General features: G+C 35.3%; 1 protein-coding gene, 3 long non-coding RNA genes, 1 other non-coding gene and 2 pseudogenes across 8 annotated transcripts; 4 read left to right on the forward strand and 3 right to left on the reverse strand.

The window, feature by feature from the left end:
- Window positions 1–57277: 57277 nt before the first annotated feature.
- On the reverse strand, window positions 57278–107662 carry LOC118143063 (uncharacterized). The gene is made up of 3 exons (XR_004727146.3): window positions 107518–107662; window positions 62861–62918; window positions 57278–59327 (listed from the first exon to the last, which is right to left on the reverse strand). It is a non-coding gene; the product is annotated as an uncharacterized LOC118143063 (long non-coding RNA).
- A 57246-nt stretch (window positions 107663–164908) lies between these two features.
- LOC118143559 (U2 spliceosomal RNA) lies at window positions 164909–165009 on the forward strand (annotated as a pseudogene).
- A 5006-nt stretch (window positions 165010–170015) lies between these two features.
- On the forward strand, window positions 170016–171879 carry LOC144577177 (keratin, type II cytoskeletal 8 pseudogene; annotated as a pseudogene). The gene has a single exon (XR_013520585.1). The product of XR_013520585.1 is annotated as a keratin, type II cytoskeletal 8 pseudogene (transcript).
- Window positions 171880–184952: 13073 nt separating this feature from the next.
- Window positions 184953–243913, reverse strand: LOC128928238 (uncharacterized). Its single transcript, XR_008473066.2, has 3 exons — window positions 243829–243913; window positions 195223–195296; window positions 184953–185002 (listed from the first exon to the last, which is right to left on the reverse strand). It is a non-coding gene; the product is annotated as an uncharacterized LOC128928238 (long non-coding RNA).
- OLFM3 (olfactomedin 3) lies at window positions 243431–448697 on the forward strand. Of its 3 annotated transcripts, none has more exons than XM_017974979.4 (6): window positions 243431–243716; window positions 414683–414829; window positions 421107–421262; window positions 425981–426200; window positions 443768–443874; window positions 444987–448697. In XM_017974979.4, exons 1-6 carry the CDS (start codon window positions 243648–243650, stop codon window positions 445662–445664), a joined length of 1377 nt encoding a protein of 458 aa, XP_017830468.1. In that variant the 5' UTR covers window positions 243431–243647; the 3' UTR covers window positions 445665–448697. The 3 variants fall into 3 exon arrangements, with proteins under 3 accessions (XP_017830468.1, XP_035108163.1, XP_035108162.1); XM_035252271.3 differs by lacking the exon at window positions 243431–243716 and adding an exon at window positions 404754–404979; XM_035252272.3 differs by lacking the exon at window positions 414683–414829.
- Window positions 391627–391731, reverse strand: LOC118143418 (U6 spliceosomal RNA). Its single transcript, XR_004727638.1, has one exon. It is a non-coding gene; the product is annotated as a U6 spliceosomal RNA (small nuclear RNA).
- A 79178-nt stretch (window positions 448698–527875) lies between the features above and the next one.
- LOC128928237 (uncharacterized) lies at window positions 527876–537622 on the forward strand. Its single transcript, XR_008473065.2, has 3 exons — window positions 527876–527939; window positions 537241–537324; window positions 537530–537622. It is a non-coding gene; the product is annotated as an uncharacterized LOC128928237 (long non-coding RNA).
- Window positions 537623–576716: the final 39094 nt, after the last annotated feature.

Below are 576716 nucleotides of genomic sequence, written 5' to 3' on the forward strand. Positions count from 1 at the left end.
TGTGTTTCATGTGAATTTGAAAAGAATGTGTATATTCTGCTGTTGTTGGATGAAGTAGACTGTAGATGTCCATTATATCCAGTTGATTGATAGCATTGTTGAGTTTAACTGTGTCTTTACTGGTTTTTTTGTCTACTTAATCTGTCCATTTTCTGACAGAGGAATGTCGAAGTCTCCAAGTATGATAGTGGATTCATCTATTTCGGGTGCATATGCATCATGGACTCTTACATTGCCTTGGAGAACTGACCTGTTTTTTGTGTAATCTCCTTTATTTCTGACAATTTCCCTTGCATTAAGGTCTGCTTTGTCTGAAATTAATGTAACTAGTCCTGCTTTCTTATATTATTGTTAGCATGATGTATTTTTTACCATTCATTTACTTTTAATCTATATGTGTCATTACATGTAAAGTGGGTTTCTTATAGACAACATGTCATTGGGTCTTGTTTGATCCACTCAATTTCAGTTGTTCACTGGCACATTTAAATCATTGACATTCAAAGTAATTGTTGATATAAATGGATTATTATTATCATACTTGTTTATCATATTTATTATTATATTTATCATACTTGTTTGTCATTTATTATTATTATTTTATATTTGGTTTCTATTTTTGGACCTTGTGCTTTGTTCCTATTTTTGTCATCTACTCCTCTGTCTTTTGTGATTTTAGTTGAGCATTTCATTTTTTCTACTTTCTTAGCACATCAGTTATGCTTCTGTTTTTACATTTTTAGTGGGTACCCTCGAGTTTTCAATATACATCTGTGATTAACCCAAGTACACTTTCAAATAAGAGTGTACTATTTCACAGTTAGTGTACCTTACTATAACAAAATAACCCTAATTCCTAATGAGTTTCTCCATATAGCAGGCCTTGTTAATAAAAAACAAAAACAAAAAACAAAACGGAACAGTGTTCTGGCATATATCAAAATCAGAACGCTGGTTCTGACATTTGTTCTCTCTACAAATTGTGCTTTTTGCCTTTTGGTGTGCATTGTAATATTTTCTTCACAGCTATACATAATGTGCTGGGTAAAGGGAAATGCTATAAATAAGCTTTTGATATTGTGATGGTAAAATGTGTGTTACAGGGGAAGCATTCTATAACCTTTGGATTAGGTCTCAGCCATTTCGTGATCCAATGTCCTCTCATTCCTTGTATCATTTAAGTCATTCATTTCACTTAGATAACCATATATAATCACATGCCTTAGAGTCTTTAATGCTAAGACTTGTCTACTCTGAGTTTCCAGTCAGATTCGAGATTTTCTATCCTGAAACTGGCTCCTGTGGCAGTTCCTGCTGCTGAGTGTCCACTTGACTCAGCTGTAACTCCCTGTATTCACCCATCTGGGTCTCTGATATTGGAGATGGCTGTTGGCCCCATGTCCTCCACTTTCCTATGGAAATGCAAAGAGTTGATTTTTCAGTCTGTTCAGCTTTTCACTTGTTTTTAAACCAGGGTGGTAATTTCCAAACTCCTCACATGTCAAACTAGAAATGAGAGATAGTTAATAGATTTATTTTTCAAGACACAGTCTTGCTCTGTTGCCCAGGCTGGAGTACAGTGCCATGATCTCGGCTCACTGCAACTTCTGCCTCCTGGGTTAAGTGACTCTCCTGCTTCAGCATCCCAAGCAGCTTGGATTACAGGCACTTTCCAGGATGCCTGTTTAATTTTTGTTTTCTAGTAAAGATGGGGTTTCACAATGTTGGCCAGGCTGGTCTTGAACTCTGAACCTTAAGTGATCTGCCTGCCTCAGCTTCCCAAAGTGCTGGGATTACAGGCATGAGCCATTGCACCCAGCCAATAGATTTTTTTATTTGTATGTATAGTTTATTGGAACATAAGAAATATTGTAAATATAGATGTTATCCAGGACTTGGTTTTTCAACTACACAGAATTATTTAGTTTTATGCAAATATCCAGAACGTAGTGAGAAAACAAAAACTCTTGTTAAAATGCTAATAGTCAAAAAAGTGAATAGCTGGAAATAGTGTAATATTTTTAATTTCATAAAGGCAGATATCAAAAAAGTTAAGTGAATTTTGATATGTGTAATGTTTATAGAGCATGTTCACTTACTATTAGTGAAGTTGTGTCTTAGAATCTGTGCATGTAACTGAAAATAATTTGTAATTTAAGTATGTGTGTGTGTGTGTGTGTGTGTGTGTGTGTTTGTGTAGCAAGTGTTAGTAAACTTCTGCTCTTAGGCCAAATTCAGCCCTATGCCTGCCTGATCTGTAAGTAAAGCTTTTTTGAATACCACCAAACCCATTTATTTAAATATTTCCTATGGCTACTTTCCTGCTACTATTGCTCAGTTGAGTAGTTGTAATGGAGAACCTATATGGTCTAAAAAAAAATCTCAAAAAATTTACTGACACTTTACAGAAAAGCATTTACTGAACTCTGATGTTAGCATTTGTTAAATGCATAATAAACTTGTCTAACCCATGGCCTGTGGACCACTTGTGGCCCAGGATGGCTTTGCATGAAGCCCAACACAAATTTGTGAACTTTCTTAAAACGTGAGATTTTTTTTGTATTTTTTTTTTTTTTTAGCACAGCAGCTATCATTAGTGTTAGTGTATTTTACGAGTGGCCCAAGACAACTCTTCTTATTTCAGTATGACTCAGGGAAGCCAAAAGATTGGACACCCTGGCCGGGCCTGGTGGCTCATGCCTGTAATCCCAGCACTTTGGTAGGCCGAGGTGGGCAGATCATGAGGTAAAGAGATTGAGACCGTCTGGCCATGATGAAACCTCGTCTCTACTAAAAATACAAAAATTAGCCGGGTGTGGTGGCTCGCGCCTGTAGTCCCAGCTACTCGGGAGGCTGAGGCAGAAGAATTGCTTGAACCCAGGAGGCAGAGGTTGCAGTGAGCCGAGATTGCGCCCCTGTACTCCAGCGTGGTGACAGAGCAAGACTCCATCTCAAAAAAAACAAAAAAGATTATATGCCCCTGAATTGTATAATATATATTATATTCTGTGTATGTGTGTGCTTGTGAGTGTGTAAGTCAGAAAACTAATCAATATATCAGAGTAGGAAGACTACAATGTGTGAAGGAGAGGAAACCGTCCAAAATATAGTAATTGTGAAATATAATTACACATTGCTCTGGAGTTTTTCCTGGTGAATGCTCTTTTTCTGTACATTAACTTGACAGAGATTTGCCTGCAGAATTTGAATCATTTAAAGAGACTTTAATAATCATACCTGAACATCACCCAGATTTCTGATTTAATTGGCCTTGAGGGTACCTGGAGAGTGATTCTAACATATAAGCAAGTTATCAAAACTACTTATTTAGTATATTGTCATTTTAGAAATGCTTAAAATATAAGGTTAACCTTTGCCTCCTTTATTGACAACTTTAGTGCTTCTGCCATATTGAAGTTACAGAGCTACCTATCTTCTTAGATGATCCTCTATCACACATCATTTTTAGAAGACTTTAACATTTTCTTAAAATAACATGAAAGAGTAATACAATGAACATAATTTTTTTTTTTTGAGACGGAGTCTTGCTCTGACACCAGGGTGTAGTGCAGTAGCATAATCTCGGCTCATTGCAACCTCCACCTCCTGGGTTCAAGTGATTCTTGCGCCTCAGCCTCCCAAGTAGCTGGGAACACAGGCACATGCCACTATGCCTGGGTAATTTTTGTATTTTTAGTAGAGATGGGGTTTCACCATGTTGGCCATGATGGTCTCCATCTCTTGACCTTGCAATCTGCCCGCCTCAGCCTCCCAAAGTGCTGGGATTACAGGCTTGAGCCACCGTGCCCAGCCAAATGAACATAATTTTAGATATATTGTACTTCTATATGGAAATCCTCAGCCTTGTGAAAAACTTTATAAAGTTGTCAGATGCCTACATTCATAGTGGGGATCACTTTTAGAATCTCTGTGATACAACGGGAACAAAGCAGACTGATTGAATTGTATTATCTCCTCAAATATTGTGAGCAGAATTGTAGCCAGGGATAAAATTTTCTGAAATATTAAACAACACTTAGCAAAGCTCTGAAGAATATACTGCAATTCTTCCTTGATTTACATAGCAGGTACATTCCTCAAAATTTGACTGCATATTAAACTTTGCAAGAATACTGTTTGTTTATATGTGAAATGGAATTAGCTTATACATTCAAATAATTTCAAAAGGATTTTTCACCTATGTGTATCTACAGATATCATCCTTAAAAGCACCACTGATACAGGAAATATGTTTTTGTGAGGACTATCCTTAGCATTGTAGGGTACAGAACAGTCTTGTTCCTTCATTAGTAACTTTCTCCAATGATTGCGACAATACCTGTTGTACCATATTTCCGAGGTACTCCCAGGAATCAGTGACACTTTTTCTACGAATCATTGGTGTAGGTCATCTTATTAGACATTATTAGTTTAATGATTAGTTTTAGTTTCGGAGTAATATCCCATTGTAACAGGTGATTCAATCAAGCAATAATGTTTATTGAGGCACCTTTATGTAAACTAACTTCCTGTTCTTTGAACTTTTGATAGTTTTAAGCAGTGGAGGTGTGTGGTTATCTTGAAACTCCAGAATAATTCACCCTACAAAAGTTCACATCTTTACTGAAGGTCAAATATCATGTCACTGTCATTACCAAGGTTAACTGAGGTATGTACATGAAAAAAAAAAGTACAGAAGTACCTAGCACTCTAAGGGAGTCACTATTCAATCTTTTAGAACAGAAACTCATGTGAAACTTGTAGTTCTAGCACCTTAGAAATTGATTGTGATTTCATAACATAATGCAAACAAATATACAATGATCTTTTGGGGCAGGAGTTCTAAGTAAAGAGCAGAAACTTTACATATCTTGGAAGAAATGAGGGAATCAATCTCGAAATATAAAATTTCAGATTGTCCAAGGTTCATTTGACTTCATTTTCATTGGTAAAGAGATAGGCTGTGATATAATAGAACAAGAGATCTATTACCCTTTAAACTTGACCAATATGGGCAAGAGTATGCCTCATAGGCACTTCTCCTATCTGTCTACTAGGTCAATGTGTAGTGCACAGAGAAAAGAACAGGAAAGAGGAAGAATGTGAAAAGGAAAATTGAAACATATTAATGCATACAGCTTCTATTCACAATACAATTAATTTAATTTTTGGCCCCACACACTGAGAATATCTGTGTCAACTTGTATAACTCTTCCACAGTTTTTTCCAAAAATATCCTCAAATAGTCATTATCAAAATATTCTTCATAAATGGTGTTGTTTTACTATTAAGGGAAATATGACATAGATATTAATTCATAATAAGGTCATTATTATGAAACAAGGAGAACATACTATAAAAAAAAGAGAGACAAAGCATTTAGGAGAGAAAATTAGTTTACTACTGAAGATTGTGTGTAGGAAAATAAAAATACATAACATATTCACAATGTTTCTGGGGGTAACAAATTTGCAAATCTGTCTTTAGTGGGAAGATAACAGTTTTCTACCATATATGTATATATGTAAATATATGTATATATATCTATATTTATATATTTGATACAGTCTCATTTTGTTGCCCAGGTGAAGTGCAGTGGTGCAATCTTGACTCACTGCAATCCTCACTTCCCCAGTGCAAGTGATTCTCCTGCCTCAGCCTCCCCAGTAGCTGGGATTACAGGCTTGAACCACTGCTCTGGGCCTCTACTGTAACGTTTATATCTGCAAAAGTTATCACATATTTTGAGGCTTCAGCATCACAAAAGTAATAGGAAAACTCTTTTGGTTACAGACTAACTTCAGAAAAGATGGTTCGAGTTTTACATATTTGAGAAAGCAAAAGTAGCATGACTTTGTGTTGTAATTTTAAAAATTTATCTCAGGGAATTAAGTTTCAGAGTGCTGCTTTTTAAAAACAATCCCTGACTGCTAGATGTAAGATACATACTAAATTATAATGAAGACAAGAGGAAGTGTCAGTGTTTTATTCACAATTAAAATAAAAGTAGGGAGGACTTCGCACTGTTATTTGCCATTAAATTATCAACCTATAATAGCTCATGCAGTTCTCACATTAATCCTATTAATGGGACTTAGCTTTATTCCCAGTTAAAGATGAAGAAACTGAAGCAGGTGATGGATTTTTAAAGCAATTGTATATTTATTTTTAATTTATTCTTTTTATTAATATTGAGATATTATTGTAAAGAACATGATCTATTTAATGAATAAAAGGTAACATTTTATTATTTTGAAATGTAAATATCTGTAACTGTAGTATCTATATCTTATAATAAATAGTGCCTCAGCAAGATAACGGGCTGTATGTTACTGATAAGAACTTGAAAGTACCTAATAAAATAAACTTCCCAACATAAGATAAAATACAAATAAGTCAAAACAATATACACATACACAGACAGAGAGAGACATGGATATGTGTACAGAGAACTTTATGTTGAAATCTGTAATATGTTAATCAAATAAACAAGAGAAACTTTCAGTAAATGAAGACACATTATGTTCATGAAGAGGAAGATTTAATACCTTAAGCATGTTATTTCTGCCTCCAGAAAACAATCTCTAAAATCAATGCTCTTCTACTGAATTTATGAAAAGCTTTTATCATGAATTTCGACAAGGTGACTCAGAAGTTTATACAGATGGAAAATCTCAAGAACAGCTAAGCTATCCTGAAGAAGAACAGGTTGCATGAACTTGTGCAACCAAATATGAGAATTTATTATAAGTGCTTATGAAATATTTGCATGATATTTGTGCTGGATAGGAATATAGACTGATGATAGAATACGGTAGAAATTCCAAAAACAGATTTTTCACATATTTACAAATCTGACATGTTAGCTATGCTGACAGAAGTGACATTGAAAAAACAAGGGGAAAGAAAGAATACGCACACGCTGATAGTGGATAAACTGTTTTTTACGTGACAGAAAAGTTCAATTTGATCATTAATTCATATCACACACAAAAATCAATTCCATATAGCTTAAGGACTTAAATGTGAAAGGCAATTTCTCGAAACTTTTAGAGGAAAACATACAATATAATTATATAGCATAGAATATAATGATGAAATTAAAAGATAAAATATTTTTAAATAAAGCAGAAGAAGTGTAAACCATTGATAAGCATATTAATAAATTTAATTACAATATGATTTTGAGAACTTTTTTATTATACTTTACGTTCTGGGGTGTATGGGCTGATCATGCAGGATTGTTGCATAGGTACATGCTATTCATAAATTGAAGGAAGATTTACAACACATATAACTAACAAAGAATTTTTATTCAAAAAGTTTAGTTGGGTGCAGTGGCTCACACTTGTAATCCCAGCACTTTGAGAGGCTGAGATGGGAGAATCACTTGAGCCCAGGAATTGGAGACCAGCCTGGGCAACATAGCAAGACCCTGTCATTGCAAAATAAAAATTAAAAAATGAAAACCAGCTAGATGTGGTGGTGCACACCTGTAATCCCTGCTACTTGAGAGTTTGAGGTGGGAGAATACCTTGAGCCCAGGAATTGAAGGCTGCAATGAGCTATAATCCTGCCACTACCCTCCAGCCTACACAAAACAATGAGATTCTGTCTCTTAAAAAAAAATTAAAACTTGGCCAGTGTAGTAGCTCGTGCCTGTAATCCCAGCACTGTGGGAAGCCAAGGCGGGTAGATCTCAAGGTCAGGAGTTTGAGACCAGCCTGGCCAATACAGTAAAAGCCTATCTCCTCTAAAAATACAAAAGTTAGCAGGGCGTGGTAGCAGGTGCCTGTAGTCCCAGCTACTTGGGAGGCTGAAGCAGGAGAATTACTTGAACCTGGGAAGCAGAGGTTGCAGTGAGCTGAGGTCGCACTATTGCACTCCAGCCTGGGTGACAGAGTGAGACTCCCTCTCAAAAAAAATAAAGTAAAATAAAACTTATGAAATGTAGCTATAAATAAAAAGGAAAAGAATCAGTACAAATGTAGAAAAATCAAATAAACATAATTTTAAAAAGGAGGAATCATGAAAGATGGATTAAGAAAAAACAACCATTCTAGAAGAAAATCAGGTATCTAAGACATCAATTCCTGGTAGAAGTGAATAGAGAAACTCAGCTTATTGTGCATGATCATTCCTCAAATCATCACTAGGCTCACATTGAGATCACTGAGACATTTATTACCTTCTGCAGAGGTCTGGCCTGCAGACCCTGATTTAAAAACGAATGAATAAATGCACTCTTACACCTGGTTTTGTGATTTTAGTGGGCTAGGGATGGTGTTTGGCTGCTTTCAGAGGGCAAAATGCAGCCAATTGAACAAGACTCCCTGTACATCCACACATTTATTCCATAAAGTTTTCATAACAGAGTTTCTAAGTTAACACACTTGTGGATAATTAACATAGTTAAAAGAGTGGTTTTACAAATGATAAAAGCTTTAGGTTCCGGGCCCAGAGTAAACACTATTAATGCATAATTCCCCTTTGATGTCTCCCTGAGAGGGCCATCCAGCACAAAGTTTAGATGAGTAAACAGTTAGAGTAGAGACAAAGGGATGTGGGGTGAACAGACTTAAACTGGGAAAACCTTTATCATCCCTGTCTCTTCCCTAGTATTGGATCAGCCACTTTTGGCCTGTCCCAGTAAAGTCTTTTGGCCTTCCAAAAGGTATGAGAATAATCTATAACTTTCCCTAATATTTTGCTAATATTTTGTCAGCCACCCAGGTGAATTCGAACAGACCATCATCATATCATATTAAAAGGCCAGGAGTTTCTTGTTCTTAGAATAAGATCACCCCTAAAGACCAATCTGCCTCTACCCCTCTATGTTTGATCATGACCACTTCACCAAAAAAATCTTTCATAAGAATATCTCTTCAAGCTTTTCTCCCAACTTTTGTCATTTCCCAAAAGAAACCCAGGTGTCACAGGTTATCTCTTATCTCTTTAATTTCCATAAGGCTATATATTATTCCTCTTTTTTTTTTTAAATTTTTGAGATGGAGTCTCGCTCTGTAGCCCAGGCTGGAGTACAGTGGCATGATCTCAACTCATTGCAACCTTCGCATCCTGGGTACAAGCGATTCTCCTGCCTCACCCTCCGAAGCAGCTGGGATTACAGGCATATACCACCACGCTTGGCTAGTTTTTGTATTTTTAGTACAGACGAGATTTCACCATGTTGGTCAGGCTGGTCTCAAACTCCTGACCTCATGAGCTGCCCGTCTCGGCTTTCTGAAGTGCTGGTATTACAGGCGTGAGCCACCATGCCTAGCCATAATTCCTCTTTTAAGCATAATTTCCACCACTCTTCAATACAAAAAGCAATTCAAAAAGCTTTTCCCTTGCCCTTTGGAACATACAATGTGTCATTAATGCACTTATTTATGTCCTCAACTCCTTCTCTGATCATTCTCTTCTCCTTCTCCTTTTAAGTAAACATGAACCTTTTGTAAAATCTCATATGCTCTCCCTATAAGTTATCTTCTATGGTTGGTGTTTGCTTTTTCAAATCAGTGGATCTAACAGGTCCAAATAACCATTTTTTTCTTCTTGTCCTTATTACTATTTTCAAATCACTTTTACTATTTCCCATAGAAATCACCCAGTTTTAAATCTCATATCAAAAACCCACTTCCCAGACAACCTATGAAATAGTAAAAAATATTGGCAAACCGTGTATCTGATAAAAGGTTAGCATCCAAAGTAAATAAGGAAATCAAACAATTCAATAGCAAGAAACAACCTAACTGATCAAAAGTGGGCAAAGGACTTGGGTGGATATTTTTTGAAAGAAGGCACACAAATAGGAAACAAACGTAAAAAAATGCTTAGCATCACTAATCCGGGAAATGCAAAGTTAAATTACAATGAGATGCTACCTCACATCTGTCTACAGTGCAATAGTAGCTCACACCTATCCACAAAGGTTTTACTGGGACAGGCTGAAGGCAGTCAGAGGAAGAAACAGGGATGATAAAAGGCTTTCTCAGTTTAAATCTGTTTACCCACATTCCTGCTCTGTTTATTCATATAGACTTTGTGCTGGATGGCCCTCTCAGTTGGAGGTCAAAGGGGAATTACTCATTGATGGTGTTTACTCTGGGCCCTGGAACCTAAAGCTTTTATCATTTGTAAAACCTTGTAAAACTCTTTTAACCATGTGAATTATCCACAATCATATTGACTTAGAACCTCTGTTATGAAATTCATACCAAATAAAAGTGAGGATGGAGAGGGAGTCTTTTTAGTTTGGCTGCATATCACCCTCTGAAAGCAGCTGACGACCATTCCTAGCCCACCTGAATCACTGAACCAGGTGTGACAGTACATTTATTCATGTCGTTAAGTCAGGGTCTGCAGGACAGACCTCTACAGGTGGTGATGAACATCTGAACCACACGCCTGTTGGAATGACCATTATCAAAAAGATAAAAGATAACAAATGTTGGCACAAACGTAGAGAAAAGGGAACCCTGTATACTGTTTGTGGAAACGTAGTTGGGACAGCTTAAGAAAAACGGGTTCCTCAAAAACTTAAAAGCAGAACTACCATATGACCCAGCAATCCCATTACTGGGTATATATTCAAAGGAAATGAAATCAGTATCACAAAGAGGCAGCTGTACTCCCATGTTCAGTACAGCATTATTCACTATAGCCAAGATATGGAATCAATGTAAGTATCCATCAATGAGTGAATGGATAAGGAAAATGTACTAATACAATGCAGCCTTTGAAAGAGGTACAAATTCTTCCATTTGAGACAACATGGTTGAACTTGAAAAGCATTATGTTGAGACAGGCACAGACAGGAAAATACTATATTATCTTACTTATATGTGGAATCTAAAAAACTCAAACTCTATAAAAGTTATAGAGGCAGACAGTAAAATGGTGATTACCAGGGGCTGGGTGGGGAGTTTAAAGGGGACATTCATCAGAAGAAACAAAACTTCAGTTAGACAGGGGGAATACATTCAGACAGGGGGAATACATTCGGGGGAATGTATTGTACAACATGGTAATAATAGATAATAACAACATCTATATACAGGAAAAGTGCTAAGAGAATTGATTTCAAAAGGTCACATTCTCCACACAGTCTCAAACGCTCTGTGGTCACACCCTAGTATTTGTAAATACAATAATGATATCCATTCTATTTCACCAATTTCAAAATTCCCATGACCACCATTTCCAATCTTTCCCACTCACTTTGTTTAATACTGTGACTCAGAAAGTAATTTAGAACCACTCTAACATTTGATCTTATTATCTCTTTTCATGTCTATTCACTTCTCTCTTATAATCATTTGCCTTTTCTGCCCAGCTTAAATTCACTAGTGTATCTTTATCATCATTTTATTTTATATCTATTCAACTCTTCATTTCTTTCCTTGCTTCCTACACTTACATCACAAAAATCACAATTATATTTAATTCTAACTCTTTACTTATCACACATTAATATCTTTAAAATTAAATATGACTGGAGAAAAACAGAGCTACACATTTTAAAGCTGTGCTGCCTAGTAATGACACCATATTTGCTTTATCTATTTAATCTCTTACACTTATAATTATTTTCTATCTTTTTTCTCCTCAAATTTCCAAATATTCTTTCACCAGTCACTCTCTAGAGATAATTTTTCTTCCAGTTTACTGAGAAAATAGAAGTAAACACAAGAGAATTCTCACTAGCTTCCACCACATTTATCTACCCACCTACATCCAACTTACGTACTCTGCCTTTTTTCCTATTAACGTCGATAAATTGTCCAAATTCCTAAAAGTGAAATGGTTGTGAGAGGAAACCATTTCACTATTTTACTAAATCCTATGCATCAGTCTCCTCAGTCGACTTTTCCTTCTCTACTGAATTATTCCTGAAGCATACAAATATGCTGTAATGTCTCTTTCATACAGTGAAACTGGCAGCAACCATCCCAACTATTCATACATTTCCTCTTGAAAAACAGAAAATGACAGAGAATACCATACAACTGTCAACATAACAGAACCTGCAAAGTTTACATCGTAAGGAGGCTCCCTAGGAAATAGACTGTAAGACAGAGATTGGTCTATTACCGGGAGATTTATTGAAAAGTACTCTCAGAATAAACACTTTAAAGAAGTGGACAGCAGAATTGGGGAGATGGAGAAATTAAAGTCATATAGTTACAACAGATCCTTGTTATCTGTAAAGGATTATGACAGAGGTCACATGTCTAAAGATAGGGTGGCCCTTCAGGGTTGTTCCAAGTCAAGGTGAGCCATTTGGGCTTCTGTGGTGCCATGTTTCCCAAAAACAGGATTCAAGCTGTCCTTGGAAAGAGGCACAACCCTCAGTGAGTCAGGTAGTTTTAGCTGAGGACAATTCCTGAAGAACTCAGCAGTGCCTGACAGAATATGCGCCTCCTTTCTAAAAAGGTTCCTGGATGGTACACCCACAGCAAATTGCTACATTATATTTTCAGAACAAATAAAAAGCAGGAAATTTAAAATACCAAATTGTGTGTAAACTCTCCCTAAGGCAGAGCTAAATAGAAAACCATCTGGGTGATACCTGACTCCTCTCTCTTTCATATCCCCAAATAATCTAAGGTGTATCCACCTCTTACCATCTCCTCCACTCATGCTAGCACCCAAGTAATTAATTTTCAAAATCATCTAAAATACAGTAATAGCCTCCTCAGTTGTCTCTGTACTACCACCCTTTCCCCACATTATTCAATTCTTATTACAGGAAATTAGGTGATCTTATTAAATATAAATTATCTTTGCACCATCTTCCAATTAAGAACCTTCTATCTCATTCAAAATAAAAGATAAAGCCCTTCCATGGACTTGTAAGACCCCCTGTAAGATATGGTCCTGCATATTGTGGCCTCTTATGATCAGACATCCTCCTTTTCTGTAGACCCTGCCAACTTGGTTTTGTTACTGTTCCTAGAACAGTCCAGACATTGTTTTCCTTCACAGGATTTGCTGTGAAGCGATGATGTATCCCATTTTTAGTATGTATTCCCTCAGTAACAGTATTACTCACTTCCCTATCTCCTTCTGATCCTTATTCTATTCACCTTCTCAATGAATCCTTCTCTAACTACTGAATTTCCATTTGTCATATCTTGACATGACTTAATACTACATATATACTTAAATTTGTTGTCTATTGCCTGCTTTCTCTAACTAAAATGGTAGCCAGAAATCACCCTTATTTTTTTATTATTATTATACTTTGAATTCTGAAGTAAATGTGCAGATCTTGCAGGATTGTTACATAGGTATACACATGTGATGGTGGTTTGCTGCCTCCATCCCCTCGTCACCTACGTTGTGTATTTCTCCTAATGTTGTTTCTTGCCGATCTCCCTACCCCCTGCTGTCACTCCCCTAGCTCCCCAACCCCCAACAGACCCCAGTGTATGATGTTCCCCTCCCTGTGTCCATGTGTTCTTGTTGTTCAGCACCCACTTATGAGTGAGAACATGTGGTGTTTGGTTTTCTGTTCTTGTGTCAGTTTGCTGAGAATGATGGTTTTCAGATTCATCCATTTCCCTGGAAAGGACACAAACTCATTGTTTTTTATGGCTGCATAGTCTTCCATTTGTATATGTGCCACATTTTCTTTATCCAGTCTATCCTTGATGGGCATTTGGGTTGATTCCAAGTCTTTGCTGTTGTAAACAGTGCCACAATGACATATGTTTGCCTGTGTCTTTATATAGAATGATTTATAATCTTTTGGGTACATACCCAGTAATGGGATTACTGGGTCAAATGGAATTTCTATTTCTAGGTCCTTGAGGAATTGCCACACTGTCTTTCACAATGGTTGCACTAATTTACACTCTTACCAAACGTGTAAAAGTGTTCCTATTTCTCCACATCCTTTCCAGCATCTGTTGTCTCCAGATTTTATACTGATCACCATTCTAACTGGCATGAGATGGTATCTCAATGTGGTTTTGATTTGCATTTGTCTAATGACCAGTGATGATGAGCATGTTTTCATATGTTTGTTGGCCACACAAATATCTTCTTTTGAAAAGTGTCTGTTCATATCCTTTGCCCACTTTTGATGGAGTTGTTTGTTTTTTTCTTGTAAATTTGTTTTAGTTCTTTGTAGATTCTGGATATAAGCCCTTTGTCAGATGGGTAGCTTGCAAAAATGTTTTCCCATCCTGTTGGTCGCTGGTTCACTCTAATGATTGTTTCTTTTGCTGTGCAGAAGCTCTTAAGTTTAATTAGATCCAATTTGTCTATTTTGGCTTTTGTTGCCATTGCTATTGGTGTTTTAGTTATGAAGTCCTTGCCTATGCCTGTTTCCTGAATGGTATTGCCAAGTTTACTTCTAGGGGTTGTATAGTGTTAGGTCTTAGTTTAAATCTTTAATCCATCTGGAGTTAATATTTGTATAAGGTGTAAGGAAGGGGTCCAGTTTTACCTCTCTGCACATGGTTAGCCAGTTTTCCCAACACTATTTATTAAACAGTGAATCCTTTCCACATTGCTTGTTTTTGTCAGATTTGTCGAAGACCAGATGGTTGTAGGTATGTGGCATTACTTCTGAGGCCTCTGTTCTGTTCCATTGGTCTATATCTATGTTTTGGTACTGGTACCATGCAGTTTTGATTGCCTGTAGCCTTGTAGTATAGTCTGAAGTCAGGCAGCACGATGCCTCCAGCTTTGTTCTTGTTGCTTAGGATTGTCTTGGCTATACGGGCTTTCTTTTGGTTCCATATGAAATTTGAGGTGGTTTTTTCCAGTTCTGTGAAGAAGGCCAATGGTAGCTTGATGGGAATACCATTGAATCTGTAAATTACTTAAGGCACTATGGCCATTTTCATGATATTGATTCTTCCTAACCATGAGCATGGAATGTTTTTCCTTCTGTTTATATCCACTCTTATTTCCTTTAGCAGTGGTTTGTAGCTCTCTTTGAAGAAGTCCTCCATGTCCTTTGTTAGTTGTATTCCTAGGTATTTTATTCTCTTTGTAGCAACTGTGAATGGTAATTCATTCCTTATTTGGCTCTCTGTCTATTATTGGTGTATAGGAATGCTTGTGATTTCTGCACATTGATTTTGTATTCTGAGAGTTTGCTGAAGTTGTTTATCAGTTTAGGGAGATTTTGGGCTGAGATGATGGGGTCATCTAAATATACATCATGACGTCTGCAAATAGGGACAATTTGACTTCCTCTTTTCCTAACTGAATACCCTTTATTTCTTTTTCCCACCTCTTTGCTAGCACTAGAACTTCCAATACTATGCTGAATAGCAATGGTCAGAGAGGGGACCCTTGTCTAGTGCCAGTTTTCAAAGGAAATGCTTCCAGTATTTGCCCATTCAGTATTATATTGGCTGTGAGTTTGTTGTAGATAGTTATATTATTTTGAGATATGTTCTGTAGAGACCTAGTTTATTGAGAGTTTTTAGCATAAAGAGCTGTTGAATTTTGTTGAAGGCCTTCTCTGCATCTATTGAAATAATCATGTGGTTTTTGACTTTGGTTCTGTTTATGTGATGGATTACATTTATAGATTTGTAAACCAGCCTTGCATCACCAGGATGAAACCAGCTTGATCATGATAGATAAGTTTTTTGATGTGCTTTTGCATTTGGTTTGCCAATATTTTATTGAAGATTTTTACATCAATGTTCATCATGGATATTGGCCTGAAATTTTCTTTTTTAGTTGTGTCTCTGCCAGGTTTTGGCATCAGGATGATGTTGGTCTCATAAAATGAGTTGGGGAAGATTCCCTCTTTTTGTATTGTTTGGAATAGCTTCAGAAGGAATGGTACCAGCTCCTCTTTGCATGTCTGGTAGAATTCAGCTGTGAACCCATCTGGACCTGGACTTTTTTTTGGTTGGTAGGCTATTAATTGCTGCCTCAACTTCTGACCTTGTTATTGGTCTATTCAGGCATTCAGCTTCTTCCTGGTTTAGTCTTGGGAGGGTGTAAGTGTCTAGGAATTTATCCATTTCTTCTAGATTTAATGGTTTACGTTCATAGAGATGTTTGTAGTAATCTATGATGGTAGTTTGTATTTCTGTGGAATCAATGGTGATGTTCCCTTTACCATTTTTTATTGTATTTATTGATTCTTCTCTCTTTTCTTTTTTATTAGTCTGGCTAGAGGTCTATCTATTTTGTTGATCTTTTAAAAAAACCAACTCCTGGTTATTGATTTTTTGAAGGGTATTTTGTGTCTCTATCTCCTTCAGAGCTGCACTGTTCTTAGTTATTTCTGCTAGCTTTTGAATTTGTTTGATCTTTCTCTTGTAGTTCTTTTAATTGTGAATATAGGGTGTTGCTTTTAGATCTTTCATTGCTTCTCATGTGTGCATTTAGTGCTATGAATTTCCCTCTAGATACTGCTTTAAATGTGTCGCAGAGATTCTGGTATATGTTGTGTGTTTGTTCTCATTGTTTTCGAAGAACATCTTTATTTCTGCCTAATTTTTACTGGAGACATTTAAATTTCGCATCTGCCATCAAAATATATCTTGTCTTCTTGCCATATCCATTTGTACCACTGTGGTCCCAGCCACCATCACCTAATCACCTTTAGCATAGAATGCTGCATTCTTCTCCTAACTGCATTTGGTATTTCCACAGCCCTTCCTCAACCCTTCTGTTTTCTCCACACAGGGCAATCAGAGTGATTCTTTGAAAATGTAAGTAAGGCCATATCACATCCCTGTAAAAATTTTTGAAAAGCTATAATACTGAGGAACAAAATCTAAATTTGTTAACCTGGCCTACAAGGTTCTGTCTTTTTCTAACCTCATATCTTATCACTATTCTCTTCATTCATTTCTCTAGAATAAAAAATCTGTAATGAAGGAAAGTTATATTTGTTTCTTCTGTTTACTTCTATATTACTAGTACCTAAAAAGGTACTAGCTGACGACAAGAACTTAACAAATAATTGTTGCATTCAGTTCTCTTCATGCATATTGTCTTTTACTTTCTCATGTTATAAATTGTATTTCCAATACTGGCTTCAGAACAGGAACAGAAAACTAAACACTGCGTGTTCTCACTCGTAAGTGGGAGTTGAACAGTGAGAACACATGGACACAGGGAGAGGAACATCACACACTGGGGCCTGTCAGGGAGTAGGGGACTAGGGGAGGGAGAGCAGCATTAGGACAAATACCTAATGCATGCAGGGCTTTAAACTTAGATGACAGGTTGATGAGTGCAGCGAGCCACCATGGCACATGTATACATATGTAATAAACCTGCATGTTCAGCTTGTTCAGTACATGTATCCCAGAACTTAACAGTTAAAAAAGAATTCTAATTTCATTTATTTTTTCATAAGGTGACTTGACATTTCTCCCAATCAGAAGGTGAAATCTGTTTTCTTTCCTTAAAATCTGGATAAAATTATGACTAGAACAGAAATGATGCCTTGTGATCTCCAAAGCTAGGCATTAAGAGCATTACAGCTTTTTCTAATTTTCTTAAAACATTCACTCTTAAAACCAGGACATCAAACTGCAAGGAAACGGAAATAGTGCATGAAAAAGCCTACATATTGAGGAACTGACACATGGCCCATGGCCCTGGGTTCTCATATGTGAGTGAATCATCTTGAACATAAATGCTCTACCCCTTAATTAGCCATCTCAATTAATTCCTCATAAAGCAGGGATGAGTCACCCCCACTAAATGTCCAAATTAAAGATTTGTGAACAAAATAAATGATTGTTATTTTTTATACTACTAAGATTTGGGAACGTTCATTACATGGCTTCAGTAGTTAGAACACTTCAGTATACTGCACTTCAATTCCTTCTACTCTCAGGTCTTTTCACCTGCAGTTTCCTCTGCCTAGAACTTCTCTTCACTTATAATTCACTTGTCTTGTGCCCTTACGAGACAAGTAAGGGCATGAGTTATTTCAGTCTCTCTGTTCATATAGCACCTTCCTTTTCACTAAACGTTTGGGTTTAACTGCAGTAACAAAAATCAAACCAACAATCTCCAGTAGCAGCTACAAAATTAAATGTTTTGGTTTTGGTTTTGCCATATACACAGACATCTAAGGTAGTTAGGTAGTGTGCATTTGTGCAACACTTCAGAGACGTCACGGAACTAGTCTGTCTTTGTTGCTTTTCGTTTCTGTTTGTAATTGTTTTCTTGCTTTCAGTTGTATATTGTAAGTAAGGATAAAGGACGAAATACCTCATGCCAGATTCATCAGCTTATTCAGAAGTGCTATACAATAAATTCTATTTTTAATTAACTGGTTAAAATTTTGTCATAACATTGCCCTTAACTGCAATGGAAAATAATATATTTTAAAGAAGGATATAAATATCTTACTCATAATTCTATAGGTTATATATTAAATAATAACATTTTAAATAAATTGGGTTGAATAAAATACATTATTAAAGAGAATTTTACCTGTTTTACAATTTTTTTAATGTGGCAACCAGAAAATTTTAAGTTACATGTATGGTTCACATTACATTTTATTGAACAATGTTGTTCAACCATCAACATACAAATTTTATATTGAGGAACAGCAAAATATATCTGAAAATCACAAATTTTATAAAGAAACACACCGCAGATAGATTTGTAATTATTAGGAATATGAACTTGACCTTATGATTTTTTCACTAAGGTTTAGATTATGTACCTGTAAATTAGTAAAATAAATATTAGCCCTGCAAAATTGTCAAAGGTAATCTGTTGTTTCTAATAAGCAAAATGCATTCTTGTTGCTTGACAAAATGCTTTTTAAATAGTATATTTCTCACACTAATTGTAGAAACCGTTACAATACTCTGTGTAGTACACTTGGATTGGCACCAGGATATGGTAAAGTTTAATGTGACCTAAGAAGATCTTGTGGAGTAGTAGAGAAGATGCATAAGAAGAATCTGAAATAAAATGAAAGGGATTATAGTGATTAAAAACCAGGTGTGTTATTATCATTTATATGGAAAAATAAATGATTAATTTCTGTGTTGGGGTAGGTAAAGAAGGCATCACATGAGATAGGCTACTAAGAACAATATCAACAGTTGAAATATCAGGGATCAGAATGTCATCTATAATTTATTGAGATTTATTACTATCTTTACTTGCATTATTTCATTGATCTTCACAACCTCTTATGAAATTGCTATCATTCCGATTTCTATAGTAGAGGTGAAGATACGAACAACTGAAAAGTAAAGTAACTTGTTCAATGTCACCATGGCATAGCATCTCGGTGGATAGGCACAGGGCCTGGGAAGAGTTGGAGGGTGCTTAGAAAAAATAAAAATCTGGAACTGACACCATCATTGACTGAAGAAAATGATGTACTTGATGTCAGGACCAGAAAGGTATGTTGGGGCTGAATAGATAGTCTTCATTGCCATGCTTAGAGGTTTTTTCTAAGGTTTTTTTTTTTTAATGGTTTTAGATCCATTATTTATTAGGTAATGGATCATCTAGTGGGTTTCGAGATGTAATGTCATGAATATTTAAAACGATATGTTGGAAAGGCCTGAGGTTTATAGGAGAATATAAGTGTTATGTTAGGGCAGTGATTCATATGTGGGGGCAATTCTTTCCCCTCATCCTAGAAACATGTGGCAATGTCTGGGAATATTTGTGGTTGCCACATCTAGGCCTGGGATGTTACTGGCATCCAGTGAATAGGGTAAGGGATGCTGCAAAACATGCCACATGTATTAAACAGATCCTCTACAGAGAACGAATCGTCTGGCTAGAAATGTCATTAGTTCTGAGTGTGAGAAAAACCCTATATTATGAAATTGGTGTCCCCTTGTATGTGTTCACTTAGCACCTATAACTTTTGAATTATATTGAAAATTTTTAATGATTATTTTTGTTCCTTCCCATAAAAGACTGCACAAAGTACAGGTACTATTTTTTTTTTATCTCAATGTCTCTAGTACCTTGCACAGCTCCTACCACATAGTAAATAATTAATAGTTGATAGCTGATTTGAATTGAATTAAGGTAATGAGAATCTAAACTAGGACAGTAGAACTGGGAATAAAAAAGTAGAGCACTGATACGAAAGAACTGATAGGATTTGGCAATAGACAAAGATGATAAGGGAGAGTTTAGCATCAAGACAATTTTGACACAGTAAGCAGGCAGGGAATCAATTTAACTTTGAAAATGTTTTATTTAGTTGCTGGGAGAATATGGCTGCTTAACAGGCAGTAACAAATACAAGTCTCCAGTGTACAGGAGTACTCAGAGAAATCAGTGCAAATTACTGCATCATGTATAAGTACGAAGCTATGGTAAGGTTAGAAATTGTCTAGTGAGATCTTACAGAGTGAAAAAGGTGAAAAAGAATATCAGCTGAAGGTAAACCTGGGAATTCCTATACTAAACTTAAGATATGACTGGTAGAAGCATAGCAGGAAATCTTAAGAATAACAGTCAGAAAAATAAAAAGTAAGAGTGCTGTAATATAAAGCTGCAGAAAAATCAAGTATGATGAAGATTTAGAAAAGATTATTACATTAAGCAATTAAGTCTAATCCCACAAACTTTTTAAGTGCATAAAGATTTTTAAGTGATCAATATGAGTCTTTCCCTTTTTATCATTTAGTCTGTGTAAAAGGATCACAGTCTAGAGTGTATTTTAAAATTGATCAAAATCATGACATTTGACTAGCTAGACCTTCTCCTAAAACACATAACAATGAATCTGTCAGCTAGAGTCAGTTTATTCCGTTCTAGTCAGTTTATTTCCTGCTATCGCAATCGTAAATACTTTGGGAAATGCTGACCTACATAAATGCATACGCTAAAAGTTCAAGTTTTCTTTTCTTATGTCAGAAAAAACAGTTCAATGCCTGTTTTTAAATATATTTAATTTAAGCAAGCATACACAATGAGAAAATGAACACACTTACTTAAATAGGTCCATGGCTTTTCCAAAGTAAATATCCCTGTGCAACTAGTGCATGTTAAAGAAACAGAACAATCAGCATTCATGAAGCGCCCCCCCCCGGGTTTTGTGCAGTGGTATCCTGCCAAGGATAACCTTTATCCTTATTTCTAACACCATAGATATATTTACTCATTTTGAAATTCATGTACATGGAATTATAAAATGTGAACTCTTTTGTGTCTGGCTTCTTTAGTTTAACATTAGGTTTGGAAATTTAGCTGTTGCATGTGTCTCCAGTTTTGGGAAATGAGCATTTCTGTGTATGTATTTTGGTCAACCCATGTATGCATTTCTGTGAGCTACATAGCCAGAAGTAAATTTGATAGCTCGAGACTCAAACTACAAGTTTTCCAGAGAGATATTGCCAACCTAAACACTCACCAGCTGTGCAAAATAGTGCCCGTTTCTCCGCAACCTTACCTTTCAGTTTGTTTTTCTTTTTAACTGCAAGCATTCCGGTGGCTGTGTAGCCGTGTCACATTGTGGTTTGAATTTGTATTTCTTTCCTAATTAATAAGGTTGAGTACATTTTCAAAGATATCATGGGCATCTTGATATATTCTTTTGTGAAGTACTCACTTAATCTTTTGCCTGCTTTTTCTATGTAATAATTAAATATGTATTAATTATTATTAGTTATATATTCTATATTTAGAGATTTTGTTAGGAATGTGGACTGCAAATACCTCATCCACACTGTGTAATTAGCCTTTTCACTAATTTAATTAGATCTTTTCATGGAAATATATTCTTAATTCTGATATACTCCATTTTTTTTTTTATATTTACTTGTAATTTTACATAAGTATAGTGGATGGGGTGGGAGAAATTTAGGAACTTTTGCCTACTGCAACTTAAGAAAGCTGTCCTGTTTTTTCCTTCTAAAAGCTTTATTTGCTTACCTTTTACATTTAGGTCTGAAATACTAAAATTGACTTTTGTGTAAGGTTTGAAATTCAGGTCATTGTGTGTGTGTGTGTGTGTGTGTATTCTACATTTTAATATTTAATTGACCTAGTATCTTTCATAAAGAGACAATTTTTACCCATTGTGTTGCATTGTTATCCTTTTCTTAAATCAGGTGATTATACATGTATGGATATTTTATTTGCTCTCTACTCTGTGTCAATGATCAGTATGTCTATCCCTGGAGTAGTATTAGAGTATCTTAATTTCTTTATTATATACATATATATATGCTGATACATGTCTGTATGTTATAGATATGTTATTCCTTGTATGTGTGTAATACATACCTATTATATATATATAAATGGTAATGTGTATATATGCATATATACATTATACATGTGTATATATGGTAATGTGTACATATATACACACATGTATGTATATACTTAGATAGCTGAAAATATATATTCTTTTAGTTTACTCCTTCATTAAGACTTCCCTAAATTGACTTGATCATTTGGATTTCATAAAATTTTTTATAATAAAATACTGATTTACACACCGATGCACAACTTTTAGAGCTTTAATGATTTTGTGTTATACCATAGATCGACTGGGGAAAACTGACATAATTATAATATTTTTATTCAAATTCATGAATGTAAATTATTTCTCTATTTTAGGTTATCTTTAATGTAGATATGAATATATATGTACATATATACACATGCAGGTGTGTACACACATACATGAATTGGCTTTTAGTAACAAGATCTTGCACATCTTTCATTAGAGTTAATCCTAGAAATTTAATTTTTTATTCTATACCAAATGTTATCTTTTCACACTTTTAAAATATTTTGCTCATCTATAAAAATTAAATAGATATTTTGTATTGAACTATATCCAGCAATATTACTAAATTTAATTACTAATAGTTCATTAGAACATTTCTGTGTTTAATTTCATCAGAGTTATCTTCCTCTTGCAACAGATGACAAAACCGATAGAATGTAGGTGCTTTATACTGAGCACTACCTGAAGAATATTAGTCTGTACACATTTTATTTTACTTCGTCATTCACTTTTCCCAAGAAGTTAAGTAGAAGAGATGGATGGAGAAGTTGTCCTCATCTAGATTACAAAATAATTGTTGAAATAGGTAACCATAAGCTTGAGAGACTGGGCATAAAGCAAGCTAATGCCCATATAGATTTCTATATGAGCCTTTTCTACTACTTTTGCAAAATTACAAAGAAATGTTTTCGATTTAATTAACTACCTTTATTTCTAAATAGCTCTTGCATCTTGAGTCTTTCTTTTTTATTAATGAATAAAATAATTAAATAACCACTATATGCCTTGCACCTGGGATATTTATGCTGTATTTTGGCTATGATTTTATTCAACAGTTATTGTCACTACCAGAATACATTTTCTATAACTTAGAGTACCCTCTCCAAATTTGTCTCTTATTTCTTACCTGGTGTTTTACTAGGTTTTGATAATTTATTTATCCCACAAAATTTTAGAGAGCATTATGTGGATCTGACCTCATTAGTTATTTGCTCTGTAACAGGCCGGCCGTAAAAATCTGCTTCTTAAAAGAAAAGTATTAACCAAAGTGAATCTCCAGTTGTACATATTTCCAGTAGATCAAGAACTGTCTCTTACTGTGGATCAGGGTCTTGGTAAGACCTTGTTACTGAGAGAGAAGTGGGTTATCTCTCAGCATGTTGGAGCTGGGATCTGCTGTTCTACTTTGTGCAAAGTCAGAAAAAAATATTTTTGAGGAAGAGATTTTACTCTGAAAATGATATTTCCTATTATCTACCTTACTAAAAAAATATGAGAAAAATTATATTTGTGGCTATTCCTTATTATTACAGATAGAACCCAAAGTGTTAAAAAAAATAGAAATCTCTGAGAATACCTCTAATAAGCAGTTGTCATCATAAACCAGGATAATAAAATCAAATATTAGGTAGTCTGCATAGCCCACCTGGCTTTATAATAGTGCATAAAATACTAAAATGCCCGGAGACATTAAGTAGGCAAGGGATGGAACCACAGATGGTATTACTAAGTATAGAAATAATAGAGGTAACTTTATTTGTACAATTTTTAGTTAAGAGCCTATGGTTTATTTGAGTCTCTCAAATATCCTTGGGATATTACTAAGCAATTTAAAGTAGAAAGAAACTGAAACAAAGAAAGGCTGAGTAATTTGCTCCAATCCTTTTAACTTGCCTCAGGACTGAAAGATTGGCTCTGACAGCTGACATTAACAGCAGATGATAGCACAGACAACAGTTTACAGAACACCCAGTAATAAATGATACTATTATGATTGTAGAATACAGGCCAAAACCCGATGAGTCACTACATTGTACGCCATATAATGAGGAAATAAAGAATGATCTGTAAAACTGGCTGGAAAAAACTGAAATTATAATACTACTTTTGTTTCAAGGGAAGGAAAATGCTATGTCATTGTTTTTAAGCTCTAAGAATCAGTGAGAGGAGAGAGAGAAAGAAAATAAATGGAAACAATTAAATGACCATTTAACATTGATGATATTAACTCAACAATATTTTTTTTAGTTTCTCCATGTGCCTGGCATAGTAGTACATACAGGAGATACACAGATGAAACCCAGGCTCTTTTCTGAAGAGATATTGCAAGAGACAAATTATTTTGTCTATTTCAGGAGACAAATATTTTAAAATCAAATTATGCAATGTACTGTGAAAGTCTGAATAGCAAAAATAAAGAGGAAAGGTATATGCTCAATTAGCCCAATAATTCTAGTAGGCCCTCAAAGATATCAGCTTCTAATCTCTGAAAAAAATGTGTTTTCGCATATGGAAAAACAAAGGTATTTGCAGAGGTGACTGTTAAGGATCATGGGATAGAAATATCCTGATTTATAGTCCCTAAATGCAATCACAACTGTTCGTAGAGCCTCAGAGAGAGATTAGGCATGAAAGAGGAGGAGGCAATATGACCACCAAAGCAGACATGTGAGTCATGAGGCCATAAGCCAAAGAATGCTGAAGCTACCAGAGGAAGAAGGAAGAAACAAAGAGCACAGAGCTTCCTGGAGGATCACGGGCCTGTCCCCACATTGATTTTTGCCCCAGTAAAACTGATTTTGGACTTCTGGCTTCCAGAAGTATGAGATGTTAAATTTCTGATATGTTAAGCCACCAAGTTTGTGGGTTTTTTTGCAGTAGCCACAGAAAATTAATAGCATATATACCAAGAACAAGGAAGACAGATTTTGAAAATCTGTCTAAACAACTTTAGGAGGGAATTGTTGCTCCTGGCTTTGATATATCTATCTGTCTATTTTGGCGTTGTCAACTCACCTTTAGTCATGGAATCTTCTGATTCCCTCTGCATACTCAAACAGAGAAAATACCAACATATATATTCTCTCTTCCTATTTCTATCATGTAGGCATAAGATTTGAGAAACACTTCATAGAAGGACTAGGATTTAAAAAATAAATTCAGGAAAAATTAAAAGAGAAAAAAATCTAGGCAAATAAAATGACATGAGCAAAGTAACAGATAAGACAAAGGTTCTGTTTAATTTATATCATTCATTGATTTGGTTGAAGAGATAAAGCAATATTTAAACAGTTTGAAAGGTCTATATGAATTTGAGAACCTAACTAAATGATAGAAGCGACTAAAGCCAAATTGGATAATAATGCAGAATTGTGATGATGTCTTGTTGTAATAAAGGTGCAAGTGTGCCAGGGGCTTAGAGTTGATGATTCAAGTATAGGTGAGATTACCAACCTTAGCTCTAATTCTGTGTGCATACTGTTTGGCCTTAACCATGTTTGAAATTTGTGCCTGAGTGTTTCTGCTAACAGGATGTACCTTGTACAGTTGCTATCCCTAATAGCTGATCTCAACTAGAGAAGGATGTCCCAAACCCTTTACTTCTTGGGTGAGATATCTCTGAGAAGTTTTCTGTACTGACTCTCAGGATCTTCAACAGGTTCAAACTCCAGTTTCTTCAATGGCACCTTGTGAGATCATAGCACTTACTGTACAGATTGCTTTCTCTGTCTCTTCCTAGTTCTCCAAGCCATTATACCTAGGATAACCTATCACCTCCAAGTAGCCTACCTGTTCTCTAACCCTGTCTCAAAAACTGAATCAGGAAAGGCCAAACTAAGATCATTTTTTTTCAAACTTTATTTTTCTATCACACTGTCCAATAAGTAATTTTCACAGAGTAGGAAGTCTATGTAATTCTGTGTTAACTATAAAGTTTCTGAATAAAATATGATTGACTAATTTTAGTTTGATTTTCTGATAGACAATGAATAATACAGATTATCTGTTGTGTATTTGTAATTAGAATTTAACTGAATGCATTTTTATTGCTAAATCTGGCAGACTTAGGAAAGGATACGTAGTAGCCTTATTTGGGAAGAATTTGCATATAAGGGAAAAAAGGAAGCTAACTCTTTGTGCAGGAGAATCTATTAAAAACTAGGTTTTTAAACAGCAGTTTTTAATATATATTAATCGTGTACAGCTTAGTGGAATTTGACAAAGAGTACAACCTGCAATAATTTTGTTTCTCATAAAATATCTTTTAGAGAAACCATGGTTATGGTCTCAATTTTTTAATTATTAAATTACATCAATAATCAATTCCTGGTGAGTGTCAGAAAGATGTTCAAATTGGTTCGCATAAAAAGCATTTTTTCCTGGATCTTGAAACTTTTTGTGTGGATTTATTTTCCATCTCAGATGAGTTTATAAGCATAGAAAGAGAATCACCCACTTTCTTCTTTTTTTAATGTGTTCTCTTTCTCTTCCACACTCCATATGGTTCTTTTCTGCTTTTGTCCTTCTCACCAGCAACTTTAAAATTATGCAGTATTTAATAGAAGTAGCTATTTTCTCTGAGAAAATTAGTTTTATTTATTTGCTTCATCCAAGATACGTTGCTGTGTATTATATTCACTGTTACCTTCACCTGAATCCATTCCAGAGAGAAAGTGATGTTTATAATGGTTTTAGAAGCAGCATTTTAAAGCTTGAAGTTAATTTTAACAGCCATTAAACCCATTAAAATAAAATACTTCAAGCATTTACTTTTGCCATTCTCTGACATCCCCACTCATCATCCGCATTTTTCCTTTATGTAAAGTGGTAAAAGTACTTCAAAATATACCTACGGAATTATTCTCAGGTATTCTGTGTTGATGGGTGTGTTTCTTCCCTAAATTTCCTTATCACTTAGGAACAATAACATAATCATATATTATGTGGCTTTGCGTGCCTGCATGAAGACTTCTGGGCAAATTATATGCTTCTTAAGAGAAGAATGTATGGTTTTCCTTTATTTTATCTTTCTTTAGCCAAAGAATATTTCCTCCTCTGTGTGAAGTTTCCATTCATATGCCAAAAATAGCTTGTCACACTGTTGTAATTTTTGGTTGCTTGTCCAATACCTCAGCAATGCTAAGCCTCCCTGTTTGCTTTATGAAGGTAGAAACTACTTGTTAGTTTAGTGAATGGATAAATATATTTGTAAACTCATGAAAAAAACAACAAAATTTTTTATTCATAAATCAAAAATGTTTTCTAATTTTAATTTTTACAGTTGTTTTTACATGTGCTAGCTTATTTTCCTGTTGTGATAATGGCTTACTTATCTGAGGTGGAGAATAAAACCACACAAAAAGTTTCAAGATCCAGGACAATATGCTTTTTATATGAACCAATTTGAACATCTTTCGGACACTCATCTCTGCTGCACTTGCAAAATAAGGACGTTGTCATTCAATTTATTTTCTAATCAAGCACAGCTTTTCCACTTTTTGTGTCACTTTATAGGAAATTTATGCTGTCTTGCTAGTTTTAAAGTTATCTTTCCTTATTTCTCTCAACTTTAAATAACTTTTAATCCCTGGTCTCACTTCCCACATTCTTCATTTAAAAGAATCCCTTACTTCAAACAACACTAGTGTCCCATAAGATTACTGCATAAATCAAAATAGGTCTTCATGAATATCCAAATTCCACTTCAGGAAATGACACTTTTTTTCCATGAGTGTGTAATTCTTCAATTGAAGAGTAATTAGTGTGGAAAAGAGGATGCTAGGAAACTCTCTGCCTTACACATTGGTATAAATTAAAGGCTGCAATGTGCTTCTGCATGTAGAGAATTATTGAACACATTTTCTTAGTAGAATGGCCTGCAATAACTATGCCAAGTAGGTTATAATTTATGCATTATGGCTGAAGTACTCAACTCATGTAGCAAGAAGATAGCAGTGCTTTTAACTGCAACCAGCTTCCAGGTTTTGATCACCTGTTTTTGTGCTTTAGGGCACACTGATAATCTTTGGTAGATCCAGAATTTTTCTTCAAGGCAAATGTTATTTACAAGCAGAGTTAGCAAATAACTAATAAGTTATAATTTGAAGGTAAATTGAAAAAAATCTTGCCCCACCTGAATTCTATTATTAATGCTGAGGTTAATAGGAAGATTAGAGGTAGTTATTGAAGATATTGGCTAAGAATTATAGATTTAATACTTATAAAAATACATGAGGTGGGTACCATTGTCTTCATTTCATGAAAACTGAAGTTTAGAATGCTTAAATGCCAGTAAATCACATATCTGAGGAAGATGAAACTCAGTGAAATTAAATAATTTGTCCAGGCAGCTTTAGAGCAAACATTCAAATCCAAGACCTTCTGAAAAGAGAAGCTGGTATCAATCACTATCTTAATTTCTGTGTCCATTTATTTATTTGCTTATTTGTTTCAATCATTCATTCCAAATAATTCTAATTTTAAAAAACAGTGAAAAATGAGACAAATTGGTACTTGCCTACGACTTAATTGTTAATGTCAGTTGTGATATTTGACATCTTCATTTTTATTGATTTTTAAATATACTACAATTTCAACTTTGGTTTGCTACAAAGTTTTAGGTACTTGAAACTTTGCTCTTGATATTGCTTTTCTTGTCCACACATATCCAGTTAACTCTTGTTATATGCACTTCATGTTGAAGACAGTACTCTGTAACATCTTGGTCTTTTCAGTTTATTGGAGTTTCTTCAGCATTTTGTGCATGGGTAATTAATATGAATTTATACAGCCACCGAAAAGATAAGGACTTTCTTATTATTAATCAATTGGAAAAATTTAACCAATTTATCTACCTCTTTATTTTCTGTTTTCTTATTACAGACTGCTCTTTTAAATCAATACACTTCTGTCATTTTCACATCAATAAATTATTGCATTTCTAACAGTTTTTTTTAACATTTTTGAGACTTTTTAAAATACAAAGTGTCATAAATTTATAGGCTTTTATTATAAAATATTTTGCTCTACATAGAATTATTTCACTTGAATGACATTTTTTCTTATATTAATAATCCTACCACTAGTGATATTTAACTTTTGTGAGCTAAAATTACCCAGCTGTCAATTATATCTGTTGTATAAATTTTTTCATGAGAATGATTTTTGTAATTAATATCATCTGAAAGTATGTATGCTTTAAATTCTGTCAAAGAATTTTTAAATTAAAATAAAATTTAATCACAAAGAAAGACATGTTACATATAATTAGTTATACAATACTAAGTAGTATGAAAAACATAAAAATATATTCTTTGCTTCAAACTCATTTGTTTAATCAAATTTTTAATTTGTCTGCACCTAACAGTATACTCATATAACCTACTCACAATTATATTCATGTAGGCTTCTTTTTTCTTTTATTTTTATTAGCAAGGCAAAAGGTGCACATTATTCTAGAATATGTTTCTCTTTTTCACTTAGCAATCTATCAATGACATTTTTCCAGACCAGTGCCTACAGTCCATCTCATATTTTGGTGCCTGTGTCATGCTCTATAATATGGATATACTTTATTCACTCAATAACTAATATATATTTTAAGGCTAAAAAACATTTTATACATAAATTCTTATGATACTTTTAAACTCTCAGAATTCTAAAACATGACATTGATTGAGGAAAATATAAATGAAGTTTTATGTATAAATCATGCCACCATATTGCTCCTCCTACCCCCAATAGCACATGTAGTTCACAATCCAGTCAATAGTGTGGTGCACATTACCATGCCTTCTATAGTGGAAAACAAATGTAGACTTTAAAAATTTTACAAATATTATACTGATTATCATTTTAGTTTGCATCCCTAATTACTAGTTTGAATTTATATTTGTGTTATAGTGGCCTATTTACATTATTTAACACTTTTTCCTTTGAGTTAATCATCTTTTTTAAAAAATGATCTTTTTAGTAGAGATATATCTCACATGTATTGCAAATATTTCTCCTAATCTATTATGTATATATACTTTTTAAACTGTTATTTAACTTCATTGGTCAATATTTTATTTTCAGATAGCTGTGTTTTCTTTTTTTTTTTCCAACTATGGAGTATGTAACTAATTTATGCATACTCTTACAACTATGTTGTTTGGTTTTGTCTCTGTCATGTTGTTTAATGATTAGAATTTGTTTTTTTGTACTTTCAATCTTGGCCCTTGCTCTCAATAAAATCTTTTTACTTACACGTTTCTTCAGAACTGCATCCATTCTACTTTATTTTAGCAAAGGGTACAAGATCATTCTTTTGTAAAGATTATTATGCTATGATAATCATTCATGCAAATTTTAAGAAAATGAAAATATAACCTGAATATTAGAAATTAAATTGTTTAAATATTTTCTAATTTTCTGTTGTTAAATCTTTTATGGGAGTAATATATGCCATCATATGCTTTTTACACAAAAAAATTAGGAGTCAGTTTATGGCTATAGTCATATCAAGTTTATTTTACTTAGACAAAAATATGCTAAAAATATGGTAACTGCAGTCTGAGAAATTGCTACTCCATTTTTTAAACAAAGGCTTTAAATAACATAATCTGCAATAGGAAAAAAACCCATATCTTCTTGAATATAGCACAACTACAAATATGAAGAATGTAATCTCTTCTTCAGGAAAAAACTCCAGTGATTTCTTCACCAGTTTGAATACACAAAAGTGTAACGATGTGTATAATGTTGTCATATGTCAATTTGGAATATCAATTTACTGGTTTACATAATTTGTTGGAAAAATATTTTGCCTTACATTTATCTGTACATAATATTTACTGATCTCAACTCTTTTAACAAAACATTACAGTCACTCTTTATGTTTTCTTTCTTTTGGTGATTTTTTAAAAATTTATATTCCACTGGTTTTCCAGTAATTATTTACATCATAGCATTATTATATTTTCTAGGACCTTGAGTATCTGAGAATTTATTTCAAACCAAGCTCTAAACCTGCCTGGTTTGGTTTTCATGGATTATAACCTTTTTTCCTTCAGAACTCTGAAGCTCTAATGTTCCATTGTCTTTTAGCTCTTCTAAGACAATGTGTTTTGTTCTTTTACTTGCAAATAAAATGATTTTTTTTTTGTTTCTTGCATTCTTGGATATTTCTTTCTTTTGTTATAGCTTAAAATTTCCAGTGAAATATAAGTTGGTGTTCTTCTCTTCATTAAACTTAAAAGACTTTCTTATATCTTTTCAATTTTCAGTCTGAATTATTTATTTATATTAGAAATTATTTCTGGATCATCGTGTTGTTAATATCATTGTCTAAGTTTTTGCCTTGACTATGGTGACAGAAAGATGACAATGAATGAAACAAAAATCGAGCAGTAAATGCCAAATGTGAGATGTAGGGTCTTATTTTTTGTATGGAGGACATTGAGAGGGCAAGAATCATACATAGTATAGCAACAACAAGAAACTTTGGCTCCATTCTACATGACAGTTCTATCTCTGGTCTTAAAACTAAGTTAGGCTTCCTTATTGCTCCTCATTGGCACTTCTGGAACATGCTCTTCCTTTGTTTCCTGGTAACCACTAGCTTTACTCACATAAGCCAGAAACTATTATAGTCATCATCTAACTCCTAGAATCATTTTCTCTGATTTCTCAAAGAAATCCTAGATTGTGTCACTCTCCCCAAAACTGTACCTTATTCAGTTCTTACTGATTTTAATATAAATAAACCCTTCTAACCTCCTGGCTTCTTACTTGAACACCAATACTTTTGATTTCCATTCTACTTCAGCAGCTTATTTTCATGAATATACTCAAACTTTTCCATGTGTTGTGTACTATTTCAGTGTTAAGTATCCATCCCTCAACATTTACCATCCATCTTTTACTAGTCCTTTGACTCCAGCAGTCCTTCAGCCCCAATGATTCTCTTGATCTATGAATTTTTCTCTGTTTCTCATCTCTTCATGTGTTGAGACTTCTCACTCAAACTGAAATTCAAAGTCATAATTATACTAATTATTTTGAATATAACGTCATAGGCCTGACTATATTTTTGCCCTTTATACTTGCTTGGTAAAATCCCAACCCTGGTTAAATACTAATAACTTGCCTTGAGAAAAATAGATACCCCTACAGACTGATCTCATTTAAAATCCTATTTTCCTTAATGTGTCCTTACCTATCCAGTTATCCTGCTAGTACCCTGGCCCATTCAGCCTTTCACTTCTTAGGAGTTTGTATTATTTATTCTCCTTTCTCTTCAAATCTTCATTGCCATTTCACTCTTACTTGCAAATTTGTGCTTATTATTTTACTAAGACAATTAAAGAAATAAGATACGACATTCCGCAAGCTCCCCTCACCCCATTCATCTATCCTGTGCTACCTCTGAAATATGTTTTCTGCCTCTTCTCTCCCCATATACTAGAGATATTGTCTATGCACCCATATAAGAGCAAACCTACATTTGCCTTAGTTGATACTTTTAATATCTATTCAAATGTAGCAGTTTTTCTTCTCTCTCTAGCATAATGAACTTCCCTTTCTCTGTTAAAGCATTCCTACCTTCATATTCATCAAATGTTAGTATCTCTCCCAATGTACAACCAAGAATAAGACTTCTCTCAACCACATATTCTCTCCAGTCACAACTTATTTCTCCACTCCCATCTATAGAAAGACTTCTCAAAATATGTATCTTTCTTCAACACGGCAAGCAGAATGATGCTTTTAAAATGCAAATTATGCCAAGTCACCCATCCAATGGTTTTTCAATAAGGATAAAGCCCTTATAAGGGCCTAAAAGTCTTACAAGTACCTCAGAGTTCTATAGTCTCCGTCTCTGATTGCCCTCCTAACCTCACATTCCATCATTCCCTTTGTAGTTCCATACAAAATACTGATCTTATGCTGTTTCTCACCTGTGCCTGGTTCTCCAAGGCCCCACCTATCTGCATGACTCAACTCTCATCTTCCTTAGGTAGCTGTCAAATATTATCTTCTAAGAAAGTTCTTCCTCTACCCACGGTACTTAAAATTGCAATCTCTATAGGTCTTTTTACTCCCTTTGACTCATTCTTTTCTTCATAAAACTTAGCATCTTCTAATATCTAATATCTTTTTAAAAATGTTGTATTAGTCAGGGTTCTCTGGAGGGTCAGAATTAACAGGATAGATGAGTATCTGAAGGGGAGTTTATTAAGAAGAATTGACTCACATGATCACAAGGTGAAGTCTCACAATGAGCCATCTGCAGGCTGAGGAGAAAGAAAACCAGTCCAAGCCCCAAAACCTCAAAAGGAGGGAAGCTGACAGTGCAGCCTTCAATCTGTGGCTGAAAGGCCTGAGAGCTCCTGGCAAACAACTGGTGAAAGTCCAAGAGTCCAAAAGCTGAAGAACTCGGAGCAAAATGTTCAAGAACAGGAAGTGTCCAGCACATGAAAGCCGGAAGACTCAGCAAATCTACTCTTTCCACCTTCTTCTGCCTGCTTTATTCTAGACGCACTGTCAGGTCGGTGATTAGATGGTGCCCATTCATACTGAGGGTTGATCTGCCTCTCCCCGTCTGCTTACTCAAATGTTAATCTCCTTTGGCAACGCTGTCACAGACACCCAGAATGCAATACTTTGCATCCTTCTCTGTAATCAAGGTGACACTCAATATTAACTATCACAAATGTACTCAACTCACTTTTTGCCTTCTTTCCAAAGAGTGTAAAAACTTAGAGAAACAAAGGTTTTGTTTTGTTTGCTGTTGTAATTTCAACATTAGGTATATTCTGCTACATATCACATGCTCAATGTGTATTTATTAAGTGAATGGATAATGAATGAGTCAAAGAATAGAAACAGTCTGCAAGATGTAGGCCCTCGGTTCCCTATCAATTATGTTGCCTGTATCTTTGCAAAGAATGGCTACCAGAACAGCGCACACATGCTGCGGCTTCCTAGTGTTGTGAATAAACTCCATTTGCTACAGGTATGAAGTTACAAGAATCTAAATTGATGACAAACGCTTACATTTCAGCATGCCTGTCAGTTGCTGCAGGAAACACAGCCTTAGAGAGAGAACTAGGAGCAGAAATGCCCTGAATTTTCTTGTGCTGGAGCCCTCTACTCACCAACTAGTGACTTCCACTGGCAGACCCTAACTAGAAAAAAGTTGACACAAGAGCCGGGGAAACACAGGTAGCAGGAATTTCTCACACTTCCCTTGTTCGCCTATCTACTACAAGGTCCTTTGCCATAGACCTTACATTAGAGAGCCAAATAGCGGAAGTGTGGGAAATAGATCTCAAGGCAAAATTGTCCATGGCTGGAACACCATTGTTCATAGACAGTTTAGAAGGGACTGGCAAAAGACAGCTAAACACTTATTCTCAAGTTACTGCCTTGCCAGAAAATCCATAGTGGACTTTACATTATTCCTCTTGGACAAAGTATAATTAATACGAGTTAGAGTACCTCTAAAATAGAGGACTGAAATACCTATTTGAAAGTAGGAGAAATACTTTATAATAAGCACCAGATGCTCAGTTTGAACCCTTAATGACATTCGTGACAAGAGTTGCATTACTCCACACTAGGTCTGAGTAGCCCACATGGGCATGGAAGCAGTTTCTCTTTAAAAGAACACACAGTATTTCAAATTCAAATGAACCCTTAGAGTTTTGTTTTATTTTATTTTTTAAAGAATTAACATGATGGATAGGTATAAGTATATGAAGGGGAGTCCAGGCTGAAGTGCAGTGTCACCATCACAGCTCACCACAACCTCAACCGCCTGTGCCCAAGTGATCTTCCCACCTCAGTGGAGTTTATTTCATCCCACATACAGCCAAAATTGCTGTAATCCCAAAATTGCTTTCAAACTTCAACTATTTCATGTACCACAAAATTTCTCTAACCTTGAAATGTCTACTGCATGAAGATTCTTTGAGCTGAAAAAGAATAAATTATAAAGATTAGCATTTTTGAACAAAGATAAAACAGACATTTAAATTTTACCCAGTTGTTGACAGATATCATCACAAAACTGTCAACAGGGAAATTGGCACCCTGACAATCATGGTCATTTCACAACATTTAAAAAAACACGTTATGGATCACCTTGGATTTCTTTCTATCAGGAACATTAGCTTACTGGATAAACTGATATAAAAGAAAGACATCTTTTTGATACTCATTTATTTTTCAGCAACAGAAATTTGTACTCACAAAGGGAAAAGAAAAGGATGCTGACAGAGGTCTGGTTGCACTGTGCACCGCTGGAATATAAAAGATAATAAAAATGGATCAGAGGATGAGATGCTATGGTGAGAAACTAATCAACTAGAGAGCACTGGTCAACTGGCAAACTGATCTCTGAGGCTACAGGATGAACTCGGAGGACAGTGATAACTGAGAAGCCTAATCCTATTTCGGTGCTTTAGTTTGTGCACTGACTGCTTAATCTACTCCTGAGTATGTGCTATGTGAGAAAAATAGAATCTCTATCAAATACTAAGGTTGTTTGATTTTCCATAATGTGTTGCTTGAAATTATTTTACTCATGACTCCTTGCTAGACAAGACCGAATCTGAAATGGGATTTTTCACAGCATGAGATCTTAAATTTAAAACTGCCCTGTTCCATTTTATTGACAGTGGGTTCTAAAACTAATGATATTTTTTTATTTTCGCTATAGAGCAGCAAATCTATCACAGAGAGATACAGAGATGTCTATGCACATGGGCATGATTAAAATGTTATTTATTCTGGTGAACAGCTGGAAAAAACTGAAATGTCTAACAAAGGAGACAGCTGTATAGTTTTAAACACTACAGTTTGTACATACAAATAATACTGTGCTCTTCCATGAAGCATCCCTTTTCCTGAGCCCATTTCTGAAAGAAGGAATGTCTGCTAAAGTAACTTACATGTCCTCTTTTCCTACCTTTTTGTACATCCCTCCTTGACTGATCAGTTTCACAAAAAGGACATATTTAATTTAATCTGTGCTTCTCTTTACAAATCATACCTGTCTTCTGAATGTATGTATTCCTTGTTCCTTCATGTTCCTCTATAGGGCCAGACTATACCACCTGATCCAAGGATGGATACCACTGTGGATCCATAATAAAGTATTAGTAAACTTGCTTGGTCACTGATCTAGAGTTATTTACTTCTATCAGTTATCAGTAACAGAGGTAATATTTTGATCACTTCCTCTCCACCTTCCCCATCTGCCAATATCTCAATTGCTTTTTTATAAAGAACAGAGTTTTTTTTTCATTTGTTTGTTTGTTTTTATTGACTCAACTGAAATCTTAGTTTTTTATCAAGTAGGAATATTAAAAAGTTGATAAAAGCTGTACTTTGAACACCAAAGTACGTTATGAAGATTGACACTTCCGGTTTTCTCAGAGCTTTGAATTTTGTATCTGGGTTTGGTTTAGTTTGGCAAAACACAGAAGCAGATAATGACACAAAGCATGTGTGGGACTAAATGAACTATTGTAAGAAAAATACTCTTTCAACCACTACCCAGGTCCTGCCCTTACAAAGTTAATAAAACTTGTCCACCATCCTGAAAATTTTCCATATGCCCGATCCTAATAACAGACCTCTTCTGTGCATCAAAATAAACAAACACCAATTTAGACAGTAATTATTTTATTCATTTATTTACTTTTATATTTGTCTAAGTATGCATACATGGGTAATAATAGTATAGTTTTGCCCATTGTCTTAACTTCATATTTTTTTTTAACAATTTTAGCATTCGGATTCTCCTTCATTACTTCCTCGTTTTTGACTTTTTTTTTTTTTAGAGAAGTTTTAAGTTCATAGAAAATTTGAGTGGAAAATACAGGAATTTCCCCTCTTCTCCCATTCCCCACACATGTATAGCATCCTACATTATCAACATTCTCCACCAGAGTGGTGTATGTTTGTTACAACTGAACCTACATTAACACATCATTGTCATCCAAAGTCCATACTTTACTTTAGGGGTTATTCTGGTGTTGTACATTCTATGGGTTTGGATCACTGTCTAATGACATGTATCCACTATTATAGTATCACATAGAATAGGTTCATTGCCCAAAAAATCCTCTGTGCTCTGTCTGTTCATCCTTTTCATCCACTATCTCCTAGAAAACACGAATCTTTTCACTTTTACTGTCTCCAAATTTGGCTTTTCCAGAACATCATTTTGTTGGAATCAGTGTGTAGCCTTTTCAGATTAGCTTGCTAAGTAGTAATATGCATTTAAGTTTTTTCTGTGTCTTTGCATACCTTGACATTCATTTCCTTTTAATGTTGAATAATATTCTATTGTCTAGATGGAACAAAATTTTTTAATCTACACATCCAAGGACAATGAAGTTTATTTATATATTTACCTAGCCAAGCAAGCAAGTTTATATTTGCTTTCAAGTTTTGGCAGTTAAACATAAAGTTTCTCTGAATCATCTTGTTCAAGCTTTTGTGTACACATGTTTTTAACTCCATTGGGTAAATACGAAGGAGTATGATTTCTGTACTGTATGAATACAGTATGTTCAGTTTTGTGAGTAACTGACAAATGTCTTCCAACATGTTTGCATTGTCTTGTATTCCTACCAGCAATAAATGAGAATTCTTGTTACCCCACTTCCTTACCAGTGTTCTGAATTTTTCCCATTCTAATAGATATATGGTGGTCTCTCACTGGCAGTTTCATTTGCATTTCTCTGATGACATATTATGAGGAGTAAACTTTAATATGGTTATTTAGAATCTGTACCTCTACTTTGATGAGGTCTGTTAAGGTCTTTGACCCATATTCTTTTTTTTATTGTATTTTAGGTTCTGGGGTACATGTGCAGATCATGCCAGATTGTTGCATAAGTACACACATGGCAATGTGGTTTGCTGCCTCCATTGCCCCATCACCTGCATCGGGCATTTCTCTCCATATTATCCCTCCCCACTCTCCTGCTGTTCCTCCCTTGTTAGTCCCCTCAACAGACCCCAGTGTGTGATGCTCCCCTCCCTGTGTCCATGTGTTCTCATTGTTCAATACCCTCCTATGAGTGAGAACATGCGGTGTTTGATTTTCTGTTCTTGTGTCAGATTGCTGAGAATGATCGTTTCCAGATTTATCCATGTCCCTACAAAGGACACGAACTCATCATTTTTTATGGCTGCAAAGTATTCCATAGCGTATATGTGCCACATTTTCCTTGTCCAGTATATTGTCGATGGGCATTTGGGTTGGTTCCAGGTCTTCGCTATTGTAAATGGTGCCGCTGTGAACATACGTGTGCATGTGTCTTTATAATAGAATGATTTATAATCCTTCGGGTAAGTACCCAGTCATGGGATTGCTGGGTCAAATGGAATTTCTATTTCTAGATCCTTGAGGAAGCACCACACTGTCTTCCACAATGGTTGAACTAGTTTACATTCCCACCAATGGTGTAAAAGTGTTCCCATTTCTCCACATCCTCTCCAGCATCTGCTGTCAAGATAAAAAAACTCAAAAGCTAGCAGAAGACAAGAAATAACTAAGATCAGAACAGAACTGAAGGAGATAGATACACAAAAAAAACTTCAAAAAATCGGTAAATCCAGGAGATGATTTTTTGAAAAGATCAACAAAATAGACAGACCACTAGCCAGATTAATTAAAAAGAAAATGGAGAAGAATCAAATAGATGCAATAAAAAATGATAAAGGGGATATAACCACTGATTCCACAGAAATACAAACTATAATCAGAGATTACTACAAACACCTCTATGCACATAAACTAGTAAATCTGGAATAAATGGATAAATTCCTGGACACTTGCATTCTCCCAAGCCTAAACCAGGAAGAAGTTGAAATGTTGAATAGACCAATAACAAGGGCTGAAGTTGAGGCAGCAATTAATAGCCTACCCACCAAACAAAGTCCAGGTCCAGACGGGTTCACAGCCAAATTCTACCAGATATACAAAGAGGAGCTAGTACCACTCCTTCTGAAACTATTCCGAACAATCCAAAAAGAAGGAATCCTTCCCAAATCATTTTATGAGACCAACATCATTCTGACACCAAAACCCAGCAGAGACTCAACCAAAAAAGGAAACTTCAGGCCAATATTCATGATGAACATCAATGCAAAAATCCTTAATAAAATACTAGCAAACCGATTGCAACAACACATCAAAAAGCTTATCCATCACAATCAAGTAGGCTTCATTCCAGGGACGCAAGGCTGGTTCAACATACACAAGTCTATAAACATAATCCACAACATACACAGAACCAAAGATAAAAACCACATGATTATCTCAATAGATGCAGAGAAGGCCTTCAACAAAATTCAACAGCCCTTTATGCTAAAAATTCTCAATAAACTAGGTATTGAAAGAACATATCTCAAAACAATAAAAGCTCTTTATGACAAACCTACAGCCAATATCATACTGAATGGGTGAAAACTGGAAGCATTCCCTTTGAAGTCTGGCACTAGACAAGGATGCCCTCTCTCACCACTTCTATTCAATATAGTATTGGAAGTTCTAGACAGAGCAATTAGGTAAGAAAAAAATAATAAAGGGTATTCCATTAGGAAAAGAGGAAGTCAAATTGTCTCTATTTGCAGACGACATGATTGTATATTTAGAAGACCCTATCATCTCTGACCCATTTTTTAATTGAATAGGTTTATTTTCTTTTGACTTAGTTTTAAGAATTCTTTGTCTATTTGTGATAGTAGTTCTTTTTCATATATGTCTTTTGCAAATATTTTCTTAGTCTTTGGTTTGTTTTTTCCATTTTGTTGACAGTCCCCTTCACAGAGTGTATGTTTTTAATTTTAGAAAAGCCCAACTGATCAATTTTTTAATTCGTTATGTGTTTTGTGTCCTATCGAGGAAGTTATTACTGAGCCCAAGTTATCTAGATTTTCTATGTTATCTTTAAAGAGTTGTAGAATTCCTTATTTTACATCTCATCTATAATCCATTTTGAATTAACTTTGTGAAGAGTATAATTCTATATCTAGATTCATTGTTTTGGCATGTGGATATCTAGTTGTTACAGAACCATTTATTAAAAAGACTATCTTTTCTCTATTACATTGCAATTGGTCCTTTGTCAAAGATCAATTGACTATATTTTTTGTGTGTCTCTTTCTGAGCTCTCTCTCCTGTTTTACTGATTTATTTCTTCCCAACACCATGCTTTTTGGTTGCTGTATATTTATACTAAGTCTTTAAGTTAGACAGAGTCAGCCCTTCAACATTGTTCTTTTTCTTCAATATTCAGCTGTCTTTTCTGTGTTGTTGGCATCTCCACATAAACTTTAGAATCAGTTTGCAAATACTACAACATTACTTGCTGGGATTTTGCGTGGGATTTCATTAAATCTGTAGATAAAGTTGGGAAGAATAGACAATTTCACAATATTGAGACTTATCCATGATCATTGACTATCTCCCATATATAGTTCTTCCTCAATTTAACCTCTTAAGTTTTATAGTTTTCATCATATTAATGTTGTTTATATTTTGTTATATTTATGCCTATTTCATTTGGGGGTGCTAATGTAAACATTATTGTGATTTTTAACTTTAAATTACAGTTTTTCATTTCTGGTATATAGAAAAGCATTTTCTATATGACTTTTATGCATTCAACTTGTATCCTGCAACCTTGCTATAATCACTATTAGTTCCAGGTTTTTGTTTTGTTTTGCTAATTAACGTGGACTTTCTACATAGACAATCATGTCAACTGCAAACAAAGAGAGTTTCATTTATTCCTTCCTGATCAATATTCCTTTTATTTCCTTTTCTTGTCTTATTTGATTAGCTATGATTTCTAGTGCAAGGTTGTAAAGAAATGGCTAGAAGGGGCATCCTTACTTTTTCCTGATTTTAGTGGAAAAGCTTCTAGTTTCTCACCATTAAGTAAGAAGGTAACTGTAATATTTCATGGATATTCTTAGCAAGATGAGAAAGATTTCTTCTTTCTGAGTTTATTGAGTTTTTATCATGAATAACTGTTGGATTTTTCAAATGTTTTTTCTGCAACAACTGATGTCATCATGTGGTTTTTCTTTTCTAGCCTAGTGATGTGATAGATTACATTAACTGGTTTTTGAATGGTGATGCAGCCTTACAGACCTAGGATAAATCCTGCTTGGTCATAGTGTATATTTCTTTTTATTCACTGTTAAATTCAATATATTACTATTTTATTGAAGTTTTTGTACATTTATAAAAGATGGTGTTCTGCAGCTTCTTTTTCCTTGTCTGCTTTTGGTGTTAAGGTAATTCTGGCTTCACACAATGACTTAGAAAACTTTCCTGCTAATTCTGTTTTCTGAAAAAGGTTGTGGATAATCAATACATTTTTTCATAAATGTCTGATAGAATTCGCCCATGAATTCATCTTGGCCTGGTGTTTCACTTAACATTCACTTTTATTTGGGAATTATATTATTCAATTTCTTTAATAGATTTATTTATATTCAAGTTATCTATTTTTTTGTGTGTGAGTTTTGACAGATTGTAGCTCAAAAGGAATTAGTTCATTTTGTCAAGGTTATCAAATGTATGAGAATAGAGTTCTTCATAGTATTTTTTATTACTATTTAATATCCATAAGATCTGTAGTGATGTCCCCTCATTTATTTCTCGTATTAGTAATATTTATCTTTTCTCTTTTTAGCTTAGAAGCCTGGCTAGAGGACTATGTACCTTATTATTACTTTCAATGAATAGGCCTTATGTTTTCGTTGATTTTCACCATTGTTTTTCTGTTTTCAATTTCTTTGACATCTGCTCTATTTTTTTAAACTTTCCTTTCTTATGCTTACTTTGCATCTAATTTACTCTCATTTTTCCAGTTACCTAAGGTGAAAGCTTAGATGATCAACTTCAAATTTTTCTTGCATTTAATGGTGTTCATTTTCCTCTAAACACTGCTTTCACTGCATTCCAAAAATTTTGTTAAGTTGTGGTTTTATTTCATTCAGTTTAAAATACTTTTAAATATCTCTTAAAATTCTTTCGATTCATGCATTATTTAGAAGGATGTTGTTTAATCTCCAAATATTTTAAGTTTTCTTGAGATCTTTCAGTTACTGATTTCTAATGTAATTGCATTGAATTCTGAGAACAGATATTGTATGATTTCTACCATTTTAAATGTGTTAAAGTATGTTGTATGGCCCAGAATTTGCTCTATCTTGGTATACGTTCCATGCAAGCTTGAGAACAATGTTGTTGTTGTTGTTGTTCTATTGGTGTTGGGTGAAATAGTGTATAGATGTTGATTATATCTAGTTGATTGATGATGTTATTGAGTTTCACTATGTTCTACCATGCTAGTTCTATCCATTTCTGATATAAACATGTTGAAATCTCCAACTATAATAGTAGATTAATCTATTTCTCCTTGCAGTTCTGTCAGTTTTTGCCTCACATGTTTTGATATTCCCTTGTTGGGTACATACACCTTAAGGATTGTTACATCTTCTTGGAGAATTGACACCTTTATCATTGTACAATGCCCTTCCTTACTCCTGATAACTTTTCTTGCATTGAAGCCTATTCTGTCTGAAATTAATATAGCTATTTCTGCTTTTTTAAAATGTGTTAGAATAGCATACAATTTTTACCATCTATTTATCTCTATTGTATGTGTGTCTTTATATTTAAAGTGGGTTTTTGTAAACAGCATGTAATTAGGTTTTCTTTGTTTTTTTTAATCTACTCTGGCAACTGTTGTTGTCTATTGGTCCATTTAGACCATAGTCATTAAAAGCATTTATTGACCTAGTTGTATTACTATCTACCATGTTTGTTTGTGTTTTCTATTTGGGACTCTTTGTTCCCATTTTTGTCTTCCACTGTTTTTGTATCCTTTGTAGTTTTAAATTGAGCATTTATTATTCCATTTTTTTCTTCTTTTAGTATATCAATTACTTTTTCAAATTGTTGCCTTAAAGTTTACAATGTACATTTGCAACTAACTGAAGTCTACTTTAAAATACTATACTGCCTAATTATTAGTACATTATAATTAAAATATTATTCATTTCTTCCTTCTATCCCTTGTATTATTCCTGTCATTCATTTCATTTATAAATCATATTATCCCATTCTCACACTGCTACACAGAAACACCTGAGACTAGGTAATTTATCAGGAAAAGAAGTTTAATTGGCTTATGATTCTTCAGGCTATCCAGGAAGCATGGCAGCATCTGCTTGCCTTCTAGGGAGGCCTAAAAAAGACCTATAATTATAGCAGAAGGCAATGAGAGAAGCAGTCATGTCTTCCCTGGCCAGAGGAGAAGGAAGAGAGTGAGCGGGGTGGTGCTACACACTTCTAAATAACCAGATCTCACAATAACGCACTCACTGTCAGCAGTGAGAACACACTGAGGGCATGGTGCTAACCCATTCATGAGAACTCTGCCCTCATTATCCAGTCACCTCCTACCAGCCCCCACCTCCAACAAAGGGAATTACAATTTAACATGAGATTTGTTGGGGACACAGATTCAAACCACATCATTTATAATCATACAGAATCATATATATATGTATGTTTGTATATATACCATATATATGTTACACATAAGCATACAAAAATCAAGTATGTTGTCATTATTATTTTAAACAATTATCTGTTAGATCAACAAAGAATAAGAAAAAATAAAAGTTTTTCATTTTATCTTCTCTTATTCATTTTTTATATAGATAAGAGTCTCTGACTTGTTACTTTCCATTTCCCTAAAGAACTTTTAACATCTCTTGCAAGGCAAAACCACCGGCAAAAAATTGCCTCATTTTTTGTTTGTCTGAGAAAGCTGTAATGTCTCCCTCAATTTTGAAAGGTAATTTCACCGGGTGCAGAATTTTAGATTGATCGTTTTGTTCCTGTTGTTGTTTTTTCTCAACACATTAGGTACTTGACTCCACTCTTTTCTTGCTTGCACGATTTCAGATGTAATTATTCATATCTTCCCTCTTCTACAGCTAAGGTGTTTCCCCTCACCCCAGCTTCTTTCGGGGTGTCTTCTTTACCTTTGATATTTCGTAGTTTGAAAATGATCTACCTATGTGTAGGGTTTTTTTCTGGTTTTGTTTGTTTTTTGTTTTTTCATTTTTGCTGCTCGGTGTTCTCTGTGGTTTTGTGACACTGATTTGAAAAATTCTCAGCCATTATTGTTTCAAATATCTCACCTGTATTTTCTTTATTTCTTCTTCTTCTGGTATTATTATGCAGTTTTACATGGTATATAATTGTTTCATGATTCTTTTTCTGTTACTCTCCTCTTTTTCTCAGGATTTTGTCTTTCTTTGTGTAAACCTGGTGGTTTATCCAAGTGTTCAAACAGGGAAGTAAAAGAAACTAAATAATATAAATGTCAGAACCATTCCTGGAAGAAATTAAGTTAAATATCTACCTTCTCCATGACTAGCTATTTGATGAATCTTTAGGATTAAAATGAAAAATACACATTTACCAGAAGCTGCCCATTTTCCTAAGAGGAAAAATAACTCATTTTTCCCACTCATTGCAAGTAGAAATTCCACATTACTAACAAGCCTTTAGAACACGAACTTTGTCTTGGTCTTATTCAATTTCTTCAAAGGCTCTCTCAATCTTTATACTACTTAGGCATTGCTGTTGGTCGCTTGCATTCACCAGCTTTTAGATTAGGCCAATGCCTTTCCAAATTTTAGCAGCTGTTTTGAACTTGAGTGACGGCACTTTTCCATAAACACTTATAGGTTATTTTGGAGTTCTGTCCTCACATCTTTCAAATGTCCCTTCCTTTCCTCTGCTTTCTTGCATGCAGATTCCAAATAAGACACAGGTCTCATGTTTGTGGTAGAGTCACTGACTTCAATGTTGATGTTCATGGAGAAAACTTATGACCTAGGTTTTGGTTTTACTAATTAACTGCTTTTGAATGGGAATCCAAGGAGATTCAAAATTATCCTGCTACTCCTTTCACCAACCTTGCAGAAGCACCTGTAGTTTTTCACAGCTTAGAAGTATAGCTTATGTGAAGTTTTAAATATAGTAAATTATAGCAGTTTGTTGAAGTCCTATTTACTGTGGTGTGATAGCTCTTTATGGTTGCACAGTTGAATTTTTACTAATATTAACTAATACATGCCATAATTCTTGATAAGCAAGGATGTTAACTTGACCTGCTTTATAAAACATAATTTCTATCTAATCAGGAATGGCTGATACAAGGCTTTGATTAAAGGGTAATTACATGAGTTTAGCCTCCCAAACCAGTGTATCATTGGAACTTGTGCAAAAAAAAAAAAAAAAAAAAGCAGAACGTGACACGTAGATTTTATTACTGAACATATAAGAAAGGACAGCAGGTATTTGATATGTACAGAATAGCTCATCTTCTCAGTTTGAGCTATAAAAAATTTTTCACTAAAATTATTTCAACTCAAACACTAAGATGTGTCTTGAAAGATATAAAAAGAAAACAGTGTTTTTAAAATATGCCTTAGTTTTTACTAATAGAAAAATAGAAATTTGAGAATTTTTAAAAAGAAAGATAAGCTGATTAACCTGAAGGAAGAATAAGTAGATGTTCTTAAGACAAAGTCAAAACCTTAAACTTTGATCTCTATGAAAGTGAAAAAGTGATATAACATATTGGATTTTAAACAAGATACTCTAAAAATGGGACATATTTGACATTACTAGAATAAAAGTTACTATGTTCAAAAAACAGCAAAAGTACAGAGGCAAGATCGCAGAGAAATGGGAATGACTTCTTAGAGCAATCCAGATTTTGATAAATTATTCAACTATATCCTCTTAATATCTGTAGTAGCAATGTAATCAGGTATTATAATGTGACCCTTTCTATCTTGTCTATTCACCTTAGATCTCCAAACTGAGAACAGTAGACACCAAGTAATATTTGTATTATAAAAAGAGATAATTGGCAATCTACATGGGACTTGCAAAGAAGGGGGCCCAAGACAAATCCAGTCACCTTTAGTGCATCATCCATGTTTAAGCTAGGAATCCATTAAGAGGCCAAAACTGTGAATTCCTTTGGAGAGAGCAAGAAGACTGATATTTCCTGGGTCTTCTGTGTAGAGGGAAAAAGAAGGGTGCTGCACCCCATCAGCCACAGAACAAGGGAAAAGAGCATCAGAAAATCATTTGGAGATCTTAACATTTATGATCCCTGGAGTATAATAGAATTACGGGCATAAAGACTGTTCCCAACTCACACTCATTAAAAATCTAAAAAGAGAGGAGTTGACTGGAGTGCTTAGTGATCATTGTAAAAGGACAGGATGTCATTGGGAAGATCTCTTTGCCCTAAGAAAATTATCTATCTTTCTCCCACACCTTAGAGAATCCAGCCATAGAATAAAAAAACGGGACAGAGCAGCGTGTGGACACTCACATTGTGAAATTTTGCTCCAAGAACTACCACAGGAACATACCAGGAAAACTAAGAGAATCCATAGACCTTTTAAAGGAACTGGATCACTTCTGCAGCCTCCCTGAGATGCTGAAAAACTGAGTCTGTTTATATTCTCAGCAAGGAGGCTTGTGGTCTGGGGCAAGTTCCCAGCCTTGGTAACCAGCTTCCTGACAATAGACTCAGTGATGTTGGGTGGGGCACACCGGGAATGAGACCAGACTTTAGGACTGTGGGCTGCATGGGAGCAGGGTGAGGCCTGTTACTGCCAGCTTTCCCCCTACTTCCCTAGCAAGCTGTATGACTCAGCAGAGGCAGCCAGAGTCCCCCTGGGAATATAACTCCACTGGACTGGAAACCACACCCCAACCCCCATAGCAGCTGCCATAAGCCCTGCCCAAGTAGAGGTTGAACTCACACATGCCTATCCCTGCCCCCACCTGGTGGTCTTTATCTACCCACCCTGGTAACTGAAGACAAAGGTCATAATCTCTTGGGAGCTCCATGGCCCTGCCCATCACTTGAGAATCCTGAATACTTAACCAGGTGTCCCTAGGGAAAGTTTTCATCCTCCCTTTCTAACTGCAGCTGATGCACTCTAGAAAGCATCACCTCCTGGCTGGAGGCCAATCAACACAAAACCAGCACACTAAACAAAACACAACCAAGGACCCTCACAGAGTCCACTTCACTCCCCTGCTGTCTCCACAGGAGCAGGTGCTGCTATCCATGGCTGCAAGATCTGAAGACAGATCACAGCACAGGACTCTTTGCAGACACTCTTTAATACCAACCAGATCCCAGAAGCTCCGCTGGGTGGCCAGACCAAGGAGAACAAAAATAATTACTATAGTTCAGCTCTCAGGAATCCCTATTCCTAGGGGAAGGGGGAGAATACCACATCAAAGGAGCACCCCGTGGGACAAAAGAATCTGAACAGCAGCCCAGATCTTCCCTCTGACATAGTCTACCCAAATAAGAAGGAACAAGGAAAACAATCTGGTAATATGACAAAACAACATTCCCTATCACCTCCAAAAGATAATACCAGCTCACCAGTAATGGATCCAAACCAAGACAAAATATCTGAATTGCCAGAAAAAGAATTCAGAAGGTCGATTATTAAACTAATCAGGGAGTCACCAGAGAAAGGTGAAGTCCAACTTAAATAAATCAAAAACATGATACGGGATACAAAAGGAAAATTCTTCATTGAAATGGATAGCATAAATAAACAATAATCACAACTTCTGTAAATCAAGGACACACTTGAAAAATGCAAAATGCACTGAAAAGTCTCAGTAATAGAATCAAACAAGCAGAAAAAAGAACATCTGAGCTCAAAGACAAGGCTTTTGAATTAATCCAATGCATCAAAGACACAGAAAAAAGAATTTTTAAAAATGAACCAAGCCAGCAATAAGCTTGGGACTATGTTAAACACCAAACCTTAGGAGTAATTGATGTTCCCAAAGAAGAAGAGAAATCTAAAAAATTTATAAACCATATTTGAAGGAATAATCAAGGAAAACTACCCTGACCTTGTAAGAGATCTAGACATCCAAATAAAAGAATATAAAAGAACACCTGAAAAATTTCTCACAAAAAGATCATCACCTATGCACATAGTCATCATCTTATTAAAAGTCAAGTTGAAAGAAAGTATCTTTAGAATTGTGAGGCCAAGTATCAGGTAACCTATAAAATACCCATATCAGATTAACAGCAGATTGCTCAGCAGAAACCCTACAAGCTAGAAGGGATTGGGGTCTTATTTTAGCCTCCTTAAACAAAATAATTATCAGCCAAGAATTTTGTATCTGGTGAAATTGAGCTTCATCAATGAAGAAGCAATATAGTTTTTCCCAGACCAAAAAATGCTGAGAGAATTTGCCACTATGAAGAAAGCACTACAGAAACTGCTAAAAGGAACTCTAAATCTTGAAACGAATCCTCAAAATACACCAAAATAGAATCTCTTTAAGGCATAAATCTCCAGGACATATATAACAATAGCAAAATGAAAAAAAACACAAGGTATTCAGGCAACAAATAGCAAAATAAATAGAATAATACCTCACATCTCAATACCAACATTGAATATAAATGACCTAACTGTTCCATTTAAAAGACACAGAATGGCAGGATGGATAAGAACTCACCAACCAAGTTCCTGCTGTGTTTAGGAGACTTACCTAACATGTAAGGACTCACATAAACTTAAGGTAAAGAGGTGGAAAAAGGTATTTTCATGCAAATGGACACCAAAAGCAAGCAGGGATAGCTATTCTTACATCAGATAAAAAAAATCCTAAAATTCCTATGAGACTAAAAGCATAGTCAAAGCAAGTCTAAGTGAAAAGAACAAATCTGGAGTCATAACGTGACCTGACTTCAAACTATACTCTAAGGCCATAGTCACCAAAACAGCATGGTACAGCATAAAAATAGGCACATAGACCAATGGAACAGAATAGAGAACCCAGAAATAAAACCAAATATCTACAGCCAACTGATCTTTGACAAAGCAAAAAAAACATAAAGTGGGAAAAGGACACCCTATTCAACCCATGGTGCTGGGATAATTGGCAAGCCACATGTAGAAGAATGAAATTGGATTCTCATCTCACCTTATACAAAAATCGACTCAAGATAGATCAAAGACTTAAATCTGAGACCCAAAACCATAAAGATTCTAAAATAACATCAGAAAATAACATTAGAAAAAAACCTTCCAGACTTTGGCTTAGGTAAAGACTTCATGACCACATGCCCAAAAGCAAATGCAACAAAAACCAAGAAAAATAAAGTAAACTAAAAAGCTTCTCCACAGCATAAGAAATAATCAGCAGAGTCAACAGACAACCTGCGGAGTGGGAGAAAATCTTCACAATCTATACTTCCAACAAAGAACTGATATCCAGAACTTACAAAGAATTCAAACAAATCAGTAAGAAAAAAAATTCCATCAAAAAATGGGCAAAGGACATGAATAAACAATTCTAAAAGGAAGATATACAAATGGCCAGCAAGCATATGGAAAAATGCTCAACATGACTAATGGTATGAGAAATACAAATAAAAACCATAATGTGATACTACCTTACTCCTGTAAGAATGACCATAATCAAAAAAATCAAAAGATAATAGATTTTGGCATAGATACAGTGGAAAGGGAAAATTTTACACTGCTGATGGGAATGTAAACTAGTACAACCACCATGGAAAACAGTGTGGATATTTCTTAAATAAATAAAAATAGATCTTACATTTGATCCAATAATCCCACTATTGGGAATCTACTCGAGGGAAAAAAGTCATTATACAAAAGACATACCTGTGCGTGTTTATGGCAGCATGATTTGCAAATGCAAAATATGGAAGCAGACCAAATGCCCATCAGTCAATGAGCGGATAAAGAAAATGTGTATATATTCACCATGGAATACTACTCAGCCATAAAAAGGAATAAAACAATGGCATTCACAGCAACCTGGATGGAATTGGAGACTATTATTCTAAGTGAAGTAACTCAGGAATGGAAAACCAAATACCATATATTCTCAATCATATGAAGACTCAAAGGCATAAGAATAATACATTGGACTTTGAGGACTTGGGAGAAAGGGTAGAGGTTGGCAAGGGATAAAAGACTAGACACTGGGGGCCAGGCGCAGTGGCCCATGCCTGTAATCCCAGCACCCTGGGAGGCTGAGGTGGGCAGATCACAAGGTCAGGAGTTCGAGACTAGCCTGGTCAATATGGTGAAACCCTGTCTCTATTAAAAATACAAAAATTAGCAGGGCATGGTGGCAGGCACCTGTAGTCCCAGCTACTTGGGAGGCTGAGGCAGGAGAATCTCTTGAAAGTGGGAAGTGGAGGTTGCAATGAGCCAAGATGGAACCACTGCACTCCAGCCTGGGCAACAGAGTAAGACTCTATCTCAAAAAGAAAAAAAATAAAAAAGGCTACACATTGGGATGTACACTGCTCAGTGATGTACAAAAAATCTCAGAAATCACCACTAAAGAACTTTATCATGTAATGAAACACATAACCAAACACCACCTGTTCCCCCAAAAACCTACTGAAATTTAAAAACATTTTTTTAAAGAAACATTTACTAGTAATGATTTACCAAAACAGAAAAAAAATGCAGGGGAGGACTGGAAGAGGGAAAATGGGAACAGAGCTGCTGCTTTCATTCACACTGCAGGCTACCAAGCAAGAATAAAGCCTAAGTTGTGACACCAAAAGCAATCAGGGGTAACTATTCTTATATCAGATAAAACAAACTTTAAAGAAACAACAGTTTAAAAAGACAGAAGGACACTATATAGTAATAAAAGGATTCATCCAAAAGAAAAACATTCCAATTCTAAATATATGTGCATCCTTTGAAAGAAATGAGAGAGTAAAGTGGATCCTTTCAAAGAAATGAGAGCGTAAAGCTGGGTCTGTCTCAATTCTTAACGTCCATGAGCTAAGACTGTTAACTACAAGAGCAATTAGGGAAAGACCCTGTCAACTACTCGTAAGAATGTCATCTTACCAGCCTAGGAAACAAAGCAACACTCTGTTTCTATAAAATCAAAAAATTAGCTGGGTGTGGTGGCACTTGCCTGTGGTCTCAGCTACTCTGGAGGCTGAGGGAGAAGGATTGCTTGAGCCCAGGAGGTCAAGGTTTCAGTGAGCTGTGATCATGCCACTGTACTCCAGCCAAGGCAATGGAGTGAGATCCAGTCTCAAAAATAATAATAATTTATTTTAATATTACAATTTGGAGAATATTTTGTGGCTTCTGCCTCTATTATTGAATCATCTACAAACAATGACAGTTTGTTTTCCCCTTTTCCATTCCTTACATGTTTTCACTTATTTTTATTGTCTTACTCTGCAAGGCAAACTGCTCTGCAACAATTATGGATAAGTGTGATGTCGGTTGGCATTCTTTTAGGTTTCCTGGAATCTAGGAATAATATTTCAATAATTTCCCCCGAAGAAAATGATGATTTTTGATGTATAAATATTCTTAATCAAATTGAGGAAATTCTTGTGTTATGCTTTCTTGAATACTTTTTATCAAAAATGTGTGTTAATTTTTTTCATACATCTTTTTCTATCATGTAGATAACCATATAAAATTGTATAGCATAATATATAAACAACCCGTTATGTATATACATCCTGACAACAGTTTGTGTGTGTGTGTGTGTGTGTGTGTATATATACATATGCATGCTCACAAATATGTATAAAAATCCCCATCTTCTTATATAAATATATATGTGTATTCACTAGTTATACGTATTAGGTATAATATAGAATATAATTGTATATAATATATATTCTACATGTAATATAGAATTGTAGAATATTATTATTTATAAATATAGGGAAGTTATTTTTAAATTTATTTTAATTTTCTTGTTGAGTTTCAGAAGGAAAGTTATGTTAAATTTATAAAGTAATTTCAAATATGTTTTTAACTTAACTTTACAACTATATTTTTTCTTAAATGTTCACTGAACTTTTCAGTGTTGTCATTATGGGTCTGCAGTTTTCTTTAAGAGAAGATCCCCACAAAGATATTCCGCAAGAAGAGCAACCCCAAGGCAAAAAAAAAAAAAAAGAGAGAAGATTTTTACCATTTTTTCTTATGTTCATAGTGTTGATAGGATAATTCAGGTGTTTTGTTTTTCTCTTGCTTTAGTCTGCTTTTCCACCTTATTTATTTTAGGAAAGATTAACCTAATTTGCGTTTCATACCTACAGCTTTTATTCATAGAAAATTTCACTCTAAAAATGCATTGATTATATCTCATCACATTTTAGATTTAGTATATTTTCTGAAGAATTTTATGACATTTTTTAGTTAATTTACTCATTAATTTAGAAATACATTGTTTAACTTGCAAAAATATAAGATTTTCCATTCATCTATCTTATATTGATTTCCAGCTTGGTTGCATTTTGGGCAAATAACATAATCAAAATAATTTAATTTATTTGAAATTTGTTGAGATTTGATTTATACAAATTTATTATTTTTTTGTAACTTTTATGGGTTCTTGGCAGTAATGTATACCCTGCAGTTTCTTAGTTCCAGTTTATAAATTGTTTAAATCTTATATATTCTAATATGTAATGATATATATTATATGTCCACTTATTTATCAGTTGTTGAGCGAGGGTTATTAAATAGACTAATTTGTGAATTTTCCTATTTTTTTCTGTAGTTTTGTCAATTGTTGCTTTGTTTTTATATGTATGTACATTTTAAAATGTTATATATTCCTGGTGATTTAAACATTTTAGCATCATGAAGCTACTCTTTATCTGGCTGTTCATTTGCTCTAAAATATACTTCTGTCAACTTTTCTTTGGTTAACACTTCTATGCTAGCATGACAATTTTACAGAAGAACTTTTCTACTTATAGTTTACATTTGTTTATAATAAACAAAATGTAGTATCTTGTCCACCTGTTCAATAATCCTCGACTTTGATCAGAAATTTTAAATCCATATTTATTCAACAAAATCACTGATATATCTGGAAATAGTATTCTATCATCCTTTATGCATTCTATTTATGCTGCCTGTTTCATATACTTTCTTCTTCTTGACTTAATTTGGATTAATAAATTATTTTTCCACTTCATTCACATACTAGTTGGAAATTCATATATCCTGTTAGTTTCTATGCATCTTTTTGTTTTGAATTATTGAAGTTTCACTATTATATACATGTGATTATCTTTCATAGGTCATGCATGAATGTGAAAATAGGTATCTGAAAATTCTCAGCCAATATCTCTTTATATATTGCTTCTTTCTCATTCTTTTGCTCTCTGCAGGGAAGACTAATTAAACAAATATTGAAACATCTCACTTCCTACACAGTTTCTTTGATCTGACATATGAAATTTGTATCTTTTTCTCAGTGATGCCCTCTAGATAATAATTTGTGTTCTATATCCCAGCCTAATAATTACATTTCCCCCATATATTTTTTACTTACAAATATACAACTAAAATAATATGCATATCACAAATATACAGATAAATAAATATTTATAAACCAAATAGTAACATATTACAATCATTCAGATCAAGAGAAATATTAGCAGAATATTTCTCATAAATTTCACGCTCTCATCTGGTCACAATGTCCTTCTCAAGTATAACCACTAGCAAGATTTCTACCAGCATATTTTAGTTTTTTAATTTGTATAAATATAATTACACAGTTGTTTTCTATTCTATGAGACTTATTTCATTCATAACTCATATGAGATTTATCTATATTGCCAGGTGCAGTTGTTGATTATTCACTCTCACTTCTGTTGAGTATTCCATAATGAGAATATTACTTATGTGCTCTAGTATTGGTGAACATTTTAGTAGGTTCAAATGTTTTCCTATTATTAATAATGCTGTTAACATTCTAGTACACAGCTTGTGAAGCACACACATGCACACAGTAGCAGCATCCATTTTAAATATTACTTGGACTGTCTCTTACCAGAAATAGGGCTTGGTCACCTGCTTCTATTGTGACCCAAACTACTTTTATTCTTTAAATTATCAGTAAATCTTGATTCATGGTAATATCTTTTATTTGAGTGGATTTGATTTGTTATTCTAATCCTTTATTTTATTTCAAGATTCTGGTAGAATCAAGATACTAGCAGTGGCAAAGTAAAGTAATAATTTGTACTAGACTGAAATAGGAATGCATTCTCCAGAATGAGGTTTGGGAATGCCTGGGGTGGAATGATATAGCTTGGATCTGTGTCCCCACCCAAATCTTATGTCAAATTGTAATGCCCTGTGTTGTAGGTGTGGCCTAGTAGGAACTGATTGAATCATGGAGGTTGATACTTCATCAATGGTTTAAAGCCATCCCTTTGGTGCTGTTCTAGTGATAGTGAGTGAGTGAGTTATCATACCTGGTTGCAGCACCTGGCCACTCTTCCTCCTGCTCCAGCCATTTAAAATGTGCCTGCTTCCCTTTCACCTTCACATTATATGTTACCTGATGGCTCCTCAGCCAGCTTTCTGTGCAGCCTGCAGAACCATGAACAATCACACCCCTTTTCTTTATAAATTACCCAGTATCAGGCATTTATTTATAGCCATATAAGAATGGACTAATACAGTATCTGTGTAAAATGGAGACATTTCATAAGGGAGAATAATCTCCTTTTGGTATAAGTTATGTGACCACAAACATACTTGGAGATCTTAATATTTAATCTGGGCCAAATCACATGGAAGAAAGTGGATGTAGGCAAGAAAGTAGCTGGAGAACTGTGTTGGTGGTCTTGGGGCTCTTCCTGCTTCTGTTGTGACCCCAACTACTTTTATTCTTTAAGTTATTAGTAATATCTTTTTTTGTGTGTGTGACGGAGTTTCACTCTTGTTACCCAGGCTGGAGGGCAATGGCGTGATCTCGGCTCACCGCAACCTCCGCCTCCTGGGTTCAGGCAATTCTCCTGCCTCAGCCTCCTGAGTAGCTGGGATTACAGGCACGCACCACCATGCCCAGCTAATTTTTTTGTATTTTTAGTAGAGACGGGGTTTCACCATGTTGACCAGGTTGGTCTTGACCTCTTGACCTCGTGATCCACCCGCCTCAGCCTCCCAAAGTGCTGGGATTACAGGCATGAGCCACCGCACCCAGCTGGTAATATCTTTTATTTGAGTGAATTTGATTTGTCATTCTAATCTTTATTGTATCTCAAGATTCTGGTAGAATCAAGATACTAGCAGTAGCAAAGTAAAGTAATAATTTGTACTAGACTGAAAGAAGAATGCATTCTACAAAATGAAATCCTAGTAATTATTGATTGTTTTTAGGCAATATTTAAAAACCATAGAGAGTTCAGATAATGTATCTTCTAACAAAAGAGATTCACTGCTTACTTTGTTAGGCATAAGAAGGTAACATATTAATTGCATCGACCCATGTCATGAGTACATTGGTCTAAAATGAGGTAATATATCCTACTTAGTAGCATAAACCAACTCATTCTTTTTTTCTGCTCTACCAAATCTACTGCTAGATATTTTCAATGAGGTTTTTGTTGTTGTCATTGTTGTTAAATTTAAATTTATAGTTTCTAAATTTTCACTTTAAGTCTTTTATGGCACTTTTCATAAATTTCTGGTTCTTACAAATATTAAACTTTTTTTCTTTTAACAAGGTAAGTATGAATAATTAAAATATATAAAATATAAGCAATTCTTTTTCTACTCTCTGCTTTTATCTGCTAGTTATAACTCTTGGTGATTTGTTTAATTATATGTCTTTTTATTTTGGACTGAAAGTTACCTATGGAGGTTTCTGATGTGTAGGATAAAAGTTCTTTCCTCCTGAGAATACTCTTGTTTACTTCTGCCAGGTATTGAGGATACAACTGGTGTGGTGCCAATTTCATTGCTTAAATTAATCATAGTATTGGTCAAAGTTTCTGGGGGACAATTTTCTCTTCTTTAAATTTCTTCTATTTTGCCTTCTTTGCTCAACACCATGGAAATACTTTCCTTAGTCACATCTTTGGGTTCAGGCTATTCTGTAAGTTCTCTATTATTATTTTAGCTCTTTGATACTTTCGAGGTTATTTTAAAATATTTTATTCAGCTTTGCTTATCTATTTCAACAGACGTTTTGGAAAGACTTCCCTAGTCACTGTATTAGGAATGGAAGTATCAAAAATTTTAAGACAACATATTATCTGAACATATAAATTTTCACTTTACAAAAAAAAATTATCTTAAATACACAACAATACCAATGAAAATTTGGAATTGTTCCATTCTTTTCATGCCAACCCCAAATTTCAGATAAATTTGACTAAAATCTTAATTTTAACCTCATCAACTTTTATTTTTCTACTCTCCCTATTATTGTTTTATCATAGAAACTTCACTAATATATTTAATATACTTATGTATTTTAAATTTTATTTATTGCCTCTTCATGCAACAAGAGGACTTTTCTTTTTTAGTCATTTTGTTTTTCCCATACATAAAATAGTAATTATGTAGAGTAGATATAAAAGTATCATACAGTGAAGACCAGAATATTTATAAGTATTTTGACAAGATTATCAATCGTGTAAGAAATCATATCCCTATATAGACTGTATTAGTTCATTAGAGATGATACAAATAATATAGATAATAGAAACTTTTTCTTAAGAACATTTATTCTTAATGGGATGACTGAATTAACATTTACATGTTAATAAAAATAATACCTTTAAAAGATGAATTATAGCACATAGTAATACAATAACAGTATCATAAAACATAAAATTATGATCATTATTCTGGAGATGTATATTTATGCTTGAGGACCTCTAAAAAACTTCTACCAATTACTATCAAAAAGCAAAACTATTCTGAAATAAATATGTGAATCGCTTCATAAGGGTTGAGTTAAAACAAAATTATGAAAATGTAAAATATCACCATATCATAAATGTATTGTTAGAATGACCTCACCTCATAGAAATGATAAATATGTTTTGTTCTTCTTGGTTTTATCTAAAGACTCCATTAAAGCAAATAAGAGCAATTTATTGAGCAATTATGATAAATTACAAGCAATGACAGTAACAAGCCTTGTGTTGAGATCTAGAATACAATGGTGCCTACCCACATAATGACTACATATCAATAGTTTGGTGACATATAAACCAAAACAACAAAATATGCATCTCTAAGCAAGTTAGCTGTGTATGATACTCTCAGTATAGTGCTCTCCATGCTTAATATGTTTTCAGAGATATTACAAGCTATATGGAGAAAAAGAGAAATACATTCAGAAATGCTTTTCTAAATCAACATCATCTTTCAATATGAAAAAATTAGAAAATCCCTCAAAGTCTATCACCAAAAACATTTTTCTACAAGGAGTACACCATAATTTGTAACAAACTTCTTGGCAAACCATGCTAGAGGTTAATAAATCTTTATAATCCTAGTTTTAGTAATTAGTATCACACTACAATAATATCACAACAAGGGAAATAATTTTTTACATTGACATTTTCATAATTGTACCTGAAGCTGCCTTTTGTATCATTTCTCTGTTTCATCAACTTTACTTGACAGCTCTTTTATTTGTGGCTTTTGATGAGCCCATTAGGTTTGTATTTTAACAAAAAGTTCTTTGGGAAGCCTATTAGGATTATTATGTTACAAATAGTTCAAAAGATAATGGAAAAGTTTTACTCGTACTTTATTTAATATTTAAAACCAAATAATTCTATCTCATAACCCTTGTTTAACTAATTATATTTTAGTTTGAGCAAAGGTAGTTAATATTTATAATTAGTATATCCAAATATTGATTGTCATCATAGTCATACACAATGCCACTTCTACATGGTAACATATTTTTAAAACTCAAATAAATGTATATATCAATCTCAATAACCCTAATTGCAGTAAATTATCTCCTAAAAATAACTTCTGACATTTAAGAAAGCTTGGTAATCTATGAGGGCAAGATTTCATTAAGCAGTTGACACTTTCCAGTGTTAATATTATCATGTCAGGACTTCCTAGGAAGGAGGAATAAAACTCCTTTCTGAACCAATTGTCAGTAGTCTTTTAATACAGAAATTTATTATCATATCTGGCATTCATTTGTAGATTATTGTTTAGAGCAAATCACCATTAAGTGTAACAGACTTTGCAGCTAGCCATAAAAATGAGGCCAACTCTCAATAAGGGTCCTGAACACAATACCTTCCAATGTCACTACAGTTCCCACTATGGAAATTTGTGATATATGGTTCATGAGGTCTCCCATATTCCTCTCTGCAATGTGCATTGATTTTTGACTAGTATAGTAAGGTTCTGATTTGTAAAGCTGTTCTTCAATTTCTTTGAGGGACAGCATATTGTCATTTACTGAAGTTAAGTGAATGCCTGAGATTTACATTTTGATAATATGGATATGACAAAAAGAAAGTAAATTGTCTACAAAACCATCGTAATGTGAGTTTAAGAAACAATTTTCTGAAATGCTTTTTTTTTACATTATGGAAAAATTGATACATACAACAATTTCAGAATTGTACTTCTAAAGTTAAAAAAAATTAAATACTTCAATTGTCAGAACTTGGCTTGTAAATTATCAGCCCAGAGTAATCATTTCTTCTTTAATATGTTCAAAATCAATCACAGCCTAACAAAAATATCTATATTGAGTATGGTAACATTTATCTGATTATTCAATGAATAAAGGTATTTCCCTTGATAACTCATAATTAGATATTTCAAAAATAAATTTTGTTTAGAAAAAAATCCAAAGTTAAAGAGATATATACAGATATTTCTTTGTGATACTAGATACAGATAATTTTGCAATAAGTTTTTATATGATTAATTTTTATATAGTACTTAAAAACTCAAGAAATTTCCATGAGATAAAGTAAATCAAATCTACAATGCAAAGAATCTTCTTATCTCCAAAGCCTCAAGCAAACAATAATATTAAAATACATAATTTAGTAATATATTATCCTCTTCTTTATCTGATTGCCTAAAGTGGATTTTCTTCTTTCCTGAAGTTGTAGGATGCTATTAATGAAATGCCCTGAATGAGAAAAGAAATAGAACTGGAAGTGTTGTTTGGCTTAAATATTTGAATAACTAGTAATAAGTTCAATAACATAAAACATTCTTCTTCTATAATTTAGTATATTTACAATTTCTGCTACAACAATGTGTGACACAGTTCTTTTTTTTTTTCACCTGAGATAACCAAGATTGATAATATTTACATAACTTTGATAAGGTTACTAGCTTAAAAGAAGTTGATTCAATTTAAAACTTTTCAGTCTTTTCTATCCAATCCATTTGTCTTAGTCTGTTTTGAGCCATTATAACAAAATACCATAGACTAGATTGCTCATAAAAACAGAAATGCATTTCTCACAATTCTCTTGGCTGAGAAGTTCAAGACCATGTCACCAGCAGATTCTGTGTCTAGTGAGGGCACATTTCCTGGTTTATACGAAGTGTCTTCTCACTGCTTCTTCATATGAGAAAAGTTCAAGACAACTCTCTGGGGCTTCTTTTATAAGACACTAATCCCATTTATGACCTAATTAACTCTCAAAGATTCTACCTTCTAAAACCAACACATTGATAATTAGGTTTGGACATATGAATTTGGGAGAGGACAAAAACATCCAGACCATTGCACCATTTGATTATTTTTCTTCCCTGTTCCTAATCCAAGATTACATTTTCTAGTGCTGATAGACATTCTTATAAAAATGGCACTTTTGTGGGGCCGGGCAGAGATTCTCCGGGACCCTTTCCTATCTGCCTAGGCATTTGGCTATCTCCTGCCTCAATCATTAGTGTCATTTGCTTCATCGAGAAACCTTCCCCTTTCATGAACTCTTTAGTTTTATATATAGACTTTATTTATAGTAACTGAAGTTTCTTTCCCCAACCTAGTTTTAGAAGCTAGTTCCAAATCCTAGATGTAGTGCCAAAAGATGCCTAGTCCACCACAGTAGCTAAAGCTGAATTCTCTCTAAATCACTGCTGCCTCTATTCACATTTTTTCTTGTATCAAACACAGGTTTCACCTTGTATGATTTCTTACTCAACCAGTATGAGAGAAACTACGGATCTCAAAAAGAACCTTCAGATAAATATCTGGAGATCAGTATTAAGATTTCCATGAAAACATCATTTGTTTATAGTCTCAATACATTCTTACAAAATAGCAATTGGAAGACTAGTACTTAGAGGCTGAGACCTATGGCGCTCAGATTTCAGTCGTCCCACTGAAATAAATGACTGACTCAGAAATTTTCTGTGGCAGTGTTATAATTTAGATAACAATAAACTTTGCCTATTTACCTATATTGCTAAAATTAGAGTTATAAATGCTCAGAACCAAACTAGAATCATGGTTTGGAAACCACAATGCTCTAATATTACTATGAAAGGGAGATTTCTACATTAGTTCTAGTTTCATTAAAAAAATGCTGAAATATGCCTTGGAAAGTTTACTCCAGAGAAACAAGCCTAGCGTTCTATGCAGTAGCATGCCCTTTTATAGCAGTGAAGTGAACATAACAGCAAAGCTGTAGAGTGTTAGGATGGATTGTCTCTGTGTAGTAACAGAGATAATCCAACATTCAATATATTTGAATATTGTAGCCTGTTTTGAGGTTTTGATATAACAATAGGACAAGCATATCTGGGTTATTTTATGTAGTCATGGATGCAGAAATTTATGAAGATTTTAAGTGGAAATTTTCTTAAATTGCTCAGATGTCTAAATATTTCCAGAATTCTACTATCATTTTGAAAGTACCTGAGGTTGGAAGCATAAAAGGCTTGTAGTCACATAACCCAACTATAAATTTCTATATTAATCTTTCCAATAAACTCCTGGGAAATTTATTTCATAATCTGAAACCCTTTAAATGATATTTTAAAAGTGAAACGCTTATAAACTTACTTAAATATAAAAATTAATTTGATAAAATGGCGGGGAAAAATCTGTTGTAACATTCATACCTGTTGGAGGGGAGCACCAGCAGGATAATGAAAAAGCACCAAAAGTATAGTGAAATATTCACTTAAAAATACCAATGTATTTCTTTGTCAAGTTAAATGTTAACATCCATTTCTATACCTATATATGTCAATTTCATTATTTTGCATGGCATGTTAAATTAGTTACACTAGCATGTGTTATTTACATACTAAAATCAATTTCTAGAAAAATCTACTCCCAATTGTAGCACTTCAAACAAAGGCAAATAAACTAAAAATTCATTGAGCCTGACTTTAATTAACATATTTAGAACAGACTTTGAAATCTATGAGGAACACTTACAGTTACTATAATGCATTTTTTTATGTTCACTTCATACAGAAAATGGTGCAATATTCTGAAATCAAATGAAATGGATGGCCCTATTATTTATAGAAGTCCTTTATTATGCATAAGGATGTGATTGGCTTGAGCTATGTAAGATACACCTGCTAAAATATACATGGAAGGCCTGGTGCACAGTGGTTCAAGCCCGTAATCCCAGCACTTTGGGAGGCCAAGGTAGATGAATCACTTGAGGTCAGGAGTTTGAGACCAGTATGACCAACATGATGAAACCCTGTCTCTACTAAGAATACAAAAATTAGCCAGGTGTGGTGGCAGGTGCCTGTAATCCCAGCTACTCAGGAGACTGAGGCAGGAAAATCACTTGAACCCAGGAGGCAGAGGTTGCAGTGAGCCAAGATGGTGCCACTGCACTCCAGCCTGGACAACAGAGCAAGACTCCATCTCAAAAAATAAAAAAAAATAAAATGTAAAACAAACATAAAACAAAATAGACACAGATGATGCTGATTAGCCAATGAACTACATTTGCTAAAAAAAAATAAAATTCCTGGGAAAGGTGGTGGGGTGGAGGTGGGAGAGTAAGGATGGTGAATGGGTCCAAAATGTAGTTAGAAAGAATGAAGAAAACCTAGTATTTGTTAGGAGACGGGATAACTATAGTCAATAATAATTTAATTGTACATTTAAAAATGACTTAAAGAGTATAACTGGACTGTTTGTAACACAAACGATTAATGCTTGGGGGGCTAATAGCTTATTTACCGTGATGTAATCATTATTCATCAAAGCCTCTCATGTACCCCATCAATATATATACTTCTACGGACCCACAAAACTAAAAATTATAAAACAAACAAAAAGTCAAAACCAAACAAACAAATAACAAGAAGTCCTAAGTGAACTTCAATCTAAAACAATTATTTAAGGCAAAATAGAAATAATTTTACATTTAAATGTAGCTGGAGAAATTTAGTTCTCTCTATAATTCTAAGAGAGTCTACAATGATTTTTGACGTTTTACATTTACTACAGAATAAAAAATAATTAAACTCCATGTCTACAAATTACATATGCTTATAAGTATCCAATCTTCCGGGTTTCTGATGGAAACCCAGCAGAAGAAATACGGTATAGGGTATATGGGGTACAGGAGTAGGAATAAAAATGGGCAAATTGATATGTGCTACAAAAGGCACTTCCAAGGTGGACTGTTGACAGTAGCAATGTCACTTTTAGTCACATTCTGTTGTCCTTACCGCAGTTGTATTGCCACTCCAAAATGCGGGGGATCTGGGAATATAGTTGCCTGGGTGCCTGGAAAGGAAAGGTCAGTTTAGTGAGGAGATAAATTGTTTATTCCACAGATATCTAATCTTTATGACTTATGGGGTCTTCACTCTCAAATAGAAATAAAAATACTGTCATTATAGTGCACACATAAAGTTTAGAGAAAATATATGTTAAAGCCTTGGTCTGTTTATTTCACAAAATAAGTTTTTCACAAAATTCAGCGTCAACTTTAGTCTTAATCTTATACGGCAGAGATGGATATGATGGTTCAATTACTGTGCATTACGTGGGGTTAAAGTTGTTGATGAAAACCTCATTATTTCAGCTGCGGGTTCACAGAAATAAATGAAGATTAAGAATAATTAAAAAAAGAAAAGACAGGGAGTGAGTTACTAAAACAAGGAGATCCCTTGAAAACAAGAAAAGACAGGGAATAAGTTACTAAAAGCAAGGATGTAAGCTTGACTTCAGAGACCAAAGAAGGTAAGAAACAGAGTGAACATGGCAAATGTTGTGACAACCTTGCGGAATCCTAGAAACAGACACTGTTACATCAAGTAGTTTTACATGTTTACATTTTCCTTATTTCAAAATATTATCAAAGACCCTATATCAACACCTACTTAGAGTCTTCCAGATGCTTATTAATTACAAATGAAATACTGGGAGTTTATTGAATCAAATCAAATTAGTAAAGAATCAGCAGAGGGAATCTGGCTTTTGACCAGGAGAATGTACATTTTATTTTTTTAAATACTGAATCTTAGCCTTCAGGTTCTAACCTAGCTGAGTGAACTGTTTCTAAAGGCAGTATCTTATCTCCTCTCTGCAGTACAGAGGTGGGATGGAAGAATTAACCCTAACCATCCTGTCTCCTTCTCATGAAAGTATCAGGCCTGCAGTTGCTGAATGTAGATTGTGAAGGGTGAATGAGAGAAGAACAATTAGCAAAAGAAGTGCCTTCAAAAGGAACATAGTGTCAAGAGAGGTCACCAATTCTCAGAGTCAAAACTGAATCCAGTTGATAGGAGGGAAAGTAAATGCAAGACTCAGAAATCCTTTAGGAAAGCCTGGACACAAGACCTCTAGTGTAGCTCCTAGTCTCAGATGTGGATTATGGTGAACAGTGGAGAGTGGGCCTCCAAAATACACTATCAGGAAAGAGATTCCATTTTCCCTCACTCCAGATAGAGCAAGAGTAGAATATCTGTAGTTTTGATTGACTAGTAGGGGGTTTTAAAAGACTCATCTTGACTAGCAGAGAGCTCTAGAAGACCAAATGATTTTCAAAGGGCAGTGGAATCTCAACTTGGCGGTTCCAGGTTGTATCCAACTTTCAGATCACTTTGGATTGACTCAGAGTATTTTAATTTGGAGGATATTTTACTGAAAAATTGATATTTATATGGCATATTTTGAGAAGTAGGATATCTGGCAATATGTGGTCTGCATTTTTCCATGTGATCAATTAGTTGGAGCAAACTATAACTGATCATTTAGATAAGGACCATGGTCTCAAGTTTATTACAATTCTTACCCCTTCCTGTTGTATTACACTAGGTTTGCTTTACTTCTTTTTATTACCCAACAAACCCTAACAATGTTTGATTTTGTGATCTCTGCTGTTAAAACCCCCATAGCCTTTGCAATAGAACAGTTATGAGCATCAATATACTACTTCAGAGATTCATATTTCTTGGAGTCATTCAACCCAGGGCACAATACATCACAGTATTTAGGTATAGACTGAGATTGTAATGAACCAAGGTATATAAAGCAACTAAACATGGGGAGAAAGTACATCAAACTTGACAATAGAATGGACAACTCCATGATAGTAAATGAAACTAGAAGTTTCCTTCAGCTTCTAACAGGATTGTTATCATTTTATTTTTCTTTAAAGGGAAGGCAGACAACTACTTCCATTTGATTCCCTCATTCTAAGTTATGGAATAAATTTTTACCCCAGTTAAATTGATCTTTAGCACTTTGAAAAACACTAATTATTAGCCTAAGGTCAGGGCCATGGGGTGAAAGCTATGTTTGCTATAGAAAAATATGTTCCAGTTGGGTGTGGCGGTTCACACCTGTAATCCTAGCACTTTGAGAGGCTAAAGTGGGTGGATTGCTTGAGCCCAGGAGTTCAAGACCAGCCTAGGCAACACAACAAAACCCCGTCTCCACAAAATATACAAAAATTAGACAGGCTTGGTGGTGCATGCCTGTGGTCCCAACTACTCTGCAGGCTGAGGTGGAAGGATCGCTTGAGCCTGGGAAGTCATGGCTGCAGTGAGCTGTGATCACACCACTGCACCCTAGCCTGGGTGATGGGAGTGAGACTCTATTTCAAGAAAGAAAAGAAAGTGTGACAGAATTCCAAATGTATTTGAGTAGATTGAATGTAATACTTCTTCAATCCCTCTAGGAAATTTCTTGGCTTGAGATTAGTTGTCATAGAGAGCAAATACCCAAAGATATTTTTTTCAGATAAGAGACAATCATATTCCTGGTAGACTATATTCAACATCTTAAATAACTTTCACTGATTCGCTAGGAGCTGATAATAAGCAATACAACATTTTTTAATGTGCTTGAATAAGTCAGAAAGTTGAACTTTTCATCCTTGCTGAGTTTGCCTGATGGTTAATGACCCCATTGGAAAACATAATTAAGTGTTTTGTTTTAACACAATTCGAGCTTCCTTGGAAGCTTACCTGTATTGCACCTGCCAACTTGCAGTCAGGTTAATTAGCTTGCAGTGTGAATGTGTTTCTCAGTCAGTTTAGCAATTCTGATAAGGAGGTGACAGGCACTTTCATGCGTCTATTTTCATACTGAGGTTATTAAGTCTAAAATGCTGAAGACAGGGAAGGTTGATAGCGATGTTGATGTTTTGCTGAAAAGTTCCTCCTGTAATCTTTGAATAATTTTCAAACCAGAGTCTTTGTAAGCACTTTGAAATACTAAAGTAATAGAATGTCACAGTTTGGTAGAAAAATGAGGTTTTGGAAGGAGAGCCAAATATTATCATGGAATTAGCTATTGATTCCCATTATAGACTGAAGGTGATACTTAACCACATTGGTCAGCTACTACCAAATTGAAGTGCAAAAAAATAAGCTGTTTAAAACCATTTAAAGACTTCATATTCCCTTCTATATTACATCCCTTGGCTATGAGAATGGACTCAGTTAGCTGTTTGTGCTTCCTACCAAGTTTAAAAGAAAGAAAGAAAGAAAAAATATATATATATATTCTTTTTCACTGTAAACCTCAAGCCTCCCTTTCGTGTGTGTGTGTGTGTGTGTGTGTGTGTGTGTGTATACTTGCATCACCCTACACTACATGCAAGATGAGAAGTCAGTATTTCTAGTATTTGTTGGCATAAGAAGCATAGGATCCTTAAATAATTTATTTAAAAACAAATTACAGATGGCATTAGAAACAGTGAAGCAGACTGGGTATCTGTCTGTGGCAGCCCTAAGGTCTTGGAATGCCACTCAAAGTTTTGCCAATAATGCGCTAAGTGTTGAACACTGGAGGGAGCCATTGTGTTGGGAGATGTGGAGGCCAAGTAACTAGAGACATTTTCAGTCACTGCTTGTTCCTGAGAGTGTGTATGTGGAAGACCTATAACAAGGCAGAAAGCACAGGTTTTGGGCACAAGGAAGAGAACAACACTCACTGGGCTAGGTGGAGTTGTGGAAGAGAGGGGAGGGGAAGGACAGCAGTGGGGTGGGGAGGGAGTTTGGGAAGGAATAACATGGGGAGAAATGCCAGATATAGGTGACGTGGCGGGGGTGGGGGGGATGGAGGCAGCAAGCCACATTGCCATGTACGTACCTATGCAACAATCCTGCATGATCTGCACATGTACCCCAGAACCTAAAGCACAATTTTATATATATATATATATATATATATATATATATAGAGAGAGAGAGAGAGAGAGAGAGAGAGAGAGAGAGAGAGAGAGAGACAGCAAGCACAGGTTTTTTGTTTTTTTCATTTGGGGGGTCAAATCTCTAATGGGAAACACCTCAACTAGCTGTTTCCAGGCTTATAAGGCCATGTACAGGATATGCCACTTTGTCGCTGTAGTTGCACAGAGAGGAACCTAAAACTATAAGATGGTAGAAATTTGTCACAAGTATTCACCTATCAGGTGAAAGCATTTTGTATATTTATTATTTTTAGGCGATCTAGATTTCAGGGCTGTATAGGCTCTTCTCTCACATATTCCATGAAGTCCTTTTATACAGTTTATTAGACAGTGAAGTTTTGAAAAGGACAGGACAATAATTTAAATCAGAAATAAAAGGAGCTAAAAGAAAAACAAAACCTCCTGTATGCCTGATCCCAGAATTGATAGGCACTAGCAGATTAAAATTAGGCATGACTCATTTTAGGGGCTGAGCAGGTAATAAATGGGTCAGTACTAGATCATCAGGAATACATGAGGGTTTCATTCCGTGCTTTGAGTGGCAAAGTCATGGCAAGGTGGTAAAGGCTGATGGCAGGTGATTACGTGAGGGGAAAATATCAGCAAGTCGAAATCTCAGAAGGGAGTAGAGTATCCATTAAAAAAGGCACTCTTTCAACTGTTTATAAAAAGAAACAGGAGAATTCTTAAGTGTGACTTCCCCGTTCTGCATAATCGCACCTTGTCTCTCCTTTACTTATCATTTTTGTTGATCCATCTCACATAGCAACGACAACAGAACAACAATAACCAAAAGAAGTTTTCTTGCAGTCTTAAAGGCTTTGTTGTATATATGACATTACATAAATGCATAATTTAAAAACTTTAATAGTTTACTCATTCATCTTTATTCAGAAAACTGACTAAGCGTGCAACAGATGTGAGATATTGTGCTAGGCTCTTCAGGTGAAATTATAAACAAAATACCCCATAAGTAATCCTTGAAAACTCCTTTTCAGTCACACCTTTTAAGTATAATCCCTAAATATCCCTCAAGGCCTCCATTTGCTTCTATCTCCTATATATCTCTAAAGATTTCCCTCACTCCAAACACAATAGAATGAAAGCAAATTTAGAAGGAACAAAAACAAATGTGTCAATACTACATTCAAGCAAATAAAAGGGAAATGAACCTGAAAGTGGTAGCCATGGGCCAAGGTAAACAGCTACTTGCTATTCTTAAGGCATCTAGAACTTTCATAAATATGACCTCAGACACTAGCTTGCCAAACTGCATAAACAACAGACATGATCATGATGAAGAGGCTTGAATGGAAAAATGCTACACCACTTTGAGAGACATCCTTAATAGCCACACAGAAAGAAACATAAGTAACTGCTTCTGGGAAACTGAGTTACACGTAATGAACAATATTTGTAAAAATCTAAATTTTTAGATGCTTTAAGGTATTAGAATTAGCTTTTGTTATTGATGTTCCACTTACTGAATTACTAGTGAGAATACAAATCACAGCTGTTGCTTGAATGCATTTTTGTTAGAAAAAGGCGAATTCCCTAAGATCTTCAATGTCAAATAATTGTTCACAACCAATTTTGTTTCTATGTTATATCTGGGAATGTAATGAGTTCCCTATTAGTTTGAAGATATATCTTTTTCTACAAATATTTCTGGTTTGTTTCTTTAAGGATTTTTTTAAGTTTTTACTTATGATTGGATATCCTTTCTGATAGAGTTCTAAGGCAATATAAGCATCCTTTAAGTTCCATAAGAAAATATGCAATGAAAAGCCCCAATTTATTCTATATTAATAATTCCCAACCTTGATCCCCAAAGAAAACATAGTCATCAGGTTCTTAGCTCCTCTTTTATGTTTTCCTCAACAATATATTTAGAAAATTATTTAACATCAGCCTTTAATAAGTCACTTAAATTTGCATAAAATGTTATATATTGAGCCATTGAAAATGGATATTGATAAAAGAACATTATGAGAGGCCAAAAATATTTAAAAGGTAGTTTTACTACATAATAACATGGTCTTGTTAATAAATTGCTTCACGGTCTTACCACTTATTGATGTTCTGTTTATCAATTAAGTGAACTAAATACATAATTTCTTTTAATAACTTTTTTTAAGTTTATGGGTCTACCTAAATTTATTACTTTAATACTTATAGTACTAAAAGTGACTGATTCCAAGAAGCAGCAGTGTGGGTTGGCAAAGATCTGAATTTAGATCACTGAATAAATAGATGCCAGAAAAGAAGAAACAGGGAGATGATAGGGTTGCTTCAACTCAAACATTAGGATGACTTGTGTTTATCTAGTAAAGCCATTGAAAAGTGGGTCCCTTTGGTAAAGTGCCTACTGCAGTCTATTTTTATGGCCCAAGAGAAGATACTTCTAACCACTTCACTTAATAGACTGTTTCCCAATCCATCTGATTTAATCATTTAGATATTGCTTCTCTGATAGTCAGCCTGACATCTTCTTCACTTAATATTATCTGATTTCCTCTGCTTTTACTCTTTCATCACATTATTCTGAAGGAATAAGACTGACAGGCTTTAATGGATGTGTCTTGATGTATACCCTTAATCTGGAGTATTAAAATAATTAGGAAATGAAAAATATACAATAATTCCTTATCTGTCTCATTAATTCCCTTAAATATTCCTATTATGATTTCACATTGGTCCCATGAGTAATGATATAAGAAAGAATTCATTACATTATAGAAAAAAATCCTACACATTTATTAGATTTATACCTATGGGTCAAAGTCCATTACAATGTTATCCCTGATTAATATTATTTTACTTCCCTGAGTTGCAATTATGCTTCGCATAATGGGTGATCAGAATTCAGTACAATAAAAGAGTCATGGAGGTCATATTCGAACAAGTGGAATGTGGTGAGTAATAGCTCTGGGGTCTAGAGTGATATTTAATACAAGCCTCGTTATTTTTCTAAGGTATGTATCCTTTTTTATCTAGAAATTAGAACATTATTAATGTTCAATGACATTATGCCCCTTTTATCAAATGGAAGTCTGAGACCTTTGCATGGCACACTGAAAGAGTAAAAGCACCAGGTTTCAATGCTGTTACACAAGCTTATAGGTGATGAAAAGTTAAATTTTAATTTGAGAAAAAAAAAGTGGATCACAAAATGCATATATCTTTGAAAATCTTACCTTGATAATCTATTTCACTGATCAAGGCACATTTTTGCCAAAAAAGAAAAAAAAACCCACACAAAACAAAGTACACAACTGTAACTAGTTTATATGGTTTATACACAGAAAAAAAAATCTGGAAGAACACATATTCACAGTTTTTGTTTATAAGTTGGTTAGCTGGCATTACTTCAGGGACATTTCTCCCCTGCAAGAAGGCAGATGAGAGCAGTTGGGGGTAGTTGAGAACCCCAACTTTCCAAGTCACAATTCTTTTTTTTGCTGACAGTTACTACACTCCTAGAAAATACATTGGAATCCCAAGACAATTAAAAGGACATCTGATTTAATCATTGCACAACAGATAATTTAGATATAGACTTTGTCAGGAAATAATACTGAGAAAAGTAAATCTGCCCTATGAGATATAATATAAAGGTAAGAATTCTGGAAAACATTCCAAAAGAGTATCCCTATAGGAACAGGAAAAAATAAGCCCCTGCTTTCCCAAGCCTCTTCTATCTGGAGTCAGCTACTCTTGTTGTCCAAATGCAGGTTTAACTGTACCATATTCTCAGCTAGTTTAGAAATAGAAAATAAATCAGCAATTTCAGATTTAATGACTGCTTGGGCAGGGAATTTATTGTATCTCTTTTTCCTATCTTGCAATCTCTTCTATCTTCTTCTTATCCAGCAATTTAGTTCCTATGGACTGCAACTCAGAGGCAGTAAGCTCAGTTCCCTTAGCAGCAACACCAATGCCAGGACAGGTACTTCCTAATCTTCTATGATGGGGTGTTAAATCTCACCTCCTATACCTCCAGTCACAGACATCCTTCTAGTAAATGAAAAGGTTGTCAGAAAATACGTTTTTTTTTTTTTAACCCAAAAGTTAGCTGTTTTGTAGAGTATCATTTTCCACAGGCATTACCTACCACATTGAACAACTTTAGGTTTCTGTGATCAGCCAAAAGTTGCCTGAACTTGCTATGACTATTTGAATATTTTTCCACTGGAATTCTCTGCTATTCCTCATGCACCCACACCTAATTAATATTTTTCCACCCTCTCCTATGACCAGTATGTCTTATGTAGGCACATCAACAGAATAACTTTGGTAGTAAACCGATATTCAGATGGAGATTGGTACTCATTTTCCCTTAACCAATTACTTTGCATTTCAAGGGCCAGGGGTTTCTTCAAGAGCAGAAACATTAGGGAAATCCCTAACTATAAGTTATTGGCTTAATTGCAGCGATTATTAATTTGAGTGGGCATCAGTTTCTTGTCATATAGGATCTCTGGGCAAAAGCTATTGTAGGAGGGACTATATAACATATCCTTCCACACTGATACCCCTGGGAGAAAAAAAGGAAGTGGGACAGAGGTTAAATTCACAGGATGCCTAGGACACCAGTCATAAACCAGGCAAACCGAGTTAATAACCACTCTAGCTATTAGGTTTCTGGTCCCAGAATCAGGGAATAAATTTTTGCATACATTATTTAATGCTTGTTTGAATTACAATATACTAGGCAATTTGCTGGGCCCTCAAGTTACAGAGATTCAGGAAGACATAATATTTACCTGTATGGACCTTGTTTCCTAATAGTGAAAGCAACTGTACAATTATAAGTATGATGAGAACTGTAAAACAACTAGAAAAATATGATGGGAAACTATAACTTGGGAGTGTCAAACTAAAAAAAAATAGAGAAAAATATCTCCAAATATGTTTTTTGGTTTTGTTTTTGTTTTGAGATGGAGTCTTGCTCTGTCACCAGGCTGGAGTGCAGTGGCACAGTCTCGGCTCACTGCAACCTCTGCCTCCTGGGTTCAAGCGATTCTTCACTTTCAAGCGATTCTTTCACCGTGTTGACCAGGATGGTCTGGATCTCTTGACCTTGTGATCTGCTTGCCTCAGCCTCCCAAAGTGCTGGGATTACAGGCATGAGCCACCACACCTGGCCATATGTTTTTATTTAGGACTGAGAAATGAGAATTAAAACTGGAATGCATGGAATGGCAAACCAAAAGTACACCTGGTGTGGGAAGATTAAAGGAAAGTTTTTATTGGCAAAAAGGAAGAGGTTCAAATAAACTGCTTAGAATGAGAGTTCATTGGTCCAGAAGCTCAAAGCCAGAGTTGTCATCTATTCATTGGTGGAGATACCATTACTGGGCAAGTGTCATTTTGAGAGCATCTTATCTAAATTACTACTGCAGTCCTAAAGAATTTCTAGAGATTTAGCTTATCATAGTAGCATATGTATCTGCACAAAATATGCAAGCCATGTAAAGGAGATGCACGAAGGGCATGAAGGTATTTCTTGGTTTTTTTTTAGAAACAGGGTTTCCCCATTTTGGTCAGGCTGGTCTCAAACTCCCAACCTCAGGTGATCTACCAGCCTAGGCCTCTCAAAGTGCTGGGATTAAAGGGGTGAGCCACTGTGCCTAGCTTTTTTTTTTTATTTAGACAGAGTTTCATTCTGTCACCTAGGCTGGAGTGCAATGGTGCAATCTTGGCTCACTGTAACCTCTGCCTCCCAGATTCAAGCAATTATCCTGCCTCGGCCTCCCAAGTAGTCAGGACTACAGGTGCACGCCGCCAAGTCCCACTAAGTTTTTTTTTTTGTATTTAGTAGAGACGGGGTTTCACCGTGTTGCTCAGGCTGGTCTCAAACTCCTGAGTTCAGGCAATCCTCCTGCCTCTGCCTCTGCCTCCCAAAGTGCTAGGATTACAGGCGTGAGTCATGGCGCCTGGTCAACATGAAGGGATTTCTTGTGGGGATTTTAGAAAGTCCTTGGAAACAGTTTTTATGTCATACATGAAAATGCAAGCCTCCTCTATCTGCAAGCCTTCTCAGCCCTATTTTGTCTGAGTCTGACAGCTGTGACTTCATCCTGGTAACTGCAAGGATGCTAGCCTAGCTTTGGAAGTCAGGGAGAAAACATTAGGAAAAACGACATATAAACCGAAACCTCAAAATGGGAGTGAGACAAAACTATCCATACTGACCAAGATGTCTTCACACCTTAACTAAACTTTAGATGGGCTTCCTAGTGACTCTAGGTCTCTGACCTTTTCTTTGAGCATTTAGTTTAGCAAGCTTATAATCGCAAATTCTTTCTCTGCCTCCTTTGACATGTAAGTCTGCTCCCAGCCTCTTGCCAGGTTTCCCAAAAAGGAATGTTTTTCTCAAGAACCTAGGAGACATCCCTTTGCAATGCAATCACCAAAGGACAAAGTACCCCAATTTATCTCCCGGTTTCTCTGGGAGGGTAGAAGCCTAACTTAGATAAGTATAATTAGCAAACATAGATGGCCTAACAACACTGACTACCTCCCACCTGGTGTCCTTTAGTGCTTTCCCAATAGCTCACCTCAGCTTTACAAACCCTTCTGTTTTTTTTTTTGTTTGTTTCAGCTGAGCTCAATTTGGCCACTCTTCTGTATTGCCATAGTCTCTCTCCACTAATGCAAGAGTTTCAAATAAAGTCTCCCTTGCTTGCTTACCTCTATCCGGTACACATGTTCATTGACAAAACTCAACTAAAAATGGAGAATGTGGGACTTTTAAGGAATAGAGGGACAACCAGTATGGTTAAGGTATAGAGAATGAAAAGTTTTAGTTAGTATTTTTTTTTAATTTTTTATTGGATTATAGGTTTTGGGGTACATGAGCAGAGCATGCAAGACAGTTGCGTAGGTACACACATGGCAGTGTGCTTTCTTTGCTTCTCCCCTTCACCCACATTTGGCATTTCTCCCCAGGCTATCCCTCCCCACCTCCCCCTCCCACTGGCCCTCCCCTTTTCCCCCCAATAGACCCCAGTGTTTAGTACTCCCCTTTCTGTGTCCATGTGTTCTCATTTTTCATCACCCACCTATGAGTGAGAATATGCGGTGTTTCATTTTCTGTTCTTGTGTCAGTTTGCTGAGGATGACGTTCTCCAGATTCATCCATGTCCCTACAAATGACACAAACTCATCATTTCTGATTGCTGCATAATATTCCATGGTGTATATGTGCCACATTTTTCCAATCCAGTCTATTATCAATGGGCATTTGGGTTGATTCCAGGTCTTTGCTACTGTAAACAGTGCTGCAATGAACATTCGTGTACATGTGTCCTTATAGTAGAACGATTTATAGTCTTTTGGATATATACCCAGTAATGGGATTGCTGGGTCAAATGGAATTTCTATTTCTAAGGCCTTGAGGAATCGCCACACCGTCTTCCACAATGGTTGAACTAATTTACACTCCCACCAACAGTGTAAAAGTGTTCCTTTTTCTCCACATCCTCTCCAGCATCTGTTGTCTCCAGATATTTTAATGATCGCCATTCTAACTGGCATGAGATGGTATCTCAATGTGGTTTTGATTTGCATCTCTCTGTTGATCAGTGACGATGAGCATTTTTTCATATGATTGTTGGCCTCATATATGTCTTCTTTCGTAAAGTATCTGTTCATATCCTTTGCCCACTTTTGAATGGGCTTGTTTGTTTTTTTCCTGTAAATCTGTTTGAGTTCTTTGTAAATTCTGGATATCAGCCCTTTGTCAGATGGGTAAACTGCAAAATTTTTTCCCATTCTGTTGGTTGCCGATCCACTCTAGTGACTGTTTCTTTTGCCGTACAGAAGCTGTGGAGTTTCATTAGGTCCCATTTGTCTATTTTGGCTTTTGTTGCCAATGCTTTTGGTGTTTTGTTCATGAAGTGCTTGCCTACACCTATGTCCTGGATAGTTTTGCCTAGATTTTCTTCTAGGATTTTTATGGTGCCAGGTCTTATGTTTAAGTCTTTAATCCATCTGGAGTTAATTTTAGTGTAAGGTGTCAGGAAGGGGTCCAGTTTCTGCTTTCTGCACATGGCTAGCCAGTTTTCCCAACACCATTTGTTAAACATGGGATCCTTTCCCCATTGCTTGTTTTTGTCAGATTTATCAAAGATTGTATAGTTGTATGTATGTTGTGTTGCCTCCGGTGCCTCTGTTTTGTTCCATTGGTCTATATCTCTGTTTTGGTACCAGTACCATGCTGTTTTGATTACTGTAGCCTTGTAGTATAGTTTGAAATCCGGTAGTGTGATGCCCCACGCTGTGTTCTTTTTGCTTAGAATTGATTTGGCTATGTGGGCTCTCTTTTGGTTCCATATGAAGTTCATGGTGGTTTTTTCCAGTTCTGTGAAGAAAGTCGATGGTAGCTTAATGGGGATAGCGTTGATTCTGTAAATTACTTTGGGCAGTATAGCCATTTTCACGATATTAATTCTTCCTAACCATGAACATGGAATGTTTCTCCATCTGTTGTGTCCTCTCTGATTTCGTTGAGCAGTGGTTTGTAGTTCTCCTTGAAAAGGTCTCTTACGTTCCTTGTGAGTTGTATTCCAAGGTATTTTATTCTTTTTGTAGCAATTGCGAATGGCAGTTCGCTCTTGATTTGGCTTTCCTTAAGTCTGTTATTGGTGTAGACGAATGCTTGTGATTTTTGCACATTGATTTTATATCCTGAGACTTTGCTGAAGTTGCTTATCAGTTTCAGGAGTTTTTTGGCTGAGGCAATGGGGTCTTCTAGGTATACTATCATGTCGTCTGCAAATAGAGACAATTTGGCTTCCACCTTTCCTATTTGAATACCCTTTATTTCTTTTTCTTGCCTGATTGCTCTGGCTAGAACTTCCAGTACTATATTGAATAGGAGTGGTGAAAGAGGGCATCCTTGTCTAGTGCCAGATTTCAAAGGGAATGCTTCCAGTTTTTGCCCATTCAGTATGATATTGGTTGTTGGTTTGTCATAAATAGCTTTTATTACTTTGAGATACGTTCCATCGATACCGAGTTTATTGAGGGTTTTTAGCATAAAGGGCTGTTGAATTTTGTCAAATGCCTTCTCTGCGTCAATTGAGATAATCATGTGGTTTTTGTTTTTGGTTCTGTTTATGTGGTGAATTACATTGATAGACTTGCGTATGTTGAACCAGCCTTGCATCCCCGGGATGAATCCTACTTGATCATGATGAATAAGTTTTTTGATTTGCTGTTGCAATCGGCTTGCCAATATTTTATTGAAGTTTTTTGCATCTATGTTCATCATGGATATTGGCCTGAAGTTTTCTTTTCTCATTGGGTCTCTGCCGGGTTTTGGTATCAGGATGATGTTGGTCTCATAAAATGATTTGGGAAGGATTCCCTCTTTTTGGATTGTTTGAAATAGTTTTAGAAGAAATGGTGCCAGCTCTTCCTTGTGTGTCTGGTAGAATTCGGCTGTGAACCCATCTGGACCTGGGCTTTTTTTGTGTGGTAGGCTCTTAATTGCTGCCTCAACTTCAGACCTTGTTATTGGTCTATTCATAGTTTCAGCTTCCTCCTGGTTTAGGCTTGAGAGGACACAGGAGTCCAGGAATTTGTCCATTTCTTCCAGGTTTACTAGTTTATGCACATAGAGTTGTTTGTAATATTCTCTGATGATGGTTTGAATTTCTGTGGAATCTGTGGTGGTTTCCCCTTTATCATTTTTTATTGCATCTATTTGGTTGTTCTCTCTTTTATTTTTAATCAATCTGGCTAGCGGTCTGTCTATTTTGCTGATCTTTTCAAAAAACCAGCTCTTGGATTTATTGATTTTTTGAAGGGTTTTTCGTGTCTCAATCTCCTTCAGCTCAGCTCTGATCTTAGTTATTTCTTGTCTTTTGCTGGGTTTTGAGTTTTTTTGATCTTGCTCCTCTAGCTCTTTCAATTTTGACGATAGGGTGTCAATTTTGGATCTCTCCATTCTCCTCATATGGGCACTTATTGCTATATACTTTCCTCTAGAGACTGCTTTAAATGTGTCCCAGAGGTTCTGGCACGTTGTGTCTTCGTTCTCATTGGTTTTGAAGAACTTCTTTATTTCTGCCTTCATTTCGTTGTTTACCCAGTCAACATTCAAGAGCCAGTTGTTCAGTTTCCATGAAGCTGTGCGGTTCTGGGTCTGTTTCTTAATTCTGAGTTCTAACTTGATTGCATTATGGTCTGAGAGGCTGTTTGTTATGATTTCAGTTGTTTTGCATTTGTTGAGCAGTGCTTTACTTCCAATTATGTGGTCAATTTTAGAGTAGGTGTGATGTGGTGCTGAGAAGAATGTGTATTCTGTGGATTTGGGGTGGAGAGTTCTGTAAATGTCTATCAGATTTGCTTACTCCAGGTCTGAGTTCAAGCCCTGGATATCCTTGTTGATTTTTTGTCTGGTAGATCTGTCTAGTATTGACAGTGGAGTGTTAAAGTCTCCCACTATTATTGTGTGGGAGTCTAAGTCCTTTTGTAAGTCCTTAAGAACTTGCCTTATGTATCTGGGTGCTCCTGCGTTGGGTCCATATATGTTTAGGATCGTTAGCTCTTCTTGTTGTATCGATCCTTTTACCATTATGTAATAGCCTTCTTTGTCTCTTTTGATCTTTGTTGCTTTAAAGTCTATTTTATCGGAGATGAGAATTGCAACTCCTGCTTTTTTTTGCTTTCCATTTGCTTGGTAAATCTTCCTCCATCCCTTTATTTTGAGCCTTTGTGTATCCTTGCATGTGAGATGGGTTTCCTGGATACAGCACACTGATGGGTTTTGGGTTTTTATCCAATTTGCCAGTCTGTGTCTTTTGATTGGTGCATTTAGTCCATTTACATTTAGGGTTAATATTGTTATGTGTGAATTTGATACTGCCATTTTGATGCTAAGTGGCTGTTTTGCCTGTTAGTTGTTGTAGATTCTTCATTATGTTGATGCTCTTTAGCATTCAGTGTGATTTTGGAATGGCTGGTACTGGTTGATCCTTTCTATGTCTAGTGCCTCTTTTAGGAGCTCTTGTAAAGCAGGCCTGGTGGTGACAAAATCTCTGAGTACTTGCTTGTTCGCAAAGGATTTTATTTTTCCTTCACTTCTGAAGCTCAGTTTGGCTGGATATGAAATTCTGGGTTGAAAGTTCTTTTCTTTAAGAATGTTGAATATTGGCCCCCACTCTCTTCTGGCTTGTAGTGTTTCTGCCGAGAGATCTGCTGTGAGTCTGATGGGCTTCCCTTTGTGGGTGACCATACCTTTCTCTCTGGCTGCCCTTAGTATACTCTCCTTTATTTCAGCCCTATTGAATCTGACGATTATGTGCCTTGGGGTTGCTCTTCTTGCGGAATATCTTTGTGGTGTTCTCTGAATTTCCTGCAATTGAGTGTTGGCCTGTCTTGCTAGGTGGGGGAAATTTTCCTGGATGATGTCCTGAAGAGTATTTTCCAGCTTGGATTCATTCTCTTCGTCCCCGTCTGGTACACCTATCAAACGTAGGTTAGGTCTTTTCACATAGTCCCACATTTCTTGGAGACTTTGTTCATTCCTTTTTGCGTTTTTTTCTCTAGTCTTGGTTTCTCGTTTTATTTCATTGAGTTGGTCTTCGACTTCAGATATTCTTTCTTCTGCTTGGTCAATTCGGCTATTGAAACTTGTGCATGCTTCGCGAAGTTCTCATATTGTGTTTCTCAGCTCCTTTAATTCATTCATATTCCTCTCTAAGTTATCCATTCTTGTTATCATTTCCTCAAATCTTTTTTCAAATCTTTTCTCAAGGTTCTTAGTTTCTTTGCATTGATTTAATACATGATCTTTTAGCTCACCAAAGTTTCTCATTATCCATCTTCTGAAGTCTAATTCCGTCATTTCGTCACAGTCATTCTCCGTCCAGCTTTGTTCCCTTGCTGGTGAGGAGTTTTGGTCTTTTCTAGGAGGCGAGGTGTTCTGGTTTGTGGATTTGTCCGCTGGTCGTCTGCGTAGTTGCTGACTTTTCGATTGGGTCTCTGAGTGGACACCCAGAATGTTGATGATGAAGTATTTCTGTTGCTTGGTTTTCCTTCTACCGGTCTAGCCCCTTTGCTGTACGAGTGCTGAGGTCCGCTCCAGACCCTGCTTGTCTGGGGTGCACCTCTAGCAGCTGTGGCACAGCGAGGGATGCTACCAGTTTCTTTTTCTGCTCTCTTTGTCCCAGGATGGTGCCTGCCTAATGTCAGTCTTTTGGATATAGAGGGGTCAGGGAGCTGCTTGAGGAGACAGTTTGTACTTTATAGGGTTTAATTGCTGAGCTGTGAGCTGTGTTGTTCATTCAGGGCTGTTAGGCTGCTATGTTTGATTCTGCTGCAACAGAGCTCATTTAAAAAACCCTTTTTTTTCTCAAATGCTCTGTGTTGAGGGGTTTGGGTTTTATTTTTGGATGTCCATTGAGGTCCTGCCCAGCTAGGATGCAGACTAGCCACTGTTTGCCTGCCGAGGCTCCGCCCTGCTGTTGTGAGGCTCACCCTGGCTCAGCTGTTCTGCTGTTCTCCGTCACGCCCTGCGGTGGAGTCTCTCTGTTGTAGCAGGTTGCTTTGGCAACAGCAGGCTGCGTCAGCAGTGGGCGTGTATCTCAGTAGGGACGGGTTGCCTCAGCAACGGCTGGCTGCGTCAGCAGTGGGCGTGTATCTCAGTAGGGACGGGTTGCCTCGGCAACGGCTGGCTGCGTCAGCAATGGGCGTGTATCTCAGTTGGGGCGGGTTGCCTCGGTAATGGTGGCCGCCCCTCCTCCTCAGAGCGTCTCAGGCCGTCTGCACGGGGCTTGTTTGAAATCGCGGTTTTGTTCGTCCCACTGGGCCAATCCTAACGCTCTGTTCCTGCAATCCCCTGGGCTGGCCCACTGTCCAAGTCTAGCTCAGTCTCAAGTCCAGCCCTCTCACGTCTCCGGTTGCCGGTTCAACGGGGCACCCGGACGAGAGTGCCCTGTGGGGAGCACTGGGTAGGGCCGGCCGCTGCCACCCCGGCTGCTGGCTTCACCAGGCAGAATATCTGCCTGGCGTCCCGCGTCTCCTCTTCACTTGGGAATTTCCCCGTTCCGTGGGCAACAAAGATCAGTCTGGAAATGCAGCTCAGACTCACCTCTCTGCCAACACAACGAGAACTCCAATCCTGGGTTGTTCTCACAGCGCCATCTTGAGTCCTCCCCCCTAGTTAGTATTTTTTATGTTGCTGGAAGGAGGGGCAAAACAACATTCAATTATTAAGATATTGTAGAGAAAATAATTCATTTGTTGCTGTTTTCATTAAACTTCTATAATCTAAGCCCTAACTGTTTTGTCCTGATGAATTCTTTCTTTACTATGGGGTTTCACTAAACCATTGTTTAAGTTGAGCCATTAGTTCAACAATGTAATTAAATTATGTATAGCCCAAACTATGCTATTTGTATTAGAATGCAAAGAAAGGAAGAAAAAAGGGAAGGAAGAAGGAAGGAAGGAAGGAAGGAAGGAAGGAAGGAAGGAAGGAAGGAAGATAGAAAAGATAAAAGAGTTAAAGGAGTTACGACTCTTGGAATTTAAAATTGAAGTGAGGCATTTATATAAAAATATCCCAAATGAATGTTCAGTGAAGAACCAAGAAGACAGATATTTTCAAACTGATATTGTCTGTTAAAATATATTTGAATTTCATACCATTCCTACTTGTTATATATTTTTAGTTACTGGTCAACTTTACAAATTTTTTCTACTTATTTTTTAAATTATTTTCATTTTTATTATATAATTGTCTCAACTGAATAGAATTTGATGAATTTCTTAAATGATTTCTAATGACATCATCCTGACATTACTCTGTAGCACAGCAACTCTGATTCAAATGGTCACATCCTTTGCCACGTCCTCCTTTCTGTCTTTTAAATATTAAGATTTGGTCTACTTTGTAAAAATCATCCCTTTAGTGAACATTTATTGATACCTACAAAGATTATTATGGAAGAGCACAAAGATGTTCTCCCTTCAGGCCTACCTCATACTTCAAGAAATAAAATACTGCTATGACTCTATCAGCAGGCAGTTAATGAGGATATATTCATTATTGTAATACAGGAGAGAGCCTTTGTTTGTGAAATGGAAAATAGGTTATAATTCTCAACCCTAGCTTCCAATTAGAGTCACAGGGAGGAATTTTTTAAATACTAAAGAGAATGAGCCACATCTACAGAAATACAATTTGAATTGTTTTGTGGTATAGCTAGGGTATCAATATTTTAATTTCATACAGTTATTCCTTGATATTCAAGAGAAATTGGTTCCAGGACCCCCTCAAATACCAAAATCCATGGATGCTCAAGTCCCTTATACAAAATGGTGTAGTATTTTCATATAACCTACCTACACCCTCCTGTTTAAATTATCTCTAGATTATTAATGCAATATAGAAAAATTATATTGAGTACCTAATACAATGTGAATGTGTATGCAAATAGTTGTTATCTAGTACAGTTTAAAGAATGAGAAGAAATTGTCTACATGTTTAATACAGATGCAATTTTTATTACATTTTTAATCCACAGTTGTTTGAATCCACAGATGTGGAACCCACAGATACAGAGTGCCAACTGTATATATATATATATTTTTCTATGTCCCCAGGGGAATCTAATGTGCAGTCCTCGTTGCACACAATCATGTGTCTATGAGTCTATGTAAGATAATCTCTCCTGATCTTTGTTTATTAGGAGGGCCTTTTACACTTCTCCTCATGGCTTTACAGAGGATCTTCTGCTTTAGTTCCAACCTGGGAGATATTAGGGAGAAAAAATTAGTGTTTTTCTTTCCTCATTACTGATTACTCCCCACAGCAGGGAAGAATGTGTAACAATGTGGCATTCATTGAGCAATACTTGTCTGGAGTTTGGCTTTCAGCCAGTTGTAGCTGTTTGCCCTTTAGACAATCATGACTAAGCTAAAGTATTTATTTCTCATGTGGTTCAGCCTACTTTATTAAAGTTCTGTAAGTTATTTATGGCAAAAGTCTCTGTAGGTAATAACATAGTCTTTGCCAGCATATTTCTATGTCAGTATCCTTCTACCATTTAGGTGGAATGAATGGTTCAAAAGAAAATTTGTAATCCTGGAACCCTTGGTTAAATATCATATTAATGTTAGCTACTCTAATACGATCACATAAATTTGCCGTATAAAGATAATTCTATCTAAATCAACTCATGCTCTAAATATGATACAAGAAATATTTTAACATAATTAAATAACATGATAATACTATTAAAAACAGTACTGGTGATGTTGTTTCCACTAATACTAATAAATATTACTTATAGCTTCAACGTATGATTTTCGATTTCTAATCATTTTCTCATTTAATCTTCACTATAAATCTATGAAATAAATATATTAGACCAATTTTTAGATGAGAAAATTGAGGCTCAAATAGTTTAGGAAATAAAGCTGAAATTGGAAACAAAAACTGTCAAACTCTAAAACGAGATGTTCTTAGTAAATATTAAATTTAATATAAGTTTTTACTATGGTAAATATTAATAGCTACTATTTATTGATTGCCATCATGTGCATGATATTCAGCAGATGATTGCTGATTCTCACATTACTGCTATAAATTAGACCTTAATATTTCCATATTACAGAAAAAAATCGGAGACACTGGCAATTTGCATGAATTGCCCAAGGCCTCCTCACAATATGGTTACACATCTGAGTCTGCGATCACTAAAATTCATGCAGGAATAATAAAAAGGAAAAGAAATGCCTGTAGCACCAGGCACAAGCACAGGAGAATATAAAGAGATGAGCCAAGAAACCATATGATACCAAATTATGTAAAGTCTTTCAGTTGTCATTCTTTCACGTTTATACAACAAATAGCCACAAGCATACATCACTTTCATTGACTACAAACTCTTCTAGATGCTTTATATATATAAAAAGATAGAGTCCGACCTCTTCGTTCCATCACCCTCTTGACCATTGCTTTTCATTTCTGACATCACGTATTCCATATCACATAAATTAAAACCCTTTTACACAAAAATAAAGAGTAAGTATTTATCTAATCTGCATGTCTGAAAGGAGAAATATTAATCTGATGACTTGTGGTCTTTTAGGAGTCCAGAGACGTTGAGCTCATACAAAAGAAAGATGTTTAGATTTTAGATTCTTAGTAATTTTACTTTTCATACACATTAAACTGTGAACAGGGAGAAATAAAGGGAAATGAGTATATACTTTTAAAAATTTCCCAGATGACTCAATACATCTGAAAATCAAACCTATTTCTAATCTGGAGCATTGCAGAAAAAAATAGGATCAAGTACACCTGTAAGACATGAGATAAGAGAACAACCAAGTTCCACATGCCCATAAAATTGGGTCAACTTTTATACCAGAACTTGAATAATAGAGAATTACAAAGACAATGAACTTCTGGAACACAGAATTACTCCTTATGTCATCTGTTTCTCGCTCAGTGTTTTTGACAGTGAGTAGTTAGATGTTCAGTTATTAATTCAAAAATGTATATTTCTTATATTATACTCAACTAATTATAGAAGGACACTGAGAAAAGTATGGTTTTAAATTTTCTGATTAGCATTAAGGAGTGACAAATTAGGTCATCTCTAAACAGATTCTTCCTTGAGCAGCCCGTATTTCCAGGTGCTCTTACTTAATTCTTTTTTTTTTAAGATGGGGTTTCCCTGTGTTGGCCAGGGTGGTCTTGAACTCCTGACCTCAGATGATCTGCCCATTTCTAGTACCCATTGTTTTCTTTGCAAAACTCACTTGTAAGTATATTTATAAGTCTACATTTATTTATTTGTTACTTTACTTAATCCTTGTTTCCCCATTAGAAAACCAGCAAATCAATTTGTTCGCCAGTATATTGCCTAGCAATATACCTGGATATAGAAATGTTCTATAAAATGCCTTGAATAGGTGATTAATCTATTATCTTCAATACATGCTACTTCTTTATTTCTCTAACATTAAAGTACATATGAAACAAAGATACTAATAGGAGAACAAATTGCCAAATGTAATTAAATTATCTAAATATACACATATGTCACATAAAAGGTAAAGGTGACAAGTCATTAAGCAATTATCAGTATAATATACAAAGGATATGTGTACAACATTTATTATTAATATTATTATTCTACCAGAAAAGTTAAAAATAATTTTCAAATGCATTTAACTGACTTCTGGGTGACAGCTCATGGGTAAATTAAAGCTGTCAAAACTTGGGAAAGATTCCAACACTGGAAGCTAAGGAATGCTATTAAAGTAACAAGAACTGAGAAATTAGTGCTTGAAATGCAGATGTGATCAGACTAAGGAAAGCCACTACTTCTGCTTCTAAGGAGACAGCAAGCCACTCAATAATAAGAATGTAAAAAATCTTGGCAGTATAATTGAAAACTGGTTATAGAAACTCGACCCATAACCATAAACTTACTTCAGGTTCATCAAGCCAAAACTGAAGGGGGAAAAATAAATAACAGAATAAAAACACTGAAACTTACAGTGACAATACTCATAATAATAAATATAATAAAATAGCTATAATAGTGACTATAATAGCTCACATGTGTTACACACTTCCCACGTTCTGGGACTTGGGGCAGTTCATATGTATTATTTGTGACTTACAGCAACTCTTTGAAGTAGATGCTATTGTCATCAACATATTGCAAATAAGGAAATTGACATATAGAAAGGTAAAGTAATTTGCCTAAGATATCCTAGGTAGTAACTGGAGGATGAAGGTTAAACCTAGGTAATACCTCTCTTACTATTACTCTCAGGCTGAATTGCTAATAAAACTATATTCCAACCAGCCTTTCAGCTTAAGATCTGGTTGAAGGATATGGATAAAAATGTGGTAAAATGTAGGGTATTGATTTATTAAAAGAGAATGTATTTTGTTTTGGCAGTGAGTTTTTAGATATGACACTATAATAGCTCTGTCCATGAAAAAAAGTTGTTAGAATATATTAAACAACAACAACAAATTTCTGCACTGTGAGAAACATCATTAATAGAATTTTTTAAAAGTCACAGGAAATTACAAATATTTGGAAAACACATATAAAATAGAGAACTTCAATCCAAAATATGCAAAGCACCTTAAATTTTTACAAAAAGAACCCAATTAAATATGGACAAAAATCTAACAGACACATCACTAATTAAGATATAAAGGCTGGGCGTGGTGACTCACGACTGTAATCCCAGCACTTTGGGAGGCCGAGGCAGGTGGATCACCTGAGGTTGGGAGTAGAGATCAACTTGAGCAACATGGAGAAACCCTGTCTCCACTAAAAATACAAAATTTTCCAGATGTGGTGGTGCATGCCTATAATCCCAGCTACTTGGGATGCTCAGTCAGGAGAATCACTTGAGTCAGGGAAGCAGAGGTTGCAGTGAGCCAAGATTGTGCCATTGCACTCCAGCCTGGGCAACAAAAGCGAAACTCTGTCTCAAAAAAAGAAAGAAAAAGGGATACAAAAGGCATACAAACATATGAAAAGATGTTCAACATAACTTAGGAAATTGCAAAAAGAAAATGACAATGTAATACCACCACATACCATTAGAATGGGTAAAATCCAAAAATCTTTACAATACCAACTGCTGGAAAGGATGTGGAGCAACAGGAACCCTCATTCATTGCTGTTGTGAAAGCAAACTTGTACAGCCACTTTGTGGGAGAATTTGGCAGTCATTTAGAAAGCTAACCGTATTCTAATCACACAGTTTGTCAGTTAAACACCTTGATATTTACCCAACTGATTTTAATTGTATGGCCACACAAAAATCTGCATGTGAATGTCTATAGTACCTTTATCAATCATTGCCAAAAATTAAAATTAAGATATCACAACAAAGTGGGGGAAACGTGCTGACCCAAGTAACTGTGGTAATGAATAGAATATGTAAGACTGAAGTATAAAAGACCTACACATAAGCCTGTATTCCAATAGATAAAGTTTCTTCCCATAAGGTACAGGTTATTAATTCCTATATTGTTTTACATGTATACTGAAATTTAAAAAGTAAGTAAATGACTGGCAGATACTGGGAGTCATGTTTCTTGCTGTTGGAGTTGGAATTTACAGATAAACAAAGGGAGGAGGCTAGAATGATCCATGTGGTGATACATTAGAGTTGGAGACATCAGCATGAACTCTTGTTTGGCATAATATAGATGCTGACTACATATAGAAACATTTCTAGATAAGAATAGATGCATGAATTAGTACACATGCAATGGATTTTTCTGCTCTATCAGATGAAAAAGCCTAGAAGCAACAATACTCCAGTAACAATCCTAGCACCCAGATCATTTTTGAATGAAAGCAACAAGAGATTCTTGGGGAGATGGTTGAATAGGAAAAAACAAAAATAAAAAGCCCACCGCCCCCCCAAAAAAAACTACAAAAACTTTCATTGATGTGGTTATGTCAGAGGTCAGAGGGACCAGAGGGACACAGGAGCCAATAGAAAGAGCTCCCAATGGCCAAAGTCAGTACAATTTGTGCCTAAATAACAACAATTAAATTAATATTTGATTGTAATGTAAAATATATATAAAGGCATAATTATATTAAAAATATAGAATAAGAGACAAATATCTCTTGCAGAAAAAGTTCCCGTAATTGATATAGATACCATATCCTCAACAACAAGAAGCATAAATCCAAATTTTTTTAAATGTAGGCTATGCATAGTAATTCTTTCTAAAGCACATAGAATGGAAAGTGAGGAAAAGGTTAAGTTTACATGAGAAACTCTGAGAACAGTACCTCAGCCGGATGATAAATGTCAATAGAAACAGTGACAGATCAAGTTGCTGGTGTAGCCCTTGGATATGATGGGATAAAAAAGGCACCTTAGTCATGGGTCTTCCTCCACAAACTCACAACATCAGTCTTATGAGAAAACACCAGACAGATCTCAGCAGAGGGTATCCCGCAAAGTCCTTGAGCAGTAGTCCTCACATTTTTCAAGGTCATCAAAAACAAGGAAAGATTAAAAGAAGCAGCTAATAGGAGTTTAAAGAGACATGATAAGTAAATGTCAGATCCTGGATAAGATCTTAGATTTCTTTATGTAAAAAGACTTTACATAAAAACTAAAGAAACAAAAATAAATTGTACACTTTCATCAATAATGATGTATTGATTTTGGTTTACTCTTTGTAACAATTGTGTTATACTAACATAAGATATTAACAATAGGGAAAACTGAGTGAGATGGTCTTTGAGATCGTAAAAATATCAGTGATTGCTAGTGGTCTGGGGTCATATAGGCAATACATGGAATGTTTTTAGGCTGTGTAAGTATTTGTTTGACAGTGTAATGGTGTAGATGAAATTATGCATGTTTCAAAATCCACTGCTAACTCCTCAATTTTTCCTTAAATTTACAACTCTTCTAAAATATCTTTATGGCCAGGCATGGTGATGCACACCTGTAATCCCAGCACTTTGGGAGCACAAAGGTGGGAGCATCACTTGAAGCCAAGAGTTAGAGACCAACACGGACAATAAAGCGAGACCTTTGTCTCTACAAAAAATGAAAAAACTAAACAATATTCTGGCATGGTGACTTGCGCTGCCCAGCTGCTTTGGAGGCTGAGGCAAGAGGATCACTTTGAGACCAAGAGTTGAAGGTTACAGTGAGCTATGATGGTGCCACTATACTCCAGCCTAACAGAATGAGATTCTAGCTCAAAAAAAATTTAATTAATTAATTAATTAAGCAAACAAAATATATTTAAAATGCATTTATAAAGGAAACTTAACATTCTGTTTCAGGGAAACGCTCTCTGCATATTCACAGAATTCAGCTCTCTATCTCATACAATAACTAGAATGGCCCTGGAGGATGTCAGTGAATACTGCGCTGGCATAAGAAGTAGCAACAATCGTAGCCACCAGTGGCATTTTGCTAGAACAGCTCAATACATTATGTGGCTATTGACCTAAAAAAACTCATTGTTTCTTATCCTTACAAGAAAAGAAGATTAGTAGTGCTTTGCATGCAATTAGAATAAAAGACATTATCCTTTTAGTTTTGGCATGAAGCATGAGCTATATTAACTCTCCCATCTTCAGTCATAATGTAGTTTGAGGATATCTGGACTACATGGATATCCCTGCTTTCTTTTCCTGTGGCTGCTGTAAAAATTATTACAAACTTGGTAGCTTAAACAACAGAAATGGAGTCATTCTTAGCTCCGGATGCCAGAAGTCTGAAATCAGGATGTAGTGAGAACACACGCCTCTGAAAGGAGGAAAGCAGTGAAGAATCTGCCTCTTATCTCTTCCACCTTCTTGTGGCTGTTGACAATCCTCAGCTTACAGCCACATCATTTTCTCTGCTCCATCTTCAGATTACCTGTCCTGTCAAATCTACTTTCCGTTCTGTCTGATCTACTTCTTCCCCTCCCTTATAAGAATGCATGTGATTATATTTAGGGTCCACCAAATAATCCAGTATAAATCTCTTACCTAAATATTTTTAATCACATATTTTGCCATGTAAGTTAGTATTTTATATGTAATATACTTACCATTTGAGTTTATTAGTCAACTTTCACTCTTTTGTCATACAAAGTAAAATTTACTAGTTCTAGGCATTAGGATATTGACATGTCTGTGTAGCTACCATTCCGTCTGCTGTAATCTCACAGATTGTCCTACTAAATTACTGTATGAGTGGCATCATATCAACCAAAGTAGATGAGTAGGAACTAGCCACCAAATTAGATGTTTCCTTAGCTTCACGTGCTCCAAAGACTTTAAGATAACCACGTGATAATTGAGGGGCCCACCACATGAGTATAAATTTCAAGATCTGATGATTTTGGCTAAAAAGTAATTCTCCTTTAAGGTAAAGAACAAATAAAGAGGGTTCTAGAGAAAAAAAAATAATGTTATTATCCGTCCTGCAATCTATTCTCTTCTTTGTCCTTAAAAAGAAAAACATGCCCTAATTAAAAGCTTTTGTATACGGGCTAAGGCAATTCCTCCATGTATTATGAACTCTAGAGTGTAGAGTTCTTTCCTATAAGACACTTTCAGCCAGACATACCTGACCTATCCATGTTGCTTATTGTAATTAAAAATATGATATTTGGATTTATGGAGTAGCACTCTGGAAAATGTCATAAAAGCTATGTAATTATCAAAGTATAAAATGCATACTTTGGTCATGGAGTTTGTGAATAAAATAGCTGCTATGTAAGTTATGTTCTGTATGCATTACTTGAAACTGCTTGTTACATCAGTGGAGCGTGCTAATGCAGCAAGGAAAGGTCTGGGGAGCAGCACTGGCAGGAGGTCCCGGGACTGCACTTCTCCACATTGTGCCTGAGCCTTGTATTATTGTCATTACCTATAAACTTTAGCACTTGGTATATTTTGGATTCTTGTTAGTGTGGTTTGGACAATCTGATCCTTTGTATTTTTCCAGGAACAATTATGTAAGGCATACAAAATAGTTTAAATCAATACTATTTATTTTTATAGTGCTAGAACTTTAGTATGTAAAATACATGGGTCTGGAATCCAAGTGGTGGAAATAAGAATAGTCTTGCCTACCGTCATCTCCAGTGTACTACCTTGGATGAGTGTATTTATTGTCTCTTCAAGTCCAGAATCTGCAGGGGAGGTTACCAGGTCTTGGTTCTCAAAGGGGAAACCTTCTGCCAGAGGATACAGCAAGAGTTTCAGTCAATGGTAGCTATAGCTTCCCTAGGCATTTTGCGGCCCTGTTTTAAAAGAACAGTAGAGAAGATGGAGATTCACCATCTTGGTAACAGTAAGGAATCCAGACTACCAGAAGGTGATAGGGCTGCTATGATGCAGTGGAAGCAGAGAGGGAAAAGCTTGGTGCCCATGTTACCCTCTTGTGTTCCTCTGAGTACTCTTTTGTCCACTTTGACAATTAATGAACAAAAGGACCAACTCTGGCCTGAGAAGGGCACTGTATGTGTGGGTTTAAGGGACTGAATCACACGAACAGGTGAGCCAAAATGACCACTAGAGGCACTAAGTGACAGTGGGGGTGAACAAGACTGGACAGAGAAGAGAAACATTGACTATCAGTTCTGGCTTTAAAACAGCCTTTGCTGTAATTCATCCCACCAACTTTCTATTTCTATCTCTCCTGGAAGAAAAGTCCATTGGAATCCTGGAGTGGTTCTCCAAAACCTCTATGAAGAGCAGCACAAAGGGTGAGTGGCAATGGATGCTGAGATAAATTATCCAGTTAGCCCTTCCGGAAAAAAGGACTTAACCTCCCAATTCCTTGGAGTGCTGGGGAAATATGGCCCTCAACTGTCAACCTTCTTTGGGGATTGCCTCAACTAAACAAAACTGCCTCACCCAAACTCACGTCTCTTTCCAGGGCAACCCTCATCCAATAACAGAGATGTCAACCTCAAAAGGTCCAGTTGCCTCACCCCAATGGAGATCATCATAGATTGAGAGCTCCTGATTAGATCCATTGTAAACTTCTTTGAGACTGCATTAACACTTCACCTTCTCCCTCTGCTCAGTGCTGCTTCTTTCTTCTCCCTAATATGTATTCTAAACACTAATGTCCATTTCAGAATCTGCTACTGAGGAAATACAACTTGCAGCAACATCCAAACCTTATCCAAAAATACATTTTTTCTACTAATGAGTGTGGTTGTGAAAGAAAAAGAAAGAGTATAATTCCCCCTTATAGTTTTAAATTGTCCATCTTTTTTTCTCCTCCCTGTGTCTATTTCTAAAAGGTCAATAAGGCCATGAAATTTAGGATCTCACCCAATCCCATTCTAAGTTTCCTTTTCCAAATGGTCACTCTGTCCTGAATATACTATTTGAATCCATTTCACTTTTCTTTTTCTGTATGATGCACTATGTCTTTGGAATATGTCCATATATGAGGTATCCATGAGATTATTAAAGTCATCAGAATAAATAAGATTGGAGAGAGAACAACAGAGGGAAAGGGAAGGAGAGAGGGAGGCAGAGAGGCAGAGAAAGGGACAGAGAGACTGAGATAATAGAAATAGTAAAGAAAGAAGGAAATCAAGGAATAAATACTAGAGAATTTCTACTGTTAGGAAAGGAAAGAAGGAAGAGCGAGAGCTGGTTTTCTTCATTTGCAAAACAAAGTTTTCTATTTAAAAAACTAGATGGAAGAGCTAATAGGAGAATCCAAAGCCAAAAATCAAAGCTCCAGGAGATGAAAATGAGTGTGTGCAATATGGGCATGCTTCTACAAAAATGATGATCTAAAGGAAGTGACACTAACTGAATTCTTCTAAGATTGCTTTATCCAAATATTCCATGGTTTAAGAAAATAAAATAAAGGTCAGTTATCTTCATCTGAGACAAATGAAAGTTTTGCTTTTGCTTTCATAATTAAAACCTGACATTTTATAGTATTTTGAAATATATTTGAGAAAAAAATACTAAAAATGTTTATCAATTTGAAACTTTGTTGAGAAATTTACAACCTTTTTTCCTCCGTCTATGACTTAATAATTCACTTTTATAGTCATTATGAAGTTACATTTATGTGTTCATTATATTAGCAGCACACTATATTTTAACATTCAAAATAAACTCTAAACATTTACAGATTCAAATTCCCATAGGTATCTTTAAATCTAATTTATATATTCTTGTGTTAAATTGCATATTTTCTCCTATTTTCTTCTTTTCTAATAAGATTTCCTGGGTAATGAAACTTTTATGCTTCAGTGTTTTCATTTGCATTTATTCAGTGAAATCATTTTCCAAGTCCTGGTGTGTACTCAGGCTAATTAATGCATTTAGAGGGTATTATTATAATTTCAAACATTCCTATCAGGATCAAAAGTGGGCCCTTTCTCTCCAACTACTTTCTAAATCTATTTTCTGTTTTTATTTTATCTTAGTGTTTGTAACTCTTACATAGTTTTAATGTATAATTTTAAGTAACTATATATTGAAATGTCATATATAATTTTAAATAAATACATATTTAAATTTAATATAATTTTAATAAAAACATATATTATTTAATATGTTATTGTCTATCTCTTCCACTAGAAAGCAGTCTCTATGGGAACCAGAGAGCAGTTTTATTCTCTACAACAGCACTTGGAAGAACAGAGACCAGAGGTACACACTCCATAAATACTTCTGAATAAATGAATAATTATATTTCTGCCATATACTAAAAACTAGCTTTATCTTTAGTTCACTTTTCTTGTTTTATAAAGAATCCTATATTAGTACCATGGACATTTTTCCAAATTCAATTAATGTTAAACAATGAGCTTTAAGGGAAAAAACGAATAATAATTTTAATCATGAAACTTTCTTATATGTACAAAACATTAATTTAATTTTGTGAGAACTAATTTTCTAATGTAAATTTAATTTACATTAAGTATAGGGAAATAAGAACCCTTAAAATTGTAGCAATATAAAAGTTACTTGAATAAGTAGAATCACATTCTCTAACTATCCCAAATTAGCTTTCATTCATGACTCACCATAGTCAAAATTATAATATTTATTAGATTAAGGGATTTCTCTTTTGCTCTTTTTTTCTAGGAAGAAAGAAAATAATATGATTTTGTTTGTTATTAGTTTACATAATTTCTACACTTAGAATTTTTGATATCTTATTGCAAATATATTTAACTGCCCTGGGAAGCAGGTTACTCTCAATCAATCTCTCTTATTCTAGACATTTCAGTTTAGATAAAGTAACAGGAAGGCTAAATGAACAGGTATATGGAAATCACTGATTACATTTAGTTAAATTATAATATTAATATAAATAAGCCTTGGGTTCCATTTTAATCTGGTTTCCTAAGATCTTGATCAAATTATTAAATTGCCCATATATATAGTAAATCAGTGTTTTCTAAAGTAGATTATATGAAATTCTAGTCATATCGGTAGTTGCAAAAAGATTTTCTAAAAATTAAGTTTTGAAAAACATAATTACATATATATGTGCATATGTATATACTATAGCATCTCTCTAAGAGATTGAAAAATCTACATTGGCATATTGCAAGTTCTACTATAAATTCCACAATAAAATAAGCCTATTTGTTGTATTCTAATTAATATGTGTTCTGCATTTTGATGACCACAAATCTCTTTCATATATAAAATGTTAAAATCTCTGAAATAATTTTCTCCTAAATACACTTTGAAAAAGATCTATTGGACACATTGGATAATCAATATATGTTTGGGCATTTTATTTATTGATTATAATTATTTACTGAATATCGGCTTTATATGAGACACTGAGTATATAACAAATGGCATAACAAATTGAAAAGTGCTGTATTATTATAAAATAATATAATCATAATTTATATCTCCTCTTATAGAATGAAATTTTCATATTTTCCATGTATTCTCCTTAACAAAGAATAAGACTTTCAATATGACTATAAGAATGCTATCTGTAAAGAATATAAGCTGTCAGTACAAAATTAATTTGAAAATCTGAACGTTTTTATATATGCATACTTGTTATATACTTATGATTAGTGCTCTTGCAAGAAAAACATTTGCATTAAGTTCAGAAATATTTCTGATTCAGGACTGAAAGTGCTCTTTGTAGCTAAAAATGAGAAGGAAAAACTTCACTTGAGGCAATTTTTAACATTATTTTAGTGTGGAAAGAAATTTTAGGAAACCCAAGGTCACATTTTAGTGTGACCAAATGGTAAAAGATGCAATTTTTATATTCATTGACATTTTATGAGAATGCTTCTCTAAATTCTGCTTGTATTAATGGATTGTAATTTTAGAAATAGCATAAACAAAAATATGCTTCTTACAAAATACACTCATAATGATATCTAAGATAATTTTTTTTTGAGACAGAGTCTCACACTGTTGCCCAGGCTGGAGTGCAGTGGCATGATCTTAGCTCACTGCAACCTCCGCCTCCCAGGTTCAAGTGATTCCCCTGCCTCAGCCTCCCAAGTAGCTGGGATTACGGGAGCTGGCCACCATGCCCGGCTAAATTTTTTTTTTTTGTATTTTTAGTAGAGACGGGATTTCACTGTGTTAGCTAGGCTGATCTCAAACTCCTGACCTCGTGATCTGTCTGCCTCAGCCTCCCAAAGTGCTGGGATTAGAGGCGTGAGCCACCATGCCTGGCCAAACATTATTTGTTAATTTATGTATGTTACATATAATTTTTATAGGTTTTTAAATAGAATAAGCCTTATAATACCAACCAGTAAGGTGAGTACAATCCTGTAGAGCATCCTTTCAATTCAAACTGTGATACCTATTACAGAAAAAACAATGGGGTCCTCAAAAACGCTGTAGGCCAGTGTTGAGCAGATTTAAAATTAAGTGATCAATTTCAATTCCACTAACATTTATGTGTAGTTAAAACTATTATTTTTTTTTCTGAAAGGTGTCTGAAATCAGGTAACATAACAGACATCTACATCATATCCTCTAACTTATTTCCTTATGTCCTCCAATGTTTTTTGGTATTTTCAATGCCTTAGATCATTTAGTTTTTACACTTTGTTAATATTTTGAGTTTATACAGAGTTGCTATTGGTTAATCTGTTAGTATTTTACCTTATGGGTGACCACAGTGACATCTTGGTGCCAAAATATTTGACTAGCTCATAGATTTTACTAAATATCAAGAATTCACAAGAAGAAGACAGAACAAAATTTTCTGAGGCAAACATTTTGGAATTAGATATGAGAGTTGATATGTCAAGATATTCATATTTGTTTATGTGAGAATATTCCTGGCTGCTCCGGTAACAGGAAAAGGCTAAAATTGGAGAAGACTGTGGATTATTCTAATGTAGGAGAAGAATTTAATATGCCATATAGGAGCCTTTTTTAATGCAGGCTTTTAAGTTATGTCCTAAGATACCTCGGGCCAAGGAATATTAAAAAAAAATAAAAATTTGTAAACCAGGACTACATTCTTTTATGGTAACTCTGGATCCCAGTGAGCCAAAAACTTTTAAAATAAAGATTACATATTTAGGTGCATATGTGAAGTGCCACCATGCTCTATAATCATAATAATCAATTAGTATTTATTTAATCCCACAATGTTTGTGATGCTCTTTAATTAGAAAGACTGAATCATGAACATTTCATTTTGGATAGCAGATTAAAGTAAAAGTTAATTTAGAGTAGAAACAACTTGCATCATTTACCTATTTTCATTATTTTAAAAAGAAGTCAAAATAGTGGTAGTGGGAGAAATATAAAGAAGAAGAGGAAAAGAGCTAAGGAGTTCAAAAGGACAACACACAAAAAAAAAGCCTGGGAAAACACACATGATTGATAAGTGCCTACAAGTATCTTAACAATAATTAAAATGAAAAATGGAAATGGGAAAGGTCCATACAGTTCTTACTAATTAATTTTCACTTTGAGTGAAATACTAAAAATAGAGTAAGAGAAAAAGACTTCTGGAGTTTCCAGTCCTTCTATAGTGAGTGGTCTGTAGGAAAAAATCTTAACTTCACCAGGATAGATGTCAAGAAACATCAGATAGCTAAAATTTCCTCTGATAGAGAATTCATGATGGTTATTATCTCCTTAAAAGAGGAAACATTTCCAAACTGCAACACGCGCTATATTTCAGTTTAGATATTTCCCACTTCTAAGCTATCATGTTCCTTGGGAACATGGAGAAATATTTATAACTAAAACATCTTCCTTTTTATTGTTCTTTGACACTGACACTTCTGGAAAACAGGGCTCTCTTCATTGGTGCTTCCTTTCTCTAAGCATTAGGCAGGGGCGTGTGAGTGCTGAAAATTTCCTTCCAGGTGTCATTCATCCTTTTTGTGTGCTTACATCTAGCTTTGGGAAATGTCAGTAGAATCCTTGCTGTCTAGTCCATTTTCTGCTGCTGTTAACAGAACATCTAAAACTGAGTTATCTACAACAAATGGAAATTTAACTTTTCACAGTTCTGCAGGCACTCCAAAATCAAGATGCCAGTATCTCGCAAGGGCCTTCTTGCTATTTCATCAAACAGCAAAAGAAGGAAAGGCAAAGAGGCAGAAGAGGGTGAAACTTGACATTTTACAACAGAATTAATTCCATGCATGAGGGCAGACCCCCTCACGGCTTTTTCACCTCCCAGAGGTCCCACCTCCTTACACCAGCACAGTGGCAACCAAATTTCAACATGAGTTTTGGAGGACACAAACATTAAAACCATAGCATTTTGCCTCCATCTCCCCCAAATTCATGAACTTCTCACATACAAAATGCATTCATTCCATCACAGTAGCCCCAAAAGTCTTAAGCTGCACCAACTCAAAAGTTGCGAGTCTCATCTAAACATCATATGAAGGAGACTCAAGGTACAATTCTTCTTGAGGCAAAATCTTGTCCATCTGTGAGCCTGTAAAATCAAAACAAGTAATGGGCTTTCAAAATACAGTGGTGGGATAAGCAAAGGATAGCTTTGCTTTCCATAGAGGCCTTGATCACTGATACAGTTCAGCCAAGTTCTTTGCCATTTCATAATAAGGATGGTCTTTCTTTCTAGTTTCAAATAATTTGTTCCTCATTTTTGTCTGAGAATTCATCAGAATTGTCTGAACCATCTATATTTCTTCCCAAAATTCTGATCACAATCACCTAAGTAATCTCTGATACTTCCTACAGCACTTTTTAAAAAATTTTTTTCAGCCCTCACCAGAATTGCCATTAATTCTCTAATCAAAGCAATATAGGCTTTATCCAGCATTCAGTTCTAGAAAAGTTACGGTTTCTAGCTGATGCTTTTCCAACCTCTACCCATTACCCAGTTCCAAAGTTGCTTTTACATTTTCAGGTATTTATTATAACAACATCCTACTTCTTTGATACACATTTTTATCTTAATCTGTTTTGTGCTGCTGTAACAGAATATGTAAAACTGGGTAATTTATAAAGAACAGAAAAGTATTGGCTGACAGTGCTAGAGGCCATGAAGTCTGAGATAAAGGCATTTGAAGTTTTGGGGTCTCAATCTCCACTTTCAAGATGGCACCCTAAATGCTATATGCTCTGAGGAAGAGGAAAGCCATTCCTCACATGGCAGAAGAGCAGAAGAGAGGAAACCCACTCCTACAAGCTCTTTTTATAGTGGCATTAATCTGTGCATGATAATGGATGCTTTTGAACTACCTAAACAACACCTATTTGGTCCCATCCCCCAAAACTGTTGCATTGGGAATTAATCTTCCAATATATGAATTTGGAGGGGATAAAAACATTTAAACCATAACAGTAGTAATAATGGGTTGTCCTATGATATTAATGATTGCTTGGAAGCCCCACCTAAATCTCTTTTCCGAAGGGCTCTCATTCTCCTACAAACTAGGAAAGTTGACTACTGATGGTTCATAGATGGGAAACACTTTGGAAATGGAACTCAGTAGAAAGAAGCTTGAACCCAATTTGTGACAACTCAGTAGGGCCTTCCCAGGCCCAGAGCTCCCCTTGGAGCTAACTTAGATCTGTGTCAACAACTACATCCCAGTCTACCCAAATGCCTCTGCCTATCTTGCTTCCTTTACTTACTCACAGCTTTCTTCCCTAGAGCACTTCTCAATAAACCTCTAAATGCAAATCTTAATCCAAAAGTCTGTTTCTCTGACATATGTCAAGACAGGCCTCAGTTTCCTAAACAGTAAAGTGAGAGCCTTTGGTATGATCACCTTTAAGATACCTCCTTGATTTAGCATTCTATACTTCTAAACCATAGTTCCTCAATTACCTTTCACAGTTACAATTGCTTACTTTATTCTAGTATGGACTAAGAAAATTAATTTATTGATTATAATCACTAAATAAAATTTTCTTCTTCCAATATGTATAAACTATATAATTGTTTACATTTGCATAAATTTAAGGGGTACAAATTCAATTTTGATGTGTGGATATATTGCATAGCAGTGAAGCGAGCTTTTAGCATAACCATTACCTGAATAGTATACGTTACATCTATTAAGTAATTTCTCATCTCTCAGTCTCTTACCCTGATTTTCTACTAAGAGTGTGAGTTTTGGTGGTCTTTTAGTTAACATAGGTTCTATATACAGATTTTTTAAAATTACTCCAGGTTTTGGAGTACATTCTGGCTAATTTGGACTGTGGATAATGACTATAAAATAATTACATTTATTTTGAGCACAAATACTATGTAAATGCTAGGAAACACATAACAAATATAAACATCTGCACTAACAGCTTTCACAATTTGAAAAGACATGCTTGAAGAACATTTTTGGAAATTGCTGTGACAAAAGTGGTAATATACAGAGTAGTACAATTATGCATTCAGTATTAAGAATACTTTGTTGTAAAATTTAACATTTTATAAAGTAGAAAAATAAACATAGAAAAAATTTAAACCTTAAGAATTGAAAAAAAATTTTTATGAGTGGAGATACCTAGAATTAGTATATTCAAATAATCAAAACATTTTCTTTGTAGATCATTCTTAATGAAGATATTTAATATTTTAATGAATCTCTAGAAAGTCAGTGAAAATATGGAGAAAGGATACAGAGAGGGGTTTTAAAATGTAAGAGAGGTTCGAAAGTATTCCTGATATATACTGCAGAACTACAATATAAATGAAATATATAGCTTCTTAAGGAACCACTTTTCTTAAAGGTTGAGGCATAGTAACTATAAATTTCAATTTTTAAAGATGCATTTAAAAAATCTAGTGAAGTTTTGCACGTTAGATTATATTTTTGCAATCATATCAATGATAGAATAATTCACAAGATTAGTAATGTTAGATGCTACCTTCTACTATAAATGTTGATATTTCAAAGCCATTTAACTTCCGGAAAAGGCAATTTTCAGAGTAGCCACAGTTCCCAGTGCCTCTTCCATGGATTTTAAGTACTACAGTATAAATGATCCATTGCACGAAAATGCCACAGGCTCAGGACTGTGTGAATTCTTGCAGCCATCAAAAGTTTTACCTGCTAAAATTATATGATTAGAGACTTACTGGTTCCAGTAATAGGGACAAATACAGAAAAGTTCTTATTGCTTTTGAAAAGGACACATTCAAATGATAAATCTAGTTCAATCAGCTGAACTATAGTGACCCTATTCATAGGTTCTTAAGTGACAGGAGGATTGACTATATAAGACGTTTGTTACTAGTCTATTTTAAAATGTGCAAACAAAATCAACAGTTATTTTTATTTGAGTAAATAATGTGTCCTCCAAAAGGAGAGACCAAAATGAGTATGGTTAAAAAATAAAACTTAATTTTACTCTAAGAATTATAAATGACAGGAAATAGTGATGTGGCTTATGAAAAAACGCATTCTAAAAAGGCATGATTGAATTTAATCTATCAAACATATAAATCCTTTGTGAAAAACAATTTCTTTTACTTTTCAATACATTTAACAATGAGGTAAAATAATTTATGCTGGCCATAGATAACGTTTTTATTTTTTAAACCAACTTAGAATATTGCCATACTCTGGGATTTATTGTATTTTGTGATGTTCCTAGAGCCTTTTGGACATTTTCTTCATTTAGTCTCAATGTTTTGATATCTAAAAGTAGAAACTAACTGTCAGCAACTTGGCAGTAAAACTGCAGTAGAAATAAAACAGAAAAACCTCATGTAATTTCAAAATGATTTCAACCTTAACTTTTTAAAACTGGATACTATTCTAATAAATATGAGATTGTTTTCTCTTTTTCCTTTGTGTTTTTTGTCACTCAAAAAAAAAAAAAAAACAATGACACCAAACATAGAAAATTAAATTGACTTTTAAAATTATAACTCAAGCTGAAAACACAATACTTATTATTGTATTTTTATCAAATAAATTCAAAAATCATAGATACAAAAATAGTGTATGTCACATAATTATTACTCAGTAAGTAAATTTTATTGAATGAAGGAGCACATGAGTTTAATTTAGTATGGTTCATATTTACAATTCTGATGATATGTATTAATGAAAGGAAAAATATTTTCCTTGACATTTTTTACATCAGGGTAGTATAATGTCTGCATACAAAAGCTACCTATTTGAGAAATAGATTAAACTTTTATATGAAAGGCATTGCATTTCCCAATTGGGAAATCATTCCAGAGATCTCAAAACAAATATCCTCTGTCAGTTATCTAATTTAGATACCTCAGTTCTCACCATGATCTTTCCTTAGTTCCAAAGATGTATGAGCTCAGAGATTTTACTATATCTTTCTGAGACTCATTGTTCTAATCTTTAAAAAGTAGATTGTTAACACCTACTGTGCTCATTATCAATTTATTGCCTCTCAGCTCCAAGTTCAACCTTCATTGCCTTTTATATGAAAATGTACTTGGGTCCTTTAAATAGCTTACCTTTGCCAGCTGCCAGTAAAGAGTGCTAGAGAGATGCAGAAGGAATGGGTTTTGCGTATTGGTTTTGCGTATTGGCTCTTACAGCAAGTGTAGCTCCTCCATTGCCCAGTTTCTGCAGGCACCACACCTTCTCAAGCTTCTGGCTCTCCCAGGGCAAGGCTGCCAGTAGCAGTTTCATCAATTATCTCCAGCAAAACATCTCCATCTGAATAGTCTTTTCCTAGCACTCAAAAGAACAAATCTTCAGCAAGTTCAATCACCCTGGTATTACTGCACCTTTTTAGCTCTTCAGTGAACAGAACTCTCACTGGAAAGCTCTGTGTCTCAGCCCTGGGAACAAGGTTTTCACTGGGTGTCTTTCTTCATCGTGGAGGTAGCAGCTTCTCTATGTCTGCTATTATTATGTTTTAGAATTTTCTTTATTTTTACTAGATAATACCTTCTTACTTCATTCTCCTGTTCTACTGAATAATCATCTATATTAAACTTGGACTCAACTATTTTATATTACTTAAGGGTTATGCGTACTTAGCACAGGAAAACTCTCTGTTATGTAACAGGTATTCCACGACTACTATTGATCTTTCTGTCCTTTGATTTTCAATATCATTATATCGATCTCATGTTTGTCCTAATCAAAATTTGCTAAATATTAGATATGTTTCATTTATGCAGAATGGCAGTCTGTCAACATGGATTAAGTTTACTGGCAAATTGACAGTAAGGACACCAAGGTGGAGAGTGTGTGAACAACTACACTTTAGAGTAAGATTCTGACAGGATAATTTTCTATTACTAATATCTTTCTTCCCTTGCTATATTTATTCATGGAACCTATGTGTCAATCATTACTGTAAGTACCAGGAGAATCAGAATAAGAGGGAACTCAAAGTACAATAATATTAGAAAAAAGTAAAAAATATAAATGAAATGTAGTACAATAATTAAAATAAAGGAAGTAATAATAATAATTAGCAAAATACATAGAAAGGTCTCCCAATCCTACTTTTGTATATGAAAGATAATAGTGGGGGCAATGAGGAAAGGATTAGCTCAGAGAAGGCTTCCTAAAGAAGGATTTTTCTGAAAATTTCTGAAATGATAAAGATGGGCTCAGTCACATAAGTACTACTGGTCTGCCATTCTAAGTTGTCTAAATTTTCAACTACCAGGTCATGGAAGGAGCCAAGGATATTAGTCCGCAAAATGACATCAAAAGAGTTATATTTTTCGAAGATTATAACAATAAAGAAAAATTTTTGGAGAGTCACACAGAGGAAACCAGGAAGTAGAGGTTAGAAGATATATAACAAGAGTAAGGTCTAAAATAAGGTAGAAAGAACAAAGGAAGAAGATTAAAAAGACATTTGGGAAATAGAATCAAAGCTGTTAGTTAACAATTGCATGGAATAATGGAGACAGGAAGGAGTCAGTGATGACTCCTAAGGTTATGGTTTAGGCAATAGGTAAAATGATATCAGGTGGGAGAGGAAATTGAAAAGAGGATGATATGTGTGGGTGGTGGGAAAAAGATGATTGGTTCATTCTTGAACTGGTTAAGTTTGAATACAAGATATTCATTATACATAGTAGGCATTTAGAGATTTTTATTTAACATTCAAGAGTGATTTAGGTGAGTCTACATGATATGTGTTAACTCATCAGTATATTTTATTTACGTGGAATTACAAAAGTATGTTCATGATGCAGTCTGCTCTCTGTGTCATTGGTTCCACACCCCATGGATTCATCCAACTGTGGATAAAAAGTATTCAAAACAAAGATGGATGATTGTGTCTGAACTGAAAATGTTCAGACTTTTTTTTTCACTATTCCCTAAAGAATATAATAACTATTTACATAGCATTCACATTGTGTCAGATATTATAAGTAATCTAGAGATGATTTAAAATATAAGGGATGGTGTTCCATGCAAGTTTAAATAAGGGACTTGAGAAAGTGTGAATTTTGATATCCACTGATGTTGTACAACCAATCCCCCACAGACACTGAGGAACAGCTATAATTTAGAAAACTGGGAAAAGCTGTCTGAGTAGACTATTCACACAATAATGCTGCACTGACAACCTAAAGATTTTAGTGGTTTGCAACAATAGCTTTTTTTTTTTTTTTTTTGGCTCTTGACTCTGTGGATGAACCAAGATTCAGCGGATACAGTCTGTGTATAGTTGGGATTGCTCCAAGATGCAGATTGCGTCTGGGGCTGCTTTATCTATCTCAGCTGCTTTAGGTCAGTGGTTAATCAAAGCAGGTGTTTCTCATGGCAAAAGGCAGGAGTGAAAAAAGGTAAGCCAAAACATGAAAGCATATTTCAAGGCTCTGCTCACATCATAGCTCTTAACATCACTATAGCCAAAGCAAGTCTTGTGGTCAAACTAGAAACCCAGAGGCAAGAGACAGTATAGACTCTACATGTTTTACCAAGTGGAAAGAATAGATACTTTATTGCAGGTAATTCATTGTTTTTGGTGAGTTGAATTTTTACTGGGCCTAAGAATAAAGGCAGTAGAATGGAGGCTTGAAAAGTGTGGTAAAGCCTAAGGGAAAATGAACTTTGTTCAAGAGGAGAACATTTGGAAGGATTTCCAAAAAAACTGAGGAATAAGAGACAGTTGGAAATCTAATTTACTCTTGTACTAAGACAAAACATCATATGGATCTGTGAGTCCTGCTCTGACTTTGGTAAATGTTTATAACTTTTGAACTCTTGTTGATGTAGGTTTTTTTTGCTTAATACTATTCTTCCAGTGCTTGCATATATGAACTTGTATTACTTGTTGTATGTCAATATTCTCACATTGCAATTGCATTTTAGACATCTCGATAGTTCAGACTGAGTTTCACAACAATATGTTACACCAACAGTAATTTGTCTTTACTCCTAAGGATGTTTAACAATGTTTATTCACCCATTAAAAATATAATGAGATAATGTAAACAAGTACTTAGCACAATGTGTAGTAGAGAATGATTGTTCAATAATTCTTACTTTTCTTCTTCATTATACCTACAAATATTACATCAAAGAATAAATTGAGGAAAACAAGGTAAGCAATTAAATCAATAGCAATTAGATTTCCCATGGTTAACTTTTATTATTTCATTTGGAAGTAGAAAATATGACAATTTAATGTAAAAACAAAACAAATTAGAAAAAGGATAAGGAATATGTACATTTACATAAACTTAAAAGTACATTTACATAAACATAAAACTTAAAATTTTACAGTCTAAAATGATACCGTATATTGCTGAAAGGACACATAGAAAAATATTTTTAAAAGACACATAATAAATATGGAACAGTCCTCTCTGAGAGGAAAGGAAATAGAAATGAAGCAGGATATGAATACAACTGCAATGGTATGTGTAATCTTTTATTTTTTAAAAGGATTTTAACAAATATGGCAATTATAAGAAGCCTACATTTGTTAAATCTGGGTGGTAGACATGGGAGTGTTCTTCATATTTATTCTCTCTAATATATTAACAAAAATAACATTTAATCATTTTCAAAATTGGAGGAAAGTAATCCATAACAATAAATATATAAAATAAGAATAATAAATATTTTAGAAAGGCAAATCGCAAATAAATTTTATCTAGCATTTAATACATAACCTATATTTTGGAACTCTAATTGCTTAGGGCCTGATGTGAGTATTATGAATTTTTGCTGTCAGATAAGTGCTGAAGTGAAGAATAAAAGAAAAATATTAGATTTCAAATATTTTATTGAGATTTTAGCTTAATTAGTAGGTGAAATGTGACCAGTTTTAATAAGATTAAAGTGTGTCTGAATGCTAGCAAAAGTACTTTATTAAAGTACTTTATTTAGTGTGATTAGAAGATCCATAAAGCTATTTATATAGAGAAACTCAAAAAAATTCCAGTCAGTATTTCTTGGATTGATAATGTGTGAGCCTGCTTAAATTTTATCATGTTTTTAACTGAAGAAAAATATTTACACAGTAAAATCCATAATTTTAATTACACAACTTGATGAGATTTGAGAAATGAACATATTAATGTAATCAGCACCTAAATCAGCCATCAAACAGTTCCATCATCCCAGAAAGTTTCCCCATATCCCATTAAAATTAATTTCCAACCCCTTAGAGGCAAGCCTTGTTCTAATTTTTGCTACTATGGGTTAGTTTTGCCTGTTCTGGAACTTCATATACAGTAATAAGAGTATACACTCATTTTTATCTGGATTACTTTGCTCAGCATAATGATTTTAAGAGTTACCTATTATGTGGCATATATCAGGAGTCTAATATTCAATGTATTAGACATTAAAATTTTAATTTTAATGACAAACTTTAATGTCTAAGAAAGAAATATTTCATTGTAGGACTATATCACCATTTGTTTATTTATACGTCTTTTATAATTGGTTGTTTCCAATTTTTAGTTATTGTAAATCAAGTTGCCACAAACATTCTTTATGTCTTTTTGTGCTACATGTTTTCATTTCTCTTAAGTAAATAAGTAAGACTACAGTTCCTGGGTGGATTCAGTTTTAAATTTATAAGAAACTGCCAAAACTTTCAAAGTGGATGTACAATTTTACACTTCCATAGAGGGTGAAAGACTTCCAGTTCTATGTTATCACCAACATTTAGGATTGTTAATATATTAAAGTTTAGCCACTCTCATGAATTTATCTGATTTCCTTATATTTTCTGTTGTGAGATATCTCCTCTCTTATTTACCCTATATTTTAATTAAATTATCTTTTTTATTGATATATTTATATTATTTCAATATAGAAATTCTTTGTCAGGTACTAAAAATATTTTCTATGAGTATGTGACTTGAGTTTTGATTTTCTTTAGGATGTCTTTTGATGAGAATAATTTTGTGATTTTTTTTTTTTAATTCTGTCCCTCAGGTTGGAGTGTAGAGACATGATAATAGTTTACTGCAGGCTCCAAATCCTGGAGTCAAGTGATTCTCCTGCTTCAGTCTCCTAAGCACCTGGAGCTATAGGCATGTGCTACTATGCCTAGATAATTATTGTTTTGTTTTTTTGGGGGGGAAACCCATTTAGCTGTTTCTCAGGCAGTTCTCAAACTCCTGCCTCAAGCTATCCTCCTGCCTCAGCCTCCTGATAGCTGGAATTACAGGTACAAGCCATCAAGAGATTTTTTTAATTTTGATGAATCATAATGAATCTCTTTTTTCTCTTTATTTTTTGTTTGGTAACATCTGTAAGTGTATATAAAGTTTATTTATCACAAAAAGTACCTATGTGGATCTTTTTTACAGTCTAAAAGTCTCTGCCTTTTATGTGGAGTATTTCGCCTATATTTATTTAATATAATTGTTTATGTGGTTGGATTTAGGTCTATCATTGTGCCAGTCAACCTCTATTTGTCTCATTTTTGTTCTTCTTGTGCTGCATTTCTCATTTTGTCTTTCTTTAATTAAATAGTCATGATATTCTATTTTAATTCCTCTACTAGATTTTTCACTATATATATTTTTATTATTAGATTTTTAGTGGCTACTTTAGGAATTATAATACATGATCACATCACTTAAAATTTAAGAATTTTCCAGGTAACTTCCACTTGCCTTCTAGCCTTTGTGTTATTGTTTCTATGTATTTTACAACTATATACCTAATAAAACCTATTATACTGTTGCTATTTTTATTTGGTTTTAGATATTTAGCTTCCTTCAAATAAAATTTAAGGAGAGAAAAAAGGAAGTTTGTTACATTCAACTGCATATCAGCCATTCTGTAAAAACAGTTTTCATCTACTAGTATTCTACTTTATTTTAAAGAAGAGGTTTTTCTTATTATACAAATCTTCTTTTAATTAATTGTTTCTGTTTGGAAAACTGCGCCTATCGTGAAAGTTCTCTTTCCCTCCCCCACAAAGAGGCTCCCTTATCTCTCACTCTACATACCGCTCTAGCCTTCCCGCCCGGCTGCAGCCACCTCCCGCCCGGCAACCTGCTGACCAATCACCGCCTGCCTCATCAGCACTCCCCGGCTTCCCGCCGCCAGGCTTCCCGCCTAGCAGTTCAAACTGACCAACCGTTGCCTGCCACCTCGGCTCTCCCGTCCTTCCCAGCCCCCCTATAAAAGAACTCTGCTCCTCTGAGCTAGCGCGGTCATTTTCCTATTCTTCCCGGCTGGTCCGCCTGGAGGCTCTTTCCTCTCAATAAAGCCTGAACTTAAGACTTTCTTCTAACCTGCGGCCCGGTTTTTTTCGAACGAGCTCTGTCTTCCCGTAGAGGGTAGGTCGGACAGTTTCAGCTTCTGTTTGACTTCGATATTTTCCTTTATTTAAGACTGATAGTCTTGTGTTGCTTCTTGTTCAATGGCTGAAAAGAGTTGAATCATTTATTTTATCCAGATGTATGAATGTTTTTAATGGCGGTCTAGTCTGGCTACCAGTCAGGGCTGGTCATGGCTAGAAGTAGAATACATCATTTTTATTTTATAATCACAAACGATTCTTATCACTCTACTGTAAGGAACAATGGCAAAAAGAGATCTGCAAATGGCTCTGGACTTCTAATTCTGAAGATTACATGTGAATTAATTATTGGAAATGTGTGTATGAAAAGGGGCTAATTTAACATGTTTTTGTCAGTAAGAAATAAGACAAAATTTAGGCATACTTCTTTTTATAAGATAAATGAGACATGAGTTCCTGTTAATTAGATTCTTCTACAAAAATAAAAGAATTCTTTTTTTTTAAAGATTATACATGACTTTCTTTGTACAAGTCAATAGACAATGGTGGTAGGAGGCAGTTTTCTATCTGTAAGCATAAGACAAGATGAATATTACCAAGCAACAAGTGTGACCGGATTCTGAGCTTGATAAATTTTGCATACTTTAAGTCACCAAATTTTTAGCATTTCTATTTTATGCATGAGAAAACTGAGGATCAAAGATGTTCACAATCTTTTTTGGTTACCAGTTTATAGGTATAAAGCTGGAATTAGAAAGACAATCACTTTAAAAGTAAAGTACATTTGAAACTAATAGACTTTGAATAATTTCTAATGATATTGTAACTAGGCAAACGCTTTAGCTAGGATAGAACAAGATTACAAGAAAAAAGAGAATTGAGACATTACTAACATGTGGTTTTAAGAAAACAATAAAGCTTTAGTTAAGAGTCGCCAATTCAGCTTCCTTCACGGTCCAGGAAATGCAACATAAATGCAGTTTTGTTTCGTTTTGCTTTGTTTTAGTATTAGTAAAGAAAACAGGCCCACCTGTAGCCATTTTGCCTTCCATTGGCTGGTGTCTGTTCCATTCTTTCCAACACCTTTCAGTAGTTTGCAAACAATTCTTGATGGAGACAAAGCGATGCTGAGAAATTGCCTGAGAAATGATCATAGAGGAGGTGCTAGGAGGGAAGGTAGAAATCCTACTTTTTTTTTTTTTTCAAATAGACCTGCTCCACTTTTAACACTTTTATATATTTGATATTTTACTCTTTTTTCTTTTTGTAGAAAGAATTTTGCTGCTTAAAAAAATCAAAACCACTGAACAATAGAATCAAGGGGCCTTCAGATACTTCAGATCCACTTCTAGGGTTGACCCTAGTAGCTCAATGGAAGTATTCTGAGAGGTAGCAGTGGCATGGGAGAAGAAGGTCAGCCAGTATAAAGTCCTTTTATAAAGTACTTCCTATTTTAAGTCATAGAGAAATGTGGCCTGTGAGGTCAGATGATGGGCTTTAAAAAGCTGTGTCACCTACAAAAAGTGACTGACTACTGCAGGAAGTAAGCTGGTTGGAACACCAGGATGTCATGTCCTGAATTAGTCTTTCCAACCACCTCCACCCTTAAGCAGAAAAAAATAAAAATAAAAATATTTTAACTGGGAACAGAAAATAAAATACCGCATATTCTCACTCATAGGCGGGTGATGAACAATGAGAAGACATGGATACAGGGAGGGAATCACTACACACTGGGGTCTATTGTGGGGAATAGGGGAGGGACAGTGGAGGCGGGGGAGCTGGGGAGGGATAGCATGGGGAGAAATGCCAGATGTGGGTGAAGGGGAGGAAGACAGCAAATCACACTGCCACCTGTGTACCTATGCAACTATCTTGCATGTTCTGCACATGTACCCCAAAACCTAAAATGCAATAAAAAAATAATAATATGTATAATATATATAAAAAATAATAATAAATAAAAATATTTTATAATGCCATCTTCAAATGCAGAGGACTTCCATGCATGTATTTTTAAAGTGGAAAGCTTTCAAAAATATTTACAAGAAAAATTATGCCATTATTCACTGGAGAATATTCAGGATATAGCTTATTTGTCTATCTGCTCAGATCCTAGAGCATATTGAATTTTCTAACTTGAAGGACATAGAGCTTTCTGAGAATAGGATAACTGAAACATGGTTTTTCATTCTAGACCTAAACTTCATGTTGTTTTTTATTTTGTTTTGTTTATTGAGACTGCACCATCTCAGCTCACTGCAACCTCCACCTCTTGGGTTCAAGTGATTTTTTTTGTCTCAGCCTCCCAAATAGCAGGGATTACAGGCATACACCACAACATCTGGCTAATTTTTGTATTTTCAGTAGAGACATGCCACAATACCTGGCTAATTTTTGTATCTTTAGTAGAGACTGGGTTTCACCATGTTGGCCAGGCTGGTCTTGAACTCCGGACCTCAAGTGATCCACCTGTCTTGGTCTTCCAAAGTGCTTGAAATACAAGTGTTAGCCACTGCACCCAGCCTATGGTATTTACTTCAGTTACTTCAATGTATACATTCAGTTTAGTGATTATTATTTATATATTTTTTAGATATGTATCTTAAAAAATATGCGTTAGTTTGACAATAAAAGTTATTAAATTTCAAGGTACATAATATCCCTAATATCTGTCCTGTTTTCTTTAAGCTTAACAATGAAAGCCTTCTTTATACTCAGATTAAATTACTGAAAACTCATTTACTGTACTTTGTTGAGACCTGAGATTATCTTGCATTGTGCATAGCTATTATGGTTTCTGGTGCGGCTCCAAGAACAAGATAAATATTTTTATTCTTCTGCCTTCCAAAGAGATGATATGAGTAACAGGACATGAATATAAGATTAAAAGGTTTCTAGGTTAGTTCTTGTTGTACTTACGTTTGGCAAAATTGCAGAGATCCACAATTATGATAATTTCCTTGAGAAGTGCCTCACTATCCTTTCTCTCTTTCATGAACCTTTCTACCTATTAGTAGTTATGCATTGCTTTAGGGGCAAATAATACTGGGAGATTTGTTATATTCTAAAAGTTAGGGTAAAGTTCTTCAATCATTCCATTGCTAGCATTTTCCAAAGCACATTGTAAGTACAGTGCTTAGACATTTTTGTTTAAAATTGATAGATTCTGGCTCAGAAAACAGTGGTAATCCAACAGTTTCCTATAAATCTAGCATAGAATCAGGATGAAAAAACAAATTAAAAACTTCCTGCAACCTATCAGTAGTGAATCTATTATATTAGCCATGATTCATGGATTAAGTCATATTTAATTTAAAATGTTGAATTTAAAAAACAATATTTCATTTTAATTGTTAAGTAAATTTTGGTGTCAAAGAATAAGATTTGCAAATAATTTTCATTACAATTTTGCCAAAATATTTCAAGCATTTAATTAAATTCAGTGTATTCAAATCTCTATGCAATTTGTAGGAAATAAAAAGAAAGCAAAGTGTATTTGTTTTGGCAGAGGGCTACAGATAAATTTAGAGATAGGCATGCAAACAAGTATTTACAGTGCAATATGGACATTTCTGTATAAAGGTGTACACACACAATGGTAGACTATGAAGATATGAAACAATGAAGTCAACCCAAGGCTATCAACTGAGCATTTCCCAGGGAGGATGTTCTTCAATAGAAATTAGAAGTAGAAGTTATGAGCATATGCAAGGTCATGACAATGTTTTTTTAAAAATAGCGAGTTCAGGCTGGGCGCAGTGGCTCAAGCCTGTAATCCCAGCACTTTGGGAGGCCGAGGCGGGTGGATCAGAGGTCAAGAGATCAAGACCATCCTGGTCAACATGGTGAAACCCCGTCTCTACTAAAAATACAAAAAATTAGCTGGGCATGGTGGCGCGTGCCTGTAATCCCAGCTACTCAGGAGGATGAGGCAGGAGAATTGCCTGAACCCAGGAGGCAGAGGTTGCGGTGAGCCAAGATCGTGCCATTCCACTCCAGCCTGGGTAACAAGAGCGAAACTCCGTCTCAAAAAAAAAAAAAAAAAAAAGAATAGCAAGTTCAGAGAACATGTAGTAGAGAATATCAAGAATAAAAAGAAAAGATATTCAGTAAAAGATAGAAGTACAAATTATGCCAATGCAAATGAGAATTTAATGAAAAAGCCTGGCACATGTTGAGAAGGATCTTATAAAATATCTAAATTTGATATTTTACAATAATACAATGCTAATTCATTCAACTGAAAAATATTTGAATATTTTTTATGTAATATGCCTCTACTATAGATGAATAAAAACCCATTTGAAGAATAATAATGACAACTTCTAAAAGCACATACAGTTCTTGACTTACAATTGTTTAACTTACTGATTTTCAACTTCACAATGGTGTGGAAGAAATATGCATTCAGTAGAAACCACACTTCAGGTACCCATACAAAAATTCTGTTTTTCAATTTCAGTACCGTATTTAATAAATCACATAAGCTATTCAACACTTTATTACAAAATACACTTGTGTTAGATGATTTTTGCCCAATAGTAGCATATGTATAAAGTAAGTATTCTGCTCATGTTTGTGGTAAGGTAGGCTAAGCAATGATGTTCTGTAGATTAGGTCTATTAAATGCATTTTCCACCTTCATTATTTTCAACTTACAATCCGTTTATCAGAATATAACCCCATCATAAATTGAAGAGCATCTGTGCTAGTTAGAATTTGGGGACAATAAGAATTTTTCCTTGAAGAAAAGTTAAAAGGAAATTGAATTAATGTTGCTTTTATAGTTTTATTTCCAAATGCATGAATTTATAAGCAAATACACTTTGATCGAACTATTTTATCTTCATTTTCAACTGGTCACTATGAATCAAAAGCTAGCATTTTCCCTGATCCCAAAGGAGTGAGTTAAACCTTGCAAAGAACTGATTACTCAGCTCACATGAACTGAAATTATATTGTAAAATATTAATGTGAATATTACTGAAGATGCCTATATTTTATTTCCTTCAGATATAAAACTTATGTCACAAAAATATTAAATGTTTTTTTACTTAGACAATATCAAAAAATTAAACAATATTAGATAAAGTGAAATGGTACCTAAAATGCTACTAATCTAGAGATAATAATTATTACTTTTATAAAATGAACTTTTATTTTATTCTTAAAAAAACTTAATTTATATAAAATTTGATCATTCAATACTGTTTTATAATTGGATTTATTTTACTTAAGATTATATGCTAAATTATTTTCTTGACCATTAAATATATCTCAAAACATAATTTAAAGTAATTGCTTAATATTCCATTACATTTATGTAATAATCCTCTGTTGTAGGTTAGGTTATTTAAAAAATATCACTATATTAAATATAGCTAAGATGAAGAAATCAGTGATTTTTTTAGAACAAATTTCTGCAAAAGGAATTACTAGATATTTGAGTGTTTAAACTCCTGATTTTTTTCCAAATATTTCACAGAAATATGGCACCAATTTACATTCTAACTAATTTATCCCTTAATTTATCTGAACTTAAAAAAAAAATTGCATCATTAATAGATGCCAAAACTAGTGGGTTATCCTTTGATGAGAAATAAAGTATCTAAAAATTAGAAAATATCCCTTTGCAAATTTATATTTTAGACCAAAAAAGTAATTTTACAAAGAAAAACCTGACAGATATAACTTTAACAAAGAATTAAAGTTAATCTCACCAGTAATGGCATAAAACAGTAAGAGTCAGTAAAAAGCCCAATCTCAATTCCATGGTATTCCTACCAATAATACACCTAACCTGAATCTCAGACAACCAAATAGAGAGGAATTCTAAACAAACTAGCTAATAAGGTTGAGAAATGACAAAGTCAAGAAAGATAACGGAAGGGGCAGTGTAGGAATGTGGAGGGAGGCAGATAGAGGAAAACATAGAGAGAGACAGAGAGAAAATGATAATAAAGTAAATGGAGGAAAATGTAAACAATTGCCAAATATGGGTGGAAGGTTTTTAGCAGTTACTTTTACTTTTTCAAGTTTTCTGTAAATTTAAAATTAAATCAAAACTTAAAAGTACAAAAATGGTCAATGTGATAGAAGCAAACGATACTTATTTTAAAAAAAAATAAAGTTATTAAAAAAAATAACGTCCAATCTGGTTAAATACGTTTCATACTATAGGTGAGCCTCACTTTGTCCACTATTCTAAGACCTTAAATTAACCATGCAAGCTAAAGTCATGCAAAAAATTCTCAATAATCAATGAAAAAATTGTGATATTTCTATGACCTTTGTCTTTTTGTCCAAACATTAAAAACTGCTTTACTACCAGTTAAAAACACATAGGCAAATGAAAAATAAAACCTAAACTCATATTTATTTCAGACATAAATATTTATAAAATTTAACTGTAATTTAAATCATTAGAAACATTGAGAACTAAAGTGTTTAGTTTGTAAAAACTTGTCAAAAGTAGTTTAAAAAGTGTTTGCCTCCAGCCTGGGCAATAGAGCAAGACCCCATCTCTAAAAAAAAAAGAGAATGGGTAGATGTTTGCCTTTCTATGACTTGGCAAGTTACCATTTTCTTTTCTAAGTTTGGATCACCTTCTAACATTTTATCCACTGCATGCACTTTCAATGCTGTGAAGTAATCTCCAAGTGTTCCATTAATATAAAGATTTTTGCTGGCATCATTTCCTCTGGGATGTCTTCATCATTTTGTCATAACTTACTTTCCTCACTTATGTTGATAATTTCAACGTCATTAAGTCCCTTTGGTTGTATAACTAGGGACTTTTAAACAGTAACAAACAACATTTCCAAGGTCAGGTATCGCTTCTTTGACAGCATATTTACATTCTATTCAAGTTTACTTCCAGCATTATCTTGTTTCTTTGCTAACATTCTCTTCTTTACTGGAGACTTTTCTTTTTCATTTTTTTTAAATGTCAAATAAATTTATCATTAGAAGACAAGGAGGCAAAACAATTGTATGTATCATTCTCCGCACATGAACTAAATAAGAAATGCACAATGACCAGTCGCTGACAGACACAGAATAAAGGGATTGGTTACTGATCACAATTTGCATTTGTTATAATCTGTGGACTAAAAAGATAGCAGAGTAGTTTGCACTTTATGCATTTACTTAGTTATTGGGTTGAGGTAACAAATTTGAACCTTGATGTTGGAGGACTGGTGTTATTAAACTAAAACATGGAGACTGAGTTTGTGCATCACAGAACCGTACAAAGCAAGGACTCTCTATAACCTCCTTTATGATGTTAGTAGGGAAATGGCTTTACTTTGATAATAATGTCATTTTCAAGTAGATAAAAATATTTCAAAAATTACTTGATATGATATGTTTGAGTTCTTACCACTTTTATGTGGCTACTGTGGGTTTCCAGAAACTCAATGTGGATCAGAAAACCAAGGTTTTATTTCTATTCCTACTACTAGTGTATCACATGACTTACGACAAACCATACAAATTCCTTTAAACTCTTAAATGTCTGAGAAGGAAAATTGATATACATTTTTTTTCTGGCACAGTTTTATTTAACTCTTGTTTTTCTGGCATTATTATTTATAGCTGTATTTTCACTGTCAAAACAGTACTGATTTGAAGAATAAATTATACAGCTAGGGTCCACCTTATTATTTCCATCAAAAGTTTTATGTCTCTACGCTAAACCAGAAATACTATTTTCGACATAGTAGCACTGGCACTGCAATGCTATAATTGCCATCTACAATTACAAGGACATTCAACATGCTAGTTAAAAAGTAAAAATTTAGAAATGATTTCTAAATTTATTCCATGAATTCCTTAACTTTTCTGTACATCATACATTTTTCCAAGTCATATTAATTTTTATTGGCAAAAATTAATCTTGTATTACTTCTCAAACAAAGCCTATTTTTATCAGTAATAGGAGATCTGTGTAAGTCACCTGGTATTAATAAGCATATAAACATTTATAATAAGCATATGAGCATCTATAATAAGCTTATAACATACATATAATAGCCACCAGTGACCTGCCCTATGTGACAGAACCAACGAACACGTATAGAAAACTAATCTAAAGCCAAAAGTTTTGTACCTTCCTCATCATCCCTGTTGACAGGTCTGAATTCAGAAATGTAATTATATACCAGTATATGAATTGAGTCATGTTTTTAAGAAAGTATTTAGATATTTTTATGTTGTTGAGAAAAATGGGATAAGTTTAGGAGAAAGAAGTTTGCTTTATTTTATATATCAGAATCTGCTCTAGTAATTTTATTATAATTATTGCCAACATTTACCTCAAATGATAAACATTTATTAAAATACTAAAAATCTTCCCACAGATCTCTGGTTTCCAAATATGAATTTTTAACACAAAAACTCCCAATTATACCTTTTAACATTTACTGTAATCAACATTCAGGCTCAGAAATGTTGTAATTTGTGGACAGCTCATCACATATTTAAGCAAGATACCTGCATTAAGCTTTAACTTAAATCCTGAAAAACAAACAAGCAGAAAAAAAAAAACAGAATGTTTACCTGAATGTCTTCATTTCATATCTAATATTTTAATATATTTTATTTGAGACACAATCTTTCTGATCTTTCTAATCAAATGCAAATATTTTAAATAGTGGATTGAAAGTCAAAATCAATGACATATGAACAGATTTTCCTTTGTAAATTTTGTCTCCTGACAAAATACTTTTACTTTCTTGTGAATTTATTGATAGGATGATTTAGAATTTTCGTGTGCTGCTTCATTCAACATTTAAATATTACCTTTACTAAAAATAAAAAAGGTATATGGACATAGATATATCCTGAAAATGCCAAGTTACATATATCTCATGATATTTAATATTATTTAATTTTTATAATTAAAATGTACAGCCAAGTTTTAATATATTGTATGAAGTTATCATCCATATTAAGTAACTAATACTCTAATATTTGAAATACTTCAAAAATTTTTTTCAATATCACATTTTGACAGACTTCTTGGTTCAAATACTTCAAATACTTTAAAAAAATATTTATTTTAATATCACATTTGGCCAAACTTTTTATTTATTTTTAAAACATTTCATTTAATCCAATTTATCTAAAATATAATCAGTTCAACATTTAACCAATGCTAAAAATTATTAATGAATATGTTACATATATTTTTACATACTAAATCTTCAAATCCAGCATATACCTCACATTTAGAGCACATCTCAATCTGGACTAGCACAGTTCAAGTTCTTCGCCCTGTGACATAGCTTATCCTTTCATGGAACCAGACTTTTTTGGTAGAATAGATGTGTATACATGCAATATATTGTAAGTCTGGTAATCTTCAATTATTCAATCAGACATTCTCAGGTGTGTTTATCTTTAAATATTTGATTTGACCTCCCTTATCACAATTTTTCAGTATTTTTAACCAGTGGATGTTACAGAAAAGAACATTGCACATTACCTGGCTTGGACAAACCAGTAACTTTTCTCTGACTCTGGTCTTCCAAGTGTTGAATGGAGACATCAGATTAAATTATTTCCAACGTTTCTATCTTCTAAAGGTTAGTAAGAATCTCAGTGGCATTCCTAAATCCAACCGTTACCAAAGAGTTATGTATGATCATTATTGTTTTGTATTAGATTTTTATTTTTTAATGTATTTATTTAAAAATTCAGAATTCTTATGTATTTCCTCTATGTTAAAAACGCATGCTTTGAATGAAGAGACCCACTGCCCCAAACAGGCTTTGTGTGAGCACCACATCTCACCATGGGTGCACGTGGACTAAGGTCAAAAAGGGCCTTAGCAAAGTGCAGTGGGGTTAGGAGTTGGTTTTATAGGTTTGGGGTGGGCAGTGGAAAATTACAGAGTAAGATCAGTTACAGTGGTGGGGGTAGGGGCAAGGAGTATACATTACCATAAGTTCAGTTACAAAGGTGGCTGGGATAAGAGTTAAGATGGTGCAGTGGGTTGAGGAGTATTCATATTATCATAATAACAGTTAAGATGGCAGGGTGAGGTGAGAGGAAGCTCAGCTGGCAGAGCTGGGAGGATAAAGGATTGCAAATGCAGCCGGGGCCAAGAGGCAGGGTGTGGGGGGCAGGGGCGTTAGGGATGATCAGCAGAGGCAGGCAGGACTTAAGACTTTCTGGGTCCGGGTCCAGGCTTGCACATGGAGGCCTAACACCCTATATATTACCAAGTGTCTCTGAGAAATCATGAAACTGTCTAAATTTTCATAAGATTTACTATCAGTAATAACATTGTATTGAATAGTCTATATGGCTTATGATGTCTCTCTTTATTCTTTCAATGTTTCCAGTGATGGAAATATAATTTTTATACCTATTTTACAAAAATAAAGACAAAATAAAAAAGAAAAAGAAAATGAAACATAAAAAGACTAAATAATAATTTGACGTCACATAGCTAGTAAATTGCACTGTGAGGATTCAAGCCCTTAAACACTGAATTACAATATGTGGAATGGGAGGGACAGTGAATGGAAGATTTTAATTTATTCAAGAACATTTTAATATATATTAAAGTGTTAAGGCAATTTTCTCTAAATTTGTGTATTAGTCTATTTATGCTGCTAATAAAGACGTACCTGAGACTAAGTCATTTTAAAAGGGAAGAGGTTTAATTGACTCACAGTTCAGCATGACTGGGGAGGCCTCAGGTGACTTACAATCATGGCAGAAGGGGAAGAAAACACATCATTTGTCACAGGGTGGCAGCAAGAAGTGCTAAGCAAAGGGGGCAAAGCTCCTTATAAAACCATTGAATCTCATAAGAACTGACTTGCTATACACATATAATGTCCACCAATAACCTGCCGTTTGGGACAGAGCCAACAAAAACATATACAAAATGAATCCATAGCCAAAAGTTTTAATAAATAAATGCATTTTTTTAAAAAACAACTTTCTGCCATATTTCAAGATGACTTTTCTGAGAAACTGCAGATACAAGAGTGAATCTGACAAGCTGTACTTCTATAAAAGAAAGTTAAACCTACAAAGGTAACAAATGTCATGAAAATATCATGAATTAGGGAAGATGTTATCATAGGAGAGGTTACTGAAGGGTAATGCTTAGGTCAGATAGACTTTGTAACAGGCTACCACAGAATCTTCTGATTCTTCTTCAGACAACTTTTATTACCTGAGAGGCTTTTTATCTGCTTAACAAGACAGCCTTTGTTTGCCATACATTTCCTCCCTTTACCTTCCCATAACCTGTTGTCCCCTCCCCCACAGAAGTCCCAAGTCCTGTTTCTCTGTAGCTCAGAGATATATATACCCCAATCTTCTGGGTCTTCTTCAAGTCTCATATTTTGTGAGATACCAGTGTGTATGCACATAATAAATTTTTTGTCTTTTCTCCTGTAGTCTGTCTACTGTCAGTTTATTTCACAGACTCAATTACTTAACCTTCAGAGGGTAGAGACAAAGACTTCCCTCTCATCTACAGATGCTTTCTAGCTGCCAAATCTGGGATGTCACAAAGTCTGAATAGTTAATTCAAGTATTAAATTTATTGTACCAATATTTAAGCCAGTGCAATTTTAAGAATGTGAAACATCTTAAAATAAATACATCTTGATTATCCAAAAATAAGTTAAAACTTACTTCATGTCAAATAAAAATGACAAAAAGGAAGGGCTTATTTTAACAGTGTAGCACATTCAACTTATGATATATTCAGTCTGGGCATAATTTTTAGCACAATCAGTTTTATCAGTAGCTGAATAAACAGATTGCTTTAAGAGTTGTAATAACCACTCAAATCCAGACTTTGCTTATTGCTATTGTTACCTTTTCTCCTAGCCTGAAATTATCGTCCTACCTTAAAAAACAAATAAACAAACAAAAAACCTATTGTACTTCTTAGCAATTTTATTTTTAAAAAACATCAAATAGAGCAACACAACTTCATCTATGGAAATTAATTCTACTGGGAAGGACAGAAAATACTTTTAAAACTAAGTCATTTTAGACATATGGCCTTGGATATATTGCCCAGTAATTCCATGTCTTAAAGTGAAACTATGAGCTATTATTCTCCAAACCTGTCACTTACTAATATTAAACATCATACTGAATGGGCAAAAACTGGAACCATTCCCCTTGAGAACCAGAAAAAGACAAAGATGCCCACTCTCACCATTCATATTCAACACAGTACTATATGTGCTAGCCAGAGAAAAAGAAAGAAATAAAAGCCATCAAAATAGGAAAAAAAAAAAAAGTCAAACTATATGGACGGTATGATTTAATACCTAGAAAACCCTAAAGACTCTGCCAAAAGGCTCCTGGAACTGATAAAAGACTTCAGTAAAGCTTCAGGATATAAAATCAATGTACAGAAATTAGTAGCATTTCTGTAAACCAATAATATTCAAGCCAAGACCCAATCCAAGAATGCAAACCCATTTACAATAGCCACAAAAAAAACAAGAAATACATCTCACCAAAGACATGAAAGATCCCTACAAGAAGTACAAAACACTGTCAAATCAATCATAGATGACACAAACAAATGGAAAACATCCTGTGCTCATGCATTTGAAGAATAAATGTTGTCAAAATGGCCATACTCCCCAAGGCAATATACAGATTCATTGCTATTCCTATCAAATTATTAATATCATTTTTCACAAAACTAAAAAGAAAATTCTAAAATGTAGATGGAACTAAAAAAGAGCCCAGAGAGCCAAAGAAATCCTAAGCAAAAAGAACAAAGCTGGAGACATCACATTGCCCAACTTCAGACTATACTATAAGGCTACAGGAAGCAGAATAGCATGGTACTGGTACAATAAATAAATAGATAAATACAGACACATAAACCAGTGGAACAGAATAGAGAACCCAGAAATAAAGCTGCAAACCTACAGCCATATGATATTCGACAAAGTTGATAAAAGCAAGCAATGAGGAAAGGACTCCCTATTCAATAAACAAGGCTAGGATAGCCGACTAGCCCTATGCAGAAGACTAAAACTGTACCCCTTCCTATCACCACTTACAAACATTAACTCAAGATGGATTAAAGATTTTAATGAAGGACCTAAAACTATAAGAATCATAGAAGAAAACCTCACAAACACCATTCTGGACATATCCTTGGAAAAAATTTGTGACCAAGTCCTCAAAAGCAATCGTAAAAACAAAAATTGACAAGAGGGACCTAATTAAACTAAAGAGCTTCTGCACAGCAAAAGAAACTATAAATAAACACTTGACCTAGAGAATGGGAGAAAATTTTTGAAAACTATGCATTTGAAAAAACTTTAATATTCAGAATTTATAAGTAACTCATTTCAAAAAGCAGAAAATGGTCCCATTTTTTTTAAAAAAAGGTAAAAACAAACACACTTCTTAAAAGAAGACATACAAGTGACCAACAAACATTGGGGGAAAACAGTGCCCAAATATATAGACAAACACAAATCAAAACCACAATGAAATACCATCCCACACCAGGCATTACGCACTGTTGGTGAGAATGTAAATTAGTTCAGCCACTGCTGAAAGCAATTTGGAAATTTTTCAGAGAACTTGAAATGGAACTTCCATTTGACCCAGCAATCCCATTACTAGGTACATATCCATAAAAACACAAAAAGACACATGCACTCGTATTTTCATCATGGCATTATTCACCATAGAAAAGACATAGAATCAACCTAGGTTCCCATCAATGGTGGACTGGATAAAGATGTGGTACATATAGACCACACAAAGTTATGCAGCCATAAAACACAAAATTCCATCCTTTGCAACATGGATGCAGTTGGAGGCCATTATCCAAAGCAAATAAGAGCAGAAAGAGGAAACCAAATACCACATGTTCTCTCTTGTAAGTGGGAGCTGGTTATTCGTGGACATAAAAATGGCAATAAGAGATGTTGGGGACACTGGATTGGGGAGGGAAGAGTAGGATAAGGGTTGAAAAGCTACCTTTGGGTACTCTGTTCATTACCTGACTGACAGGATCATTTTTATCTCAAACCTCAGCATACAATATACCCAGGTTACAAACCAGCACATGTACCCTCTGAATCTAAAATAAAACTAAAAAAACAAACAAACAAAAACGTATTTTACTGCAACGTTAAACAAAAACTTCCACTTAAGAAAAGAATACTAAATTATTGAAAGCAATATACTTTTCTACTTTAATTCATCCCAAACCCCCAACACAAGTGCCCTTCCTGCACAATATAAAAACCTGCCTACCTTGCAAATTTATTTGAGCATTACCTCTTCAGTAAGGCCTTCACTGCAATTACTATACTTCTTCTGTGGCATTACATTGTTTAATTTTCTATTTTCTTGAAACAGTGTGTGGTATACTTCTTAAAATAAACAGAGTCTCTTAAAATAAATAGGGTCTTGTCTAAATGATAAACAGTTATTAGTATTCTTAAAATATCCTAACAAAATGACAATGCTAAAATGGGCCATGAGTACTAGGAGCAATGACAGAAATTTGTTCTTAAATGATAATTATTTTTATTAAGCTCACATTTCTGTACTTTTAAAATAAACAGATTAAACAGCATACTTTAATTATTTGAAATACCTGAATTGTATATTTTCCATGTCCCACATTCATGATCATTTAGAGCTGCTTTCTCTTTTTATGCCTTCTTCGGTCCCCACTAGATCAAATGCTTTCACTTCCTGAACTTAGAGTATGTGATGTAGATCTAGTATTCCTGGAAGGAAATCTTGAAACAATTTACAAATCAAGATTGTCTTGATACTTCTTCAGCTACTGTTGATTACTTACTTGAAATATGCTTTCTGACCTTCTTGATTGAGTCAATAACTGTTTTCAGAGGAGGTAATTGAGTCTAATCTGTGCAATAGCTCAGAATTGGATAGCTGAGCAGCACTTTTAATCCAAAAACAGTAAAAATAAGACTGTTCAACTTTTTTATACATGTCACTATCACTGCAAGAGCTTTTACAGTTTTTATTGTTCAGTAATTTTTCAAAGATTCAGAGGACACCAGGCCTGAAAAGCTCTTTTTCCATTTTAAAATATATTGTTTTCATTTGAAGAGACTTTGCAGACCTATTTCTTGTTAGGGAACTTGGAAATATAGTTGGAGACCCCTTGAAAGCAAGAAGTAGCATAGCAAAATGAAGAAAAATAGATGAAATCAAGCTGCTTTGCTTACATTCCGTATTGAAATGTTGCAGTAGCTGGACAGAGTGCAATGACAAAAATGTGAGGAGGAAATACTGAGAATTCAAGTCACATATATATATATGTCTGGAAATCTGTATATAAGCAGGTAGCAAAATGAAGGACCTGAAATGTATTATGCACATTGTGTACCATACTTTTATTTTTCATAAATATGCAACAACAGTATGGGTATTACTATGCTTATTTTCAAGTAAAGATGTTATCCCAGGGAGGATACAGAACTAAGGAAACACCTTGCCAAAGTTAAATGGTATCTCCTTGCTATCAATCGTGTATTTCCCTTAATAAACAATTACTTGATATTTAAAACTAGGGTAATGCGGCTTCAAAGCACTGACCTTTTATCCTAGGACACCATCTGTTAGGACAGACTTTCTATTCCTAGAAATGATAAAGACATGAGTAAAAAACTCAGTGAGTAAAAATGTTGTTGGAGCCAGATGCTTCATTGAAACATAAGTCTAATGAAATCCAGTTTTATGAGATTTTTGCCTGATTTTTGTTTTGTTCATTACTAAAAATTTTGTCTGGTTGTTGTTACTTTACAACTGAGTTCTACACTTCCCTCTGCATTCACCATGAAGCACTCTTACAAATCCTACATGCTGTAAATAAGATTTTCCCAATGCTTTCCTCAGTGCTGCATGCATGAGGAATGTTTCCCAAACCATTGACACACCTTTATGAATAAATACCAAGTGCAGCTTCAACCTTCTACTTGAAATCTAAGCAATCTTATAGACTTCTTATGGAAATAATGTTGCATCTTTAAATATGCAACATTATTTAAATAAATTTACAATTGGTAATTTAGATGTCTAATGAAAAGTCCATCATTACTCCTGCATTGCTTTATAAATCTATTTATTTTCCTTTTTTATCACATTTTCTTTTTTTTTTTATTATTATCCCGGATGCATGTGCAGAATGTGCAGTTTGTTACACAGGTATACATGTGCCATGGTGGTTTGCTGCACCCATCAACCTGTCATCTACATTAGGCGTTTCTCCTAATGCTATCTCTCCCCTTATCCCCCAACCCCCAACAGACCCCAGTGTGTTGTTCCCCTCCCTGTGCCCATATGTTCTCATTGTTCAACTCCCACTTATGAGTGAGAACATGCAGTGTTTGGTTTTCTGTTCCTGTGTTTTTTTGCTGAGCATGATGGTTTCCAGCTTCAGCTGTGTTCCTGTATGGGAAATGAATGCATTCTTTTCTATGGCTGCACAGTATTCCATGGTGTATATGTGCCACATTTTCTTTATCCAGTCTAACACTGGTGGACATTTGGGTTGGTTCAAAGTATTTGCTATTGTGAATAGTGCTGCAATAAAAATAGGTGTGCGTGTGTCATGTAGTAGAATGATTTATAATCCTTTGGGTATATACCCAGTAATGGGATTGCTGGGCCAAATGGTATTTTTAGCTCTAGATCCTTGAGGACTCATCACATGGTCTTCCACAATGGAACTAATTACACTCTCACCAACAGTGTAAAAGCATTTCTATTTCTCCACATCCTCTCCAGAGTCTGTTGTTTCCTGACTTTTTAATGATCATCATTCTAACTGGTGTGAGATGATATCTCATTGTCGTTTTGATTTGCATTTCTTAATTACCAATAATGAGCTTATTTCATATGTTTGTTGCCTCCATAAATGTCTTCTTTTGAGAAGTGCCTGTTCATATCCTTTGCCCATTTTTTGATGGGGTTTATTTTTTAATTGTAAATTTCTTTAAGTTCCTTGTAGATTTTGGGTATCAGCCCTTTGTCAGAAAGAGAGATTGCAAAATTTTTCTCCCATTCTCTAGGTTGCCTGTTCACTCTGATAATAGTTTCTTTTGCTGTGCAGAAGCTTTTTAGTTTAATTAGATCCCATTTGTCTATTTTGGCTTTTGTTGCCATTGCTTTTGATGTTTTAGTCATGAAGTTTTTACCCATGCCTATGTCCTGAATGGTGTTGCCTATGGTTTCTTTTAGGATTTTATGGTATTAAGTCTTATGCTTAAATCTTTAATCCATCTGGAGTTAATTTTTGTATAACATGTAAGGAAGGGATACAGTTTCAGCTTTTTGCACATGGCTAGCCAGTTTTCCCAACACCATTTATTAAATAGGAAATCCTTTCCCCATTGCTTGTTTTTGTCAGGTTTTTCAAAGATCAGATGGCTGTAAATGTGTGGTGTTATTTCTGAGGCCTCTGTTCTGTACCATTAGTCTATATCTCTGTTTTGGTAACAGTATCATGCTGTTTTGTTTACTCTAGCCCTGTAGTATAGTTTGAAGTCTGGTAGTGTGATGCCTCCAGTTTTGTTCTATTTGCTTAGGATTGTCTTGGGTATCTATATGAAATTTGAAGTAGTTTTTTTCTAATTCTGTGGAGAAAGTCAATGGCAGCTTGATGGGAATAGCATTGAATCTATAAATTACTTTGGGCATTATGTTCATTTGCATGATATTGATTCTTCCTATCCATGAGCATGGAATGTTTTTCCATTTGTTTGTGTCCTTGCTTTTTTTCTCCAGCAGTGGTTTGTAGGTCTCCTTAAAGAGATCCTTTACAACCCTTGTAAATTGTATTCATAGCTGTTTTATTGTCTTTGTAGCAATTGTGATTGGGAGTTTGCTCATGATTTGGCTGTCTATCTATCATTGGTGTATTGGAATGCTTGTGATTTTCACACATTGATTTTTTATGCTAAGACTGCTGAAGTTACTTATTAGCTTAAGGAGTTTTGGGGCTGAAGCATTGGGGTTTTCCAAATATACAATCATGTCATCTGCAAACAGGGGCTATTTGACTTCCTCTTTTCCTAATTGAAAACCCTTCATTTCTTTCTCTTGCCTAATTGCTCTGGCTAGAACTTCCAATACTATGTTGAATAGGAGTGGTGAGAGGGCATCCTTGCCTTGTGCTAGTATTCAGAGGGATTACTTCCAGCTTTTGCACATTCGGTAAGATATTGGCTGTGGGTTTGTCATAAGTAGCTTTTACTATTTTGAGATATTTTCCATCAGTACCTAGTTTATTGTGTGTTTTTAGCATGAAAGGGCAAGTTTTATTGAAGGCCTTCTCTGCATCTATTGAGATAATCATGTGGTTTTTGCCATTGGTACTGTTTATTCGATGGATTACATTTATTGATTTTCATATGTTGAACCGGTCTTGCATCTTAGAGATGAAGCCAACTTGATTGTGGTGGATAAGCTCTTTAATGTGCTGCTGGATTTGGCTTCTGATATTTTATTGAGGATTTTCACATCAATGTTTATCATGAACAGTGGCCTGAAATTTTCTTTTTTGTGTATGTGCCTCTGCCAGGTTTTGGCATCAGGATGATGCTGGCCTCATAAAATGAGTAAGGGATAACTCCCTCTTTTTCCATTGTTTGGAATAGTTTCAGAAGGAATGGTTCCAGCTTCTCTTTGTTCCTCTGTCAGAATTTGGCTGTGAATCCTGGTCCTGCACATTTTTTGGTTGGTAGGCTATTAATTACTGCCTCAAGATCAGTACTTGTTATTGGTCTATTCAGGGATTCAGCTTCTTCTGGTTTAGTCTTGTGAGGGTGTATGTGTTCAGGAATTTATTCATTTCTTCTAAATTTTCTAGTTTATTTGCATAGAGGTGTTTGTAATATTCTCTGATGGTAGTTTGTATTTCTGTGGGATCAGTAGTGATATCCCCTTTATCACTTTTTATTGTGTCTATTTGTTTCTTCTGTCTTTTCTTCTTTATTAGTCTGGCCAGCAGTCTATTTTAGCTAGTTTTCAAAAAACTTGCTCCTGGATTCATTGATTTTTAAAGGGTTTTTTGCATCTCTATTTCCTTCAGTTCTGCTCTATCTTAGTTATCTCTTGTCTTCTGCTACCTTTTGAATTTGTTTGTTCTGCTTCTCTAGTTATTTTACCTGTGATGTTAGGATGTCGATTTTAGATCTTTCTTGCTTTCTCTTATGGACATTTTAGTGCTATAAATTTCCCTCTAAACACTGCTGTAGCTGTGTCCGAGAGATTCTGGTGCATTGTGTCTTTGTTCTCATTGGTTTCAAAGAACTTCTTTATTTCTGCCTTCATATTGTTGTTTAACCAGTAGTCATTCAGGAGCTGGTTGTTCAGTTTCCAAGTAGTTCTGCAGTTTTGAGTGAGTTTCTGAATTCTGAGTTCAAATATGATTGCACTTTGGTCTGAGAGACTGTTTGTTATGATTTCCATTTTTTGCATTTGCTGAGGAGTATTTTACATTCAATTATTTGGTTGATTTTAGAGTAAGTGCTATGTGGCTCTGAAAAGAATGTGTATTCTGTTGATTTGGGGTAGAGAGTTCTGTAGATGTCTAGTATGTCTGCTTGGTCCAGAGCTGAGTTTATGTCCTGAATATTCTTGTTAATTTTCTGTCTCATTGATCTAATATTGACAGCGAGATGTTAAAGTCTCCCACTATTATTGTGTGAGAGTCTAAGTTTCTTTGTAGGTCTTTAAGAATTTGCTTTATAAATCTGGGTGCTCCTGTATTGGGTGCATATATATTTAGGATAGGATAGTTAGCTCTTCTTGTTGCATTGATACCTTTTCCATTATTTAATGTCCTTCTTTGTTTTTTTAAAAATCTGTTTTTTGTTTTTTGTGTTTTTCTGAGACAGAGTTTTGCTCTTGTTACCCAGGCTGGAATGCAATGGCGTGATCTCGGCTCACCGCAACCTCCACCTCCTGGGTTCAAGCAATTCTTCTGCCTCAGCCTCCTGAGTAGCTGGGACTATAGGCGTGCGCCACCATGCCCAGCTAATTTTTGTATTTTTAGTAGAGACGGGGTTTCACCTCATTGACCAGGATGGTCTCAATCTCTTGACCTCATGATCCACCCGCCTTAGCCGCCCAAAGTGCCGGGATAATAGGCGTGAGCCACTGTGCCCCTGCCTTTAAAAATCTTTTTTGATTTAAAGTATTTTTTGTTGTTGGTGATGATTTTTTTTTTTTTTTTTGCTTCCCATTTGTTTGGTAAATCTTCTGTTCCTTTATTTTGAACCTATGTGTGTCTTTGCACATAAGATGTGTCTTCTGAATACAGCACACCAATGGGTCTTGACTCTTCATCCAATTTGCTAGTCTGTACCTTTTAATTGGGGCATTTAGCCCATTTACATTTAAGGTTAATATTGTTGTTTGTGAATTTGATCCTGTTATTCTGATGCTAGCTGGTTATTTTGCCCATTAGTTGATGTAGTTTCTTTATAATGTTGATAGTCTTTACATTTTGGTTTGCTTTTGCAGTGGCTGGTACTGTTTTTTCCTTTTCATATTTAGTGCTTCCTTCAGGCTATAAATCTATTTCTAATTGTGAAATTATCTGACACTTTGTGCTGGAGGTAGTGAAAGATTTTAGGAAAATCAGATTAATAAAAGCAATAATTTGGGGGGTTAAATTTGTGGAGAAACATTTCTGCAATTAGGTCAGCCATGACAGTTAACAGTGATAGAGAACATTAGCTTAAATGTGCACATGCGTGTGTGTGTGTGTGTGTGTGTGTGTGTGTGTGTGTATCAGTATATTCCCAAACATATGTAAGGGTGTATGGATTCTTATAAATCTTCAAATATATAGCAGTAGAAATGGCCTTTGATTTTTTGGTTGATTCAAATTTTCTTCTGGTTGCCTTAATAATTCTTTTTTCTGTAACCTTCTCAGCATCTCTGTATTAACTAAAAACTAAAATGAGTGATGCATCTAAATTTTATAAGCAAAAATACATAATTATTACAGTGAAATATTGGAACTAAGCACCGTATTTAATTAAATGAGAAAACTTTGAATGTACAAAAAATGTGCATAATGTATTTGAAATGTTATAAATGAACAAAAGCAAATGAGGCTGAAATGAAACACAAAAAGATAATCTCCTGCATTGTTTAGGCATTTCATCTTAATTACATCTAGAATATCTACAAGAAAGGAACTAATTTTACCTGATTAAAAAATTTAAAAGATTTTAAGCTTTAAGTGTTTCTTTAGGAGGATGACAAATCAGGTAATGTCTAATTCAGTGATTGTGTTACTTAGGCATATATTAACAAGAGCTACCCAACTTTGAGAAATTTATTATTGAAACTTTGGGAAATTTATTATACCACTTTTTCCATTTTAATAGGGAATCTAAGTTAAATAGAAAGGTGGCACAGAAGGAAATGACTTTGAAAATCCCTTATATGTAATAAAAAGTGAATTTATGACATAAAACAAATCTGGAGTCATTTTGGGTTAAAAATCAATTTTTAGTCTGAGAGAATATGTTTGGTGGCTCCCCTCCCAGGTCAGTCTCTGAGACAGAAAAATATCAGCCAGACGTGAGGACTTTTCCAAAGAAATAAAGAGAAATAAGCAATTGATAGTGAGAGAGAAGAATAAATGATTGATAGCAAGAAGATGCCCATGTTAGCTCATGTCATCAAATACAAAGCAAAAGGTTTTAAAAATATACTAGCCCATGTTTTCTCAAATACATTGGAGTATGCTAGCTGTCAGTGGTAGTGTAATGTGTAATGTAAAAATAAAGACAATATGTAGCACAAAAAAAAAGACACGGGTCTGTTCCAGAACTTCAAGGGGCAATAGCAACAACAAATAAAGATAACCATAGCTGGCTGGGTGTGGTGGCTCATGCCTGTAATCCCAGCACTTTGGGAGGCCAAGGCTGGTGGATCACCTGAGGTTGGGAGTTCAAGACCAGCCTGACCAACATGGAGAAACCCTATATTAACTAAAAATACAAAAATTACCTGAGTGTGGTGGCGGGCACCTGTAATCCCAGCTACTCCAGAGGCTGAGGCAGGAGAATGGCTTGAATTAAGGAGGCAGAGGTTGCGGTGAGCTGAGATCATGCCAATGCATGCCAGCCTGGGCAACAAAAGCAAAACTCTGTCTCAAAAAAAAGTATAACCATAGCTATAATTTATTGTGTGCCTACTGTATGTGAGTAAATGTGAATGAAGTATTTTTTTTAAAATATTTTCTTCAATACAGGTAAATATTTTATTATCATTTTAAAGACAGAAAAGATAAGGCCCAGAGAGATGGTAACTTGCTGTGAGCCACTAACTGTATAAGTGTTGCAACCAGAACTTGAACCCTGATCTCACTCCAAATCCTATGTTTACATTAGTCCAGGATTATTTGGAGACAGTAATAAAGAGACAATTATGTAACATTTTTATTTTCCAAAGTAATAATAGGAAATATAGCAGTAGTAGATTTCTATTGTTGCTGAAACAAATTACTACAGCACGCATTTATTGTATTATAGCCCTGTAAGTCTGAAGTTCAACATAAATTACATCAAGCCAAAATAAAGATATTGTTCTAAGCACTTAACATAAATAAATTTATTTCTGCCCCAGGAAAGAGAATACAGCATATTGAATCTCTGTAACTAGAGACATGAAAAAACCAGGCTATGAGTGAGAAATCAGTTCAGGGGCTGGATCTTGCTACCTGCTTCCAGACTTCTTGGATAAAGAACACCTGCTATCTTTATTTTCATTGCCAGTTCTGTTAATATCACCACCCATTAGTAAATTCTTTACTACTGCAATATGATTTCTACCTGACTGCCTGAAAACCATCACTTTTTCTTTCTCTGGCATGTCCTCCTGCATCTGGACTCCACTCCCTGAATAATAAGGTTTTCTTATCTGACTACATTTCCTCCCACTGCATACACTGGAGTTCATCAGTAGTGTATATTCTTAAGCAGGCATTTGTAGCCATGTCCTATCGCCCATGCTATTGATGAGGAGAGACATAAGCACCGATTGTATCGTAAATTGGGATAGATTTAGACACCTCGCTTCCACTGGATTCACACAACTTCTCTAAAATTACTGATTCTTGAGTAAAAAAAAAAAAAAGCAACCATTACCAAATACAAATTAAGCAAACATGAGACTCAAAGATATTTATTGAAATGCTGAAAAGGGAAGACTCATTACAAATTTCCCTTACCCACCCATTGTATATTTTGTTTATGGTTTATGGTCAAATACAAGTATATCGAATAACTCCCAATTCAGGTCATCATTTCCTACTATGACCAAAACACACAACACACACGGGCACATACACACACACATACACGCACCACACCACACACACACACACAGACAGACGTTATTTTTTTAACTTTATAAAATTCAAGATCTATGACTAAATAAGCCATACATTTCTCCTGTTCACTTATCAATTGTTTTGAATGCCAAACAATATTCGAATGATGAGCATACGTCTTCTTAGTGAATTCTAGTGACACCTCATGAATGCTGCGTTCTTTCTTAAGTGCTGAAAGTTTTAATAAACAAGCCTAGATATATTTATCTTATGCCATAGTTTAGAGGTTTTGATTTTTTTGTTTCTTCCGAAACAAGGGTATGGGTATGTATTGACTCATCTTCAGCCTGACAACAGTTATCTCATTTTTCATAGTTTCTCAAAGATAAATAACCGGTTGTTCTACAGTGACAGTGAAAATCTCTTTCAGCGTATGATTCATCTGGATCTGGACATATGAACAAATTATAAGGGACTATGCTTTCCCCTACTATTTATCACTTAATTTAGTAATAACTATTTCATTTTATTCTATTTAAAGCTAAATCTTGTTGCTTAGAAAGTTAAAAGAAAAAATGCAATTAAATATTTCTACATTCATTGATATAAGAATGTGGACTTCTAAAGCCAGACTTCCATGCCTCAAATTCTATTTTTGCTACCAAGAGCTGTAGAACTTTAAACAAGTAACTCTCTTATTTTTGTTATATTATATATTCTATTATATTATATTCTAGTATATTCTATTATATTCTATTATATTATATTCTAGTATATCATATTATATTATATTATATTATATTATATTATATTATATTATATTATATTAATTTTACTTTATTCCAAGTTCCAGGATACCTGTGCAGGATGTGCAAGTTTCTTAGGTAGATAATTGTGTGCCATGGTGATTTGCCGCACCTATCAATATGTCACCTTAAACCCAGCATGCATTTGCTATTTATCCTGGTGCTCTCCCTCCCTACCTCTGACAGGGCCCAGTGTATGCTGTTCCCCTCCCTCTTTCTCTGTATTCTCATTGATTAGCTCCCACTTAAAAGTGAGAACATGCAATGTTTGGTTTTCTGTTCCTGCATTAGTTTCCTGAGGATAATGACTTCCAGCTCCATCTATGTTCCTGCACAGAACATGATCTTATTCTTTATATGACTGCATAGTATTCTATAATGTATGTGTATCACATCTTCTTTATCTGGTCTATCATTGATGGGGATTTAGGTTGATTCTATGTCTTTGGCATTGTGAGTAGTGCTGCAAGGAACATACATGTGCACATATCTTTATAATAGGAAGATATAAATTCATTCGTATATATACCCAGAAATGAAATTGCTGGGTCAAATGGTATTTCTGCCTCTAGGTCTTTGAGGGATCACCACACTGTCTTCCACAATGATTGAACTAATTATATTCCCACCAACAGTGTAAAAGTGTTCCTATTTCTAGGCAGCCTCACCAGCATCTGCTGTTTCTTGACTTTTTTAATAATAGCCATTCTGACCAGCATGAGATGGTATCTCATTGTGGTCTTGATTTGCATTTCTTTAACGATTAGTGATGTTGAGTTTTTTTCAGGTTTTTTGGCTTCATAAATGTCTTCTTTTGAGAAGTGTCTGTTCATGTCATGTCCTTTGCCCACTTTTTAATGGTGTTGTTTTTATCTTGTAAATTTGTTTAAGTTCCTTGTAAATTCTGGATATTAGACCTTCGTCAGATGGATAGATTGCAAAAATTTTCTCCCATTTTGTAGCTTGTCTGTTCACTCTGATGATAGTTTCCTTTGACGTGCAGAGTTCTTTAGTTTAATAAGATACAATTTGTCAATTCTGGCTTTTGTTGCAATTGCTTTTGACATTTTCATTATGAAATTTTTGCCTGTTCCTATGTCCTGAATGCTATTGCCTAGATTTACTTCTAAAGTTTTTATAGTTTTAGGTTTTACATTTAAGTCTTTATTCCATCTTGAGCTAATTTTTGTATATGGTGTAAGGATTGGGTTCAGGTTCAATTTTCTGCATATGGCTAGCCAGTTCTCCCAGCTCCATTTATTAAATAGAAAATCCTTTCTTCATTGCTTATCTTTGTCAGGTTTGTTGAAGATAAGATGGTTGTAAGGGTGCAACCTTATTTCTGAATTTTCTATTTGGTTCCATTGGTCTTCCTGTCTGTTTTTGTACCAGTACCATGCTGTTTTGGTTACTGTAGCCTTGTAGTATAGTTTGATGTTAGGTAGTGTGATGACTCTAGCTTTGTTCTTTTTGCTTAGGATTGGCTTCACTATGGAGACCCTTTTTTGGTTTCATACAAATTCTAGTAGTTTAATGGGAATAGCATTGAATCTATAAATTACTCTGGGCAGTATGGCCATTGTTATGATATTGATTCTTCCTTCCATGAGCATGGAATGTTTTTCCATTTGTTTGTGTCCTCTCTTATTTTCTCGAGCAGTGGTTTGTAGTTCTCCTTGGAGAGGTCTTTCACTTCCCTGCTTAACTGTATTCCCAGGTATTTTATTCTCTTTGTAGCAATTGTGAATGAGAGTTCATTCATGATTTGGCTCTCTCTTTGTCTGTTGTTGCTGTACAGGAATGCTTGTAATTTTTGTGCATTGATTTTATATCCTGAGACTTGGCTGAAGTTGCTCATCAGCTTAAAAAAAGATGAGACCTACATGTTAAGATCATGTCATCTGCAAAAAAGACAATTTGACTTCCATTTTCCTGTTTGAATACCCTTCTTTTCTTTCTCTTGACTGATTGCTGTGGCCAGCACTTCCAATGCTATATGTTGAATAGGAGTGCTGAGAGAGTACATCTTTGTCTTGTGTTTGTTTTCAAGGGGAATACTTCCAACTTTCGACCATTCAGCATGATATTGTATGTGAGCTTGTAATGAATGGCTCTTATTATTTTGTGGTATGTTCCTTCAATACCTAGTTTATTGAGAATTTTTAACATGAAGGATGTTGAATTTTATTGAAGGCCTTTTCTGTATCTATTGAAATAATCATGTCTTTAGTTCTGTTTATGTGATGGGTTTTCTGTATCTATTGAAATAATCATGTCTTTAGTTCTGTTTATGTGATGGGTTACATTTATTGATTTGTATCTGTTGAACCAGCCTTGCATCTGAGGGATGAAGCTGTCCTCAAGGTGGTAGATGAGCTTTGTGATGTACTGCTGGCTTCAGTTTGCCAGTATTTTACTAAGGAATTTTGCATCAATGTTCCTCAGAAATGTTAGCTTGAAGTTTTCTTTTTTTGTTGTATCTCTGCCAGGTTGTGGTATCAGCATAATTCTGGCCCCACAGAATGAGTTAGGGAGGAGTCTCTCCTTTTTAATCATTTGGAATAATTTCAGAAGAAATCTACTAGCTCCTTTTTACACCTCTGGAAGAATTCAGCTTAAATCTACCTGGTCCTGGACATTTTTTAGTTGATAGACCATTTATTACTGCCTCAATTTCAGAACTCATTATTGGTCCATTCAGGGATTCAACTTCTTCCTGGTTCAGTCTTGGAAGGATGTATGTGTCCAGGAATTTATCAATTTCTTCTATATATTCTAGCTTTTTTGCATAGAGACATTTATAGTATTCTCTGATGGTTGTTTGCATTTCTGTGGGGTCAGTGGTGATATCCCCTTTATCACTTTTTATTTTATCTATTTGATTCTTCTCTCTTTTTCTTTTTAATCTAGCTAGTGATATATTTTATTAATTTTTTCAAAGAAAAAGCTCCTGGATTCATTGATTTTTTGAAGGGTTTTTGTGTCTCTTTCTCATTCAGTTCTGCTCTGATCTTGGTTATTTCTTATCTTCTGCTAGCTTTGGGGTTTGTTTGCTTTTGGTTCTCTATTTCTTTTAGTTGTGATGTTAGGATGTTGATTTGAGATTTCTGTTCTGTTTTTGTTTGTTTAGTTTTCTTTGTCTAAGATGGAGTTTCACTCTGTCACCTGGGCTGGAGTGCAGTGGTGGGATCTTGGCCCACCACAAACTGTGCATCCGAAGTTCCAGCAATTCTCCCATCTTAACCACTGAGTAGCTGGTATTACAGATACTCTCCACCATGCCCGGCTAATTTTTGTATTTTTACTGAAGACAGGGTTTCACCATGTTGACCAGGCTGTTGTTCTCAGACTCCAGATATACCTACCTCAGCATCCCAAAATTCTGGGTTTATAGGTGTGAGCCACCACACCTGTCAGATTTGAAATCTTTCTACCTTTTTGATGTGGGCACTTAGTGGATAAATTTCCCTCTTAATACTGCTTTAGCTGTGTTCCGAAGATTCTGGATATGCTATCTCTTTGTTATCCTTAGTTTCGATGAACTTTTTGATTTCTGACTTAATTGCAATATTTAGCAAGGAATCATTCAGGAGCAGGTTGTTCAATTTCCATGCGGTTGTATGGTTTTGAGTGAGTTTCTTAATCTTGAGATCCAATTTGATTGTGTGGTGGTCTGAGACACTGTTACAATTTCATGAACAAGCAACTTTCACTCTCTATGTCTCAACTCCTCTATAAAAATTAGAATAGTAATATATCTCAATTATTGTTAAAATTGAAGAACATAGCATGCTTCAAATGCAGTACTGTTATTTTATATTATTATAAACGTTACCCTAAGTCATAATTTTCTATTTAATTTTTACTCAAGAATAATATTTTAACCCCTTTTACATAGTTAGAAAATATATATATAAATTCTTTATATATATTATTATATGTTTGTGTTGTATGTTGACATAAATATGTTATTGTAAAATATTTGAAATAATTCTAGACTACTAAGCACTCTTCCAATAGTTTGTGGCATATCTTTGGCACATATGTTTTAACACTGACCTGATTAGAGTGCTGACAAAAATTTCCTTTTGTTCATTATCAGTTGTAATTATAATTTTTATGATCAGAATTGTGTCTTATACTATTGGTTCATATATTCAATTAAATAAATATATTCAGAGTGCATGGACTTCTTAAATAACAATCTAAATAAAATCTATAGTTTAGCATCAGTAAGCATATTTGTTCAGCTTAAGTGAATTCAACTATTTGACTTACATTTCTTTTGATTGGGATTAAAGCTTCAGGTATAATTTGTGATTTAAAATAATGGTGTTGTATCTCTTTTTGTAAGTCAAAATTTTACAAATTCAATGCTTATTTTTAAAGGGGAATTTTGGTATTTCTCCCCTCTAACAAAATTCCTCAAGATATCAGAAAATACCATAAAAGTAGAATTGAATTAGTAACAACACAGAATAATAAGGAAGGATGGCTTCATTAAGTTCATTTTGAGAAATTCCAGGAACATGGAAGGCAAAATGGTTGGGGTTAATGAAGGAATAAATGCAGAGAAAAATTCAGTTTAAAATACCCATGAAAGAAAATTGCTTCAAAGATGACAGTTCCAGAAACAACACAGGCTCAGTTCCAACAAATACAAGGAGCACAAGGGATCATGAGTTTTTTAGTGTAAGAAAGTCAAAAACCATAATATATAGTAACTGTAAGAACTATAATATATAGTTTTAGGAAGTTAAGAAATATAAAATATACAAATAAGCTGGGCTTTTGAGGCCTTTTGGATCCCAAGAATGATGCTAAATAGCTGCTAAGGGAAGCATTCTTCTCAAGCTGACAAGCTTCAAATAATATCTGTAAAAGGTGAATGATCCATTAGAGACAGCATCTAAATGGAACACTAGGTTTAGAGATAATAGCAAGTTGTTTTTTCTGGAAATCCACAAAGATATCTATGAAGGAAAACTCAAAGGAGACCAACTGACTTTTTCTTGTTGAAAATTATGATGATTGTTCTCCAAAAAAAAAATTTTTTTTTTCAGTTTCCAGAGGCAACAGGAGCTAGAATTAGAGGTGCAAGGCAGTGTCCTCAAGTAGAATTCCTCTGTAGGCCTCAAAAGAGTTGTTTAGGAAAGAATTCTCTCTTCTCTCTCTCTTAAAATCCACCTCTGTCAAGACTTTATCCATAGTATTCTGCTCCACTCAAGGTCACCAGTAACCTCTATGTCACCGAATAGAATATTCAGTCGTTCTTGCTTTCAGCAGCATTTGAATAAATTAATCATAATCATTGCCTGTTGTTGGAAACATTTTTTTTTCATTTGATTCCTGAGATATTAAAACCTCCTGCATTTCTTACTATATCACTGCTCCCTTCTTTAACTTTTCCTCTCATCTACATCTACAGTCATTTGCTAGGTGACTTGGTCAGTCTCATGACTTAAATGCCAACTAAGTGACAATAATTCCAGACTTATATCCTGTGAAGACTCTCCCCCTCAATTCCTGACTTCTGTATAAGTCTGACAGTTTACATGAAAACTTCATGTGGAAGTCAATTAGGCATCACACACAACATGCAAAACTATAATATTAGTTGTTCTTCAGGAACCTGGTCATACCTCAGTGTGTTATGCATTTTAGTAAATCATCCTAACTGTAACATAAAGTACTTAAGCAAAATACTTGGAATTACCATTGACTCCTTTTTTTCTTTTATGATTCGCATGTAATCAGTTAGTCCTGTTATTTCTGTGCACATTTGAAAAGTTGACCACTTCCAGTTGATCTGTTATCACTATCTCATTCCAGCCTACCATAATCTCATGGTTGATTGGTGTCATTTCTTCCTTACTCTTGTCTCTCTAATGCTTTATATTTCAAAAAGTAATCAAACAGATCTTTTAAAAATGTAAGTCAGATTACATCCTTCCCTGTTACACTTAGAATAAATAAAATTGAAAGTCCAATCATGGCCTATAGAATATCTTGCAATCTAATTTCTGACTACCTCTCTGAGCTCCTTTCTCACCACTTTGTTTTCTTTTTTTCACTTATTGGGCTTCAAACTCAGTAGCCTTCATGGTTGTCTTCAAGTTTGCCAAACTTTTTACCAGGGACTGAAATTATGTTCTTCAGAGATTGAGTGCTCCTTTCCTCCATTCAAGTTTGAAATCGCTTGCTGCCTCTTTGAAAAGACCTTACCTATGAAGAATAATATGCTTCTGTCTTCCTCTGTTATGTCTGGCCTTTTTGTTGCCATAGTAATGTACATTGTCAGGAATTATATTGTTTTCTTTAATTTACTTTATACTCTTACCACTTATGGAATAGAAGCCCAAGACAGACAGTAATTTTGACATATTTAAAAAAAATTTTTGTAGCAGTGACTCCAAGAAGAATAACTGTCAAATAATATGTCTAATATATGTATGTTAAATGAAAACATAAAATTATTACTTAGTTTTCTTGTAAAATATTTAATATCTTGTTTTCCCAAACTATGTGCTTTATATTTTTCTTCTTTGAACTAATAATTTAGAATTCTAAATACTTGCTATTTTAAACAGATTTGATAATAATTGGAACTGTAAAAAAATTACAATTATTCTGCTAAAATTTATTTGTTTATTTATTTATATACTTTTTAAAAGAGACAGGGTCTCCCTATGTTGCCCAGGCTCCTCTCAAACTCCTGGGGTCAAGGAATCCTCCTCCTGCTTTGGCCTTCCAAAGTGCTAGGATTACATGCATGAGCCACTATGCTGGGCCTCTGCTGAAATTTACATTAAACTAGAAAATGGCTTTTCCCTTTCATGAACAAGTTATGTGTTCATTTGAATTATTTATTTTATATGAGAATATGTGTATTTTTATATAGAAACCACACCTCCTTATTTATATGCATTTAGTTTTTAACTTTCTTTAAGTATAATTACTTTAACAAGTAAGAGTATTATGTAATTTAAAATTTTATTTTTATTTTCTTTTTGAATTTTTGTTTGCTTAAAAAAAACTTGAGACTATTGACACAAGATAATGTGCATTCATTTCAAATGTAAAATTTGATGAGTTTAAACATAGTTATGTACCTGTGAAAATCAGCACCATAATTGAGATAATGAACATAGCAGTAACTCCCCAATTTTTTTCTCATTGTAATAACAATCCCACCTGCACTATACTCCTTCTCCCATTCCTTGGCAACCACTATTCTGCTTTCTGTTACTGTACATTGCTTTGCATTTCTTAGAATTTTGTGTAGATACAGTCCCTTAATTTTTACATTTTTTATTCAATAATTATTTTGAGATTTATTCATGTATTGAATATATCAATAGTTTCTTCTTTTTATTGGCTAGTAGTGATACAATGCATGAAAATATCAAATTTTCTTATTGATGGACATAGAGTTGCCAGAATTAGAAAAAAAATACAACACTATAACCAGTTAAATTTGTTTTGTTTTGAAACTTTTATTTTAATTTACTTATTTATTATTGGAACAAATCTTAAGGAATCTCTGAATTTATAAATTTGCCATGCATTTTCTATTTTCTTTTTAAAATTTTCCTGTAAGATTATTTGCTACCACCCTGACCCTGACAACAACTCAGTGTATTCTTACAACCTTTTAGCTCAATAGATTTCTTGACAGAAAACTGAAAAGTAATTTATTACATATCAGGAAGATAAAAACAAACCAACAGACAAAAATCTTTCCTATTCTTTATCCAATTATTTCCTTGGATGCTTTTCCTATAATAGATGCTCAAGAAATGTTTGTGGATTGTTTATTTCTTTGTTTAATACATTACTCACTTAGGTCTTATCTACTTGGTATTTGAAAATGGTGATGATAGAAATTATGCATGCACAATTTAGAGTTGGAGAGCCTCCAGTAGTATCCTATGGATAATAAAATATACTGCACATAATTAAGACTAAAACTAGTACCTCTATGAGTAATTGAAAATTTTCTAAAAAAAACAGAAATGCAATATTTTTCTTAAGCTGTATTTACATATAAGCTTATAGTATATAGTTAATACATAAAAATTGTATATATTTAATATATGCATTTTGAAGAGTTTGGACATATGCATACACCGTATACCATACCCTCGTTATATCATCACAATGAAGCTACTAAACATATTCATCACCTCCAAAAGTATTCTAGTATTCTTCTGTTTTTGTTTGTCTGTGGTAAGAACACTTAACAATAGATATATTATCTTTATACTTTAAGGTGCATAATAACATATTGTTAAGTATAAGTACAATGTTGTATAGCAGATCTGGAAAACTTACTCACCTTGTATAACTAAAACTTTATACCAATTGAGCAACAGTTCCATATTTCATCTTCCCCTCAGTCCCTGGCAACCACTAGTCTACTCTCTGCTTCTATGATTTTGATCATTTAAGATATCTCAGATACATAGAATAATTCAGTATTTGTCCTTCTGTGACTTCCTTCTTACAATTAGCATAATGTTTTCTAGGGTCATTCATATTGCTGAAAATGTGAGCGCAGTGATATTTGAATTTCAGATAATCAGATACTTGGATAAACCATTAGTATATTTTTTTCCCAAATGTTGTACAGAACATTCTTAGAATGAAAATTTTTTGTCGTTCAACTGAAATTCAAATTATTTTCTCTGAGGTACTTTTTTTTTTTATTATACCTTAAGTTCTGGGTACATGTGCATAATGTGCAGGTTTGTCACACAAGTATGCATGTGCCATGGTGATTTGCTGCACCCATCAACCCATCATTTACATTAGGTATTTCTCCTAATGCTGTCCCTCCCCTAGACCCCTCCCCAGACATGCCTGGTCTGTAATGTTCTTCTCCCTGTGTTCTCATTGTTCAACTCCCACTTATAAGTGAGAACATGTGATGTTTGGTTTTCTGTTCTTGTGTTAGTTTGCTGAGAATGATGGTTCCCAGATTCATCCATGTACTGGCAGAAGACATAAACTCATCATTTTATGGCTGCATAGTATTTCATGATGTGTATGTGCCATATTTTCTTTGTTTCGTCTACCATTAATGGGCATTTGGGTTGGTTCCAAGTCTTTTCTATTGTGAATAGTGCCACAGTAAACACAAATGTGCATATGTCTTTATAGTAGAATGATTTATAATCCTTTAGGTATATACACAGTAATGGGATTGCTGGATCAAATGGTATTTCTGGTTCTAGATCCTTGAGAAATCACCACACTGTCTTCCGCAATGGTTGAACTAATTTACACTCCCACCAGCAGTGTAAAAGCGTTCCTATTTCTCCACATCCTCTCTAGTATCTGTTGTCTCCTGACTTTTTAATGACTGATGTTCTAACTGGCATAAGATTGTATCTCATTGTGGTTTTGATTTGCATTTCTCTAATGACCAGTGATGATAAGCTTTTTCACATGCTTTTGGCCACATACATGTATTCTTTGGAGAAGTGTCTGTTCATATCCTTTGTCCACTTTTTGATGGAGTTATCTGTTTTCTTTCTTGTAAATCTCTTTAAGTTCTCTGTAGATTCTGGATATTGGCCCTTTGTCAGATGGCTAGTTTACAAAAATTTTCTCCCATTCTGTAGGTTTGTTTGTTTGTTCACTCTGATGATAGTTTATTTTACTATGTGGAAGCTTTTTAGTTTAATTAGATCCCATTTGTCAATTTTGGCTTTTGTGGCAAATTTAACCTTATGTACTTTATTGAATCTGACAACCCTAAGTCATGACTAATACAAATAAAGCTGCTATGAACATTCATGTACAAGTCTTTTCATGGACATTATCTAGAAATGAAACAGATAAATCATGCTAGATTTATATTGAACATTTAAAGAAACTTCTAAGCTATTTTTCAAAGTAATTATAGTAGTTTATATTTCCAATAGTAAGATATAAAAATTCCATCATTCTAGGCAACATTGCAAGGCCATGTCTCTACTATTTGTTTGTTTGTTTTGTCTGTTTGTTTTTTAGACAAAATTCTCTCTTGTCACTCAGGCTGGAGGGCAGTGGCACCACGTCAGCTCACTGCAACCTCTGCCTCCCAGGTTCAAGTGATTCTCCTGCCATAGCCTCCTGAGTAGCTGGGATTACAGGCAGCTAATTTATTTTTTGTATTTAGTAGAGATGGGGTTTCACCATGCTAATTTACTTTTTGTATTTAGTAGAGATGGGGTTTCACCATGTTAATTAGGCTGGTCTCAAACCCCTGACCTCAGATGATCCACCTACCTGAGCCTCCCAAAGTGCTGGGATTATAGGCATACACTACCAGGCCCAGCCTAAAATTTATTTTTAAAAAAGTAGCCAGTCATGGCAGCATGTACTTAAAGTCCCAGCTACTCAGGAAGCTGAGGCAGAAGGATCCTGTGAGCCTGAAAAGTCAAAGTTTCAGGGAGCTACAATCACACCTCTGCACTCCAGTCTGAGTGATAAAGTGAGACTCTATGTCAAAAGAAACAAAGCAAGAAAATTTCAGTTTTTTCCATACATTGCCTGCACTTGGTATGGTCAACTTTTTAATTTGTGCCATTCTAATAGATACCACGATTTCTCATTTTGGTTTTGACTTGCATATTCCTGATGACTAATGATATTAAGCTTCTGTTCACATAGTTATGTACCCTCCATATATTTTCCATAGTATAACAGTATTTTGCCAGGTTTTTTGGGGGGGTTATTTTCATGTTATTGAATTTTGAGAGTTACTTACATATTTTAGAAACAAATTCTTTTTCACACAGATGATATCACATAGATAACATTCTCATAATCCATGACTTGTCAACTCTGTTATTTAATAATGCCTATTAAAAAGCAGAAATTTTCATTTTGATGAAGTTCATAGTATCAATCTGTTCTTTTGTGAACTGTGTCTTTGGTGTAATACATAAGAAATCTCTACTGAACCCAAGGCCGTTAAGGTTTACTTCTAGATATTTTATAGTTTTTGGTTTTATATTATGTCTAGGATCCATTTTAATTATTTTTATATGGTACAAAACATAGATCAAAGTTCACGTTGTTGGATATATACAACTTTTGCAGCACTGTCTGTTAAAGAGACTCATTTTCTGCTGAATTGCATCTGCAGGTTTGCTGATAGTTAGTTGTCTATACATGTGTGGGTTTATTTCTGTACTCTTTTTCCTTGACCATTTTTCTGTCTTTACACCAATACTACACTGTCTCTTTTAAAATGACTTTATAAGAAATCTTGAGCTTGTAAGTCCTTCAACTTTGTTCATATTTTTTCAACTTTTATTGTTTGTTATTGTTGTTCTTCTCAGTTCATTTATATATAAATTATATTAATTTCTCAAAACAACAATCTTGAGTTGTAACTTCTAATTATGATTACCTGGAATCCAGATATCAACTTGAAGATATTGGTACCTTAACATTATTGTATCTACACACCCATGAATAGAGAATATTTCTCCATTTATTCTTAGTGTTGATTTATGATTTAATTCAGTTGTTATCAGACAGCATAAATTGTTTCACTTGATTTCTTTTAAAATTACTGAGACTTGGTTTTTGGCTCATAGTACACACACCTGTGCACCCATACATATACAACTATTTGCATGATGATATATTTTAAGAAAAGACATAAAAACTGAAAAAGAAAATACGTTACAAGTAGCTAACATGTATTAATTCCATAACTGCTATAACATCTTTTCATATATTAACCAATTTATTTTTGACAGAAACCCTCATTTTACAGGATTACACAAAAATCTTAATTTTACTGATGAGACATTGAAGCTCAGAATAAATGGATGTGTAAGGTCAACCCAGCTTTTAAGTAGTTGAGTATTAAAACACAGGCCGAATATAGGAGCATATCCTTATCATCTTCCAGATAATATGTTTATTATATTGAATTAGAGATTTCTTTAAAAGTATAAATGCACAACAAAAGAAATACAAAGAAAAGCAAAGATCTGAAAATCAATGGGATACGTATCAAAATAGTGAAACAATATTTCCATCATCAGACTTGCAAAAATTACATCAAATGTTGGTTTGCATATGGGAACAGGAATTCCTATGCAAAGCTAGAGCAAGAATAAGTTGGTACAAACACTTTAAAAATGACGGAAATGCATCTAGTAAAATTGAAGCTTGTATATATTGCAATACAGTATCTATTTATTGCACTTATGTCTATGATCCTGAGTAAAATCAATGAACATCTATCACTCTTTGATATAGGGTGGGAGAAAAAAGAAAAATAAATGTCTTGTTGTAGAAAAAAAAATAGATATACAATCTATGCTTTAATCACTATATTTAGGTATTCAATTGCACAACCAACTTCAATGCAGAAATCTAAATAAAATATATCTACATAAGTCATATAATATATTTCAAATACATATTATTAAACTTTCCAATGGTTATACACAATGTTTTATATTTTATTAAATATTTAAAGCATAGAGACAATACATATATTTTATGAATACATCCATAATTATATAATTTCAAATAGTTATACCGATTAAAACTTTAGGCTAGGTGCAATGGCTCACACCTGTAATCCCAGCACAATGGGAGGCTGAGGCGGGTGGATTTCTTGAACTCAGGAGTTCAAGACTAGACAGACAGGGCAACATGGCAAAACCCTGTCTCTACAAAAAAATACAAAAATTAGCTGGGCATGGTGGTGCACATGTGTAGTCCCAGCTACTTGGGAGGCTGATGGGGGAGGATTGCTTCAACCTGAGAGGCAGAGGTTGGAGTGAGCCAAGATTGCACCATTGCACTCCACCCTGAGAGACAAGAGTGAGAACCTGTTTCATAAAATAAACAAAGAAACAAATTTTATTATAGAGTTAAATAATAGTAAAAAAGATATTTGTTTACTCCATTTTCAAAGTTTTTGTAACTAATAATCTTTTTTAAGAATAATATTGATTCCTGACTTACAAATTTTTATTGTGCTAATCTTCATGGTATTCCTCTTATTGTATTAACTGTTAAAAATTATATTTTTAGGCTGGGTGTGTTGGCTCACACCTGTAATCCCAGCACTTTGGGAGGCTTAAGGGGGCAGATCACAAGGTCAGGAGATTGAGACTATCCTGGCCAACATATTGAAACTCTGTCTCCAATAAAAATACAAAAATTAACTGGGCGTGGTAGCACACACCTGTAGTCCCATCTACTTGGGAGGCTGAGGCAGGAAAGTGAACCCAGGAGGTGGAGGTTGCAGTGAGCCCAGATCATCCCACTGCATTCCAGCCTAGGCGACAGAGTGAGACTCTATCTAAAAAAAAAAAATTATCTTCTTAATACAAATGTTGTATATTTTTATTGAACATAATATTTGTCCACATTTATGGGTTACATGTGATATTTTCTTACATTTGTAGAATGTATAATGATCAAATATAAGGTATCCATCACCACAAGTATCTATCTTTTTTTTATGTAGGAGACATTTCAAGTCCTCTCTTCTATTTTGAAATAATACAATATGTTTTTGTTAACTGTAGTCATGCTACACTGCTATTAGAATATTACAATTCAAATATTAGAATTTATTCTTTCTATCTGAATGTATGTTTGTACTAGTTAAACAACCTCTCTTTATCCCCACAGCCACCCACCTACTCCTCCCAGCCTCTGGCTTCTATCATTCTGTATTCTACTATCTACCTCCACATGATCAACCTATTAACTCCTGCATCTGAGTGAGAAGATGCAATATTTGTCCTTCTGTACCTGGCTTCTTTCATTTAACATAATGAACTCCAGCTCATCTTTATTGCTGCAAATGACATAATTTCATCCTTTTTGTGGCTGAATAGTATTCCATTGTTTATATATAACATATTTTCTTTTCTTTTTTTATTTTGAGGCAGATAATATCATTCTCTTTTTATGGCTCAACAGTATTTCATTGTATATATATAACACATTTTCTTTTCTTTTTTTATTTTTATTTTGTGACAAGTTCTCACTCTGTCACCCAGACTGGAGTGTATTGGCATAATCACGACTCACTGCAACCTCCACCTCCTGAATTCAAGCAATTTTTCCACCTCAGCCTTCTTAGTAGTTGGGAATATAGGTGCATGCCACAATGCCCAGCTAATTTTTATATCTTTTGGTAGAAATGGGGTTTCACCATGTTGCATAGGCCTGTCTCAAACTCCTGAGGTCAAATCATCCACCTGCCATGGCCTTCGAAAGCGCTGTGATCACAGGCATGAGCCACTGCACCTGGCCTCACATTTTCTTTATCCATTCATCCATTAATGAATGTAGGGAGCCAGCCCTACATCACCCATGTGTACCCCGAGTTTGGTGGCAACAAAGAAATGAGAAAAAGATTAAGAGAGGCAGTGGGACCAGAGGGCCATCACTTATTACTTTGAAGGAAACAGTGAGGGTCCCCAACTCTGATCATCCACACTACTTATTGATTACAATTACTTTGATCTATAGGTTAGGGGTGGAGTGATGGTGGAGTAAGCTGGAAGTGAATCAGTGAGCCAGAACTGGTGTGTCACAAAACAGGAACATGTGGTTATCTTTAACTTATTATCTGTGTGCAGCTAGTGGAACTCAGGCCTTACAAGGAGCCTACAAGTTTGGGTACATCATAGTGCTATGAAGGGGTTTTACGTCCTTGAGCACAATGTTTATGGTAACAGTGCCTAGGTCACCCTGCACCGGAACATGAGGCATGGAGAGGCCTCCTTCTCAGAGGCCTCCTGCGACCTTCCACAGTTTGTTGTTCCTTGTTTATATGTTACTCATAACCAATTTATGTAGGCACTCTGTAAGTCCTTTCTCCCTTGCTGCTTTTCACAACAAATGAGCATAGCTTTTGTTTTTATTTATTTATTTATTTTGGAGACAATCTCCCTCTCTCACCCAGGCTATGAAATGCAATTATATGATCATAGCTCACTGCATCCTTGACCTTCTGGGTTCAAGCAATCCTCCTGCCTCTGGTTAAACTTGGGAAGTTTTCAGCTATTATTTTATTTAATAGGCTTTCTATTGTTTCCATATTCTCTTTACCTTCTGGGACACCAAATATTTGGGTATTGCGTTCCTTTATAGTGTCTCAGATGTCACATAGACTTTGTGAATTTTTTTTTTTTTTGGTCTGACTAGATTATTTCAAAAGACCTGACTTCAGATTCTAAAATTCTTTCTTCTTCATTTAGTCCATTTTTAAATCTCTTGAATGTATTTTGTATTTTATTCAATGATTACTTTAGCTCCACAATTTTTTTTGGTTTTGTTTTTATGATACCTATTTCTGGTAAAGTTCTCATGCAGAGCCTGACTTTTTTTTTTCTGCTTTCTTTGTATTGTTTTTCTGAATTTTCTTGTATGTTACTGAACTTCTTTAATATCATTATGTTTTATTCTTTCACTGGGATTTCATAGTTTTTTTTCCTTATAATTTGTTCCTAGAGAATTATTGCGATTCTTTGGAGACATCACATTTCCTTGCTTTTTCATAGCTTTTTTTTTGTATTCTTACACTGATGTCTGCACATCTGGTGCAACTCATGTCTTTCCATTTTTTTTGAATTTGCTTTTGCAGGAGGGAACTTTTCTGAAGTTGAATCTCTAGTATTGGTTGGGTAGCATACTTTGGCTTTGATTCTCAGTACAAGCAGTAATAATCTTCATGTGATTTACTTAGCTATTAACAGCATGAATAGTGTCAGTGATATCTTCAGGGGCTTGGGGCACAATTTTTAGTGGAGGCTGTGGTGCTATTGCTGGGTATGGACATCAGATGGGTCAGTCCTCAGGGCCCAGAGATGGCAGGGGCAGGCTGAGTATGCCTATCCTTGGGCCCCAGACTAGAGTACACTGTCACCAATGTTAGCAGTTTCAGGTGGGTCAATGCCTGGGCCTCCAGGTGGCTTGCTTAAGTGCCACTTAAGTGGATGAAAATGGGCTGTGCAGATGGGCAAATCTTCATGCCTCTGGTAGTAAGTGTGACATGGGCAATAGTAGCAATAGTGGGAGTGTCCTTGGGCTCCTAAATAGTCTGCATTGTTATTGGCAGTGGCTGCAATGGAGTTGTTGATCAATCACCAGGCCTATAAGTGGCATGTGCAGATGGGTGCCAGCTGTAGTGGTACTGGCAGGATAACTGGTCTTTTCCTCAGGCTCGTGGGAGTAGAGGTCAGGTGCTGATAGCAGTGGATGTGGCAGGGCCATCCCAAGGCACCCAGATGTTGTGCTAGGGCACTGGTTGGTGGTGGAGCCAATATGCTCAGTCCTTAGGCACCCTCATTATACATGGCTGTGGTAGGCAATGGCAAAGTGATTCCCAGGCTCCTGACAGCATGATTCGTTGTAAAGTACAAAATTCTGTGCTGTGACCCTGCTGCAGGGAAGAGCAGGCTTGCTTTCAGTGGCAACAGTTATAAATCGGCAGCTGGGGAGTACACATTTCAGTCCTAGGTGACAGCTTCAAATGGGGAAGCCTTTCCTCAGCGCACTTGTAAATGCTTTGGCCATAGCTGCAGGCAGGGCATGTCAATAAAACTACAGGGATGTGAAGATGCAGGATCTGCTGGGCTTCAGAATAGGATGCAGTCTCAGAGCAAGGCTCTCAAAATGGTGCCTTCCTATAGCTGTTTAGGACTTGGGAGCTATATGGGTTGCCATCACCGTCTCCAGGCATCTCTCTCTGTTAGTTACAGGGCCCATGTAGGTTGAGGAGCTCTCCCATGGCTAGAAAACATGCAAGAAACACAAGATAGAAAAATGGACTGCTGTGGGTTATTCACTTATCCTATCCCAGTATTAGAGAGCCTGTCCAGGATCCCAGTAAATTCTGGCTAAGCAGGATGCCTTGCTTCCCTCTCTCCTTGCATAAGGCATTTCCTGTGATTTCACTATTGAATTTCAGCATTCTGTTTTAGGTGATCTATTGGAAGTGTGATTTCTTTTGGTTCTTCTTTGTCGAGGAAGTGAGTACTCGATACCTTTGGCAAGCCATCTTGAAGTCTCCATATATATTGACCTTAGTGGATTATTTGCACCTGTTGATTGTTGTTTTACTGTTAATTTTCAAGATGCATTTTTATATTCCTGAAGCATATACCTCCTCACTATGTTATAGTTCAAAAAATAAAAACAAGAAATTTACCCACATAAATTTTTGTGTATAGGGTACTATTACAAATGTCCATGTATCTACCAATCAACTGTTAAATCTTAACTTTATGCCATATTAACTTCTAAGAATGCCTAATAGTTTTTAAAAATAATTGCATGGATAGCAGAAATTCCTCAATTTCTGCCTCAACTCCACAGTTATAGCTCTGTTTCTTTCTCTCCAGAGATAATCAATATTCTGTATTTGGAATTTAAAAGTATGATGCAGATTTTATACTTTTACTATAAACAATAACAGCATTTTAAATATTATGTAAAATAGAAATATATTAATGCCTAATTAATATATATATTATTTATATGTAACATTTATACTGTTATAATATCTTATAAACTGTGTTTAATTTTAAATTATGATTTTACAGTTTCCTCACATTCATTCACATAGTCCCAGCTCATTAATTTTTAACTGCTAAACAGTATTTTATTATATACATGTCTATAATGTATTTCTTCCTTCTAACCGCGGGAAGAAGAAATCAGAGAAATATTTAAGAAATAGCATTTGGTCTGAACTTAGAATAATACATAGGCTTTTATTAGAGAAATATTGGAGAAAAAAAGAATTTTCTTCTAAAAGGCATTTTCTTTCATTGAGAAAAATAGAACCTCAATATTTTTTACTGTTACAAAAATAATTTATCTTTTTGTCTTTTTGATGATGGAAACAAGGTTATTTCTCAAATCACTCATCCATTCGAAGTTACAAATAGAACAATTGTAGTGACCATTTTCTTTCCAGATGTAACCCTAATTAACTAAAAGAAAAAGTCCTCTGCATTTTAATGGTTCTGGTTTCTGGAAAATACATTTTGTTGAAACAGTCAGGCAAAGCTCCAATAATTAGCATTTCTGTAACTGTTGGTTTGGTTGAAAGCAGTGTGAGGAATGGTTGTTCCAGAATCACCACTTTGGAATAATAGAGCCAGCTTTATAAAACTACATTTTTTGTTTCTTTACTAAAGCTGTTTGACAAACAGTTTTGCATCCTTTGTTACTATAAACATCATTTTACTTGTGAGCTTTTTGGACTGATATTTTAAGGTCATGTTTTCTATCCCCAAGATGTTTCCCCTTAAAATACAAATTTGAAGTCAAGCAAATTTGATAATGTATTAGAAATCAAGTATATTCAACTATGATCATTTTTAAAGTTATTAATTCAATATCTCACATACTTTACATTTAAACTTTTTTGCTATTGAGTTATTAATATATATTATTATCATTTTATAGACAAAAAATCTAACATGTAGATACTGAGATTTTGTTTATGTTTAAATACTCTTAAGCACAATGAATTATTTGCCTGAACTGTTTTGGATTGTAAAAATTTCTTTCCTGAAGATTTGTTCTTTTATAAATTTGCTAATGCTCCGTGAAAGAGTTATTAGAGCATGATTCTTTCAGGGATAAAAGATGAGAGATATAAAAATGTGTAGTATATTTAATTGAAATTGTTTTAATTAAACATTTACCTTATTGCTTAATTCTTTTAAAAAATCTCTTTGTTTATCAATTGAGCCTTGTGGAATTAGTCTGGGTTTGGAAAATGATGTTTCACAATGATCTAGTGAATACTTCAGTAACCTGATTCTAAGTTTTCTCTATTTGACTTAAAAAAAAAAAAGCCTTTACTTTTCTGCAATTCTCTTAGTCACTTCTCTTCTTACCTTCTGTCATTTATATACACCACAGAAAGTAAGAAGAACAAGCATATATATAATGTATAATAACACATAAATACAATTTATAATATACTGTATAATGTATATATAATTATATATTAGATAAATGTTTTGTTTATATATAAGTATTTATATATATTTATATATATATATACACACACACACACACACACAAACCAATACTCAAACACTGATTTTTGTCCATAGTTCCTGGCTTATAACACCCCAGCCCCTGTTGTAGTCTTTTGTTAAACTGTTGTATATGTTAAGCATCAGAGGCAGGCCTCAGGAAACAATCTCTCTGACCTTCTCCTACCTTCCTTTCACTTGCTCCAATTTTCCCCAGCCTTTCTGGGTAAAGATAGTGGATCTTAAGAAGGTCCCTCCCTGTTCCCAAGGGAAGAAACACTGACAGCGTGAAGCTTCAGTGAAAACCAAAGAAAACTGGAATTGGAAGCTCTGCTGCTAACTACGAGGTTGGTTCAGAATTATTTTTGTTGTTGTCACTGTTCTAAATTGATAGAAACAGTTTCTGCAGTATCTCCTACATGTATAACTTCCCATGTCTGTTCTTTTAGAAGACATTATAAATTTTTTCTTTATTTCATAAAAAAAGAGAATCATGGTTATATGATTACTTAATTAAAAATAATTTAATGTGCTGGATTAACATGGTGTTGAAGGGAGACTGGAAGAGTTACCTGGCAATTGATGAAGGTGTTTTATCTTTTAGGCCAATACTCATAAAAATAGCTCATAAATCTTAAAGGCCAATTACTCCAGCAGTAGTGGGAGCATTATTACAAAAGAAAATTGAATTAATGAGAAAGGGCTTTTTAATGCTACTGAAACACAGTATTACTCAGTTCTTCCTTTTAGAACTGTGTCATATGCATATTTCATTGAACATTTTTAAGAGAGCAATAAGAACTCTCGAGGTAGTCTCCACAGTATTTCAAAACTAATGTACTTTAGAGATAAGCAATAAATATCAAAATATCTGAACACATTTTGATGTAACATATACTTAATAAAATAGCACGGTTGTGTGTTGACTGTTAATCATCATTTGAACATAAGTTAATGGAGCATATTATAGCCAACACAAATGATTTCACTCAAAGAGTCTCTGTCATTCTGAGGCAGTAGATGGACATGTCAAATAACCAGATTTGTGTTGACTGTTTTGCTACAACAAATGAGCTAGCGTAATGTAAAAGTGTAAATTTAGTATATAGCCAAGATTTGATCTATTATAGTATGACAGCATGATCTACAACTTCGGTGTATTCTACACTCCTTTAAAGATAGGTATGTCCTTTTCCTTAAACTAAAACTTATAAAACCTGACATAATAAATATTCCGCATGGAGAAATAGATAAAACCGTATTTGCAATATCAGATGTTCAGAATCAATACCTTTAAGAGGACATTTTAGGGCCATTAGTGCCCTTGATCAATAGACTTGCATGGCATTGGCTGGATAATAAGAAATAATGCGTTATGGAATTTTATACATAAACAAATATCTCCAATAAATACAATTTACAGGCTTGATACTCTTGGAAATAGAGGAGCTTCTTTCCCCAAATATGCTTTTCCATTACTTAAATCCATATCTATCTATGTAATGAAGCTGAAGTTGGTTCCATAATTGCTAATATTTTTATGCATTTTATATAATATGATTTCAGATCCAGTCTATGACATTTCTACATAAGTAAGGCAAATAGAATATCATTTACAATTATGCCAGAGACAGCTATGACATTCCTCTGTTAATGGAGTTATATATAAATTTATGACATAGAAAGGAAAAGACAGCACAGACTTGTAAATCAATTCCAAAATTCAGTGGCCCAGCAATGTTGCTTTGTAATAGTGTAAGAAATTACAGAAGTCTTTTATAACAATTTATTTGGAAGACAAGATAAACACTTGTCACATGGTTGTTGATCTACCTAAATAAAAGAACTTATTATAATAAATACTTGGCTGAGTGCACTGGCTCATATCTGTAATCCCAGCACTTTGGGAGGCCAAAGCAGGAGTTTAACTTGAGCCCAAAAGTTTGAGAACAGCCAGGGCAACATGGTGAGATCCTGTCTCTACAAAAAATAAATAAACATAGTTAATACTATTTTCGGGATTTATTGCATTACCCAAAAGTGGGTAGGGCTTATATAGTCCTAGCATCTATAAGCAAGATTAGAAACTTTACAGATACCACTTTTAAACTTCACAATATGAAGAAAAAGATCAACAAATATTTTCACTGAGATTATGTTGGATTTATTGCAAAAGATAAAATAGTAGCCCGGAAAGATTAAATTTAAAACGATATATGTTTATACACAACACCACTGAATGAGATTTTTTAAAAGTATGCTGGTGTAGAAATGTCTTTAAGACGTTTTTCGCTTCTGTATTTATCCTTAATATAGGTTAGCCACTTAATAAGGTTGCTGAATACAGAATAAAGCTTGTCACAGCAAAGATAAACCAATCTCTAGAAGAACCACTTAGAATAACTCAGCTCCTGTGTTGCCACCTCTGAGGCCATTCTACAAGAAGAAGACTGGCCTAACTTTGTTCTTTAAAACCTTGCAATCTACTTCCATCTCTTTTTGTGTACAATGTGACCAAGGGACTGAAATGTTCCAAGGGCAAATCACTAGAAAAAAACACATGTGTATTAATATAACAAAGGGTCAAGGGTATTTTTCTTTTTGATTGCATGGTTTGCATTCTGTTGTGTCTCCTCTATATATACTGATTTTAATTTTCTTTGCCCTTAATTTATTCCTCACAGCCAATCTATTTAATTACAGTTCTGAAAGATGCTTCCTTCTAATGATTTTTCTTTGAATATTTCAGTTCTTTCAATTATAGTTACCTAAGGCATTACTCTGGAATAGAGATTATAGCCCTTAGTTAAAACCATGTTTAATTTCAACAGTGGCAGAAATGTGAAGAAGATTTCTTTTTTCTTTCTTTCTTTTTTTTTAAGCTGATAGCGTTTTGAGAGCAAAAGAAATAAGGCAAGACAGGCAATAAAAATTTTATATGATTTAACAGCACAACGCCTTCTCTACAGAATTAATATGGTTTGCAGCAAATTCCATATCAACTATGAAATATAAAAGTAGAGAGATCTATTATTATGTACTGTTATACTCACATTGCTTCCAAATAGAATATATATTAATTCAGACACCTGACATTGCTTGACATCAACACAGCATGACCTAGCTTCTGAGTTCCATGACTCTGTTTCTTTTACTAAAATAAAAATTTGTTTTCTGTATTTTCTCAAATGGTAACAGAGAAGTTGAGAGTAAAAGGTGCACCCACTTCCAAGTGGTTAATTTACATAAGAAAGGAGTAAAGACAAACCCAAGTACTATTTTGTAACACTTTAATCATAATATTTGAGAAATAAACATATTTTCTATTCTTAGTGTTATTTTTATTTTGCCTACAAGTTTTCTGTATACTCAACAAGAATATTTTTAGACTTTAGGTAACTCAAGAAAATATATAATAAGTTTGTGTTTGATATAAATATAAGCGTTTTTAACAATGATTATTTCACATGCTTCATCTAGAAATTGTCTTGATGCAGACAAAAAAAATCTATGTCTATATATGTATTAGTGTCCCATTAAAACTCATTGTTTAAAAGTGCATTCTAAGAATTCAAAGTGTTTTTAAAAATTTAGATATGTTTTATTGCATATAGTAAAATGGTCAATTGTCAGTGAAATTGAACCTTTAAATCTATGTAAGTGTAAAGAAGAGTTAAAAGTCATTCATATATAAAACCTCACTTCTTGTCATAATATTCCTATATGCAAGATGTGAATCGAATTTAAAGGTATTTACTTCTATTTCCAAGGTTAGGGAGAGAACCAGATTTTAAGGAAAGAGAAATTTTATGCATAATCCCTATTTTTATCCAAAGGATATGATCATATAAGGCAAGATTCATGTATCATGAGATCTGAATAACCAACCATAAGCACCGTTTTTATTAAAATGTGAATATATAAATTTTTGGTTTTATGTGGGTAATCTTAAGTAATTTTTTTCAGACACTTCATGTCACCTGGATTTCTACCAGAAGTGGCATGCTTCAGTCTAAACTAGTCAGACATAGGACTGAGATAAGCAGATGCTTACTATGATGGGCATTTGCAACAGTAATTCATTTAGGCCTTTGTTGATAAGACATGAGATCTTGAGAAGAGACTGACATTTGATTAGTGAACTGGTGGCAGGACAAAAATTGTTTTTTGCAGTATAGCTATTGCCATTTGGAATATGCTGAAATAAACCTGTGCCTAAGATTCGTAATCATCAGAAAACATGTCTGTGAACTGGTTTTCAAATAGTCATAAAGACACATTTCTTAAATGCTGTGTTGCAAAGCTTGTTGTTATTCATAGGCAGAATCTCTATAAATGCTTTCACCAGAGAGACCAGCAGAGATCTTTTTCATTTTTTTAATAACTTCTCTACTACATTATGTTAAAATATTGGACTTTTATTATGAAATAAAGTACATAAAATATGGTAAATAAACTTACATTTCAATGATTAAAATATACTTTTTCTATATGACTTAGTGAGTAAGTTGGTTAATTTTAAAGAATCATGCCAAGGTAGCTTTCTTATTCTGGCTAGAAAATATTAGCGTAAAGGTTACCTTATAAAGACTGTGTAACTGTTCCTTTTGCTCTATGGTTTAGCTGTATTTTGAGTGTGGGAGAGCAGGCTATAATCAAAATAATGTATTAATGTCTACAGTATTAATGTCTATCATGGAAATAAGTGAGGTTATCTGAATGAGATGTCAAATCAATAAATGATCTCTTTGACCTAATTAACTGTAATGTTTTGAATGACCACCGTATGTGAAGATGTCATGATGTTGGAAAGCTAGTATCTTTTATTTCACCAGGAAATGGTATAAAATAGGAAAATAGCCACCAGGTTAAAACCAAGAATCGTTTTTGCTGATATTTTTGCTGCAGCCGTAAACAAACACTCAAACATTGAGTCCAATTTTACATATCACCTCTAACCTCTAGCTAAATGATATGTAAGCTTTCTTGTAACTCTGCACTTCTATGAATGTTGTAACTGGCATTTCTCATAGACTTCAGATAAAATATAAGAATAGTTCTTGATTATACCTTCAGGTTATCATACATTTAGGCCAAATTTGTGTATTAGAGGAGATCCAGTTTAAGTGAAACGGCAAACAGTTTAAAATGTTTATGTATGATAAGCTACATGCTTTAAATAGACTTTAAGATCTAGTATTACAAATCACGTAAATCAAAGAAAGATTTCAGTTACAGAAATATAATGAGTTAAAAGGTGACTATGAGTTTTCTGCTTCCAGCACTGCCATGATCCCCTAACAAAACAATCATGCAGCAGATAACGATAAACTCTTGACAAAACACTTAGGGAAAAAAACAAAATCCTCCAAGCTACCTGAAGGCACTAGAGAGTAAATTACTACAGGCAGGACTAGAGAGAAGTTGAAACTCAGATAAAGAGAATAGATCTTGAGAGTTTTCTTATTTTATCACATTTAGCCAATTTGTAGGCCTTCCAGTATGCACCATGTAAGCTGGTTGGCTGAAACTCTGAGGGTAGATTTAAAGGTGTGTTCAAGACAGCACTAGAAAATGAAAAAAATACAAATCTTTGAAAAAACGAAAAGAGCAAGCCAGAAAATGGAAACTCCGATTAGGATAACAGCCAAATATCTGATTGACCATTGAACTACACGTGCACAGGGCAGACTCCAAGCAGACAACTAAATCTAATAAGTCGAACTAAAGTTCATTCTGAAACCACAGAAGAGGAGCCAGAAATTGTCATTTATTTTATCAAAGATAAATGTTATTTACAAAATTATTATTCGGCAGAACCTAACATAATCCAAATTCTCAACAACATGAAATTCATAACACCCAAAAAATAATTCTAAGTTGCATATCACAACAACAACAAAAAAACGACAAGAAAACATTGCCCATTCTTAAAAGAAAAGAAGAATCAAGGCAATAAAGAGTAACAACAAAATGAACTAAATTTTGGAATGACAAAGACAGAATTGTAAACACAATTATAACTTCTCAAGGAAGATGGAATCAGATTGTAGCAAAATGGAGAGATGCAATAGATATGCAATAAATAACTATAGTAAAATGTTAATCATATAATCAATTTATTCACTTCAAATTTCTTTTATGTATTTTTAATTTTTCATAAGACCATGAAAAATAAATGTGTTACAACAATAAAAATTAGTATAATCCTGAAGATAAGTACTTTGTCTGTTTTACTGAACTAAAGTATATTATGCTAAATTTGTCATATGCATATAAATATCTCTGTTCTGTTGGCTCAGCCCATTCTACCTAGCTGATAATATTGGGAAGGACATAAAAATATAATAAGCACATTCATTTTATAAGTGGATAATTGACTATAACCAGAAAAAATAACTTTAAAAAAGTAAATGTATACAAGCTTTGAAAATTAAAAAAAAAAAAAACACTGCTTTACACAGCTGTTATTCTTTTCCCAGCTGACAACATTCAAGTCAGTTTCCTCTGAGCTTTATATTTCTTCAATCTATAGAACGTAGCTAATGTTACATATCCCTTAGGAGTACTGTAAGATCAAATAAAAGAATACATTTGGAAAACATTATATCAATTTAGAAGCATGTATAAAATATGATCATTCTATAACAAGTTTAAAAAAGACATTTGGCCTATTTCAGAATCTCTTAGTCAATGCTCTATTGTACACTTCCTTATCATGTCCTTTGATTAGTAGTTAGTAATAATAAATTCTTATTTGTTATGAGAATAATATAAAGTATATGAGTTGATATGGTTTGGATTTATGTCTCTGCCTAAATCTCATGTATAATTGTAATCTTATTGGTTGAAGGAGAGACTTGGTGGGAGGTAATTAATCATGGGGGCAGATTTTCCCATTAATGTTCTCATGTTAGTAAGTATATAAGTTCCACTAGATCTGGTGGTTTAAAGGTGTGTGACACCTCCTCCTTCTCTCCCTTCTTCCTTCTTTAGCCACATAAGCTGTGCCTGCTTCTTCTTTGCCTTTGCTATAATTTTAAGTTACCTGAGGTCTCTGTAGCCATACCTACATAGACTGTGAAACTGTGAGCTAATTAAAGCTCTTTTCTCTATAAATCTCCCAGTCTCAGGGAGTTCTTTATAGCAATGTGATATGGTTTGCCTATGTCCCCACCGAAATCTCATCTTGAATTGTAATAATCCCCATGTGTCATGGGAGGAACCCAGTGGGAGGTAATTAAATCATGGAGGCAAGTTTTTTCATGCTGTTATCATGATAGTGAATAAGTCTCACAAGATCTGATACTTTTATAAAGGGGAGTTCACCTGCGCATGCTCTCTTGCCTGCCACCATGTAAGACATTATTTTGCTCCTCATTTACCTTCAGCTATGATTGCAAGGCCTCCCCAGCCATGTGGAATGGTAAGTCAATTAAACCTCTTTCCTTTGTAAATTACCCAGTCTCAAGTATGTCTTTATTAGTAGCATTACAGTGAATTGGTACTGGGTACTTGGATGCTGCTGTAAAGATACCTAAAAATGTGGAAGTGACTTTGGAACTGGGTAATAGGCAGAATTTGGAACAGTTTGGAGGGTGCAGAAGAAGGTAGAAAAGGGTGGGAAGGTTTGGAACATCCTAAAGACTTGTTGAATGGCTTTGACAAAAATGCTGATAGTAATATGGAATATAAAGTCTAGGCTGAAGTGGTCTCAGATGAAGATGAAGAACTTACTGGGAACTGGAGTAAAGTTTACTCTTGCTATATGAAATGACTGGTGGCATTTTGTCTCTGCCCTAGAGATCTGTGAAACTTTGAACCTGAGAGAGATGATTTAGGGTATCTGATTGAAGAAATTTCTAAGTGGCAAAGTGTTCAAGAGAAAGCAGAGCATATAAGCTTGAAAAATTTGCAGCCTCAAAATACAATAGAAAAGAAAAAAACAATTTTCTGGGAAAAAATTCAAGCCTGCTACAGAAATTTACATAAGTAATGAGGAGCACAATGTTACTTTCACCAAGAAAATGGGGAAAATGTGTCTGGGGCATGTCAGAGACATTCACAGCAGCCCCTCCCATCACAGGCCTGGGGGTCTACAATGAAAAAGTGGTTTTGTGGGCCTGGCCCAGGACCCCACTATTGTGTACAGCCTAGGAACCTGGGTCTCTGCATCTCAGCTGCTCCGGATATGACAAAAAGTCGATGAGGTACAGCTCAGGTTGTGGCACCAGAGAATGTAAGCCCCAAACCTTGGCAGCTTCCACATGGTGTTGAGCCTGTGGGTGCACAGAACTCAAGGACTAAGGTTTGGGAACCTTTCCCTAGATTTCAGAGGATGTATGGCAATGCCTAGATGTCCAGGCAGAAGTTAGCTGCAGGGCAGGGCCCTCATGGAAAACCTCCATTAGGGCAGTGGAGAAGGGAAACGTGGGGTTGGATCCCCACACAGAATCCCCACTGGGGCACTGCCTAGTGGAGCTGTGAGAAGAGGGCCATTGTCCTTCAGACCCCAGAATGATAGATCCACTGAAAATTTGTACCATGCACCTAAAAAAGCTGTAGACACTCAGAGCCAGCACATGAAAGCAGATGGGAGGGAGACTGTACCCCACAAAGCCACAGGGGCAGAGCTTCCCAAGGCCATGGTAGGCCACCTCTTGCATCATTGTGACCTGGATGTGAGACATGGAGCCAAGGGAGATTATTTTGAAACTTTAAGGTTTAATGACTAACCTATTGGATTTAAACTTGCCTGGGGCCTGTATCCTGTTTGTTTTAGACAATTTCTCCCATTTGAAATGTGTATGTTTATCCAATGTCTATACCCCCATTGTATCTAGGAAGTAACTAACTTGCTTTTGATTTTACATGCTCATAGGCTGAAGGGACTTGCCTTGTCTCAGATGAAACTTTGGACTGTGGACTTTTGAGTTAATGCTAAAATGAGTTAAGACTTTGGGGAACTATTGCGAAGGTATGATTGGTTTTGAAATGTGAGAACATGAGATTTGAGAGTGTCCATGATAGGAATGATATGATTTGACTGTGTGCCCACAAAAATCTCACCTTGAATTTTAATAATCTCCACATGTCATCGAGGGACCTGGTGGAGGTAACTGAATCATGGGGATGGGTTTTTCCTATACTGTTCTAGTGATGGTAAAAAGTCTCATGAGATCTGATGGTTTTCTAAAGGGGAGTTGCCCTGAACAAGCTCTCTTAGCTGCTTCCATGTAATATGTGATTTTGCTCCTCATTCACCTTCAGCCATGATTGTGAGGCCTTCCCAACCATGGGTCACTGTTAGTCAATTTCACCTCTTTTTTAAATAAATTATCCAGTCTCAAGTATATATTTATTAGCATTGTGAGAACAGACTAATAAATAATGCAAGAATGGACTAATATGTGAGTATATTTTATAAATCATAAAGTGTTAAAACAATGTTGTTATCTAATATAGTAACTATTTTTAAGTCTCTTCTTACCTTGATTAATGTGGTTATTTTTATCATTAACAAGAGATAATAAAAATTATAGATACACGTGGCCGGGCACAGTGGCTCACACCTGTAATCCCAGCACTTTGGGAGGCCAAGGCGGGTGGATCATGAGGTCAAGAGATCAAGACCATCCTGGGCAACAGGATGAAACCCCTTTTCTACTAAAAAAAAATACAAAAATTAGCTGGGCATGGTGGGGTGCACCTGTAGTCCCAGCTACTTGGGAGGTTGAGGCAGGAGAATTGCTTGAACCTGGGAGGCAGAGGTTGCAGTGAGCCAAGATCAGGCCACTGCACTCCAGCCTGGTGTCTGCCAACAGAGTGAGACTCTGTCTCAGAAAAAAAAATTATAGGTACACATGTTATACATATGTAATCATATATACATATATAATTATGGTTGCTATTAAATAACTAAACTTTCTACATCTTTATAGAGGAAAATAAAGATTATAGTGGATTATTTTATTATGTAAGTACATTTTCTGTCAAGATTAGCTTTTATTTATATAAAACTTGCTTTGAATTATCTGTGCCACAGGCCAATCAGATAATAAAGTTACTAGGTATTATCTAAAATTTTTTAAAATTATGTGTAAGAAATTTTGGCAACATATATTTGATAATTTCTGACTTTTAATAAATCATTTGCAATAAATAAAATTTTATGTTCTTATAATATTACATTATCTTATACATTTATATATTGTATTACATATATTACAACTTACTCTGTAGGAAAAATTCTGTTTACTTCACCATATGGGCTAATCTGAAACCAAGGGCTAATCTGATTTTGCCCACCAAACTTAACCTGCCTTTATGGCTTTTAATCATTTTCTTCTTGCTGATCATCTTAGAACTCCAACTAACTTTCTTATAGGTAACGCTTCTGACTGTGGGTGACTCTAGTAATAGTTGCTTAAAGTTGTTTTTCAGGAACTAGGTCAGCTCTTGTCTAGTTCAAGCCAGTCGAGACCAACAACTTTTCAGTTGGGCCTGTGCAGATACCTGAAGAGTGATCTTTTGATATCAGAGGACCAAAACCTTCACACTCAGATGATGCTAATGCTGCCATTTTCTGCACACATTTTATGACAAAACATGTCCTCAATCATGCTTATACAGAAACCACTATCACCTCACCTTTCCCATACTTTACCCACAAATCACCTTTCCCATACTTTAGACCACCCCACTTTCTATCCTGTAAGTACCCCTCAATCACTATTTTCAAGGGCATGAATTTGAGATTTTTCTTCCATCTCCCTGCATGGCAGTCTTGTGAATAAAATCTCTTTTGCAAAAACCTGTTGTCACACTGATTGACTCCTTGATTGCAGGCAGAATAAACCTGACTGCTAACAGAGGTGTGAATTTCATCCCCCCTACACACACCAGGCAATTATTTAATTCTCTGTAAATACCCACTGCGTGTCCTAAAATTTAACTGAACTCTGACATTATCTATCTGGTGAAAGCATCAGATCTCACAGAATAAGGGCTCAGTCCCACAAGACTACTGCCTCCCTACTTTCAGACACTAGTCACAAGTCAAGGTCATCTCCTGGAAAACTGACTGGTTATAAATTGGAGGTTCATAGAACCCCCTCCTCTGGTTCAATTATTTGCTAGAACGCCTCACAGACCTCAGGAATGAGATGTATTTACTATTACTGCTTTATTATAAAAAGATACAATTCTTGGCTAAAAGTCATAGCTCATAACTGTAATCCCAGTGCGGTGAAAGGCCAAGGCAGGGGTATTATTTGAAACTATGAGTTGGATGCCAACCTGCCAACATAGCAAGACCCCATATCTACTAAAAAATAGTGATAATAATTACAAAATAGTAATTAAAAAAGCAGCAACTCTAAAAAATCTAAATGGAAGAGATGTATTAGGCAAAGTATGGAAAAAAGGGAATGAAACTCCCATGTCCTCTCTTGGGTACCACCTTTCCAGTATCTCCAAGTGCTCAGCAACCTGAGAGTTCTTCAAACCTGTCCTTTTGGGTGTTTATTAGATAGGTATGATTGATAAGATTGATAAATCATTGGTCATTGGTGATTAACTCAATATCGAGTTCTTCTCCCCTCCCAGGAGAAGAACAGCTGAGGTTGCAAGTTCTAACCCTCAAATCACATGGTGTTTCCCCTGACAAGCAGTCCTTATTCTGGGGCTGTCCAGAAACCCCTAACCATCTGTCATCTCATTAGCATACAAAAAGAAGTATCTCTGAGGAGCTGAATATCAGGAAACAGAGACAGAAACCAAATATATACTTTTTATTCTTTCACGTTACTGTTAACCATAGCTAGTTTCAACTAATGAGAAGCTCACATAACCTGGAGAATAGGCCTATACACCGTCTGTTAGGACTGCAAATTGACCATTATGGGTCTGCACTTCCAGGTCTCAGAAGCACTCAGCAAAAGACATTAAAGGACAACAGAATAAGACCTATTTATGAAATCAACCCCAATGCTTTCAAGAATGAGCCAGGACTATAATTTGAGAGGCTAATCTCTGTGGCTTTCAAACCTGGTTGATCTTTAAAATTATATGGGCAAAATTTTAAAAACATAGTTTCTTAAGAGCTATAAACCTAATAAGCCATCTTTGGAAGTTGGGACCCCCAAATTCTTTATTTTTTAAAAAGCTCTGTTGATTATTTGATTATTAAAGTGTGGGAAATACCCAGGACTATATGTACATCATGTACGTCTTCTAATTCCCATGTTATCAAATAGAAACTGAGTCAAGAAGAATAATGTCTTCAAAGTTCAGGTCTCAAAAACAAAACAAACCAGAAGACTGTTTTTTCAAAAAGATGATATAATAGTAGTTTTATTTAAAAATAATAAATAGTAATTATTTTAAAAACTGTTATTGAGTACCTGCTAAGTTTTCTGCATTTCTTTTTATTATTTCTGGGTGAGATTTTTTGATTTATTGAGGAAGTGTTCCTAGGAGGAACCAGTAAAGGAGTGGGAGAAGTAAGACAGCACAGGAAGACATGCAGGCTGATTTTTCAAGAACAATCTAAGCTTAATCATGCAGAAAGCTCTGGCACATTAATTATATGTTAGAGTTGGTTCTGCCTTGAGGCAAAGGAGTTGGGCTTTTATTTTACTGCACTTGTCAGTCATTGGCTATGACTGTTGCAGTTGGAGGTACAGGAGAGAATGTAAAATCCCAGGCAGTTTCAGCACTCCAGTACATATGGGTAAAGGGGCTCCAGTACACAAAGGTAGTTGCATAAGCAAATTGTTGAAAGAAAAGCATACAGAAACTAAGAGATAGTTAAAAAGAATCATTAAGGGGTTTAAAAGTGTCTGGAAGGAGAACTGACAGTGTCTAACGTATCAGTTTAACAAATATTGATTGAAAGCATGAGCTGTGTCAAGCCCATCACTCTAGGAGGAAGATATAGGAGTGAAAAGAAAAAAGCAAACAAACAAAAACAGAGTAAAAGCCACTCTTCTTATAGAAGTTACATTCTAAATGATTATATAATTTTGCAATAAATCAGAATCAGAAACAATGACGTAGGTGAGAAGCATTTATAGAGGTGATAATATGTGACTCATCAGAAGCACATTGATAACAAGAAAAAGCCTATATCACAGTATGTTATTGAGTTGGCATTTGCTAGAAAGAACTAATTAATCCCGTACATTCTCTTGAAAAATCCTATAAAATTTATTCTAGAACCATCTGATAGAGCAAGCTTGTCGAACCCATGGATCTAGGCCACATGTGGCCCAGGAAGGCTTTGAATGTGACCCAACACAAATTCATAAACTTTCTTAAAATATTATGAGATTTGTTTTGCATTTTTTTAGTTTATCCACTATCATTAGTGTTAGTGTATTTTATGTGTGACCCAAAACAATTCTTTCAATGTGGTTCTGGGAAGTCAAAAGATTGGACACCCCTGTGTTAGGGCATAAGAGGTAAGGGAGGCATTTATCCATAGGCTTCCATATTCTATTGGTCAGAATTTAATCCCACAAGAATAAACTGTGCTACAGCACCAAAATGTTTCTGTTTATGCCAAGAAGTTTCTTGTAGCATCCCCACTTTGGCAGCCACTACTGAGTTATCCCTGAGTAGGACAACTGTAAAAACAGAAAAATAAAAAGTACAACAAAGGACTCATGTGAGATTCTCTTAAAGCAATCCAGAGCTGATTCACAACAACCATACTAGAGTAAAAGACACGAGAAAAATCAGATAAGATGCCATGCACAAGCGTTACCTGATACAGATCACCCCTTGTACTACACGTTTCCATGTTTCTTCCCTTAAATCCAACATTGAGTCACTATGAAAAATTAAAACCATCCTCATAAATTTAATAAAATCAGTTGTCAGAAGTTTCTGAAAAAAACACTGACTTAGAATAAAGTTACAGCCTAACATTAACCATTAACCAACTTACTCTTTAGTTTACATTTTAATAGTTTCTTACTGCCTGCAAGTTACACAGGCAAGGTCCAAAGGTACTAATTTTCATTAATTGTTTCTATAGATAACATCTTTAATGTTGAGAAATCTCAAAGTTTCCATTTGAAATATCTTCTAGATCTTGCATTCCGGTGAAACTACCAATGTCAACTAGTTTGAGGGCCCCCACTGAGGAGCTAACTCAACTGAAGAATGCAGTTTCCACATCCTAATGATCTCTTTCCCCTCACCCTGACCAATAAATGACCTTCAGCTGCTTGCCTACCACAGTCCCCTTAAAAGCCCTAGATCAGAAACCCTGAAAAAGATTAATTAGAGGGTTCCTCCCATCTCTTTGTTTGGCTGCTCAATGATTATTAAATTTTCTCTGTTGCAACCCCTGCTATTCGGTGTATTGGTCTGTTATTGTGCAGTGGTCAGATGAGACTGGTGATCCTGTAACAAATTACCTGCAAAGTCTTGTGGCAAGAAAATAAACCACAATCAACAATGCAGTGACTGATCTTTAGGTCATATTTAATATTTATTAGATGTAATTTTCAACATCCTTCTGTTTCACTCACCATCGGTCATCAGTTTGGCTGCTCTGAGTTGTTACAAGGCCCAAATTTCCAAACAGTATCAGCTCTTCATGGCCTTACCATTGTCAGTCTATGGTTCCTGTAATGTGTATTCAATTTTATCACTAGTCCCAAAAGCCTCAAGAGACTCTGAAGAGAGTATCTTGGATTGTAGTGTATTCCTCCTCCATTATTTAACAGCAATCCTAGTTCTTCATTTTAATTGGAGTCAATTATCCCTGATAGTATAGTAATTTATTTCTTTGACTGATGGTCTACTAGAATGAGAAAAGCAAAGTGAATAGAAAGTAGTGTTAATTCTCTATATAACCAACAGTGATTCTCCCAGCAGAGGCATCTTCCACATCCTCAGGAACCAGGAGGTTGACTCTAGCAGAGTCAAACATGCTAAAACAAAAGAGGTACTATGGTAAAGAAAGGTAAACCAAAATACAAAGTAGATATCAAATGTATAATCCCTGTCCCTTCTAGGGTATGATTTTAAAAATAATCACAAAAGATGTTGTAATCCTGAATGCTGAAATTTTGAAAGATCATAATTTCTGAAGTTTAAAATTCTGAAAATTACATCCCCAAAATATCCAAATTTGGAAAATGTAATTATAGAAAAAAATTTAAAAATTGTTTTAAAAGATATGTATTTACATTTTTACAGGGAGATTTAATCACTTCTGAGCCTTTTGGCTATGGTCAAGTATAGTATCTGTTCTTATCAGTAAAAGAGAATTTCTTTGAAATACATAAAAACACAAGAGAAAACTTCATAGGCCACTTGCTGCAGTAGAATAGACAATATTAACATACAAATTAACCTAAAATAACCAAAAAGGTCAAAATCTAATTTAAAGAGAGTTTGTTCAAGCAGAAAGGTTAAGGATGGCCACCTGGGAGCATAGATTCAAATTACCCTAAATATACACTCCAATTATCAGCCCTTATAAATAGGTTTTTGAAGGAAAAGAAAGAGAATGTATATAAGTTGTTTACCAAGAGTTTACATTTATTAACATAAGCTATTGATTGGCTATACAATATTCTTTGTTTTACAAATTCCCGGAACATGAAGATAATGGGTGATGCAGCAATTCGGAAATAAAAATGCTTCTAACCAGTTGCCTTTAGGCATGGGTACAGAAATATAATTAATCTCCCGTACTCATGTCTCTCTGGGCCTGATACATTTTGCATACTTCAAATAGCTTGGGCTACTCTGAGAGATTTTTCTTTTATCCTTTCCCCACTTTTCATCAAGGTTTTTCAAAGAAAGCATTGTAGATGAAATCAAACAATTTTGGCTCCTTTTATGTTCGGGAGCTTAGTCCCACGTCACTAGAAAGACTCATTCCCAGATGGACCTCTCCCACATGGGTAATGTGGGAAGAATATGTTTCAGTGAGGAATTGTAAGAGCAACAAAAAACAAATTGTGATGGCATCACAGGGTGGTAAAAAAATTAGGTATCAGTCAAGTTACTGATTTATAACTGCTGTCACTTGTTGAAACATCTCTAGTCTTCAGGATACTATGAATATAGTTTTCCTTAAAGAAGTAAAACAACAAGAGATACATAATAGAAATATAATGCACATAAGTATTACAATAAAAAGAATTTGCATTCTAGAAAAAAACCCCACAATTAAATTGGGAGTCAACTAAAACCATGACAAAAAAATTTTAAAACTAGTCATGCTTTAGAGACTTTTAGCCAAGAAATAATTCAAGATTTAGTCCAAATTGTAGGAAAACTGTAAAAAGTCAAAAATGATGGGCCACATTAGAAACTAATAATAGGTGCACTATATCTTTCTTCTGAAATATAGTTTTTCTCTCTCTAGTTTTCCAAAGAAAGATGTTGTAGGACTAATTTATTTGCAAAATGACATTTATTATTATACTTTACCTCATTATTTGCATAAAGTGCAACAAAAATAGTGAATGGCCACATAAGCCTTTTAAGTTGGCTTTGCTGATTTTTTTTTCTTTTTTAGACAATGTCTCACAGTGTTGCCCAGGCTGAAGTGCAGTGGCAAACTCTCAGCTCACTGCAACCTCTGCCTCCTAGGTTCAAGTGATTCTGCCACCTTAGCCTCCTGTGTAGCTGGAACGATAGGCATGCCACTACACCCAGCTGATTTTGTGTGTGTGTGTGTGTGTGTGTGTGTATGTGTGTGTGTGTGTGTGGTATAGAAGGGGTTTCACCATGTTGGTCAGGCTGGTCTCAAACCTGCCCCAGCCTCCCAAACTGGGATTACAGACATAAACCAATGAATCCAGGTCCTATTTTGATGACATTTTTTGAAAGTAATCTCAGAGAAGTCTTTTAAAGCTTCTTGAGGCTAGGGAGCAAAACCAAGAATTCATCATCAGAATATGCCTGTAATGCTGTATAGATTGGGTAAATTTCTTTTTTCTTGAGGATCTAAAATGTCTTGGCATACTTGGTCCTTTCAAAAAGTGACATTCTTTATCACAATAAGGTCAGGAATGTTGTAAGGGAACCTTGTAGACAAGGCACGAGGCCAGTCTTTCCAAGGAGCATTTTATTGACTCTAAAAGTCAGCCACAACTCATTAAAGTAGTTTGGTTATATCTGAAAATATGCCACTTCAGTCAAAGTGTTGGTAAAATAATCAATGTATCTAATTTTATTTCATTAAAAATGGAAACAGATTTTTAATAAACTTTTGCAAATAACTATATTGCCATAAATTAAGAATACTAACTAATAATTTCCAAATTATGGTTAACTCTGGTAGAGAGAAAGGTAAATGTTTCAATTGTGCTCACAAAAGTATACTCTATTCAATTACTATAAGCAAAGTAACTCAAAAAGAAACACTTTTTTTAACTCTGGAAAAATAATAAGAATCAACAATGTTTCAAACAAAAATAATTGTGAAATCACTTTAGTCCTCTATCAACTCAGTCTCAGGTAGTAAATTATTGTACTGTACAATGTTGGGTTGGCAATCTTCACGAACACATCAGTTTTACATTAGAGATCTGGAAGTCTTAGACCTATGGTATGATCTCTAAAGTATCAGAGACCTGTATTCAATAGTACCTGCCATAATTTTTTTCCATAAATTTTCTTAAAGAAGCAGCAAATTTTGAACTATTTACTATAGCTAATTATAGCCAATTATAAATCACTTTTTGAGAAGAATCAAAGTAAAATAGTAATTTTTTGTGGATGACAAAAGGCTTAGAGCAGCCATGGTCAATTGAGGCCAGGCATGATGGCTCATGCCTGAAATCCCAGGACTTTTGGAAGCTGAGGTGGGCAGATTGCTTGAGGCCAGGAGTTTGAGACCAGCCTGGCCAACGTGGTGAAATCTCATCTCTATTAAAAATAGAAAAACATTAGCTGGGTGTACTGGTGCATCCCTGTAGCCCCAGCTACTTGGGAGGCTGAGGCACAAGATTTGTTTGAACCAGGGAGGCAAAAGTTGCAGTGAACTGAGATCATGCCACTGTACTCCAGTCTGAGTGACTCTGTCTCATTAAAAAAAAAAAAAAGGAAGAAGACACACTTGATAGATGGATAATGAAGTAATAACCATCATTATGACTGAAAACATATACCAACACATATCAAATTCATTGGCCAAAGTGTTGTTTGCAAGCCAATGAATTTGTATTTATCTCATGGCCAAAGTTCTGAAGTAAAAGCTATAGGATCTTTGTGCGTGCGCGTGTGTGGGTGTTTTAAAGGGCTTTATAATTTCTACAATTTTATGTTTAATTTGGCCATTAAATCCATTTTAATTTCCCTCTAGCACACCAGACTTTTTCCCTTCATACCTTATGATGTAAATTTTGCTATTTGATTTTGACCTGAGTTGATTCTTTAGTATGTAAAATTAAGGCTATTTAGCTGACAACTGCCTAGGGTCATCAAGTATTGATACAGGTTACCTTTTGAAACAGGTTATCCAGAAGTTGAAAGTTGTAGATGGGGAAAAAAAGGTTTTATGAATCTATAAGATGTATTTGCATCAGCATGCCTATTAAGTCTACATATTTATGTGTTGTGTACAGTGTTTCAGTACTGAAAATATATAAAGAGCTCTAATAAAGAGCTGCCATAAAGTTGTGTATTATAGTTATTATAGTTTGTTTTACTGTTTTAACTTGTTTTAAAATGACCTCAACATTCAATATTTATTATATAATTTCACTTTAAGGTTTCAAATTACCAAAAAGATTTTTGATACTATAAAGAGTTTTTTTATATGTATTTGCACCTGATTTACTTATTTTTAACAACCATATGAACTATTCATTATAATTTAATGAGACATTGAATAAAGCTAGCCATTATATGAAATTATTTCCCTGCTATTTTTGTATCATGTAAATGTTAGAAAGGAGCTACCTAAACAAAAATCCTAAAGTTAAATACATGAGTATTTTGCTACTCTGAGGACACAACTGTTTTCATTAAAGTGACAATATCCACTAGTATTATTTACCAAAGATTTATCTAAATCAGGAGCTCAAAGGCATTTGAATTACATTCTACTCTTCTGATAAAGTATTTAAGTGCTTACTTTTGTTTTTTGTTTTTTTTTTGAGATGGAGTTTCACTCTTGTTACCCAGACTGGAGTGCAATGGCATGATCTCGGCTCACCGCAACCTCCACCTTTTGGGTTCAAGCAATTCTCCTGCCTCAGCCTCCTGAGTAGCTGGGACTACAGGGGCGCACCACCATGCCCAGCTAAGTTTTGTATTTTTAGTAGAGACGGGGTTTCACCATGTTGACCAGGATGGTCTCGATCTCTTGACCTCCTGATCCACCCGCCTCTGCCTCCCAAAGTGCTGGGATTACAGGTTTGAGCCACCACGCCTGGCCTAGTGCTTACTTTTAATGTAAGCCAGTTAATGAAAATTTTTTGATATATTTTGGCAATGAAATATCACATATACATGACACATATAAACATATAGACATACAGATGCACAGAAAGAAGGCGAATTTGTAGATTTATAAGCTTCTTCATTTGCCAGTCTTCAAATAGTCACTCTTTCTCTCCTTACCAAATCCTAAACAATTGTGTTAGCCAGGTGCAGTGGCTTGTTCCTGTAATACAAACAATTTAGAAGGCTAAAAGGGAAGAATCACTTGCATCCAGGAGTTTGAGACGAGCCTGGGAAATATAGGGAGACCTAGTCTCTACAAAAAATAAATGTAATTTTAAGAAAATTGTTAGCTAGGCAACCCTAAATATGCACTTTTAAAGGGATGAATCTTAGGATAAAATTTACCTCACAAAGCATAGAATTTAGATCTAAATTTTATTATTATCTGCTGAGACAAGGAAAAACAAAAAGGGTAAGTAAAGCTCAGTCAACACAGGGTTGCCAGCTGGGCATGGTGGCTCACTCATAATCTGAGCTATGCTGGAAGCTTTCTTGAGGCCAGGAGTTTGGGATCAAATTAAAAACATAAGACCCTCTCTGTTGAAAAAAATTGTTTTTAAATTAGCTAGCTGTGGTGGCACACACCTGTGTTTTAGCTACTTGAGAGCCTTAGGTGGGAGAATCCCCTGTGCCCAAGAAAAGGCTATGGTGACTTATGACTACAATAATGCACATCAACCTAAGGGACAGTGACATCCTATCTCTAAAAAAAAAAAACAAAAAGCTCCATGATTTTCAGGAAGAGAAGGTGAGCTTTGTTGTGTTAACTTGACAGTAAGTCTTCTCTGTTGTAAAAGTTTCTCGTTGCTTGGCTGCAGGAAGATACCCTTAAAAATGGAGATTTGCGAAGAAGCAGCTTCTCCGCTCCTTCTGGAATCTCTCCCTAGTTCAGCTCGCCTGCTTCCACTCCTGCCTCCACCATGTCCACCAGGGTGACCCATAAGTCCTACAAGGTGTCCACCTCTGGCCCCGGGGCCTTCAGCAGCCGCTCCTTAACGAGTGGGCCTAGTGCCCGCTTGAGCTTCTCCCGAGTGAGCAGTAGTGGCTTCCGGGGTGGCCTGGGTGCAGGCTATTTTGGGGCCAGCGGCATAGGCATGGGAGGCATCACCGCCGTCACCATCAACCAGAGCCTGCTGAACCCCATTAAGGTGGATGTGGACCCCAACATCCAGGCCGTGCGTACCCAGGAGAAGGAGCAGATCAAGACCCTCAACAACAAGTTTGCTTCCTTCATCGACAAGGTGCGGTTCCTGGAGCAGCAGAACAAGATGCTGGAGACCAAGTGGAGCCTCCTGCAGCAGCAGAAAACGGCTAGGAGCAACATGGATAACATGTTTGAGAACTACATCAACAACCTGAGGCGGCAGCTGGAGACTCTGGGCCAGGAGAAGCTGAAGCTGGAGGCGGAGCTTGGCAACATGCAGGGGCTGGTGGAGGACTTCAAGAACAAGTATGAGGAAGAGATCAATAAGCGTACAGAGATGGAGAATGAATTTGTCCTCATCAAGAAGGATGTGGATGAAGCTTACATGAACAAGGTAGAGCTGGAGTCTCGCCTGGAAGGACTGACTGACGAGATCAACTTCCTCAGGCAGCTGTATGAAGAGGAGATCCGGGAGCTGCAGTCCCAGATCTCCGACACGTCTGTGGTGCTGTCCATGGACAACAGCCGCTCTCTGGACATGGATGGCATCATTGCCGAGGTCAAGGCGCAGTACGAGGAGATCGCCAACCGCAGCCGGGCTGAGGCGGAGAGCATATACCAGATCAAGTATGAGGAGTTGCAGATGCTGGCTGGGAAGCACGGGGATGACCTGCGGCGTACGAAGACTGAGATCTCCGAGATGAACCGGAACATCAGCCGGCTCCAGGCTGAGATCGAGGGCCTCAAAGGCCAGAGGGCTTCCCTGGAGGCTGCCATTAGAGATGCTGAGGATCGCGGGGAGCGGGCACTCAAGGATGCTCATGACAAGCAGAAGGAGCTGGAGGCCGCCCTGCAGCGGGCCAAGCAGGACATGGCAAAGCAGCTGCGTGAGTACCAGGAGCTGATGAATGTCAAACTGGCCCTGGACATCGAGATCGCCACCTATCGCAAGCTACTGGAGGGCGAGGAGAGCCGGCTGGAGTCCGGGATGCAGAACATGAGTATCCACACGAAGACCACCAGCGGCTATGCAGGTGGTCTGAGCTCTGCCTATGGGGGCCTCACAAGCCCCGGCCTCAGCTATGGCCTGGGCTCCAGCTTTGGCTCTGTCGCGGGCTCCAGCTCCATCAGCCGCACCAGCTCCACCAAGGCTGTGGTTGTGAAGAAGATTGAGACCCGCGATGGGAGGCTGGTGTCTGAGTCCTCTGACATCCTGCCCAAGTGAACAGCTGCAACAGCCCCTCCCAGCCTGCCCCTCCTGAGGCTGCCCCAGAGCCCAGGAGGGAGGTTGCTGTGCAGGGGAGCGCAGGGAACAGGAGACCCACCTGACGCTCAGCCCTAGCCCTCAGCCCACCGGCGCTCAGCCCTCAGCCCACCGGCGCTCAGCCCTAGCCCTCAGCCCACCGGCGGGGAGTTTACTGCCTGGGGACCCCCCTTGCCCATGCCTCCAGTTGCAAAACAATTCAATTGCTTTTTTTTTTTTGGTCCAAAATAAAATCTCAGCTAGCTCGGACAAAAAATAAATAAATAAATAAAAATAAAAATAAAAAATAAAAAAAAATAAAAATGGAGATTTGCTTTATAGATGTATGTTTCTTTTATAAAATAGCCTGGTAAATGCCAGAAAGTATTATTATTGGAGACCAATTTAGCTTAATAGGCGGTCTTTTCCACTTAGCTTACTCCTTTATTAGATTATTGACTTCAGGATAGAACCATTTAATAAATAAGGCAACATTTTTGTAGTTTCCAGAGCCTAGTGTTTAAATATAAGAAAAGCAGGCATAACTGAAAGACAGTACAACTAGATCTTTAAAAATCAAGTATCTCACTTTTACAATGAATCCCAGGTCCCCCCCAAATAGAGAAACTTTATGAGACTGGGCCACACAAACTTTCACAGTATATCTTACTATAAAGATATTTCTCCAAGGCTGGCGGGCAGCCCACACAATCCGCCTACTTTGTAATTGACCTGTTGCCAAGGGGAATCTTATGCTTTGGTGGTAAACACTCTCATAGCCTTCAAGTATTCAAACTTACCTTTATTCTAAATGTGCAAAGAAATGGGTAGCCCCTTTGAGTAACAACCATTCATTGCAACCTCTGTCAGATAACTCCAAAACTGCAGCTACAATACAACCACTTGGTGGGTTCACCTTGCCCACTTCCTAGACAGAGCTGTTTTTTTAAGACAGGGGAACTGCAATAGAGAAAGAGTAATTCACACACAGCTGGCCGTGAAGACTGGAGTTTTATCATTACTCAAACCAGTCAATTTGAGGATCAGACTTTTTAGGGATACTTGGGTGGGTAGGGGGACAATGACTTAGAAGTACTGATTGTATATATGTATAGTATATATATACATATATATGTATTATACATATATACATATTTATGTATTACAAAAATAACAAGATTTTATATATGTAAATATACACATATATATGTATTACAAAAATAACAAGAACTTAGTAATAGCTGATATATATAATTAATATATACATATAATTAATAAATTAATTCCTACTTTGGGAATTAATAAGAACTTAGTAATGGCTGATATATATATATATCACACACACACACACACACACACGTGTGTGTGTATATATATAGAGGTCGCCAGGCTGGTCCATCAGATAGTAGGGGAGGGTCCCTAGCCTAGGGGCCAGCTCTGGTCACTGGGCTCTTTTTTCACTATTTGTCTGCTGTCTCTGTCTTTTATTTGGCAAACAGCAGTGCTGTTCCAATAAAGGATTTCAGATGCAAAAAAATATATATATATATATTCTTATTATATATAATTCAGCTATATATGTAAGCTAAATATATGTGTAGCTTAAGCAAATATATAATTTAGCTATAAATATAAGCTAAATATATATTTTGTTTCTTAAGGTACGAAAGTTTTACTTTCTGTTATCAAAGAGAAACTCTTTCTCTTTGACATAATATTGAGCAAGAGAAAGATTGTGAACTCCAACAAGTGAGGCTAACACTTAACTATCCTTAACCTCAAAGAAAAGTGAAAATCACAGTTCTGTAGTAAGCAGATTCTCTAGAGAATAACAAACAAAACTCCTACCTTAAAGGTTAAACTAGAACTTTAATTCCAGCCTACTTGAGCACAGAATCAAGTCACTTGAATAGAGTATGGATCTCAAATCAAAAAATCAGGGAGGTTTGAAATCCAAGAGGAGACTCAGCAGATACCCCTGCCAGCTCATCAAGGTTGAGTGAACAAACGTTTCTTCATGCTGGTACTGAGGCCCTCATCGTGCACAAAAATGGGGGGGGTCTCTGGAGGATTGCTTTAAAATACCTACATGGTTACCAAAATGTCAACCTAAAATAATCAAAAACTTTAGAAGGTAGTTTAAAGAGAGTTTATTCAAGCACTAAAGTTGAGGATGGCCACTTGGGAGCATAGGTTAAAATTGCCCTGAATATACATTATAATTGGTTTTTTAGGAAAAAGAAGAGGCAGTTCTAAGTTGTTCACCAAGAGTATACATTTAAATAGAATAAGCTACTTATTGGCTATCAATTGTATTTTGTATTACAAATCCCTGGGACATAAAGACAATAGGTGAGGATGCTAGTCAGGAACAAGAGTGCCTTCAAACAGTTGCTCTAAGGCATGGGTGCAGGAATGTAACTGAAGTCCTATACTCATGTTTCTATGGGCCTGATAAATTTTGCATACCTCAGGTAGCTCAGACATCACTGAGCTATTTTTTAAAAAAATATTTTTGCAAGCATAAACACTCAGTTATATGACGGTTGCTTAGGTATAATAGTTATAAGCAGATGTAGAATATTCATTTTAAAAAGGTCAAAAAGTAAAATGTATAAATACGTATCACTATGGTTAGTATTATTATATGAACAGAGCTTTATGATGGTTGTCATCTGTAATATTGTGATATATAATCAAAATTTTTGAGGCAATCAATAAAAAAATATGATGTCACCATTGCATATGTAATGTTATCTTTCATAAATGCAGATATACAGGAAGGACATCTCTTCATTTAGTCAGGAAGTTTCAACATTTTCACATATGTACACATTGTTTATACACAAAGTCAATGTTATGATAATGCACTTTCATGAAGTCAACTTTGGAAACAATGCATAAAATGCCTTAGAAATCTCTCAAAGTCTTTACACAATGTATGCCTCTAATACTGGAAATGATATGAAGATGAAACACATAGGACATCAAATTGTAAAGAGTAGTGCTGAAAGTTTAAAATAGAAAGAAAAACCAGTCCTCCCCTCAGAAAAACTAAATAGAAAATTTGACATATGAGAAAGTATATTGCAGGAATAGATTTGAAGCAAATGTGCAGAGTCCATAAAAGATGGCTAGTTTTCACAATCATTAACTGTATTTTACTTTTTTGTTTTTTGTATTTGTTTTCTCTTTTATGAGATTGAGTCTTATTGCCCAGGATGGAGCCCTATGATGCAATCTTGGCTCACTGCAAACTCTCCCTCTGGGGTTCAAGCGATTCTTCTGACTCAGCCTCCCAAGGGTTTCACCACTTTGGCCAGGCTGGTCTTAAACTCCTGACATCAGGTCATCTGCCTGCCTCGCCCTCCCAAAATGCTGGGATTACAGGTGTGAGCCACTGTGTCCAGCTGTTGACTATATTTTGAAGTCCTGCATCTTGATAGCACTGGTTTGTCCCAGGGCATGGTTCTCCTCAAAGAATATGTTCACGTTCATTTTCTATGTGACACTTGTTTTTTTGAAATTCTTTTATGATTTAATTTACACTAACATGCACTTTCCTTACTAAGTTTTTCCATTTTCTGTCTCATGTTTCTATGTTGTTTTAAGTATACTGAAATCCATTCTTCATGCACTCATATGCCGACCATCGATTCAGCAGCAACAATACTGGTGATCGAAAAACAACATTGTGTTTTCTTATCTTACTGTACATGCAATTATTTTTGAACCAGCAAGTAATTTTATTGACTTCAAGCAAATGCAGCTTTCATTCATTAAATACTTCTGGAATTTCATCAACTAGAAGGAATGCCAATGCAGGCAAATGAAGCATTTTTGAACTGAAGTTTTCATCATTCTTGTATCTTGTGGCCAATCCACTCATCTAAATTTTTTGCCAAAGGCAAATAAAGACAATAATAAGGTAATAGTCCTGTCTAATATACTGCAACTGTCCTGTGTACAACCAAAGGCATACTAATTCCTTCTTCAGAATTTGTCTTTTATGATTTTGACATTCAGCTTTTATTTTCTCAGGATTGTGATTTTCAGGATTATTGGTATTAGGGATTTTAAACTTCAGGGATTTTTATCTTTTGGTATTTCAACAGTCAGAATTATGGCGCTCTGGACTGTGTTTTTTAGGATTATTATCTATATTGTCTAGAGTAAAAGTCATCTGATATAATTAACCTGCAGGCAATTAATTAATGGCGGGCAATTCTTAAGGATTGATGTCATGAGAGCTCAGCGATGGTGTCTAGAAATGCAGTATGCACATTCAGTGTGGCCATAGATCAGTCTGGCAGAGACCCATCTGCATAACCCTGCTATCATGGCCACTCACACCAACACTGTGATGACAAAAGAAAGAAACTAATTGCTACTCCTAGGACAGGTCAGCCTCTTGACCTGGTTGTTAAGGGTTTTCTTTGTAGTAGATGACTCATTTTTGTGGGCATTAACTTGATATACACAGATATAAGCAATTTGAGATGGAGTCTTGTTGCCCAGGATGGAGCCCTATGGTGCAATCTTGGCTCACCGCAAACTCTCCCTCCCGGGTTCAAGTGATTCAAAAAACAAAGTTAAAATACAGTTAATGATTGTGAAAATCGGCCATCTTTTATGGACTCTGCACACTTGCTTCAAATCTATCCCTGTAATATACTTTCTCATATGTCAAATTTTCTATTTCGTTTTTCTGAGGGGAGGATTGTTTTTTCTTTCTATTTTAAACTTTCAGCACTACTTTTTGCAATTTGATGTCCTGTGTGTTTCACCTTCATATCATTTCCAGTATTAGAGGCATACATTGTGTGAAGACTTTGAGAGATTTCTAATGCATTTTATTTCATAACCCTGCTGTCATGGCCACTCACACCAACACCGTGATGGCAAAAGGAAGAAACTAATTACTACTCCTAGGTCATCCTCTTGACCTGGTTGTTAAGGGTCTTCTTTGTAGGAGATGATTCATTTTCGTAGGCATTAACTTAACACACAAAGATATAAGCAATTTGTTCCTGGCCCAATAGATATGTGCTTGTGTTCCTTCCCAGAATTTCTTTTCTCTAATCTTCTAACTCCTTCCAGATCTCTGACTAATCTGAAAAGTGTTACTCTCTGCCCAGTAGTCGGCGCATATCAATTCATATTTTAGGCCACTTTTTCATCATACAAAGTGAGTGACAAAATATGATGGCCAAAGCTCGACCAAATGGGAGAATTCCCATAGTATTTTATAGCTACCCGAGAGAGTCTGTAATACATATCAGTATATTATGCCTTCTCACTTGGGAACCAGACTGAGCTCTCTGTCAGTGGGTCACAGACAAGGTCCCGTGAATTCCTAAATCTGATCTGAAAAACGGCTTCAGTGAGAACCTAGGTCACCTCATCATTTAATTATCTCGTTGCTTCTGGATATTTTTGGATCGACTCTTAAACTGCACCATTTCAATTGCAGAATAGATTGTTTTTATACCTGCCTGATCAGATGAACGAGTGGAACTAAATACAGCAAATCTCAGGATTCAGAAACTTAAATAAATGTCCACTGTGGCCTGAGGACATATGTAAAAGAGCATGGGACCGCTTGCCTGCCATATTTGTGAAGTTTATAGAAATCCAATGGTATGGAACATCCCCTAGGATTTTCTAGGATAAAAAAGAATATTGTTGCACCTTGTGAAAAAGTATAGTACTTAGTGGACATCTTTGGATTTTGGAGACAATCTACAACATATATGTTATTATTATTCAACCATTTAGCCTGAGGAAGGGATTCCTATTTTATGTTAGCTTTTTAGTTGTACTTGCTGCTTTAAAATAGTAGGCTGCTACAATAAATTTTTTCCCTTTAATTAGCCTTTATTTGGAAGAAATAAAATACAAGATATGATTGAATATGTGTGTGTATGTGTTTGTGTATGTGTCTGTATACACCAAATCTTGTCAAACAATAACTTTGTATGCCATGATGGATTGGTATTCAGTCTCTATAGTACTGAGTAGCATATCAGGAACTTATTTTTCTGATATTAACACAAATTATAGTTTCCTACAGAATCCTCAAGGTCTATGCTGCAACTCTTCTATATTTACTCACTAAAATTGTGTCCTGCTGTGCCATATTTCCTGCCATTGTACCATGGCTCTCCTGCAGTGTCCTCTCTTTCTCTGGACCCATTTAAAACTGACAGTTTTTAGAGTCACTAATAACAAGTTGAAGAGTAGTAGTATATGTGTTGTATGTTGTCTCCAAAATCCAAAGATGTCCACTAAGCACTACACCTTTTTCATGAGAGGCAACAATATTCTTTTTTATCCTAGAAAATCCTCGTGGATATTCCATACTACTGGATTTCTACAAACTTCATAAATGTGGCAGGCAGGAGATCCCATGCTTTTGTACAGATGCTTTCCTAAGACTTGCAGGTACATGGCATCTGTTTTCCATCAGGTCCAGTTAGCAGCATGTTGAACAAGCATTATGATCTGTGGAATGGCAAGATGATCAATGTCCTGTGGACCGTGCTGTTCAGAAAACCCCGAGGCAAGAGAATAGACATATACTGCTATATTTTTTAAGCAAAGTGAATAGCTTTTGATTCCCTTTGGTGATGGAGATCAGTGAAAACAAGCACCAGTCAGCCAGTGCAGTGGCTCATGCCTATCATCCTAGCACTTTGGGAGGCCAAGGCAAGCAGACCACCTGAGGTCAGGAGTTTGAGACCAGCCTGACCGACATGGTAAAACCCCGTTTCTACTAAAAATACAAAAACTGATAAGCTGGATGTGGTGGCAAGTACCTGTAATCCCAGCTACTCAGGAGGCTGAGAAGGGAGAATTGCTTGAACCAGGGAGGCATAGTTTGCAGTGAGCAAAGATCGCACCATTGAGCTCCAGTCTGGGTGAGAGGAGCGTCCCAAAAAAACAAAAACCAAAAAACAAGTACCAGAAACTGTGTTGATCTATTGTAGTCACAATACTAACTTGAGCATGAAAGTGAATATCTAATTAAATTTTCAGTAGTCCAACGTAATTCATCTATTTTTACAGGGGAGAAACAGGTAGAAATGAAAACATCATGACCACTTTCCATAAATTCTTGAAGTCTTTGGTGAAGGTAGAATGTGGTATGACTTCTGGTTTATAATCTTGACTTGATGGAATGACTTTCACTTGAAACTTCTCACTTAATTTTTCTTACTAGCATAGATCAGAAAACCTACACAAGAGTTCTGCTAACTGCTAAACATCTTTATCCCAATTATACATTTGGAAACTGTGAAAGTCACCATACAGTTGTTCCACACACCCATAGTATTCACTCTGAGGTGGACTGAGACCAAAAATACATTTATTACCACTTTGCTTCCATGAATTCCTACTTCAATGAGAAGACTTTGATTGCATTTTTGTGTACCCTGGTATTATGCTAAACTCAGACCCTATATCCAATAGTTCTCATAAAGTTTCAGAATTTCTCATTGTTTCCAGTGTCCAAGTTTCTTTGGGGAAAAGATTGAAGAAATATTTGTCACACATACAACATTATTTCTGAGTCAGTCTTCTTCTATCATCTGGCTCTCGGCTTGTGAAATTAATCATATTTAAAATCCAAGGAAACAAGTGTGATTTCCCATTTCAGTGGCAGATGTCACGTTTTTGCTTGCCAACTCTCCCTATTATTTTTTTAAATTTCCCTTTTAATTTTAAATTCAGGAGGTATACGTGCAGATTTGTTACAAGAGTATATTGTGTGATGCCGAAGTTTGGGCTTCTATTGATCCTGTCACCCAGGTAGTGAAGACAGTACCTAATTAGAAGTTTTACAGCCCTTGCTCCCATCTCTCCCTCCATTTGAGTCCCCAGTGTCTGTTTTTTCCATCATTATGTTTGTGTGTTCCCAAGGTATAGCTCCCACATATAAGTGAGAATATGCAATGTGTATTTTTCTGTTTCTGTATTGATTTGCTTAGGATAACAGCATTCAGCTGCATCATGTTGCTGTAGATAACATGATTTTATTATTATTATGGTTGCATAGTATTTCAAGATGTATATATACCACACTTTCGTTATCCATTCACCATTAATGGACACCCAGGTTGAGTCCACGTTTATAATTGTGCGTAGTGCTCCAATGAACATACATGTGCATGTGTCTTTTTTGTAGAACAATTGATTTTCCTTTGAGTATATATCAACTAATGGGATTGCTGGGTCAGATGATAGTTCTAATTTTAGTTCCTTGAGATATCGCCAAACTGCTTTCCAGAGTGGCTGAACTAATTTGCATTCTAACACTGTATAAGCCTTCCCTCTTCTCTGAATCCTTGCCAGCATCTGCTGTTTTTGACTTTTAATAAAAGCCATTCTGACTGATGTGATGTGGTATCTTATAGTGAGTTTTATTTATATTTTTCTGATGATTAGTGATGTTGAACATTTTTTCATATTTGTTGGTCACTTGTATGTTTTCTTTTAAGAAGTATTGTTCTTGTCCTTTGCCCACTTTTTAATGTGGTTGTTTGTTTCCTGTTGAATTGTTTATAGATTTTGGATTAGTTCTTTGCTAGATGCATAGTCTGGAAGCATCTTGCCTCATTCTGCAAACTGTCTATTTACTCTTTTGAGAGTTTAATTTGCTGTGCAGAAGATCTTTAGTTTAATTAAGTCCCATTTGTCTATATTTGATTGTGTTGCATTTGCTTCAGGGGACAGCCACTTTCACTATTTAACATAGTACTGGCAATCCTACCCATAGCAATCAAGAAAGAGAAAGACTTAAAAGGTATCCAAATAGGAAAGGAGGAAGTCAAATTATCTATCTTCACTGACAACATGAATCTATACCTGAAAAATGTAGAAAACCTAAAGATTCCACCAAAAGACTCCTAGACTTGCTAAATGACTTCAGGAGTCTCAGGATACAAAATCAATGTACAAAAATCGGTAGCATTTCTATACACCAGTAACATTCAAGCTGAGAGCAAAATAAAAAATGCAATCCCGTTCAAAATAGCCACAAAAAATTAAAATTCCTAGAAATACAGCTAACCAAAGAGGTTTAAGATCTCCATGAGGAGAACTACTAAACACTGCTGAAAGAAATGATAGACAGCACAAGGACGTTGAAAACCATTCCATGATTATGGAAGAATCAATTAAATTAAAATGGCCATACTGCTCAAAGTAATCTACAGATTCAACACCATGCTTATCAAAGAATCAATGTCATTTTTCACAGAATTAGAAAAAAGTTTTCTAAACTACATGTGGAACAAAAACAAACAAACAAAAAGCCTGAATAGCTAAGGCGATCCTGAACAAAAACAACAAAGCCGGAGACATCACATTACCCAACTTCAAACTGTACTATCATGCTGCAGTAACCAAAGCAGCATGTAGTACAGGAATAGACACCGAAACCAATGGAACGGAGCAGAGACCCGTGAAGTGAAGCCATTTAACTACAACCAGCTGATCTTCAACAAAGTCAACAAAAATAAACAATGGGAAAAGGACACCCTATTCAATAAATTGTGCTGGGAAAATTGGCTAATCTTATTCAGAAGAATGAAACTGGGCCCCTAACTCTTATGATATACAAAAATTAGGCAAAATAGAGTAAAGATTTAAACATAGGATGTCAATAATTAATGTAAAATTTGAACAACATTCTATCTATCCATTAGGATTACCATGATTTTTTTATCACTTCAGAAATATGTCAGATAAGTTAGCCTGATTTTTACACCAATCTTGCTACTTTTTACAGTAATTCGGCCACCTTACCTCTGAGTTAAATGCTACCATTTAGTTTCTGCCTTTTCCTAATTTTATTTATCTCATATATGTTAGGGAGCTCAGTAGCATGATAGCATCTCCTAGCTTACAGAAGATAGCTATTATTGAGCTTCTCAAGATGCTGTGGTATATCTCATTTATTTTTTACTTTACACTTTAAAGGAGATAGTGTTGCCTGGGCCCTCTTGGGGAGTATGCTCTGGTGATATAATAAATCTCATTTAATTTTTTACTCTTTTAAGTTTTCTTTTATTCGATGCTACAAAATTTCTCACATCTTTGCTTTGTTTACTCATAGACATAATCATATTCTAGCTTGAAATAGCCATTCCATCAAAATGTTAACACCACCTCCAGATGTCCTCACCAGAACATTGAATCTTTGAGATATGGGTGAGTGTTATTAGCTAGGAAATAACCTCAGATAGAAGTTAATCTTCTGCCCTATCTACACTTTATAAATCACTCCCGAACATGGCTTCCTCTCCTTCTGATACGTAACAGCCAAGCCTTACAATGTATTTGATGTGTAATCATTTTAATCCTGAAACACAGATTATTTCCACAGCATTGTGTTAAAATGTAATTTGGGTGATTAAATTTACAAAAAAAATGGTAGGAGTGATGTTCAAGCATTATATTTGAAGTCCATCTTCTAGTTGAGTTATTTAAGGGATCTTACGGAATCTGTCCTCTGTCAAAAAGTAGGAAAAGGAATTTTTAATAACACATAAAAAGTTGAGGGAATTAGTGGTCCAAGTTCTGCAGAATCGTGCACCAAAATGTCCCTGTCTCATTCTCAGACTCTTACTCTTGCTATCAAGGTCTTAAACAAGAAGAAAGAGAAGAAGAAAAAGAAAAAAACACCTGTCCAATCTATAGATTCATCTTCTTTCCAGTTCTGCCTTTCTTACACTTAGATTCTTGTCTGATATTCAACACTGCATTGAGACAACAGAAGATAAAGTTCTTCTTAAATTTTCATAAAGACACATCATTCTTCAGTCGATGGCTATATAATTTAGTATACGACTTTCGTTTCTCAAGGATCTCAATGCCAGCCTCTCCACAACCTTGGTAATGTTAATATTTATTGCCTCCACAGTTTCAAATATCACTGCTACAATACAGCCCAATCTGGTTTCTGCATATAATTTATTCCAATCCAGCACAGGTAAGAATTACAGGAATTATAAAACTGGTATGCATCTCAGGGTTTTTCAGCTCCTCTCAACACCAGCAATAGTTTTTTATTGCCATATGACCGATTCATAATCTACTTCCAAATTTTTAGCTTTCTAAGCAACTATGGGTACTACTGTCTTAACTTGGGCTTTACAACAGAGCAAAACCTAAAATGGAAAGTTAAATATAAGTAATGTACAGGGGAAGAAAATCCAGGAAATAGAAGTGAGGGATGGGGGGAAAAGGCAAAACTAGTTACTCACTCTCACCAAATCTTTTGGTTTTTTTGTTTGTTTTATTTTGTTTTGTTTTTGAGACAGAATCTCACTCTGTCATCCAGGCTGGAGTGCTATGGTGCAGTCTTGGCTCACTGCAACCTCCATCTTCCAGGTTCAAGAAATTCTCCTGCCTCAGCCTCCTGAGTAGCTGGGATTACAGGAATATGCCACCATGTATTTTTGTATTTTTAGTAGAAACAGCGTTTCACAATGTTGGCCAGGCTGGTCTTGAACTTCTGACCTCATGATCCACCTGCATTGGCCTCCCAAAGTGCTGGGATTATAGGCTTGAGCTACCACACCTGGCCCTCATAGAATCTTAGAAAGGTTTCTTAGGCTAGTACATCATAACAATGAAAGGAGAGAAGAGGTACCCATTGGTTTTCATTCTCTACTGGTCATCCCATGGAGTATTAAATTCCCATTTCCCAACTGTCCATGTGTGAGATCCAGGAGGCTTGTGCCTGTGCCAACAAATGCAAGGAACAGGAAACTAGACGTTAAGGAGGTAAGCCCTGAGATAAGTACCTATGCAACTATCTTGCATGTTCTGCACATGTGCCCCAAAACCTAAAATGCAATTAAAAAAGCAACTGTCAAGTGGTCCCTACATGAAGCTGTTTGAAGCCTACACAGAACTAACAATACAGCAGTAACTACTGTAAAACAGAGGAGGTTGAGCACATCTGAAATGGCACACACACAAGAAGTGATTAATACAGGGGAAAGGTAAACAATAAACAAAATGTGCAATATGGTAAATTATGACATGTGTATGGGAAAAATACATAGCAAGCAAAAGGGATGAAAAGATCAGAGACTGGTGAGTCAAATTTAAATAGGATGATTAGGGACAGTCAAAGAGGTAAAATATGGCAAAGTTACGTAGGGCTTTAAAGGACATTCCTTTCAAGGAATTTTGCTCTAAGTAATAGTCTTTGGAAGACGTTGAGAAGAGACATGAGGTATTCTGACTTATGTTTGTCTGCTATCTTCAGAACATGCTACATTTGGGGAAACAGCTAAAGCAGATAAATAAGTTTGAGGCAATCATAGTAATCTAGTGGAAGAATATAAGGTTTTAGACCAAAATGGTAGTGTTGGAGGTACTAAGAGGTGGCCAAATAATAGATATATTTAGAAGGCAAACCTAGGATCATTTGCTGATAGATTTTGTGTGAGGCCTATTGTTATGGACTTAATTCAAAGAATTGAAATGGAAAAAAAGATACATCTTATTTACTATTTTTAATGTATTTCCTGCACTAGTTTTATTATCATTTTCTAGATGAGAGCATGAAACTCTAAGAACTGTGAATTGAATGCACATCTTCATGATCCAGGTTGTCTAAACCAATGCTCAGCTCAACAGATAGTGAAGCCCTGAAGATGCTGTGTAGTTGTCAAGTCTGTAATGCTGATAGTCACATTGATCCATCAACAAAAGAGAATGTCTCATGCTTCATAATTTAACCAATAGACATTATCCTTTAATGAAGGATAGCATCTTAATGAGAGTGATCTTGAAGGAACAGAGAACTACTCTGGGAGTACCAACACTTAATTTATTAGTTTGGCAAGAGGATATGAAGAAAGCAATCCCATAGTTTGAAAAATGGACCCCTGGAGGCTGTACAGTCTGCCTTTTCTCATTAAGTTCATCTAGACACGGGGCTCCCACTGATTTCCAAGGGAACTCTAACCTTGCATCGACATCCCTAAGGATGAAGAATTACAGGGGAAACTGGTCTAGCTCCACACTGAGAATCTGTAGAGATGGAGAATGGTAAATTCCTTTACTTTGCACTTCTGATCCTATAACTTTAAGAATTCCACAGGTTGAGTGGGTACTAGGACAAGAATGTAAATATAAAAATAGAATATGGTTTAATATCAAATTAAACTTCAGGAATTAAATTGTCATGTGCCATTAAAGAGAGGTAAAAAAAATGATAAAATGTTTCTGAAGAGATTCTACTTCCAGCTATGAAAAGAACATGAACCAATCTACAAAGCTAATGACTTGCTATCCGGTGGCTAAAAGTGAATTAAGTAATTAAGTAAAATGTAAAGGAAAATCTTGGCATTGCAAAATCCTTCATTAATGACTCACCTGCGACACTGAGGAGAAATCAGGGTGCAATCCACTGTACATTTCCTTCCTAAAAGGGAATCCAAATAAAGAATTTTTTTAAGAGAGTCCAAGTAACATAGCTTTTACTTTATGATTCATTGTCTTCATTAAGTTATTAGTTACTCTGATGCCCTGAAGTGTAGTGTTATATAATAGTTCAGATGAAAATGGTGTCATACATAGTGTTAAAAGTTTAGCAATTATGGTAACTAAAACGTGATTTCTTAAAAAAAGAAGTCAATTTATCTCTTTTGTAATTTCTGCCTTGAAAGTATTGATTGAAGGATGTGCAGCTGCAATAATTGCTAAGTTTTATGGCATAGTTGTGTGTAAATGCGTTTGTCTGTGTGCACGTGCTCATAGTTTTAACTGGAGAAACAAAGTTTGAAGCCATCTTTCTCCAATGGCCTTTTTCAAATGTTCAACTCTTACTTTAAAAAATAAAAGGAGTGTTATTGTGTATATTTGAAGTTTACAACATGTTATATAATGCATATAGTGAAGTGGTTATAACAGAAAGCAGATTAAGGTATCTATCATCCTGCTTAATTACTTCTTTTTATCTGTACAAGCAATGAAGAAACACACACTTTTTACTATTTTCATGATGAGAGCAGCTGAAGTCTACTTATTTAACAAAAAATTACAATACAATTCAATTTAATTAACTTTAGCCCTCATTTCATATATTAGATCTCTAGGTTTTTTTTATCCTACGTATCTGTTATTATTTATGTATTGACTCTGCTTGATAACATCTGTTATTTTGTTCAGCTCTTGACATGGTTTAAAATGGCATCTGATTTATAGAACACACATGGAAAGCAAGCTCCTTCTTCTGAGCCTGAGCCTGAATCATTCTAGGTTACTTGAAACATCTTTAACCATAGCTATGAGAAATGGTAATTTCACCATTTCAAGAATTTGAAAATTTTGTTAAGAAAAACATGATCCAATGTTTATCATTTTCATCATCAGAAAGGGACATTTTCGGATACCTGTTACTGGATATCTACATCCCTTTTGTGATGCTATAATAAAATACCTGAGACTGGATAATTTATAAAGAATAATATTTTCTCATGGTTCTGGGGCTCTGGCAGTTTTAATTGTCTGGTGAAGTATGCCCTCTGCCTCCAAGATGCCACCTGGATGCTGCATCCTACAGAGGGGAGAAATGCTGTGTCTACACATGGAAGAATACAGAAGGGCAAGCTCCTGAATGCTGTGTGAAGGCTGTTTCATAAGGTCCTTAATCTCATTTATGAAAGAGGAGCCTCCGTGGCCAAATTACTTCTTGGTGATTCCACCTCATCATACTGTTTTATTGGCTACATCTAAATTTTGAAGGGGACACATTCAAACTGTAGCACTGGGTCATAGCATTTATTCTTCAATTTTGACTTTTTTTTGCCAATTGTTATTTTTTTAATTTATTACATTTTAGGTTTTGGGGTACATGTGAAGAGCATGCAAGATTGTTGCAAAGGTACAAACATGACAGTGTGATGTGCTGCCTTCCTCCCCATCACTTATATCTGTCATTTCTCCCCATACTATCTATCCCCACACCCCGCTGTCCCTCCCCTATTTCTCCCGACAGACCCCAGTGTGTGATGCTCCCCTCCCTGTGTCCATGTGTTCTCATTGTTTAACACCCATCTATAAGTGAGAACATGCAGTGTTTGGTTTTCTGTTCTTGTGTGAGTTGGCTGTGAATGATGGTTTTCAGGTTCATCCATGTCCCTACAAAGGTCACAAACTCATTGTTTTTGATGGCTGCATAGTATTCCATGGTGTACATGTGTCACATTTTCCCTGTCCAGTCTATCATTGAGACAAAAACAAGCAATGGGGAAAGGAGTCCCTGTTTAATAAATGGTGTTGGGAAAACTGGCTAGCCATGTGCAGAGAGCAGAAACTGGACCCCTTCCTGACACCTTACACTAAAATTAACTCCAGATGGATTAAAAACTTAAACATAAGACCTAACACCATAAAAACCCTAGAAGAAAACCTAGGAAAACCATTCAGGACATAGGCATAGGCAAGGACTTCATGACTAAAACAACAAAAGTATTGGCAACAGAAGCCAAAATAGACAAATGGGACCTAATCAAACTCCACAGCTTCTGCACAGCAAAAGAAACGTTCATTAGAGTGAATCGGCAGCCAACAGAATGGGGAAAAGTTTTTACAATCTACCCATCTGACAAAGGGCTGATATCCAGAATCTACAAAGAACTAAAATAGATTTACAAGAAAAAAAAAAACAAGCCCATTCAAAAGTGGGCAAAGGACATGAACAGACACTTTACAAAAGAAGACATACATGAGGCCAACAAACATATGAAAAAATGCTCATTATCAGTGGTTATTAGAGAGATGCAAATAAAAACTACATTGAGATACCATCTCACGCCAGTTAGAATGGCAATCATTAAAAAATCTGGAGACAACAGATGCTGGAGAGGATGTGGAGAAATAGGAACACTTTTACACTACCGGTGGGAGTGTAAATTAGGTCAACCATTGTGGAAGACAGTGTGGCGATTCCTCAAGGACCTAGACATAGAAATTCCATTTGACCCAGCAGTCCCACTACTGGGTATACATCCAAAGGATTATAAATCGTTCTACTATAGGGACACATGCACATGAATGTTCATTGCAGCACTGTTTATAATGGCAAAGACTTAGTTTTGACTTTTAATATAACTTCAGAAACAAAATGTCTGACCATATTGAAATTCTTCCTGGATATGTAGATGTAAATGGTTTATTTGTCCTACAAAATACCAACTCTTTCCCATTTAAAGCAAATAATGATTCCTCCTCAGTAGCCCCCTCATTTCTCTTTAGCCACTCTCTTTATTCAGATTTTCATGATTTTCACTGTGATTATTCTAATTCTCTGGTAACTGGTACTATAATCTCTAATATTTCCTATATTTAACATGTATTCAGCAACACAGGAAAAATATATGTTCTACCATATGGTTTTGATTCTCCTTAGAGATCCTCATAATATTTATCAGTCATGGTTTAATCAAGTAAGTAGAACTACGGGACACACACACACACAGACACACACACTCACTCACTCCCACACAACTGTGTGGGCTGGTGAAGCAGTCCCTGTAAGAAGACTGCAATCTTTGCATCTGATGCTGGAGCTTGAAGTCTGCAGGACAGGTACACTCACAATTGTAATGGATGTAAAGCAGTAGAGAGTGAGAACAATTTGGCCCCCATAAGCATGAGCTGGAACACACATGGATGCTAAACTCCGTGGCAGGTCTCACTTCTGACTTTGTATGGATGTCATCGGAGAAGCTGGCATCCTTCATCTTCATCATAGAGCTCTACACCCTCTTGTTCCAGGAGTTGAGGAAGCCACAAGAGGATTCAGGGAAAGATTGAACAGTTAAAACACTGGCTGCTGCTTCAAGCTGATAAAATAAGCCAGCAGATTGATAACCACATGTATGTGCTAGAAAATGCCTCATTGTTCACTTTTCCTTCTAAATCTTGCACAAAATTCTCAGTTATAGCCCACTCTGAATGAAAACATATGCAGAAAAAATTGAGGGCTATATATTTTAGTCTAGTCAATTTAAGACATTACAAAGCCACTATATATGGTATACTACTATCTTAGACTAAAGTTCAAACGTTTTATCGCATTTTATGAGGCTTTAAATTTTTTTTTCTGGTCTTACTTTACTGCATCCTATACCAGGGGCTCAGAAATTTTATCTGTATATGTTAAATAAATATTAAATATTTTGCACTTTGTGTCCTGTATATGATTGCTGTCACATGTTCTTGTTTCTTTGCTTGTTTGTTACACAACCTTATAACCACTGTTAGCTCATAATCCTATAAAAATAGGTCGCAGACCATATTTTGCCCGTGGGCTGTATTTGGCAACCCCATCCTATCCTACAATATACAGACTTGAAATTATGGTCATTGTCAAATCTCCACATACTTTAAATAAATAAATAAATCTATTTCTTCTTATACATACCTTTCTTTAGAAACACATTTCTCCAATTTTTGTACTTATGCAACTTCTATTTATCTTATACTACTCAGATAAAATGTCTTTATTCCTAGAAAAACTTTCCCAACCAATGAGTTAGATTTGGTTCCCCCTCATAAAACTTTGTACAAAATTCTAATATAAAGCCTTATGATTATTAATTTTCCATGCCTACCTTATTCATTGAACTAAGAGTTACATAAAATCAGAGTCAACACTTTCTACAGTTCAGTTCCCCAATGGCCAGGACAAACGGCTGGCACCAACTGGGCTCTCACTTGGAATCACTTGAATTATAATCACATTTATGTCCACTGTACCTTTCTTCTTCTCCCTCAGAAGTACCAATTATTCTTAGGTTTGGCCATTTTACATAATCTTATATTTCTTGAAGACTTTTTTTATTTCTTTTCTTTTTTTATATATGTTTAGGTTAATTTAAAGGTCTTTCCTGGAGCTCTGAAATTTTTTTCTACTTGTTTCAGTCTATTGTCAAAACTTTTCACCATAATTTGTAATTCCCTAAGTGTGTCTTTTATTTCCAGAAGTTCTTATTGATTTTTTTAATAATATTTAGCTCTCTAGAAATTTTTTCATTTATATACTGAACTGCTTTTTAAATTTCTTCATTGTGGTTTTCACCTTTCTCTGATACCTCCTTGGGTAGCTTAATAATAGCGCTTCTGTATTTCTTGTCTGGTATTTCAAAGATTTCATCTTGGTTTGGATCCATTGCTGGAGAGTTAGTGTGATCTTTGGGGGTGTTATAGAATCCTATTGTGTCCTATTACCAGAGTTAGTTTTCTGGTTCCTTCTCATTGAGGTATATTATTTCTTCTAATTTCTCTTGAATTTATGCTTGGTTTGACTGTGTTTCTTTTGTTTGTTTGTCATTTCTTTTTTTCTCTTAAGTATGTGACTTTAATGCTTATAGTTAATTACATCCTAATTCGGTTTTTGGTGCTCTCAGGGGTGACAGCTCTGTAAGAGTTCCTGGGTTAGAAACAGTTTTTGTATGTAGCTTTCTTATGTGCTGCTTGTGGTAGCAACAAGCTTGGTGTATGAGCAAGTTCACTCTCTCCTCTGGGGTTGGAATAGTAGAGGTCTTTTAAAACTTATCTCCTTCCTCCAGGGGGTTCACTTTGTAAATTATTTTTCCCCAGTGTTTTATTTACTGGCTTGATGGTTCAAACTTTAGGCCATTAGGAGAAGTGTCCCTCTGTATGAACTGGTGTGGTTGTAACATGGATAAATGCAGTACCCCATTGTGGGCAAACGTCCTAGCCATGATAGAGGTGACCAAAGGAGCTGTCAGTGAGTCACACTGAGGTCTTATCAGGGGAAAGGATTACAGCCACCTCAGTTCCCTTGCCAGGTCAACAGGAAAGTTATCCACCTCTCAGACACTCTGTTGTCCTGGTATATTAGCTGTTCAGATCAGACGGCACCTCTTTGCATCTGTAGAAGTGCTGATGTTCTAACAGAGAAGAATTATTGAGTGTTCCAAGTAGAGAAAAATTGTTGACTCTGTCTCTCATGCAAGCCCGAACATGGAGGGTATTCCTCCTGCGGGGATGCAGTCACATTGACATGCTCCAGAAAAACTATAATTGTACCCATGCCAACTTCCAATGTTAGTAGCCCCAACTGTGCCTGCAGTTGTGGACAAGAGGGGAAAGAGAGCCCCTTCTCCATGACACTTCATATACATAAGGACCATCTGACTGTTGGGTTAGAGCTGAAGACTTCTTCTACCGAGTCTCACACTGTAAATGTGCCTCTGCTGAAAGAAACCCCATCAGTGGAAAGATCTGATGCTAAGACCTGCTCTCCAGATTCTTTTGTCCCACAGTGTGTTTCCTTGATGTGGTACCCTCCCCATCCCCCTAGGTGAGGGGATACGTAGGAGCTAAACTACTGTGAGTGTTGCTTTTCTGGGCCCAGCCACCCAACAAAGTTGTCACACTCTAGGCTGATGCTAAGTAATGTCTGCAAGGATAGTGATATGACCAGTCCTCGAGTCTCCCAGCAGTAGGCAGCAACACCAGCTCTAATGGGGGTGGCAGGGGAGTGACATAGACCCTGTGAGGTTCCTTAGTTATTGATAAACTTAGTGTGTTGGCTTTCTTGAACACTGGTTATAGTAATAATTAACTGGTCATGTGGACAGACTCAGGACCTCCTTGTTAGACAAAGTGGTGCAGGCACTGGTGATGGCTGAGATCACACAGCCATCTTCTTCCTGGGCATAGGGTTGTTCAGCCAGTAGATGCTATAATGAACTGTGTTGGTTGGCCTCCAGCCAGGAGGTGGCACTTGCAAAAGAGCATCGGCTGTGGAGTAGCTGTTGGATTTTTGCTTCCCTTATGTTGCCCAGTGGGGATACTCTAGTTTCTTGAGCAACGGGTAGGACCACATAGCTCCAAGATATTATGTTGTTTATGTTCAGCAACTAGCGTGAGTGATATGGCAAAACCAGGTCAGGGCTTTGTTAAGTGGGTTTGCACTCTAAGTCTGTGCATACAGGGCAAGCCCCTGTGGTCTTGAGGGATGGGAGCAGATCTCAGTCTACTGAGTTGATGTTCCAAAGGAGAGCATTGCTGCCTCTGATGCACAGAATTTGTGCAGGGAGTACGGAACAGCGGGCAGCAATAATCCACACACAGATCCCACACACTTGGGAAGACAGACCCACTCCTGCGGTGTTTTCACTGGTAGCAACAAGCTAAATTCCAGTCAGCCAGCACTCAGAACTTGCAACTACTCTGGGTCATAAGCTTTCCCCATAGAGGTAACAACTGTGTCTTTCAGGCCATTCCCTTCTCAGTTGGCTGCAAAGCTGGGCTCCTGACTTCTGCACCTTGTGGTCCTGCCCTCACATCTATAGCCCACTTTTCACTCCCCCCAGCTCCAGCCCTGGCCAAGGGAGTTCATCCTCACCTTCTGTCATATCATGAAACCCCACTGGGAGCTTCTTTCAACCTGTGAACAATGACTAAACTTTCTGGCTGTCTTCCACAGGGCCTCCTCTGACAAACAGTAAGAACTGACTTCCCTCAGTCCACATCCACGCTGGAATCTGGGAGTGCATTCAACAGTCTTCCCATCACTGCTTCGACTTTTACATTCCACAACTCTCCCCAAGTCAGTTGCGGAACCGGGTAGGGTTAAGGCCTTCCCCCGTGGCCTGGACTTCCAGGGTCCCAGTTGAGGATGTATATGTCAGAGGCAATCTATTCCTGTCTCATAGTCCTGACTCACAGCATAGGCTGCAGCCTCCTGCTTCCTTCCAAGGGTCTATAGATTCCTTCCATTTTTCTGTTTAGCTCTTGTATTGCTTCTCAGAAAAAAAAGGTCACGGTGTGAATCTCTATACACTATTTTATTCTTCAAAGTGGAAGAGGTATGCTAGCAATGCCTCTAGTCTTCCATCTTGAGAACAAAACAAAACAAAAAACATGAGTTTCTAATAAATGGTGATGTTAATATGGCTTCTATTGATGCCTTTACTGGTCCTATATCCCTTCTGCTCTTTATTTCTACGTGTTTGTCTCTCCTGCCAGTGTCACTTTTCTCATTCTTTCTGGTTTACAGACAGAATAGTCTGATTTTTAAAAAAATGTTTATAAAATGGAGTGCATGTTTCCTTTTATGTGGTCATCAAATCTATCAGACATAGGCACAATCTTTCTAACAAAGCTCAACTATCTCCAAACGTTCAGGGTTATTGTTGGAGTGATTTTTAAGGCTAGGGGTTTCCTTGGGTTCTAAAAGTTCTGTAAGACAGATTTCAGATAGTTGAGATTTAAATGTGCAATGCATCTACATCACATTTTGTGACATTTAAGGTTTCCAGTGATTTGTTTTCAACTTATATTCCTGGCTTTCCTCTAAATGTCCCTCTATGATCAGCCAACTTAGATGATCTGTTGTCTCTTAAATGGACCTGGAGAGTATTCCTTCTTATGTCTCTCCTCACTGTGTTCTCTGCTTGCAGTGACTTGCAGCCTGTTCTGCTAGTGGAATTCTGACTGGTGTTTAAAAACCCAGTCTTATCTGACATCGTCTGTCAGCCTTCCCTGACCTTAGCCAGAATTATTTCCCCCTTTTGATTTGCTATGATAATGTCAGGATTACAATGAGACACAAAATAAGAGACAGTAAGAAATTTTGATTTCTATCTTTAGTTCTATTTATTATATGACCTTAAATAAAACACTTAGTGTCTTATAGTTAATATTTACCCAGCTTAATATCCAGTTCTATTTTGAGCTTCAAGGACTTACTAAGCTTTAAATTTTTAAATGAAAACAAAAATCTTTGAAAATTTTAAAGTTTTACAAATTAAAGGAATTGAACATTTGTTTAAAGTTATTGCTTGTGAGTTTATACTTTCATTACATGAAAAATAGGACAATTGTAGAACCCACCTCTTATTGATAAATGAGATAATATATGTGAAGTGGTTAGCACAGAATCTAGCATGTAGAAGAAGCCCAGTCAATGGTTAACTCAATGCTTTTCTCTGACTACTTTTAAGATTCACATTGTCCTAAGATTTACTGATACTCACTTTTTTCAGTTTTCTTCATGTCTATGTTTGATGTTAAATAGTTTCTACCACTAAATTTTCAAATTTACTGATTTTTTTTCTGCCTGTCTAACTTACTGTAATCTCATCCAGTGTATTTGCAAGTTTACTTCACTTGTTATTTCTAGAAATACAATTTGTTGGCCGCGTGTGGTGGCTCAAGCCTGTAATCCCAGCACTTCGGGAGGCCGAGGTGGGTGGATCACGAGGTCAAGAGATCAAGACCATCCTGGTCAACATGGTGAAACCCCGTCTCTACTAAAAATACAAAAAACTAGCTGGACATGGTGGTGCTTGCCTGTAATCCCAGCTACTCAGGAGGCTGAGGCAGGAGAATTGCCTGAACCCAGGAGGTGGAGGTTGCGGTGAGCCGAGATCGTGCCATTGCACTCCAGCCTGGGTAACAAGAGCGAAACTCCGTCTCAAAAAAAAAAAAAAAGAAAAGAAAAGAAAAGAAATACAATTTGTTTCTTCGTTAATATCACTCGTTTATCTTCTCATTTTATTGTTTTCCTTAACCTTCTAGAACTTATGGAATATATTTACAATATCTGTTTTAACATCCATATCACTAATTTCATCATCTCTTTAACTTGTGGGTCTGTTTCTATTGACTGTTTTTTTCCCTAAGTGTGGATCACATATAGCAGCTTCTTCCCAGGCCTGGTAAATTTTTTATGTTTATTTTTACTTATTTATTTATTTTTTTGAGACAGGGTCTCCCCCTGTCACCCAGACTGGATTGCAGTAGCATGATCACAGCTCACTGCAGCCTCGACTTCCTGGGCTCCAGTGACCCTCCCACATTAGTCTCCTAAGTTGCTGGGACCACAGGAGCACACCACCATAACCAGCTAATTTATTTTTTATTTTTATTTTATTTTTGGTAGAGATAGGATTTTTCCTTGTTTCCCAGGCTGGTCTCAAACTCCTGTGCTCAGCAGTCCACTGGCTTTGGCCTCCCAAAATGCTGGGATTATAGGCATGAGCCACTGTACCCAGCCATACCTGGTAATTTTTATTTGGTTTCCAGATTTCATAAATGTAATGCTGTTGGATACTTGATGTTAGATTATTTTAAACATTGCTCAGTTTTCTTCTGGACCATAGTTTGTTACTTGAAATCAATTTGGTTTCTTTTCATGTTTAATGTTAAGTTTTATTGGGGGACATGTAGAAAGACTTTTGTTCTATGGCTTATTGTGTCCTAATACCCAGACAATAGCCTTCTGAAGATTTTGCGTGAATTTCTGGTATTGGGAGGTGTTTACACACTGGCTAGTGGGAAAGCAAACTCTCCCTAGTCTTATGAAAGCCTTGGGGACTTTTTGGCCTCCTGTTTTCTAGTGGTTCTTCATCCATTCTGGATCAACGTCCACTCCCACAGTTAGTAGTCAGCTTGAGTTCCAGTGGCCCCTTCTGAAGATCTTTGAAGTGCTCTCTCTGTAACTTCTTCCTCCCTTAATTCAGCTCCACAAACTGATTTCCCCAAACTCTGATTCTGTCTCATTCACTCAAGGGACCCTCAAGTCTTATTTATGTCCCCATTTCCTGTACTGCTAACTGAAAGCTACCTCTAGGCAGGAAGTTGGAGTAATCATAGGCTTACCTTGGTTGTCTCCCTTCTCTTAGTGAGTGTAGTCCTGAGGTGCCTCCTGTCCCGTATCTGAGAACTATTGTTTCCTATAAGTTAAAGAGTAAACAGTGTTTTCAAATCCCATCGTAGACTACATTAGAAATTCTTATCACAATGCTTTGCACAAAATACTGTTGTTTATTTAAATAATTGGTGGTGAAAACATGACCAATTGAATATCTTAATTGTTGATTTAGCATTATTTCGCTTTTATGAACCTAAATGGTTTGGCTTGAATTTCCTGTAAGAAATACAGACACAAGATCCCCTGAAAGGAAAACTGGAGTGGAAACATGGAGAGGCTAGAGAGAACATGTTTGGAAGTGAGTGAAAAAGGAACAACACTCAGTTAAATATTAAAGTTTACCAGTTCGTGAAATGCCCTCATTGTTCTCATTAGTGTTTTAAAGAAAAAAAAAAAACAGAAATTAAAAGAAAGAAGTAAGAAAATGAAAAAAGCTTGATCTACTGAAAATAAGAAAGAATACTTGGAATACATTTAATTTTGCTGCTGACTGTCATAAAAAATTAAAAGTTTGGGCACATGGCTTTTGAGGTTTGAGGCTTTAAAACCCTCAGATAAAACACTTATGAGTCTGCCGAATTAATGGTAAATAAAGCAAATCCAGGTAAGTAATGGACCATGGATTTTTCTATTCTATTTTATAATTTATAAGCCTACTTCTTTCTGTTTAAACGCTCTAGATTACAGCCTAATAACTTGTCAAATCCCAATCGCAATTCTGTTTCTCTTTCAAAATCTTAAACATCACAGACATAGAAATAAAGCAGAGTGAATAAAGAACATTTTAGAAATGGCACCAGAATACCACAAACTGCTATATTGATTATACACAGCAACATATATTACCATATTTAAATATAGTTCAATTTCAAACTAGAGCTAAAGACAAATGTTCACACATTCATAAGGGCTGTCATAAAATAAAAAAAAAATATGTCTAAAAATTGTGATGTATTATAAATGTAAATACCTACAATAACATAAGTGTATAAAACATAGTATATAACTATTTTATTATATTTATAAAATATGGGACAATATGTAGATACCAACCAAAAAATCAGTTTTAATCCTTCTTCCATGAGTACATGGAAGTTATATATTGCTTCACCTGAATGTCCAGTAATTTGTTTACAAAACCAATCAATCAGTAACACATGAAGCCCACATATTTTTCTAGATTTTATAGTTGACTGACTTGCGCTTTTTCAATATCCCCTCATTAGTAAAATGACCCTGCATGGACAGAGAAAAAGAATGAAGTCAACAGCTCCACAAAAATGTAGTGTCAAGATGTTTTGTCAAGGAACGTAAGTTATGATGACCAGTTGAGTTAACCAGCTGCAAATTAAATTCCATAAGAGTTTCAAAAGATTTTCTTTTTCATCTTTTCATTGTTTTTCATTATTTGATCATCAGGCAATTATATAAACTTTTATTTGTGTTTACTTAAAACACAGCCCATGAAGTATCTCTTTAAGTCTATGCTAGAAGCAGAGTGTTACACATATGGTTTTTGTGCACTGATTACATTCAATAAAAAAAAGTTTAATTGAACACTTACCAGTTTGTTTAACAGATAATTCTAGCTAGTATGTTTCTTAATATAATATCTACATTAAAACATAAAAATAAACAAAAGACAACTCTTAAGAAGAGAACTTCCTGTATGCTTTATAGTATTTAGCATCTTTAACATAGAAGTGTTTTTTCAATATATTACTCTTCAAGAAGAAAAAGGTAACTTTTTTGGGCCTTAATAAAAACTAAAATTGGCATTTATGTTATAAAAATAGTCACACTTTTTGTTATTGTTTTTTACTCTATATAGCATCTCAAATAACCAATATAAACAGTAAAAAAAAAAAAAACCCTAATTTTCATTATTGCTTTTATGTACTTAGTTCAATTTAGACCATATTTTAAATGACTTAAAAATATGAAAGATAAAGATTATTTGTTTGAAAAGGTGACTGTAACAGAAGACTGGTATAATAGAAAAGGGACAACTGAAAGAGATTAACAGAAAATTAAAAATAGAAAGTTAATGTTTTCATATTTTTCTATTTTTAGTAAAAAGTGATGAGTAAATGTCATTCTGAAGAAAAGCAATAGGAAATACAGACACACATGCAACCTTTGATTATTGACTTAAAGAGATGTAAATAAACAAAACTATTATTAAGACCACAAGTCTCCTATGCATAAAATGGATGTTGAACAAACCATGGTTTGCTTAGAATTAAAAATGATTATTTAGAAAACAATAAAAATAAAATTTGCTTGAAAAAAGATGCCTTAAGTTATAAAACGTTACCCATAAACTAAAAATGACATATAAATTATTTAAATAAAGGAAGAAATATACTGAAAAAGATAATTGGTTTTCTTTCTCCTTAAAACCTTTGAAAGTTTAACTATTAGACTTACATGCAGCTTATGGTATTGTGACTGATGGCAAGTTTGCAAAATGATAGTATATATGCAGGGAACCCAGCCCTTATCTTCTCAAAGGAAAGATTTCAACTGAGAAATCTAGGTAAGTTTTAAAGCAGAGGCAAAGGTTTATTAAAAGAAGTAAAGTACACATGGACAGGGTCAAGTGGGTGACTGGAGACATCTAGTGCCCAGCTCAATTCTTGGCTTGAGTTTTTTTTTGTTTTGTTTTGTTTTTTAAGAGTCTCGTTCTGTCTTTCCGGCTGGAGTGCAGTGCAGTGGATTGTGGATCATGAAGAGGAGTGCAAGATCACAACTCACTGCAGCCTCAACCTCCCAGGCTCAGATGATTCTCTGACCTGTCTCCATAGTAGTTGGGACAACAGGCACATGCCACCACACCTGGATAATTTTTTTTTTTTGTCTAGACAAAGTTTTGTTATGTTGCCTAGGCTGGTCTCGAACTCCTGGGCTCAAGTGATCCGCTTAACTCAGCCTCCCAAAGCATTAGCACTACAAGTATTAGCCACCATGCCGAGCTTGGGATTTTTATACATTGGCTTGGTTCCCAGGGTTTTTATTTTCTTCCCTTGATTCCCCTCCCCCTCCCCCAGGAGAGAGCTGTTGCTCAATTGCCGCATGGACAGTGGCCTGCCAGCACTTTGGAGGAGCCACATAAACTGTGTGTTTATTGAAGTTGTGGACATGCTCACTTGGGGTGATTTTCCTTTCCTGGTCTAGAGCCCCCAGAGAAAGATCACATACCAGTCTAACTCTGCCATTTTGCCCCCTACTGGACATGCTTAAAACCTTTTCAGGGAATTGAGGTTTGCTGACTCCAGTTGTTTTCTGTTTGTTGGGAAACTCCTCTTCCTCTTTGCACCAGTTGTGGCCACTTATCATTTCAGAAGGACAGTTTTATAATCATCTGGTCACCACTTGATAAGCGCCTGCCATTTCTGGGGCCCTCTCTTGTCCTGCTCATATCTGTCTAACTAGCTACTCTAACATTTCCCCACTCAAATGTCCAAGATCCAATTCTTAGGGATAATAGGTGAAGGTCAGATTTGTGTAACTGCTGCTGGCAGAGGAGCAGTGGTGGCCCTGTGGGTATCAGCCTCTTGCTAGCTGTCAGGGCAGGGTGGCTTCACAGGTTGGCAGAAGGAGTGCCCAGTCAGGTCCAAGGAAATCAAAGATAGAGTTTTGTCTCTGTCAAGTTCCACCGATGGGCAGTCCAGAGGTCCCCTATAGAAGAGTGACACTGGAATATTGAGAGGACAGTATCCTTCACTGAGGGTCATGGGGAGCTTGACAACCTGAATGTCAGAGGAGGCAAATTGGGTTATTAGATTCAGAAGACATGGACGAAAAGGAGCAAAATTAGGAGACTAACAAGTGGACTCAGAACGAAGAGTCCAGGAGAATCATTTTGGGTTCCTTCCCAACCTAATCAACCCTGAGAGCTTGTTCTAGTAAATGGGGGACGAGGCTTGAACTATAGTTGCCTGATGCTATCTTATACTTTTTTATTGATTGATTTATCCAAAAGTAACTTTTTTCTGGGGCCAAATATATCCCTTCCTGTGTTGTCATTAGCATAAATAGTCCTCAGCGATTGTACAGAACTATGGCTGCTAAAGAGTTGCTTTGTTCTTCTGTGGCTGTCAAGGTTTTAGCCATGGCATCAATGCTGTTGGCTGTTTCTAATGAGAGTTGGCTATAGGTTAAGGAGGTTTGTGTGAGTCCAGTGATTTCTGCTCCCATACTGGCTGTGATGCCAAGTCCCACAAGAAGGAGAATTAATTGGATAGCCCTCTTCACCCTGGGCAAGATGGAATACCTATAGATTGCTACCAGAAGGGAGAAATTGCCAGGGGCTATGAAGATGTCCATGGATACATAGTGTGTGGTACAAGTTCTAGTTCAGCCTGCGGGGAGGCACTAATATAGAAGGCTCCCTGGGTTTTAAGATAAATAGAGGTGTCAAAATGAAATAAGGGAGCAAAACCAGGTTTAGAAAATCCTGAGGCTGCCAACTTGTCCAGGTAGCTGGTAAATATAATTATGCCAAACAAAATTTGGGTGCATGGGGTATGGCCCTGGTTAGATCCCTTGGTTCAATTCTTCCAATAAAGAGAATTTTGACTTTGGTTCAATAGAGACTATTCTTTCATAGAGCAGAAATTGGCTATTTGCAGACATTGGATGTAGTTAGAAGGCAAGTTTTAAAGGAGAGGCAAAGGTTTATTTAAAGAAACAAAGTACACTTGGAAGAGGGCCAGGCAGGCAACTTAAGAAATCAAGTGCCCTGCCTCGCCTTGGCTTGAGGTTTTTATTCATTGGCTTGGTTCAGGTTTTTTCTTTTCCTCCCTTGATCCCTTCCTAGGGGCAAGCTGTTGCTCAATTGCTGCCTGCCCTTGGGAGAGGCCACATGTGCAGTGTGTTTGCTGAAGTTGCCTGCATGCTCACTTGGGGTGATTTCCCCTCACTGCTCAAGTGCCCCCTGAAAAAGGTCACATACTGATCAAACTCCACCACCTTGCCTTCTACTGCACATACTTAAGACCTTATTAGAGAATTGTTGTTTGCTGGCTCCCAGTGTTTTCTATTAGTTGGGGAACTTCTCTCCCTCTTAGTGCCAGTTGTGGCCACTTACCATTTCAGAGGGACAGTTTTATGATCACCTGATGAATGCCTGCTATTCTGGGGGTTCGTTCCTACCCTGCTCATATCTGTTTATCTACTCTATCCGTCCTTTAAAAAGGGTGTTTAACAAAATGCATGTATCCAACATTCAATGCAATTTCAAAATACAAGAACTCTTAAAAGTAAAATATAGATAGTAGTTTTGTAAATTATGTCTTCTTATATGGGAATTTGAATATCTAGATATTGGACATTTTAAAAAATTAGGGTTTATATCTCCATTGTGCTGCTTATTATCCGTGTGACCTCATGCCAGTCACTTACCATTCTGGATTTTTATTTTCAGATTATTCACATGTGTAATATACATCAAGATGGCTGCAATAATAACATGAGGTGACATACATAAGGTAATTGATGTAGTGATCAGGATGAAGACCTTAATAAGCTGTGACCACTCATGCCAACAATTTTTATGAATATTTGATAAAATATTGCCTTATTTATTTTCATTACTCTCCTTTTTAAAAGTTTTTTTTCAACTCTATCTTTTGTTCAATTTTGCTCTCAATTAGAAGTTGAAAGGTTTTGTAATGAGAAAAATATTCAGAATAAAACCGCATGATAATATGTAACATCCTCAAAAATGTACTGAATCCATATGATACTTTCACAGCTGCAGACACAGTGGATGTGCCAGAGCTGGTATTTTTAAATCTATGCTCCAGGTTTTCTGAGCAATCCTTAGGGGAGTGGTTAGAAACATTGGAAGAGTGACTGGAAGGGAGGGGACGATTGGATCTTCAGGAGATGGGGAAGATCCAAACTTATTACAAGGCAAGCAAATCTTAACTTATAAAGAAATACAAAAGTGACTCACTGTGATTCCTTTCTCATTACCTTTTCAGCATGACTACATTTTGCACAATTCAGTCACCATTTCCACAAGGAAGTGTGTGTCAGAAGCACAGTAGCCTTCAACAAACAGTATGACTGTTCATCACTAATCACTAGTTTTCCTTGCCAACCCTGCAATATATATATCAGAGTGTAAAGAATATTGTGGAGTCAGTGCCAATTAGCATGAATCTCTATATTCTCCAAATCATAGCTTGTTTTTAAAAATAGATTTTTCCCCCATCTAGTTGAAATTCCCCTAAATAGAAAGTACTCCTACCGTAATGTTTTGCTTGTTTTTCCTTCTATGAGTTTTGCACCGCAAATAAAATGTAAGAAACAGAAAAGATGCCCAAGCCTTCCTTTTGTAAAGCAGAAACAGAAAAAAATCTCCAGCTTTCTTCAAACTGTGCTAATACTGGTAAAACAGAAGAGAAAGAGAATGCATTGGGAAAGGAATTCAGAAGTTTACAAAAATGTTAAATAGGTTTATAGCCTTTGATATGTTAAATTTATTTTTATTAATTTATTCTAAAATAGAATATAAAATGCTGACAAAATTTTTACCCAATAATTTTGTTGAAATCTTATTTGTAATAGTGGCAAATAGAACATAGCCTATTATTTTTAATTATAAAGTTCTGATTCGGTAAACTGTGAATAAATACATTAAATTATACTAAATGCATCACAAGTATTTAGAAACATATTTTAAAAGTTGTTTAAAAAGCAGGTAATGGAATATAATTGAAATGGGAGCATTACAGAGGCCCTGGACCAGGTCATAATACCAGTTAACCACTAGTTAGCTAGGTGACGTTGGTTGAATGGGTCATTCAACTTCTCTATACCTCAGGTTCCTTTTTGTAAAATGAAAAGAACAGCATGATCTACTTCATTGGATTGTAGTGAACAATGAATGCTGTAAAGCATATGAAGTGATTGCAGCATGCCTGACACACACAGAAATCACTCAATAATACTAGCTGTTATTACTATTTGTATAAAATAAGGATACCGAAATCTGTGAGTGAGGTGGAAAAATACTTAGAAATGAGATGTGAATGGCATTGATATGTTAAAAATTGTAACATTTGATGGTAACATTTTGCTCTATCTTCATATAACTACTGCTCGATTTTTTTATATTTGCCTCTTTTTTTCCTGAAAAAAATATTCATTTTAAATTATCATTTGGATTACAGAAAAAAATAAATGTCTCTGAAAATTTACATAAACAACCTCTACTTCCAAATCAGCAGCACTGTGTTACCAGGAAAATGTCAACTATATTTCTCAATAACAAACTAGAACATATCATAATTTGTAAGATGTTAATATACTTCTAAGAGAATGATAGAAATAATCTGGGATTTTCTCAAGTGCTTTAATAGATCATGTATTCTCTCTCTGTCTCATCTGAGGAAAAATGTAATGTCTACATGGTTAGTCATACAATATCCACTTACCATTGTTCAGAGACTACATTTTAATACTATTCAGCATAAATGGAAGAGGAATTCAAGTATTAAATGACTTGTTACATTGAATATTTCTATATTTTGACATGTACTTTGCCACTTTGCAGTGAATTTCTTCCTTCTTGATTTTTGTCGTTTATGTCTATTTCTAATGTCACTTTTGAGAGTCTTAACCTCAACTTCTTCAGGGTTTCCAACTTAATTGGCCCACCACAAGATTGTTCACTGCAATTACCCTATCCAGTGTTAACAACTAATCATGATTTCAGCATCAATGGCAGCTTTCATTGGCATGAGCAAAAGGTTTATAACTGGACTTAATTTTCAGAATGCTGAGTTGTAAAAAAGTGATTTCACCATGAGATGCCAGTAGAATTTATTACATGTGGCACCTAATTTTGGTTTTATATTAATCCTTGCACAATTTATGTGGAATTAACACAGTTCAACTGATGTAATGATTCCTAATTGTACCCTGAAAACACACACACACACACACACACACGCTGCTAAGATTTAGAATTAGTGAGTCATTAGAGCCTAGAAAAGATAATTAATGCTAGTTACATTTCTCAACATCAGGAGACACAGTCACTGTCTTGGGCCCGCAGTGTCTAAATAACCTACAACTCCTGGCGTGCTATATACTACTCTATTTGTCTGATTGAACATATTTTTAAAAATTGAAGACTATTTTGGTAGATAAGTACTATTGTTTACTATTTTAAGTGTTCTGCTTCTCAATGTGGACTTGTTTTGAGATAAAGTTAGTCGGTTTGTTTCTGTTTCTAAAGATCCTTACTTACCTCTCTTTTGTGTATGATTGCAACCATGGTTAAGGTAAATACTCGGGGCATACTGTGGGATAAAAAGGGGAAATATTTCTAAGAGTGCAACAGTGAAGATGCTGATACAACACAGCTATGAAACAAAACCAAACAAAAAGTCAAAGTAAATCTGGGGTCATACACTTGAATTCATTGGGTATCTGGAAGTCAATACAGAGAATGGAATCTGGCATTGGTGAACATTGAAGAGAAACACTACATATATGAGTTGTGCCTTGGTAAACAGTGTACAGGAGAGGTGGCTGGATGGCAGATAGAATATGACAGGCTGTAGGAACACTAAGAAAATAAATGAATTAAAAATTAAAGGACGGACAAAAATGATAGTGGTACTAGAACTAGCAGCAGGAACAAGAAGCTAAGGTAACAATGCCAGAGACTTAAACAGGAAAGTGATTATTAGAGAATAAGGAACTCAAGAAAGTAATCTAAATAACTACCGTAGATATCAGTAGGCAAGACTAATTTATTTGTTAGTCGAGCTTTTAACCAAACCAACAATTTCCTAATACAATATCTATTGAAGTAAAAATTAATCCCAAAGCTTAGACAATTGATAGTCTGGTGTAAAAGTAAAAAGGAAACACACTTAAAAAATAGTGTTAACGTTGGCGAGATTATGGTCCATATGCAAAATGGTCAATAGTAGACTCTTCAAAGTCAAGTATTAGTGAAATTGAATCTAAGCTAGATCATTTACCATGAGGGTAACTATGAGCATGCCATTCCACTTCAAAATTTAGGTAAGAATTCCCATCTCCAGTAGACCAGAGAGACTACGTAAAATATTTGGTACATCACTTCATAAGTGATATTTTTATTAATAGCATAAGTCCTCAACATTATTGATAGGTTCTTGGAAACGTAACTTCAAGCAAAACTACATTTTTTCCTATCCACTTGACAACAAAACAATACTAAATAAAATGATGCTATTTAAGGACCTACTATACTTCATTTCCCTTACAGCCAAGGATTCCAAGAACCTATCAACAACTTTAAGTGAGGACTTCTGTATTCAAGTCAGTGAACATTTTCAAGAATTTTAAAGAATTCAAGCTGTAATATGTTGCTTTCTAAAAAGTATAAAATTTTACTTTTTATTTAATATTAGGCTTTTTATAATGCTACTTCATAGGGATCTTGTAATATTGGGGTTCAGGGGTTCAGGGTGCCCTCAGCTCCCCAGAGAGGATGTTTCTCCAGGTTCTTGTCCTCCTCCCCTCTCAAAAATGAGAGAGGGGACCACGGCGCAGTGCGCAGTAAATGCCAGACTCAAAAGTGTTTGTAGAAAGTGATTTATTCAGAGAGAGAAAAAAAGAGGAGAGAGAAACAGCTAACTCTCACACTGAGTGAGAGAATCCAGAAAGATGGAATCCAGGAGAGGAAAGCAGCTGCCACACTGAGTGGAAGGGAACCGAGAGAGAAATGGAGTTTAAGAGGGGAAGACAGGCTTCCACGAGAGACTGTTCCAAGCTGGAGAGACTGTTCCAAGAGGACTCCAGAGGGAAAATCCAGGATAGAGAAAAACAGCTTCCACGAGCACGAGAGTGTTCCTGGAAGGGAATGCAAACATGGGGTCTGAAGGCGCGTGGAAGAAGGGGACTTTCAACCTGGGAGGCACCCTTACCTCCTCTAAGACCCCTGGCCAATAAAAGGAGTTCCTTAGAACTTTCACTAGAGTGATTGACTCTTAGTTTCTTCCCACACCCACGAAATTCAAACATAAACCATTAAATCTCCCAGATGGAGAGAGATGGGAGGGGGGCATGGTGCTAGAAAGTTCTTGCCCTCAAAATTACGCCCCCTTGTGGACCCGGAAAGAGAACACATTTCCTCAATCTGATTACAATTTTTGTTTGTATACACGTTACTGATTCTTATCTCATATTTCTCCACTAATGTTCAAAGCCACCTCTGCCACAGATTATCTTTCTTTGTGTATCTGGGTCTGTTTCTGGACATTACATTTTATTTCATTGATTAGTTTGTGTGTATTCCTTTGCTAAAACCACAGTGCCTTAATTTCTTCTGCTTTATAATAAATCTGAAAATACAATAGAGAGAATCTCACCCTTGGTGCTCCTTATTTAAGATAACATTTCTTAGATGAATCTGGCTATTCTGGCTTTCAACTAAATCAGAGGTTTTCCAACCAAGGCTATTTTGCATCTCCCTCTCACCCACTACCCTGCTGCTGAAACACCATCAGAGGACATTTGGCTAAACCTGAAGCCATGTTTGGTTGTCACTACTGGGAGGTAACTACTTTTACCCAGGGGATAAAGACCAAGGATGCTGCTAAATGTCTTACAATGCATGAAACAGTCCCTGATGACAAAGAATTAACAGTTTCAAATGTCAACGATGTTCTTTGAGGAACCCTATATTGCAAAATTGATGGTACTAAGTTTGTTCTCCCTTAGCAACTGGGACTTCTAAATTATGTTTATCATGTAATTTAGAATGTTGTTTCTCCGAACAAGGGCTCGAGATAGAAAGGACATGATACCAAAAAAGGAATAAGGAAGCCAGAGTCCTTTTTGGACCTGGGTCTTAAAGACATTCCCCATCACTTTTACCATATCCTATTCCTAGAATTGAGTCACTAAGCCCAGCTCTAATATCAGGAAAAGGGACTACACAAGGCGGTGAATACCAGAAAATTAAGATCACTGTCTTAACTTGACAGAGATCATTCTCTCTGTCTTTTAATGTTTCAATCCCTCCCTCATAAAATACACTCTCTATACGGCCCCCAAATGTTATTTCATTACAATATCAGCTCAAAGTGGAGAATCTCATTATCTAAATAAGATTCTAGGGTAGGTAAGACTACTAAGGTGCCCTTCTTAAGCCCTCAAGTGTAGTTATGCATGTGCATACCACGCCATGGAGAGAGGATGCGTGGAAATTTGTGCACGGTCTCTTTTAGACCTTGCTTTTACTTTACCATAGTCTTTTCTCTTCGCTAATTTTAATCTAAACCTTTCACCGTAATAAGCTGTAACTATTAGTATAACAGCTTGTTCTAACTCCTGTGAGTCCTTCTAGTAAAACGGCAAACCTGAGGGTGGTCTTGGGGACCCTCAACACCTGTTTACAACACTTTGCTTGCAAATCTCTTTACCTATGTTAGTTAATTAGGCATGCTTCCTACATTTTATCTTCCAGAAGTAGATATTGTATTTTGCTAAGCTTTCTGCCTCTTCCTAACAAGTATGTCCCTTCCCCCAGTTTCCAATAGCATGTTCCTAATTTCCTTTTGAGTCCTTCCTGGAAATTTCCTCAACCTTCACATTTTTATTAACAGTCTTTCCAAAACAATTATTATTTATCTAACACTCACTTGAAATTTATTTCAGCTTCCATGTACTGCCTGATTCCTAAGCCATCTCACATATTTAGGTATTTGTTAGAGGGTCACCTTGTGTACCAAAATCTGTATTAGTTGTCCATAAAAATTTCTCCAAAATATAGTGGCTTGAACAACAAATATTTATTATCGCATAGGTTTTTAGAGTCAGAAATCCAGGCATGGCTTAACGAAAGTCCTCTGGCTGTGAGTTTCTCACAAAGTTACACTCTACATGTTGGCTGGAACTGCAGTCTTCTCAAGATTTATGTGTAGAATGTGTGTATAAGGAAACTAACATGGCTGTTGGCAGGCAGTGCTCACTGGCTGTTGATCAGTTACATCAGTTCCTTGCCAGGCAGGCCTCTTCATAGGGCCACTCAAACATGGTATATATTGCTTCTTCTAGAATGAAGCATGATAGAGCAGAGTCAAAAGTGGGTGAGAGAGAGAAACGACAAGAGAGAGAAATTATGAGAGAGAGAGCCAGATGGAGACCAGAGTCTTTTTGTAACCTAATCTTCAAAGTGACATTTCATCACATTTGTTATGCTCTGTTAGAAAGAAGTCATTAGGCCCAACCCATACTCAATGGGAGAAAATTACACAAAGGTGTATATATACCAGGAGGCATGGATCACCAAGGCTATACTAGAGGCAATCTACAATATCTAACTAGACCAGGAAAAATGAGAGGAGACAGACACAATCATCAATATCAGAAATGAGGAACTACAATTTTTATAGAAATAAAATAAGAGAATATTATGAAAAAATTATGCCAATAAATTTAACAATTGATATAGTTTGGATTTGCATCCCCACCCAAATCTCATGTCTAATTGTAATCCTCAGTGTTGAAGGAGGGGCAGGTGGAAGGTGATTGGATCATGAGGGTGGACTTTCCCTTTGCTGCTCTGGTGATAGTGAATTCCCACAAGATCTGGTTGTTTAAAAGTATGTAGCACCTCCCCCTTCTCTCTCTCTTCCTCCTTCTCTGGCCATGTGAGGTGTGCCTGGTTTCTTTTGTATTAAACTATACTTTAAGTTCTGGAGTACATGTGCAGAACGTGCAGCTTTGTTACATAGGTTACACATGCCATGGTGGTTTGCTGCATCCATCCCCCTGTCAACTACATTAGGTATTTCTCTTAATGTTATCCCTCCCCAATCTCCCCCCACCCCTTGCTATCCCTCCCTTAGCCCTCCACCCTCAGCAGGCCCTGGTGTGTGATATTCCCCTCCTTTTATTCATCTGTTCTCATTGTTCAACACCCACTTATGAATGAGAACATGTGGTGTTTGGTTTTCTATTCTTGTGTCAGTTTGCTGAGAATGATGGTTTCCAGCTTCATCCATGTCCCTGCAAAGAACATGGACTCATCCTTTGTTATGGCTGCATCGTATTCCATGGTGTATATGTGCCATATTTTCTTTATCCTGCCATGATTAAAGTTTCCTGAGGCCTCCCCGGTCATGCTTCCTATACAGCCTGTGGAACTGTGAGCCAATTAAACCTCCTGTCTTTATAAATTACTCTGTCACAGGTAGTTCTTTGTAGTCATGCTAGAATGGACTATTCCAACAATTGACATCAAAAGAACACGTTTCTTGAAGGACAAATACTACCTGCCATGCTCTAAATTTTTATGTCCATCAAAAATTCATCTGAGTCGAAATTGAATTTCCAATGATATAGCATTAAGAGGTGGGGTCTTTGGAGCTAGATTATGTTATTGGAGCCCTCACAAATGGGATCAGCTCCCCATGGAACCTGTTTGCTCCTTTTACTGTGTGAGGACACAGCAGGAACATGTGGTCTATAATGCATGGTTCTGTAACAATTCCTTTTATTTGATAATATTTCACTGAATGAATATGTCACAAGTTATTATTCACCTATGGTAGACATTTGTATCATTTAAAGTTGTTTCATTACAATGCAGCTAGTGAGTGCTTCTGTACATGTCGGTGTATTTGTGAAAGACATATAAAATTATGGGATCATATGGAATAAGCACTATCAACTGTGTATCCCATAATGTAAAATGTACTGATATGTACTTTCTTTTTTAATTTGTGTATTCATATAAGTTAATATTTATCAAGCATAAATAATGTGTCTGCCACTGTTCTAGGACCTCAGAAAACATTAGTTAACAAAACAAACTAAAAAATATATGCCTTTCTAAAGTTTACATTTTATTTCTCAACAGTAGTATTTGAAGGTTTTTATGATTACAGTGTTGCCTGTTTTATTTTTTGACAATGTAGATAGTGTAAAATATAATGCCATTTTGTGTTTCTAAACAGAAAATATATTGTGTTTTAAAAACATTTTATAAAATAGCTTTATTCAGAAGCAATTTACATGCATTTAATTGCACATATTTAAAAGTACAATTTTATAAGTCCTGACAGAAGTATATACCCAAAAGGGGAAAGAAAAAAGGAAGGGAAGGGGAGATGAGGGGAGGGGGGAAGAGGAGGGGCAAGAAACTACAATTCATATCACACAGTTAATTCAAAAAATAATTCAAGTGGTTCACAGACTTAAATGTAAAACATAAAATGATAAAATCTCTAAAAGAAAATGTAGAGGAACACCTAATTTAGGCAAAGATTTTTAATAACAAAAATGTTTTCTTAAAAGAACAAATTTATAAGTTAAATTTTACTAAAACTTTTAAAACATGTTCTGTTATGGACGCTGTTAAAAAATAAAAAGACAAGCTAAATAGCAGAAGAAAATTTTGCTAGGATATATCTGATTTTTAGAAAACATGTATTTAGAATATACAAAGAAGACTCAAATCTCAATAATAAGATAATTGCCAACTCAGTTAAAAAAGGGGCAAAGGATTTAGAAACTTCATTAAAGATATATAGTTGCAAATAAGCACAAAGAGATTCTCAACATAATTAGTCATTAGGGAAATAAAAACTAAAACAACAATGAGATACCACTACACATTTAGTAAAATTTCTAAAATTTAAAATATCTGACCATACCAGAAACACCAAGTGACTGTGAGAATCAGGAGGAATTTGAACTTTTATGCTCTACTTTTGGGAATGGAAAATGGTACAGCCATTTTGGAAAACAATTTGGCAGTTTCTTAGAAGTTAAACATAAACATACCATATTATATAACATATCCACATCATCTGCTTCTATTTATTTGCTAAGGGAAATGAAAGCACATGTCTATACAAAGACTTGTACCCTACATGTTAACAGCAACTTTGCCGGTAGTAGACAAAATATAGTAACAACTCAAATGTCCATCAACGGGTGGATAAATAAAGTATTAAATCCATACATTAGAATATTAATCAACAATAAAGAAGAACTATTGAAAGGTGCTACAATGTTAACTCTAAAAAAATTATGCTGAGTGAAAAAATATAGACAAAAGGTACACATTATATGATTTCATTTATATAACATACCAGGATGTGCAAATTATCTCATAGTGAAGCTTATCAATAGTGGAATCAGGAGAAGATAGACAGCGGTGGCCTAAAGGAATTTCAAAAGTGTGTGAGGAAATGTTAAGGGTGATACATACGTTCATTATCTTGTTTGTTGTGATGGTGTGATGGGTGTATATTTTTGTCAAGGCTTATCAAATAGTACATTTTAAATATGTGCAATTAGATACATTTAAATTTTTTCTGAATAAAGTTGTTTTACAAAATACTTCAGAACACAATATATTCTTCTGTTTAAAAACACAAAATGGCGTGACTTATACTAACGAGATTGGCAAAACATGAAAACAGGCAACACCCTAATCATAAAATATTTTCCATACTGCTGTTTGATCAATAGAATGTAAACTCCATGAGGGCATATGTTTTTCAGTTCTTTTGTTTACTAATTTTTCCAAGGTCCTGGAATAGTGACAGGCATATCATTTATGCTCAATTACTATTAATTTAACATATAACTAAACAAGAATGAACCACGTATCAGTGCATTTTACATTATAGGATATAAAATTGACAATGCTTATTCCACATGATCCAATAATTTTATGTCCTGTACTTGCACAAATACACCAACAGAGATATACAAAGCATTCACTAGCAGCAATGTAATAGAAAAAACTTCAAATGATACAAATGTCCATCATAAGTGAATGATAACTTCTGACATGTTTAGGCAATGACATACTGTAAAACAAATACAAGGAGTTATTACAGAACTATGCATCAGTATGGCTAGATCTCAAAAATAAAATAATTATAAATGAAGGAGACAGTAGCGAATATGTGCAATATGATGCCAGTGATATAAAAGTAGAGAAAGTTCCTGATATATTTGCTTTACTATTAAAATGGCAAAACAATTGCAAAAGAAACATAACAAGCTGTAACTCAGAACTGTGGTTACTTTTGTAGTACAAAGGTGTAGGAACCGGCAAAAAGCAGACTTTAACGTTCTATGTAACTGTGTATTTAGCTTGCCCTATTATTTGTACCTTATTTATCTTCATTGTGTTTGTTATTTTATATATACCAAATATTCTAAAAACCAAGTTATGCTGAAAAATAATAAGGAAATAGGAAAACAGGGAGTTTCGTGCATGAGTGTCAGCCCCTAGAGTGAGCATGTGGGGAGCTGAGTTCTGGTGTGTGTGTTTGTGGTGGGAGGCATGGAGCTGTGTGAAGGGCTAAACTGAGGAGGCTTTCATTGTTCTGCCAGCACTCAAATTAACTTCACTGTCTCTCCCAAGATTCATTTCAGTGTTTAAGAGAACATCCTTTTTTGTCTGATTTTGTCCTGAGGGTAATAATGTGGCTCTCTTGTTCAGTAGGGCAGGGATACGTGAGAGAAATAGGAAGTATCGTGTTCTCTGTACAGATCTTTAATTAATCCCTTTTCTTTACCACTGTTGGAGTTCCAACAGGCAGGAGAACTCTGTTGGCCAACAGGAGAATGTTTCTGGTTTCTACTCTTCGAGGTTGTGCTTTTTTCTTTTCTGTCTTCCGCTGTTAGCACTCCTTTATATAACTTCTCTTGCGCAGATTTATTGAGACCTCAATTTCTTTGATATTTCTGCTCCCCTTTCTTTATAGAAAAGTCTTTAAAAAATCTATATCCTACAAATTTAAAAGTATAACTAGAGGGAAAAACTATAAATGTATATGTTCAATCCTTCATCTTGAACTAGATTTCTATCATTTTCCAATATAAACACACACACACACACACACACACACACACACACACACACACGAAGAAATACCAAATCCAAATAGACATGATGTTTTGAATAATTAGCTGTTTTGAATCATCTTTTACTCTTTAATGGACGAATGAAGAATTGACCATAGAAAGTTGCAATTTTTAGTGTTTGCCTTCTACTGTGTAACTCACCCTAAAATAAAAGCCATTAAGAGCAGTTTGTTCCAGTTTCTTAAGTCACTAGTTCAAATCAATTATTTCTGCTTTGTATGAAGAGTATCTATCTGACTAAAGATGACATGTAAGGAAAACTTGATTTTTACCAACTGAGGGAGAGTGAGAAAATATATAAACCGACTTTACATAAGCATATAGTAAAGATTTAGAAATGACCAGAAGAGGTTCCAGCTGACAGAGACAATGGTCTATGTTCATTTTCAGTGAAGTGGCCACATTTGAGCTGAGTTGCTTTGGATCTGAACACTCAGTAAGTATCACAGCAAAATAAGTTACACCAAGCAAGGCTCAAGTGGACCTCATGCCCTGAGAAAAGGGTAAACATACTTGTGGTTTAGATGACACTGAAATACGATATGCTTCTCTTTACTTTCTAAAGTATTTTAAACTGTTTAAACTTTCCAATGTAAAATTGAGGTCTTTGACTGGGTATGGTTGCTCACACCTGTAATCCCAGTACTTTGGGTGGCTGAAGCAGGCAGATGGCTTGAGCTCAGGAGTTTGAGACCAGCCTGGGTGACATGGTGAAATCGATCTCTATAAAAAATACAATACAATTAGCCAGGCATGGTGGTATATGCCTGTAGTCCCAGCGACTTGGGGACCAAGGTGGGAGTATAACGAGCTCAAGAGATTGAGGCTTCAGTGAGCCAGGATTGTGCCACTGAACTCCAGCCTGGCTGACAAAGGAGACCTTGTCTCCAGAAAACAAACACACAATAAAACAAAAAACAATGAAATTGAGGCATTTGATACCAAGGCTATTCATATCTGGGTCTAGCGAAACAATTTCCCTGGCAGGCAATTGTGTAACCAATAATACAGTGGTCGCCAAGCTTTTTGGCACAAGGGACTGGTTTGGTGGAAGACAGTTTCTCCATGGATCAGGGTAGCAAGGGATGGACTCAAATGCATTACGGTTACTGTGCACTTTATTTCTATTATTATTACATAGTAATATATAGTAAATAATTATATAACTCACTATAATGTAGAATCAGTGGGAGCCCTGAGCTTGTTTTCCTGCAACTAGACAGTCTCATTGGGGGCGACGGGAAACAGTGGCATGTGAAGTATATTGCTTATGTCCAGTCTACTCTATAACCTTGTTTCGGTTGCTGTTACTGCAGAAAACCCTGCTTCACAAAGATAGGATGTTGGAAACGGAAGTAGGCTTTTCAGTGCTTTTGTGGCAATCTCAGGATATTCCATCTTGACTTTAATCCTGAATGTATGGGCTTTGGAAGTTGTCTTAAACATACTTTTATTGCTATCGATTGTGATCTCAACCAGTTGATCCTCTTCTAGTATGGACAAACTTGATTCACCTGGGTCATTAACAAATGGGTCATTGATCCATTCCTTCCCAGTTGAGAGGTCTTATGTGTTTTGGAAGTAATGCTCAAACTCATTTCAAAGGTAAGGTGAGTGATCATGCATCATCTGGGAGCAAGAAGGCCCTGGCTTAGTATCTTTCAAAACCTCTGCTAATGTTTGAAACATATCAAAAATCCCAATGTTCATTCATTGTCCTCATAATTGCAGTTTGGCTTTGAATGCAGCCACTTTACCCGCCAACCTATACACGGTGGTCATTCTTCTCTGAAGTGACAGTTTGAGTTTCTTGAGCAGGTTGAATATGTCACACAAGTAAACAATTTTTGCAACTCATTCTGTGTCATTGAAAGGTGCTGCCAGTGATGACTATTTATCTAAAAGAAATCTCTGGAGTGGCACTCATAACTCAAAAGCTCTGGCTAGTAATCTACTTTTAAAAAGCCATCTCACTTCTGTGTATAAGAGAAGATGCGAGTGCCCTGCGTCCATCTCTTCACACAGCTGCACTAACAGATATGAGTTAACAGAATGTACTTTAATGTGGTTAAGACTTTTTATCACATTCCGCAAAATGTTAAGTTAGGTGACATTTTTTGGCTAGCCTGCATTTTTCTGTGGATGACACAGTGTATGGACTCATATACAGAAGCGATGTCTTTGACCTGAATAGGGAAATAAGAAAGCAATCCAGTCATGGCAGCCACTCAGCTCATGTAAATACTGACATAAAATGACAAGCTCAGTTTTCCTGATATGTAATCATTCAAAGACTTAGTAGTTCTGCAGCTGTGGTGTTGGTTGGCAACAAGAGTGCACATAACATATCCTCATGAACATACTCCTGAAAAATATATCACACAAAAACAAGCATTGTTGCCTTATTGTCAGCATTGCATCAGTAGATTTGTCAATCTAGATTGCGTATTACAATGACTCAGTCATTCTCTCTAACAATTGTGCCTCAATATCCTCTGCTATTTTATCAATTCATTTGGTTATGGTTCTAGCTGAAAGAGGAACATGTGCTGCCTTTTTAATTGCTCCCTCTCCTAAAAGTTTATGACATACGTCCTTGGCAGCAGGCAGGATCAACTCTTCACCTATGCTAAAGGGCTTCTTAGCTTTAGCAGTGGAGTTAGCCACTAGGAATGATGCTCTCAGTGCAAATACATTTGATGAAGTGGTGGCCTTCAATAATTGCTTCTGTTCTTTGTGTTCATATTTTTTCTTTTAATGTAGGGTGTTTGGTCTCCATGTCACAAAGCAGTTTTGAAGGTTTGATGGCATCATTGGATAGGCAGTTGCCACATATTATACAAAGTGGGTGATATGGTTTGACTATGTCCCCACCAAAATCTCATGATCTGCCCTTGTACCCCAGAACCTAAATTACAATTAAAAAAATAAATGTAAAAAAATTTTATATTGTTATATCTCATAGTATTTATTGTATTTTCCTTCAAAAAAAAAAAAAAAAACTGGCTAGCCATGTGCAGAAAGCAGAAACTGGACCCCTTCCTGACACCTTACACTAAAATTAACTCCAGATGGATTAAAGACTTAAACATAAGACCTGGCACCATAAAAACCCTAGAAGAAAATCTAGGCAAAACTATCCAGGACATAGGAGTAGGCAAGGACTTCATGAACAAAACACCAAAAGCATTGGCAACAAAAGCCAAAATAGACAAATGGGACCTAATGAAACTCCACAGCTTCTGCACGGCAAAAGAAACAGTCACTAGAGTGGATCGGCAACCAACAGAATGGGAAAAAATTTTTGCAGTTTACCCATCTGACAAAGGGCTGATATCCAGAATTTACAAAGAACTCAAACAGATTTACAGGAAAAAAACAAACAAGCCCATTCAAAAGTGGGCAAAGGATATGAACAGATACTTTATGAAAGAAGACATATATGAGGCCAACAATCATATGAAAAAATGCTCATCGTCACTGATCATCAGAGAGATGCAAATCAAAACCACATTGAGATACCATCTCACGCCAGTTAGAATGGCGATCATTAAAAAATCTGGAGACAACAGATGCTGGAGAGGATGTGGAGAAAAAGGAACACTTTTACACAGTTGGTGGGAGTGTAAATTAGTTCAACCATTGTGGAAGACAGTGTGGCGATTCCTCAAGGCCTTAGAAATAGAAATTCCATTTGACCCAGCAATCCCATTACTGGGTATATATCCAAAAGACTATAAATCGTTCTACTATAAGGACACATGTACACGAATGTTCATTGCAGCACTGTTTACAATAGCAAAGACCTGGAATCAACCAAAATGCCCATTGATAATAGACTGGATTGGAAAAATGTGGCACATATACACCATGGAATATTATGCAGCAATCAGAAATGATGAGTTTGTGTTGTTTGTAGGGACATGGATGAATCTGGAGAACATCATCCTCAGCAAACTGACACAAGAACAGAAAATGAAACACCGCATATTCTCACTCATAGGTGGGTGATGAAAAATGAGAACACATGGACACAGAAAGGGGAGTACTAAACACTGGGGTGTATTGGGGGGAAAAGGGGAGGGCCAGTGGGAGGGGGAGGTGGGGAAAGATAGCCTGGGGAGAAATGCCAAATATGGGTGAAGGGGAGAAGAAAAGAAAGCACACTGCCATGTTTGTACCTACGCAACTGTCTTGCATGCTCTGCTCATGTACCCCAAAACCTATAATCCAATAGTATTTTCCTTCAAATAAACTGAATCACTAGCAATCTGTTCCCTTATTAATAGAGAACAAAAGACAGATATGAATGTAGTACCATCTATTAAATAAATGATTGACTAACATGTTCTACCTGAAGTCAGAATTCATGTCTGTCCTAGATCTAGGACTATCTGAGTCATAAAGAGCAGGTCATTTATTTTCCACATGTGCTTACCCTTTTCTCTGATTAACAAATATTGCTAAGTGACAGATCTTATGTTTTTACATTTGAAGCTAATCATTCTAATGATAGCAACATAACATCTTGGTTACAAACGACAATGCTGAAGGTACCACACACAGGTTCAGGACCCGACTCTACCACTTGCAAGCTCTGTAACTTTAGCAAGTTACTTAGCCTCCCTATGCCTCAGTTTCTTCATATGTGTAATGCAGAAAATTACAGAAAATCCTTGTAGGGTTACTTCAAAGACTTAGTGGCTACTGTATGTAAAGCAGTTAGAAAAAAATCTTGGCACATAGGAAATATTATAAAAGTGTTAAAAATAATTTCATTTTAAAGTTTAAGTTTTGTGATCAGTAATCCTCTAATACATAACAATTTATTTAGACTTGGTTATTAAATAAAGTTTATTGTATATTCTAATAATCTGGTTTATAATGATATCTTACATTTACCATTCATAGATGTCCTAGTGTCAAAGAGTTAGAATACTGATACATACGATTAACCTCTATAAGTAAGCTACATACGAACAAGATTCAGCTGATATTTAACTAATTAGACAATTGCTTGAAAAGTTATTATTTTAAGCAGGGAGAATTATTAAACGGGGCACAAATGGTCTGCTATGTTTAAGAAACTGCTAAGATTTTTGTAGAAACCCCTGCTCTTGTAGTTATATAAAACAGAAATCCAATAAATCATTATAAGACTATTAGGCTGTTTCATTGACCCCAAAAGACTAGGTTGGGGCTAAATAATGACAAACCGAAGACTGGGACACATAAATGCACTCCATCTGGTGTCACTGCTTTCTTCTTCCTGTTTTTATTCTACTTTTTTCTAGACCAGCTTTCTTCACATGACAAATAAATATGGTTAATAAAAATTTGCAAAATGTAAATCTTGACTCTTTTAAAAACAACTGAAGAGAGCATGGCTCAATTCTCTAGATCCTCAAACAAAAATATTTAAAAAAACAATTTTATTCACCTAGCTGGGGATAGTTGCCCAAACATGGGCCAAACAGCTATGGTCCATGCATGGGATTTCAGAGCACAAACTCATTGCTTTCCTACAGCCAAGCATGTAAGAATGTCCAGGAAGGCGGCAGTGGGGGGAATGGAGGGTGGGATCATATCTGAGAGGAAAGGAGGATGAGCAAAGAGAGAGGCAACCATGTATGTCCATTTGATTCATCCTTTATATTTGAATATAAATACTTCTCCAAAATAGCAGCAGATACAGTGACATCTATTTCCACAGTCAAAATATGGTGCTCACTTTTTCACCTTGTGGATCTTAAAAGAGTAGCTCCAGAGATTCCAAGCAAGCAGCCAATGGTCATTGAGAGTGAGAAAGGAGAAAAAAAGAGAAGCAACAGCAGGGTGGGGCAGAGAGAATAAAAGAGAAAAGCAGTAGAAAAGGAGAAGGGAAGTGTAAAGCAAAGAGCAGAGGGAAAAGAGAGGAAAGTGAGAAGGATAAAGTGGATTAAAGAGATGAGCGCTATGAAATGAGGCTTTGATTGTTTTAGGACATTTGCGACACCTAGCTTCAGTGTAACTAGAAGGTGCAGGTGATTGTCATAGATATTTCTCTGATCAAAAAGTAAGGTATTTAGAGAAATATTCACAGTAACTACAACCCCCTCCTCTAATGAAACATTATATGTTTTCTTTAATGAGCTAGATATTAAAGTGGGTCCTGGAGATGTGTCACTATGTTAGTCCATATTTTGTTGCTTATAACAGAATACCTGAAACTGGGTAATTCATAAAGAAAATAAATTTATTTCTTACAGTTATGGAGGCTGAGAAGTCTGAGGTTCAGGAGTGATCTGCTGAGAGCCTTCTTGCTGATAGGGACTCTCTTCAGAGGTCTGAGTCAGAGCAGGGCCTGGTCTCTCTTCCTCTTCTTATAAAGCCACTAGTTCTCCTCTCATGATAACCCATTAATTTATGACATTCAAAAGAGCAGAGCCCTCTTAAGGACCCTACGTCTCAATTTTGCCACACTGGGGATTAAGTTTCAACATGAGTTTTGGAGTGGACATTCAAACCATATTAGTCAGTGAATAGATTAGAAAGAATTTCTGTTCTGACAAAGCTTATATTCTGTGAATAAAGGTGAATATTAAATCTATGATAATAATAGCTAAAGAGAATTATATTAAATCTGGTTCTTTTTCATCTCTGCTTCCCTATTGCCTAGCCAATGCTTGAATCACAGAAAGTTCTCAATCAACAATGATTGGCTGAATGAGGCTACTCTGGGCACACTGCCTATGGGGTAGCCTGCTCTACAAGGAGCGTAAAGAAAAAATTGTTGGGTGAATAAAGAAATAAAATCATGACTTAAATGCTGTTCTCTCATAGTCTTCTCTAATTTCTCCCAAAAAAAGGGGCGCTATAGCTCTTTGTTGGTGTGAATTCCTTAAAGCACTTATCATGTTGATGATAATGTATCTCCTTAAATAACTATGACTAACTTGAGAGTAAGTTTTGTAGATTTTCTATGAATAATGTGAATAAATATCTGCAAATTAATAAATCTTCTGGAATCACTCTTTTATCATTTTATTTTTTGAGACACGGTCTCACTCTGTCACCCCTGCTTGAGTGCACTGAGGTGATCATAGCTCACCACATATTCCATCTTCTAGGCTCAAGTGATCCTCCCACCTCAACTTCCCAAGTAGCTAGAATTACAAGCCCGTGCTATTGTGCCTAGCTAATTTTATGCCTTTTTTGTAAAGACAGGGTCTCACTATGTTGCTCAGGCCAGTCTCAAACTTCTGGGCTCAAGAAATCCTCCCCGACTGGCCTCCCAAATTGTTGAGATTACAAATGTGAGCAACCATGCCCAGTCTTCGAAGGCACTCTTTCTTTATTATTGATCTGAATTGAATTTGACTGTCTTTTAATGGAAAGCTAACCCAGCATTAGTGGAATAAAGTCCTCTTGTTCGTTAAGTATTATGCTTTCTGCATATGTTGGATTTTATAGTGAGTTAGAAATTTTCTCCTCTATTTTATATAGTAAGAAAGAGTTTGTGTAAGACTGATATTATTTCTCCCTTAAATATTTATTGAAACTTTTTATGTGAAAGCTTATTTAAAAAAAATTTTTAAATTATACTTTAAGTTCTGGGGTACATGTGCAGATTGTGCAGGTTTGTTACATAGCTATACAAGAACCATGGTAGTGGTTTGCTGCATCCATAGACTTTCCATTTTTTTTAAATAGATCAGATACTAATCTTATTTCTTGTATCAGTTTTAGAAAACTTTGAATTGTAAGGAATTTAAAAATGTATTTAAATTGTAAAATTTACTGGTGCAAAGTTATTCATATTACCAGTTAATTATCACTTTAACTATTATAGACACTGTATTGCCTTTGTCAGTGATTTTACAATGATAATGTGTTTTAGATTCACATTTTTTTATTTCTATTTTTTTAATTGTGATTTTTAAAAAATTAGTCCTGTAGGAATTCATAAATTTATTAATTGTTTGAGAGGATATAATTTGGGCTTGAAGATATTCTCTATTAAATATTCATTTCAATGCATTATTATTGTTTTATTGTACTTCCTTTGCACTGTATTTACCATGCTTTTTCTAAGTTCTGGAGATAAAAATTAAAATCACTGGTTTTAACTTTTTAATAATATGTATATTACTTTTTTTTTTTAGATTTCTTATATTTTACTTCAATAGGTTTTTGGGGAATAGGTGGTGAATAAGTTCTTCAGTGGCGATTTCTGACATTTTTGTGCACCCTTCACTTAAGCACCATTTCATTTCTGAAAATGTTTTATCTCTGTGTCAGCTTGATATACACCTTCATTAAAATGAGGTTCAAACTATTTTCTAATCTCTATTGTTCTATTCTTTTGACCCACGGGTTATTTAGAAGTGTACTGCTTAATTTCCAAGAAGCTGAGAACTTCATTATTGATTTTAAACTCATCTCACTAAGGTCAGAAAATATACTCTGAGCTATGGAGATGCCCTTAATAATTCAGAGTAGGATCAATTTTGGTAAAAGCTACACATAGATTTGAGAATAATATGAGTTTTGTCATTGTCAGATTTAGTTTCCAAATATATCAATTAGGTCAGCTTATCAATTGTGTTTTTCAAATTTTGAAAAAGTCACTATTTCATTATTTTATACTGTTGGCAAATGTATGTTAAATTCTCCCATTCTATGGCTTTATCTAGTTCTGTTTTTAGCTGTCAGATGCTGTTTTATCTATTTAACTATGTTACTGGGTGATATAGATTTTAATTTTTTTATCTTTCTGGTGAAATAACTGATACATTTTTAAAGTTCTAGGAATTTGTAGTGGTATAACCTAACTCTAACTGCTTTGCCTTCCAGCAGTACATCTACTCGCTTGGCAATTTTTAAAAATCCTTTTACTTTCAAACTTTCTGAGCCTGTTTCCTTTTTTTTTTTTTTAAGCAGGGTCTGTTCTGTCACTCAGGCTGGAGTGCAGTGGCGTGATCTTGGCTCACTGCAACCTCCGCCCCCAGGGTTCAAATGATTCTCATGCCTCAGTCTCCCAAGTAGCTGTAGCTAGGATTACAGGCATATGCCACCACGCCCTATTTTTAGGATAGCCGCAAAGTGCTGGTATTACAGGTGTGAGCCACTGCACCCAGCCAAACTTTGAGTCTTTTTTGGGGAAGGTTAGAATTAAAGTTTAACCTGTATGCTATAGTTTTAGCATTTCTAAGTTGTCATCTTATTGTTATATGGCTTTTATCTTTAGTGATGATAAATACTGTAGCTCCTTGGAACATAATTTTCTCCCTTTGGTTAGTTTTAAGATTCTTGTCTTTGTCAGCAGTTTCACTATGAAGTGCTTTAGATTCACTGAGCCTCTTGAGTCTATTGGTTGATATCATCCTTCAGTTGTATACATTTTTTTGTTATTATTTTAAATATTACATTTGCTACATTTTAAAGTTTTTCCTACCCTGCTGGGACTCCAGTAACATATATTTTAGGATCTCCAAATACTCATATAGTTGACCGTGTGTCCCACATGTATCTTGTGATCTCATTTGTTTTTTCTATTCTTTTCATTTTTGTTTTTCTAGCCCACAATACTTATTTCTATTAAACTGCCTTAAATTTACTGACATGATTTCTGCTGTTACTAGTCTGCTGTTAATCTCACATAATGAGATCATTATTTTGGACATAGTAATTTTGGAGTTTGAGAATGTCTGTTTAATTTTTTTTATAGATTCCATTTTTTGTTGAAATCCTGTATCTTTAAATTCATTTTTTCTTATTTTTCTCTACTTTCAATATTTATAAAAGTTATTTTAAAGTATCTATCTACTATTTCTAATATTTTAACCATGTAAATCTGTTTCTATTATCTATTTTTCTCTTGGCATGCCTAACAATTTTTGACTGAACACTAGGCATAGTATAAACAAATTCTAGAGGTTCCATAATCATATTATCCAGCAAAGTGAGTTCTCTCTTTCTTCTGCTAAGCAAATGAATTGATGGACTTGTTGCATTTTAGTCTAAAGAAAGACTGAGATGAGTTGAATCCAGTTTGCAACTTTGCTAAAATGAAGAGTAGTACAAATTTTCTCCTGTTCTTAGATGTCGCTCCTCCTGCTTTCGACTGGTAATTTTCAGTTGATCCCTGGTCTTTTAAGCACCATTAAACTACAATAAATTTTATTATTCTTTTCATAAATCTTCAGCTTATCTGACTATCCAAAGCTTCTAAACTGGGAAAATGTCTGGCAGGGGAAACCAGCTGCTTGTCGAATCTACACAAATGAATTTTGTCACTTTGAATCCATGTGACTGCCAAAAGTTTTGCTGGCTTCTCTGTTCTGGCAGCACATCTGTCCAAGCTCAGATTCTTACCTCTCACAATTGGCAAATATCCCTCAGAGAAAAACAGTTGTATGTTATTAACTAGTGTTTAAAAGCAACTCTCAGCTACATTTGAACAGTTGACTTTTGTTGTTTATAAAACTTTTGTAAGTTTCTTGAGTGTGGGAGTGGTATTTTTGTCTACTACAAATAACGTCAACCTACCTAAAAAGTTTCATTTTTTGTTTTGTTTTGTTTGAGACAAGGTCTCATTCTGTCACCAGGCTGGAATATATTGGCACAATAATGGCTCATTGCAGCCTCAACTTCCCAGGCTAAAGCAGTCCTCCCACCACAGCCTCCTAAGTACTTGGGACTATAAGCATGCACCTCCACATCTGGCTATTTATGATTATTAGATATTTTTGGAAAGACGAGATCTCACTCTCTTGCCAAGGCTGGTCTTGAACTCCTGGATTCAAGTGGCCTCCCAAAGTGCTGGGATTACTGGCAAGGGCCACTGTGCCCAATCAAAACTGTTTCTTATTATGAAAAAAAGAATCACTCAAACTCCACTCCACCCCCACAAAATTCCAGTAGGTATGGTATACTCAATATTTCTACAAGTCACTAGGTGTAAAATGCAATGTGGGAAGAAATTGAAAGATGTATTAGTCTGTTTTCGCAATGCTGATACATAGCTGAGATGGGATAATTTATAAAGAAAAAGAGGTTTAATGACATGGCTAGACAGCCTCATGATCATGGCAGAAGGTAAAAGGCACACGTTACATGGCAGCATGCAAGATACAATGAGAAACCTTGTGTAGGGAAACTCCCCTTTATAAAACCATCAGATCTCATTAGATTTACTCACTGTCAGGTGAACAGTATGGGAAAGACCCACCCCAATGATTCAATTACCTTTCACCAGGTCCCTCTCACAACACATGAGAATTATGGGAGCTAAAATTTAAGATGAGATTTGCATGGGGACACAGCCAAACCAAATCATACCACCCAGAATCTTGTGTCCTCACATTTAAAAACCAATCATGTCTTCCCAATAGTTTCCCAAAGTCTTAACTCATTTCAGCATGAACTCAAAAGTCTATAGTCCAAAGTCTCATCTGAGACAAGGCAAGTCTCTTCTGCCTATTAGCCTGTAAAATCAAAAGCAAGTTAGTTACTTTCTAGATATTTTGGGGATACAGGCATTGGATAAATACACCAATCCAAATGGGAGAAATTGGCCAAAACACTGGGGCTACAGGCCCCATGCAAGTCTGAAATCCAATAGGAAAGTCATTAAACCTTAAAATTCCAAAATGATCTCCTTTGACTCCATGTCTCACATCCAGGTCACTGATGCAATAGGTGGGTTCCTATAGCCTTGGTCAGCTCTGACCCTGTGGCTTTGTAGGGTACAGCTCCCCTCCCGGCTGCTTTCACAGGCTGTCTTTCAGTGTCTTCAGCTTGTGAGGTGCACAGTGCAAGCTGTTGGTGGATCTACCAATCTGGGGTCTGGAGGACAATGGCCCTCTTCACACAACTGCCCTAGGCAGTGCCACAGTGGGGACTCTGTAGGGGGACTCTGACACCATGTTTTGCTTCCACACTGTCCTAGCAGAGATTCTCCATGAGGGTTCTGCTCCTGCACCAAACTTTTGCATGGACATCCAGGCATTTCCATACATCCTCTGAAAACCGGGCAAAGATTACAAAACCTCAATTATTGAGTTCTGTGCACCCACAGGCTCAACACCACGTGGTGTTCCAAACATTTATGCTGCCATGTGGGAGCTGCCAAAGCTTGGGGCTTGCACCCTTTGAAGGCACTACTCAGGCTATGTCTTGGCCCCTTTCGCCATGGCAAGAATGGCTGGGACACAGGATAGCAAGTCCCTAGGCCTAACACAGCAGGGGGCCATGGGCGCAGCCCACAAAAACATTTCTTCTTCCTAGGCCTCAGGGAATGTGATGAGAGGGGCTGCTTCACAGATCTCTGATATGCCCTGGAGACATTTTCCCATTGTCTTAGTGATTAACATCTGGGCTCTTTGTTACTTATGCAAATTTTTGCAACCAGACATCTTGAATTTCTCCTCAGAAAGTGGAGTTTTCTTTTCTATCCCATCATCAGACTGCAAATTTTCCAAACTTCCACGCTGTTTCTCTTTTAAAACTGAATTCTTTTAACAGCACCCAACACACCTTTCAAATGCTTTGTTGCTTAGAAATTTCTTCCATCAGATACCCTAAATCAACTTCCTCAAGTTTAAAGTTCCACAAATCTCTGGGGAAGGGGCAAAAATGCCACCAGTCTGTTTGCCAAAACATAGCAAGAGTCACTTTTGTTCCAGTTCCCAACAAGTTTCTCAACTCCTTCTGAGACCACCTTAACCTGGACTTCATTCTTCATGTCACTATCAATATTTTGGTCAATGCCATTCAACAAATTGCTAGGAAGTTCCAAACTTTCTCACATTTCCCTGTCTTCTTTTGAGCCCTCCAAACTGTTTCAACCTCTACCTGTTACCCACTTCCAAAGTTGCTTCTATATTTTTGGGTATCTTCACAGCAGTGCCCCAGTCCTGTTACTAATTTACTGTATTAGTCCCTTTTCACACCATTGATAAAGATATACCTCAGACTGAGTAGAAAAAGAAGTCTAATGAACTCACAGTTCCATGTGGCTGGGGCAGCCTCACAATCATGGCAGAAGGTAAAAGGCACGTATTACATGGTGGCAGGCAAGATAGAATGAGAGAGCTTTTATGGGGAAATTCCCCTGTATAAAACCATCAGATCTCAGACTTACTCACTATCATGAGAACAGCATGGGAAATGCCCACCCCCATGATTCAATTACCTCCCATTTGGTCCCTCTCACAACACATGGGAGGAACTTGTTCACATTGCTAGAATCCTCTTTACTCCTTCTAAAGAAATACTTTTTTTCATCTTCTCTCATCTTTAAATTTGCCTCTTCCTCATTCCCATCTCTGATTAGCATTTTTCTTCTGAGACACTTGGTAAAAACTAAAAATTTTTCTTTCTATTTTATGTAGAATATATAACTCTCCATCTCTCCCTTAACAATCCAACTTGTCCTCTACCTTTCTTAATCAAAAAACCTAATAGTATCCCAAAGAAAATAATAGTTTGTTCTCCTGTTTTCCTTGAACAATTTTCAAATGGAAGCTAATATTTAAAATAGTGTTTTTTGAGATACCTGTATACTAGTGCAGAGAAAAGTAATATATAATCATGGAGTCTCTGCCACAGATATGGTTAATGTTGCTGATATTAAGAAAAGACAAACCATTTTTTTAATAGTGTTTTTTATTTACCAAATTCAAACAATTGCATTGAGTTTTTTTGATAGTCAATGCTTTTTAAATGGCAAAAACTGGGTAATGAGAAATTTACACAGATCAGTTTTACTTGGGCACATATTGGAAGAGATTATTTGGGTGGTAGCATTATTTAAAATCTGAGGGCTTGTATTGCATCCTGAATTTGCCATTCATTGGCTATGTCACCTTAGGCAATAAAAGAATACTTGTTCTTTTTGAATCTCTCTTTCCTTAAATGTAAAAAAGAATTAAAATTACAAACTCTGATGGTTGTTATGAGGTATAAATGCAAAATCATTTACTCATTTATCCTTTGTTTCATGATTCCTTTGAGCACTGTGTTGAATGGTTTGAAAAGAGATGTCAAAGACACAGTTCCAGGTCTGAAGGTGCATAGTGAGAGAAATGGAGATGCAGACACATGATTACAACTCAATGTGATAAATGTCATAGCAGAAGCAGGCTTGAGATGTAATAGAAATCTAGAAAAGGACTTTCTAAAACAGCCAGAAGGGGAGAGCAGAGAAAATTGAGATGTGAAATCAAATACAAAAGTCGGGAAAATAAATTGAAGGTAGAAGGTTCTGTTTGTGTAGAGGCCTATTGTGTAAAAGCACATGGCATTTTGGAGGACTTACAATTCAATCAATATTACTAGATTATTTTCATCTAAAATTAGGAGAGTTAATTCTAGAGAGAGTTGGGTCCAAATGCTAAAACCCTTGGGTGCCATGCTAAGGGACTTATACTTTTGTCATCAAGTCAATGGGGAGCCACAGAACGATTTTCAGAAGGATCAGATTTGCATTTTAGAAGAATCTTCACATTTTTGTTAAATGCTCAGTTGTGATTATATAAATGATAATCTCTTTGCTGTAACTAAATTCATGGCTTTGCAAAAGACGAAAGTTAATTAGAGAAAGGACCCATGGAATAGCCTCATTAGCCTAAAAATTTACCAGTCACATTTCTGTCATCTTTAACTAAATACTAAAGGACTGGACATTAAGCTCCATGAACTATTAAAATTCAGTAAATTGTCATGCTATTCCTATAGTAAGCTACATACTCTACACCAAAATTCTGCACATTTTGTCTTCCTTCAGTACTTCTGAAATATCAAACTGTGAGTCCCTTCACAAAAATAAACATCATGAGACTATCATAGGGTGGAAGAGGACATAAATGTTGGATAAACCAAAGTCAGTAGGTAAAAACTAAGTTTTATGGTGGTTCCGTGGATTTTTGTTTCTGCAAAATGCCTAACCTGGACTATCTTTTCTAAGTAGATGATTTTGTCATCCGAGCCCTAATCAAAACCTTTGAAAAACCAACACTTTTTTCTTACTTGCTTTAATATCCTCTCTTAAGATAAAATTGTATTGGTTTTACAAGATTCGTTCTGCACATAAAGTTCATTATTATCTGGTACCTGAAATCATGAAGGTCTTGTCAAAGTTGATTGATGATTTGTTCCTATATCTTTCCAGGCATCAAGTTAAAAATGGAAGTTCTGTAACTTCAAAAGTTTTAAGAAGCTCATTTACAAAAGAAGAAAAATATGCATTATTTTTGCCTCTTACTTATTTGAGGATGGAGAGTACTATAATAATCTCTAATTCTCAAAGGTAATAGCAAAAGACATTCATGACATTCATGTTCTTATAAATGAAAGGATTTAGATTGTTTTAGAGGGAGAAATTTTTGTATTAAAAATGTGTTGTGGCTCAAAAAGTTAGACCCCAAAGTAAAAGCCTAAGAAGCAACCTCAGACGCAAAGTCTCTCTCTAACCTTCTTCTGCCTCCTCTCGCTTTCATTCTCCCCCTAGGCAAGCCATAGAAACTAGATTCTCTCTTCCCCAAGATAAGTAAAAAAAAAATACCATTCTTTTTCCCAAAGCCAGCCATAAGGCCTAAAATCATTACAATAACATCCCCAAAGCTGGCCATAAACAAATTAAGACTCTCATTCCAGAAGGTTCTATACCATACCCAGGAGGAAGGAATGCCTGTACCAGGAAAAACTGAGACAGGACTGGCTGAGTTCCCCCACTCAGTCTATTATCATTAGATCAAATTCTTCATATCTGATCATATTTCAACATGGCTGTACATATTTAATTGAACCTAACCATAAAAATGAATAGGTATCCCCGTATCTTTGAGTCTTCATTCTGAAGATTCTTAAGTCATTTAAAACTGTGATGCTTTACTCTTGTTAACCTGCTTTTTTTATAGGAGCGTCAGCCATGACCTTCGAATTGGAAGGAAAGGGATCGTTCTCTTTCCACCCCTAAAAAGGATTGCCTTTAATCACAGACTAGCTCAGTTCTGGTTGCTTGATTACAGTTAAAATTTATTTGCTCAAATTAACACTTATAAATAAAACATTAATAACCTTCATATCTGAGAGTCTTTGATATCAGTTTTCTCCCCAACCATCACCCACATCTCAAATTATCTTATTCTTGATTTATTTAAAGGACATTTTAAAAAGAAAATTTATAAAAATAAATGTTTGTTCCTCTTGTTTCTTTGTACATTTGTTTCTGGTTAAGCTGTTTGGTTGCTAAAAGAGCCATTTCCTAAGAAAGTTTCTAAGTTAATAAAATTATCTAAACTTTAAGTCATATTTTATAACAGTCAAACATGGAAAATAATCTCAAATCAACATGCTAAGTCTATTAGAAAGTACTAGAAACCTGCTAGGTATAACCATAACAAATGTAGTTCAAACTTTTCTAGCATTACATAGCAGAATTTGGTTAAAATACAAGAACTGCCTTGTTTTATTTTTTTTTTGTCATTTTGTTTACTTGTAGTAAAATTAATCCACTAAGCTACATTGCACAGTGACCAGACTCCCTACTGTTTCCTTTCCAAGCTCAAACTCACTTAAGAGATTATAAAGCCTCAAATATGGAACACAATTTGCAAATACCACTCAAGCAGCAAGTAGATTCCATAAAAGGAAAAGGCAAATTCTGCCTTTTCTATAGAATTATTTTCTTACAATTAACAGTATCAGCTTTACTTCTTTGAGGGTCCCAAATTTAATTTTTGGTACCAGATATTACTTGGTCCATCTGATTTGCTTTCAAAATCTAAAGGCAATACTTACAAAAGGTAACGGAATATTGAAAGCAAAAACTTTAATTTCTCTATCGAACTAAGTTATAATGGCATGTTTTTTTTCCCTCATTAAGAATGGTCAATACACTCTCTCTTGAGAAGACATTTGGAGTTGTTCAAATAAAAGAATGTTCATCAGGTTGTTAGTTTTCTCTTGATAACTTATTATTTATTTCTTAAATTGTAAAATATGCATAACAGCATTTTAACCATTTTTAAGTATACAATGTATTGACATAAAATACATTCAAAATGTTATTCAACCATCATCACTATTTATTTTCAGAACTGTTTCATCATGCCAAGCAGAGTCTATGTATTCATCAAGTCTTCTTTCTCTCATCCCTGGTAACCTCTATCATAATTTCTGTTTGTATTAATTTGCCTATTCTAGGTACCTTATATAAAGGGATTCATAAATCTTTGTCCTTTTGTGTCTGGCTTATTTCACTTAGCATGTTTTCAAGTTTCATAGATGTCATAGTACATAACAGAATTTTATTCCGTTTTAGGTCTGAATAATATTCTATTACAAGTATGTATTACATTGTGTTTATCCATTCATCTGTTTATCAACATTTAGGTTGTTTTCTCTTTTTGGCTATTGTAAATAATGCTGCTCTTAACATTGGTGTGCAAATGTCTGTTTCAGGCTCTGATTTCAGTTCTTTTAGATATATATCTAAAATTGCTGGATCATATGGTAATTCTGTGTTTAACTTTTTCAGGAACTATCACATTGTTTCCACAGTGGCTTCATCATTTTACATTTCCACCAGCAATGCACCAAGTTCCAATTTCTCCGCATACCCAAAACACTTATTTTCTGTTTTGTCTTGTTTGATAATACCCATCCCAATGGATGTAAAGTGGTATTTCATCATAGTTTTATTTTCATGTCTCTAATAGTTAGTGGCATTTGGTATCTTTTCATGTGTGTATTGGCTGTTTGTATGTTTTATTTGAAAAAATGTTATTCAAGTATTTTGCCCATTTTAAATATCAAGTTGTTCGTTGTTGTTGAATTGTAATTCTTTATATATTCTGAATATTAATCTCTTGTCAGACATATGATCTGCAAATATTTCCTTTTCAGTCTCTTAATATTGTATTTTTAAAGACGAGACAAACATTTAAAATTTTGATGAAGTCCAATTTTTTATCCCTTTTTTGTTTTAGCTTGTGCTTTTGGAAAATTAAAATAATTGAACTCCAAATAGTTTTACTGAGAGGAAATTACATATTAGCTTTGTCCAGCCATGTATTGTCAAAAGAGGAGACTAGGTTCAGCCTAGTAGAATTCTTGTATACTTAAAAAATATAAATAAGTTTTTCGAAGTTTTTAATTGCTCAATTATTCTTGGGTTTGGGATTGCATGTCTAGCTAATCCAGTAGGTGGCTAGAAGTTCTCTCTATGTCTTGTTTTGTCCTGCCTCCCACAGGCAGTTTTCCCATACATGTCTGCGAGTATTCTAAACTATATCGCAATATCTAATACAAAAAAATTAATAATTAGTTTGTAAGTTGCAAGCTACTTAGTATTTATATTACGCTTTATACATTTAAAAGGCAACTTCTCCATTATCTTGTAAAGAAGTATTAAGAAACATTTCCTGTGAACCTTACAGGTTATCTTTGCCTTTCATTGTTTTGACAAGCCTATTTTTCAATCTTGGAGAGATAGAAATTAATTTGTAGAAAATATATATCTATGCAAACAATTTCTGTTCAAAGAAACGCAAAGTCTGTCTGGGAGAAGTTCAATTTATTTTATTTTCCTAATGGAAGAGGCCAGTTTTGAATCTATTAAGCAAATTCATTTTAGGATTTCTAATGGCTTATAAATATGTCTGCTCTGTTAATTCTGCTTCCTACTAGTTATAACTTTTTTTTCTGATTCTCTTATCTAAAGAGTTAAATAAAATCTTTGAAAAATATTTATTTTCAATGAGAGCTATAATTTTGAACATTGAAAAATAGTATTTAATGGCTGGTACAACATTAAAATTGTTCTTTAAAATAGGCAAGATGACATTTTTAGAGAAGTAAATATATTTTTCAAAAATCAGTTTAGTTTAATATCTTCTCTATGGCATTTAAAAATTATCTGTATCCTATATATCTTTTAAAAGCCAAATTAAGTCTTTTCAAAGTCAAATTAAACAATTTTTATTCCTCTAAACCCATAGCTTTATTAGTCAATAATTTATTCGATAAGTAATCTTGCACAGCACTGGATATGTATCTCTTTATACAATAGCTAATTTTTCATATATTAATGACTGTTTTTTCAACATGAGTCTATAATTCTTAAACATTGGATTGTATTGTTACTCTATTTTTAGTTTTTGGAGGAACCTCGAAACTATTCTCCATGGTAGCTGTGCTCATTTACATCCCCACCAACAGTGCAGGAAGACTCCCTTTTTTTCTACAACCTTGTGAGGCTATGTACCCTATGAATATGTACACCTATTATGTACCCAAAAAGCATTTGTTATTGTCAAGATTTGGCATCAGTGTAAGTGTCCATCAGCAGATGAATAGCTAAAGAAAATAGAGTACATATATACCATGGAGCGCTATTCAGCCATAAAAAATAATGAGATTCTGTCATTTGCAACAAAATGAATGGAACTAGAGGTCATTATGTTAAGTGAAATAAGCCAGGCACAGAAAGACTAACATATCACATTCTCACTTATTTGTGGAATCTAAAAAATCAAGACGATAGAACTCATGGAAATAAAGAATAAAAGAATAATTCCAAGAGGCTAGAAAGGGTAGTGTGAGGGATAGGGGAGACATGGGATTGATTAGCAGGTACCAAAATAAATAAATATATAAATATATAAAAAGAATGAATAAAACCTAGTATTCAATAGCACAGGGGGATTGCAGCCAATAATAGTCATACATTCAAAATAGCAAAAAAGAGTATAATTGGATTGTTTGTAATACAAAATAAATGCATGAAGAAATGAATAACAAATTTTTCATGATATGGTTACTACATATTGCTTACCTACCCAAGATATCTCAGGTACCCCATAAATATGTACACCTAGTATGTATCCACAAAAAGTAAAAACAAAAAAATGTTGGGGTCTTTGTACTATCTGCAACATAATGCTTTGTACAGAATAGACATTTAAATAAGTAGTGATTTGATTTGCTAATTCAGTTAATGCCCACAATGTCTGAAAATAGATGCAGGTACAATTCATATCCAAATAAAAATCTGTTAAATAATTACAGAATTATCCAGAGTTCAAAAAAGAGTACAAATACATCTTAATTCTTTTCATCAAGTTTATATGAAGTGTAACTCATGAAGCGTGGATGCCTCTTTAGGTCGCTTAATACACTTTAGTCTTTTTAAAATTCACTTTGCTCTTCTTTTATCTCCATCCCTGAAAAGCCTGCAGGACCCCTTAGGGCCGACTGTAAACCAGTGGTTTTCAACTTCTTCATTTTTGCTCTCCCCAGAAGAAAAATAAAATTAAGTTTAAATTTGTGTTAACAACTGTAATTAAGTACTAAGAAATAGGATTTTGTTGCATAATGTTGAGCTTTGGAAGGGCCACAATATAATATAAAGTATAAGTTTTTTTATTCCCTCCAAAACCAACTTTTGCTGATAAGTTTCCCAGTCTTTAGGTAGCTTCTTCTGAAGACAGCAGTCACTTTTAATGGAAAGAGGTCCTAAAAGCCAGGCTCTCTTCTTATTTCTCTACTCTTTCAGATCTTGATTCCATATTTCATCACTGACATTGTTGTTATCCAATGCCCTTAAGCAGTTGTATTGACATTTTTTTCTGGTTCTTAAAGTCATTCTCAGTAACAGACCTGGTTCAAAGTACTTAGCCTTGTATTACTAGAAACAAAAGCCCTTTGTAATACTGGTGTTTATTTGTAAATATATTTTTTAATTAATTTTTTTTACTAAAAATTTTTTAACTAATTTTTACTGTAAAAAAACTTGCCCATATTGCCAAAGTATATGAAAATCAAAATCCATCTTTAAAATCCAACTCAGATAGGTTAATGATTGGTAGGGGAAACATGGGTATTTTTAAATGTGTGTGCAAAATAATCCCTTTTGCTATGTAATTTCAAACATGGCTGCCCTCAACTTCTTCCCTCCCTGTATGCACATGGCTGTGCTTTATATTGACAGATATAGTCTAATTATTCTTCTTTTACATCTGGTCTTGTTTTAGCTACTTGCTTAAGCAAAAAACAAACAAAAACAAACCAAACAAAAAGGCAGATATAAATACTTGCCTTTTCTTTTTCTTTCTTTTTTTTTTTTTTTTTGAGAGGGTCTCAATCTGTTGCTCAGGCTTGAGTTAAGTGGTGAGACCACAACTCACTGCAGCCTGGACCTCCCAAGCTCAAGTGATCCTCCCACCTGAGCCTTCCAGGTAGCGCACACTACCACTGTGTGCCGCTATGCCTGGCTAATGTTTTTTATTTTTGTATTTTTTGTAGAGATTGGGTTTCACTATATTATTAAGCTTGTCTTGAAGTCCTGAGCTCAAGTGATCTGTCCACCTCAGCCTCCTGAAGTGCTGGGATTACAGGTGTGAGCCACCGTGCCTGGGAATGAATTCTAAGTATAGGTCATAACACAATTTTTCAGTACAGGTCATATGAATGCTGACAGTTCCTGACTAGTTCTTTTAAAATACCAGCTCTTAAGGTGCTCTCTGAAAACGTAGCTGCCATGTTTTAAGACATTGAAGTGACACAGAAAGATGACACAGAGGCGATCCATTCAACAATGCCACCTGGGCTCTTAGCTTACAGCCAGCATCAACTGTGGCCATGGGGGTGAGCCATCTTGAATATCCAGTCAAGTATAGCCTTCACGTGACTAATTTCCATCTGACTGCACCTGCATAAAAAAATCCTAAGCAAAAAATTGTAACAAAATCATGACCATTAATAATATTTTATTTTATTTTAAGCCATTAAATTTTAGAATGGTTATAGAGCAACTGATAACCTAAACATTCCAAAAAGCTTTACAATTAAGTGAAAAAAGACACAGAAGTAGATGGTAATAATCAAGCATAGTAAATACAATGATGAAAGCATACACAAGATATTATAAAACATGCTGAGAAGGGAAATCTTGAGGGAGGGGTACTAACGGTCAAATAAAGAGAAGAGATGACATTTAAAGTAAAATTTAAATGCAGAATAAGAAATTTTCAGGCAAAAGGAAAACTATTAATCTCATAGTAGAACAGTGTTAAAGACCTACAGGCAGGGCGCGGTGGCTCAAGCCTGTAATCCCAGCACTTTGTGAGGCCGAGGCAGGTGGATCACGAGGTCAAGAGATCGAGACCATCCTGGTCAACATGGTGAAACCCCGTCTCTACTAAAGATACAAAAATTAACTGGGCATGGTGGCGCGTGCCTGTAATCCCAGCTACTCAGGAGGCTGAGGCAGGAGAAATGCCTGAACCCAGGAGGCGGAGGTTGCGGTGAGCCGAGATGGCGCCATTGCACTCCAGCCTGGGTAACAAGAGCGAAACTCCGTCTCAAAAAAAAACAAAAAAAAAGACCTACAACTACTACACATTTGCTGGGTTCCAATTATTGGTTGACAACAGTTAGAAATGAAACTGGAGTGCAAGGCAGGGCCCCTGTGATGCAGAAGTCTGCATGAACCATTTTAAGGACTCCACACTTGATCACATAGATGTCAGTAAGCCATTGAAATCCTTTAATCTGAGAGTAATATGACCAAATGAGTCTTTAAATCAATTATCTCAAGTTCTTTGTGGCAAAAAAAAATTTCAAGTTGAAAGTAGAAGTAAAAACAAACGCACACACACACAAACCCAAAACCTGGTGGCAAGGCAAGAAATAAACCATTGTAAAACCTCAAGTGACATAAATAAGATCCTGGCCTGGGCGTAAGGGGAACAGTAGAATAGATTTAGATATATTCTAAAGATAAAATTGACAGTATTTTTGATCCACTGAATGAAAGGATAAAGGTGAGGTAGAATTTAAGTCTGACTTTTATACTTCTTGTGTTGCAATGGGGAAAAAATTGTTTCACAAACTAATATTATTTAGGAAAGATACTCATTTGAAATATTGAGCTTGAGATGGAAGAAATTACATAGTGACACCTAGGTATGTAAACATGCATGAGGAAATCAAGGTTGAAAAATTAACTCTTTCATTCATTTATTGATGAAATCCTTATTAAGTGACTGCCAAGTGGTGGGCACTGTTCTAGATGCTTGGATTAAGGTAGAACACCATACAAACAAAGACCCTTCATAGTGTTCTAGATGCTTGGATTCAGGTAGAGCACCATACAGACAAAGACCCTTCATAGTGTTCTAGATGCTTGGATTCAGGTAGAGCACCATACAGACAAAGACCCTTCTTAGTGTTCTAGATGCTTGGATTCAGGTAGAGCACCATACAGACAAAGACCCTTCATAGTGTTCTAGATGCTTGGATTCAGGTAGAGCATCATACAGACAAAGACCCTTCATAGTGTTCTAGATGCTTGGATTAAGGAAGAACACCATACAGACAAAGACCCTTCATAGTGTTCTAGATGCTTGGATTCAGGTAGAACACCATACAGACAAAGACCCTTCATAGTGTTCTAGATGCTTGGATTCAGGTAGAGCACCATACAGACAAAGACCCTTCATAGTGTTCTAGATGCTTGGATTCAGGTAGAGCACCATACAGACAAAGACCCTTCTTAGTGTTCTAGATGCTTGGATTCAGGTAGAACACCATACAGACAAAGACCCTTCATAGTGTTCTAGATGCTTGGATTCAGGTAGAGCACCATACAGACAAAGACCCTTCATAGTGTTCTAGATGCTTGGATTCAGGTAGAGCACCATAAAGACAAAGACCCTTCATAGTGTTCTAGATGCTTGGATTCAGGTAGAACACCATACAGACAAAGACCCTTCATAGTGTTCTAGATGCTTGGATTCAGGTAGAGCACCATACAGACAAAGACCCTTCATAGTGTTCTAGATGCTTGGATTCAGGTAGAGCACCATACAGACAAAGACCCTTCATAGTGTTCTAGATGCTTGGATTCAGGTAGAGCACCATACAGACAAAGACCCTTCTTAGTGTTCTAGATGCTTGGATTCAGGTAGAACACCATACAGACAAAGACCCTTCTTAGTGTTCTAGATGCTTGGATTCAGGTAGAGCACCATAAAGACAAAGACCCTTCATAGTGTTCTAGATGCTTGGATTCAGGTAGAGCACCATAAAGACAAAGACCCTTCATAGTGTTCTAGATGCTTGGATTCAGGTAGAGCACCATACAGACAAAGACCCTTCATAGTGTTCTAGATGCTTGGATTCAGGTAGAGCACCATACAGACAAAGACCCTTCTTAGTGTTCTAGATGCTTGGATTCAGGTAGAGCACCATACAGACAAAGACCCTTCATAGTGTTCTAGATGCTTGGATTCAGGTAGAGCACCATACAGACAAAGACCCTTCATAGTGTTCTAGATGCTTGGATTCAGGTAGAACACCATACAGACAAAGACTCTTCATAGTGTTCTAGATGCTTGGATTCAGGTAGAGCATCATACAGACAAAGACCCTTCTTAGTGTTCTAGATGCTTGGATTAAGGAAGAACACCATACAGACAAAGACCCTTCATAGTGTTCTAGATGCTTGGATTCAAGTAGAGCACCATAAAGACAAAGACCCTTCATAGTGTTCTAGATGCTTGGATTCAGGTAGAGCACCATAAAGACAAAGACCCTTCATAGTGTTGTAGATGCTTGGATTAAGGTAGAGCACCATACAGACAAAGACCCTTCATAGTGTTCTAGATGCTTGGATTAAGGTAGAACACCATACAGACAAAGACCCTTCATAGAATACGTTTTAATAAGAGAGACAGACAGTAAAAGCATGGCATGAACATAGGATAAATAGAGAATAATTGGGGTACTATTGTCAATAGAGTAGTTAGGAGAGGTAGGGGATCTAGATGAAAATGGTTTAAAAGCTGGAAGAAAAGTTGAGCGAGAGAGAGAGGAAGAGCAGCAGGCAGAAAATGAAAGTGTGGCAGTCCTCTGACAGGTCAAGAACATTAGGAAATGAATCAAAGGCAATTTTCATTTACATAGTGAAAGATAAAGAATTGCTCAAGGGGTTTGTATTACATGCTTAGTTATTCTTATTTTTATTCTAAAATAACTAGGCCTCTCAATGTTAAATTGTAGATTAAACCAAAATAAGGAACAGCATTTTAAAAAATAATGGAACATCTCTGAAAAGCTGAGGAAGTATAAAATATATGAAAAAAAGTACAGTCGACCCTTGAACAACACAAGCTGGCACAGGTTCATTTATACACAAATGCTTTTCAATAAATATATTGAAAATTTTTTGTATATTTGCAACAATTAAAAATCTTCAGACCAACTGCATAGCCTAGAAAAATGGAAAACGTTAAGAAAAAATGAGCTGTATCGTGAATGCATAAAATATATGTAGATACTACCCTATTTAATCATTTACTATTATAAAATATACACAAATAAATTATTAAAAAGTTAAAATTTATTAAAACATAGACTGCAAATGGTGCCATTTGTAATAGCAAGAAATATAAACAATATAAAGATGCGGTATTACATCATAACTGCATTAATTTAACTGTATTACATACTGTACTACTGTAATAATTTTGTAGCCACCTCCTATTGCTATTGCAGTCAGCTGAAGAGTTTCCAGTATCTACTTGACACTAAACTCCAGTGAGCCTTTTGTCTATCTACTCAATTGCATATCACAGTGAAAAGTGACCTCTTGTGGTTCTCACGTACTTTTCATAATGTTTAGTAAAATCCTCTATGTAATACCCTTGAATAATATGATGACATTGTATGCAGTGGCACTAGCAATGCTGGAAGTCCTTCCAAGAAGAACAGAAAATTCAGGGCATTACAAGAGAAAGTTGTGCCACAGATTGAGGCCTGAAGCAGTAGCTGCCCATTATTTTAACATGAATGAATTATGTGTAAGAACCACTGTAAAAACAAGAAAAGAAAATGTGTGAAGCCATCATTCCAGCTATGCCAGAAAGTACATATTTTGCCAAAGACCTCTTATGTACATGTAAGGACTCCTGTAAGAAAGGCATACCTATACACTCTAATGTGATCCCAGAAAAAGTGAAGTGATTATATAACAGCTTGAAGCAAAAGAAAGATGAAGCATCTAAAGCTGAAGAATATAATGCCAGCAAAAGATGGTTTGATAATTTTTGAAAGAGGTTTGGCTTGAAAAAAAATAAGTCAAGATAATAAGAGAAGCAGCTTCTATTGACCAAGAAGTAACAGACAAATTTCCAGGCACCCTTAAAAAAATTATAGAAAGAAAAGATATCTTCCTGAACCAGTTCTTAACACAGACAAAAGGGCCCTATTCTTGGTGGGGGGGGAGCCACAAAGTACATTTATTAATAAGGAAGGGAAGGGAGCACTGAGATTTAAGGCAGGACCGGATAAGCTAAATCTACCACTGTGTGCAAATGCAGTCGGGCTTATGATCAGGACTACTCTTATCAATAAAGCTGCTAACCACATAGCCTTGAATAAAAAACATGAACACCAGCTGCCTGTCCTTTCGTTGTACACTAAGAGAACCTGGGCAATGAGAACCTCTTTTCTGGACTGGTTCCACAGATGTCTTACCCCTGAAAAAAAGAAATACCTTGTCAGTAAGGGACTGGCTTTTTAAAAGTTCTCTTGATATCGAACAATGTCTCTGGTAAGCCAGAACCCCAAAAGTTTAACACTGAAAACATCCAAGTGGTCCATTTTCTCCCAAACATGTCTCTTTTTCAGCCACTAGATTAGGGGATCATAAGGGCTTTTAAGGCCCCATTACACACACTCTCTATAGAAAGGATTACCAACATTATTGAAGAGAACTTTGATAGAGTTTAGAAGGCTTACACCTTTAAAGATGCCATTGTTATAGAAAAAGCTATGGGGTCGGGCGCGGTGGCTCAAGCCTGTAATCCCAGCACTTTGGGAGGCCGAGGCAGTGGATCATGAGGTCAAGATATCGAGACTGTCCTGGTCAACATGGTGAAACCCCGTCTCTACTAAAAATACAAAAAATTAGCAGGGCCTGGTGGCGCGTGCCTGTAATCCCAGCTACTCAGGAGGCTGAGGCAGGAGAATTGCCTGAACCCAGGAGGCGGAGGTTGGAGTGAGCCGAGATCGTGCCATTGCACTCCAGCCTGGGTAACAAGAGCGAAACTCCGTCTCAAAAAAAAAAAAAAAAAAAGGAAAGAAAAGAAAAGAAAAGAAAAAGCTATGAAGGCCATCAAGCACAACTGTGTTCAGATGCTGTTCATGACTTCACAGGATTTACAACCAAGTCAATTAAGGAAATTGTGAAACATACTGTAGATATGGCAAAAAAAAAAAAAAAGGTAAGGGGTAAAAGATTCAAGGTATGGATCTTAGAGAAGTTCAATAGCTAACAGGTACCACAACCGAGGAATTAAAAGAAGGTAACCTGATGGAGATGAGTACCTCCAAACCAGTGCTAAGGCAATGAGGAGCAAGACATAGAAGATGCAGTGTCAGAAAATAGATTGACATTAGACAATCTAGCAGAAGGATTCAAGACTACTTTTGACTTCTTTTGTGACATGGACCCTTCTATGAGATGGGCAATGAAATAAAGCAAATGAGGAAAGAAAGATCAGTACTGCATAGTCAACCTATAAAAAATAAACATGTTTAAAAAAATAAAAAAGTAAAAAGTCATATGGAAGTTATGACATATTTCTGTAAACTTACACTAACAGTGCCTACATCTCCTGTCTCTCTTCCCATCTCTTACATCTTTTCTGCCTCTGTCACCCCTGAATTGAACAGACTCCTCCTCCTCAGTCTACTCAACATAATGGTGACAAGGATGAGGATGTTGATGACTATTCAATTTCACTTATAAATGGTAAATATATTTTATCATGATTTTCTTAATCATATTTTTTCTCTAGTTTTGTTGTAAAAATGCAGTATATAATGCATATAACACACAAACTAGACATTAACTGTTTATGTTATCAGTAAGCTTTTGGGTCAAGAGTAGGTTCTTAGTTAAAATTGGGGGAGTCAAAAATTATTTGTAAATTTTCAACTATGCAGAAGTGCAACACTTTTAATACCTACATTATTCAAAGGTCAACTGTATATCATACAGTCTCTTATCAAAAGAAAACTAAAATGCATAAAGCATTTACCGAACACTATGACCAAATATAGAATTAAGAACTTTTGTAATATTGGGCACACACGTTTTAAAATTTTTATCATTTGTTCTAGGTATTGTATTGTACCACAACTTCATATAAGCTTATTTTTATGAATACCTCTGTAGATTCTACTGGCTAAAATTTTTTGTAATGCTTTATAAAATTCGGAGTAATTTTGTACCCATTGTAGGCATAGAAGGCCAATTTTGGCTGGATGTATAAATATCAAATACTTTCTTATCCATGCATTCCAAATTGCAAGATTTTTAAATCTATGTTATGAATTATATTGTATAATTTTAAGTTAACTACAGTTACCAATCTAAAGTGGCAGTGAAAACAAATGCAGAAAGATGCACATTTATTACTTTTAGTAGAACTCTTTTGACTAGCTAATGAAAGACACACAATATCAAGAACTACTTGGACTTTTTTTTTTGCAATGAGAAATGCTCCCTAGATTGCAATGTACAAATAAGATATGATGTCACCTACAATGTTGTCAAATTGATTGTATGAAAATATACTATAAGAGGGTTTTTTTACAAAACAGGTGACTAACTAAAATCAATAGTTATGATTAAGAGAGGCTACGCAACTGTATGGTTTTATTTTAGAAGAGAGATAAAGGAATGGTAGGGTATTGGTGAATTTGTACTCTTTAGATTAAAGCTTTTGTTTGGTAGTGGCATATTTAATACAGCTTTGATTTATTACTGAACTTGATTATTCTTTACAAATGACTAAGCTTCTCTTATGAAAAATATGTTGTAAGTATGCTAAGACCATCTGTTTTTATTTGTAACATCATTACCATATATTACTTATTTTGTATCTTTAAATATTATCATCTTCCATCACATTTTTCTGACAAGTTTTCATAGAATTCATCTTCCTATTAACTTCTTGTTACAAATGACATTCCAATGCCATATTAAAGAAGAGTTAAAGAAAAAAAGAACTATGCCCACATAAAAGTTTTGCTCCAGTCACTAATATTGTAAACCATGTATGAGATCATAGTAATTCTGTTTCTAGAAAAAAAACACAGCATTTACATTATAAGAATACCTGTTTATCTTGAAGTGATCAAATTGATTTGATTATATTTTCATATTACTGTGTGTGTCTGTTAAATACACACAACTATATTCAAACACAACTCTACTCAAACAACTATAAGGTACTGCCTGCTAATTGAGAGGCAGAGATGTAAAAAAGATGGTAAAAGACATCTTGGGAAGAGGGAAAAGCATGTGTAAATACAAATAACAAAAAATGTATTTAGAGAAAGGATAATAAACATACACTACTATAATCATTCAGTCACAACACCTCTGCAAATTCATTTACAATCTTAATAGTCGTGACAGATTTTTAAATGGATGCAGAATATTCAATAATTTCTCGGTGTGATTTATTGAAAAATTATGCTTATTTTATGCTACATAGATAGATAAATATGTAGATGTAGAGAGGTAGAAAAAGTCTAGGTTAAGAAACAAAAGGAAAAAAAAAAAAACTCTTTGAAAATATGTTCTAGGAAGTTACCCCAAAGAGTGATACAATTCTGTAGCTGTATCTATTACCCAAAAAAAAAGTTCTTTTTCTTTTTCTGCTAGAAAATAATGGGAACTTCTAAATATGATTATGACTGTTAAGGTTATCATTAAATTAACAGCATCATAAGAAATTTCACTTTGTTTCTATGATTTTACAATCTCTATTTTATGTATGATCCATTTTTTCAAAAAGAATTTTCACATGTAGTGAACTTCATGCCATTTATGTTTATAGAAAATAAAGACCTCAAGTAACAATACACACATTTATAATATTAGGATAAAAACAGATGCAATATGATGTAAATTCTTTGGAGAAATAACTTCCAAATGTATTTGAGTCCTAATTGAGATTTCTTACATTTAAAAATAGGATGTATTTTCAGTGAAAGATTGATGGAGATTTTGTACTCGGTATGTGTCTGATATCTCAATTTATTGTATTTAAAATGTGGAAGTAAAAGAAAGCAATGTCTACAGCTCTAGTTTATATATTTTAACCCTTAGAAAGTATAATTTTTAGAAAAATCAAGAGAAGATGGAAATACTAAAGGCATAACTGTACGAGAGGGATGTTTCAGAGTGGCTGCCAACTTCTTCCTAACTTTTTATATTACTGAGAACACTTAGTTTTTCTATATTAAAAGAAATGAAATTGCTCAAGTAAAGTTAAATGATGTGGGGTAAGAGACTTAGTTTGCCATTTACCTTTTCTTTGCTCTTGTGAGGCAACTATTTTACGTTTTCTTGAGCCCTAGATTACAGAAGTATTTGAAAGCTTAGAAATAATCAGTTTTCCCATCCCACTATCCATCTATCAGTGAATTCTTCCTCAAGTAAAAGCACAAGTCAGACTGACAGAAAAACTGTATTTCTAGGTATGGGTGTGTGTATCGGGGGGATGAGGATATTTCAGTTGGCAGATCACTAATGGAATATATCACTTATAACTAAAAGAAGAATATAAGCCTCTATTTACGCATAGTGTTTTTAGATGACCAAAATCCCTAGATACATTAATACCTAATCAAAACGTACAAATTCAATAAGGTATTCATAAATGACTGCACACATCTATAAATTAACCACATTCATCTCTAACAGCTGAAAATCGTGTGCCTTGGACAACAAACACACACTGATAGTCTGCACTGCAAAGTTTGTTTAAAGCACTAAATATGATATCAAGTCCTCTGTCAATGACAGCAGAAGGTTCCAGTGCACTATTTGTTTCATAATCCTGTATTTAGCTGACTCTCTACTCTGCAGCTCAAGTTGCCGGCAAACTGGAACTGGAGCGCGAGAGTCAATCCTTGTTTGGTTAACAAATTCCCCGCAAAATATCCCCCCGAAACCCCCAGGAGCTGTAGTGATGTCATATCCGTTGTCCAGGTCTCCACACCTCTCTCAGCAGTTACTCCCTTTATCTATTCCTTGGGTCAAAACTTTTGAGGTGGGCTGGCTATATAGCCGCGGGGGAGAGGGTAAACTGGGGCGCTCAGGTTGGAGGAGCTTCAGCACCGCGGCCAGCGCCCACTGCAGCCCAACCCACTCTCTTGAGCTCCCGGACTCCTAGCTCTGAGAATGCCTGCGGAATGATCGCCCCCCAGGGCGGCTGCCGCCGCTGCCGCTGCCGCTGCCGCTGCTGCTGTTATTGCTACTGCTGCTGCCGCCGCCTCTGCTTCCACTCTGCTCTGACTGGCAGGCAGAAAGTGCAACTGACGAGGGAAAGGTCTCTGCAGTGAGTGGAGTGCCTACATAAAAGAGAGTAAAGAAGGGGCAAAAACCCAGATCAGAATGCGGGCGACGTCCAGCCTTCTCAATCTCCTGCTGCTGTCTTTGCTTACTGGATTAGACCCTTCCAAGGTATGAACAATATTTTGAGTCTCTTTTGAAATAAACGTGCAATATGTAACAAACTACCAAAAATGCAAATAAATATGCCAAAATCGGCACGAGAGACAGCTCTTTCAGTTACCTTATGGTGCCTGGCGTATCCCCACTGCTTAGAAGATAACAAGGTGAACTACCGGAGGAATAGCTCCTCAAGGTAGAGTCCTACTGAGAGGGGGGAGGGACCAGGAGAAAATAAAATGTGCATGGGCAGCGAGCAATGCGGCTCTCCGGGGAATTAGCTTATTCCGTGTCCAACTGCTTAATGCTCTCTTTAAGTCGGACGGGCAATTCAAAGGAGTTTGCGGGTGGAAACAATGCAGTTTATAAACATGTATTAGGACATGGTGAACCGTTTCTTTGTTGAAAGCAGGGAAGCGTTTTCCAGCTGATCCTGGTCAATAATACTCCCATCGCAGACGTGCTGCGGTTTGTGTCCAAAACATTTGGGATGCTGCTTGTAACACACACGGCAGAGCAGCAGAGCAATACTCTCTGCCATGGCTGAGAGGCGTTCGTGAAAGGAGCTTGTGTTTGCTTTTTTCTTTTCATTAAGAAAATAGTGGGCAGTGAGGAAGTTCTGATTATCAGTGTTAAGAAACAGGAAGTGAGAATCTTAACAAACTAAGGAGGGCAATAGGAAGGATGGGTTAGCTCATAAATATTGAACTCTTGAAAATTATTTACTACTGGCAATTAAAGTGAACGCTAAACTCCTTTGATAAAAAGACAGGCAAATATGGACAAATATTTTCAACGATGTCTGAGAAAAGTCTTGATGACAAAGTGAGGTAATTTGAAAGCTTCAGCATTCTAAGAAAATCATAATGAGAGGGAATAAGAGATAAGCCATCTGATGAAAAAGAGTAAGAGATACAATATATTATTTTACTTATTTAACTGGTCAACAGCAATTTGACACTATAGGAAGAACGATGCCATGCTGTAAAACTAATAAAAGCTACATTTTGGAATATTAGAAAGCTGTTTTTAGAGCTTTACATCATGTATGTAGCGTAGACAAATTAAGTTTCCTTTTATTACTGAATAGAACTAAGATGTAACCAAGCATAATTTAATACTGTGGTTGTGATATTTCTAGGCCTAATATAGTATATAGTTAAAACTTAGAATCATATATACTTGTAATTATTTCTGTACTCTTTCATATTTAGAGGGAACTGATGTGAATAAACTCATTTTATTTTAAAGCTTTGATTGTACTGGTATTATTGATGCAAAAGCTTCGCACTATGTGAATGTCATCTTAAAAATCTTAAAAGAATATTTTAAAGATGTAACTTTAAAGCATTTTACACTTAAAGTGGCAAAAGTGTTGACTTTGCTTTTAAATATTTTTTTCTTCCTGACTCTGCATGCTGCAGTGACACATTCTATCAACTGCCACTCTTTCTACATGATATTGTTTAAAACTTTTAAACACATTTCATTGTATATCTCATTTGAGAGTATTCTTAGTAAAACAGCTTTTTTAAAGCAAAGTTAATCACTAAGTTACTGAAGAAAAAGTCGCTTGACTTAAATCGAGTTTTATTTGTCATTCTTTAAAATAAATTCAGAAATGTAGAGCTTCATTAACAATTTTATATGTGATTTGATTTATCTGGTATCTTTGATGCATAAATATCTTCGCTGCTTGCACCCCTTTCTTTCCAAAATTAAACATATAGATAATTTTCTGTTAAACATAGAGACAAATTTTTAAAATAAACAATGTACTTTTGGTAAAAATAATATTTTCTAGTTTGAGTGAGTTTATTTGTATGCATTCAGTGCTATGAAACTTTTTACTTTCTTCAGAATGAACTGTGCATATTTGCCACAAATGAGCCGAAAAATCCAGAGAAGGCATACATTAACTTTTCAAACTATCCTTCTCAGCTACTACATACTGCAATACAGTGTACAAAGAACAAACGATGATTTTTTTTCAAAAGATATTTGTCCTACACCATAGACAACATTACAGACGATTTAAAAATGTTCAAAACAGGTGATTTTAATGTAAAAAGTTTTGGGACTTTTAGACAAAATACTGCTTAAAAAATGAAGAGAAGCACTTTTGTATTATATTATATATTTATATTTGTATAACATATATTTATATTGCCCATCCTTCAGAAAATTACAGATGGCATCATTGTGTCCTCAAAATAATTGTCAATTAGGTTATAGATTAAGAATTTTCTAAAATTTTATTTTTATTCTGCTGGTCACTTAAGGGCTTAGATTTTAAAAGTCAGGATTCTTAAAGCAAATTCTATCTGGTGAAATTAAAAATCCAAATAATATAATACTATAGAAATATAGTTTTTGGACAAATAAGAAAAGATTTGTGATAACACTTAAATGAACAGAAATGCTAACCAGCTGCTTTTTTACATATTAATACATCAGGAGTGACATATGTCGAATTTTCAAATTAGTTTAAGTATTATTCTATATTTTTATACTTTCTGTTTATTATAAACAGATACATATATATACATATCACATTAATAAGCACAAAATGGCTAAATAGAAGAGCTCTTAAAATTGAATGGATTTTTTTTAAGGTATAGGATTTCACATATATCAAATACTGGAAATCTAAATCTTAGAAAGCACCTCTTATATATTAATTTATCTGAAGACAACTGGGTTTTCTAACAACAGTACCAATTCTATTTCATGGAAGACCATATAATGTTTACATTTATAATGCTGAGTTTTGTTTTGTTTTTTGTCACTGAAGCTTACAGGTCTATATGGCATTTTATAAAGTGCTTAAGTATCGCCATCTTATGGTAAGGTAATTTACTTGAAAGTCAATATAGTTTTTAAATTTTTTTAAATGGCCCAAGTTTCATTGTTCATAGGATGAGCTTACTTCTGGCATGTACTTAGTTTCTTTTCTCTCATTTACTGTATCAAAATATTGCCAAGATTGGTATTCTCTTCCCAAAAAGAAAGGCAATTTACAATAATTAATTAATTGTATTTTTGTAGAGACAGATGATCAATTTTTCTTTTAGAAAGTTTGTGTAAAATATGTTTTCTTAATTACATTATAATTAGTAAGTTTCCAGTTCTTTTTAGAAAACTCAAATGTATTTCACAGCCTATTTTAAGAGATGTCAGTTAATTTCGTTTGTAATGGAGTGTTTGAATTATAGACAATATGCCAAATCACTGTTCTATAAGCAAAATTTCAAACACTGAAAGCTTATAGGAATTCAATTATTGCTCAATTTTATAGGGAAAGGACTGTTTTTGTGTAGGGAATTTCTGAGGACTGCTGCTAGATGGCATCTCTGTGCTTTTAAACTGAAAGCATTGATTTCAGTAATGACCTTGATAGTAGGAGAGTGGACTTCTTTCTGTTGCAAGAAGATTTTTAGTGGACCATTATTTGAACATTGTAGCAAAACAGTAATACCTGTGAATCAGAACCATGAATTTCTCTGCTCTAAACTATAAAGATAGGATGATATAAAGATGGCTGTGCAGGTTTCAAACACAACATTGACACCGGAGCCAGACAGATATTTGGGGAACAGTTAAAAAGAGGTTACATGGCCATATCCACGCATCATTATGCCTGAAAACTTTAAATGAGTCATTATCAGAAAATGCCTTATCAGGGGAATCGTGATGAGATTGAGGAAATAATTACTATCTTCTTATGTAGAAATATGTTAAAACTTATCTTCATGATACATGCTCACACTACTCACATAAAATATAACCATGATTCAGCAGTAATCTCCATCACCAAACTGTGCTTTCTGTCCAAGGCAACCCAGGCAATTAGTTCTCTTGCCCTAAATAAGATAATTGTTTTAAAGTCCTATAAGCATGATGAAAAGTAGAAATATTTTAATCATTATATTGTTGACTCTTTCATAGTGTAATATGCCATAACAACCTTCACATTTTGTGATATTGCTAAAGAAAATAAACAGAACCTAATTTGCCTAAGTAGCTTTCATACATAAATTGAATTAAAGTTCTTGTTCTTACTACTTTTAAATGAAGTTGAGAAAAAGCAAAAAAGCAAGGTAAATAAACTGAGATTACTATTTGCTTTAAAATTCACCTTAAAAATTTGTCTTTCCTGTTTCTCCTGTGAGCTAGAGATATCCTCTTCATAACAGAATCAACTCAAATTAGAACAGAAAATATGGATTGACATTTGGCAAAGACCTGTAATTATGTACCAGTAAACCCTGATATGGCAAAAACTGAAGAGTTCAAGGCAGCCTGTCTATGTTTCGAAAGAGCAAATAGTTTCCTGATTTCATATGTTCTCGTCATCCTTAACCTAATTAAACTTTTGTTTTAGAAGTACTCTCTCTCACTCTTTCTCCTGGCAACTTAAAACAGTTAAATGGTATTGCGTTTCTTTTAAAATTCTTGTTGCTTATAACATTGCAACTATTCTCTTTACAAAGTGACATATTGTGATGATCAATGTTCTGTTGGCAGGGAGAGCAGCACAAATGGGGGAAGCACAGGGAGTTCAAGCTTCCTTGTTTCTGGACCCTACCTCATCTACTGATGATATACATATATATGTGACTTTGGGGAAGCTGTGATTTCAATGGCTATACCTATAAAGTGAGGAGCCTAGATGTTCTGAAAACTTTGTTAAACTCTAGAATGACTCTTTTTAATAATATCTGACCATTTATCCACAATTAACCAATTCTTTTGTTGAGTCTAGTTGGTAATATCATAATCTTTGTGAGACCTGAGGATGAGGCTCCCTGGATAGTATCATGAAGCTTTCATCTTGTGGGTTTCATTTTTAAAGCCTTATTAATTTTTCTGCTTTCTGCCTCATTACTCTGCTTCCCTCCTGTTTGCAAACACACAATCCATATGCTCAGGCTTCAATCCATTCACCTATCAAATATTGCTCCCCTCAAAAGATCATTCATTAATCTAGTATGTCTGAAAACCAACATGTTTCCTACTTCAGCCATAAGTATTTTACTTAACTGAGAGTTATCTAAGAAAAAGTAAAGTAAAAACTTGTATCGCATATAAAGGAATTATTAGGTGTATTAAAGAGATGTGAAAAGTATTTGGGAGGACTACATATAAAAGGTAACTCATATTCTGTTTCTGACTCTTCTAGGCAGGCATATCCTTAAGGATTTTAGACTGGCAATTATTTTTAAAGCCTCAATTTTTGTGTTAAGAAAATGTATAAAGAAGAAAGTGAGACTGGATAAAACTTCAGCTTAGAAAGTAAGACTTTGCATCTGATTTATTTAAGTAAAGTTATTAAACATCAATTTACTTAAAAGCAAAACAAAACACAACTTAGTTGGCAGTAATGAAACTAGGGAAAGACACAAAACTAGACTGTTGTCTTGGAAGGTTACGTAAAATTAATTACAGTGAATCAATGGGATTATCTGTACATTTTTGTACATTTGAGTGAAATTATTTCCCGATAGCATTAAAGTATTAGGACAATATCAAAGCTATGTAAACACTCATTACCCTTGTTTCAATCTAAAATATGATGTTGAAATGATGGTCCTTGAACATTTTAGTTCTCCTAACACTGGTCATTCATCTACTCAGCCGATCCCCACTTATCCATTAAAAACCATGAGGTATATTTTTAATGAAACTAATGTTATTATGACAATGTTTTAAATACAATTTTAAAATTTGTACTTTCAAACCAGTGTAAAAGCAGAAACTGGACATGAAATAAGAATTGGCTGTCAGCTCTAACAGTACAACTTTTCAGTAATGAGTTAACCTGTCTGGAGCTCAGGTTTCATAATAAAATAATAGCAATTGAGCTTATGCAATTACTTATGGTATTAATATACATGGAAACTTATTTTAAAACCATAAAGTGTAGTACAAATATTCCACTTACATCAATCAACCTACAACCAAATCTAAAGTCTACTCTGGACCATATATTAAGGACTTATCATAATAAAAAGAGCTTATCATGTTCCTTCAGCCTTGCTGTTTCCTTTGTTTCCTTTTCTTTGTTTTTTTGTTTTTTTTTTTTTGTTTTTTTTTTTTTTTTGAGACGGAGTTTCGCTCTTGTTACCCAGGCTGGAGTGCAATGGCGCAATCTCGGCTCACCGCAACCTCCGCCTCCTGGGTTCAGGCAATCCTCCTGCCTCAGCCTCCCGAGTAGCTGGGATTACAGGCGCGCGCCACAACGCCCAGCTAATTTTTTGCATTTTTTAGTAGAGACGGGGTTTCACCATGTTGACCAGGATGGTCTCGATCTCTTGACCTCGTGATCCACCTGCCTCGGCCTCCCAAAGTGCTGGGATTACAGGCTTGAGCCACCGCGCCAGGCCCGCTGTTTCCTTTTCTTAGCTTTGCAAAAAGTGAATATTGTATAAAGTTATCAGCACAGTGTCTCAGAACCAGCTCATAATACTGGTCAAAGCTCCAGTTTAAACTTTCCACCGTACAAGTTTACATCATAATCATACCCAAAAAGGCACTTTTCACAAGTTTCTTAGGCAAAAATGTAAAACATGAAGAGTGGTTTCGTAATATCAAAGCCCAACCACATCAAGGAAAAAACTTTAAAACTAATCAGGGAGAAGAGATCACGGAGGGGAAAGATATATTGAAACAAAGAATCTACCAACAGATAAAACTGCTTTTTTAGGTCAGAGTACAAAGTATGGACTTCTTATGTCTTTGCAAAGTATGCTAATGAGAAAGTCGTTTAATTCTTCTTGAAGATTCAAAAATAATATTAAAGAGGGAAGGTAAGAAAAAGGATTTTCTCACTTTACTCAATCTCAAAATGTTCAAGGCAGAGGGTCATGGAGAAAAGATCACATTTGGGAACAGAATTTCTCTACTCTTTTCTCTTGGATTGCTTTCTGTCTCTCTGCTTATACTGATCTTTCTGCTCTTCTCAGTAGAGATTTCTACAGAGTTTTTCAATAGACCTTGACTCTCAATTAGCTGTTGTCATATTTCCGTTGATGTTACTCATCCAGTAGCAAATCCACCTCAGTAGCTCCTGAGTTAACTTTTTTCTTTTCTGTACTAAACCCATGTAAATAATCTGAAGAGTAAAAAACATATAAAAGAAATACGTAATATCTAGAATAGACTTTACTCAGGAACAACTAGTATTTTAAAAATGTTTAAAAATAATTGCATACCATACCATAATGAGGTTTAATTTACCTTTGTTACTTTCTATAAAACATTTCAGGTTATTTGGGGGAATCTAAAATACAGAAATAGCATAAGACCATCTCTATCTACAGTGCCAAGTAATTTCAATGGCCCTAATAAAAAATATTCAAAAATATTGCTGAAATAATAAAAAACTGAATTTTCCAAAAACATTGATACTTTTTGCTTTAAAAACAAGGTGTGGTAAAACATGTATCACAGAGTTATGCCTTCTGGTATTTTCATACCAAGCCTTCAGAAGTATAAAAATAAGTTTTGAGCGAAGACTGCAGATGCTGTTGTATTCATGGTTTCACTTCTCCCTGGAAAGCTTTTATCCTTTTCTCCATATGTCAAAATTTTACCTATATTTTAGGATGCAACACAAGTACCACTTCTTCCATAAATTCTTCCCTGACATTCCTTGCACCCAAAGAGGAGATAATTCTGATAAACTAAGACCTTCTGGAAGAAAATAATCATGTTTTATTTATATTTGTACCATACAGGTACTATGTCTGACACAGAATAGTTGTTCATGAACAAAGGTTGAATTGGATTTCCTCCCTACTCCAAAATGCAAAACAATTTCTAATCATTCTTTTTTTTTTTGAAATAGTATTTAGTGAACAGAGACTACTGTCTTAATTTATTAGTAGTTATTTTATTGTATCTCTCTTACTAAATTATAAGGTTTTCATTTATTGTATTTTATCCCATCTAATAAATTATCAGGGCAGGTTTACTGTTTTGGGCACTATCCTGTTCTTTCCTTCTAGCAGCTGGCACAGTGCCTTTCCATGTAAGATATTTAATAAGCAATTTTTGCATGAAAAAAATGAATACATGAAGAATACACAAGTCAAGGAACGCATAATAAACTTTAAATCCTGGGTTAAATGATGCATGAATATAACCTATGTTTTTGATCAATTTTTCCATGAGGCAGTGAAGTAAGACTGATTTTAAGAAACTTTAGAGACTTAGAACTCTTATGCCAGGTTACTTATATTGACTTATGCTAAAAATTATGTTTCTTTAAATTTCTTACTAATTCTCAGTACACCCTAAAAATAGCACTATCCTCAGTGCTGTTTTTGACTTGTGGTACCTCTTTAGATTGCTGCAAACTTAATACTCGGGTCAATTACTTGTGTTTCATGATGGTTGTTGGCAAAGTTAGTACATCCTCTTATTTCTTTAATTAGTATATCTCTTATTACAAAGTGTCCATTTCATCTGCATAGACTTATACATCCAAACATTTTATTAATGTGTACGTTTTGACTACTTTTATTTTATGCAAAGGCTTAGCTTTATTTGACAAATTAGTAAATTACCTATAGTTTTCCATCTCTTTTGAAAGACTGACTTTTTTTGGGATCTAAAATGTCCTGTTAAAATTTTTCTCTTACTATATACACTTAAAATGGCACTGTGCTATATCAAGAAAAGCCATATTGCCTCCATTTATCTACTACATTATTCTAAGAACATAGCACCACCATTAAGAATATTTTTAGGCTGGGCGCGGTGGCTCAAGCCTGTAATCCCAGCACTTTGGGAGGCCGAGGCGGGTAGATCACGAGGTCAACAGATCGAGACCATCCTGGTCAACATGGTAAAACCCCGGCTCTACTAAAAATTACAAAAAATTAGCTGGGCATGGTGGCGCATGCCTGTAATCCCAGCTACTCAGGAGGCTGAGGCAGGAGAATTGCCTGAACCCAGGGGGCGGAGGTTGCGGTGAGCCGAGATTGCGCCATTGCACTCCAGCCTGGGTAACAAGAGCGAAACTCCGTCTCAAAGAAAAAAAAAAAAAAAAAATATTTTTAATAATTAAAAACGAATATAGGTAAAGTGGAGTCAAATTCAGTCAGAATCACAGATTCATCTGTAACGTCTAAACAGTATCAGAAATTAAATATTTTGTATGATTAGTTTTGTACGTTAAAATGCTCTGGAAAAAAATGTCAGTAATAAAATTGTTTAAATATTACAAATAAACAGCTATCTAGATAACCCCAAAGGGAGGACATAAATTGAACAGACAAACCTTTTAATTTTTCCAACTAAGTTGAAGGTGATTAAGACGAATTACCCCGTGATAATTTAAATAATATTACTAGAGGGACCAATTCCAGATGGCAGGATTTCTTCAAATAGAGAATCAGTATTGGAAATGTTGATTCACTAGCACCAAAATGTCACTGGCAAAATATGACTTACAAAAGATGCCATCACTTCTGGAAATGATCTGTGTTTATGGCTGCATAGGGACTTATTTATCTGGAATCAGGGCCAACAGTCATTATTTTTACACTTATGTGTTTTTTGTCATAATGACATATGCATACATATCACTGTAGTAAAAATAAACTGAAATATTATCTGGCTCAAGACTCACTAAAGACTTCTTACTATACTTATTATTTATAGATGCTACAGATATATTCTACTCTTTGTAAGTTGGGTACTAGACACAGAGAATAAAATGACTTTAATTTGATTGATTTTAAAGTACTCAAGGGATATGCAGAAGCTTATGTAAAAAGAGTAATGAAGCTTATGCCAAAGAGATAGCTACTATCTTATAATGACCACAAACTGAACAGAAGATATTAGAAGGTAAGGAATCAAGTGAATTGAATGAGTTCATTATTTATTTACTGCTCTCCTCATTGATGCCAAAGCTTCATGACTTCCTTATAGGTCAAATCAAGATAAGACTCTATATCTAAATATTTGCTCTAAAGCAAAAATAAAATAAGATTTTAAGTGATAAAATTATAAATAAGTTTATATGTAGCATAAAGGTGAGCACATTCAAATACAGTTAAAAGAAAAACAGTTAAAGAAAGCTACTTGTTTACACATCAGGGATGGTTTAAGTTGTTACAAATGATGGATTCATTTGCCAATACATATCTGAATATCTCTATTAACTTTATTGCTTCCTACACCACACACCCCTTACACAGAGAATGATTATATTAATTAATCTGAGATCTAGTTACCCTTCTATTACTGCTGGCATTCAATTTCAGAACAAGGTCTTCTTAGTTCAACTAATCTTAATATTTCTTAGAAAGAATAAATAGAAGAAAGGAAAAGGCAAAGAAACATCATTAAGCTCCTTTTCCTTTCCTAACTTAGGTCTTAACTTTGCAGAGAAAGAGGAAACAAGCTTGACCGCATTTTGTCTATTGGTATATAATGATATTGGAAAAGACCTTATTTCCCTCTCAAGCGACTCAACCTAAATAATGTTAATTTAGCATACAAAATGGAGATAAAGAAAGAGAGAAATCTTACCAAATCAGAGAAAATCATATACTAAGTAGGCTATCGAAACTTTTATGGTATTGTGGAAAGAGTACCAAATTAGCAGTTAGAAAAGCAGAAACCTTATATCCGCTCTGTTATTATCTAGTTCTATGACCCTCGGCAAGTCACTAAAGTTTTGTGGTTTCCATTTCCTCATGTCCAAGATGAGGATGTTGAAACACCAAAGGCTCTTATACTTTTTGTAGTCATCCTAAAATGGGGCACATCAATCTCTTAGAAATGCAGTTCATCATTTTCTGATTCGTTTTCCTTCTACTCTCAAATTGATTAAATTAAAGGTAAAAATGTATATTGCTGTTATTTTCCTGAAAATCAGAATTAAAGTCTTGGAGAAAAATCATTGCAACTCATTGAATACATATAGTGATACACAATGAAATACAAAAATATGTAAGCTCATTTCAATGTCATTTCCTCATTTATCTTTCAATTAAATTTGTAAAAAATAATGAAAAGATACAGAATATCTTTCCTTTTCATTATTTTTTACAAATTTAATTGAAAGATAAATGAGGAAATGACATTGTGTTTCTACTATCTTTATCTTACAAAAGTTCAAACAAGAAAGATGGTTAACATTATAAGAAAATAAAGAGAATCTCTATTTCAAATCTCCATAAAAGTCAGGAATCTTCTGTATAACATAACTGATGGATGGTTATCTAGCTTCTGACTATATGTTTCTAATACTGGGGAGTATAACAGTATTCAAGGAATTGAGTTTATTTTTATTTGTTATTTTATTTTATTTTTTTCGAGACGGAGTTTCACTCTTGTTACCCAGGCTGGAGTGCAATGGCGCGATCTCGGCTCACTGCAACCTCCGCCTCTTGGGTTCAGGCAATTCTCCTGCCTCAGCCTCCTGAGTAGCTGGGATTACAGGCACGCGCCACCATGCCCAGCTAATTTTTTGTATTTTTAGTAGAGACGGGGTTTCACGATGTTGACCAGGATGGTCTCGATTGCTCAACCTCGTGATCCACCCGCCTCGGCCTCCCAAAGTGCTGGGATTACAGGCTTGAGCCACCGCGCCCGGCCAAATTGAGTTTATTTTTAAACAGAAATAATTATGAGAAAGTTTCTTTTTAAATTGAGTTATACCTTCTAATGATATTTACTTCTACTATGTTATGGTTTTTTGGCTGAACTTAAGAAAAATAGTATATTGACTATAGAACACAAAATAATATCCTTCCAGAGATGTCTGCATTCTAATCCTCAAAACCTGTGCCTATGTTAACTTATATGACCAAAGGAAATTGTAGAAGTGACTAAAGTCAGGATCTTGAGATAAAAAGATTTTCCCGGATTTTCTGGGTAGGCTCAATATAATCAAATGGTCTTTTTAAGATGAAGACTGGAGGCCCAGAATCAGGAAAAGAAGCAAGGATGACAGAAGCAGAGATGGTAGAGGTACACTTTTAAAATGGAGAAAGGATGGATGCACAAGCCAACAAATGCAGGCTGCCTCTAGAAGCTGGAAAGCCAAAGGAAACTGACTCTTCCAGAGGCCCTTTAGAAAGGAATGCAGCCGGGCTGACATTTGGATTTTAAGCTCGAAATGCTCTTCAGGTTTTTGTCTGCCGGAACTGTAATAAATTTGTATTGTTCTAAACCATTAGGTTTGTGGTAATTTCTTATGGCAACATTAGAAACTAATACATTGCCTTATATAATGTATATAATGCATTAGTAATAATTAGTATTTAGCTTATTAATTATCGTGTAAAAACAAAGCATAATCAGCCAAATAGTGCCAGAGTCTATGCTTGTGGATATGAAAACCAGAAAGACCAAAGACATAAATTACAGTGTTTAAATATTATAAAAGAAGATAGACAATATAGAAATGAAAAACTGCTTGTTGAAGAAGGTTTTAATTAGATTACACATAGCCCTAATTGAATTACATGATAAGTTTATGTTTTCCCTGATTGACATTTATAATACACAAAAGAAATCATTTTGTTGTTGGGCAAGTCTGCCCATAGACTCACCTGCAATCTAAGAACATATTTTTATTTTTCTATTATTATTATATTTTTTTGAGACAGAGTCTTGCATTTGTCCTTTTGTTGCCCAGGCTAGAGTGCAGTGGCACCATCTCAGCTCACTGCAACCTCTGCTTCCCAAGCTCAAACGATTCTGTGCCTCAGCCTCCCGAGTAGCTGGGATTAAAAGGGTGCAGCACTACACTCAGATAATTTTTGTATTTTTTATAGAGACTCAGTTTTGCCATGTTGCCCAGGCTGGCTTCGGACTCCTGACCTTAAGTGATCTACCTGCCTTGGCCTCCCAAGGTGCTGGGATTACAGGTGTAAGCCACTAAGCCCGGCCTAAGAATTTCATTTTCTTGCCATCATAGACCTTTTTTTTTTTTTTGAGACAGAGTCTCGCTCTTGTTACCCAGGCTGGAGTGCAATGGCGTGATCTCGGCTCACCGCAACCTCCAATCATAGGCCTTTTAAAAACACTTGATGAAAAATCATTTCTATTGGTTTTGTAATCTACCTTTTTTGGCAGTGAAAATACAAATAAGCAGGCTACCTGTGCTTCAATTCAATGATGAGTCTGATTCCATCTTTTCCTTCTTCATCACTATCATCAGTCAGAATGTGATACACCAAAGGCACTGGCAAGTCTTCGGATAAAAGCAATTTTGTTTACAAAACCAATGCATGTTTCATAAAGAACAGTCAAATAAATGATGATTGCTTAGTGACATCTTTTAAAACATAACAATTGAGAAAAAAATTGTGTTGTTGAGTTAGCTTATTTATAAATATTTGAGAATTGCTTTTAGCTTTAAGAAAATTTATAAAGAAAATTATTAAAGAAGAATATAGTTAGTTCAGATATGAAAGATTCTCAATGACCTAAATTTCACATGGGATAGACTGGAATATTAGAATTTATGTGGTAAGTAATTTTTCAATAAATACTTGTAACTGGTGCTATTTTAAAAGTTGGACATAAAATATTTTTTAAAGATACAGTTTCTACTCCTATAAAGTGCTTAATATTTTCTACTGGAGGACCCAAAGATGTTTATTAATTAATAATTATAGTACTGTATGACTTGTCTCACAGCAGAAACCTGTGTAAGACACAAGGAGAGAATGTGTCAGGGTAGCAGGGGGACCTATAGCAGAATGGGGATAGGAGAAAGTTCCCTGGGGATAGGAATGCTTAAACAAAGGCTAACAAGCCAATGAAGAATGAAAAGATAATCTAGTAAATGGCAACAGCATGTATGAGGTCACAGAGATATACAAGCCTGTGAAGCTGAAGAGCTTTTTTCTACATGACTTGAGTTTTTCTTATCACTAATTATGTGAGATGCAAAAGAGGCTGATGCAGATGTAATTAAAAGAGAGCTGGTGGCATTAAAATGATAAAAAATATAATTATCCAAATATTTCAGGACTGAACCTGTACCAGTTTAAAAATATTTCTGGAATTTATTTATCTTAACTCCAAACAACAGGTGAAAGATCAAACTTAAAAAACACAACAAAATTTAGTTGTACTATTTCAGGTTCTGCACACACTATTTTGTGTGTGTGTGTGTGTGTGTGTGTGTGTGTGTGTGTGTGTGTGTGGAGGGACAAAGAAAGACAGAGAGTAAGACTCATTATAAAAAAATTGGCCAACATGACTATGTAGGCTGGTAAGTCACAAACCTGGATTTAGCAAGCTGGAGATCAAGGAAAGGGTGTAGTTCTAGTCAGATATTCTCTGAAGGATGAAGAATCAGGAAGAGCCAGTGTTCCAGCTCAAATATTAATGCAGGAGAAATAGATACCCAAGCTCAAAAGCAGTGAGGAAGGAGCAGTTCTCTTCTCAGGCTTTTTGTTCTGTGCAGGCCTGCACCAGATTGGAAGAGGCCCACCCCCTCTAGGGAAGTTAATTTACCAATTCAAATTTTAATCTCCTTTGGAAGCACCCTCACATACACATGCAAAATATTCTTTGTTCAAATATCGGGGAATTCTATGGCACGGTCAAGTTGATACATAAAATTAACCATCACAGTATTAATATAAGAAAAATATATAGGTATGTATCTAAGCGTCTCTATATTATCTATCTTTATCTTTCTATTTCTATCTGTGTTTACCTACCTAGCTAGCTATGGGACCATCTATTTATTTTAATAATCTAAAAAAAAAATAACTGAGAAGGATTCCAGTGCATATCTTACCTCAAAGTCTCTATGATTTCACTGCCATTGTCTCTGCTTATTGAAATTATGCTGATTGGGCCCCATGATAATCAGTAAGTGAAGATTCTTTGCACTGTAGATTGTATCACCATCACCATACACTAATATTAATCAATTATGTAAATTATTATAAATTCTTTTATAACAAGTTTGTTGTTGGGGAGGTTTCCCCCATATAAAGAATCTTCTACTATAGATGATTCTGACTTGATTAAACTGGCCTTCAGTGTAGCATGACCTAAAACATTTTAGTAAGGTTGATTTCAGAGTCTAGTGACCAGTGTTTTTTCAGAGTTTATTCATCTTGGGGTAAGAGTAATTCTTTTACTCATATCTTTCTTATTTTTCCATTTTCTTCCTTTCTTCCTTCCTCCATTCTTTCCTTCCTTCCTCCCTTCTTTCCTTCCTTTTTTTCCTTCTTCATATCCTTTCTTTTGTTTTTTTTATTCATTCTATAAATACAACAAAACTCTATCATAATGCTAAAACTGAGGCAGATGTTCACATCATGTGAAATGGGTTGGTATGTCATAGAAGAAAAAAATGACCAGAGTAAGCCTGCTATAGAAGTTTGATATTGGTTCAAACCACCAATTACATGACGACTGCATTACCAGGGATTTACGGTCGAAATTTTCAAAGTATTTCAGAATGCCCGCCATATACTTGTATCTAGGATCTAAGGATACAGCAGTGACCAACAAGATGCAAATTTCTGCCCTAAAGCTTACAGCATAGTTGAGAAGAAATAATAAAGAAACTAACAAGCAAAATGTATGTAAGATAGTAATCCATCACATGGAGGGGAAACAAAACAGATGAACAAGAAGCAGTGGGATATTCTAGTGTAAGGACTGATGATTCGAACAGGCCTCACAGTACATGCAATACTTGAGCAAAGATTTGAAGAAGGTGGAGAAATATTTTGTAGCTATTTGAGAGAAACTGTTCCAAGCAAAGACACTTTTAAATATTAATTCAATAAAACAAGAGCCCATGTGGAATGCTCGGTAAAAGATAAGAAGGATAGTGAACTTCAGCTAGAAGGACTGAGAATGAGACCAGCAGGAAATGAGATCAGTGACTTAGCAGAAGGCTAGGTCACGTGGATCGTTGTGGGTGGTTTTAAGAATTCTGAGTGAGATGGAAGGATACTGAGTGAGTTTGGAGCACAGATGTGGCATGACATGATTTATGTCTTAACCATTTTACCTTCTGTGGGAAAAAAATTGTTTTTGGTGGTAAGGGAAGGAGTCGAGAGAGCAGGTGGTATAAAATAACTGGATTCATGTTGACATTAGCTAAGAGGGAAGAGTCATGGATGACTCCAAATTTTTTAGCTTGAGCAACTGGAAGGAAATATGTTTCTTACGATGGGAAATGTTGGTAGATGAGAGAGAAGATGAGGAGTTTGATTTTGAACATGTAAGTTTGAAGTGTTTATTAGACATCCTAGTGGAATTGTGGAATAGGCAGCTGCTATTCGAAGTTCAGAGGAGATGTCTGAACTGAATATATCATTTTGAGAATCATTAATGTGCAGACAGTATTTAAGCCCATGAAACTGGAGAATTCTGAGTTTTGCTGTAAAAGAAATGAGAAATTTAAAGTATACCTAGAGGAGAATATGGTATCAGACATGTTTGTTTTTGTGGATGTATAAAATGGAAGAAATAACACTGTACGATGATCCTGACTGGAATGATACATGAGAGATTTATTTTAAATGGGAATGCAGAGATTTCCTTTAGGGGAACAGGTGGGAAGACAAAGTATATGATACAAATGCTGAGCATGTGGGAGCACACGGAAGCTCTCTTGTAATTGCTTTCATTTTCTCGGTGAAATAGGAAGCATGGTCAGCAGCTGAGAGGGAGGATGAGTTATTTGTAGAGAGAAGAAAAGAATAATGTCCTGAAAACTGCAATTAGGAGCAAGGAAGACAGCTTTTCACACTGCCAGGCTCAGTGATAGAGAAGTGTAGCAAGGGCTTGGGAGTTCTTTAGGGGCAGCTGTGTGTTCAGAGGAGAATCAGATTTCAGTAAAAGTTAAGAGGGGAAAAATACTTTCAGAGAAACGAGCAGACATGAGGAAATGTCACTAATGATTTATTGTGTTTCTCACTTGTTGCAGTCTGCACTAAATCAATAATGAATCTTTCATATGCATTGAAAGAAAAGCCTGAGTTTTTCCCAGGAACTAGTTATTTGTTTTTTTCACTGACCCTATGAAAAGGTTTAGTCAGCCCAGTTCTCTTCCGATGTGGAAAATGCATGAAGCCATAAACTAGTTGGAGGGCATTCAACACAAATTAAAATAGAAAGTGGGAGGATGTATTACTCCCTTCTCTCTCACTCTGGGCCAGATTTACCCTTGGTGGTTGTATTCATCCATTCTCACACTGCTGTGAAGAAATACATGAGACTGAGTAATTTATAAAGGAAATAGGTTTAATTGACTCTCAGTTCTTCATTGCTGGGGAGGCCTCAGGAACTTACAATCATGGCAAAAGGCAAAGGAGAGGCAGGCACCTTCTTCACAAGGTGGCAGGACCAAGTTTGTGCAAGCAGGGGAAATGCCGGCTGCTTATAAAACCATCAGATCTCATGAAAACTCACTCACTATCATGAAAACAGCATGGGGAAAACCACTTGCATGATCCAATCACCTCTACCTGGTCCCACCCTTGACACGTGGAGATTATGGAGATTACAATTTGAAATGAGATTTGGGTAAGGACACAGCCAAACCATATCATTCTACCCCGGCCCCTTCCAAATCTCACCTCTCTTCAAATTTCAAAACCAATCATGCCTTCCCAACAGTTCCCCGAAGTCTTAGCTCATTCCAGCATTAACTGAAAAGTCCACAGTCCAAATTCTCACCTAAGACAAGGCCCTTCTGCCTATGAGCATAAAAATCAAAAGCAAGTTAGTTACTTCCTAGATACATAAGAGTACAGGCATTGGATAAATGCTTTCACTCCAAATGGGAGAAACTGGCCCAAACAATAGGGCTACAGGCCCCATGCAAGTCTGAAATCCAAAGGGGTGGTCATTAAACCTTAACTTCCCAAACGATCTCCTTTGACTCCATGTCTCATATCCCAGTCATGCTAATGCAAGATGTGGGCTCCCATGGCCTTGGGAAGCTCCGACTCTGTGTCTTTGCTGGGTACAGCCTCACTCCCAGCCATTTTCACAGGTTGGCATTGAATGCCTGCAGCTTTTCCAGGTGCACAGTACAAGCTGTCAATGGATCTACCATTTTAGGGTCTGAAGGACCGTGATCCTCTTCTACAGCTCCACAAGGTAGCACTCCAGTAAAGAGTCTGTGTGAGGGGATGCAACCCCACATTTTCCTTCTACACTGCCCTAGTAGAAGTTTTCCATGAGGGTTTCATTCCTGCTGCAGACTTCTTCCTGGACATCCAGGCATTTCCATGCTTCTTAGGAAATCATTCTGCGTTGATGGGGAAGCCTGGGGAAACTTCTAGTCAAGGTGGAAGACAAAGGAGAAGCAGGCACCTTTTTCACCAGGTGGGAGGATGAAGTGAGTGAAAGCTGGGGAAACGCCAGAAGCTTATAAAATCATCAGCTCTCATGAGAACTTACTCTAACGAGAACAGCACAGGAGAAACTGCCCCCAGGATCCAATTACCTCCACTTGGTCTCGCCTTTGAAACGTGGGGATTATGGGAATTACAATTCAAGGTGAAATTGAGGTGAGGACACAGAGTCAAACCCTATCAATGGTCATATTGTACTCAAGGGAAGACTCATCCATTGAGTGTTAGAGGTGGATATGATATAACAATGAAAGGACAGAGTAAACAGCAGGTGGGACTGTATGTTTTAACAACATTGAGTGAAAACCCCACACTGAAAGTTTTCTTGAAACATCTTTGAAGCAGTGTAAAAATTAACCCATGTCTAAGACAATGTATTATTTATTCCCCCACACCCCCCCCAAAAAAACACATACAGAAGAACAGGGTTCACTTTTGTTCCTTACAAAAATTCTAAGACCAAAAATAAAATCTAATTTCAACATACTACGTTAATGGAAATAAATTTGTCATTTGTTATATTTAGCAATTTATTTCTGCTCTAGCATATGCCTAAGGAGACATGGATCACATATGGCTCTTAATCTATTATACAATGTCTTTCTAATTACCCAAAAAACATAAAAGAAGAAAAATGTTAACTTTGGTTTTATGTGACTAAGGCAAGAAAAAAAAAAGATCTATGTGACATTCTTCCCATTTGCCTCGCTATGGAATGATATTATAATAGAATGAAAGGAGTGCATGAGGTACTGTAATGTTGTTGAGCTATAAATCTGAAGCTGAAAAAATTAAAGTGCCTGTCTGTCTGTGTGAGCATATATATGTTTGGTGTAAAAGAGTGAGAGTTTGATCTAGTAACCACTAGAGAGTAAAACCTCAATGATCAAAACTAATTACATTATTTCTAGAAAAAGTAAGTGAACAGCATAAACTCAAGAATTCTTTTAAATGTACTTTATTATTTCCAAATCGCATAATAACCTAAGATAATCCTACACATTTTATTTGAGCTGTTGCCTTATACAGATGTTTAGAACTCATTGAAAAATTAAACGAGATGACTTTCAAATCATCCTATCAATTAAAGGAACAGATTATTTAAAATTATTTTTCCATATAATTTAAAGTCCTACTGAAAATTTCATTTACCCTAAGAAAGCTCACACCTTTTCTTCTCTGAATCTGATCTGTGACCTTTGTTATATTAAAGACTATAACAATTATTACATGGCTAAAATGATACAAAAATATAATAAGTGTTTTTTCTTGTTTGAAATTTGCAATAAACAACTTGTCTCTCTTAAAGCATGTTACTTTTCTCCACATCACACATTTCTCCATAATACAATAAGGAAAATAATTCCTCCCTCAAAGGACTGCATAAACATTAAATCACATAACATTTTGAACTGACTCCACTGCCTGGCATTTAGCAAATGCAAGATAAACAGCAACATATTTTTCAAAAAATATTGCTCGTGCTGTATGTTCTACTTTGTAACTAATGTATTAAATCTGTACCCTAATGTTACTCATTCAGTTCATCTTATTCAACACCTGATTTCTTTATATGAGACAGAAACAAAGTATAGACACATTATTTTTCATAAACTCTCTACCTGTTTCTAACCTGTCTTCATAAAGTTTAATGTTTTCATATTAATTTATGAAGCAATGGTGTTAAAGTATTTATGTTCATGGTACATTAAGAGAAAAAAGAAAACAGAAAATCCCTTCTAAACATAACAGGCTATATTTGATGGAATAAATAAAGAGCACAATTATTAAAAGAAAAAATACAACAACCACTAATTTGCATGAGACTTGACCAAAGAGTGGTGAACAAAAGCCATTTTAAATATCATGTCACCTTCACTCACTAACAGAGCATCTCTGTTCTTTTCAACATCACTTCTGGTGTTAAAAATTCTTTTGCATAAAGTAAGACAGAATTCAACTAACAAGTGATCCTTAATGTCCATCCCAATTCTGAAACATGTTTTAATCCAACTAATCTTCGTTGAGCACATGTTCAGTTCAGGTCTCCCAGATGTTGTGATTTTAGTTTGTTCCAGTTCTCTATGCTCTTTTAGTACTCATGAGCCATTTGGTATTTATGCATAATCACAGTTAGTATTCAAGGAAAAAAGAAATACAAACAGATCTAAATTTGACTTTTTGGTCTAACTCTTAAGGTAGAATATCTCAAAAAACGAAAAAATAAACTTAAAATGATCATTTTAACAATAATGCAAAAACTTTCTCAAACTGCAATGGTGAAAATGTTGTGAATGAGAAAAACCTTGATTATAATCTTCAGATGAATTTTATTTAATTATAAATGCTTTTATAAGCTTCTATTGTAATAAAAGATGTCAATTCTACCTTTTGAAAAATTGTTAAAACACATAGTTTGTTTAAATACTATTGAGATTTCCAGAGGGTAAAATTTCTAGTTTACTATCATCTAATTTTTATTGAAAGCATTGTTTAGGGCAAATTATTCTGTGAAGGTTTTAATATTGAAATTGTCCATGAGCTAGGGGTATATATACTCTAATAACTCACCTTTCCACATTGTATTACTTCTAATAAAGTGTAACTTACTATCAAGCTAAGTAAATCTATTAATGTATGTGTAAAGAATTTTCAGATTCTTAAAATCATTTAGATTCTTAGAAGAAGGGAAGAAAGGAAAAGTTATCTTTCTTGCAGTCCAACATATGGTAAAGACTTCAAATTTTTTCTAATTTAATTTAGTAGTAGACTATACCGTAGTAGTTAAAAACCCATGATATGGAGATGAATTTTTTTTGAGTGTCTACTTACTTGGACTAGAATCTCAAGAAATTATAAACTTTTACAAGACCTAGTTTACTTCTACACAAATTCAGATAAAAAAAAAATGAAGCCCGACTTACAAGATTAATGTGGAAAGTACATGAGATAAATAGTTTCTGGCAGTATCTAAAACACAACAAGACCGAAACAATCAAAAACACTAATACCAATTATAGCCTGATAGCTAATTTTATTGTTGGTATTAGTATTTGTATCTATGTACAATTGTCTCTTTTTAGGTTGCCAATTATGTTAGTCCTCTCCATTTGGTGAAAAATCCATGTGTGCAGCTAAAAATCAGCAATAGTCAGTTCAGTCTTGGGCATCTGTCCAGGGACCAGATGGTCACTACAGTCCACCTGCATACATGCAGTTAAGCTACTGGTAATACCAGGTCGGAGTTCCCCAAGTGGGTTTTAAACACGAAATGGAGTAATTTAAAATTATTTAATCATATATTCATAAATTGATTTTAAAGTAATAATGAAAATACCCACACATCACCAATTGCAAATTAACTGTATTGCATCCTAGTGTTTTGGAGACTTCCATGTCTTAACCTTATGTTTTTTTCTATTCTCTCCTTATTAATTGCTCAAAGAGCTTAAAATATCCCATTAGAATTTAACAATGTCCACTTAAGTATAAATAGGATTTGTTAACTTGTAGAAAATCCTTAAAAGTTTGCTTCTTTTTCCTCCTATCCTTTCGTTCTTACTTCGCTTTCCTTGTATGTTCTTTCTCTCGTTTTTACATATTCTTTGTTTCCCTGACCGTTTCAACTCTCTGTGTGTGGGTGTTATTCTGCGCTGCTCCCTGTGTCTCCTGAATATTCTTTCCTGAAGATAGTAGTCTCTGTGCAATGGACTACATTCTGCTGCCTTCGTCTTCCTTCTGCTATCTCTTTTGATAACTCTGAGCTGTGTGTAAATAGCAATCTCTGCTGAAATAATTGTACTACTTGTGTTATAAGCATTAATAATAAGTGGTTTAGCTTTTCTGTGACTATTTTTACCCTCAAGAAAACAATATTTTGGCAGAAAAGACTGGCTGTAAGTCAGCTGCCAAAAAATCCTGTTCCCTAAAAAAAAAAAAATACAAGAAACTATTTCATATGTTTTAAGGATTTCTCTACCTACAGTAAAAAATGATATATCTTAGAAACTGAAAACCTTTGTTTTAATGTTTTATATTAATTATTTAATGTTCACGAGATGTTGCTTATATTTTCATAGAAGTAAAAGCATCAGTATACAAATAGTAAGGTTAATTTCATTTCTAAAACTAAATGCATGTGTGTTATTTAGCCAGATACTTATTTTCTACCCATGGGTCTATGTAGGTGTGTTACTGTGTCACTTTAAGTGTTAATCTAAATGTTTTCTGACAATATCCACACCACTGTCCCCAAACAGCAATTGTTTACCTTGGAGAAGCCTAGATATGGAGTTAATTTCAGATAATTGAAATAATTTGCTTCCTGTGGAGCAAGGATAATTAAATGATTTACTTTCATCTGTAAAGCACATTCCTCCACAGACCCTGAACTGATGAGTTCATATCGGCTTCTCATTGTTGACTTAAAGTAGTAATCACCTCAGAAGACAAGTGCCATGGTAAAGGTGACTGAGAAAGAGGTTTTCTGACATCTCTTTTATGAAAGACAGAACGAAGGACTCTGAAAAACAACAAAAAAATTGTTTTACTTTCCCAATTTAACCTGCATCTTTTTCTAGAGAACATGGCTCAGAAATATATCAGGAACAGTCCCTACTACATGGTCTTATACGCTACTTGTGAACCCAGGACCAAATAAAAAAGCAGATAAGCAAATGTCAAAACTATCTAGTATTTGCAAATTGTCTGCCACGAGCCCAGTTCAGAGCACAGGCATCAGTTGGTTGTAGGGTTGTGTGGCACTAGTAAACCGTTTCAGAATTAGGTTAAAGCTGTGCTTTGTTTCAAGAAACCCAGCAGAAGCACAACACATTGACAGGACACTATGCGTCCTTCTAACCTGGATAAGAGGAAGTTCATAGCGTCTCCATAGTGACGTAAAATTATGAAAAAAGAGCCACTGTTACAATGTCTGAAACTAAAAAAAGTGAGGGTAAAACTGGTGCAATTGAGGTATCAGGATCTTTAAGGCACTCCTTTGGTAACTATGAAATTATTGAGCTGAGGAATGATATAAAAATATTTACAGTCTAATTATGCCTAGTAAAAATAGCATTTAGCAGCTTGATGTCAAACAATATACTTTGTGTGGAAATACTCAAAACCCTAGAAAATCCATTTACCCTCTCACGCACTAATTTCTTCCATAAACACAAATGTGTAAAGTGCAAAAAAAAAAAAAAAGCATTAGGCATAGACCCAGGAGTGGGTGAAAATAATTGTTAAATTTGTCATTTTTTTTTTAGCATCTACCGTGATCCAGCCACTAAATTTTTTGTTAGTAGTCCAGAACCTCTATGAGTCAGGAAAATGAGAAAAGCTGACTAATGGAGAGTCCATAACAGCCTCATATGCATGTAATGTAAATGGAGTCTTGAAGCTAAGCAAATTAAAAATCAAAAGGCAAATGAACAAAAATCCTCAGACTATAATAATCTTTTGTAAGGGTGGATGGTCTAAGCTATACTGTTTCAAAATCCTTGGGAAAACAGTGAAAGAAAGCAAGTTTATATTCTATCTGCTCCTTTTATCATAACCACCAATAATCAGAAATTGGCTTTAGAAAAAAAATGAAAAATTCCACATAAAATCCTTCATCCTTCAGACTGTGACCTCATCTCTCTTTCTAGTCCTTCTTGACACTTTCTACAGTAGGCCTATTAAAATTACCATTCCCACATCTGTGCCTTTGGAGTCTTCATTCCTTTGCTTTACAATATTTATTTTGCCTGGAAGACCAATTGTTCTGCTCTTTAACTCTCAAAGCCTACTGACGTTTTATGGTTTCACGCAATTATTCTTTTCTTTTCCCAGGCAGAACTGGCGTTTCTTTCCATGGCCCCCATGATGGTTAATTTTTTTTTTTTAATTTTTTATTGGATTTTAGGTTTTGGGGTACATGAGCAGAGCATGCAAGACAGTTGCGTAGGAACACACATGGCAGTGTGCTTTTCTTTCCTTCTCCCCTTCACCCACATTTGGCATTTCTCCCCAGGCTATCCCTCCCCACCTCCCCCTCCCACTGGCCCTCCCCTTTTCCCCCCAATAGACCCCAGTGTTTAGTACTCCCCTTTCTGTGTCCATGTGTTCTCATTTTTCATCACCCGCCTATGAGTGAGAATATGCGGTGTTTCATTTTCTGTTCTTGTGTCAGTTTGCTGAGGATGATGTTCTCCAGATTCATCCATGTCCCTACAAACAACACAAACTCATCATTTCTGATTGCTGCATAATATTCCATGGTGTATATGTGCCACATTTTTCCAATCCAGTCTATTATCAATGGGCATTTGGGTTGATTCCAGGTCTTTGCTATTGTAAACAGTGCTGCAATGAACATTCGTGTACATGTGTCCTTATAGTAGAACAATTTATAGTCTTTTGGATATATACCCAGTAATGGGATTGCTGGGTCAAATGGAATTTCTATTTCTAAGGCCTTGAGGAATCGCCACCCTGTCTTCCACAATGGTTGAACTAATTTACACTCCCACCAACAGTGTAAAAGTGTTCCTTTTTCTCCACATCCTCTCCAGCATCTGTTGTCTCCAGATTTTTTAATGATCGCCATTCTAACTGGCGTGAGATGGTATCTCAATGTGGTTTTGATTTGCATCTCTCTGATGGCACGGCAAAAGAAACAGTCACTAGAGTGGATCGGCAACCAACAGAATGGGAAAAAATTTTTGCAGTTTACCCATCTGACAAAGGGCTGATATCCAGAATTTACAAAGAACTCAAACAGATTTACAGGAAAAAAACAAACAAGCCCATTCAAAAGTGGGCAAAGGATATGAACAGACACTTTACGAAAGAAGACATGATGGTTAATTTTAAGTGTCATCTTGGCGGACAGACAGATACTAAGATAGCTGGCAAAACATTATTTCTAGGTATGTCTGTGAGGATGTTTCCAGAAGAGATTCATATTTAAATCAGTAAACTCAGTAGACAAGATCTACCCTGGACAATGTGGGTGAGCCTCATCCAATCCCTTGAGGCCCCAGAATAACAAAAAAAAGAGAGAAACGGTGAATTTACTCTCACTTTAGTTGGAACATCTAACCTGTCCTGCCTTAGACATTGGACATGGAATCTCCTGGTTCTCAGGCCTTTGAGCTCCAGGGCTTATACCAGCACCCTACCTGGTTTACAGGCCATCAGTCTCAGACTAAATTACAGGACCGGGTTTCCTAGTTCTCCACTGTAGATGGCATGCCATGGGGCTTTGGGTTTCTGTAATTATCTGAGCCAATTCCCATAAAAAATCACCTCTCATATATTTATGTATACCTATTGGTTCTGTTTTTCTGAAGACCCTGACTAATACAGTCCCATAACACTATATTTTTATTTCTGCTTTAACATTTAAACGGCCTATTTTTTAAGAGTCATTTGTATAGGTGTTCAATTCTCTCATGAACTCTCCAAGGCTAGAAATTCAATCCACTTTATTTTTGCCATTGCCGGAGGGGAGGCACACTGTAGCTAGTCAATAAGTGGTTGTGGAAGGAATTGAGACTGATAGATCCATAAACCCACTTTTCTGTGGTACATACAGTCTATATTCAGTATGCCGTGCAGCTTACTCCACAGGTAAGAGAAGGGTCTAAGCTTTTGAGCATAGAGATGGTTTTAGAAAATAGTTACATTTAAAAGGCAAAATAGAGACCTGTTAAAAATAAAGCTTTGTTTCTTATAGTTGTGAATCTTTTATATCAAGACTCAATCTGAGGAAAGGACTAGATCATGCTTCAAAGCACTGCCAAGTTCTAACCCTTGATCTACAATGTCATCTAAGACACTTATCATAATTTATCAACATTTTAAAAATGATTACGTTGAACTCCTTCAATTTTCAGATAAGAACATTGAGCTCTCTGGACTCAGTGTTCTTATCTGAAAATTGAAGGAGTTCAACGTAATCATTTTTAAAATGTTTTCCAAACCAACATCCTAAAGTCTACTCTCAAGAATTAACCAACGGAAGATAACAGACATTTCAGCCAGATAAGATAATCCAGTGGAAAATACTATTGATCAAGTAGCAAAAAGAGATGCCTTTTGAATATTATAATCAATGCACTAATTTTCAGTTTTTGCCAGTGAAATGTATGAAAAATAGCACAGCCTACAGCATTATGATAAAGACATTCAGTATTCACAAAGGGATAATTTCTACTAAAAAAGAGATTTTTTAATATCCTTCTGGAAATATCATGAGGCTAACCCCTAACGGGACAAAAGCATTCAATCTGCTCAAGGAGCAGTAGGTGCCACATTATTATCACTTCCACAAAGAAAGATGAAAGCAGTAAAACCAAACATCTAATACTTGAAAGAAATTGAACAATAAAATTACAAAAATATTAGTTATGCCACAGATACAGATGTACAAAGAGAGAAAGATCTGATTTAAAAAAAAATGAACTTTGAACTGAAAGTTTACTTTTAAAAAATGATCTTAAAGTCAAGTTTATATTTATATATTACAGTTGTATATAATACATAAGTATGTGTATATATACTATATATAAAATATATAAAGATATACACATGTACATCCTAAAATCCTTAAAGCAAAACTAAATTGTGTTATCCACCTACTGGTACATAAACTGCAAACAAAAAAAGATTTCTTTATTTCTCCTTGGAATTGTCCTCATATTCCTAACAACCTGATTAATAAGAAGTGAACAAATGGGAATTAAGAAATGGTCTGCCCAAATTTTTATCATCTCTGGTTCTTAAACTATAACATAAATTTAGACATCTTCAGGTCACTAAAGCCTTGTCTAATTGGGCCTCAAAATTATCTTTAACATTGAAAACAATACCATATACGCAATAAAATCCGTCTTCCACTTGAATTCACCATGTCTTCTACCTTTATTCTGGAATTTTTGCATCTTTGGAACCATTAAAACTGTAGCTTTGCCATCAAAGATCTGTCAACAGGTGGGGCTGTTCTCTAATTTGCAACAAGAACGTGATTTTACCAGAAGACTTGAAAATGCAGACTTCTTCATTCTGAAGTCTTCACAAAATTTCCTATGTAAATTGCAATTTCACATTTGACAGAAACCAGCCGTAAAGAAAAGCGTAGGGCCACCCTGAATTCTAATGCAGAAGCTATTCCAAATATCTTCCACATTCCACATTTAAGCAATCACTAATCCCCGTGTCCACACCAATAATCTAATTTAAATCAGCTCTTCTAGTCCAATTCTTTCATTACTGCTCTGCCTTACATCCTCACCTGACCAGAACAATTGATGCATACTTGTCTCCTATACTGTATTTTTAATAATACCTGGCCATCAGCACTGCTGTGAGCATAATCTTTCCAACAATGGCTAAAATGTAATTATTTCAGAATCCCACTCAAAAGTCATCAAAACAGTTTCATTATCTCAGAACAAATTCTAAACTCCTGTACGTGGCATATAGAGCTTTCAAAAGCTGGCTATACATTGCTCATCTGCCGTCACTCAGCTACTCGCACTTTATACACAGCAGTAATGTGCTTTAACATTCAAAACATGATTTTTGTCATGCTGCAATCTATTATGTACGTGCTATTCCTCAGGATGGGAATATCCTCCTCTCCATGTTATTCTGCCTTGCAAACTCCCACTCATGCTTCAGCTAAAATTGTTCCTCTTCTATGAAGTATACTCCAGCAGAAAATGGTGAGATGGCGGGGGAGGATGGTCGTTTTCTCCTTTTGTATTTGGAGAAATCATTACAAAAGCGAATTTTATTATGATTTTCCTAACTGTGTTTGTGTTTGTCTCCCCAGTAGAAGGTGAGGTTCTCAAAGACAAGAATCAGAGCCCTGTCTTCATTATCTATATCCCCAGAGCCTGGCAGAATGCCTGATAGGAAGTAGGAACTCAGTAAATATTTGTAAAAGGAGTAAGAAAGGAAAGCAGGAAAGGAGGGGGAAAAGATTAGAGAAGGAGGGATAGATGAGAGGGAGAAAGAAAACAACTAATTCATTAGGAGATAGTAGTGTTTAGACAAATCATTTTGTCTTTATCTTCCCCTCTTTTCCCCATTCCCTACGTAAAATATTTTTATAATGATATCTGAAGTAAACAAATGCCAAGAATAATCTTAAAATGAAAAGTAAAAGGCCATGCACAGTGGCTCACGCCTGTAATCCCAGCACTTTGAGAGGCCGAGGCAGGTGGATCACCTGAGGTCAGGAGTTCGAGACTAGCCTGGCCAACATGGTGAAACCTCATCTCTACTAAAAATACAAAAAAAAATAGCTAGGCATGGTGGTGCATGCCTTTAGTCCCAGTTACTCTAGAGGCTGAGGCAGGAGAATTGCTTGAGCCCAGGAGACAGAGGTTGCAGTGAGCTGAGATCGTGCCACTGCGCTCCAGCCTGGGTGACAGAGCAAGACTTCATCTAAAGAAAAAAAAAAAAAAAAAAAGGAAAAAAAAAAATCCGTCATCACAAAAAGCTAGAAGGGCATAAGGGGACCTAGAGGAAACTCCCACACCAGCTAATCACTCCAGATCTCCCCCAAAGACTTGTTGACAGGTGTAGGATGCTCCCCTTTTTAATCAAGTCTCCACTAAGAAGTACCTCTTCCTTTATCCTAGTACTTTCTCATAGTGCCAATGCGCTTATCCTCACTATCATTCTGACTGACATCCTTTCCCTGACATAGACACAGACACATCTTAGTGATGTATAGAGGGAAAAAAAAGCCCAAAGAGGAAAAAAAAATTAATAAGATGGCAAATCCAGAAAAGAATTGCTGGTCATTGAAATAGAAAAGCTCATCTAACATATTGGAGTTGGCTGCATATTATTAAAGTCTGAATAACACAGGAAGAAAATTGATTATTTAAATGGAGGAAAAAAACCTATGTACTTCGACACAATCATTCTATAAATCTTTATTGCGTACCAAACGCTTTGTCTCTTTATGAAAATGAAAAGACATGTGTCTGGGCGTGGTGGCCTATACCTATAATACCAGCACTCTGGGAGGCTGAGGTGGGCAAATCACTTGAGCCCATGAGTTCAAGACCAGCATGAGCAACATGGCCAGAACTTGCTTCCACTAAAAATACAAAAAAAAAACAAAGTTAGCCAGGTGTGGTGTTGCACACCAGTAGCCCCAGCTACTCAGGGGCTGAGGCAGGAGGATCACTTGAGCCTGGTGGGAGGTGTGGTGGGGGTCAAGGCTGCAGTGAACTCTGATCACACCACTGTACTCCAGCCTGTGTGACAGAGGGAGACCTTGTCTCCAAAATAAAAATAAAAATACTGTAATCCCAGCACTTTGGGAGGCCGAGGCGGGTGGATCACGAGAGATCGAGACCATCCTGGTCAATATGGTGAAACCCCGTCTCTACTAAAAATACAAAAAATTAGCTGCGCATGGTGGCCCGTGCCTATAATCCCAGCTACTCAGGAGGCTGAGGCAGGAGAATTGCCTGAACCCAGGAGGCGGAGGTTGCAGTGAGCCGAGATCGCGCCATTGCACTTCAGCCTGGGTAACAAGAGCGAAACTCTGTCTCAAAAAAAAATAAAAAAAATAAAAAATAAAAATATATGTAAGACATGGTTTAGTTAGTTTGCATTCCAGCTAAGTAAAATAATAAGGCAAATAGCCCTGCCATGCAAAGGCTGTTCACTATGGGTCACTAATGTCATTATCAGGAAAGCAATTGGAAAACTCACAGAAACGGTAAACAATGAAGTAGAGACAGGCGAAGCAAGAAAAAGGTAGTAAAGACTCCATGGAGCTATCTCAAGCGGGCATGTTCCCATTCTTAATCTCTGTGCTTACTGATTTCACTTGGCTTCCTTTATTATGTTTCATAAAATTCTACTCATCAAAAAATTCACAGCAAAATCATCATTCTTTAAAAACTCCAGTGATTTCTGAGAATGTTAAGGAGCGATTGCGTTTTGTTCACACATTAGGGGAATTTGTGAAATCAAATAACATTCTTCTTATCAGACTGAGAGAAAGGAACAATTTGATGTAGCAGGAATAGCTAATTTGAATATAATGAGAAAACATAGTAGCACAATAGAAGTTAGTTTTCTTTTGCCTTTTCCATGTAAGTGGGCTTTAAAAAGCAAGGATATATGGAATACTTGTGGAATATATGAGGAAGAGGTAGTAGTGCCATTTTTTTTTTCAGAACAGAAAGGAAGTCTTTTTTCATTTAAGTTTCTTTTACTAGATGATACCCCATTCCTAAGATCCAGAATTGAAAATAGTGCTACACATTATCTACACTATGGACTAAATATGATTCTGTGGGTTAACTGGACAAACCTAAGCTCACTTTGGAACATGATTTCTGTGAAAGCTGTGTTCTCTGACTTGGAAATGTTTTGCAACGGAATTCTTTAGGCGTGAAGTTTTTTTCTAGATGAGCAGAGCAATTGTAAAAAAAGGATGCTATCAGACCGTTCAAACTTGTGCCAAATGTATCATGTAGGTAGAGAAACTATGAACTTATAGGATTAGGAGATTTTAACATACGTGGACTCACACAAAGTTATGTGCCATTAACTCCAGTATTCAAGCTTATTGTCACTAGGCAGAATGGCAAGCCCACTCGTTTTGTTGCCTCAGCTGCCTTGTTAAAACCAACACATCATGGAACTACTGTGAGGTCAAGAAAATAAACCAACTGGCTCGTTGGCTTCCTGAAACTTGAAACTTCTGAAAGGAGGAGTTAAGGGCTTTCTTCCTGTGTTTGATCCAAAAATAACAGGGAACAAACTTTTCATGAGAAGAGTCTGTGGTAAAAGGGAAAAGAATGAGAGTGGATGCTGGGAGCTGAAGAATACTCTGAAGAATGACTGCCACACAGCACCTCCCCCAACTCTTCTAACTGGGAAAAAAAAGTCTGTATCAGTCCTGTTTCTCAGGATATGTCAGGGTAAAGAAACACAGTCCAGGGTGGGGAGGCAATCCGCACTCCACGGTATGACTGTATAACCAACTGGCTCGTTGGTTATATTCTCAAGACCATTTCTTTTTCTGCTTGTTAGTTTTCCCACTTCCAGGCCATGTCCTTAAAATGATTGGTGTTCATTCCTTTCATCCTCTAGTCATTTTCCATTTTTTCACTGACTAGAATGGAAACCAGAAGGCAGGACCTTGAAAAATCACCTTGGATCCCAGAATGAAAGTGGCTAACATGACCCTTTGTGACCAGTCCTGAACAATTAATCTTTTGACTGTTACATGAGGGAAAATGCAACTTATGCCTTTCTTAAACCGTTGTCATATGACTTTTTTCTCTTTTTGCTACAGCAGCTTAGTCTGCATTCCAACACAGTAAAGTTGAAGGCAAATCATCTATAGCCGCAGGGGTCATGGTATTTGCTTTTTTTTTTTTTTTGCTTTTTGTTCTAAATGAAATGAGAAATTGTCAGAGTTTTGAATAGGGAAGACATTTAAGAGCAGACATGAGTACTCATTTGTGTGAGTCCACGTATGTTGTTAAAATCTCCTAATCCTATAAGTTCATAGTTTCTCTACCTACATGATACATTTGGCACAAGTTTGAATTGTATGTAACTCAGAAATATAAACAAGAAACTCAAATTACTGATTGATTTAAAGATAGATATAGTATACGGAAATCCTGGTGTGTGTTAGATCCCAAAAGAAATAGATAGTATAAAAGATAAAAAGGTGAAGCTCAATGTACAGCCTGGAGGAATTTTAATATGAATAGCAACTGGTGGAGGTTAATGAGCAAACATGACAAAAGAAACAGTCAGAGAAGTAGAGAAATAAAATGCTAATGAAACAACCACACTTGCCCTAATTTCTATAGTACACATTCAGAATATCTCCCTTTGGGAAACTTACATTGTACTTATTTTTTGATATCTGAATTTTATCCAACTCTCAGATTTAAGAAATATATAAAACCCAAACTGCTAACAATAAAAAAGGAAAATATTTTAAATACACATAGACCCTTCAAACTTCAGAAATGCACCTTCCAAAATTAAGTGCTTATATCAGTGTATTAAGTAGAAATATGAGAAAGACAAGCCAGGATTTCAGTTCAGATGCTTTGGTAAGTGTCAAATAGAACGTCAGTGCATACTCTCTCTTCCCTTGCTCTAACTAATTGGTTTTCTGTCGTCTTATACATTTTCCTAACACAGATCATCACATAATATAAAAAGAGTTCCTCACAAGCTAAACCATTTACCTTTCAGTATGTAGATACTTATCTATCAGTGCCCTGGAGGGGAACAAATGGTAAATTTAAACAGAGGACTTTAGTAAAGGATTCATTTACCAAAGTATGAGAAGGACCTGGCACAGTGGCTCACGCCTGTAAATCTCAGCTCTTTGAGAGGCCAAGGCAAGGGGATCACTTGAGCTCAGGAATTTGAGACCAGCCTGAGCAATATAGTAAGACTTTATCTGTAGCCCCAGTTACTCAGGAGGATGAGGCACAAGGATACATTGAGCCTGGGAGACTGAAGCTGTAGTGAGCTATGATTGTACCATTTCACTTCCACAGAGCAAGACCCTGGCTCAAAAATTAGTGAAGTAATAAATAAAAATGAAAAAGCAAAAATATGAGAAGGTTAAAGAAAATCAAGAAGAAATATTACAGTGCCATGTGGCTAATAGCAGAAGAGAACAGCTACTATCTAAAGTCTAATGAAAGAAGGGGAGTTAGCTATCTAAACTGGAGAGGCACACACCTTTGGAGAGGCTCACACAAAATAAACTAGGACTTTTGGCAAAGGCAGAGAATCAAGGGAATAAATATATGAACTTCATTTTCCTCCTGTCTTTGATGTCCTACCAGTTCCTCCCATTTACCAAGTACAACTGAAAGGCAATGATCAGCCCCTTTCCTCCGAAACTCGTTGCAGGAGGTGAAGGGTAGAGAATGGATCTGGAGGTGAAAATTGAAAGTATATGCCTCTTCAGTACATAAAATATATGCGTCTTCAGAATATATTCAGAAAATATATAAGCTCTTCAATTTGGTTATAGTGGAATGGGAACTATAAATAAATGTGTTGTGATATTTGAACTAAAGACAAAGTAGAGTAAATTGAATCTATGAACAATATCTTAGCTTTTCTCCACAATGAGATATTTATGGTTCTTGGTTCGATACCCAGTGACTCTGAACTCTGCATAAAGACATAGGACATCTGGGCTTCTACGTGTCTGCCAGATGGTGTGGGATGCTCAAAGATCTGGATGGCTAATTTTACACAATAACTGCTTCTAATAGGAATTTTATATTGAAACCTCTGACATGCTTTTACCAGAAGTTATACTGCCAAGTCTGGTTACCATAAATGTGCATGACTTAATAGCTAATTCTCCAGAAATATCACGTTTTCCTTTTTTGCTTCCTTCGAAATCTTTGTCCTGCTCAGCAACCCACATTTTAATTCTACAACATTTTATTCTTCTTTCAATTATTTTCTGCCCTGAAGGTTAGTTCCCATTAGCCTGGGTGTTTATATACCATTGCACATTCATTCAGGTTATTTGAAGATAATTTTTGCTAAAAATAACAAAAGCACTGTTTTCTAAGTACTGAGGAAATTCCAATTACTCTTTCTGTATTTTTCTAGGGTCCTTTAGTAGCCTTGAAACAATTGCTGCTCTCTCCCAAAAGAGTTGCTGTCAGTGCTATTTTCTCTGCTTTTAAACTTTATCACAATTTAAAGAAGTCTGAATGATCTTCCCTCTTTAAGCCAGAACATAGACTTGAGTTTCTTATACTGACTAATTTGCTGTCGCAGAAATGCTTCTTTATACTTTACCCACATGACAGGACATACCCTCAAATAAATGAGGGAGGGTATGGCAAAACGCCAGTGCCCTTGAAGTACTGCCTTTTATCTAGCCCAGTTTCTACTTTCTTTCCTTGGTTTGTACCAACTCGTTTAAAATAAAAATGGATTTCTCCTGTATACTGTCATGCTGATTTTCCTGTATTGAGTTTACTTTCTTTAACTCAGAAATAAACAGGCACTTGTGAAAGAATCTATTTGCAAGGAGTAGAGAAAAAAAATCCCAGGTCCCTGTCTTCATGATTGTGAGTGAAAATAGGAATAACTTTCATAGTTTAAACAATAATTTCATTTTTCCTAAAAGTAAAGTTTAGAAAGTTAAAAATTCTCAGTAATGGTGAAGGTCCATTTAAAGTCTTACATATTGCACTTTCAATGAAATTTTTTACTGTCAGTCTTTCACTTACAAATTTGTAAAAGGCTATTCTATTTTCAATTAATGTATTTCCCACTTAAAATTCTTCAAAATCCCCCTATTATTTTAAAGACAAAGTGCAAGCCCTTTAATGTGGTGTAGAAAAGCCGTATGCTGTTTTCTAATCTCACTTCTTGCCTTTTTCATTCTATCATCCACTCCAGCAATATGCAACGTTTCCCAACATGCTTTTCCTCACACCCCCATGTTTTAGTACTTGCTGTTCTCTTGGCCATGCTTCCTTTAAACTTCCACATACATATACAACCACCATCACCACCTACAATCTGCTTCAAGACTAATTTAGGAATGTCTTCTATAAAGCTTTGCTCAGTGTTAACTGAACTGAGAAGAAAATCAATGATCAGACATGTATCAATGAAAGGGAAAGCTGTGCAATAGAAGCATACATGTTATTTCCACTACTATTTCTTGCATATCCATATGCCCCAGGCACTGTACTAGTTACTGTGATATTAACATGAATAAGGAAAGTCCACGCCTTCCAGTACATGGTTATCCCTAGTGAAAACAATTTCATTTGTAAATCGATATTTACAATACATTTAATAACTGTGATTTGGACAGTGGAAAAACAAAACAAAACCTCAGATGAAACTCTTCTTTTCCTCACTTTCAACAGATAACAGGGTAGATCTCCAATCCCACATGAGGAATTTATAAAAGGGATGAACATAATGTCTTCACAGCTCTTTTGGTCTCCTTATCAAAAACCAATGATATAAAAAGGATATAAAGGAATTCACAAAGAGGCGAAATGAAACTTGTTTGCATCTTTTGGATCTCTCATTAAACTCAAAGACAGAGTGGTCTGAGAGATTTTTTTTTTAAGAAGAGAAAGAAAAAAATTGATAGAGACATTTTTCCTAAGAGAGTCAAGCCATGCTGTGAGTCTCAGCCTCCTCACCCCAGATGCCTGTAGTGCTACCTTCTAATACAAATCCCAGTGAAGAGGGCCTCAAAAGAACCACTGGCAGAACTTTGAAGTGGATTTTCTGCAGTTAGACTCATAAAACGTATGCTAGGCCCAGTCATAGTTTACTGCAGTCAGGGGTTACCCTCCCACCTGAAAAGAATTTGGAGGACAAGGGAAAAGCTGATTTTCTGCTTTGGAAGTAGAATAAGGAGAGTGATCATGGAAGTGCCTGTACTCCTCAAGTTTGTCAGGAAAAGGAACAAGTGAGAATTTCCCACACACTATGGGTGGCAATGGGGGAGAAATTCATAATGAGGGCTCTGAGTCCTGCCCAACAGGGTGACCCAGAAGCACTGAAGAGACCTCAGCAGGAAGAATCTGAATCTGTACCGTCAGGTGTGCAGCGCTGAGAAGGGAGCTCCATTCTGCACATTCTGCATCTTCTAGCATCAACTGAACTAGCAGGAAGGAGAGCCCACCAGGGAATTTGTGAAAATCCCAAAAAGTTACACAATGAGATGGTTAGCTTCAATCAACTGAGCACCACATAGGGTTACCAAATTTAACTAGCAACCCAATGACCGTTTTAATATTCAAGCAAGTGAGAACTGGCTTTTCCTACGCCTGCTCCTCTCTATGCATCAGCCTGGACCTTCAACTTTGGCCGTGAGTTAACTATTAAGGAAAAGTAGAGACAAACAGGTTGAAATCATAAAGAAAACTACAAATAATATTCCAGGTTTTCAGTTTAAAGTCAGATTGAGATGGGAGAGGAAGAATATTTAACGCCAAACCGTTTCTGTTCTTTGATTATTACAAGGGACAAGATAATTTCTGAATCAAGACTTAAGTTTGTTTTTTGAAGTGACTTTAGAGCTGTTAGCTTGACTGAAATGTAAAAAGCCGGGGAACCTGCTAGAATTTTCATTTGGGGCCAGAGAATCTCACCCGATTGGATATATCTTCAAGGATCAATAAAAGTCAAGAAGAAAGTTGCTTTGGCCATAATCCACACACCATTTGTGCTCAACAATCCAGTTAGAGACTGGATTTATTTTCCAAAAAAACATCATAAGTGATTTTTTTCTTGTATTTGGTGCTTCTGTATTTTAAAAAGGAAAAGAAAAATACCACTTTACTATAAGTTACATTAGTCAGTCACATCAAAATCCTCACTAGAAGGAAGGAGTTTTGCTAGGTACTTCAGATTGAAAAGAGTGGGATGTATAATATTCAGTCAAAACTCCATACAGGTGTATTGCATTAAATTGCAGACCTCCACAAAGTTTGTAATCTCGGTAGTTCTAACCATTACCCCTTCTCCTTCCAACACTGAACTCCCGTAAAAAAGAAGGCGCTGATAGCTAGTGAGCAGTGACTAACAGTAAACTTTTATTTAGCTTCAACAAACACCTCTATACGTATTCCATGGCAAGCAGAAATGGTGCGTTCAAAAGTAGGTAATTTGAAGAGCTTGGTGAATAAAATTAAAAAAACGTTGACAAGAGTGTTAACAGATGAAAGTGAAGCTGTTGTGGGTGGTATAAAAGAAATCTAGACGAGAGGAAAGGAAGCTAAGTAGTTGAACCCTGGGATCTTCTCAGAACTTTCTGTACCCTTCAAGGTACACATTGTTTTATGGTTTTCTTTCTTTAGACTTTTTTTTTTAAAACATACTAGCTCTATATAACTTACCTCTTGTGAAAACTTCATGTCCAGTGTCCTGAATAACTTTATAAGTTGTATCGTTCAGTCATGAAAATTTATTGGTTGCCTTGTGATCTAGTCTGAGAATTTGCTTTTTTCTAATGCATGGTCTCTCCTCATTGTCTGCAGTAAATCTCTATCTCCTCTATTTTGAAATACTGCAAGATTATAAATCAGAACCATATTAATGACTTTTTATTACATAAGTCCTTTAGTCTGTCAAGGATCAGTCAGTATCATTAGGAAAGGGACTTGTGCAGGTGTTTTCTATCTCTAACAATTTTATTTACTAACAACTATTTTAAAAAGATTTTTTCATAAAAATGTCTAATGTTAAGAAAAATGATTTCTTATGTCTCTGCTCTTTAACTAACAAAAAAGCTTCACATGTGGTATATAATAAGTTCTAGGAATAAGTATAAAATGCAATCTTTGATAGATTAATAAATACAGTATCTAAATATGTTACTATAATTTTAAATGACTTTGATCATCTTGTTTACTGAACTTAAAATTCTCCATTTACAAATTAAATGTAACGTTATATATAATTACAAATTAGTTTCCCTTTCAGCTTCTTTATGCAACAATCTATCATTAACTACTTGAGAAATTTACAAAAGTCATGAATCCTCTAAAAATATACTTCTGAGATATTTTTATTTTCTCCATCATTTTCTCTTACCAGTTCTATAGATAAGCATTCCTGGTTAACATGAACTATGGATGCTATTGAGGGATTTTCTCAGTTGGGCTAGCAGAACCCTAGATATCTAGTTAATTCCAATCCTTTCCGTCTGTAGAGGGGGTTGAGATACCCTGACTGAAGATATTATAGAGCTTAAGAATGTGTCAATCAAAAGGGAGAGGTGGTCAGTCATATATAAATATAAAATGAGAATTACCTGGGCAATTTGGCAATACTCATCCAAGAACTACACAGGGCGAAGAGTACTCTGTTAGGACAACACAGCCAGGCTGCTCTGTTACAGCCTATCTTCTGGAACAACAGGTAGCTCATATAATTGGCAAATACAGCAATGATGCTAGTAAAACAGAAATGTTCCATGGTTTTATAGATAATTTCTTCTAGGCAAATGGAGCTGGAATAGTGAGAGTGAAATTATAATGAGCCCTTGACCCAGATTACCCTCTCCAGATCTCCTCACTCCCTGTCTTGCTCTAAGCTCCTGTCCTGTTGCAGTTACTGCAGAGTACATCTAAAGAACAGCCACAATGACTCTGAGTTCTGCTATCTTCTGCATTGTCCTAATACTTAAAAGTCAGCATTTCCATTCCATTGCTTTCAGCCTTTATAATATTTCATGGTCCAAACTCCAGCTATCTTGACCTCCCTTTCTAAGTTATTTCGAGTAATCTCTCCAGGTACCAATCACTGTTTTTGTTAGTGCTTTGGGTATACAATTACATAGCTTTGCCCCATTTCCTCCATAAGCCTTGTAATTTTATTTTTAGGACACAGTTTTGCAGAATACAGGGTTTTCAAGAGCACAAGTGTCATGTTGCCGCAGAACACTTTTATCCTCCGTAGAGAGGCTTAAGGATACAGACACAGGTATTTTTTGTGTTATGTGACTAGGCAGTCTTACACAGATTATTTTCTGGTAGTTATAGGTCAGTATAAAAAAAATATTTAACCCATTTGTCATATTTCTCATGAGAAATTATAAATTTGCATTTTTATTGTTTGCCACTTTCTGGTGAGTTTGGTTGACATATATCAGCAAACTACAGTTCAGTCATGTCCAATCACTAACAGATTCTGAACTTGAAGGAACTTACAGAGATTATGGGGTCTTGACTCAGCACCTGTCCAGCCTCATTCGAGATTGGGCCACCCTTCCATGATGCCATACAGCCTTTTTAAATGTCTGATTTCCGTATTGCAACCCAGTGGAGACAGATATGAATTCAAATTTAAAAATCTCCCTCAGACTAATTTTCGGCATTAATAACTGATAATATCCAAATACCTATTGCCTAGGGTGGTTTGAAATGTGTTATAAGCCTAGCACAGTGCATGTCATGTAGAAGTGCTTGATGAGGGATACCTATTATTATCATTATTCACAGTGAGCAATGCACTCAAATTGGCGGCCAGTCCTTTTTCATCCTTATGCCTCCAAATTCAACAGAGTAAAATTCACTTTTAGAAAGTGAAAGTAAAAAAAAGGTAAAAAGAAAAAAAAAACTGCAGGGGAGGAAAGGAAGAATCTATTGGCATTTTAGAAATATGTGTTTTTTCCAGAGTCTAGGACCTATCTATTTCAGCTTAGTATTTTTATCACCTTTAACGTATTTAACAATAAAGCAGTGTTCCATAATATTGAAAACCAGGATGCGGTATAAATGATATGCCTGCGTGCATTGCAGCCTCAGATGCAGTTTTTAGGTAGTCCAGAGCCACCTCTTGGGGTCATCTTATTGGCAAAAGGCTTTGTAATTATATTACTTAAAATTGTTTTCTAACACCAGGGACTGGGACCAAGGGTGGGTGTGGGAAATGGGGAGATGTTGGTCAAAGTTTTACTTAGGAGGAATAAGTTCTGCAAATCTATAGTACAGCATGGTGACTGTAGTTAATAATATGTACTTAAGCATTGCTAAGAAAATAGATTTTAAATGTTTAAACCACAATATGTGAATATGCAAGATAACATATTCCAATTACACTAATTTAATTATATATATGTATATGTATATATATACATATACAAATAAAACATCACTTGGAATACCATAAAAACATACAATTTTGATTTGTCAACTAAAAATAAATAAACTTTAAAAAATAAAGTCATTTAAAAGACTATACTCACTCTATTTGAGGGGAAAATAATCACTTTAACTCCAGAATCGAGTCTCGTGCTTATGCATTTTATACAGGAAATTATTCTTGTGTCTTCTCCAAATCCCCTCTGTATCACCTGCTTGGACATTGCAAACAGCTAAATTCTAAAATTAAGATGATAAAAAGCATACATGTTCTGAAAACTTACAATGCAGCTAATCTGTATGCTCTGCTAGTCCCCAAATCTTCAATGTAGCATTGTAGATAGAACTCTCAAATAGTGGAATAATGTTGGCTTCAACACTAATAAATTATATGAATTGGGAAAAGCATTAGACATTTCTCAGCCTATTTTCTCCTAGTAAAACAGGACTGATAACATCAGTCATACCTATCACTTCACAATGTAGAAAGAACCACTGAAATGGCTTAGTTGAAAAGGTATGATAAGCTAAATAATGAAAGATCTGTAACATTCTAATATTGCAATGATTTTTAAATGTGAAATTTAATAAAAACTTCCAAGCTAATAAAAACAGTGGACACAATTACTATGTTAATTTAAACTTTCAGTACTGAGTAAAGCATATAGTGTGGCTTTTTCCCACTATACTTTAAAGTTTCAAGGTTTCAGGGAAATTGAGTTAGCCAGTACAGGCTCAGAAATTAGAGGCAGAAAAGGTGATAGAAGCCATTCACTTGTCACTATCTTCAGAATGCACTAGCAACCCTACAGCTCATTCATTTAGCCACATAAATCATTGCACAAGCCACAGTTGCTGCACCTCTTTCTGCTGTGCACTCACATTTGCTCTGGTTGTCAGTTAAACGCAAGCGTTATGTTATCACCCTCCCTATCCCTTCGGATATTTTCTGAATTAAATATACTTAGGAAGAAAGTATTCTCTACAGTTTCTCTAATTTCCATTCTCACTTCCTTATTATTGCTAGATATATGATGCTTGGAATTGGTGATTTGTCAATTTTAATAGTCTCTAACCTTTTAAGAACCCACCCTGTTATTCTTTTACTTCCTAATTATTCAGCCTCTTCCCAGAGAGACCTCACTTATGTATCATCTAGTCTTTATAATTTTCTTAAATTTCAAGGAAGAAAAAGAAAGTACCTGTAACTTATTAGCAATTATTATTAGCTAATTATTAGCTAATCTGTACGCTCTGCTATCCAGCTATAATTCCAGTGCAATAACCAATCATGCACATAATTATTTCAGTCACATTTGGCTATGAAATAAAGAACATTTAGATTTTTAGGTTATGTTTTAACAGAACATTGTGTTGGATGTTTTATTTTTAATCTGAATTCCTCTGGGTGATTTACTGTGAAGGTGAAAATGCTTTTCATTTGTATTCAGAGTTTGCTATGTAGCTTTCATACTGTCCTTTTGGTGTTTCTTAATCTGCTTGCCTTTTGATCTTCATCCTCTCTGGCACTCTGATGGAGTACATTACATGGACATTCACCCTAAGTGTTCTTCAAACATCTTTCATTTTTTAGCAATCACAACACCAAGAAAAAGATTCTGCTCACTATGGATCGAGTGGAAACTCAGAGATAATCCACAAGTCTGGCACAATGGCTATAAAATTACCTTGTCCCTATCAAACAGCAGTTAGTTCTGGAACCAGCCTTTGAATGTACACCTACATAGTTTATATTTTGGGGAATACATGGATTCCATATTGGAAATCCTGCACAATAACAAGCCTTGCAAAACACTACACGAGCATTTTGTTTCGGATGTAATCAACTTGCCTAAAACCACAGAATGTTTGCAAAGACATCGTGCAGGCCTGAAAGGACATAACTGAGTCTAGAAGCTTCTCAACCTAATTTTGTTATCAAAAGAAAATTGGTTGAATTACAAAATGAAAGATTATCAGAGAGAAATTGATGAGTAGTATTTGCAAAAACTCTTTCCAGAAATTAGAGCTGTAGGAAAAGTGTCACTTACCTGACTATATTCCTCTCATAAAGGACCATTTGTTAGTCTCAAGTATGCTATGAAGTTTAATGCCTTTGAGAATTAACTCATTCTTTTCAAATATGAATGACAGTGTTCAATATTTTTACAAAACCCAGCTAAACTTTCATGAACGCTGTTACATTTTCTCATCTTTATACTCCAGATTCACTCACTCAGTAGAATTATTTCCTTCTATATGCTTCATAGCATTTGGTTTATACCTCCAGTATGGTACTTATGGTATGGTTAGAAAATATTTGTGGTTTTTATGTATGTATGCCTATCTCTCTGAATAGGTAATGAGCTCTCAGGACAGGATTGTGTTAGCTGTCTGTGTACCACTCGACACTGATAAAGTTTCATAAATTATCAATGCCAACCTTTTATCAATATATTTCAAATGTCAAAATGCTATTTTTAATTAGTTAGGTAATTCATTACTGATCCTACTGTGAGCTCTAAGCCAACAACAGCTACTTGACATCTTATGGATGTCTCAAAAGTACCTCATGTTGAATATGTCCAAAAATTAATTCATGGACTTCAGTCCCTAGTATTAACATGTATTTGGTCTAATTATTTTTGCTTTAGTGAATTTTACTACCTATCCAATTGTGCAAACCAGAAATTTTGAAGTCACTCTTGACACCTTCTCCTTTACCATCTCCCTTTTCATTTCTCTTGATATTGCCTACCAAATATCTGAAGTCTTTCCAGTTTTTTTTTCCCCATTTCTACCATCCTATCATAATCTAAAACACCAGTAGCACAAGTTGGCTTAGGGATAGTAACCTATAGGTGGATAACTCAAATTTAAGTAAAATATAAATTGACTTGTAGAGCTTTTTACTAATAAAAGAATCAAAATCCTCACACATTGGGATTAAGCCATATAGGTACGAGACTAGACTCCAAAAGTCTAAAAAGTGTATCTCTCATCATAGCCCTTCCCAAATGTTATCTTTAAAATCATAGCTATGTAATTGGTTTTATTTGGCCTCTCAGTGAACATTAAACGTCCATTGTCAGATGAACTGTTATTTAGAGAGGAAGAGAGATGCCCATATGCACAATAACAGGAGACTTTTCGTGTAACAAAGAAAAACTGAGACTTTAGCATTCCTCAGATTTTTCTCTAATGATTCTCCTTTGAGATTATTCAGTTTTCTTATCTGAAGTTTGATCTACAGCCTTTTTTGTTTGTTTGTTTCTGCTATCAGAGGTCCTAGATGGACAGTCTCCACCTTGGAGGAGTTCACCATCTGATTAGGAAGACAGAGGAATAATAAAGCATTAGTGATTGTATCATGTCATAAGATAATGTATCAACGAAGAGTTAAGACAGTCACAAACCAAATAGATGTGAAATATGCCTTCTCTCTTTCTTTCATTCCCTATAGATTACATTTGGGGAAATCTGTCCAGTTGTAGTTACAAGTTCTTTAAACTAAATGTTCAAAACAGACATTTGAAGAACTACTAAGTGTTATTTAAAATATCAGGCTTTCATTGACATTATAGTGAGTCTAGATAGAATAAATAAGCTTCTACTTGTGGACTCCGAATTTTCAAAGCCAAATTTACATTTAGTGTTGTATGGATTCACTAGCTCAATGAAGGTAGAGCTCTGGCAAAGGTACCAAGGAACAAAAAGGATATTTGATTGCTTCTCGGCCTTTTGGCTAAGATCAAGTGCAAAAAGGATATTTGAATATTGGAAAGCAAATAGATATTTTTTTAAGAAGGGAAGGTTAGGGTAGTATTACCAGCAAGAAAACAGAATGGAAAAGGTATATATATATATATATATTTTAAATAGCTGATATTTGTGGGTGTGGAAAAGTGTGGTATACCAGTGGAAAGTGTGGTATACCTGGAACCAAAGACAAATGACAGGGGGTTGGAACAAATAATGAGAGATGAAATTGGACTAACTTGGTAAATCAAGACTATATTATAAAAGCCTTTATGTGGCACACTAGAGACTTTTTATTTTATTTTTGTAATCAAAGATCTAGAAGAGGATTTTCAGCTGATTTTGTTTTTAGTAAGATTGCTTATAGCAGTGCTATAAACTTTAGACTGGAATAGAGAAAGATTGGTAACATACAAGGGAGAAAATTCCAATAAAATTCTGTAGTTTTTTTTTTTAACTGTGATTGTGTTGAGTTGAGATATGACAGAGAAAGAAAAACTCATAAAGTAAAATTGACAGAATTTGGTGACCAGTACCGTATAAACTGAGAAACAGAATAAAGTAATAACTAATTTGTAGCTTGATGGTAGAAGGTGATCCCATGAACTGAGAGGAACAATACAAGAACAGGGATAGACTTTGGAGGTGTGGGAAAGGGAAAACATGAAAGTATACCTTGGTACCCATAGTATTTGAGGAACCTGTGGTATATGCAGTGAGCAATTAGGTGTAACTATGTATAGCATTCAAGACTGAAAATATTGATCTGAGAGATATCAACACATTGAAGATAGTTGAAAGCATTGGTTAAATGATATTATTTCAAACCACATTTAGTAAGAAGTGAAAATAAAGAACCAAATCCTGTTGAACATCAAAGGTTAGAAAAAGACTTCAGCAAGGGGAACTGAACACTAATGCCAGAGGGATAAGAAAACATAGTCAAGGGAGGTTTTCAATACCCATTTTTAGACTGCGTTCTAGCCTGGGCAATTAAGCAACACTCCCGTTCTCTCTCCCTTTTCCTCTTCCTCTTGTTTCCTCTTCTTCATTCCTTTATTTCTTTCTCTCTTTCTTTTTTTTAAATAAATTAAAAAAAAGAAAACATAGTCAGAAGAGACAATTGTCTTAGAAATCATGGGGTGAATAAAACTTCAAGAAGTAGGAGATGGGCATTAAGTAAAAATTCAACATAGAAGTCAAGTAGTGCTGAAAATAGGCTATCAAATATGGTGTTCATGCGTTTGTTTAAAACTCTGAAGTTTTATCCACAATAAAACAAGAAAGGTTAAATAAAGATGTCAAGTGTGACAATTATTAAAATCTTACTTTTGCAAAGAACAAGATATATCATAATTCTAGTAAGAATAGCCCAGAATGATAGTGCCTTGGATAAGCATGATCATTTTTTAAATGTGATTAAGGTCTGTCTACCAATTCCTGCTGGGGTGGCATCATGATGATGTTCAACAAACCTAGAGGATGCCTAAATCAATCCTTCAATCCAATCACTTCTTTTTCCTCTTTGGATCTCCAATGAAGATAGAGGTACCACAGCAAAAAAAAAAAAAAAAAAAAAAAAAAAAATTTACCATTTTATCTTTCAAACTTTTAATGTAGAATATTAGCATGACAAAATGAACCATATGGAGAATTTACTTTATATAATACTTCATCTACTGAAATAGCCTCATAATGAACCAGGTGGTGTGATTCGTTCAGCCTTTCCCTCCCCAGCAATGCAACTGTTGAAACTGAGTTTGGTATGCAGAAAGTTTACACATCATACTCTCACAGTCCAGTGTATTTTGACTCAAAACATGATCAGAAGAGGGCAACTCTTATAGGGAACAACATTGAAAATAGTCATATTGGCTAGGTGCAGTGGCTCACACCTGTTATCCAACACTTTGGGTGGAGCAGACAAGTGGATCACCTGACGTCAAGAATTTGAGACCCGCGCCTGGCCAACATGGGGAAACCCTGTCTCTACTAAAAATACAAAAAATTAGCCAGTTTATACTGGCACATGCCTGTCATCCTGTTACTCAAGAGGCTGAAGTAGGAGAATGGCTTGAACCTGGGAGGTGGAGTTTACAGTGAGCTGAGATTGTACCATTGCACTCCAGACTGGACAACAGGAGTGAAACTCTGTCTCAAAAAAAAAAAAAAAGAAAGAAAGAAAATAGTTACATTTAGCTATCCAACATCACCTGAAAATGTCACTTATTAGCACAGTAGCCAATAAAATATTTTAAATTTGGACTAACCCTGATCACCACTCCTCCTCCTCATTTAGGATAGACTAAAAAGAGGGTGGACTTTCTTACTGAGAAAAGGAATTTATTAATAAAACATTGGAAACACTGTTATTTACCTTTAAATTTACTTTATCTTCATGTTTAGGTGACACGTCTAGTTCAAAATGTTGAAAGTAGATTTATTACTTTTAGCCAAAAGTCATTATTGACATTCAAGGTAAGTACACATCTTAGAAGAGCTATAAAATTATCAAAAGCTAAATTAAAATATTTTAGGGTACATGTTCATTACAAGCAAGAAACAGTGTGTCATGTTTCCAGAAATAGAATGAAATCCACTTGGATTTCACAATAGTCATATATATCCATCTGTTCCAGCCAATTTTGCACATTTAGTCATGTTGTTTCTGAAATAAAACTTATAGGTAGAAGAAATTATACATTCCTACACGTAAATTTGAAGTCAATCCTTTTTCAATGAAAGTTGTCAAGTTAATTTATTTCATTCTGTGACGTAAGATAGAAAAGCAATTTGCTTCTAGGTTATAATTTTACTCAAATGATTGGGTAATTTGGTCAGTTCTTAATTATATAAAAATGGTAATATCATTAAAATAATTTTAAATGGATAATATAAAGGTCATTTTAAATTTATGTTAGAATACATATTTTCATACTTTTACTCAGATATGAATCTATGCTTTGAGTAAACCCCATTTAAAATAGCACATTAGCACTGTGATTCATAAGGATCAAGGAATGGAATCAGAAAGGTGAATACTTTTCCCTACTTTATCTGTCAACCAATGCTTCCTTTCCCCTCAAAGCTTTCTATTAAAGACTCTCCCTCATAACCCAGAATCTGAGCTAGTTGTTTCTTGTTATATGAATCTATATTTGTCACTCTCTTCTCTTTCTTACCCGGGGACTAACATAGCGCTAAATTTGTTGGACACATGGGTCACAGTACGTGCTGGGCCCAGCGTCCTGTTCTATCTGCTCACAGAAGTATGTGAAGGGTAAAAATATTAGGTTTATTTTTGCCCAAAGTTCGTCACTTACTGGACTGAACTGAACATTTGATCTGTAGGTTGGATAACAGAGTCTGGCCAAAAATACTCTGAACAGATAGATTAATGTTAATTGGATAAAACAAAAAGACTATTTTCTTCTAGAATACAGCTATTACAGAAGGGCTTACCTAATTCATAGCAAGAAGGGGCAGAAAGGCAGATAAAGAGAAGCAGAGATATCAAGAGAAACAACTATCTAGTGTAGGAGTCTTTAAAATTGTTCTGCAAAGTGCCAGATGGTAAAGATTTTAGACTTTCTGGGCTATACAGTATCAATTGCAACTACTCAACTCTGCCAATGTAGCAAAAAAGCAAGCATGAACAATATGTAAACAAATGAGTGGGGCTGTATTCCCATAAAATTTTATTTACAAAAACAAGTGTTAGGACGAATTTGGCCCACAAACCAAAGTTTACCAATCTTGGTTCTAGAATACTGCTGTCCATTAGAAATATAATGTGAACCAAATATGTAATTTGATATATTCTACTAGCCACAATAAAAATTTAAGAGAATCAGGTGAAATTAAGTTTGTTAATAAATTTTATTTAACCCAGTATGTCCAACATGCTATCGTTTCAATGTGTTTTTAATAAAAAGTGTTGAGAAGTTTTATATTTTTTAAAATAATAAGTCTTGGACACTAGCATGCATTTTTGTACATTTACTCTCATTATTTCTGAAATAAAATTCATAGGTAGAATAAAACAGCACCCATCAACTGAGTCTAGACACATTACAAGTGCTGAATAGCCACTGAAGACTAGTGACTATCATATTAAATTATACAGTTCCAGACCATGAATGAGACTACAAGAGTAGTCAGTCTCCTGTGATGTCCAGAGTACTTTCAATTTTTAATTACGGCATCTTTTAAAAGATAGCTCAGGAAGATCTTGTTCCTGCTAGCTCCAAAAGCCTTGGTGTGAATAAATGAATGATTGAATGAACAATGGAATGAGTGCTAACTGGTAAGTGGTTGTATCATCTCCTGCCATATATATTTTATTTATCTTAGCAGTTTCTATTTTTAGGTGAATTTTTTTTAAAAACCGATTTTGTCTTGGATATGTTTATAATTCTACATCTCCTTTATAAACATATGCAAGATATATACACATATTTATGTCTTACATATATTTATATCACCTCTTTTTCTTATTTCATTCCATAGAGACACGAAAAAACTATTTACTATCATTGATTGGATTAGTCATTATATTTACTATCTACTTGCAAAAAGTGTTTCTGTTGCTTTAAAATAAGTAATTGAGCTTTAAAACAGAATTGTATTCCATACTAGGTAACAAAAACAAAAGAAGATTAAATAACTCAGTGATTCTATAAATTAGCCAAGAAGACCTATATGTAAACAGGTCAGTCCAGTAAAGGAGATAAGAAATTATACTTTCTTCACAGAGGCAGGCTTTCTTGAGCTAAGTCCTGAAGGCTGGATATGTGTTTCTAAGACAGATCAGTTGTTTATGGTGGTATATAGCAAAGCCAGAGTACAGTTAATAAATAGTGACTTTTGATTAAAAAAAATACCAGGGAGAAAATTGATAGAAAAATATATAGTTAGATAGATAGATAGCTGTTAACTTGCTAAATATTTACATATTTTAGTTTTACCTAAAAGAAAAGTTATCCCAATCAATACCTTTCAATTTTCAATCCACCTTCTCTATAAAAATAGAGAAATTGAAACAATTCAGTATTTGTTTCAGCAGTGGCAATGCTTTCATTATTTGAAACAAAGAAAGTTCAGTTTGAATAGTTATGCTGACTCAAGCTCAAAACACTCCCTTATCTTAAAGACTGGAAGATCTTGTAATTTACGATTCTGAATGAAACCTTTATAGATGCAAAGTATTTCAAAGTCTATCAAGAATAGAGCATGTTTGCTAAAGAAATGACACCTTTGAAATCTTGAATCTGGCTGACCTTTCCTTTTTTTGACTTATTCAAGATAAATGGCTACAGAAAATGACTAAGTATTAGGGAAAAAATAGAACCTAAGAACCTTCAGAATTCTGAGACACAGATAGTAGTAGGTCATTTCCTTTTATTACAAGAATCCCTGCCAACCTTTGATCATTCTGATGATTAGTTCAAATTAATCATGAATGATTCATTAAGTCAGTCAGTATTATGAAGTCTAAGCTACATACACCTGTAATATTGAGATAGGAAAGAAACCATTGTGTTTCATTTAACATATTTTGCCAAAAATGATGGTTAATACTTTGGTTTTCCTTTGTGTACCACAGCATAAACAAACAAACATACAGCATTTAAATTTTCATACAGCATTTACAATCACTAATTCAAATATTGTGCATTTGTCTCATTTGATCTTCCAAAATATATGTTTGTCATGGTCATTAATTTTTGTCAAGTGAAACTGACTCATAAATAAATTAGAATAGGAAAATTCAAGTGCTAAAAATATGTGCTAATCCAAATCCTGGCTGGACCATCAAAGCAATATAAATTATTTGTTAAGGTTTACTACATGCTCAGGTATCCCCATAGCATATAACACTGTTTAACCTTAAATAGATCCTGTAAGTTAGATTTTCTTCCTTTTCGTTAGGCAAATAGAGAAACTGGGACATACAGAGTTTACATTACTTGCCCACGTTTGCAATAAGTGGCAGATCTGGAATTCATTTATTTGTTCAATCAATAAGTACTTATTGAGTTCCTTTCCTGAGTGTGGCATTTTGTAAAGAATATAGCAATGAATAAACCAGACAAAGCCCTTGTTCTTATATAGGATGCTAGATACAGAAAGGGAGAGTAAATTTTTTAAAATGCAGATAAATCTGTTACTACCAATATGGATGTGGTAAGGTGAGAAATTCACCTACATAAAGAGCTAAAGGGTAAAGGGCTCAGCTGGTCTACAAATTTACTACACTAAAGTCATGGTTGGCCTCTCTGTTAAAATGATATTGAGCAGAAATGTGAAGAGAGCAAGAGGATGGGTGTTCCAGGACGGAGACAGTAGAATGATTTAGTGGTGAACCATGTTGGTGAGTTCAGGGAATACCAATGTGCAAACTTACGTTTAGAAAATTAGAGAGTGATCAGAGATGATATTAAAAAGTAACTGGGACAAGACCTGAAATGGTCTTAAATATGGTAAGTAGATTTTAGTTCGAATCCTCTGTAGAAAGTGCAACCATTAGAGGCTTTCTAACAGAGGAGTGACTTGATCAAATCTTTTGTTATAAAAAGGTCACTCTTGCTACTCTGGAAAAAAGAGGAAGACGGAAATGTAGGGGTCCAAAAATTGAAATACATAGTAATGTACATTTGTACAGTTGGATAGAAGTCCAAAGTGTGAGGCTGGTTCTGATTTTGAAAGTGGCACCAATATAATTTGCTGACTTATCATGAGATGAGGTATATGAGAAAACTTTGAGAAACCTCAGCATGTACATGATATTATAATGTGATTTCATTAACTCATTTTAGAGGGTGAGTTCAGGCAAGTAAAAATATCTTTCTGTCTTTCCTGGACTGAGGACTAAGCACTCTACATTCAGAGGTCAAGAAGATAAAAAGAACCGGCAATGAAGGTTGAGGAGGAGTCTGCAGTGAAGTAGTGAAGGAAGACAGTGACGTTTTGGAAACCATGTAAAAAAACTATTTTAGAAGAAATAAGTTCTGGATTTTTATTGTAAAAATCAGATGTGATTAGAATATTGTTATTATATATTATAAAATTAGAAACAGGCAAAATATAAGATATATAATTTCATTCCAAAAACATAGGAAGAACTTTTTATATGTGACATTATTAGATAGAATTAATCACTTTTTTATTATCTTAACTTCCTGCTGAGTTTGTGTTAAAATGGCAGGCTTGCTTTTATTCGTTTGTTGTTTTTTTATTTTATTACATATATGCATAAAATATATAATACCTATAACAATAAAAATATACAAATATATTATATATATATAGTCACAGCATTGCTAAAAGACTCATTTCTATTATACTAAAAATAACTAGAGATATTAAATCAGTATTTATGCAGAGGGGAATAAAAAGAGAAAACCCTGAGTGTTTCGACATCCGTTTCTTTTAGTACCCAGTTTGGTGCAACAGTGAATAGAGGTACATGTTCACAAATGTGTTTCAATGAGACTTATTTAGACAAAAACTTAGAAAACTAAAGTGAAATGTCAACACTGAAAATTAAAAGAAATCACCAATAATGTGAAGAACCTAATACAATTTATTTAGCACTAAACTAAGAAATAATTGGCAAAAAAAATTACGTAGACAAATGTGACTCAAGTCTTAAGCTAAAACACACACACACACACACACACAATCTCATACAAGTTTTAACACAAATCTTCAAGATAAAAAGAAAGTCTCACTTATTCTCTTAAATCTTCTCTGATAATTGATGTGGTAAGAAAAGGAATGAAAGAAGAAGGGGAAGTAAACTTACTTTATAAAAATTTGTCCACTCATTATCTCCAATTAATCAATGAATGTAATTTCAGAAGTAAAGAAAAACAAGGCTGACAGGATTTGAATCATTTATTATCAGTATCACAGACAATAAGGGACAGAACTGACATTAAAATCTAGGCCAATTTAATTTCAAATACTTTGTTTTATTGGTAATTGTATTTTTTTTAAGTATGAGAACCTTGTTTCAATGTTAATAATTTGCTCATAATTTTTAAACTTCAGTTATCTTTTGGTTTTCATCAGAATTTTCAAATTCAGGTGAATTTGAAATTCCCGGGACTCTTAGATTTCCCAAACACACTGGTGGCAAATGTTGTCTTGATCAGCCACCTTCGCTTTCACTAAATAACACGAATTGATAACATGGAGCTCTTACTTGTGCCAGGTATCATTCTAAGGAACTTAATACAGAAATCAATTTAATCCTGTCGACAAAGCTCCTATCAGCAACTATTATTATCTAAATCCCATATAAAGAGCCATGAAGCAGTTAAATAACTCACCCCAAATCACATGCCTCTGAAGTGACAGCACTGGGACTTGAACCCCAGCTCTTCACCGCTGTGTCACATTATCTCACTTTAATCAATGACTAAAAGTTCATAAATGTTTCTAGACTTATGACACTCATATTGAAACTTATATACTACAGTTTATCTTCATTTTTAGAAAAAATAATCTTTAGGAAAATTACTATGTTTCAATATGTTGTCCAGGCTGGACTTGAAATCCTGGCCCTACACAATCCCCCCTCCTCAGCCTCCCAGTAGCTGGAATTACAGGTGTGAGCCAACACACCTGGTTTACTGGAATCAATTTTATTTCTGAATGGCTATTTTTTTGTCTTAGCTCCCTAAATAAGCTATGAACTTCTACAAATTAGATGCTACAACTTAAACTTTGCTTTTATATACTCTTCAACTATAATTACTTGAATGTTATGTTTATCATAAAGTTAATACCAACTGCAAAAAGGAAATAGAATTATTTTGATATTCCAGTTGGTTTTCTCCTGGTAAAATTCAAATCATATAATGAAACTTTAAAATAATATTTTGCAACAAACAAAGAATTCTGTGGTATTAAAATGAATGGTCTAAATATTTTAAGAAGTAATTCATAAGAATTATAATTTTCCAACTTTGAGAATATGCTTAAAACTGAAATAGAAATTATCTTAGGAAAGTATACCAAAAAATTATCAAAGCATCTCAAGGGAAAAAAAATGAATCCATGCAATTGTCTGATTGCTGAATAGACAATCAGCCAGATTTTCTCACTTAAAATTTTCTCATTTTTTTCATATTAACAAAAGCACTTAATTTTATCTCCCAAAAGTCATTATTTTGTTTTTTACTTCATTGTGTGCAATAAAACAGAATAGTTGCATTTTTAATTTCACTATGTACTATGCATTTATGCTTCACCTGTTCAATCATTGTAAGTATACACTTATTTAAAGTATACGATCCTACAATATGATATTGTAGAGTTTACTGGCTGGTTTATCTACCAGAGTTTCCATTTTACATACTAAAAATGTTTATAGAGTTCAGTAGAACCTCCTGGGCCATGAGGACTATATTCTTAATCTTTACATTCTTCATTATTAATGACAGTACCTGATAGACTATTTAATAGTAAACATTTAGTATAAACATTGTTGAATTAATGACTAAATAACCGAATGACTAAGAATATATGATTAATTGAGTAAAAGATTGCCACTTATCATCTTTGTAACTTTTCAAATTAAAGGTACTCTAAAAATATATGCTAAATGACTCTATCAAGTAATTCTGAAAGGAAGTTTTAAATAATTTAGGTACTTACTTGCTTGTTTATTTAGAGATGGAACCAGATAAAGTCTTACTCAACATTCTGACTTGTTTAACAACTTTGCAAACCACTTCTGCTGTTCAAGTCAGGTATCTTTGTCTATGGGTTTTCAAAGGATTCTTCTGAGAATCAAATAAATTATATCCAACACATAAGTGTTATTTGTGTCACTAACATATTCGCATTTGCAGAGGAAATTAATTCATTGCTTTTCACGATAGACACTTGACAGATACTGAATCAAACTGGATTCTGATTAATTAGAGAAACTTTTAAGCAGTCATTTTTACACTGCTTTTCTTTTTTACCTTCTGCAGTATTTCTCAGTGGTCTGCAAAGCTTAAGAATGCTGCTGACCAAGGCAGCAAGTTGAGATTTGATGAAGATGCTAGGAACACATTAACCTTAAGCATTTTCTGAAATGACAGTCTCAGTAACAGTGTTCTCACAAAACAACATTTTTGGCACATGATTCCATTTTTAAAACACTCAGACTCGTGCCATGTCCCAGCCTCAACAGTATCAACAGGAAATATATTCACCTCACCATAATCATTATAATCACAATAATTATTATACTCTTTAAAAAAATTTAACTGTTGCTGCTGTGTATATTGTTTTTGTTTTGTCAGTTATATTTCAATAACTTTATTGGGATAAGACATTTCTTTTATTATGGAAGGTATCTCACTATGCTGCCTAGGCTGCTCTCAAACTCTTGGTCTCAAGCAATTCTTCTACCTTGGCCTTCCAAAGTGCTAGGATTACAGGCATGAGCCACTGTGCCCAGCATATTTTTATTTCAAAAAAATAAAGATAAGTGTACAGTTTTATGTTTTATAAATTTTGATGTATATATTAAACTATCACCAATATCAAGAAAACAAAACACACCTATCATCACTCCAATTTTCCCTTTATATTCTCTTCCTCCCATTTCTTCCTAACCCTCCTCCCACAGAAACCACTGATCTGCTTCCTGCAACTACAATTAATTTATATTTTCTAGAATCTTGGATAAAAGGAATAATACCATATATCCTCTTTTTGTCTGGCTTTTTTCACTCAGCATTATTATTGTCAGATTCACTCATGTTGTGTATATCAATAGTTCATTCCTTCTTATTACTGAATAGTAAATCATTGTATGGATATATCACCTTTATTTATTCATTGATCTTTTGATAGACACTTCAGTTGTTTTTGTCATTGGTCATTAGAAATAAAGCTGAGGCAAACATTCATGTTCAAGTCTTGTATTGGCCATATACTTTCATTTCTCTTGGATAAATACCTGGAAGTGAAATGGCTGTGTAATATGGTATATGCATACTTATTTTTTAAAGAAACTGCCAAACTCTTTCCTAAGTGGTTGCACCATATATATTTTCACCAGCAGTGTGTGAGAGTTCCAGTTTTTCTACATTGCCAAAACATGATATGATCAATCTCTATAATATTATGCATTCTACGTGTGTGTGGTGGTATATCATTGTAGTTTTAATTTCTGTTTTCCAATGACAAATAATACTGAGCATTTTCTCTGACATCTGGTAATTTCCCCACATGCATGTGCAATCACACATGAATACTTGAGGGGCACAAATCAAAATCATGTTTCTTCCTCTGCAACTCTCTCCTTTCTAGTGCTTTGCCCTGTTAACTCTAATCTTCCACAACTCTGTCTTCTCTAATCAGCTCAGAAAGTCCACTGTACTTCTCTTGAGTGTTCCCTGCCCTGCAGCCTGGAAGCTCTCTCAGGGCGGTAAACTAGAGCAATTTTAGGCAAGTTCTTCTAGATGGTCTTATGGTCCACTGTTTATGTATCTATTAGATTCTGTCGCACAACGGGATTGGCATTGTTACACGTACTTGTTTCCTTTCACTATGAGCATTTGATTTAGACAAAGCCTCATGTGGCTGATAACGAATAACTATTCTCAATCTCTATTTTTATTCTTATTTTTATGTTTATAATTTTGTGAAAACTAAAAATAATAATATTTGTCTCATAGTGGAATGAACTTTAAATTTGATAATACATATAAAGTGTTTTGCATAGTGACTAGAACTTAGTTAACAATCAATTAGCATATATTTTAATATATTATCATCAATGACTCATGCCCAGGTATTATTAATGGCAGGTTGGATGTCTCAGATTGAGAAATGAAGGAAGATGAGCAGGTGCACATGTGGAATCAAAATAAGGAGAATTAGATTTATCCATATCTAGGTTAAAAATGGTTTAGACTTCTCCTTTAAGCATAAGTTATTCGGCAATGTTTCAAGAAGCAAACATGTTTATTTCAATCAGAAACAGTAGTAATAAGAGGTAAGTGGATTTCATTTCTACAATTTTATGAATTTAATCAGATGTGATGTTATTAAATATACCAATATACAATAACAGCAGTGATTCTCCTTTAGATATACTTGTGCAAATTCACATTAAATAGTATTAGATACAGATGTGGATAAATAATAGGTGATCTACAAATACATAGATACACACATCTATACATTTTTGCTTAAGAAAACATTCCAACTAAAGCTGATAATTAATATATTTGCAAATTAACTTAGAATAATAGATAACACTATATCTAGAAGAGCAACATTCTGATCTAGACTAGTTCAGTGTTTAGAAATCTTCAAGAGAATCATTACATTTTCCTCTAACTCAGAGTAATTCCTTGTGTTGAACTTGTATATTTTTTTATAAATACGGAGGTACCTGAAGTACTGCTTTAACTCAATTGATATTTGCATATATGTTTGTGTCAGTAAATGGACAACCAAAAAAGCAGAACTGATAGGAGGTACGTAAGAGATTTGTTGCAAATAATTGTCTTACAAAATTGTGGGGCTGGATAGACAAGTCTCAAATCTGTAGGACAAGCTGTCAAAAAGGGGGTGCTGAAACTCATAGCCCCGGCTGAAGCCGCTGACAACAGGTGCCATTTCTCCTTCAGGTAACCCTCATCTCTGATTTTAAGGTTCATCAGCCAATTGATTCAGGCTTATCCAGATTATTTGAGACAATCTCCCTTACTACGTGTCAATTTTTATGAACATTAATCCAATTTACAAAATAGCTTTCAGAGCAATACCTAGATTTATGTTTGCAAGACTAACTGGAGGCTGTACCCTAACCAAGTTGACACATCTAAAAGACCTATTAGCAGACATGAGACTAGAAAGCTAAGTGTTTTGTTAGTCCTGTATGCACCTGAGCTCAGACACTCATAAATCATTCACCCCTAAGGTAAAATGAAATATATAGAATTGTAAATAGTGACTTTGAGGAGTCACTGTTAGTAACTAAAGAAAGAGTTATGATCTAATTGCTAGAAGGCTAAAGGTCATTTTTGATTTATTTTCCCTCTGATTTTGTAAGAACAAAGCGATAATGGAAATTTGGCTTCTCTTAATGCAATGCTATTATTCAAATATCACTCTCCAGTAACTTATTCATTAACTGTGGGAGAAGAATAATTTAAGAGTCCTCATATTGTATACCACATGCATCAAAGATCAGTTCACCTCATGCCTCCAATTAGGACAGGCAATTGTCTAGTAGTAATTGGAAAAACCTTAGCAGGTACATAAAACAACAGAGCTGTAAAGTGCTGTTCTATAGCAGTGATGTGGATCACTGCTACAGGAATAGAGAAATACAAAAAGTATCTTAGAAACACATAGAACGGAAATGGGAATGAATTTACAGAAAACTTTTTCCCCAATCCGAATATATAAATTATATTAAGAGAAAACATTTAATAATATCACCATGGAGCCCACAGTATGATACTGCGATTACAAAATTAAATCTCTTGAGTTTGTTTTGCTTTTTCACATAAACTCTTCACTTATTAAACCTGATAGTTACAGCGCCCCAATATACCACTTTCAGCCTCAATTTTTTACCCTGTGGTATTTAGACATGTGGCTTATCCCTAAATATGCTTCAGAAGTGCGTCTGAAAGAATATTTCAATTTTGTATATGCGCATATCTGTGTAGCTATTCTGGGGCAAGCGTTTGCCATTTTCTTTTGATTCTCAAATATTCCATTATCCTAAAATGATTAAGATGCACTCTAGGCTTTTAAACTTATAGCTAGGCAGTTGTAATTAGAATCCAAATACTGAAGTTCAAAGTCCCTGTGTCATAGGGTGTGTTGTCGTGCCTCTGAACTTTACTTCCTCATCTACAAAATTAGGATAAAAATATTTTCTTGAAAAGACTTCATTATGAATAATAAATGAGATGATGAATAAGTGAAGTTTGTAGATTTCAAAGTGTTTTGCATAAGTTAGTTTTACTGGTATCTTTTTAAGAGTGAAAAAGCAAGGTCTTCTATCTAAGAACTCTTTCTAACAGCCTGGAAGTACTACACAGCTGCCTTGAGAATCAGTTAATATCAATGCCCCACTTGTTTGAATGTAGGCTGTGCTTCAGTTTTCAGAGGCTGCTTATATCTTCCCTTAGCAGGGATAAAGAAATGCCTGAGTTAAAACATAAGTAGCCTCTGATTATAACTTCCGAAATTTCATATGCTTTTTTAAAAGTTTTTTAAATGTTTCTACAGTTTTAATCTTGTGTTGTGTCTAGAGTTTCCTCCTTTTATTACCTTATCATTAGTCAATATCGTAATTACCTAGGGTAACAGAAATAACTTATAGTTGCACTGTCTCACCTCTTCATTCATGGCCATGAATGAGGTTACATTGAGGAATGTATTTTCCCCAAAGAGTATAACTACAATCTCTCAGTTCTACCTTTAAAAAATAACCTCTGTGTTGACATAGTGCTAGGAGACCCCAGGGAGATTCCCACAATCAGCAATTCCATCCACAAAAAACAGCTGTTCTACCCTTCCCTGCTGAGCCACACCCTGAGCCATGTTTGCCAATCTTACAGCTGCTGCTCTTCAGTCTCCCTGCTGTGATGCTGCAATTCGGTCCTTGCCTGGGCCATCCACAGGCCCCAGGTATCAACAAAACTCTGCCACTGCTGTGGTTGATCTTTATTGCTCTGTTCTGAGATGGACCTCTGTCAAACCTTGGGGATTTGTGCTTCCAATCTGCTGGAGCCAGCACACTTCACACTTTTCTGTGAAGTAAAATGGGAAACAACACACTCCCTTCTCTTATGATGGTCCAGCAGAAGGGCTCCTTTAGCCTCACAGTGCTGCAAAATTTAATGAAGCATCTCTTTGTATTTTACCTACAGCCTATTGTTCTCCAGGGCACAAGTGTATCCACCAGTACAGATTCAGGAAACAGACACCATGTTGTAACTTCAAATACCACTTTTGAGTGTCAATTTCTTAGACTTGCATAATGAGACAGTTAGAATCAGTTAGATTTAAATAAATTAGGTATAGACATAAATCTATATTTGGATGTAGTTATGTAAGATAGTTATAGCTATACATATAGATGTGTGTGTGTGTATGTGTGTGTGTGTGGGTGCGTGCGTGTATCTGGGTAATGTTTGGAGAATGTCAGGGAATGTGTGATACCTGACTCCACCCACAAAACATACCCATATTTGTCTCCAACATAGCTAAGACTTGCTGTAGCACAAATGTAGATAGATGATGGACAGATAGATAGATGATAGATTAGATGGATATACATAGACATTTATAGATATAGATGATTGATAGATAATAAATAGATTAGATAGATAAGAATTTTAAAAAATCAAGCCCTAAATTTTTTTTCGTAGCTCAAAAAGAGATAGGAGAAGAACTTGAGTACAGAGTCAAAAATTTTCATAGACATTTCCATAGACCATGGATCTGAGAATAGCACAGCTCTGCTGTGGTTGTGAAAAATGAATCAAACTCAAGAAGCAAAAAAAATATTCTAAAGTCCCACTTTGTTGTTCAACAGTTATTTATTGACCCAGTATCACTGTTCTGTATTACTGGCTGGAAACACCTCTGTATAACTTCTCCCTTCAGAATATTAGAGAAAAATGCATGTGCTTGCCTATCACAAACACACTCAGACTGTGTCTATCACACTCGTTTTGGATCATATGAATTCCCACACCCATGAGTAAATAACTATAAACTTTAAATCAAATTGAGATGGAAATGTGAAGTTGTTATATTTTTTCACCATAATTTTATAGATTCTGAATTGATGTTCCTTTTTAATGACCAATTTATGAACTAGATGAAAATAATGGAAAGGATAAGTACTATATGGGCAAAGGCTGTGATAATATCATAAAGTTTGATCACCAAAAATACCCTAAAAGCAATGTAAGTATAACCTCTCACCAACACAAAACAAGCAACGACAAAAGACTTCTCTTAAACTGTCTAAAACGTCCACCACTTTTCTCCTCTGATGGTAGCCCATATTTTTAAACAGTCTACATGACATATCTTTTTTCTCAATGTTCTCAATCCTGTAGCTCTTTAATTTTTCCTTCTAAAGCCACACACATTGAGTCTACTCCTTTGTCCACATAATAACCTTTCAAATCCTTGAAGACAGGTATCTTGGGCCTCCAGAATGTTATCTTCTCTCTCAGCTGTTCCGAAGAGCCTCAACAGTGTCATCACATCTATGAAGACACACTCAAGCTTGTCAGTAAACCAGTTAAAGAGAGTGATTTGATTTTTTATCTACTACTGTGAGTCCTTGAGGGCACACACCGTGTATATTCATCTCTGTAGGCCCAACGCATCTGACCACTAATAAGCAATGAACATATTTGCTGGACGAATACATGAATAAAAAAAAAGCCACTTTCAAAATGTCCTTCCAAAAAAAGTGTACTTTTAATGTAAATTATGCTTAGCCATTTACTTTACTATATATTAACATTTTGTCATCCAGGTTTGGTTACCAAAGAAGTGTTAAGGCAAACAAAAAGTAGAAATGTGAGTGAAGTTAGTTTCCTGGGAATAAAACTTATGAAATTTAATACGTGAGCTTCAATCTCTCTTTGCCTGTCTGTGGCACTGGTGGTGGTTTTGCTAGTTATGAAATGGCTTGTTTTCTAATGAAGTTTTTGGTGGATTTTGTTTTTTAAGCATTGCAGGGATTTTACCAAGTGAGACCTACGTTGGCATTAGAATTTATAATAGATACTGAAATTAGGACGACAGAACAAAACAAAGAAAGAAAGAGCCACTGCCTCTCCTCAGTCCCAGTCCCTCAACAAGGACTCCAGGTGGGTGGGAAATTTACTCTAGATAGAGAGACACAAACCATCTGGGATTTATCCTGGCAACCGTGTTGATTCTCAGCATGGAAGGATGATTTGGGTGAATACTTGATAGAGACACTCCAGTTTTCTCAAGCCTCAGGGGAACTTGTTACAAATACCTTGAGAGAGGCAGCTGTAAGAAACTGAGAGGGTGGGCCTAATAGATTCCTTCTAGTATATGCCAGGGAGCAATACAGAAAACTGAGCGAATGGGAAAACTCAGCAGGAACCCCAGTAACTTTTAACACAAGTGAGCCAAAACTTCTCTACTTTTCTTCCAAAAGCAGCCTGTGCTGTGATGCACATAATTTTAAGGGACATTTGTTCTAATGATCTTGGTGGGAATAGCAATATTCATGTTATCATCTGGTGGCCAAGTAAATGATGGGTCACAAAGTAGACCATCAGAAGACAGCAAAGATCAGCAAACAAAGGCTAAACTGGAGGATGTGTTCATGGTCTTCTAAGGACTCATGCAGGCATTTCAGGACTAGAAATACTTGGAGGATCCTCCAGTGATTCACCAGGATAGAAACTCAGAGGTAAAGGCCTGTTCTAGTTTACATTGGTGCTTCTAGTCATTGATTGTGCTGGTGTTGCCTATGTATATAAGATTACACAAGTAACAATAGAATATAGACAGAGGTCGGTGAAATAGAAAGCACAACAGTGGGCCCTATTTGTTTAGGAATTATATCTCTGATAAAGGATGTCAAACAAATACTGAAGAAAGAAAACATGATTCACTGAAGAATATAGAAGTAATGTGTTAATAAGTTACAATAAAAAATATTCAATTTCTACATTAAATTTGCTATATCTCACAATGGAAAGCAAGAAGAGCATCATGCAATAAATATTTACTGAGCAATTACTAAATGCCAAAGTATTCAGCAAGCTCAGGAAACAGCAATAAACAGAGTTCATCAAATCCTGCCTTTGAGGCGTTTACATTCTAGTAGGGGAAAGCAACCAATAAGGAAGTAAACAAGCAAAATCTATGATCTGTAAGGGATGAATACATGCTGAGAATAATGATCGTGCAAGCAAGGAGAACAGATATTTTGTGTGTACAGGGTGGTCAAGAAATACCTTTAATTTTGAGAGATGAAGAAAATGTAAAAATGAACCTTGGTCTGTATTAGTCAATTTTCACGCTGCTGATAAAGACATACCTGAGACTGGGAAGTAAAAGAAGTTTAATGGACTTATATTTCTGTGTGGCTGGGGTGACCTCAAAATCATGGCAGTAGGCAAGGAGGAGCAAGTCATGTCTTACATGGATAGCAGGAGGCAAATAGCTTGTGCAGGGAAATTTCTTCTTATAAAACCATCAGGTCTTGTGGGACTTATTCACTGTCGTAAGAATAGCAGGGGAAAGACCTGCCCCCATGATTCAATTACCTCCCACCAAGGCCCTCCCATAGTCTGTGGGAATTCAAGATGAGATTTGAGTGGGGACACAGCCAAACCATATCATCTGGGTTAGAGCATTTCAGGAAGAAGAAAAAGCAAAAGACTCACATTGGAGCATTTTTATATTGTTTGATGAACAGCAGAGATGCCACCTCAGCTGGAATAGATGGATACAGGAGCAGACCAGTAAGAAATGCAGTCAGTGATGTATGAGTGGGTGGGGTAAAAAGCATATAGCCCTTGCAGGCCCTGTGAGGATTTTGGGGATTACTCCAACTGGGAAGGGTAAACACTGAGGTTGTAAGACTGAGGAGTAGACACTAAGGAAGAAGAAGAAAGAAAGTGGGTGTCTTATAAATAAAATGGAGCAAATGTTTCAAGAAGGAGAGGCTTAAATGTACAAATATAGTCAGAGGAAAAACTCACATAAAATAGTTGAATGTGTTTATTAATTCTGTGGGAGAAAATGATAACTTTCTTAACCTTGAAATAATAGAATAAATCCTATACTTAGTTTTGATGGCACAACAATGTGAAACTTCTAGGGAGGTCATTAAAATAAAATGTAAAAGAATAGTTATATCAGATACAACAAAAGAGTCATAAATAATAACATACAATTTACTTGTTCAGAAAAGGAGAAATAAATTGAGATCCAATAACAGATGAGTAATATAAATTGACAAGAAATGTGAACTGAGCTAAAATGAATTGAAATCTATTTGCGATTTCCACTTACTGGAGATTAAAAGACAATGAAGAAAACTCATTCTGGAGCAGGTAATTTTATAATGATTTAGACATGTCAGCCGAGGGAATATTTTCTGAATTTCTACAATGTGCCATGTATTACATTAGACGATGAGGGTAAAGAAACAAGCAGAAAAAACTGTATATAAACACCTAATTTTCCACAAACACATAAAAAATACTGTAACTCATTAATTCGAAAGTTAAGCTAAGTTTAAATGTATGTTTTTCCTACAAAATTAACAATTTAAAAGATGACCACACTTATTTCTGAAATAAACATAGGTATGGGAAGTAGGTATGTGAATAAATGTGTGAAATTATAAATATGCTTTCCAGAATCATGGTTTACTAAATTCATCTACTGGTCACTAGCTGTGTAACACTGGGTGAGAATTTAACCTCTCTGTTTTTCGTTTTCCTTATGTGTAAATTGGGATAGTAATAGCATCTATATCTTGTTTTGCTGTGAGTATTACAGTAAGTTCATTTAAAGTGTCTGCACACAGCGGACACTTAAAAATTACCTACTGTTACTATCATTACAACAATGTAAAATTAAAACAATTTAAATTTTCTATTACAAGCTATGCTGATTAAAAATGGTAAAATAATTCTTTAAATTATATGTATTATATGTATAATAGAAAATGAGGAAATTTCTACCCATTCATTCATCCATCCATCTAGACACCCATATGTATATACATATAGCTTTTATATGACAAATACTGTTAAAATATTTCTATTATAAGCGTTCCTTAAGTAAAAGAACCCTGGACTTGTATTTTCAACTCTCCAACATTTCTAGATTATAGCATGACTTTGTATAGCATGCAAGTAAAATGGAAAGAGATATTTCTCAATATAGAAAGATGGTAGTAATATATGCGCTGTCACCTGAATCCAACTAGCATGAGAGACAGGTGTGAGAAACTAGGAAGCATACGAGAGTGATGGGTCAGCAGTGAGAGGTACAAAAAGATGCTAGTAAGCTGATACCAAAGAAAGAAAATGGAAAACAAGAATATACCTCAGAATAAGATGCAGTTGATGAAAGTTTAGATAACAATAGCTAACTCTTTGATACAGTTTAATATCTTGTTTTGTGCTATGCGGAGTGTATATTCCACAATCTTCATCCTGGTTCTAATCAACACAGCTCTGTATTAGTGCTGCGTAACGTAGGGTAATGGGAGATGGGCATTGGATCCATGTTTCGATCAACATGGCACAGAGGGGAATGCAATGAGGGAGGCAAAATACAAGAGGCTTCAGATTTGACCTGTTACAGGGAATCAGAGTAAATACTAAACATTACATAATTTGCAGAACCTCTGAGAAGCAACTGAAATTACTACTTTTTGGAGAGTATGTCTAAGCTATTTTGTTAATAATTACAGCATAGAGTCTTCCTATATATCTGGAAGACTGGGGCAAAGGGGGACATTCACAAAAATCCAGTGAACATTTTTGTAAGTTCTTACATGCAGATGAGCATATGTAGAGGAAACATTCCTAACTTTGGAGGTGAGATGAGGAGACTTGGGAAGTGTGTCTGAAGACATGGCGACATTGAAATACTTTGGAAAATAGGAATTACTCTAAGGAAAAAAATAGTGTATTTATGCCATGGAAATAATATGAACAAAGACCCAGAAACATGAGAGAGCATAAAGGATCTTGTACGCTATGCTTTATCTAAATAGCTTAACATAACATCATTCTGATTTGTTTTATGGGAAGATTAGAATCCAAGAATATTATTATTAAAACTTTGTAAATTTAAGTCCCATAGAGACTTGGAAAAAATGTTCCTGGAAGTGTCAGGTTACATTATTTCTATATTATTTCCCTGCCAAATTGAAAGACTGTAGGCAGTTGCTTTTACACTATATGCTTTTTCTCAAGTAATAAGTAGATCTGAGAGATAAAATCACTGGTTTTAGATGTGGTTTTACAAACATATTTTCACATGTTTTAAGCTTCTTTGGTTGTAAAGCATTAGTCTGCTGCTAATCAATGTAATGTGCTGATAAAATAAATATTTTATGAGAAAAAATATATGTAGGTAATCTCTTATTTTTATTTGTGAAACAGTAAACACCAGGAAACTTAACAGGAAAGGAACAGGTAAAAGGAAACCTGTTAAGCACCTCAGGCACTCTCAATATCTCAGCATACTGAATACTCCTCACAGTGTTTGTGGATTATTTTCATTTTTCTTAAAGAAACAGATCACTTAGGTTTTGAAAATCTTGAGTAATTTTCTGAAGCAATCTTAGAATCAGTTTGTCCAAGTTTATCAAAATTATAGACTTTTTCTGCTTTAGCATTGTTTCATTTGTTCTGCAGATAGTTATTGAATGACATAATGTGTCATGCACAGTGTAAAGCAATGGAGATTGCACAGAAAAATAAAGAGACCCAGATCCAGCGTACCCTCACCAAAGTTATAATCTATGCTTTTCAATGAAAATAATATATAAGAGAGTGCATACTGCATGATTCCATTTATATATCAAAAGTAGGCAAAATCATTGTCTCCAGAGTTGGAAGTCAGGTTCATGGTTACTCTTGTGTTGTGGGGGATAGTGATAGGAGAGTAAAGAGAGCTTTCCTATACTTCCACACATTTGTAACTAGAAAAAATGTTATAAATATATACTTTCAAATATTTAAAAATGTTCTTTTAAATTATTTACTTCTAAAAAACATACAAAGCAAACCTAGAACACTCGTCTGGAAGGCAGACAAATGGGATACATCTCTCTGTTTTTGCTGCTTGATACATCATTGTGTTCAAACTATAAGGTCTGAAGGGATTTGGGAAAAGAGACATCAGTGTATAGAAGCTTTCTGTTCCAGAAAAACATTTAAGCTTTGCATGAAGGAGTCTCATTTTAAGGAAAGGAGTGATGAGAAGGATAGGTATCTATGTATAATTTTATTCATTAACGTGCAGAGTTGTTCAAACTTAAGAATACTGTGACTGTTTTAGGGTAGCATGGAATTCTACCTTGGTTTACTTGTGTAAATAAATTTTAATTTTTAAAATACGAATCCTCTTGTAAATATAGTTGTAATAGACTATGTTTGCCAAAGACAGCCACATCAATACTTTCCCATTCCATGTGATTTTCTTATAATGGAATATTAACCCTCCTCCACTGGGAGGTACTGTCTGTGGTTTTTTTTTCTTGAACCTGGGTGGGCATTTGTAACTGCATTAACCCACAGAATGTAGAGGAAATAACATTTTCTGACTTCTAATGCTGAATTATAAAAGGCAATATGAAATCTGTCTGCTATTCTCTTTCTTAGGACATATGTCTCTAGAATCTGCTCACTGTCGTAAGAGAAGCCCAGGCCACATGAAAAGACTGCCTGAATTTATCCCAACCAATAGCCATAGCTAGGTCCCAAGCTGAAAGGCTATACCAACCTCCTCATGAGTAAAAAAGCCTTCAGATAATTCCAGCACTCCGTTTTTGAGTCTTTTCCCTGAGATACCAGACATCATGGAGCAGAAACAATCTATCCTCTCTGTAACCTGTCTCAGTTCCTGACCTATGGCAACCATACAAAATAATACACAGTATTGTTGTATGAGCTGTTAAGTTCCAGGGTAATTTGTTACACAACCAGAGTAACCAGAATCATATATTTAGGTATTTACAACAAGTATTCATTTGAACTAATTAACAAATCCAGGTACACATGGTTACCATATTTCTAATCTACATATAATTTTATTATAATCATATTTACATAAAGCTTGTGATAGTCACACTATTTTCTCATTTAAATCAATATGATGCAGTCAATAGAAGATCTGGTTCTGAAGTCTGACATGTGGATTTAGATCTCGATTTGCCATGGACTTAGAAGAATCAATTAAGCATTACGTGTTCGTTTTCTCATCTATGTATCTTATAATGGGGATAACAATAGTGCCAACTAAGAGAGCTGTAATAAAGATAAGGGAAAAACAACATATAAAGTACTTACAACTTGACTGGAACACAATAATGATTTGTTAACTCACTAAATGTTAGGTGCTTTTATTATATTATTCTTTTATTTGCTCAACAATACTGTGAAATTAAGTGCTAATTTTATTCACACTTAATAATATTAAAGCTCACAGAAATTCACACTTAATAATATTATTCACAATAATATTAACGAAAGCTCACAGAAATGAAATGTTTTACTCAAAGACAGGCAGCTAATAGGTAACAACATTGAGAGTGAAACCTGAGACTTCTGACTCACGATCCTATTTTATTTTACTTTATTATTTAACATTTTTTAAACGTTTAGGTTCAGGAGCACATGCTCAGGTTTGTTTTAGAGGTAAGTTGCATGTCATGGAGGTTTTGCATATAGATAAGCATAGTACCCTATAAGTAGTTTTTCTGATCCTTTTCCTCCTCCCAATCTCCACCCTCAAGCTTGTCCTAGTGTCTGTTGTTCCCCACTTTGTGTTCATGTATTCTTGTTTAGCTCCCACTTATAATGTAAGTGAGAACATGCAGTATTTGACTCTCTGTTTCTATGTTACTTTGCAAGGATAACAGCCTCCAGCTCTATCCATGTTGTTGCAAAGACATGATCTCATTCATTTTTTATGGCTGCCTAATAGTCTATATTTTCTTTATCCAGTCTACCATTGATTGGCATTTAGGCTGATTCCATGTCTTTGCTATTGTGAATAGTGCTACAGTCAACACACGTGTGTGTGGGTCTTTATAGTAGAACAGTTTATTTTCCTTTGAGTATATACCCAGTGGTGGGATTGTTGGGTTAAATGGTAATTCTGTTTTAAGTTCTTTGAGAAATTGCCACACTGCTTTCCACAATGGCTGAACTAATTTACACTCCCACCAGCTGAGTATAAAAATTCCCTTTTCTCCACAACCTCATCAGCATCTGGTATTTTTTGACTTTTTCATAATAGATGATATGATTGGTGTGCGATGGTATCTCATTGTGGTTTTGATTTGCATTTATCTAATCGTTAGTGATACTGGGAGTTTTTCCATATGCTTGTTGGCTGCATGTATGTCTTCTTTTGAAAATTGTCAGTTCATATCCTTTGCCCAATTTTTAATGGAGTTGGGGTTTTTTGCTTGTTATTTTGTTTAAGTTTCTTATTGATTCTACTTATTAGACTTTTTTTAGTTGCATAGTTACAAATATCTTCTCCTGTTCTGTAGGTTGTCTGTTTACTTTGTTGATGGTTTCTTTTGTTGTGCAGAAACTCTTCAGTTTAATTAGTTTCCACTTGTCAATTTTTTCTTTTGGTGCAATTGCTTTTGGCGCCTTCACATGAAATCTTTTCCAGGGCCTATATCCAAAATGGTATTTCCAGGGTTATCTTCCCGAGTTTTTATAGTTTTAAGTTTTACATTTAAGTCTTTAATACATCTTGAGTTGATTTTTCTATATGATGTAAGGAAGGGGTCCAGTTTCATTCTTCTGCATGTGGCTAGCCAGTTATCCCAGCAGCATTTATTGAATATGGAGCCATTTCTTCATTGCTTGTTTTTGTCGACTTTGTCAAAGATCAGATGGTTGTAGGTGGGCAGCTTTATTTCCGGAGTCTCTCTTCTGTTCCATTGGTCTAAGTGTCTGTTTTTGTACCAGTACCATACTGTTTTGATTACTTTAGCATTGCAGTATTCTTTGAAGTTGGGTGACATGATGCCTTCAGATTTGTTCTTTTTGCGTTAAGATTGCCTTGGCTATACAGACTCTTTTTTGGATTTCATATAAACTTTAAAATATTTTTTTCTAATTCTGTGAAGAATGTTGTTGGTAGCTTGATAGGAATAGCATTAAATCTGTAAAGAGGTTCTGGCAGCAAAGTCTTTCTAACAATATTGGTTCCATGAGCATGAAATGTTTTTGCATTTGTTTGTGTCATCTCTGATTCCTTTGAACAGTGCTTTGTAATTTTCATTGTAGAGATCTTCCACTTCCCTTATTAGCTGTATTCCTAGGTAGGAATTCCTAGCTGCATTTTATTCTTTTTGTAGCTATTGTAAGAGGGATTGTGTTTTTTGTTTGGCTCTCAGCTTGGACATTGTTGGTGTGTAGAAATGCTATTGATTTCTGTACATTGATTGTGTACCCCAAAACTTTGCTGAATTTGTCAGACATAGGAGCTTGTCAGCAAAGATTATGGAGTTTTCTAAGTAAAGAATCATATAATCTGCAAACAGAGATAGTTTGACTTTCTCTGGTTTCTCTGATGCCTTTTATCTTTTTCTTTTGCCTGATTGCTCTGGCAACGTCTTCCAGTACTATGCTGTATATGAGTGGTTAGAGTGGGCATCCTTATCTTGTTTCATTTCTCAAGAAGAATGCTTCCAGCTTTTGCCCTATCAGAATGGTGTTGGCTACGGGTCTGTCATAGATGGTTCTTATTATTTTGAGGCATCTTCCTTCAATGCCTAGTTTGTTGAGGGTTCTTAACACAAAGGGATGTTGAATCTTATTGAAAGCATTTCTCCATCTATTAAGATGATCAAGTGGTTTTTATTTTTAATTGTTTATGTCATGAATCACATTTGTGGATTTGAGTATGTTTAACTAATCTTGCATTCTAGAGATGAAGCCTACCTGATCATGGTGCATTTCCTTGTAGATGTGCTGCTTGATAGAGTTTGCTAGTATTTTGTTGAGAAATTTTGCATCGATTTTCATGGAAAGTATTTGCCTGTAGTTTTCTTTTTGTGTTGTATCTCTGCCACGTTCTGGTATCAGGATGATGTTGGCCTTGTAGAATAAGTTAGGGAATAGTCCCTGTACCTCAATTTTTTGGAATAGTTTCAGGAGAAACGGTAGCAGTTCTTGTTTATACATCTGGTAGAATTCAACTATGATTCTATCTGATTCTGGGATTTTTCTGATTGGTAGGCTTTTTATTACTGAGTCAATTTCGGAACTCATTATTGGTCTGTTCATGGAATCAATTTCTTCCTGGTTAAATCTTGGGAGACTGTATGTTTCCATAAATTTATCTGTTTCTTCTAGATTTTCTAGTTGTGTGCATAGAGGTGTTCACAGTAGTCTCTGATGATTTTTTTATATTTCTATAGGGTCAGTGGTAATGTTCCTTTTGTCATTTTTCATTGTGTTTATTTGGGTCTTCTTTTTTTTTCTTCATTAGTCTAGCTAGTGTCTATCAATCTTATTTATTCTTTCAGAAAACAAACTCCTAGGTTCATTGATGTTTTGTATTTTTTTAATACAAAAGATCAACATCCTTTAGTTCAGCTCTGATTTTGGTTATTTCTTGTCTTCTGCTACCTTTGGGGTTGGTTTGCTGTTCTTTCTCTAGTTTCTCTAGGTGTGATGTTAGGTTGTTAAATTGAGGTCTTTCTAACTTTTTTATGTGAGCATTCAATGCCATAAACTCCCCTCCTAACATCGCTTCAGCAGTGTCTCAAAGATTCTGGTATGTTGTATCTTTATTTTCATTCATTTCAAATAATTTCTTGATTTCTGCCTTAATTTTGTTGTTTACCCAAAAGTAATTCAGGAGTATGCTGTTTAACTTCCATGTAATTGCACAGGTTTGATATCTTAGTACTGACAACTGTTTTTATTGTGTAATAGTCCAAAGGTGTGTTTGGTATGATTTTGGTTTTTTGAGTTTGCTGAGGACGGTTTTATGGCTGAATGCATGGTTGATTTCAGAGTATATGCTATGTGCAGATGAGAACAATGTATATTCCGTTGTTTTTAGGTAGAGAGTCTGTAGGTGTCTGTTAGGTCTATTTGGTCAAGTGTCAAGCTCTGGTTCTGGATATCTTTGTTAGTTTTTTAACTTGATGATCTGTCTGATGTTGTCGGTAAGATATTGAAGTCATCCACTGTTATTCTATGGTTATCTAAGTGTCTTCATAGGTCTCTAAAAAATTGCTTTATGAATCTGGGTGCTCCTGTGTTGAGTGCACATATATTTACAATAGTCAGGTCTTCTTGTTGAATTGAACCCCTTACAATTATGTAATGTCCTTCTTTGCCTTTTCTGATTATTGTTGGTTTAAAGACTATTCTGAGATTAAAATAGCAAGCCATGTTCTTTGTTTTGTTTGTTTTTGTTTTCCATTAACCTAGTAGATTTTTCTCCATTCCTTTAATTTGAGACTACGAGTATCACTGCATGAGAGATGGGTCTTTTGAAGTTAGCATACAGTTGGGTGCTGCTTCTTTTTCCAACTTGCATTTCCGTGTCTTTCAGTTGGAACATTTAACCTGTTTGCATTCAAGGTTAATATTTATAAGTGCAGATTTGATCCAGACATTGTGCTTTTAGCTGGTTATTATGCAGACATCATTGTATGGTTGCTTTATAGTGTCAATAGTCAATGTTCTTACACTTGCTTTTGTGGCAGCCAGTAATGGTCTTTCCTTTCCATATTAAATACTCTCTTAAAGACCTCTCATAAGGCATGTCAGGTGGTAATGAATTCCCTTAGCATTTGCTTGTCTGAAAGGATTTTATTTCTCCTTTGCTTATAAAGGTTAGTTTGGCTGGATATGAAATTCTTCATTGGAATTTTTTTTTCCTTAAGCATGCTGAATATAGGCTCCCAATCTCTTCTTGCTTGTAGGATTTCTGCTGAAAGTTCCACTGTTAGCCTGATGGCTACAGTGATGGCTAACAGTCTCTTTGTAGGTGACCTGATCCTTCTCTCTAGCTGCCTTTAGCATTTTTTCTTTCATTTTGACCTTGAATAATCTGATAAGTATGTGCTTTGGAGCATTTGGAGATGTTTGTCTTGTATAAAACCTCTCTGTATTTTCTAAATTTGAATGTTAGCTACTCTAGTGAGGTTGAGGACGTTTTCATGGACAGTATTCTCATATATGCCTTCTAAATTGCTTGCTTTCTCTCCCTTTTTTCAGGGTTGCCAATGAACCATTGATTAGGTCTCTTTACATAATTCCATATTTCTTGAAGATTTTGTTCTTTCTTTTTATTTGATTTTTCTTTATTTTTGTCTGATTGAGTTATTTCAGGGAACCAGTCTTCGAGCTCTAAGATTCTTTTCTCAGTTTGGTTGATTCTGCTGTTAATACTTGTGATTATATTCTTAAATTATTGATGTGAGTTTTTCAGCTCTATCAGACCAGTTTGTTTCTTTCTTAAAATGACAACTTTATCCTTTTTTTTCTCTTGTATTGTTTTATTGTATTCCTTCGATTCCTTGGATTGGATTTTGACTTTCCCCAATGTCGATGATGTTTGTTCCTATCCATATTATAAGTTCTATTTCTGTGATTTCAGCCATATTAAGAACCATTGCTGGGGAACTAATGTGGTCATTTGGAGGTAAGAAGACATGCTGGAATTTTGAGTTACCAGAGTTACTGTGTTGGTTCTTTGTTTGAGCTGATGTTCCTTCAATCTTTGGAGTTGCTATTCTTTTCATATTTTTTGTTTTATTTTGCTTTGCTTTTATCTTCTGTGATTCCTGTGGGGGGTTGTTTGTGGTATACATTAGGTTCAGTGGACTGGTTTGTTTTCCTTCCCACAGAGTCACCAGGGTTTAGGAATGAGTCCCAGTGTTCAGTGGCCCTGGGCGGAGTTCCCATCTTCCTTCCTCTTCAGCCTAGTGTCTGTGTCCACCCTCTATCCGCTCTCAATGCCTTTCTTCTGAAGAATCTGCTCATAGTATTTCTGTCTTCTCAATGTCCTGGTCTATTGGTAGCAGTTGTTTCTGCTGGCTGCAATTAGTCAGTCATTTTATGTAATACTTTCTCAGTTAAGATCCAATTTTAAAATGTGGCTCCTGGGTCTTACTGAATCAGAATATCTGAAGATGAACCCACCAATTTCCATTTAAACATGATTCCAGAAAGTTCTTGTGCACACTAAAGTTTAAAAACCACTGCAACTAGTAAATAGAATATAATATTTCCACAAAAGAAAAAACAAAGGCTTACAGTACAGCAGGGGGAAAAAAAACCACACTTTACATTTTTTATCTTTATCATAAGTAAAAGAATCCAGAGCCATACAGATTTTGCTAGGAGAGTCCCCAACTTATTTAATACATTCATGCCCTATAATAAACAATAATTTCATTATTGTAGGTCACCTTTAGTTGATCATGTGAGAAGATAGGCGTGTCCCAGGTGATACGCTTCCCTGTTGCTATTTGTCAAAGATAATAAGTATTTTAATTCCATTTATCTTGTTACCCACAAAGCTACAGAGAGATTTTTGTGCCTGTAAGACAGAAAAGTCAGCTAACCCCAGTGGATTTCCAGTTACTATTAAGAGATGATATTGATGAGCTCCCCACAGCTATGTTAGGGACACAAATCAAAACACCTGTGGGTTCTGGAAAGCACGAACAGCCTTTGATCTTCTCCCATTTCCCATTAAAAATCAGGCATCTACTTAGTATAGCTATGGGCACCCTATTCTCATTTTCTGTATCTCCTCTAACTTAGAATCTGCTGTATATTCCATTTGTGATTGCTCATGCCGTAATACATGAACCATTATTGCATCCACAGTGGAGGCAAATGGAGGAAGACAATGACTAAGGCACTTACTGAGAGGCACGTCCTGTACGATCTATTCTAGCAGTTCCTCAGCAGTTTTGTCATGCAATCGCAGCTGCCTTCAAACGGCAGGGGGAACTGTCAGCAGCATTTCTTACCCTGTATGAGAGCAATGGTAAAATGGGAGGAAATGAGAAAGTACAGGATAGATTTCTCCCCTTTGAGAGGATTGATTTATAAGAATGTCCCAAGCAATGAGGGAAAAATAATCTTTTTCGGCCTTATGCATTTGTTGAAAAGAACAGTGCCTTGACATAGGATAAAAATATGAGTTTGGAGAGGTCACGAAAGCTTATTATTGAGCAACAGAGACAGATTATTTCATCTCCACTGAGATGGTTTGGAACCAAAAACTCTTTGAAAGTAACCTGAAACTAGAAGGATCCTTAAATATTTCTACATATTATTTAAAAGCCTGCTTGGCATAACAGTTATACAAGTAAGTATATGTCACCATTAATTATAAAAAGTAATTGCTAAAAAAATATCAATTTGCTTAAAATGCTCTGAGATATTGTAGTATGCACATTCCCATTGATGTAAATGATTCCTTTAGGTCCCATTATTTTGATAATACTTTTCAAAGCTAACATAGAATTGATTGCTTCATGTAAAAATGCTAGAATCCTGGCTCCTGGCTTAGCCACTTAGTAACTGTCCACCCTGGGGACAATTATTCAAATGTTCTTAGCTTTCATGTTCTCATCTGTAAAGGAAGGATTATAATGGCATCTCCTCTACAAAAGACTGTGGATCTCCCTTGAGTAGTAGCGACTGCGCTCTTCCTTATAGCCCTGCTATAATCTGCATATCCATTTTATCAGCACCCACCATACTTTTGCTACTTGCCTATACTTTACACCGTACAGCTATACAACCATGCAAACCGTGGACAATCAGTACATACTTTTTAAGAATTAATAAACATATAATGAGAAAATCATGTACAAAACACTTATGAAGGGCATTTTATATAAAAAGCAGCAAAAGCTCCAAAAGTTTAAATAATTTGCCTAGGACTCAAAATTAGAAGGTGAAAAAGCAAGATTTAAACCTCAGTTGTATATTTTCTCACTCTACCATGCAGACTTCAACATGATTTAGTTTCCTTTCAAAAAACTCACAGAGCATTTTGTGTTTTGCCTGTGGCGACTATTACATTCTTCCTCGCACTGTTAGATGCCAGTACTTGCCTTATCTAATAACTAACTGTAGATTACTAAGGATAGGACCTTTATATTTGAATTCATAATGATTAGTTTAGTAAATATTTGTGGAATTGAGAATTTAGCTTCTGAAGAGATTTCAGCAGTCCCTCTGGGTTGCTTTAAGTGAAGCTCAATCTGTAACAAAGGAAATGATTAAATGGTTTTCAGCAGTAAGTTTATTATGCCTCTTCTAAAGCAAAGTCAAGGTCCCCTTCATTCTCTTTCATCCATCATAGAATTTATGTGGTTTCTGCACAAATACTACTCTTTTCCTCTGTAGTCTATATTCTATATTGCACCATACTTTTTGTAGAATTTTATAAATTATAAAAGAATTTCTATAAGTTTATTATATGCTAAAGGACTTTTCTACATATACTTTAAAATGTGTAAGCAATCTTTGAATCAGATCTTAAAACATTTAGAACAAATCGAGGAAGAAAACATTACTGGGATTATTTATTTTGCAAAAGACTTGGACAAATTTTATTCTCCCTGACTTTCTAATACTTGTTAGATATTTCAAATAAATTTAATTTATTTTGTGTGGCAGAAAGTTTGAACTGGACTATTATGACCTCTGCATGTAGTATTCTAAATTTCATTTTATAGAGCCCTAAATGCTTTCCTAAGTTATTTTTAATTCATTTGAATTACCTGAATTGGAGGTCCATTAACTTTCATTATGCTGTCTTAGAAGCTGACTGGGTGGCCAAGTGCCGAACTCCTGGAGCCAGAGAGGGAGAGGCAGATGAGGATCTGCCAGAGTGGGGAGAAAGGAAATAAAGGTATACTTCCACCAGGAGCTGAGTCCACTTACTCCTCTGCATTCAACTGTATAGGACTGTAATTCAACTGATACTTTTGGCATTAAATAATCAAGATCTAAGAAAGCTTATTGTGACACAAGAAGTGGGTTTCCCAAAATACTTCTGCATTTGGCCTATACTTTTGGTGGGACTTGGCATTAATCTAATGCTCCTGATTTTACTCATCCAAATGTAGAAAAGAAACAAAAAGGTGATTACACGGAGAACACGTATGACATTTTACAGTGCCAGAATGATTGAATATCTGCTTAGTTAAGAAGTTTTACCTGCGCAATTGCTGCTGCTAGAAATCCATCACTAATGAGTTCAAGCCCATTTATCATAGCTAGAAAGCATGTGACAGTTTGAGTGCAATCCAAGTTCTGCTATTTCAGGATTGTACTCAACATTTCATCAGAATTTCCCAGGCTATGCATGCTCCTTACATAGAAGGGGCAGCTGTCAAGTGAAGCCATAAGAACGATAGATTATAGGAAAGTTGCAAAACAAAACAGCCACAGCAGCAAACATCCTTTAGATTCAGACCTACTAGAATTGAATCTCAGGTAAGTCATTTTAATACAAGCCTCGTATGAATACATTTAATATCTCTGAGCCTCAGTTTTGTCATCTAAAAATGTATGTAAAAATTCCTACCTTATGGGGTTTTTAGAAAAACTACAGTAGAAAATGTATATTATGCCAAACACATAGTAGGTCTTCAGAACATAGTAGTCACTGCTGCATCTATTTTTCACTTTTATTTATTTATTTTATAAGGAAAGTATTATCCCTTATCACACCCTTAGAATCTCTGTGACAGAAGAAACTGTAACCGGGTTTTTTCTTGGGTGCTGGTTAGGCACAGCTCCCCCGAGAGAAGGCTGTGGGTTCTTGGCCTCCAATCTCTTAAAGAATAAGCGATGAGACCACTGCAGTTCTGCCTTAGGCTTGTAAAAGTAAGTATTGGACCCAAGAACTGTTGCAGAAAGGTGATTTTATTTAGGTAGAGAACAGAGAAGAAAAGGAGAAGAAGAGAAACACTTCCACGAAGATTGTGGAAGGGGATTCCAGAGGGGAAAATCAGGCGAGGTGTGTGGACACGGACTTTTATCCCAGGAGAAACTCCCACCTTCTCCAGAACCCTGGGCCAATGAAGAGTTCCTTAGAACTTCCACTGGAGTGATTGACTTTTAGTTTCTTCCCGTGCCCGCAAAATTCAAACATAAACCGTTAAATCTCCCTGATGGAGAGAGATGGAAGGGGGACGTAGCACTGGGAAGTTCTTGCCCTTAAAACTACGCCCCCTCATGGACCCAGAAAGAGAACTCACTCCCTCAAAACCACCAGGAATGACTGAAATTCTAAGGCTCAGTGAGTTTTCTCAAGTTCTCTTTGTTAGGAAGTGGAAAAGTGCTTATGAATGAAAGCAAAAGGAAACATGTATCCTTTGCTAGTGTTACTGGGTAGACTGCCAGTAAAACACTCTCCGAAAAAGAAGATACATGTAGATAAGAAGGAGCCAGAATCTATTCCTCTCATTTTGTGGATCTTGCCAAATGCAAAGTATGTTAAGTCATGCACAATAAAATTCTATAATCCTACAAAAATGAGTCATTCTAGAAAACATAATGAATACACTTTTTGCTTTTTTGTTTCTTGCTGAATGACTATATTTCCAAAAGCTTGCACCTGAAGGCATTTCCAAGGCATGTATTCCCACAGCAGTGGTCAAATATGTATTATCCTAGTCTAATAATGCAATTGTTCCCATATGAAGAAAGACTTCATGTGGTCTCTAAAGACAGCTTCAAAATTAGTTGTAGCAGCTTCTTTAAGGTTTTGATTTATTCATTCAAGAAATATTTATTAAGTGCCTTCTGTGAGGCAGGCACTGTGAAACACAATACTCTACAAGACACAAAAAGAGCCTGTCTTAAACAGAACCTGTTTACACAATAGCCTTCACATTTCACTCTTTTCTTATGTTCATCTACTATTTTTTTTAGGAAATATTTTCTAATTACCAAAGATATTTATATTCTTTCAAAAATTCAAGAATATAGCATAAAAAGAGAATTTTCTGTACTATCTATTCTCCAAGAATCTACCACCACCAATAGTCTGGTATGTGTTTTCCACTTTTTCTTATATATAGGAAAAGTATCTATAGTATTTTTAGTATATTATATTAAAATTTAAATATTTAAAATAAAATAAAGTGAAAAATTATATAAATATATATGTTATATATATACTTCCTTTTGCAAAGATAGTACATTATACATTTATTACTATTTAGCACAGTAACTAAGTGATAGTAGCTAATATACTTTATTAACTTGGATTTAAAGTAAGGAGGTTTGAGAACAAGACTTTAGGCTTTAGAAAAGCCAAACATTCCTTGTAGATTCAAGAAAGAAAATTTTCCATAGTGCTGCCAGCTTTAACCTGATTATCCCCTTACCAGATACTCATTATTCCTCAAACCTTAAAAGGTTGGCTGACTTTATGAGACAAGGCTTCTTAAAGAAAATTTCAAGTGATGTGACAAGTCTTCCTCCATATTGCCAACAAATGTTTGAATGGATTATCTTTTGAAGAATGATAAAAAACTATATTCTAGATTAATAGGAAGTTAGTTCTTTTCTGTTTCATTCAAAAAACTCGAAAGACAAGTCAGAATCATTTTAGAAAAAAAATGCCATTTTATATCCAACCATTTCAGGCACTTTTTACTTCTTTTCTCACAATTCCGCTCTAGGCCTTTACAGCATAGGGTTATAGAAGACTGTCAATTTCAGTCTCTTCTAATTTTATAAAAGATGAAAGTGATTATATGTAAAAAATAAAAGCTACTCTTCCTTAGAAATAAGGCTAAATAATTCTAAAAAGATTTCAAGCTAAGCATGGCTCTCAAATGCTTTTCAATTCCAAGAAGCGCTGCATCATTCTTTCATTTACGAATAGGCAAAAGTAATTGTATGATTCTTCCAATTCTTTTGTTATTGCTGTTGTTTTCCAGAAGGCAAAGCTTGTATTAAGGGACTTCTCTTTTAGAAACCCATTAAAAATAGTAAGCCTTTTTTACATCCAATGTTAGAAAGCTTTGCTCAGTTTCCCTTTTTAAATGTTCTGCCATATTTGAGAGACAATTGTCTACTCTATGTGAAGTAAAAACTAGTTTTATAATTCATCTCAATAGAATCATATACTCATATACTCGTTGCCACTAAACTTCCTACTTTAATAAGTGAAGTAACTCAGGGAGGTGATTAGAGAGGAGCCTAAAAACCTCCAATATGCCAGTTACGGTGCTAGAGACTTTGTATAGTTTACCTCAATTAAATCTGCTAAAATTTGAAATCAGAAGCATTAGTTGCAGGCTCTGATAACTTGTCCAAAGTCACAAGACAGCTTAATTGCAAGGCTGAGACTGTTACTAAGGACTTCTATCTTAAAGCAGGGTTCTTCTTGCTATACCAGGCTGCCCTGTTCCATTGATCTATCAGAGGCTTGCATGAATATAATGGCAGCCTAGATAAATAGAAATGCCTTGGGGTACTGAATCATACTGTCAAAGCTAAGACAAGAAACTATAAATATGGGTTTGCCTATGAGATAGACTATCCCATTAGATATAGATTCAATATCACCATCCCCATGTTAGTACCATCTCTGTTGCCACAGAAAGAAAGAAGATAAGATTTATGACAAATAGTTTCATGTGATTGAATATGGTTTAATTGACTTAAGCCTATAGTTAGAAAATTCCAATATTATAATGGTCTAGTTAAATTAACCTAAGCCTTCAAACATTGGACTATTAATAATGAGCAAAGCATAGCATATTCACTACATACACTTTAAAATAATCTCTCAGGTTGAAATTCATACTTTGCCACTCTCCTTGATTATCTACCTCACTTCTCTGCATCTTTGACACTTATCTCAGAGTTCTCATCTTAAAAATGTGATTAATATATTCACCAAATATTTACTAAGAATCCACCATGGGCTAAGCCAAGTGCTAGGTAATGAGAGTATAACCGAGAATAAGGCATGTCAGAGTTCTACAGAAACCTAAAGTTTAGTATAGACTGCAGACGCAGGCCAGGCACAGTGACTCATGCCTGTAATCCTAGCACTTTGGGAGGCTGAGACAGGAAGATGGCTGAGCCCAGGAGTTGGAACCAGCCTGGGAGCTCATAGAGAGACCCCTTATCTACAAAAAAAAATTACTTAGCCAGGAGAGGTGACATGTTCCTGTAGTCCTACCTACTCAAGAGGCTGAAGTGGCAGAATTTCTTGAGTCCTGGAGCTCAAAGTTGCAGTTAGCTGTTATCATGCTACTTCCCTTCAGCCTGGGTGACAGAGCAAGACCCTGTCTGCAAAAATAAATTAATTGAATAAAAAAATTAAAATAGACTGCAGATACACACACACACACACACTCTCTCTCTCTCTCTCTCTCTCTCTCTCTCATACACAATTACAAAACTGTGATAAATACTATGGTAGAATGAAGTATAGCATACTATGAAATCTGGGAATACATAAAAGGCATCTAATTTAGACATGGAGAATATGATACTGCTTCTTAAAGAAAGTGACATTTCATTTTAAATCTCCAATTTAATATAGATCAATGTCTTTCCATTTCCTACAAGGAAAAATACATATATTAAAAAAAAGATAAATATTTAGGCCCTTCCCAATCTGACTGCCTTCTATCTCTCTAACATTATCTCCCACAATTCCGTCTCTGGCAGCCTGTGACCGTATACAGCTATTCCAATCTCCTTCCCAAGCAGGCCATGTTTTATGAAAACCCGTAACCTGGTCTTATTTTCTATCTCTTCCTCCTTACTCATGAGAAATGCCTCTACTCATTAATTGAAACACAAATTGAATGTTTTATATTTTATTTCATGTCTCTTAACTCCTTTCCAGCCCCAGATTTTATTCACTCTCCTGTGATCCACTACACTCTGTGCACATCTACACTATCATGCTTCTTACAAATTGCCTTCAAAATTCTTGAGTATCTTATTCATCTTTGAATTTTCAGCTTCTCACTACATTATTTGACCTATCCCAAGAACTAAATAAATATTCATTGAATTTTGAATAATTTTCTCCTGTTCTTGAAGAGCTTTGATCTGATTGGAGACACTACATTTACAGGGCTGTAGTGTTTAAATAAATAAAAGAGTTTAAAATTAATTATTATGGGAATTAAATTGAGAGACCCAAGAAGCAGCCAGTTGGGTGTGACTTGGAGGGTACAAGTGGAACTATTTCATTAGACTTATTGGGAACTACGGTGTTACATAGAATTGTTAGACAAATGAGAATTAATGAGGAAAGTAAACATTCTTTGTAAAAATACACAATATTATATCATGCAAATAGGATCTAATACAATGTGGTTAATTTTCCAGAATTAAAACTTTAGTATTGATACATTGAACACTCATTATTCAACTTAGATTTATTTTCAACTCCATGTCACACTTGCTTCATTTCATCCTTTGTTAGTTCAGATTTAATGTTGAAACAAAATAATGTACTTGATTTGTAGAATCAAGAATAAAAATAACATTTATAAGAATTGTGAACTTCACTCTGGCTTTGACAGCAGGCTTATTTGCTTCCAAGCAAACATACTGAAAAGGTCACAGCAGCACTCTGTATTCACTGTTGTGCAAAGACTTCACTATAAAAGTTTTGATTATCAGTGCAAAATTGATAGAATAGTGTCGATTTATGTTTAAATTTAACAAAGCTGGTTTATTTTCTAAGCAAAATATGCACAGTGAAAGCATTTTCATTGAAGACTGGATAGAAAGTTTATGATTTACCTCTGTTATGTCTTAGATAATAGAAATAATTTTTAGTTCTCAACAATGGTTTACTGAACTTAAAACAATATTCAGGCCTCACACATGGATCAGAAATTTTAATCCTCGATAAATTAAACTCAACTCTTATTTCTTTTCAAAGTTGTTATCACAGTCATATCTCCAAGTGGAGAAAATAGAAAAGTGAATTACAGACTTTTAAAAAATATGCATGGAAGAAATTATAAGGAATATTTTAGTAAAAAACAGTTTCAGCCTATTGAAGGGAAACCACTGTAGCTGTAAGTTCTGCACATATGTACATAAACTGAATTATAAAATGGATAAAACTATCAAGAAAATCATAAGTTAGGAGATGAAAATAAGTAAAGAAGTTTTAGAGATTTAGATTTCCTGATAATTAACTCAATTTTTCTTTTCACTTTTTGAGAATAAGTAAAAAAAAACCATATATATTTTATTTGTTAGATTTTAATAAAACTTTACCCCAAAGCTTTGCTAATTACATTAAACTTTAAGCAGATTTTACCCATGCTTTAATTATTCCACTAGCAAGATGAAGCTAAGAATACAACTTGAGACATCCCTATTTTCAGGTTGTTCAGAATTCAGAAATGCTGAAGTGTTTTAAATTCCCCTGTAGAATTTAGTCCAAAAATGTAAGTTAAAAATAAGTAATTGAATTGGAATTATAAATACACAGATTTAAAAGGACATGGCCACAGGAGAAGCTTAAAATATTTATGAATTCTACCACATCTTATATTCTGGAGCAAATATTCAAAAGCAAAGGAATAGTCACACCAGAAGCAATATATTCTTGGGTAAATTTTAAAATTTACATACATTGGGACAATCAGGTTAAAATGAGTCACTCTACAGAAATATGCCTACGAAATAAAGGCCGTTGTCTAGTGGATAAGACCACCTGGCGTCCAGAAAATGTTTGAACAAAGTCTTCTGAGGTTCATGGTTAAGCCATAGGGTCTTGTGGTCAGACTGCCTGGATGACACTCAGACTTTATGACTTTGCTTGTTTGGGCTAAAACTGAGCCACCCTTTTATCTATATATTGGGAGGAATTGTAGTAACCGCTTTATAGAGCTTCCATGAGAATTCAATGAATGATCGAATGTCAGCTTCTCAGTACAGTACTCCCTTCATCATAAACTCTAAATGTTAGCAATTTAATTTCACAAGATATGCTTCACATTTTCACAGGTATTGATTTAAAAGGCAAGTTTACATATTCATAGGCATGCTGTGATACCTCAGAGGGAAAATATTCTGGGTAAGAACACATTTTTAGGTGTTCTGGGTAACAACACATTTTAGGGTAGAGTGGAAGTTTTTATTATAATTTTAATAATTCTTCAGAGAAGACAAATACAAAAGATCTCTGACAGGTATTCATAGGAATAATTGGTTCTAAATGGTTTCATCCATAGAAAGGATGAAGAAATGAGAAGGTAAAGTAAACAGAGGAATATCTCTATGAAAAAAAGTTCTGACCTGTCAGCATGGGCCTCAGCTAGCCCTGCTTACCTAGAATCAGGGAGATGCTGTTCTTAAAGGTCAACCACATTCCATTCCTCTCCAGTCTTTACAATAAGATCAGCTCTATGAATGGGCCTGGAGATACGGTGTTCAAAACACAGGCAGGAGTCAGATGAGCCTTAGTTTTACTCCTAACTCTGCTGCATAATAAATTAGGAGCCAATATTTATTAATTACTTTCTAAGACTCAAGCACTTTACATGTGTTAACTAATTTAGTAGTGAAAAGCACCATATGCATAGCTTTAATGTTAATTGTTAACATTAAACATGAAGAAAAGAAGCACAAAGCATTAGGTAACTGTCCCAAGGCACACAGCTCACAGAAAATGGAGTCTGGTTTCACACAAGGCAATCTGTCTATGGAAACCTCACTCTCTTGTGGTACAATTTTAGGCAGGTTTCTTTTTTCTTTTCCTTTTCTTTTTTTTTTTTTTGAGATGCAGTCTTGTTCTGTCACCCAGGCTGAAGTGCAGTAGCGCGATCTTGACTCACTGCAACCTCTGCCTCCTGGGTTCAGGCCATTCTCCTGTCTTAGCCTCCTGATTAGGTGGGACTACAGGCATGTGCCAAGACACCCACTAGTTTTTGTATTTTTAGTAGATTTGGGGTTTCATCATGTTGGCCAGGTTGGTCTTGAACTCCTGACCTCAAGTAATCTGCCAGTCTTGGCCTCCCAAAGTGCTGGGATTACAGACATGAGCCCCCGCACCCAGCCTGGCAGGTTTCTTAAACTCTGAATTTCGGCTTTCTCATCAGTTCATGCAGAGTTGTTGTAGAGATATATCAGAAAGCATCTTTAATGCATTTATTATGCTTGACAAATTTTGTTGTGAACAAAAAAACAAACAAATCAAACAAAAAGTTTGGGTTAAGAATTTACTCCTCTGTAGTTGAAGATAGAAATCTAGGACTTACTGATTCACTGCTCCCAAATAGAAATGAGCCCAAGTGCCTTCTGCTCAAGCCAAGCTTCTCTGGGAATTCTAGCACCACTCCTCCTCACAAGGAGCCTATACCAACTTTAACTATACCTCCCTACTTAAGTTCCTCTCTTTCTAGCCTAGAGGAGCTTAATGTTGGAAGGAGGTGAAGATACTTGTAGCAGCCTCTGTTTTTCTAAATATGTTTCTTTTGCAGCTGAACTTTAGATTTTATATTTCGAAGACAAGCATTTGACTCTTTTACTCTTGTTCTGCTAGAAGAACCTTACTTGAATCACGAAGGCGTTATATCACCAGACTTAAGAGAGGTTGGAAAGAAAATAATATTAGCATGTGTTTACTTAATAATATATAGCATATATTTATATAATATTCATAGTAATAAATATTATAAGTATAATAATAAATATATAGTTAATAATATATAATATATATTTATATGATATTGTATATAATATATATGATATATTTATATAATATATGATATTTTTATATAACATATACTATATGTTTTTGTATGTGTAAATATTTATATATTAGCATATATACACATATAAAAACAAATTATATTATATAGTATATATTACATATAATGCAGTTATATAACTTACTTTATACTACATATTATATATACATATATAAAAACCTAAATTATATTATATAAATATATATTCATACATATATTATTTATTATTTATTTTACATATAATATATAACATACATTAGCATATTTATACACATGTATAAACTTAAATAAATTATCAACTATCTAATAATTTATTGTCATACATCTAATTAAGAGATTACCAGACATTTTATTATGATTATTATTAAATATTACATTTCCACTCACCACTAAGCATCTCTAAAATACTGAGTAAAACAAGAAAAGTATTTTTCAAGGTATTTCTATCTGGACTTATGGACAATTCTCAATGGGTCAGGAGAAGGTGAATAGTACAAACAACTTAATAGAATATTGTACTTATAGCAGTAGAAATAATAAAAACACACACAAACTTTTGAGAAAAATTCAAAGAGAAATTGCAATAGCTTTCAGATGTTTAAGAAATTCAATACACACATAAATGAAAAAACAAACAATAAATAGGACTAGGACCTGCCTGGTTGCTGTTAGCAGCAGCCAGACTGACAGTGAAGAAGGCAGGGGGAGTGGGTCTCTGCTGTTTACTAAAGCACCAGAGACAGCTCTGAGGACAGCTGACACAAGAGCTCTAAACCCATTTAAACCCATACCTCTATCACTTGTCAAGTAATCCTTAATTTGAAAAATACAGGCAAGTCACTGGTTACATACCATTGTTCATCTTATAAATTCCTTTGGAATCAGGTGCTAAACACAAACAGGAAAAATATACCCTCTGCTTTTTTGCTGTCATTAGATTTCCTGAGAGGAAAAGTAGTGAACATATTTTACTTCACATTTCGTTTTAGACCAAATAGGTTGACCCATTTAACAAACATTCACTGAGTGCCTTCACTGTGCCAGAGTCTACTTCTAAAACTGAAAATATAAAGGAGACAAATACCCTGCATTCATGGGAGAGAAGAACATTCCAGAAGGAGAAAGAGCATGTGAAAACCTGAGTTGAGCACAGCTAGGTAACTGAAAACCAGAGAATGCAGGAGTTTATAGATCACTATCTTGGTACTAGATTTTACTCAGACTGAGTCAGGAAAATTGCATAACGTTGTGCACAGGTGAATACTAAGGGCAGCCAGAGAGAAAGGTCAGCTTATCCACAAAGGGAAGCCTATTAGACTTACAGCAGATCTCTCAGCAGAAACCCTACAAGCCAGAAGAGAGTGGGGGCCAATATTCAACATCCTTAAATAACAGAACTTTCAGCTCAGAATTTAATATCCTGCCAAACTAAGCTTCACAATTGAAGGAAAAATAAAATCTTTTATGAACAAGCAAGTACTCAGAGATTTTATTACCACCAGGCCTGCTTTACAAGAGCTTCTGAAAGAAGCATTACACATAGAAAAGAACAACCAGTATCAGCCTTTCTAAAAATATACCAAAAAGTAAAGAGCATCATCATAAAGAAGAATTTATATCAATGAATGGATAAAACAGCCAGTTAACATCAAATGGCAGTAATCCTAAATTTAAATCGACTAAATCCCCCAATCAAAAGATACAGCCAAAACCCAACAGTATGCTACATCCAGACCCATTTCACATGCAAGGATACACAAAGACTCAAAACAAAGGGATGGAGAAAGATTTACCAACCAAATGGAGAGCGAAAATAAATAAATAAATAAATAAATAAATAAATAAATAAATAAATAAAAAGCAGGAGTTACAATTCGCACACCTGATAAAATAGATTTCAAAGCAACAAAGATATAGTGGTAAAAGGATCAATGCAACAATAAGAGCTAACAATCCTAACACCCAGATACATAAGACCCATAAAGAGATTTAGACTCAACAAGAGAAAATTAATAAGGATATCCAGGACTTGAACTCAGATCTGGAACCAGTAAACTCAATAAATATTTATAGAGCTCCCCATTTTAAATACACAAAATATACATTCTCCGCCTTAAATACACAAAATATTGATCGGCCATTATTAATACCCATTTTTAGAATAAAGCAACATTCCTGTTCTCTCTCCCTCTTTTTCTTCCTCTTTCTTCCTATCCTTCACTCTTTTTTTTCTTTCAAAAAAAAAAGAAAAACCAAATTATTTGACTTAGATTTTTAAAGAATAACTCTGCCTATTTTATATGAAAATGTAATGTAGAGAGTAACACAAATGGGGAGATCAGTTAGGAAACCATGGAAATCATCTGAATGAGAGATAAATGGTGGCAATGGTTGTGGGAAGAAGGTTCATGTTCTGGAACTGAGTTTAAAATCAGTAAGATTTGCTGTTAGGTTGATTATGAAATATAAAGAGACAGAAAGGAGTCAAGGAAAATCACAATGATTTAGGCCTGAGCATCTGCAAGAATAGAGTTGTCATTTGCTGAGGTGGAGAACATTACTTGTTCAATTTTGTTTTGTTTCTGTAAGAGAAGGGGGCAGAAATAATAAATTCAATTGAGGATATACTGCGTTTATGAGTCCCATGGAGATCCAACCAGACATATTAAATAGGGAGTTTAGGTAAATGATTGTGGAGCTCCAGGAAGAGAAACAGACTGAAAATAAAATTTTAGGGATAAATACCATGCAGATAACAGTAAAATCCCCAAGACTAGGAAATCTCACTGAGGATGAGTAGAAAAAAAACACAGAAAAGTAAAAATTGGAAGAGTGATCCCTGGAGCATACCATCATCAGACGTTAAGGGGTTAAAGAAGAGAGAGAAATGTGGCTGAGGACTGAATGGTGAAACAGCATGAAAATCAAGAGAGTTGAGGTTCTAAATGTCAAATTAAGCAAGAATTTCAAGAAGAAAATAATGATCTGCTTTGAATGCTACTGAGAAATCCAGCAAAATAAGGACTGGGATTTGATCTTTGATTGGGCAGTGTGGTGATCACTGGTGACTTTAACTAAAATAGTTTCTGTGTAATGGGAGCAAAACCTGAATAAAATAGGTTAAACATAAAATGGGAAAAAGAAATTGGAGATGGAAAGTTCAAAAACATTTCTCAAGGCATTTTGTTTTAGAAAGGAATAGAGAAATGAGATAATAGAGGGACATGTGAAATAAAAAGATCTTATAAAGAATTTAAAGACTTTTATTAAATAATTTAATTTTTTTTCACAACTAGTACTTCATTGTTTTACAAGTCAGCACAAGAAATTTCTGAAGAACCAAACTGAGTTCTACTTTCTATTGTTTTTGCTTTCTGATAATAAGATTTTTCAAATAAAATTAAAGTACATTTAGGTGTTTGATATGTGACAGTGAACTAAAAATACAAATGTAAATCTATTTACTAAGACTTAATCTATGCATTAGCAAATAAATTTGCTTTCCTCTTTTGGAATCTGAAATGGGACACTTTTCCTGCTTACTTAATTGGATATGATAAACTTTTGACCTTATAATCTTCCCTTGCAACAGAGCAAGACTCAGTCTCAAAACGTAGATACATACATACATACATACACATATATAGTCATATATTTATGGCTTTTATTTTTATTTTTGGTGCAGTGTTTACAAAAATAGACTAGTAACAATTTATCTATTAAAAATAGTGTTTCCTGAAAGCAGCTTTCTTACTACACAAAGCAAAATCTGTGCTTATTTACATAAACCAGGCTGTATTTTATTTTATGCTTTCATTACACTATTTTTCTACAACAGATGATATTGCAATTTAGGAACAGTAATAATAATCATTGTGCTCTTAACTCTTGACTTAACTCTAAAATATACTAAATTTCTTCTCAGCACACATAACAGAATATTGTACTCTTAAATCATAAATAACATAAATAGCTTTAAATAAAACTGTCAGATGATTATTTTATATTTAACAAATAATGTAAATCTGTTGAATTGCTTTTCTGTTTGTGGTTTCTTTATGCTATGATTAAATATTAAATTGCTTATAGCTTAGTGAAGCATTTTCCCTCATACTAAGCCTAAAATATATTAAATATCTCATTTTATCTTGTTCAGAACTCTGATGCTCTCAGTACTGTGAAATCTAATTTGTGTGCTTAGTTTGCTCATACATCTATCCTTTTTGCTATAGCTTAGTATCTGGCTCACAGTAGGTCTATAGCAATAAAACAATTACCCAGATCTCACAAACAATCACAAAACCTCTTTGACATTAATGATTTATGTTTAAAAACAACATTCAGTCATATATGACAGTACACATTCAAGCCCATCTGCTACCTTCAATATTTACACAAATGCTTTGCAAAGTAAGATAAAAATAATTGTCCTTAGCAATTGAAAGGTAATCATCTTCAACAAAAACTGCAGTTGCTCCCAATGTAGTCTTCTTAGTAAGGAAGAAAATTTAATTATATATTTTAAAAGAATGGACAACAATCACAAAAATTGAAAAGTCAGTCAGCCAGAATGCTGATTCTTCAACCAGTTTTTTATTGTAATATTAAACTCTTTTAGATCATTTTCAGGTCTGTTTAAAAAAAAAAGGAAAGACACTATGCCTACTTCAAAGTGATAATGTAATATTTAAATGAAGTAATATCTCAGAGGGAAGACCTTGAACTTGGAAGTCAGACAGACCTGAATTTAAAATTTATTATGCCACCTCTGGTCTATGGCATTCTCACCTGAAAGAGGGGGATGATAATGTTTGTCTTTGAAAGTCTGTTTGAACTTTTAAAGTTAGGCTTTGTTAAATTATCTGGCACAAAGAAAACACACAATTCACCATAACTATTATTAGGAGGTGAAAGTGACTGCCCATAACAAATGCTTAATAAATATTTCCACTACTTTTTAAATTAGAAAGATTCCTGATCTGTAAATCACACTTTCCCGTTGTGTAACTTGTAGCATCAATTCGGCCTTTTTGCAACAATTTCCCATATATACAATGAGGATGATAATATTGTTCCTTTATACCTCTCAGAGTTGCTGAAATAACTAAATGAGGAAGTACAAATGAAAGCTCTTTGAAAACCACAGGGAGGTATTATTAATAGCTGCACTAATACTCATAATAATTTTAACAGCACAGATACATCTGGCATTAACTCAACAGTGGGCCTTCTTACTGAGGATATTACAATGATCTATTTTCAGAATAGAAACTTCCCAATGATTTGGCAAGTATATGGAAATAGACTTCTGAAAGAATGCCAAAGTTGGAATATCCTCAGCTGCGTGTGGTTTCCAGCAATAGGATGTGAAACCATTCTACCTTGCAAAGACGATTATTACTTTAACATTCATCTTTGATTTCTTTGTGTTTTGAATATTTGCCAACTTATTTTCTAGAAATTTTGATCTATTTCTTCTAAGAGAGGAGAAATACTGAATTTTATCTCTATCAAATGATTATCATTATGTTAAAACTTTTCAAGAGTAGAGAAGCCAGCTATTAAAAATAAGGAATTGTAGATAAAGTGCTTCCTTGTTTCAATAGCATGATTCTTCATTTAGCTTAAAATAATGGAACTCTATTTATTGGTGCCTTTTACTTGTTTTAAAAATGCTTATTTTGAACAGATAGAATCCTAAGAGATTATAGTGTACAATTATTTATAGCAAGTTTTTGAAAAGCAAAAGTGGATATTATTTAAATAATAATTCCAATTAGTTAAGTGACGTACATCAAAAAAAAAATTCAGGTATTTTCGGTATCCTAAGAGCATAATGGCCCAATTATACATAAAATATTGATATCATCCTAATATCTTGCAACGTAAAAATCAAATTGACTTTCTTTTTCTGCAGTGTTGCATTGTGTACACTGAACGTGTACAATGTACTATGTAGTATGAACCTACTTTATGTAGGGTTTGTACCTATATAATTTTTGGAGCTCTTGAAATTGTTAATGTTTGCTGACTTTACTTGTAATATATATAGTAGGTGAAGTGAGGAATAAAATCAAGATAAAAACTAAAGTATCTTCAACAAGTACTAAGTGATAAAATAATGCAAATATTAGCCAAACTGTCAAGCATTTAAATTACCATTCTACAAAGAAATTTCCCAACCTCTTGCTTCTGTCAATTATGTTTTTAGAGCTGGACTCCCATGAGTATGTATGTATTTAATTTCAATAATTTTCCTTCAGACCACTGAAAACCCTTTTACTGTTTTGACCACTACAACAGATTAAAGACTGGAAAGAGCCCCAGGCAGGCTTTCTCCACTTTGGCTATACCCACACAGCATTCATTTCTGCCACTTTATCCCCGCTTCATCAGGTTCTTGCCCCTGCACAGTTTCCAGCATCGTAGCATTATTAGAAGTAACACCTATGTTGGCACACGTCATTGCAATATCACCCCAAAGCAGTGAGCTAATTTAATACTATTGAGAATGTTGCCACTCATAAGCTAAGGTTACGTAAAGTTCATGTCTTTTATTTCAGTCCAAGCTTTAAATATTTTCTGTAATTGGTAATAATAATACTCGTTTTCCAAGAAGTGCAATGTTTCTTATAACATTCTTAGCCTCTTGTCTGTTGAGGCAGTTCAGGTCCCAAATTATTTAATGCAGAATTAGTAACCTCAAACTTTGCTGATCCAGCTTCCTCTTAACCTTTCAATTAAAATGTCTGATGTGGAAAATCAATAGCTGCAGTTACATAATCTGTAGCCTTTCATGAGAGGGAAGATGGTGCAATTATGACTAAGCCAGATGTATAATTATTTCTTTATATCCTAACTAAAGTTAGAAAGCTAAACTTGGAGTGCTGCTTTAGCAATTGCTTTGCTCCTTACACACTTTCAAGACTTCTTTAAATAAAAAGGCTTTCCTACTAATTAATCTTCTTTTGCTTTGAAATTTCATATTCCCTATAGTTACTAGTTAGACAAACCTTCAAAAAAAATAAAAGTGAAATTTAACTTTGTAGCTCCTTCACCTCTTTAAATTTCACTTCCTTCCCTGTGTTTTTGTTATCCTAGGACTGGATTATGCTCTTTCAAAGCTATTGCTCTCAAATAGTGGGCAACTAGCCCTTTTTACCATTAAATTTATAATGATTTTTTTGAAAAGACATTTGCATGTGAACACATCTTGAAGGCCTAATAAATATCTAATGAAGAAAATTTAGATAACATCATAAGAGATTGGGGGTAGAAGGTACCATCTAGATGTTCTTCAAATCATATCAAATTGGAAGACATCAGATTTGAAGTACCTCAAGTGTGTGATTCTCCTTCTCTCCCTGTAGGCATCTCCACAGATTTCTCAACTTCTGTCTTATATCCCTTTAGCATTTTGGCAGTGAATGAAAGTGTAGTTCAAACCTCATGTTCTTTATTAAGAAATTCTGTAACTTGAAACTTTGCCTTACATCTCTAAGCTTCAGTTTTGCCTTTTTAAAATAGAGAGAGATATGGAATTGATGTCATAGGGTTGTTGTAAAGATTCAATGGATGGCAAATGGAGTTATTTCTGATGACCTTCAGAGAAGCCATGTTGAATGCACCTCAGACAATAAAATGATTAAAAGGGTAATATTTGTGTTCTGGTCCAGTTCTCCATTAGTTGAGATGTGCAGTGTTAAACTCCTTGCCCTTCCAGGTTTGCACATATGTGAGTCCAAATGTCTGCATGGGTTTCCATAGGTATTCCAAAATATAGCAGTAGAGAAGTCCTGAGGCAGAGAAACCCAAAAAGGCATGTCATTGATACAGCCAAGAAAAGGTGCTGCTGTCAGGTTATACCAGCACAGCTCATTGCCAGAGCAATAACTAGAATAAGTGTACGCGCCAAGAGTGTGTCAGGCATGGCTCAGAGCTGCTCGATGAACCCCCTTCTTCATCTGGCTGAGGATCTATTATGCCTCACTGCCAAATTCACTACTTGTGATATTTTTAACATTAATAACTTATGTGCTTTATATGAAAATAACAAAGCAATTTGAACTATTAAATGAATGCCTTTCGCAATTATCTACTTAAATAAGTTTAGAGATTCAAGATATAGAAGAGAGTTCAAAGGAGTAATTCAAAATCTAGTAAGTTTAAGGTAGTGTGAAGACTCAAATAAATGCCTACATTCAAATGAATAATCTTCCTTTTTCAATTTACAAACTAGGGGTTTCTTGGTAGCTTCTTAATCTGATTTAGCCTGAATTTCCTCCTCTCTGAGAATTGGGAAATTATATTTTTGTTGTGCATGTATTATCCCCTTAAAAGAGTAACTGTATGTGTAAAGCTTACTGCTATCTTTTAACTGTAGCTGTTCAAATGGTATTTGTTGTCCTTCTGGCAATCGTGGAGGACCATCGTGAGCCTAAACGTGGGTAAACGTGTGAAAATATAGACCCAGAGTATGTTAACTTCACTTACTTTTCTTCCACTGTATTATAGTTAAATAGATAGCCATATCATCAGAATTCTTAAAGTAAATCCCTTTCTTATGTCCTGAAATCAAGTAAGGGACCCATACAATTTCAGCCATTTATCTGTTTTACCTTACCACTGAGTTTGCAATGGGGCCTCAACTCAGTCTAAATTTGAATGTTGCCCTTCTGATATTGATTCTCCATTTTAAATTACCATGATTTTCTCTTAAGTTAAAAATCTCATTTTAATATTCTACTACCCTTCCTTCCTATTTTTTATTGTCCTTTTACAAGTATAACCATATTTATCTTAAGTTGCAGAAGATTATGCCCTTGCCCTACCCGATATTTGCTTCCATTTTGTTCAAAGAATACCCACTGAGCTCCTTAGTATATCATTGACAAGATTTATGATGGCTTTACTCACAGAGCAGCCATGCATAAAATAGTAACGAGATTCATAAAATATTACCATTGAGTCACTATGCCATTGTGCTGTTTTCCTTTCAAATATTTTAACATTACAATGCTGACAACTCCATTGAGTGAACATCCTCTCTGGATTGTGACTGAAAAAAAGGCTCACTGGAGTTCTATGTCTCCCAAAAGAATCACTGAATCTTAGTTTTTACCAATTGCTCTATTTCAGATGCTTTAAATATAGTTGTTATGTAATCTGGAAGTAGTAATGATTTCTATCAGGGATTTAGGCATAACTTAACTCCCTCATCAAAAAGAATTTTGAAGTACTAATTCTTCCTTGTGCTATTTTAGGGTCTGTATAAAGAGAATTATTTAAATAGGATCCCAACCCCTTAGGACTTTATAATCTAAGACAGTACTGCCAAGGAAAAACATAAAAAGACACGCAAAATATTAACCAAAGAAGGAAGCCAGGACATGGACACAGCTAATCATGATTTTAGGTGTATTTTATATATACAGCATACATTTTTCAGTTCCTATTGATAAGCTCTTGAGGACAGAAGCCTGAATTTATACTCTTTACAGTCCATGCAGAATGTACTTTTTAACATGATACTCAATAAACATCTTGTGATGATGACGACGATTACTTAACTGTAAAGCTAAAGCTTCTCTGAGACAAGGGATTTGAAGACGGAGAAGAAGGAAAGCAGGAGGAGGAGACTGGAGGGCAAAGGAGAAGAGGAGGAGGAAAAAATACCTTAATATTATAAATCAAAATGAAATATGGTCTAGCTATGCTTGCTTATATGGTACATTGAAGATTATTGGATGATTCTATAGTTTACCTGGACACCAAGTCTGCCTTGAAAGATATCTTTCTAGCTCAGGAAATCTTAATATTTTTCAAACCGATATGCACTCTTTTAATTACAAACATTTTTTAATATCCCCAAAAGCAATTCTTTCCAGAAAATAAATAAATAACCTGCCAGCCTACACACAAAATAACATAACCTACCAGCCTCAAAATTTAAAAACTCAGTATAACTATTTAACTGTAATATAACTGAGACACATAAGACAAGTAATGGAATAATATGCATTTCAATATTAATATATTTAATATGCATTTCATATAATGGAATAATATGCATTTCAATATTAAAAAGACATAAGTAATTAGGTGCTCACACTTAATATACAGGATGACCGTAAATGTGAGAGTTTCAAATGAAGATTAATCAAGCATGTGTTATGGGCAATTTGCATATTTTTGCTAACAAAACACACTTAATTTATTAATAGAAAATTTTTTAAATAGTGAACTAGTCTTAGTTAAGTTCCAACCCAAACAGAATACAATCTATCTTCCCTCAATTTACATGGTGAATATATTCACAGAAAACTCAGTGTATATTTAAAGCATGGAGTCTAAACCCTCTAGGGGAAACTTTATTTCTTGGCTCTTCCAGATTTTTGGTGGCTCCGATCATTCCTTGGCTTGTGGCAGAATCACTCTAATCTCTGCTTTGGGTCACGCTGCCTCTTTCTCTTCTCTGTGTGGCTGTCTCCTTCTATATGTCTTTTATAAGAACACTTGTCACTGGATTTAGTGCCCATTTGGATAATCCAGGACCATGTCATCTCAAGATCTTTAACCTAATTACATCTCCAAAGATCTTCTTTCCAAATTTAGTTTCCAGGATCTAGAGCATGTACATATCTTTTAAGGGGTCACCACTTAACGCACTTACATTCCAGGCTGTGGTTTTGTTATGCCTCATTGAGACAACCAAAAACACTCCTACAAATATTCAAAATACATCATCTATGTGGGCATAATTGCTCCATTGAGAACCACCTGCTCTGCCTAGTTTTTCTGTCTGCATCCCTCTTTCCAACGAAAGGTGTGAGGTATTCAAGAGCTTCTAGCACATATAATTTACTCTCTCCCACTGTTTACTAATTCGATTTGGTCTGTCCCTCATAATGCTTTGTCTTTGTTCTTTTAGTTGCAGACATGTTTCTGCTATTGACATATGGCACAATAAAAACAGTATGGCTGTTAAGAAAGGATTTGATTCCTCCTACTAAGATGTTATCCCATTTTCTTGGTCAAATCACTTAAATTGTCTATGACTCATTTCTCACATCTGTAAAATAAGGATAAAAGTGTTTTCCTCAGGCATGCGCTATCATTAAATGAAATTATGGAAGCAAATCCATTTGTAACATATAAAACACAATGTAAAAATAAAGTATATTTGTTACAGTTTGTACTGTATCTACATATTTAGCGAGGAAGTTCTAAATAGATTACTTTTGCAAATATTAACTGTTATATCTCCATTTAACATTTTTTACAATTAACGTATTTTGGGGATGCATACAGATAAAACAGTAATATGTGAGTAGAGGCTAATAGGTATGTGGAAAATTTAATTTGAACTGGCAAAAAATTATGCATTTTTGAGTATTACTTCCAAGTGTTCAAGTGTTTATTTTAAGGGAAATAGAGCTCTCTAAAGATCCCAAGTAACTTCCTCCTTTTGCAAAATGAATCTTCTGAACTCAAAGTAGGTAACCACAAAATCTTTCAGATTGATTAGGGACTTCTGTCTTTTTTCATTAGAAGTTAGCCTCAGAGCAGACAGACAGTGTCCAAAAGAGCTCTGGCATTTCAGTAATGCTAATGACATGTGATGTTGAAAACTTTAAAATATTTACAAATGTGAAATTTGGAACCCACCCTGACATCACCTTCTTCCCCTCTTTGCTATTACTACCTGGCATCCTGAGTGGCTTCTGTAATTCTGCTAATCAAATAGAACAGCTATCAAAGTCAGAGTGACCTGGTTATTTTCCTCTATAGTCTGCACAGATAAGATCAAGTCAGGTCAAGCTGTCAGCAGGAGCGAGGCAGACTTTTGAAACCAGCTTCCCATGGTAGCATTTAACACCACCTGGCTCTTCCGGGGCAGAGAATGGCATTGTCATCAAACTGATTTTGCAATTAAGATATATATAAATAGTCCTAATAATTGATGAGTGATTTGTGTTTGTATACGTGTGTTGTGTATTTTAGCCATACTCACTACAGAGATGAAAACTTAACATTACTTTTACTGCATGTAAATGATTATCCAACTCTCTCATTTAATTTATGATTTTATCTGAATCTCATGGCAAAAAAAAAAGCTAAAATCTTTTATTGCAATTTTAATGAAAACGGCCTAAGATAACATGTCAGGTAGTGATATTTATCTTGTAGCTCAATTTTAATCCTTTTTTATTGTCACAGAGAACAGTTAGAAAAGTAAACATTTTAATTTCAAAATTAAGTGCTTATGAAAAATATGAAATGTGATTATGAAATATAATGATTAGACTAATTAAAGACTTCTAGCTTAGTTTAAGAATAACATATACATATGCATGCAAGTTTTTGTATGTGTACATATATGTATTCATATATATCATATTTGAAATGCTTGTATGTAAATGAGTCACACATGTAGGTACAAAACCTGGTCACTGATAGTGATACTCAACTGAAGCCAATGGAATGAGTCTAGCTGTCAGATACCCAAATGATTGCAATAGTTTTCCATTGTATTTTAGCTTTTGTCAAGACCTATAATCTTCATTTACAGACTATTATTACTTAGGGTAAGAGAGTGATTCTTGCTCTGCATTTGTGGGCCCTGGAAAATCTTAGATTATTCCATGGTTTTATGGTTTTGTTTTTAAATACAGCAGAACTCATTTATAATTATAAAAAGATTATTAAGCTAAAATCAGAGGGACTTAAGTCCTTGACTATTTATCTTTCTAATAATGGAAATCGGTTTAACTTCATTGGGCCATAGCTTTCTTATATCTATAATGAAGACGTTAAAATAAATTATTTATAAGATAATGTCTTTGGTAACATAAAGCATATAAAATAAAATATGGGACTACTTAGGCAATGCACAGTTGAAAATATTGAGACATACCATTTTTATTCAGATATTTGAATTTTCTCACTGTGTTTAGGCATAAAATTAAACTTAGGTCTCTGTCATTTGTAAGTAGATGTTCCTTCCAATTCGATCATTTAGCAATTATATAAGAATTCAGAGTATTTTATAAGTATATGTAACATCAAAACATTTTTTAAAATTCTGGAGCTATAAAAGTCATTTCTCCAAAACTCTAGGCTCTGGTTTCTATAGAATTGATTAGTCAAGGAAACACCTTCAATGAGTGGAGAAAAAGATAGCTATTTCTCCCCTGACTCCTCAAAAGAAATCATTCAAAATTCAGCCCTATTACAGTTTTTCTTAGAAATTGGAAGAGATGTGAGAAAATGAGTTTTCCCACATCTTCACTGGTTACTAGTGATTTAACCAGATAGTAAAGAGAAAAGAAGCCCACACAAAGTTAATACAATAAAAGTAGATCATTTCCTGGTTGCACTACTGAGAATTGTGGTTTTCTGCTTCAAGTCAGAGGCAGATTATTTTGGGTTTTGAATTATTCTTTCAACTTTAAAGGTAAACTGGGGCCAGTCGGTGTGTGTTTCTATAGATCCTTGCTGCTGCCAGTAACTCCGCCTTGAAAACACTGACTGCAGCTGTGATTTCAGGCATTAATGACCAATCACAATTCTGAAAGCCAGCGATCAGTTTTTAAAGTGCCTTCCCCTTGTGATGTCATCTCAATTTCAGAGGTTTTATTTATTCTCTGGAAACTGACTGTTAGCTTGATAAGCACTCTCCACTGAGAAATTTACTTTACAACTTCCTTAAATCTACAGGGAAACCCTTACAGAGTAAATTGTAGGCTTCCTCCAAGAAGTAAATAGATCTAAAGTAGAACAACTCTTTTCGCAATATAACACCAGGATGAGTTAACAGTTTCTCACACCAAATCTGGATACAGAGTATTAAATTACATTTGGCCTGACTCCATCATTGAGTATATCTTAAGTGATATTTTTATTCAATAGCTGCTTTTAATGAGATTTTGATATTTCAGGAAGTTTCATTGAGTCAATTGCAATCCAATGAGTGTTTCCTTGTCTTCACATTACTCTCACTGTTTCAAAACTGGGGGAGGTGTTTTCTTGCACAGCTACATCAGAGTTTTGCAATATGAAAAGAGGCATAGTATTGAGTGTCCAAGAATGTACACAGAATTAAGAGTAGCTGATTGAAGACATACTAATGAAAAACAAAAACTCAGAAATGTACATTTCTCTCCATCCATCAAATCCCTTGTTGCCACAACCTCACTACCAAAACCTTATTTCAGAAATTTTGGAAAAGTCTTATCCTAGAGCAATAATTTTTGACAAATAACTCCTCAGGCCTTCCTACTTTCTACCTTCTATTGCGCCCAAAGAATCCAAGTTTTTTCTGTCTGCCACATGGTGAAAGGGAGTTATTGATATTAGCTGGGCATTGGTTTTGTTGTGATTGTGGGGAGTACAGGTAAACAGGTAGGAGGAGAATTCATCTCAGACTTTTATTTTTTCTGGATGGCTGCTTTCCATTATTGTAAGAGTTATTCTCAGTGATAGGGAGAAAGTTGCTTCCCTTGATTTGTTTGCCATCAATTTTCACCTTCCAGGAAGAAAATCTCTTTGGAAAATAGTCATTTGTTGTCATTGAATTGTATTGCTGGCCACCAGCTTTTTGCAATTCTGTTCACAGCTTGGTGTATTGCAGTTTTCATGTATTTATCCACCACTTATTCAAGTGCTAAAACAGATTTAGCTTCCCTCCACATACTAAAGGATAAACAATATATTCCAAGTTACTTAGAAGTTAGATATTGACAAACTCATTCTCATCCACTCCTTCTGTAGAATTATGGACCATGTGTCAAGCTAGCAGTAGCAGCTGCATCTTCAGAAATGAAAAATGGAACTTCTCTCTCTTCCTCCACCCTACTCCATGTTACAAATAACTTCTGACTCGTTCCAAAAATAAAGTCAAGATATTTTTTCCTCCTGCCTGACATGATTAATTTTGGAGTTCTGTTCCAATTTACCCTGACCATATCCTCTCCCATCTTCAATCACTCAAGAACATTTTCTTTTAACTTCTTCCATTTATTTTTTGATGATCTTAAACAGTTTCTTCAAGTAAGTGTGTTATGGTGGGCTATCCAATACAAAGAACTATAACTGGGCAAACTGTAATGATGACTGAGTTAACAAAAAAATTCCCCACAATTGCCCATATTCTCTAGTAAATAATAGTTCTTATAGAAAGGGCAAGGTTTGAAAAAGGTTGGTTTTGTTGAAATAAAGGGATACTTTATTCCTGCATCCAAAACCCTCTGAATCAAAAAGTAATAAAAATTACTTTGTTAATAAATGTGGAGGAGTCCAGTATCATATTAATAAATCAAACACAATCATAACTAAAAATAATTTATTATGTTTAAGTATCACAATGGTAAAAAACATCTTTATATCTGTTAACATATCACAACGTCTTGTTTCAAACTGTTTTTCAGATATCAAATTTCTTAAGAAGGACATGCATTGAAACATATAGAACTATATGTTCACAAAATAGTTTCAAGGATTGTTTTTCTTTGATGGGACATGCAAGAAGCATAGCTTTTAGCAGAATCTGTAAACAAGCAGTTCGTAAGTGTCACTAATCACAAACGAAGTATAAAATAGCAAAAGCAAAGAAAAAACTACATAGCATACAATTTTACTAAAGTCAATATTATAAGCCTTACAGATGCAAGAGTCAATATTATGCATGACCTAAAATTTCTGCCTTTCTGTGGCTTCGGTTCCTTAGCTCCGTGACTGCAACCCCAATTTCCACTCATTTTCAGTGGTATTAAGTCTTTCTCTCAGGCAGAACTATGTCTAATTAACCTTTGAATATCCTGAGCTTATCACAGTGGCATCAGTTTGACATACAAATAGTTCTGAAGGAATTAAACTCCTCTCTGAACACAGGTCTTCATTCTCAGCTACCTAACAACTGTCTTTGTTCCTGTGTTGCTCAGGCCCTTGCTTATTTCCTGTGCTTCCAATTCGCCACTCTCTTTGAGCTTCCCTTCTGTTCCACTCAGACTGGACTCTGGTGTCAGTCATTTAAAACATATGTCAACTCTCACCTTGGAATTTTCTTTTCCTTGCCCTTCTACAATACTTGTTTGCAAGTCATGAAATTATCTGCTGTCTTTGTTGTCAAATTCTGGAAGTACTCACAAAACCACACTAACTACAACACATTAGAAAGCCAAGCTGTCAAGTGGATTTCCACTGCTGCTGGAAAATCCTTTTCATTCTTCATGCAGTGGTGATTCCTCACATTTCAATTCACTCACACAGCAAGGTGGTCACGAATATGGGCGTGGGAGCCAGACTTGATTTGATTTGCAGACACAACTCTCACTGACAGCCTTGAACAAGTTACATTCTCTAATGATAAAATATCCTACATTTAAAATGGGGGTATTTGCAGTACATACTCCACCGTGCTGTTGGAAAAATTAAATGAGGTAATATATGTACACTATTAAGCACAGTTCCTGAAAAATAGTGACCCCTAAACAAATAGTAGCTATTTTTAAATTGATTACTGCAGTTAGAACCAGCCTAGTGGTGTTTGTTTAACCTATCAACTATTTCTAGAACTTCTACTGCTTTTCTTTATATACCTGACTGAGACCTTCTTTCTTACAAACATTTCTCTTTTGATGTATACTTTCGGTCCCCTGACTATCCTAAATTTCCTATTTCCTCTTAGTTTCATTTCCATCTTTAATGTCTCCCTCTCTACTACTTAGTTCCTTCCCTTTTGGGTGGCAAACATGCTCAATTTCTTCATTTCCTCTATGTGATGCTACTATTCCAAGCTTCCACACCATCTGTTGCCCTGCCTTGCTGCCAAACTTATGGAAATAGATCATATCTTGATGTCACCAGTTTCTCAGAAGTACTTACTTCTCAAATTTAACCATTATAATCAGAATTCAATGTGGACTTATTCCATTAAATAGCTCTTTTGAATATTATTTTGAAACTATTCTCTCCAAACTGTGGTTGGCCTTCTAACCACCAACCATGCCCTCCTTCTTGCACTCTCTCCCCATTTGGCTTCCAGGTCATACAATCATTATTCACCTCACTTTTTTCCATAGCTATTTTGAAATTTATTATTTGTCTGTTTCTAATTCTGTCTCTCCTTCCTCCTTTCACCTTTCAATAGCAATATTTCTCATCGGAGACAAGTTCTGCTTTTAACCTTTTGCTCCTTTCTCTAATTCTTTCATTCATTCATTCTGAAATCTTTTTAAATCTCATCTCTATGCAGATGATTCTTGAATATGAAATTCTAATATCTGGCCTCACTTCTGAATTTGTAGCTCAAAATTTAAAATGAATGTTCTACCTCTCCACTCTGATTTACCTGTAGCATTTAAATCAAATCAGAAAATATCAATTCATTATGCCTTTTAATTTATCACTCTCCTGTTTCTATTGAAGTATACTCTTCTCCCAGTTGAAATTTACTAGTCATCTTGAACACCCTGCTTTGCAATTGCCCCCACAGTCAATTATCTGTCAGGTCTAGAAATCACCACATATTTTTCACATCCGTATTCTTCTGCACTCATACTTCTATTATTCTAGTTCAGGCTCTTATCAGTCCTTGCTGGGACTTTGCAATAACCTCCTAGTTGGTGTTTCTGCTTCTAATCTGCTTCCTTTTCCATTGTCCATTTTGCTGACAATGTCACCAGCCATCTTGAAAATTTTCAGACTCATTTAAGTCCAGACTGTTATTCCTGTAGTCTTATTCTCTATCTCACCTTTCCAGCTCTAGATCTCTATACCTATATGTGAGGACATCCCATGTTCCATGTAGAGTGCTCATTCTTTCCCACATGCTTATCTCATTTGATCATCTCCACGACTTTCCCTCAGGTTTTTGTCTCTATCTGAAATTCTACTTTGCCCTATGTGATTGATAAAATTCTATGTATTCATCAAGATCCCACTCAAATATAATTTTTCTGAAGTCTTCCCTGGTTCTTCCAACTGTATGACAGCTGTTTATTTTGCGTGTCCCAAACAATGTAAACCTCTTACAATATTTCATGCCTGTCTCAGTCAGTGTTATTAGTCTTAACCAGTTTGTTAAATGAGGAAATCTCATTTATCTATGTAACTCTCATACCATATAGTAGGCTCTGAGGAACAATAATGAATTATATTATTAAAATGGACTTATTATTAGGATTATGATAAGTGGAAAGGTAATAGAGAATCCAAAAATATCATAACCAACTATTGCATTTTACCTTACCTTTGAAACAGGTTTAACAATGTATTTAAATATATATAGGCATCCACTTCTGAAAGGAATTTCTAAATTTGCAGTAAATCTGTAAAGTTAATATTTTAAGATGTTCCCAAAATAGATTCCATTAACCTTTATCCCCAATCCTCTTTAGTCACCCATTTTCATGTCCCATTCTGACCTTGCTCCTCAAATATTCTTTGCATCTCAATCATAATAACATATTATTGTGATTCAACCCAAATTCAACTCTTTCGACTATTTTTTTACTTTCTTTAGCTTTCTGATCCATTAACTCTATCATTTTCTTCTACGTTATCAGCTCCTCTCTAGATTCACTTCCTTCACTATTTATCTCTGACCCCATGATTTGCCCATGCCAAATACTTTCTTGGCTTTATACTAAATTAGCTTGCTTCTCTCTATCTCCAATAGCCAATTTTCAAACCACTGAATGCCTTCTCCATGCCAGATCATGAGCTTAATGTCATATGAGATTAAATATCTGTACAGATTGATATCTCTATTGCTTCAGGGAAGGCTTCCCTTTCTCTAACTCCATCTCATTTAGCTCAAGTATTACTTCCTCTCCGAAAATTTCCTAAATCAAACATGCCAAGGGCTTGTAGGGTCATAAGCTACCTTTCTTTTATGTTCTCACAGGAGTCTATGCATACATTTCAAAAATTTCTTCGGGAATATTTTAGAATATTTTTCAAGTCTATGTTCACGGAATTGTCTGAATGATTGACCCAAAGAAATGAACAAAGCAAATTTCCTGCCATTCTCAGATTTGCATTCTAGTGAGAGACATCAAACAGATAAATGAACTCATGAGTAATATTAATGAAATATCAGGCTGTGATAAGTGATAGGAAAAATAATTAGGCAGAATAAGGGAATATCCTATAATATTTCAAGTGAAGATCTTATAATATCTTGGGATAATTCAACTTCCATTACCTAAACTAAAATTCTAGGGTCATGATATGATAGAGAAGGGTTCCTTAAGGAGCTACAATTAAAACAAAGAAATAACGTAAGTTAACATTAGAACAAAGAGTTAACATTAAAACAAAGAATGAAGTTAAATAAGTAACTTGTATATTAAATGCTAAATTAAAAATGTAAATACATTTTCAAGTTTATTTATATACATATTAAATTTATAAATGTATTTACTCAATTCATTTTTTATTGAACATTTAAACCGTTATGTATTTATTATTATTATTATTGTTATACTTCAAGTTCTGGGATACAAGTGCAGAACCTGCAAGTTTGTTACATAGATATACATGTGCCATGGTGGTTTGCTGCACTATCAACCCATCATCTACATTAGCTATTTCTCCTAAAGCTATCCCTCCCTTAACCCTCCACTCCTTGACAGGCCTTTGTGTGTGATGTTCCCCTCCCTGTGTCCATGTGTTCTCATTGTTCAACTTCCACTTAAGAGTGAGAACATGAGGCATTTGATTTTCTGTTCCTATGTTTGGTTGCTGAGTATTATGGTTTCCAAGCCCCATGCCTTAAGAAAGGCAATGAACTCAGCCTTTTTTATGGCTGCATAGTATTCCATGGTATATATGTGCCACATTTTCTTTGTCTAGTCTATCACTGATGGGCATTTGGGTTGGCTTCAAGTCTTTGCTATTGTGAACAGTGCTGCAATAAACATATGTGTGCACCTGTCTTTATAGTAGAATAATTTATAATCCTTTGGGTATATAACCAGTAATGATGTTGCTGGGTCAAATGGTATTTCTGGCTTTAGATACTTGAGGAATTGCCACACTGTCGTCCACGATGGTTGAACTCACATACACTCCCAACAACAGTGTAAAAGCATTCCTATTTCTCCACATCTTCTCCAGCATCTGTTGTTTCCTGACTTTTTAATGAGCACTGTTCTAACTGGCATGAGATGGTATCTCATTGTGGTTTTGATTTGCATTTCCCTAATGACCAGTGATGAAGAACTTTTTTTCATATGCTTGTTGGCCGCGTAAATGTCTCCTTTTGGGAAATGTCTTTTCATATCCTTTGTCTACGTTTTGATGGTTTTTTTTTTTTTGAAATCTGTTTAAGATCCTTGTAGATACTGGATATTAGCCTTTTGTCAGATGGATAGATTACAAAAATTTTCTCCCATTCTGCAGGTTGCCTGTTCACTCTGATGAGTTTCTTTTGCTGAGGAGAAGGTCTTTAGTTTATTAGATCCCATTTCTCAATTTTGGTTTTTGTTGTCATTGCTTTTGGTGTTTTAGTCATGAAGTTTTTGCCCATGTCTATGTCCTGAATGGTATTGCCTAGGTTTCCTTCTAGGGATTTAGGTTTCTAGGGCTTTAATCCATCTTGAATTAATTGGATTAAATTATTGCTAGCCAGTTTTCTCAACATGATTTACTCAAAATTAAGGCAGAAATAAATAAGTTCTTTTAAATCAATGAAAACAAAGACACAACATACTAGAATCTCTGGGACACAGCTAAAGCAGTGTTTAGAGGGAAATTTATAGCACTAAATGCCCACAGGAAGAAGTGGGAAAGATCAAAACTCAACACTATAATATCGCAATTAAAAGAACCAGAGTAGCAAGAGGAAACAAATTCAAAAGCTAGCAGAAGACAAAAAATAAAAGATTAGAGCAGAACTCAAAGAGACAGAGACACGAAAAGTCCTTCAAAAAAAAAATCAATGAATCCAGGAGCCGTTTTTTTTTAAAAGATTAACAAAATAGATAGACTGCTAACCAGGCTAATAAAGAAGAAATGAGAGAAGAATCCAATAGACACAATAAAAAATGTATTTCTTTTACAATTCAAATTGTTCTTGCATAAGTATGTTTAGAATTTTTTTGTCTTTCTAGCTTTCTTTGGTTGAAATTCCTGTAGATTGAATTTGTGAAATAAAAGGTATGCTAATTTATGAGTCTTGATTCATATGTCAAATGTTTACCAGCAACTAACACATGTTAATTGCTATGGTAGGCAATTTCTACATTATCTCCCAAATTCCTACCTCCTTGTATCTATGCCCTGTGTAATCCTACCTGCTTGAGTGTGGGGGTCCACCTCGTTAACTCCTTTTTATGAACAGAATATGTAAAAGTGATAAAATTAAGCCTTAAATATTAGTTTCAAAGATACTTTTGCTACAGTCCTGCCCATGTCTCTCTCTTTCACCTTCTCTTATTCTCCCTTTTGCTTGCCAGGGAGAAACAAGCTATCATGTTGTGAGCTTCCCTAGGAATAGGCCTACATAGCAAAGAAACCAAGGACAGCTTTTGGCCAATAGCCATTGAAAAAAATGACACCTCCGTCCAACAATCAGTGAGGAATTGAATTCTAGCAATAACCATGTGAGTGATTTTAAAAGAAGATCTTTTCCCATTTGAAACTTCAGATGTAATCACAACCCCAGGCTTGATTGTGGCCTTGTGAGAGACCTTGAGTAGAGCCACCCAGCTGAGCTATACCCAGATCCCTGACACAGAAACTGTGAGATAATCAATATTTGTTTTTTGTTTTTTTTTTTTTAAGACGAGGTTTCACCATGTTGGTCAGGCTGGTCTTGAACTCCCGACCTCAGGTGATCCGCCCGCCTTGGCCTCCAAAGTGCTTGGATTACAGGCGTGAGCCACCATGTCCGGCCTTGGGGTACTTTGTTACACAGTAATAAACATTTAATATAATTGCTTTTTTCCTGTGTACTCCATGGCACCTTTATAATGAATGAATGAATTGCTGAGTAAGTGAATTAACTGCATGCTCAAGATTTTGTACTGCTGTTGTTCAATTTTTTTTTTTTTGAGACAGAGTCTTGCTCTGTTGCCAGGCACCAGGCTGGAGTACAGTTTGCAAGATCTTGGCTCACTGTAACCTCTGCCTCCTTGGTTCAAGCAATGCTCCTGCCTCAGCCTCCCAAGTAGCTGGGACTACAGGTGTGCACCACCACACCCAGCTAATTTTTGTATTTTTTAGTAAAGACAGTGTTTCACCATGTTGGCCAAGATGATCTCGATCTCTTGACCTAGTGATCTGCCCACCTCAGCCTTCCAAAGTGCTGGGATTACAGTCATGAGCCACTCCGCCCTGCCTGTTTATTTGTTTTTTAGACACAATCTTGCTCTGTTGCCCAGGCTGGAGTGCAGTAGCATGATCTTGGTTCACTGCAGCCTCTGCCTCCCAGACTCAAGTGATTCTGATGCCTCAGTCTCCCGAGTAGCTGGAACTACAGGCACACATCACTATGCCCAAGTAATTTTTGTATTATTAGAAGAGACAGGGTTTCACCATGTTAGCCAGGCTGGTCTCAAACTCTTGGCCTCAAGCAGTCCACCCATCTTTGCCTCCCAAAGTGCTGAAACCACAGGCAGGCATGAGCCACCCTGCCTGGCCTCAATTCTGTTTTTTATTTTATAGAAAATGCATACTTGTTGATATAAATTAGTTTTCCAAACTGCTCAATATTAAATAGAACCCTCTAAACATAGATAAGTAAGGTCAGAACACCATTTAGAATTATGTTTAATCACCCACTGTAATTTCCAAGTTTTGATACACTTCACAAATAAAGCTTTATGTGTTTTGAATCCAACAAAAAGCCAAATCCTGGATCTGCCACTTACTAGTTATACGATGTTGGGTGCATTGCTCAACCTTTCTACATATGCTGTTTCCTGATCTGTCAAAAGGAGATTATATTACCCAACTCAGATATTCCACTCATTATTATATTCTATATAATGGTTGCTCAAAAATATTCGGTTTCTTAAACTCATCCTTCTAAAACTGAAAATATGAGATAACTTCTCCAAAATACTTTTTTCAGTAAACTATGGAAATTTCTATTTTAAGTAAATATTAGGGGAGGGTGAATTATTTCTTCAAAAAATTTTTTCTTTTCCCAAAACAAATAAATAAATGTCTAGAGGGAAAACAAAATAGAAATTGTCTTCAGACATATAGTCCCTCAAACTAAGAGTCAATACTCAGTTGAAATATGGTAGTTGTTTATATGACTTATAAGAAATTTTGGAAAGTTGCCTTGGGAAAAGGACGTTTTCTTTCCATTTATGATCTTATAAACTATACTTCAAATAATAATCTTAAAAGTTGTATTTACTCTAGAAATCATGATTTTCTCCTTTGCATCATATGAGTTCTTGGATCATGTTAATCTATTTCTTCATCTATATATTCCAGATTAAATCAAACCTAGATTAATTTCATTTTATCATATAGGACAGTCGCATTTACTTTTTTAAAAGGTGGTAAATTATAACTTTTTAATATTATATTTAAACTTTTAGTGCTATGCTTCATGATGTATGGTTCATTACTCACATGAATTTTGTGATTACAAAATGATTTTTAAAAAATATACACTCTAGTACCATTCATTCACCACTATTTTTCACTCTTATGTTCACCTGAGGGCTATATTAGTAGTTTCCCAACAGAATAAATAGAGATTATTATAATTTGGCATTCACAACCTAAAATTAGCAAGTAGAGTTTACTTAACATTGCAATTTAGTGTTCTCTTGTCATGTAATACTTAACCATTTTACAAAGCTCATTGCATACATATGGTAAAAACAAATTGTTGGAATTCTAAGTTTTAGAAAGAATATTTGTTAGAAGTACATTATAATTACTGTCTTGTGTGGGCAATGGTATCTATGTTAAAATATTTTTATAGGCATTTATTTATTTTTAGTACAATAGATAGTATTAATTTTGAACATATATAATTTCTGCATTAACATTTGATTTCTTTCAAAATTTTTCTTATCACAGATTATTTTTCTACAGGTAGTTGGTACATATGAAACACACACACCTCCAGTCACAAAACATGAAGAAATTATCTAGGTCAGGTTTTCCGCATTGGCATTTATGGACATTCTGAGATCCATGAATATATTCTGGAAGATTCTATGACAGATTTTAAATTTTGTGTTTTGTTTTTCAAAGACAAGTGAAAAAGGAATGAATCCAATCATGTTGTGGATCATTTTGTGAGCATCTTTTCTTCTAAGAATTTTATTGTTTTCATTTACTTGTTGTTTTCTACTGCATTTGTTCTGAGAGATAGCCAAATAAAGTCAAAGCATGATATAAAACAAAAGGTTCTATGAAAAATTTTAAGTTTCATGTTTTGTATTTCAAAGATAAGTGAAAAAGCAGTTAATCCAATCTTGTACATCATTTTGTGAGCACCTTTCTTCTAAGAATTTTGTTGTTTTCATTTACTTGTTGTTTTCTTTCTTTCTCTTTCTCTCTTTCTTTCTTTCTTTCTTTCTTTCTTTCTTTCTTTCTTCTTTCTTTTCTTTCTTTCTTTCTTTCTTCTTTCTTTCTTTTTTTTTTTTTGACGGAGTTTCGCTCTTGTTACCCAGGCTGGAGTGCAAATGGCGCGCTCTCGGCTCACCACAACCTCCGCCTCCTGGGTTCAGGCAATTCTCCTGCCTCAGCCTCCTGAGTAGCTGGGATTACAGGCACGCACCACAGCGTCCAGCTAATTTTTTGTATTTTTAGTAGACACGGGGTTTCACCATGTTGACCAGGATGGTCTCGATCTCTTGACCTTGTGATCCACCCGCCACGGCCTCCCAAAGTGCTGGGATTACAGGCTTGAGCCACCGCGCCCGGCCTGCTTGTTATTTTCTACTGCATTTGTTCTGAGAGAGAGTCAAATGAAGTCAAGGAATGATAGAAAACAAAAGTTACGCAGTTCACATAGAAAAAAGAGATCAGAGAATGGAGATATTGTAGGGGTTAGGAGTGTATACCCATACTACGCTGAGCAATAAAAAAGTACTGCACAACTGAAGTAAATATGTGCGAATTGTGAGTGCACGAACGGTGTCCACTCTCAGAACATATCAGCTTACTGCAGCTTTTAGTAACAAGTGCCATGGTAAGTGTGCATAATAACTATGAAGACTTTCACAGTGATTTAAGGACAACATGACATTCTTAAAATTAAAAGATAAAACCAATAGCAACTGAAAATCAAAGGACGCTAATGTATCTTTATATTACTAAACACAGCCCGGTCAGTTTAAATTCTGGAAAGCAGCTACATGTGCCATGTTAATCTTATTAATTTAAATTGTATTATTTTAGTCTTAAAACTTAACTTGTAACTTTCTGACATTTTAGCTATGCAAAGTAAAATGAATAATAAATTTATTCCTAATCTTTATACATATTTTTTGCATATGTTTGTACATGTATGTTTTATTACAGAAATCAATCTAAGCAAATAGTATTGTGCACATTTTTATTATTGTTATTATTGTTACTACTTACGTTTTAAATGGATTATTTGGTAACTCTTGCATGAGAAACCCTGCTCTAGGCTTTAAAATTTTCAAATAGAAACCACAGTAAGTAATAAAAGTAATATATTTACCACAATCATATACATACACATGCACACAAACATTGAACATTTTGCAGTTTTTACATTTGCAGTGTAATACACAATGACAAAATTCAATCTGATATATTTTATTCTATTCCATTTCAATTTTAAATCTTGTTCATATCTCACTAAATTAATTAAACAGCCTAATAGTAGTAAAGCCACACGATTTGTAAACCACTGCTTTGGAGGCCTTGCCAAACAGTTCAACAGTTTTCACAGAATATCCTGACATGGATCAAAGGTCCAGAAATGGATTAAATACGAGAAGACTGAAGTGTCAACAGAAGAAAAGGACATTGTTAAAAGCTCTTGTTAATATACAGGATTGATATAAAATTCATGAAAAATTATTAATGGAGCATGGAATTTAGGTGTACTTAAATGTAAGCGTGTGTGTGTGTGTGTGTGTGTGTGTCTGTGTGTGTGTGTGTATTTTCGAGCTTTACCAAGGAGAATAGCACATAAGTCTAAGGTCATAATTCTAGCTTAAGAGTAATTTTGTCAGAATTTTTAGCAACACAGGTAAGTGGAGATTTGGGATTCTAATGGAGTCCAACAGAAGAAAGACAGTAGATTGTAAACAAATAAGCAAATAGAGGAATTTAGGCCAAAGCTGTGGTAAAACTGATTGAGAAATAAGTCCCATTGTGGTTAGAAACAAAGGTTATATATACAGCATGTACAAGGGCATAATGACTCTTAGAAAGGGTTCAAAACTAAAGATGTTAAACCTAAGCCCATTTGTCTTCCTTAGTCACTCCAATTCCAGCTGGCCTGAAAGTAGGCAGGGTGTTTACATCTATTAGTATTGTATTTATTCCCTTTATACAAAGTAAATAGCTCATTACTGGGATCATGTTCTCTGTATCCTGAGTGTTGCGAACCAAGGAAATCTCTCAGGTACTTCCATGCCACATGTAACAGGTTTAAGCTCCATGTAGGAAAAATATTTCCAAACTTGCTAATGGAAAGCTTAAAGAAGGAACTTGTCCTTTCAATGCATACAATTTGTGTTAAAGATGCTTAAAGTTACACAGTTCTAGAATGAACAGTTCAAATTACTGAAACATGATTACAGTTTGTATTAGTGTTCCCTTTATTAGACTGTTAAACATACTTAAAAAACTTTAAGAGGAAAAATTACATACGACAAAGACAAACAGTAAAACAGGCATTCATTGTGCTATATAGTCTATTTCTCTTTATAATGGAAATATTAAATGACAGTCTGAAAAAGTATAATTCTATCCAAGTTTATACAAAACAAAATAAATAAAAGAAGTAAAAGTCAATCTAATGGAAAATAAAATAATTCTTAGAGTTTAAATTATCTGAATCAAATATCTTGACTGATTTACTAAATGAGATAATTTCTATGTCTACCATTTTATTAATCTCAGTATATATTTAATATCTCAAAAGAGATTTTATAAAATATCAAATAATAATTAAGAATAATCTCTTCTGACATCTCACTAATAGAGCACTTTGTATTTCTGGCTGTCTTGTGTTATAACTTCTATTAACTTATTCTGGAAACCAAATTTAACCGATTTGTTGCCAAAGTGGAGAGAGCTTTGCTGGTCATGCTCATACTTGTCAACTTTTAAAAATTTTGTATTTATTCTTCCTTTAATTTTTAAAATACTAGCTGAATAGTGAAACAAAAACAATAGCAAGTAGTCAGCATATTAGGATTACAGTCCTTTGCTTATTCACTACTGCACATAAAATGCCAGCAGCAAATATTCTCACTGGTCCCATTAAGAGGTTTGACAATGAACACCTCAGCAATGGTGTTTATCATCCTCATGCTTTTCATTGTAACAGCCCTGCATGTGCTTCTTCATTGCAGCGGCATCAGCATTGCATTTCCTAATTTGAATCAAAGTCCACCAATTCTACTTAATTCATCTCATCAGTCCCTTCTACTTCTTTCTCTTGGGTAGGAGTTTTTCCAGCAGGGAGTTTGTCAGAAACTCAAGAAAGTTTACCTTAAATTCAATGATTAAGTGTCTCTTTTCATGTTGTCTACAATAAATTGACTTGCCTTCATTTAACACACATGTGATAACTCCAGGCTTGACAATTTGACCTGGATGAGATGACGACTATGACTCAGTTGTCAAGAGTGGATACTGGTTTTCAGAAGCCATGCATACTACAACCAGACCTTTTCATCCAAACATATGAAAAGGTCTTCTCTTTGTCAGGTGAAAATAGCATGGTCCTTCTGATCTAACACAGTGATAATATCTCCTGGCTCCAGTCCTGGTTTTTGGTCTCTTTCATCATAGAATGTTATTTTTCTGGACATCTTTCATAGCTTTGTTAATATGAATTTCTATAACCATCTTCTCTCAAAACTATCTTCTTTCCATTGGAGCTTTTACATCTATCTTGAGGACTGATCTGTTCCCTGTGGCCCTCCAGGAACACAGCCTGCATTTGCTAAGCCATTCCAGGTTCTATCTGATGAATTCTTATTTGCATTCCAGTACCTCCACAATTAGGACAGCACTGTACTGTTTCTTTCTTTTCTTTCTTTTTTTTTTTTTTTTTTTTTTTACCACTTCTGACTTCACATCTGTCACAAATTGGATTACTTTACAGAGCCAGTTTTTTTTGTTGCAGCATCATATAAATCTTCTAAGGTTACTGAGAACTGGTATACAACAGTTTCACCTTTCCTTTTATTCTGTGTCCTTTCTCCTCTTCAGAAACCAAAAATTGGCTCACATACACATTAACAATCCTTTAACCTATAAGCGAGATCAAGGATTCAGGGACTGAGGTTGATTAGAATGAATAAATGAATGAATGTAAAGGTTACTAATCTATTTGAAAAAAATCAAATCCTACTTTCCCTGTTACCCTTCACCAAAAATATTGAGTAAAAATTATAGCAAAGTATGAATATGGTTAGCTTTTATTCCTTGAATAGGTAAAAGTTGAATAGAGAGGACAAACCCTTGTTTATAAACAGACTCTTTTGGAGAGAGCCTGTTTGCCAGCCATTCTTTGCTGAGGCTGTGATAATGCCTTCAACAAAGAAGAGTTGGGCATCAACCACAATGGTGGCTACCCTTCAATTCAACAAAAAATTTTCACCATTTTTTAAGTATGAGTATGCAAAGTTATGTAGTTTCTTTAATAGCCTTGGATATTAAAATGAAAGGAACAAAAAATAACAGAAGGAAGGGGTGGCAAGGGGACAGGGGAAAGGAGGAGAAAAGAGATGCAAACATATTGTAAATCAGATTTTTTTAAGTAATTTTTAAAATTTGTTAAAGAGTAACCATATTTTTCTACTAAGATTTTATTTTAAAAAGGATTTAGGAAAAATATGTTTGTTAGATACATGTGCAGATCTCAAAGACTGCTGCTTGTAAGCTTCTATAAATGAAGTCTTTGAATAGAAGCTAAATTTGACTGGCCATCTACTGGGGTCTCTAATATTCACCAGTTTGTTATTAGAAGGGTTTATGGGGAATACAAAAGCTTATTATCTCCCCAGGCCACTCTAGTCTGAGATAGAGAACTGAGATACAGAACTGAGATTAGATACAGAACTGAGATTAGAACTAGTGCAATATATCTCTTGCTTGGCCCACCTGTATAGTGTAAACAGGAAAAATAAACTGCAGAATCATTTATTATCAAAATTAATAGAGTCTCACACAGGGCAGAGTTTCACCTCATTCTTCTCTAGGAGGGCTGTAAAAAATATGAAGCTTGAACTGATAAAGAACTTCAAGCTTTATACAATCAAGCTTACGCATTAAAAAATTTAAAATGTTGCCTTCAGTGTGCCTAATTCTACAATTCACAGTGTACTTGAAGGCAAATTTAAGATTTGGAGAGAACTAAGTATTAAGTTAATGCATATCAAATTGCCCATGCTCAACATTTACATCTTTTAAAAATGGCAATTTCATATGATTCTGACTAATGCATAGTGAAATACAACTAAATTTATGATTTTCATGGGAAATAATGTCCATGTTAAACCTAAAATGTTAAACATCAATATAAATATTAAATATAGATAGCATTGGAGATTTGGCCACTAATATTTATTTTCTTTAATACCTAAGCACCATGCTAGTCTTTGAAAAATGAATTGACATTACTATAGATAATCTAACACATATAATTACTAGTCTTTAATATTTATCACATGATGAAACACTGAGTGGGCTTTTGAACCCAAATGAAAAAATAAGCAATCAAAAATGAGACCGCAAGGTGGTCCAAATTTTAAGAAAAGAACAAAACCATGCTCCTGATGAGTAATAGGGATCTGCAGCTCGTCAATATTTTTGATTTTTTTCTCTAGCACTTATATTTTATTTTTATTGCTTTTATTTTAATATCCATATAGTAATAACTAGCATGTTATTCATATAGTATCTACCTTCCTTATCTGGAATACTTGACAAAGTATACTATTATTTCTTTCAAAACTACTGACCATTTTAAATTTCTTCCTTGAATCTCCGCAAAATATTTAAATTGCTCTGCTTAACCCAAGCCGCTGTTTATTTTTATACTAAATTAATGATTCATGGAGTGGATTAACTAGTGCAAATTTAAAATCTGTAGCTAAATCCTTCCAAACTCTGAGGCCTGAGTGGAAGAAATATTCTCTCCCACCAAGAACAATCTGCAGGTCGCTGACACTAGTTCATCCAAAGTAATTAGTAAGATAAATTTGCTAAATCACTGTGAAAACTAATGTATTACTAATAATATACTGGAAAAGAGGCTGTTTTATTAAAATTGAATTTCCAGATTATCTAAATATTTGGTTAGGATATGTTGCATAAGGCATGAAAGACCATGGTATCTGCAGAAAAGTGGAAACATTTGCTGCTTGAAGGCTAATATTTTCCAACGTGTTAACCCATTCTGCTGTTTTCAATTTGTTCAACTATTACCTCTTTATTATTACTCAAATCTTTGCAAATTATTGCTTGAATTTCATTTTTATAATTATTTAAGCAATGAATCAAGTAGTTCTTTTTTCATTGAGTTTTAGATTCAGGGTTTTCTTTTTTTTTTTTTTTTTTTTTTTAATTTTTTATTGGATTATAGGTTTTGGGGTACATGAGCAGAGCATGCAAGACAGTTGCGTAGGTACACACATGGCAGTGTGCTTTCTTTTCTTCTCCCCTTCACCCACATTTGGCATTTCTCCCCAGGCTATCCCTCCCCACCTCCCCCTCCCACTGTCCCTCCCCTTTTCCCCCCAATAGACCCCACTGTTTAGTACTCCCCTTTCTGTGTCCATGTGTTCTCATTTTTCATCACCCACCTATGAGTGAGAATATGCGGTGTTTCATTTTCTGTTCTTGTGTCAGTTTGCTGAGGATGATGTTCTCCAGATTCATCCATGTCCCTACAAACGACACAAACTCATCATTTCTGATTGCTGCATAATATTCCATGGTGTATATGTGCCACATTTTTCCAATCCAGTCTATTATCAATGGGCATTTGGGTTGATTCCAGGTCTTTGCTATTGTAAACAGTGCTGCAATGAACATTCGTGTACATGTGTCCTTATAGTAGAAGAATTTATAGTCTTTTGGATATATACCCAGTAATGGGATTGCTGGGTCAAATGGAATTTCTATTTCTAAGGCCTTGAGGAATCGCCACACTGTCTTCCACAATGGTTGAACTAATTTACACTCCCACCAACAGTGTAAAAGTGTTCCTTTTTCTCCACATCCTCTCCAGCATCTGTTGTCTCCAGATTTTTTAATGATCGCCATTCTATCTGGCGTGAGATGGTATCTCAATGTGGTTTTGATTTGCATCTCTCTGATGATCAGTGACGATGAGCATTTTTTCATATGATTGTTGGCCTCATATATGTCTTCTTTTGTAAAGTATCTGTTCATATCCTTTGCCCACTTTTGAATGGGCTTGTTTGTTTTTTTCCTGTAAATCCGTTTGAGTTCTTTGTAAATTCTGGATATCAGCCCTTTGTCAGATGGGTAAACTGCAAAAATTTTTTCCCATTCTGTTGGTTGCCGATCCACTCTAGCGACTGTTTCTTTTGCCGTGCAGAAGCTGTGGAGTTTCATTAGGTCCCATTTGTCTATTTTGGCTTTTGTTGCCAATGCTTTTGGTGTTTTGTTCATGAAGTCCTTGCCTACTCCTATGTCCTGGATAGTTTTGCCTAGATTTTCTTCTAGGGTTTTTATGGTGCCAGGTCTTATGTTTAAGTCTTTAATCCATCTGGAGTTAATTTTAGTGTAAGGTGTCAGGAAGGGGTCCAATTTCTGCTTTCTGCACATGGCTAGCCAGTTTTCCCAACACCATTTGTTAAACATGGAATCCTTTCCCCATTGCTTGTTTTTGTCAGGTTTATCAAAGATTGTATAGTTGTATGTATGTTGTGTTGCCTCCAGTGCCTCTGTTTTGTTCCATTGGTCTATATCTCTGTTTTGGTACCAGTACCATGCTGTTTTGATTACTGTAGCCTTGTAGTATAGTTTGAAATCCGGTAGTGTGATGCCCCCCGCTGTGTTCTTTTTGCTTAGAATTGACTTGGCTATGCGGGCTCTCTTTTGGTTCCATATGAAGTTCATGGTGGTTTTTTCCAGTTCTGTGAAGAAAGTCAATGGTAGCTTGATGGGGATAGCGTTGATTCTGTAAATTACTTTGGGCAGTATAGCCATTTTCACGATATTAATTCTTCCTAACCATGAACATGGAATGTTTCTCCATCTGTTTGTGTCCTCTATATTCAGTACTAGTTTATGGGGTCAGTTTTAATTGTTTTTCTGCATAATGCACTTGGTGAATAAATAAAACTTCTACATGGGTATCAGAAACAAAGTTTTACCTTGATTAGAAGGATAATCAACTAATCCCTTTTTAAAGAATCACAAAATTCCTGACTCACAGTGATATTTTCGTTGGCTGTAATAAATTCTTTTGGGAAATTAGAAAACCAATGACACTTACTATAAAAATTTCAGAAAATATAGAAAACGCTAACAAGTAAAATGAAACTAAGATTACTCCTAATCCTAGCAAGATTTCATCACAATAGTTTTCTGCTATCTTTTTTCTTCTTTCTGTGTGTGTTTGTGTGTGTGTCTATAGGCATAATTGTGTTTGAAGGCTGTTATAAGGTGGTTCATATTACTTGTACACAAAAATTATCCCCCTTTTTTCCACTTTATACTACATCATAACTATTTTCCAAGATCATTAAAAACTCTTTGAAAGACATAGTTTTAATATGCACAAGTCTCATATTTAAGACTTCAACCTGATTTTCTTAATCGGTTCCCTATGACTGAATTTTTAGGGTATTTCCAACTTCGTCATCATATATACGGACAACAGTATTTGTTCTACACTTTTTTCTGGGTTTTTAATTATTTACTTAAGATTACTTCTGAGAAGTAGAATCATAGGTTCAAATGATATGATAAGTAAGATTTTTAAAATTAGAAAAAATAATATATTTATATATGGCAAATATATATAGAAAAACATAGCCATCTTTAACTCCCTCTAATCTTTCACCTCTTAGTTATTTGCTGCTAAGTTTTATGTACATTTTATATACATTATCTATGCCAGATCAGTATATCCAAATATACAGCTTTATATGCATGTTTATACATGTACATTTTTTTGTTTCTTTATTTCTGTTTACTTTTTAACCAATAAAAATGAATCATGCCATAATTACTTCACATTTAATTTTTACCATTTAATAATACAAGTATTTTTCCAAGTCAATAATCATAAATGACCACACTCATTTTAATAGCTGCATACTATAATACTACATAGCTTGGATGCATAATTTTTAATTAACTATTCTCTTATTGATTGCCATTTATGTTGTTTCAAACAATGCAGCAGTTAGCATAAGACATATATTCTCATATACAGTTTTTTTTTTTCTCTATAAGAGACTCAACTGTGGGATTTGTAGAATTTTAACAGACCATTTAAGGTTGTTTACATCACTTGTACACAAAGATTATTCTCTTCTCACTTTATACTACATCATAACTATTTTCCAGATGATTATATTATTACTTGTACACAAAGTACAAGTAATACTCAGTTAACAAAAGGTTTTAACAATCAAGTTGCTTAAGAGACTGCCTGTTCCCCCTATTAAACTAAATTAAGAGATGTTCTAGACACTATTGACCTTAAGACCTTGTTGGAGAGAAAATTCTCTTAAGGAGAAGTTTTGAAATTTTATTTTTCCTATTAATGCATTTGAGTATGTTATTACACATTTATTTCTAATTTTCATTTCTTATTACACAAATTGCATTTCCATATTTCTTGCCTATGCTTTATTAGTTTGACATTTCATTATACATATCTATGAGCTCTTTAATATTAAAAATGTTTAATATTTTCTCTGTCCTAGGTATACAATACTGTTCTCTCAGTCTAATATTTGTTCTTTTATTCTGTTTATTAGTTATTTTGCCACATTAGAGGTTTTTTGCTCCATTCATGGAGTCAAATCTTTAAATTTTTTGATTCATGGTTCATTTTGTCTTGCTATTTGTATAACCTCACCCACCAGAAGGTTAGACAAATATTTCACTTATATCTATGTTTTTTATGCAATAGAATTTATTTTTAAAAAACGAAATATTTTGCAGATTTTTTAAAGGTTCAAAATTAATTTATTACAGAGTATTAGCTAATTGTGCTAATAGAAAATACTAAAATATTCATTAATTTCTCTTCTTAAGATTTTTCAAGAGAAGAAATTATGTAACTGAAGGTAGTCCATTGGAGGAAAGTATAATATTTTATTTACCTTATTATACCCAGAGCCTGTCATAGGAGATGACATTTAATACATGTTTGATAAATACATTGGAAAGAATCAACAAGGAGAAAATATGGTCCCATTAGCAATCTGGTAAAGGAGTTTGCTCCAATCATCTATTGCTGTGCAATGAGTCATCTCAAAATTTAATGGCTTCACACAGTGATTTTTAAATTTTCCCTCTCACAGTCCTGTGGGTTGGTGGGCCTCAGCTATGTGGCTTTTATTTGGAAGTCTTTTGTGCAGTTGCAGTCAGGTAATACCTGGAGTCATCTGAACTAGTGTCCCCACTCACATGCCTGATGCCCTAGCTGGAATGGCTGCTGTAGCCAGGGCTGGTTCCCCCAAGCCAAGATGCTATCCCTCAGATCCTGCTTCTTCCCTCTACAGTCTCACTTCACTTTTTTCCTTTGCCTTGTGACTGGACTAGATGAGAAACACCAGCATTTTATTTTATGTACATACAAAATTATCACCCTCCACCTACCTACCAGCCGGCCTCCTCCCTTTTCAAGACTTTTATGTATCATTGCATAATGTCTGAGCCAAAAGTTGTGCTGCACTTCTACAAAATTAACAACTTAAAATTAAGTATTAGTTAACTTCAGTCTTTCCACTTTTCTATGACATTTTTTTTCATATGATGTAACTTTTCTCCTCCCTCATCTCTTTTCTCTTAAACATTTCAAGTCTTGGATGGTTGCAGGGTGGAGTGGAAGCTTCTCATTTTTTTATGAACTCAAAAGGAAAAAAAATAAAAACATTTTAAAAGAAAAACACCTTTGTTTTTGTATGTACTCCCTCTTGCCCATATTCCAAATTAAGCTCAGGCTTGAATATTCAAAAATTCAACTAAAGCTTTTGTATCACTTATTCTAAGATATTAATTGAGTATTTACACACCTCTTTGTCCCTAATGTCTATACATGTACAGTGGACCCTTGAACAATGAGAGGCTTAGGGGTGCTGACGCCCTGTGCAATCCATGTATAACTTTTGACTCCCCCAAAACTTAACTACTAATAGTTTGCTGTTGACTCAAAGACATACTGATAGCATAAAGAGTTGACTGACAATTATTTTGTGTGTTCTGTGTATCATATACTGTATTTTTATGACAAAGTAAGCTAGAAAAAAGTTATTAAAAATCATAAAAAAAGAGAAAATATTTACTATGCAGTAAGTGAAAGTGAATCCTTATAAAAGTCTTCATCCTCATTATCTTCACATTGATTAGTCTGAGAAGGAGAAAGAAGAGAAGGGGCTGGACTTGCTGTCTCCATGACAGAGGCAGAAGAGGTGAAGGAGATGGGAGGAGAGTAAGGAGAGGCAGGCACTCTCCATGTAACTTTATGGAAATACATCAAGATTTCTTTCTGACTTTTGCTTTTTCATTGATCTAAAAATGTTTCCCTGTGGTACCAATCCTTTTTTCATCATTTACTTTCTTTCAGTGCTTGTATTATAGAAAGGCTCATGTCATGAAAAGCAAAATAAGTCTTGGATAATCAGAAACTTTCTGCCAGATTGTGTTTTCTGGCACTGTTTCAGAAGCTCCCATCTCCATCAAGTCATCTTCTGTTAATCCCTGTGGTGTAATGTCTATTAGTTTTGAATTTCTACAAAATCTGTACCTGGAAACCCTTTATCCAACACTTTTGTTTTTCATATCCACAATCTCCTTCATAGTGTTCTTGACCGGCTCTGTTGTAAATCCTGTGAAGACATGCGCAACATCTGGACAGTTTTCTTCAGCAGAATTTAATGGTTTCCGTGGCTTTCATGGCTTTCTCTGTAAGAACAATGGCATCTTCAACGGTTTAATCTATCCGGACCTTCATGGTGTTCTCTCTATTGGGGTTCCCTTTCATAGCATTGAAAATACTTTCCATTGGCCGGGCGCGGTGGCTCACGCCTGTAATCCCAGCACTTTGGGAGGCCGAGGCAGGTGGATCACAAGGTCAAGAGATCAAGACCATCCTGACCAACATAGTGAAACCCCGTCTCTACTAAAATATAAAAAATTAGCTGGGCATTGTGGCATGCATCTGTAGCCCCAGCTGCTTGGGAGGCTGAGGCAGGAGAATTGCTTGAACCCGGGAGGCGGAGGTGGCAGTGAACGTGCCACTGCACTCCAGCCTGGTGCCTGGCGACAGAACAAGACTCTGTCTCAAAAAAAAAAAAAAAAAAAGAAAGAAAGAAAGAAAAGAAAATACTTTCCATAGAGTAACATGTGTAATGGGCCTTATTGTTTCTTATGATCTTCGGATCTAGAGGCTGAATTAGAAACATTGTGTTTCAGGGTAAGTAGACCACTTCTAGGTCTTTGGTATTGAACTCATGGGGTTCCAGGTGGCCAGGGGCATTGTGCAATATCAAAAAGAACTTTAAAAGGCAGTCCCTTACTGACAACGTACTTCCTGACTTCAGGGACAAAGCATCAGTGGAACCAATCCAGAAAAAAACACAATCCAGATTCTCGTCGGCCAGGCCTTCTTATTGTAAAACCAAAAGACTGACAGCTGGTATTTATCTTTTCCTTTCAAGGCTTCAGGATTAACAGCCTTATAGAAAAAGGCAGTCCTGATTATAAACTGACTGCATTTGCACAAAACATTACAGTTAGCCTATATCTTTCTGCCTTAAGTCCTAGTGCTCGCTTCTCTTCCTTACTAATAAACGTTCCTTGTGACATTTTTTTGTCTGTTTTTGTCTATTTTCAGAATGGAACACTTTCCATTCTATCTGCATGAATAACTCGTTCAAGAAGGTATCCTTTCTTCTCAACAATTTTCTTAAGGGTGTCTGGGAACTCATCCACTGCCCCTTGGTTGGCAGAAGCTGCTTTTCTTGTTACCTTAACATTTTCTTTTTATTGAATTTTAAGTTTTGGGGTACATGTGCAGAAAATGCTATACACTTGCCATGATTGTTGGCTGTATCCATCACCCGGTCATCTATATTAGGTATTTCTTCTAATGCTATGCCTCCTTTGGCCCCACCCCCCAACAGTCCCTGGTGTATGATGTTCCCCTCCCTGTGTCCATGTGTTCCCTTTGTTCACCTCCCACTTATAAGTGAGAACAGTCAATCTCTTTCAGAAAACATTAAACCATCCTTTGCTGGCATTAAACTCTCCAACTTTAGATTTCCCACCTTCCTTTACTTTAAATTTTTATATAATGACTTTTCCTTTTTATAAATCATATTAATCTGTACATATCCCTCACAGCAATTCTTTTAGTGAAATAAAAACATAAAATCTGTATTTTTCATACAAGAAAAAAAGGTATTTCACAAAAGTGCAAGATTTTTGTATCTGTGGTATGGAGGGCAATTGTAGCTGAAGACCTAACTCTATGGTACATATGCAACTTAACTTTTTCATGTAATGTCATGACTTTCTTTGCTTCTTGAGACCACTTCCAGCCTCATTGGTGGCACTTCATATGGGTCCCATGGTATATTATTGAAAGTTTACAGTATTGCAGTAAACATGATGCAAAATACACAAAACCAGGAGAGAAAAGTTTTTACTGCAATACACAATTTACTGAAGAGAAGAACTACCCGTGTAGGGATTATTATGGTCTCAAGGCATTTAAAAAGGGTATTTGCAACTTGCAACACTTCAACTCATAGCATAGCAACAAGTGGTGGCTACAGAATTAATACAATAGTACAGTATCTACTCTAGTTAACTTTATGGAGTTATGATTTAATACAGCATTTGTTTATATTCTCCTCAACTGCTAACGGTGCTATGTATGATCTGTAATTGTGTGCCTAAGTTTTGATAAATTTTATTTTTTAATAATAAATTTGTGTGTATTTTATGGTAATAAATGATGAAATAGCCTAGTGTCTACATACATTTTATGAACTTATGACATGTCTAACTTTTTTTAATTCTTAAAATATGTGTAGGCTATGTAGTTCATTTGTAAGATTTTTCAAATTGTCACAAATCTCAAAAAAATCCAATGGACTTATTTTTTTTAATCCATGCAGCTCAAATATGTATTGTTCAAGGGTCAACTGTATTGATGAAAACTGATGTGCTTCTTATAATTACCTAGAAACAGAGAGTGTAAAGAATATCACTGACATTCAAACAAAGAAACACAAAAAAAGTAAAGAGGAATAATCCCAAGGGGTCCAGAAAAATGGAAAGGACATTGGGAGAGGTCTGGAGCTCCAGAAAGTCCATAGATGGGCATAGAAAACAGAAGATCTAAGAAGTCGAGGAAAGCTCAGAGTCTTCTAGATTTTTCATGATGCTGCAAACAAATGTTGAAAAATAAACCTAAACTTTTCGTCTTATTTTTAAGACTCTTGGTGATAATGGCTTAAAAGATGGTGAGAAGCAATACAGAGCAGGATTAAACACAATGATAGCAAGTTTTTATTTCCCTTTGGGAGGCCAGAAGGAACCTATTCTCTTGTCCTTTACTCTTAATGTTTCTTGTTCTAAATATTATGGATGTCGTGGATGTATTTAACTCTGAAGATGTTTGTCTTTTACACATGTAATCTGTAGCTCTAAAAGTATACCTTCTTGAGAATACAAAAGTGCAGTTATATCTAGATATAGTAAATAGATGGAGTAATTACTGTTAACTGCACATCACTTCATATTCATACTATTCTGGCAAAAAAGAAAAGGAGATGCAGGTAATTATACTAAAATTGATACTGTACCCAGGTGGAAACGCCAAGTAACTAGAACATGCCTTAGAAAGGCGCTGCAGTGAAAGACATAATTGGACATTATCGAGGATATTAAGGGTATGTCACAGAAACACATTGGTAAGGAAGGAAGGGATTCTGAAATATACAAGAGAAGGTACTCCTCCTACCACTTAGGGAGCTTATACCACAGTTGCTTGAAATATTTTATGACTACATTATTTTAATTGGAAGTAGAAATCTAAATTTCTATCTTTTTGAATTGTATATGTGTGTGTATATATATAGTATAGAAAATATATATATGTATGTATATGTTTTTAATATATTATATACAATATATATATATAAAACAGTAAATATAAGCAGGCAGATATTCAGGTTTGATCTTAACCAGACTCCTCCAGGAATTAAGCTAAAAACACTGATTTTTTTTTTTTTAAACTGTACTTATGGTTACCTTCATCTTCTTTTCCACTGGAAAGATGACAGTCACCTGAGAGAGTTTTGCAGAGTAAGATTGGCTGATAGAAGTAACCTTAGGCTCACTTGATCTTCGTTGATTATATTTTAGTTCCTCCTATCTTCAGAAGGTCTCTGGTAAACAAACCACTATCCAAAGCCTTGATCTAAGGAACTATCCCCAGAGGCATTCTGACTAGATTATTTGGGGTAGTAGATATGAAAGAAAAAATTGTCGAAATGGGAGACAATTTTGTTTTTAGTATCTACTTTACCCTTACTGTTGTTACTGTAAAAAGAGGTTGTCTGACTCCTTCTCAGGAGACTGGACTTCATAAGACACCAGATGATTTCCTGGACTTCCCCATCCTTGGCAGCTGCCCCTGCCTTGTTGAGGTTGGTCAGATCTTCATAGGGTTGCTCACTACTGGCACTTACGTATGGGCAGTGTCATCTGGTACTGCCCAAGAGTCTATCTAGATTGTGGTCTTCTGCACCAAAATGAAGCATATGTCAAACTCATAGCAACCATCCCTCACTCTACATTCTCAAGCCCTGTCAGGCTTACATCAGCGTTGTCTTGGCAGAAAAAGCAGTTCTCCAGCTTCCAGGAGTTCTCAGGGTTCCAGATCAATACTATCTTACAGACAGCCCTGGCTGCAGGATTGGCAGGCTATACTGACTGGCTTTTGCGTAGACACGAAAGGCGGTTTGGTTAAAGATTTGTGTGGCATTTTTTAGTTAACCTAATCCAATACATTGATGGTCTATACATGATTATATAACGATATCAGATGTAGCAGCATTCTTTTAATCATTTTTTTTTTGAGATGGAGTTTCTCTCTGTTGCCCAGGTTTGTGTGCAGTATTGATCTCAGTTCACTGCAATGTCTGTCTCCTGGGTTCAAGTGATTCTCCTGTCTCAAACTCCCAAGTCGCTGGGATTACAGGCATGCACCACCATGCCTGGCTAATTTTTGCATTTTTGGTAGAGAAGGGGTTTCACCATGTTGGCCAGGCTGATCTTGAACTCCTGACCTCGTGATCCACCCAGCTTGGCCTCCCGAAGTGCTGGGATTACAGGCATGAGACACCATGCTCGGCCTAATCTCTCTCTCTCTCTCTTTGTCTCTCTCTATATATATATTTTTTTTTCATATATATATATGTATATATATACATATATATGCACTTATATTAAGGGTAGTGTTATTTTTGTTGATTTTGACATATATACGTTTTTGGATATAATATTTTTGAAAATCAGATTGGTATATAATCAATAGTTATGTTTAATACAATAGTTTTCCAAAACACCATTAATCTTCACTTTAATGTTGCGTCTTACACTCAATGGTATCTTAAAATCAAATGAATGTCATATATGTGTTTTTATGTGTGTACTTCATGACTAAATTTCCATGCTCTGTATTTAAGGCTTAAATTACGTTATGTGGTATGAATTTTCATGAGGCTCATTACTAAAGTTATAATCAGTAAAGAAATAGGTAATCTCTATGTGGTTTTATCAGATGTCTAGACATAATTATTAAATATTTAGGCAAAAGTACAGAAAAACAGATGGGATTTCTGACAGTACAAGGTCTGAGTGCTTGCTGTACAGCTGCTCTTTTTATAATCCCAGATTTTAGGAGATGGAGAAAAGAATGTTTTGTGAGCTTCTCCATCAATTATATGCTATTTTTCTTTACAATGAGAATGTAATTTAAGAGAAACTATATTTTGGGGTGTTATCTGGCCTCTTACCAGTTCATAAAGGAGTGACTGCTGACTCTGAATATTTATGAAATTCAGAAAATGCATTTACAAAGTGAACCTTGTATCACTCTTTTTTAAATTAAAATTTTCTGAAAACAGAATAAAAGGTATTTGGCTACTTGCTACTCAGAATTACACTTACCAAAATGGCATTCAATCAATTCATAACTAAATCTAGGCTCCTATAAAAATATACTTCTATTAAGTGAATTAGTAATATTCCATCAATGTTAAAATATAGAAATCCATGATTTTTTACCCAAACCCAAGGTATTGCATCAAAAAGCAAACAGCTCATTATCAGTAAGACATAAAATATCAAACAAAATCTTTTACAAACAGAAGATGAAATGATATAGAGCCCAGCATCAAATAATTTAAGATATAGCAAAACAGCTGAAATGAGTTGAGAGAAAATTATTATTGTTAGAAATAATTTCTCATTTATATAAGATAGAGATATGGTCAAGAAGAGGAAGAACTATAAATACATTTGGAAGTTCAACATTCAAACCACTTTGTGTTGTCAGTAGCATATATAAATAATGCCCTAAAACCTGATATTGAAAGAAAAATATGTAGTGTTTAATAAAATTAATCATGTTTCCTGTCTTTTAAGCAAATAATGGATTCTCATTAATCCTTGACAAAAGAGTGATACCACAATCCGCAAAGACTCTGTGGCATCCTCTGAAGAAGTTTCACAGTTTTCCTTTAACTTTATTAGAATCTCAAAGCTAAGGTGATAATTCAGCTCATTCCAAATTATCCCTTCTCCACTTCTCTCCCTTGGTGATATTCCTCAGAACTTTCATAAGCATTGGTGGTCAATATGTCACCAAATGTGGTTCAGTTACATATATTTTGCAGCTCACATGATTTCTCTAAGGGGCAATGATTACTGGTTGAAGACCATGATGAGGTACACCTAAAAGCTATTTCTGTAGCTGCTCTCTGCTAACTAAACTATAGCTGATCTGAAATGCACAAATTTGTACCAAGGCGAATTCTGCATTAGTTTTCAAAGACTGTGGTTACTTCTGTTTTCTAAAGCTGTCTAGTAAGATTTTGTGCCACCATCATGAGTTGCTTCCTAGAGTTCCATTGCCATTGCTCAAAAGATGGACCCAGAAGATGCATGGCGACTAAGGATGCTCTGGCATAATCCCAGGTCAATACCCCTACTGCTTCCTGTAACCACTAATATCAAGCCAGTGTTAGAGTGCTACAGATGGTATCAGTATTCATCACTGTAGCTGATGTAGAATACAAATTTACCAGCTTTTGAAAGTCACCTTCCCTCTATGTGACTAGTTTAATGGGTGACCCGACATATATGAATGCCTATGTGTTTTATGTACTCTACATACTAAGTTTACATCTGCTTCCTCCAGCACTGATGAGGTCCACACAGAGGAGTCTGGAGAAGTTAGCTCAGGGCTGCTGTGCCATCATTTACTATCACTCAATATCCAAAAATTAAGCATATGACCATTCACACAACAATGTAGATAAAATAATTCTAACCACCATCCCTTTAATTTAAAAAGCATTATTCAGACTTCTCTGATACATGTCTCTAAGACATAAGATTAACAATTCTAACCACCATCCCTTTAATTAAAAAACATTACACAGACTTCTCTGATAAATGTCTCTAAGACATAAATCCAGCTTTGGGTCTTTCCAAAGACTTTTGAATTTTCAGAGTCTCGTGGTCTAGCATTGAAATGAAAGTGTTAGTGCCCAGTTGTAGCTTCTCGGAGACATCCTGTTGAGAAGGCACTTAAATTCCCATTGTGTCTCAAGAATATGCCCCTGAAGTTTTTTCACTTTGTGAGCCGTATCTAAGGTGATGCTACCAGCCATTCATATCTTAAGCCAGTTTTATGACTTTTAAATAGAAAAAAACGTATCTAGCAAACTCTAAGGGAATCTGAATAGTGCTGAGACTTCATTATAATGATATTAAAGTTACAATTAAGCTTTAATTTAAAAATATGCTGTATAAATAAAATTTGTAAAAAGATGTTTCATTAAAGTCTAAATATTTAAACTCCATGTTAACAACTATGTGACTTTAAATACTTAGACTAAGATCATTTTAGTAAGATTACACATACTACATTTATTTTTTGCATTTAATTAAAAAAAAAACAGGTTGATAATGAAACGCTAAAAGCCCAGAATAGGTTTTACCTATTTATCATTCCCTCTTTCTTTTCTTATTCAGAAATTCTTATGCAACATTGTCTCACAAAAATTAAAATATACAAAAGTAACTTCTGATGATGCCATTTATTTTATGTAATAGTGTTGTTTTAGAAATATAGCTCATTGAGGAGCCGGGAGCAGTGGCCCACGCCTGTAATCCCAGCACTTTGGGAGGCTGAGGCGGGCAGATCACGAGGTCAGGAGACTGAGACCATCCTGGCTAACACCATGAAAGCCCGTCTCTACCAAAAATACAAAAAATTTGCTGGGCGTGGTGGCATGCACCTGTGGTCCTAGCTATTCGAGAGGCTGAGGCAGGAGCATCACTTGGACCTGGGAGGCAGAGGTCGTGGTGAGCCGAGATTGTGCCACTGCACTCCAGCCTGGGCAACAGAGTGAGACTTCGTCTCCAAAAAAAATAAAGAAAGAAAAAAGAAATACAGCTTATTGAAAAACTGATTTCTAATATGGAATATCAGTGTCAACAAAATTGGAACATGTTTAATCAAAACGAAATACATGTTCTGTATTTTGATCTCCTGATCTCCAGCTTATAAAATATTAATTAAGGGACCATAACTTGTTGGTATCAAGAAGTCCTTCAGGAATGAGGAGGAAGTAAGGGAAGAGAGGAATCTGGTTATCCTGATAGATACTGATGGTGTCACTCTTAGAGCTTTATCTTTTTTTTTTTTTTTTGAGACGGACTTTCGCTCCTGTTACCCAGGCTGGAGTGCAATGGCGCGATCTCGGCTCACCGCAACCTCCGCCTCCTGGGTTCAGGCAATTCTCCTGCCTCAGCCTCCTGAGTAGCTGGGATTACAGGCACGCGCCTCCATGCCCAGCTAATTTTTTGTATTTTTAGTAGAGACGGGGTTTCACCAAGTTGACCAGGATGGTCTCGCTTTCTTGACCTCGTGATCCACCCGCCTCGGCCTCCCAAAGTGCTGGGATTATAGGCGTGAGCCACCGCGCCCGGCCTAGAGCTTTATCTTAAATGAAAAGCTGAGTTAAAAGTTTTAAGTCTCAAATCTAGACTTCTTCAAATGATCAGCAAATTAGAAATAAACATGGTTTATATCATTTATGAGTATTCAAATGTTGTAATTAACTTAATATTTAATAGCATATTTGCATACTACTTTATTGTTTACAAAGAAACTTTTCACCAACAAGTATGTTTCAGATACTATGTGAATAGGTTGTATTCTCTTTTTCTAGTTGATATACTGACATTTTAACCCAAGTCATGCACTTAGGAGGGACAGAGCCAGATAAGGAATTGAGATATGATGATTGCACACCTTGCGTCCATCCTACTTTAGGACACTGACTTGTACAAGACAATATGAAAATAATTACATGACACAGTGATTTGTTACAACCTATACTAAAACCCTGGGAAGAACCATGCAGTCTTCTAAATGATTTTTAACATAGAGGATTCAGTTAAGATGATTATTATTAAAAAATTAAAAACTGAAAAAATAATAAAGTTTAATAAGCTAGATAAAAGACAATACTTAATTTGGAATTTTAATGCTAAAATTATGTCTTATTTTAGCCAGGCTTAAACTTTTTTTATTTTAAAACAAGCAAATACAAACCAAATAACAGAGCTAGAGCTATTTAATTGGCTGCCCTAAACTTCTGAATGTGACATTATTTTTTTTAGACACTCTTCATCCCAGAGATATAGAAATACTTTAGTAACGGTAATTTTGTAAAAGCACTTTACGGAATATTGATATATAGTGGCCTAATAGCCGCCATCTATCTGAGTGTTCATGGCCCAGGAGCTTTGGGACTTGCTGTATGGAGCAGGGAGCTTAAAAAGCCAGCCAAGATTTGACACCATGGTCTTCCGGCATTCGCCAATTCCATTTAGTATGGTTTGCACTCTCAGTGCTGCTCAGAGCAGGTGGCTCCTGCTGTAAGAAGAGAGTTGTGGGAAGATATCCATGAAATGAATATTTATAAACACCCCAATCTTCATTTTAAGTATAAGAGAAAAATCAATTTTAAACAGGTCCTTAGGAATTGCTGATCTGAGGCATCATCTCTTAAATATTTACAACATTCTTATGTTGTGAAATTCTTTAATCTGAAGTACTGTAAATAAAGAGTGCAAAACTGAATCTGCCAGAGAATTCTGATAAATTCCCTTTTAGCACGAGCAAACCAGTCATTTATGTAGTTTCTCATTTTTTCTACAAATTGTTTTTCAAGGAAAGTTAAATTATTTTGTTATTTAAGTGAAATCTACTTTGTGACATCCACTCAAATGATAGTGTTGAAGTCTTTCCTCATAGGTGTTTTAAAACTGCCAGGGCCATTCCAACAAGATTACTGGAAGTTAGGTATAAGAATTGATGATATTTTTCAACTCAATTCATGCAAACATATTTTAAGCTCTTGATATGGCTTTGAAATGGAGATAGTGGTCTGATGACAGACAAAACAGAATATTTAAAATGATAAATAATTTCAGCATAGGGACTGTAGATAATCACTTCTTGTATACACATTATATTTTCTATCTAACTCATCCTATGTCCTAGAATATAAATTTTATTTTTTAATTAATAGACTTTATTTTTTACAGAATAAAAGTTTTGGGTTTACAGAAAAAAAAAATGAGCAGAAAGTAGTGTTCCTATACCTTCCATCTATTCCACACACATGTACATAGTTTCTCCTATTATTTACATCTTGCATTAAGATGGTACATTTATTACAATTCATTAGCCAACACTAATGCATTAACATTAACTAAATTCCACCATTTACAGTAGTTTATTATTTCTGCTGCATATTCTATGGATATTGACAAATATATAACAACCTATATCCACCATTACAGTATCATATAAAATAGTTTCACTGCTCTAATAGAATATGCCTTTTAATTGCTTTCTCATATTGTTTCCTGCCATCTCAGTATTTTTCCTCCCAAACTAGGGAAGATTATTTTTAACTTCTGTATACAGAATCATTTAATTTTTCTTCATCAATAGTGAATTTAATTACTTTTTCATAAACTAATATCTTTAAATGGATTTTACCCAGGACTATGAGGTCAGAAATAATTCTCCCTAATGAAATTGTTAGTCATGAGGGGATTCACAGTCATTGTGACTCAGAAAGTCTAATCCACAAATAAGAGAAGCTGGGATTTAGAATTCTGCAATGACTTTCAGTGTAATGCCTGCTCATTACTTAAATCAGGATGGGAAAATTCCAGCTGGTCAGTTGGAAACTACTTAGCCAGTTGGAGAAGATGAGACTAGATCCTTTTCCCTATTTCTTAAAGTTAGATTTCCAGATAATCTGCCTTCTCCTTGCATTCAATACCTCATACAATATCACAACACAGAACAACAGATCTAACACTTGAGATATAATATTACCAGTTATACTGTATGACTCTAGGCAAGATATTTAATGTTGTTGAGCCTCAAATTCCTAACTTACATATACTGAATATGAGTAGCAAGTTGACACTTGCCTCAATATCTATAATGATCAAATTGTTCAGTATATATCAAAATTACATACATAGTATCAAACATTTGACAGATGCTCAATAAATATTTGTCACTGTTGTTACTACTATTATTATCATATTATTAGAATTCTTATTATACTGTGAAGATACAAAAAGGAAATTGACCATAGCAACAGCTGACTGCAGTTCAGGCAAAAATGATCGAGACATATTAGATCTTCCATTCCAGACGTGGATAGTTTAGCTGTACGGTCAATGTAAATTAGCATGTTAGTGATTCAATTCAAGTAATGTTCATTGGAATTTCTCCCAGCTTCCCTATGGGTTAGATTGACATGCATCTATTTACTATTTAATGTTAAATCCTTCAAAATATAATCAATCTTTGAAAACCACATGGTCAAGAGGTAGAAAAGGTTTTTTTCAAAAACTGCCATTAATTGTAAAAGTACTCTATATTGAAAAAAGTTCCCCATCTATTTTTCTAACTTACAGAATTAGAGGACTATAAAGCTATGATGATTATTCCTGTTCTCAGGCCAGCCTGTGGATAATAATCAATGTAGGTAAGAGGAAGAAATGAATAATTAAATGTCGAAGAAGTCATATTACATTTTAATAGTCAAAATATTTTCTCTCCTTGAACATAAAGTTGGAGATTACTTATTTTAATAAATAAATGTAAATTTTTGGAGAATAACAATAAAAGTTAATATTTATTAGGTTTACTTGGTCTAGCAAAATTTAAATGATGAGCAAGTATTGCATCCTTTAAACGAAACAGTAACTCTCAAAGTACCATTCTTTTCTTCATTGTACACTAGAGAAAACTGACAAAAAGATCTACTAGTAACTTGACTAAGCTAGAAAATGGTGTAAATGGACTTTTGAACACAGGCCATATCATTACACAGACTCTGTACTCAAAGATTCTGTTATTCTAGGGAAGAACACATACATTAGAAATTAAAAAAAAACAGTCAAACCCAGGTCTACCACATAGTACTCATAACCATGAAAAAGTTGCAATGCTTGCACCCCCTACCTGGGCCCCAGCCACTTACACTTTTCCTTAAATTAAGGTCCCATAGGCCTTACAGGGCTGCTGTACTTTGTACACATTCCGCAAATGACATACATGATACTATTATAATGTGTACGTTTTTCTATTTTCAATATAAAAGCTAGCATTTCATTAGCCTATCATTTTATGAGCCAGAATTTCACATATTAAAGACAATTTCACCCATAAAAAATAAATTTTGATATATGAAACAGCAAAAATACGTTAAATCACTTTGGGGATTTTCCTGAAGTTGTTCTTTCTTGCTATGTTCTTACAAAAGAATATACACATGCAGAAGGAAACAAAAGGAAGCTTGGAGGCAATGTAAAGAGACACAGGACACTCTTCTCACACTCATATTTTTATTATCACATTCTATGAAGCCTTTCAGTTCTTCTTCATGTTTATTCATATTAAGATAGCTATATTTTATGCTGACATTTTGATACACTTCATCTTATTTTAGCCATTGCTTAGCTTTTGAAAATGGAAGTTTTATATTCTAAAATTTTAAAGTATTCACTGAAACATGGATTTTCAGCTGATACCAGCTTTTATGTGTCCTACAATCATTTAACTAAAATTAGGTTGATTCATTTTTAAATATTTTAAAATTTAATACCCTTTTTCTAAAAGTAACTTATTTCTTGCATTGTAGCCATTAAGATATAGAATGCTAGACAATCTTAGAGTTCCTACAGAGCAAAACTGATAGAACAAGACTTTTGAAAAGTACCAAAATGTTCATCTTTGTTACTAAAATACAGCAATTAGATGCAAAATTTTCATCCCCGTTTCATGTTGTCTTGTTCATTGATGCCAAGTTGAGGTTTCATTACAGAATAATTATCATTCATCATCATTTGACTTGGAAAGTCTAAGAGGAAATGAGATTAAACCAAAACAATTGAGATCTTTCCAGGAAAGCTAGATAAATAGTTTTTACAGACACTAATCAAAAAAGTTGAAAATTAAGCTGATTTTTATTTTAAAAGCAAATTCCCTCTAAGGAAAAGTATAGCACTTCAATCAGACAATATGTATTAAAGCTTCCACTCCTCTCTTAATTTTCTCCTATCCAGTCAATCCTAAATATCTTTTAACAAATCATTAATCTTTAGCCTTTTTCAGACCTTTAAAAATACATTTTCTGAACTCTTGCCATAGATCTATTCTCCACTCAACCACTAGGGTTTTCTGACTAAATCAAAGAAACAAGTATATATGGTCATGCCACTGCCTTGATAAACACCTTTGCTAGCTCCTTGTTGCCAATACAGATATAGCCTATGGGGCTTTCCATCTCTTTTCAACATCTCTGAACTTATCTATCATCTTCACCTTCCTATGCTTTAAGGACATGAAATTTCTTACCTTCCTCTCAAACACACCAGATGCTCTGCTTGAGCTTCTGCTTTCACTCCTGCAAAACTGCCACCTGTTCTTTAAGACTCAACTCAGTTATCAGCTCTCTGATATAGTTCATAAAACTTAAACTCAAAGTGAGCGGCTGACTCTGTGATCACACAGTAATAATTCATTTTTCTATGACAACATTTATCACGTTATGTTATGCATTCATAATGTGACTACTTCACTTCTCTGTGCTGCTTAAGTTCTAGTACATAGGTAGCTAAAATACATGTTTTATATAATTTTGATGTAAATTCTAGTTTCAGCATTTTTCAAAGTATATCAATGCATATTTGTCTATGTTCTATTTTCAGAGTATTTCAAAGTATTATAAATCATATTTATATTACTTGTATCAAATGTCAAAAAATTTAACTTTTTTGATACAACATAGATTATAAATTGGACTTGTTTGGTTTGCTTTGGCTGTGGTTTTGTTGTGCCTGAGTGACATATCTGTGGAGATATTTATTGTTAAATGAAAACACATGAAATTTCTCAACTGCTTTAGGATTTGTGTCTATTTTAGGGTTTGTCTACTGATAGCCTGTCAAGCTATCACTTCTTACTGCTGACGATGCATCTTTGTGCAAAAAATATCAATCAAACCACTCAATGTTTTTCCTCAGTTTACTACGAGGATGGGATACCAGAAAACTAACCTTATTATAATTTTGCATATAGTAAAAGTGAATGATGACCTGTGGGCTTCCTTATAAAACAAAGTATTTGAACTTGAATGCTTAGACTAAGTTTTTTCTATAGAGATCTAAAAAAAACTTTTTTCAACACACATTTTGTTATTCTACTTGAGATTTCTAGTTAAGTGACAATAAAATAAGTAAAATGATCTTTAAATATATTCATTCATGTGTCAGCACCAAAGCACACTTACTGATTTATCAAGTTTTTAACATTATACTTTCTTGGGATTAAAAAGATAAAACTCTTTCTGTCAAGAAGTTTTGTAAGGGTGATAAATATAAAAATAAACTGTTATAAAATAAGGTGACTGCACAATGACTGAGTATGTATAAGAAGTATAAAGTCAAAAATCAATGTTTCTGTATACTGTCATAGGAAAAGGAAGTAGTAGATGCTTTATTAAAGGTGCCTTGGAAAATTTTTTATATTACACATTCTTGCACTCATTCCCATAGCATTTGGGGAAGAAAAGCCCCCAGCATATGAACATTAAAAAAGAAACTCTCTAGGTGTTATAATTATAACCTTTCTCCCTCACACCCAAAGGAAGCCACTTTGAGGGAAAAAAAGACCCACATTATTTCCTAAGTTTGCTTGAGGCCAGGAGTTGTAGAAACCTTCTTAGAGAAAATGAATTTTGAGTTGAATTTGGATGTGTTAGTAGGGCATTAACAGTCTGTAATATCTACAGGGACAGAGGCATTAGAAATGTAACAATTGGGTTGTGTGAGGAAGAAGTAGAACAAGCAGTTGGAAAGCTAGACAAAGATGACACATGCTTTATGAAAAGTTAGAATTCTCAAGTACTGGTACTTCAAGGCAACTGTGTTGCCTATTGCTAATTCAAGGGTGGATACTATTATATCCACTAGTCCCAGTGATACCAGTGGGGAAAAATATGACACTAGAAGTCACTGCCATACACTGTAGCTAAAACTGTGCCTGGGAACATCATGAAGGGAAAAGGTGAGCATGATGTTGATAAATCATGGAAGATTTTTAAGGTAATGAACAACATCCCTTGAGCTACTGATGTCTCAGATATTTTTTATTTTCAGCTACAAAGAAATGGATCCACATTTTAGGGGGAAGGTGAAGCAATTATTTTGTAATTACCAAGGAAATTTTCAGAATTTTCCATCAACTACATGTAATCTACTGGGACTACTTATCAAATAAATATGATAAGAATGTTAATACTGTGAACAGCTATTATTTTTAACAGTATATGAATATATTTCTGCCATTACACTAAGCATTTTAGCTGGTCAATTATTTTATAGTTTCCTGTATTAGTCCATTTTCATGCTGCTACAAAGAACTGCTCAAGACTGGGTAATTTATAAAGAAAAGAGGTTTAATTGACTCACACTTCTACAGGGTTGGGAGGTCTCAGGAAACTTACAATCATGGAACAAGGGGAAGCAAACATGTCCTTCTTCACCTGGCAGCAAGAGGGAATGAGTATCAGCAGGGGAAATGCCAAACATTTATAAAACCATCAGATCTGTGAGAACTCACTCACTATCACAATAATAGAATGGGGAAAACTGCCCCTATGATTCAATTACCTCCCACTGGGTACCACCCATGACATATGGGGATTATGGGAGTTATAATTCAAGATGAGATTTGGGTGGTGACACAGCCAAACCATATAATTCTGACCCGACCCCTCCCAAATCTCATGTGCTCACATTTCATAACACAATCATGCCTTCCTAACAGTTGCCCAAAATCTTAACTCATTCCAATATTAACCTAAAATTTCAAGTCCAAAGTCTCATCTGAGACAAGGCAAGTCCCTTCCACCTATGATCCTGTAAAATCAAAAGCATATTAATTACTTTCTAGGTACAATGGAGGTTCAGGCATTGGGTAAATACTGCATTCCAAAAGGAAGAAATTGGCCAAAACAAAGGGGCAACAGGACCCATGGAAATCGAAAATCCAAAAGGGAAGTCATTCAAACTTATCCAAAATAATCTCCTTTGACTTCATGTTTCACATCCAGGGCACACTGATGCAAGAGGTGGGATTCCAGGGCATAGGGGAGCTCTGCTCCTGTGGTTTTGCAGGGTAAAGCCCCACTTCAGGATGTTTTCATGGGCTGACATTGAGTGGCTGCAGCTTTTCTAGGTGCAGGGTGTAAGCTGTTGGTGGATCTACCATTCTGGAATCTGGAGGATGGTGGCCATCTTCTTACTGCTCCAACAGATAGTGCCCCAGTGGGAACTCTGTATGGGGCTCTGACCACACATTTTCCTTCAACACTGTCCTAGCAGTTTCCCCATGAGGGCTCTGCCCCTGCAGCAAACTTCTGCCTGGACATCCAGGTGTTTCCATACATCCTCTGAAATCCAGGTGGAAGTTCCCAAACCTAAATTCTTGACTTCTGTACACACACAGGCCCAATACCACATGTAAGCCACCAAGGCTTGGGGCTTGCATCTCTGAAGCAACAGCCTGAGTGGTACATTGTCCCCTTTTAGCCATGGCTGGAGCTGAAGCATCTGGGATGCAGGACATCATGTCCTGAGGCTGCATACAGAAAGGGGAGCCTGGGCCAGCCCATGAAATCATTCCCTCCTAGGTCTCCAGGTTTGTGATGGGAGGGCCACCATGGAGACATTTTCCCTATTGTCTTGATGATTAACATCTGGCTGCTCATTACTTATGCAAATTTCTGGAACTAACTTGAATTTCTCCCCAGAAAATGGGATTTTCTTTTTTCTTTTTTTTTTTTTTGGATTTTCTTTTTTATCACATTGTCAGTCTCTAAATTTTTTAAAAATTTTTATGCTCTGCTTCCTCTTTAATGCTTTGCTGCTTAGAAAGATTTTTCCTCCAGGTACCCTAAATTATCTCTCTCAAGTTCAAAATTCCACAAATCTCTAGGGCAGGGGCAAAATGCCACCAGTCTCTTTGCATAGCAAGAGTGACTTTTACTCCAGTTTCCAACAAGTTCCCTATTTCCATCTGAGACCACCTCAGCCTGGACTTCATTGTCCATATCACTATCTGCATTTTTGTCAAAGCTATTCAATAAATCTCTAGAAAGTTTCAAACTTTTCTACATTTTCTTATCTTCTTCTGAGCCCTCCAAACTGTTCCAACCTCTGCCTGTTATTCAGTTCCCAAATTGTTCCCACATTTTCAGTATCTTTACAGCAGGACTCCACTCTCTGTGGTACCAATTTACTGTATTAGTCCATTCTCACACTGCTATAAGAACATACCCAAGACTGGGTAATTTATAAAAGAAGGAGATTTAATTGACTCACAGTTCTGCAGGGTTGGGGAGGCCTCAGGAAACATACAATCATGATGGAAGGGGAAGCAAACATATCTGTCTCACAAGGTGGCATGTGAGAGAAGAATGAGAGCCAAGTAAAGTGGGATCCCCTTACAAAACCATGAGATCTTGTGAGAATTTACTTAAGGGAACTGCCCTCATGATTCAATTTCCCCACACCAGGTCCCTCCCACGACACATAGGGATTATGGGAAGCACAACTCAAGATGAGATTTGGATGGAGACATAGCCAAACCATAGCTTAACCCTCATGCTAACTTTATGAAGTAAAAACTATTATTTGTTCCTGTTACAGACATAGGTAACTGAAATATTTATACATTAAATACCTTTCTTAGAGTCAAACCTAACTTTCTTAGAGTTAGGTAACAGAGAGAGAAATCACATCTACATCTGGCTAATTCTGGAGTACAAAGTCTTCATCACTGAGTTATTCTGATCTAATTGGATAAATAATTATGAAATTCACCCTGCCTGAGAAAACAGAGCACTGTCTAGAATGGAAACAACTGGTTTGGAGAATGGTAGTGTAGTCTAGATTGACTTTATAAATATTGTGTGGCTGACAATGACAGTAACAATCCTACAGGAGTTCTCCATATTAAGAACATTAAGAATGATTAAAATATTAAGAATACCTTAATATTTACTACATAACGTGTAGTAAAACCAATAAATATTTTAAATCACACACATATAAAAATGATAAAAATATTACCTTTGTAATAGTAAAAAGGCAGTCTATCATTTTTATGTTAGTGATGAGGTTCTCACAGCAAAATGCTTTAGTCTTAGAATATCACAAAGGATAAAATTACTAGTAATGATTACCTCCAGATTTGACACATAAATCAGATTTTCAACTTTTCCTGTTACATTGCTGTGTAACAGCAGTCATGTTTTTAGCTTTCCTTGGCCTCCAGTTACTTAAAATAAGTATAACAATGCAAATTGACCACCAAAGTCTTTTTAATATACAGGCAATATAACTGCTCATAAGAGGTTGTAAAGTAATGTGCCATTTAAATGTATTATCGTAATGCTGTCCCCATTGACTGCATGAAGGTGCAGACCAGAAGTCACTATTGTCCAAATCAGCAGTGAGCCAAGTGTTTGGGGTTTAAATAATGGCTTTATCCTCTGACTCCATTAAAATGTAATATTTCTGCTCTTCTCTCAGGCATAACGTGTAGTAAAACCAATAAATATTTTAAATCACACACACATAAAACTTGAAATTAGAGAGGCTACATTCCATTACCAAGTCATACTCACTATTTATATTTTTAAAACCTGCAAATATTTGAATAAAAGATATGTGATTATTACATATTGCATTTATTACCTAACTTTCAAAAATTTTTATGCAGAATGCATACATAAAAACAGTAATATGAGCAGATAAATTTATATTTAAGTAATTTACTAAGTTTGTATTAAGTATTATTAGATATTCTTTAATTTTCTATGTTCTTTCATAGCTATTTTTAAAATTAATATTAACCAGATTTTAAAATGCACATTGCATTCCTAATATAGGCTGACATTTAACAAACTACTTATGCTTTTATAAAGCAAGCATTTAAATTAAGGTACTAATCACTGTAAGCTAAAAAAGATGTGGCATTATGTATTTTTAGATTTTTATTATCTATTGATCCAACATATAAATTGCAGTATCTGAACAATAATATTGAAGATATTTTATTTTTGCAAAATTAAAATAGAATGGATATATTTAAAGCGGTCTTAATATATATATTTAAAACAGTCTTAATAGATATATTTGAAGCAGTCTTAATGGATATATTTATAGCAGTTTTAATACCAGCTCAAAAATACATTTTCTTCAAAATGATTCAACTGACTAAAATTTTAAAAGTAGTGATCTTCTAATTCCAACAGAGCAATTACATCTTTAACGTAGAAATAATTTTATCTTATTTATATTACTAAACATAGTGTTTCCTTAAATACATTTGGCTGAAGAAAACAACTTTATGGAAATTAGAGACATTTTATTTCATCTGGCTATATTTTAAATATACAAATGAATGGTCATTAGTGCTCTACATACATAGAGTCCTTCAGCTGATGAAATATGATTGCTGTTTTCTCTTCTACTTGTATTTGGAAAGTTAAACAGCTTTGTTGCATATAATGAAAATCACTGGCCTAACTTTCTGTTCAAGAAAAATTCTAACAAAATAAACATTCAACCAAATAGCCATGCTGTGTAAATTCGTAAAGATGTTAATACAAGCTCTTCATTTTCTTTTATAAAGCAAATCCAGTAGAGTCAAATGTTATATAATTTTATGGTTTCATAATTTTGCTCTTGTAGCCCTTGAATTTGCCAACTCTGAGCCAACTCATTACCAGACTTTTAATGATAGCGCCACAGCCAGTGTCTCCCCAGATTTGTCCAGGCTGTGACTTTCTGGGGATGCTGGATATGGCAGGATAAATACTAATAATTGTAGAGTGAGAAGTGGTTATATAGTACATTGGCACAAAACCCTGCTTGATCTGCCACTGATCTGAGAGAATGAATGGGTCTTTACTTTCTATTCCAATATCCTCCCACATGCAGAGTAATATCATGTATTTGGAGAAGCTACCAGAATATGAAACAGCATTTTTAAATATTATAAAGGAAACAAAGGCCTAGGGGTCTGCAGTGTAGATTGAATTCTGTTCTGGATTTGTGCTAATAGCTAGATTGCTTTTGCAGGCATGAAGATTGAAAAAGCATAGCCTTATTGGAAGGTAAAGTGACTTTGAATGCAATCCCGCAGAATCAAAAATAACATTTTATTCTCTCAGGAAAGTCTTACTAAATCAACTTCATATTAAGGATTGGCCAGGGCTGTGTCAACGAGGTGGACTGCTGAGAAATCAGTCTGGTGCAGGGGGCTCCATGATGCTCAAAACTGGAGCAGGGAAGACAGAATAAGCAAGAAATCACACAGAAAGTCCATGGTGCAAATGGCTGAGGAAACCACAGTGAATTCTACATAAGAAGAGGACAGAAATGCTAATCAACTTTAAGGGTCTGAACCAAGAAATTGGAGCTAAGGAGTTAAGCTAAAGCAAATTACTTCTGCATCAAACTAATAAATAAAACCAAATGGAATGGGCTAGAATTCATCAAGATGGCAGCAGAAATGGGAGAACCCTGAGAAACTGCTTTTATGGGCCAGCATCTGTATGTGACAGTGTGGCATGTCTTAAAAGCCTTGAACTGGGAGATAAAAATATCATCTACTCAGCCATTGATTTTTCACATCCAGTGAGACATATTGGCACTGATGTTGCAGTTAATCAAAAATGGTTGAGGTAAAGGAGTTACGGCCATTGAGATACGTGAGGTTCAGAGGACCACAGCCTCACAAAACCTCCCTGTCTCTTGGTCTGTTCCGGTTGGGAGACTCTTGATCATGGTGCTAATAAAATGCAAAATATACATTTCTCAGGAAAACCTCATGCTTTCCAAAATCATGCATTATAAACAAGCAAGGCTATGGCAGGCCCCTCAAACCTATACCATTTGGTCAGAGAATTAACAACAACAACAACAAAACCCAGTAACTGTGTTACATATGAACACAGCTAAAAAACTGTATTTCTAATCAATAAAACTACTTCAGTGAATACCGTATAGGGTCTTAACTTTCAAGCTGAAGATTACTTGACGACAGTGGATGTAAGGACAGATTGAGGTAGCTGACCTACAGAAACAAGAGAAAAGTCACAATTAGGGGGTAACACAGGCAACACATGTCCAAAGCAAGTCAAGAAAATAACTGTAGGCAAATCATCATTGTGTAAAGGACTATATATAACTGCAGCTTGCTGCTTTCAGCTATAATAATACATTTTGCTTGTTATTTTTGGTATAAAATATTAAAGATTTGGGGGAAAAAAACATATGAACGAGAGCGAATTCACATTATATTGGCATCACTCCCCAGTTAAATTGAGCTAATTAAATAACACCTGAAATTGTTAGGGGACTAAGGAGAAGGGAGAGTGGGCTAAATTTGAAACTGAAGCTCAAAGCCCTGAAGCAGAAGAGGCACTGTTGCCCTCTAAGCTGTTCTCCCCATTGAGTCTCAGCCCATTTCTGAAGCATCACGTTGCTCAGAGATCCATCCTATAAGACAATTGTCTAGGAGCCAATAGCTATTAGGGATAGTAAATCTCTAATGAGATTTAAAAAAATAATATATCTGAAATTATTACATGCAGTGATGAGGAAATTTAAATTCCATTTTTCACTGATATATATTATCATTATTGAAAAATAACCATGTCCTCTGTAATGGAACTTCCCTTTAGCAGACAGCATTTGTTGGATTGGAATAAAAATGTTTTCTTTGTGTCAGTTAACCACAATTAACCACATTCTTCATGGAAAGAATAATATATTTAAATTGTGATAATTTTTATAATTCTATAAAGGAAAAAAATATATTGACATTTTTGTGAATAATCATCCTTACTTCCCTGACCTATGCTCATCACACCAACCTGGAATGTTTCAGAGTATATCATTCTGTAGTGTGTCTAATAAGATTAACCAGCAAGAGTGTGTCAGATGAGAATAACCAGGAAGGAGGAAGCTCTGAAAGCGTATCATAAGGGAAATTGTCAAAAATCTGGGCCATATTTTTCCCTAAAACATGCAAGTTGGAAGTAGCTTGATATTGGAAAGGCTGTTATATAGAAGAAAGAAGTAAATCTCAGCTGGTGCAGCAGAAAGCAGAACTCAGACAATAAATGGAGTATGAGTATAACAAGGACTTACTCATGATTTGAAATGTCCAGTATCAAAAGCAGCTACTGGCTAGGCACACTGGCTTATGCCTATAATCCCGGCACTTTGGGAGGCCTAGGTGGGCAAATAAGTTGAGTCTAGGAGTTCAAGACCAGCATGGCCAACATGGTGAAACCTCATATCTACTAAAAAATATGACAATTACCTGAGTGTGATGGCTCATGCCTGTAATCCCAGATACTCAGGAGCAGGAGACTGAAGCATGAGAATTGCTTCAATCTGGGAGAGCAGAGATTGCAATGAGCTGACAGAGTAATACTCTGTCCCCTCCTTCCCCTCACATAAAAGCAAATCATTACATAGGATTTACTTTTACCAATATTGAAGGTATTCAACTTGAAAAAATCAGTGTATCAGGGATGTTTCAAAGGGAATTCCAACACTGAGTGAAATATGGACAAGATCATCTTTAAGCCATATTCTTTTATGTTCTAAACTTTTACTTCTGATCATTTGGGAATAGTATATGTACTGTGATGCTTTGCCACGTTCATTTGGTTACATGAGTGTTTTTAAAATTTGGTTATATATCAAAATCAGGAGCTTTGGAAAAGTGCAAGTATGGATTTCACTGTAAGCTTGTTTATTGAATAGCATTTTTGGTGAGGTGGGATCAGGAAATCAGTATTATCAAAGGCAACAGGTGATTGTGCTGCATCTAGACTCCTCTTGAAAGCATGGGGTACCTAAGGTCATAAGAATGAATTCCATCCCTTTATTGGCCAGTTAAGTTTTCAAAATTGTGCTTTTCGACAACTAAAGTTTGGGCATTTTAAATCAGCACCCAGTCTTAACTATGGGATACTTATTTGTGAAAGGACAGCTAAACAACAATAGTAAGAATAACAATTGCCTCTAACATAAGCACTGTGCTCAGTACATCATGTACCTTCCTTCATTTTATGGGTACAAGCCTATGAGGTCAACTTCTCAATACTGCTTTTGCTACTTTACCAAAGGACTTAACACTGAGACACTTTGCTCTCTAAAATCAGAGACTATTAGAAACTTCGCTGTTTGAAATCAGATCAGTAAAAAGGAACAACCTACACTTGCCTGGGAGATTCGAGTCACTGACACCAAGAAACAACCTCAATTTTCAACCCAGGTGCACAGCTTCAGATAAGAGTTTTTCAGACACAATGTTCAACATCTATCTTAACTTTGTAGTTTCCAAGGAAATAGAATCCAGAGTCCACTTCTTAACTCAAGCCTGATGTGAACCTCTTTACTTTGAGCATTGCTCATTTTTGGCACTATCAAGATTCTGCTTTATTTAAGTATTGCCTAAACGCCATTTTTCCCAAATCCTATTTTTAACCCTGTTTCTTCCTTTGCCTGATAGGATGCTCCGTACTTCTACTGCTATGCAATCTCCCTTCATACGACAAGTTAATAAACCTAACTTTGTTGAACTATAAGTATGTCTTTGGTGACCTTACCAGATGAGCTTCATCATAGATATTATAACCTCTAGTTTGATGATTAGTAAAAGGAAGTTCAGAAAATAATTAACTTATGCAGGATCACAGAGGAAGGGACAAATCAAACCAGATCTACATGACTTCAAAACCCATGCTTTTAACAGAATGCATGGTGTCAGAGAATGCTGAAGCTTCGAAAGAAACTAAGGCATGCCATACTGCTAACTCCATATGGACGCTTAGACTAGAATTCAGTTATTGTGATATTCCAATCCACTGTCTTAAGGGATAGCTTTATCTTTGTTCAGCTGCCGTCAGCAACTTCCCAGGCTTTCCCTTTTCCCTGAACCTAATATGGACTCAGTATGTTCATGGTGCTTTCTGGATACTCGGGCCTCACTGAGACAGTAGTAAGGTAGACACTGCAAATGCTGGTGATATCTAGGCAGCAGCCAATGATGCAGTTATCTTCTGATCATCTTCTTTTTGACAGACCAAAGTATAATCAAATCGCCGAGCATGGTGGCTCACGCATGTAATCCCAGCACTTTGGGAAGCTAAGGCTGGAAAATCACTTGACATCAGGAGTTCCATACCAGCCTGGCCAACATGGTGAAACCCCGTCTCTACTAAAAATACAAAAATTGGGCAGGCATGGTGGAGCGAGCCTGTAGTCCTAGCTATTTGGGTGGCTGAGGAAGGAGAATCACTCGAACCTAGGAAGCAGAGGTTGCAGTGAGCCGAGATTACGCCACTGCGCATGAGCCTGGGCAACAGAGTAAGAATCCGTCTCACACACAAAAAAAGTATAATCAAATCGAACTATTGCATATCAAATTTCTGTAGCTGCTGAGAACAACATTAACCCTTCTGCATGTAGTTAATAGAATCCTTCCCTTAAATGAGTGAATTATGTGAAAGCATCATCCTTCTCTTTATTTCCCACGTGTATCAAAAAGTCAGAGCACATGGGTGATTGGTTATTAAGTTTAAACCTCTAGACAACCCTGAGTTATAGTTATCAAAGTATGTGTTATCCAAGCCATCAAAAATCAGAAATATTCACTAATTATGTGGCCACTTATCTAATGAATTACCTCTCAATCCCACTAAAGTATCCCTTATTGCCTAACAGTGGAATCCTTCTTAAGACACTGATTTTTGGATATTGTAACTATCTAATGCTATATATTGTAAATATAATGGAAGTTAATATCACAATAAATCGATTCGTCCTATCCATGAGCATGGAATGTTTTTTCATTTGTTTGAGTCCTCTCTTATTTCCTTGAACAGTGGTTTGTAGTCATCCCTAAAGAGGTCCTTCACATCTTTGTAAGTTGTATTCCTAGGTATTTTAATCTCTTTGTTGCAATTGTGAATGGGAGTTCACTCATGATTTGGCACTCTATTTGTCTGTTATTAGTGTATAGGAATGCTTGTGATTTTTGCACATTGACTTTGTATGCTGAGAATGCTGAAGTTGCTTATCAGCTTAAGGATATTTTGGGCCAAGACATTGGAATTTTCTAAATATACAATCATGTCATCTGCAAACAGAGACAATTTGACTTCCTCTCTTCCTATCTGAAAACATTTTATTTTTTTTAATCTTCCCTGATTGCCCTGGCCAGAACTTCTAATACTCTGTTGAATAGAAGTGGTAAGAGAGGGCATTCTTGTCTTGCGCTGGTTTTCAAAGGGAATGCTTCCAGCTTTTGCCCATTTTGTATAATATTGGCTGTTGTTTTGTCATAAATAGTTCTCATTATTTTGACATACATTTCCTCAATACCTAGTTTCTTGAAGAGCCATGGAAGCTAACTCAGAGACTGTGGAATTAAGTGAAGTGCTGATGTGTGCAGACAATAAGGAGGCACAACCAAAGTGGGGTTAGGGGAAAGGCCAGCTACATAAGAGAAGTGAGAGTGAGGACTGCGCAGAGGCACACATGCTTCTTATCAGGAAAGGGGGTCCAGAGTTCTTATGATCCAGAGCTACTTGTTAACAGAAAACATTTAGAAGTAATCCACTTTAAATAGGTACCAACCATGAAGGGGTGTTGAATTTTATCAAAGGCCTTTTCTGCATCTATTGAGATAATCATGTGGTTTTTGTCATTGGTTCTGTTTGTGTGATGGATTACGTTTATTGATTTGCATATGGTGAACAAGCCGTGCTTCCCAGGGATGAAGCCAACTTGATCATGGTGGATAAGATTTTTGATGTGCTGCTGGATTCAATTTGCCAGTATTGCATTGAATATTTTCTCATTGATGTTCATCAGGCATATTGGCCTGAAATTTTCTTTTTATGTCGTGTCTCTGCCAGGTTTTGGTATGAGATGCTGGCATGATAAAATGAGTTAAGGAGAAGTCCCTCTTTTTCTATTGTTTGGAATAGCTCAAAAGAAATAGTTCCAGCTTTTCTTTCTATCTCTGGTAGAATTTGGCTGTGAATCCGTCTGGTCCTGGCCTTTTTGTTGTTGTTGTTGTTAGTAGGTTATTAATTTTACTGCTTCAGTTTCAGAACTTGTTATTAGTCTAGTCAGGGATTTGACTTCTTCCTGATTTAGTCTTAGGAGAGTGTACATGTTCAGGAATTTATCCTGAATTTATTTTCTAGTTTTCATGTGTAGAGGTGTTTATAGTATTCTGTGATAGTAGTTTGTATTTCTGTGGTATCAGTGGTGATATCCCCTTTATCATTTATTTTTGTGTCTATTTGATTCTTCTGGCTAGCAGTCTATTTTGTTGGTCTTTTCAAAAAAACAGATTCAGGATTCATTGATTTTTTTGAAGGGTTTTTCATGTTTCTATCTTCTTCAGTTCTTCTCTGATCTTAGTTATTTTTTGTCTTCTGCTAACTTTTGAATTTGTTTGCTCTTGCTTCTCTCATTCTTTTAATTGTGATGTTAGGATGTTGATTTTAGATCTTTCCTGCTTTCTCTTGTGGTAATTTAGTGCTACACATTTCCCTCTAAACACTGATTTGGCTGTGTCCCAGAGATTCTGGCACAATATGTCTTTGTTCTTGTTGGTTTTGAGGAACTTTTTATGTCTGCCTTAATTTCGTTATTTACTCAGTCATTGTTCAGGATCAGGTTGTTCAGTTTCCATGTAGTTATGTGGTTTTGAGTGATTTTCTTAATTCTGAGTGCCAATTTGATTGGACTGTAGTCAGAGAGACTTTTTGTTATGATTTCCATTCTTTGGCATTTGCTAAGGAGTGTTTTACTTTCAGTTATGTGGTCAACTTTAGAATAAGCGCAATGTGGTGCTAGAAGGATGTATATTCTGTCGATTTGGGTGGAGAGTTCTGTAGAGGTCTATTAGGTCCATTTGGTCCAGAGCTGTTAACTACAGCTTTTCAATACTTGTAATAAATGGTACCTGCTTAAAGTGAATTACTTCTACATGTTTTCTGTTAATGGGTAGTTCCAGATCATAAAAACTTTGGACCCCCTTTCCTGATAAGAAGCATGTGAGCCTCTGGGTAGTCCTCACTCTCACTTCTCTTACATAGCTGGCCTTTCCCCCAACCCCACTTTGGTTGTGCCTCTTTACTGTCTGCACACATCAGCACTTCACTTAATTCCACAGTCTCTGAACAGCCTTTCATGGCTCCTTCTACTCAAAGAGTGTTTTGTTTACCAGCTCCTTCTGCATCACCTGGGAGCTTGTTAAAAACACAGAATCTCAGACTCTATCCTCAATTTCTTTGGCAGGGGGCATGCTAATCTTCCCTGTATCATTTCCATCTTAGCATATATGCTGCTCAAGTGAGCAGTGTATTCCCAACTTCCAAATTAAAATCTACATTTTCACAAGATCCTCAAGTGATTCATTTGCACCTTAATGTTTAAGATGCACTGGCCTAGACAATTGTTAAACACTTTCTGTTATATAAGTTGAGTATTCCTAATCTGAAAATCTAAATCTGAAATTCTCCAAAATCCAAAGCATTTTGAATACCAACATGACGCTCAAAGGAAATGATAATTGGAACATTGTAGATTTTGTATTTTTAGATTAGGGATGCTCAACCAGTAACTGTGATCCAAATATTTCAAATCTGAAAAAATTCAAAATCTAAAACACTTCTGGCCCCAAGCATTTCAGATAAGGAACATTCAACTTGTATTGCATTTTTTGAAATCTAGAGACCACTTTTGTCTTTTCTCTCTCTCTTGCCTTTACATCTAATCATTCACAAAATCCTGTGTAATGTGCCTAGCCCATGTCTTATTTTCCCCAGTCTTTCTGTTATTTCTTTTGCTGACATTGAAATGACCCTCTAACTACTCTCCCAGTTGGCATTCTCACTTCTCACCCAACCCCTAATATTTATTGCATCTTTTCTGAATGATACTCCTTTAAATAACAAACTGGTTTGGTATCATCAGTTTCTTCCTGAAACTCCGTAAACACATAGTTACAGCAATGTTTAATCTTCTCTTTGGAGACTTACATGTTCCTGCTACCTCTGCTTCCTGATACCTTTCTAATTCTCTCTTCCCCTCATCATGCATTTATTACCTTCCCCATTCCAAGCTACTCAGATCTCCTAAATAACATGGGATCTTTCACAACTTAGCAATGTGTTTACAGGTGCAGTCACCAGTGCTGAAATGGCCTTTCCTTCCTGATCTACTTGGGAAATTTACTGAGGCCATGCAAATCCACTATCCCTCTGAAGCCTTCTCTATCCCACCCAAATAGAATTAATTACTAACCAGTTTATGGCTGCATTAGTCTGGTCTCGCAATGCTGTAAATAACTAACGGAGACTGGGTACTTTTTAAAGAAAAAACATTTAATTGACTCACAGTTCTTCAGGCTGTACAGGAACCATGGCTGTGGAGACCTCAAAAACCGTGCGATTATAGTAGGAGGCAAAGGAAAAGCAGGCACATCTTACATGTCTGGCACAGTAGGAAGAGAGGGCAGGGGAGGTGCTACATGGTTTTAAACTACCATATCTCATGAGAACTCACGCACAATCACAAGAGCAGCAAGGGGGAAATTCACACCATGATTCAATCTCCTCCCACCAGGCCCCTCCTCCAATATTGGGAATTATAATTCGACATGAGATTTGGGTAGGGACACAAATCAAAACTGTATCAATGACCCATTGCACATTGTATACATTATGGGTCTCATTATATTGAAATTATACTTAGAGCTATATTATTTCCTTGTTCCTGTCAGTATCCCACTAGAATAGGACATCTTGAGCCAGAGTGAATTGTACTAATTCTCAATCTACAGCGTTTAGTGTCTAGCATATAGAGGATGATCAACAAATCCTTATTGAATGCATAAATGTGTGTGTCAAGTTTCAACATGAAACAGACGTTGCTCCTCAAATAATTCTACATATAATTTTGGTAGAAAAATATTGACTAACTTATATGGATATTTTGATAGATATTAATAAATATATTATTGAAATGGAAAATACATGAGAGATAGGATTTTTTATCATTGACATATTAACCAATCCTGTAAGAAAAAGCTATTAATGAGGTTCACATGAGTCGTATATTATAACAGCTCTTATAAAGAGTTTCCAGTTTTAACTTCAATAACTTCTTGAAAAGCCTACAGATGGCAATAAAATGTAAATTGTGACCTATGCATGTATGTTTCAATGTTCAGATAAGAAAAAATTATTATGTGTTGTTTTGTTTTAAAACAGTATTGAATGAGTAGAGACGTAAATCAGAAGTTCCACATATGAAGTACAAAGTAATATAACTATCTGTGCTTAAATTGCTGCCATACAGCCTAGGCAATGGTTAAAAATGAGAACACATGAAAATTGCCTGGTGAATTCTTGCAAACCATACTCAAATCCTACTTCAGTGCAGGACACCTAGAAAGGACTCAGTAAAGTTTGGTGAAAGTGCAAGGGAAGAAAGAAGAAAATAAGTAGGAAAAAGAGGAAGAGAAGGGGACAGGTAAAAAAGAAGAAACAAAAGCATGAAAGTAAGAATATAAGAGAAGAAAGATGGAGAGAGAAGGGGGAAAGGAGATGGAAAGGAGAGCATGAGGAGGAGGTGGAATGCTTTGCAAAGTTGATCCACTTTCAATCATGGTAAATATCTCAACACTCCTCACTTTATAATGTTTATATACCTTTTAGCAGAGGCCTGACAAGAAGCCTCTATACTAGACCTACTTTTAGTTCTGTACTTTATGACTAATTATGTATAAATGTATAATCCAAACTACTTGTTAAATGATGTTTGTTTGTAATTTTGAATCTGTTTTCTTGATAATGCAAGGTTCTCCAAGAACTCAGATATTTCTACTTCACTGCTGTACTTCTCAAGGAAATACTGTTTTCTTAACAATGGTTACTTCATTTTCACAGTCTCTACATTCAGTGGCCCTATATTAAGTTCTAGGAAAATATTACTATTTTCTTTTGCTAATGAAAAGAGAGATGAAAATGTAAAGTACTAGAGCAAAACATGTATATTGACAAAGAAAGATCTAACCTACATATAAATGTCTTCTATTTGGGGTATAGAACCAAAATCCTTATGACTTTAATTTTATCTTATGTTTAGGGCCCATAGTAAATTTTACTGTCAGTTTCGCTGAGTGAATTAGAAATTTAGATCTGAATTTGTAAAACTAGCTCAAACGTTATCATTTCCACTGTGGTCTTTCCTGGCCATTTCACTATGTGGTACTAATTCCCTCTTCTTTTACTCCTCCATTATATCCCTATGGGTACTTACAAGTTTGGAACTATTTGAATTCAGTATACATAATCACTTGTATTCTGTTACAATCACAGTTTGATAAATTACTCCAAAGAGAAGGCTATATCATACTAATCTTGAATTTTCAGAATGGTATAGTTCCTGACCCAAAGAATGCACTTAATAAATGTTTAATAGATCAGTGCCTTTAAAGAACAATGAGAGAGAGATAACATACTTCTGCTTATGTTTTTCTGACAACAGAATATAATACATAATTAAACTGGAAAATGTGGAGAGAACAAAAAATATTAAGTAGCAGAAAAAAGTCAGCTATGTAGTTTCAATAACAAGAGACAACCTTTATCAACACTTTTACCTTTACTTATGTATTGCTAAGTTCAGATATAAGACATTGGTCTCTTTTCAGATGAGTATTTGCAAAGGGAGTTGTTTTTAGATTGAGTTACTTACATCCTCCTGAAACAGTTTTTATAAGGTTAAAAGTGTTTAATTGCAATGAAGCCAAAAAAAGGGCAATTTAATAAAGTAAAGGGTTTATACAGCTTCATCTGTGTGGTGGTGATTTTAATGAACCAGCCTTAACTGTTTCTGTGAACCTCTGATAAAACTGTGTAACTCTTAGGATGCTTTCAGTGATAAAGTGTGCCTGGCTATCGCAACACCAGATCTGTAGATGTTTACATTTAACTGTCTTTGTCTGCCAAGAGCTTTCAAAACACAAAATAACCTTTACTACACATATTGATGAGAGGACCGTGATGACAAGTGTAACTATGCTACTACATAAAACCCTTCTCTGCAGATCTCCTATTTGCATGAATTTGTTAAAAAACAGCCTACAAACGTAATCTTCTCTCAGACTTTGATATTTGGGGTTGTTTGCTACCACCAGCTTTTGGGTACCTGCTAAACATATATTTTATATGCCATGAGGGAGATAAGCTTTATGAAACAACTCATAACAACTCTTCAGAAAATTGCACATTTGAAGATCCAATTTTGTTCTTTCACACAACCACTGAAAAATAGTCTCCTTTCTGATCACCAGGCAATTTCCCAATCTCTTTAAAATTTCTCTTTCTAAACAATTTCTTCCAGAAAAGCTTTTGGCAATAATTTAACACTTCAGTCTGCCCTAGTGAGATGGGCGAATTAGAAAAATCTGAAAATAGATTCCAGTGAAAATAAAGCAGGGAGACCAAGACTTTATCTAAGTATCAATGCCTCCCTGGTGAGAGATTTGCACCATCACATTCAAAGACAAACTCAATAATGGAAGACATGTTGCTTTTAATTTTTGTGCTCAGCTATAAGCACTCACTGATAGAGCATGCAAATGACCAAACTATAATACTTCACACACATAATTCTAATTATTTTAAAAAGACATAATTTGAAATCAATATTGGCTATTTTTTACATAAATATGAATGTGAGTGTGTGCCTGAGACACAGCGAGATAGCATTACTAAGAACACACTCTCTAGGAGATGACTATGGGGGGTTATTTATTGGTCTTGTCATATATTAGCTGTACGATCTCAGCTAAAATATTTTACCTCTCAGTGCCTCAGCTGCTTAACTGTAATCTTGTTACAATAACAATACTACCTCATCAGGTGTGTTTGAGGATTAAACAACTTTATACATGTAAAGTTCTCAGACTAGTACCTGGCTGCCAGGCTTAAATAAGGAAGCTCCTCAATAAAACATAGGATGGGCATATTTTATATACTTTCTAGAATGTTTGAAGTCAATCCCTATGAACAAACCATATTAGAAAGATGAATATTTAAACTCTAAAGATAAACTTTTAGAGTATTAATTTACTCCAAAGTTTGATGAACTTCACTTGTCACTAACAATATATGTCCTTATTCTTTCTTCCATGAAGATGGGTAGAAGATGCATACATTTCTTTCACATAGTGTTGACAAACATCCATTGAGGACTGATCATGTTCCAGACCCTGTAATAGGTAGGGTAGCCGTTTATTTTGTCCTCACAAATACCAAAAGAGTAGCATCACTTATTATCCCCAACATACACATGAGAACACAACAGCTCTGGGAGGTCACGTGACTAGTCATCTCCTAGTGCCAGAACAGGAACTGAAAGGGTACATGTGAGACTGCAGGGCTAGATACTGGCTCTTGAGAGTGTCGCTACTTTATGGAAGAGGCTAGATGGGAAATGCAGTTTAATATCTTTATTTCCTATTTGAAGAACCTAAGACCTAGAGCAAGGTAGTGACTAAGCTGAAGGCTTCTGTCACTGCACTCCGTATTCTTTTTTATTTTTCTAGACTAATCCTGGATTTATATTTTCCCACTTCTTCAATTTTAAGTAGAAAGAGGAAAAAAAAAATCTGTTTGCCCTGAAAATATATTTTTCTCCCACACATCCATTTTTTATCCTTTGAAGTAGCAACAACAGCTGCCAAGGGAGGCTCCCCCGGGCTTATAGAGCATCAGTCAGCTTCACAGATGAAGGCAAAGATGAGAAGACAGAAATCCTTCCTTTAAAGAACTTTGCAAATGTTTTTCATTCTAAATTCATTCTTTCATTAGTGAGTACTTTTAAGACAATATTGAAACCTCAAGGCAAAAATGGAAAAGCACTGAATTCTAGGACCTACACATGGTCCCTAATTGGTGGCCAAGGGCCAAACTGAAGGAGATTTGGGTGAACGGAGACTCGGATCTCTATCTTCTCGAAATCATTCTTTAAAAAATATCTGTCTTTTCTTTTTAAAATGTTATATTTATTGAAAGTGTACAACATGATACTTGATATACATATAGATAGTGAAATGGCTTTTTAAAAATATTCTTTACATAGCATATAGTCCCTTCTACCATTCCTATGCTCTTAGAGAAAAATTTGGCTAGTCAAAGGCAAGAAGAAAAGATTGCTTCCATATTTATGTAGAGTTCCAGTGACTCTTGAAGCTTATCAACAGAAGACAGAATCAAAGTTGGAGCTAGTACTTCTTGGCTTAGACCCAAAGTACTTGCATTCTACGTGAAAAATGGAAGGAAAAGACATGCACAACTGCAAGCATAATGTTTCAAACTTTTCACTATCCATTACCCACATATACATCCATCATGCACACATAAAAGCATACGTGCAAAACACAGTACTGGAATATATTGCACTGGTTTATTTTGTAAGAATGGGTTCTACTGTACATTCACATTAAAAGTGTTTTTTTTTTAACTGAGAGCAGGCCAGAAATTAAATAGTAACATATTCATTTATCCATTCATCTCATAAATATTTATTGTAAAACTACTATGTGCTAGACACTCTTCTAGGCTAAGAATACCGCAGTAAAGAAATCAGGACTTATTTATCCCTCGTGGAGCTTGATTTCTGGTAAAGAAAACATAAGCCAGATGTATAAATAAAATATATAGCATGCTAACTAGTTCTAAGGAGTAAAAAGGTAAAGCAGCAAAAGACGATATAAAGCAACCAGATGACAAGACATTTTAGATAGTGTGGCCAGAAAGGACCTTATGAGAGATGATCTTGGGAGGAAGGAGAAAAGAAAGTGAGAAGATATTTGAGAGATTGCAATTCCACGAGAGAAAAGGAAGTACAAAGGCCCCAAGGTGGAAGATTGCCTTGCATCTCTGAGAAACAGCCAGGGGGACAGAGTGGTTCCAGTGGAGATGACAAAGGGGAGAGTTAAAATAAATGAAATCAGAGCCATAAGAGGAGGCCAGATTATTTAGAACTTTACAGTGCAAGCTAAATATTTTGACTTTCACCATGAGAGAGTGGGTATCTAGGTATTGGAATAAGAAAATCTGATTTATATTTTAATAAGATAATGCTGGTGCACAGTGGTTAAAATGGGCTGAAGTGATATAAGGTCAATCAATAACTCATGCTTTTTTTTTTTTTTTTTTGAGACGGAGTCTCACTCTGTTCCCCAGGCTGGAGTGCAGTGGCGTGATCTCGGTTCACTGCAACCTCTGCCTCCCAGATTCAAGCAATTCTCTCCTAAGTAGCTGAGATTACAGGCATGCATCACCACACCCGGCTTGCTTATTTATTTATTTGTATTTTTAGTAGACACAGGGTTTTACCACGTTGCCCAGGCTGGTCTCGAACTCCTGACCTCAGGTGATTGACCCGCTTTAGCCTCCCAAAGTGCTGGGATTACAGGCCTAGGCCACTGCGCCCAGCCACTCATGACTTTTCTAACAATCCAGGTAAAAGACATCGGAGGCTTGAATCAGCATAGTGGTGGTAGGGATGGTGCAAAATACTTGAACGTTGGGTATATTTTGAGAGGAGACATTAGACTTGCTGACTGCATTGATAAGAGATGTGGAGGAAAACACGTTAAGGTTGAAACTTAACATTTCGGCCTGAGCCACTTAGCCATAGTGTTGCCAATTAACTGAAATGGGAAGATTGCAGGAATGGCTCCATGTGTATTTTTGTTGTTTATCTGTTTGGTATATTTTTGTTTTCTTTTTTTGGGGGGGTTGGGAGAGTCATAACAGGAGTTCATTTTTTCAAAGCGCTCAATTTAAGATGTCTATTAAACACTGAAGTGGAGATGTCAAGTACATAATTGGATATGCAGGTCTGAATTGATAGAAGAGGTCTGCCGGGAAAAAATGAATTTGGGAATCATTAGCATATAGATGAGGAAGAATCAGCAAATGACACTAAAAAAAGAGAGGTCATAAAGTTGGAGGAAGACTAGTGAGTGTGGCATCCTTGAAGCCAACTGAAAAAATCATTTCAAAAAGGAGAAAGTAAAATTCTCATGAATGCTGCTCTTAGGTTAAGAAAGCTGGGAACTGAGAATTGACTGCTAGGTTAGCAATCTGGAGGCCACTGGTAGCCTGATGAAAGCAGAGTCAGTCAAGTGGAGAAGCGTAAACAAAAATGCAATTAGGAAGGGAGAAATTGAAGACAGTGAGTATTAATTCTTTCAAGAGGGTATGCTGTAAAGGGAGAGTGAGAAATGGTAGACCTGGAGAGAAAATATGATCAAGAAAGTTTTTTGTTTGCATTTAAAGTAGGAAATGTACACTGGTATTATATGATGCTGGGAATGATCTGCTAAAGAGGGAATATTTATTGATGTTGGAAAAAGAGGAAATAAAAGTTCTCTTTGAGTAGGTAAGAGAGATAGAGCCTAGGGTAGTCTATGCAAAGGGTGGGCCAAGAATTGCTGCATCAGCATCATCTGGGAGCTTGTTAGAAATGCAAATTATTTTGTCCTGCCCTAAAACTCAACCAGACTCAGGTGAGGCTTAGGAATTTGGATCTTAACAGGCTTGCAGGTAATTCTTATGTATGATTGTCCAAAATAACAGATTTTTTTCACAGAGGAGAGATCATCCTCACCTAGAACACAGTCAGTTTATTCAACGCAACCAGAAAGAAGGAACAGTATGTGGGCACAGGTGAGGAAGTAAGCAAATATGGTAGTGGGACCTTATGGAAATGTTCTAGTAATTACCTCAATATCTTGATGAAGAAGGAAGCAAAAGTGTCAATCAGTCCCTTTCCTCTACTTTGACTTGGACTATTAGCCCCAGAGCCACAGCTGATGGTGTCATACAGCAAAGTTTTATTACTACTCTCCAAGCTCCACTGAGCTACCCCTTTGCAAAACTTTCCACCTTCCCTAGGCCTGATTATTCCTTCAGCTGGTCTATTCCTTTTGGGTCTCAAATCATGGCATTTCTTATCAAAAATAGGGTTGCCATTCATTCTGCATTTGACATACTATAGGCGCTTTCAAATATATCATCTCATTCAGTCTCTCAACTAGCCATTTCACATTAGTACTTCTCTCTTCATTTTACGGGTGATAAAATGGAGACTGAGAGACTTAGTCAGTGGTATCTTTCTAGTTAAGTGGAAGAATCTTGAGGACTATCCACTAAACTGCTTTTAAGGTGCCATAGCAGGTGGAGAGCTGTTTATGTAGCTGGTCGTTCCCACACCACAGCCCCATCCAGGGTATCCAGCATTCCCGAAATGATTTCAACACAAGTACTCTGTCTTCGACCTGCTTCTATTTTATGCTACTCTTCTTATATTTCCTATTTACCTTGCTAACAAGAGCCCACTGTTTTTTCTAGAGGTCACTCTGAATCCATCAATACAGTTCATTTTTCGATGTTCTACCCAGTTGCCAACTTCCTTCTCATCTTTTTTTCCTTCTCCTTTTCCTCCCCCTCCTTCTTTATAATTTCTTTATAAAGAAATTATAAAGATGTAATTTCTTTAGCCCCGTATTTGTACTTTTACAACTATATCTAATAAGCCACTTTCCCTTCTGCCTGAAGGCATTCATAAATTTAAATTTCATTTTAAATAATAAAAATAAAGTACAAGTACACTATTTCTTCTTAAAGCTTCTGCTGTTTAGCAAGGAAACTAAACCTCTTCTCATTTTTCCTAAAGTCAAACTTTTAGGTAGCAATTACTTCATAAACTGTTCATTTTCTACCATATTTTCTGTGGTCATCAGAATTTTTTTCATGTGTTTGATTTCTCATATCTACCTAGATTGTGTTTTCTAGAAATCTCAAATCTACCACACCTACAGTCCCAAATTAGGAAATAGATATTATTATATGTCTGTGCAGGGTCATTAAAGCCACGTTTAACTTTTGTTCTACAAATAAAATAACAAATTAAATTTAAATGACAGAACATACCAATTATATAAAATTACCTATGAGTCATTCTCACTCAATATTTACTTGCTTATTAATTATTTGCTATTTAAGTCTATCATGAAATATATTCTCTGGGTAATAAAAAGGACAGGTTCCAAAAAATTCTAACGAATAAATATATCAATAGCTTTCAGCATTCCATGAACAATAATGCACAATTGTACGTTATATATTGATCCACTAGGAAATTCTACAAAGAAAATAAGTGTGTAGTCAAGTCACATTTTTGTGAAATTATTAGATTTAGTAATATTTTACTATTTACTAGTGATAGAGAGATTTTGATTTGTTATTTTTCAGAATGACTATATAAGGAATCAAATGTATAGATTACCATGAATTGAATAAATGACAATCATGGTAGTTTCAAAATTGTATTTTTAAGTTAACCATTTGTTTTCATCTATGTAGGACACATTATTTTCACTAGGCCATTAAGGTTTTGTGGCCTGGAGAAATTAATTCTTTTCTGAACTCCAAGTGTGAGGCACATTATCATCCAGTGACCCTCTGTACTACAGCTAACTCAGATCAGGTGACAATGAATTCTGTCTTCTTCATAAAGTTATGCCTCTACCTGTATATCTTCTTCTGATTATTGGCACTCATCATCCAAACCCCAAAACTAAAAATTCTCCCGGGTGATTTCCACTGCCTCTCATTCATTCAATCACTGAGGACTGCCAATTCTTATACAAACCTCTATGGAATTCATCCTTTTCAACCTCACTGACAGTTTATTTCAGGACCTCATCATCTCTTGCCCAAAATGTGAGAATATACCTCTAAGTGACCTTCCTGTCTCTGATAGGCGTTGCACTCTCTGCAGCCCCCACCTGTCTATCCTGCATCATAAAAATGACAAAGCAATGATTCACGACGTAAAACTAATGATCTTACTGCTTTGCTTGAAACTCTTGAATTACATACAAGATAATGTCCAAACATTTTGGGTGACACTGAAGCCCTTGGAGCTGTTCACAGCCAGCATTTCCAGCCTCATCTCATTGACAGTGGTAATGTTCCCACTCACACTACGCTTGTGGAAGTTCTGCAACTACCGGGTTGCTTGCTCTGAACACAGTCTGCTACTTCTAAATAGACTAATCCCTTCTTCCATTTGCAAACTAGGACTCAACTTTTAAAATGAATATCACTCCAGTAGATGATGAGAATAATCCAAACCATTTAGCCCTTTGCAAATTGCAGTTATTTTTATTTCCCACAACTAATAATTATTGTAATTTGAGCTTTTCTACTTCGATGTGTGTCATTTAAACCTGTTCTAAAAACAACACAATTCAGCTTTTATGTTGTTCATAAACATCACCGAATCATAAACTTTTATCATTGTTCTACTTCAATTCTTTAGTGTAGTAATTTGCATCTCTGGGAAATTGCAAGAGGCATCCCATTTGTATTGTTTTTCTCCATTTCTTCCTTTCTTTATAATTTGCAAATAAGAGCACTGTTCTCCCCTGACATTCAATCTTATGTTCTTCTGAAAATGCTATTATTTTGTGGACTGATAGTTCATTAATAAGTATAATTACCGATTGTCATCTCATTTCTTAAATTATCTAGTAATTACATGCATATTATCTTTCAATTTTGGAAATTAAGCCCTTGAAAAGACACCCCCCACCTTTGCTAAAGTCAGATAGAGTTCCAGGTGTATTTTTCAAACATTAGATTTGTAAATCCACTTTGCTTTTGTCATTACCACATTATAATACTAATGTAAAATTTCACAAGGCTTTCTGCTAAGTTTAATACATAAACTATTGTGTCTTTATTTGTTTCTTATATGGCGTGAGTTTTGAAAGAAAAGATAAGTAATAATTGGTTTTCTGGGCACTGTGGTTAAAAAATAGGAGTCAGTTGAAATCATTTGGATATATTTTGAGAAAATAAACTGGCCTGGATTCTAAGCTAATAGTTGCAAGGAAGTTTTGAGGAGTCTGTTAGCATTCACCCGAGTTTAAAGCTGTTTTTGAGAATAAAGTATACCCACACTATAAAAATGTAACTCTTTCAATTTTATTAAGGACATGTTCTTCATTTCTCCTGTCAAAACTGTTTAAGAAGAATATATATCTTTGACTGAAGATTCCAAATACAAACAAATCCAGAATTCTCCTAAGAAATCAAAACAATATTTTTCCTTTTTTAACCAATTCCTTTTCATTTAATTTTCATTCAGCCATTTGTTGGGTGTCTTCTTTTTATATTTTTATTCTAAAGCACATATATTGGGCAAGACAAAGTCCTCTGACTTCTTTCATTTGGAACCTGAGATTTGAATGTGAGCAATTTACAGTATTTATGAAAAGAATAGAATAAAGTTACCCATAAACCCTGAATTCCATATACCCGATTTGCCAATGGAATCTAATAAACAGATCATTGGATTTGAGAGCTGGAAGGGGCCTTGGAGAGCAAGTATTCCAACATCCATATATTGTAGAAAAAATTGGACCCAAGAAATCTTGTCACTGGCCAGTCACATGGCTTAACTAGAGGAGAACAAAGACGAGATCCTCAGACTTCCTGACTCCAAGTCCTGCGCCTTTTATGCTAAATCCCATGTTCTCTCAAGTTAGAGACTTTCTGTATCAGTGTGTCATTCCTCACAAACTGAAAATAGAGTTAACTGAGTTTCCTGTGTGACTGAACACCTACGAAGCAAAGCCTTCAGTCTCAAAAGCAAAACTAGAAACCTATAAAATTTCTGTAAGAAATGTTTTTCTGCAAGGCTGCCTTTTCTGTCTGTTCAGGTGTAAGATGCCTAAAGGTAATGTTTGCCACAGGCAGTAGCTATTAATCTTTGACTATATTTTTAAAGCAATTATGCTAATTTTATGTTACTCTCTTTAAAGAAAGTTATCTCCTACTCTCAATATGATCATCTTGGAAATCATTTGCTGACTTTATTTTTATGTTCTTCCTAAAAGCACTCTGTCCTTGCCCAGAGAAATCTGTAGATATTAAATTTGGTGTTTGAAATGTGCACTTTGGCAGACCTCCATTTAAAGGTTTTTTTTTTTTTTTTTAATGAAAGATAAAGAGTAGCTGATTATACTTACACAAACCCCAGAGGAAATGGATTCTGTTCATGGTAACTAACTAAAGTGAAGCTGGGAAAGCTCAAGTTTCCGCCTCCCTCCAACCTCTGCTCTCTGATAATTACCAACCAAGACTATCAAGAATATTTTGTTTGATGATCCAGCAAAACGTTTGGTAAGGGAGGAGAAAGAAGGGCAGGGCACTTCCCAGGAGGGTAGAGGAAGGAGATTCCGTAAGCTTTCCCGGGTGATTAGAGCTGGGGAAGTTGATCTCTTTTCATGCTGTAGATATGGCGCGCTGCAGTCACGCCTCCGGCTGCCAGCCCGGCACCGGGATCCTAAACAGTCACTATGAAAACTCATTAGCTCCACAGCAATGAGTCCTCCACTGCTGAAGCTTGGCGCTGTGCTTAGCACCATGGCAATGATCTCAAACTGGATGTCCCAAACTCTCCCATCCTTGGTGGGACTGAACACCACGAGGCTGTCGACGCCGGATACCTTAGTAAGTTACTTCGGTGGGTTTGGCCATCTTGGGAAGTGAGTGCTTTTAGTGGGCTTTGTTTTGTAAATTGCAAAGGCTGAGATTTTGCTTCTCCCTTTACAGGTTGGCTTCAAAAATGTAGTGTCTGTATGGTAATTTTAGACATAGATGTTTATTTATGAATACTTTATAGTTACAGCCCAAAAATGAACTGCTTGAGAAGTAAAGCTATGAAAGAGAATACTAGAGTAAAATTCTTAGGATGAAAAGCTTTAATGTAACTATATTACTTGGAAATGTGGGCAATTCTTAAATATGTTTTCTTATTCTTTACTTCTTTAATTTTTCCCACAAAGTAAGCTACAAATTATATTCTGTCAAATCTAGTTTTCTTATTGCAGATTCTTCCTTGGAAAGCAATGCCTGTGAATATTTGCAATGAATCCACTCAAAGAAACCAGCATCTTTTAAGTATAAATGAAAAAAAAAAAACCTCCGTAATTTAAAACTTGCCCAAAAATCCTTTAAGAAAGCTAAGAAATATGAACAATGTCAAACTTACTTGTTAAAAACATATTTCTGTATTTTTTAATATTTTATAAAGACTTCCTATCACAAATCTATCTTGTATAATCTTCATTCATCTAAAATTAATGGCTTTTTAATTCTCCCTACATTCTAACAGTATTTTCTGAGAGTTTGAAGCAAGGTTCAGTGAGCAACATGTTTGATATTTCAAAGAAAAATGAAAACTATTGGTTTGCGAAATAGGAATTTACAAATTCAAATTAAAAATTTTCTTAGAAATTAATTCCTCTGCCCTGAAATAAAAGGTACAGAAATAAAACAGGGGTTTTCACTTTCATGTGGGTTACTCCAGTAGATCAGAAAAAGTCAGATATGAAAAGAAAGTAGCCCTCCATATTCAAGAGTTGTTTGCAGTTACTAATAATAATCTATCAACCAATGTTATTTAACTGAGTAAAGTCTGACCAAATAATTACATTAATTAGCCCAATTCTCCCAGTGCTTAAGGCACCAGCAGAGCACATACAAGGCCCACTTTGACCTGCTTTTACATTTTCATTTCCTTTAGGTTACTTACGGAACCCCAGAGCCTCCATTGCTGAGAGTCTCTTCCCTACCTTCATGAAGCAGCGTGGCAGGAGGGATGTAAAAGATTTGGAGTTATAAAGAAAGCAGGATAGACATCAGTAAATAATTACAAAACAAATCAACTTACATTGTCTAATATTTACTGAGCCCATTTTTTTTCAATGTCCAAGTACCTGATTTCAACAACCTGAATTAACTTTTTCAGGATAATGAATATGAACTGAGCTACTAATGAATGAGTTATATTTCAAACATAGCATCTTGATTCTGACATGTGTATTTTTTGTATACATAGACATTAGCTTGGTTATTTTTTTATAGTTGACTAATGATAATCAAATTTCCAAAATTATACATGATTATCTTAGGACTTCTAGTTATCTTGCAAGTAAATTAAATATCTTTACTTATTGATGGAAATATTGTTACTTGAAAACTATAAAGCATTTTTGTATGTATGTGTATGTTTTGACACAGACAGTTCTTACTTTTGATAGCCCCTCTTTGCAAAAACAGAAAAAAGAACAAAAACAGAAAATTTAGGAAGTGTTCACTATGGCCACTGATAATAAATCAGTAAATGGTATTCACTGGAATAAAGAAAAGCTTTTTTGAGTGTTTCCTTTTTTATATTTTTAGTATGTTTTACGGAAGAGTAATGTCTATGACATTTCCCTAATTATCCAAATGAGTGGTCATACTTTAAGATTTCTGTGGTGAAGAATGAATGCATCAGTATCTCTTAGACTAGGAACATAAGATGTGAATGCTAGAAAGGTGGAAACCATCAAGCCAGTTACGTTCATACTATTTTTTAGCAGTAGAGTTTTTTTTTTTTTTTACCAAATTAAATCTTCTATGTGCTAAATACATATTTTTGAATGAGACGAAATGAAAATTCAAAATATGAAAGAGGTCATGGGTGAGATAAATATTTGGGAGAGGCATTAACTGGGCCTCCACCACGTGTTATCTCCCCACACAATCAGCTCCTTTCTGCAATCAAGACATCGCCTCAGAAACCTTAGAGCTCTCAAGAATTTAGTTGGAAATATGACTAATCTCATTCAGCCTCCTTATTTTACAAATGGGGAGACTAACTGGAAATACGTAAGCCACCAGTCAGATTTCCCCCATTTGGTTAATGGCAGAGCCAAGTGCAGAACCAAGTTACATGACTACCTGCCTACTCAATGAAGTCATTTCACCATTGCTTTCGCCAGTTACTGGCCCTCTTGGCCCCTGGTGCCCCACTAGGTTCTCCCTGCCCTGCTCAGATTTTTCCCAGGTCCCTGGATTCTTTTTTCCCTCCTACACACAAACACCTTTATTTTTTAAAGTATATTTTTTCATCTCCCTGGGCTCACAGAGTTGGAGAAAAGTCAGACAATTATGTCATAACCATTCCCAAAGTTTTTATATTCATAAAGAAGAAAAAATTCTCCTTTGTTGGCATTTTAGGCATTGTGGCAAAGCAGTGAAAGTGATTCTTTTGCTTAGGGGATTCTTCCTGCTACCTCTCAAATAATTCCAAGGGATCCTTGCTGCTGCTTCCACATGGAGCAGCAAGACTTTTCCCTTAGATGGAAGGGTTGACAACTCCCTGGCTCACTAGGTATTGCTGCAAAGTAGTAAACCAGCTCTTCTCATCAATTTTCTCACTCCATGTTCTCACTTTAAACAGTATGAATGGGATAAGCCTGCAATATACCAGACACACACACACACACACACACACATACGCACAGACATGTAGGTCTTGAAATTTGTGTGTTCATGGAATATGCGGAGGTTAAAAAACCAGATTAACATAAATACAATGGTTTAAGAAAAGCAGATTTACACAAATATGAGCATAGTCCTTTTTTAGAATGATAGTTTCAAATGACTTGGAAAAAGAAAGCCAAGAAAAATCGGGTTTAAATCATTCAATGGCAATTAAATCAATGTATGGCAGGTGCCTCTGAAACAGGGCACATTTGGTTATCTCAAAAGCTGTAAGAGGTTTTTAAATTTCTCGACATTTTTATTAGTAAGTAGTTAAATACAGCTCCTTATTAGGGGAATAAGCTCCCTCTTGTTTTTTTCAGAATTTTGAAACATTCCTTTATCCTTCTTGTTGGTGTGTTTCTTTCTTTTTTTTATTCCCCTTCCAATCTATCCACTGGGCCCATCAGCCTTTGGAGGAATTGGTTTCTGAGCAGAGGAAGCCTCAGCTCTCAGAAGGCTCAGGCTCCCTCTGGCGCTCCTCTTGAATGCAGAGTAACTTCCCCTTGAGGCTGAGCTTCTGAGAAATCCCCCACGCTGTGGCCTTCACACCAGGAAGACCCTGGGAAAGACCAATTAAAAAAGCTGAGGACATTCAGCAGACACCTGCTGTTCTCAAATAGTCAGCCCTACTGCTGTGGTAGGCAGAGGCCTGGAAGGGACCTGTGGGCATGTCATTTGTTTTGGTACATTTTCAAAGGTCTAGCTGGCTTCTCCTCATAAATAAATACTTTGATGTGTTAGTTAATTTAAAGTTCTATAAAATGAGTAGAATACTCTGAAATGAACTGTCAATATCTTCTAAGTTTTTTAACCTCAATTAAGCAATGTGTTTTAGTCCTGGATGAAGATACTTGATTTAACTGATTTGTATGTGACTGTTTTTCCCCTAAGTCCTATTTTTCTTCCCTAAACTCCTAGATGATGTTCATTTTGTGACAGGGCAACTAAATGAATTAAGGAGAGAAGCTAGATGAGAGAACACAATGGCGAATCTTGATGGTGACAGAGAATATGATCGTTGCTTTCTTATAGAAGAATCGTCACATGAATAAGAGAGTAGTTTTATTCTAGTTTAAGTGGCTGAAGTAAAAGTAGGGCCAAAGCGGGGAAAATGCAAAGAGAGAAGTTCGGCTTATGCCCCTTTGCTTTTTTCAGTGGAAGGGGCTGCCTGTAAAGCACTGAAATCCCTTTTATGCAGAGGTTGAATGGAATCACAAGGAGAATTTGTCGATGTTCCATTGTGTGATAAGACATAGGACTAAATATGACTTTTAAGGATCTTCCTAACTCGAAGTCAGTGTGATTTCCAAGGAGTCTGAGCAGAGGTGACCAACCTAAATTTATTATTATTATTCTTTTGAGACAGGGTCTCACTCTGTCACCTGGGCTGTAGTGCCATGGCACTATCTCAGCTCATAGTAGCCTCGACTTCCCAGGCTCAAGTCATCCTCCCACCTCAGCAGCCCCCTTTCCTCACCCCACTGAGTAGCTGGGACTATAGGCTACCACGCTGGGCTAATTTTCGTGTTTTTTTCAAGATATGGGGGATCTCATTATGTTGCCCAGGCTGGTCTCAAACTCCTGGGCTCAAGCCATCCACCCACCTCAGCCTTCCAAAGTGCTGGGATTACAGGCCTGAGCCACTGTACCCTAACCTAAATTTAATAATGTCTTTGGATTTTGTTCATTATTTATTTTTTGCTTTTACAATTATTTTTTTCTTAAAGCATAGAGGTTTCCTTCATGAAGAATATGTATTTCTTACTTCAGTTCTAAGTATTCTTATAAGTAATAACAAGAAAACTGCTCTGCAGTGACATGTTTATTAACATATCCTCCAGAACACAGCTTCCTTCGGCATCTAATTCCCGTCCTCACATTTCTCTTCTCTTCACACTGAACTCATTAGCATGCAAAACCACCCTTCACTCTCTGGGACCAAGCCTATCTTCAGCCAGAAAATGTCTCAGGGATTTTTCATCACTCAGGTATCTTCCCTCTAAATCAAATAAGTTTTAATAAACAGATTTATTTTGGCTTTATGTTCTCCATCTGAACACCTCTTTCAGTAGCTATCTCCCTTGGCCCTTTTTATGAAATACCCAGAAAATCAGCGTAATACAAAACATCTAGCAATGTTCAATCAGTTGATTTTCTTCTGTTCAAGTGTTCAGAATTCTCTTACCTTGCCCGTCCTTCCATCTAGACCCCTGATAAGTGATTGCAGTGCCTTCCACAGGAATATCTGACTATACATATTGCAGAGCCTTTACTGCTGTCTGTTCCTCTGGGGTACCAATGTCTACTTGTTTCCATACTGTCTGAATCATGCCCTTTACCTGCCTGGGTGCATCTCTTCCCATCAACTACCTCGGGGTCTGTCTCCTCTACAGCACTGTTTATGGTTACTGGTGAATGGACATAGATGGTCTATCTGTATTTATCCAAAGAGGATGAGCTCTGGGCTAAAAACTGGGGAAAACTGGTACAAGTCCCATGTATGACAGTAACTAGATGGATGACTTGAAAAAATGTTTAAATTCTTTGAGTCTTAGTTTCCAATCTCCTCATGAGTAAGTGAAAATACTGTCTATTTCTAAAGATAGTTGGTTCAAGAGAAGTAAGACTAAAACAAGAGAAGAGATTTTATAAGCAAAAAGTCTATTGAAATGCAAGGTAGTTTGATTATCTTTTACTTTTAGCTGTCAAGCCTCGAGATCCTTCTTTCATATTACAAAGCCCCTGAAGCTTTAGAATTGTCATACAGTAGTTGTATATTTATAAAGCATGGGTTTGTAATTAAGTTATAAGCAAAGAATCCAGACTTGAAATACAATTATTAAAATTATCATTTTAATGCTCCTGAGAGAATTCTTAAATATTTTATGAGTTTACAATATTAAAAACTGCTAAATACTTCATCTGGTTCTTCCAATTAACATAAAAGGTTCAAAGAGAACTGCCTCAGTAATCATCGTGATTATTAATGCTTTGGGTACCAATAAACTATATGCACCTTCCAGGTCTAAGCACTGGGCTTCACAGCAGTTCAGAAAATAATCCCTAGGTTATAATCATTATGTATGAAAGCAGACTAAAATAATTGATGGTGTAGTGTGGTGGTTGAATTTCAGTCTCTGTTGGGAGGCTGAGGTGGGCTAATTGCTGGAGCCCAAGAGTTCGAATCCAGCCTGAGTGACATGGTGAAACTCCATCACCAAAAAAGATACAAAAATTAACTAGGCGTGATGATGCGTGTCTATATAGTCTCAGCTTCTCAGGAGACTGAGGTGGGAGTATCACTTGAGCTCAGGAGGCAGTGGTTTCAGTGAGCTGAGATTGCCCCACTGCACTTCAGCTTGGACAACAGAGAGATACCCTATCTCAAAAAAAAAAAAGTTTAAATCTCTGAAATAAGACTGAGTACAAATCCCAGATTTGCTTAAAATGCAGATTTACACAAATTTTCCTACTCACTGATACTCCCTGTGTGACTTTGAGCAAGTTCCTTCTTCTCTGTTTCCTCATCTGAATAATGGGCAGAATACCACCACCTAGTCCATAGGGATATTATGATAATCAAAAGCAATAGCACATATGAACTGCCAAGTAATGAACAGAACTCCATTAATGATTGCTATTACTATTGCATGTTTTATTGACACCTGAATAATTGCTCTTATAAGTTAAAATTGGAGCAAGTCTTTTCTTACGGTATCCAAAAAACATCTAACTATGTCCTTCCATTCGAGATCTTAGTTGGTTTTATTTTGATTCTCTTTTCAATGCCAGCATGGGTTCTCTAAAAGAGAACACTAGAAATACTCATAAAGCTTCTCCTATTTATCATTGACCCCAACAGAGAGGTCTCTATCAAAACCCACAGGACTGTCAAGCACTCATCTATTCTATTAGGTTTTTGCTCTTTTGAGTCACCTTTTTCTTGTCAAAAAGGTGACTTTTTATAGTTTAGATCATTCAAAGTAACTCTATATTAGAGAAGGTCATGGCTTTTTTCACTGAATCTTACAATAAGACAATTGGAAATACAAACAAGTGCGGAGTCTTTACTTGTATTGAACTGACACTTCAGGGGAAACGCTAAATGAACATTAAACCCTCTTCACCTTTCCCACTTCTCTGGTTCCAGAGAGCAACTGACGTGGAACTCTGTCATGATAAGCTCCACACTAGTTAGCCAAATGCTTGGCAAGTGCACATCAATATTAATGCTGCCAGGTTTCATAATCAGTGTTTGGATTGTTGTTAAGATATTTTAATATTATAATTGGGTGGCTCCTGCTCCTTTGTCCAATAGCTTAATTTATCCTACTGACAAGCCTTAATTTTCTGTAATATTTTAGATTTGTGTCCAGTGTTTGGAAAGGTCCAGCTAAAACTGCAGGGCCTATGTCCAGATAAATCAATTGCATACAGTTACTCAACTTGAACCTTTAATTATATCATTGAAATCATTTGCTATGCTGTTTCTACCTCCATTCTGTGGGTAGTCTGCATTAAAAAAATACTAAAAGAATAACCCAGTAATATTTAAGATCTTTTTTAATTTTGACTATGTATAATTTTAAGTCCATCTTTCTATCCTAACTGAATATTCAGGCATAAGAGTGAGAAAGAAGGGAGGTGGAGACTGTGAATGAGTCTGACCCCTAGAAATAAAAGCACCATTGGAAACTTCTATGAACTAAACTAAGAAAAAAAAAGAATTAGAAAATAAGAGATTCGAACAATATGGCTGGCACCATTTGCTTTACATAAGAGATCAAGGACATGACTGTGACATCTTCATGAGTTTCTTGAATTTATAATTTTTAACATCCCCATTATTAGTCCATGATTCTGGTTGGAAGACCTATCAGTACCTTGAAGTAGTTATCATGTAAGCTTTCAAAAGGAAAAGACCTGTGTGGTGGTTTACGGCATGGTATGAGCTGCAACCTGTGACAAAATATGCAGGAGACTGTGTCTGTTGTGCTGTGAATTCTAGATAAAGAAGGCTCCACAGCCTACGGCAAATATGTGGAAAAAGAAGTCAGCCTGGTTCGTGGTTTAGTTCCTTTAAGAATTTGCTCCCAGCCCAGTGTGGTGGCTCCTGCCTGTAATCCCAGCACTTTGGGAAGCCAAGGCAGACGGATCCCCTGGGGTCAGGAGTTCGAGACCAGCCTGGCCAACATGGAGAAACCCATCTCTACTAAAATAGCTTCTGTCAGTATAATGAAAGGAATTTCCTATGGAAAATTAAGAGAAGCTAGAAAAATAGAACCATCAAGATTATTAATACAGACATTTCTAGTTTACAGAATTTCAAATCTACATGTAGTAACTTTCTTCCACTGCCATATAATGAAAATAAACTTCTTTGGTGCATAGTATTTGGAAGTCTATTAACGTTCCTGCTGAAAAAATGATCTGATAAAAAAATAATAATGCGCATCTTTGTGCTTGATAAAGTGTACTTGATAGGGCAAATGGGAAATATTTACATTTCTAATAGTTGGGCTGGGTGCAGTGGTTCATGCCTGAAATTCTAGTACTTTGGTAGGCCAAGGTGGGTGAATCACATGAGCCTAGTAATTCAAAACCAGCTTGGCCAACTTGGTGAAACCCCATCTCTACTGAAAATACAAAAATCAGCCAGGCCTGGTGGTGCATTCCTGTAATCCCAGCTACTCAGGAGGTTGAGGCAGGAGAATCTCTTGAACATGGGAAGCAGAGGTTGTAGTGAGCCATGATCTCAGCTGAGGTGGGAGGATTGCTTGAGCCCAGGAGGCTCCAGCCTGGGTGACAGAGTGAGACCTTGTATCAAAACAAAACAAACAAAAAATAAAACAAAACAAAAAGCTGGATATAAGCTAACTGTTGAAATGAGATATATGAAAGGCAAATGACAATTCTAGAAAATATACATTAAATACTTAATGAATAGTACGGGCAATTTCTTCACAAGAGGTAGAAGTCACAAGGGCTGAATAAATTGATGGTTTATAAAGGAGGCATTCCAAGCAGGAAATATGAAATGAGAAACATATGAAGACATGAATCAACATAGCATGCTTGCATGATACACACAGATCAATTTGGTTAGAGTAAAGGTTTCTGTTGGATGGTATGGAAGATACATCTAGAAACATAAATCAGGGATAAACTGCAATAGAACTGGAATACCACCACTTCACACTTAAGTTCTAAGAAGGTAGATGATATGTGCACAGAATATATTGGGAAATCAATCTGGCAGACTCTGCCAAAAACTGAGTCCTCAGAGTCTGCATTTCTTGCAAAACAGTACTGGTCTAATTATTTTTACCTTATATCATCAATGGTATCTTTCCTACTTTATTAATAATTAAGTCTTCAACACATGGAAAACCTCCTTGCAACAGGACTTTGTTTCAGAATTTCATGCAAGAATTATAATTAGAAAATAATATATTAGTAGTAGTAATTGCCATTTATTGTTGAGAAGATCAAATGCAGAAAGACTAGCCATATGTGATTAAGTGGTTACTAGATGTTTCTAAAGTTGCATTAAATGTCACACTATGAAAAAAAGCAGTAGGAAATGGTATGATATCAAAATCAGTTACTAATATAGCACCTGAAGATGAGAAAGGATTTAGTTTTGGAGATTGATAAGGAGGGTATACTGAATGAAGCTATGCTGCCTATGCAGTGTTTAATATCTCTCTCCTAACTTTAAAGAATGAAAACATAAACTTAAATTGTCAAAAAAGGTGTTTTGCTTAAAATGCTACAACGCTCTTTTTATCTTATAATGGGAGTCTGTGTTTTGTGTGTTTCCCATTGGTTTCCTCAGACTCAGATTAGTCCTAAAGAAGGGTGGCAGGTGTACAGCTCAGCTCAGGATCCTGATGGGCGGTGCATTTGCACAGTTGTTGCTCCGGAACAAAACCTGTGTTCCCGGGATGCCAAAAGCAGGCAACTTCGCCAACTACTGGAAAAGGTAGGTGTCCTGTGTCCCCTATGCATATTTTAGTAAAATCAACCATTCTTTGAAAAGGAGATATGGTACAGCTGGTAATAGTGAAGAGGATTCTTTTGATTTTTGTTCCCCTTCTCAAATAAGCTTTTTTCTGATCCTTGAAAGGGATACCTCAAGCTGTCCTTGTCCTATTTCTATGAATTTTTAATTTTTCTAATCTTGACACTTTAAGACTGGCTCTCTACCATATATCTTAATCTCTAGTTGGTCTCTCATTAAGGAACAAAAAAAAAGGCATCTTATTCTGATGCCAGAAATTCAGCCTCGACTCTCTGGATCACACTAGACTCTTGGAGTTCATATTTTTGGATCCCATAACAACCTTGCAAGAAAGTTAAAATAATTACATGCAACATGCAAGCTATCTGGACAGATAATGAATAATTCCAAGTGTTTATCATCATTCTCCAAGTCATTCCTTTTAACATTAAGCTCTTCAATTTCATTCAATAACATTCTCTTCACAATTTACTTAATATGGATTCATAACAATCAAATGCAGAATGTTTTGGATTTATTCTCTTTTACAGATAAATGTGAGCTCACAAGAAGTTATTTATGTTTAGTTGGGAGGGAGGAAAACCAATGAATGGTTCTGTCCATTATTCTCACTCAGACTTTCACTGTGCTGGTCTCTGAGACAGCTGGGGTGGCCAAATTATGGAAAGATGATGTGTTTGGATTTTATATGTCAGGAATAATAAAATAAATTAGGTAGTATGTGTTTTAGAGGACACCATGCTTAACAATTTCCTCTGTGTGATGTCATTTTTATGATCTACTCACACATTTATGGCATTGAATAGAAACTTTTTAACAAAAAATAAAGAGAAGCTAGAAAAATTAAATCATCAAATTGTTTAATAGATACTCATTGTTTACACAATTTCAGATTGCCATGGTGACTTTCTTCCACTGCTATATAGTGAAAATAAGTTGCCTCTGTGTATATTATTTGCAAGTATATTGATGCTCTAAGATTTTAAGATTTTTATATGTGTTTATACAAAGTTTAGTCTGTTTCTCCTTCTCCTCTTCTTGAAGTTATCATCACCTATTGGCTCTTTCTTCTTAAGCCTCCTTTTAGAGTAAGATCCCATCCTTTCGGCTCCCTCAATATCTGTCATCTGACAAGAGTATATGTCATTTTCATTCAGAATAATGACTACAGCTAACATGCATCTAAACTCTTAGAAACCATGACAGAGCTGGGTAATCCCAGCACTTTGGGAGGCCAAGGCAGGTGGATCACCTGAGGTCAGGAGTTTGCAAACAGCCTGGCCAACATGGCAAAACTCCATCTCTATTAAAAATGCAAAAGTTAACTGGGTGTTGTGGTGAGCACCTGTAATCCCAGCTACTCAGGAGGCTGAGGCAAGAGAATCGCTTGAACCCGGGAGGTGGAGGTTGCAGTGAGCCAAGAATGCTCCACTGCACTCCAGCCTAGGTGACAGAATGAGAATTATTATTATTCTTGGATTTTATTTTCCAATGTTGATTTTTTTATTTATATAAAAACTCAAACATATAGGTTAATTGTGTTTGTTTACCAGGGAAATTATTTACATTAGAAAAAAGATTTAATATTTTACATCCAATTTTGCTTTTCTGTTATATTGTATTTCCATTCAGGTAATCAACATTCTTCACCAATCTTCTTTTCTACCCAGAAATATCTGTTTTTCTACATGAATTAAGGTGAAACATTTTCTTAGACACCATACTTTATCTTCTGTGTTGCTGTTTTTCAGTACAACATTACATACACCTACACATAGGTTCAAACATGTCTTCAAATACCAGTTGAAAAAATTCAAATAAAGTATAAATGTCAGAAGTGGATAATTCCATTTACAGGTTCAAAGTGAAGTGTCTTTCAGGGCTATGATAAAGCTGGGAATTAGTAAAAGATGAATAAATTAAAAATGTATGAAAGTATTTCATTGGTTGGATGAAAACAATATAGAAATTAATATGACCACTCCATCCATCCAATGCGTAATTTGTCTGAATGTTTTAAAGAAATTCTAGAACATCATGCCTTTAAAAATTTATTAATACATAAATGACAAAAAAAAACACAAATAAAATGTATTAACAAAATTGAAGTTACTACAAGGTAGATGTATTAAATGTACCATCTGGTAGTTTTAGAGCAGCGGAGGAATCCTAAATTGTGTGCACTCTTTTACAGTGGCCTGGAGGAGGTTAGGTAGCCCTGATTTGCTGCACCGATCCAGAGGAGAAAAGACATCTGAGACACCATGGTATTTTAGACTGATCAGTCCCTGGCTGCCCTCTCTAGAGTTTCACATGTATCCAAGACACCAAAGGGAAAACAAGAGCATCATGACCTCTAAGTGCCTCCTTCACTTTTAACCAGAAAGATCAATTTAGTTGTATATAAGGGAATATTGTTAACAAAAGCGATATTTACAACAACAATTCCCATGAGTAGTATATTTTATATTTTGTATCCACTTCTTTCAATCCTTATAAATGGGGTAGTTATCTAAATTTACATAAAAGAAAACTGGTTGTCTAGTCACTCAATCAGTAAGCTGTGGGCTGTAACATCCATCTGCAGCTTCTCAATGCTATACCAGTGTCACACAAAATGCCACAGGTATGTCCACACTTATTTAAGTGACGTTCTGTTAAACATTTCTAACAAGTATTTATATTATTGAATATTAGAAAAAATATAATCGGTTTCACAGTATTTCAGGTCTTAGTATGCCAAAACTAAAATTGCTCACCTAAAAAAGTATACGTTTATTAACTATATAACTTCCCTGTACAGTTAAAGATGTGTTGTATTATCTAAGTCGGTATTTCCTAAAGTATGATTTTTTGAATACGATACTGCCAACATCCTCACCAATAAAATCAGTTTAAGAAACACTGTACATGATACTTCACTCTTGAAGATTTCTAATATACAGTTTACTACTAGAGGTTTTGTTAAGTCCCACAGTCAGGAAATCTGTTTATATGTGTTAAACTCAAGTTATTCAAACATATTTAATCAATAGAACTTTTGTTTTTCAAGTCTCGCCTTACTAATTATGAGAGTGAAAATCTAAGTTAATTTGTGTTTAAGTTCAAAAAAGCCCCAGATATTTTATTTATATGAAGAACAAGAATAAATAAAGATTCCAAAAGAATTATTTAAGAAAGGGGACAATGAGCTTGTCAAACTATGCAGAGAGAGCCTAAGCACAGAAACACCTATGAAAAGGTGAATCACAGAACTGCAGAGACAAGCCGACAAAAAGAGGGAACACAGCAGACAGATCTCCTTCCCTACACAAGTCATCATGTGTATCCAGTCTGCTGTATCATCAGGAAACTGATGCTCCATGGGCCTCCATAGCCATCGGGAAACTAAACAATCCTAGGTACAGCCAGCAGGAGATGCTTAAGACAACCTGGAGCCAAATGCTGCCCTATTAGACAACTCTATCTCTAGCCATTACCACAAATGTACCTCTTCTAATTACACATGATTCTGCAATATAGGTCACAATCAAGTCTCAGCAAAAATTCTCTCAGTGCAATTTCCCATAACACAAATGAAGTTGAAAATTCACTTTATAGGGCGAGTCAGAGGCAAAAATAAAGACAGCCTATTTTTTTTTTTTTGAGACGGAGTTTCGCTCTTGTTACCCAGGCTGGAGTGCAATGGCGCGATCTCGGCTCACCGCAACCTCCGCCTCCTGGGTTCAGGCAATTCTCCTGCCTCAGGCTCCTGAGTAGCTGGGATTACAGGCACACGCCACCGTGCCCAGCTAATTTTTTGTAATTTTTAGTAGAGACGGGGTTTCACCATGTTGACCAGGATGGTCTCGATCTGCCGACCTCGTGATCCACCTGCCTCGGCCTCCCAAAGTGCTGGGATTACAGGCTTGAGCCACAGCACCTGACCGAAGACAGCCTATTTTAACTTTATCCAGAGTACCTTATTTTGCCCATCATTTTCTAATTATATGGACTTGGTCCAAGTACATAGAATCATTAGCAGGACATCAGTTATACTAATGGTAGATGTCTTCACAGACAAATGCTGTATTTAAATAGGTAGACAGTTTTTTTAAATGCAAATAGCTTTTCTGTATTCATGCTCAACCACAAATGAAGTTAGAAAATTATGTTGAAAGCATTGCATTTATCCACAATGGCGTTATCATGTTTTCAATGTTGTCTTGGTAATTTTGTGTTGCACTAAATATTTAAAAAATTAAAAACAAAGATTTCTGAATATAAAACTTTTAGTAAATTAAGAAATATTTATAGTCCTGAAATGCTGTTGCCTAACCAGAAACAGGAGGGGGAAGACTCTTCTTAAAATTCTAATTACTTATTATTACTACTACAAACTCAAGATAAGTTTACTCAATAAATATTTATCAAACACTTGTTCTGTGCCTAGTTCTGTGTAAAGTCTTGGAAATGGAAGATATGAGTAAGACACAGCTTGTAACCTCATGGAGCTCACAGAGGGAGAGCCACTTCCCTGCCCCACCCCCAACACCCACATAACACAATTAGGTTTAAGATAAGCTGGACTGTAATATGTCCTAAAAGGACAGCATTCAAACAGGGCAAGATGATGGATCAAGACAACATAGGGAACAGAAAAGGGTGAAAAAAGGCAAAGAACTGAGGCAGACCAAGGCAGTATTCATTGCCTTTTACCAATATTACAGTTCTAAGAACTGTATCAACTACGGGACCTTTACAGCGTCTGATCCACTAAGCATTGTGACTTTATCTGATTACAGAAATTTGTGCCTGAACAAGTCATCCCTTTGTAATTCACATTTTTTCAATGAAAATAACTTTTTACTGATTATATGTATGTGAATGTATGTGTATTTGATTTAGAATAAACAGATTGGCTGGGCTCAGTGGCTCATGCCTGTAAACCCAGCACTTTGGGAGGCCAAGATGGATGGATCACCTGAGGTCAGGAGTTTGAGACCAGCCTGACCAATATGGTGAAAGCACGTCTCTACTAAAAATTACAACCATTAGCCGGGCGTGGAGGCAAGCGACTGTAGTCCCAACTACTCAGGAGGCTGAGACGGGATAACTGCTTGAACCCAGGGGCCAGAGGTTGCGGTGAGCCAAGATCGCGCCACAGCACTCCAGCCTGGGTGACAGAGTGAGACAAAAAAAGATCAAATTATGTAAAGGTTTTACATTTGCTTTTCTCGTTGAAATCTTTCCATGTTGAGCAGTACTTCTCAAACCTTGATAGGCATAGGAATCACTTGGGAATCTTGATAAAATGCAGATTTTGATTCAGTAATTCTGGATGAACATTTCTGAGATTTTGCATTTCTGACAAACTCCTAGGTGATACCAGAGTTGTTGCTTTGACTACTAACCGTACAGAGATTAACTTATTCTTTATAATGGATCATTCATATTCAGTTTCTCTAATTATTTAACAGCTTCCATTATTAGTGGCTTTCACTTTGTTTTCAGGTTTTTGCTGCCACAACAATTAGACCGGTCGTTTTTTTCCTGTCATTTCTGCATCTTTTACAGGCTACCTCTTTTTTACTTCTAAATAGCCCAGGGTTCAGTGAACCTGGAATGGTGCTATTGGCTTAAAATGTGTTTAACACCTGTCTACAAAGCACTTGATACAGTTACCACTTTCTGGGTCCCTTAAACACTATGCTGCTGAATTTATGCAGTGTTCCAGCACTGCTATAACCTGTCTTGGTCAATTCCATCTCTCCCCTGCGACTACTTTAGACACATTAAGAACTTATTGTACTAGAATGAATGCATTCTAGTCCTTTGGACACTTCACTACCATCCGTAATTGCTAAACATCCTAGATATTTAGGAAGTCAGAATTCGTACTTACTGAAACAACTTATTTTGGCATTTAACATGTTGGGGCATTTTAAGCTAACAAACCCTTAAAATGAAAAACTTGTTTTTAAAGCTTATTTTTCTAATGTATTAAACTCAATTATACTCAGTCAGTTCTAATGCTGGAATGCCCATTTTTAAATTTCCTGTCTAGGTATAATTTTCTCTTGCTGAATTCTTTAAATGTTTATCATGAAGAATTGTTCTTCTGAAAGTATGTCATATGGGAATGCAATTATGAATTTGGCACTTCTAGTTTTTATATCAATGGCATTTTTGCTGTTTCTTAGTAATTGCACAAACCTGCAAACAGACAGTAATTACAGACAATATTCTTGTTTAACAGGTTCAGAACATGTCCCAGTCTATTGAGGTCTTAAACTTGAGAACTCAGAGAGATTTTCAATATGTTTTAAAAATGGAAACCCAAATGAAAGGGCTGAAGGCAAAGTTTCGGCAGATTGAAGATGATCGAAAGACACTTATGACCAAGCATTTTCAGGTAGGTTTGACTTCTGCAATCTTGTCAATCCAAATCAGACCCTAAGTAGGATGGACAGCAGTGGAGCACTCAGCTAGAAATGACCGTTCATTGGCCCATATATGCAAGGGAAAAGACTCGTGGAGAATTTCAGTCATCTCTCCACTGAAACTGACCATTAGCAGCTGACAGGAAGACACAGAAGGCTTGCTATGAAAAAAGCCTCATCCTTGTAGAGTTTGGTGGAGAGGGAAACCCCAAGGAAAAGTAATAATTAAATTATAAATATTTCTCAAATGGTTTCATGCCCTGCTAATATGAAGAAAGATGTAGATGACATAAATTTTCGAAAGAAATAACTATGCCATAAATATGAGCATATAGAGAGAGTTATTTTATACTTTATACAAGTCAAGTCTTTTTTCTAGATTTTAAGTGTTTTATTGGCAATTATTTACAAATACTGAAGATGGAGAAATAAATTATGCTATGTGGACATTTGTTAACTATGTATAAAAGAGATATGAATTTTAAGGAAAAATTCTTGGTCTGATAATGTAGTTTGAGCTTCTGTTAAAAGTAAATCATCTGCCTTTCCAAGGCACAGCCCATAATTCATAAAACACACTACGGTTGCCCACTTAACAGCCTCTGTTTTTCTTGCCAATTAGGAAGTGAGATTCACTGCTGATGTTGAGGGAGTGGATCTGAATTCAAGCCCTTGGGCAAGGAAAGGAGCACTTCCTGCACCTAATGGTGGCAAGTGGGGAGCTAGCGAGGAACATGTAACAGAGTCTCTGCATAACACATTTTAATGTGGCAGAAAGTTTCATGGTTTTGTAATTTTCTTCAGTGGTACTCAAGAGACTGAGTAGAGAGGTATGGAAGAGAATTATACCCTGAACTGGATTTAAAGCTTTACCAAGAAGGTCATAACAGAAGTAAAAGAGGGAGAGGAAGTTGAGGGTATTGAAACGAGAGGGAATGGAAGTGATTAATCATGAGGTTTAAATTGAATAGAGAAGTAAACAAAGCCAGCAGGTTAAGATATTAGGACAAATTAGAGCAAGACTTGGAAGATACAATAATAAGTTTAAAGATTATTGAAAATGAAAGTATGAGTGAAATGGATAAATAGGAAACTTATGGATAAATGGTAAAGACAGAAGTATATGAGGTTGAAGAGCAAAAGAATTAATTTTAGGCAGTATTTATTGAGCCCATACCACACACAAAGTACGGCTGGCCCCTCTGCTGGATGTATTAACGTAATCTCTCTTCTATGAAAGACAACTCACACACAGGTGAATTGATAGTGAGTAGAGGCATAAGCATTACTTAAGAGCACAAAGGGAAGAGCAATTAATTTTGTTTTAAACAGGAGAAGAATTACAGGAAAGCAGTTTGGGACTAGTGACCCTACCCCTCCACTACTAAGTTATAGGGGGTCAAGAAAACCAAAAGATTTTCTGTGTCAATTTTCAATGCTCAGAGTTAGAGTGTAGACGGTAAAGTAACAATGTGAATCTAATGTTGAGGTCATCGGCAAAGTAGAAAATAGTAAGCTGGCATTTAGTTGTGGGAAGAGCATTCCTAGAAGGAACTAACCAGGAGGAGAGGATCTGAGATTGCTTGGTGGAGATGGACAATGCAGTGAGAATTCTGTAAAGCCCAAGGACAGCTTGAGAGTGTCAGGGTTGACAGGGCTGAGGAATGTGTAATGAAGTATGTTCATCTTTGGGAACTTTTGAGAGAAGACAGAAAACAAAGAAACAAAAAAAGATAAAAGCTGAGATAAACCCAAAGAAATAATGTGCCTAGTCTATAAATTTCCTAGCAGCAAATTAGCCAGACTACTAATAAGAAAACAATTTACAGGCCGCAGCACCATGTGGCATAATGGTTTGGATTTTCCTAGTTCATGTAATACAAGTATATGCTGAAGTTATATGTTAAAATTCAAATAACAGTAATGATTACAACAATAGCTATTTTTGGAACAATTATACATATTCAAGGCACACCTCTGAGCACTTTCAGTATATTAACTGTATAATCCTCACAACAATCTTGTAACTCAGGCACTATTTTCATATCCAGTTTAAAGATAAAGAAACTGATGCACAAAGAGTGTGTTTGTCCATTCTTACACTGCTATAAAGATCTGCCCTGAGACTGGGTAATGTGTGAAAGAGGTTTAATTGACTTACAGTTCTGCATGGCTGGGGAAACCTCAGGAAACTTACAATTCTGGCAGAGGGCGAAGCAGACACTTTCTTCACAAGGCAGTAGGCTAGAGAGAGAGAGAGAGAGAGACAGAGAGTATGAATGCAGAAGTACCACACTTTAAAACCATCAGCTTTCATGAGAACTCAGTATCAGAGCATGAAAGAAACAGCCCCCATGATCAAATCGCCTTTCACCTGGTTCCTCCCCTGACATGTGCGAATTACAATTTGGGATGAGATTTAGGTGGGGACACGGAGTCAAATCATATCAAAGAGGTTGAGTACTTTATCAAGAGACCTGTATCTAATATGCATTAGAACCAAGATTCAAACTCACAAAATCCAACTCCAGACCCATACCTCCTAATATTAATGCTGCATTGCTTCTCCAAGTAGACTTTAGGTCTCTGAATTACAAATAATAATAATTATGTGCTCAACATATATTCGTGGAATTTATTTATTTGTTGAATCCTACCATGAGTTGGATTTTGCTCTGTGCTGGTACTAAACTGGAAAAGAGGAAATGGAACATTCCAAAGTAAATTCAATATTGAAGAACACTTTAAAAAAATCTTCTTGATATGCAATTTCCATCTTCTCAAGAACACTAAGTAGGTTTTGTTTTCTACACTCTTTCGGATAGACAGCTTATGCCAACGACTATACTGGAGACTGTCATTCTTATATGAAGGAATTGATGTTGGCTCTACTCTAGCTGAGAACTTGGCTGTGAAAGCAACATAGTAGAAAGTGAAATTCTAGAAGTGATTAGCAAACAAGATCTATGCTACTCTACGTTAACCTTTTAAGTATTTGATTTGAGCACCGGGTGGGTTTCCAATGCTCTCATACAAGTTTCAAGAGTTTCACAATTGATTGCCAATAATCAAATTATGAATGTTGAAAAGATTAATGAATAGATATACCTGGTTTTGAATTGAGGGAGAAAAAAAGCTACCAACATTTTGATATCTCATTGCTTGCTATTAAATATGCCCATGGTAGAATGTAAAACCTTTCATTGTAACAGTTGTTATAATGTGCAGAAAATGATACTACCAGAAATATTCTCATTAAAATCCTAATGAAACGATTGTGTCTTCCTTTAGGGATGCCACAAGATACTCTAACTAATAAGTCTATTTCCAAATGAGCTGACAAAATGAGCAAAGCTCTACAATTCTGCCTTTTGAATGTGATATTTATGAATCTTTCTCATTATTAAGTCTCTTCTTAGCCTCCCACTCAATATGTATATGTGAACAAATTCAAAGATCCTGAACTTACAGAGGAAGTTGGAAATTTCCCCACAAGAAACTCAAGCCCATAAATCAGGGCAGCAATGGGAGTTCCTGCTATTTTAATGCATTTATAGTAATAACGTCTGAAGAATGTAATTTAAAAAATGCAATTTTCAGTGTACAGTATGATTTCTGACAGCACCTATGTATTATTTTCAAATAATCATAGGAGGTACAACTCTTTCCACAAATGATATTATTTCCCATAAATTCACAGTATGGAATCAAACTGCTGAACTATATATATATATATATATATTTATATTTGACCATGCCTATTGAAATATATAATACACATACACACACACACTTTGTGTGATACACTTTGTGTGTGTGTGTTGTTTGTCTGATGAAAATCAATGCTTCAGTTTCAAACAACTCTGTGTAACTGGCTCATATGTTACATAAACTATGCACCTGGGTTCTTAAAGAGTTAATTCACTACAGGGGCAAGCAATTCTGCCTTACATAATGACCTCTAAAGTATCTATGTTAAGATAAATGGAGTCGAAGTATAGGTAATAATTCAAAATAGGAAACAGTAGCATTTTTGAGCTACTTTCTTTGAGCCTTGGGAAGCTTCACATGATTTATTATGCTTACTGAACTTACCTTCATAATGAAGTTGTTTTAAAATGGATATTAAAAAGATCTAGGAATACCTGAGAACAAAGGAAAACAGAATTGGCAGATGGTCATGATGGGAAAATTCTACGTGTCAGAAAAATGCTGATCCAAATTCCAAAATTGTCTGTATGTTCCCCATAACATGGATATCTGATAGGTGAGTGATTAGACTCAACTGAGCAATTAGAGGGTATTTGACCTATTTCCAATCACTTTATTCAAACTGAATTCATAATTAGAAGATGGATTCTGCTTATATTTCCTAACTAGATAATGCATTGTTCCCTCTATAAATTTTTAGCAGAAAATGAGATAGTATATAACCCATAGTTTCTACCAGAGGAAGTTTTTTAAATTATGATAAGGCTACATTTGTTACAGAAAAGTTACTGAAATAAATGGACTTACTACTAATAATCACATGGCCACTTAAATTTTCACAAAATACTTAATTTCAACCAAAAATCAATAAGGAATTTTGAAGTTGTTTTAATAATTTCCTTTAGTGTCATAATGAAAAGAACAGAGCAGCGTGATCTGTTTTAAATGGCTCTCAGGAACAATAGGCTGCTTTTCACAGGAGTTGAAAGAGAAAATGGATGAGCTCCTGCCCTTGATCCCCGTGCTGGAACAGTATAAAACAGATGCTAAGTTAATCACCCAGTTTAAGGAGGAAATCCGGAATCTGTCTGCCGTCCTCACTGGAATTCAGGAGGAAATTGGTGCCTATGACTATGAGGAACTACATCAAAGGGTGCTGAGCTTGGAAACCAGACTTCGTGACTGCATGAAAAAACTAAGTGAGTATGACAATTTCATTTGTCTAAGTTACGTTTTTATGTAGTTTCAAAGAAAATTGGGTTCTTACGTTTTATAAAGAGTCATAAAATATCTAATTCTAAGAAATCAGAGCCTAAGTGTGAAACGTCCCCTAATGACTTAAGCATATCTAGGTACTCTGAAGACTAACGGTTTCTTGATTTTTAGGGCACTGTGTTACCATTTGGTGGCTTCACATAAGTAGTCTGGCAAATACAGTCAACTCTACTGACTACACTAGTGGACATACATTTTATTTTCCAATATGTGATTATCAGTCATTGCTTGGCCAGGGGAAATAGAAGCCTTTGTTGCTGTTGTTGTTGTTGTTAGTGGGGAAATTTAGCGACTAGGGAGAAGTAAGTTACCCTGGAACCAAATGTTAAACAGAAATTATTAAAGTAAATGGAAACAGGTCCCAACTGCTCCAATCTACCGAAGAAATGAAAAGCAGGCAGCTACTTAAAGGTAGTCGCCACTGTGTAAGGAGTCAAGTGTGTGGCCTGGGTCACGGGCTCTAGTTCTTGCCTCCTAAAATGTGTGGTCCAACCTGGTCTGAGTTACAAACTCTTTCATGGCATCCATGAGCCAAATTATTCAGTCGAAGTCAACATGGGACTAGTCCGCAACTTGAATGTAAAATAAACAAGTAGGCATGAATTGAATAGGAGGAGTGGTAAGTTTATTACGGATCAGTATTTTAGTTGTGACATGATGTGACATGACAAGGAGAGCAACTCCCTACCTATAGAAAGTGTTCTCTCAAGATAAATAAAACCTTTTGTGGAATAAAATAACCGGGAAGAGGAGTAAAGCATTAAAAAAGAATGATTATTTCTGGTAAAGAAAACTTCAGTGAACAAATGTAAACATTTAAAACACAATTTGAGTGGCTGACAAGAACATTTTAAAGACTGTTTTACAAATATGCTTCATGTGATAAAAAGAAATCCAAAATGCTAAATGTTACATTCAGCTATCACAGCCTCAAAATAGTGTGGGATATTGCTACATCACAGGCTCCACTGTCATCATACCAGGATTTCTAAGAGAATCCAACAAGGTGAATCAGAAGGAAATAAGGTAAACCTGAAGGCCTAAACACATGTCCAAGATCCTCAGCTCCTTACTCCTCATCAAACACAGTCTACACTCTTTCATCTGCAGTTTGTCTTCTAACAATCAACTATGTGTAATAGAATGTGTCTTGCTAGACTTTTTTTCTGAGGACAAGAGAACAATGTGTATCATGTTCACTCTACGTGTTGGACCTTCCAATGCCCAGAAAATTGCCTGGATAAGAAAAGACACTCGATAAATATTTGGTGAATAAATTTACTCTATAAGGAATCAGAGGAATAATTTCTATTATTATCATTTCAAGTAGTATTACCCATTTCAAGTAGCAGAGAATGATCTGTTTTACTTGTAACAAGAAATGCATCTTTTTAGCCACATCCTATTTGAGTCAAAATGGCAGGGCGTGATGAGACTAAGCAAGGGAAAAGTTATTCATTTACATAGCACTTAAATAATTTTTTAATGTGCTCTGCTTTTATAGTTCAAGTAGTACAGTTTATGGCTAACATACAATAGGCAAACATTACTTACATTAGGAAATTCTGCTGTTATATTTGTTTTTTTTATATTAAGAAATATCTTTAGTTCAATGCTCATATTAGTGACAGGGCTTGCCAGATGGTGTCTTCCCCCAAATAAGATAAGAAGTAAATCTCAAATGAAGAATTACCCAGTCTCCTCAATATCCACATTACTTAGGGGGTTACAAAGAAATATCCCAATGCATTTTGCATTAACTCATAAAACATCTGGTTAAAGATTTTCTGCAAGAGACAGTCTGTAGGATTTGTCTGGGTAGCGCTTTGACTTACTTTTGAGGAGGAGGCCCATTTGTTAGAGAAACCATTCCAGACCCTGAGAATCAGTTCACTCTTTTATTCCTAGCATATCACAATCAACCCAAGCCCATAGGCATTGCATGTAGCGAGCCAGCATCTGCTAAGTAAAAATGCACTCTACTGAAGCAAGGACAGGCAATAGGCTGATTCTAGTTAGTAAACCCCTTGAAACTTAAAGTATGTCAGTTATGTTTTTGAGTGAACAATACAGAAAACTCCCGGATTTGTTGTTTTAGAAATGAGCTTTCCTTCTACAGGTATTCTGTCTGCTTTACTAGATGGAAATAATCTGTACTGCAGTTGGGTAGTTCTATATTTTCCCCAGCTCTTTTTTAATCCCACTTGTTTGTTTTTTCTCACCCACATATTGCATCTTCCAATACTGAAAATGATATTTTGGACCAGGAGGGTTAATCTAAGTAGACCATATTCATCCTTTTTATTCTTCCTACCGAACTTTGCATAATATTTGTATAGTGTCCTTATGCTTAGGACTTGATTCTTAATATTTGCAACATCACGGATCTTTTCAATTAATTTTCTCCAGTGGACCACAATGTTAGAAATAATTCAATTGACAAATAAACTGCATTAGTTAATCAATATTTATTTTATTTTAGCTAATCTAAAATAAAACTTGGCAACTAATATAACATAAATATCAAACAGCAATAAAATCGGTACTCAACTTTCTTATTTAATCAGATGGTTGCTGTATAAGTTAATTGAGGTGACGCTATGAAATACTTAAAATAGTTCCTATGTTTCACAAATGCGTAGATTATTAGCGGCCCTCAGCTTCTTATTCACTTAGTAGAGAGGCCATTGCCACCAACAATGAATCTAACTCTTTCGTGCTTTTTATCTCAAGAACTGGGTAGATTTTACTATCCCATCACGTTTAAGTCAATTGGCCACTTACTGAGCATCTCCTGAGGAAAAAGGATATTTTATCAACTGGATCACAGCCCTTAATTACAATGTAGAAAACATCCAGGCAGAGCCATACAGTCCTAATACAGTGAAATATAAAGCCACATGGTAGCTGAAAAAAAAATAAATGAATCCTCATATTTTCTATATTTTAAAAGAGCCACTCTATTTGAAAGAAGATGTCTGGTAGTATATATTCTATATATTGCATAAATGTGTGTATGTATATACACAACTGCAGAAGAAATCAAACATATAACTTTGAGTTTATCAGTAGGTTATACTTTGATTAACACTCAATTTAGTATTTACATTTTCTGGCCATTGGTACAGTTTGGATCAATTCATCTCTGAGAACCCTTTAACTCCAAGTCTAATATTATCTCATAAGTAAGTGTCTGATTATCCATCTATCAGAATGCATGGACTTCAGGAAGAAAACTGATGTTAACTTTAGGACCATTAACAGAAGGAAAGAGAAAAAAACATATCAGAGGTTCAATTGCTCCAAAAGGGTCTATAATCCAGTTGCTATTGTGCTCAGATCTAGAGTGGGACATTGGATAATTATAGAATCGTCAATATAGTAACAAGAGCAAGAAGACTTATTCATCAATGGCATCTTCACTCTACACAAATGCTTCTCAACCCACACAGCCAATTAGGAGAGGGTAGAAATAGATTAGAGAGAAACAATAAAATTACAACAATGATGAATGTGTTTTCCCTCACTTTTTCAGGGGATTTGCTTTTAAATAAATGTCACAGCGTACATCACATGAATTTTAAGATGCTAAAAAACAAGCTAGTCTCATTGCCTGCAAGTTCTAAGTTACCCTCAAATAAGGCCCTGAAGGAAACATAAGTCATCAAGACCGCTAGGGCACCATGGGCACTATTTTGCTTATTCCTACTACAGAATTAATTAAAGGTTTGAGGAAATTGGGAAACTGTCTCAACAATGCACCCTCTGGCCTGAATGAGGTACAGTAATGTCCTTTTCCAAGTACTTAATGTACTCCAATGAAAGACAGAAGAGAATAAAATCCCCTTTTCTTAATTGAATCATGTCATATTCCTAGATATGGAGAACGTAATTGTATGTATGTGAGAATTCGACTGAAAACATGGTACAGTTTGTACACACCCCTAAGAACACCAAAAAGATACTTAATGTAGATTATAATAAGGGTTTCCAGCTTTCCATTCCTCTGCCCCCAACTCCTTTGTGTTAGTGCTGTTTTAGGGCAATGGTTTGGTGCCATCTAGTGAACCACTGGATTCTAGTACACAGTTTTCAGACTTCATGTTTAACGGAAGGAACATTAGAATCTTAAGGTCACAAGTAGAGACTTGAGTTCACTGTCTTTACTGTTTATGCCAAATTAGTTTTTAAACAAGAACCAAATTATATGCTAATACTTTTATTTAACAATTATTTATTGACTCCCTAATGTGTCCTGGCACTTTGCTATAGGTATTTGTGGATATAAAGATGGGAAGGAGACCATCTCCCTCTTCCTGTCAAGGTTACATTTTAGTGGGGACAACTGACACATAAGTAAATAACTTCAGCAATATTGAGTGCCTACCGCTTGACATGCATGAGACCAGCTGCTTTACATGTGCTAGTTCCAATCTAAGCAAGAACTCTAAGTGAGGCATTAGCATCAACAACTTACCTAAAACAGATACTCAGAAAGTTTAAAGTAACTTGTCAAAGATTCATGTTATAGGCAATCACTTTACATGGAAGTTCTACTGAGTTCAAAGACTGAGATTTCTTCCCCCATGCATAATGTCTTTTGTGAGGTACATACAATAATAAAGAAACCCCCAGATACCTCAGTAACTTTAATTTGATGAATAGAATCACCATTCACCCAATTGTTGTAGAAAAATGATGCTAAATTCATTCTTGATTCTTTTCTGAACTTCGCACCGCCATGCAATCACCACATCTTTTATCTGCCTTCTCACCGATCTCTCACAGGGTACATCACATGAATTTTAATTTTAACCACCTCTTATACATCCTCACTTCCACCAGCCTAATTCAGAGTGTCATTCATGATTTTTCAACTGAATTACTCAAATGCCCTCCTAACCATTTACTTTAGCTCTCTATCACTAAAAAGTATTTAGTGTGGATGATTTTCCAAAACAAGTCTTGCTGTATTACACCTGTATTCAAGTGGTTTACCTTTAAAGTGTAATCCAAACACCTTTGCATGCTTTATCTTCATGAAATGGACTCTGCCTGATTCTCCAGGCCTTGAGTTCTCATGTTCTCATGATGTGCTCACTCTAAGCTTTAACCATTCTACTCTTCCAGTTTCTCAATTGTACGTGCTTTCTTTAGCTCCTTGTGGTTGAACTTGCTCTCCCTTGTCATGGAACACTCTTTCTTCCCACTTTAACTATTCCCTGATTGTCCCTTAATGTGGTTGGATTCCCCTGGCACGATCTCCCACAACCCCCTCCCTTACTCTCCCATGACATTTAATACATTAACACATTTTACAGAAAATGCTCATTTGATTTCTTTTAATCTTTACACCCTTATAGATAAATTGCTGCTGCACTGAGAATTCGGAAACCATCAGTGTCTCGTTCTAGTGGAATTTCTAGAGACTATCACAATATACCTGAAACATAGTAGACAAAAATTAGTGTCCGCAATTTCATTTTTAAAATCAAAAGCTGTAGGTTGCTTTTCAAGAAATAAATCAGTGTATGTCAAATATAAAATGCATCTATAGCTTTTACTAAGCCAAAAAGCTTTGAGGGGAAAGGAAAATAAAAGCACAGCCCTTTTTCACATTTGTTGTCATTGCCAACTATTCTCTCTTCAATGGCAATGCAGTATTTCATTCCAAAACACCTTATACTTTGCTTTATTAGCACTTAAACGAGAGACACTGAAGACCTCAGTAAAAGCAGGAATTAGCGAAAAAGCCAAACTGTGTGCCTGAGGTACAGAGGAGTGAGGTTTGACTCGGAAATGCAATAGAGGAAATTTATAAGACTATGCCCTTAAATTGAATCTTCAAAAAAGTCACTTACAAAAAACCATCTTGCTCTTCCTAAAATTCCAGTTTGTAAAACAGAACGGCCACATCTCCATTGTCTATGTATTTGACTTATTCTTCTGGTTCTCTGGAAACTTAGTTATATTTTAGCCACATTTTTAGCAACTGGTAAATTTTATCATAAATTTATTTATCATCAATCCTCCTCTTTTTACCTCCTACATGTTTCTAGATTACAACCAAATTGTAAGCCTTTGAATGATATAAAACCTGTATTTCCAAAGGCAAACACGAATTGCCAAATTAGTTGGGATTTTATAACACAATTCATCATTCAGTTTGAATGCTGAACAGGCTTCTCCTTAAAGATATGTTCATAATATTGGCTTAATATCAGAAAAGGTAAAAGGACGAGTCAAGGAAATTTCAAAAATAATGAAGAGAGTGAAATTGTGTTAACTTTGAAAAGTGTGGGTTGTTTAGACATGTTTATATTAGTCTTGATCCCATTAGCCAGATAACTATTAGAAATGCATTCCAGTTCTCTATCCAATACAGTTTAATTATCCATTCTTATCCCTACCTTTCCCTCATTAGTATAACTAGTAGGGCTGGACATGCAAATAAAAGTTTAAATAATATAAATTCATTTTACTAACAAATGTATGGTACAGGCAGACTTATTTTAAGTACCTAAATAGATAGACTTTAAAGATCAAATCATATGTATTCCTTAATGCATGAGTTCTCTAATGGCCTTAAGTAAAAAGAAATAACATTCTGTTCAAAAGCATATTCAGTAATCCATATAATCTGTTTATAAGAACATGAGCTTAGGATTCAAATCCAGAAGCTATTAGTGCAGGATATTGCAGGGTACAATAATATTGTGTGTGTGTGTGTGTGTGTGTGTGTCTGTATAAATATATAAACAAAAGAGAGGACAGATGGTTTTTACACTGTTAGAGCAAACAGCTGATCTTCCTACTGAATCCCAAATGACATCTTTTCCTGAGCTACTGATTAATATATACGTATTGTAACTTATTATAAGAAATTTAATGTCCAAAAGTCATGAGAGAAATAAAATGGTCACTTCCTTCAGTTACTACATTTGGTAAAATGTAGGTTTCAGTACATTTTCTGAACATACGCAATGTGCAAATGCAGTATTTTATAAATGCTAATGTTTTCATATCCTACTGCAGACAGAAGAGCATAGTAGGAGAAAATCAATGAAGCAAGACTCCTAACTTCCTTCTTTGCCATCTACCTTTACAGGAACATTTGTCTTCCAGGCATTTGGGAAAATTATCCTTTCTGTCTGGCTCCCTTTGTCCTCATAAAAAGTGAGAGTAATGTGAGAAAGATAATGATTTACTTGAACAAAAGCTAGTTTGAGGAAGCTGAGAAATAAAAAAAAATGACTTTTATTGTTTATTTTATTTTACTACATTTTACAATACCTTTATTCCATTAAAATCTGGGATACCTATATTTACTTAACACTAAGGTCCACAAAATTATAACCAAAAACGCTGCCAGTTTGATGCATTCCTGTAACTTTAATTTTGCTAATTTCATTTGGCAAGTTGAATTCCAGCTTAGGAAATCAATAACCATTTGTAAGAGAAGCATCTACTAAGAAGAAATCAACATCAAGAGCTCTTTCTGTCAGCGTTTACTTCCTGCGAGTAAGGGTAGATGACAGTGATGATAAACATAATGCTGATGGTGTTATTTGATGACAACCACAAATACCACCTTCCCTCCATCAGCATGTACATGCTGTTGCTCCACTCTCTACTCAATGTTCCCATCATTAAAATGAAACAAATGTCAAGCTTCAGAAGTTTCATTTTGCAGATGAAGAACCTCCCCTCCGGAGAATAAGTGCATTGTCCAACATTATATGCTGATTGAATGCTGTGGCCTAGATTTGAAACCAGACTTCCTAACTCATGCCTCAGCGTTCAAACCTGGATGGAATATACCACTCTATGGACATTTCTTGGGAAATTAATGGGAATAAAAACTAACAGACACTCACACACACAAAAAAAATTATAAAAGGAAAGGTAGAAACATGATTACTCATGGTTACTAACCAGATTAAACTACCATCTGCTCATGGGCTTCATTTATTTAATTATTGTCTTTCACAGCATCAGCGCATTGCTCCCCACTATTTTTATAAACAAACCTTTCTTAAACAACATCAGCACAACAAAAAAAATTTCATGATCTCATCTTTTCCCACCCCTGTCTCCCCACTTCTTTTCCCTTGAAAGACTCTTAAATAGCTGCTGCTTTGGTTTACATTCTTTTCAAACCAACTTCAATTCATTTTCTGGGATCACCACTCTTCATCTGAGTTTTGTAATCAGCAGTGACTCTTGCTGCCAAATTTGATGGTCATTTCTTTCAACTTATGTTGCTGACATCTTTGTGCTATTTGTCATGGGTCAGTATTACATCCTTCTTAAAACACTTATTTCTTAATACCACATTATTTTTTTCTATCCCACGTATAGCTTATTATTGGGCTTCTTTACTGAGTCCTATAAATATTATGAGTTACAGAGCTCTGTGCTAGATGCCTTTACTTTTCTGTGTATGCCTTCTCTCTGAGGCAGTATGTAGCCCCTGGCTTTCACTGTTGTCATTATGCTGAAAACTGTCAAAACTGTTTTGTCAAAACTCAAACAAGTATCTGCTCCCTAGATTTATACACTGCTTCTACTGATATGTGTAATAGTCATGAACAACTTAGAATTGTCTCTGCTGGATTCTTGATTTTGCTCCCAAAACCATTCCTCCCTCAGTCTTTTCATCTGAGTAAATGACACCACAATCTGCCTAGCTAGACAAGCCAAAAATCTAGATGTTATCCTTATTTCTTTGAGGTTTTAAATTCCCTTACCTCACATCTAATCCAAAGCCTAATCTTACCAACTTTATTCTAAAAACATACCGCAAGTCCACCTACTTTTCTCTATCTCCACAACTGCCTCCATCATCTTTCGCCTAAATCAGCCTGATAACCTTTTAATGAGACATTATGTTACACTCTATCCACTCTACAATTAATTTTCTATACCGTAGCTAGAGACATCTTTCTAAGGTCAGCTTACATTCTGTCACTCCCTGACCCCTTTAAAATAATCCAATGGCTTTCCATCATTCATAGAATAAAATCCAAATATTTTCTTCACAAATTTTACAAACTTAACGTGGACTACTGGACTACTCATCCTCCAACCTCATTTTCTCTGTTCCAAGTGTATTGTAGACACAGTGATTTTTCTGTTTATTTGTTCCTCTTAACTCACCAAGCATACTGAGGCCTTTCCAAGAACAATAATAATAGCTAATATTTCTTAAGTACTTAGCTATGTACCAAGCACTATTTTAAACATGTAGCCTGTATTTCTTATTAAATCTTCTCAATAACAGTTTGATATAGATATTATTTCTATGTTGCCCATGAGACACTGAGAGGCTAAAAAATTGTTCAGGGTCCCCAGCGAATAAGGGATAAAATCAGGATTCAAATCCAGGCCAACTCTTTAACTCATGTCCCCAACCAGTTTTAAATGCTGCCTTCCCCTAGCTCATTCTCTAAATGGCTAAATCCACTAAACAGCTACTCCAGTAAATAAACTAAATGCCTAAATGTCCTTCTTTGTCAGGAAGATTTCAAATTAAATACCACACACTGAAAGGTTTTCCTTACCCTCCCAATATCAAGTAGCTTCCAGTCACTCTTCAAAAAATTGCCCTACTTGAATATTGGCATTATATTTACTTTTATGTGATATCTTTTTTCAGAGTTTTAGTTTATCTATAGTTTGCTTATTTGTTTATTTATTCTTTCTCCCTTCTCACCAAAATGTAAGCTTCATCAGAACAAAAGTGCCATGCCTTGCTCATTATGGTTAACTCTAGTATTTGGAACAATGCTTTCTGCTCAAAAAACCTTTGCTGGATGAATGAATAAATAAAGGAATGAAACACCCCTGTTCATAGGTCACATACAAAGCCATTCTTTTAAGCACCTAAAAGTTTTGCTCTCTAAGGTAAGATTGACTGGAGTAATAATCAATTTTCCCCACAAAACCAAATACAAAATAAAAAACTTAACTAGTTAAAAGACCACTTTACATTGTTACCAAATGTGGAGAAGCTTTATGCAAAGCACTTTGTCCCCTACTCAGTGAAAAGTAAAGGACATTTTCATACATAATTATCATATACCTATTTTGGGTTTTAAGCAAGTATATTGCTATGGAGTATAAAATATTTAATGTACTCACTATTTGAGAATAAGAAACTGAAATGCAGTTATTATTTTCAAATTGTTAATGCTTTAGAACATTAACTCTTCATTTAAAGTATGTTTCTTAGATTAATACTACAAAAATTAGTTTACCCAAAGAGTATGACTGCAGGAGTAAAAGTTGTGATGGACTGAAGTCAAATACAGAGTAACACCAGGAAGACCAAGCCTGGAATTGCACATTTTGAGTCACTTGGCAGAGAGAAGATAGCTAATGGATGACAGACATAAAGGAACTGGACAGAGAGAGGATTACACAAAGGATAATCAAATAATGTAAAACACTGAGTTCATAAATGTTCATAAGACCTTCTGTGGCCAAACACTAGATATATATTGATTTCCTGATTATAGGGATAAGCTTCCACCATAGAGACAGAACAACTACCTTTAAGATATATGTGCAGGAACAAATCAGTGAGATCTAGTGAAATATAACTATGTTTTATTGTTTTTTTTCTAGATAGACGTATTCATTTTTTATTTTTAAAAAAACTAAACATGAGACACTAATTTGCCTGTTTCTATGTTGACAGCTTACGAGTATCTTTTGTGGAGGAAGAGTAGAGGCAAATATGGCTTAACCTCAGATATATTTAAGGTTATCTAAGAAGACTGTCTTAATGGAAGGAGTGCTTATGACTGAATTTCAATAAATTTATTTAATATTGACAAATATTCAGTGCACCCATTGCTATTTCCTTTTCTTCTCAATGCCGATTTGGTCTGATATAACTTCTTTCATTAACTTTCCTTGCCAGTGGATATAAAAAAGAGAAAAGAAGAAAAAAGGCAACAAAAAGTAGAGGCATAAGCAGTAGTATTTTGAGAAGCTGTAACACACGACTTGCCTCCCTGATCGCCTTTGTATTCCCAGCACCTGGAATACTTCTGACACAAAATAAGTTCACAGCAGATGGTTGTCGAATGAATAAAATTAATTATTTAATCTGAAAACAGTAACAAATTTTTTTTACCCTCTAACATATTTCAGAGAAATGCTTAGTGCTACAAGAAAGTAGAGTTTACTTTCTAAGGTAAGATTGACTAGAGTAAGAATCAATTTTCCCCACAAAACCAGGTACAAAAAATAAAAGAGTCAACTGGCCAAAAGACCACTTTACCGTGGTCACCCAGTGTTTAAGAACAGAAGCTTTTAATCTCCGGTACAAATTATGTCCTATGTGTTGGCCAAAACAACCTAAGGCTTAGCAGTATCCCTTTGCTGTATAGATGCAAGTCTGGATTAGATTCAAGCACCATCGAAGCCAAAGACACCCCAAGCCAGTGATGTGCTGTGGGCTGTTTGGAAATGTTGACCAGATAAAGCTCATGGCATGATTCTGAGTCCCAGGGACAGTTATTGTTCAGGTTTCAACTAATCAACATCTGATTATACACACTTCAACATCTGAAATATGCATACATTTGAGGCAAATACCAGGACTGTGTCTTCTTGCTTGTAAATCAAGCTTCAGTCTGGCAATAAGGTACCTATACCACAGCAGGCAGTTTTGCTGGTAAAGCAAGCTTCACTTTGAAGTTTAATTTTATAGTTTGGTCATCTAAAATGTTAAGTCAAACTCCATAACTACAAAATCTACATTCACTTGAACAATAGAAAGAACTTGAGGTCACCATAAATTTTTACAGATTGTGTTTCCATTTGGTGATTTCCTCTGAGTATAAAGTTTTGTGAGAATGAACATTACACTACGTTTATGTTTCACATTCGAGACATATTAATCTGTATTCAGAACAAAATTAAACTCGACTGACCTCTAAGATCTGTATATATATACATATATATATATTTTCAAATGATCATAAAATTATTCACATTTTTAAAATATTTTCACGTTTTAGACTTTTTCTCCTTTAGCAAATCTTCAACAGGAATATACATTTTCCAAGATTGTTATCATTTAACTACTTTGAAATATACATCATTCCTATTTGAATCATATGGATAGCATCTTTTATTAGAGTTCCTGCACATTTACTAGCCACTGTAAATTTATTAGCTTTGTTATATTAAGTGATACATCTTAATTCATAATATAAATTCTAACTTTTTAAGGTTGAAAGATTTAAAGAGCAAGAGATTGCCATGTCAATTGTAAGACAGAGCTAAAAGTTTAAAGAACACAGTTTTCATCTATTCCTTACAGGATAAAGACCAAATTAAAATACAGAATATTCACAGCCTCCATTTCTGAAAACTGTTTACCTCTTCCAATTTCAACTACTTCCTGGCCCCAAGGAAGCATGGCATATAAAACCTGGAAATGATTTTTCAAAAGGCAATATATAATGTGATTTTTGCTTTATAAAATTAAAGGCTACTGAATTTCTGCAGCTATTTTAACTTTTTCCATTATAACCTAAATATTATATGTACATAGCTGGAAAATCATACGCTCAGAATAAAAAGCACCAGTCTCCTTCAGCTCTACTCCCCAGATTTAACCACATTTAACAGTTTAATTTTAGGGCTATCAGTGATTATGTCTATATTTCTAATAACATGCTTTTTTCTTCAGTTATTTTGGTTTACACTTTTAGACATTGTTTGCTGGCTTCCTGCTCTGCACAATGAGAATTTAGATACTTTGCCAACTCCACTTTCTTTCATGTTTCCTCCTAATATGATTTCATGACTATTCACAGTTCGACCCTATAAAATTTGTAATTTCAAGTCTTAAATTTAAATATTCATTCTTTTTCAACAATAGGAAAATCTCTTACCACCATATTTTTAAAATATGAAGACAATTACACCCCATGGTTTTTTCCATTTCCTCTCCCAGTGTTTAATTCCCTAACAACGTGGACGTTACCTACGCTCCATGTTGTCACGGTTGGAAACATTTTGGCTTTTCTATAATCACAGAGCAGATGAGATGTCTGACAAGTCTTATGTAATTAGTTTATGGGCTGATTCTACCAGTTAGACATGAGTGTTTACATTATTGTAGCAATGTTAATATTGTTCTTTGGGAGCTAAGTGGTGGACTTAGACGCATTTTCTTCCCCTTTAAGTCCAATGTCATATTTGTTCCACTCAAAGGAGACTATTACTAGGTTAAATTCAGTGAATTATTTTGTATACATCAATAATTGCCTTTGCCATACCCAGTTTTTCTAGAGGATCTCATATAGTCTATCTGTGTATCAATTCCACTTATTTCTGAGACCTCCCTCTTGGAACTGTGTGTCCATTCTGGGCTGATTTTCTCAAGACCAACTGCAGAGTTGTCATTCTGGGACAGGAAACCACTATTTTCCTGTCTCGTGTCTTCCCGTGTCTTGAGGTACTCACTGCCATATATCCTCAAGTAACTTGTGAAGAAAATGTTCATTGTAGGTAAATTTTGGGGAAGTTCATATGTCAAAAAATATCTTCATTCTGTTTTTCTCTGATTTTCTTCCTAAGTGTAAATGCCCTAATCATTTTCCTCTCGCATCTAGTATTGGTGATGAGAAGCTCAATTCTAGGCTAATTCTATCTGTTTGCATAGACAAGTTCATATTCTCTCTCTAAAAATTTCCATTTCAGTTTACTATTCATCTTCTAACATTTCAGAGTAGTTATTTTTAAGTAGATCTTTTTTTCAGTAATTATTATGTATTCTTTTAATATTTAGGTTTCGTTACTGGGGAGATTTGCTGTATAATTTCCTTGATAATGTTCTCCCCTCGTTTTCTCTCTCCTCTCATCCTGGAAACCTTTCTCTCCGGATGTTAGAGCTTCTGGATAGATCCTAGATGCCTCCATATTTTTTCTCTTATTTTCATTTTTATCTTTTTTGCTTTATTTTTGGGCATAACTCTTTTTATCTTCCAATCTATTTTTTAATATAATTATATTTTTGTTTTCTAACTACAATGGTTCTTTTGTGTTTTCCTTTCACAGTGTACAGCATATATTATACAAATCTCGTAGAAGGTACTAGTATCTTGTCTATTCTCTGAGTTACTTCTTCTGTAAAAAACCCTGCTTTTTCTGCACATTTACATCAGTTATTCTTAAAAACTTTTTGAAAATATCTCCTTGGTTATACATACAGTTTTAAAGTTTTAAACAAAAATCTTCTTGGAAACTCTTGTTATTGAAGATAGGGCTTGACATGTTTCTACGGTGAGTGGGCAGGGAAACCACCAATGTTATTGTGTAGGAGCCTTTATTCTGGCCCTCCATTGTCTATGTCAATCATCCTAAGTGTTCTCAGGTCACTAATACAGAGTATTAGTGATCTGAGAGCTTATATATTCCAAATAGGCTTAATAGGTTTCATAGTTGGTTTTTCTTTGCCTTCTGGAGTCCTGCATCTACAGAAAAAGATGGAGTCAATTGCTCTTAAGGCATGATTTAAGTGGTGTACCTGTTTCCAGAGTCCTGCCTGACTCCTAGCATTCTTTCTCCTTATGTTTCTGAGTCCTCTCTTTCTCCTCTTCAAGGCAGATCATCTCCCTCCTCAGGTCTCACTTGCTCTGTATAGACACAGATGCATCTTACTCCATCTTCATCTTTAATGACCACTCTTCACCAACCCTGCCTTCTGGAAATTGGTTAAAACTTCTCCACCAATGGCTCTTGTACCTTTACTTTGCTTTTTTGCTTTTGGTTATTTCCCCTCATGGTTTACTCCTGTACTATTATTTTAATGAGATCATAGAAAATGAAAGGAGATAAAATCGTGTATCAGTCTATCATCTTAAGTCAGAATTACTTTCCCATGTTTAGAAAAATATATCACATGTTTTATGATGCTTTTTAGGGGAAAGAAATGCCCTTTTATTTGTTATACTCTACTTACACTTGAAATTTTTATGCTCATATCACCTGTTGATTAAAAAATATTTATATAGGACATTATTAAAAATATTACTTTACTTATTCTGCATGCAGAGAATATACTCGACTAGATCTGTTCAGAATATGATTAACATTTTCTATTTCAAATTGATACTAATTTACTCATATATCGCTTATGTGTTTATAGCAATTAGAGCTTACATATTCCAAATAGGCTTAATGCAAAGTCTTGCTATTCAATACAGATAATGCCATAAAGTCTTTTTCAGATTTGAGGATATCAGAAAGTAACTCGCTCCGTAGATATAACAATGCCATCACATTTGATTTCTTTTACAAAAGGGGAAAAATATATTCCATTCAGGTTTTATGAAATGCTAGAGATTACCAAATTTATAGTTATCACTGAACTAATAGTGCAAGACATAATGTTACCATTCATCATCTTCCTAATTGAAAAGCTTAGTATTCTGCGAGTTATAAATTGTTCTTATAAGAAGCATATATTGAGAAAACTGAGGCAAAATAAGCTCCAAGTTAGAATTAGTTTGTCTTTGAATTTGCTTTGGGTATGTTCGTTTCCTTCCAAACAAACACAAACCAACAGGAATTAATAGAAATTTATCCTCTGTCATTTATCAAGGGGCAGAGGAGGAAAGAAGATACGTAGAGCAAATAGGACCCAAAAAAGTTTTAAGAAAATAAAGAAATAGAAGAAGATAACATGGTATAAATGGACGAGAAAGAAGATTTTGTTTAGACCAGAGCCCAACATTTATAAGCAGCCATATTGTCTTTTGCAATGTGTATAATAAATCACTTTTAAATTTTGCTGTTTAAAATCTCATAAAACTATATATTAGGTGCTATGCTTAACTACCTGTGTGCAGTATACCCATGTAACAAACCTGCACATGCACCCCTCTATCTAAAATAAAACTTGAATTTAAAATAAAAAGAAAGATAAGCACCCAAACTAATATAATCCAGATAAAGGGACAAAAACAATATTTTTAAATGTAGTTAAAACTTTATGGTAGGTCGGGCGCGGTGGCTCAAGCCTGTAATCCCAGCACTTTGGGAGGCCAAGGCGGGTGGATCACGAGGTCAACAGATCGAGACCATCCTGGTCAACATGGTGAAACCCCGTCTCTACTAAAAATTACATAAAATTAGCTGGGCACGGTGGCACGTGCCTGTAATCCCAGCTACTCGGGAGGCTGAGGCAGGAGAAATGCCTGAACCCAGGAGGCGGAGGTTGCCGTGAGCCGAGATCGCGCCATTGCACTCCAGCCTGGGTAACAAGAGCGAAACTCTGTCTCAAAAAAAAAAAAAAAAAAAATTTATGGTAATCTTCCTTAAAATATCACAAAAATGCCTAGCTTTCTGTTTGGTTTTGCTTTTGGCATTTATGAAGTCCAAGTTATTTCTAAGATCTTATTTGCATGTGGGCTGATAAAAATATTACATCTTTTGTCATGAAAGTCATTAATTTTTTGTCATGTGTTACATCTCTTCATCTTTCATCTGCATGTGACTTTGGGGTCTGAGGGTCTGAGTTTTTGGGACTTTTTTCTTTGTGTGTTCATATCTACCCTATCAGACCTGTTATCTATGTAAGGCATTTACCTTTCAAAACTCTACCTCTTTCTGATAGACTGTGACTGATTTTTTTATTTTTATTTATTTATTTGTTTGTTTATTTATTTATTGAGACAGAATCTTGCTCTGTTGCCCAGGCTGGAGTGCAATGGTGCAATCTCAGCTCACTGCAACCCCCGCCCCCAGGTTCAAGTGGTTTTCCTGCCTGTTTCCCAAGTAGCTGTAACTATAGGCTCATGCTACCACACCCAGCTAATTTTTGTATTTTTAGTAGAGACAAGGTTCCACTATGTTGGCCAGTATGGTTTTGATCTCTTAACCTCATGATCCACCCACCTCAGCCTCCCAAAGTGCTGGAATTACAGGTGTGAGCCACTGTGACTGGCGGAATTTTTTACTGATAGCCTATTAAGATGTTTTTGGAGGCTGCTTCTTGGCCAATAGAGATTGAAAATCAGTTGGAACTGTATTTTCTGGCTTGTATAAGTTATCCATAGTCACACAGCATGGGGACAGGGAAGGGCAGGAGTTTCTGGCCATCAGGTAAACTGGTCTGTGGGCAATTCGCTTCATTTGCCTGACTTCTTACTTAAGAGAAGCAGCCCTGAACTGGTGTAACAATAATGTTGTTCCTCATTTATTTCTTTTCAGAGTATACAAATCATTTCCCACTTTACAAATTTTTATTCAAAATTTGGAGCATTGAAAAAACAACTCCTGATGGTTCAAAGTTTGGTTAAAGGCCCAGGACTTTGAACGATGAATAATCATTCATTCAGAAATGTTACGTTAATCCCATGGATTGACTTAGCTTTATGATCCCCTTCTTTGCTCTTAGTGTGAGTATGTGTATTAGAATCATTACCTGTGTTCACTTAACATGTTTGTGTTTCTCTAATTTTAGCTTGTGGTAAACTGATGAAAATCACAGGCCCAATTACGGTCAAGACATCTGGAACCCGATTTGGCGCTTGGATGACAGATCCTTTAGCATCTGAAAAAAACAACAGAGTATGTTTCTCCCACAAACACCTTTGCTTAGAATTAAGTTCTGTTTAGCCTTTGTCTCTTCTGGACTATTCATTTTCTTCAGGGCTATTTGTTTGTACTTGAAAACTGTTATATAATTTGCGAATATTTTCTGTTTTATAATATTAACATATTTAAAGAAGAATGGCAAATCTATCTTAGTAAAATGTTCCATCCTTCAATTCATCATTTAGTGAATCTATTTTTTATTAATTTTAGTCATGTTTTATGCTTGAAAGGGCTAATTACAACCATACAAATTTCCCTCTATACTCTTTCTAAAATATGTTCTTTAGTATGAAAAAACAATAGCACTAAATAAGTGGAGAAACTCAAGGGCAAAACAAATTTGCTAAATAAGCTTAAATATCCCTGGAGTCTAGAGGTAATATTAAAAGATATAGCACTGAGACTTTTGGGGGTATTTTCATAAGTTGGCAATGCCTGTATTATGTAAATCAATATACTAAAAACTTGCAATAGTTCTATTTATGTCCTATTTCAGAACTCAGTATAAATTAAGATTCTCAAGGGTTCCATCGAAATGAGGTTAGTTATTAAGTTAGTAAAATGGTTTCATTAAAATGCAGTTGCACTTACAAGCTAGCCCAATAAACAAGTGTTTCTAGAAGATTCTATGGTGCTTATTTCAATTGAATATGCAAAATTAGACTATACCCTTTTTTCAGAGCAAGAGATAGAATAAATGTAATTTGCCAAGGTTATATTTGTTGTAGTTTTCACTGATTGCATTGATTTATCAAGCATTGTAATTTGCATTGACATATGTTTGATTCACTCAGTGATATGCACCAAATGGTCAGGAATTTAAGAAACAGAGAAAGAAAAAGCAAAAGGCAAACTAATGTCAAGACAGTGAATTCAGTTATGTCTTTTCCACATCAATAGACCATAGCAATATTTTTATAAAACCTGAAATACGCACATTGCAGCAGGTCAGCAATAAGACAATGTGACGTCCAGAGTCTGAGAATTATAATATTAGTATGTGCTGACTCTCACTGTCTTTCTTTTGGAATTATCAGAAAAGTACAGAATTTAGTCACTCCATTTATTTTTTTCCTTCTTCTCAGGTCTGGTACATGGACAGTTATACTAACAATAAAATTGTTCGTGAATACAAATCAATTGCAGACTTTGTCAGTGGGGCTGAATCAAGGACATACAACCTTCCTTTCAAGTGGGCAGGAACTAACCATGTTGTCTACAATGGCTCACTCTATTTTAACAAGTATCAGAGTAATATCATCATCAAATACAGCTTTGATATGGGGAGAGTGCTTGCCCAACGAAGCCTGGAGTATGCTGGTTTTCATAATGTTTACCCCTACACCTGGGGTGGATTCTCTGACATCGACCTAATGGCTGATGAAATCGGGCTGTGGGCTGTGTATGCAACTAACCAGAATGCAGGCAATATTGTCATCAGCCAACTTAACCAAGATACCTTGGAGGTGACGAAGAGCTGGAGCACTGGCTACCCCAAGAGAAGTGCAGGGGAATCTTTCATGATCTGTGGGACCCTGTATGTCACCAACTCCCACTTAACTGGAGCCAAGGTGTATTATTCCTATTCCACCAAAACCTCCACATATGAGTACACAGACATTCCCTTCCATAACCAATACTTTCACATATCCATGCTTGACTACAATGCAAGAGATCGAGCTCTTTATGCCTGGAACAACGGCCACCAGGTCCTGTTCAATGTCACCCTTTTCCATATCATCAAGACAGAGGATGACACATAGGCAAATGTTTTCATTGATCTAAACAGTGTAATTTGTGATAAACTCTATAGGACCCCTTCTGTTTTTTTCTTTATTACTATTTTTCATCGTTTCTCCAAAGCAAAGCATTTTTTATTGTAAAGTTGGTGTTTCAAAAAATAGCTGAGCTTGTCTAACTTACCATGTTGGAAACACATCTTAACTTCTACATTTGCAAGGCCTATCATGTCCTTGTCATATAAAGCACTAAAAAAAGAGTTTAAGTGGCTAAAGTCATAGTTTTGCAAGAGATTAATGATCTGCCTTATATTAGAGTCAGAGACTAATGGCGGCTTAAATGCATGAATGTCTTTTTTTTTAACTGTCATTTTTTTCTGTCTTTTGCTCCACATCAGGAAATATTTTGGTAGGAATTAGAAGAACAAAAAGCACTTTTACCCCATACATTTCTTTAAAAAAAAAGTAAGGATTTCATTTATATCGAAAAATACCATTAATCATTTTGCTGTTAACACAATTCTCTGATGCGGTGCTGTACAGTCATTTTTAAATCTCTTGCTAACAATTTATTGGCAGTATGTATTTCTACCATTGTAACCACCATTGTGCTATTGTATCTCTTCACTTCTGTGAAAGTAATATTTTTTATAAAATACACTGAAATTTAATCTCAGTAAATGAGTCCATTTTCAAGTGTGGTCAAGAAGAATTTTCTTGGCTTACCCCTTTACATAAGCATTATGACCTAAAATGAAAACCAAACCAGATACCTTACATAGTGTCTTTATTTTACTCCAAGTTTATTGTGCCACTGACCCTGAAGGCAAAACCTAATTTCATACACCTGAGTTACTCTGTTTACTCCGCTGATTGCAACACATACAGTTTCTTGAACAAGATGCAGCTGGATTCTAATTATTGGATTTGAGTTGACTCTACTCATTTATTATATGCACTAAACAAATTTTGTTCTTCATAGTTAAATGTACAAGTATTTAATTTATATTTTACATACAACTTGCAATAATGAAATTCCTTGTATTAGAACCCTGAAAAGTACATAAGCACATTTGAAAACTAAGAAAAGAAAATTTCTGTAACGTCCTCTAGATTTATATTATGAGCCCTGAGGAGTTATTGGCAAGATCTGTGCAAAAGAAAGTGATGGGGAGATCTGGGAGCTGTCTTTGTGATTTCAAAACTGTAAATAATCAATTCAGAAAACAAAATGGAAAAGCAACCCTTTGCTACCTTGATTCACTGTATGAGGAAAAATAATGTAACCCAAAGAGAGGAGCTTTACTAATACTGATGTTAATAACTCTATAAACATGTGGAAACTAACATGGAAACTTAACAATTTAAAAAGTATATTCTATAATAAATAATATAACAAATTATTTTAAATTATTAGTTTCACACATAAATACTACCACCATTTTCTTTGAAAGATAAGGATGTAATAATTTCGATAAAGTGTCATGTAAAGAAATCCTAATATTTAAATGTAATTTATTTCAAATATTACCAGTAAAGCATCATCCTCAAACATCTCACTGTCAAAATTGTAGAATTAAATAACCCAATCTTGCAACTGTAAAGGTTTAACAAAGGTTTTTTGTTTTTGTTTTTTGCCTACAAGAACTTAGCATGATTTAATGACTATTCTGGGTCCTTTTGCAATATTTTATTCTTCTTTTTTTATAAGTTTACATAAGCGCTAGTTTGCTATCGGGAGTTGGAAAATTTAGGAGATTCACTTGTCACTGTACACACACCACAAAAATAATCAGTCCATATATTGGACCAAAAATAATCAGTTCCATATATTGAGTTTGTATGAGGAAAAAAAAGTCACTTTAATTTTCAAAATGAATGAATTTTTGAGTAGACAGCCCCCAACAGATATCTGTATCTTCATTATTTGGTTTTTTAAAATGATGTTATATGGCACCACGTACATTCAAAATTTGGATGATCACAGCTTATTCATGAGGTATGAAGCTTGCAAAGCACTTTATTGTTTTCTAAGTGAGATTTTATCACCATTTCCAATTTATAGTGTATGTGCTTCTAGAGCAAGCACAGATTTTACTGTTGTCACCAGAAGTGGGGTAACATAAGTTTAAAAATGTGATAATCATTGAATATTTACAGAAAGCATTTTTCTTAATAAATTATTATCAGTTTTGTGCCTGAAATAAATGAGAACTTACTCTATTCAGTGTTTTTTTAATCTCCAACAAATAAATCTTCTGAGGAAAATAATAAGTATTTTTAAACCACACACATAATCAAAGCATTGGAGAAATCCAAGCTCAGAAAGTCTTAATCCTGACTAAACTATGTAACTGATATTTTCTGAATTAACCAGATCATTAACAAGCTTTCATATCACTCAAATAATAATATGTTCATGGTCTGATTGTGTTTTTGTGTTATTTGTGGCGCTTGAATCACAATGCTTATTACTTGCACCTGAACTTATATCTACAACTTCAGAAAATGGTAGCATTTCACTATGTTTCCAATATGTAGAGATAAAAGAAAAAATAACAGCAGATATGTTATATAAATAGAATTATGATTATTTAAGGTTCATCACAAACTCAGAATCTCTGATTCCTGTCTCCATACACGTGGAGTCATTTCATCTTTGTAGTCATAGTATTCTCTCTGATGAAATCTTACCTTCAGAAAATAAAGCTAATTTCTTATTGTTTCTTATTCTTAATAAGAAACAAGTTTTTGTATCTTAAAATCATTACCAAATTTAGATGCACGAATTTTTCAACCAGCAAAATTATTTTTAAAATGTAACTATATATAAAATTATGCTTATGTTCCTTTCAAACTAAAACCAATTATTTCCCTATTAAGGTAAGTTTTACATGTAATAGTCCTATAATGTTATTCTTCTTAAAGAATACTTTACACAAAAAAATTTAAAACTTATCTGATCACTTCAGCCATTACAGAGTATATAAAAGCCTAGCTTTATAGAAATACAATACTTCGGAAAACAGAATAAAAAATGTCATCTTGTTGACTTGATGGAGTAGTTATATTTTTTATTGTACTCTGTGTGATAAAGTTCCCATGACATGATCAAAGGATGGATACTCATCTGAAGACACAGCAAGAAGGAATCATCTATGAAGCTGAAAAAGGTCCCTTGGCAGACATAGAAATTACTGGCACCTTGAGCTGGTACTTCTCAGCCCCTAGAACTGCAAAATACATTTCTGTTGTTTATAAGCTAAAAAAAAAATGGACATACAGAGACAAAGTGTATTTTAGTTTCTCCATCATCAGATGATAAGTAGAGTGTTCTGAGCTACTACGAAATAGTCTACCCAGTGCTCTAGGCAGGAAGCATGAATCATATGTGGATGCTATGGGATGAAACAAACCCTTCATTACTTAATGCTTATAGCATTAAACAGTTGTTTCTAAAAAGGCCAGGAGTCATAAGTATCATTCAGTTCAGCAAGGAGTATACATATTGAAATCAGGATTATAGAATCATTTCTCATTCTAAAAGTTAACTAAACTTAGCATAAAACTATTAGCTAACAATTTGTCATCATTAGTGGCTTCAGAGAAAGTCTGGGACTTGATGAAATCTGTTCTTTTGAATTGTTGGATTTATACTAGAAAATAAAATAATCACAGCATTAACTTATGGAAGAAAAACGACATCATGAACATTTCTTTCCTTATCTTTCTAAGAAATGATGAATGTGAATCTTGAAAATCTATTGAATAAAGAATAGAAAGCTATTTGCTCTACTGTTTGGCCAATCAGGAAAAAATGCTTCCCCCCTCTGATTTTACCAGGCTGATTTATCTGACTTACATCTTAAAATTATGTTATGCAGTTTTTCTCTTTTGGTTGATCTATTCCATCAGGTTTAGTGGAATTTTAATCCTGTTTGGAGTCTGCCTTGCCGCCACATGTCAAACTGGTTGGCATAAAAATTACTTCCTTTGAAGCTCAGTTTATCAAGTGCCAAATAGGTTTTACAGCTATAAATTATTATTAAACATGACTTAAAAGTGACATATAAGAAAGGAACAAAGTTGCACCTTGGTAAGAGGATACAATAACTTTTATATTTTATATCTATGACAATATTAAAATATAATGTAAACATATGCATTCCTAGTTAAAGATATGAAGTGATATGGTGAACATGGAAAAGTTCTCAAGAATATTTCAGTGCCCTGAAAAGTTTGCTATTAAAACACACATAATATATGCTGTTCAGTTTCATGTTTCATCCCTATCAAAGTTATATTATGCCTGAAAGAGCTTGCAGCTGTTTTTTATAAATGATGAAAATAGTGCCATAAGATATATTCCCTACCACAATTCAGACTTGGAAACATTGCATATAAATGGGTGTTTTAAGAAAATTAATATTTTGTGACAAAAAAAATTTTAATGGAGCAAGAAATGAGCTGAATAAAAGAAACACTGACCATTTAAATATGTTATGGAAGCTTATCATGCTGCAGTGATGCATTTCCAGCCAGCTGTTTGTCATTATTATCGTTGACTTAACATGAATTCATATATATTGCCAGTGGGTAGTTAGCCAACTTTACAATGAGATACTACTGCATTATGTATTCCCAGACAGCATTCTAAATGGTAGGGATATAGCTGTCAACAGACAAATAAGGTGTTCATGTGCTTACATTGGGAACAGGCTGCAACAACAACAACAAAAATCAATAAAAAATAAGTTCTAGTTTTATTAATTGCTGCGAAAAAATTAAAAATCTGTATGATAAAGAATGACTGGGTGTTGCTAGGGGTATGGTGAGATAAGAGACAATATAGAGGTAATGTCAAGGGAGATCTTTAGAAGAAACCTGCCATGGTAAATTCATTCAAAGAATGAAACATCATCACCTGATCCATGTAAAATAATTTGTCCTCTTTATTTCTGTTCTTAGAAATCCATGGACCAAATAATCCTAATATTTCTTAGTTACGGAAGTTTTTTCTTTAACTTGAAGTCCAAAAATGCCCTTTTGGAAATAGCTGAACCCTCTGAAAATATATGCTAAATTTAATGTACATATTTGGTTGTACATTCTTCCTGGTAGAGGATTTCCAGTTTTCATCAGATTTCCAAAGAAATCCACATCCCAGAATACCACTACTATGTCAATTTAATCTAATTTAATCCCAAATTTATTAAATATCCTCATAACAAGCACTGAATGGCTGTCACCTTTCTTGGAATCCTCAAGAATTTCAGCTTGATTCAGAAAGAAATCAACATCCTAGTATCAGTAATTTTTGGCGTTTTGTTTTCATAAGAATTCAAGACAAAATTGCTCCTTGTAAAACCTCTCAAGAGATTATATATATATGACTGAATCCAGTTATTTTTCTGTGCTACAGCCTTTCAGGCACGTTCTTGCTAGATTCGGTGACGCAAGAATCTCTATTATGAGGCCTGTCCTACATCTATTTGAGCCTAGAGAACATTGTCTTACAATGCTAATGCAGCCTTTTGGCAGGACCATTAGACTCAATGGAATTGAGCAGATGCAATGTGTTCTATCAAATTTAACTGCACACTCCTCTTCTGAAATTAGCTACTGCAGCAACATATAAACAGCAAACAGAAAGCTTTTAACACTTGTCAAGGTTTAGAGACTATGGTAGTTGATGTGCACATAATCTACAGCTTCAGAATTTTTTTAAATGTTCTTATTAAAAAAAAACTAGTCACACACCTATAAAATCATGCTGATTACAGAATTGAGGCTGTTTCCATCAGTGATGTTTACTTGGACTTTTTCTCACAAAGGACTTGAGAAGACTTACCTGTTAGCTTCTATTTCAATGTGAACAAAAATAATAAAAATATTTTCATTCTCTCTCTAGTATCATTATTAAACTTCATTAGAAACTACTCTTGGAATATGAAGTATGCATAGAAAAAGAAGTTGAACAGTTTCTTACATTATCAGATTTTTATGAAAAGATAAAATCTAACTATGTAAATCAATACCTGTTCGAAGTATTTTGTTCTCAGCAAGTATCTTCTAGCTTTTTCTGTTCACTCAGTGATTTCAGCTCTCATTCAATCAATTTCCCGATCTCCATCTTTATACTCAGAATTTGGTGCCCTGTTTGGAAATGATTCTTTTGTTTACTGACCTTTTTTCCTTTTTCTGTATAATCAGTTTAACTTTTTGCTTTGGCCAAGCAGTACTGCTATCAACCATAGCTTTATGAAATAATCCCTGACCAAGTAAGCCATTATTTTCCAAATCAGATGAATGAGTGAGGTATATACCCTCCCTCATAATTCACCCTCTTTCAAGGTTAACCTCAAACTCTCTTTCATTAAATTTTTATTCATCTTTCAGAATTTACTTAAAGTATAATCTTATTTCATAGAAAATCATCATTATTTTGTTTCTCTTTGTACTGATTTTGTATTATCAAATTATCATACCACATTGCAATGATTTGTTTCCTTCACGTTAGTGTAGACTCCTCAAGAGTGGGGTCAATGGAATCTTCTCCTTACATCCCTGTCCCTTGCAAAGTGTGTGACAGACTAATACCAAAATAAGTGTTAATAACCAAAGAATTACAAGACTAAGTGTCAAGTAACCTCTTTACCATATATAAAAACACTAAAATATTTGTTCCATTCTGGAACAAGGTAAATTAACTTCTCCAAATTCATTTTATTGGAAATAAATGTCTATATCTTATTAAGGTAAAATTCTAAATATAAGAAGTATCAAGATGGTAAAATGAAGCTTAATTTGCTCTATTAGGTGAGCGGGCCCCTTCCTGATGCAGTACATTTTACTCCAGGGAAAATAAGCTTAAAAGGGCCATTATGGTTATTTTTTATATTTTTGTCATTACTACCTGCTTTAAAAATTAAAAAATCATTTGAACTTTCACCCCCTTAACATTTGATTCCTGATTTTCCCCCTTTTCTCCTGTAAGTAAAAACTGTTTTTTAGAAATAAAATTTGACTTTGGCAGAAAAGAGAGGGTTTTATAAAAGGGACATGTGCTACCAGTCCAGAGAAGGTTGAAGGAATTACCCCCTCCTTCCTTAGCCCATGTTTTCAAGGGATACACCAACAAGAAACCTGATGTTCATTAGTCAGTACACTTTCTGAGAAAATGCACCTGGTAATAACCTTTAAGTAACATCAGTGAAGAACAATTCTTTATATAGTATAAGCAAGTCTTCCAGAAGGCAGGATATTTATTCTAAAGTTAAGTATAATGATACGTCTTTGAGCAGTTTTTGTTTTCTGTAAATGAAAATATTTAGCATAGTTTTCAAAAGCTGCCCTTTAGAGCTTGAGGTTTTCCTCAGAGTCTACCATAAAGGGCTAGATGAATCAATGGCAAAGTCTTTCATCACCTCCAATAAAGACAGCCTTACTTTTATCTACTTTTAAAAATGTTTCTATGTTGTTTTTTTTTTTTTTTTTTTTTGGTCAGAAAACATTTTGTTGTTTGAAAACATAATATAAAAAAACCACTTAACCAGATGGTCGCCAAGGTTTCTTTCTGCTCTAACCTTTGACTAATCTGTGATTCTAAAAATTCAATAAAGACTGCATGAACTGGGACTCATGCTTCTACAGCTCAGATTGGAAAGGAAAATACCAAAAGGAAAGGAAAGATAAAATGAAAGTTTACTAATTCAGTTTCCAAAAGTTTTTAAGTAGTTTCTGAAGAGTTACCCTATGTTATGTTAAAACTAAGACAAACATTTTGCATTGCTATTATTTGACTAAATCTCCTTCCTAACGAGGAATATTCTCTTTCATACTTCAGTTCAAAATCTATGGTTCTTTCATTACACTACTTTTAAGAACTCCTCCTCTCACTTGCTTCAACTATTAATTAATGACTTCCAATTACATCTCACATCCGCAAATTTAGCATTTCTATCTATCACAACGATACCTGTATGCAAATGTTCAGAGAATGTAAAGGTAATAGTCCCATAAATGAGCTACTCTCTCCCACACTATCTTCCTAGGGGATATACAGTCTAATCTCTTTAAAACAGTATACACAACTCTTCATCATCCTCAACAAATAAGAATTTAGGTTTTACTCCTCATCATTTTTCCCTGCTAGCACTTCTACCTGTAACTGTTCATCATATCTTTCTTAATTTGCTACTTCTTGCCTCTGTTCCAGAGATTAGCCTAGATTTTTGTTCTTTTAGGAAGCTTTCCTAAATATTCCCCTAGCTGTGTGATTTGCTTCTTTTGTGTGCTGTCATATTACCTTTTACTTACCTCTGTCACAGCAATTGTACTACAAATAAATAATCTATTTGCTAATCTACCTCCCACCCTAGACTACGAATCTCCTGGAGTCAAGAACAACATTTATACTAACATAATGATTGCTGGTAAGTAGGTTCTATATGTTGTTAGCTTGACCAACTAAACCATTACATTTGATCAATAATATTGCTATTCATCTAAACGTATTTTACTCTCATCACATTCATTCCCTGTGTCCAAACTCTTACTAACATAGGCAAGTCTGTTATTTCTTCTTCCAAAAGACTTCCTCTTCAGTCTTACTGACTCACATCAGTGTTACGAGTGATACAAGGTCTGGCCATTTTCTATCTGGAAAATGTACTACACCATGCTGCTGGCAGATATCTCTTTCTACTCTCCTCACACAAAATGTAACCAGCATTCACCCATCAGTTTCATCTCTATAAAACATTGATAACACACCTCTGCTCATTAATGAACCATAGCTTTCTGTTTCCCTTTACATCAATTTCAAGCTGTACTGGCAGACTCTGCCGGACGTTTAGAACTTTGTTTTCATTATTCTCCAACGTACTCATCCAGTCATTCAGTCCCCATCCTTGTCCCCCAATGCATAATATAGACTTCTTTCCTCTAAGCTCATCTAGTGTCCACATTCTGAATGTGTTCTTTCCTCTCTTGTTGAAATCTTCACTTATGCTTCTTGGGCCAATGCAAAGCCTACTTAGGCCAAATAATTCTGCATGTAGCATCAACATTCAAAAGAAGGTAAAACAAGAGTCACGCAAATTTGCAAGAAAATATGTTTTTTGGTTTCTACAGGAGTATACAGCGATATTGGTGAAATGACTTTCAGGAAAGAGCAAGTTCATGTATTTATTATACAAACAGACATAAAACCTTGCCCTTGACATTATAGTGCAATTAATTACTTTCCCAAATATATGTGAGCTGTTTGTCAGACCAATTTTTGTCAGAAGCTGACTAATGGCACTATAAAATCTGCTCAAATAAACCCTGCTTTTGAACCAAATTTCACCACAGCAACTCACATTGGGCGCATTACTCTGGAGGAAAGATTCCATTTCTAGTGGTTCTAAGAAATTGAAGCAAAGCCTCCTCTAATGAATCTCCAAAGGAAATTGGAATATTTATCATTATATAGATATGTCTGGACCACACTGAAATTTCTCCTTCAGGCTTCATCCTCTCTGGGGCTTTGTTTAGGCTGATTTTGAAGCTTCTTAGGTACAGTGAAAGCTTCTTGACACCTCAATGTTTGAGTTCCACCAAAACCAGGGAGATCTCCAAAATCAGTTCAGATTGTTAATAATAAAGGAAGGATAAAGGCAATCTAAGAAGATAAAGTCAAGCTTTTAGTAAGAATGAAAACAAGAAGTTTAAGTTATATACAAGTTGATTCTGAGGTGCAACAGTTCATTCCTTCATTCTGTAACTGTCTATGGTGTGTTCACAAAATATCAAGTGTATTCTACTAAATAAACTAGATGTTGGAAACTGTAGACACAGAAACTAAAGCCAGATATATGGGCTTCTTTTATGAACTTTGCAGTCCACAGTGTTTCATTAGGTTCGTCCTGAATTTCATAAGAGCGGGAGAAATTTCATAAGAGCCACTGATTACTGAGGAGAACATCTCTGTTTCTCACTGTGTGCTCTGTAGTCTTATTTTCTCTATCAGTCACTTTGTTAAATGCTACAAGACTCAGATTCGTAATTTTTGAATCTGCTTATTTTCTCTAAGTTTCATACACTTCCAAACAGCAACTGAATTCCATTATGACAGAGACTACTGCTATGTTACTCATGTTTTTAGTGGCAGTGCCTAGATTAGTGCCTAGAATATAAAGATTTCCCAATGAATGTTAAATAAATGAATCAACAAATGAAAGAATAAAGCAATCAATTGTTTAAGAAGACATTATCTCAAAGTCAGAATTCCAGTATGTATATCTCAACATCTGATACTGTTTAGTTATTTATTTCTCTGTTCGTTTTTAAATTGCTTTGAATTTTTTGTGTTCATGTACGTAATAGGATTAAATACAGGTTTGCTTAAACATAATTATTAGGTAGCAAGTTAAAAGAAATCTCAAATCTGGAGTCTTCAAGAACACCAGCCAAATGCCTCAGTTATTTTTTACCGGTCATGTGGTAACAGTGGAACGATGCTTAAGACTACGTACAACTATTGTTACTGCTACTGCACCACTACTCATACAGATAGTACTACTAACGGTAGGGAAGATTGCACTTCCGCGGTCAGCTTAATTTTTTAAAAAATCAGATTGAAATAGAGATGAGTATTTCAGAATGTAGGATTACATTTTTTTATCTTTTCTGTTAATCATATCTGTGGAACCATAACCAAAGAATGAACCATTGCAAGAGAAACTTTCTTCCTCTCTGATAATAACTGAGATAAGTCTTCTCTGTTTTTTTTTTTTTCTCATCAGAATTTTAGTGTTCCACTTTTATAGCTAGGGCCACTTAGCCCTTCGGTTCTTATACCTTGCAGGCAATTGGAAACTCCTTATTTTTCCCTAAGAGAGGTAGAGATCCACAATATAAAGTCAGCATTTTCCTAAAAGTCATTGGCATCTATTGCAGTCAGTCATAAGTATCTTGCCTTTCAAGGCTCCCCAGAACATCCTGCAGACATAACTTTGCCCACACCTACTGCTTCAGCCAGAAAAATAAAATAAATGCTTTACAAGACTGATGTAATGGTCTAAGGAAACAATACAGTGGAATAACGAAAGCATAAAGTCTGCAGTTCTGCATATGATATAGGAATGAATTCTGATTAAATTAGATGTATTGGGCCATTTGCCCATGTTCCCATTTCTGTTTTCCCTGAATGCCACAGAAGTGTCATATTATAAAAAGATAATAAGTAAAGTTAACTCCAAAAGATCATCTTCTACATCTAAAAACTGTGGTTTCACTTTCTTGACTTCCAAAAGTCTTAAGCCATATAGTCTTCAGTTCACGTGACATTGCACAGTTTATTATCTGCAACTTAGACCCTCAGAACCACAGGAATTGTAACGTCTCATTTTACCAGCAACTTTCAGATGGTCAAGTGGCCAGACTGCAGAATTTAATCCTCACAAGAATCATGCTGAGTTTTAGTACCCAGCAGAGAGAGCTGCTTCTATCTTTCTTATTATTAACAAGCAGGCGGTGTTAAGTTGATTTCATTCTTATTGAATGCCATCTACTAACTGGCTGTACTGAATCTTTCATCTGTAAAAGCCTAAAGTGCCCACCTGCATGAGATACAAGTTTTCTAAACATGAGAAATGACCATGAAACAATTCATTATAAGGTATGTTAATCAAAACTATTTTTAAAGACAGAGACATACAATAAAGCTGATATTTTAGGTAGCTATTAAAAAACAAAAAAGGAATAAAATAGGTAATCTGGATTATGGCTTATATTTCATCATTTCTCCTAATGGCGAGGGTCAAAGGGAGACCTTAGTTTCTAAGAATCGAATTTTCCTTTACCTTTTCCTTGTGTCTCAGGGTAAAGAGTAAAAGGGAAGCAAGGGAACTGTGAGTTCCTGACAAGACTTCTTGTTTCCCCATCCCACTGCCAAAGGGTCACAGCCTGACATCATCTTGTTTAACATGTTTTTTTTCAAGAAACCTAAAACAAAAGTTCACTCTACTTTCCTATGAAACACATCCACTTTCAGACTTTTGATTCCCAACCAGTGTGTCCTCTGGCACTCAAAATTGGTCCTAAACAATATCCCCTACCTTTCTAACCTCTGCTCCCAAAGTTCCCTTCATCTTGATCTAACGGAAACCTACCTACAGTAACAGTTCTCAAGCTTAGCTCAGTTTTCTATAGAAGTGTCTGTTGGCTTTTTGCTTGCTTTTTAAAAACAGACATTTTTAGAGCAGTTTCAGGTTCAAAGCAAAATTGCACAGAAGGTACACAGACTTCCCACATGCCTCCTGTCCCTATACAGGCAAAATTTCCCTTATTGTCAACATCCTGCATCAGAGTGCTTCATATGTTACAATTGAGAAACCTACGCTGACACAACATTATCACCTAGAGTTCATAGTTAACATTAGGGTTCATTCTTGACTGGACAAATGTATAATGGCATGAATCCACCATTAGCATCACACGGAGTAATTTTACTGCCTTATAAATGGCCAGTTCTTCACCTATTCATCCCTCCCTCCCATCTAACTCCTAGCAACCTCCGATCTTTTCACTATCCCCATAGTGTAGCCTTCTTCAGAATGCTGTAATGTATAATTGGAATCATATCATATGTGGCCTTTTCACATTGGCTTCTCTCACTTAGTAATATGCATTTAGGTTTTCTACATGTCTTTTCATAGCTTGCTAGTTCATTTCTTCTTAGCACTGACTACAATTTCATTTTCTGAATGCACCACAGTTTATTCATCCATTCCTCTATTGAAAGGCATTGTGATTCCTTCCAAGTTTCAACAATTACAAATGAAGCTGATAAAAACATCTGTGCATAGGGTTTCGTGTGTATAAAAGTTTTTCATTTCTTTGGTAAATCCAAGGAGGAAAATGCTAGATCCTATGGTAAGAGTGTGTTTAGTTTTGTAAGGAACTGTCAAACTCTATTCCAAAGTGACTATACCATTATGTGTTCCAATCAGCAATAAAGAAATATGTTCCTGTTACTTCAGCGTTTTATGTTATTAGTGTTCTGGAATTTACCCATTCTAATAGTGTAGTAATATTTCATTGCTGCTTTAATTTGCATTGATCTGATGGCAAGTGGCATGGAGCATTGTTTCACATGATTGTTTGCCATCTGTATATCTTCTTTAGTGAGGCATCTGTGAAGGTCTTTGGCACATTTTTAATTAGGTTGTTTGTGGTCTTATTGTTGAGTTAATTCTTTGTATATTTTAGATGATAGTCTTTTATTTTATATGTCTTTTGCAAATATTTTCTCCCAGCCTGCGGATTGCCTTTTCATTCTTTTGACAGTGTGTTTCTCAAAGCAGTGATTTTTAAATTTTAATAAATTTTTATTATCGATTTTTTTTATAAATTGTGCCTTTGATGTCACAACTGAAAAATCATTGCCAAGCCAAAGGTCATCTAGATTTTCTCCTATGTTGTCTCCTAGGAATTTTACAGTTTTTTGTTTTACATTTAGATCTGTGATCCATTTTGAGTTAATTTTTGTGAAAGATGCAAAATGATGTTCCAGCATCATTCATTGAAAAGACTATATTCTCACCATTGCATTACCTGTGCTTCTTTGTCAAAGATCAGCTGACTATCTTTGCATGTTTTGCTGGCCTTTTTATACTGTTATCTGGAATCTACCCCCCATGGATTCTGACTGAATTTATCTGGGATGGGTCCCAGCAACATTATTTGCTTGTAGCGTTTCTGAGGAGACACTAACATTTCTAGTAAGCTATCAAGGCTGAGAACCTCTTGAGTCTAATGGAAAACTAGCTCTCCCTAAAGGATACAACTTTCTCTTTCAAAGAGGGCGATTTCCTCTCTGACTGGCCCTCATACCCCTGAGTCTAGAGATGAGTTTGAGTTCTCTCTGCTCTTTATTGCCACTTACTGTCCACTCATTCCAACAGTAAGATTGCTCAGTTTTGAGTCTCTTGTTGGCAGGCTTCAGCATTCATTAAATTTCTTCATGGAATCATCTGCAGACCTTCAGATCTCACTCTTTTTTTTCCCCAGTAGTTTGTATCCTGGCTCCTCATTGCTGTCTCCAGCACTACTACTGTAGATGATCTTCCAACACTGGTACTTCTCAGTTCCTTCAGCTAATTACGGGTGGCCTAATCCTAAACTACCTGATCACATGGTCACACTCCAGATAAGAGTATATATACACAAATTGCTTTTCTTATGAAAGCTTTTTTTTTAAGAGAATTAGCATCCTCCTTAGACACACTGCTTCTTTTCTTTTTTTTCCAAAAAGCAAAAGTGATCAATTCATTACACAAAAAAAGCTGGGAAATTGCATCAACCCTGTAGATGGTGGTATAGAAGAAACCATATTTCACGACAGCACTATAAGTCAAATTCCACTGCTATTACCTTAAGGTGCTGTATTTTTTATATATTCCATTATTCTCAACATAAAATCTTTTGCCACAGCTATATTTTTGTTGTTACGAAATAGTTAGATTATGATACAATTCATTATAAAGAGATTTGACCTATTGTATCATATGCCACAAGGAAGGGTTTCTATTAGGCAATTAGTCAGTTTTCCAATTAAAATAAATGTGTTTCAATCATCCTGTTCCATACAGGGAAAAAAATGACTTTAATAATTGCACTTTGCATTTCTATAGCCACTTTCATCTAAGAAGCTCAAAGAACTAATTTAATTAAACCTTCAAATACTCCCATGAAGTAGGTGTTATTATTTCCATTTGACAAAGACATAAATGAAGTCACAGAAAGATTAACTAACCTGCCCGTGGTTACACTGTGAATTAGTAGGGAGGTCAGAATAAATGCTCCAATCTCAGAAAGATTGTTCTCTATAGTATAGATTGACAATCTCTCAGTATCATTGGCTTAACTTCTGCTTGTGGTTGAGCAGGGAGGATTTTAATTCTTCATTAGTTGGGAAAAACTAAACAAGAGAATTTATAAAAATGTTTTAGATTTTCATTCTTGTATCCCACTTTCTGGAATGGCATTCATTTGCAGCAAATTCTGGTAATATTTTCTTCCCTTTTTTAGTCAAATATCTTCCATCAACATATTCTCTCTTTTTTGTATAATTAGGTAGCCTAATCCCAAAAAGCAAAGTTGTTTGCTTTTAATTAAGGAGTGAATTGTGCTTCAAAGTTTCATGGGAAATTTCAAAATCTCTTCCTAATCTTTTCTTAACGAAATGGATCTCATGGCTGCTCTGTTTGCATTAGTCACAGTACATGTTGTACATGAATTTAAGGAATGTATTGAGCAAATAAAGTTAAAATATACCAGGAAGTATTCATTATCCAGGGGATGAATATGCAGACATTTTCAAGGGCAAAAGTTTATCATTATATTAAATTACTACGTAGAATTATCTTACTTTTGTCATAATTCAGTTTCTTACCATTGCTTTCTTACCTTTCAATCAAGGAGACTAGCATCCCTTTCAAAGAATAATATTTGTAGAAAAGTCCATCTAGTCTCAGCTAATCACATAATATTTTAGAGATGTTGAGACCAATGAGATCAAATGAATAAAATAAAGACATGCTACTTTTTAATGTCAAGTAATGTCTTTGTTTGGGCTGCAACAGAATACAGTTGTAGATTATTTTCTCACAGTTGAGGAGGCTAGAAGTCTAAGGTCAAAGTGCCAGCAAGGTTGCTTTGCAGAGAGGCCTCTCTTCCTGTCTTGCAGATAGCTGCCTTCATGCTGTGTTCTCACAGGACCTTCCCCCTACATTTGTGGAGAGAGAGGGATTTTTTTTTTTTTTTTTGTCTATTTCTTAAAAGGATGACAATCCCCTTGGGTTAGAATCTCACTCTATTTAACCTTAATTACCTCTCTAAAATCCCTATGTCCAAACACAGTCACAATAAGGAGGAAGACTTCAACATACACATTTTGGGAAGACACAATTTGGTCTATAATAACTAATTTCTGTCTTGGCCAATAAAGCTGATGAACACGTCCATTGCTATGTCTAGCAACTCTCACACACAAGGATGAGCCTGATCAGGAAAGACATAGTTTGATACTCTAAAAGCAGCACGTATTTAACAATTTTTTAAAAGTCTTTATTACTTTAAAAGAAGGCAAATTCCGTGGTTCTCTGCTAAATGCTAATTCAGGTTCCACTTTTCAATCTGCTCTGCTACTCACCACCATTCATCAACATGACTGCCCCTCCAGGCCTGGGAAACTCTTCATTTGAGGCCTACTCCTTTTTGAGTATGTTCAAAATGCAGCTCCATTTCAACTTTCAAAAGGAAGTCATGTCATATGGCAGAAATCTTATTTATATTATAAATCATATTATAAATCAAAAGATCTGAAATTTAGTCATAGCTCTGACATTCAATGACACCATATAATCTCAAGAACACCATTTTACTTAATTTCCTTCCAGTTCAACTTTTATAATTACTTCCAGAAGAATATCTAGGATTAAACAACAATAAACACTTAAATATATGTATTGGAGAAGTAGTGATAAATTAAACTAGTGACTCATCAGCAAATAGTTATGGCCTTCAGATAGAGTAAACCATTAAGAACAATTTAGAAGGATAAATTGAGACGTGGTACTCAATATATCAGAACACTGATTTAGGCCAGAATAATATGCAAGGCAAACCCTTAAAAATTAAAATTATTTTTTCTGTATTTCTTCCAAAAAAAAAAAACCCATGGGATACATGTGCAGAACATGCAGGTTTGTTACATAGGTATATGTGTGCCATGACAGTTTGCTGCACCTATGGACCTGTCCTGTAAGTTCCTTCTGCTTACCCTCACCCTCCTACAGGCCCTGATGTGTGATGTTCTGTGTCCATGTATTCTCAATATTCAACTCCCACTTATGAGTGAGAACATATGGTGTTTGGTTTTCTGTTCCTATGTTAATTTGTTGAGGATGATGGCTTCCAGCTTTATCCATGTCCCTGCAAAGGCCATGATCTCATTCCTTTTTATAGCTGCATAGCATTCCACATTATATATGTACAATCTTTATCTGTTCTATCATTGATGGGCATGTGGGTTGGTTCCATGTCTTTGCTATTGTAAATAGTGCTGCAATAAGCATACATATGCATGTGTCTTTATTGTAGAATGATTTATAATCCTTTGGGTATATATCCAATAATGGGATTGCTGGGTCAAATGGTATTTCTGCTTCTAGATCCTTGAGGAATTGCCACACTGTCTTTTACAATGGTTTTAACTGCTACTGCTTAACTCCACCAAAGCTAATAATATTTATTGTTTTGAATAGCCTAAATAATTTTTAATAATTTTGGTCATTCATGAGATGTTTCTTTCTAAAAATTGTTTTCTCTTTACACTGCATTTTCTACTCTCTTTTTTCTGTTCTCTTACAATTTTGTACATACCCTCATTGCAGCAGATTTCAAATTGCATTATATATTAGCTATTTTTAAGTTGTCTTCCTCTTATATTGTAAACTTCTTAAAAAGTAAGATCAATTATTCATTTAAATGTTTCTCCATCGGTTAATATAATGCCTAGGACACGGTGTGACTGAATGTGCTTAAACATGTAAAAGGTTCTTTCAAAATTACAAAAAATAATCTTATTTCTCTAAACATCTAAAGTATCCCATCTTATTCACAGAACTACATACAGAAATAAAGAGTGGGCAATAAAGTATTCAAATGACCACTACTTTTAAAATAATATTTCGTTCTTTAGAACGCCATATATTCAGTTTAGTCATTCTTTAAATTAGGGGTCACGATTAGTCATTTGTAAAGGATTTGAATTTATAAACTGGTATATGAGTATAAATCATGACACTCTATAGACAGATAGTACTTGTTGATGGTCTGGAATTCCAAGAATTTGGAAAACTGATTATCAATGATTTGTGGAAGTGTTAGTTTCAGAATTTGTCAGATATATAAGGATTTTTTTATTTTTCTAACTGTCAAAAGAATACCAGAATGCAAGATGAAAGAATAGCTAGAGATGGGGCAACCTAAATGTAATGAAAGCCAATATTCTGTCACTCTCCACCCCCCAAAAAATCCCATAATTCCATCTATTTTCAATGATACAACATCCAGGGTGACACCAGAATGTACCACTGACAGTCTTCATATGTTACAATAATCTGATTATGTTTCTCATAAAGTAGTCAGATCAGTGGAATGATCCTAGATTATAACTGATAATAATTCTTTTAAAGTGTGTGTGTATATATACATATTGTAAATATATATATTCTTTTAAAATGTATGTGTGTATATATATATATAAATATATATATTATATATATTATATATAAATATATATATTTATATATATATATATAGTCTCCAGATTTTTACCACAGATATAAATAAAAGTATTTATCTGTGAGAAGTCCTTTTTAAAAGCATATACGTATTTTAAAATATATATTCTTTAAATTTAAAATATATATACACACACATTTTAAAAGAATATATATATTCTTTTATATTTAAAAAATATATATTCTTTAATTCTTTTATATTTATATTTAAAAAATATATATTCTTTAAATTTAAAATATATATACACACACATTTTAAAAGAATATATATATTTAAAAATATGTATATGCTTTTAAAAAGGACTTCTCACAGATAAATAATTTTATTTATATCTGTGGTAAGTAGTCTCCAGTCACATTCTATGCCCAAGAAAATGGACTTCATGAAGGTCCCAGTGATATCCTAAACCCATGGTTCATGAGTGTGGCTTCCAGTCTAACAGCATCAGCATCACATAGGAACTTGTTATAAAGGCCAGTTCTTGTGCCCTCACATCAGAGGGACTGAATAAGAAACTCTAGGGTATGACCTGATAATCTGTGTTCTTTGAGATGATTCAATTTTGTCTAAACACATAGAGTTAGTTAATGGCAAAGTCTTGGTTTCAATGATTTGAGTCTAATCTGCTTCACATCCATTTATTTTGGCCTGCATGGAATAAATGTTTTATTGATTATATTAATAATAGCTTTGGAAATAAATGATAAAACATCAAACTCTTTTCTGTCAACATCTACTTTGTAACTAAAATCTGTCTTGGATGCCCGCATGCTCACGGCAATGCATATAAACAGATCTGGTTTATGATGGAAGATTCTCATCTCTCTTTATTCTCTAAATTATTCATATAAATCATTCTCACGTGTTTATTTTCATGTTGTCCTCTAAACTCTTTCCGGCTCCCTTATTCCATTTTCTGTTCCTTCCATTTTATCTCTTTCTCTCTGGCCTCTTTATATTAATTGTGATCACTGCTTACACCTGTGCTAGCCCAGCTTATCTTATTGAATGAATTTTAATGCCAAGTTGTTTAGATCGAATTTGAAACTGCAAGGGAGATTTATAGTTCAGGGAGCATCATCTGGAAAAGGCCCTAATTTATTTTCACAGTTAGGTAAAATTTAGATCTCTTGTGTCTGTAAAACCGCCTGGAAGGAACAGCAATTATATTTCACAGGCCAGTCTGCATGAATGATTTAAAGCAGACTCTAGACATCAGATGCTCTTTTCCTTACTTTCCCCCTCAAGAAACATTTGAATATATTGTTCTCTAAAAGAAAGGAAAGGAAATTAAATTAGACCCTCACAAATATAAATAAAATCAGAATGTCCTACATCAATACGCTGTGTCCACAGCTAAGAAAATTTGACAAAGTTATTTTTTCCATTTCTTTAGATAAGATAGACATTTGGTTGGTCTATAATATAAAGTAAATGGCATGTTCCTTTGGGGGTTTTAGTGATTCCCAGAAACTATCACTGTGGCTATTTTTTATTCTTTCCAAAGATGGCCCAGAGAACAGAAACATAAGTGAAGAGTTGCTGAGTGCTCACTACTCTAACCAGCCCAGCTAAATCAGCCAGCTGCCCTGGTACAGTATTGCATCCTGTAGTTCTGTCTGTTTCAGTCTTGGCTTTTATGCCATGTACAGTCATGTAAGCCAGAAGAAGGGTTTAGGATGCAAGAAAACCTACAAAGTTCAAGTGCTGGCTCTGCCCGTCACTAGCCAACGAACACTGCATAAGTCACTTAAATGCTCTGAAGTTTTGTTTTCTCAGTTGAATAACGGAAATCCAATACTATCATTCCCCACACAAAAAAATGTTTGAGGATAAAGTGAGAATTCATGGATCTCAGGTAGAGGCAATTTTGACCCTCATCACATTTAACAATGTTTGGAGACATTTTTGGTTACCATAACTGGGGGTGGGGGAAATGAGGAATGTGGATCCAGTTAGTAGAGACAAGGGTTACTGTTACACATCCTACATGCACAGAGCAGTCCTCCAAAACAAAGAACCAACCAGCCCAGAATAGTCAATAGTGTTGAGCCTGAGAAACCCTGAGGAGGTATATGTGAAATTGCTTCGTAAAGTGAAAGAACAGTTATTGAAAAAATATTCACTGTGTGTCAAGCACTGTCTTTGGAACCAAGTGTTGTATTCATTTTAAACTCAAATGCTCAGTGATGAAACACAAGATCTCTATAAGCTTCAGGCACTTTTGTGGAAAATAACTCCTAATCAATTTCTTTGACCATCTAATGCTTTGCCAAGTATCTTCACTGCAGCATCAAGGGCTTTATTTGCTTACTTAACTAATTCAGTCAAAACAAATTGCAAAGGTCTCTTGAAAACTACCAGTTTTTATTATCTGTCGTAATTAACCCTATGTCAGATATTGCAATAGTCATCATAGAGCTAATAATCTGGTTTTTTATCTTCAACAATACTTATAATAATGATATGAACAATGTACATATAGTTAATAAATATTCCAGACTCAAATATGTGATGATATTGTTAGTTTTTCTGGATCAGCAAAAAATAAGAGGACATAATAAAACATCAATGTTTAACCATGATAATAATAATAATAACTTACACTCTGTGTTCACTTAATCCTCATAACAAACATTTGAGGTGGCTACCTCCACTTTACATAGAAGGAAACTGAGGCACAAAGAGTATAGGTACATTTCCCAAAGTCATAGAGCTAATTAGTGACAGAACTGGGATTTGATCATCAAGATAGTCTGGCTCCAGAGCCCATGTGCTTCATCTATCACACCAGCTATCACTGAATTCTGAAAGGAGCAAAATCCATTTTATCTAGCGAAGCGACAGCTATGGAAGGCATACAGCATTGGTAAAATTATTAGATCAGGTCAATTCAGGACAATATTGAAATGAAATCATGAAACCTGACTGAGAGTTGCCCACCTGAAAAGGTGCTGACATATTTGGGCCAAGTCATCGTGCCCCTGGTGAAATTGAAGCACTTCAAAGCACTGGGCCTTTTGGTTTTGATCAAACTGGTTAAAACGCCAAGTACATGACCTTGTTGTTGCCAAACATATGCTCACTGCAGGTGACGTTTCAGTAGGTTTCTGAAGGAGAAATTGCTGCTTTCGCTTTGCTCCTATAAATTGTGCAAAATGGCCTATTACCTCTGGTCTCTGCAACAGGAAACTTCAAAGGCAGTCTCAAAGGAGAGGAAGAACCACTCATCTGAATGGCAAGCTGCCAATGAACAGACAGTCTAAATCAACACACACCCGTGCAGGACTGGGGAAGGACAGGGTTTTGTAGCCTCAAGAGCAGTCAGCAATTGCTTTATCTGCATTCTCATTTTTCTTCTTTCTTCTGCCAAATGTGATTGGATATGATGCAAATCCTTGACTATGAAGCAGGTTCTTCTTATAGAAAAACACCCATACTTCTCTTCTTTGGCCGCTAATTCACAGAAGCTCAGCTTAATGTCCAGAACTTTAAAAATAACAAAACCCAAGAGAACAGTCTCCTGGTAAAGAAATCCTGGATTTTACTAAATCAGACATTTTGCCTGTTAAAATGATTTCAAGTCAGTTGTTTCATTCTGGCAATAAAATTCATTTAAAAATCAAGTATGTCTTTTAAAAGAGAAAATCTGCTGAGAGTACAGAAAAAAAACACAGATTTATTCATGCACAAGAGTCCCATTTTAACAGTGTTTATGATATGGCTTGCTGACCAATCCTTCAAAACAGAACTATGAACAAAAAGTGCTTGCTACACATCACATAATTAGCCCATAAAACAGATGTTCATTTCTTCACATGTGAGCATTTTTGAAAAATATCACTTTATTTCATTTAACTCTAATATATTCAATGAGTGTGCATTTTATAATATTTAAATTAAATTGTACCCAAAATGTTAGCAGAAATTTGAAACCATATATTGCAAGGACCTCTACAAATATTTTAAGCTTTGAAAGATTCCTCATACATGTAGAGATACAGCTTAATTTACCAAAGTCATACAGAGTTTAAATTAAAATTTCTCCAGCCCTCAAGTCATAATCACAGGTAAGAAATTAATAGGCCAAACGTGGTGGCTCACCCCTGTAATCCCAGCACTTCAGGAGGCTGAGTCAGGAAGATCACAAGGTCAGGAGTTCAAGACCAGCCTGGCCAACATAGTGAAACCCCATTTCTACTAGAAATACAAAAATTAGCTGGGCATGGTGGCATGCGCCTGTAGTCCCAGCTACTTGGGAGGCTGAGGCAGGAGAACCTGGGAGGTGGAGGTTGCAGTCAGCCAAGACTGCACCACTGCACTCCAGCCTGGGAGACAGAGTGAGACTCTGTCTCAAAAAAAAAAAAGAAAAGAAATTAATAGTAAATTGTGCATTATAATGACATTTAGCTTTTGAACACTGTTATGTAAACTAGCTTATACTTTTCTTCTCATAACAAGCATATGGGGTAGTTATGTAGGAATCATTTGTTCCAGTTAAAAACTGAAGGGTCACCCATGCAAGGAATCCAAGTAACTGCCTAATAATCTACAACACTGACTGTTGAAGTGAAACTCAAACTGTCATCTTTTTGAGCCTCAGTTTACGGTTGTATTTGATCATCCATTCCTTGGTGCCCTATGATAAGGTTTTCACTTATCTGTTAAGAAATAAGAATATTAAACGCAATGATTTTATAAAATTAAATTCTTTCTCAAAGGATTGCCTTTTATTCTTTCTATTTTTTTAATGAAGATGTTCTTTTCTTAAACTAAATGATAATGTTAGACAAGAGAAAGACATAAAGGGCATCCAAATTGGAAACAAAATTCAAACCATCCTTGTTTGCAGATGATATAATCTTATACTTGGTAAAACCTAAAGACTCCACAGGATAACTATTAGACTGATAAACAAATTTAGTAAATTTGCAAGTTATAAAATCAACATACAAAAATTGGTAGCATTTCTATAAGCCAACAGTGAACAATGTAAAAAAAAAAATAAAAAAGTAAACCCATTTACAGTAGCCACACATAAAATTAAATGAGATTAACCAAAGAAGGAAAAGATTCCTATAATGAAAACTATAAAACTCTGATGAAAGACATTGAAGAGAATACCAAAAAATGGAAAAGTATTTCATATTCACGGATTAGAAGAATCAATATTGTTAAAATGTCCATATTACCCAAAGTAATCTACAGATTCAATGTAATCCCTATCAAAATACCAATGACATTCTGCACAGAAATTAAAAAAAAATCTAAAATGTATATGTAATCACAAAGAACCCAGGATATCCAAATCTATCCTAAGCAAAAAGAACAACACTGGAGGAATCACATTCCCTGACTTCAAATTATGCTACAGAGCTATAAAAACCAAAGCAGCATGATCGTGGCATAAAAACAGACACATAAACCAATAAAACAGAATAGAGAACCCATAAACAAATCCAACAACCTTTTTGACAAAGGTTCCAAGAACATACACTGAAGAAATGACAGTCTCTTCAATAACAGATATTGGGGAAACTGGATATCCATTTGTATAAGAAAAATACTAAAGCCCTATATCTCACCACATACAAAAATCAAATCAAAATGGATTCAAGACTTAAATCTAAGACCTCAATCTATGAAACTACTCAAAGAAAACATTAAGGAAAATCTCCAGGACATTGGTCTAGGCAAACATTTCTTGAGCAATACCCCATAAGCATAGGCAACCAAAGCAAAAATTGTCAAATAAGATTATACCAACTTAAAAAGCTTCTGTGAAGCAAAGAATATAGTCAACAAAATGAAGAGACAATCCACAGAATAGGAGAAAATATTTGCAAACTACGCATCTGACAAGGGACTGATAACCAGAATATGTAAGGAGCTCAAACAAGTTTACAGGAAAAATCTATTAGACTCTGATCAAAAAATGGGCAAATGATTTGAATAGACATTTCTCAAAAGAAGACCTAGAAATGGCAAACAGGCATATGAAAAGGTACTCAATCATCAGAGAAATGCAAATCAAAATTTCAATGACATATCACTTCACCCCCGTTAAAATGGCTTATATCCAAAAGACAAGCAATTACAAATGCTGGAGAGAATCTGGAGAAAATGGAACCCTTGTGTGCTGTTAGTGGGAACATAAATTAGTACAACTACTATGGAGAGCTGTTTGGAGGTTCCTCAAAAAACTAAAAGTAGAGCTACCATACGACCCCTGCTAGGTGTATACCCTAAAGAAAGGAAATCAGGGCCGGGCGCGGTGGCTCAAGCCTGTAATCCCAGCACTTTGGGAGGCTGAGGCGGGTGGATCACGAGGTCGGCAGATCGAGACCATCCTGGTCAACATGGTGAAACCCCGTCTCTACTAAAAATTACAAAAAATTAGCTGGGCACGGTGGCGCGTGCCTGTAATCCCAGCTACTCAGGAGGCTGAGGCAGGAGAATTGCCTGAACCCAGGAGATGGAGGTTGCCGTGAGCCCAGATCGCGCCATTGCACTCCATCCTGGGTAACAAGAGCGAAACTCCGTCTCAAAAAAAAAAGAAAGGAAATCAGTATATCAAAGAAATATCTGCACTCCCCATATTTTTTGTACACTGTTTACAAGAGCTAAGATTTGGAAGCAACTTAAGTGTCCATCAACAGATGAATGGATAAAGAAAACGTGGTACCCATACATAATGGAATACCATTTATCCATCGAAAAGAAGGAGATCCAGTTATTTGTAACAATGTAGAACTGGAGATCATTATGTTAAGTGAAATAACTCAGGAACAGAAAGACAAACATCACATGTTCTCATTTATTTGTGAGATCCACAAATCAAAACAATTGAAATCATGGACACAGAGAGTAGAAAGACAGCCTGGAAGGGTAGTAGGGGTCTGGGAGGGAGATGGAGATGGTTAATGGGTGCAAACAAAAATAGTTAAAAATAATGGATAAGATCTACTATTTGATAGCACAATAAGGTGACTACAGTCAATGATAACTTAATTGTACATTTAAAAATAACTCAAAGGATAAATGCTTGAGCAAAGGGATACCTCATTCCCCATGATGCACTTATTTCACACTGTATGTTTGTATTGAAATATCTTATGTATCCCATAAATATATACAGTTACTATGTACCCACAAAAATTTTAACAATTTAAAAAAATAAAAATAAATAAATGATTATGATAAAAGAATGGTAGTTATTTATATTTCTAAATGGTCTTCCTCGGTACATTAGTCTGAATTCTCAGTTGCACATGTTTAAAATCTAACCCAAACTGGTTTAAACTAAAAGAGAATTAATTGACTCATGTAATGAAAGAATTCATTGTCATAGTTATAAATGTATCTACACTTGGGATTCAGTTTCTGTTTTCAGGCCCTGACCCCTCTCCATTTCTTGGCTCTACTTTGCTTTTTAAAGGACTTTATTCCCAAATTTGACATGATGATCTCATAGGAGTCAGGCTTACATCATTTTTTCTTCTAATCCTAGTCATGGAAAGAAAACTTTTCCTACTAGTTCAATAGTTCAACAGAAGTCTTACTGGATATGGGTAGATCATATGACTAACCCTGAACCAATCACTGTAGACAGAAAATTTAATGGTCTAAATGTCTGTATCTAAGCCCAGAGATAGAGTCGGACCCTCACGAACAACATGGAATAAAAAGGAGTAAGAGCTGGATTCCCTAAGAAAATCAGGGTGCTGTTACCGGAGAAAAAGTGAATAATTTCGAGTTAAGCAAAAACATCAGCTCTGCACAAGTCTTGCTAAAATAGTAAACCGACCATACAATATAATCCTGCTAACTTTCTAAAAAAAGTTATAACTTTTTCAAATTCAAAAGGCTAGAAACCACTGTGGTAGACTACATGGTCTAACGGTGAGTAAACTTTCAGTAGTCACACAAGAATCTTTGGAAGACAAAGCAGGTAATAAGACAATATACCAAATGGCTGCATTTTTCCTCAATGATTCAGACATCAAAGGCCAACTTTTTTTCACTATTATCAAACATGTCAAGTAAACTCCCCCCTCAATGTTTTGAAATACCAAGGTAACCCTGCCACCAAAAATATTGTTGCTTGTGAGCTATATTTTAATTTACTTCTACCAAAATTGGGAGAACAGACAAGAAAGAACTATTCAGCCATCATTCCAGCACTGCCTGCGAAATCAGACTATGCTTACGTAAGACAAAAACGGCTCTAATTGGAGACTTGCTACTATTTGAAAGGTGTATTCTCTGTGTTTAGTAAGTGAAAAAGTGTTACAGTTATAACACTCTAAATATAGATCAAGAACATACTTTTTTAAAAACAAAATTATATTTGTAACCAAAATTTTATCCAAAGAATTATTGGTATATTTATCCTAAAAAAGAAGCTAGATTCATCCTTCAAAATAATCCCATAATTTTTCTATGTTTTCTGTAAACTGCTTCCAGCTCCTGCATGTCCCTAAAGACAGCTGGCTTTGTCACCAAAGTTTCAAGGCCATTTTAGAGACTAGCAGCATTCATTTCCTTAAATATACACTTTCTGTTGACCCTCATATCTTGACATTACCAAAGTAAGAAACTTTAAAAATAAAAATCCTTCGCATGGAAACACTAATATAAATAGAACCTACAGATCTCTTCCTATGGATAACATAGGTAACTGATGAAGATTCTCAAAATCTAGGCTTCTCAAGCTTCTGCTGCTTCTAAAGCTACTATTGGGCTGATTCCATTCAATAAAAAGTATTTACATGACTACGGCTTAGACCATAGTTACCTGTTTCCTTTTTAGCCACTGGAAATTTGCCTTTCATTACTACCACTTTACTAAATATGCTTTCTTGGTGATCTCCTTCTTGACAAATTAAAGGGCCTTTTATCAGTCCTCATTCTCCCTGACCATTTTCAAAATCTTGACCTTTTTCTTTTTTTTTTTCTTTAATTGGCTTTTTTCCTTTTTTGCTGTATTTTTATTCTGCATGTTCTCTTTTCCCTTATGCAAATAACAACCCTGGTTTTCTCCTACATTTAGAATACCTTCTCTAGAGAAGCTTATTTTTTCCTTTTCCTAAATGTAGATAAGCTTAAAGAAACCGGTATTTTTTTAATGTATATTTTTGTATTCAACAGTACCCTGGAAAATACTCAAGTAATAAATAGAATCTAATATTTAAATGAGAGGATCAAAATGTACAATAAATATAGTTGTGTGATTAACTAGTTAACTATTTGGGGGTTCAACAAAGGCCTTATTAACTTCCCCTCCTTCCAGTTAGGTTTATAGAATCTAGAACTAGCTGAAAGCTGTTCCCCCAGCTAGGGAGTAAGTTTCTCAGAAACAAAAAGGGAGTTCTGTTTTTTGTATTCCCAAGCAGCTAAGCAGTGTCTGATCCAGAGAAGATAATAAAAAGCTTTTAAAATATAGCAAGTAGCACCAAATGTCTACAGCACATGATATATACAGGAGAATAATGAAAGTACTAAAAAGTAAGGGGGAGAGTACTGATCTAGATGCTAAGGATTCTGGATTTACTCTTTATATAATGGAGAGCTCTGGAGGGGTTTTACACAGAGCATAATATAATATAAATTATTTAATACATGTGAAAAGACTTAGAATTGTTTTTGTCATATAGTAAGCCCTGTATAATTGCTTGTTATTATTATCATCTTCATCAGAACAATGTTTATTAATCCTCTTATAAGAATTTCTACCTAATGTTCATATTCTAATGTCCAAAACTGTGAGTTTGCTTTTGGTATTTTCAAAGCACTTTCTTTGCAGAAACAGATTGCCGGAAAGTCACTCCCACTTTTAGTCTCCTACTCTAAACGAAGTCTGGTTCCAAAGTCAACCACCTACTTTAATCTCCAGAACTCACTCCAAGGCAGAAATCACTCAACTCCAGTCTATCACCAAACAGGATAAAGTTTATTTTAAAAGGATCTCCAGCATCTGCCTGGCACTACTGTCCACAAAGTGAGAGTGAGCCAGGGCTCCTGCTTGCATGAAAAGAAGGAGTCTGAGCATATTTGCTAAGTGGTCTTTGCAAAACATGAAAACAACCACAGAGGAGACCCAGCTCAGGGAATTGGGGAAGTAAGTAGGCAGCTCTACACAGACCACAAAAAATTAATCAGGCATTGGAACAATTTTATTCTAGTTTGTATTCTTTGGGGATAACTTCCTTAGTAGCAGCTAAATGGGGATCCCTAAGGCTTGCCAAATATCCCATTTGAATTAGCATATATTTGCATATATTGACATACAAAAAGATGCACCATCAGACTACCAAAAAACGTCCTTCCACACTCCTCGGTAGGTCATTTTTCCCTCTGTGATTCTCTGGGCAACCAAGGCAGCAATCCTGCCAGAACAATTACCGGGGAGAACAAGATTGTTCTTCTGTGACTGGGTACCTGTGACGCTCCAGGCAATTCACTTATTTATTTTGAGGCTTGGTTTTCTTATTTAAAATGAATAGAGGAATTCCACAAAAACCTCTAAAATTCCTTATGTTTCTAAAACTCTGATTTTTATTTTGCATACTCTTTCCAGAGGTAGGTTGTTGAATTAAATAAAGGATTGGCAAATTACAGCCCAGAGGCCAAATCCTCCCACCACCTGCTTTTATACACAGCGTTTCACTGAAATGGGCACATCCATTTGTTATATTTCATCTGTTGCTGCCTCTCTGCCATGGCAGAGGCAAGTGACTGTACCAGAGACCAATCATAGCCTAGAATATTTTCCATATGGCTCTGTAAAAGAAAAACTTTACTGTTTCCCGATCTAAGTAAAAGTCAACAGAAATTTTCATTTTCTCATTTATTTCTTATGCTAATTTACATATGAGTCAATGGAGAAGCCATGAATAAGGTCTTGGCTGAGGCAGTGTGAACAATTATTTGTTCTGCTCTTCAACAATATGTATTAGGGCAAACAAATGACAAACTTATGACAAATTGCTCTCATGTTCTAACCTTTAGAAAGTGTCATGTGAAATGCTGTTGTCACACCCAAGCCAGTGTTCAAGACATGTGTGAATTGAAAAAACAAACTGTCATTGTATTCTAAGTAGTTTTCTTGCACAACTCACTTGAAATAGGTTGCTATTTGCTTTATGGGTTATTCTGGTGGACTTCACAAAATAAAAAGTGATTCAGCACCTCAATCTCCCCATTCTCAGTTGAATGACTCCTTGATTAATAGTTGAAGATGGTAGTTGTATGAGCTCCATAGTGAATTCTATTTTAATTATATAAAAAAGAGCAATGTTAAATCATGCAATGAATAAGAAGGGACTTACAGAACATTAGCTAGGCAATATATATAAAATAATTACAGGCTGATTCATGTCTGACTTGACACTTGATTATAAGTGTGTCTCTTCTTAGAACATTAAGTAGAAAATAAAAGCAGCTATTCAGAATTTTTGCATTTTATAAATGGAGCATAGCTAGAAAAGTGAAATGTATGTTTTTTTGGTTCTTTAGAAAATACTCTCACTTGGTTTGAGCCTCAAAAAATATCAAGTAGCAAAGTTTCTCCTGCTTCATGTGTTTTTCCAAACATTCTTGAAACTTAAAGTCCATTTGGAGCCACACAGACTGTATCTGATTTCCAGCATTTTGACTTTAAGAAAGTTATTCGACCTAACCAAGTAAGCCAAGGTTTTCCCATCCAATTTAGATAATAATAGCTACTACTTTATAGTGTATTTTGAGAAGTCTATTTACCAAATGTAGATTCCCAGTGTTTAGCATATCCTATGAAACATCATTAGTCAATTCTTCCACGGAAGAGTCATGAGACTTTCTTTCTCCCTTTCTGTATCCATTGGTTTTCCGAAATTGTAGTATCTTACCAATTGATATGGTCAGGCTTTCTGTCCCCACCTAAATCTCATCTTGAAATCTCCATAATCCCCATAAAACCCACCTGTCAAGGGAGAGAACAGGTGGAGGTAACTGAATCATGCAGGCAGCTTCCCCCATGCTGTTCTCATGATAGTGACTGAGTTCTCATGAGATTGGATGGTGTTTTAAGGGTTTCTTCCCTCTTCACTCAGCACTTCTCTTCCCTGCCACCTTGTAAAGAAGGTGCCTTGCTTCCTCTTTGACTTCTGCCATGATTGTAAGTTTCCTGAGGCCTTCCCAGCCATCTAAACTGTGAGTCAGTGAAACTTCTTTTCTTTATAAATTGCCCAGTCTTGAGCACTTCTTAATAGCAGTAGGAAAATGAACTAATACACCAACCATTGATTTCATGGAGTTCAGTCATTTGTGTCTCTCAAGTGTTTAGCTGAAACCTCTTGATCAAATCCTATTTTTGATAAAATTTCTTCCTGTTAAGTTAAATTTACCAGATAATCATGTGTCTCTTTCTTAAACTAGAAATAAGACTCATTTTCAAAGATACTGTATTTGAAGTACTACTAATGAGATCCCAGAGATTTAAAATGTTGTGAGTCCAGCAGGCCATGAAAGCCTAGTGGATCTCTGCTACTTCATCATTCTTGACAGTAACCTAAGTGGTGGTTAATTATTTTCTACTTTCTTGAATACATCAAGTGTAAATCCACAGAATATATTAACCAAAGTCAATAAGCAGAGAGGAGTGAAACACTTAAAAGCCTTATATCTAGACAGGAAGGCCACTCTGATGATATGCATTTAATCACATCTGTTATTTTTAAAGGTAAGCATTATAGTTCAATTAGAGTTCTATTTGTTAGATGCATTTTTCTTAATAGAATTATTCATCTTACTTAAAACAAGTTCAAGCCCCAATTAAATATATCTCCGGAAGGAATTCCCATCAGATATCTTGATCTGACTTTGGGCTTCTCATTAAAATTGTCACTTACTACCTTCAAATTCTATTATCTCTCAATCATCTCTAACTCTCTGTGTAAACATATAGAACTGATAGGATATTTGCATAAACAGATAGTTAAGACCAGGAAAGATTATATTTACAGAGATAAGTAACCTGTGCTCCCTGGTTTGTTCTGCTCCAAAAAAAATGAGTAAGTTGAGAAAAGGGATGACAAGAAGTGAGTGACAGCATCTGTTATCATTTTAACCTTTCATAAGTTATAACAAACAAAATATTAAGGAGTCAGGCATGGTGGTGCGTGTCTGTAATCCCAGCCACTTGGGAGGCTGAGGCACAAGAATCGCTTGAACCTAGGAGGTGAAGATTGTAGTGAGCTGAGGTCATGCCACTGCACTCCAGCCTAGGCAACAGAGCGAGACTCTGTCTCAAAAAAAAAAAAAAAAAAGATTAACTTCAGATAGAAAAGCTTGTTTCTCTCTCTAATTCTATGTACAATAAACTCAAGATCTAAAATTATATTTTGTGTTTGAAAAATATCCAGTAAAATCAAAAGCTAATGCCAAAGCTATAAAATATTTTAACTATTCAAATGGTCTCCTGCCATATATAAATGCTGAAGAGATTCAACATATTTATTTTCATACCAAGAGTAATTTATTGTCTAACATAGTCTATTATATGAACTGTACTTCCATTATTTGCAACAATAAGCCACTGGTCTTATTGACATAAGAACCATGAAATAAGAACTACTCCTGGAACCATTGTCCTTAGAATGTTCTACAGCCTGATTACAATCAGACACATCAAGGGCCATATATGTATTTTTAACTGTAATTCACTGTAAAGATTTCAACTGATTCAAAAATTGATATGCTCTCTTGTGAAAAGCAAAGGTTAAATTGTGAAATGCACCATAGGCAATTGGTATAAAACTGTTGCCTCTACTTTTTAATGAAATAAAATTTATTTTAATTTTAAATATATAGGTAAAAGAAAACATGTGTTTGAAATGTGGCTTGCTGAACTGATGCTCTCTTGATAATACAGATGACATGATAAAATGAAAGCATAAATATGTGAACTGAACAGGTTGGGTGGGGGTAACAATCTATGGTACAGAATACCTATGTAGTCAGAAAAGATTAAAATGTTTGAAGAATAAGATAATTTATTAAACCTCTGAAAATATTCTTTTATTTTGCTAATTTTCAAGGACAAACTAACCCAACACTTGGACCTATTTTTAAGTGGTCCGTGTTCATGTCTGTTTCTTGCCCCTTGCAAAGTACTATTTCTTCCAAAATATTTTCTGAACACACTATTAGGTTTTAAACCCACCATTTCCAAGAAATCTATTTTCACCAGTCCAGTTATCTGATTGGTTGCAGTTATTTTCCTTGACTAATTCAAAAGATTAGCAGTGTCACTTTGAAAGAATTGGTGATAATGAAACCAAACTACCTGTCTAATCACACAATTTAGAGCTCATTAGTAGACTGTGCAGCTCAATGTACAAGGGCTGGTACAAGGAGATAAAGGGCTAGAATCTCATCAGAAGGCTCCTCTTCCATTCCTAAGTCTACCCTAGTTCAAATAGAGATGTCAGAAGTGCCCTGATCTTACTGGGTTGAAAGGAGGAAAATAAATTAAGCAGGATATTGGCTAATTAATCATCAGCTCATATTAACGGAACCAGGACAGGCACGTTCTCCTTGTAGCAATCAAATCTTGTATTCGCATTTCTACTATATGCACCACTTTTAAAATTGTGTCCACTATTATTTATTTGCATTATTTTCCTGTCTTTTTGACCACCAACAGACTTCTCAGGAGTAGAGATTTGATTTAACTGTTCTTTGAATCTACTCCAAAAATGTAGGCATTCATTAAAAGTTAATTGAAAGATTACTGGATGAATGATTGAAACACACTAACACTTAAAAAAAAGATTGGGGAAAATAATCACATAAGAATTAGGATAGATGAAGCAGGATTATAGAGGTACACAAATTAAAGAGACATTTCTTTTTTTTGAGACGGAGTTTCGCTCTTGTTACCCAGGCTGGAGTGCAATGGCGCAATCTCGGCTCACCGCAACCTCCGCCCCCTGGGTTCAGGCAATTCTCCTGCCTCAGCCTCCTGAGTAGCTGAGATTACAGGCACGCGCCACCATGCCCAGCTAATTTTTTGTAATTTTTAGTAGAGACGGGGTTTCACCATGTTGACCAGGATGGTCTCGATCTCTTGACCTCGTGATCCACCCGCCTCGGCCTCCCAAAGTGCTGGGATTACAGGCTTGAGCCACCGCGCCCGGCCTAAAGAGACATTTCTAAATTTTGTTCACCAAAGACGCCCTTGAAGGAGATGGATGGTCTTTGAGCCAAGCAGTCCTGAGATCGGGCGCCACCTGCTGGCCTTAGAGAATATTATAACACGTTTCTGAGTGTACCTTGATTACATAAGCAAACTGCTGAAAAACTGGACTCCAAATTGCAACAGATGAGACAAATAGCCATTTATTTGCTGCTTACATGTACGTTTCAAGTACAAAGGACTTTATCCTCCTCATAGAGATTCAGAGATGCAGCTGAGTTGCCATACCCAGGGTCAGTCAGAGGAAGAAAAGTATTTGACGAAGAGAAGGTGCACTCATTCTCTGAAAGCTCAGGCTTAGAGGCGCACATAGTTTATCTCACAAGGTGGGAGAGAATTTGCCAGAAGGATATATCTTAATGCAAGAAAGTCAGAGAAATGTCAAGCTGTGTGCCATCCAGAGTGCTGTTACTATGGAAGGAGGAAAAGGATTTGGATGGTGGCTACAAGATTATCAGTTTGTTTCTTTATTTATAAAAATAAGAATAATAGCATTCACCTCAGACTGGTTTCTGTAAAATTAAGCAATAAAAATCAAAAAATACATTAGGCACCAAGGATAACAGAGTAAAAAAGATATAACAACTTAGGCTAAAGATTCTTGATTTCATGGAGAGATTCATAAGAAGTAGTTTCCATTTATCTGAGTAGTAAGAATGAATTATATTTTATTTTAGGTAGAATTCTAGAGTTTTAGGTGATCCATGGGGAAACTTCATATATTCACTCATTTACCAAATAGTCATTGCACACCCACTCTGTGCTACAGTCACAAACAAGATAGAAATCCTGGCCTCAAACAGTAAACAGGTATGGCTGGGGAAATTTTAGAGCATAGCTATTTATGATCTTTTGCCATCTCACCTTCTGAGGGAACTCAACTTTTCTTGCACTACCCAGCTATAAGGACAGAAATGTAAGAAAAACAAAAACTCTGTGTTTATTTGAGTTACACAGATAATTTCTTCCATAATTAAGATTACTATGATATAGGCTATTGAAAAAGAGAAACAGCATGCATAAGAGCAATTAACAGGGAATATGACCCAATCTAGGGGTGATTGAGGAATGCCTCCCTTAGGAACTGGCATGTAAAGTGCTGCCTGAAGAATGGCTTCATGCTATCCAGGTGGCAGGGTGAGGGTGACAAGCATTCCAGGCAGAGGAACTAATATGTACAGGCTTCCAAGGCTGGAAGAAGCATGAGTATTGACTAAAGTAAAATAAGGTTTATATGGCTACAAGATATAAAATGAGAAACAATTAGTATGACATGAGATTAGGTAAAGCAGATCATACAGAGACTCAAAATCCATGTCAGAGCTTTTCAGATTTATTTGAAGAACAAGGGGAATTCAGAAACTATTGCAGACAAAGGTATAGCATTATTGAATTGGCAATATAAAAGATCAATCTAGCCATTGGAGACTGAATTAAAAGGAATGTAAAAATAGATGCATTGGGATCAGTTGAAAGATGTCCACTGTATTCTAAGAAAGGAATCATTTTGGCTTGGACTAGTGTGGTAGAAAGGAGGTGAAGAGAAGAAAACTGAATCAAGAAATACAGACAAGGTAGAAGAGACGACATGATAATTGATTAAATGAAATAAGGATAGGGAAGTAGGGATGAAGGAGAAAGTTTAAAAATTAAAAAAAAAATAGTACCAATGATTCTAGCTTGAGTAAATGGTAGATAATTAATTGATATCCCCTGATTTAGGGAACATAAAGAAGGAAATCTCTTGGGGAAGAATGTATATTTAGAGAAAAAGTTTAGCATCTCATAGAGCTTCCTTTTTACCCTCCTTGTATAATACCATGTGCTATTCTTATGTCATTAAAAAACTCTTTAAAATTCAGACATAGGTAACCATGCTAGGAGTAATTTCATGTACTATTCACCTTAGAATAATTCTTGGGAAAGTGTGGGGAAAGTAAATAACTCATTGATAGACAAGAGTATACTCATTTTAGAACCTTTTTTTTTCTTCTTTCTTTACAATGATCACTTTAGTAATTGAAGTTTGGATGCTAAAATTCTGCAGTAGTATAGAATATCCTTATCACTTAGTATCTGTAAGTCTCAGCTTCCTTATCTATAAAGGATTTGGTCATAATCACTCCTACTTTATGGATTTATAGTTAGAATTAAATGAGATAATCTGCATGGGTTCTAGTGCATTGCAAACACTCAGTAAATTAACAAATATTCTGGTAATATAATTATTGATAAGAAAACATTTTAACAAATAAATTCAGATTAGATAAATTTATTTTTTACACTGCAACATTCACTTCTATTCTAATATTTATAACAAACTAAAACATTTTACCTAATCATGATATTTTACACTTTCACAGCAACTTGTATGTTTCAAAGTACTTTCATGTGCATTAGCTCATTTGAGCCTCCCTGTATCTATGTGAGGTAATCAGGACAGGTATTATCACCCACATTTGTAGATAAGAAAACTGAGTCTCAAAACAACTGTATAAATTATATAGCTGGTGTACGGAGGAGCCAGAACTAGCCTCATAAACCAGTTCTTCTGATCCTTAGACCAATAGCAAATAGAACTCTATATAGATCCTACTGTAACTGAGCGGGCGTGAAATCACCACTGAGACAAAGACTAGGCCAAATTGCAGGGTCTTTATTGCCGGTGGCCATGGAGGACTTGCATCTCTCTAACCCGTGGCCCCGAAAGGAGGGTGTCAAGACCTTTTATGACCATAAACCACCTCCTGGGCGGGGGTGAGGGCGAGGGGCTTGTTACTTAAGTGGTTCACAGAAGTCAAGATAAGCGTTAGTTTACACATTGTCTGGGTAGGGTGGAAAATTACAGACCTTCGTTACTTATTACAAGTCTTAGTTTTTCTTTCTTTTTTTTTGGAGGGGGGGATGGCGTTTCGCTTTTGTTACCCAGGCTGGAGTGCAATGGCGCGATCTCAGCTCTCAGCTCACCACAACCTCCGCCTCCTGGGTTCAGGCAATTCTCCTGCCTCAGCTTCCTGAGTAGCTGGGATTACAGGCACGCGCCATCATGCCCAGCTAATTTTTTGTATTTTTAGTAGAGACGGGGTTTCACCATGATGACCAGGATGGTCTCGATCTCTTGACCTCGTGATCCACCCGCCTGGACTCCCAAAGTGCTGGGATTACAGGCTTGAGCCACTGTACCCAGCCTAGTTTTTCTTAAAGTGGTGCAGGGGCCAAAATGGCATTGGTTTGGACTGCTTGCCTGTCACATTAGGGTTACAGAGAGCAGTTTCAACGGAAAGCCGAGGCATGGTCGAGGTATGCAGTTTATGGGCGATCACCATGTCACACTGCTAAGGAAAGAAGTCACACTGCATGATGAGAAAATAATTTGCTCATACGAATTTCTTCTAAGGACCTTATATTTCCCTTGGTTTAATGCTGCACCTTTGCATTTCAAAAGCACAATCTGCAGTAGGACGTGTGAATTATACTGTGGCAATTTTGGAAAACACCTGGGATTTTGTCTCACAATTTATGATTTCATGTAAATCTGAATCTTCTCAGTGAGCTGTTGACTAGAGCTCATTTAAGAATGAAAAAGATGTTAAGGGTACTTGTATAATAATGTTTTTATAACTGTAGTTCAGGAGAACTACATATATTTAGTAAATATCTATTAAGTATCTATTCCTTAATAAACATAAAATATTTATTGATTATGCTAAACACTAAAAATACAAAGATAAATTAGATATAATCCTTGACCTCAAAAAGATTATAAATTAACAACATAAAGATATATAAACAAATTATTGTAATGAAGTTTCTATTATCACATTTCTTTAAAGTATTCTTTTAGTTGCCCATCTCTCCTTCTAAACTGAGAACTTCTTAAGTTATCATCACTTTCTAGGAGAGTTAGAGCTCAAAAAGGATGAAGTGGAGACAGAAAGGAAGCCCAGCAGATTTGCGCTCCAGGCAAAGGGAGCAGAGTGTGAGAAGATTGTGAGATTTGGAGCTGTATGTTCTACAGAATAAACTTTGAGTAGGTCACTATGGAGAGAAGGTTAAGTCTATGTTGGACGTAAGAAGCAGAGAAAACCATTGAGTAGGTGAGGCTTCGGGAAGTGTCTAATTTAGAACATTCATTTAGTATAAGAGGGATAGGGTTTGGGGAAAGATAAAGAGTTTGAATTTGGAAAGGTTGTCTGCAACTTTCAGATGAGTGATTAGGTCATTGTGCATATAGATCTGCAGTTCCAAAATTAAAGATTTTTTAATCATGTGAATAAGGGATAATCAATGTGATTTCCTAAGAAGAAAAAAATGATTACTACTAGAGATATGCTCCATGTAAGAAAAATGCTACTTTCTCTTTTTTTTGATACCATCAATAATGTTGCTAGTCCTTGAAAAATCTTACAATAATGTGCCAGGAAATCGAAATTTTGAAGTGCTAAAATGAAAAACTTACGTTTTCTTCGTGTGCTAGAATTGAAAGAAAGGTGACATGCTTCATCTCTGCTGCAATTTAAAGGGATAATTTGATGTTTAAAAGAGCCAGCCTTCATCTGAGAAAGCAATTGCAAACAAAGCAAGTGAAAATGAGGCATCTTATGTATTTTTCATTCAAAATTGTAAAGGAGGCAGAGAGGAGAAAGAAGTTGTTGTTGAGTGTTCTTCTAGGTCTTTAGGGCTTCTAGAATTCTGGTATGCCTTTTCCGCCCCTCTCTTTATAATAATTCTCATCAGAAATGTATCTTATAACAAATTAACATCATTCTTGAAGCTTCACTTAGAGGCATTCAACTTGAATAGCTTTTTCATAATTGTTCATAAAGACAATTTCCCTGATTATTTTATGAGGGTTTTTAAAGTATGCCAGAAGGATAGAAATAAAATAGAATCTATAATTCTCATTCTCATATTTTAAAGCAAAGCAATGAAAATGCCAATGTAGGAATAGCACAACAAGAAGTAAAAATATTAGATTTTATAACTGACCTAAACTTATCAGGCTTTCAAACTACACCTGTTTTACTAGGTTGGCCTGGGAAGTATAATTCAATAATGCATGCCATATCTATATGAATATAGTCCCAAAGGATATTTAGTCCTGGTCTCCACAGCATTAAATCAAAAGAATCTTAAATGAATCAACAGAAACACTCATGAGCATACATTTTTTTTTTTTGACCTTTTGTAAGTACAAGAGCCAGAGACATATAGTCTCACTGGATCTAGAAACCATTCTGAACTGCTGCCTGAAAAAGTCTAAACATATATGAAAGATACAATGTATAATCTTGAACTAGGTCACTATTTTTTCTTCACTGAACCGTCTTCTCACAGAAAACAATGTGTCAGGGTCCAATGGTTAGCATTAGAAATTATGTTCTTCTTCTCTATGTATGGCTTACATCAATGTACATATCAATTACATAAGCCAGAGAAGGATGAAGGAAAGATGATGATGAGTTACAGGAAAGAGGTAATTACAAATCAAATATATTCCTTGAGTTCCACATCCCTTTATAAGTCGAGACAGACTGGATGATAATATATTTGATATTATTAACATAGACTGAAATTTAGAATAGATAACATTTTGGATTACTTTAAACTCTGAAGAAACTATTATTCAAGGAAAAGTTGGCAGCATGAATTGAAGTTTGCCTAAAAGATGTGACATGGAAACCTTATAAATATTAAGTTATCAATTATTATTGTCATTACAATATTTGAATGCTTGAAAATCAGTATCTTCAAAGGGGCCATAAACAGTTACAATAGTGCTAGTAGTAATAACTAAAAATTACCAACAACTTAGTATGTGTTTGGCACTTTTGGAGGCACTTTGCATGTGTTATACTATTTGATCTAAAAAAAACATGAGAAATAGATAATTTTATCATCTTTCTTTTACAGAAAAAAGCAAGGCATAAAAAGTTAAGTAACTTCCCAAAGCAAGTTAACTCCTGAGGAAGCTGCCCAGTGAAATACAGTGAGTATATTTTAATGAAAAGAGGGAATCCTCTAATTCAGATATATGGCAGAATAGATACCTCTAAAACTCCCAAAATAAAGCATTTGAAAATCATCTATGAAGTATAGCAAACATCATTTAAAAGACATATCTGAATTTCTAAGAACTAAAACCAAAATCTCAGAGGCAAAATAAAGGAGGAACTGAAAACATAAATTGAGCTTACCCAGAAGGCATGGCTAATCTAAGATGATGTATTAATCTCACTCAAATAGTCTTTATATTTCATGCCAGTCACAGAGTAAGTGGCAAGACCTTGAGTGTCCCATAAGGTAGAGTGTTTGAAAGGCGCTCTCTACATAAAGGTGTATGCTTCACTGGTCTACAACCTTAGAAAAATTATAGATGAGAAAAAATACTGTCAGCGAAAGGGAAAAACAAGGGAATTTTAGTTTTACATGGAATATAGATGATAAAAAATTCTCCTGGAAATTTCAAGTCACACTGAAGCTAGGAATTCTAATCTATACTATCTTTAAGGTCCAAAAGAAAATTAACTTAAGAATAGCCTCCTGAACAATCAAAGGCAAATACTACATTCTCAAAAGAGCAGCACAAAAAAATCAATAACTCCTGAGATTCTAAAAAATTATTCAGGTTACATATGATCTAATCACTTAAGATCCCAAAACATTTTGGAACATGAGATACCATTAGTGAGAGTCAGCAAAAATGGCCAATAGTATAATTAGGCATCTGATAACATCAGATAATATGACCATAAGATTTAGAATATGACAGAAGTATATTTAAATATGTTTAAAATTCAATAAAAATACGAGACCAAGAAGATATTTTTTAAAGATAAGGCATATTTTTCAATAAGTGAATAGTAGTTCTAGAAATAAAAGTTATTACTAAAATTGAAAACACAGTTTGAAAACAGTGTTCAGATTAAACAGTAGATTATAAATAACTCAAAGGAAAATTTATGAATTGGAAGTTGTGTATTAAGAAATTACTGATAATAAAAGCCAGAAAAACAATAAGCTGGAAAATAGAAGATATGGAAGAAAATAGGAAAGTCTAACGTGTAACTGGATTTTGAGAAGAAAAATCTTTAAGGGATATTTAACAAAGAATGGCTGGATTTGACTAACAAAATGCTACTCAGCGATTAGAATAAACACTGGGCAAAATAAGTCAACCCAAGATCATATGTACTATGCAATTCAATTTATGGAAAGTTCAACCACTGGCAAAACTCATCTTTAGTTACAGAATTCCAGACAGCAGGAACACTTGGCAGTAGAAGATGACTGAAAGGGAACCTGACGGAGGCGACTGGAGTTCTGCAAATAATATACTTCTGGATTTGTGGGCTGGTTAGATCAATATGTGTGGTTTGTAAAAATTCATTGAACTGTACCCTTATGAGCACTTTTCTGAGTGCATATTATACTTCAACAAAATGTCCTTTAAAATTTTAGGATTTTCCAGAATTAATGAATACATAAATCCTCAGGTCCAAGAAGTAAAACAAATCTTAAACAGGATAAAGAAAAAAATTTAACTAAAAGCATCATTTAAAAACCAAAGAAGAAAAAAAAGGAAAGATCTTAAAAACCTGGAAAGAAAGAAACAAAGACAGATTATATTTGAAAGAATGCTGATTAATTTAAAAGGATAGTCAGCAACAGCAAGAATGAAATAATATTTTTAAAGTGCTGAGAGAAGATAATCGCCAGCCTATAATTATACACTTTCACCATAATCATTTAACAATGATGATAAATTTTAAATATGTAGAAATAAAAACTGTAAGTGTTTAGTCATAGAAAAACTCTCACTAAATGTATTTTTTAATGTTTCAGTAAACATTTTTATTGTCAGGGAAAAAAATTATCCTGACCGGGCATGGTGGCTCATGCCCATAATTCCAGCACTTTGGGAGGCCCAGGTGGGCAGATAATGAGGTTGGAGATCCAAAGCATCCTAGCAAACATGTTGAAATCCTATATCTACCAAAATACAAAATATTAGCTGGGTATGGTGGCACATGCCTGTAGTCCCAGCTACTCGGGAGGCTGAGGCAGAATCACTTGAATCCAAGAGGCTAAGGTTGCAGTGAGCCAATATTGTCCCACACACTCCAGACCAGCGACAGACTGAGACTCCATCTCAACAAAAGAAAAATGTGAAGAAAAAAAGGAGTGTTGCGATTTTAAACAATTTAATAACAGATAGTCAAAATATCTAAACAAAAGCACATATGAAAAGGTGGAAAGTTGAAAAAAAAAAGGAACCATGTGAAATGCAGTCAATTATCTCGCACAAACGTAGATGTAGCCCCAAACAGAAATCAAAAAGAAAATGAAGTAAAAGCAAAATTTGAAGAGATGACAGGGGAGAATCCAGAACTCATGAAAGACAACAATCCACATATTCAAGAGGCACCAGAAAATTTAAATGCAATAAAAACAATAACCACAGCAACGACAACACATCTAATCTCATTATAGAAAAAAACCTGAAACAAAGAATCTGAAAATAGGAAATAAAATTTTAAAAGATATACTAGTCAAAGTAACAAAAATCAATTTTACAACTAGTTTCTCAAGAGAATAACAAAATCCTACCAACAATGGAAGAAAATCTTTAAGATAGTAAGAGAAATAACTGCCAAATGACATATAAATACTCAAAAAATAGCCTTCAAAAATGTAGGTGAAATAAACATATTTTTACACATAAAGCAACCAAGATAAATTCAAATAATGTAACAGTAAACAGGCACAGAAAATATTTAAGAATTTACTACCAGTAACAACATAATCCAATATGGGAACCCAAAGACATCATAAGAAATAGAATGATCATCATCACTGGTCATTAGAGAGATGCCAATCAAAACCACATTGAGATACCATCTCACACCAGTTAGAATGGCGATCATTAAAAAATCTGGAGACAACAGATGCTGGAGAGGATGTGGAGAAATAGGAACACTCTTACACAGTTGGTGGGACTGTAAATTAGTTCAACCACTGTGGAAGATAATGTGGCGATTTCTCAAGGATCTAGAAATAGAAATTCCATTTGACCCAGCAATCCTACTATTGGGTATATACCCAAAGAACTGTAAATCATTCTACTATAAAGACACATACACACGAATGTTCATTGCAGCCCTGTGTACAATAGCAAAGACCTGGAACCAACCCAAATGCCTATCAATGATAGACTGGACAAAGAAAATGTGGTACACATACACCATGGAATACTACATAGCCATAAAAAATGATGAGTTCGTGTCCTTTGTAGGGACTTGGATGAATCTGGAAACCATCATTCTCAGCAAACTGACACAAGAACAGAAAGCCAAGCACCGTATGTTCTCACTCATAGGTGGGTGTTGAACAATGAGAACAGTGGACTCAGGGAGAGGAGCATCACATACAGGGAACAGTTGTCGGGGGTGGGGGCAGGGGAGAGACAATGGGGGTGGGGAGGGATAACATGGGGAGAAATGCCAGATATAGTATGCATCTAAAGTAAAATAAATTTAAAAAAATAGAATAACAGAGGGGGTATGTGAATATTAAGTTAATAGTGTTAATATAAATTAATAATTTTTTAAAAAGATAGTTTACTTGAATTGAAATTAGGTAAGATGAATACTGTCTTTGTCTGGAATCTTCTGCTTCACTAGATTAATCCCCCACATTTTTCATCATGATTTCAAGCAATCCCAAGGTCGATTTTGCTGCTTGGCATTTGGAATTGTTAAATGACAATATCCCACAGATAAAACCTCATTCCATGGGCACCAGCAAACCACATATGTCCCATTGTGCTTCGTGAATAATGCCATTCAAATCTGACATTTTAACCTAGTTCTGGGGAAAATGATCCTGGAAATTCCAGATCATTTGCTGATTTCATTTTGAGATTATGTCCCAAGTCTATATTCAGGAGATATATTCAGGACAAAATTTAAATAATACTAAGCAGGAAAAATTGCTTTTATTTTGCTTTGTCTTAAAGATCGTTTGTAAATACAGAAAAGCTAAAATGTTACTAACAGGAATTCATATTTAAGTGTAAAGTTATTTTTCAATAAGAATTTAATATGTTACTAGATGCTTTTAAATACACATTTATGATAAAAGTCTGAAAAAGTTAATATAAAATACATTTTAAATGTATCTGCTTAGGAATATCTTTAACTCAGAATATTTAGGAATGTAGTAATCCTCCCTTATCCTCAGGATACACTCCCAGACCCCAAGTGGATGTCTGACACTGCAGATAGGACTGAAAGTTATGTATAGTAAGCATGGATTTCTTTTTCTTTCTTCACAATTTTAGGGATAAAAGATTCATTCTTAACCATAGATTTTGGCAGTCTCAGCATAGGATTTTTTTTCTTTTCTTATTAAATTGAGAACTTTCACATTCCACTTAAAGAAAGCATTTTACAGCTTCTCTTTGTCATATACAAATTGCCAGCTTCACTATTTTTGTACTCTGGGGTAATTATTAAGTAAAACAAAGGTTACTTGTGTGCAAGCACTGCAATACCTCAAGAGTCGATCTTAAAACCAAGCCTGCTACTAAGTGACTAATGAATGAGCAGAGTCTATAGGAAGATTCTCTGGACAAAGGGATGATTCATGACTCAGGAAAGACAGAGCCTGATGGTGTGAGGTTTCATTAGGCTACTCAGAGCAGTGCACAGTTTAAAACTGATGAATTGTGTATTTCTAGAATTTTTCATTTAATATTTTTGGGCCATGATTGATCTCAAGTTACTGAATCAGAGAAAGCTACATGGCAGATAAAAGAAGACTTCTGCATGTCATCTATTTTTACATCTTTTAAAATATTTTAGAAGTAAATATATATATTATAAACATATGTTTTACATATATATGAAAAGTCACACACACTCATCCACATATATAAAAGATAATTAGAGGAAAATGTTTTATATCAAAATAAATGTTATAAAATTACTAATCCAATTGAGTTTAATATATGAGAAATAAGTAACATTATTTTTTAAAAAACAAATGAAATATATAGTCATAAGACCAATATAATTAGTGGTAATTACTGCTTACATTTTTTCTTTTCTTAAAACTTTTAACACTATTGTGATATTAATCCATTTTTCTTAGGCAGCCTTGACTACTGTATGAAGAGTAAAAGGTATAGTTTCTCTCTATGCACGGGAATGGAAATGTCTAATAATGTTCTTGTGAAATATTTCACTGTTCATTACAGAGGGTTTCCAGGCCCTCTGTAGCATGTCATTTGTTGTCTCCTTATTTCAGCTCTTTCTTCTGCATGGGAACATCAACATGACCTTTCCCTGTTGCCTGGTTGATGCATACCACCAGATTTCAATTTCTATTGTTCCAAATAAAGAGAATGGTTATTTGTAATATTGATCTTAATTGTTCACAAAGCAAATTCTTCAAGCCCACTTGTGATTTACATGCTTTCAAATGTCCCTTAATTGAATTTATTATATATATAATTATAATACTGTAACCTTACACTGTCATCATAATACTGTAAATTTAGATTTAATTTAATAATTAAATTCTGTACTCTCCCTGAAAATGATAGTTAAATATTTGGATGAGAAGTTCTTTGAAGTGTACCATTCACTTTCCAAAGACAGCTTAGTGAGGGAATGTAACTGGCTTCCACACAGACAGATTCTGACCCAAATGAGATTATTGAAAGCCTTAGTTTCAATCTAGGCTCCAAAATTTTATTAATTCCCTCCTTCTTCCTTTAATTAATTAATTTGTTTATTCCTTCATCCATTTAGCATACCATCATTGTATTTGCAAGTATTGTGTTCCAGGAATTGTAGAAAGTATTGCAACCTATAAAAAAGTTAAAACGTTATTTCAATTTTTGAGGAATTCCAAGGAAGAAACTCTCTATACAAGCCAATAACATGTCAAAATTTATTAAGCAAAATTGCAACTATAAGCAAAGTTCTATTTATATAGAGAAGATTAAAAATATTTCTACAAAATAACAAAATGTTATTTGATCATAAAGTCATTTTTTGCTGTCTTTCCAGTAGAATATAAGCTTAATAAGAAATTTTGTCTGTCTCTAGCATCGAGAACACTGCCTGTTATAGTAAATATGTGTTTGAATGATGACTGAATGGAATTCTAGTTCAAATTTCTTGCCTTACACATAATGAAACTGAAGCCCCATTGTAAGTTGAACTAGAATTTGGTTTCTTGATTCTGGGTTGTCTTTATTTGGAAAGTCAACTTGGTAAAACTTTACATGCTAGTATTAATGCTATTGGCTATTGGGGAGTATGAAAAATGAGCTAGAAAAATCTATTTTAACAGGCAAAGATTGAGAAATGCCTGAACTTTACACCTCAAGGGCTATGACTGACTAACACACATATGGTAAAATATAGAATCTGTGTTTTGAAGAAAGACTTATACACCTCTAAGGTTAAAAAATAATAGAAAAGCAAGCTTCATGCAATAAATAATTTTATATTTGAATACCTTTTTTCCATTATTCTTATTCCCCATAAGATTTTGTACAGAATTTTATTTAGCTCATAATAGGAAAGTATATTCAACTTAAATGTAATAGGCCTCAAGGATATAAAATAATTTAGCGACTCTGCAGTTATCTCACACTATAAGAATGTAAAACAGTATTTTCCTCTGGCCACGCAGTGTTTGAGAGTTGTGAATACCAAATACACAATGTCAAATATGACAAAATTCTCACAGGTGAAAACTGAGTAATAATGGATTACTGCAAAATGAGGCATGAAAGACAAATAGTCCTGGCAAAAACTTTAAAAAGCATATTACCAGCCGTAAAATAGCATAACTAATCCCCATGTTACATAAAAGTGTAATTTTCATTAGATTATAAGATATAATAATTATTTAACACCTGTATATTCTGGTGCACACTATACACAGTGCTTCTCATGAATATTTTATCTAATCTTCCTAACAACATTGTTACATAAGATTAAATGAAATAATGTAAAATGCTTGAAAGGGTGCTGGGCATATAGTACTACATAATTGTTAGATGTTATTGTTTTAATTTTTATATGAGTATGTATTTCATAGGAATTCTAAGGATGAATTGGCATGCCTTCACATCATTTAGCCAGCTATCTAAGGCATATAGTAAATTCATCGTGAAGTTTAGCCTAGTTATTACTATTATTATTATTATTTCTACACTAAAAATGACATCGAGGCAGAGTCTTGCTTAAAGGGGCCCAAGTATGAAATCACTTGACATCTAGCCCAGTTATCCTTTTCTTTATAACACTTTCTTCCAGAACTTCTATTATTTCATTTGCTGTGAACATAAAGGGAGATCTGGAGTTTATACTTACTATTCTAGAAATTAAGAAGTAGAATCTAAAAGATTTTGCTTAATGCATTCAGGCAGTCATGCAAAAAGTATTTTTTGCTCTTTTGTTCCAGATACTGTGCTAGGTGATAAAGCTACATGGTGAACAACAAGAACAGCGAACAAGCAGTGTTTCTATCATTATTAACCTTGCCAACTCACAGAGGGAAAGCATTTGTTGAGGACTTAAAAATTGTGTACATGTTAATTTACAATGGCCATCAACATTATAACAGAGATGTACGTGATTCTATAAGAATTTTTAATGATGACAACTGATCAGGGACTACTTCTTGAAGAAGTGAATATGGGGTTGAGAATTGAAGAAAATAAATTAGCTAGGCTAAGTTGTGTTAAGGCAGGAAGGATAGCAGACAGAAAGAACAGCCTATGGAAAACAAAAACTTACATTAAAAAAAGATTTTAAAAGGCTAGTATAGCTGTTCCAAAAATAATGGGAGAAACTGTGATACTAAAGTGGCCTGGGGAAGTATTTACATAATATGCCATACAAGGTTGTGGAGAAACTAATTATTTTTGTTCATTCTGACAATTATGGAAAAGCCAAAAAAGTTACATAATGGGGCAAGGTGGGAAGAACTTAGATGTAAATTTCAAAAACATCACTCTGGCTACTGCGTTTTGAATTGGAAAAGGGCAAGAATAAATATAGGAAAAGCAATCTAAACAACAACTACTATATGATTCATGTAAGACTTCATGGTAACTTGGAAAAGTATGCTGAGGTTGAATCGAAAAGAAGTGAGAACATCCTAAGATGACAAAATTTCATATCAGCTGAGAAATAGGAGAAATATAATTGTGACTCTTCTTCCTACCTATAATAACTAAAGTCTACACATGAATGAGATTGCCAAAGGCAAGATTTAATGTGAAAGAGAAGAGGCTATAGAAGAATGAACTTGTAAAGGAGACTAATAGAGCTAAAGAAATGGAAAATAACTAATGGATACTAGGTTTAATAGATTGGTAATGAAATAATCAGCAGAAGCCCCCATGACACGTTTACCCATGTAACAGTCTGGGGGCATACATGTACCCCCAGATTTAAAATAAAGAAAGTTTTAAAAAAAGTACAAATGACCAGGGAAAACACTGTTTCAAGGAGAGAAAATTTAACGATGCAAAATTTCCATTAGCTTTAGTGATATAGAATTCACAGAAATAACTTTAGTGATACGATATGGAGAAAAGGTGATGAGAGATGGTGAACACATGAAGACAATTAAGGAAAGCATAGTTGATCATTATGAGAATAAAACTTTCTAGATTCTGACAAAATAAGATGGATATTTATGTACATAGGAAAAGTAGTACTGCCCCATGATGACAGCATAGAAGAATTTACATCTCACTCTGCCCACTAACTTTATATTAAAGTGAATCTGGATTAGCATGTTATTTACAGTGATTTGAAATACTTCAAATTTGGGCAATAGGTATGTTAGTAATGTGTCTTATACCATATCATTTTAAATTTGCAAATTTTAAATTTACTTAAAATTTGACTGAACTACAGAGGAAGGACTTTTGGAAAATTTGGCTGTGAAAGCACCTAAGAAGAAAGTATCTAGATAATATGAGAACTATACTAGGCATGTTTCTTTTTTTAAATGGATGTGCATTAACATTAAATGTATATTGTAGGCTTCACTAGATCTTTGAGTTCATCTGTCCTCCTCGTTCTTCCTTAGTTCCGTGTTAACCAACAAAAAAGTTGTTTAACGGATTTGAAGTCAGTGGCAACATATTCTGTCCAATTAGTTCTAAGCACATTTCAGATAATGATTAAATGCTTAGTAACTAAGTGATTGCCAGGGAAAAGAGGGAAACTATTTTTTAACAAAAAAATTGAGAGTAGTTAAGATCATCCCACAATAGATTTTTTGAAATAAAACAAGTTGAGGTTCAGCTTATGTAAGCCTACATAGACTCCAACAAGAGATACTCCCTTAAAAATAATAATACAATACAAGCAATAAGCACTGTGATCAAATGGGATTGATTTCTGATATATATGGATGGCTCCACCTATGTAAATAGATAGATATTATACACCACAATAACAGAATGAAGAATAAAAAATACATAATGATCTCAATAGATGCAGAAAAATCATTGGACAACATTCAACACCCTTTCATAATAAAAACTCCCAATAAACTTAAAATAGAAAGAATATATCTCAACATAATTAAAGCCCTATATGACAAGCTCATATCTAACATATTTAACAATGAAAATCTTAAAACTTATCCCCTAAGATTAGGAACAAGAATGTGTACTATTATTATTTTTATTTAACATATAACTGGAAGTTCTAACCAAAGGAATTAGGCAAGAAAAAAAAGCATCTAAGTCAAAATGAAATAAGTTCAATTGTTTCTGTCTGCAAGTTGCATAATCCTACATATAGAAAACACTAAAAATTGTATTAAAAATAAAGATTAATAAATGAATTCATCAAAGTTGCAGAAATTGAATTTAACATACAAAAAATCAGTTGCATTACATACACTAATAAAAATGTATACAATAACTTATAAAAATAAACTCATTTCTAATAGCATTAGAAGTTATAAAATACAGAGGAATAAATTTAACCAAGAAGGTGCAATATTTATACATCTAAAACTATAAGGCACTGATGAAAGAAATTGAAGAAGACACAAATAAATGGAAATACATCTCATGTTCATGGATTGGAAGAATCAATATGTCCATGCTACCCAAAGTGATCTACAGATTCAGTGTAATCTCTATCAAAATTCCAGTGAAATTTATTATGGACATAGGAAACAACACAATTCCAGAATTGATATGAAGCCACAAAAGACCCTGAGTAGCCAAAGCAATCTTGAATTAAAAGGAATAAGTTGGAGGTATCATACTTCCTGATTTCAAAGTGTATTACAAATTGATGATTATCAAAACAGTATAGTACTGGCATAAAAATAGACACCTAGAGCAATGGAACAGAATAGAGAGCCCAGAAATAAAACCACATGTATATGGTCAACTAAATTTTGACAAAAGCACACAATACACATGGAGCAATTATCTCTTCAATAAATGGTGTTGAGAAACTGGATATCCATATGCAAAAGAATAAACTTGAACTAGTCCAAAATATTCAAAAATTAACTCGAAATGAATTAGACTCACATTTAAGACCTAAAAGCACAGTATTCCTAGAAGAAAACAGGGAAAATACTCACTAACATTGGCTTTGACAATGGTTTTTTGGATATAATACCAAAAACATAGACAACGAAAGCAAAAATAAACAAGTAAAACTATATCAAACAAAAGCTTCTCTACAGCAATGAAAACAATCGAAATGAAAAGGCAACCCACAGAATGAAATAAAACATTTGTAAAACATATATCTGATAAATTAATATCCCACATATATAAGAAACTCATACAACTCAATAGCAGAAAAATAAATAACCCAATTTAAGAAATAGGCAAAGGACCTAAATGGATATTTTTCAAATAAAACATACAAAAGGCCAAAAAAGTATATGAAAAAAATGCTCAATATCACTAATCAGAGACAGGTAAATCAAACTATAATGAAACGTTATGTTACACCTGTTAGGATGGCTTTTTATTTAAAAGATAAAAAATAGTAAATCTTGGTAAGTAGAGAAAACGGAACTTTTGTATACTGTTGATGGGAATGCAAATTGATACACTCATTATGGAAAATAGTATGAAGGTTTCTCAGAAATTAAAAATAGAACTACCATGTGAACGAGCAATTCTACTTCTGGGTATATATCCAAAGGACAAGAAATAATTATGTCCAAAAGTTATGTGCACTCCCATTTTCATTGCAGCACTGTTCACAATAGCCAAGCTATGGAATCAACCCAATTGTCCATCATCAATGAATGGATAAAGAAAATGTGGTACGGATACATAATTGAAACCTATTCAGCCTTAAAAAAGAAAATTCTGTTCTTTGTGACAACATAGGTTAACCTAGAGGACACATGCTAAGTGAAATAAGTCAGGCACAGAAAGACAAATACATGTATACTGATCTCACTTACACATGGAATCTAAAAACGTGGGACTATAATAGAAGCAGAAAGTGGGATGGTGTTTGCTGGAGGATTGGGAGGGGAGTGGCGAGCAATGTGGAGATGCTGGTCAAAAAGGACACATTTTCAGTTATAGGATGAGTAAGTCATGGGACAAATGAACAGCAGGGTGACTCTAGTTAGTAATGCTGTAATGTTTACTTGAAAATAGCTTAGAAAGAGCTTTAGCGTATTCACACACACAGGCACACACACAATAATAACTTGGTGTGGTGATGGATGTGTTAATTTGGTTGAGGTAAAAATGTTACAATGTATATGTATATCAAATCATCACATTGTGCCACTTGAAAATATGTAAACTGCTTTTATTTGTCAATTATACTTTAATAAAGCTGGAAAAATAGCATGGAGAAAGAAAAAGAAAAAAATGAAAGCAAATTAATTTAGAAAAGTGATTCTTGATTATTTAAGATCATGTAACCTACATCTTAAATTTCTATGTTTTGTGGATTGGTTTCCCAGATTTACTAAAAAAAACCTAGTTCAATGCACATATAAGTGTTCAATCCCTTTTTCATACCAGTAAATAACATTTTTGAGCACCTATAGTGTGCCAGAGATTGCAGACACACACGTGCACACACACACACACACACAATTTAAATTCTCATATAACTTTGAGTTAAAGAAATTATCTCTATTACAGATGAGAAAATTAGGGGTTGACAAATCTAAGTTAAATACCTAAGGCCATGTAGTCTGTAAATGGAGTGGCCAGCACAGCTATAATTTAATCCAAATCCCATCTCATTTTAAAGCCACTTCCTATAATCTCCATCTAGTGTTCTAATTTGTGGTCCAATACTAGATGAAGGAGGATAGAGGTCGATGTAAAGGAGACACAGTAAACAAAAAATAAAGATATAAAGTAGGAGTAGAATTCACAATCTTTATACGATAGGGGCCCCACCCTCACCCCAAGATGCCTGCATTCATCTCCAGCAAACTTTCACAAACAGCCCCAGGATGGCACTGTATATGTATGAAAGCAAGCTGATAATTCAAAAAGACCTTTTCACTGGGTTTCCCAGGGGGCAAGGAATGAACTGTCACACCTGAGTCTATGAATCAAAACCAGGCAGAGCTTTGCAACATGAATACACAAGAAGATTTTCAAGGCTGAGAAATTGTTGAGTACTAATCATGAGAAATCTGACGGCAAGTTATTCAAGAAACTTGAAAGTGACTTTATCTCAGGAGAACAAGTTACTGAAATCAATTCTATCTAATAAAACATCATCTCTAATGGAAACAGAAACCTTCTGCTTCCTGATCTAAGTCCCAAAGTGCAGAACCAGCACAAGGACTTTACAAGGATTAGAAATTAGGAAAATCGTCACTTTTAGAACAGTCTAATGATATGAAAACGCAGAACCACAGGGAGAACTTCATAATTTGGAAAGTGAATCATCAAAATAAATTGATCAGATATGAACTGAAGATAAATATTACAGAAAAAGATAAATGATCTGTGTCCCCATGTGACTATTAACTTATGAACACAATTTCCTCCAATATTAATGTATTCAGTCATCACCATTAGAATTCATTTAAGTTGATTTCCATCTCTGCAGTAAAAAGTAAGGTAAGAATTAAATAAAATGCCCAATCCTGGTACAGAAACATTAAAACATTTGTAATTATATTTGAGATAAACTTTTTATTATTTTAACATAAGCAAAATAGAGCCAATTTGAAGAATTATCACAAAATGACTGGTAACATATACCTTTATAATTAAAATTACATAAATATACTATTTATTATATGTATCTGATGAACCAGGCATGGTTTTGGACAACTACTTAGTAGATAGGAGGAAAAATAATGTTCAGATATTCCTACACTCATGGAATTTATCTAATTAGAAGACAGACAATAAATATAACAAAGGAAAGAATTTTATAGTCAGTGGAAAGGCAATGAGTCTGTAGAAAGAAGGAAAATACAGAGCATAGTAGAAGCTTGTGCAGCTTATCTTCCCAGCTCTGGCCTGTCAACAGCAACCCCTGGCTCACCATCAGATTCCTGTCTGTGTACTTCAGAGGAAGCAGCCACACAGAGGCAATCCCTTGCCTTAGACCTCTCCATGAACAACTCCTTCAGGTTTTCTCTACAGGCTGGATGTGCCTGGCCTTGTAGATCTTCACAGTCTTTCTAGACATTTGCATTCCTCATTCTCCTACATTTTTATAAGGATCACTTCCTATAGCAAATCCCTAATCTTATAAAGTCACATAGCTCTGCTTCAACTGAATGCAGCCAATAGACAAATCATTCTCCACAATGCAATCAGAATGTTTTTTCTAAAAACAAAATGTGACCATGTTCTTCATCTGTTAAAAGTCATCAATGGTGGATTTCTTTTTTCTAATGTCAACTTCTATTTTAGATTCAGTGGGTACATGTGCAGGTTTATCACATGGGTTAATTGTATGATGCTGAGGTTTGGGGTATGAATGATTTTGTCACTCAGGTAGTGAGCATAGTACCCAATAGGTAGTTCCTCAGTACTTGTCCCCTCCCAGCCTCCCACCTCTAGTAGACCCCTCTGTCATTGTTGTCATCTTAATGTCCATGAGTATTCAATGTTTAGCTCTCACTTATAAGTGAAAACATGCAGCATTTTGTTTTCTGTTCCTGCACCGATTTGCTTAGGATAGTGGCTTCCAGCTGCATTCACACTACTGTAAAGGACATGGTTTTTTGTTTTTTTGTTTTTTTTTAATGGCTGCACAGTATTCTGCGGTATGTATATACAGCATTTTCTTTATCTAGTCTACTGTTAATTGACATCTAGGGTGATTCCTTGTCTTTGCTGTTGTGAATAGTGCTGCAATGAACATACAAGTGCATGTGTCTCTTTTGAACAATATTTTTTTCTTTGGGCATATACATAATAACGGAATTATTGGGTTGAATGGTGACTCTGTTTTAGGAGTTTGAGAAATCTTCAAACTGCTTTCCACAGTGGCTAAACTAGTTTACACTACCAGCAATAGTGTATAAATATTCTCTTTTCTCTGTAGCGGTTGCCAGCATCTGTTAATTTTTGATTTTTTAATAACAGTTATTCTGACTGGTATGAGATGGTATTTTATTGTGGTTTTGATTTGCATTTCTGTGCTTAGTTCTGTGGACCTTTTTTTCATGTTTATTGGCCACTTGCATGTCTTCTTTTGAGAAGTATCTGTTCATATCCTCTGCTCAAAATTTAATAGATTTCTTTTTTTGCTTGTTGAGTTATGTTCCTTATAGATTGTAGATATGAGACACTTTCTGGATACATAGTTTGTGAATATTTTCTCCCATTCTATAGATTGTTCACTCTGCTGATACTTTCTTTAGCTGTGCAGAAGTTCTTTCATTTAATTAGGTCCCACTTGTCAATTTTTGGTTTTGTTGTAATTGCTTTTGAGGACTTAGCCAGAAATTGTTTGCCAAGGCTGATGTTGAGGTTATTTTCTAGGTTCTCTCCTAGGATTTTTATGGTTTGAAGTATTTCATTTAAAGCTTTAATCCATCTTGAGTTAATTTTTGTATATGTGAGAGGTAGGGGTCCAAATTCATTCTTCTGCATATGACTAGCCAGTTATCTCAGCATCATTTATTGAGTACGGAGTCCTTTCCCCATCACTTTGTTTTAATGGCTTTGTCAAAGATAAGATGATTGAAGGTGTGCTGCGTTATTGGTCTATGTGTCTGTTTTTTGTACCAATAATGGTAGCTTATTTTCTTCAGCATGAAGTCTTAAATCTGAAAATGATGTACCAGGCCTTCATGTTCTTATCTCAACACATCCAACAAGGCTTCTCCCTCTCAGATTCAAAAATAGAGAAATTCTACCCTTTTCTCAAACTCTCTCATCTCTAGGTCATAGTACATAAAGTCTCTCTCCCTGGAGCATTCTTTTCATTTTTCATGTAATAAATGTCTTACTCTTCAGACTTTAAGTGAAATAACACTTTTAAAATAAACACTCCCAACAGCAATGCTACAAGTTGGGTTTTTCTGCCATTTAGACTCCCAGTGTCTCATGATCCCTGTTCTGTACTCTCTTACCACATTTTATTAAAATTGCAAATTTGATGGTGTGTCTTCCCCTCTAAACAATAAGCTCCAAAAAGACAACAGCCATGTCTGCTTGTTCATTGTTACATTCCCTGTGCCAACATTGTTCTAGTACATCATAAATACTTCATCATTTGTGGAATGAACAGATGGTTGAATTAATAAATCAGAGTTATACTAGTTATCTATTCCTGTGTAAAACATTACCACAAGCTTAGAGGATCAAAATAATACACATTTGTTATCCCATAGCTTCTATGGTCAAGAGACCCTGCACAGCTTCACTGGGTTCTCTTCTTCAGAGTCTCTCTCTCTCACATGCCTCTTAACAAGGTGTCATCCAGGGCTGTCATCTCACTTGTAAGCTGGAATGGTAAGTTTCTGTCTCTAAGATTGTGTGATTGTTGGCAAGATTCCATTATCACAGGTTTTTGGACTAAAAGCCTCACTCCCTTTTTGGTTACTGGACAGAGACCAACATCAGGTCTTTGCCATATGTAACTCTCAGCATTGCAGTTTGCTTCCTGAAAGCCAGCAAAGGATAGAGTCTGCTACCAACACAAAAGTCAGAATCTTTCGAGATCTAATGACAGAAGCGATATCCCGTCAACACTGAGTTATCATGTTAGTTAGAAGCAAGTTACTCCATGAGAGAGAATTATACAAGGCCATGATTACTAGTAGGTAGGGATTATTGGGGGACCAACTTCGACTTTTCCGTCTCTAACAGTGGGGTGCCAGGAGTTGTGCTGGAACGGCCATGATGAGTTTCTATTGGTTTTCAAGTGCTTGTTGCAGATGGCTCAAGCTAGGCTAAAAGTTTGGTGACAAACTAGTCTAAAGATGTACTTCATGAATTTAAGGTTGCCTCACACACGTCTTGAGCTCATCTTGTCTAAATATATTTATAATACCCAAGTGGTTAATAATCACTAGTAGAGAGATTTTTAATAAATTATGAAAAAATAGAGCAGTAAAGCAAACATAAGGAGTGAATTATTCAAATAATTTGCAACAACAATTGTTTAAGTCTCATGCATAGTATATGTAGGCTACACGTCAGCCATAACTCTAATTCAGGCTCTTAACTGAAACACTTTATGCTCAAAACTGAAACACTGCTGCTTCCCCTGGCATTCTGATTATGGGTGGGAATTATACTTTACCTACAGGAGGAACTGGGAGTGGTCTGGCACTGAGCTGGACTGAATAATCCATTTCTAGGGACAGGAAAGGGGCATTGTTGATTGGGTACAATGATATGATATACCATGAAAATAATCTATTCTAGTACTTTTATTTTATAGATAAGGAAACTTAGACGGTGAAGGGGCCAAGGACTTTGCTCTCTCAAGGTTAGCTGTCAAATCGACTCAAAAAAAAAAGGCAGATTAATTAGAGAAAAGGCATACAAATTTATTTAACCTATACAGATGGGAGCCTACCAAATGAAGACCCAAAGGTACAAGGGAAGTTGTCCATTTTTATACTTAGGTTCAACGAAGTATGACCTGCCATGTAGAAAGATGACTGGAAAAAAGGGGTATAATTTAATGCTAATAGGCTGAGTGAGGAAACCCAGTAAGGCCTGTCTGTCTATATTCTTCTTGGCTCTTCAGAACATGTATTCCTTTCTTCTGGGAATGAGGCAGGACCCTCTCCAGAATGAGGGTCTTATGATCCATAGTCAACTAAGTTAGGCCAGATACTTTCTTTGTGGCCAGTTTTCACAGAGATAGGGCAGAGGGAAAGTTAAAGTAATATTTTTAGGTTTTGTGGCTGACTTTGGGGAAAACGGGTTCTGCTTTCTATGACCTACCTAGGGGAAGAGGGATTCTCATTTCTATGGCTTACCTCAGGGGAGAATGGGACAGGGATATAGGAGGGCAGGAGAAGGTCACAGAAAAACTTTTGCTTCTGAGGCTGCTTTGAAGGCCTTCATCTGGGGGTATCATTTTCTGAGTCCCAAAGACAGGTTAATGACTTATTTCACTGAACACACTAAGTGAATAGCCAAACTTAACCTAAAAACTCATCTTTCATCTATTTGCTGATTCTTTCAACAAAATTTTACTTCATTTGTATATGCATTGCCAGAACTTACACTAGGAGCTGGGGATACAAGAATTAAGTGAGCTATAAAGATCACAGTTTATGTGAACAGGAAGCTACAACATTAATTTTTCCAAAAAGCTTTATATCGAAGGTCACTTAAGCTAGGTATTAACTAATGAGTGTAAGTGTGCCATCATACCCCACGCTGTAATTACGGAGGTATAATGTGGGCATTTTACTAAGGGAGAACAGCATGTGCAAAGGCATAGAGGCAGTGATGAGCAGAGCAGTTACAGCTTTATGATCAGAACACATGTCTATGAAGTCAGTAGACCTATTAGGGGTCCTCATAATGGCTCTCTATATTATTAGGCTGGTGCAAAACTAATTGCAGTTTATGCCATTAAGAGTAATGGCATTAACAACACACAGACTTTCCTATCTCTGGCCTCAGAGCACAGTGCTATTTATGTTGCATTAATAATAGTAAATATTGAATAAAATGATATGTCTTTGCTGAAATGTGCCATATCCAACCTAGAGCTGCTTTACAGCTCATGAGGAGTCAGCCTAAAGTTACCAGATCTACCACTTTGACCAAAGATACAATTAAATCAGAAACTCCACACATAGGTTTAAGCAGTAGTTGAGTTTTTCCTACTGAGCTGACCAAATCAAAGTTACCTGACGTTGCGTAGACAACTTTATTAGAGAAGATACTCACCTAAGCTCACACAACACTTCAAAGGCCTTGAGTATTCTTACAAGTGACCTTGAATACTCAGATGTATTCAAGGACTGTAAAATAAAGTTCCTAAATACAAGACTCCATTTCAGTGTTGAGGAAGTCGGTTTTAGAGCCGAAATTTAGAATACATGCCTTTTGTAAAAAGTATTGGCTTATAGTCCTCAAGGACCAAAACACCTGTGAAAACTAGAGGAGGCTGACATTGATTTAGTGCTCTCTTTGTAAGAAATTTTTCCATATTCCTTTAATCCTGTGAGATAAATGTTATCATCTTCATTTTACAAATGTAAAAACATGGGGTGAAAAATAGTATCTTGCCTAGCCACAGATAAGTTAAGCAGTGACCTTTTCATTTTAAAACCATGCTTTTTTTATTTTTGGAAACTACTGCAGCTCTAAGATGGACGGAGCTAGAAGTGGGCCTGGAAAGCATTTATCTGCTTTTTAACTAAGGTGACAAGCCATTCTGGGGTGCCTCAGACTGCCCTGATTTTAGCACTAAAATTTCTGTGTCACAGGAAACCACTCAACCTGGGGCAAACTGAGACTGCAGGTCACCTTAACAGTCTGAAGTGCTAAGGTCACACCTCTGAAACTCATAAGGAGCAGAGATAAGTGAGGCAAGGAGGTCTAGAGCCTCTGTAGGTGCAAGTGAAATAAATGAGCATCAGAGGCGTGAGAGAGTCATTACTGGGAAGCATAACTGCTTTTCCTATTGGTCCTTTCTCTGACATAAAATTATCTTTGCATTTTGTGGTTCTCCTTATCTTTTTTTCACAATTCACCTTCATTTCACCTGGACGACCAACTAACATGACTCACAGAATACATCTGCATTACCTTAGACAGTTTCATTAGTGTTTCACTCGACTAAGGTGAATTAGCTATCATTAGCACAGTAGTAATTTGAATATTAAGGCCGCTGCTAAAAAGGTAAGTACGCTGCAGGCAGAGAACGGCCTGCCCTTCCATTTAAAGTGAGCTAGCCAGCCTCCTGGTTCAGGTAATTCCTCATGACAGACTGAATCAGTGTTGGCTTCTGCAGTGTGCTATTTGGAGCTCTGGGCAGGCCTTCATCTCACAAGTATCTCCATCTCCACTTTATTACATTGCTGAAATGCTGTCATTAGTAGAGGTTTTAAGAGGATGCTCCAAGTAAGACAGGACCGAGAAGGCAAGAGCTCCAGCAAGTGGGATAGAAGAAAGTTCATTTGCAACTTGGCAGAGTCAGCCGTGTCCTTGTTGAAGATACAGCAAATGTGCTTCACTGGCGGTTTCTGCAAAGGTGAACTACAGGCCAGTGAGTCAAAAGTATTACAAATTCATTTGTTTTGTAAGGTTTTTGGCCTAAGCTCATTTAAAATTTTAAAGTAGTACTTGGCAGAAAAGAACATTCCAAACAGGAAAATATATCTTTTTAGGTAAAAGACAGCTTTCCCGAATGGTTCAATTTTCTCAAGATGTTATAACTGTTTTCGTTAAGTCAAAGGTCTCTGATTATACGGGAGCTATTTTATCAACTTCAGATGACCTTTGTTGGCATGGAATGATTCTATAAAATTATTATCTTGATCCTTGGTGATGTTTATTGCCTCCTTGTATAACTGTAAGAACAGTTGCATACTAGCATAATGAGAACACTTTCCAAGTCTCAAGTTGAAGTTTGGCCTTAAGGAAAGAAAGAAACCAAATCTCTGAGACAGAATTACAAAGACAGCTTTGTGGCAATATGTTGTAACACACAGTTCATTAAAAGAATGCTCTTTAATACGGAAAATCTATTGTTAACATTGTGGTTTGAAATGTTTAAACCACAGATGAACAAACTTTACTTCTGTCAATATGTGGGATCATGAATTCTTTATTTCCAATACCTCAGAAATCTGCAATTGTGGTATGTATACAATTACTGTATTGACCACGTCAAGAGTAGAAAAGAGTATTGTTTATAGAAAGGATTCCCAGCTAAAAGGATGATCATAATTTAAAATATTAAAATAAAATTAAAAACACATATGGCCAAATAAAACTTAGAGAATCACAATGTATAGGATCATAATAAAAATTCTCAAATCCCTGATGAAATATTCAAGCCACCACCACCAATAACAAAATTACTTGCTTACGGAAACGTATCTAACATTATTTCTATGGAATACATTTAGAAAATATTGATAAGGATCAACTAATTACAATCATTTATGACATGAAATCACAGACATAAAATCACTATAGTTATTGATAAACAAAATCAAAGACATAGAGTCACTGTGGTTATTGATAAGCATTTGTCATTCTATAAGCTTGTTTGGTGTTCCTAGAAAGCTGTAGAATTAATCAAGACATCATACTACATCAAATGCTAGGTCAGTTCTCATAAGGAATTGGAGCAACTGTTCAGTCTGCCAATGCTGGCTTATTTTGAGCACTATGGTGACTATGAAGCCTCATTAACTCTTTCAGATTAAAATAGAGCCTGTCTTCTTCTTCTCTGATGAACTGAGCTAATGCAATGTTGGGAAATTACACACCAAAGTGATCCATGATAGGCTGGTTAATTTGGGGCCATAGGGCAAAGCAGTAGCACATCAGACAGCAAAGGGATACACTGGGGCTGGTAATGAGTACTATCTGAAGGTCAACAGGTGTCCTTCCTGAGAACACGATGGGGAAAATATCACAGGCCATGCATCAATCTTTCTCTACCTTAGTCACCCACCTAGGGAACCCTTTGATAAGATGGCTGTTGAGGAGGAAAGGTTAATATTCACTTCATGGTCTACCTGTGATTTGTAACGGCTTTGACTAAGTATTGTTTTGTTTAATAGATGTAATTCTATCTGAAATCCATCAGAATACGAATTAAAAAACGAGGATCAACTCTATATGCTTCAGGTACTAAGAAATTCTGTATCACTGAGTTAGAAAAGAGGCATTTCATTATTAAAATCACCAGGTAGAAAAGAATTAGCTATAAATAATACCACATTTTACTCATATTTATGTTTTAAACTCATTTGTCAAAGGTTGTAGAATTCTTATGTATTACTAATAACCCTCTGAGGAAACATGCTTCTATAAACTCCTTCATTAAAATTACAAAATTCTAAAACTCATGACAGCAGAATATAATGGGAAATGACTCATAGAAGGTATTTTCTTATTAAAGAATGGCTCTGATTTCTTCAAAACGTACTTTTCTATTGATACAGTCTTGAAAATAAGATGCCAGTACTGTAATGTCAGCATTATTAAATCTGTCAACTGTAACATTGTACCATCAGGGACCTCTACTTAAAGATAAGTATTCTACTTGTTGTTTAAGTTAAAAGTAAATAGCTCTTTTTAATAGATATTTCAGTTCATAAGGGAAAAATGCCAAATAATTATTCATTAAATGAATGAAAAAATATTCATATTATTCATAAAGCACTAGTTAATAATCTCCTAATAGGTATTTTTTTAATTTGCAAATAATGTTCAAAAAATTTTTACTAGGGTGCTAATTTTAAATTTAATATATGATTATATGTCTAAAGCCATAAAGGTCTCAATTTTGTCCAGATTAGTGCAAAATGAGAATATATTACATACATGTAACTATATTAGTTAGTGGGGAGGCACAGTCAAAGGATACAGGATTTTAGATAGAAGAAATTTAAAAATCTATGGTACAACATGGTGTGGTTGATATAGTTAATAACAAGTTATTACATACATAAAGATGACTATAGTTAATAACAACTTATTACATACATAAAAATGGCTAAAAGATGTTTAGTGTTCTCACCGCAAAAGAAAATAATAAGTATCTGAAGTAATGGACATGTTAATGAGCTTGATGTAGCCATTGAACAATGTACGAATATTTCAAAATAGTGTTGTAAGCCATAAATATATACAATTTTTATTTTTAAATTTAAAAAAATAGTTGATTTTTTAAAAAGAACTATACTAGGTAAGGCTCATTACAAAAATCAATAAACAGGATTCCTTTAGAACATAATTTTCTAGTAACAGCAAATATTTTGAATACAGTAAAATACCTGCGATGCATAAGGCATCTTTCCCAAACATCTGATTTACAAAGAGAAAATGGACATGACACTGATAAAAAAAAAGTTTATTTAATTCTACTAGTTTTTAACTTATACACTTTTTGTACACTGCAATAAGTAGAATATGGTTTTTATAAAACTAGAGTGCTAAGTTTTGAAATTCACAAAAGACAACATTTTGACTCACGTTTTGGATTTTATATTTATCACTCCACAAACTTTGTTTTCTGAGGTTAAAATAATGAAATGCATTATACTTCAATGCATTCAAATAACATAAAATATAAAATGTACTTTCTTTAGTTTTTACAGCCAATAACCTGCTCTTTCTTTCTTTGAGGTCTTTCTTGCATACATCCCAATCTCATTTCAGCTTTCTTGAGCAGCCAAAAAAGCAATATGCTGGTGAGAACACTGCTGGGAACAGTAATTGAATGAATCAAATCTGAATCCTTACCCTGTTCTGAACCAGCAAATAGATGACATTTAAGAATAACTGTTTCTCCTTTGTAGCTATATTAGTGGCAATACTTTCTTTCAACAACACATAAAAGTATTCTGAAAACAGTCTGTTGTATTTTCAAGGAGCACCTGGCTGAAATAAGGTTGCTTAGTATTTCTGTCTTGTATTTTTGTTGTTGTGGCTGTTGTTTTATTTTTCTTTTTCAAATACAAGCCTTATTTTTTTATTTCAGCATTTGACCACTTCAGTGAAGTCCGTCTAAAATAAGACTTCAAATATGTAAGTTTGTTTCTGTTGTTGTTAAGAATAAAAATGAAATTGATTTTAGTTTAGGAAAACATAACTGAATTAAACTCAAACTATGACCAAACCTACTTCCAGAGATTTTTCAGTTTCCAAATTCAATCTCTATTCTCTAACAGGATTTAAGGACTCAATACCCTAGCGGGAACAAGAAGATATTGAGAATTTATACAATATGTGCAATAGGAAATGGTGTTTTGTTTTCTCCTATACCTTTTTCTAATCTATCTCCTTTATTAAAGTGTACCTAATAGCTTACAAAAAGGAAAACAAATAAATATATGTAAATAACTTCCAACAAATTATCCCTGTCATGAAAACCCAGTAAGGCAGTAGCCTTATCTATGGATCTGTCTTCATAGACAGCTCAGATTAACAGATTAATCTTGGGATTTAGAGAATGAAGAAGAATGACGGAGTTGCTCATTCCTTCCAGAGGAGTCAAGGGCAAACTAAACCATACATGAGATTTAAGAACAGGGTCTACTTATTCTCTTCTGAGTTGTACGTATGAATGGGTCAATTTGCCCAATTGTCAGATGAGGTAAAGTTAAAACACTTCTGCCATTCCGAAACTAAAATTTCATTTTGAAAATTTCAAAGTCAGTTGATATCAGTTTATAACAGAAATTTCCCCTGAAAGGATTTTACTCTGTCATTTTCATATAGATATATTTGCTAATGAAGAAAAACTCTGTTCCTGTGGGAGGAGTGTTATTATTGGTGTGTAAGGGGTCTTTGTAGGTTAGAGATATAGTTAATAGTTCCTATGACTAAATGTATAATTAGTCTTTTCAAAATCCTACAGATCTTTTACGTAATGCATTGTATGGTTGATACATTTAAATGTGCAGTCACTTGGCACATCATCTTACATATATCACACAGCTTAGAGGAACAGACAAGCTAGGTAGATATCTCCCATTATTTCTTTGTTGCTGTCTCTAATGGGCTTGGGGGATCATTGTGAAAATTATGATCTTAACCAGCTGACATAGGGTAGCTGTTGGTACGTTAGAGTCAGCTCAAGCAGAGAAGCCTCTCTCAGAGTCTGAATCTTCAAAAGGACTAGACTCCATCCTACCAGGTGTAGGAAAAATGCACTCTTCTATACAGATATGTCTTATTGATTTCTTAATAATATGCATATCAAGACATTTACATCTTTATCTGTCACTTGCATGTGGTCGAATTTCTCAATCTTTTTTTAAATTGTCTTCTGGATTTCCTATCTAGCTTAGAAAGTCTTCTTCATTGAAAAAATAAATAGTCACAGTGTGCCACATTTGTTACCTCCATCGTCCTCATCATTGATCTAATTAAAGTCCTCACTCACTTAGAATGCAGCCAGGCCTTGCCCTTTATGCTCCAGTGACACTGCACGGCTAAGTAGTTTTCTTTCTTTGCCAGGCTATATCTCACTGCATGGCCTTACTCTTGCTGTTTCTCCCTGCCTAGAACATTTTTCCCTCTTCTTTCTACCTGGTTCACCCTACATATCCTTAAAGATTCTGCTCAGGATAGGGGGTTTTCAAGATGGCACAGTAAGAACAACTCGGGATCGCAGCTCTCAGCGAATGCTCAGAGGGTGAGTCAAAGCCACATTTCCAGACGGATCTTTGTTGTCCATAGAAGGGGGAAAGTCCCAGGTGTAGGAAAGACACGGGACGCAAGCGCAGCCAGTTCGGCTGTTGCGGCCACTTCAACCGGCGGCGCCGCAGCGCGCACTCCCCAACAATCCAGCACAAAACACACGGGCCCAGGTGCCCTGCTAAACTGGCAATCTGAGATTTGGGAGGGCAGATTAGCATATCCATCTGATTAAACGGGACTTGGACAGTGAGCCAGACTAGGAGATTCCTGGGAAGTGGTGTTGGAGTCAGCGCAGTGGCTAGCTGCACGGGAAATCACACAGATCCTGGTGCTCTAACAGCGGGAGACCGAAGCACCTTGGAGAGAGCCATCCTTCATCTTAAAAGAAAAAAAAAAAGAAAGGCGCTCTGAGGCAGGGAGCCAGGCAAGCGGGCTCAGCGGGTTTCACCCCCACAGGAACAAACAAAACGGCAATGTGGAGAATTTCACTGCGAGCACAGCTGAACCCCTGACAGTGCAGTTCAGTGGGGGAGGGGCGTTCAACATTATCGAGGATATCCACCCCTACAGAGGTACACTCCCATTGCTGACACAGCCTGCCATCAGGGAGGCAACACACCATAACAGAGAGACTCCGCTGCAGGGCAAAGCTGGTGGCAGCAGGGCGGAGCCTGCATCGGAGCCCGCGGCTGCAGGGCAGAGCCTGCAGCAACAGGGCCCACACCGCATCAGCAGGTCGGAGCCTCGGCAGGCAAAGAGTGACTAGACTGCCTCCTAGCTGGGCTGGATAGTGCCACGGACACTCATAAAGAAAGCCCCAACCCCCCCGAGACAGAGCATCTGAGGAAAAAAAGGGGTTCTAAGAGTTGTGCTGCAGCAGAATTAAACGCACCTGCCTAACAGCCCTGACTGAACAACAGAGCTCACAGCTCAGCACTTGAGCTCCTATAAAGTACAGACTGTCTCCTCAAGCAGCTCCCTGACCCCTGTATATCCAGAGTCACCTCAAAAAGGACTGATCAGACTGACATTAGGCGGGCACCATGCTGGGACAAAGATAGCAGAAGAAGAAACTGGTAGCATCCCTCACCAGACAAGCAGGGCCTGGAGTGGACCTCAGCAGTCATACAGCAGAGGGGCTAGACTGGTAGAAGGAAAACCAAGTAACAGAAAGACCTCATCATCAACAATCTGGGCATCCACTCAGAGACCCAATCAAAAAGTCAGCAACTACTCAGACTACAGGTGGATAAATCCACAAAGATGGGAAGAAACCAGTGCAAAAAGGAGGAAAACACCCAAAACCAGAACACCTTGCCTCCTACAAAGGACCAAAACTCCTCACCAGCAAGGGAACAAAGCTGGACGGAGAATGACTGTGATGAAATGACAGAATTAGACTTCAGAAGGTGGGTAATGAGAAACTTCTGTGAGCTAAAAGAACATGTTCTAAATCAATGCAAAGAAACTAAGAACCTTGAAAAAAGATTTGAAAAAAGATTCGAGAAAATGATAACAAGAATGGATAACTTGGAGAGGAATATGAATGAATTGAAGGAGCTGAAAAACACAATACGAGAACTTCGCGAAGCATGCACAAGTTTCAACAGCCGAATTGACCAAGCAGAAGAAAGAATATCAGAAGTCGAAGATCAACTCAATGAAATAAAACAAGAAACCAAGATTAGAGAAAAAAGCACAAAAAGGAATGAACAAAGTCTCCAAGGAATGTGGGACTATGTAAAGAGACCAAACCTACATTTGATAGGTGTACCAGAAGGGGACAAAGAGAATGAATCCAAGCTGGAAAATACTCTTCAGGTCATTATCCAGGAAAATTTCCCCCACCTAGCAAAGCAGGCCAACACTCAAATGCAGGAAATACAGAGAACACCACAAAGATATTTCGCAAGAAGAGCAACCCCAAGGCACATAGTCGTCAGATTCAACAGGGTTGAAATAAAGGAGAAAATACTAAGGGCAGCCAGAGAAAAAGGTCAGGTCACCCACAAAGGGAAGGCCATCAGACTCACAGCAGATCTCTCAGCAGAAACTCTACAAGCCAGAAGAGAGTAGGGGCCAATATTCAACATCCTAAAAGAAAAGAACTTTCAACCAAGAATTTCATATCCAGCCAAACTGAGCTTCATAAGTGAAGGAAAAATAAAATCCTTTGCAAACAAGCAAGTACTCAGAGATTTTGTCACCACCAGGCCTGCTTTACAAGAGCCCCTGAAAGAGGCACTACACATAGAAAGGAACAACCAGTACCAGCCATTCCAAAATCACACTAAATGCTAAAGAGCATCAACATAATGAAGAATCTACATCAACTAATGGGCAAAACAGCCAGCTAGCAACAAAATGGCAGTACAAAATTCACACATAACAATATTAACCCTAAATATAAATGGACTAAATGCACCAATCAAAAGACACAGACTGGCAAACTGGATAAAAATCCAAAACCCATCAGTGTGCTGTATCCAGGAAACCCATCTCACATGCAAGGATACACAAAGGCTCAAAATAAAGGGATGGAGGAAGATTTACCAAGCAAATGGAGAGCAAAAATAGCAGGAGTTGCAATTCTCATCTCTGATAAAATAGACTTTAAAGCAACAAAGATCAAAAGAGACAAAGAAGGTCATTACATAATGGTAAAAGGATCGATACAACAAGAAGAGCTAACCATCCTAAACATATATGGACCCAATACAGAAGCACCCAGACACATAAGGCAAGTTCTTAATGACTTACAAAGAGACTTAGACTCCCACACAATAACAGCGGGAGACTTTAACACTCCACTGTCAATATTAGACAGATCAACCAGACAGAAAATCAACAAGGATATCCAGGGCTTGAACTCAGACCTGGAACAAGCAAAGCTGATAGACATTTACAGAACTCTCCACCCCAAATCCACAGAACATACATTCTTCTCAGCACCACATCACACCTACTCTAAAATTTACCACATAATTGGAAGTAAAGCACTCCTCAGCAAATGCAAAACAACTGAAATCATAACAAACAGTCTCTCAGACCATAGTGCAATCAAGTTAAAACTCAGAATTCAGAAACCAACTCAGAACCACACAGCTTCATGGAAACTGAACAACTGGTTCTTGAATGTTGACTGGGTAAACAATGAAATGAAGACAGAAATAAAGAAGTTCTTCGAAACCAATGAGAACGAAGACACAACATGCCAGAATCTCTGGGACACATTTAAAGCAGTCTCTAGAGGAAAACATATAGCAATAAGTGCCCATATGAGGAGAATGGAGAGATCCAAAATTGACACCCTATCGTCAAAATTGAAAGAGCTAGAGGAGCAAGATCAAAAATCTCAAAACCTAGCAGAAGACAAGAAATAACTAAGATCAGAGCAGAACTGAAGGAGATAGAGACACGAAAAACCCTTCAAAAAATCAATAAATCCAAGAGCTGGTTTTTTGAAAAGATCAACAAAATAGACAAACAACTAGCCAGATTGATTAAAAAAAAAAAAAAAAAGAGAGAGAACAACCAAATAGATGCAATAAAAAAATGATAAAGAGGAAATCACCACAGATTCCACAGAAATTCAAACCATCATCAAAGAATATTACAAACAACTCTATGCACATAAACTAGTAAACCTGGAGGAAATGGATAAATTCCTGGACTCCTGTGTCCTCCCAAGCCTAAACCAGGAGGAAGCTGAAACTATCAATAGACCAATAACAAGGTCTGAAGTCGAGGCAGCAATTAAGAGCCTACCACACAAAAAAAGCCAAGGTCCAGATGGGTTCACAGCCGAATTCTACCAGACACACAAAGAGGAGCTGGTACCATTCCTTCTGAAACCATTCTAAATAATCCAAAAAGAGGGAATCCTTCCCAAATCATTTTTTTTTTTTTGAGATGGAGTTTCGCTCTTGTTACCCAGGCTGGAGTGCAATGGCGTGATCTCGGCTCACTGCAACCTCCGCCCCCTGGGTTCAGGCAATTCTCCTGCCTCAGCCTCCTGAGTAGCTGGGATTACAGGCACGCACCACCATGCCCAGCTAATTTTTTGTAATTTTTAGTAGAGACGGGGTTTCACCATGTTGACCAGGATGGTCTCAATCTGTTGACCTCGTGATCCACCTGCCTCAGCCTCCCAAAGTGCTGGGATTAAAGGCTTGAGCCAACGCGCCTGGCCCCCAAATCATTTTATGAGACCAACATCATCCTGATACCAAAATCTGGCAGAGACCCAACAAGAAAAGAAAACTTCAGGCCAATATCCATGATGAACATAAATGCAAAAATCTTCAATAAAATATTGGCAAGCCGATTGCAACAGCAAATCAAAAAACTTATCCATCATGATCAAGTAGGATTCATCCCAGTGTTGCAAGGCTGGTTCAACATACGCAAGTCTATAAACATAATTCACCACATAAACAGAACCAAAAACAAAAACCACATGATTATCTCAGTTGATGCAGAGAAGGCATTTGACAAAATTCAACAGCCCTTTATGCTAAAAACCCTCAATAAACTCGATATCGATGGAACGTATCTCAAAGTAATAAAAGCTATTTACGACAAACCAACAGCCAATATCATACTGAATGGGCAAAAACTGGAAGCATTCCCTTTGAAATCTGGCACTAGACAAGGATGCCCTCTTTCACCACTCCTATTCAATATAGTACTGGAAGTTCTAGCCACAGCAATCAGGCAAGGAAAAGAAATAAAGGGTATTCAAATAGGAAAGGTGGAAGCCAAATTGTCTCTATTTGCAGACGACATGATAGTATACCTAGAAGACCCCATCGCCTCAGCCCCAAAACTCCTGAAACTGATAAGCAACTTCAGCAAAGTCTCAGGATATAAAATCAATGTGCAAAAATCACAAGCATTCGTCTACACCAATAACAGACTTAAAGAAAGCCAAATCAAGAACGAACTGCCATTCACAATTGCTACAAAAAGAATAAAATACCTAGGAATACAACTCACAAGGAATGTAAGGGACCTCTTCAAGGAAAACTACAAAACACTGCTCAACGAAATAAGAGAGGACACAAACAGATGGAGAAACATTCCATGTTCATGGTTAGGAAGAATTAATGTTGTGAAAATGGCTATACTGCCCAAAGTAATTTACAGAATCAACGCTATCCACATCAAGCTACCATTGACTTTCTTCACAGAACTGGAAAAAACCATCATGAACTTCATATGGAACCAAAAGAGAGCCCGCAGAGCCAAGTCAATTCTAAACAAAAAGAACACAGCAGGGGGCATCACACTACCGGATTTCAAACTATACTACAAGGCTACAGTAATCAAAACAGCATGGTACTGGTACCAAAACAGAGATATAGACCAATGGAACAGAACAGAGGCAGCAGAGGCAACACAACATATCTAAAACCATACACTCTTTGATAAACCTGACAAAAACAAGCAATGGGGAAAGGATTCCCTGCTTAATAAATGGTGTTGGGAAAACTGGCTAGCCATGTGCAGAAAGCAGAAACTGGACCCCTTTCTGACACCTTACCCTAAAATTAACTCCAGATGGATTAAAGACTTAAACATAAGACCTGGCACCATAAAAACCCTAGAAGAAAATCTAGGCAAAACCATCCAGGACATAGGAGTAGGCAAGGACTTCATGAACAAAACACCAAAAGCATTGGCAACAAAAGCCAAAATAGACAAATGGGACCTAATGAAACTCCACAGCTTCTACACGGCAAAAGAAACAGTCACTAGAGTGAATCGGCAACCAACAGAATGGGAAAAAATTTTTGCAGTTTACCCGTCTGACAAAGGGCTGATATCCAGAATTTATAAAGAACCCAAACAGATTTACAGGAAAAAAACAAACAAGCCCATTCAAAAATGGACAAAGGATATGAACAGACACTTTACAAAAGAAGACATATATGAGGCCAACAATCATATGAAAAAATGCTCATCATCACTGGTCATTAGAGAAATGCAAATCAAAACCACATTGAGATACCATCTCACACCAGTTAGAATGGCAATCATTAAAAAACCTGGAGACAACAGATGCTGGAGAGGATGTGGAGAAAAAGGAACACTTTTACACTGTTGGTGGGAATGTAAATTAGTTCAACCATTGTGGAAGACAGTGTGGCGATTCCTCAAGGCCTTAGAAATAGAAATTCCATTTGACCCAGCAATCCCATTACTGGGTATATATCCAAAGGACTATAAATCGTTCTACTATAAGGACACATGCACACGAATGTTCATTGCAGCACTGCTTACAATATCAAAGACCTGGAACCAACCCAAATGCCCATCGATGATAGACTGGACTGGGAAAATGTGAGACATATATGCCATGGAATATTATGCAGCAATCAGAAATGATGAGTTTGTGTTGTTTGTAGGGACATGGATGAATCTGGAGAACATCATTCTCAGCAAACTGACACAAGAACAGAAAATGAAATACCGCATATTCTCACTCATAGGAGGGTGATGAAAAATGAGAACACATGGACACAGGGAGGGGAGTACTAAACAGTGGGGTCTATTGGGGTAAAAGGGGAGGGCCAGCGGTGGGGGAGCTGGGGAGGGATAGCCTGGGGAAAAATGACAAATGTGGGTGAAGGGCAGAAAGGAAGCAAAACACACTGCCATGTGTGTACCTATGCAACTGTCTTGCACATTCTGCACATGTACCCCAAAACCTAAAATGCAATAAAAAATTTTTTAAAAAAAAAGATTTTGCTCAGTGTCATTTCCTCTGAAAAACTTTTGTCACCCCAACAATGTTAGTTGTCTATTTTGTGTTCCACAATAACCTGTGTTTAACCCAATCCCTGTCTCTCCCATGTGACTGTGAATTGCTTGTCATAGAGAACTGTTCCTTAGTCAGCCCTATATATCTGAGCCCTTAATGCAGTCCTTAGACCCTAAATGAGATCAAAATATATCTGACAAATCAGTGAATAAATTAGCAAAAGGAAGCATTTATACAACTGCTGTAGTAACAGATTGGACAGAGGTTCAGAATTTTTGCAACAATTAAGAAGGTTATAGTTTTAAACCCAGCATAAGATGATTTTGAAAGCAAATCTCAGCTTCATATATCTATGGGGCTTACACTTTCCCTTTATCCTAATTTTCTTTTGAAATACTTTGCAAGAATTGGAGTTTGAGTCCATTAGGACTCTTGAGGATCTCTTCTTATATTACTCTGAAAAAATTGCTTTGTACTTTACACTTACATAGGAAAACCGCTTTTTCCTCCTGACTAAAATCCCAAAAGCATTTCTAGAAAACCTAGATAAACTTAATTTATCAAAGACACCAAAGGGAATTTTAACATATTAAAAGAAAAGCACAGGTGAAGATATTTGAAGTATGTGCTTTGGATGAATTATTATTATGTTATAAACATGTCTCCTTTTACAAAAGAAAGCTCTCTTCCAGAAGTCAGATTTTTAAATATTCAAAACACTTTTAAAACTAAAAGGAATATCATTTCAGCTCACTGACTCTAATCATGACCTACATCATAACACTTGATCCCTAACTTTTCTTCCTGGCCTCTGTACCTATATCTCCAACTCTCTAAGAGGTGATTTCACGTGAAATGCAAATGTCATAACACTAGTAATAGTAATAGTAATAACACTATTATCAGACACTTACCTAGGGCAAACACATGACAGAAACTGTTTTTTGAGTAATATGTATATATGTATATAACATGCACTTATTCATACATATATATACACATGATATATACATAATATGCATACATGCACTCATATCACTTAAACGTCAAAAACCAACCTTATGAAATCAATACTATTATTTTTTGTCCTTTATTTAATCAACAATGAAAATAAGGCACAGGGTACTTAAAGATCTTACTTCAGGCCACAAAGCTTAAAACTGGCAGAGGAGGGGTATGAACCAGGGACTCTGCTTCCAGGGTCTTTGTACTGACAGCCTCCAACCCCACCCCATACTCTTTAGTCTTTCATCACTGGAAGTGTGTGAATAAGACACAGATCTGGGTTCAACTCTGGGCTATGCTACATTAATCATGAAATTTTGCTATTATCAATGAGAATTTGCAACTTAATTAACTAAGTTGTACAGAAGGCAGGATTCTTATCTGTAAAATAAAATAATTAAATTTCATGTTGTTCTCAGGAGAATAAAATGAAACTGCATAATTTCCAGCACTGTACAAGTGCTTAATAGGTGATTAAAAAATATTAATTTCTTTCCACCTGGTTGTCCTTCAGATACCTCAAATTTAAAATAACATAAAGTCAAACCCCAGATACTTACTGCCTCTTCCATGTGCCTTAATGTGTGAGAAATTAATATGCAACCATTAATCCAAACAACATGTATACAACTATAATCCCTGACTGTTCTTTCTCTCTCCCCCATTGCATCAAATCCATAATCTAATTGGTCTATCAGCTAAGTAGTTCTCAAATCTCTCACCTTCCCTGTTCTCCAGCCTTCATGCTCCCACTGTCTTCATGTGGGCCCTTAGGAAATCTCACCTAAGTTATCATAATAGTTTCCAAGCTAATAGTCCTGTCTGTGGTTCCTACACTTTCCAGCTGATCAGTGGCTGCCTCAGTTGCTAAATCCCTGAGATACAAATCTGAACCAAGTCACTCTGATGTTTAATTACCTTCCTTGTTTCCACACTGCCGACAGGGTAAAGTCCAAACACCAGCTTAGCAAGTCTGGTTTCATCTTGCCTTAGTAAATTCAGTTCCCATTACTCTGTTCACCTTTAAAGCTGCACCGAACGTCTAGTTATTTTTATTACATTATGGAATGTGATGTTATGTTGATCTCCCTGTCTTTTGTACATGCTCTTTCTCACAACTTAAAAGACCATCAAAGCTTCTGATATTTGATGGTAGATAACTTGATATACAAATGGACTGATAGATAAATTTACCAAACAAGGATTGGTTAACTCCATATATCCAGTTTTTCTCCAAACACATTCTCTCACGCTTTCGGTACTATATCCTTCCGGAAGGAGGTAGTGTAAATATATAGAGAATCAGACTGAGGGTAAAGATGAGATGACAAGTCCTCATGTTGGGGATATCAGAATAACAATAAACTCCTACACTAACAATTCACAAAGAGACATAAAAAGATCGAAACTTTTAATGGCATTGTAAATCAAAGCTTTGAGAATGCCATATTCTCTTACTTAAACTACAGTTTTACTAATGGTGATAGTCAGTGGACATGGATGAAAGGCCTGGATATATTCCACAAACCTCATCAGAATGCAGAAGACCCTAAGACTGTCAGATATAACATTTTGACTAACTCCAGCCATGTACCACTAATCCCAGCATGCAAGTGATACATCAACCATATTAAAAAAAAACAACCTAGCTCAACTGCATTAGAATTAGGAGTACCTTAACCCTGAGTCTTGTCCTCCTCTCAGCTGCTCCCCTTTCAAATCCTTTATTTACAAGTCAGACAGAGACTGAAACTCCCAGTATACAATGTGACCAGAAGTGAAACTGTATGGCTGTGCACACTGCATGCAGGACTGTTGAGTTATATACAGAAGAATATTAAAAGCAGAGATAGCACTGGGATCATTACTGCATTTACTCTTTCATTTTCCTCACTTATAAAGCAGAACAACCAATGTATATGATCCACTAAACAAGGCAAAGATACCCACAAGTGAAGCAGAGACAAGCCCACTAGCAGGCCTCTGTACACGAATGGTCCTGGTACTCAACAAATAGAGCTAAGTGACAAGAATACAGAAGTGTCTTTCAGGGCTAGACGCTAGCATGCAAGTGGATATTAAAAGAGGCTAGGAACCCTGCAGCCATGACCCATCCACCTGCTAAATAATGAAAAATTTTTATTCAGGAGTGAGTGGAGGGAACAGAAAAAGGTCATGTGGTTTCTGAAAAGATATTTACAATTAAGGAGAAGGAGCCATTGCTTTGAAGTCTGAGGGAAAAAAATCACTGAAAATAGTCTTCTTCAAAAGGGAGAAGAAAATTTGGGGTGATGTTTAAGAGAGGATAGTCTGTATATAACAAAAGGGACAGCAGAGATACAAAAGGATCTGACTTAAGGTTACAAATCAAAATATCCCACCAAATCTCAGGCAAAATTGAGAACTTATACACATTCTGGTAAATAAACATATCAATTAAAAAGCAAAAGAAATAAAGCTGGTTTCTTACAAGAAACTTACTAAATCAAACGGACAGAAAAAATTTAAAAAAAAATTAAAGAGCGGCCAGGTATGGTGGCTCATGTATATAATACCAGCACTTTGAGAGGCTGAGGCAGGCAGATTGCCTGAGTTCAGGAGTCTGAGACCAGCCTGGGCAACATGGTGAATCCCTGCCATTACTAAAAATGCAAAAGTTAACTGGGCATGGTGGCATGCACCTGTAGTCCCAGCTACTCAAGCAGCTGAGGCAGAAGAATTGCTTGAACCTAAGAGGTGGAGGTTGCAGTGAGCTGAGATCATTTCACTGCACTCCAGTCTGGGAGACAAAAAAAAAAAAACAAACACATTTTAGACGAAAGAATACCCAAAGAAAACTAGAGTGGCCATATTAAAGTCAGACTAAAAATACATTATAAAATATTATTTTTCTAGAAAGCATGTCCCCCAGCATATGAAGCTTATTTTCTCAAGTAGAGGAAAGGTATAATCTAGATAAGAGAAGTCACTGATCAGGTGTAAAAACCATACTACGACCCTGGTATGCAGGAGTGCTGCCCCTACCATCACCCACACAGGCAGAAAAGGAAGAAACCCCACGCCCAGCTCCTTCCTTTCTGGACTCAATTCTGAGACAAAAATCTCACATAGAGAAATCTGTTTTGTACAATTAGGTGCCACCTGGAGGAGACCGTAGGCAAGGGAAAAAAAACCACAGGCAATAATTAAAATATTCGGTAGGAATAATTTTACTGGATTAGACCATTTGGTGATTCATCTCTACTCAGTGTGTGTGTGTGTGAGAGAGAGTTGGTAAGGAGACTAACAGTGGTTCATAAGATTCTTTGGTGTGTAGATGTCTGTCAAAGGAATCTGTATTCTCTTTGCATATTGCAAATTGGAATATAGCCCAAATGACTGGTGCACGTCAACATGGCACAGCAGTTAAAAACATAGATTTCGGACCTAGACGCCCTGGCTTATACTGTTTGTGAACCTCTCTGTGTCACAGTAACTTCAAATATTAAGTGGAGATTATAAGACATATTACATAGGACTGTGGTAAATATTAGGTGGGTATATATGTGCAAAGTGTTTAATATTTGTAGTAGAAATACTTGTATAATAAATGATATCCAGGAAAATATTAATACCCAGGAAAATAAATGTATTCTTCAAGACTCTTTGATTTGACTCTTTGAAAATACTCTAAACTGGATAGGCAAAAGGAAGATTTTGCTCACCTAATAGAGCCACAGGAAGATTAGATACAGAAGCATAAAGCGTGGAAAAAGTATCGAGAGTAACTGGAGTCAGCACCATGAAAACTCTCTCTCTTCTCTTCACCTAGTCAGTTTATTCTCCCAAGTCAGCAATCAAGGTGATGGTTCCACTGAGTTCAAGTGCCCATGCCAAAACCAGCCGCTATGACAAGGTAGGCAGGATTCATATAAAGATGCATTAGTTTCCTCACTTATAAAGCGGCCATTTGCAATTGCATGTGTAGAAGGGATAAAAATGGTTAACATTTATATAGTCTTTATTTGTGCCTGGCACTCTTCTAATCATTTTACATGTGTTAATTAATGTATTGCTCACAATAAGCCAATTAGATATTATTATTTTCATTGTACAGAAGAGGGAGGAAACAGTCCAGAATGACTAAGAGATTTACCCAATGCCATACACCTTGTTATTAATGAAGGTAACATTTTAAAACAGCCAGTATACATGTCAACCTATTCTTGAAAACTAAGCTCTGGCTCACCCTAGATACTTTGTAATATATGTTGTAGGAATACTAGAGAAATACAGAAATATTGTCAATGGTAATCTCTAGGTTACAGGATTGTGGGTGGATTTTTAAATTTTTTCTATAATTTCTCTATAGTCGAAGTTGCTAAAATGTACCTTATTACTTTTTTAATCAGATAAAATAGTAAAGATAAAGTTTGTTTTCAATAAAGCAGTGTATTTAGCTCTGCTAAAACATAGAATTATGAAAATAAATCAAGCTATTATAGTGAAGAAAAGAAAACAGGGAAATCAAGAGATGACAATATATTGACAGATGGCACAGGTTGAAGGAGGTTGTAATCCAGAATGTGGCATGAAGGGCACTGCAGGGAGGAAAGGAGTCGCTCCACCCATCAGAGCCTAGAAAATTTCTGAGTTCCGAGTCTCCAGGCACAATGGAAGAAAAGCCAAAAACAAGGGGGATGCCTTCAAAGTCTGCATACACAGCCATTATCCACCTCTTTTACACTAGAGCCCAGAGGGCAGCTCAACATTTACCTTAAACAGAAACAATCATGAGACTCTTCTCCACAAATAATGAAGTAAAATTTCCTTGGAGCTGATAATTCTAATATGAATAATGTTCAGATGTTGGTGCCTTGTTCCATTCTATTTTTCCTAAGTAAAATATACGCTAACATATCTGTGGTAACCACTGCAAGAAAAGACATGGACATAGTCTCTAAACTGATCCAAGATAAAATAGAAATTAGATGAGTCTTATATGTATTAGATAAATTGAGTCAATAGCTAAAAATTCTTTCCACAGTTAGAGGAAAAAAATAGAAGAAGACAAGAAAAGGTTTCATTAATACAAATAAAGACAAAAAAGAAAGAAAAAATATAGTAAAAGTGGGAAAAACAGAAAGCACAAAATAACAGGATAGAAATGAATCCACATATTTAATGACAGTAACTACGGAAGGCCTAAAATTTCCAGTGAAAGTCTAAAGTTTTTTTCTTTTTAAGACTATTTTTATGTACATCTAAAAGCTGTTTATAAAAGACAGTTAAAACCTAAGTGCAGTGCTCACTTGGGCAGCGCATATACAAAAACCAGAATGAGGAGCATGATCCCTGCATAACGATGACATGCAAATTAGTGCTGTTGTCTATGTTTGTTTTGTATAAAGATGGTTAAGAGGATACATTTTGTGTTATGTATCTTTTACCACATTAAAAAAAACATAAGGACAGGAAAGTCGAATATAAAAAGATTGGCATATGCTAATCAAAAGAAAGCTGACATAGAGTTAATACCAAATATAATACACTTTAAGGCAAATAACATTACTAGAAATAAAAAATTCACTTCTTGTTTAAAAGAGGTTGAATTCATTGGGAAGGTATAATAATTCTAAATTTATATGCATCTAATAACAGTTTCAAATACATGTAATCTTCATTATTTGTGGTTTCCACATTTGCAAATTTTCCCACTCACTAAAATTTATTTGTAACCCTAAAGCAATAGTCATAGAACTTCTGTGGTCATTTTCAGACATGTACAAAGTAGCAAAACATTTGAGTTGGCCTCAATGCACATTCCCAGCTGAGACTGAGGAAGGTGACGTTCTGCTTTCTTGTTTCAGCTCTCACACTATGAGCAGGTGTCCTTTTCATGGTCTATGTAGTGCTGTGCCTGTCACATTGTGTGCTTGGTGATTTCACAGTTTAAAACGGTCCCCAAGTATGATGCTGAAATTCTGTCTAGTTTTTATAACCACTAGCAGCTGTAATGTAACTTATAAAGAAAATGTATTAGATAAGCTTTGCTCAAGCATGAGTTATAATGCTGTTGGCCAGAAAGTCTGTGTTAATGAGTCAACAATATGTACTAAACAATGTATCTTTAAATAAAACCACACACACACACACACACACACACTTATGTATTGGTCAGTTGATGGAAATATTATGGCTAGAGACTTAAAGGAAACTAACCTGTATTTCCCCTCAGAATAATGGCTCAATATTCACTAATTCAGTGTTCACAGCAACTTAATAAAACAGAACTATTAAAAAACAATGAGAATTGACTGTATGTAAAGCAAAAACCAACACAACTACAAGTAGAAACCAACATATCCACTATCAAAATGAAAGATTTAATATACACCTTCAAATATCTGATGGATCACACAGACAAAAATAAATCAGTAGGAACACAGAAAATTTGAAAAACAGAGCAATGGAATTGTTTGTGCAAAAGAGCCTAAGGATGAAAAACAGGATCTGGCAGAAGATAAGGATAAATTGATTACTCCTGTTTGGAAAGGCAGAGAAATGATGGAGAGTGATTCAGAGGGCAGGGATCAGACTTGTCCTAACATATAGAAATTATCTAAGAGGATGATCTGTGAGAAGACTAGAGCAATAGGTTAAGTTAGAAATTATCTAAGAGGATGATCTGTGAGAAGACTAGAGCAATAGGTTAAGTTAGAAATTATCTAAGAAGATGATCTGTGAGAAGACTAGAGCAATAGGTTAAGTTAGAAATTATCTAAGAGGATGATCTGTGAGAAGACTAGAGCAATAGGTTAAGTTAGAAATTATCTAAGAGGATGATCTGTGAGAAGACTAGAGCAATAGGTTAAGTTAAATAAAAGTGAGCACAGAGCTCAAGACTCAGCTCTGTGCCCAACATCATTGCAAAACTGTTTCTTAGAATTTCTCCCCATCTAATCTGTCCACCTTTTGCCCTGTGTGTAATCTTGAATACATGGGAACAGAGTATTTGGTATATTATACAGAAGCATCAACATGTATATTTATCTCTTCCCCTAGAACATTTATTCTCTCAGGTCAAGAATTATTTCTTTTTCATTTGTCCTTCCCAATATCTTATGTAGTCCTGGGCACAGAATAAGTTCTAAATAAATATTTAAAGATTCAATAAATAAATAAATATTAATTCAACATATATTCAAACTATAGCAATTGTTACCAAAAAACAGAAAATAAAAAATAACCATAACATTGTTAACAAATTATTGCTAACAATGGTAAAAATTTTTAAATGACGGAAATCTAGAACAAACTTGTATTGGATATGGGAGATCTGTTTTCTCTTTCTGACAAGATCCTTCATCCCTTTCTCTCACCTTAAAGATATTACAAAAGAGTTGAGATCCAAGAAGCCATGCTTTTGAAAAAGACAAGTAGTCCTCTAGCAAGGAAGACTTTCTTAGTGGATTAAAATTGAACTCATGGCTAAATGTATAATATAATTTACCTTGATATGCAGTCACAAATTGGTTGCCTACTTGATATCTTCAATATGACATAAATAGTTATAATCCTTCTAGCCGAAATAAGACTTAGATCTGAGCAGCTAAGAATTCAGAACTGACACGGGAAAGTAAACATGGACATAGTCCAAGATCTTGTCGCTCTGTTAGCTCCCTCTGAAAAGGACATAATCGTGTTATTCTAGCATTCTGCACAATATGCTTTCATCTGCAGAAGCCCTTATTTCTTTGCTACACACCAAATATTCTGATTTGTTTCTCCTTACTTCTTCACACAGATTTTAAAAAGCAATTGATTTACTATGAAGTAGTGTCCTGCTTTGGTGGAAACAAGTTCCCGGAATGATAAAAATACAGAATTATTTGCCCAATTTCAAATTTGAGGATCAGAGAACTGTAGCAATAATAAAAGAATCAGAAGCAAGAATTAATATCATCTACATTTGTTCTATTTCCTGTCATTTAGTTTCTAAAATGGAAGCCATTTAATGCTGGGAAAACAAAAGGCTATCTCACATCCTTCCATCCTCTAATGGAGACAGACTCATGCAGTCTTAGATTTGGATATGACTTGAGTAAAGTTCTTCCAACTTATGTGCCACAACACAATGGTGTATCCTGGAAAAAGTTAAAAGTGAGTGGAGAGAGCTTTCCTCCCACCAACAGAGAGTAGGGTGGGTTCAGTTCCAGCCAATTGCCTTTCCTTAAATGGTCTATGACAATTAATCACACTGTGAGTCACAAATATTCCTTTATTTTGTGCCGTGATATGGAATATTTTGGGAACTACTACCTTGGAGATACATAGTCTAATTTACTCAAAAAGAAATTCTGCTGCCATCATTTTGGCACAGGGCTATTTGATTTCTATCTGTATGTTTTCCATGACAGATTCCTCAGTACTTTATGAAACAACAACTCTCTTTGAAAGATCTGTCAGAGAAAAAAGTTTAAAAGATCCCCTCCAGCTTCTTTGAACTGATGAAACTTCTGTCATTTGAAGCCACAGTGGATACAACTTTATGTGACAGTTTTGAACCTCGGAATGCAGATATTAAGTCTTTCTTTAGTTATTGCTTCTCCAGGACATACCTATTCAGTTTCCTCAAATGATTCTAAAATGAGAAGGCTAGGAAAACCTCCATGACATAGCCACCACCCCACCTGACAGGAAAATGTTTTTTGTTTCAAAATATAGGGTCTAGAACTGAATACTCAAATGTGATCGCATCGACCCTTATTAAAATATGTCTATTATTTCCTCAACTTTTATTTCATCAAAAATATAAAGAGACGTTTGGGGGATTTTTTGTCTTAACTGCATGGTATTTTTATTTGTATTGTATTTGTAAGCAATAAAAACCTTCAGGATATTTTCTATGAACTGCTGTTGAGTCAAATCTTCTTCATACTGTTTTACTCATCTTGTTAATTCAGTTTCCTTTTTCCTACGTGAAACTTAAGTATGCTGGCTTCTCATATAAAAATAAAATTATAATCAATTCATTTTAATTGTGGATTGCTCTTGCAATCCTTTATAGGTTTCCAGTCAAAATGTAATTGCAAGTCAGACAGGACAGGATCCCAGGACACATCACTACAGACTCCCCTTCAACCTGGCAGCCAACCACCTAAATATCACTAAACAACTTCTTATCTGTAACATCTTCCTTATTGTAACATTAAAAATAAACACAAAATCATGCCCTGCTTATTAGTTAAATAATATTAGCTTACTGTAACAAATCAAACTTAAAACAGCTCATATACATTTAAATTTTATTTCTTCCTCTAAAAATCAAAGGTGTTCCTGATTGACTGGAAGCTTTCCCTAAAGTAATCATTCAAGGACACAAATTCCTTCCATCTTATGCTTCTGGCTTTCAGGGCTGTCACGCTCCCTGAAGCCAAGACACTAAAACATGAAAAAGGAAGTGAAGAAGGAACACCTGCTTCTTTAAATCCCTAGCTGAAAACAAATGTAAAGTAGGGAAAAGTATTTGCTGGATGGGAAACCACAAGTTAGAAGCAACTCCGCATTACGGACGTTATAGGAGGAGACACACAAATTTTAAAGAAGCCACTGACCTTATTTCAAATAGTTTACCCCTCTAGCCATCTATTTGGCTCACACATAGGATATAGTCAAGCCCTTACCATGAGAGACCTTCCTAAATCCCATCAAGAAACTTTAACCAAATCAAAGCTCAGAATGCCCTGGTGAAATGCAGCCTTCTTCACCAGGTCCTAATGACTCCTACACATTACAGACAAATTTGTTTCTAGTTGCCACATCCTCCTCTTCTCCCCAGCTTACCTCTATCTTTCTCTCAATATACAATAGAGAAGGAGAAAGAGGAGGGCTATAATAAAAAACTCCCAATTGGAAAAGAAAAGAGAAAACAGTAAAACTCCACAGAAATAGTTAACTCCTGCTAGGTAAGCATTAGTAACGCCTATTTGTCAGTAGGGAATATTCCCAGATTAGACTATAAATCGGCTCTCTGGTAAAAAAATTCTCTTGCCCCTCACAGCCTCTTGTCTCTGGTTCCAGCCTTGGGAGGTCTGTCCTGGTACCTTATCTTCTGTGAGTATTGAAGACTGAACCAGACTTGGGGATCTATACAACTTCCAGAAACTCTTTCCTGCTGGTGCCAGTTTGAGGGTTGGAAAATAGTTTTATAGTCACAGGCTTTTACTTGACCAGTTCATGTGGGTTTTATCAATTAGAATACCTCAAAATCTTAGTAGATTCTAATTTGTTTATTTCCCAGTATTTCCATGTGCCAGTAACTAGGACCGATTTTCTTCCTTGAGCATAATTTTCAAGCCTACATGAATTCTTTCCTTCCTTACTCCCATGTCTCAAAAGTCAGTGGTGTCTGCCTGGACGCCGTTTTCAGTTTCATTTCTTGCTGTTTGGAATGTAGGAGCAGACAATTTTTCCAATTCTACAAGCCCTAAAGCTTTCAGAATCTTTCTACCCGCTTTCATTCCTGCTATCAAACTGCCAGTTTTTCTCAAACTTTTGTTTTGTTCTATAATACATTTCCATGTGTTGTAAGAAGCAGCTAGTACACAATCAGGTGGCTGTACTCCCAATTGATTGGCTTCTAAGTGATCTGCAGTTTTACCAAATGTTTTGTTCCTGTAAAATATAGATTGTCATTTTCCCAGCCTCTAGTATGCCTTTTCTTGCCCTCCAGTGATTACCAAGCCAAAGCCACATATTTTAATTATTTGTTGGAGAAATCACTCTTTTCCAAGGTTCCAGTTTTTATATTAAAAGCTAGATGATTTAAACAAACCCCCAAATTCAAAGTGGCCCAAACATATCAGAAGTTTATTGCTCGCTCCTACAATGTTCAAAATGAATATTCCTAATCTGTGGAAGACCCTCCTCGAAATAGTAATGCAGAAAAGTAGGTAGTTTCTACATATGGCGCCACCATCTTCCAAGGTCACTATGTTGATCTGCATTAAGTTAGCGGAGGGGAAAGGGCAATTAAAGAAGCCACATCCACTTCTTAAAAACTCATATTCTAACCATTCATATTTCATGGAGAGTATACAAATGCTTGTAAAAAGGGCTTGGTTACTGCTGGTTCTGCAGCCCCTGACTGGTGTCCGCTAGTCTTCTCTGACTCACCACCAATAGGAAGTGCTAGAGGAAAATAAATTCAAATCCTTGAATTATCTTGGGAAAATATGCATAGGGCGTGCATTCCAAATTAGCGTATACTCCACAACCCCCTAATCTTTACTCTGAAATTTTCATTGGATCAATATCACACCAAATGAATCAGGACAAATTGTTTGCAAAGAAATTGAAAATTGATGTCTTTATTATGATAAACATAAAATTCAGAAACAACAACAATACTCAGCAGTACTTGGTAGCAGAAATTAGACTAAACAAAATAGAACTTGTCAAAACAAGGAACCAAATGATAACACTATTAGAACCAACGAGGCATCTTTAATACTAAACCACAATCTACGAAAGGAGGAGATAAATAAAAGAATGATAGCTGAGTTTGAAATGAGATATTGCCATGTACACACTAGAATGACTAAAATTTTATCCATCAATCTATCAATCTGAAAATGCCAACTGTTAAGATATGGAAGAACTGGAACACTCACTCCCTGCTAGTTGAAGTAGAAGTCGTAAAATCACTTTGGAAAATTTACAGAATCTATTATACAAACTCTGACCACACGCATTCATATTGTTTAACAAGTCCACTCTAATTATATACTCAACCAAATGTGTACAGATATGCAGCAACAGATACATACAGATATTAATACATAAGAGAATGCTCAGAGCAGCATTATCAGTAACAGCTACAACTTGGGAAAAAAACCAGTTGTCCCTCAGCAGGAAAACATTTTTAAGTGTATTTTCAAACAGTGGGGTACCATATAACAATGAAGAGCACACTACTACCATATACCATCACACAGATGAATGCCACAGGCATAATATAGAGTGTAAAAAGTCAAGGACAAAAATACACACTGAATTATTTGATCTCATAAAGTGCATAGAGAGGGAAATCTAATATGTGGTATTAAAGTCAGAATAGTGGTTACCTTTTAGCTGAGCTGAAACAGGGGCTCAATGAATAACTACTGGGAGCATCTATGAGGAAATTTTCTGAGATGCTGGTAATGTTTTATATTTTCATTTCGGTGCTTATGCTGGTGCATTCATTTAGTAAAAATAAGTTTATTATGCCCTTAAAATTTTCATGCCATGGTATCGATGTTTTCATCATGATAATTTTCCTTTTAGTATTTCTTTATGGACACCATAATATGAAATAATTTGTCTGCTTACAAAACTACATTTATTCATGTTTAGCCCTATATTGTCTTACACTTACACAGATTTTAACTTACATTCTGTACTTGTGATTTCACAATATTTTTACGATTTCACATAAGTCAGTTGTAAACTAATAAGTAATAAATAAGTTGACAGACACTTAGCACTTTCCAGTGCTACCAGTGGCTCATTTTTACTGTCACTTAGCATTTGTATCCAAGGTTTATCACACATAGGATATGTTCAGCTCATTACAGCGGCCATCTGATGGGGTTCTAGTCACAGTCTTTAATCTCCTAACTTGTTCCAATAATTTCCATTATATCACCAGAAGCCAGTCATTACCTATTATGTTCAAAATGTGTTGCTTTACTTCTAGCCCACGGAGGAGAAAATATATTTTCTTAGCCAGACCATCTAATCCAGGGAATTAAGCAATTTCAGTAAGATTATTAAAATATTAAAAACACCCAAATTTTTATATCCACACTTATGGACCCTTAAAAGCTGAGAACAAACCGCATATTATTTCTATGCAGGTTTAGATGAAGTAGGGGGAAGTCTATTTCTTGATTTTTAAAAAAATGATTGTTGTTGGGCAATTTGAAAGGGCTATTTAAAAAGGTCTGCAACAGTAATATTTTAAAGGTTTATATTTGAATTGAGAATCTAATCTGTCTATCGATTTCTTTTCTCAAATCTTCTTTTTGAAATTCAGTCTCTGCTCTCTATAAATCTTTACCGACTTTGAAGGTGAACAGGATATCTTGCTGGCTTTAAATATCTTTCATGATATTGCATTAATTTAAACTTAAGGTTTTTGTTTTTCATTTTGGCTGGCAGTGTTCCATCTACTCTGTCAGGTAATTTGATAGGTGCTAGGCATATAGCAATGATGGAGACACAGCCTTTGTCCTCAAAAAACTCAGTTATGCAGAGAAAAAAATTATAGATAAATAAAATAAACTGAGATATACACCAACAGCAATGAGTGCACTGAAAAAATAAGAATCAATTTGACTTGGCAAATCAATAAACTTTTAGAAAATATGTATCATCAGGACCCTGAAGTGTCTGTAATATTAACTTACATCTGCATATTACTTATTATTTTCAATGTACTTCATATGTATTTCATTTTTATTAAGAAAAAAATCTCTGAGTTTTATATTGTCATAATTGTTATTATACCTAAGTTAAGTAACTTGACAAGGCTATTCAAAACATGAAATATTTGCATTAAAGTACAAATCTCAAAAGGGGCAGTGAGGGTTACAACACAGGTAGGGGCTTTGTAATCAGAGTAACATCTTTAAATAAATACTTGGCCATTTCTCTGTGAGAAAATTATTTGTACTTTCTGAGCGTTCTTAATCTCTAACATAATATTATCTTTGCATCAGGATTACTATGCACTTTATATGAGACAACAAATGTATGTGAAATGTTTAGCACTGTGTTTACAAGAATGGGCATTCCATTAATTGGTGCTTTGTTTTTTTGATCCTAAGGCAGGGGGTGGATAAGGATATGATAAATCAATGTTTAGAAAGATAATTAGGTCAGCAGTGTGTAGGATGGGTTGAAATATCAAGAAGCACAAGAAATGTAAAAGAGGAGTGTTTTGTAATAGTCTAGCCTTAAGAAGATGAATGTTTGAACTAAGGCAATAGCAGTTGGGATAGACAAGAAGAAAGGATGATGAGAAACATTCAAAGGTAGAATTGCCTTGAAAATTGATTAACTGCCAGCAGTAGAGAGGAGGGAAGAATTTTCTGACTATAATTTGGGAAACTGGTATATTGTGCTGCCAAGAACTGAGACAGAAATACAGGTTGATGACATGCTTTGAAGGTGGACATTCAATACTATTTTACACATATGATTTAGGGATACACTCAAAAAAAGATACCTGAGCAGGCAGTTGAAGACATGGGTCTAGAACTCAAGAAAGATTTCAGAGTCAAGTCATAGATGTGAGTTGAAGACATGCTAGAAAATGCAATCAACCAGGGAGAACATATACACCAGGCAGAGAAAAAGATAAAGACCAAAAACCTGAGGAATAATAACACTCCAGAGTCAAGAAATAAGGTGAGGTGAGAGGAATCCAAGAAAGCCCAAATGTGACTAGTCAAATCTTTAAAAGAAAATAAGGAAAGTGACATGATGTAGAAACCAAAAGAAGAGGGACTTAAGAGGGAGGTCAACCAATAAATTACCAGAGAAAAGATTAAACCCACAAGTATGAGCATCAGGTCAGCAGTAAAGCTTGACAGCTTTAGTGGGTTGGATGAAAAGGAATTTATTGAAGAAAAAAGAGGTCGGGAATCTACACAAGATAATGAACATGAGCAAAGACACAGACGCAGGAAATTGTAAGGTGTGTTTGGTGAGCATTGAGTTAACAGGACCATCTTGGCCTTATCTCATTTTCCTTCACTGTAGACAAAAAGCACCTCTTTTGTGCGGCCACAGCTCTGAAAGTGTGTAGCTAGGCAAGAGCGCAGGCTGAGTTTCAGTCCCCTTATCCTGCTGCCTTTGTGCAGTTCACTACTGTACAGCCCCTGCGGCAGCCCTAAGTCAAAAGTCCGATGGAGTTGAAATGCAGGGTACCAAAAGGGTATCACTAGAGCATAAATATGAAAAGATATCTTACAGATCACAGTGTGTAGAGGCTTGAAAGTTGGTTGAGACTTTTGTGTTCAATTTAGGAGACAATGGGGAACCATCCATATCTGCGAAGTTTACTTAAGGAAGATGAGCCTGGCAGCAAAATACAGATCGTGGAAGAAGGGAAACACAGGTCATGGGGAAACTGCTTAAAAAGTGACTTCAATTGGATACCTGAAGGCTCAGCCTCAAGCTCCCTTTGATCTGATTTAAGATGTTTTAAATAAAATCTAGAAAAAAGAAAAAAAAAAACGAAGTCAGAAAAAGCAGCATTTATCCATGGAACTTTGATTACCAAAATGTAAAAAGAATTAGCTTCTCCAGGAGCAAATTATTCAGATACAGAGAAAAGCAGTCTCTGCACACCTGGGCAATATAATTTAGTGCCCTGCTTTCCCACCTCTCCAAGGAACCACAGTGCTTTGAAGTACTATTTGTGGCCTTTCCCCAGGGGCTTTCCCATATTTTCTGCTACTAGCGGAATAGCTGAGTCCTAGAAGTCCAGAATTTTAAAAACCAAAAAGTTCAGTCAAAACAATTCGCATGGCATCATTTGGACTGCCTCTCTTCCTCATGCCTGTAGCTTATAAAATGACTGCTGACCCGTAATTACATACTTGTTTTAATGAATTTGTTAACCTGGTTTGATAAATCCAAAAAGGCAAGATAAAGTAGAAAGAAAGAGAAATTAAATTAATAGGGAAAAAGAAGGAGAGAAAACCATGTTGGAATAAATTAATACTTACTGAGTATCTGTTGTGTACTTTGTTCCTTTTGAATAACATAATACACATTCTATAATGCTGATAGCAACTCTGCTGTTGCTATCGGCATTTTACAGATTAAAAAACCTGAACATTTGTAGTGTGAACTACTCCATTATATTAATGGTAACTAGTTAAAAACTATGCCAAGCTATTGATAAGGAAACAGAAGTATTAGCATAGTATTTCTACTAAATTACAGTTAAAAGGAAATACACTAAAGAGTCTGGAGGTATAAATTTTGACATATACGATTGAGTAGAAAAAGTAAGTTTCAAAAGAATATGTACAAAGTAAAAACATATATGTAATATTTTTAATTAAAATATGTAGCCATATAATTCAGTCATCCATTTCCAGCCAAGATAGAATAACAGAGATCAAATTTACCCCTTACCCTTCCTCCTTAAACAATAGAAAAAGCAAGCAAATAATAAATAAATAAATAAACAAACAAACAAACAAGTTGGGCCCCATCATATTAGCCTTGAAAAAGATTTTAGACTATGACAGGGAAGGAACTGAGAGTGAAACCTGGTAGATTCCGTGAGGTGAAGAGACAGAGCTGAGCTTCCTGGAGGATTAAGACAGCCAGTGTTCAAAGGAAAAATTAACTATGGAAGACAGAGCTGTACAAAGAGAAGTCCCTGGTCTTCTGTAGAGGGCTGCATTCCACCTTCACATCTCACCCTTATGGGCATTCAGCAGAGTACTGATCAATGCAAGTGTGTGAGAAAATTGTCCAAGACAAGAAAACACTTTCCAAAATAATTAGAATAAATAGGGTCCAACATTCACATAGGGCCAAGAAGCATGTCTGTTCTGACCAACCCAGACTGCAAAACCTCTTAATTCACAGGACATTGGGTAGAGTGACCAGGAAGGCAGTGCCTCAATAGCTGAAAAATAATTATAGACTAAAGAGTGCTCCTAACCTACTGACAAATCAGTTTTATAATTTACCAGATCCAAAAAGATCAAACTGCTTCCAAGTAATCGAAAACAAACTATAGAAGATTTGTAGAAGTATAAAATTCTCCAGCACCAAACAAGGTAAAATTCATAAGATCTAGCTTTTAATTAGAGTACCAGGCATGGAAAAAATCCACGAAAGCACAAGCCATAATAAGGCTTAATAAATTAAGCCTATGCATGAAAGCATAAGCCATAATAAATTAGGTGAAATTGACCCAGAATTGACATAGACTTTAGAATTAGCAAACAAAGACATTGAAACTCTTATGATAACTATATTCCATATGTTTAAAAAGTTAAATGAAAATATAGTAGATATTTAAAAAAAACTCAATTAAATTTCTAAAAATGAAAATTACCATACTGGAAATTTAAAATATATTAGCCAGGATTAATGGCAGATTACACATTGTGACAGAAAAGATTGGTAAACTTGAAGGTATAGAAATATAACCATCCAAAATGAAACATACAGAAAAAAATATATTTTTTAAAAATAAAAAGAGCATCACAAAGCTATAGAACAACTTCATTTGGAGTCCTCAAGGGAGGGAGTTGGAGAACCAAAATATTTGAATAAGTCATGACTAAACTTTTTACAAATTTGATGGAAATTGAACTTTTTTTTTTGAGATAGAGTCTCACTATATCTCCCAAGCTGGAGTTGAGTGGCACAATTTCAGCTCATTGCAACCTCTGCCTCCTGAGTTCAAGTGATTCTTCTACCTCAGCCTCCTGAGTAGCTGGGATTACAGGTGCTTGCCACCACGCCTGGCTAATTTTTGCATTTTTAGTAGAGATGAAGTCTCACTGTGTTGGCCAAGCTGGTCTCGCACTCCTGACCTCAAATGACCCACCTGCCTTAGCCTCCCAAAGTGCTGGGATCATAGGCATGAACCATCTTGCCAGGCCTGATCCACATATTCAAGAAACTCAATGAACCTCAACACAAGAAACATGACTAAAACAATATCAATGTATAGCTTAATTAAAATTGCTAAAAAGCAGTGATAGAGAGAAAATCATAAAAGCACCAGAGAAAAAGACATGTTATCCAGAGAGAAACAAACTTAGGAATTGTATAAGTTTTCTTATTAGAAACAATGCAAGTAGGAAGACAGTGGGGCAATATATTTTAAGCACAGGGAAAGGGAACACTGTACACCTAGAATTCTATACCCAATGAATATGCCTAGCTGAAAATAAAGACAAAATTTTAGACATACAAAAGATGAACGAATTCATTACCAGTCAACTTGCACCACAAGACATGTTAAAGCAGACACTTCAGGTAAAAAGAAAATAAAAGATATCATTCATGCTTTCATCTTTTATGAACAAACAGTAAAATATATTGATTAAGAATATAAAATCTGGAGACAGCTTCATTATTTTCTAACTGTGATTTTGGGCAAGTAACATTTTGGGCTTCAGTTTTCTCATAACTAAGTTGGGAATAATGACAGTATCTAGCTCAAAGGATCATTGTGAAGCCTAAATTTTGTGTGTGGGGTGTGTGTGTGTGTGTGTGTGTGCGCGCACGTGCGTGTGTGTGCCATCAGAATAATGACTACTGACTGATGTAATAAAAGAACTATAAATTTTGACTATTATTTATGATTACATATATCTGTAATAAAAATATAAAAACATGAATGAGAAGAATACACACAGAACAACCTCATCAATTAAAAATAACAAGAGGAAAAAAGAATAAAATATCTGGAGGTATATATCCCAATGATTGAGTATGGAGGGATGGAGCAATGCTTACCTTCTCCACTCATGGAAAAAAAGAGAAGAATTCTGATGAGAGAAAGATAAAGCCTAACACCATAAAAACACTAGAAGAAAATATAGGCAAAACCATTCAGGACATAGGCATAGGCAAGCACTTCATGACTAAAATACCAAAAGCAACGGCAATAACAGCCAAGATAGACAAATAGGATCTAATTAAACTCGAGAGCTTCTGTATAGCAAAAGAAATCATCATTAGAGCGAACTGGCAACCAATAGAATGGGAAAAAATTTTTGCAATCTACGCATCTGACACAGGGCTAATATCCAGAATCTACAAGGAACTAAAACAGATATACAGGAAATAAACAAACAACCCCATTCAAAAGTGGGCAAAGGATATGAACAGACACTTTTCAAAAGAAGACATATATGAGGCCAACAAACATATTTTGCTCATCGTCACTGGTCATTAAAGAAATGCAATTAAAAACCACACTGATATATCATCTCACGCCAGTTAGAATGGTGATCATTAAAAAATCTGAAGACAACAGATGCTGGAGAGGATGTGGAGAAATAGGAACACTCTTACACAGTTGGTGGGACTGTAAATTAGTTCAACCACTGTGGAAGACAGTGTAGCGATTTCTCAAGGATCTAGAAATAGAAATTCCATTTGACCCAGCAATCCCATTACTGGGTATATACAAAAAGAACTATAAATTGTTCTACTATAAAGACACATGAACATGTATGTTCATTGCAGTCCTGTGTACAATAGCAAAGACCTGGAACAAACCAAATTCCCATCAATGATAGACTGGACAAAGAAAACGTGGTAAATATACACCATGGAATACTATGCAGCCATAGAAATGATGAGTTCGTGTCCTTTGTAGGGACTTGGATGAATCTGGAAACCGCCATTCTCAGCAAACTGACACAAGAACAGAAAGCCAAACACCGTATGTTCTCACTCATAGGTGAGTGTTTAACAAGGAGAACACATGGACTCAGGGAGAGGAACATCACATACTGTGGGCAGTTGGGGGGGGTAGGGGAGAGATAGTGAGGGGTGGGGAGGAAGGGGAGGGTGAGGAGGGATAACATGGTGAGAAATGCCAGATATAGTATGCACCTAAAGTAAAATAAATAAATTTTAAAAAAAGGATACTCTTTCCATTTCAGCCACATGCAACAAAGAGACTAAAGAATCCAATCAATGGATGGATGTGTTTAACTTTTCGATCGTTTTGGAAGTCCAATTGCCAGAGACTAATGGTGAGTGTGGATGAAAATTTCTCCTTTGTGGGTGGTTGGGCATAAAATCAAACTTTGAGCATTATTTAGAAGCTTCTATGGTTTTAATGTTTCCCCCAAATTTATGCATTGGAAACTTAATATCTAATGCAACAGTGTGGGGAGGTTCCTTTAAGGGGTGATTCATTCATGAAGGCTGGATTTATCTGGGTTTCTGGTAAAAGGCTAAATTCAGCCCCCTTCCCTCTCCCCGCGCTCAACAACATTGAGCGTGCTCTCGTGTTTCTGCCTTCCACCATGGGATGATACAGTGAGAAAGCCCTCAGCAGATCTGGATTTCTCAACCTTAGACTTTCCAGTCTCCAGAACTGTAAGAAATAAACCTCTTTTCTGTATAAATTACCCAATCCCAGGCATTCTGTTACAGCAGCACAAAACGGAGCAAGAGAGAATCTTAAACCAAAAACACTGAGGTAAAAGTTCCTAATTCTCAAGCAGATGGGTAAGCTTTAGAGTCCCAGGATTCCTTTGAAATTATACACAAAGAAAAAATATACAGAATTATGGGAGAGGGTGTGTGTGCACGCGTGCGTGTGTGTGTGTGTATTTAGTAAGAGACTGCATAGTCTTCATCAGATTAGCACAGTAAAGACCTTAACCCCAAAAACAAAACAAGCTATTGAGCCAAGAGAAAGCTGATTCAAACCAGGAAGCACATTAGTTAGCTTGTTGAATTCTAAAAACTTAGTCTATGCTTCAATGGCTCATGGGATTTTTATTAGTTTCTGGGATCATTAAGCCAACTAAAATGCATTGAAAATTGAAGTAGACAATAGAATGTAATTTATTAATTATGAGAAACATAATTGCTATAAGACTTGTACTTTAGAGAATATATCTACAGCATTCTTTCTCTTATAATCCAGCTTTTAAAAGAAGCTATGATAATCCTAAGGTTACATCGTCAAAATTAGTACTAAAAGTATTTAGACAGTCTTATTAAAAGTACCCAAATAAGATAGTTTGGGAGTCATTGTCACTTTATAGATAATCCTGGCAACGGGAACAGAATATATTAAATATTTTACCACGGGGACTCTGTCTTTAGCTGGGCATAATTGGATGCTTCCTGATCACACTGTCTGTGAGCCGCACGTCTGGTTTGCTTGTTTGTTTGATGCTGCCAGACTGTCTTCTATCACTATCTTTTTTTCTATACACCTGCTGATAATATTGTTTATGCTACTGCTGTAAGTTGCCAACATAGCTTGGGAAGGAAAAAGAAAACAACTTGTGGTTTTATAAACAACTTTAAAAGTACAGCACTATTCCTTTTACTCAAGGTCTAAGGGAATTGTTTTGTAAATTTAAGCACCAATCCTAATAATAACTTTATTACCAAAACAAAAATTTTCCCAATGGTTACCACTCAGTGTTTTAATTAGAATACTTATTTACTGAGTCCTCCACAATCTGATTCATGTGATGTCCCACCTTCCTTCCTTCCTGTTAACCTCTCCTCTCCCCTGGGGAAAGAGAAACTAGGGGTGCACACACACACATCCACACACACATTAATAGGTTCAAGTTTATCTTCTGTGAGGTTAAGATTATGATTGCCTTACTAATTACTGCCGGGACTATATACCTATAAAATACAAGCAGCAAATCTTACCACTAACTGACATCAGTCTTAAGCAAAAAAAAAAATTATTCTGATCTACATGAAATATGAAGGGTGTTCAGTGTGAAGGTGGCAACTTGTATTGCAATGATAATTTGAATAACATATTAATGATGATAAATCTCTTTTAAGAAACAAAAACCTTAACTCTATTGAAATCTTTTCAATGAGCTGTTTCTATACATGTGCTTATTAAAACAAGATTCTGGGCCAGGCGCGGTGGCTCAAGCCTGTAACCCCAGCACTTTGGGAGGCCGAGGTGGGTGGATCACGAGGTCAAGAGATCGAGACCATCCTGGTCAACATGGTGAAACCCCGTCTCTACTAAAAATACAAAAATTAGCTGGGCATGGTGGCGCGTGCCTGTAATCCCAGCTACTCAGGAGGCTGAGGCAGGAGAATTGCCTGAACCCAGGAGGTGGAGGTTGTGTTGGGCCGAGATTGCACCATTGCACTCCAGCCTGGGTAACAAGAGCAAAACTCCATCTCAAAAAAAATTATTTAAAAGATTCTTTAAATATTAAATATTTTTTCAGATACTAATTAAGTGCAGAGTAGTGGGACCATTTTAGTTATATTTTCCTGTTTCTCTCTCCCCAGTAGGATGTGGAAGATGTACGAATAGGACTTCTGAGACATTTCTTAATTGATTTGGGAGGAATGAATTAGAAGCAGGAGGAAGGTATTAAAGTATTAACCCAATCATAGCACTGCCATGCCTTTAAACTCTGTACTAGTACAATTATGGCTTATCCAGTACTCATCTCAAAGGAGTCAGAAACTCTTCCAATAACAAAAATGACTCCAAGACAGGCATGGTCTCCATAATGGTTACATTGCATTAAAGTAAAAAATACTGAACTTGAAGAAAAAGATAGCTAGAAAAAAAGACACAAAACAAGTAACTATTACAGCCTACCCAAAGAGAGTGAGAAAAAGAGAGACACAAAGACAAAGAGACAGAGAGAGAGAGAGAGAGATTTTTAATATGTGCCTGAGATTTTCAAATGCAGTGAATTATAACATAAAATGGACACTTATTTTGGAGGAGAAAAATGGGGATAAATAGCTCAGATCTTCCCCCTCCCTACACTCACCAATATCCCAGGATCTGCATCATTATCCTTTAACTAGGATAAAAATTCTTCCACTTCTTTAGGGTAGTGATATATGGTTGGCTATGTTCCCACTTAAATCTCATCTTGAATTCCCACTTGCTGTGGAAGGGACTGGGTGGAAGATAATTGAATTATGGGGGCAGTTCCTCCCATACTGGTCTCAAGACAGTGAATAAGTCTCATGAGATTTGATGGTTTGATAAGGGGAAACCCTTTTTGCTTGGCTCTCATTCTCTTGATAATGCCATGTAAGAAGTGCCTTTGGCTTTCTACCATGATTGTGAGGCCTCCCTAGCCACGTGGAACTGTAAGTCCACTCTTGCTTTTGTAAATTACCCAGTCTTGGGTATGTCTTTATCAGCAGCATGAAAATGGACTAATACAAGCAGACAGAAAAACCTGGAATTAAACTTTAGTGCAGCTCTGTAACTATTGATAATTATATATATATGGGGAGAGAGAGAGAGAGAGCGAGAGCGCATTTTCTGTAGGTGAGGACTCTGCTGGGAGCCAAAGCTACACAGTCAGGGTTCCTGTTCCAGGAAAAATTACAGTGTATTTATTTAACAAATATTTGTGTATACCCTCATCATGGCAGCATACCCCAGATACTTAGAGATGTAGTAGCTGCCAAGATAGGCATTGCCTCTGATCCCATGGAGATTACATTCTGATCCAGAAGACAGACATCAAGTAATTTATTATACAATTATTGATGACAACTTTGATGAGACTTAACAGCACACCAACTGACTGCCCTCACCTAATTTAGAGAATCAAAGGTTTTGTTCTTAATCATACCCTAAGTTTTAGAGATACCCTATCCCCTATCCCCAATCGAGTTCAAATCCAAGCTCCACTTCCAGCTTTGCAATCTTGAACAAGTAACTTAACTTTAATAACTTATCTGTGGCTCAGTTTTTTAACTGGCAAAACAGAAATAATAAAACTTATTATGTAGGTTTATGGTAAGATTTAAATAGGCTAATATATTTAAAATTCTCAGGACAGTGTGTGGCACAAAATAAAGCTCAGAAAAAATTCTAGCTGTAATTGCAGTTATTAAAAGATGTGGAGAAAGAAAGGAAGACGAGAAAAGTAAGGAGATGAGGGAAGAGCATGTGCAAAGGTCCTGAGAAAGGAAACATAGTATATGTGAGGAAATAAGAAAATTGAAAAGAAAAATAAATGCAAGATTGGCCTGGAGAGGTAAGCAGGACCCGTATCTAAAAAGGCCTTGCAAACCTTCAAGGGTTTTAGAAATTAATGCAATTAGATGTTATTAAGTTTTTTTATTGTGAAAATGACATGGTTATATTTTTATTTCAAGTAAAACAATTTCCAGTGCAAAGAATGCAGAATAAGAGCAAAAATGCAAGATGGAAATTAAGGGGCTATAGCTAGAATATCAGTGAAAGGTGATGGTAGCTTAACTTGGGAGGCACCTGTGGAAGGGAAGAGATACTTAGAATGAAGGTGAAGCTGAAGATTGAGCACAGACTGATCTACATTCATTACTATGCTAACCAACAAGATTTCAAATTTCTATAACTGGATGGATGATGGTGCTATTCACTAAAGTAAGAAAGATAAGAAAAGCAGACGTGAGGAAAAATAAATGAATTCATTATTCAGGCATGTATATGATTTTTCTAGGACTACTGTAATTAAATACCACAGAATGAGTGGCTAAAACAACAAAAATGGATTTTCTCACAGTTCTGCAGACTGGGGGTGAAGATCAAAGTGCTAGCCGGTTTAGTTTCTTCTGAGGTGTCTCTCCTTGGCTTGCCAGGAGGCCCCCTTTTCACTGTGTCCTCACGCGGACACCCCTCAGTCTATGTGTCTCTGTTCCTTATCTCTTCTATAGGAGGCCAATCATACAGGATTAGGGCCAACTTTGATGATCCCATTTTAAATTAATTGCCTCTTCAAAGAACCTGTCTCCAAATACAGGCACATTCTAAGATCTTAGGTTTTAAGACTTCAACTTATGAAATGGAGGGGAAACAATTCAGTCAATAACATCATGTGTTTTGGAAGAAGGGCTGTGAGACAATGCATAAACATATGATATAAACAGGATATATAGACCTAGAGTTCAAAGGAAAGATCTTGGACACAATTGTAAATTAATGTTATTCGTGTTTTACCTATAAAGGAAGTAAGAGTTTACATGATATCACCAGTTAGATAGATAGATAGATGATTGATAGATATTGATAGATAGATAGATTGATTGATTGATATAGATAGATTAGATAGATAGATGATAGATAGATGATAGATAGATAGATATAGAGAATGTAAGAGAGGTCAGCACTGAGTATTCAAAGGTGAGAAGAATAAGGGGAGGGGGAGAAGAAGAGGTGGTAGGGAAGAAGGGGAGGAAATATTTTACAAACAGAAAAAAAAAAAACCTTTAAAGAAGACTAAGAAGCAGTGGCCACAAACACAAGAGGAATAGAAGGTAAAGAGATCATGGAAACCAAAACAAGAGTCTTTCAGAAAAGGATGGGGACCAACTATGCTAAATACAATGGAGGTGGGAAATATTTTAAATATAGTAGGAGATATTGATATGTAAAGAAGTAAACAGTAATACAACTCCGTGATATAAAAGAAAACAGTGATGTAGGAGCATGAGAGGCCTATGTTTATTCATTTAATACGTATTTGTGGAGTGACACTTTAATGGGTATTGGTAGCATAATATTTAAAAAGTAGAAAAAGCACATGCGCTACTGGTCTTTATTAGCCTAATCAGATTTAAAGTCAAATGATCAGCCAGTTAAAACAGAGCATAAGTTCTATGAGACGTGACTGGTTATGAAAAATCACAGTGCTATTTTATTAATTTTTTTTTACAGAAAGAAGGGATAGAGGGTGGAAGCAGCTACTCCTTAAAGCACTCAGTTGTGAAAGAGCCCAGTGTTCTAAGGAACAGAGAGATACTCAAGTGGGGAGAGCTGTAACAGGAAGAGCAAAGAAATGTGCATGTAAACACGCATGTTGAAGTTATATTATGAAGGAATTTCTATGCAAACTAAGAAATTTGAATTTTTCTGTATGAAATGGATGTAACAGAGGTGTTTAAACAAGAGTAAAATAGTTATTTTTCTTTTATCGAAACATCATTTACAGTAAGTTAAAGGATGGACTGCAGTAAACAAAAATTGGTGACAGACAGACTTCATCGGGATTCTGTCTTAGTGGCAAAGGAGAATTTACAAAAGCTGTATTGAACTGGTCGTGATAAGGATATGGAAGCAAGTATTAACTAGAGCAACATTTCCTAGATGTAATTGTCACAATCATTTCCAATAAGAGTGGAAAGAGACAAAAGGGGAAGTCAAGAAAGAGGAGTCAATAAAACAACAAACAAGGCCAGGTGTGGTGGCTCATGCCTATAATCCTAGCACTTTGGGAGGCCAAGGAGGGTGAATCATGAGGTCTGGAGTTCAAGATCAGCCAGGCCAACGTGGTGAAATCCGATCTCTACTAAAAATACAAAAATTAGCCTCGCGTGGTGGCATATGCCTGTAACCCCAGCTACTCAGGAGGCTCAGGCAGGAGAATTGCTTGAATCCGGGAGGCGGAGGTTGCAGTGAGCAGAGATCACGCCACTGCACTCCAGCCTGGGTGACAGAGTGAGACTCCATCCAAAAAACAAAAACCAACAAACAAAAAAAAAACAGAAAAAAAAGGTAAATGATGACACTACTATTGAAAGACACGGTAGAATGAAACAATCTGGATGTTCAAAAATGCAATTGGAGTTGGAGGATATTTTGCAAACATAGTCATGCTTCTTTCCATCTTAGAGTTATTTCTTCTTGCAATCAGGCTGCAGTAAGAGCATCTATACTACTTTACTCAGAGTCGCATTGTTATAGTAAAAATGCAAAGAGAAAAAACAGAATTTCGAAATACATGGTACAAAGGTTTTTAATGGGAAAAAATATTAAACTGTGAAATTCTAAATTTTGATGATAAAAAGGCAGAGCCCTAAACAATGAAGAGCATAAAGTGTAAGCCTTAAATAATAAGCACAGAAAAATCTGAGCTTGGTCAGAGCTAACTTCTTCCTACCTACCAGAGAAAAGATAACATTTTCTTGAGCTGGTAAAGAAAAAAAGTCGAAGAAGAAACTTTTATATACCTATATGGAACTCTGAAAAGTAGACTCCCAACTCTAAGTAAAATTTTTGGTAGGAGAGGTGGTATTAAAAACAATAAATTGCATAGCTGGAAACTCAAGAGCAATATAGACCTGGAGACCTCTGCAAGTGTGGCTTAGCATTAGCAGAATACAAACAAAAGCATCAACCTCCCCAGTTCCAGTGGCATGAAAGAGAATCAGAATATTTTCATGTCTACACTTGGAGTCTCAGAAGCAAATGACTAAGGGCCAGGAGAGCTGTGTCATGTTACAAATAAGTGGTGAGTAAATTGTCTAAGTGAATGCTGAAGACTAGATAGAAATATAGCTCTCTCAGTAGGTCCCGAGGACAGACTCTGATGAAAAGGAACCTACATTTATGAGGCTATGAGATAGGTGCCAGCAAGAACAGCCATAGACTAGGAAGAGACCTACATTTCCCTCCCTCCCACCATACCCATTCATGCCCCTGGAATTTTAAATGCAACCTCAGACATAAAGGCTGAGGGATAAACTATGAATCAACTGACACTAACCTGAAATTTTCTACCAGACAGTAAGCTTAGTTATAGAAAAGAGGATGTATTTTTGCTTGCAGAAGTTCAGTAAGTAATGGAAATGTATATCTAGAACTAAGAAGAAAAATCTGGGCCAGAGAATCAAGTTTGGGACTCATCAACACACAGATGATAAACTGAAGCTACAGGAGTGGGTGAGATAGATAAAGGAGGACAGAGCCCTCAGTGTTGGAGCATTCAGGGGCAAGCAGAGGAGGAGATAACAATAGAACCAAAAGATGTGGCCAGAGATGAGAAGCAGAAAAGAATACAAATAAGGAGAGACGGCAAGAAATCCAAGGTCACCAGCATCTAAACGTTGCAAGAACATGTAGAATACACCCTGGATATACCCAGACTCTAATTGATCTGATCACAAGGTTTTCATGGAAATGGTGGGAACAGGCACCAGCTTCAACAGATGCAGAAGAGAATGAAGAATCTGACAAAGTGAATACAGTAGGTGCAGGTGGTATTTTTAGGAAAACAGTCAGGAGGAAGGAGGGAGATAGGGAAGAACTTTGTAGGTAGTGCTTAGTGAAATGAATGGTTGGGTTTTAACTTGATCTTGATTTTTATTGTGAAGATTTGCTTTGTTTGGCTTTATGGGTGTAGTAAGTATATTGTCAAGGGAAACAGAGAGAAAACAGGTGGAAGAGTTGATCGATTAGAAGATAGTTGTGAGAATATTGGATAGTGCACAGTGAAAGACTTGACCTTGGAATGGAGCAATATAAAGGAATGAATGAAGTTGAAATGAGAACTGTAATGCATATATTAGAGGGGAGTGAAGAGTAAATTAAATAAATTTCATGTATATTTTTCCTAGAAAGAGGATGAGAAGCTGTAAACTAGTGTTGAGAGGAGGAAAGGAGAAAGGCCCAGGAACATTCTGGCACAACTGGGAATGAAAAAAGAACTAATGAGCATTTCTACTGAGGGCCCAGCAGAAAGTGAAGCCCTAAAACCCAGTGCCACCAATCAGTGCACTGTTTTCTGCAGCAAAGTTTGTTGAGCACTACAAGTACAAAAGTAACTAAGACACAGTTCCCTCCGTTCAGGTTGCTCTGATGCAGGAAACAATGGATACATAAACAACTGCAGTTCAGGGTGACAAATCCTTTAGAAGAGGGTAAACAAGGTGCTGTATATGAACAACTAACTTTGGATGTTAGAGAGGGGCTTCATAGAAGGACATGATATTTTATTTAGGATTTGCAGGAGAATGTTAAGGGGACAGGAATGAAAGATTTCTAATTATAGATGTGGCATACAGAAATCATGGAATTATAAAAGGAGTTGGCAGTTTTAGGATATGGCACAAATTTTATGTGATTCTGTGATAGGGTAAGGAGGAGGAAATTTGGAGATTATTCTAGGAAAAAAACTGAAGGTTACAATAAATTACTTCTCAGGTTTCTTACAGTTTTTCAGCAAGATTTTATAATTTTAATTTTGTAATTGTCATAGGAGGCCAGGTGCGGTGGCTCACATCTATAACCCCAGCACTTTGGGAGGCTGAAGCACGTGGATCATGAGGTCCAGAGTTTGAGACCAGCATGGCCAAGATGGCAAAACCCTGTGTCTACTATAAAAAAAAAAAAAAAAAAAACACAAAATTAGCCAGGTGCAGTGGCAGGTGCAAGTAATCCCGGATACTCTGGAAGTTGAAGCAGAAGAATTGCTTGAACCCAGGGGGCAGAGGTTGCAGTGCGCCAAGATCGAGCCACTGCACTCCAGCCTGGACGACAGAGTGAGAATCCATCTCAAAAAAAAAAGTCATAAGAATAGAGGGCTCACTGCAATCATGAAATAAAATACGTTTTAGTCCAATTCAAAGAAAAAGTAGAAAAACAGTCTACCATTTATGTTACATATAGCCAATTCGCCATTCAGGATTATATATCAATAGCTAGATAAAAATAAATAGCTAGATAACAAATACAAACTAACAAATAGAGATACTGATAGATATAGTCTCTAAAACTTCTATCATTGTTTCAATTTCTTCTTTGGAAATCAGAGTTAAGACCACATTACAGAGTCATCCGTTGAAAATAAAACATTTGTTTGGCTACAAATGGGAAAATATTTATGTTGCTCCAGAAGAGACTCATTTGCAGTCAATGGCACACCAGATGGCAGCAAGTGGTCAGCGCAACAATCTATTACATCTACAACGTCTACAGTGTTCCTTCCATGGTGCATTATTGAAGTGACAAAATGAAAAGGAACTCTGTGAGAATACTATGCTCAAAAAGAATGCAGTGGGTAGACTCTAGTGCAATCGATCTAGGGCAAAATACTCAAGGAAAGAGATCTCTGAACCACCTTGGTTAATATATCAGGGCCTAAGAGTCTTCACGCTCTGGAAACTGTGCTATAGTCCTAATCTCAACAACCTCTTCAACATCATTCAGAAAAAATAAATTGGCAACTCTACATAAATTTTTTCATTCAGAAAAAATGAACTTTTTTATTTTTTTTTAATTCAGAAATGCAAACAAATTTCCCAAATCACCATTCAGATTTACAAAAATGAAACTTTCTAGTCTCAGGTCTCCTCATGCTTCCTTATTTTGAATTCTTACAGTAGACAGTTTCCATGGTAAATGTAGGACTTATTTTAACCATCTATTAATTACCATTATTGTGTTTTTAAAAGTCCTTCAAAATTTAGCAGCTTAAAACAACCATTTTATTTAGCTTAACAAGGATTCTGTAAGTCCAAACTTTCAGAAATATACAATGTGACTGGCTCCTGTTGGCTTCACAATATCTGGCACATAAGCTGAGAAGAATTGAATGAGTAGGTCTGTTGGTAGAGAACTCGGGCACAGCCATCTCAAGGTGACTTCACTCACTCATCTGAGGCTTGGTTTGGGGTTGGTGATAGGAGTACCTCCACACAGCCTCTCCTTTGGTTCTGGGCTTCCTAACAACATGGTGATTTCAGTGTTCTCAGACTTCTTACATGTGAGCATGGTTTTTTATGACCTGGCCTCATAAGTCACCCAGCATTAATTTCTATATTCCATTAATTTCATTAATTTATATATTCCATTAATTTCTATAATAAATGAGTCACTAAGGCCAGTCCAGCTTCCCCATAAGAAACTGTTAAATAATTTGTAGAAATATTTTAAACCATTACAAACAGCAAGTAAATCATCAAGTTTATAATTTAAAACATACTCTTCAAAGTAAAAAAAAAAATACATATACTCATTATACAAAGAAACTTGCAAATTTTTTGAAGGCAATATGGGTATCCTATGTTAAATTCTTATTTGATCTGAATGAATAGGTAGTGGTGTTCTGAATTTACCTGAGTCTCAATTAAACATTCTCAGAGAATTCAAGTCTAAAAAATGTACTCAGCACTACATACAATATAAAATATCCTAACATATTTAATGAAAAAACATTTAAGACAATGTCCATAATGTCTTCTAGTGTCATTGATATAAAAAATCATATTAGGAATTCCGTTAAGAATTTCGTGCCGGGGGACGTTTCTATATCTTCTACAATGCACAGACTTCCTCGTTTTTGATAAGGGTGGTATAACTGTGTTGTGAACTGGAAGTTCACGGTCAAGTTTTACTCTCCAATACAAGATTTATGTTAATGTATAGAATTTAGCGTATGAAATGCCTTCATTTTACCCTTTACTAGTTCCCAGACTTCCACCCGTTCTTATTTTATTAACCTTAAGAGGTACGTCATATTGTTGTACAACAACGCAAATCCTTTTAGAAAACAAATAGGGTGTACTAAAATTAAAATAAATACTTACCGTTAAAGTCATTCTGAATGTAATGTAATCTTTGACAATTCCAAAGATTTTAGCAGGTTTTAATATTTTGATGAACATACTATGAACATCTATTTTCTTCTCATGTAAATTAAAAAGTAGGAAGTTAGGCTACATCTACACTAACATTATAACATAACTTGAAAATTATTTCACTTTAAAACATTTTTATATCCGTTATGTATTTTTCATCTGTTTTGCTTCATAAAAGTCTTTAGGAGGTTAGGAGCCTGAGTTCCAGTCACTCCTCTCCCCCACCATTCCCCAGACAAAAAACTGATTGATTTCCTTCTCTGGATATTCATTATCTCATTTGGGGAGGTAGACATTAGAGGAGAAATTAGGTGTTTTTGACCTTTGAAATCTTTTGGATTTTAGATAAATAAAATTTGGATATGATGGGGCCGAAAGAGGGATTGATTTACCATGTTTGGGAATTCTTTACCCTTATTGTCAAAAGTCACCCACAAATTTATAATTTAGGGAAAGAAAATAGGGTTAGTCTTGCTATCTGATGAAGAAATAGCATGTTTAAACATATACTTTATGAATTACCATTTTTAGAATCCAAGTGGACTATTAGTAGTATTCACTAAAAAATATAAGATTTATAATTATTTATCAGTTGGGGTTGTTTTATAATAAATGTATCAAAAATCCTCATATGCTTGCTTTGTATACAATTGAGATTTAAAACCTCAAAGTGAATTTTAAAATTTTTAGTATTTTAAAATAGATATTGAATTTCCCTTAATCAATATCAGACTAAGTTAACTGATTCATTTTCATAAGTATATGATCCTTCAGCAATATGAAATGTGTGGTTTTTTATTGATGTGTTTTTTATTATAGATGTATGAATATATTTCCATCTTTGTTCTCTTGGACACATGATAGAATAAGAATAGTAATATTCTTAGTTTGGGCAAAGCCCTGTTCTAACTGTTTTATATGCCTTAACTCATTTCATCTTTTGGAAAATGATATAACATTTATGTACATATGGTTTTCAGTTCCCTGTTAAGGAAGCAGAATTTTGCTAACATCCCTCACTTCTCAGAAGTTTAAAGAACTCTATTTTTATTTTCATTTAATACTTCCTGAGTTTTCTTACTTAAAACAATACTTATAAATATGGAGTTGGGGATTATTTATGCCGAAATCTCAATTATCCATGCATTTTCCATCCACTTATTCAGATTCAGAGGCAAGTAGTTTTTATCATTTATATTTATATATAAGACATTAATCCAAATAATGCAAGACATTTGTGAATTATCTTTGCTTTCTTCTCTACACGATCCAAAATCTTTTTCCTGTGCTGGTGTCAACAGAGATACAACCTAAACTGAAAACACTTTAGTTGAAGAGTATTCTAAAAGGTCTGGATTCATTCCAAAGCTCTTGTTCTTAAGTTCTGCAGTGCAAAATTGACTGAACATAATAGGCAATTATGAATGCAAGCTTCATTTCATTGTTGAAGCTTTCAGCAAACAAATGCAGCAATTCTGACTCAACCAGTCTTAGGATCAATATCAGACCTCTGGGAAACTCCCAAGGATGGTGAACCGTGCATGTTAGCTATCAGAGCAGAAGTCTTCCATTGCTATGAAATTCATCAAATGTATGTGTAGTTCATGATGGACTGCATTAATGAAGAGCACAAGCTCTGATTAGACACAGATAGGCCTGGAATTAATCTAGTTCTGCCTCTGGGTGGCGTGTAGGCCCCAGTCATGACTTTTAACCTCTGCCATTTCAGTCTATTACAGCGAAATGGAAAAAACAAACTGTTTTGGAAACTGGTTTTGAGGACAAAATGAGAAAATGCATTAAAGTGCCTAGAATACTGCCTGGCATATAGAATTGTATTCCATAAATAATGTTCACACATATTGATGTGGCATGAATCACTTGAGGTCAGGAGTTCGAAACCAGCCTGGTCAACTTGGTGAAGCCCAGTCTCTACTAAAAATACAAACAGATTAGCAGGGCATGGTGACAGGCACCTATAATCCCAGTTACTCAGGAGGTTAAGGCAGGAGAATTGCTTGAACCTGTGAGGCGGAGGTTGCAGTGAGCCAAGATCACACCATTGTACTCCAGCCTGGGTGACAGAGAGATAAAGAAGTGGAAGGAAGGAAGGAGGAAGGAAGGAAGGAAGGAAAGAAGGAAGGAAAAAGGGAGGGAGGGAGGGAGGGAGGGAGGGAGGGAGGGAAGGAGGGAGGGAGGGAGGGAAGGAGGGAAGGAGGGAAGGAAGGAAGGAAGGAAAGAGGGAAGGAGGGAGGGAGGGAGGAAGGAAGGAAGGAGGGAAGGAAGGAAGGAAGGAAGGAAGGAAGGAAGGAAGGAAGGAAGGAAGGAAGGAAGGAAGACAACTTCTACCCCCACCTCCAGGAACTTATTCATAAAAACAGAGTGTATATAAAAGACCACCTGGCATCTAGTCACAAGATTTCTTCTCCCTCAGCACTGAGCTAGCACTTTACCTAAAACTTCATTTTAGGCTAACTAATGTCCTTTCCTGATAATATATTAGTCTATAACATAATCTGTCTTAGAAAGTGCTATATAAATATGGCACAATCATTTTTCATAAATTTTCTGTTATCTGTGTTAAAGACTGTAGTTAAGGCTAATGAACATTTATTGCACTCTGTTATACTAACACATGTAAATTTTAAGTGATATCTGATGTCCAACTTTTTCTAAAATACATGCCAAATTGTTAACAAATGCTTTATTAGAAATAAGCTATTCACGGCATTAAAGAATATTTGCCCTTCAACAAACAAGAGTTTCCCTAAGGGGTTTACAAATCTTAGAGATGCATAAATCAACATCAGAAACTCACTAGACTATATATCCCATGACTCAAGAGCCTCTTTTCTTAGAAAATGGAGAGGAAGATTATCAGGAAGAAGACCAGGAGTTAACTACATTCTGGGCAAGTGCTCAGTCCTAGTAAAGAGTAACACAGAGTATGTTGATCACAAATCCTAACATGATCCAGTGTTCATGACAGTCTTATTATTACTCTTCACTGAATATATTTTTTATAACCAGATGAGGTTTCCAGAAATATAAAAATATACTCTTAACTGCCTTACTCACCTTAACAATCGTAGGTTCACTTACCAGGAATGGGTCCACTGAGGACAGAATGGGAAATGGATGCCAAGCCCATGAGCTATAGGACTTTATGGGTCAACTTTCTTAACTTCCCAAACTTACATTCTGCTAAAACCCTAATCAAATCTCTTTGAAATATTTTTCTTTGGTGACAAACACAGACATCACTCTTGGTGACATTACTCTTGTTATGATTGTTTCTATGATTCCACCTCATATACATCCTACTAATTCTAAATCAGCAGTTCTGGTTATGTGACAAAAACATCATTTTTCACTCATGCATTCATTCCTCATTATCTAGTTGATGCAAGTCACTGTTCTATGTTGTATACAGAAGTGAGCAGGACAAAGTCCCTATATTCATCAGTGATGAATGAATATTCATCCTATATTCTAGAAGGAGGAGGCCGACAACAATCATATACAGACAAGTGATATCATTTCAGAGGCAAATAAAATATGGTCATAAGAAACTGTTGAATGCTCTTCATACTTTAACTTTTTAACTGCTATGCAAAGTAAGAGGCAAAGAATGACAGAGCATTTTTTTCTGAGGTTTTATTGAAGGAGAGGGAGACACTAATTGCTGAAACAAGGAGTAAAAAATACCATAAAAAGGAGAAAATAACACAGTACAAAGAGGCTAGAAACCAAGTAAACACTTCAGTGACATCACAGTTTTATCAGAGGCTATCCTAGGCATACAATCTCCTTTGAGTTATTTTGGTAGACTTCTCCCCTTCCCCTAGGAAATTATTCATAAAGAATAAGTTGTAAAAGAGATCCCTCTGAAGAGCTAGTAGGTTGAGACCTAAATGGTGAAATAAACCACATCAGAGAGAAGGGAGCTCTAGTCACAGCGAACTGTAAGTTCACAGACAGAAATGTACATGCTTGGACTGTCAGGAGCAGTGAGGGCAGTAAAGTGGCACAGCATTTAAGAAAAGGAAAGAGGCCGGGCGCGGTGGCTCAAGCCTGTAATCCCAGCACTTTGGGAGGCCGAGGCGGGTGGATCACGAGGTCAAGAGATCGAGACCATCCTGGTCAACATGGTGAAACCCCGTCTCTACTAAAAATACAAAAAATTCGCTGGGCACGGTGGCACGTGCCTGTAATCCCAGCTACTCAGGAGGCTGAGGCAGGAGAATTGCCTGAACCCAGGAGGCGGAGGTTGCGGTGAGCCGAGATCACGCCATTGCACTCCAGCCTGGGTAACAAGAGTGAAACTCTGTCTCAAAAAAAAAAAAAAGAAAAGAAAAGGAAAGAACCACTGAAAACGCCTCTTTCTTCATACGGTTTTGAGAGAAAGGATAAAATTGTGAGATTATATTCCAACGAAAACAGAAAATCTTGAGAGGATTTTTACAAAAAGGAATAAACATAATTTGATATACATTTTAAGAAAATCCCTTGGCTGCTGATTGGAAAGTGGCTTTGGGGTTTGGAGGATGGGGACAAGTGTGGCAGTTGAAAGATCAGTTAGGAGACTTCTGCTGTCATAAGTGAGATTATGTTGACTTCACAAGTGCAGTAAAGATGTTGAGAAGTAATCAGATTTGGGTAGTCATTCAAGACAGCACCAATAAGACTTCTTCATGAATTATATGTGGGAATGTTAGAGAAGCTACATCATACAGCATTAGTACCTCTTCTAGGATATAAGGTACTCACTGAGTTGGTCACTGAGCTATTTCTGTGTGAAAAAAAAAGAACCTTAACTTTATTGATATAAAACTACATAACCATGGAATATAGTGCTGTGAGCTTTCTTTTTGCTTTGTATTGCTGAGTTAGGAAAAAATATGCTTAGAGATCTCTAAATGAGCTGAGTATAGGTTAATCTCTTTAAGAGTTTGCTTTCAATCTCTTCTAAAATGAAATTTCCCAGAAGGTTCTGGGAGTTTTACATTTTCATCTGCTTCACTCCTACAGCATTAAATGAAAATGCAAAACTCTCAGAACATATGTGGTAACATATTGGATTCTCAATGCATAATTCTTCACTGGTTTCATCAAAAAACCTAATCTCAAGATTCTTGCCAATTAAAATATTCGATTTTCATTTTCTCTTGAGTTTTTTGTTCTTGCAGTTGAATTCCTATTCTCCTTGGTGCTCAATGCCTACAACTGTTAAAAATGAATTTGAAAATTGGCCATTTTCAGTGAAGCGTCTAACTTACATCAAGATGTGAGAAGGTCAAAGCTTGTCAAACATGCCAACTACTGTTAATATTTCACTTGTTTTAGTGCAAACCATTTTTAAGTATGCTAAGTGTATACCTTATTAGATTTCTAAATCCAGACAGACAAGTCGAGAGTAGAATACCACTGCATAATTATTTTCACTTCATTGCCCTTCGGTATGCAAACATCAATTTATATTGAAGGTGATTATGAGGAAGCGTTCTCTGAAATACATAGCTAGACCCACTTTCAAGATTTGTAAAGAAGTTTCTTTATTGCAACACAAGCAGTCCTTTTTATGAAGTACTCCTTGGGAAATACATCTCTCCAGTCAGAATATAAAATATAAAATTCACTGCTAATTGTACTTTGCCAAAATAAATAAATAATTTTCTTCTGACTGCTATGAATGATATGACTCAATTTTCCTTGTTTCATAAGTTGTTAAAAAATTCCAAAATACATTCAGTTAACCAGGTAACAAATAAATCATTACAGCAAGCATGTTAACATTATTTCTTCTTGTCTTTTTTCACCTCAGGTTATATAGACTCCCTTGTATGTTGACTTTATTTATCATTTTAGACTTCTGGAAAAAAGGCAAGATTGGACAAGTTATTTGACCTCTCTGGATCTCAGTTTCCTCATTCTAAAACTTGAGACTTGGATTACAAAACCTCCATGATTCTGAATATGGATGAAATATGTATTTCAGCTACAGAGATAGGGAAAGAATTTCAAATCCTAATACAGAAGCAGCTACTTACTCTGCCCACATATAAAACTAGATCTGCCTTCAGGAAATGGAAAATCTAATTCCTAGCCTCTTTGTTAAGTTGCAAAGTCACGCTTGATTAGAAATGTACTCTCCAGCAGCACATTGTTGGGCCCTTAGAATTCATGCGATATTTTAGGTGGCCACAGCTCTCCACAAGTTTGCAGCCTACACCTAATTAGTTTGGTTTATAATTGAACAAAAGTACACAGATTCAGAGAAAATATATTTTGACATCAATTATAAATTTCAGGGGGACATTTTATTTTGGGGCAAAATATTGGCAATTGCTTCTATTCTCTACTTTGCGAATTCAGAAAATCATAAAATAAAACTATCCTCAGACCAGATACTGGTTTTATTATGGCATACCAAAAAACAAATAGGAGATGAAAATTAACACAAAATTTGAAAGAAATATCAATTTATAAATCAACAAGAGGCTATAAAGTAATGCAGTATTTTTTAAAGCTACTTTACTCTCTGCCTATGCCAAGAGCTCAAATCATGGTTGGCTCCAAGTACTAACTATATTTCACTACCATATATCTCCCTCTTGGGGTTTTTTAAGTGATTTGCAGACTGAAAAATGTCAGGGACAACTGCCTTTGAGTCTTCCATAGTACAGCAGTCAGAGTGGGAACTGAGAAACTGCAAGCCAACAGCCTCAAGGACTGTGTCTTCAAGATACTGCATGGTCTTTTCTAAAGACTAATTATTGTTTTACACACCTCTAGGCTCTTTCCCTGAACCCTATGTAAGGAGAACCTATTAAATTTTATGCCTTGGGATTTCTGAACAACTTGTGAACTCTGCCATTAAACCAAATTTTCTTTTCTTTGCCTGTTTTTGTCCTACTTTCTGCTTCTTTCCAGGTAAGGCATTCACTTTTAAGTAAGTGAAGATAAAGCTGTTCTTTCCAACAGGGTATTAATAAAGTAGACTTACGTAAAATTTTAGCATTTGCTCCATATTCTTTATTTACTATCTTTTCTTGCTGATTTTCTCATACTCGAGTCTAATGTTTTCAGTTATTTCACTGCAATAACACTGCAAAAGCAAAGCCAAGTAGCAAACTAGAAAGCTACAACACAGATGCCTAATCATTGACTCTACACTAATTTCTTTTAATTGACACTCTTTTGGTTAGATTCCCACATAGAAACTAACAGAAGGAGATTGCCTATGTGATTATTTTTAATAGATCAAGTTTATAAGGCCTGCAAATGTGAGTTGATTTTCTGTGTGTGAGTATGGGTGTACACGCATGTGTGTGTGGAAAACAGCTTAATTATGACTTCCAGAACTGTTCATATTTCAAATTGGATTGATAATAATATGATTTTTGATCAATTCTTTCTACATCAGAAATCCAAGTGGAGAAACCTATGAAAAACCTAGGCTCACATGAACTAAAATTAGAGAGGTCATTTTTAATAATCTTTATCTGAAACAAGAGTCTCCACCACATAGCATATTTTATAGTTCAGAATAGTGATAGCTTACATCACCAGTAAATATGTGATGAATAAAGAATAAAATTACAAATTGAACAAATCTTTATTATTGTTAATAACCCTTGATTCTGGGAAAAACTTAATATAAACTTTCATTGAACATATAAAATGTCCCAGAAGAACTTTACTTGTGAAATTATGTTACTCTTATTTTCTAATTTTTAGATAATTTGAAAATACAAGAATATTATTATAAATTGCATGTCACATAGTTTCCACACCCAAAGTAACACTGATGATTTCTCTTTTCTCCAATTTTTGCCTTCCTTCTATAGAATTAAAATGTCAGAATTTATATTTTAAATTACTGAGAAACAATTTCTGTTTAATTTGGAAGTCAAACACCTGTCTCAAAGGTTAATCAGAATTACCAAGTAAGTTTTATTTCTTTAATACAGAGTCATAAAAGTAGCTTTAAATACCAGGATTCAGTACACGTGAGGGTAATGCAGGATTCTGTTTTATTTAAATGTTCAAGAAAATTTTGGGATTTGTCTGACTCAGTTACCAGTAAACAATTCTAGATCTTTAATTTATTCACAGGAAATGTGAGTTTCCTAACACAAGTAAAAAATTAGATGCCTGAAAATACAGAGGATGTAGGGAAAAGAAAGTCTAAATTTAAATTTAAAGGCAATGATTTGAAGAAATTTCTGAAATGGTAGGATTGCTTCTATTGTACTAATTCTTACAAACAAAATTATATAACTTTGGTAAAGATGAAAGACAGGAATCCAGCAAGAGTCAACAAATGGAACAAGAGAAACAGCACTGAGTTTCCCATTTGTATGGCTCTTTATCTGAGGGCACACCCCATTCAACCCCACATTGGTGGCTGAACATTGCATAGAAACACATAGTTTTGCCAACTTGAAGAACTAGATGAAAGAACTCAAGGTAAATGGCAGCTTGAAAGTGAGGGGGAAAATCCCATTAAAAAAAAGGAACCAAAGATCTATGAGATTGCAAGTTTCTTACATTTTATTAATGGCACAATACAAATTAGGTAGACTATGAAGACTAAATATATCACTCCAGAAGCAACTCCTAAAAATAATGCAAAAAATATATTTAAAAGTCAACAGATAAATTAAAATAAAATTCACACAAATATTTATTAATTTAAAACAAGGAAAAAAAAGGCAGGAAAGGAGAGACAGAGGAATAACCTACAAGGGACAAACAGAAAACAAAACTGAAATGGAAGACTTAAACCCAAGCACATTAATAACTGCAATAAATAGATTATAAATGGATTAAACTCTCCAAATAAAAGGCAGAGGTTGGTAGCATAGATTTAAAAAGCAAGACTCTGTTATATTTATTTTAAGTATAAAAACAAAGATAAAGTAAGTGAAGATAAAGCTCTTCCTTATCATGAATTTAAAATTACTTTTAAAATTATTTTAAATACAAAAAAGAGGGAATGTATTATATACTAGTGTTACACAAAATATAAAATACTGATATCAGAGGAAGTCAACTTTAAGACATAGAGCTGAGACCTCAATCACGTCAGGGTCACCACCTGAGACGCTGATCACCACCTGTGGAGGTCTGTCCTGCAGACCCTGACTTAATGACAGATGAATGAAATACACTCACACTCCAGAGTACAGTGAATTCAAGTGGGCTAGGCATGGCTGTCAGCTGCTTTCAGAGGGCAATTGCAGATACCCAACCAGGACTACCTGTCCTCCTTGCATTTATTCAGAATAGATTGAATAATAAAGGTGCTAAGTCAATACACTTGTGGAAAATTAACATGGTTGAAAGAGTGCTTTTATGAATGATAAAAGGTCTTGGTTCTGGGACCCAGAATAAACACCATTACTTACACTTAACACTGAATATGAAGTTGTCTCTTCATATTCATTTTGAATAGGAAAGCATTCTGGATGTAACTTGAAGCAAAAAATGTCCTTATATGACTAGAATTTTTGAAATTCTATAAGTCAGTTGACATACAACTATGCATGGTGTTATATGATCAAGTCGCTTCAATAATTAATTCATTGTGAAGCTGTTATGTTTACATACAAAAAATTATTTTAAATTTCCAAATAACTAAATAGCAAAACAAAGTAACAGTTAATATAAAGAGTACATTATCTAGATAACTTTAAGACTTACTATATTCTTTGAGTCCAAAAAGTATAAAAATATAAATATTAATACAAAGTAGAAAGTAGTGATTATATCTAATTCCAATTTTAGAATTGTTGTACTATCAATATTATTAATGAAATAAAACATAAGAACTAGATTTGATATTTAGTTGCTTAATTCAATTCATACTCTAAGTATTTTGAGAATAAGTCCTATTAGAAAATAATTCACGTCTTCTGAGAACAAATTCAAATTACAATATCTGCTCACTCCCTCCAAATTTTATTTTGACAAAACCCTCAAAGTTATCCATGAGTAACTATAATAAATCCCTTAAGCCATGCATAAAAAAGAATATGAGGAATATGAAGAGAGAAAAATAGAACATTCCAAATATCCTCATTAATTAAACTTTGAAACAACAGACATTACGATAATGTTATACAAAGACATTCCTAAAAGTGAAACCTCTATCAACGTTGTGCAAAAATCTTTTCAGAAGATATTTATAGATTTTCATTTATTTTCCATACATGAACACAATGCTTTTTGTGACATACTGAATGTATAAATTCTTCTAGAAAATATTTCTTCCCAGGTTATCTGTATCAGGGCAGCTCCCCAACTCCCTGCACTCCTCAAAATTATTAGCCCCTAAAACTTAGAGCATGGAGAAGTTGAAAGAGAGAGAAGATTTTAAAAGGGGCTAAGCTGCAGGTCTAGTTTCTCCTTCTAAACCACCTTCTCTCTCTAGGAATGAAGCTTTTTAAAAGATAAAGTGAGGCCAAAACTATTGCAATAATTGGTATCTTCCTCCATGGAAGGAAACACAGAGTATGAAGAGGAAGCATTACCCCAGAGTAATCCGTAGGCCTTCTTTGTTCTAGAGCCTACAGTGTGGATACTGAGAATATGAAGAAGAATCAAGAAGAGGTCCCTGCCTAGGAGGGACACACAGTGTCATGAAGATGGCAACTCTGTCAACAGAGCCACTAAAACCCTCGGGCTTTAGTTCCTTGCTTCCTACTTCATCCTCCAAGCACTGCAACTTGGTTCTGCCTTGACTGTATCACTGGAATTATCCTCACAGCTACATATTAGACAAATCCGATAAGCATTATTCTGCCCTTTCTGTTCTCCTCTTCCGGTCTTGTGAATCCACATATTGCCGAGTTTTCCTTCACCTTTCTGGCTGTTCCTTTCTAGTATTCTCTATAGGATCATCTTTCTATGCCTTATCCCACTAAATGTGGGTGATTCTCATGACTTTCCATTTTGCATTATTGCTGGAAAATACCATCAGCTTTCAACAATCCATATTATCTTCATTTGCAATCTAATAGGAGAGAACTATTCCAAGAGCAAGAATGGAGGGATAATATAAAAGAAATTAAGTCATGGATTATATATGCTTTATGAGGTAAAATTTATATTCCTATGTTAAACATTACTGACTCCAACAAAATATGTGTACTCATTTAAATCATTTACACTTGCAAATGTTAGCCATTCTCATTTATTATCAAGCATCATTCAGGTTTTAATTACTATCAATTCTGATCTGAATTTGAAAAACGAGACTCCTGTTACTCACAAAGATATAGAACGCTCAGTTGTTCTTTTGTTTTGGTAAGTGAATGTATTCATTAACAGCAGGTGAATTACTATGGCACCGTCTTAATCAGGTTGAGTAAACCATGGCAAGTTCTCTGTGATGGGCCGTGTGCTTTTCACTAACTGCAGAATGTTTTGTAGAGATGTCGGATTTCCAATTTCTAGTCTTTGCTTAATCAGTGATAATTTTCTGGAAAACTGAAACAACAGCATTTAGGAACCCCAACCCAAAGTAACTTCTGGGTAGGTAGATGTGAGATAGATTGGGCATGGCTCTGAGTTCATAGAATAGCCAGGTCTCTATATCAGTTGAACTTAACTAAAAGTTTTCTGTTATGGACGAGAAAGTAGCGTGGCTTCTGATAACGGGTCTTGCAGAATCACTAGGTGCACATCATATCCTGGGGGCTGTTAGTTGCAAAATGTTTGGGGGAGAAAGATGAAGAGAGTGTCTCATGGAAAGTTAGGAAGAACAAAGGGTGAGAAGATGGAATCAAGGGGAAGACCAAGAGGCCCTAGTTGAAGGATTTGCCCAACGATCTCTTTCCAGGAAAGTCTCTCAAGAGGAGAAAAGGATGAGTCAGAAATCCTGGATGAGTCCTTTATATCCTTCAAGTTTGCTTTCTAATTTCATGTATGGGGATATTGAGACCTAGAAATGGGCAGGAACCTTTCTGAAATTAGATAGTTGGAAAAATAAAAAATTAAATAAATTTTAATAGAAAATGATGATTAAAAAAAGATTCCTAACATATTGTGCTGAGCACAAAAAGTTAGTGATAATGTTTCATGTGATATTTGTGTGTTCCATACATCAGATTTACGGGCAGGCAGAACCATCCACCAAGCAACCTACATGGATAATTTTTCTTTAACTTTGCTAATATGGTGGACTCATGCTGAACTCAACAATGCTTCTAATGTACTTGTTTGGCAAAATATTTCTGGGTCTGATGCTGCATTATTTTCTATAGATGCATATCAAACGACCCCAAATTTAGCAGCTTAAAACAGTTCCATGTATAAGCTAAGAGTTTTGTAGATCAGAAGTCTAGTATGGCGTAACTGAGTTCTCTATTCAGAGTATCCCAGACTGAAATCAAGTTATCTACTAGATTGAATTCTAGGAAAAAGTTATCCTCCAAGCCCATTCTTGTCATTAGCAGAATTAATTTCCTTCTAGTTATAGGACAGAAGCCCCTGTTTCCTTGCTGGCTGTCAGCTGTGAGCTACTCTCAGCTCCTAGAAACCACTCATCATCTTTGCCACGTGACTTCCTCTTTATCTCCAAGCTAGCAACAGCAAGTTGAGTCCTTATCATGATTCATATTGCTTATCCTCTTTGTCTCCCACTTCTAAAGCCAGATTTAAAGGACTCATGTGATTAGTCAAGGCCCACAGGGACAATCTCTGACGTCTTCAGGTTAACTGATTTGGGATCTCAGCTACACCTGCAAAATTCTTTTTGGCCATAACACGTAATATAATCATGAGAGTGATAACCATCATGTTTATAATTTTAGGGTTACACAGGATGTATACATCAGAAAGCAGAAGACTTCAGCATTATCTTAGATTTCTACCCACCACATGTGCTAACGGTATCTGACTAAATAATAATAATTATTGAGTAAGAAATTATTAACAAAAACTGCATGCAATTTTATTGACAATGTAATAAAATATTATTTTCATATGGCTTAAAAATTATTATAGAATACAATACAACAAAATTACTAGCAGTATGCAGAGAAATGTCGGGCCACTATTTTCCATCTTTTTAAACAAAGGCAAAAATCAAGACTTACAGGAGATTTGGGAACTGCAAACCAAACCAGATGGAGAAGTAACTATCACATATTCAAATCTGCTTAAATACAAGAAAGCCTTAATACTATACTGTATGTTGCAGGGAGGAAAAGATCCAACATAGCAGGTCTTACTTAACAACCAACAGTTGTTTGTAGAGACAGTTATTTATATACTAAATCAGGCAAACTATGTGCCTTGAGATTACAACCATTTCTTTAGTGATAACTGCTGCTAAAAATATCCTCCTATCATTCTATTAAAAGATGCTGAGAGTGCAGACAGACAGTAAAAGCTGAGTGCAGATAGAAATTCAGACCAAGAGTTTAGTAACGTGAAAGCCAATCACATTGCTCCTTTGTTACATTTCTAGCTCCAAGATTTAAGAACAAATTTTCCCATAAGACAATATAGAGCAGCCAGTGATTGCAAACATATTAGAATGAAAATGCTGAAATAAAAGCAACAATATGCCTGCTTCTGAAAATATCCACGAAGTGATTTTCCAGCGATGCAGGAAGCTTCTAAGTGCAAGATTGGGTCGTTGGGACAGCAGCAACAGCATTGCTCACATCTGAAAGCCCAAATGTTGAGAGTAGTTAACACTTCACCACAATCAGCTCTGACTAGAGAAAGAGAAAAACTAAGTACTTGGTGGCAGCATCACAATCCAGGAGCACCCCAGTCGGCACACAATAGCGAAAGTAGATCTTGCCCCACTGTTGGCTTTTCTTTGTTAAAAGTGAGTATTTGTGTTGAAAAGTTATAAATCTTGCATTTTAATGTCAAACTTTAAAAAATAGATCTACCAAAAGTTTTGATTAAAAATTTGTAATAATAATAAACATTTTAATAACATTTCAGATTTAATTTTGAATCATCTTTGGCCAAAAGGCATATTTGGTGTAATTCTAGTTATGCATTTTATATTTTTTATTATCCAATACTTTATTTTCCAGTTTTTTAGAAATAGCCTAAGGCATATCACTGTGAATTTCTGATCATGAGCAAACTGGTGAAAAATCATACTGGTTTGCCTCCTTACTTGATAAATGGAAATTTGTATTTGGTGATAACAGTACTAATGTCTACTTTCAACCTAATTATTTGCAAGAAATAACTAAAGTAAAGGCAGCATTGCCTTGCTTTTAAAAACATAACATGGTTGAGTTTATATTGACTGTTAACATTTTGAGTGCAGAAACATAAAAAAAAAGTGTTTGCCTAAATCTAATTTGCATAGACCTTACTAATGAAATTCAAAAAAAGTAACTTTAAAGTCCAAAGAAAGATGCCTTTCAGTAAGGAATTTATTTGTGGACAACAGAGTCATGACTAGGTTAAGAAAAATTTTTTCATATATTTATAAAATGGTCATAAATATTATGGACATAGAGGAACAAATATTTTCCTCAAAAGTTGGATTAACTAATTGGATGTTTATATTAGGGTCTAATATTAAATTAAACTTATAGGTTTCAAAAATACCTAGTAATAGATATTGTAAACATATAAATATACTTTATATTACATTATACATATATTAATAAACAAAATTTGTCAGAAAAAAAATAAATTTTCTTGCCTGGCGCAATTGCTCACACCTGTAATCCCAGCACTCTGGGAGGCCAAGGCAGGTGGATCATTTGAGGCCAGGAGTTCAAGACCAGCCTGAGCAACACAATACCCCTTCTCTATTAAAATTCCATAAATTAGCTGGGGTGGGCATGTTGGTGCATGCCTGTAATCCCAGACACTCAGGAGGATGAGCCAGGAGAACTGCTTGAACCCAGGAGGTGGAGGTTGCAGTGAACTGAGCTCATGCCACTAAACTTCAATCTAGGCAACAGACCAAGACTTTGTTGAGAGGAAGGAAGGAAGGAAGGAAGAGAGAGAGAGAGAGAGCGAAAGAGAGACAGAGAGACAGAGGAGGGAGGGAGGAAGGGAGGGAAGGAAGGAAGGAAGGAAGGAAGGAAGGAAGGAAGGAAGGAAGGAAGGAAGGAAGGAAGGAAAAAGAAAGGAAAAAAGAAGGAAAGAAGGAGGGAGGGAGGGAAGGAAAGGAGGGAGGGAGGAAGGGAGGAAAAAGAAAAGAAAAGAAAAAATATAAATGTTCTCAAGGACTTTCATAAAGTCCATCTTAATCTGAACACTAAAGTAGGGTTTGATTCATTTTTTCCCTTGAATTTTTTTTAACCAATTGAAGACAAATTAGAAAACAAAGCATCAGAGAAATGGGTAAGGATAATACATGGTAGTCTCTCTATTTAAATGTTAGGTAAACTCATAGGATTCTAAGATACTCCCAGCTCACCCTTACTGTAATGAGTGTAATTTTTCTAAAGTAACTTTAAAATTCCACATCTTGTTTCATTTGACCTCAGTTGGACTGCTGTTTTAAAAAACTATTCAGAAAAATAAAAATAAACCTTTAAAATATTTTTACAGTTTCACAGCTATTTAAATGATTCGGCTGGAATAGACGCAAATCTTGAAAATAGATTCTGACCAAAATATCAAAGTCTCAGTGACCTCTTTTCCTAAATAAGCATACGAAAATGGTTAGTTTAATTAGCTTCAGGACTAATGAATGTGGGTTTAGTCAGAACTCCAAGGAACTGAAAGTAGGATGAAGTTCTGCTTTTTTATTTCATTTTATTTGTATGGGTGGCACACAAGAAGACTAATATAAAATGAATGATTGGGACTTCTGGAATGATCCCCTTATGGGCTGTCAAAAGACAAAATTATAACAAATTCAGTTTAAAGACCTTAACTAGTTTTCATTTGCAATTCTAGATTCAGGCAATACCCCGTTATATAAAACAGAATGAGTATTCCAATGAGCTGAGCTGAGAGGGTTGGCTTGTTGGACAGAAAGGACTGAGGAAAGCAGAAACCCAGAACACAAAGTGGATTGCTCATTCCAAAGTTATTTTCCTTAAAAAAGTTAAAGCAGAGAGAGTGTCCTTATGATACAGACTAAATCTGGCCTGCTTGGAAATTTGACTATTATCACTCTCCTGATTTCTCAGAAGGTCAGATAAACAACTTCGTTTTGGCTTGGTGGCCTGGAACTTAACACAAATAATTTCATTTTAGTTTGATCTGTTGAGCTTAGTGTAGGAGCTCAGTTCAAACCAATAGTCACCTATAAATTTTATTTAACAAGAATAACATCAGAGGAATTTGAAAAGGAAAATTTAATCATGTGAAATGATATTGACAGGCATTACATGCATCAGCATTCTCCTTACACCTGTGTGTACACATAGTGCTGAGTTACACGAAAAACCTTCTCAGAAGATTCGTTCTACAAAGGCTGGGCTCCCACAGTCCTGCTCTCCTCCCATCACACCCTATGTTCTACACATGAATATTTTCTTTCCTGGTCCATTTGACATTACTGTAGTTTAGTTAGTCTTTAATAATATTTCTACCATAATATCCCTATTATGATGACTCTGAATACCAGCCTGTGTCTCTGATATTTATGGTTTTTGTTTAGCTCTGCCTTGCTAGAAAAATCTCAGTTTCAAATATTCTGGCCTGTTTTCTTTATAATGCTCTCATATTTATCAAACCTTGCATCTTGGATTTTAGTTTCTAAAATAATTTCTTGGCACTCTTGGTTGAATTTTGAATTTTTTTTTCATGGAAATCTTATTACAAACATTGGTCAGACTCCCAGGCAAGCCCAAAGCTCATTTAACTCATAGTTGAATATGATACAGATAATATAAGTGAATTGTTTCTCAATTAATCTGTAAGCCTACACTGATTTCATAGTGGACAAGAGCTTACAAAGCATCTTAATACTGTGGGCTAACACGAGTAATGAGTTAGCACCAAAGCAGTGTAGGGCACAGTTAATGCTGGGAAAAATACAAAGAATTGATCATAGTTGCATATATACGAGTCAGAATTTTTTAGATTGTAATTAACAAAAATATAACTCGTTCTTCTCAAGTAATCAAAGCTTATATTATGGATTATCAGGGAAGTAAGCAAGAACAGAAAAGAATCCCAGTCAGCAGAGAACTGAAGTCATGGAAAAAATCTGCAATGAATCTGAGAATAGAACAGCACGGGTAACTCTCCAGGCACAGCAACAGCTGCAGCGATCTGGTCCTTTTTATGCCCTCTACACAGTGATGTGCTGTTAGGTGACTCAGCTATTCTCTGTTTTACCTCTTTCAACTTCTCTGATGAGTACTTGACTCCTGGGCTATTTTTGCATTAAAATGCCACATTAAGAATATTATTACTTTAGACAGTCCCTATCTAATGTACTAGGGACCACTTCATGGGCTGCTGTCCTCTCCATAGACAACCTTTTTTAGGAATGCCACCAATCTTTAATCCAGTCAGGGGCAATTAGGGCGCTGAAGTAAGGTGGCCATATGTCCTGGTTTGTCCTAGTTTGTCCCAGCTTACATCTATTATCATGGTGTCATTAATAGCACCCCTTTTATTCTCAAAAGTGTTTGATTTGTATACAAATTATATGGCTGCTCTATGCAGAGTCACATTGAACCAAAGCACAAGATTTTTAGGTCAGAAAATGCCTGCAGGAGGGCAACTACTGGCATTTACCCCAACCATCTGTCCAGTTCAGTAGGCTATCGCCTCAGCAAGAGCCAATCCACTAAATTGCTAGATTATAGAACTAATTGTTACCAATATATGCAATTCATCAGTTCTAGATGCAAATGTTACATTCATGCATTCAATATATTTTATATGGAGTGTCTCTTTGTTCCAGGTACTATTCTCGGCACTGCAGATGCAGCAACGAACAAAACATAAAAATCTGTATCCCCATGGTGTTTACATACTAATAACAGAATTTTCTAATTATGGGAAATATTCACTGAATACTTCTATATACAGGGCATTGTTGTCATTATATTATTTAAATATATTATCTCATTGTGTTTTCAAAATAACTCCATTGTGTGGATTCTACTGTCATCATCACCATCATCGTCATCATCACCATCGTCATCATCATGAATGACTAAGATAGATAGAAATTTAGAAACACATCAAGGTGAGACAGTTAATGAGTGGTGGGCCAAGGGCTTGAATCTAGACAGTCGGGTTCTGAGTTCTTGCTGCTGATCACTGTATGATACCACTTCTCTGTTAACAGAAAGTACAGTCTCTTGAAAACTTGTAGAAATTGTAGAAGATGTAGAAGATCGTATGAGTCCAAGGGAGGACAGCTCTACTTAAAATGCCAAAAACAATTTGAAGTGGAATCTGGATAAGTCACTACGGACAGCTTTTGCATATCTGTCAATTCCCAACACTGATGCGGCACAGCTGGGCAGATTTTTGCCCACTCCACGGAGAAGCCCTTGTAGACCAGTTGCCAATGAACACTTTGTGCTTGAAGGTTACATTTTTCTTAGATGACAGGCATGTGCTTAGCCATTGTTTCTCAACTCAATACCCTACCAGTGAGACTGAATTCTGGATATTTACAAACTTAGCCATCCTTTGCTGAATTCAACTTTTCAGCTTAATTTTTCTTTTTTAAATATTTTTTTTATTATTTCAGATTTTTTGAGTTTCCATAACCATATTTTAGAATTTATGTTAATTTCAGAAGAAAAGTATGCTAGGATTATGATAGAGATGGTTTTCAGCTGTGTGAAAACTCAGGCTCCCATCTTAAAACTAGTTCACCAAATTAAACACTAATTTTTCTTTAAAAAAACTAAAATTAATTTTTAAAAACTATACATACACACACACCTACATATGTAGGTGTGTGTGTATGTATAGTTTTTAAAAATTAATATCTGTACATATATATGCATGTGTGTGTTTCTTTCCTCAGTATAATTGTTTTCTTTTTCTTTCCTCAGTATAATTGTTCATTGTCTACAATATTATCTCCAAGAACTAGAGGGCTTTAGGCCAAGAGTGCAGTTAGGTTAATATTTGAAAACTCATCAATCCAACACACCAAATTACAGAATTAAGGAGAAAATTTTGTGATTCTCTCAGTAGTTCACAAAAAGCAACACACAAAATTTAATATGAACAGTAAAGGTCTCAGTAAACTATGAATAAAAAGGAATTGCCTCAATATGATAAAGGCCTTCATACAAAAGCTTTAACTCTGCAATGGTAAATTAATGAATTCGTTTGCACAAAATCATAGAGAAGTTAAGAATGTCTGCTCTTCCCCTTTTGTTTTAACATTATAATGGAGATTCTAGCAGTATAAGAAGGTAAAAGAAAAATATAGGCATAAGATTAAGAGAAAAGAAATAATTCCATGACAATATGATTGTTTATGTGGAAAATCAAGAAATCTACAAAATAATTGTAATTGATTTTTAAATTTAAGTGATTGCGGGATATCAGATCAAAACAAAAATATAACATCAAGTAAATATAAAAAATTAAATTGCATTTCCTTCTATATACTGGCAGTCAAAATTAGAAAATAACTACAAAACAATAATGTTTACAATAGCAACAAAAAGCATACTTTGGAATAGTTATTAATGTGCAAGAACTCTGTACTGAATACATTTTAAAGAAACAAAGAGAAATTAAAGAAGACAAATAAATGAAGAGATAAACTACTTTAATAGATTGGAAGACTCAGTATTGTTAAGATATTGATTATCTCTGCACTACCAGTGGCAGTCAGGCAGGGTTCAGCTGTTAAACAAGGATCACAAAACCCAAAATGGCACTGTTTAAAAACCTACAGTTTATTGAAGAAAAACGATATAATATATAGCAGGCACTCAAGAAATTTTGTCTACTTTAAGTGTCCTAGAGAAGCCAGGTACAAACCAATTTTCCTTCCTGTCTAAAGTCCACGGGGAGACGCACTTTCTCTCTTGGATAAGAAGCCACCAAAATGTGCAGGGAACACCAAAGAACCAAGAAATCTAAAAAGGAATCGTGGCTGAGATTTCTTATACTCTGCTGATTACATACGCATTTCTGCTATGTAACCAGCCCCAACAGCACAGCCCTCCAGGAGTCTGTCTGAGACAGGACAGTAAATTATCTAACTATTATTGATAATAATCAGTAAACAAAGCTAAAAAGCTGATCCTCACAACCTAAAATTCCTTGAGCTCGTGACTACAAAGCAAACACATTATGAAAACATGTTTCATGCCTTGATAGAAGTTAGTTTCATGCAGATACTTTAGCAAAACAGCTCAGGCCAAATCCAGAGGTGACCGAATCAACCTTCATGATATTCTCTCTCTGCTAGAATTAATAACATCTCTATCATAATCCTAGCATGCTCTTCTTCTGAAATTAACAGAAATTCTAAAATATGGTTATGGAAACTCAAAGACTCTAAAATACTAAAAACAGTATTTAAAAAGAAAAATTAAGCTTGAGGCCTCACGCTACTTGATTTCAAGACCTGCTGTAAAACAACAATTAAGACCGTGAAGTTGACATAAGTATAGGTGATTAGATCAATGAAACAGAATACAGAGTCCAGAAAACAGGCCTTTGCAAATAGAGTTAATTGATTTTTCACATAGACACCAAGGTAATTCAATTAGGAAAAGATAGTCTTTTCAACAAATTCTGGAATGCCTAGATAAACGTATTTTAAAAATGGGAACTTGGCTGGGCGTAGTGGCTCACACCTCTAATCCCAGCACACTGGGAACCAAGGCGGGCAGATCACCTGAGGTCAGGAGACCAGCCTGGCCAACATGGTGAAACCCCATTTCTACTAAAATGTAATAATTAGCTGGGCATGGTATCAGACATCTGTAATCCCAGCTACTGCAGAGGCTGAGGCAGGATAATCTCTTGAACCTGGGAGACAGAGGTCGCAGTCAGCCTAGATCTAGTCATTGCACTTCAGCCTGGGCAACAAGAGCAACACTCAGTCTCGACAAAAAAAAAAAAAAAAAAAAAGGACCTCTCATTCCAGCATAAGATGGAATAGACACCTATTTCCCTATCTTTCCCACTAAGTACAGCTAAAAACCCTAAACATTATATATATATAAAACACACACTAGAACACAAGGTAAAAGAAATAAGTGAATTCCCTGGGCTTTCTTTTTGTGTAATCCAAAATTAAAAGTAACAAACTATTAACACACACAACCTGAGTAAATATCATGGACATTACGTTGAGCAAAAGAAGCCAGACATAATAGAGCACGCACTGAATGATTCCATTTATATCAAGTGCTAGAAAAGTTCAATCTAATTTATGGGGATAAGAAACTGAAGAGGCTGCCTCTTGGATTCACTAGATAGGGGTCAAGGGAGTTTATCAGAGTGATGAAATATTCTATATCTTAATTTAAATGGTGTTTCCAGGTATATACATTTGTCAAAATCCCTCAATACTATATAATTAAAATGTATATATTTGATTGCATGTATATTATACTCAATAAAAAATTGTAATGGTAAAACAAATCATGTTTCATAAAACTATGTATTAACATGAAAGTAAGTTTAAGGTACACTGGGAAATGTGAGATCAGCAGAGAATGCTGCTATGTATGGGGAGAATGAGTATGCTTACAAAATTTCATGAAAAAAACACAAAAAGAAATATACCAAAATCATAATAATAATTGTTCTAATGAAATTAGGAGTGACTGTTTTTTCTATAATTTCTGCAATGCACATGTAACATTTTCACATATAAAGAAAAGTATTAAATAAGTTTAACAGATGTATTCTACATATGGTGACTATAGTTAATAATACATACTTAAAAGATTGCTCAAAGAATAGATTTTAAATGTTCTTACCACAAAAAAAAGTGATAAGTATGTGAGCTCATACATGTTAATTAGCTTGATTAAGCCATGCCACAATGTATACATATGTTCAAAATATCATGCTATAAAACATAAATATTAAAATTAAGTCTTAATTTTTTAAAGAAATAAAAAGGCACGGTTACTTTTCTTTATATTTACCATACTGCAACCACTAAAAACTGTTCAAAATCTCCTGTTCTAACAGTTTGAGAAATATCCTTGAATATTTATTTTGTAGATTGCAAATAGTGTAATTTCTGTGCCTGACAATTCTCTGCTTACGGCTTCTTGCTGACTCTGTCTCTCCTCCCTGCTTCCTGGATCCTTGCCCCTCTAAGAAACCTTGGGAGTTGCAGAGACTAAACTGTTTAAAAATGCAGATAACTGAGATCGAAAAGAGTATACAAATTATTAGTATCCTGTATTTAAGCTACTCAACACAATTATCCAGGATTTCTTTTTTCTTTTCTTTCTTTTTTTTAAACACTAGGAAAAAAAACACAGAGCTTTATTATTCTCAACACCAAAGGCAGCGGTCTCCATAGGACAGGGAAGTGAGTTCTGTCCACGCATAGGTGGCCCCTACTTTCCGGCGATGAGCGGGACCTGCAGGACCAGATGACCGAATCCCCACGCAGGAACATCCTGGAGTTGTAGAGGCCTTTGTTGACTGGCTTGGACTTCTTGCCCTTGCCACTCTTGGGTACCTCAGTCCACATGTTCTCCAGCACCGAGTCACAGTGCCTATCGAATGCCTTGACGTGGCCCAAGAGTCTCATTGCTGTGGGAGTTGATGAGCAATTGGGTGTTGTTCTTGACTGTGTGAACAACGAGAGTGGACCTGTGTTCAATTCCTCCTTCTCTCGCTTCTGCAGCTCCTCTGGGGTCATCACACTCTTGGGCTTGTTAAAGAGGCTCACGATGGTCACTTTGCTCTCAGTTCACTCCCGTCTCCTCTGCATTGCTGCTGCCTCTGATAGGCAGGCTTCCTTTTCTTTTTTCTTTTTTCTTTTTTTTTTTTTTTTTTTTTTTTGAGACGGAGTTTCGCTCTTGTTACCCAGGCTGGAGTGCAATGGCGCTATCTCGGCTCACCGCAACCTCCGCCTCCCAGGTTGAAGCGATTCTCCTGTCTCAGCCTCCTGAGTAGCTGGGATTACAGGCTCCCACCACTACATTTGGCTAATTTTTGGTATTTTTAGTAGGGACAGGGTTTCACCATATTGGTTAGGCTGGTCTCGAACTCCTGAACTCAAGTTATCCACCCACCTTGGCCTCTCAAAGGACTAGGATTACAGGCATGAACTACTGCGCCCAGTAGATAGGCAAGCTTTCTTAAACTGCCTCCCCAAAATGCATGATTACCTAATCTCCACCCCTGATGACTTCATGCCAAAGCACATTCCTCTCCACTTCTCATACACGTGGTCACACTGATAATTCTTAGACAAGATTTATCTTATCATCCTCTTAACATGCTGTAAGATTTTATGGTAAAACCTTGACCACTTACTTTTCAGCTCCAATATTTCTCTGTACATAATTATCCACAACAATCTTGACATGTAACTTATCTGTATTGCAACTGTAAGCTTCATAGTCAACAGAAGAAACACTAAAGTAAATTAACTTATTCTGGAGCTTTACAAATGAAGAATTCATAGTTGGAGAGAAATTAAAGATACAGTAAATCTTCACTTGATGTCATCGACCGGTTCTTGAAAACTGTGACTTGAAGTGAAACAATATCCCCAAGGAAACCGATTTTTTTTTCTCATCAACATTATGAGTTAGCTGAAAACACATTTAACTAAATGGCATTAGTAGAGGACTTGCTGTATGTTTTTTTGCTTAAAGTTACACTTTTCAAGGACCTATTGATGACATTAAGGACATGCCAGCTCCCAGTATTCAACAAATAGCAACTTAACTATTAATATGAAGAGGCACAAAGAAGACATACAGGTATAAAGGCAATTAGTAGTATTTACCAACTTTTACCAAGTGCTTACTTAGTGTCATCCACAGTGCTAAGCATTTTACCTATTTTATTTAATCCTCAAAACAATCAGGCTTGTTGCTAACATCATTCCCCTTTTACTGACAGACACTGGTGTTCAGAGTTCAATAACTTACTCAAGGGCACATACAAGTAACTGAAAAATCTAGAATTGAAAGTCCAGTAAGCTAACTCCAAAGACTATGCTCTAAGTCTCATACCATTATCATACATAAGCCAACATGTATCTTTAATCTTTAAATATTTTAAATTAAGTAAAAAGATTTTAATTGTCTTTTTAAATTAAATTTTAAAGATTTTAATTAAGCCTTTTAAAATCTTTCTATTCTTGGCATATAGTGTCTGGAATATAGTAGATTATTCACAATACTTTGGGCAGTGCATTAAGCTATCTAGTAATAAATCGAAAGGAAAATTTATTTAATCCCTGCTTTGTGGTAGGCTCTATGTTATCTTCTTTGCATATAGTATCAAACTTAATCCTCATAGTAGCCTGTGAAATGATTATGATTATATAATTAATGCAATGAGAAAAGTTAAGAAATGAATTCAAAAGCTACTCCATTAAGACTGGGAGCTGATATTTACACAAAATCTGACGAAAGACTTGAGTATTTCTTTCTACCACACTAATATTTTTTGAGACCATAGTAGATTGAAAAAGCACTCATATCCCAGAGAATACTTCTTATGCATTTTTTTATTAAGTTATCTGGAATTGAGCTAGTCCCTGCATCTGATGGATCTTCTTTCTTTAGCTGTAAGATTGTCCTGGAGGATCTCTTTCACGAATTGCCAGAAGTGTTCCTTTCTCAACATCTGATTTTGTTTCCCTCACCTGACCTGAATGATGTGAGGCAGCAGACTTCAGGCTGCATTCTCAAGTCCCCTGCCTCAGCTATATTTTCTCCTTCTGAAAATATAGCTGCTAATAAACATCTTATTGGGGACTGAGAGACAAATCTGAAAGTGCCTCACCAAAGCTAAGTCCAAGTGGAATAATTCTTCCTCTAACAGGTGTTTTCTCCTAATTAAATGGCAAATTAAAGCTTGTCTCTTCTCAGTTAATTTTCCTAACTCTGTTTTTTTATTAAAACCAACCAATCGTTTTAACTCTCTAGAGTCTTTTTCTTCTTCTGTTTCAAAACAGAAAACAAAAATTACCTTAAAACAATGATTCCCTTTTGTCCAGCATTGTTAGTGGAAGATAGCTAGCCTCTTCATCGTATTTACTGTGGACTTTGGCCTGCGAAGAAGAATAAGGCTGACAGATCTAGGCTCACAATCCAGAAAAATCACATATTATTTATGTTAGGCCAAATGCTTAATAAGATCTTTGATTCTCACTACCTTCATCTATAATGTGAAAATTATGTTACTTAATACTAGCTTTGTAGGACTATGTTGTAGCTAATGTATGTATGAACTAATGTATGCATGGCACTTAGCACAAGTACCAGCATAAAATGTATATATTCAAAAACATGAGTACCTCTCCCTTATTCACCTTCATATTCATGGAGAGTCAACATAAATACCTTGTGTTTTCGGTCCAAAGCTTTGTTCTGCCGATATTCTTTCCTGCAAACCTTTTAACTCTGTAAAACTACCACACATACCCTATAAATATGTACAATTATTATACATCAATAAATTTGTTTTGATCAGCTAAGTTAGCAGGAAATGTTTAAAAATCAAGTTTCAGTATTAAGTGTATTATTCAATGTGTGTGAAGAGACACAAAAATATATTTTTACTAGTATATGGAGAGATAAAAAGAGAGAGAGAGATGAATATAAACCAAAATATTAAGTGGGATAATGGGGCATTTTAATTTTTTCTCTATCATACATTTCTATATTTTGATTTTTTACAATAAGCATGTATTACTTTTATAATTAATAAAACTACTATCTTTGAAAGAATAAAAAATATAATATTTCAACAAATATGGATTTAAAAAAAATACAAACCAACATTTATAGCATGGAAATTAAATTTTGGAGGATATCCTGAAACTAGAGAGAAAGCTAATATGCTGATGCTAGATTTAGGAACCCAAAAAGGTTTCATCAAGTTCTAATTATGGGCTGAATCTACCTAGAATTTAATATAGATAAATCAAAAATCTGGGGCACAAGTTCAAAAATATAGCAGCTCATACATAGCCTTTTGAGGGTTTAATTTTCTACAAGATTCATAAGAACCAACAACCTATCTGTACTTTAATACACACTAAAAAGGAAAATGTTAAGACACATGTGCTACTTTAATTCATCCTCAAAATATGGAGACAGCCCAAAATTATTCTACCTAATCTGTATTACAGGGTATAAAGTAGCAGAACAAGGAAGGTGAATCTATTTTAGCTATTCTGAGCTAATCAGAATAAACTTAGACATAGTTTTGAGTATCAGAATGAATGAGATTTGGGAACACTAGATTAAGTGCTGAGAAGAGTATGTAAGAGGATGGGAGGATTCAATACACTGGCAAATGAACTGTAGTCAGAATCCCTAAGGAGAAGGATGGTTTGTGTGAGACATCTTAATTGACCTCATATATTATGCTGAAAAGAAATTAGACTTCTTTTTATATGCCCTAAGGAGTAGCACAAATAACAATTAGTATAATTTTCTGGGAGCTATATTTCATTTCACTTTGATAAAAAGTAATTTCTTAACAATTATATCTATTATTAAATTGAATAGACTGTCATTTTTAAAATGTTCAATTCACTGGGGGTTTTAAAACAGAAGCAGTAGAGTTTTCTCTCATAAGAAATGGCCTCCAGTGAACCTTCCAACTAAAGGTCTATTATTTTAGGATATGGGTTTTATTTTTCAGCCCCATCATCTGGTATATTCAATAAACACATATACGCTGAAATGTTAGCTTAGAGTAGGGGGAAATGTGGACTTGACTGATCAGTTGAGACCCCCACCACTACCGTATATTTTTCTTAAATTTATTTCTGATTTTTTTAAACTTGTTAATCCGTCAACTAACAAATCATAATAATTCCAACAATGGCTAACATGTATTGAGTATTTACTATGCTCTAGGCACAGTGCAAATTTTCTCCATTGATTTTTTAAATTTAATCCTCATAATAACTTGAGTCCTTTAACTCATCCTACTTCTAACCTTATTCAGTGCTATTCCTATACCCATTTTACAGACGAGGAAAAGAAGGAATTAAGTAACATTGTTATATCCATTTTCTTTATGCTGCTCCTTGGGACCCAGAATAAATGTCTTAATGCCTCTTTGGCAGACTATATGAGGTTAATTACACTGTGCCACAATTCAGCAACATAAGTAATAGTTGGGATATCAAGAGGCTCACTCGAGACACTAACTCCAAAGTTGAAGTTCTTCATTTTTATATATTTTAGGTAGAAAACACAAAGGCATTGAGAGAACCACCAAGACAATTTTTCTGCTACTGAAAGTTTTTAAAGAAAAATTTAACATCCAAAGGAAAAAATTAATTATCAATATATAATGTATTAATTTTTTTTCTTATATTAATCACCACTGATAAACATTGGTGGATAGAAAACAATATTGCGGCAGGACTGACTATAATTTATTGAAGATGAGCATCTTACTAGATGTCTTTGTAACTCATTGTTGACTCATGTCAAAATCCTAGACTACTTTACCAATCTTTAGCCAATAAAATTCACGACTTTATTCAATTCCATAAATAGCTCAACACTAAACTAACCTTTCAAAGTTATTGCTGTTTGATCCAATTTAAGTGTGCATTTACTAAGTACTTTTAAATGGTAACATGTTCAAGACATGCTTAAAAATGCTGACAAA

Source organism: Callithrix jacchus, chromosome 7, assembly GCF_049354715.1.
Source record: "Callithrix jacchus isolate 240 chromosome 7, calJac240_pri, whole genome shotgun sequence".
Taxonomy (NCBI): domain Eukaryota; kingdom Metazoa; phylum Chordata; class Mammalia; order Primates; family Cebidae; genus Callithrix; species Callithrix jacchus.

Excerpts from the sequence above, each read along its gene's own strand:
- OLFM3 (XM_035252271.3), top strand. The coding sequence starts at position 404,851 with ATGAGTCCTCCACTGCTGAAGCTTGGCGCTGTGCTTAGCACCATGGCA. Across the intron at positions 414,830-421,106 it reads TTCGCCAACTACTGGAAAAG|GTTCAGAACATGTCCCAGTC; the intron begins GTAGGTGTCCTG and ends CTTGTTTAACAG. Across the intron at positions 443,875-444,986 it reads CATCTGAAAAAAACAACAGA|GTCTGGTACATGGACAGTTA; the intron begins GTATGTTTCTCC and ends CCTTCTTCTCAG.